The sequence below is a fragment of the Megalopta genalis genome, unplaced genomic scaffold, assembly GCF_051020955.1.
Source record: "Megalopta genalis isolate 19385.01 unplaced genomic scaffold, iyMegGena1_principal scaffold0026, whole genome shotgun sequence".
Taxonomy (NCBI): Eukaryota; Metazoa; Arthropoda; class Insecta; order Hymenoptera; family Halictidae; genus Megalopta; species Megalopta genalis.
Window position 1 is genome coordinate 838453 of NW_027476096.1, and position 451519 is coordinate 1289971.

The 451519-nt window shown below is 37.3% G+C and overlaps 4 protein-coding genes, 7 long non-coding RNA genes and 3 pseudogenes across 26 annotated transcripts; 8 read left to right on the forward strand and 6 right to left on the reverse strand.

The window, feature by feature from the left end:
• Nucleotides 1-9027: 9027 nt before the first annotated feature.
• LOC143260965 (histone-lysine N-methyltransferase SETMAR pseudogene) lies at nucleotides 9028-10041 on the forward strand (annotated as a pseudogene).
• A 3707-nt stretch (nucleotides 10042-13748) lies between these two features.
• LOC143260958 (cytochrome P450 6A1-like) lies at nucleotides 13749-352613 on the reverse strand. 7 transcript variants are annotated; one of them, XM_076527585.1, is made up of 7 exons: nucleotides 352472-352613; nucleotides 338409-338558; nucleotides 20634-20981; nucleotides 18281-18806; nucleotides 16888-17109; nucleotides 15463-15714; nucleotides 13749-15210 (listed from the first exon to the last, which is right to left on the reverse strand). In XM_076527585.1, the coding sequence occupies exons 2-7, from the start codon at nucleotides 338475-338477 to the stop codon at nucleotides 15041-15043; spliced, it is 1587 nt and encodes a 528-aa protein (XP_076383700.1). In that variant the 5' UTR covers nucleotides 338478-338558; nucleotides 352472-352613; the 3' UTR covers nucleotides 13749-15040. The 7 variants fall into 7 exon arrangements, with proteins under 7 accessions (XP_076383700.1, XP_076383702.1, XP_076383701.1 ...); XM_076527587.1 differs by lacking the exons at nucleotides 338409-338558; nucleotides 352472-352613 and adding exons at nucleotides 29418-29534; nucleotides 30951-31061; XM_076527586.1 differs by lacking the exons at nucleotides 338409-338558; nucleotides 352472-352613 and adding exons at nucleotides 29418-29593; nucleotides 30951-31061.
• Nucleotides 24677-29411, reverse strand: LOC143260960 (uncharacterized). The gene is made up of 2 exons (XR_013035238.1): nucleotides 27046-29411; nucleotides 24677-26967 (listed from the first exon to the last, which is right to left on the reverse strand). It is a non-coding gene; the product is annotated as an uncharacterized LOC143260960 (long non-coding RNA).
• LOC143260953 (uncharacterized) lies at nucleotides 32243-33702 on the reverse strand. Of its 2 annotated transcripts, none has more exons than XR_013035232.1 (3): nucleotides 33625-33702; nucleotides 33379-33539; nucleotides 32243-32392 (listed from the first exon to the last, which is right to left on the reverse strand). It is a non-coding gene; the product is annotated as an uncharacterized LOC143260953 (long non-coding RNA). The 2 variants fall into 2 exon arrangements; XR_013035233.1 differs by having other exon boundaries at nucleotides 32243-33136.
• LOC143260961 (potassium voltage-gated channel protein Shaw pseudogene) lies at nucleotides 81910-103041 on the forward strand (annotated as a pseudogene).
• On the forward strand, nucleotides 154818-159081 carry LOC143260954 (uncharacterized). Its single transcript, XR_013035234.1, has 2 exons — nucleotides 154818-158416; nucleotides 158550-159081. It is a non-coding gene; the product is annotated as an uncharacterized LOC143260954 (long non-coding RNA).
• On the forward strand, nucleotides 206126-207580 carry LOC143260934 (uncharacterized). The gene is made up of 5 exons (XR_013035211.1): nucleotides 206126-206781; nucleotides 206861-206965; nucleotides 207045-207237; nucleotides 207319-207396; nucleotides 207494-207580. It is a non-coding gene; the product is annotated as an uncharacterized LOC143260934 (long non-coding RNA).
• LOC143260959 (uncharacterized) lies at nucleotides 238934-241296 on the reverse strand. The gene is made up of 2 exons (XR_013035237.1): nucleotides 241209-241296; nucleotides 238934-241130 (listed from the first exon to the last, which is right to left on the reverse strand). It is a non-coding gene; the product is annotated as an uncharacterized LOC143260959 (long non-coding RNA).
• Nucleotides 265603-269149, forward strand: LOC143260962 (uncharacterized). The gene is made up of 4 exons (XM_076527600.1): nucleotides 265603-265900; nucleotides 265980-266057; nucleotides 266153-266285; nucleotides 268815-269149. Exons 1-4 carry the CDS (start codon nucleotides 265622-265624, stop codon nucleotides 269147-269149), a joined length of 825 nt encoding a protein of 274 aa, XP_076383715.1. The 5' UTR covers nucleotides 265603-265621.
• LOC143260949 (uncharacterized) lies at nucleotides 315243-315727 on the forward strand. Its single transcript, XR_013035228.1, has 2 exons — nucleotides 315243-315330; nucleotides 315452-315727. It is a non-coding gene; the product is annotated as an uncharacterized LOC143260949 (long non-coding RNA).
• A 21475-nt stretch (nucleotides 352614-374088) lies between the features above and the next one.
• On the forward strand, nucleotides 374089-375102 carry LOC143260966 (histone-lysine N-methyltransferase SETMAR pseudogene; annotated as a pseudogene).
• A 3728-nt stretch (nucleotides 375103-378830) lies between these two features.
• On the reverse strand, nucleotides 378831-401093 carry LOC117223227 (cytochrome P450 6A1). 8 transcript variants are annotated; one of them, XM_076527526.1, is made up of 8 exons: nucleotides 400982-401093; nucleotides 399449-399565; nucleotides 389232-389355; nucleotides 385713-386060; nucleotides 383359-383884; nucleotides 381966-382187; nucleotides 380543-380794; nucleotides 378831-380290 (listed from the first exon to the last, which is right to left on the reverse strand). In XM_076527526.1, the coding sequence occupies exons 4-8, from the start codon at nucleotides 386046-386048 to the stop codon at nucleotides 380121-380123; spliced, it is 1506 nt and encodes a 501-aa protein (XP_076383641.1). In that variant the 5' UTR covers nucleotides 386049-386060; nucleotides 389232-389355; nucleotides 399449-399565; nucleotides 400982-401093; the 3' UTR covers nucleotides 378831-380120. The 8 variants fall into 8 exon arrangements, with proteins under 8 accessions (XP_076383641.1, XP_076383640.1, XP_076383643.1 ...); XM_076527525.1 differs by having other exon boundaries at nucleotides 399449-399624; XM_076527528.1 differs by having other exon boundaries at nucleotides 399449-399530; nucleotides 400982-401060.
• Nucleotides 401094-402273: 1180 nt separating this feature from the next.
• LOC143260952 (uncharacterized) lies at nucleotides 402274-403733 on the reverse strand. 2 transcript variants are annotated; one of them, XR_013035230.1, is made up of 3 exons: nucleotides 403656-403733; nucleotides 403410-403570; nucleotides 402274-402423 (listed from the first exon to the last, which is right to left on the reverse strand). It is a non-coding gene; the product is annotated as an uncharacterized LOC143260952 (long non-coding RNA). The 2 variants fall into 2 exon arrangements; XR_013035231.1 differs by having other exon boundaries at nucleotides 402274-403167.
• A 16485-nt stretch (nucleotides 403734-420218) lies between these two features.
• On the forward strand, nucleotides 420219-438660 carry LOC117223226 (cytochrome P450 6A1-like). The gene is made up of 6 exons (XM_033475407.2): nucleotides 420219-420635; nucleotides 425744-426102; nucleotides 429269-429794; nucleotides 435208-435429; nucleotides 437391-437642; nucleotides 437882-438660. The coding sequence occupies exons 2-6, from the start codon at nucleotides 425767-425769 to the stop codon at nucleotides 438061-438063; spliced, it is 1518 nt and encodes a 505-aa protein (XP_033331298.2). The 5' UTR covers nucleotides 420219-420635; nucleotides 425744-425766; the 3' UTR covers nucleotides 438064-438660.
• Nucleotides 438661-451519: the final 12859 nt, after the last annotated feature.

Genomic DNA, 451519 nt, shown 5'->3' on the forward strand with positions numbered 1-451519 from the left:
ACCGTTTCAAAGAAACCGTGGGTCAAAGCTCAACACATATTGTCAAAAATAATAGACAAGTCATATTACACTATCCGACACGAATTTTACCTTTCAATAACCATTGGGTGATCCTTATAGAGCTCCACTCCCCAAGCAAGAATCCGGAATTGCATTGAAAATAAAAACGTTGGAAAGTTAGAGGAGAATTTCCCAAATATAGTGGCATACAATTTATTAATTGTTTTCGGTCCTAGATAGCTATAAATTGATGTCAAAGTTTAAAAAAGTATCGACGTGCATAGCTCCTGCGCAATATTTTTGTATTTCTACGAAAAGTTCATATCATCCCTGCTATAAATTTAGCCACCTCAGACATACACTTCTCTCTGTTGCACAATTAATTACACTGTCCGACACGATTTTTGGGTTCCTATAGCCACTATGAAATTCTTGTAGAGCTTCACTCCCTGCACAAGAATCCGAAAACCGAATTGCTCCATCACCCTCAGTTTTTTAAATAAACGAATTTTTGTAAAAACCCAAAATTTTCGACAAAAATGAAGTATTGCATGAAAAGTACAAACGTTAGAAAGTTCTAATTGGTGTTAAAAGATAGAGGAGAGTTTCCCGAATATAGTGGCATGCAATTTATGAATTGTTTTTGGTCCTAAATAGCAATGAATTGATGTCAAAATTTAAAAAAGTGTCGACGTGAGCAGTTCCTGCGCAATATGTTTGTATTTTTACGAAAAGTTCTTTGTTCGGCACGAAAACTCTACCCAGGATCGGATTCTGTAGACATTTCTGAAGAAGAAACGGCCCGGTAAAAGTGTCGGAACGATATGCATTTCGAGTAGATCGAGAAAGTGTTCGACGGCAACATGTACACGACGTTTTGCCGCCATGAGCTTCGCCGCGCGCTTCTCTCTGTCCGACAGGGCCGAAGCTACGCGTAATCAACACCGATGGAGGGATCCAATGGAGCAAACACTTTTCGTAAATAATATTTGAATTTTTTTTAGTACTTCAATGTTCTGTTTTTTTTTACATATTTCTGTGGATAATAATCACCAAACTGTGATATATTTCAGACAAAAAATCACACCAGAGTATTTGGAGTTGGTAACGAAAGTATTCTAACACTAGTATAATTTTGACTCTACGCCATATAATTAAATAAATATTTAAATATATATTTAACGATATGTTTCAAGAAGTTTAACGTTTTGAAAATGATTATTTATTCATGATCGAATTATCGTTATAATTTAAATGATAACTGTATACATGATATACTTGTAATTCGAACAAATTCAGAATAAAATGAATATTTTTTGTTCATTATTTTTCTTTTATTATTTCTCCATTTTTAATTTATGATTCACATTTTGGTGCTTATTATCCATAAAAATATGTAAAAGAAGACAGCACATTGAAGTACTAAAAAAAATGGCACGCCCCACACGCTAAGTGGGTGCCCCATTGGATCCCTCCATCGGTGTTGATTACCCATAGCCTCGGCCCTGTCGGACAGAGAGAAGCGAGCAGCGAAGCACATGGCGGCAAAATATCATGTACATGTTGCCGACGAACATTTTCTCGACCTACTCAAAATGTACATCGTTCTGACACTTTTACCGGGCCGTTTCTTCTTTAGAAATGTCTACAGAATCCGATCCTGGGTAGAGTTTTCGTGCCGAACAAAAAACTTTTCGTAAAAATACAAAAATATTTCGGAGGAACTGCGCACGTCGACACTTTTTTAAACTTTGACATCAATTCATTGCTATTTAGGATCAAAAACAATTCATAAATTGCATGCCACTATATTCGGGAAACTCTCCTCTATCTTTTAACACCAATTAGAACTTTCTAACGTTTGTACTTTTCATGCAATACCTCATTTTTGTCGAAAATTTTGGGTTTTTACAAAAGTTCGTTTAGTTAAAAAACTGAGTGTGATGACGCAATTCGGTTTTCGGATTCTTGTTCAGGGAGTGAAGCTCTACAAGAATTTCATAGTGGCTATAGGAACCCAGAAAAAAAGTTTGATTTTGTCGGACAGTGTTATCTGCATCTGCCACACCATCACAGTATGGCTGAAATGTTGACTCCTGCCTACGCATTTGTTTCCATGATTAGACCTACCATTTCAACAGTGACTCTTCAGCTTGTACGGTCAACTGTTGATTAAACTCAGGAAATCTGGATGTACCGGAAATCCTCACTTCGTCTTGAGTAACCTAGCGCATATTTTTATTTTGTACATTACACTGCTTCACCAGATGGCCCTCTTTTTGCGTAATAAGCTCAAGAATTGATCAATGGTTACAAAGATACAAATATTTAAATTTTCATAAGAAATTTAAAAGTTTTCACGAAGCTTGCCAACGTCGTCCGGATGGATATAATGTTGCCCCCCAAAATTCTGTATATAAGAGACTCCTGCTTCATTAAGATCCACTTTTAATGAATGAAACTGGAGATAAGAGTCTAATAAACATATCCTATTATTAGAAGCCCTGCAAGCAATTTTAATATTTATCGGATTCATAATTTTGTTAATGGCATATATGTCGTTCTTAATAGAGACCTCGTGGGCTGTGTCCATTATTATTGTTTGTTTCTTAGATAGAAAATGTTCTTTGCTTATGATACTAACATGCTGTCATAGGAGAATTCTACACCTTTGGATCGGTGAAGATTTGCATAAAAGAGTTGCTCCAAAATTGCACTTGAGCATGATTTTTAAGGTCACATTTTTTTTGTTATTTCATTATACATATATTACTCATCAGCAGGAACAATATTCTCAAAGGAACCATCACATAAGCTACAGTTCTCATAAAAAATAATAAGAATGTCACATTGATATTATAGGTTATACACAATATCTATACAAGGTGGTCCACTTAAATAAGGTCACCTAAATATCTCCTCTAATTGCGGGGGTACAACAAAATTTTTATATGCTATTTTAACGGTTCGGAAAAAACATCGTATTGCGAAAATATTTTTTTGCCTATAATTATATAATTTTTTTTATTGCATCCTGTAGCTGATAACCTTGACATGATATATTTGTTACAGTTTCATAAAATTAAGTTTGAAATAAATTGAAAAAATTATAAGAATTTTCTATCGGTTTCTCACATTTGTTTAATTTTTTGTATTTTTAGATGTCCTAATACCTTTGGAGTGGGGGGGGGGGAGTGTAAGTATATGACCGTCACTGTAAGAAATCCTGCCTTCACACTGCTGGTTGCGTTACAATTTCTATTAATATGTGCCGACACCATTTGGTAAATGAATTGGCATGACAATTGGTTTTTGAGTCATTCGACCCAATCGACGCATAAGATTATACTAGTTACAAAGCGCTGGTAACGTCGAGTAACTGGTAACTCTCATATATGTAGAAATAAGTAGAGGAACTATTTTATTTAGACTGTAGAACGTCTGAAGAATATTTACTAATTTTTCGGAGCCGAAATACTAAGTAGTTTAACCGTGACAGCCATTTTAATTATTAATTGAGCCGATTACAGTGAAGATTAACAATAAGAAATCCCATCAAACTCACGCAGAAAATATTTTTGTTTCAATAATTCCATATCTAAACAGAATTCAACGAACGTTTCACAAAGCTAATTCCCTCACCGTACCGGCGCGGCGGCGGTTAGGCTTTCACGCGAAGCTTCATGTTTGGGTCCTTATGTATACAAACATTTTGAACTAAAATTTTGTTATTATTATCATCATTATTATTACTATTATTGTTACTATTATTTTACCGTACTTTTTTTAAATAAACGGCTGACAGCATCAAGTGTCAAACGATCAAGTTGGGCCTCGAGCTCTGGGTCCGAAAAATTCGGATGTGGTACGACGAGGGTTAAACAAAAAAGGTGTATCAGCAGTGATAATAAAGGAGAGAAGTGTAGAGTCTTAAGAAATCGGTCCATGAAAATAAATTGTATGTTAGACCTATCCCTCTGTCACGCTTTTGATTGAGCAATTATCCGCAATTTTAAATCAGTTTTATATAGTTTAAGTTAATAGGTGAAACATGAGTTCAACGTAAAATTGTAACAAGGATAATCACTAGTTAGTTTCGATTTGAGAACGTGTGTAATAAGTAAATAATAAAATGTCTCTGTTCAATGGAATAGATACAACTCATTGTGGTACTGTATTCCACCGCGCGATGTCGCAAAAAATAATATTATTTATATTAATGAGATCTACGGAGATGACACAGTTTAATTTGGCTGGTTTATACACACCGTGTTACGAGGGTTTTTCTATGGTAATTCGTGATGTTTATACTTTGTTAACTGTAATTTTTAGTTGCAGATTTAAGAAGTTTCTGTTTCAGATGTTAAGTTTATCTTTTTCATATTTTACTGTTCTTTATTCGACCATCCAGTAAAATATTTCAAAATGCTGGCTATAATTATAATAAATGACAAAATCTGTAAAAAATTATAAGGACAAAAGTTAACTCGTCGCTCGTGTTCGAATCGTTTTTACGTCGTAACAACGGCAATGTACAGTAAATTCTTCCTAATTGATGTTCAAATTGTCCACAAAAATGGACAATTTGGGAAAAGGAGTTACGATTATTCGAGCCTTGCAGCTCGTTTTTATAGATGTTGACAATTCGTGACTATAAAAATGAACCGCAAGGATCGAATAATCGTATCTGCTCTTCCCAAATTGTCCATTTTTGTGGACAATCTGGGCGTCAATTAGAGAGACATTACTGTACCGCAATTTTTAAAATCTTTCGGGTTGTAAAGCCGATGACGCTGAACGACGGAACTGATTGGTATCGCTGTTCGTCTAATTAAAGAGAAACAGCTGTTTTGGCGAGTCTTAACCTTGAAGACTGAATTTGGAGCACTATAAAACGGACTCAACTCGATGATCTAAGGTTCAAAGATTACGATAGATGGTTGATTAGAAGATTAGCGTAAGCTGGAGTCGACTAGAACTGACTGAAGCAGACTAAGACTGACTGCGATTCTTAGATAGATTTGAAGCAGACTGATGCAGATTGATTTCAGGCGAATTGGTTTCGGGTTTTTATACTCTTCGAAGACAGGGAACTAGAAACTGATTGGCTAGTAACGAGATGGAAAGGGAAGTAAAAAAAGTGACGCAGCGCGCAGTGCCGCGGGTGACTGCTATAAATCGAAAATATGCTGCCGATGAGGCGTGCAGTACTTGGAAGTGTAGAGATTACTTTATTGTTAGAAAGAAGACGACTCTAAGGCGTACGAAATGTTGGGTTTTTAAGTGAATATATAAAACTACATCTTTTTTCAAAAGCTGTTTATTTTTCTCTTTTCCCAACGAGATTTTAATGCATTGATGCCTGTCTTAAGGAATTATGATATGGAATTGTTCAGACTGTCTTCATTTTCATACTGTTTAGCCCGTAAAGACTGCTCTAAATGTTTAAAGAAATGAAAGTCGGTTGGCGATAGATCCGGCGAATAAGCAGGGAGGTGCCAAATTTCATATTTTAATTAATTTAATTTCGCAATTGTTTTGTACGACGTACGCGGTCGCACGTTGCCGTAGAGAAGTATTGGGCCATGCCGGTTAACAAGTCGATGGGCATATAATTCTCAATTTTTCATTTATTTCATCAATGTACTGGCAGTACTTTTCGGCTGTAATTGTCTCCCCAGTTCGAAGGAATGAATAGTGAATTACTCCGGTCACATTCGTTTCCACCAATGCTTTCAGAACATCATTTTTCACAGACGTTTTGGGTCTTCCACGCGGTTCATTTTATAGGTAAAAATCATCAGACAGAAAATTTTCAAACCAATGCTGCACTTTTCGATCGTTAACAGTATTCTCCCCAAAACGCCTGGTTTATATCGCGTGCAGATTTTGCAACATTATTACCAAGTTCATACTCATAAAAAAATTACACACACACACACACACACACACACACAAATATCGGTTGAATTCATATCCTTACGTAATTCAAAACAAATAGCAAAATAGAACACTTTTGAGAATATTTTCTTTGTTGAAATATGACGTTGGCAATGGGCAGTACGACCATAAACGAGGCTATGCCAAAAACAAAAGCATAACGAAAACGTTCACATGTAAAAAAAATCCGACATTTCATATGCACTAACCTAATAAAAGACTGAAATGAAGAAGGCGATGGCTCTACGAAATTGAATACTTAACAATCGTGACTTTTTCTCAATCGCATGCCGTTCGTTGAAGGAAAATGAATGAAATTGTGTGTAACAATGAAATTGTCTCGCTAAGCCAGAGGGAATTCCTCGAAATTTAAGCTATATTAAAATTTGAACAAAGAAGTAATTCGCTCCGAAGAAAGTCGGACAGAAGAAGAGCGAAAATTCCGTTGAGGAACGGAACACGAATAGTAAATAAAAAATGATCGAATAGTTTCATTCGAATTCAATTAAATGGCCTTTATCATATCTAATGCGATGATCTTTTTTAGAATTCAGGGATGTATTGCTGACTGCGCAAGCATTTATTTTTTTCATAGCTGTGGCTTTGAAACTTCGTCGATTATTATCTGTCATGCTCTTTACGAAGTGGCTTTGAATCCACAGATGCAAGATAAATTGCGTGCAGAAATTAAGGAATTCAGTACAAGAAACAATGATTTAAATGAAATGAAATATTTAGACAAAGTTTTTAAAAGTGCGTATACATATACTTTCATTGTTAACGTAAATATTAGGTAATGTCATAATCTCGGTAGAATTTTTTGATAAAATTTCGGCGAAGACTATGCAAAGTCATTTATTTAATTAATGATATATTGATCATTATCTCCAAAAATTATTCTTCATCTAATTTCAAAACTACTGCTTGAATTAATTTAAGGGCAATTGTGAAATGCGGAGAATTATTAGTAAAAAATACAGCAAAAAATATAGATTATGCAGCGATTTAATATAATGATACATATAATTATTACAGTGATGCACGGTTAAATCAACACGAAATTTATACGGTTAAATTTACAAAACTCAGCTCCACTTTTCTCCGAAGCCTCATATCTCAGTCGACAAGGATAGAGATTGTTTATGGTGAAAAGAAAAGAGACAATATAGCTGATATTCTTCTGATTAAATTAAGTCCAAACACGATATAAATCAAATTAAGTTCATCTACGAGTTTTTTTTATTATAGATTAATTAATCCGATTTACAATGTGTTTGTATTCATTTTATTCAGAAGGGTCAGAACTATCTGTTGATGCTACAATGATAAAAGTAACGCAATCAACTACTAAAACTGAAATTTTCTTGATTGTACGTTCATTTGTTGCTGTTCGCTGAGTCCGTTTAATATCGGAACCTTGAGCATCGCTGCTCAACACACCACTAACATTTATTCCGCTTTCGCTCGTTACATCTATTCTCTTGCATTGTCTATCTATGCTCGAAAAGTTCGAGGGAAAAGGTGCCCATACGCGAGAATTTGTACGTTAACTTGCGAATAGATGTATATTTAACCGTGCAGTACTGTATTAATGTAATGATCAGATACGGGATGATCTAGAAGTTGGTCCAATTCTAGCGTAAACATGATGTCATCATCTACTATCTTCCACGAAAATAATCGACCATCTTAAATTAGAACCGGAAACAATCTTTTAAAATAGAACCAAATGATTAAATATTTTTGAAATATTAGAAGGGGGGACTAGTTTATTCGACAATGTCAAAAATAATATTTGCAAAAATTGTATTGGTTAGAATGACAGAAAAAAATGTCTACATTAATTAAAAGGAAATTTATACTTGTCACGTCTTAGGAATTTTCGTCCCTTGTGTAGCGGCTGAAACTTTAAACGACTTTTTAGAGATTTTTGACGATCAGGCGAAAAAATATTTTATACAATAATTGACCAGTATTTACTGCTCTACAAATGTGAATACAAAAAATTTGAAAATAAATCATTTTTTGGAAGAATGAAGATTACTAGAATTTTTTAAACGTTAATACATATATTTGACTTCATAATATTCTAGCTACTGTGGATACCGATTCATATACAGTCCACGACAAAAAGGTGGCACACTTTAAAAATAAGTGATTTTTATTTAATATTACAATTAAGGTTTTGTTTTCATACAAAAAACTGTAAACACCGCTGTAAACATACATAAATGAAATAGTATTAAATTCTACCAGTCCAAGCAATTTTATTTAAAAAAAGAAGAAATTTTATGGGAACATGATGCGACAAAATGATAGCATATTTAACTAAAAATAATGTATAGCAATAAATCAACGAAGGATATTTTTTCCCTTTTTTATTATTACGCTATAAAACCCCTTCTAGGTTATTAGCGGTATGCATATTATTGTGCATACTAACAGTACAGAGAATAAATTGACATAGTTTTGATACATTTATATATGACATTTATATGATATACAATAATTTACAATGCGGAACATGTTTTTGTATTTATAACTAGAACTTAGGATTACTGTTGACTTGCTAATCATCATTTGTCTATTCTAGACCATACATGACTTACAAAGTATGTACAGTAATGTCTCTCTAATTGACACTCAGATTCTCCACAAAAATGGACAATTTTTAGAAGAGGAGATACGGTTGTTCGAGACTTGTGGCTCGTTTTTTATGGTTACTGATTGTCAAGAACTATAAAAATGAGCTGCAAGGCTCGAATAATCGTATCTCCTCTTCCAAAATTGACCATTTTTGGGCACAATCTGAGAGTCAATTAGGGAAACATTACTGTACTCGGTACAAATTAATTAGAGACAGGAACTGGTTTTTTAGAAATTTATGAATATATAGGTCGTCAAGAATGAAACTTGTAGTTTACAGTTTTGCCAACTTTAACAGCTTGGTATTTGACAGTGCCTTAATATTTTTCTATGCTGTTTATTTTTGTGTTAAGGAACTACACATATTGCCGGTAAAAGGAAATTATCCTAAGCTCTAAAAAATATTATTAACTTTTTTAAAAAACTGTTGTTTTTTTGATAATGGATCGGTCGGAAATTCGTGCTGTAATCAAGTATGAGTTCTTACGTGGAACTACGGCATCGCAGACCGCGCGAAACATAAATGGTGTATTTGGTTCTAGTGTAACTACGCAGCAAACAGTATCAAAATGGTTTGTCAAATTTCGGAGTGGTAACTTTGACCTCACAAATGATCCACGCGGTCGCCCAGAATCAAAGGTCAATAATAACGTACTAAAAGTCACCGTTCACTCTGATCCATCTCAAAGTGCTTATGAATTATCATTAAAGTTCGGTGTAAGCAAACAAACAATATTAACTCATTTAGCTCAAATCGGGAAAGTGAAAAAGTTAGATAAGTGGGTTCCTCATGAACTGAACGAAAACCAGAAACAAAAGCGTTTGGAAGCTTGTTTGATGTTGCTTTCTCGCCACAAATCTGATCCATTTTTGAGTCGAATAATCACTTGTGATGAGAAATGGATTCAATACGACAATCGCAAGCGTTCAGCGCAGTGGTTAGACAAGAACGAATCTCCAAAACATACTCCAAAGCGTAGTATTCATCAGAAGAAGTTGATGGTCAGTGTTTGGTGGACTAGTGCAGGTGTAATTCATTACGAGTTCATGAAACCAGGCTCATCGATCACAGCAGAAATATACTGTAAGCAACTAGACAAAATGATGCTAGAACTTAAAAAAAAACAGCCTAGATTGGTCAACAGATCGACTCCTATCTTACTGCAAGATAACACCAGACCACACACTGCACAAATGACCGTGGCAAAACTACAGGAATTGGAGTTGGAACTTCTTCATCATCCTCCATACTCACCATATCTAGCTCCCACAGACTACCACTTCTTTCGTAATTTTAAAATTTATTAAAATTTCAATTCCGATAATGCAGTAAAATTTGCCTTCCAGGAATTCATAGACTCTCGTACATCAGGTTTTTATACCACCGGGCTGAACATCCTGCCGCTTAAATGGCAACAATGTGTTGATAATTTGGGCGCATACTTTGATGAGTAAAATCGTTTCTTGTGTTTATAAATTATCAGCAAACTTTGCCTATTTTTCTACAAATTTCATACTTGACGACCTGTCAGACTACATTGTCGGAATCCGGAGGAATAACTGAGAGTCGTTCGTGGTTATCCGTTTATTCGTTACCGTTCAAGAGTCAACGTTCGATCGAATCTTTTAGCTGGGCCTAGTCGTCCGTAATTCAACTGTCTGAACACATGGCAGACGAAGATCCTTGGCGACCGCGGGTTGGCTGCCGTTGATGTCCCCGTATCTCCAGCACGCCAGGGGTGGTGCGGCGTCCGTCGCTGTGACCGCCACATCACCCTCCCCCCCTTGGTGGAATCAAGATTGCGGGGTCGCTCTTAACATTAACTTATTGCTACACGCTATTTACAGGCAAAGTATTAGGGGGACCGGAAAGTTATGTCGTTTACATTACATTCAAACAGATAAATATGCGCAGAAACGACATTACTTTACGGTCCCCCTAATATGTACATCTTGGCTTAGACCTCATAATGCTCGTTAGGTTTACCGCAAATATAGATTAAGTAATTTTAAAAAAATGTTATTATATTGAAACAAGCAATTTTTTAACCTAGAAAATGCGATTTAAGAGAAAGAAAAAATTACGATATATACCTAAATATTCATGCATGTTTCCACATTGTTGAAATACACATCTTGAATTTTCAGCAAGAACTCAACCAGAAATGCTTGCTCTTACTAAAAATGGTCAAGTATGATTTCCTTTACAATAGTAAAATGACTTTTCCGAGTGAGAAAATGGGAGGGATACCTGCCAAGATTCCTAAGACAATGCATTCATACCTTAGGTAGTCGATACGGGTAACGGTATGGATCAGGCGCTGCGGTACAGAGGAAGCTAATGGTAAGCAAAATTTAAAGATATGATGTATTATGTTATATATTATAGGAAGCAATACATCGACGTTCTTAATATATATTTAAAAAATTGTATTCTTGTTTAAAATAGTAGTCCCATATGGTGACATCAACCCTACGATAATGGCATTCTCATTTCACAGTATGTGTGAATGCAAGGTTATATTTTTAAAAATTTTAAATTAATATGTGCAGTCGCGCGTAACCGCTCCTGATTGGTCGAGTCACCGAAGCGTGAAGCGTGACCACGACTATATATACTACAAATTCTGACAAATGGTTCATTCGACACCTTGTATCTACAATAGCAACATGGAGAACTTCAGGACTTTCCTTGATGTGATCGGAGTGCTCGACCCTACCAAGCCGGATTTTATTTCTGAACTTCCGCCGGAGGTGTCGCAGTTAATCCTACGCATGTTGGATCCTCGGTCTCTGCTTTGCGCTGCTAGAGTGTCAGGTAAGTGGCTGAATATCTGCAAGGATGATCCTATCCTGAGACGAACCGCGAGACACTATAAACAGCGCATAATGCAGAGACGAAGAGAACGTTTTCCTGCGGCAGCTGTTGATGAACCAAGGACGACGGTACGGAGGGCAGTTCCAGTTCCTGCACAGGTGAGAATAGTTCCACCTCATGTACAAGCTCGGTCAGGTTCGAGAAATTCGACGCGTGGCAGATCCATTAGAATGTAATTTTTTGTATTAATAAATTATTTAACTTGACGTGCTTCTTCCAGCAAATAATTATTATTATGTTTTAGTTAAGTAAGTGTAATATAACTTCTAATTTTTTTATGTATCTTGACCAGCTTCTTTAATAGTAGCAATATTTTCTTAGTTTTAACATAGTACGACTAATAAGTTGTATCTTGACCAGCTTCTTTAATAGTAGCAAATTTTTCTCTAATTAGTTTTAATATGAAGTAACTAAGAATAAAAAAAAAAACTTAATAAAATAATACATTATATTTGACTATCTTTGCAGCCAATGCGAGTAAAGTACAACTATAGCAGATTTCTGTGTTGACAAAATGAAAGTTCATTTATCCGCATCTCATACGTATAGACATATGCATAAGCGGACACCAGGCAAGATGGCACAAAGATGTCTAGTGTAGAACATTGGGCAAGTCTTATTCTGATTGTTCTGTTGCGACAATCAGAACAATCGGAAATTTTGAAACTTTCAGAGAAGTTGTCCGAACATTAATAACAGTCACTGTATCACCATCAATGGTCGGGCAACTTTTAAAACACAATAACTTCTTTAGAACTGGACTAAATGACTCGAATTTTGTTTGGATGATTGCGGGACCAGTCTACTAGACCATTACTAGAATACTTTTTGTAATTTTGCTATTGCTTGGAACGACAAAAAAGAATAAAAAAACTTATGTTTAAATATTCAAACTCGATCTTCCCGGGAAGTATATTTATATATAACAATATTTTTTATATTTTTTTCATGTTTTCACAAGAAATCACCTGGTGCCTGCTTGTACATATCCTTCAGGGAGTTTACATTTTATATCATGAGGAAGTTCAAAGGACCATTTTTCAATCCATTCTGAACGAATTTTTTGTGCAACAAAGACGAAAATAATTCTGGTAGGTTAAAATTCATTTAAATGCAAGAGAATCAACTGCATGAAAGTCCAATTTATGAAATACAATTGCTTCTACGGGCTACAAGAAGTGAATAGAGATCTTTGCAAGATTTGTATTCTCTTAATACGTGGATCCGCCAGCAGCTGTCACGGCAATACGAGTCCTATCCGTGTATTACGTCAACTCCTTGCGATTAATCCACCGAAATACAAGATAGCACAATTTGTATCTCTTCGTATATCTCGTATTTTTACGGTGATGTGTAATTGGCATGCATTCCGGCGGACAGGCGATGTATGCTGTGTTTCGCGTTATACAAGAAGTGTTCCGTCACGTAGAACCTCCCGCAGACCTCTCTCGTTATAGCACGGACAAGCGTGTGTCATCTGAGGAGACAGAGACCTTTTTTTGCAGCTGCCGAACATCCGGGCAGTGTCTCCGTCTCTTCTAATGATCGCGACGTGTCGTAAATTCAAAAGGCCCGAAAAAAATCCCGCAATAACACTTGAGATTTTTGAACGCGTCTTGGGAAAGTTAGTCCCAACCGTCGCGGGGATGACATCTCAAGGCCCAGAGGACCTCCCCGACCACGCAATTACGTGTCGCACCTCTCTTCAAGACAAGGCCCGTGCAGGACGGTACGAGAGGATGGTGACGAAACGTTCGGAGGACGCTGATTGGGAAATCGTAATTTTCGAGAAAACCAATCAGCGCATCCAGGCATGGAGGTGGAGGTTCCTTCAAGAATCTCAAGTGGGGAAAAAGGTATAAAAAACGCGAGCAGTAGTCAGTTATTAGTATTATTATACTTACAGTCGCCTTCAAAAACATATATTCTCGATCCGGAGTCTCACTCGTGCGTCAAACAGTCTCAATCGTTCGGAGACTCACTCGTCGCAACCGGAGACTCATTCGACTCGGGAACTCAATCGCTCATTCATTCGAAATCGGCCAATCGGACCGATAACCATTAAAAACCGACGCGTCTTCAAACAAGTGAAGCCCGGGCCTTACAACTCCGATAGGGTTGACGTTCGATCCCCGCGCGTCAAAAAGGCGTCGTAAAAGCACGGCGCTACAAGAAGTTTATACATGATGTATGATTTAGATGTATCCTAGAAAAAAGTAGGAGAACGCTTCACATACATACATTGCAGACTTTTATGCAAAATAAAAATATTGTTGCGAATCACTCCGTTTCTCTCACGTCGCGGCATTTTAGTTACAATAAAGAATATAAACTATAATACAATTCAATTCAATTATGTTACAATTTGAAACGTTGATCGTTCGACGGTCCGATCTCGTCTCCTCGATTGTCTGTTGGTAACACTCTTCCGTGGCAACCCCTATTTTCTACTATTTTTTAAGGAGTTGCTCTCGAACTTCGCGCCGTCACCACTCATTGGTAAACGTTATTCGTTAATAACTCGTAAACCAAGTCGCAGATTGCATTTTCGCAAAGGAAAAAGTTATTTGAAATGACCTCAGCTACCCCTCATTTTCGGTTGTTGAAATAATTGTGGAACACCCTGTATAGTACAAACGCAGAAAACGAAAACTGAAACGTATTCTTTGATAACAAGACGAATGGAGTAGACTGAAGTAAATTTGCGCTGATCTATCGCGGACGGCTGCGTGGGGCCTATCTTGGGCCACGAGTGAAGTACTCAAATATCGAGCTAACTAACGTATCCAAGTCGTTTCAAAAGATTTTTGACGCTCGATTTTGATATGCCAAGTACCTCAGCAAACTCTCTTGTTGCCAAATGTCGATTTGAATCAATCAATGACTGTATTCTGTTGCTATCAACTTCGAACGGTCTTCCCGAGCGTCGAGCATCCCTAATATTAAAATCACTGGATCGAAATTTTGTAAACCAATTTTGACACTGTCTTATCTTTAAAAAGTCTTCACCGTATACGTCACATAATTTTTGAATCAATGGTTTGCGCACCTTAGAACTTAAATTTTTGGAGTTTTCTCGACAAAATCTACGAGAATATACATAAAAGAGCGAAAAATCTTTGGACCCGTAAAGTAAAGTTTAACCACAGTAGGACCTAATCGTGTGTAACATTGATAGTAAACGTGATTGTATCTTAGTAGGAGACTTTAACGTACACTACTTAAATTAGAAATGTAGGTATACCAACGGCACAAGATTTTACAACTCCCTAAAATCTGCAGATCTTATTTTACATAACGATCTTACATTCTATCTTACACATAGCACATGTACTGAAATTCTAAATCTAACATCGAGCTCTTGTTTTCCACTATGGCCTCAGTGACAAAATTCAAACACAGGTACTCTAACCACTTCCCAATTCTTTGCAACATTAAAAATAGCACATAGACACATCAGTTATGAAAACAAAAACAAATTTTATACTTGCAGAAATCCTTTGATATTTATTTATTTCAGATTTTTCAATGATCTTAATACTTCGAACGTTGTTTTAATCTCTTTTATTAATCAGCTCACTTTGTTACTTTACTTATTTTTAAGTATATTCCCCTTTTTGGACCATGTACTACGGAACGTGGATCACTTTCATACGGAATCATTGTTTTTTCACAAACGTCGACTTTAAAATTTTCTAGTGTTTTTATTAAGCCCACTTTTGTTTGGTATACTGCAAACCGTGCACCTACATGGAAAATTACAAATTAGATTGAAATAAACATGATACAAAATTTGTCAAATATTATGCATTGAACACTGGAGAATCTGTAGAAATATACAGGGTGTTGAAAAAGAGGTGTTCAAGATTTTAATGGCTTACAGTAATCAATGAGAGTAGTAAAACATTTTCAACACTCGGTATACCTACGGTCTAAAAAAATCGAATACACGCACAAAGTGGATTGAAAGTATAATTTAAGTTTCTTTGTTAAATTACCAATGCAATTTCGTGGTCCATCTCCAAAAGGTAAGTAGCTCATTGGATGTCTCGTCGCAACTGCATCATCGTCAAATCTTTCTGGGTCAAAAATTTCTGGATTTGGATAAATGCTGGAATTGTGGTGAAGTCCCAATACCGGAACATATATTCCAGTACCTTTAGGGATTGTTACTTTTGTATTACTGAAGGTGTATTCCCTGTTGCATTTTCTCTCCAACAAAGTTCCTGGTGGATACTTCCTCAGTGTTTCTGTCAATAAGAAGAATATGTGACTTGAAATATTAGATCTATAAAAAAATGTATGCAAATTAGAGCTGTTACTTATATGAGATAATTTGTTTTTTTGTGATAAATAATAAAACATTGGAACAAGTAATTATAACACATTAACATCTTCAAGTTACGCTTCTAGTTAACAATATTTTCAACTATCTAAAGATGTGAATTTGCTGGTATTGTCGTCAAAACAACTAACAACTTTAGTAATTACTATTATTAAGCTACTATTATTACTATTATTATTATAAAAAACGAATTCATCCATACGTAATATCATTACTTTTAGATGAGATTGAACACGTCATCTCGAACACCACTTAAAATATAGGTACGTACTTCTACATTAAAACACGTTCATTTTTGTGTCACTTCATTTTCCTATTAAAACGTGATTTATCGTATTCAAGGTCATCTAAAAGTCATAATAATAAACATGGATGAATTAGTTTTTTACAAATAAACGGACAATAACGAACATTTCATTTCCATTACTTTGTATTTTTTTGTAATTATAACATCTTAAAGGATTGCTTAGATATTCTTCTGATTAAAATGAATTTTATATTAGATCATATTATAGGAGTTTTAAATCAGATTAATTTAAGTTATTCTCGGATTAATTAATTAGCAATTTATAATAATCGGAAGAATCTCAGCTATAGCTTGGTGCTACAATTTCAAAACTAAGTTACAAAGACTATTGAAAACAAGATTTTTCTTCCTTACAAATTTACTGCATCAGTCATGCCAGCTTAATGATATACGTCTATTTCTTTCCTTTTCTCTGTATTAAATCTATAATTTTTGTCTACTGAGATAGCAGGCTTGTGAGAGGAGTGGAGAAGGATCTTGTACATTTAACCGTGCACCGCTATAATAATAGATTCCCTGTTTGTAATCATTACATTAAGGTGCTGCATTATTGCTCTCATATTTTTTACCAATATACCCCCACGTATCGCAGTTGCCGTTAAATTAATTCAATTCAAACTTTTGAATTAACATGGAGATAGAGATAATGATCAGTTTCTCACTAACTAAGAAAATGTTATCGCAATGTTCTAGTAGTTTATCCAAAAATACAACCAAAATGATGTAACAATCTAATATTTACATTATCATGTAATGTATGAGTATACGTACCTTTAAAAACTTTGTCCAAATATTTCATTTGTTTTACATCATCATATTTGAAAGAGCCATTGTTTTTTGTACTAAACTCTTTAATTTCTGCACGTAATTTATCTTGCAACTGCGGATTCAGAGCCATTTCATAAAGAGTGTGACAGATAGTAGTCGACGATGTTTCAAAGCCAGCTGCGAAGAAGACCATCGCTTGCGCAGTCATCAAGTTGTCCGTCAATTCTGAAATAGATCATCGGCTATTTAATTGAATTCGAATGAAACTATTCAATCATTTATTATTTATTACTTGGATAAACTTCCGAAGGGGCTCTGCTGTCGTTAAAGGAAAATATTTAGGGGGAATCTAGAGATGTGGAAGAGGATACAAAATATAAAATTCTAGATTCAGGAATTTTGTAGCTTCTGAGATTTTAATGAAAACTTTTACTACTACTAGAATGAATCCTGTGTGTACCCACGCATTCGGGGTGGGATGTATGTCAGCATGACCTCCTCCAATTTTCTAGGCAGCAATTATAATACGTATACTTGTGAAAAAAGTATTTTTTGCATGAAAAGTAGGGAGCTTGAAATTTTCGAGATATTTAATTTTGTCGATATGAAAATATAAAAATACCAATTTAACTTTCTCATAAAATTAAATTTTATAGTGCTTGAAATTAAAACTTTGTAAAGTAATAAGAAATGTATATTCTTATAGGATATCTCTAAAAAAGATGCGAGGAGATGGTAATAGAAAATAATACAAACGTGAATAGTAATGGTACGTATGTGTGTGGAATAATAATAATTTCCATATTTACAAAATACTGTTTTGATGAGAGTAAATATAGATATAATATAAAAGAATGCTATCAAATGAAGAAATAAAATTTGAATTTTGGTCTAAATTATCAGACGTAATTATCAGATCTTTGTCTCGAGGATTCGTAAAGCTGAAAAGTTTTGTGTAGTTTATACTGTCGACATCGGTCCAAATATAGCGGCGCAGATGTGCGTACGTGGTCCAGATATTTAGTTCCCGGAATTGTTGCACTCTGTACACGGAATATGTACTCACACATGACTCGTCGAAAGGTTAAGGGTCACGATAGGGATATTAGAAAAGTCTTCGTAAACGTACGCAGCTCTTCGTACTTTAAAAATAATATAAAACCTGTATCATTTTCTTGTAAATCTCATGTTAATTCACATGTAAATCATTCACTTTGTATATTCCTAAACTTTGTGGATTATCTTAAACCTTTTGACATGGTAATCTCACATGGACAATTTTCCTTGTCACTCCAGACATAAACTGAGTTTTTTTTAAAGAATATGGCTCATAAATATAGTTTCACGCAAGCACAAATACATACATGTAACAGTTCTAATGAAAATAAAAACTTACCAATATCTTGTAACTTCTCTGGGTGATTCTTTAACTCTATCAGCATGTTCACGAAATCTGGTCTAATCACGTTATTTTCCTGTCTGTACTTGATAGTGTCCGATACAACTTGAATGAAAAATGATGTAAGTTTCGGATGCGGTTGTAGAGACATAACAAAGAAGTATAATTTCGGCAGACTTTCTCGGAATGTAGTCTTTAAGATAGCCCAGAGCGAAGTTGAGAAAACCACCTTTCCCATTTGCCGAAATTCACTTTCTTCATCGGATAATGCGTTCATGTTGATCCCAAAAGCACAACTACCGATGACGTCAGTCGTGAATTTTGCTGCTACTTCACGACACTCTACCGGCTCCCCTTTTTCTTCTAGTTTCTCTAAATATTTCTCTAATTGTTCCGAGCATTCCATTATCAAGTGAAACATTTCCTTGAGTTTTCCAGATGTAAAAACTGGTGAGAGCCTTGTTCGCAGTGGCCGCCATCTCTTTGCTTCTAAACTGAAGATGTTTCCGGATAATGGTTCCACCTATAGCGATGATAATATTGAGATTCTTCACTTTTAATATATGTTGCGAGTACAGCCCTCACAGGACATAAAGACATCTTTCTGTTTACATTCCTCCTCTTGCCAGCTGCCCCACTGCCGCAGATGTCGGTAGCTACCGGTAGCTGCGGCAGTTGGGCAGCTAGTAAGAGGGAGAATATAGATACAGAGCTGCTTTCTTGTTGCGTGAGGACTATACCTACAGTATACATGGTTCCTCAAATCCCGTGGGATGGTAAATTATTTCTGGAAGAAAGCATTTTGTAAATAGATGTTCTAGACAATGATGTGGATGTATTAAATTGCATTCTATTTAATGATCAAAGTCACATCAAAGTCAACATGATCCTTTTAAATCGTTGTGAATGAAAATTGTCTGAGTTACGACCTTTGAAAATTGGGTCCCTAAAAGTCTCGGAACAGCCGATTATCTCAGAGGAAAAGTACTTTCAAAATCAATGTTTTAGACAAAAATGTTTGAATAGTTTTATCAAATGGTCAACAAAAATTTGGATAGTTTTATTCAGCAGTCAAGTCCATTTGGCCTTAAATGGGCGAATCGAGGTCGCGACCAGCTTAGTTATATAATTCTAAAATCGTTGTAAACAATTTCCATCGAAAAATGGTCGTGAACTAAAATTTTTGAAAGGATTTGGTGTCAACTATAATAACATAATAAAAATTTAAGCATTTCAAGATTCTTCTGTTTAATAAACATCTCTTCTTAATTAAAAATGTTCAAATGAATTTGAGATATTAATCGAAATAAGATATAAGTTTGTGTGTTAATTGCTGTGTACTGATCATGCAAACCGAATGAGTTACTGTGTCTTATTTATTGTGTCCCATATGTCATTACTGTACTCCAAATACTGTAGACTATATCGAATAATGTGGACCAGATATCTAATAATTTTTGTACGATGTGTTATTCAAATAAATCGTAAATCCTGGGGAACATGCAGTGCCGTAGCCTGTTCTTGGATACTATGCATTTTTATCGAGATATAATGGTCACCTGTCCGTATTGGCGAAATTCAATGTAGTAGTAGCTCTCTATAGGTTTTTGAAAATAACTCGAAAACTAAGTACGAGCTGCGGTAACAATACATAGGGGAAACTTGTCATCTTGGCAACATATTCAACAATCGTCGAAAATCTGTGAGGAGTAACTTTTCATGCACAATTACTATATAGTCTATATGCAATTACTGTATAGTTTACGTCTACAAGCCATTCTCGCCAACCTTCGGACTCTAATCCGTGCACTGCTTCAGGATTGATAAAGTCGAAAATTGTTAAGTATACCCGTGTCTTTATGAAATTGATAAATTTGTTCTTTATTTTATTCCTGGTTTTAGTGAAATTATATTGCGAAAATACCATGTTATATAAAGAATACTTGCACATCTTCCAAACGGCAATGTGACTTATGGGCCAGCTTTAAGTGATTACAAAGGATTTAACAAAGATAACATCAGAGTGACAATTTTTACATAGGAACTCGACATCCAACAATTTCAGATGTGTATTATTTTCATTGTTAACATTTAAATAACTAAGAATCGCTCTCAAAGTTGCAGGTAATTTACCCAGCAATGAAATATCTTGACAACTGACAATATCGTACCAAATGCAATTTCCTTCCGTTTGATATCCAGAAGAAAGTTTCCGAACTATTTAATCTGCCCTTCTAAATTTTCAAGTAAAAAGATATATTTTTCTAATAGCCCTGTTCTTAATGTTAAATAATTCCAGTGTAATCTTCCATCGAAGGAAATTATTCGTAAATTCATTTATTATGCCTACCTTCTCATTAATAACGATTCCACGGTCATCGAAAACAGAAAAATCTTTGATAAGAACATCCTTAATGAGATCCATGTCACGCACGATAACATTAGGATTTCCTCTTATAAAGATTCCAATAAGGGGCTCATTTTTGTATTTTTCGTACACCTGCCTTAAGTAGACTCCAAGAGTTGCTCTTTTAAGGAGAACATCTTTGATAGTGCCAAATACAGGTATTGGATCAGGTCCAGGTACACCTCTACTTTTCCAAAAATCGAAGGATGATGTTAAGTAATAATAGACAGCAACGAACACCAACGCAATGGCGCTGAGTATTTGGAAATAGTCAGCCATGATAGTAGTTCCCTGAAAATAATATGAAAACTTATGAAAAATTACTTATAGCATTTACGAATGCTTCTAAGAATAAATAAACATTTCATCATATTTCTACTTAATTTGTACTTAGTTTCTTGACGTTTTATTTGATCAACAATTCACGCTTAAGTTAATGACACATTTCTCTATTTCAATGTTTTATTTATTTACATGTAAATATTAATTTGTTACAATTTTAGAAACATTTCCGATTCTCATCCTTATATCTGTTAAATAAACTAATTTATACTCATCTTTATGGATAAAACTTGTAGAATTTAAAGGATAAAGTGTACAAGAATAAACAAACCAGAAACTATTAACAATTATCATATAGAAATTTTTTTACAATTGTTTTTAATCTTTAGAAGGTGTAGGCTACAGTCGGTTAAGGGAGCTCAAACTGTGTTTTATCCGATTTGATAAGACGGTTAACGGTTCGTGAACAATTTTAATCTCAATCTTGTCCATGAGAGATCTGGTCATATTTTGTTCGAATTGAAAATAACAAATGAATATTTGAAATAATTAATTTTGGACTGATGTTTTCAGTGCTGCTATTTAGAATTGAGGATTCCATTTTAAATAATAGCAATTTCAAATAATTCATTATTTCGTTATATTTTTATTTCAAATGTATCGATTTCAATAATCCTTCTAAATAATCCAAAAATATTATTTTTTCAAAAATCACTACATCAATTTGCTTTAAGCAATACTCCTCTCACTACGCCGATGCTAAGCTTTATCGAAGTCGGTGAACACATGTACTGCAGTACATGCCACGGCTCCTTCGATTCGAATTCCCGAAAGACAACTCATAATACAATGACATAGCTTTTTTTAATTTTAACATTTTTTAACTGATTTTTTCTTAACGTACTGCTGATGGTTTCCTGATTAAAATTAGGCCCAACATGATATAGATTGGTCAAATATTTTAAAATAATTATAAACGATTAGCATTTAGCGTTATGGTAAAATAACCGAAGTTTTCCCAGGTGTTCAGGCAAGCATCGCGCCGGCGGACCGCGGATGACCAGGTGCGATTTTTTACCTGATTCTTCGAGACAAATTGACTTTTACTTTTGTAATTGTTTCATTGCTTTATGAATATTGCCGTTGTTACGCCGTAAAAACAATTCGGACAAGAGTGACGAGTCGACTCTTGTCCGCACAGGAAAATGTGAAATCGTCGCTGGCTCCCCAGAATTGCAGTTTAATTGTTGCTGGCTCCCCGGAATCACAGTTGAATCGAGGCCCGAATAGCGTCATACATATCTGCTTTAACATTACCTTTCATATCTTTCTATTGTTTTTTTTTATAATTACAATTTGTGTAATGAAATAAAATAAGTTACTTACTATGTATAATGTCTAAACCATGTCGTGTTTCGTATCATTTTAATTGGAAAAATCTGACCAATATATTAAAAAAATTTTCATGTACAAAAAATAAGAAATAAAAAAGATGAGTCATCGTTTTTATTTTATTATCGTGTATGTACATAGTTGTTATTTTATTGTTATTCGTGCAATAACACATCAACATAACGTCATGAAAGTATTATCTAATGATATAAAGAATAGTTTCATTATCCTATTAAGATTTGGTTTATCAATACGAGTAATAGCTAGAAAATTTGCTGTTAGTCAAGGAGTTGTACATAAAATACGAAAAAAATTATTATCTTGTCAAGAGAAGATAGACAAGATACATTACTTCAGAAATTGCAACTACGGTATCAATGACTGTAAAACTATTAGGAATTTTACAGCAATTGAGAAGAAAAAAACCTGCTCTATCAAAAAAGAATGTCAAGTCTTATCTGAGTTTTACAAGAAAATATTTAAGCTGGAAAACAACCTCTGGCAAAAAGTTTCCGATCATATACTCTAATATAAAATTTACAAACAATATTCGCATTTTGGAGTTATAAAATGTTCTTATATGCAGGTAAGAGAAATGGGGGACATAGATGGGGTCTAAATAAAGTAAATAAGAGAACAACATAATACAATCTTTCATTTATTATAAAAAAAAAACCACAGGAAAAACAAAATGTTATGTGGGAAAAAGTTTCCGATCATTGAGTTACTAATATTTTGTTAGATTATAAAATTAAATATAAATATTATAGTCATTGTCTAGGAAACTAGCCCCTCAGTGACCTAAAAATATTCAGTATTAGTTTTAGGAATTTAAGAGTTTTCATGATATTAATAGAGAACTTCCACTATTGCCACAAAGAATCCTGCGAATACGTTACAGACACTTACGATCCTATAGGATCATGTGGGTTTTTCTCTGTCAGATTTGGGGGGTTCAAAGACGACCTTACCATTTCAGTATATCATGCTCAGCATTACCGATAGTTCACACATTTAGGCACGTTAGAAAGAATCGAATATCCTATATATTTCATTTCTACTACGAATGCTGAATACTATATGGAGGTAATAATTGTACGTATTTGGCACGAAGATTTAATAAATGGTGGAAATAGTATTTTTAAAACAGGTACTACAGAAATACGATATAAACTCTTTTTATGGACAATTGATCTATTACTTCTAATAATTATACAGGGTATTCCATAATTATGGTAATAGTCGGAAATGAAAGGTACCTGGAGAGATTTGAAGTGACATTTTCCTTAGTGTAAATAGAATCGGCGGTTTTGTTTACGAGTTACTAACGAAAAACAGTGACCAATGAGAGGCGAGCGCCAGAATTTTGAAAGCGAGCTGCACCTGGCCTTGGCGGAAGGACGCAAATTCAGGCCGCATTCGAAGTAATGAACAAGTCACACAGTGCGAACTTTCCGAATTTTTTTTACTACGTGACAATGAAATTTTTAATACTGTTCACCCTTATTTTAGAATATTTGAAGAATATTAATTAATTTTTCGGAGCCAAAATAGTAAGAGTTTAACGGTGACAGCCGCTTCAATTATTAATTGAGCCGATTACAGTGAAGATCAAGAATAAGAAATCCCGTCAAAGTCACGTAAAAGTTATTTTCGTTTCAACAATTCCGTATCCAAACAGAATTTAATAATAAATCGCTTTAAAAGACATGAAGGATATATTTGTTTAAGAATTGTGCAGAATATCATTAATAGTAAACTTACCCATTCAGGTGAGGATACATTTGCTGCTTGAAAATGTGACTCACGATACACGATGTCGATGCATTGACTTCACATAATGTTCAGTTGATCCCAGTTCGACGACCATACCGAGGAAGGAAGGAGCCTCAGGTAGGAACGATATGGTAAACACGGAGTTCTCTCTTTCTCTCTCTCTCTCTCTCTCTCTCTCTCTCTCTCTCTCTCATTTTCGGAACACTGTCGCCAAAGACTGGCCACTTAATAATCCACTTAATAATCCTCCGCTTGATTCATGTTGGTCGAAAGAGTTCACACAGTTCACTTTCACATCACGTTATTCGAGCAGAATCCTAAACGCGATTGTTGAAATAAATTATTCTTAAAAACAAAAAACATTATTGCCTGTACAGAGTGACATTTTTAATTCGAGCATCGAAATGATTGCTGCTACTATTAAAGTTTGTTACGTTAATCGACGAATGGAAAAACAATTGAGAGAATTATTGAACAATAAACAATAGATAAACGATACGAAATATTGGTTGTTGTTTTGTTTATATATCAGAAACTACATCATGTAATTTCTTTATTTCGTATCTTATGAAAATACATTGAATTTTATATTAACATATTGTCTTTATATACATATATTAGCAGCCCCTTACGATCAATACAATTATGCGATCTTATTATTAGAGAAGGCGAAACATTTTCAAGAGTTTCTGCTGATATTGCATAACGTGCACGACTGATACGTTGTTGCATGCGTTGTTATCAATGCAGCATTTAGGACTGTGCTTTCCAATACTGACCAGCCGCTCATAAACAAAGTTGTTCGACTACGTTGCGTTAACAGTCACGTTGATTAATGGTCTTTCCTAATAAACGTAATTTACTTTCGTTAATATCTCATTAACTATGTATCTTAGACTCCATTTGCTGTAATACTTTTTTATTTAGAATTCAACGCTTTATCTGAATTCAGGAAGAAATATTAAGTATTCCATTTAAAAAATTGAAGGTGATCTTTATATCTTGATATAAGACATCATTGATAACATTATATTGATACATAACATAAAACTGATTACAATGCTATGTGTCCTCCTGGAAGCCATGCAACTTCTATCAGAAACAACACATCTACATCAGCAACATGGAAAACTTCAGAACTTTCCTTGATGTGATTGGAGTGCTCGACCCTACCAAGGCGGATTTTATTTCTGAACTTCCGCCGGAGGTGTCGCAGTTAATCCTACGCATGTTGGATCCTCGGTCTCTGCTTTGCGCTGCTAGAGTGTCAGGTAAGTGGCTGAATGTCTGCAAGGATGATCCTATCCTGAGACGAACCGCGAGATACTATAAACAGCGCATAATGCAGAGACGAAGGGAACGTTTTCCTGCGGCAGCTGTTAAACCAAGGACGACGGTACGGAGGGCAGGTCCAGTTCCTGCACAGGTGAGAGTAGTTGCACCTCATGTACAAGCTCGGCCAGGTTCGAGAAATTCGACGCGTGGTAAATCCATTAGAATGTAATCTTTTGTATTAATAAATTATTTAACCTGACGTGCTCCTTCCAGCAAATAATTATTATTATGTTTTAGTTAAGTAAGTGTAATATAATTCTTAATTTTTTGTTGTATTTTGACCAGCTTCTTTAATAGTAGTAATTTTTTCTTAGTTTTAACGTAGTAGAACTTATAATTTGTATCTTGACCAGTTTCTTTAATAGTAACAAGTTTTTCTCTACTTAGTTTTAATATGATGTAACTAAGAATAAACAATTTAATAAAATAATACATTATATTTGACGATCTCTGCAGCCAATGCGAATAAAGTGCAACTACAGCAGAATTGATAAAACGAAAGTTTATTTATCCGCATTTCATACGTACAGACAGGGTGCCCATGAAAAGTATGTACAAGCGGGCACCAGCCAAGATGGCACAAAGATGTTTTTAAGACGTTTCAAAGACGTCTGGTGTAGAACATTCGGGAAATCTTATTCTAATTGTTCTGTTGCGACAATCAGAACAATCGGAACTTTTGAAACTTTCGCAACATTCGGAACATTCGGATAACTTTGAAAACATCATACCTTTTCTAGAACTGGAATAAATGACTCGAATTTTGTTTTGATGATAAAGTCTACTAGACCATTACTAGAATGCTTTTTTAAATTCTGCTATTGCTTGGAACGACAAATAAAATAAAAAAAACTTATGTTTAAATATTCAAAGTCGATTTTTTCGGGAAGTATATATATATATATATATATTTGTATATTTATATATAATATAATATTAATTGTAATTTTTTAAATATTTTTTTCACGTTTTTTACGAGGAATCACTTGATTGTACCCACTTGTACATATCTTTGACCCATTTTCAGTCCATCTCGGACGAATTTTTGGTGCAACAAAGACAAAAATAATTTTGGTACGTTCAAATTCATTTAAATGCAGGAGGATCAACTTTGTTGATAATTTTATCTTCAATAAATATCATGAAACTAGCAATCAGAATTTCGCCTAACAAGTTCACGCGAAATGAACTAATTAAAAGGAGACGTCGTTTATTGCAGAAGAAGTGATCTGCGGATACATCGAGTGATCGAAGCCGATTGTAAAAACGACCGTACCCAGCGTGATCCATAGAATATTTTAGCCGACAGTTTGCCGTCAGATCCCCATTCTGCTAGCAAGGAAAGGTCCCCAGAAATGACGCTCATCTTTTGATGAGATTTGGTACAGCGATAGAGCTTGTAAAGCTGAATCCAATGATACACGGTTTTTGGGACAGACGGCTATCGTATACAGCCCACGTTTATCTTCTCCACAATAATTCTCGTAGTGTGCTGGTACCGGCAGAAATATGCAGAAATATGCAGAAATATTAGAGAGTGAGGAAAGGTGGGAGGCTCGATCTGGCTTACCGGAACGTGACGCGACGATGCGGCGAACCTCAACCTCCTGCCGGATGGAAATTCAATAGCAAATGTTTGTGCAATCATAAACTTCAAGCTTAGAGGAAAGGAGCTCAACACTATAAAGCAGCTGGTTCGTCAAATACGATCGATGTGGTGGTCCTCATCTCAAAATGATGCAATTAAATTAGTGGAAAGTATGCCTCGAAGATAAAATGTCATATAAAATTTGTTTGTTTTGCCCTAACCCAATGTCCTAAATACTTTTCGAGTTTTCTATTGTACACGCTCTTGTCAAACAGACAAGTGCACATTTTCGCTAACGGCATCGGCCTGTGTCAAGATGTGTTACCAGGTAAAATTTGTAAAATTCTTTAACAGGGTTTCGTGGAGCATGGTTGCGAACTAGCAGCTACAACAATTTCTAGTTCCTCTGCAAATTTCTCCATTTTAAGATCACGAGTAAAAACAATTTTTTGGGTGATCGTGGAGTACGCTTAAAATGCTGGTGAGACAGTCGTAGGTTGTGGGAGGAATGTTCACAAGTGTGAACACCGTCGAATTACTACGTTAGATAAATGTCACAAAATTTTTATTCGCGAGAAATTGTGATCTGCAATGTTAGCGGAGCCGGTCGGCCGTATTCCGCACTGTCTTTGCATTTCCAATTACATTTTTGTATTTGTATTTATTTGTATTTATCATGTCAAAACGAATAGGGTGACATATGATATGACCTGAAAGCTTATATAAGTACAAATCTTTGGTCACGTCGGCCCATAACATTACAAATTGCATTAAAACATTGGTTGGGTCATTGCCGAAAATATTGGCAGGGGTAATTAAACGGAGAGGTTATCCTACAAAATATTAAAAATCGACTTTATAATTAATAATGTTATTATCTATTAGTTATCACGTTTTAAAAGCTATACGAACACTTTTATGGGACACTGCATATGTATTCGTACCTGATAATTAAGAGATAATTCAAGAAATATTTGTTCTACAAACGATCTACAACGCAAATCAGTATAAGAACCAAGACTTTGCTGTTGATGTATATTGTTATCAAGATCACTATCTTGCAGTCTCATGCTCATATTGTAGTTGCAATGCATTTACTATGTGCCGTCAATATTCTCCGAACTACACACAAGTTTCGCATGATCTGTATTATGTATAATGACAGAAAGTATTATTTTTTCGGCTAGCGTTGAAACATGAATCACTGTCAAGTTTATTGACGATTGCAATTAGTAAAATTCTCGTCGATATAAAGTCACTAGTCGACGTAATATCGCGACCATAATGCTTTAGGAATTTATGTATGCGTACATATATGTACACGTTGTTTGCTTTGCTTTAAACTTCAACTGGTAAGGAATTTGCTTAGAATATACCGTTGAAACAATGTGTTTGGTGCAAACTTGAGCACATTTAAAATAACGTTACTGGAAATGCTATTTTTTAAATATTATTTTTAGTATATTATTTTAACTTACAATTATTTGAAATAATCAATTGAGATAATTGCGAAATTCTCTAAATCTGGTTTATACTGATACACTCATAAGATAATTGCTCGACAATAAGAAACAATTTTCTGAAGACTAACTCTCCTCTTCCATCTTCTACGTCATGATTATTAAAATCGTCATGATTATTAAAATGATGTACTTGCGGAAAGAGTTTTCCCCAGAGCAAATAGTTGTCCAGATTTTTTAATATAAAATCTTTTTGTCGCATATTACTTCGAGAATTATATCTTTATGAAGAGAGTTTTGCTTAAAACAAATTGATGTAAAAATTTTTATAAATCAGTTCTTTTCGTTGTATATTATTTCTTTTGTCATATTTGAAATAAAGCAATGTCAAAATAATTCATTCTTTGAAATTGTTATTATTTCAAATGGATCGACATGATTTTTATTTTTAACTAATACCATTGGAAATAACGGTAGTTGTTCAGTAGAATGAAGGGCAGAGAGAGAGAGAGAGAGAGAGAGAGAGAGAGAGAGAGAGAGAGAGATATCCGACAAAACGTCAGTCGATATAGTCGTCATGGAGACTGTTCGCGTTATAGTTTTTCTCTGATTATTAAATCTTCTGCTATTTTTTCGTAACAACTCGAAATTTTCAAGTTTGTACTAGATAGAGTTCGAAAACAACAAAAGCAAAATTGTATCGGATTTGGTAACAATTGATTTTAAAATGATATGGTTATTGTACAGTGCGATAAAACGTGCAATCATTTTGTATTGGTTCACTGTCAGAATACTGTTGCTTATATTAGATAGTATTTGCTACTGTGACGAGAAATTTAATTAAAATAAAATAAAATAAAAGTTTTCACATTGTGGATATGAAACCGAACTTACTTAGGACCTTTGCGCCACGTCAATTGCGAATCCCCGTGCTTGCACTATTGGCTGTCTGGATCAGCTCGAAGAACTTGTGATCCTACACACAAGTGCCGTCAACACTTCGACTCACAACTTTACGATCGTGCATAAAAAAGGTAAGATATTGAGTGAATGCAAAATACGAAATAGTACTGCAAGCCGAAATAAATATTTTCATTATAGTTTCTGTTATATACAGGGTGTTACCGAACTGGTGGTACAAACGGAAAGGTGGCGAATCTACATGGAAAGATAATTCGAAAATGTAGAGTGACATCAACTTCATTTTCGAATAAATCGATGTTAATGATTCGTAGAATACGCGTAACATTGACTATGTTATAAACAGAGCTGGGAAATATTTATATGGAAAAAATATTTGAAATACTATTTTAAATAACACATTCTTCACAATTCAAATAAAATAGTATTTCAAGTAGGATATAAAATTTCAGTAAATAAAATATTTGATTTCGATTATTCAGAGCTATAAAGCATGAAATAAATATTTCATTTTGATAATGTGAAACGTAAAATAAAATAGTCAGATATAGATCTTGGTATCTGAAGCTACATCATGAAATTAAATATTTTATTTTGATAATCTAAAATCTAAAATAAAATAGTTTTTATTTTAATAACATAAAACATAAGATAGAATACTGGAAATGAATTTTGAAGATAATTAACGTAACGTAAAACGAGAGAACATAAGAAATCATGTTCACAAATGAAATTTATTGTCATCTTTGCAAAGTGCATATTTTATCTGCGTTGATAATGCAGAGGAAAAGTACTTCGTTCGTTTTAGAATACCAAAGTAATTATATTTTACACTATGATTTAGTAAAATAAAATTATTTTATTTGGTTATAATAAAGTAAATAAATCAAATATTCCGAAGTATATCACAAATATTTTCAGTGTTTATTAAATAAAATGTTATTTGAAATATTATCTTAAGAATGTGTTACAAGGAACAAAATACTTTATTTTTAAAAGTACAATCTTCTGAGCAAATGAAATACTTTTTTTATTTCCAAAAATGCATACGTTCCAGTTTATAAACGGTATGATGACGAGGAGATTAATAGTAAAAAAAACACTTCAAACAGAAATTATTGCTTGAATTCGATATTTAAAAACGGAAAATACCCTTGGAAACGTACACAAAAATCTAATATACAGGGTACCGTCATGTAGGCATAGAAACGGAAAACATTTCCAACAATTTTCGAATTAATATTTAATTAAAAAGTAATACCATTTCAATGTTTATCCCTTAATAATTTCAGACGGAGACGTAAGTGAAATGGTATGGAAGCGTGCATGTATTCTACAAAACATCTAACATCGATTTATTCAAAAAAGAAGATTCGTACGCAAAAATGTCACTCCACATTTTCGATTTACTTTTTCATGTAGATTCACTTCTCTTCCACTTGTATCACCAGTTCGATAACACTCTGTATAACAACACAAATTTTACGTTAATACCCGAATTTATACCTGAAGAATTTCAAACAGGACTGTGTTAGCTATTTTGATTACACCATAATCGCTGTTAAACCATAGCGTAAAACACTTGTCTTGACCACAGAAGCATCTCTTTTTATTATAGCGCCGCAATCAGATAACACCAATCATTGAAATTTGTCGATCATTCTACGTTTCTTGTAAATGTGCAAATTCATCTTCAATCTATTCTTATCTGCTACGCAGAAAAAGATACAGTATCAGCTACGCAGTAATGATTACAATTGCTTGTTTTGAGACGATACGCACGATAACCTGTGTTTAAACAATGGATGCAGTAAGGCTGCAATAACCCCTTACAAAGATTAAAAAGTTTACAATTGCTTGGTTATAGCGCTCAGAGTTGGGCATTTTTTTCAAATAAATTCTTCGAATAACATCTCGAATAAATAATTCGAGTAATCTTTGAAGAGGAAGTATTAATAAGATATATTTGAAGGAAGGAAATAATCAATGTTACGGAAAATATAACAAAATTTTCTCGTGTGTATAAGGTAAATATTGTAATTTCATTTTTAAGCAGCTGTTAGAGATCTCTCAAACATTTTAAATTCCACTATGTAGAAACATATTATGCATATAACTGTGGTTTTATTAAAATAATTTACAGCGAAAGGGGAGAAGGCACTTCGTATCGTTGTGCTTTATTCAATTAACGTGCCTTAAAAACAACTCTTTGATCGAATATTTTATCCGATAATCTATTTGCTTCAGGTGAGTTTATTACACTGGCAAATGATAATAAACGTTCTATAGGAGCAGAGGAAGGTATCAGAGTGGTGTATTCTAAAAATATGTTTTTCATTGATACGTTTTGAAAATCATAATCATTGTTGGTGTTAAAATCATAATTATTGCTATTGTGGCGGCGACAAGCCGGCGCCACGTCTCCGCCATGTGTTTAGTTTTAAGGCGTAAGAATGTTTGGACGAATGGGCCGGGCTGCATGCTGTGCGTTAGCGTCGAGCGAATGTCTAGACGATTGGTTTGAGTGTCGCGTAGAATGAATGCGTCTAGCCAGGACAGAGTGAAAGCGAACCGTGAGAATGAGAAAGAATGATCTGGATGGGATGCATCGGTGAGCGAATGGTTAGTTCAGTAAGAACCCTCGTCGGGAACGGTACGCGAGCGTCGCGAGTTTAGTTCCGATTGTAAATAAAGATAGTCTAATTGTAACCGGGTTCAATTCTCTCTTCCCGTCGCCGATCCCACCTCCTCACTATTATTTGCATGAAAATGTTCAGTTGATGTGGAGATATATACAAATGTGTATATTCGCTACTGGCTGATACTAGCGTATCTCAATATTGCCGTTGTTGCGCCGTAAAAATGATTCGAACAAGAGTGACAAGTTGCCTCTGGTCCTCACTGGAAAGCGTGGCTTCGGTTCCAGCCCTTGTCCTTCGTCGCCATATCTGCAACAGATCCGTTGTGCTATCGGTGCTGAGTTTCGAGGACCTCAGTGTAAGATCCTAAACAATGTCGTTCTTTCCCGAGGTTCGACCTCTTTAAATTCCAGGATTGATGAAAAAAGTACAGAAAACTGTTCCTTCACATCCTCCGCGCGTAGACTTGTCCTCAGATTGTAGTCAAAACGAGTCTCTTCCTACCGACATCTAACTCAGCCGTGGACTATTCCTACCGTCGTCGAACGTAGGCTCTAATAGCATAACTTCACTGATATTTTCTTTCAAACGACATATTTTTTCTATACTTCTTTGACGTTGCCTTTAATATTTCATATGTTATGAATCGATTTCTCTAACGAGTTTTTCGCAAATAAAATAAATTACTTGCTACGTATAATGAGTATGTATAGTCTAAAGCATGCCGTATTTGGTATCATTTTAATTGGAAAAATCTAACCAATATATTGAAAACCAGAACGTTCCAGCCGATTATCGCCAGGAAGGTCCTGCAACTCCTTTGAATTTTTCTGGCGAGCGCACCACAGCAGCAGGATTAATTAATTACTCCTAGGCGTGCATGCGTGCGTGTATAGTTTCACTTTGTATTGTAGTCGATGTACGAATACTTTCCACACCGACTGTATGTAATTCGACTGGCAATGCGTTTATAGAGCTGTTTTAAGAATCCTTTACCAGCATGCGGTAAACATTTTGTACGCGTAAGTTACGGGATCTGACAATGCGGTTTATCTGTAAGCAAACTTGTTTTTACTTGTCTGTAACGGTTTACAGAGCGGTTTAAAACTCTGCTTAGCTCTGCGCAAAGCCTCTTCTAATTTTGGTTGATAAAGGCAAACGGACAGATAAATTACATGAAGATGCGCTCTATCATCAAAATACGCGGAGACTGATATCTGTGATACTCCAGCTCCCGTATAAATAGTTTTTCATTTGAGAAGAAATTTTAGCATAACAAAGCAGAGGGAGCATACGTTTTGTACGGCAATCCACGAATATCCGGATTCCGATGTGCCACACGTTCGACGACCACGACGAGATGATTCGGAAACACGGGTCACTGCTACCCGGCACCATACAATGCGTGATAAGCGGTCCATCAGGATGTGGTAAAACGAACGTTATGGTCAGCTTACTGGAATGAATGAATTTATCGAATGAACTGCAATTCGCAAATGCGTATATGTACTTGAAATGGCTACGTCAGCCGAAATACGAACACTTGAGCAAGCTGTTCTCATCCGTGAGAGAGGATGTGGGTTACTTCGTCTACTCGGACAACGTGAACGTAATCTCTCGGGCAGATGCTCGACCGGCTTCGATGTTTATATGTGCCGGACACACCCGCCACGACAACGAAATAACGTCGATAATTGAAGAACTTCGCGAAGCTGGATTAATTATTAATTGATCGTAAATTAAATTGCACGAGTACACTCGTTACATTAGTAACGAATGAAATGTTCATTGGTTTTAGATGGTTCGATAGAATAAGTATTCGTTGAAATTGTGGCGGAACCAATCATACGATATCCGCAGAGGAAAATTGGGTCGCGAGATCTCAAAATATCGATTTGAGACTCGACGACACACATATATCGGCAAATAAATTGTACGTACAAATTAATTGTACGTGAGAAGCGGCAAGCCAATATCATCGAAGTTCAACCATACGCAAGAGATAATCGAGGACATCGATCTATTCTTACGATAACCAAAGCATTTAGTAAATACATGTGCCTGGGCACTTCCTCTGAAAAGTAAAAGTGCCAACGATGTGTGCGTTAAAAAAGGATGGCAGAATTCCGAGCAATGTGCAAACCGATATGAGGAAAGAATTCGACAATAAAGATTTTCAAGAATATCAACCACTATTCCACGTTCAGCGCTATGAAAGCGACCATAGTCGAACGTTTAAACCGTACGCTGAAGAACAATGTGTGGAAATTTTTCTCGTTGAGCGGAAGATATCGTTGGATCGATGAGCTTCCCACGTTGATCGAGGACTGCAATAATCGAAAACATCGTACCATTTTTCTTGGTGTAATCATTCTTATCTACCGTGTACAGCAACGTCAAGATCGCTGCTCCTGCTAAATTCAAGGTTGATGGCTACGTACGCATCAGCAAGTTCAAAATTGTGTTCGACGAAGGATACACACCGAATTGGTCAATGTAAATATTATATTATTATTATATATTCTATATTATATTATTACGTTACATTACATTACATTTACATTACATTACATTTACATTACATTACATTACATTACAATTACATATTATTTAGTGGAAAAGGTATTGCGTTGAAAAGGAAGTAAAATGTATGTAAAATTGTTAGAATTGGATACGTTGAAAAAGAATACATGCATATAAACGTAATGTTTTTGACATATATTCCTATTAATCGCACGCACGCACGCACGCACGCACGCACGCACTCACGCACGCACGCACGCACACACACACACGCACACACACACACACACACACACACACACACACACACACATCCTTGGATGCATTACAATATCGTGGAAGTAAATAATCATGGGAAGATCATTTATTGCTAATGTAATCATCAGCATCATGCACAACTTCAGAACCATCAACTGCGTCCCCATACAAACACATTAAATTCCTTTTCTTTTTGTTGATCGTGCGATTGATACTCTCGAGTTTATATATATACATCGATTATACTCTTTTTTTTCTATAGTCATCGAACTATTCTTTTTTCATTGAAATCATGAATATCTGCATATGTCAGAACTTGTAAAAAAGATAGCAAACGCGAGTAAAGGTAAAATTTTTCTCATATGCTGCAGAAATATATCCCGTCGGCGAATCACCAACACCGTTGATAACTCAAAGATGATTGAACCTTTTGGCAGATGAGAAAGTTGCGTCTTCACTCGCATTCACTTCCGTTTCCGCAAATTCCAACATACGTACATATGCGTGATCTCGATAAAAACGAAAAAATAATTCAAGAATTACAGAAATAAAAAAGAGTAGAATCGATGTAAACTCAACAGTATCAATCAGACGAACAAACAAAGAAAAAAGAAATTCAATGTGTGTATGAGGACGCAGTTAATGATTCTGAAGTTGTGCGTGAAGTTGATGATGAAAAGATTACATCGGCATAAATGATTTCCCATGATTATTTACTTCTGCATCGTCTGATTAAATTGGCGAGACTGCATACTTAATTACATTTCCTCCGCGATGTTGTAATGTCCTCAAGAAAGGGTGTCGACCAAATTACTGAAAATGTAACGTTTATGGTCCTACGGACTCGATTCTAGTTACATCTGCGATACCGAATATACCAAATGATGTACAGACGTTATTAATTTATTGCTAACCGACTTTTCCACATGATCGTAAAGACATTTCAAATAGTCATCGAAACTTATGCATTTAGCTGTAACGTTCGTTCTAATTCCTGTTATTCTTTTTAATCTCGTCATTGCGCTTTGTCCGCGTGCCCCGTACAATTTCGTGCGGAGACCCACGAACTCTGTCATAATTGTCATAATTTTGTCATGTCATAATTTTACCGCCTTACTCGTCTTTCATCAATTCTAGTACTTTGTTGTTGGCGATCGGGACACCGTACACATTGTTTTCGTCATAATTGCTAGTATCGTAGTGGCAAATGTCACGTTTCATCGTCTCGTACGCGTCGTCGCAAGCGATCGAGATAAATCAAACTGTCCATGCCCGTGTATAGAATCTTGCATCTCTTTTGGAAATTTGGAAACATGTAACCGTAATGAAAATCATACAAGTATAATTTCGATGTGTCTAATACAGACATGTACCTATATATCTAGATGGGTTTATATAATTTAATTGAAAACTGTTTCAATTGAATCGCGACAAAATCCTCGGAGAATACGAGGTGAAAATTTTGTCGAGCTATTAGACACTGTACCCCGTGTCGACCGCTCCATCGCGAAAGCAATATTACGTTCTCCACTGTCTTTCCGAAAACCGCGTTGTTCATCAGTTTGAACAGATTCTTCGAGAAATCGTTGTCGCGTTGGCGCGCAATATCGTATTTACATCGATGTAGTCGCACAGCCAGCGTGATTGCTCAAACTCTAGAATACGCTGGATTTTATTTCAATTTCAAATTGTTTTTCAAATATTGCTGTAGATATTGATAATGGAGAACGTATCGTTCCTTATCGCGAAGCGTCGCCATCAACTTCTCTTGAGACGACCACGGTCCAGCATCGTGATGATTTATGATCAATACCATTTTGTCGCAGGGGTTACTGCGACGGTTTATATAAAATAATCCGAGAGTTTTTTTGGTTTTTATATAACGAGAACTTTAATATAACTTGTAACAAAAGGCGATGAGGTACAGTGTGTAGAAGGTAAAGGTAAACGAGTGACGGATGATACCGAAATATGGACACGTTGAGAGTCGGAGGAAAACTTGCTAACTAACTTCTCTCGGTCGAGAGGTCCTCGTATTTATTGGTAAGGGAAAGTCCTTGAAATTGGTAAGGGAAAGTCCTCGGGAAGGGCGAAGGCCTTTCCCAAAGATTTTCCGACCGGGGTGATCCGGGACCTATGGTCCGAAGCTGTGTCCCAACGTTTTTATTGTTTTATTGCGGGGTGTATGCCTTGCGTCGGGAAAACCCGAAAAAGGCATATGTACACCCCGCTTTTGAAGGACGTGTCTTTTTATGTCTGGTCCGCCACACCATTTTATATCTCTATTTTACACGATTTTATGATTTGTTTATAGTATATCATTTTTTGTTGCAACTTGTATGACCGAATCCACTTTATGGGGATGTATAAATATAATTTATATTAATTTGTTAGTGCATCTGAAGAAATGAGTAAAATTAGAATGCATTGTTGATCCCTTTCGTTACCCACGGCAAATACTCTGATATGACTTTTCGTCGCGAAATACATCAGAGTTTGGTTATTAGTATCCACAGAAATATATGCATATAGAATATATAAATAAATAATAATTTGTTAAATGTTAAACTTCTTGAAACATGTTTTTAAACAATAGAGGAATGAAACTAGTAATAAAATATTCAAATATTATTTTCACAAAGTGGGTGCTCCATTGGATCCCTCCATCGGTGTTGATTACACATAGCTTTAGTTGAAGCGAGGAGCACAGCACATGGCGGAAAAACGTCGTGCACGCGTTACCGAGGAATATTTTCTCGGCCTGCTCGAAATGTAAATCGTTTCCACACTTCTATCGAGCCGTTATTTCTTCAGAAATGTCTACAGAATCCGATCCTGGGTGGAGTTTCGTGCTCGACAAAGAACTTTTCGTAAAAATACAAAAATATTGCGGAGAAACTTCGACACTTTTTTAAACTTTGATATTAATTTATAATTATTTAGGACCGAAAACAATTAATAAATTGCATGCCACTATATTCGAAAAACTTCCCTCTACCTTTTGAGACCAATTAGATCTTTCTAACGTTTCTACTTTTCACATGCAATACCTCATTTTTTTCTCTAAAATTTTGGGTTTTTACAAAAGCTCGTTTTTTTCAAAAACTGTGGAGCAATTCGGTTTTCGGATTCTTGTTCGGGAAGTGAAGCTTTACAAGAATTTCATAATGGCTATAAGAAATCAGAAAAAAAGTTTGATTCTGTCGGACAGTGTAGTCGACATTAAACTAGATTTTACACTACGGACAGTTCGTTCTTCACAGTGTTTATATATTTCGTACACCACTGTAAATACTCGATGTACGATTTGGCCCATTCGTGATACTCGTCGATATTTCTAATCAACGCTGACATACGCGTCAAGCACTTTGACACGTTTTTACAAAGTTGCATCATTTTTGCGAAGTGTACACTACACCAACGCTCTGACATATTTTGTGAAATCCACAGTGCACATCGCAAGAAAGAATGTGACAATATTGACTAAAAATCTCTTGATCTCGAGCTGGATAATTTACAAACACCGTGTTCAAATATCTTCGACGCTGCAATCGCCTGCAACGATGATACGTTCACAGATGGAGACAAAACAATCTCGCCCGTACACAATTGTAATGGCGGCACGACAATATAATAATTCGCATCGTCGTAGAATTTACAATGTAAAAGTTCGCTCTATAAATCGAGCTGAAAAGATGTCCGTCGTATAACCCTCGCAATGGATGTATCCACTAGAAAAAGATGCAATACATCTCTCTCTCCCTCTCTCTCTGAAAATCACGTTGCATGAATTTCTATAATATTATATGAAAACAAGGGTAGAAATCACGGCAAGGACAATAAGACGACTTCATGAAGAAAATCGCAAGTGATGATAAGGACGACTTCCGGTAACACCGTCGATTCTTCCGGATGCAAAACCACGAAGACTGAGCGCCAGCGACTCCCACCTTCCCCAAGCCGCGCACTAAAGACTAACGCACGGACCTCCCTCCTTGCCCTGCAGGCAAATTTCCCTTCGGTTTCCCTGAGTGAGGACATCTACGCCTAGGACATCTACTTCTTACATTTCGAGAATATTCTCTGAAAGTTTTAAACTTTGCGGAGATAAAGTCGTTTAATTATTTAAAAGCTGGAACTTTGAAAACTCCTAAAGTTTACGATACAGGCGAGTATGCACAGGGTGTCCCAAAAATGTTTCGCAATACGGAAATGTGGGGTAGCTGAGGTCATTTAAAGTAATTTTTTCCTTAACAAAAATTCAATCTGCGGCTTTGTTTACGAGTTATTAACGAAAAACATTGAACAATGAGAGGCGAACGCTCGAACTATAGCGGGGTCGATCACTTGAGCGCAACGTGCTCTGACCGCGGAGCTTGACAGAAGTGAATGAACAAGTCACGGAGCGTGAATTTTCCGATTTTTTTTTACCACGTGACAGTGATAATTTTAAGAAAAATATCCTGATTATCCTTATTTCAGAATATCTGAAGAATATTTAGTAATTTTTCGGACCCGAAATAATAAGTATTTTAACCGTGCCAGCCGTTAAAATTTTCTTAAGCGCATAACACTTCACGTGTCGATTTGCGAAGCTAATTCAATAATAAATAATCGCGTTGAAGAACATGCAGGATATGTTTGTCTAAAAATGGTAAAGAATATCATTAACAGTATACTCGCCCATTCAGTTGAAGACGCATTTGCTGTTCGAAATTATGGGTCACGATATCGGTGCCACTGACCTCATACAATGTACAGCTGATCCTAGGCCGACGACCGCAGCGTTCAAGGAATAGTGTCGGAGGGACCTCAGGTATGGCTAACACAAAGTTCACTTTCACTGCACTGTCACCAAACTCAGTCCAGTTAATTAATCACTGATAATCCGAAACATTGATAATCCAAAATCGTAGAGGTATCCTATGGAGGGAGGTGAGGTTGTCGAATTGTTTGATTCAGCGTTAAAATGGAGTGACCCTGAAAAGGACCGATAAAATCATAAAAATCTTCTATTACCCTTTTTATAATACAGTAGAGACTCCCGTATCCGAACTATTACGAAACCAGATAGTAGATAAATAATAAACCAGATAGTAGAAGTTTCGGATAATAGAATAATCATCTTTTTTTGCATTAAATTATTCAAGTAGAAATTAACAAAATTTATAGTTTCTTTCAATATTTAAGGGTCCCATATCTCTTTAGCCGCTAAGTCACATAAATTTTGTATTGTTGTATTTTTAATGCTGGTCTATGAATTCGCTATCATGTAAAAGCAGTCTTTTAAATTAATTTTTTTATATTGCTCTATCACACCCTCTTCACTCATGCCAAATGTAAACAGAAGTTTTTTAAGCAAATCTTTTCTGTATAATATTTAAATATTTTCTGTTTAGAGCACTCAATTACTCCTTGATCTAGTGGCTGTGTAAGTGAAGTTACATTAGGTGGCAAAAACATAATCTTCGTAAATTCGTCCTCCTGGTAAACATATTGACATGTTTAAAATAACGTGGATGTTTACTTTTTTCAATAATCAGAACTGAAAGTTGATGGCATCCGGTAGCATTCGCTCAAAGTAGTGCAGTAATGCGATGCAAACATCACTATGAAACGTTGTGCGGATAACAGAACGTCCGTATATTAAAGTATTCGGATAATGTGGGTACGGATACGGGAGTCTCTACTGTACTTTCAACCTCATATCGCGATGGCGTAGCGATATGCGGATAATTCGCGCGCGATTTTTCTATCGCCTGTACTATATATATAAAGAAAATTAATGAAAATGTAACTATTGAATAGAATAACTAAATAACAATGTTTAAAAATCTAGTTATCACCAATAATAACTCATTTATAATTGATGCAAATTAAATAATAACTAATTAAGAAATACTTAACAACAATTTGACAACAAATTAGCGAGCAATTGAAAATTAATCCTTAGGTTTCATATCTGAATATATATGCTCTTATTAATGCGTTACAGTGCACGAGGGCAATGTTCTAATGAGACAATGTCCTACTAAACAGCGCTATGTGGGAAACAACGGAAAATAGGTAAGTTAGAGCTAGAGATAGAGCTAGAGAACTAGCTAGAGCTAGTTCAGATAGCTATCAAGCGGGCAATTCGTCAAATATTGATCTGACAGCAAATATTTTATTTACTTGCTTCCTTCTTTTCTTACTTAATAAATGACATGAAAGTAAAATTTTTAAATACGGATTACCTAAAGAGTATAACTCGTCCATTGTATCCATCGTGAAGTATAATATAATATGTACTAGCTTTGTCGTATGTTCATCTTTATATGTATTTAACTCACAGTCATATTTTACAAAAACAAATGCTTCGAGTTCGTCAAAAAACGCATTTATTACGGTAAGTATGCGATTTTTCAATGAAGGCGAACTTTGGCAGAGAAAATAAGACCTTTTACGCCAATAAATTGAGAACTTGAGCTGTACCTATTATTCTTTATCTTGAATATTTATTTTTCTTAAGATATTGAATCTCTAAAAGCACACAAATTTCATTAAAAAGCGTAATGTAATGCATTATTACTGTTATGTATCTATTACTGCGAGCCAAATACTGCGGACATTCCGATAACTGCGTGTCGAATACCGTGGACGTTCCGATTACTGCGTGTCAAATACTGTAGACTATATAATATTATTGCATGTACAATAGTGCGAATGAATAATACAATAATTTAATCTACCTACTGCATTACTCAGTAAAAATATATCAGGTAGGTATAATACGTAAAAATACATTATATAGCAATACAAAAATATATTTATATTTATTTTCATTCACATACTATTATATACAATAGGTATACTTCTTATCATTTTTTACATGAAAATATAAATTTGGTAACAGTTATCTTTTAATAATTTAAATAAAATTATTTTAATTAATTGTTTCTTACAATGCTGCTTGCCTGTTCTGAAAATATACAATTTCTGTATTTATTTCTTCTTGCTCCTTTATTTTAATATCACATTTGCTATAATTTTATTTTTTTTATCCAATTCTACAATTTTTTTCTTTGTAAGTCTTTCGAAAGCAAAAATTCTTCTTTTGGAAGCAAAAATTTTGCTTTCTCTTATCTTATTCTTGCTTGCTCCCTTATAACTCGCTGTTCCATCCGTTTCAGAAGTTATTCCTGCTTCTGAATTTTTTATTTTTCTTTGTTTTTTCAATGCTATCTCTTTGACTTTCCTATTTCTTTCTTCCTCTTTCATTTGAATTATTCGTTGGGTTCCGGATTCGCTGACCTCCAGATATAATGAGAGGGGGTTTTATTTTAGACTTTGTATGTTTTATATTTAAAAGGTTATTATTAAGCCAAAATAAAAAATCTTTTACGGATTTTACCGGGGCTTCAGAAGTATTTGCAATATTCTGAAAACTTTATTTTTTATAACTGGTCATTAAAATGTCAGTACTCGGAATGCTTCCACCTCCTAACTACTGTCGCAGCGCCTTGCTCCCCGCGTTGCTTTCACTGACGCGCAGCCCATGGAAGCAACACGGAGAACGAAGCGCTGTGATAGTAGTTAGGTGGCGGAGCCCAATTTTGCGTTCTGAGCACTGACTTACGTATTCTGCATCTGCCGATTCATTGGCTAGTAGTTAAATTTTTCAATTTTTTACATGACGTAGAACTGTTGGACTTTTCTTCTAGGGATATTGCATTAAAGTCTTCTGTAACCTGCGCTTGATTGAAAAATTAATTGCATCCTAATTTTTATGCTATTAGGCTAATACTAATTAAAATAGTTTTGTAATCAATACTTACATCGTCTATAGTGGAAGATTCATCTACAGCTACAGTATTAGTAACATCTTAGTACAGTATTAGTAACATCTTTCAGAGGTTCTTCAGTGGTTGTTACTAATAAGTGCTTATCTGAATCTTTACCACTAAATTGATGATGTGTGGTAAAGATTGATTGTGTTGTTGATGGTGTGTGGATAACAAAATGTTACAGCTTATTACGTCTTCACGTAGAATATTCTCATTAATATCTAATTCCATAATAATTGATTATTCACGTCCAATTGCATTATCTATATACTTTGATATCAAAGTCATCTAAACTAGTGAACTTCTTTTATGTTAAAATTTCAATTGCAATTATCAAAGAATAAATTAGTATACAGTATCCAACTACTAAAAATATAATACCAGACTGATTTAAAAAATTTTAGGATAATTTTTGATAGGCATACTGGTATTTTCGAAGTTGTCTTTAGAGTACATTTTTATTGTTAATATTTACATTTTCAGAAACAGTTGCATCATCAAACTCTACCAGCTCATTAACCAACTGTGAATCAGTATCAACCACTCTTATTTTTATCTGGATGTGATAATTTGTACCAGATTTCAAAAAGGCTTTCATCTCTTGGCATCCCCTTCCAAATAGTACTGGTATTTAATCTAAATGATTGTAACTGGTGTATAGTTAATAGGCTTTCTAACACTTTTAAAGAATTTATATTATTGTGCACACTTTCAGATCCATTTTCTGGCGTATGAAATGAACAATTTATTTCCATCCAAGTAAAAAGCTTAGTAAAATCTATGGCTTCAACGTCAAAAGGGTATAGTCCATATTTTTTAAATCCATTTTGCATAATAGTTTGAATATTAATGCATGCAAAATAGTGCATGCAAAATAGAAGGTTTAGGACTTAAAGCCAGACCTATTTCATCACTACTTGTTCCGTCCTGGACGGATCAACACCGAACCATCTGTCAGGTCACTTGAGGGCCTACGGGGTCTAAACTACGACCCCGAGAAAAGGTGCCTGACAGACCAATAAAATAAACCGAACCCTACGGGACAAGGTTCAAATATTTCGGATTTACAACCACGACCCGCTGTAACGACATTTTTTACCGTTTGCTTTACCGGTTAAATAGTTTTATTGCTGTACTATAGCCGGAGACCCAAGGTGGTCTCCAACTGCCTTCCGTCGACTTGCCCTTTTTTCAAGGCCCTAGAGCAACGTCTTCGGAAGTGGGGACAGGTTGGGGGTGAAGCCAATCAGGCTCCAAGATTTGGCCGCACAAAATTGACTCCACCCCGAGCAAGTCAACCTGCAACCCAAAATTTGTCGAGACAGACAGTCTTGTCGGTAACTCTCACGAGAGATGGTCAATCACTCTCAAGCACAACTGTAAACCCCTGGACCTTCTCAAAATAAACTGTGTTGCCTTGCGTTTTCAACATAGTTTAAACCCTTTTTATAAATCAACTTCACCGCCATTAAGTTGACGTTGGAGGCGCAGCATTTGGAGGAGCAACCTTCAATCTGCGCACCGTACGACACATTCGTACGGCCCTAACACTACTGAAGATTCTGTTTACTTCTATTGATAATAGATTTTGTTTTCTCAAGTAGTCTGAAACATTTTGAAACCAGTTTCGAAAACATTTTCTGACATTATTACTGCGATTTCCTCATGCCTCTTTAAAAATGAGTTGTACCAACTTCTTTCAGGTTTATTATCCCTACACTGACTTTTCTTTTTCATGCTTTGGCATATCATTTGCACACTGTCAATTATTTGAGATTTTGTTACTGAAAAATCTTTTAGAACATTCCAGAATCCAATTGACGAGATCTTTTTCTTCTTTTGCATTCAAAACAGTTGCTGGTCCAGACTTTTTATCGGCATAAAGTCCTAATTTCTTCGCCCTTAGGGTCAATTCTGGAATTTTATATTTCCGGGATACTTCTGCAATAGAGTCTCCTCCACGAATTTCTTGCAAGGGTAACGTCACGTTTACCTTAGGGTAGCATAACCTTACGTTTTTCCTTGTCTTTATATCGTTGGATATTTTTTGTACTCTTGCCTTTGTACTTTTCCCACTTTCTTTTAAACATATACACACATCTACAATTCTTAGGATCAAGATATTCTCAGTATAGCATTTTACAAATTAGGTATATATAGGTACTTTACGATCAAGCCTGTCACACCGGTTCATCGAGAACTGCACTGTATAGGTTAAGGTGCAGTGAAGCATTGCAGTAATGTACAAACAAACTATGTACCAAATACTGTATTAGTATATATGTAATATTTGAGGATAGATGATAATGATAGTGTGTCATTAAGTGTGTGTGTTTTATTAAAGTAATGATTTCTTTATCTAAAAATAATGCTAAAATGAATTGTTTATTATTAATTACCAAAATATATAAATGCCTTTCGAATCAGTGTTCACAGCTATCATTACGAGTATTTCATAAGATTCGACGTTCTGATAAGCTTCAGAATATCAAAAGTTAATAAATAAATTAAAACTGCGATTTCTGTTACTCTTGTACGTCATAAATTATCAATACTAAACATATACAAAATTATGAAATTCATCTTTAGGAGATTACACACTATAAAATGTTAGATTTTATTACTTTTATAAAATACCGCAGAGAGAGTATTTGGGGCGACCGCAGTAATACCTACACTTACCTTATGATGAGCGATTCTAATGTGATCGTTAGAATGCTAGTTTGTACGAATACGCATCCACTGTAACCACAGCTCAATTCGGTTTTCTCCGATTTATTCGATCTTTTTCGAATCGTTCGGTTTCTTTAGAATCGTTCGATTTTTTTCGAGCAATTTGAGTTTTTCCAAACCGTTCGATTTTTTCTGAGACTTCTAATTACAAGATTGCTGTATACTATGCAGGGTGAGTTTCGTAACATGACGATAAAATATTTGTTGTACGAAAAAATGTTTCAGGTAGAAGTTGCATGGCATATGATCATTTTTCCTTTTTATCAAGATATGAAGGTCACCTTCAATTTTTTGTAGGTGACATTCTGGGTGAAGGTGAACTGTTAATATTTCTTTCCAAAGTCGGCTAAAGCGTTGAATTCTACATAAAAAAGTATTATACAAACTGGAATCTAAGATACATAGTTACTGAGATATTAGCGAAAGTAAGCCTTGTTTATTAGGAGAGACCATTAATCAACGAGACTGTTAACACAACGTAGTCACTTTGTTTACGAGTTGCCGATCTGTATTGGAAAACAGTCATAGATGCTTCTCGTTATACGTAGATTGCTCTATTTGCCTTTGTCGTTTCCGTAACTGTTTTTCTATGGCTAATTTGTTATGGCTATTTGTTCTCTTCTGAGGTAATTCATCCCTTCCTGTCTTAATCCATTTCTGCTTGAATATCCTTTCCTTTCTTCTACGCTCCTTCTTTGTCCTTCTTCTTTTTTCATTTCTTCTAAGCATTCTCTAACAACTTTTCTTTTATCTGTTTCCCTCGTTCTCATCTTTTTCAAATCTTTATGCTATGTGGCTTCTTAAGATCTCGTTTGTACTTCTAATGTATACAGAATTTTCTCATACGTTTTACAATTCTTCTAAATCTGTTTTCTAAGCATAGATCACGACCTGTGGTGGCCCCATTGACTATGGTGGAAAGAGAGAGTATGTTGTAGTTAAATGCATTGCCAACAAAGCATGATTCAGTCATACCCACTTATTTATCTTAGTATACTAATCCTTGAATTCAAACTATATTCGGACAGTACGAAAAGTACCAACGTTTAGTAAACAATGTTATCCTGATTTTGAAAATGATCACATTCAATGAGATCGGACCGACTAATCCGTTTGAATCAAATTAACATCGCAGATTCCACGAGTTCGGATAACGAGCAGTAACACTTAAGTAACTACAGATTCAACTTAAATATCAATTACAACGGATTTGATTCTTGTAATATACAATTTTAGTCAAAACGTAAATTGAGTAAAAGTTTATTTTAACGCATCATTCAGATTCAGCAATTTTGAATTTATCGTTTTCCGTACGATGCAATCTTATCCAGGGATCTTAACCGCCACTCAACCCTAAGAATAACCTGGTTAACCAAGGCGGGTTACAGTAACCTACAGTAATCCGCGGAATAATGGCTTCCAAGTCGTCCAGAGAGCGGGTTAACCCGTTAAGAGCGGGTAACATAATCCAACCCATAACCCGGCTACTACAGGTAGATTACTAATATCAGGCAAATATAATAGTATGTAACCGGGTTCGGTTCTGTGTAACCTGTAAGAGCGGCAGTTAGTAACCCGATTAATCCGTTCTTGAAATCGGTTGCAGTTATGGAATAAAACTACGAGAAGAATTGTTGAGTTTACTAATCTTTTTTTAACTTTGATTAGATAAATGTTGCCATCGAATTGTATTGGAATATTCTACAAATGTATCGTCCCTCGGCGTGCTGAAACGTGTTATATTCTAAATTGCAACTGTTTTAGAGGGAAATTTTCTTGTGTTTTGTTGCTGTCGACAGTCTAGTCTTGTTCAGTTGCAGAAGAAGCACGCTTTATATTCTTCAGTCGTCAGATTGTGTAACTAGTTAATACGATTAATAATTTCATTTTACATATCTTTTTTGTTTTGTTATATAATATTATGTACAGTGGAATATCCTGTTCGTCATTACTTCTCATTTAATATGAATGAAGATAAATCTAATAAGATTAACAGCAAGTTATTTTTAATTTGTAAAGTTCAAGCCATCATTCTATCAAATCGACGTGCGTTACAAAAAGTAACACGTTTCAGTTTTTTTATGAAGATTGCGCATTATACTTTATACATAAGAACAATAGTACATTTCGATTTTTGCATCGTATGGTAGCATTTTTCGTATGTAGCGACGAAGTGTAACATTGTGCTTTTCGATGCGAAAACTGGTACGTGTTTGCCGCGTAAACTAGCCCGGATCATTATTATCTGTGAAAAATAACACGTTTCATTCCTTGCTGCGAAAAATAGCTTGTTTTATTCTTTGCCGCAAAGAATGTCGCATTAAATAAATTAATAAAATAGGTTGCTTAACATTATAATATCGTAAACATCATACAATAAATTGTTCGAACTAAAATAATTTTAAAAAATGGATGCGATTATAAACAGATATAAACAATTCTCTAATGAATAATATTCTGATAAAATTTAATATATTCTCTTAGGATGCATTAGCCCGTCATAAGAACGAGTTAACCGGGTTAACGAAACTTCTGCGCACTGGTTAACCCGGTTACGCAGGTTACTCTACGAATCTGACAGCGGTACCGGGTTTGGGTTAGGATTCCTGATCTTACGTACCGCTTGGGTTTTTTTTTTTTTGTATCAACATTATAATACTACTCCTGGTAACAATTTTCCAACCACACGCAGTGATATGAAATTAACAGTAAATATCAAATTGTATTCTTTGTAATAGAGTAGAGATAAAATACATGGTATCGTCAAATTTATTTAGTATAATACGAAAACACATGAAATAATCATGACATTTGTTTAGTATACACTAAAAACGTAATGGATAATTGTTTGGAAACAATTTAATCACGGCCAGCAAGTTGTACTAATCCGGACAATTCTTTATATACTAAACAATTTTTAATAGTAGGAGGAATTCGCCTATTACCTGACAGCACCTAATACCGGACAGTAATTATAATCATAAAATCGCGAAAACGGTTGTAAAACAATGATACTGCGAAAATTGAGGTGAGAATAAAACAAAGAACATGAAAAAATCGGTACATGTCAACTACGTAAATGTAGCGAAAAAAGTGAATTCTGATACCGAATCGAATAGAATCAAAAATGTAGATGTCAAAAGTATCGATACCTGTTTGATTCCTTACAAAGGCATTGATATTCGTTTGATACAATTTATAAGAATTTCAATACCCGTTTTATATCTTTCAAAATGTTCAATATCCATTTGAAAATTCACTGAAATATTTATATTTCTCAGATATTAAAAATTATTAAAATAATAATAGCAATAATATTAAACTGAAGTTCTCATTTTCATCTTTAAGCTATACAAATAATGCAGATTACAATTTTGATCGAATTAGAATTGCTAACTAACAATAAATTATTGTTTTAATAACTTTTAATATCAAATAAATATAGATGTTTTAATGAAATGTCTAATAGAAACTGAAACATCTTGAAAGAAGTGAAACGGGTGTTATAGAATTCTCATAGAAGTCTCAAACGGATATCGATACTTTTGTAAGGTATCAAACAGGTATCGATACGTACATTGATTGTCTCAAACCAGTATCGATACTTTTGTAAGGTATCAAAGCGGTATCAATACTTCCTATTGAGTACTTTGGTATCGAATTGATTGAATATCATCAACGGTAACAGTATCGGACCGATTATGTTACTACCCGTGAGTCAAATCTGGCTCTTTCCCTCTTTTGTGGCTCACCGTGGCTCGTCACGACTACGTATCTTCAGCGTCCCTCATACACTCGCGAGAAACGATATGACATTGTTTCTTCTGAGCTCCACACGGGGCTGCTCATGTGTGTGTAGTGATGTGCATAGAGTAACAGTAGTGGAGCTTGTAGCTCGCAGTCGAAATGACTCGTTCATGCTTCACGTAAATTATAGAGAAATATATAGGGTGTCCCTGAAAGGTAACCTGAAAGCGGCCACCCGGTGATTTCTTATGAAAAAACATGAAAAATATATACAATATCTTTTTTTGTTTGGAACTTAGTTTCTGAGAAAATCGAGTTTGAATATTTAAACATGAGTTTTCTATTTTTTAAGCAATTTTTTAAGCATTCTAAGCAAAAGCAAAAATAAGAAAAAAGCATTCTAGTTATGGTCTAGCAGACTAGTCTCTCTATCATCCGAAAAAATTCGAGTCGTTTAGTCTAATCCTAAAAAAGTTATTGCATTTTAAAAGTTGTTCGTACATTAATGGTAATACAGTGACTGCGAGCGGTGACCCGCTGTGTAATCCAGAGCGTCATTCTGTCCTTTTATTAGCAAGTTTCACATTAAGTATCTCAAAACCTATAAACCGACTGTACAAGCAATTCCCAACTTCGTGCAATCAATGCAGCGACGATTGCAAGCTGTAATTCAAGCGAAAGGTAATCCTACGAAGTATTAATAGTCTTTAAATTCGTATTATTATTAAGTGTACGAAGACTTTTGTGGCCTGATATTTGTACCATATAATAAATATACTGTATTTGCTTAAAGAGAAAAGGTTCGTTTTTATTTATTCCTATATACAGTTTTGAAGACTGTTGTGAAGAAAAGTTCTTTAAGTGTGCGTAAACATATTCCAAAAGAACGTTATGTAAATACTAATAAAATTGAATTGAACAAATTTTGTTCTGGTGTACGAACACTTTTGTGGGCATCTGTACTTGCTACATATAATGAATAAGTATGTATGGTCTAATACATGTCGTGTTTGATATCATTTTAATTGGAAAAATCTGACCAATATATTTAAACAATTCTCATGTATACAAAATTAGAAATAAAAAAGTTACGCCATCGTTTTTATTCTAGCATTACGATGTATTCATAGTAATGTACAGTCTGCCTTTCCAAGTAGTTTCGTTGGACCCCGAGTTTCTTTCTCCCTTTCTCTCTCTCTCTCTCTCTCTCTCTCTCTCTCTCTCTCCCTCTCTCCCTCTCTCTCTCTCATGAGGTGTTTGCAAATATAAAGGTGAGCCGTTAAGCTCGAAGTATCACAACTTCGATTTTCGGACTGATTGTTTACAATTCGTGTCCGGCAACAGTTGGTCAGAAATCGTTGTATAACCTAAATTCCTACATATTTAATCTCGTAATAGGATAAGCGCTATAGCCAAACAATTGTAATCTTTAATATTTAGCTGGTACTGTGTCCTTCTTTACACATTGGAGATAAGATTACAAGAAAAATAAATACACACAATTAAAAATAACGTGGAATGTTTCGTAACTTTCTGTAGTTGGTGATATATAATCGAGATGTTATAAAAGGGGATGCCATAAGGTACCTACCACTCTCGTTCATCCTTTATTGTATCCCAAGAAACTAGACCTTATATATAAGTATTGCGTCTGTAATATTCTTCTGCAATTACAATATTTTCTGTTTCTTCTGTGTCACGTGTTCAAGTGTTTCGCGCTGCGATCTTTCAGATGTAAATTTGTTTGAATTAACGTAAAATTTCTGTTGTCATTGTATAACAGAAATTCTAATGAAAACTTACATTTCGGCTTGCAATAATATATAATATTTTATTGTTGTGAAAGTCGATTTTAATACACATCTCATTAATTTTGCAACTTATTTGTCTCAACACCATACGTGTATTGAATCACAAGTTCTGATGCAGACAGTCAATAGTGGCAGCACCTGAAGATTCGCAATTGGTGTGTCATAAAGATTCTGAGTAAGTTCGGTTTCATATCCACAATAAACAGAGTATTAATTTTTTTTTAATTACATTTCTCGTTACAGTAACAAATACAATCTAATACAAGCAACGGTATTCTAACAGTGAACGGATGCAAAATGATTGCACGCTTTATCGTGCAACAATAACCACATCATTTTTAAATAAATTGTTATTTAAATACGATAAAATTTTGTTTTTGTTGTTTCGAGTTATTCATCTAACGCTATCTAGTACAAACTTGAAAATTTCGAGATGTTGTGAAAAAGTAGCAGAAGCTTTAATAATCAGGGAGAAACTATAATATTGTATATTTGACTACATTGACTGACGTTTTGTCGGATATCTCTCTTGCTGCCTTTAGTCTAATGAATAACTATCATTATTTCCAATGCTGTTAGTTAAAAATAAAAATAATGTCGATCCATTAGAAATAATAACAATTTAAAATAATTAATTCTTTGACAAAAGAAATAATCCTTTAAATAATGTACAATGAAAAGATCCGATTTAAAAAATTGCTTCAAGCAAACATCTTCTTCTAAAGATATAAACCAAATAAGATTTTATATTAAAAAATCTGTACAACTATTTGCTCTTAGGAAAATTCTTAACGCAAGTAGTTAATTTTTAAAAGATTTTTGTCTATGTTCATCTAATATTGTTGGGAAAGAAAATAATCATTCCACTGACGTGGGAGATAGAAGAGGAGTGTTAGTCTTCAGAAAATTGTTTCTTAATATCGAGCAATCATTTTATATAGTTAAACCGGTACTTTTATCTTGCAGGAATGTCAATGAGGATATCAATAAAAACCAGATTCAGAGAATTTCGCAATTATCTCAATTGATTATTTCAAATAATTGTAAATTAAAATAACATATTTAAAATAATATTTAAAAAATAGAATTTTCAGTAACTTTATTTTAAATGTGCCCAAGTTTGTACCAAACACATTATTTCAACGGTATATTATTATATAAGCAAATTCCTTACCAATTAAGGCAAAGCAAACAACATGTACATATATGTACTCATACATAAATTCCTAAAGCATTATGGTCGCGATATTTCGTCGACTAATAACTTCATATCGACGAGAATTTTACTAATTGCTATTGTCAATAAATTTGACAGTGATTCATGTATCAACTCTGTCCGAAAAAATAATACTTTCTGTTATTATACATAATACGGATCATGCGAAAACTTGTGTGTACCGCAGTTTAGAGAATATTGACGGCAGATAGTAAATGCATTGCAACTGCAATATACCACAAGACTGCAAGATAGTGATTCTGATAATAATATGCATCAACAACAAAGTCTTCGATTTCTATACTGAGTTGCATTGTAGATCGTTTGTAGAACAAATATTTCTTGAATTATCTCCGAATTATCAGGTACGAATACATATTCAGTGTCCCATAAAAGTGTTCATACACCTTTGAAAAGGTGATAACTAATAGATAATAACATTATTAATTATAAAGTCGATTTTTAATATTTTGTATGATAAACTCTCTGTTTAATTACCCCTGCCAATATTTTCGGCAATGACCCAATCAATGATTTAATGCAATTTGTAGTGTTACCGGCCTGCGTGACCAAAGATTTGGAAGATTTGACGTTGACAAGGAAATGTGTAGGTTCCTTGCTTACTCCCCAAGCTTTCGGTTCATATCAGATATTACTATATTCGTTTTGACATGATAAATATAAATGAATACAAATACAAAAATGTAATTTGTCATATCTAGCGTAAATGAATAATTTTCGTGATATTGTTTAATAACTACTGGTACTACTACTATTAGGAGTTGAGAATAACTCACAAATAGTGATTGCATATGAAGCGCTTCGAATCAATTTTAATCTGTAAAATGGCACATGAGTCGTATTACTTCGAATCTGATTCAAAACCTTAAAATTCTTGAAAGACTTAATCGTCCTCGAAGTTTTGAAAATTTTGGTGATCTTGAAAGTTTTACGGTTCTTCAGAATTTGGATAAGGTTTGAAAGCTTAATAAATAAATATTAAATGTCTTACATACTTATATGATACATTTTTATTGCTTTTCTTCACGCAATTTCATTAACATATAGCATGAAAGAATGTTTGGAAAGATGTAGTTATCATTAATATATTTTCTTCATGTTATTCGTTTTTGTATTTTATAATTACGTATAATGCATAATGAATGTTTAATAATTATTTAGTTTTCCATTTTTACTTATTTTGATGATTTTTAAATACATTATAGGGAACACGATTTTGAGTATCTTTTTCCTACTCATACATGTAGATGGACTGTTTACATGCCAGAGTGATTAACTCCATTTTTTGAATTTTACAAAATTTTAATACCAAAGTACTTGATTAATACATCAGTTTTTATTTTTGGAATAAATTTCCTTAATAATTATGCTGCACACTTCAAAATGACAATAAGGAATGTAAATTTTAAAAAGAACCTTTTAAGAAAGAATTATTACTTTTTAAATTATTACTTTTCCTTTTTCGTAATTATTTTCATTTCGACAATGCCATATCCAAACAGAATTAACGAACGATTCACAATGCTAGCTTAATAATAAATAATCGTGTTAAAGAACATGAAGTATATATTTGTTTAAGAATTGTGAAGGATATCATTTATAGTAAACTCACCCATTTAGTTAAGGATGTGTTTACTGCTCGAAAATGTGGATCACGATTCACGATGTCGGTGCGCAGACCGCGTGCAATGTACAGCTGATCCCGCGTTGCTGGTAATATCGAGCAAGGGACACGATCGGAGCGACCTCAGGTATGAATGGTATTGGTCAATACGGAGTTCTCTTTCACAGCACCGTCATCAAAAACTGACCACTTAATCAATTATTGACAATACTTAATTGTGAAAATATGTTTTGAGGTATTTTGCTCGTCTACTGCCTCGATAACTGTGTCTTCGAACTGCAAAGACAGCATGGAATGCGGCTGACCGGCTCCGCTATCATTGCAGATCACAATTTCTCGTGAATAAACATTTTGTAACATTTACCTAATGTAGTATTTTGACGGTGTTTACACACACACACACACACACACACACACACACACACACTTCTGAGATGAATGCATAGCTGCACGTACAAAAATCACCCGACAATTTCTACTTGCGACCTTAACATGGAAAAATTCGCAAAGGACCTAAAAATCGTTGTAGCTGCTAGTTCACAACCATGCCCCTAAAAACCCTGTTAAAAAATTTTACAAATTTTACTTCGTGACACATCTTGCCATGGGCAATTTAGCAAAAATAATACAAGAGCATGCACAATAGAACTCGAAAAATATTTAGGATGTTAGGTTGCAAGAAAATACACAAATCCTTGATGATGTATACTAAAATGCTTTATTAGTGATATGCCGTTATCAATAATTAATTGACATCTTCGAGGCAATCGCATAATCTCGAGACAAGGACTTCCATATCATTCAAATTTGACGAACCAGCTGCTTCATGGTGTTGAGTTCCTTTCCTGTAAGTTTAAACTTCATGATTGCCCGATCATTTTCTATTGGATTTCCATTCGGTGACTGTGAAGGCCGAGTACAACGAAGTACATTTTCTTCTTTCCACGCAGTACGATGTGAGCTTCGACGTTTTGGTTCATTATCATCTTGCAGTAGCCAATATTTGTTATTTCTTATAATCCACTTTTGATTTATAAGAAGAGTTTTATACAAAGCATCTTAGGGAAACAGTCAACCTACTTGAGGTGGAATTTCCTATTTAATGGATCGCGGGAAGAATTTTGTCGTATACACTTTCGTCAAGCAGACTGTACGGTCCAGCGAAATTCATTGTGCGAGAACGACTATTAGGGCTATCTAAGCAATAGCAAAATTGAAAAGAAAGGTACTCTAAAGAAAGGTAGCTCCGTTGTCTCATGCTGCTTACGGTTACTAATTTACTGCGAGCATATGGAATTCCGTGCCCGTCGCAATATTACAGTAACATCGAATATCAAATGTTAATAACAAAATTGAGTAAAATCCAAACAGTACAGAGAAACTGAATTAATGAGAAAATAAAGCAAAATAGAAATAAAAAAGAACAAATAGAAAATTTATAACTGAAGAGGAAGAATTCGTTATTATTAAGTAGAATGTGATTTTTATGCACTTGTGAAACGAAATAAATAGATCAAATGAATAAGTCAAATGAGATCAAGGAAATTTAAGAATATTGTTATATCGTCTTCGTCTAATTAAAATAATTAAAAGAAAAGATACATTTAACTTCTGTTGTTTGCAATCTAATTATAACGTTTTTATTTTGTACAAAAATCCGTAGTCTAACAGAAAATACTAAACAGGTAAAATGTTCCTAGGTTTTGCTTGAAAGATTCTTTTTTTAAGTTTTCGTGTTAAATGCGCGAACATTGCGCCACGAAGAGCAATTAAAAAACAGCAAAACAATGAAAATATCAAATTAAAACCATTTAGTTTCAGCACAAATTGCTGCGAAACTGTCGATTACTGAACGACACGTCAAGATTTCCAGAACACGCCGCTCGTTACTTTTGAAAAATACGAAACGGAAATTAATATTGAAAGCACGTCATACATCATTTACACAGGGTGTCCCAAAAGTCACTCGCAATTGAGAAACGAGGTGTTCCTGAGGTCATACTTTTTTCCATAGCGCAAATGCAATCCGCGGCTTTGTTTACGAGTTATTAACGAAAAACACTGATTGATATTATTGTTTTTCTGTAATTTGGTCGAGTTTTATGAATATAATAGTTTATTCTTTTTTTTTTTTTTTTTTAGAAAGCATAATTTTTGTATTTTCTATCTGTATTTGCAACGTGCTTCTTAACCCTAGAAAGATAACCATATGACAACGTACGTAAAAGATAACCATACGCTTCAGAGGCGCATGCTTTTCTAAGGCGTCGATTTTATACTAACAATGGATATTTATTTAAGTTAATCTAGTCATTTTAAAAGTTTGGCATTATTGTAAAAATAAAATGCATTTATATTATATTTTTTTATATTTCAAGTAATTTTAAACTTAAATCACTAGACCTCTATGAAAAATTAACAAAAATCAACAGTCTTCGCAGGCGCCTCTGCGACGTAGGTTATCTTTCTCGGGTTAAATCAATTAACAAGGTCAAGGCAAAAATACATCGAACCATTATCAGCGATTTAAAAAGTCGGTTTCCGTATTGTAGGTTTTAAGAATAAGTTTTGATTCGGTTATGAAAATTACAGACCAAATTCTATTTTAAAAATTAAATATCTTTGACTGAATAATGTTGTTCATAAACATAAGTAAAGTTATTATGAGGGCACAGTAACGAGAGGCGAGCACAGTCATTTGATGCCCTATGTTCTTGTTAGAGCGTTAAATAAATATAGTCGGTGAACAAAATTACTGTGATCTACAAAATGTGTTTTTTCAATTTTCGTTATGGGCTTAGATAAAAAATTGGAAAAACACCATTTTTTAATTCTTTTATCAGGTCAACGAATTGAAATTTTTGAAAACAATTTTTCAATCATTATCTAATAAACTAATCCCTCTAACACCCCGAAAAAATTTAGATCGCTTTTCCCAATAACAAAAGAGTTATTCCGTTTTAAAAAATCTACGAATACTTTGTACACCGACTGTATGTAAAAGCGCATCAATGGTCGTACACAAGGTCTGAATGGAAAGTTTAATGTATACTACAGGTGATACAAGCGACACAGACCGGGTTAACGAGTTGTTAAAAAACAACACGGATCAATCGGAAAGCGAATACGGCCTACAAATACTGACGCGATGGCACGCTACTGACACTCTGACACTGTAGTGTTAAATACCAAGCTCGAGGTTTGTACAGGTTGTTAAAAATGATGTATGTATAACGATCGTTAAAACCAAAAAAAATTTGGTGCAAAATTGTCCCTGACCTTAAAAATCATGACTGGAAGGTCAACATTTTTTTTATTGTAACGTAAAGTACTTGTCGAGAGGAACAAAAATCTGAAAAGAACCATAAAAACAACATATACAAATTATAATTCTACATACAAGAATAAGTCGAAAGAAAAGTCTTGCAAATTTGACGAAATCGGTTCACAAAATGGCTACCTGGCTCTTTTAATCAATTTTCTTGTGTTATTCTGATCTAAACGAAGTGGATTCAAGTAGTAAATGATTTTTTTATTTCTAAAAATGAAAAAATTATTGCTATTATTAAAATTATTATTATTATTACAAAACAATACATACCATCTTTTGAAAGCTGCATGTTCATGCGTAAGCCTTGCGTAAGACCCTTATGTGCTGAACTGGCAAGAGGTTAAGTAGGAATCAATTGGCGTGTCTGACCAAGACGCACCAATTCTACTTATCGCCATACCAGGAGCCATGCGAAATTGGCGCGTCTTCTAACTTAATTTTCGCGAAAACAAAGCCTTAAATGAAAAAATGTTATTATCTTATTTTGACTTATATTTGCATGTAAGATCACACCACCCGACAGGTTATACCACGATTTTAGGGACACCCTGTGTACTTTGATATTCAGACAGAAAAAAATCACTTCAAATCACCTCTGGAATTATTCCTTTTCACGGGCTTACGTTTTTTCTGGGACACCGTGTATGTGAGTTTAATATAGTACACTGTTCCATATAAGGTAAATACAGTGGAGAAAGGTTAGGTACCTATGGATATTTTAACATCTTTATTGTCACCTCATGTAGCAGAATAAATAATAGTATTATAATGAGTTTTGTTCTCGCTGAACGTGACATTACCGTAACCATTAAACTTCATAGACGCTCGTTGTCTACCAAGCGTAAATATTGTTACGTATTTTTTCATTTTAGTGCATAGTAACAGTTCAATATCTTTTAAACCTTTAAAAAGTTTTTTTGCTGAGTTTCTTTCATATAGGATAAATTAATGGAAAAATGTTGCACGAAGTGAATCGGGTGCCGCTAAGCAATACATAATATGTTGAAAACAATAGATTATTGTATTTCCTTATCAAAAAAATTTACGGTACCTTAATGCGCTAATAAAACTGAAACGACAGTAAATGCATTGTACATTTAAAGTGCTGCAATGAAAATAAGACGAAAGAAACTGTATTCTATCTCGCTCACGAAGAACCAGAAAAACCATTTTTTGTATGGAGATAAACATCGATGGCACTCAATGCATTTGTGAAAGAGAAGCCTTCGGAGAAGATTAATTTCAATGCAATAAATGCAAAAAATACAAAAAGAAATTGAAAAAATTTATTAATAAATGAAAAATTTTATTAATAACAAAATTATTTAATATTTATTTAGTATAAGTGGACATTCGATATACTTGATATCCTAGAGACCAGTCAGGTTTCCTTGTCACCATTTCGTCAAGGTATGGTATTGTTTGTTCTTCTGCCTCTTCTTCCATGGTGAACTGAATTTTGGAATGTAGAGTAGTAGTTGATAAAGTTAGTCAGAGTGTTCGTACTATGACTCCATACTACGAAAGTATCATCCATACATTTATGCTATTGTGTCGGTTTTAAAGGAGCTTCTGTAAAAATTGGATCTTCTAGATGTTCTATGTAGATGTCAGCTATGATTGGGGAGACGGATGATCCCATAGCTGCTTCTGATACTTGTTCGTTGTATTGGATTGACAACTAAGTAATTGCCGATTTGTTTAATGAAATAAAAAAATTCTTTTTACTTGGAATGAAGTTTAATCTGTAATGTATTTTTCATTTTGTTCGATGACCTTTTGCCATCTCTCTGACAACTTGAAAATTCCACGCTCGTAGAAAGTCTGATCCTTTTCGGCCAAAAACTGAGTTAAATGAGATTTACAGCGTCGTCATCATTAAAAGTTTTACCACGAAGGAAGTTATCCAGGGATCGAAATAAGTGGTAATCCGATAGCGCGAGATCAGGGCTATATGGTGGGTGTAACATCAATTCCCAACCAATATCCATCAATTTTTGCCGAGTGGACAAAGACGTGTGCGGCCTAGCATTGTCCTGGTGGAAAATGACACCTTTACGATTGACCAATTCTGGTCGCTTTTCCTTGACCGCTGCATTTAATTTGACCAGTTGCTAACATTCACGGATAATAAAAAATAACATAATAATAATAATAATAATTTTATAATATAACATTTACGGATATCATAAAAATGGGAGTGAGAGACATCTATAACTGAAATCGGCAATTCCTTAGTTGCCCACCCAATAGATACCCTCAAAATGGAAGTTGGTGGAGGTGAGGCAGCGACTAAGGTGCACTAAGCGTACAAGGTTGTCACGTATTTTGTTCCTGATAATACTGGTGTTCTACTGGTGTACGCCGAAGCTGACCAAAATGAAGGGATTGAAAAGGTCCAGAAAATAACTATTCCAAACTGTTATATACATATCAGTCTTGACTGAAACAGTTATGGAGAAACAAAAAAGTTTCATAACGCTTATGAGCTGATATATTGTTTCTATAACAGCTATTTTCCGGTTCCAGATTTCGGTTCTGGATTTCAATTCTGCATTTCAGTTATACATTTCGACTGTACATTTCGGTTATATTTCGAATTTATGGCTTTACGTTTACACAATATACATGCAATATAGATTTTACTTCTACAATCCTCAAACATTTATTCATAAGTTTTAAATTACTTATAAATGTATGTGTATTATATGTGTAGTAATTTATAATTAGATTGCGAATTTTATTCAATCATGGGAAAGATCATATCTAACCTTTTATCCAAAATCGTGGGGTACATTTCCTATATTTTTTCATATCAACCATTACTAAATCCATTGAGTGTGTTAGAGATAATGTCACTGTCCCCAATATTTTCATCGCTTTCGGCAAGATGTGAAAATACGCCTACATAAATGTCAAATTCTGTTGTAAATGTTCATACCGTACTTGCGTAGGTACTAAAAATTTCGTAAAATTGTGTTTAATCAATATATTTAATATCGTATACAACGCGAAATACATAAAAATGTATTGAATATTATACAAACTATTTCAAAATATAATTATGCGATTCATATTGTGCGTATTATTCAAATATGAACTTTTTAACATTAGAAACATGAATATAATATTATACATAATCGATAAATTTTTCTGCTTTAGTTTTTAAATAATAATTTTGTCACCGTGATGAACATATTTATGTTGCCGACAGCTTGATTTTAAGAGAAATCTAAGACAGATAGCACGATACTACTTCGCTTTCGGTTAATTTATGGTACGATCAGGGGTGAAAAAATTGAAGGGATCTAAAAATGTAGATATGTTAATTACGACTTATTAAAATGATTTAAGAACAAAATAAGATTGAACTTGGCTCCTACGTCTTGGAATTGATGCTTACTTTTGAAAGGAACCAAAGGCAGATAGCCCTGACGTTATTTTGCTTTCGGTCAATTTATGGTAGAGTCGTGGGTCGCGTAGCCTCATAAGCCTGTAGTTCTTGTCGATGGACAAACCCCAGATGGTCTCAGGCATCTCGAAATTATGCGGATACTTTATGGAGCGCATTCGTTGATACATGTTTAGAGTCGCAACATGTCAATAATACAAAGAATTTCAGAATCCATACTTTTAATCCTCAAAGGAAATACAATGTATTTATTACGTGAAGTAGAACTAGAACCGAAATCCATATCCGAAACTTAGAACCGGAAAATAGCAGTTATAGAACTGATATAATAACGGTTCTGAGGAACCGAAACCGAAACCCATATATCTTATAACAGTTATGAGAACATGTCGGCTCTTCATAACTGTTTCACGAACCAGAACCGATATAATAAATGTTCTCAACCCCTGCCAGAATGTCTTCTCGTTCGGATTTTCTGGATTTGTTGAATGAAATAAGCTGAATTTAGAATATGCCTATTTATATTTATTGTATGGGGTTTGAGGATGGATGCGAGGTATTTGCTAGTTTGTAAATCGGTGATCATATAATGCTGATTATGGGCCTCTTTTTCTATTACTACGCCGGGTTATTAACAACATGTATTATATATTGTTGTGCATACTAACAGTACAGAAAATAAACTGGCATACTCTTGTCTTAAGGATTACATGAACATGCAATTATCGGGTTGGGGAATAAGTTCGTAGCGTTTTTATATTTTCTTTTATTTTACAACGATTTTTTGCTGTTTGACAAAGTGTATAATATTCATTCGATAGAGCTCTTTCTGCTCTACAAAACTGTGCTAATCGTCTTTTCGAGTAATTTAATTTTTTACTACTTTTGAGGCTTAGAAATGGAATATCCAGGAGGTTAAATTCGAATTTAACCCAGGCTCCCAATTTTGCGGCAACAAAATTGAATGAAGATGATTGAGAATCGTTTTATGATCGTAGTTCATTTTTTCGGCCAATTCAGGACTTGTTTGGTGACCGTCCTCCTTCAAAAGTGCTTTGAGACGCTCTTCGTCGAATTCAGAAGATCTTCCGCTGCGGAGCGTGTCGTCGACGTCAAAATCGCCATTTTTGAACTTCGCAAACCATTTCCGTGGTGTAGACTCGCTTATGACACCTTCTCCGTATACGTTGCAAATGACCCGGGCTGCTTCAGCAGCTGTTTGGCCTCGATGAAAAGCGAAGAAGAGAAGGTGTCGAAAATGTTGCTTTTTACCTCCTGGATATTCCATTTCCAAGTCTCAAAAGTAATAAAAAATTAAATTACTCAAAAAGACGATTAGCACAGTTTTGTAGAGCAGAAAGAGCTCTATCGAATGAATAAAATCGCATCACGGGAATAGTGTATGGTTTACTCAAAAAGAAGTCCATTATTGTTTAAGGTAGCCAGAATCCCATGTTACACAGTTTATTTATTAAGATACTCCTATTGTCTTCAAGAATTGGACACTGCCATACCATATGGTTGAGATCCTGCACTAGGCATCCATATCGAGATTTTGTGTTGGGAGCTAGATTAATTTTAAGGACGGAAGCGGCTAATTGTATGTGATTTGCTCGAAGCCTATTATAAAGTCCCTCGAATAAAGTCCCTAAGAAGATTTCTACGTGAAAATCATAGATTAGCAGAAGGACGGTAATATTGATGGATGTATTTTATACTCTTGAATTCAGCTTCCGCGATAATCCGTCTTTCTGTCTCAGTCCCGGCCTGCTTTTTAAAGCTGCGGAAAAAGTCAGAATGTGGAACCAGAATAATGGGTGACACATCAGAAAGCGAAGCTTCTCTTGCTAAGCTGTCCGTTTCTTCATTTAAGGTTATGTCAGTTTTTTGCGTTCTTGGAAGACCATAAATTCTAGATACTTTGGGTTCTCTAGGATGGATTGTATTTTGTACGGTATCAGATAGTTTGGCCTGTTTTATCACTATGGTTGTCAATCTTGCTATTGATTTCGTGAGGTCTTTCGGTAACGTTTTATAAGTCTTGCCATTCAGTAAGTTTTGTGTCCTGCTTATGTATTCGTTCGTGTTCATCACTGCCGTTGTGTTACCTTATTTGCAAGTAAAATGAGGATGTGTTTGTGCTGCTTTATCTTCGGCAATAACTTTATTTTGGTTTTGGTTAAGTTTTAGGTCTTAGAAGAGAAAGAAAACAGTGACTTTCTCCAACAATGTCTTCCTTTTCGTTTTGCTTAGGTTTCAGGTCTTAGAGGAGAAAGAAGTTTTATATTTATAATGTCTCTACAATTAGTTGAATGGCTCAATAATGATGAAAATAGAAGAGAATTTTATTTCGACTTCAAAGAACGGAGTAACATTCATATTTTCCACATTGTTACTAACACATTGTTATTAACATCACGAGTCAAACTCGTCGAGGTATCGGAAAGGATTAATGATTTCCAGGAGTGGTACGTTTATACATTCAGCAAATTGTAAAAAATTTATTCGCTAGCGACTTTCAGTTTTAATTGCTCAATGACCGTAATTTTTCAAGAAATAATTGCGTAACTTCGCGAGTTAGAAAAATTCCATCCGGGATGGTGTGTAGTCAGCAAAATGAGATTGTTTAAAAGCTTCCACAGCAAGTTTCTATTTATTTTCGGTCCGTTGATGGCGGCGAAAGAAGTGGATCAAACTGTTACATTGTCGGTTGTCGCATATGTGCATGGCCGTCGGAATGGCACAACTCAGTTCGAAACAAGTTTACGCTCAATGAAAAAGTTGTTTAACCGATAATAACTTTAAATGTACCACTCTGGTGTCCAGTGAACAGTATACAATATACAATACCAAATACCAGAACAAAATCTTCATACATAGCTGGGAAAGTTGGTGTGGTTCACAAAACATTTAATCCCGTTGCGATCATAAATTAAACAGTGCATTCTAAATAATATTAAGATAGAAATAACTTGGATATTCTAAACCATTTTCTTACGCTTTATGAGAAATAGTTCATTATTATGAGAATTAGTTAGTTCACGACAGTATTGAAGAAATGAAAAAACCTGTGATAATCCCTCCCGCAACTTTTTCCTGAATATGTTACTTTCATTCAGTTTTAATTAGTTTACAAGGCATACACACGTGTTTATGTTTTTACATACACTTGTACATAATACAAAATACATTTGGGCAAGTATACAGGGTGTCTCATCTAAGTTGAGATACTAAAGAGTATCGTAGACACGTGATTTAAAAAAATCAAACTGGCACATGTCGTTTAGTATTTCGAGTGGAAAGTCGAATGGCACAACTAGTTTTCTAGTGGGTGGACGTCTTCAAGGTTATTTCAAGGTTATCTTGTTTGTTTTTATCATAAAACTGTATTTTTTTTTTCATTTCGGAATCATAATCTATCTAAAAAAAAGTGCACAACTTGTGTTTCAAACAGTTTTTTGTGATATGATGTTCTTAAATGAAGAAAGTAACTTTATCATTTTAATAAAAAAAACAAAGTATCCTCGACATAAACATGAAAAATCGGCTAAATATCTTAAAAATATTGGACTTACAAAAAAGATATTTGAAACAAAAGTTACGCATTCTTTTACGTAGAATATGACTTCGAATTAAAAAATATAGATTTATGATAAAAAAGCAAAATGACCAGGAAATAAGCTTGAAAATGTCAACGCATTAAAAAACTAGTATACCCATTTGACTCTCCACTCGAAATACTAAAGGACATGTATCAATTTGTCTTTTTTGAAACACCAGAAAGATTTGGACCAAACGTACTGACTAAATGAAAAATGTTCATAGAAACGTGTGTCCGCAAATGTTTTATTGAAAATATATAGGCGTACAAAATTTATATAAGTATTGGTTTATAAAAATGCTAAAAATGCATTTACTATTATTTTCAATACAGATGAAATATTTGAAAAAGTTCAACAATCATTAATTCGCGGAATGTAAGGCTGCATTCTTCCAGTCGGAGGAATTTTCAAACATTTCTGATAACTGTTACAATAAATTATAAATATCTTTCAAAGCTTATTTTTTTTCAATAAGACATTTTCGAACATAAGTTTATATGAACAGTTTTTATCTATTTACTCTCTGTATAACAGCGTAACCTTGAAACTCATTCTCTATAAAATAATATTTTACGTACGAGAATCTTATGTTTAGTCTGCGAACCATTATGCAAAATAAAAATTGTCCAAGTTAATTATAAAAAACATAAGTTAGATGGAAATGCCTTTGCTATTTTAATAAAAATTTACCCAATATACAATGGATGCAGAAAGTATTCGTACACCTTCTAGAACGAAATAACTTTTTTTATAATTGAATCAAGTGCTCTAAATTTTTTTTAAACTATTACAGTTTACTAGGCAATGACTAAAAAATTATTTTCAAAAATTGCAATTTGTTAGCGTGAGAAAAGAAATAAAAAGTGCTGTTTTCGCAACTTTTTTTATCTGAGCCTATAATGAAAATTTGATTATTATAATTTTATATATGACTTACCCATTTTTATCATAAATACATAAAATCTTCAGTTCTATTGTCAAATTCAAGAAACAATTTGATCTTTTGGAGTCGTTAAATGAAGAGGTTCTACAGCAACAATCACTGAATTTTTATTAACGTGTTGGCTTGATACGAAAATTTTTATTTATTTTTCCTTTATTTTTCCTAAGTTAACGTGAGGGTCCATGGTACAGCACTAGGAACCTAATTTTTCGCACACGTGGAGGCCAGCCGATTCAAACGCTTGGTACGAACACCGAAACTCAATTTTCGAAGAAAATCAGCTCGTGATGATAAGGAAGGCCGGATCACGTAGCACCACTAACTTTTAACGTTATTACAAAGAAGATACCGCGGCAAACCCGGCGTAATAGGTTTTCTCCTCGAATATGGCAGGGTGTCGACATTACACTTGCGTCGACAATACTACCGACAATTTCAGTTTTATGGGTCTGCATAACTTTTCCGAAGATTTTGTGTGTGTGTGTTGCCCGTTCAGATCTCTTATAACTTCAGCGAGATCTTGCAACTTGCAACGCAATATGAAACGTGTGTCGTGCACTGAAATTCAAAAACGTCGTTTGCATCGTCGTTTCCCTTTAAGGTGAAGAGGAACCGATATTTCGTTTTGTTTGTTCAAATAAAAAGATTTCGAGTTATTGGCGTAGCTATTCGACTTTGAATAATGCAACACGCCAGAGATCGCAGTATGCTTTAAAAAATTGGAATACCATTTTATCGGCATAATTGTGTGCATTGTATCTAAAAACGAACTATGGTCACAAATAAATTCGGACACTTTGTAAAACAGAATTTAAAATACTTTGACATTCATTTGTTCTGCTCCAAGCAAGTGCTGCACGACATTGTAGCATCGAATTAACTTGATATCGTGGATAATTAATCCGAGATGATTTTTCAATTCAAGGTCAACTCAAGATCATAACAAAGCAGGTCATTGGATTTATCTCGATATTGCCTATAATGCAACGCAGTCGGAAATACATGGTTTCATTCAAAGACATCACGATGACCCTAATTTTTTGTTGAAAATAAATTTCTTTTACTTTATTTTAAAATGCAATTTTCTGCTCATTAAATATAGATTGATTTTCATATGAAACATTTTTTTGTGAGACTACCGGAAATGGCTGAAAAATCGTAATACAGTGTATTACGTATATTTCGATCTAATTACCCTAATACGTTTTTAAAGAGAATACAAAGCTACAACGATCTGGCCTTAAAGGTACATAAGTTTGTTAACAAAAATTTAAGTGATTTTAACTATTTATAAAATAAAAACTTTTTGACACAATATTCACTATTGTAATTTGCTGCCAATTGAATACCGATGAACTTTTCATCGTAACATTATTTTATCAAATCTGACGAAATACCTGAAAAATTGTGGCGAATATTATAGGGTGATTGTTGTAGACGTGGGTTACAATGCTATGTACAACGTTAGAGCGGTGCATTTCTTAATTACGAATTCCACAATTTTCTTTATTTCGGGAAAATTCGGCCAGCTTAAAATAACGTCAATATGAAGTTTAATCAGTCGCAAATTAATATACCAAAAATCAAGGAAATAATTTTTAGTAATTTTTGCGAAGTTTAGTTTTCAGTTAGACATTTAACTGAACAAATTAGTGCAAATTGCAAATATTTTCAGAGAACGACTTGGAAATTTCGAAGACATTATAGTACTAAATCTAATTTATAAACATTAAATTAAACGCATAAACATTCTCTCGATGGTAATAGTTTGAGAAAATGTATCCAAATTGGGACACATTTTTAATACTATTTTAATACCATAATTAAGAGCATATAGCACAAATAAATAGTAGTAAAAGAGAAATACAATTTGAACAATAAATATTGTAAGACGTGTAATACGTAAAATATGGATCATTATAAAATTCATTATAAAAAGACATAAGGATTGCTACCTGCTTTTTAATTAGGAAACTTAAAATTAGAATTAAGGCAATCCAGTGTTACTATACGCACAAAGAAGAAACCCACGCACATATATGTGTTTCAAGCAACTTGTAAGGATTGTATACTAATTTTTGTTTCGACGCTTCAGTATCGCAATGAGCAGTGGTCAATTGCATTTCCTAAAAGTCCAATCTAACCCTGACCTTTGTGTGAACCTTATCCAAAAGGCCAAATTTTAAATTGTTGTTAAATGACTAACTCCACAATAACCAAAAAGTTGACTTAATACTTTAATTTAATTATACAGGGTGTCCCAAAAGTTAGTCAAAATCGGGAAATGAGAGGTTCCCGAAGTCATTTGCAAATGCAATTTGCGGTCTTGTTTACGAGTTATTAACGAAAAACACTGACTAATGAGAGGCGAGATCAGCTGGCGCGAGGAAGCCGAGCTAATGAGCGGACGAAGCCCAACGGCGTCGAAATTTACCATTAACAATTTTTTTCTTTACGATTTTCCGCACATTATTTCACTATTAAGAAAAGTAACAAAACTGACAGTTATAGGAACAATGGCAGTAATTGGTGCATTTACCTAATAGGTTCTAAAGAGTGGTAGGGGTTTAGGAATTGCAAGGGTTGCGAGAACAGTGGTCGAGGATGAGACAGAACTTGACATTGAGTCAAAGGCGAAATCATAGGTTCGTAGAACATTTTGGAATGTTCGACAAAAAGATAATGAACGTCAGTTCAGTTAACGCACAGTGAATCGGTTTCCATACAAAAAGCAGGAAAAAGTCAGTTTTTAAAAATGTCCACATAATGCATAATTTATTCCCTAGTAGCCAATTAAATATGGGGTTAATAATTTAATATGATCTTTTTTACCATTTGTTTTTTTTTCATTTTGGACACGGCTTCAAAGTAGCCTATCTCCAAATCATTCTTTTAGATCATCGTTTATAACTATTTTCTTATTTGAAAATAAATAATTTTTGCAGAATTTCATGTAGTTGGTATGTACTTAAATTATGTCACAGGACACTCTTTTATCTCTCACATTGTTTGAGTTATGTTCAATTAAATATGTTGAATTTTTTCATTTCATTCTTTAATTATGAGTTCAGTGGAGTTCAGCGTTCGCTTTGATCGCATTTTGAATAGTGATGCTTTACGTTAATAACTAAATAAAAATTGGCTGCTATTAGCTGCTATTCGAGAAGTCATCTAATAATAAAATGACACGTGCCACGAAGCATACCGTGATACCTATGAGCTACCAAGTTATGCGAGATATAATATTTTGAATAGGTTGAATAAAATATCAATATTTCAACTGTTCTCACTCTGTCGAAACTAATGAGAATAATTATAAATTTTTTTATTATATGCAGACTTTTGCTCACATCCGAACCGTTCATGTCGAGTATGAGGAAAAGAACGATCGAGAAATCGAAACCATTTCTCAAAGAAACAATTGAACTACTGGTATGTTCGATTTAATTGAATCGAATTGAAAACAAAAATTGTATTTTTAAAAAATTTGTTTATAAACAATTAAAACACTGCATTTTGTTTTCATTATTCTATTCCAACAAAAATCTAAATATATATACTAATAATATAAGATGAAAAAGCAAAGCTTAAATATGTAATTTTAGTTGTTTTTTCCGCTTTTTAAATGGAAACCGACCACTGTGCAATGTCGCATTGATATACAGCATAACGTTAACAATAGCATAGCGTTAACAATAAAAGTAATAATAACAGGAATCTAATTGAAACTAACAACCACACATTAACATTACTTGATTCAGATAGATATCCAGTATAATGTCTTTTGCTGTAATTCCGTACAATTTTACAAGTCTCGAAGACTGTTAACCTTCAAATGGTAACCACTGTTTTCTAATATCACCAGTGGTAACGTGACGTCAAATTGACTCTTTATCGTTAGTGGTGACTTCAAATCAAATTGAGTCTCTATCAATAATGGTGACTTGACGTTAAACTGACTCCATAGTAATAGTGGCACCACTAGGGACACGACATCAATTTGAAGTCAAGTCATCATTACTCAATACTGAGTCAATTTGACTTTATGTTACCACTACTGATACGAAATCAATTTGACTTTAAATGACTTCTATTACAGCGATACAGAGTTAATTTGACCTATATCGCTAAACTGCGGATCTTCATGCAAAATAGAAACTTTGTGCTTCAATTGTACAAAACAGGAGGCAACTAAAAAATACGGCAACTAAAAATAATGTAGCAACATTTATAAATTCCTTTGATGATTTCGTTCGTTCGTATTACGCTCGCCCATTTTAGCCATAAATGCATAACATCTGCAGTCTATACCTTGTCACTAGTTTTAGAACTCTCAATCTAACGTACGTCATCACTCTAATAAGTAATAATATTTAACGGATGACTAGACTGCGGATTTTATGCATTTATGGCAAATTTGGATACTTACAATTTAAAACCGTGAAAAATTTTAATTTATTAAGATGATTAAAGGAAGAACTTACTACTTGGTTTCTATTCCTTGCAATTGATGCAGACAATTTTTATTTTAGATGAAAGTCCGTACTCTATTGATGATAAGATCGCACAGATCTATATAAATAGATCGAAAGTATATGCTACAAAGATCACAAAAATTCAAAATGCTGCCAGAATCTGGTCCATCCTTAAGAGGTCAACAAAGAAGGAAGAAATGGTAAGGGAAAGAGAATAACAAATCATCTATCCAAAAGTAATTGTCTCTTTACGTGAAATTATGTTATTGAACGTAAGTGGTAATAGTGATAATAAGTGGCGAAAAACAATAATTAGCAGAGATAAACAATAATAAATAGATAATATTAAATAGCAGTCGGCAAAAAATAAACTAAACCGCAAACAAACGTTATCTCTCAAAATCAGACCAATCCTTGATAGCACTTTTAATTTTTTTATTTTTGTGATCTTTGTAGCGTCTAAATAGTGTTTCTTGTGAGATTAATCTTATTTCAACCGGCTTCAAATTTAATGAAATAACATACGAAAGATTCGACGAAGTCGAGTCTGACGAACAAGCCACCTAAGAACTTAAAACACTTAAATGATTTTTACCCGTTAGCTACGTAATCCTCATATTTTAGCAAAAACAATAGATGTATACTCCACTACGATGAATATTCGAAATGCCTGCAAAATGGATCGAGACTTTCTAATTACTCCGTAGTAAGGCGGGCTCGGGCAAGATTCGACGCCCACGGCCACAGGCTGAGCGCCGGATAGTCCGTGGCAGTAGAGCACTCTTATCTTTCCGTTCAACTGTTCAGCACTGTCTCGTTCAGAACCGGGCAGATGATTGCTCACGATCCTCGGCCGCTCACACCGGTAGCCCCACCACCGTGGTCAGGCTGGTAGGCCGGCTTTAAGCAGCGTTCAGACGATCAATATACAGGGTGAGTCACCTGACACGTTCACCTGAAATATCTCCTCTATATATCACCTGTTTTAAACCCTTCAAGTGTTTAGTCAGTACATTGTACGGACCTGAGCAACATTCTGTAATTTACGGAATTCATGAACAATTCTACAGATCTCGATCTTTATGTAATTTATAATGCGAATGTAAGTATTGCATTAATAATGCAAGTAATATAAGAAATATAATCTTGAATGATATTCATGTAATTCGGATATTACATGAAGTCATAAAAGTGATTTAAAAGTAGGCTTCTCTTTCTGCTGTACGCTCTTATTTTGATCAGCGCCGAAAGGGTTAATTATACGAGAAGATCTGTCGTTGAAGAAAGAAAAGAAAATGTTTGTTTGAACGGATTATTAACACATTCGCAACCGGCACAGAATGGTATCGATTGCGATTCTAGTGGGTCAAAAGTCAAAGGTAGTACATGCAAGCCAATTAGTACTTTTACTCGTTCTCAAATTCACTGTTGATGTGCGGCAACAACATTTAAAATATACGATGGTAACTTATTATAACAATAATTACATTCAATAGCGTTAAAATAACTAATTGTAATAACAATTATGATGATAATATTAATATAATAGTAGATATAATAAAATTAATAATAACAGTAGTAATCGAAGTAATTGGAATAATAATAATGATCATGAAAGAATGTATAACAATAATAATAATAATAATAATAACATCTCTGTTGCGTATCGTCCTATGAAAAAACGTTTTAAGACAAAGTTACACTGTTCTGTGGGACACATGTAATGATAAAATAGAATTTTACCCAGGTTCATTTTTTAATGAAATATTAAGATCATCGATGTTTTTTTTAATGCAATACTATTCTGTTTTTACTAGAATGTGATAACCGTTGCCAAGACGATATTGGAATGGTACTACACAAGATCATTCAACGAATGAATACGTAACAACTGTATTCAAAATTAAGTTCAACCTAGTAATATTATTAATACATGTTAGTACAAGGAAACTCGAACACGACAAAAGAATTTGTTTTTCATTGTAGTTCATATGTTGTGATATTGAATGATTTTCATTTATAGGTCATTGTATTCGCCTTGAAACGCTCTATCAGAGTGTGAATAAAACATTAGCTCATCCCATTTAAAAAAAATCAAGATTGACCTTCATGTGTCCTCTATGCCTCCATCTATAAAAATATTATTTACATCATATAATGTGCTCCTCGAAATCAAGTAACTTTTGTCTGACACATTTTTTTCTATTGTCAAAAACAAGCGAGTTATTCAGCTGACTCGCTTCAAATGCCACACCCTGTATATACCCAATGCATACTTATTGATAATTACAATTATAAATATAGGGAGATTTCTTCTCCTTTAAGCACTCACGGACTCCCGATGTTGTATTTATTTCTAATAAACTAAAGAAGATAAATTCAGGTAATGTTTTTAAAATTGATGATTTTTCGCTCTCTGCAGTTCAATACAATTATACAACTCATCATACAACTTGCATTATCACTATACTCTTTTTGCAGTATTAACAAATTATTGTGATATTGTATCAAGTATGTTATCGAGTAATGAAATCTAGAATGAGATCGATTTGCACTTTATCAAAAATTGTATCTTCCTTAAATCTGGTTATATTATTAAATAATTAGAATTCCTAGTACTCTTATGAAATGGAGAAGAACGAGCAGCTAAAATCGAATTAGACGTAATCTGTACTACATATCGTACACCGTTCTTCATAACAGGGTCTCCGCAGTTCGTCATCTCATCCACTGTTTTTCTCTTTCTTTAATAAACAACTTTATTGTATGCCAACGTTTATGTTGTTATAGTCGTACAAAAATGTGTAAAAAATATTACGCTTCTTTTGTTAATAATACGCTTTATACAGACTTAGTTATTTCACTATGATCATTTCCTAAGTACGCCATAATTTCATTATCTTTGGTTTGCAGTTTCTTTATTTGCGTGCTTTTAAGATAGCAGAACCGGTTACTGTGACCAGTTGATGTGCCTTTGGTTTTCTGACATAATTATCTTCATAATCATCGAATAACACATATCAAATTTCTTTATTCAAAAACAAACGAAATGATATAATGCAAAAATGTAATATGTCTTATTCGATAAATATAAAATTAATCATGCACGAAAATAAATCAAAGGCTCAGCAATTGGTCATCCCACTGTAACTGATAACTAGCAACGGTATCTGCCTCTAGAATCCTATAGGGTGGATGTTTCAGTTTTCAAATTTCCATGCCCCCGGGTTAAAAGCATATAGAACAAGTAAAGCTTTATACCCGGATTAAATCGTCAAACTTTATATGTGAATTTAGGATCGCAAAACAAATTTTTTCTACTGGCTCAGATAAAAAAGATAAAAAACGAGAATTTCTTACTTCTTTTTGTGATCCCAAGTAATAGCAAAATTTAAAAAAGGCATTTTAGTCATCGTTTAGTAGACTAGTTCCTCTATCACTTAAAAAAAATAGAGGTCATTTAGTTGAGTTATAAAAAAGTTATTAGGTTTTAGAAGCTGTACGCGAATATTTTGTAAGCCACTGTATGCGCCGAAAAGAGCTGAGGGGCCAGCGGCTTCGCGCGGCCGGAGGTTTGATGCGATTTTGATGTTTTCGTTAGGAAAAGTGTGGACTAGCCGATGCTTCTTCCATCACGGGGTGTCGCTACTATAGGGATAGGGTTTTCATGAACTAGCCGATGCTTCTTTCATCACCGGGTCGCCACTAGGTTAGAGGATGATGTATGGACTAGCCGATGTTTCTTCCATCACCGGGTCGCCACTAGGTTTTAGGATAAGTTTTCGTTAATTACCCGATGCTTCTTTGATCACCGGGCGTCACTAGGAGGAAAATCGTAGAAATTAGAGTCTAATTGCCTCGTAAATTTTAAAAAGAAGAAATGTAAATACATCTCGAGCGATAAAGGTGTAGCTCTGTGGGTTGTACCAACTACTGCTTCGAATCAGGAAAAGGAATAATTTATTTTGACAACTAAATAGACTGGTACAAGGTAGTACAGTAAATTCTCCGTAATTGACGCTCAGATTGTACACAAAAATGGACAATTTGGGAAGAGAAGATACGATTATTCGAGTCCTGAGACTCGTTTTTATAGTTACCTAATTCCCAACAACTATAAAAACGAGCTGCAATGCTCGAATAATCGCATCTCTTCTTCCCAAATTATCCATTTTTGTGCACAATCTGATCGTCAATTAGGGAGAATTTCCTGTATATTACAAGCCTTTGGTCTATTACAATTATACATGTATGAGTGTAACGCGGATTCTAGATCGCACTCTCAGCTTGTGGTACTGCATCGGCGAGGGCTTGCAACCTTGTAACGATATACGTACTCAGTTGAAATGCTCGAAAGAGAATCAGGCTCGATTTTGCTAGCGTTCCTTCGCCCGTAACTGACTCGAAACTAAGCCCAACTTCAGTCGCGTTTGAGTCCTTGATGTATCCGAAATTTCCCTGAAAAACGGTAGTGGGGTGTCCATATATGCCCTGGTTCCAGAAAGTTCGTCGTCGTACCCCTTTGGAGGTACTTGACTCGTATATACAGAGCGAACCTCCTGGCCAGCGCCAGCCAGCGAACGCTACCGGGAAGGAGCCAAAAAAATACGTCGGAAAATTCATCGTACATTACACTGATATAACTCGTGGGAAATGACACGGTCGTTAGACTTGGTTTTGCATATAACTTAGTCTTATTACACCCACCATGTTGGGCGGTGTTCATGCCCTAGTAATTTACAATATATGTATAGAGTGTCATGTAAATTGGTAGCACAATCGGATACGCGCCAATTCTCCATCAAAAAATAAGACAAAAGATATGGAATAAATTATTTTCATTTAAGGCTCCGTTTTCGAGAAAACTTAGGTAATTAATACTATTTAATCCAACTCAGTTTTCTCGAAATCAAAGGTTTAAATGAAAAAATGTTATAAACTAAAAAATGCTGATAGGGTTCATCAAACTGGGCCTTCGTTTTGGAGATATTCAAGATTTAAAATTTACCTGTTCGTACTATTACAGTTATGTAAACGATACTCACAAGAAGAAGTCGTAGCTACAATGGTAGAGCTTCCGACTCACATCCTTGCGGGATACTAGTTCGAATTCCCTCAGCTGTGGAACGATATACAGTAAATTCTCCCTAATTGACCTTCGGCTTGAAAACAAAAATGGACAATTTGGGAAGAGGAGATACGATTATTCGAGCCTTGCGGCTCGTTTTTATAGTTGTTAACAACCAGTAATTATAAAAACGAGTCGCAAAGCACGAATGATCGTATGTCCTCTTCCCAAATTGAACATTCGTGTGTACCAGCTGAGAGTCGATTAAGGAGAATTTACTACAATAGTCATTAAAAATCCTCTAAGACCAATTTTAACCATCTTATTCAGCCGGGACCGTGGTCAGTAACATTGGTATATTCCAATAATAATATATTATATTATAATATATATAATATAATATTATAATATAATAGTAATATATTATATTGGTCAGAGAGAGAGAGCAACACCGGAATATTCTTTCTTTTTAGGGCCGTGTTTTTGAGATAACTGAGTCGGAACATGTGTATTCTCAATTTAATTTTTCTCGGAAAAGGAGCCTTAGATGTACATTTTTGTCTCATTTTTGTATGTAGAATGCATGTAGGGGAGACCGAGGCGAAGTTACCCCAGAAAAGTTTAAAAAAGGATATAAAACGCTTTCTGTGATAAAAGAATATTAAAACAAATTTAAATTATAGTTAAACGTTTACCTCAGAGTAATCTAAAAACTGCATACAAACAAAGGAAGTAATTAATTCTCTTTGTCTCACGTATGAGGAAAAGAGGTTCTACTATGGGGTAATGAGAACCTAAAACAAAAACAGCATATAAAATTGGAAATTCAACAAATCAATTAATTATATTGAACTGTTTAACACGTTTATCAGTTTATAAATAAGATCAAAACATTGAAACACTTTTAAATAGTTTTATTTAATTATATTTTTTCAGATTAACAAACTCCGGTTAAAAAATGTAGAAGTTTTAGGTTAAGTCACTGCACCCATCGTTCTCGCATTTTTCGTTTGCTCTCCAATGCAGCCCACACTGAGTTTGCTCATGCGAAATCAATTAATTTAATCATTTTTTAGTAGTTTTACATTATTATTAATAAAAATATTAATATTTATAGAAATCCTGAATATACAGATAAAGACTTCTAAGTAAATTTTAAATAAACTTTATTTATTTATTCAATAAAAGTATTATTATAATTTAACGAATATAATTATCATTATAATGATAAATTAATTTAGTGTATAACTTTGTATCACATAAATTTCAATTTTATAAATAAATGATCAATAAAGTTCTTCTTACCACAAAGCTCTCTATGCCCCCGGCCTTCCCTATGCGGAAACCCCTCCCGATAGTACCATCAGTTACTGACCACCATGCTTCTTTTGAGTTGCAAATAGTTGCAATCTTTTATAGATTTGCATTTTCTTCTGTATACGTAATCATACAAAAATCATATTCCACCTAGTCCTAGAAGACACGTTGTTATTGTTTAACCCCTTGCACTATAGTAACAAATCAGACATGTGATGTAGATTTACATGTATGATCTACCAAATAGGTTGTTTATTTCTGTTATGAAAATCTAAGAACGAATGTAAATGACAATACACAGGAAACAAAAATAATTTCGTTCTATTAGTGAAATTATTAATGTTAAATAAGTGCTAATGAACGTAGCTGTCAAAAAAATCGCAGTACAATGGATTTATTTGAACGTTAATATGAACATTTCTGCAATGACAACTACAGTGGTGTGAATAATTATAAACTCAGAGTAAATTTTACATCTTTTGTGACATTTAAACAATAACTTAACAAACCACCATATTTGTATATTTCTATGTTACAGTTAATAGATAATGGTTATTGTTAATAAATTGTTAATAAATAAACAAATATAGCCTTCTCTGTTTTTTGTTTAAATAGCACTAAAAATGTAGAAGTTACTTTGAGTTTATAATTAATTACAGCAATGCATGTGGCCTCCTTTAAATGAAACACCTTATATATTTAAAAAGAACTTAACAAAGCATTATACTTGTATATTTCTATATTAGAAATAATAGAAAATAGAAACATACAAATACGTACGTTAATAAATATTTTATTAAGTTTTCGTTTAGATATCAGTAACAATGTTAAAGTTACTTTGGTCTATAATTATACATATCACTGTACTGTACAAGGTTTTAAAATGCTATTTAGATGACGCGCCGTAAATGGCCACAAATTTTACGTGTGTTGTCAAGGAGATTCTCCTCGATGACCTTCAGAAGTTCTCAGCCATGTATGTTTATATTTGATTAACACCTGAAGTCATACTTTGCTGTGGGTGAAGCAGAGAATATTTTATATTAATACTTTTTAAAACAAAAAAAGTTCCGCATGGTACTAAATAATTATATACTCACATTAACCCTTACCCAGCTCCTTTATCTCGCTTTCGACACCGAGCGTGAATAAATTTTTAACAATCGTCGTTTTTCGTAACGGCTGAAACCTTCTGGTGGTTATTCAGAAGCGTGACCTTGACAACATATCGAACAATAAAAGAGATAAGTGTCCCCCAAATAGCTTTTTTTGTCCCCCAAATAGGATGAGTAGAGTGTAATATAGTAACTATACAGGGTGTCCCATAATTATGTTAACACCCGGAAAGGGGTGATTCCTCATGTCATTTGAAGTAACTTTTTCCTTAGCGCAAATGCAACCCGCGGCTTTGTTTACGAGTTATTAACAAAAAACCCTGACCAATGAGAAAAGAGCTCGGCTGGCACAAGGCGGCTGAGTCAACCAGCGGTCGAAGCCCACTTCCGTTCATTGGCTCGGCCGCCTCGCGCCAGCTGATCACACCTCTCATTTGGTCATTATTTTTCGTTAATAAACAAAACCTTGAATTGCATTTTCACTAAAGAAAAAATTACTGCAAATAACCTCAGGAATAACCCCTTTCCTGGTGTTGACATAATTATGGAACACCCTGTATAATTTCAAATGGTAATAAGATATTAACAAACATGCTAATTTCATTGTTAAAACATAGAGAATGTCTCACCGAAGTGTCAACCCGAGAATATTTTGTTTAATTTTTACGGAAAAAAAACATTTATTATTTGAATCAAGTGATCAATAACTTGTAAGGGATATTTTGTAATCAGTTTTTTCATAGTTTTCAAGTTCATTGATGTTTTTTTTTTAATAACTGTACATATTTTCGTGTTGCACGTGTAGCTTATAAAAAAATACATTTAAATATGTGCTGTTTGTCTTGACATCGTGCATTCTCCTTACAAAAAAAAATGAAATTTACGTTTAATCTTCATCTGTCGAGTTCAAGATTATTTGATGGTCATGCAACAGCGCATATTTAAATGTATTTTTGTATGTGCTACATGATGCAGCACGAAAATACGTGTACTTATTTAAAAAAGAAAACATCGATGACCTTGAAAATTACAAGACAAAATATTTAAAGGAATTAGTATCATGCCAAAATTAAAGAATACATTCTAGAGGTCACAAATAAATTAGACGTCCTCTTGGAAAATTATGACTCTCCAATTTCATCAAATATAAAAGTCTGTTTCTATTAGATAGTAATATATGTTACGTGTATTTTTTTTTGCTTCAATAAATATTTTCCGTTATTCTACTATGTTAGAAATTTTAAAAATGTGAGAAAACGCAATTATTCAAATGCGATTCGAGCCTTGTTTCAGAAATAAGATGAACTTTACTGCATTATACAGAATATAATGTAGATTAACAATCGAATAGTGGATCATTTTTATAACTACAACATTGATGATGTTTATAACTCTTCTTAGTTTTTTTTGTTTATTATAGACTTTTCCGTTATTCCTAGTGTAATAACAATGTATTTAATTTATTGGTCGAAAATTGAGAAACTAGGTGACGATTTCAATACTCCAAAAGTTTACATTACACAACAAATTTATCTAGATTGACCAATTACGAAATGCACTGTAATTATATTCATCGTTGCAATTTTGTAAAGTGCTAAAAGATGTACCAACAAACTATCTCTATTGTAGAGACACACAGTGTTTACGTTGCGCTGTAGATAAGCCTTCTTTACGGTCTTTCTTTCGTTTTCGCATTCAATTGAAAGAATATCATACCAGATCGCACACAGCAAAATGAAAACAATTTTCATATATTTATAAGATTATATTTTAAATCCTAATTAAATAGTAGATGTTTTACATTTTGTTCAGTTTATATAATGTTTAGTTTTATAGTATGTATTTAACATGCACTATTGTAATACGATTCAACTAACATCGTATAAAGAAAATTAGTCGCATCATTATAATTATCATTATAATCAGACAGTTTATGCAACAGATATTTATCCGGAGTATCAAATTAACAATCCTTATTATTATACCTAATCAAAATATATAACGCAAACATAGTTAGGAAATCAATATTTGTAAATATTTGAAGGAAAACTTTATTTCGAAAAAATTGTAAAGATATACAAAAATCTCACTTTCGATCCGGACTACATACTATGAACCGCTCGTGGGCAAGCAATTGCAAAGGTCTGATTTATGAGACTCGGCCGCTTAATCCGTCATCCCCACCATGATAAGTGCCAGGTCTGGCGCAATTTGATGAAAACTGGTAGGGAGGGAACTTTAAGAAGGAGTAAGTCCCACATGGCGTCCGAACTGAAAATTTTATTCAAATTGGTTGACGCATGGTCAAGCTACAGGCATTAAAAGATTTAAAAAACACCTGTTTCTTGGTGAAAAACTGCTATTTTTACGAACTTTAAATGTTAACAATTTATGATAACCGATTTTAATGACATTTTCAGTGTGCATATTAGTGATCGAAATATACAAAACGCTTTTTTAAATTGTCGTTGCAGGCTCAGATAAAGAAGTTACGAAGTATGAGCTTTTTTATTTTATTGTGTATACACAATATAAGCAATTATTTAATTTTATTTCCTTGAGACTTGAATTCTGCTCGGAATCTGTCCCTAGTGGTAGTGGGGAGACCTCCACAAATGGGAACGGATGATGCCAATGGATTCTAGTGGCAATCCATTGGGATCATCCAATCTTCCCACTAGCCAGTACACGCCGCCCTTCCCCCTCCATCACCATTCGATGAACATTCCAAACAGAATCCCTGAAACCAGTGGACGCGACGATGACGGCTATAAACAGTAATAATTTTTTAAATGGATCGAAGTAGGAAATGACTGTTGCACAATTATGTACGGCAAAGTATGCTGAAAATAAACCATGTTCTAAAAATCTGAATTTGTCGATCCGGTTCTCAGTGTATTCCATTGCTAAGGCACTATCCCCACTCCTTCTTAAAGTTCCCTCTCTACTAGGTTTCGCCAGATGGCGCCGGATCTAGCACCTTTCATCGCATTCCTGATCTCATCTCCCTACCTAATGCTAAAACTATAAACTTAAAGTTTCAACAATACTTGTTCCACGACTTGGGCCTATTCATACTTTGGATTATTCATAAATAGTAGGAGTGTATTGGATACCCGAAAAACTCGAATCGGGTCGGGAAAATTTTTGGATTCGGATCAGGTCCCGAAAATTCACAAAGTTCGGGTACCTGAAGGTGGTTTCAGCTACCCAAAGTTCGCACTATTCGGGCATACGAATTCTTACTCAAGTTGGACAGTTATCGTATATACATATATGACGTATACAGTATTTTCACCACAACTAACGCAATTTTACGTTTGCCAAGTTCCAGTTATGGTAGAGGTACATGCTTTGTAGTGTATCCAACGTTGGGAAGAAAATGATTGAAAAAGAAATGGAGCCGAGTGCTTCAAATATCAAAATTCCTTACTTTTCAGTTTACGTCAATGAAACTTTCACCATCGTATTAGTCTCGTTTTTCTGATTAGAATAACACCAAGCGCGATGAAATTACGACTATAACTACTTGTGTAAAGACTTGAAACTTGAAACTTTAAACTTTAATTACTTCTTATAGCGACAATAGTGATTGGAACTCAAAGATCACTTCAAGTTCATGTAATGTACATATTGGAACGTATTTTTACATCAGCTACACGATGCAATAAAAAAAATTATACGATTATACGCAAGAAAACATCGATGACCTTGTAAACTTCGAAAAAAATCATTTTTGCGTCATCATGATTTCTTCGAACCATTCAAATAGCATACAAAATAATTTGTATATCCCCGAAATTAGAAAAGATATTTAGGTGGCCTTATTTAGACGAAACACTCTGTATAAACGAGCCGCTAGGCTCAAATAATCGCGTCTTCCTTCCCAAATTGTCCATTTTTGTTTACAAGCTGAGAAATAATTGGAGAGAATTACTGTATATCGTGTTTGGTGTTATTTTAATCAGCAAAACGAAACATAGCATGGTTAAAGATTCATAGAAAGGAATAAAAAATAAGACAATCTTTTGGTTCGCTTGTATTAGTGTGAGTCTCATTGACGCTAATGTATACATCGTTTCACTGATTCTAACGGGAATCCTCTCCCCCACCTAACAATGGGGATAAAATTGTGCCAATTACGATAGAGATCCTTTCGCCAGTTACGAAGAGAATACTGTAGTCAAAACGTATATTAGAGATGTATTCTCCCCACGGGCTCATGCGAGTCAATCGGTCCGAGCGCGGTAGTGGGGGTAACGATCGTACTCGAGGAGCACCAGTTGCTCAGGCCTGATCCAGTAGTCTCAAATAGCTAACAATAGCACGGATAAAGACTATTGGGAACTGAAAAGAATGGCTCTCATCGAGAAACTAAACGACGCGATGAGAGAGCAAGGGGAATCGGCCGCCCGGCCCACCGAATCCTTTCCACTTTTCAGATTTAGGGTCATTATTGACTAAGCTACACGCTGAACAGAAGACGTGATTAGATGGGACAGGCGACCGATTCCCCTTGCCCTTCCCGTTGCTTACGTGGCCAATAATGGCCAGAATTTGAAAAAGTAAAAGAGATTAGGTTGAGCGTGCCACCGATTTCCCTTGCCCCTCGCGTCGTTTAGTTTGCGAGCAGAGGCCATTCTTTTCAGTTCCCAACAGTAATAGTAGACAGAGTCGATGTCACGGGCTATCTCGTGAACACGCCCCTGATCGCCCGTACTTTGTAAGCAATTTCAACTAATAAACAGAAACGAAGAGAGAATCTGTCCGATGCCCGTCCATTCTACACGCATAATCGAATGTCCGCAATGTTTCACAGGTGATCAGCATAGTCTCAGTTCTCTTCATCTGCATCTCGATCGTCTCGTTCTGCCTGAAGACGCATCCGGACATGCGAGTGCCAGTAATCGTGAACCGGACGGTGACCAGTGGCAACACCACCTCCTGGGCAGTGGACAAAACGCACACGAACGCTCACGACTTCTTTTTCTACATCGAGTGTATGTGCAACGCCTGGTTTACTATCGAGTTCCTAATACGTATTACTGCGAGCCCGAACCGATTCATCTTCATCAAGAGCTGGGTGAACCTGATCGACTTGGTCGCGACGTTCAGCTTTTATCTCGATCTGACCCTGCAGCGGTTCGCCTCTCACCTGGAGAACGCGGACATCCTCGAGTTCTTGAGCATCATACGTATCATGAGATTGTTCAAGCTGACTCGTCACTCGTCTGGCCTGAAGATCTTGATACAGACATTCCGCGCCTCGGCTAAGGAGCTCACGCTCCTCGTCTTCTTCCTGGTCCTCGGAATCGTGATATTCGCCAGTCTAGTTTATTACGCCGAACGGATCCAGTACAACCCGAAGAACGACTTCAAGAGCATACCGCTGGGTCTGTGGTGGGCTCTGGTCACGATGACCACCGTCGGTTACGGGGACATGGTGCCGAAAACCTACCTCGGGATGTTCATTGGCGCGCTCTGCGCCCTGGCCGGTGTACTCACGATCGCCCTGCCGGTGCCCGTGATCGTCAGCAACTTTGCGATGTATTACAGCCACACGCAGGCGCGAGCCAAGCTACCAAAGAAGAGACGCCGCGTACTTCCGGTCGAGCAGCCAAGAGTCAGAACTCCGGGCGTGCCAGGCATGGTCGGAGGAGCAGGGACCGCCGGTCCATCTGGCTGCCTACAACCACATATGCCACCGGGTGGACCAGCCTTGGGTGCCGGTGCTCTATCTTCTGGCCTTGGCGCGACACCTGGAGTCGGCTGCACCGGAGGCCAGGGGCCACTGAACAGACGGATGAACGCCATCAAGACCAATCATCCCAAAGATGTTACGTTCGCCACGAAAGCTGGTAAGTTCTCTCAATGATCGTCGTTCATTTCCTTCTGTCCTAAACTCTTTCATAATCTACAGCTAAATCCGGTATATCGTGTCTCTGGGCTTTGTATAGGGTGTATACAAATGATAAGTCACCGGTGCGTATAGGAAAATAAGTTACGCAAGGAGTGAGATAGATGACGCATGCGCCGGGAGTCCAGCACAGCGGCGTGCGGCGTTTATCGCGCGAACACTATAATTCTTAGTTTAATCGTAGTTCAGAATTATAATGTTTACCCGGTAGACGCGTCATGCCGCGAGACTCCCCCGCATGCGTCGCCTGCCTCCATTCCTTTCGTAACTTATTTTCCTGTGTACACTGGTCACGACTACCAAAGCGTGACCGCAAAATTTGACCTTGAAAAACAAAATCATTGCTTATTGTAACGTTTAGAACTCATTGAGAGGAACAGAAATCTGAAAGGAACCATGGGTCTTGAGTCAATCCTTTACGTAAGTAAAGTATTGAAAGTATAGGTTAAAAAGAAGAATAATTAATAATAATAATTTTTCATTTGAGGCTCCATTTTCTAGAAAAATTAGGTTCAAAGAATAAGACTATTGAATAGGAATCAAATGATGCGTCTGACCATGACATACCAAATCTACTTTTGATCACATTACAAACCACGCGAACTTGATGCATCTTCCAACTCAGTTTTCGCGAAAACGAAGCCTTAAATGAAAAAATGTTACTCTTTTACCTGGGCTTATTTTTGCATGTAGAATCATTACCCGGCTGATTGTACCACGATTGTGGGTGTGACGGTCGTGACATATAATTTTTATGTTGTTTTTAACATCGTATTTTTAATGTAAAGGGTTGTCTTGAGAACCATGATTGCTTTCAGACATTTGTTCCTTCCTGAGTGGTATACGTTGCAAAACAAAAAATTTGACCCCCTAACCTTAATTTTAAGTTCAAGGACAATTTTGCGGTCCATTTTTTTAGTAGATTTTCATCGATTCAGAGGTTTAGAGTCACGCTACGGTGGTCGTGACATATAATTTTCACGCGCCATGTACATCAAAAGTTCGACCATTTTACTACTGGTAATTTCACATGTTTTGTTTCACTTAAATCAGGCCTAGACAACTTGTGCTCACAGATCATGCAACGCTCGAGCAATTACCCTCACTACCACGCTCGAATCGGTCGATTCGTACGATCAGTGAGGAGAATGCGAGCTTTAAGTGTAACGAGGATGTATTCCCCTCATGGGCTCGAGCAAAATTTACCGACCCAAGTGGGAGTAATGACTCTAAGATTCGCTTCCTACGCGAGCACTAATTGCCCAGGCTTGACTTAACGCCAAACCTACCTAGCAGTAATAGTAACTGGAGTGCGTTGCCTCATAAAAATGAGACGATTGTAACGAATAATGTTCTCATGAATGTGCATCTAAAGTTTGTAGAATTGTTTCTTTGTTGAATTATGAAATAAGGAAACGGTTATTCTGACTGTGGTAGGTTTAGTGTTAAATGATGGTTTGAAGTCTCTGTAGTTATAGTAGCGAAAGCATGAAATGAAAATGCCACTTACAATTAGATTTACAATTACAGAAACGAACTTTCACTCGTACGTGTAGTTAATTACGTGTGAAGAAACAACCTTATCAAAGGAAAATTCCCTTCCTGAATGAGTAATTTTATATTTTCAACACACACATTATTGTTAAAAATATAAATTCTCTACCTCGTAACAATCAGAATGAGTGTCACTATACCAATTAAACAGTGTGTCCCATTTAAATCGACCCAATCAAATATCTTCGAAACCGTTGATAATATTAAAAAATATTTCAAACGAAATTTGAATGGTTTTAGGGGGCAGGTAATCTGACATGAGCATTTTTCTAGCTGGACGCGTGTAAGTCATATGAAGATCAACTTTTTCTTTAAATGGAATCATATATTTTTGAATGCATTATTTGATACAGCTTATCATTCTCTTCACGAAAATACTATGGTAAAAAAAATCATTGGTTTAGAACATATTCTAATTTTAGTATCATATTTAGAGACCAAGCAAATCTTTGCAATCGAGCTGAAAGTTATATTTTTTAACACTAACTTTAGATACGTCACTGGTAGCACTGTGCATAATTGAAGAGAATGACGAGCTGAATCGACTAATATAATAAAAAATGTGTGATTCCATTTACACAAATTAAGTTGACCTTCACATGTCCTCCATGCGTCCATCTAGAAAAATCTTATCTATATCAGATTACGAACCCCCATAAAACCACTCAACTTTCGTTTGAAACATTTGTTAGTATCAACGGTTTCGAAAATATTTGATTGGGTTCCAGTTAACACCTGTTACTCCTAGAGAGGGCTAATTCCTGACATGATTTGAAGTAACTTTTTCCTCAGCAAACATGTTCTTCGTGGATTCATTAACGAGTTATTAATAAAAAGCACGGACCAATCAGAGAGCGCGTATGACTTGCGCCACGCTTTGGCGGTCAATGCCGCTGGAACGTGTCAGCCATACTCTCCTTCTGATTGGACCGTATTTTTCATTAATAACTCGTTAACGAAGCCACAAACAACATTTTCGCAAAAGAAAAAGTTATTTTAAATTACCTCAGAAGTCACCCCTTTCCGGGGTGTAACAAAAGTTCTGAATCTCTAGGTAGGTCGATAGGTGAACCAGAAATCGTATTACAACCAGCGATGGTGTATTTCTACGTAAAAAAGGAAGACGATATTTTGGTGTAATATTTTTTCATTTGGCGTCACATTTTTGAGAAAATCGACGGTAAAGTTTGTTCAATTAGTAAACGATTTAGTGCAGTTTGCTTATCGTGTATTCAATTGCCGTGGCTATCTCTGTCCGAGACAGTGTTTGCAGTCTAACCCCTTAATTTAATGTAACATGATAATTGTACAAACCCGTGTTAGAGGAAACAAATAACTAGCCTACCAAACAGTGTTAAGTTCGAGTAATTGAAGAAATTACATTATTTTGTAAATAACAATGAGGGAGATATATTTACAAAAACCATCGATAGAATCTACCAAACGTAATATACAGAATTTTACAGAAAGGGACAATCAATGTTCGAGATATTAAAAGCATATATCATAAAATATTAGTACGTCACATTTGTTAGGAAGACACCTAGGTGTAAGACACCCTTTATAGTACTTGTTTTTGAAAAATACTTTTCAGGGGATTTAATTATTAACAAACTTAGAAATTCTATATACAGTGGATGTAGAAAGTATTCGTACATCTTTTAAAACGGAATAACATTTTTATAATTGAGCCAAGCGATCTAATTTTGGGGGGAATTTGAGCGGGATTAGTTTACTAGACAACGGCTAAAAAATTGTTTGCAAAAATTGCAATTGATTGGCTTTGTAAAAGAACTAAAAAATGCTGTTTTTTTCAATTTTTTATGTGAGCCCATAACGAAAATTTAAAACATGCACTTTGTAAATCTCGGTAACTTAAATGCATGCTGAAACTTTCATCGAAATCCGTTGACCTCGATAGAAGCTGTAAGCAATTAAAGATCGCGAAAATCGCAATTTTTCCATTTCGAAAGGTGTACGAATACTTTCTACATCCACTGTACAAGAATTGATTGTGGATTACTTGGTATTAAAGTAAGCGTTTATTTCACAAGAAAGTGTTTTTTCAAGAGATAAAAGTGTATTTTCAATAAAATTTAATACTTGATAAAAAAGACTCGGATAACAGATAGCTTATAATCTGTTTAATGTAATAGAATTTAACACAAAATTAAAATTAATTAAAAGAAATTTATGCAAATTCCCATTTTCATGATTCAAGGTAAGAGACATTTTCATTTAGCTAAATAAACAATTTCTTACTTGCGAAATTAATATGAAAACGCTATTAATTATAGTTCGTGCACAAATAAGTTGATTTATTATTAATTTAATATCATTTTGCAAACATCTTGAGATCAGTTTTTTCAACTACAATTTTTAAAAAAGAATAACTTTTTATAAGTTGAACCAAATGGCTTGAATTTTTTAAGATATTAGGGAGACTAACATACCGCGCAATGTCTCGTAAATAACGTGTTACAGACAATGAAAGATGTCAAAATCTTTAGATTGCTTATAGTTATTAGTCGAAAATCAGAGAAAACTGTGAGTTTCGTTGTATTTAATTGTTTTTAGCTTATAACAAGGTCAAACGATAAAATGTTCAGCATGCATATATGTATTATTGTAAGCTCGGATAAAAAAGTTATCTTTTGCAACGTTTCTATGTCTTCATTGTCATTTCAGCTACAGTAATTTCTATCATATTGTCCTTCAGCTTGGAAATCAAAATGAACAACTATAAAAGCAAGTCGCGAGGCTCGAATAATCGTATCTCCCCTTCCAAAGTTGTCAATTTTCGTTTCGGAGCTGGGAGACAATATAAGAGAAATTACTGTAGTTGCAATTTTCACAAAAACTTTTGTACTCCTGGGTAGTAAACTAACATGAGAACCTTACAGTAGTGGAAATAGTTTTTGAAACGGTAATAGATACAAATTATAGTACATACCTAGTATAAAAAAAACCCTAATAGGTTTTATCACAACAAGCCTCCGATTTTGAGTGTATTATGATTTAAAGTTGTGGATAAGTCGACAGTGCGGTTGACTAGAAAGATGTAGGTAGTAGGTTCGAATCCAACTGTTGTTACTATTTCTCTTTATTTTTTCGGAACCTTTTTAGGTGCACACAAAACTTTAAATAAAAATATTTCAAAATCGAAGACCCATTGTGAAGAAACGTATTACGGTTTTTTGATACTAGTTATGTACTATAACTTGTATCTACTACCCTTGTAAGTATTCCTTCTAACATCTAAAAAAAAATTCCAGCCATTTGGTCACAATTTTGAAGAAATTATTCCTTTCTAAAAGATGCCCTAATATATTAGTAAGCAACTGTATGCAGTTCTGTAGATTTCATGTTAAATCTGATAAAAGAATGAATACAAATGCACTTATAGACGTCGGAAAAACGTGCACTTTGTCAATAGTTGACTGCATCGTATCATGGCACGACGAAAATATCATTTAACTATTAAAAATTCAAAAATGTGGTGATAAAAGTTTGGAAACACTGCGCATCCAGCAGCGTCTACAAATGTATAGCCCTGACGCAACAAGAAGGCACCTTTGTGTTTACATTCCCCCTCTTACTACTAGCTACGGCAGTGAATCAACCTAGTAAGAGGGGAAATGTAAACACAAAGGTACCTTGTTGTTGCGTGAGGACAAGATGATAATGTTCAGTAATGATAGAGAAATTACTAATTTTTATATATAAATTGTTGGACTTAAGTTTGTCCGAAAAATTTTCGAACTGAAATTACAATAGAATGATGACAGCTTTCAATAACACATTAATAAATTTTATAAAACATGCATGGTGTTAAAGCCACTATGCTGTGGTTTTGATATACAGGGTGTTCAGCAACAAGTACGATATACAGGGTGTCCCAAGATTATGGCATCTCTGAAAAATTAGAGATTCCTGAGGTCATTCGAAGCAACTTCTTCCTTTACACAAATTTTCTCCGAGACATCGTTAACGAATTATTAATGATAAACACTGATCAATTAGAGGCGAGCTCAGCTGACGCGAGGCGGACCAGCCGCGAATCCCGGATTCGCTTACTGACTCGGCCATTTAGAGCCAGACGAGCTCGTCCCTCATTGGTCATTGTTTTTCGTTAATAACTCGTAAACGAAGCCGCGGATTGCATTTGCGCTAAGGGAAAAGTTACTTCAAATCATCTCAGGAACCCCTTATTTCCCGGAAATACCATAATTTTAGGACACTCTGTATATCAAGTGGTGATTTTACATGTTTAAATAAGACAAAAATCAAATGTAGCGAGATTACAACTTTGGCTTCGTTCTGAAATTACTTCCAACCAAAACTACATCTGAATTATGGTAATCCGCCAACAGCGGTGCACGCAAGTCGATTCAGTAAAGGTATTTGACAAGTTAATTCTCCACTATTACAAAAATCCAATTTATTGCATAAAAACTTTAATATGTGAAGAATTCACCTTTTTCAAATCTGTAACACAAAAAAGGTTCTGGTAGCCGAAAATTTTGAGAATTATAGAATTATATCCACAAGTAGAACAATATTTAATTTGTGATTAAAAAATTTAAAAGGTATAGCCGGTTGAGATGGTAAAAAGTGGTTTTGAGCCGAATTAAATGGCTGATGTGTCATTCGATAGTGCACAAATAAAAATCGTTTCGGTTACATATTTAACTCAAATATCTATCGTGACCACGGATGTAGTTGTAGGTTATCTTCAGTTCAACGGTTTTCGATCGGTTTTTCCTGATCAAATACGTGCAAAAATTTTGAAAAAAATCTGTCATATCACGAATGTTGGTGTGCATTTTTGAGTATTTTCCATATTTTTAAGTTGATAATCATAATTGTGAAATATAAAATAAGCAATTTTAGTCCCAGATTTCTTGTAAAAGCAGTTACGGCACTCGGAACAGATTACCTTAATAACAAAATGTTATCAAAATAATGACTTGAGAATTTTTCAGATTTTTTAATTTTGTGCACCAAATTTAAATAGAAATAAAAACCAATTTTTTGACATTTTTCGCCCAGAAAAAGCAACTTGTACTGAAACTATTCTTTTTATTTCTCATTCCGTTAAGATATTACATGACATTAAATATTTTACGATGTTAAACAATATAAATGTCTAAAGAGCAAAAAATCGCATTTAGCAATTAGTCGAAAGTACTAACACTAATGCCAACAGCGCTATTGCGTAGGTTGAATGGTTCCTGAATTTAATGACTTTTTGATTTTCCTTTTCTTCACATGCCCTATTGAATAATATTACTAGTTAGCTTTTATATTAATTAATACGTTTGTAGAAATAATGATTCAAAAATACTTATTGCCATAAATACCGGCGGATTGAAGAAAAGTCTTATGTAAAGTTGTCCTCAAACTTCATCATTATTTTCTTCAACCACTGATGTTATTTGGTCTTAATTAACTGTTTTTGACAATACTGACGCGGATTGTAAAATTTTAGCTTGATATCTTGCGTGAGAAAGATAATATATAGGGAGTCCGAAAAGTTACGCAAAGTCGGGAAATGTGCACCGTGTATTTTTCTCGGACTTGCAACATAAGTGTTATAAAATTTATTTTACAACATAAAACCAATTTTTTCTGAATAAAAGCAATATTTTATAAATCTTGATTTTGATAGAAACAAATGTTCTTGAAAACAAATGTTCACTTTTACCAAAAAATAGAAACACATAAATCCATCTATAATAACATCGAAAAATGATCTATTTGTCTTTTCGAAACGTTAATTAAAATAAATTCTACATTCAGAATGCGGATAATTTTTTATTAATCAATGTAATACCACTCGGCTCGTTAAATTTATAATGTATCATCAATTCAGTTATGTCAATAATAAGAACAACGATGACAGCAAACAAACAATAACAATCGATTTTCAACGTTTGTATTTTTGGTCATCTAGTAAACGCAGCTTTTCTCGTTGATTCAGAGTACACACCTCCATTATAAAACAATAAATTGTATTTCCACACTTTCCACGCTTCGCTCTCGTCGTTGATCCGATCGTATATTGGTTTACCACAACTTCTCGGCTCAATTTATGCTATCTTAATGTTGGAGATAAAAAGTACATGTAACGGTTTTCACCTTTTCAATATAAACGATGGCCGATAAGAAAGAAGTACGTGTCGAATATTTTTCCGATAACTACCTCTCACAGAAATATCGTCAAAATTGGTGTTGCAAGACACAATGTAGGTATATTCACCCTTGAGAATAGTATTTTACAAGCCTGTAAGATAAAATGTGAAACTTTCTTAGTTAATATTACGATTATGGAACGCACCATTTTGACACGTCCCACATCTTTTCAATCACAATTATTGAAAATATAAAGATACTTTTATAGGGGGAATCTACTCGATTTTGTTTCACTGGAGATATATTGTAATAAAAATCGCTAAAAATCTGAACAAATACATCGTCCCACATCTTTTCAGTCACAATTATTGAAAATATAAAGATACTTTTATAGGGGGAATCTACTCGATTTTGTTTTATTGGAGATACATTGTAATAAAAATCGCTAAAAATCTGAACAAATACATCGTTGTAATTTTTAAGAAGCCACACGATGTAGCTGCCTTTAATACTCCGTAAACCTGATATTAAATCATAACTATTGAACTACCAAATCAATAATAAAAATCTTTTGAGAGATTACAGTAGAAACGTAAGAGTATCTAATAGAAGTTACTATTTATTTTGCAATTGTTTTTATCAAATTTAAAGATTTTGTATACAGTTTTAAAATTGTGTTTTAATTAATTTAAAATTCCAATTGTCCTCCAGCTTGTCAACAGAAATGAACAATTTCGGAAGAGGAAATACGATTATTCAAGCCCCGCGGCTCGTTTTTGTACTTGCTGATTGTCAACGACTATAAAAATGATCGTATTTCCTCTTTCCAAATTGTCCATCTTTATTTAGAAGTTAAGAGACAATTGAAGAGAATTTACTGTACACCTAAGGCATTAGTCTTTTAGTCAAAAATATTTAGCGTCATTTATAAAATAACGAAATACGATTACGTTTGAAAATAAAATGAAATCGTTAACGTTTTTAATCATTAACACAAATGACTCATAGATTCCCGTTATTCGATTACTTCCAAATCTTGCAGATTTTCTCACCAAGTGTCATAATTTAGGGGTCGAAAATTAGACAAAATCGTAAATCGAAAAATAAGTTCCATTCGAATGTAGAATCACCACTCAGCCGTTTGTATCATAATTTGGGAGATATCTTGCATAGTTTTGACAAGTGAAACCGACGGTTTTCACACTTCAATTAAACACTCATTATTTAATGTAACTGTGAAACGTCGTTAATAAGAAACAATGATTAATAATAACATAAAATACATGTTGCTAATTCATTACGTTCGTCGATTACATATACATATGTAGAACAAATAGATAGTTCTGTCATTTGCAAAATATTATATACAATAAAAATTTGTTGCACATATGACTTGTTTTAATAAGATATGATAGATAATACAATAACAGGAAATATGAAGAACGCGTGTCATCAGTTCCTTACTCGCTAGATCATGCAAAAGCATGTTGAAAAAATGTACAATTCAGTGTTCTATTTACAAAAGCAGAAAGGTATAAATATCGACAATTTTTCAAAATGCAGAAAGTGTCTGAATATATTCGTCAGTCATTGTACGTTATTGATTGTAACATAAATGATTCATACTCTGCTATCAGAAACATATTATGTTTCATAATTTTGTATTCATTTGTAAGTATTTATTTAATACCAATGCAGTTTTGTACTTGTTGAAAAAATTGTTAATCACAATTTGCTCATTGAATAATGTACTTTCATTTAATACATTCTTCTGGTTAACTATTGGGATTAACTTAAACATCGGTTAGTAGAGACGAATTTATGAACCACTCTGTATTTCTTAAACAAGTACTTAAAGTCATTTTGAATGTTTTGTTTCAAAATAATTTATTGTTTACATAGATGCTTTTTTTAGGGTCTAGAAATAGATAATTAAACGTACAGACAAATTCTAATTTAATTTCAGTTCAAATATTTCGTGATAAACCTGTTCGCAATAAAATATTATAACTATTCAATAAATCTTTTTATAAACGCAAAAGATTTTTGTCTTTCGGTAACCAGTGGGCAAGGCATATAAATTTGTATGCATTGAATGCGAATCTGAAAGTTGTTTTTCGTCATCACCCATCATTTTCGTAGAGTTTTGGCAAAAGTAAAATTTTCAGGCTCAACAACTTTGTTAGCTCTGACTGTAAAAACTACACGAATGTAATTCCTATACACGAGGATTCTGTACATTCGCCTATAATGTAGCGGTTTACTTTTTAATAATATTGTAAACATTTAAACATCTTTAAACAATGTTTCAATATTTAAAAATGCTGTTAATGTTCTCGCCAATGTTATCGAACATTTTTCAATTTAGTTTGAAAATAAAATATCTGAATCACAGTCTGACTACGTCAAAGTTATACAGAATTACAATTAAATTAATCATGGAAATATAATTACATTGTAATTCAATTACATTAATTACGAATTGTAGTGTAATAAATAAATAAATTAAATTATTATTACTAATTACAATGTTATTATTATTTATTCGACACGTTGTATCGAATAATAATTAATAAATAATTAAACGATTTTTAATAAGCAACAATTGAAATTGTTCTCACAAAGAAAAACTAATTTTTATTATTATAAATATATTTTATTTAGTTCCATATAAATAATAAATAATTATTTTTATCTCTCATTTAAACTTCCAAATAACAAATAATTTGGTATTTAAGTAATCACTTAAATGATGCCCAGCACTGAATATCCCGATAATAAAAGTTCTAGTATAAACACGAAACAAGGGTAGAAAAAAGCATGTACAGTTGCCTACAATAGTGTCCGTGCACCTTTTAAAACACAATAACTTTTTTAAAATTGGACCAAGTGACTCGAACTTTCTTCTAGATGATAGAGGGAGTAGTATACTAAACGATGACTAAAATGCTGTTTTTTAATTTTGTTCTTATGTACTTGAAATGTCAAAAAAAGATGAAAACTCTCGCTTTTTAACTTTTTAGAGATCTTCGAGAGAGTAGATCTTGGTAACTTATATGTATGCTGAAAATTTCAGCGAAATCGGTTAACGTTGTTATCAGTTACAACAAATTAAAGATGGCAAACCGATTTCGACCACATTTGCAACACACATTTAAGTTACCGAGATCTACGAAAGGCATTTTCTAAATTTTTCTTATATGCTTAGATAAAAAATTTGAAAAACGGGAGTTCTTTATTTCTCTTTTTGTCATTCTAAATAATAACAAAATTTTAAAAAGTATTTTTAGTCATTGTCTAGTAGACTAGTTCCTCCATAATCTAAAAGAAAATTCAAGATATTAGGCCCAGTCTTATAAAAAAATTATTACATTTCGAAAGGTACACGAACATTTTTGTGGGACACTGTACAAAAGATAGCGTCACGTACGAATGACGACGAGGAGCAGAAAATACGCAGATGGAAAATACAAAAAATGAGTACACGAAAGAAAAACATAAAAATACATCTCACGTCTTCAAAGTTCTGGGCTGTAATTTGAAGAACTGCGTTTCAATTACATTTTACTCCAATTACACTCGTGATTAAAATAATTAATAATTTAATTAACTGAAAACTTTGAATTACGTAACTGAATTACAATGTAGTTGAATTACTATGTGATTCAATTACGTAATTGAATTACAGTGTAATTGAATTAGCACAACTCTGCAGTACAGCATTTTTCTCTAGAAACCGTAAACAAAAATTAGGGTACAGGTTTTATTTGCATCACTATCAGACGGTGTGGTTCGATTATGCATCAGATTCTTAATTCCCAAAATAAACTGAAAAATGTCCGAGAAAAATTGAAGACTCTATTCGTGGATTAGTGTGCTGAAATATTAGAAAAGTATATACAGTGGGCCACAAAAGTGTTCGTACACCTTTTAAAACGCAATAACTTTTTTAAAACTGAACTAATTCACTCGAATTTTTTTTAAATGATAGAGGGACTAGTCTACTAGACGTTGATTGAAATGTTCCTTTTCTTAATATTGGTATTACTTGGAATGACAAAAAAATTTTAAACACGTCTTTCGTAGATCTCAGTAACTTATATGCATATTGAAAATTTTATCGAAATCGGTTCACGTTGTTATGAGTTTCATCACGATTTTGATCAAAAACTATAAGAAATCTGCAATTTTTTAAATCCTTCAACGCCTGTCGCTCGACCGATTTCGATCAAATTTTGAGCACGCATATAAATTACTGAGATTTACAAAAGGCATTTTTTTAAATTTTCGTTGAAATAAAAGGTACAAATAAAAAAGTTAAAAAACGGGTTTTTGATTTTTTCTTTTCATTTCAAGTAATAGCAAAATTTAAAAAAAAGCTTTTTAGTCATCGTCTAGTAGACTAGTCCCTCTATCATCTAAAAAAAAATGCAGGTCATTTGGTTCAGTTTTGAGAAAGTTATTGCGTTTTTAAAGGAGTACGAACACTTTTATGGCCCACTGTACGTATATAAAGTGACCCGCAAAGTTTCGAAACAGGTAATAACTTTTTTAAAGAATCAAATGACTTGAATTCGTCTTAGTTATTAGAGAGGGACTAGTTGACTACAATATTTAAAACATTTTTGCAACCATTGCAATTAGTTGAAATTACAAAAATAGATGAAAGGTCAAAATCGTTTGGCGTTGTTATGAACTAAAATCAATTAAAGGTTGCAAAAATCACTGTTTTCCACGTTTTTGGACCATTTCGACCGATAGCTGTAATAAAACAATATTGTCAGAATTTTTATCTTTTTCTCGTAATTTCAAATACTTACGAATACTTTTTACACGAATTGTAAGAATCATTAGTACAGCTATTACGGCTAAAGCAGAACAAACGGTTAAATTTGAAAATTGGACTTAAAAACTTAAGACTCTAAAAAACTGAGGACGATGCAAAAGGACGATATTTTCCTACTGATTACAAAAACAAAAAAGCAGTGTCTCTAAGAAAAGCAGTAACTCACTTCGAATGCCGAAGCCCAAATCGAAGATACCGAGATAAAATGAAAGTACCTATTATGGAACGCTTTTCAGGAGATTGAAGATTATCATCGATTTTATTACAACTTAAAAGTGTTATCGTTTAATATTCGTTTTACTGTTCGGCAGATTGACGTTTCTAGATAATGGAATGAATGGACTGCGGAAGTTTATGCAAAATTTATATGTCGAAATATGCAAAACATATGCAAAATTAATATAGAATATATTCAGGAATATGAAATATAGATGCTGAAACCACAATAACTATATGCAAATTGTATTATTATCTGCACTATTTTTGTTACTTACTATTGTTACTACTACTACTGTACTTGCTACTATTTATCGTAATTTGCATCACAATGTGTTACGAATTTTTTTCTCTATTCTAGTCATTTAATTACTGACAATTATCAGATAAGATTAATTTAATGTTCTTTCAACATCACAGGATGTGATAGAGAAGCATACATCTGCTTTTTTCAATATCGTGCTGATACATCATCTAGACTTGCAGTCGTTTCATCACTTAAGATGTTACTAAATTTGAAAATATTACAAATCCAAGATTTATTTTTGGGAGATGTTTATATTTTTCATTTACTTTTTCTCTACAAGAAGTGAACTTGGTATAGCATAGTAATCAAATTTGAAACTACGTGAATTGAATCATTTAACTTTCATGTGTTCGAGTCTAATTTCATTATAGCATCTGGTCAAATGCTGAAGTTCAAGCCCCAATGAAAGCCAAGTCGTCAAGAAGATTTTCATCCTTGAAAATATCTTGTGTTGCTCTAATACTGAGTTAGGAATTTAAAAAATAGTGTTTTTGGGAGATTTCTTTCTCAAAATTTTTAATAAAGTGCTTTTCTTTTTTCAGCCGATGTTCCTTTATTTGAAAAATCAGGCTTTGTATTACTAAATGTACTTTTTTCATTTAAAAGTATGCAAAAATGTGTAAGTTATGGCAGCTCTCATGAGTGCTTTCCGAAAAAAAACATACTTCGCGGTGATCACCTTCATTCGGTTATCTGAAATCATGTGTACGAAAAATATTTCTTTAGTTGATAGTATAAAGTCCTTGAACGAGAGAAGGATTTTTCGAAATATTGATTTTCGACAAGATGGCACGCGCTCAAAGTGAAAGTTTTAATTTTTTATGAAAAATAGATATTTTTTAGACTATAAAAACCAAAATACTAAACAGAAAACAAATCCTCCGTTTAAGGACAAGTTTTTTGTATGTAAAAAAGGCTGCAAAAATTTCGTCCAAATCGATGCAGTACTTTTTGATACATCGTGACCACCGATATTAAAAATACAGTTTCGAGAAAAACGTGTTTAAAGTTTAACTTATGTTTATTATTCACTCATATTATTCAATCACATGGAATATCCAGGCTCATATTGGTCATCTTTTGCTGAAACACTAGCCTCCAAAACATTTATCTATTGTTGACAAATACAAGTCCACATGTATTGTCGGTTGGACATTTTATTTCTCCGTCACATACCTTACACTCCGCAAGCGTTGAAATTATTGCAATAGCTGTAACAAAACTGATCATTCGATAAATGAAAACTTAATTATCTCGTATAGAATTAAAGGCTCAGTTAATCTTAATTATCTGAATGAAACAATATGAAAGATAGTTACTTCTTTGGTAGTATGAATATGTCTTGCGTAAAACATTGCCGCCTCTAATCATGTTCCCAATTTGTTAGAATCTGATCAACCGAATATATATGAAATATGCAGAGATAAGACATGTACAGAGTGTCATGAATTGATAGTACAACCGGATAGTGGCTGATTCTACGTTAAAAGAAGATGTGTCAAGTTCGCGTGGCTTGTAGTATGACGGGAAGTAGAATCGCCACTTGATTCCTATTCAATAGTATTATTTTTTCAGCCTAAGTTTTTTCGAGAAAACGAAGCTGTGAATAAAACAAATTTAGTCTTTATTATCACTTATTTTTTCAAATAGAATCAACGCCTATCAGGTTGTACCACCAATTACACGACACCCTGTATATTGAAAAAATATGTAATACACAAAACATGTGCAATATGCAAAAATACTCTAATGATAAAACAAACTGTCCAAGTCACATAAATTTTTCTCTTTCGTATAAACATATGCATTTGCATAAACATCTGCAGTCTATTAATGAACTACAAAATACAACCCCTGACAAATAGTATTCTTTTAAAACGCAATACATTTTTTCAAACTGGTCTAAGTGACTTGAATCCTTCTTTAAGTGTTAAAGGTGACTAATTCACGATACAACGACTAGCATACTCTTTCTTAAATCTGCCATTACTTGAAATGACAACAAAAGATAAAACAACACTCGTTTATTAACTTCTTCATCTGAACCATGCGTTTTATACATCCCTGTAACTTATATACAAATTGAAAATTTCATTGAAATCGGTTGATGCATAGTCAAGTTACAACCACTGAAAATTAAAAAATTACCTGTTTTTGGTTTAAGTTCGTAAAGAACTGCGATTTTCACAATTTTCAATTGTTTGTAGCTCATAACAACGTCAACCAATTTCGATGAAATTTTCAATATGCATATAAGTTACCTAGATCTACGAAACTCGTTTTTTAAATTTTCGTTCCAGGTACAAATAAAAAACAAGTGTTTCTTATTTTTTTGTCTCATTCCAAACAATGCCAAAATTAACAAGAAGTATTTTATTCATTGCACATTAAACTAGTCTCTTGAACATTTAAAAGAAATTCAAATCATTTAGTGAAGTTTTAAAGAGGTTATTGCATTTTAAAAGGTGATCGAATACTTTTTTCCAAGGGTTATATTTATTTTATATGCATAAAAAATAATACGAATAAAATAATAAAGTGTGAGCATATACCTATTATGGTATAGTGTTTTCATACGATGTCCCTGTATTTCATATTCAATGACCCTAATCGGGAACGCTCTTTTGAAATATCTGTTCCAATTTAAAGACATTGAGTATGAAACACGGATGCCAACTGTTCCATAAATGAAAAATGAAAAAATTGAAGTACACAACGTGGAACAGTATGTTCATGCTTAAAACCACCTCTATTCGAATAAATATATTTTTTATAGTTGATTGTTACCTAATTATATTTGCGTACGTGAATTTATAAAAGAGAAATATTCAAAAACATGAGTAGAATTTGTACATCCACTTTCGTATGTCTTATCTATTTTTTATTGTATTATTTGTGCTACTGTTTCAAATAGGGGTCACAATTGAGCGTTGTTTCACAACAGGTACTATAACCTTACCACCTAGTGTTTCATCCAATGAAAATAAGTCAGAAAATAAAAGTGTAAGATCTGTATACTTGACTATCTTAAAATGTTCATAACAGAACGTAGTTTGCAAAACTATATTCAATTTTAACTAAATAATAAATAATAAATAAATCAATTTGTTATTAAAATTAAGACTAAAAATGTACCATTGGAGTACTTGCACTATTTCAAACACGAGTCCCTTGGAAGCTATTTGTTTTTTTAATTAGATTTTTACAGGGTGCGTTTAGTATTATAAGATCTTCGAACTGCAAAAAAGGTTTTTATGAAATAATCTAAATTTATCCTAATTTTGTATCTTTAACTTTTTTCATCTTTGATACGAGTTTTAAAAAAGGTACTAAAAGATACCCCCATGAAATTTTATACATTGATTGGTGGCATATTAAACTTTAAATTCGTGTTGCTTTAATTAATTCATATTTGTCCAAAATGGAGAAATGTGTCCAATTTTATTCTTATGAATTATGTATTTAGAATTACAATTGTTTAAAAATTTACAATCTTTGAATCATGCATTAAAAAAGGTTCCCAAAGGTATCTTTTTATGATTTTGTATCATATTAATTTAGGACACGTTATATTTGATATTACAGTGGACCTTCAGTGCATAAATATGCACAAATGTTAAATATAGTAGAGATTTATTTTGACGTTTAGACGCTCAATATACATCATTTTCAATTGTTTATACGATATCCGCCAAAGTCCCGATTCCTCGACGCTTTCAATCGTAAAAAAGCAGTTAAAGTTCATTTCCCACTGTACTTGTACACATTCTACTTATTACACTTATAGTATTCTGTAATAGTAGTTTTGTTACTTTACCATAATTTTTTCGTTAAAATGGAAGAATACTTTTTATTTAATAAAAAGACATCTCGAATTTTTTTAAGCGAAATGGCATTTTTGTATTTAACAATAAATTCACCTTCGCATTTTATTTAAAAAAAAGTATTACGATACATCACTCGAAAATTAAGAGTTTGATAGTTTTAACTTTTTTTCCCGAACGCTGGTATACTAGAAACAATGTGGCGACCTACCTAACGCGTTTGATTCGGTTCAGAAAATGTTTCCGAGGTCCGAAATCTTCAACAGCTTCTCAATAGACAGGCTCTTTAGGTTATTTAACACTGAGAAAAAGGAGCTCGAGCTGAGAGAGGTTAACCTCTTTGAAACGCGTGCCAATTTAGTAGCAATTGTCGCCCGAGCAGAAGTGTCTCTAGTGTCTTTGTTTTTCCTTTTCTTCTTGTACCGTGGGTTCCAGAGGAGGACCGGAGGAACTGTAACCTGCGGACTAACGGGACCAAGACAGCCGGAGGTTTGGGTTAAAGCTGGAACCAAGACTACTCTCCACTGCCGAGGCGCATTCGACCGGGCCGTTGGGACGACCAAGTCGAAATGAGATAGGGCGAGAGAATCGGGACGGAGGGGAAAGATTGCCGGAGGAGCAAGCTGAAGACGGGTATCAAGATTGCACGGTCTATAAGGGAATATTAGATCGCTGCGGATGAAATGTCGGATTTTTACCGCGACGAATTGCGTCGCTTTTTACGACGACGCCACGGGAATTACTAGAACTATTCTTTCTTCCTTTCTTCCCTTCTTTCACTCTTTCTTCCTCTCTGTCTGTCTCTCTCTTTCTCTCTCTCTCTCTCTTTCTCTCTCTCTCTCTTTCTCTCTCTCTCTCTCTCTCTCTCTCTCTCTCTCTCCTTCCTCCTCTTTCATACAGTCGAGCACTCGTGGCGAGAACACATTTCCGCCATGAGGTGTCGTCTAACCGGAGTACGCTCAAAACTTTCTACTTCGAATGTAACAAGAAATGTCCAAGCATTTAATGGAAACCGAATTTGTTTCTGTCTACAGCACCAGCGCGTTTTTACGTTGGGCAATCGAGGTTATGTCCGGATAGCACGGGTCCTCTAACTGTCGGTTCAGTACGAATTCTCGTTCACAGATGCCGAAAGTGACGCCGGCAATATTTTAACCAGAGACGGGACTGCCTCCTTGAGCTTTCACGCTTTCCAAGCTAACGCGATTTTCAACGAGCGAAGTCGCTTAATCCGTTTCATCGAAGTTACTTTACCCGCGTTCTCGAATAAGATACAGGCGAATTTTTCACGGCCATTTCTGCGGTGGACAATTTACACGAATTCGTCGAGTAGCCGGCCACTCCGTATTGAACAGAGCGGATGTGTATGTTATTCGATTGAGTTAGCGGTAGAGTGGTTTAAAGTTATACGAAATCCGTACGGTTAAATTTACATCGCACAGTCTTCACGCAGCACAGCGTTTCGAGCTCGGACACACAATGATAGAGGTTGGATTCATTGAAACGAAAAGGGATAAACGCGCATCGATAGGCTGCCGCGACTGGGAAAGCAAACGCGCAAGGAAAAAAATTTTATTTCCAGTAATTGTCGTCGTGCTTTTATAATTACAGCACCACTATATATCTGAGATTCTTCTGATTAAAATGAGTCCAAACACGACGGCAATCGAACGTCGTTTATCAAAAAGCTTATTATTATAAATTGCTTATTAATTAATTCGAGGAGGGCGTAATTTAATCCGATATACATGGTGTTTGAGCTCATTTTAATCAGAAAAATCCCAGCTATTCATCGATGTTACGATAACAAACGCAAGGCAAACTAAAAATGACAATTTGCCAAACCACGATCGTCGTTGCTCTTACATTGTCGTGCCGTACTCGAGTCATTTTTTGCTAGGACAAAATGTTCCGCACGCGAGAATTTCCACGCTGGTTCCCGACACGATGTAAATTTAACCGTGCGCCACTGTATAGTCTGGATCGCGCGCGGCAGGGGTCCATCGCAGCGAATGAGCCACATTAGTATCTGTCTCCGCGAGCGAACGTACCTTTCTACGTTTCACGAGCGAAAGACAGAAAGGGATCTCCCGTAGACCGGAGCTGCCTGATTTCAAAAGAACGCCGTTTCGTAGTTTCTTTGTGACAGAGGATGACGAGCGTGAGGAGGAATAAGATAATGGAAGTCGAATACTTTCGTTGGGGGATATTCCCGAGCCATCGCGAAGAAAACGGGAAAGCGAGATGGAAAGAGGCTTCTATGACATCTGACGGAGGGAAAATTCGCAATATCTACGTACCACGTATAATCCATATCACGAATGTAATAGATTTAGGGCAAGGAAATCCGCGTGCTCCGATCGATCAAGACTCGTGAGCGAACGTGAAATAAACGTAACCGTATTTCTCGTGACGAATTGTTATGCGCATCCTGCAAGAGGAACGACGCGTAGTAAATCCGAAGCAATTAGCGGTAGCAATTAATCGGTGCTCTTAATTGAAGGAACGCTCAGGCTCGGCAATTCTGCGAAACGGGAAAAAAGAATCTCGCGTAGAACCTGCGATCCCCGGCGAACCGTGAAAACGACCGAATCAGCGGAGAAGCTTAATAAGCGAGCTCCGCGCGCACAAAAGGTCCGACATTTCGTATGCACCGATCAAACAATATTCAGGGATTTCTCGCGATCCAGCGTCAGGCTGTATCTCTTTCATTTTTTTCACCAGTCACTGTTCCAGTACCCTCGATCCCTCCAACGCTTGTTCCCGGATCCGTCTTTCTCCCGGTAAACAGGAAACATTCGCTCGCCTCGCTCGCCGGAGACGGAATACTTCACAGTTCACCCCTTGCACTACGATTTCTTTCACGTTCGTTACCACTTATGCAGCTTTTAACAGTTTCACTGTCATGCAAACCATCCCGGAAATTGCATAAAACGAAAGCATTTTATTTAATCAGATTAAAATGCTTTGTACTCGCGCGCGCGGGGATAACTAACTTTACATTTATCGAATAAGGCGTATTCAATTTTTCGTTTTTAAATAGACAAAATAAGAGAATACAAAAATGTAATATGTTATATTCGATAAATGTAAAGTTAATTATCCCCGGAAATAAATTTTTAAACCTGAACGTATAATTGCGTCACTTATACTTCGTTCAATGAGAACTGACATAAAATATAAACAGCTGCACGCGAGCGATGCAATTTTCGGGCCTTTTTACACGAGGTTACCCTGCGTGCAAGGGCCCTCGATGAGGATCTCCTAAATTTCGTCCCTGTGCATTGTTGTCCAACAGTCGATCGCTTGAACACGTTCTGTTTACATTTTGTGCCAGTCTTGTTGAACGTTGTATACATATGTGTCTGACATAGCAGTCAAAGTGTTTGCTTCCTTGATAAAATTTTTATTCCTTACGTGACTAAATTCACTTTCATTCATAAACTATCATAATAGAAGAATCAAATTTTGTTTCGATTCAGAAGGAACAAATAACATCCACATTCGATGGCTTATGTATGAAATCTTCGTCACTGGTTTAACTCATTGTTATAGTGCAAGGAGTTGAATATATCCGCCCCTATAGATCGATAGTGTATACAAAAGAATACATGCAGCTTCTTCTCTCGCTCGGCAGAACTCTCGTCCTCCAGCAACGCGCGACGGTAAACGGTGAGTGCCCGTGCAACTTACGCTCGATGTAAAATATTTTGGCTGGTGCGATTGATGCCGCAGATTTTCTCGGCTGCGTGCCCATTTGTTTAACAACCTATCGGACGACAAGTTTTATCGCACACGATATCGTTAACTTGGATTTTAAAAATCTGTTACGCAGGATGTTTCGCTTGAAACAAATCACCTACATATCTTCTCCAATTGTGATGTTACAAAAAATTATCGTATATGGAATGACGAATACGATGCAAATAGCAGTTTCTTCTTTTCGAGATCATTTTTTCCGAAGTTTTTAAAGGTCATCGATGTTGATTAAGTGCACATTTCTGACGTTAAAATACATTTTGACGTGCATGATGAATTTTCCATGAAATGACATTCGACTCCGAGACTCAAAACATGACCTTTGGCTTCAATGTAGTTTAACGTCAGCTATACGATGCAATAAAAAAAATGCATTTATATGCAAATCAAGATCGAGGATCTTAAAAAAACTCCGTTAAAAATGATTCTCAAAGATAGTCGAAGATACAATATTTTTTGTGGCATCCCTGTTGGAGAAGATATTTAAGTCTGCTGTTTTAAGCGAAACACCTTGCATACCAGCAGTCATGAACAAACGATGAATTTTAACATCAGTTATATATGTATTGCGTAACTGTTACTTATTTATCTTGTTTGTTTCGTTTTGAGATCTACAGATGCCGTTTTTACTATATGGTGAAGACTCGAAATCTCTTATGGCATAGTCCTGAGTGGTCGAGTCACTTCGTGGAGTAACTTCTCCCTGTTATGAGAGAATTTTAATTATGTTTTCCAATCTTGCAAATTTAAGTGAGCATCACTACAACCCGTGAAATAACAAGTTTAATTATATAGTTTGTCGTTGTCGGAACAAATGTGCAACGCTTACTTCTTACCTTCAAGTGGTGACCACTGTTGTAATATCACTCTAGTGGCAACTTAACGTCAAATGGACTCTCAATCAATAATGATGATTTGACATCAAACTAATTCCGTATCAATAGTAGTGACTTGATATCAAACTTGATGTCAAATCATCATTAACACTTTACTGGCCGCTGGTACAACATATGTATAATGCGCGGTGAATTCGGGAAAAGTCACTACGCAAGGAGTGGGGACAGACGACGCATGCGCGGGAAACCCACATAGCTCTGCGTCGCGTCGCGCGTTGACATCGTAGTTCAGAATTATAATATCCATATAGTAGACGCGCCGCACCGCTATGCAGGACTCCCTGTAGTATCGGTGATAGAAATTACTAGTTATTTTCGATTCGACTGAGAACGAGTGCGAAATCGCAATTTACCTTGATTTCTTTAATCTTCCATTAGGTACATACATTTCTATTTAATGTATAAATATATAATTTACATATTATTTATAAATATATAAATAATATTCAACATTTAAATTTAAATATTTGTGAAGTTTACCTGACAATTGATTGCTGATTTACAAACTGTAATTTAATTATAATTTCGTGTATTTGTAAAATAGCAGTTTAATCCAGGAAAAAGCGTCGGCTCCTATGAAGGTTTTTCATAAAACCATGTGGCCTGTAAATTGTCATTTGATACGGAGACAATTTGACTTCGAGTCACCACTATTGATACAGAGCCAATTTAACTTCAAGTCACCGTCATTGATACGGAGTCAATTTTCCGTCAAATCGCTACTATTGTAGCGGCATGGAGTCAATTTGACGTACATCACCACTTTTATTGATGACCTTCTAAACAACAGCGATTAGAAGTTTTCCGATCATGCTCATCACTTAAAAGGAAAACAAAATTTATATTTATTATGTGCCTACATTTACTTGACTGATTAAATACTGATGACAAGAGAACTGAATCTTACTGCAACTTCAAAGAACGGAATAGCATTCATACTTAACAAGTTATCTAGAAATCCTCGTAAAGAATCAGACTCTTCGAAGTACGGCAAGGGATTAACAAGCTTTCAAATATTGTTTCACTTAATAATCGAAACATGACCTCTGACTTCAATCTATTTTAACGTTAGCTACACGATGCAATAAAGAAGATATGCATTTATATGCAGATCAACATAGAGAATCTCAAAAACTCCGTTAAAAATGATCCTCAAAGACAGTCGACTTTTTGGAAATATACAATATATATATTTTTTGTGATATCCCTGTTGGAGGAAAAATGTTATTTGATTTTATTGCTTCGGTTGATTCAATAATCGATAGTTGAAATTGCCAATTTTTGTTCTTTTGTTCTTGATCTTAGAGTCGCATCCATATCTTTGGTTATTAGCGATTATTCGTTGAGGATATCGACAAATTTTGTACGACAAATCCTTAACTGTGAATTGTAAATTTTCAACAAGTAGTCGGAGCAGTCATCAGTAAGTGATGCGTAGACCGCGGATTTTATGAATTCATAATGAAACTGTCTAAGTCAAATACGAAACAGTGGAGTTGTTTAAAGAATTTTAAACTGCTGTTGCATCCCTTTTAGCTCATTAATATCACGGACAAAAGTCGTAGACACGTGGATGTATAATGTACATGCCCCCGGTCGAGCTGTAGATACAGACAATTTTTATTTTGCATAAAAATCTGCAATCTAGTAAAGTGTTATCACGGATTTCTTCAATAAAAACAACCGTATGTATTTTTCAAGTTAAGCACAGCTAAGATCTTTATTTTAGAACTTTAAATAGTTATTTAACGGATTTTTAAGAATTGGGGATTAACAATCGAGAAGTTTTTAATAAGTCGTTTAATACTGATAGCAGTTTTATTCTCAAACTAATAAGTCCTTGTCAGTAGGATAATTCAAAGATTTCCTTTAAACTATTATTTGATGAAATTATTATAAGCAATTCAAAACTCCCATTCGTTCACGGTTTCATTAACAATGAAATGACTTATAACTAGACTGTGAATTTTGTGCATTTATAATAGAAATGAATCAAAGAAATATTAATATAAAAAATTATATCCTACTTTGGAGTAGCAATAATTTTCAACTTTTTTTTATTTAATCCCGTAGATTTTGACTAAAAAACTCCAAAAATGCAGATTTCGAAGTTAGCAATTCATTGGTTTAAACGTTATACGTGTGCGAAGTTGAAGAATTTTAAGCGTTTCTCACAGATAAGGACGCCGCCATATTGGTATGCACTCAAACGTTGTCCAATGAGCGAAGACCGCCACATGGCAGCGCGAGCACAGGAGCGGCCATCTTTGGAAGGTAATTCAAATTCCTGATACTTACATTCAGAAGAAGCGGCAATTGATTGGATTTAAATATCACTGACGGTTATTAATCGTTTGCACGGCTGTACTTGATTCTGAATTTGATTTATAAGAGAACATGGATTCTAATTACATTGCTTTACAATGTATTTTACACACTATCGATTTACGATGCACTTTACGTACTGTCGATTATCGCGATAGTCCGTATTCGTGATCCCAAACAGTAGCAGCTTCATTTGTATTGGGTTAATTGCAAAATTTATATTGTATTTATATTGTATCAACTAGCTAGAAAATATTAGGAATTCGAATTATCTCTCAAAAATGCTCTTACGCGCTCGTCGTGCCACCTAGTGGCTCCGCTTATTAGACGACGGTTATGCACATACCAAAATGTCGGCATCCTTACTTTCCAGAAACGCTTAAAATCCCTCAACTTTACAAACATATAACTTTTGAACCAATGAATTCCTAACTTTGAAACTTGCATTTTTACAATAGCTTTCGCAACAATTTTCTTGTTAACATCTACGGGATTACACAAAACAAAGATGAAAATTTTTGGTCCTTTAAAATAAAGTTTAGCCGAGATAAGATATGATATAAAGAAAGATAGAGACATCGGAAATATTGAACAACACTGATACATTATTTCCAAGCTTTAAGAACTATTAAAAGAATAAATACAGTTTTGTTTAACTCCTATTTCCTACAATCAATGTAGGAATTTTTTATTTTGCATAAAGAGTCGCAATTTATTTATAGTCATATCTTTTCATTACAAAATATTGTGCTATGTTTTGAGCAAAGTATGGCGACAATTTTTGACCACCTTTAAAACAATACATATTTAATATAACTATATTTTATTAAAATATCGTTACATTATTACTTCAGTATAACAGATAGTTTATATAAATTTGCTAGGGCTCCTGATGAGTATTAATCGTTTACTGCAATATGGTAACGCACATATATAAGAAATACTTCTTATATAATATCTATATCTATATCTATATATAATATCTATATTACAATATTTGTACAGAATTTATATTTCTCCAGATGCGATAATTTTGCTCATTATTTTACTCATTGAAAGAAGAATAGAGTTCATCGCTAGAAATAATTTTTTAAATAAGCATGTAGAGACGAGCTTTGAAATAATCTACGAATAATAATAAATAACAGTGCGTATTTTTTATGAATATAATTATACACATCATTGGTATAATTTATGTTTGACTTGCTCCGTTTCGTAAGACTCTAATACATACATAGTACAGTAATTTCTCCAGGATTCGCCGAACTTCAGTACTCTCAGATTTGCGCTGCCTTTGATATTTTTCTAATGCTTTTTTTGTTACAATTACAATTTGTGTAATGAAATAAAATACGTTATTTGCTACGTATATGGTTTAAAGCATGTCGTGTTTGGTATCATTTTAACTGGAAAAATCTGACCAATATATTAAAAAAATGTTCATAGATAAAAAATTAGAAAGAAAAAAGTTAAGGCATCGTTTTTATTTTTGCATTAATGTGCTTTTAAATTTGCCTACTGTTCTGATTTTCATTCTATCTCTCTCTCTCTTTCTCTCACGAGATGTCGGTAACTATAAAGGCGAGCCACGAGGCTCGAAGAATCATGCCTTAGCAGGACTTAGTAGTCTCATAAGAATACTATAAAAATATTATAACATTTTAAATATTATTATATTTATATTAATATTTATACGTATTATATACAAAATATTCGCATCTTTCGATTGTGACTAAAAACATTTCTGGGAGAAGTTACTGTATTTCCATGTTTATGAAGTATTATAGAATCTCGAACTGAACAATCATTAAAATATACAATACACTAACTGTATTCCCTATTTTGTTTTTATTGGTTGCAAAAATGAACGCTTTTCTATTTTCAACCAGATTCACAAGTTTATTGAAAAATAGTTGTGAGATCTTAAATCATTAAAGTGGTCAATATTATTATCAATGACTTTACTCTGCGTAAACTTTGTTGCGACAATATGTATAGTCCTCACGCGACAAGAAGACACCTTTGTGTTTACATTCCCCCACTTACTAGTTGCCCCATTGTCGCAGCTAGTAAGAGGGGGAATGTAAACGCAAAGGTGCCTTCTTGTCGCATGAGGACTATACATATTGTTGCAACAAAGCTTAGACTATAAATTGAGCTAACAAATTCGTTGAGTTAAATCGATAGTTTCGATAATTGCCAATTGATTTCAAACGTGTGTCCGTTGAAAGCTGTAACGACATAAACAGATGGTAATTAGATGGATCCATGTAAAAAGTATCATTTATTACAACACCGTAAACAACATGAGCTATTCACGCGTTTTCAATCGTGATTTCTCCAGGACTAAATGCAATTTCTATATAGTATATTGTGTATCATGTACATATCATGGAGGAAGTGACCAATATCGTATCACTGGAGAAATGTTGGGATCTCGATGGAATCTGTAGAGTTTCTTAAACGTAGTTTCAAATAGTTGGCACTGTTAGTTGCATATTATTCAAATTCTTAACCCTTTGCAGTAAATTTTTTGATCCGTAATTTTCATAGCCTAATCAAAACTCTTAAGACTTATAAAATGTGGAAACTAATTTTTAAAATTTTCGATAAAAGGTTTGATGTGTTTTTGCTTTGATCTTGAGAAAAGAAACTTAAAAACACGTTGCAAATAAAGATTAAAGAATACATTAATGATGCTTTCCAAAACAATAGAATAAAATATTGTATTTATGAAACACGTCTAAATCACAGAAAAACAATAATCTAATCGCGGCTTCTTAAATATATTTATTTATTTTAAGTAACTCAATAATTGAAACAAATTTACGTCTTTCTTCTACGTATCTTTATGCAAAATAAAAATCGTCTACGTCGACTACGATGAGCAGTGTTTACGTAAACATTATGGTAATTGTTCAAATACACTACACTCGTTTTAAACATAAATGAAAGTATCTTTAATTATAATATATATGGAAAAATAGGGACTATTAAAGAAAAACGCTCTGATAAATATCTCGCGCTTCTTTTCTCAGTATGAGCATGGAATACACATATAACCTCACTCTCTACATATTCCGTACGCACTCTTACATACTACCAACCTCATATCCACGCATTCATTACCAACCTATTCACATTCTCATTCCACTTCGCGCTTGTACAATGAAATCAACTCTGGCAAACATGTATTTTTCTCTTGATAGTTTTAATATGCCGAGAATAACTTGACCGTATACCTTATTATACCTTCTGATGTTCTCAATGTTTTGTGTTTCACTTGCTCATTTCTGTTATAAATGCCTACAATCCATTGTCTATTTTCGATAGGACGAAGTAAATGTAAATACAGCATCATAGACTATACTTGGAACGGTACGAAATAATAGAAAATTATAAGAGTTCAAATAATGAGTTGAAATAATGAGCGTTCCAATAGTTAGGGTTACACTGTATAAGTTTAAATGCTATTGTTTCACGCCATAACGAAATACATACTTGATATTTCGAAAAAAGTATCCCGCTCAAGGCCATTGAAAAGCATTTAGAAGCTCCGAGTTAATGGGGCCGTGTAATTAAAAGCTAAATGAGGCTTATAAGTTAACCTATTATTTAACCTTACGTTAACGCAACATTTCTCTCGAATTGTGTTTCGGTGAATTTATATTATTGAATTTCATTTTTCGCACAGATACAAAATCTGATTTTAAAGATTTACTTATTATTTTTTTTATAGTATTTAGATTAATTTCCATAGATAATTCTAGCATCATAATGCAATGTGTTTGGTTCTGTAAAATAACATACAGGTTATTTTATTTAACATGCTTTACGTCAGATCTGTTCAACAGGCCTTGCGGCGGGCAAGGGCAAAGTCACGGGCTAAAGGCAAAGCTACGAGCAAACGCTTTAGCGAAGTAGGATCATGTGATTGATGCCTACGTCACTAGGGCCTATGCCATTTGTCCGATGCTCATTCTATTTCACTCAATCTCGACATAACTTACAGTCGATCAGCCAGTAACGTGTCGTTACTGCTGGGGAGTTCCACAGGAAGCTAAGGAAGGGTCACCGTTGTCCTCGGAAGTGGGGGCTAGAGCCCGCTGATTGGTGTTTACCCTGGACTCAGAATCGCTGCCCGTAGCGGCAAGCTGTTGAACATCTCTGTTTTAAGTTATTGCGAGTTATCTTAGTTTTTTGCACAAAATTATCGATTTGAATTTAATTGGAATTTGATAGTAGAATTGATATGCTTTTCTATACACTTTTACATATAATGAGAAAATTAATACGTAAAAATTGTCTTTTTTCGTTATATGGGATTTAATGAGTTAAACAGGAGAAAACGGGATCACGGCGAAGTAAAACGAAGCAACGTGGAAACATGAGCCAGTCGCGGGATAGCAAATTATACAGTAGAAACATTGTCGGAAGAGACTCGGATTTACGGATACTGTAATTAAAGTAAATAATACGAAAATGTTTTTCGGTTAGTCGCATCCAAATCAACACTCGTGCAATTATGACAAGAACACTGAAATCTAATTACCGAATGAATAATAATTAGGTTGCTGATCTTTATGCAAATTCTCACTTCTATTCGTTATTTTACATCAGTTAAAATTAAAGAAAAGTTTCCTTCGACAATTTGAAGATTACTCATCGTGAACGGATAACAAAAATGCCCTCAGCGTGTCTTGTTCATTTAAACATTCTTGCATTTTACAAATCTATACATGTCATAAATGTATACAGATCTGCAGTCTATACTTTGTTCAACGAGAACTGTCACAAAATATAAACAGCTACACGCGAGCGATCGTGATCGAGCCACGGCCGATCACAATTTTTGGGCCTCTGTGCATGCAAGGGCCCTCGATGAGGGTCTTCTAAAATCCGTCCCTGAGTATCGTCGTCTAACAGCCACTCAGCTGCAATCGCAACACCAATCACGTGAGAAAATTTTTTTGCGGGAAAATCTTTTCTATATGCAACAGTATACAAGAGTATTATATTTACAGGTCAAAATTAGTGAATACATGCAGTGCGATTAATTGTTTTATTTGTTATTATTAGATCGTTTAATTACGTATACTAGCTGCAATCGAGTTCCCACTCGTTTTCGTTATTCTCCCATAGCACCACGTTCTGCTTCTGTAGGTCGTACCTATACGCGCAGTTGACAGCAGAGAAATTGTGAGGTTGTAAATTAAACGAGGCGACAGATGGAGTCAGGCTTCGAGTGTCTAACAAAGCCCTTCGGAAAATGATCCCTGCGAAAAATTATTGCAACATCGTGTCATCCGACACTCCGGAATTGAAGCGTTGGGGTATTTTTTCAAAACGGCAGAAAAGCCTTAAATCTTTGACTATTTCCTCGCTACGGTAATGTCGTTCGAGATTGGTAATGCGATTATAAACCCTAGTTGACGAAATTATGGGATCTTTTTCAAGCTTAACAACCGACATCGGCCGAGGGTGCCATCCTGAGATGCTTTCTTATTGCTCGTACTTTCGCTGCCGACAAAACCGAAGAGACAAGAGCTGCCAGTTAATCCTGTAGCATAATGCGGACGTCATAAAATAGATATCAAAAATGGTGTTTATGGGAGAGGAATACCACGGCTTGGTAGTAATTGGCCTGTATACGACGCTTCGAACATCTCCGCGAGGCATTATGAACAAAACACGACAATGGTATTCGGTATCGAACAAAACGGTAAGATTTACTTTAACGCGTGAGACACGACCAAAGTTTCACGTGACACCGTAATAAATAGTTTGAATCCAATTTCAATAAAAACTTGTACAGTAAATTCTTCATAATTGACGCTCTGATTGTACACAAAAATGGACAATTTAGGAAGAGGAGAGACGATTATTCGAGCCTTGCGGCTCGATTTTATAGTTGTTGATAATCGGTAACTATAAAAACGAGCCGCAAGGCTCGAATTATCGTATCTCCTCTTCCGAAATTGTCCATTTTTGTGCACAATCTGAGCGTCAATTAGCGAGAATTTACTGTGTACGGTGCATCAAATAATTCATGGAACAATTGTTTTGATGCGCCATCGACTTCAATCGCACCCATTCAAGTTTCACAGGAACGAATCGCTACGATGAAGACGACATTCGGAGGACTGCTTTAGCTTGCAAAGTGCTTCTGTGAAAACAAACGTCGAAATTAATGATAGTTTTGGACATCGCTAAAGCGTTTCAAGAATTGTTTGTTATGCTCTCTTATTGAATCAGACCTGGCCAAAAATACGAATTCGAACAACGAGGTAAAATTTAGCGTATCGCAATAAACCAGAAACGCAAAAAGACGCGCTAATAGTATTTCCTCGTAGACGAATAATCCGAGATAACTATCAATACATTCGATGTTCGAAGGACTCTAATTTCTAACATCGTAGAATGCTCTAAAGTCTATTTTAGTAAATCTCGTTAGTTGTAATAAGATTTGCAGATTTTTTTATAAAATAAAAATTGTCTCCATGAATTGCACTATACGGTAACTATGTAGACATTACTTTCTCTTTTTAATGATTTTAGTGAGTTGAATACGCTATTGTTTTTTTAGCACTAAACTTAGTCGTGCCGGTGATTTCAATCAATTTAACATTTCTGTATTTTAAGATTGTTGGCATTGCAGAGTCTCCTTTGTAGGAAATGATTGAACAGACATCTTAATTCAAACGTACATTATAACGAAAATGACGACGTATCTAAATAAATTTAATCTGGCCCTTCTTCTAAAATGACACGAGTCAGTCGTATTTAATGCTCGGTAGGTTCAATATTAAATCCTTAAATGTTTTTTCTGTCACGCACTTCTGATATACCGATTTTTGTCACGGAAGCATATCCGCAGTCTACTTATAACTTTATTTATAACTACAATTTTGTGTCTTCTCCTAATGAATGACGGTAATGTTGCAAACAGTCATTCAGTTTGTAGTCGCGAAACAGTTCTGTTTATCTACAAAGCTCCTATCTCTGAGAGCGCAGATGTTGTCTTGGTCGCATACGGAAGTCGATGGGCTCAAGGCACTTCAGTTTCCTCAGCCAACGAAGGCAAGGCGAAGCTCGGGCAACACTAGCGTAACTTGCCAGTCGAAATACTCAACGCGACTGCACCTTTCCTTTGCGTTGACTGTACGCGCGCGGCGTGGTAGCAATGACGATGGTGACAGTATTCGCGAAGATAGAAACGGTTAGGGAACCCTAACGAAGTTAGAGTGGGAGGATTTCGCGCCGAGCTCGCATGCTTACGTTGGGATCGCTTTGCTGTGTATACAGGACGGGATATTTACCGAGAGAGAGAGAGAGATAGAGGGAGAGAGAGAGAGAGAGAAGGAAAAACAGGGAGAAAGAAAGAAAGGAAAAAGAGCGAGAAAGAGAGAGAAAGAAAGAAGGAAACGAAAGAGCGGTGAAAGAGTGAGAGAGCGCGAAAGAGAGGGAGAAAGGTAAACCACCGTGTTAAGAGAGTCGCCACCTGCGACAGGCGAAAGCTCGAGGAAGCGTCGGTGCAGAGGGCGTGAGCGTAGAGGATCGTTTAAAGAGACGAGGAATATTCATCGGTAGCTAGCTTAGAGGCGTGCCCGATGAAAGCATCGTCTTTGTACGAACCGAATAATTTACGAGCCGGAGAGAGTAGAGAGTCCCGCTGCCAAAATTTTCGGAAAAGTATGCAGTGAATATTGAAGAGGCTGCGTAATGAGACTAGTGAATCTTGAGAGCTTAAATACTTGCATCCAGATCGTTATAAGGAAGAATTTTTGTTACGAGTGTTACCACTCGAGATCGTACCGGCGAGATCCCTCCGCAGCGTCTCACGAATGGGCCGCGAATCTTCTATGAGCCGAACAAAGGTTGCCTTTCATTTCGCGAGATTAGCGTGCTTAACTTTTTCACTATAGTCTATAGTGACTATAGTCTCATACAATGTGAAACGCTTGCTGAGTGCTGTCGGTGGTGAGTCCTCAGCAACGACTACAGTCGCTAAACGTCAGACGCTCGCTGGATAATAGTGGTGAGTCACCCGACGTTTGACATACATTGAGAACTACCGATGAGTAGTCGGCGATACCTATGGTTCATCCAACGTCTGACGGTCGCTGGATTCTAACGGCGACAGTAGTCACAGAACGTCAGACGCTCGTTATCACTGGCGGAGACTATAGTTGCTAAACGTAAGACGATCATTGGTAACTACCGACAGGATTGCACCGTATCACAGTAGCGCATTCGCGAGCGGAGTGATCGTAGCGGAAAGGTTAACGCTGGCGCAAAAATCTCTTACGAAAAGTTCGTTTGGAACCGTCGTTGCCAAGGCCGAGCATTGGTTTCGCGACGCCTTGGAGAAAAAGCGATTCGATGCGGTTCCATGCGATTTGTTCAGAATATTCTCCGCACGGGTGTATAGTGCAAGGTCCTGAGCACAGAAATCTTGGGGATTTTCAAACCTTTCGCTGCATACACGAAAACCACGGAACATCATGCGCGAACGTTTTCGTTCTTTTACGTAGGATTTCTTTGGCGATGTACAGGCTGTTCGCTCTATTATTGTCCAACCGTTTTCTCAAGATAGGTACAGTAATGTTCATTTAAGTTGTCAGCTAATATCGAACATTTAAACGACGAAGACAATTTTGCGTATTTAATTAACACGTTGAATGCCATGGGGGCCACCGGTGACCGGCGCGTCCAAATTAATAGAAATATATATATAATTTAAAACAAATGTCAATATCTAAAATTTTGTATTATTACCATCGTCAATTCAAACAGTAACCCCTGTCGTAATTAACACGTCAAACATGGTTATACACTGTAACTTATCTATTGCAGATAATATTTCAACATTACATGAATCACATAAAAGAAAGTTTATCGTGGCGCCACGGACAATTTCTGTAAAACCGGCGTGGCATTCAACGTGTTAAACGAAGGAGTGGGGATGTGGGATTGATATATGGTAACAGCTGAACTCGTGCAGGTTTTTCGAGCCGCAGCTTGTAATAGCTTTGCTCTGATGAGCTGATGATTCGCTGCTGGTTGAACGCGCGGTAAGGTGGTGGGGATAGAAGCGCTTGCTTTGGGAGGTAGAAGAACGTGCAGGAGTCCAGTATTACTGTACCGATATCTGCAGTTTCATTCGGTACATTTGATCTCCACTCTGAGGTCCCGTCTCCTAATGGTGGCGCATTACTGTATGCATACGAAAACAATGACAATGGGGCACACGATTAGGTTGAGGAAACAAAATTATCGGGCAGAAGATTGTAGTTAACCCTCTGTGCTGTAACAAGGAATCAGGCTCTTCATGAATGATTCATACTCAGTCTCCTAAATACGAATGTTATTCATTTCACCTAAATGGACACAAAATTGGATTTCTCTGTTATCAAAATATTGGCACGAAAGTAAACGAAGGCACGCAAGGGCACAAACATTGTCTCGTTCTATCAGAACTATTGAGAACGATGAAGTGCTAATCAACGTAGCTGTCAAAAAAATCGTATCGCCATGTATTAATATCGGATCTCACGGAATTTCAAGGTCATCGGTTTTGTCTTTAACCGTATGTATCCCAAGCAGCGCGATCGCGCTGTTTATATTTTGTGTCGAAAAGGCCCAGGACATTTGAATGCTATAAACAATTGACGGTGCATTCACAGATTGTCAAAATAGCACGCTCAACTTTACTGACTTTGCTTTAATGTAAATAATACAACAACATTTTATATTTCATAGTTATCTTCTGAATAATTGTTACCAAACTTGAAATATTGATAAACTAATAGTACATATACTAAGACAAGCGCTATCGCGCTGTTTGGCATATTTCGATCGTGTTGTTTCAATGATCCCTGGGACTCAAACGGTTAAACAACGTATGCGGTGTTTTTGCGCCGTTGTGTAACAACCCAGGTTCCAAGGTCAAGACAAATTAAGCGATCAGCTATATTGTGACCTTCGTGTGACCTTGACTACAGGAATACCAAAGTATGTGCAAACATTGGTCAGGAAACTGTAAGAGTCAAAATATCGTCTGTTTATGGTCTAGGACAGTGGTGTGACCTTAGCACATGCTCAATTTTCTCAACGATTTTGTTACACAGGATCACACGAAGATGATAATACATCCTTGTTCGTTCGGTGCGACTTGATCTCTGCGATCACGTCACATTAATAGGAACATACATAATACATAAGGATGTATAAGACAATATCGATTACCTCGAAATCACGAAAAATATGTGTTCGATTGTGTTCGAAAATTTGTGTTTTTTGCTCTCTACGATACTGATTTCGTCAACCTAGTTTCTTCTTTTATATTCTTCTTAGATACGTTTGCAATTTTTAAACGAACGCTGTTCAATAGTAACGCAAACGTCCTGTACGTGCACAAATATATTTATTTACTCATACGTATTTATTATTAAGACGCTATTAAGTGCTATTGTCATTGATATGAATGCATGTTAATTTACTTGGATAATCATCATTTGCGAACGAAGTAATCATTTACGAAATGAATAATTGCCTTGGGAAATCATTGTTAACGATTACCGAGATCGGTTGCCACGCATACATACAGGGCGGTCCGTGCGACTTGTGCACCTCCTGCAGCCTTCAAAATATGTGTTGGGCAACAAAAATTATGCATACAAAAGTTGCATGGCTTGAAGAGCCACACTGTGTAGTGCATTTATTTTTTTGTAGGTGGAGATATTACGGAGATTCGAAGATCAAGTTTCTTTTCCTAATAAAAATAATATATTTTTTATATCAGAATATAGCAGAATTACGATTTCAAATCTAACAGCTAACGAGTGATTTCGCTGTATTTTTTGAAAATTTTCTTCCCTTTCCACCGACCTGTGGAAATTTATGAGATAGTTTAATATCCAACTTGATATTACATGATGAAAATTTTCAAAAATTGGAGCGAAATTAGTCGTTAACGATTAGGATTAGTACTGACAAAGGTCAACACTTTTTTACTTAGAATTCGATATTCTTCCATATTCTGATATAAAAAATATAGTATTCTCATTTAAGAGAAGAAAGTTGTCCTTCAGATCTCTCCGAAACGCCTTCACCTTTAACAAAAATAAATGCACTATAAATTTATTGCACTGTGCAGTGTGCTCCTTTAAACCATGCAATTTTTACATAGAAGATCTTTTTGTTCGGAGCATATTTTGCGTCGCATATTATGCAGGGGGTGCGCAAGTTGCGTGGACCCGTACAATTGAGAGGCGTGCGTGCAGGCATTATGAATTACTGTAACATTGCTTTCAAGAGTGCGTTATTATTATACTCGACGGAGAATAAACTATTATTCTACAATTCCTACCGCGCTACGACCGTTCCTCTCGATTATGCTAGAAGTCTAAGCGAGCGTTACCAATGTACTCCTGCGATCGATGTATTAAGCGAATAAGACTGCGTAGTATGAAGCACAACTCTTTTCAGTCTCGAAACAGAGATATGCCGGAGATGGTGAACCAATAAACATTTAGTAACGTTAATTTTAACGATAGCTCACGTCGTTTGTAGCAACCTCGAAGCAATACGATACAGGATTTTTCTTACAGTTTATACGGATAAGGGGAATACGATTCGTTCATCGTGAACTTGTTAGAGGAGGTACTATCGTGAACGACACGTGTGTACCTCCAATTTGTTGCTGATATTCAAGCGATTTTGTACGTTGGCGATAATGCAACGAAAGGTTAAATCTTGCCCAAACTTTCTAAAGGCTTTGAAATGTCAGCTCAGGGATGAAAAGTACTACTCGCAAATGAAACAAAGATGAAGAAAACGGGGAAAGTGGGAAGAAAAGAAGGAGAGGGAGGGGAATCAAGGTCTCTGAATGCCCGATGCCGATGGAGAGAATGTCGCGAAGATGATCTCGTTTTCGAAATAAGAACGTGGTAAAAGTCGAGCGACGCGTGGGTTAGGGATCTTCGGTGTACAGCCACCAGTGGTGGGACGCTGCTTCCTGCGGATCACGTGATCAGAGATAGAGAGGGAACTTTACGTATAGAGTGCGGACACCTAACCTCAACAACGCCGCCTATCTCCAGTTTACACGCAAAGTTCCCCCTCTACCACTCGTCACGTGGCCTGCAAGTAACATCCCATCGCTGACAGCCGCAGCCACGCATGCACACATATAAACTTCAAAGTTTCACACGCACATACGATCACGTACGTGTAAATATTCGGGTCGATCGCGATCCAGATACGAACGGTACAGACACCTGTCGTTTCATCCACCTTCGGATGTTTTCCGTTTAAACGATCCTGCGGCTTTTCTCGAGCCGGAGTCACTAAGCCGGCAATACCTTCCAAATTGTTCGTCCGCTTTCGCTATCTTCGCGAAGTATACTTATGAATGTATATTACGTACACAGACTTTTGATTTGTATCGTTAATTATTACCATAATTTCGATCTTTCTCATGGACAAAGTAAGGAGAAAACTGGAACATGATGAAGGTTTTGTTAAATTTCAAAGTACAATAGAACCTCGACTATCCCTCTATTATTCGAATACGTTTCACATATGATCGGCTCAATCTATAAGACAATCTATGTGCAAAACGATTTATTGTAAAAATCAATAGATATCTTTAGATCTAAAGGATGCAGAGCAATGAAGTATTTTTTTTTATAAATGTGTGTTTTGATCGGCAAATGTAGTCACATTAAAAAATTCCAAAAGAAATTATCCGTTTGAACAATATTTCAGAAATAAAATTTTTATTTTTATTTTTCATGATAACTGTTTATCCATTTTCATATAAATTCGTATGGGTAATTTAAGGACCCAAATAGGGGAAATGTATTCTTGAAATTTTTTCGTTTTAACTATAATTATTATATACATAGTATTTGTCGGAGAAAGAATTTCGTTTAAATAAACAACTTCTCTGCGAATTTTTTAATGTGACCATATTTGCCCAGCAAGGACATACGTTTTTAAAAAAATTCATTATTCTACACCCTTTAGTCGTCGAGATAACTAAAAAATATGGCTTTTACTCTCGACTTTGAGGGTTGTTTCAACCCCCTGAATACGGATCATTGCAGATGAACAAATATTTTTCAACAAACTATATCATACTAAGATTTGTTGAATGTAAATTATCCGAACGTTCATGTCAACCATAGTTCCGACAATCGAGGTTCTGCCGTATTTTTAGCTACGCTGGGTATAATTGCTTTACTCGTAGCTCGTAAAAACTGCGATGCAACAAAATCTTTGAATTGATATTAATTTCATTTGAATTGATCAAGCACGGCATTACGTGTTTGAATTAATAGAGCGACGAAAGTGCTGATCATTTTCACGACGCTAAACTTAACGTACCTAGAGAGATCGTAAAGGTCGAAAATTTGTTTACGTATCTGTGTTAAATATTCCATTTTCAGCCATCGTTGTAACATGCATTTTTTTAGCCGAATCAGCTGTTTTTAAGAGGCACACCGTTCGGATAACAGAACATGCATGTATTAGGATATTCAAGTCAGATTAAAAAACACGGTTTCGTGTAACTTTTTTTTGCATTTTCTGAATTTACAGAATTTCACGTAAGAGAAAACTTAATGCATTCATTTAGAATGTTACTATCATAGCTCCGGATCGATTAAATAGAAAACAACCATCATCACTTAACCCTTAAGAGTCTCTGAAATTATGAATTGTCATATTGATAGAATACCATTGTCTATGACGACAAAACTCCTTCTGGGATCAGTGATATCGCTTTCGGAATATCCTCCATCAAAAAATTATGTGTCTGAAGGAAGGCCGATTCGAACATGTAATCTACAAAATTAACACATCAGTATTGCTCAAACAAAAGTAAAATAAATTTTGAACCCTTCTAGTGTTGCGTTAAAATATAATGTTTATATGTTTCTTAAACATTGAATTACTTCGAGTTAATGTTCAAATGGTTGCTAAGTAACGATAAACTGAATATTAAAGTAAAAGTAATGTTAACTTAGTAAAGAAAACTGTTTACTCCTAGAAGATCTTTACATCTAAAGGATTCATTGACATTTCGAGTTCGTTTGTCGGGAAATACGCAAAATCATTATATAATCGATTTAATTCCGTCCATCAAACGACTGCATATTTACGTATTTCATAAATACTTCTGGTCTGTTGACTCTGCAACTTTTCATGTGAAAAATCTGCGGATACGATGCTACGGGAGGGGAGGGGCGGACGTTCGATCTACGAGAAACCATACGATTTCCTGTATATAATGTTGTTATTACTGGTTTATCCGACTGCGTCAGTAAAAAACAAGAATAACATTGAACAAGTACGATCTCAAAGTAAACTTCGTCGTATCGGTCGATAACACTGGATTTTAAAGGATTTTTAAATCAAAGAAAAAAATACGTACTTCGTCTTACCATGACGGTCGATGCTGCTAAGAAATACTTGAAAAATTTCGTTCTATTATCGATAAAATTATATCTATTATCAATAAAACCGATAAGGTATCCATATAATGATCATATCGTTAAGGTAACGATATACTGATAATATCGATCAAGTATTGATGTATTGCAAATAATTTGATACATCGACAATATCGTCGGGTCACGGATAATTCGATATATCGATAAAGTATCGATACGTTACAGGTAATTCGATATATCGATAATATCAATGAGGTATCAGTACGTTAAATTCGGTATATTCGATAATTCGATATATCGATAATATCTACAAAATATCGTCAAGCGAATAGAAACTGTAAAGCTCAGTCGATCGAACGAAAGTGAATTATGATGAATTTATTATTTCATCAAACGTTTTCTATTTCTGTTTGTACCGATAAAAGACGGCATATTATTTTATGTAATATTTCATTAGACTGCGGATTTTTAAACGAAAGAAACTTGTCCGCGCTAATTGCACGAAACGGAGGCTGCGCAGACGTTTCTTTCTTCAATTATTTTATCGAGTCGGAAATATTGTAATAATATTTTCAAATTCATCAAACAGTTTTCACTGTTTTCTAATCGATGTAACTCGGTCTTGTCGTAATTGCATAAAATTCACAGTCTATATATTATTCATAAGTTACAATAAGCAAGAATGCATCCTGACAAAACTACAAGAACAGTCGGTTCATTTTGCCTCAACAATATTTTATCGATATTATCTATTGTATCGTGAAGCATCGATAGGGATATACACGTGGTATGAATAATAATCGATGATCAGATCCGTTTGCAGCGGAGTTGAAATCAGAATACGGTGCACTAAACAGCTGTTAATGGTTATTGATCGACTCATAATTTCCATGCTAAAAGATATTTAAGGAAATAACGATGTTAGATATTAAACGAGGAAAGATGGGAATGCAGAGAGACTCGAAGTATCGATACTGTAAGGTGTTTCTGTAATAGGTGTTTATCTACGCTTGTATATCGGTCACGTCGGGCTAGAGCAGAGCTGTTCAACAGGCCTCGCGGCGGGCAAAGGGCAAAGCCACAGGCTAAGGACAAAGCTACGGGGCACAGGTACGGGCAAGCGTTTTAGCGGAGTGGAAACGTGAGAGAAGAAAGAGCGAAGTGTTTACGTTTTCATGCCACCTTTCCTCTCTTATTCGCACGCATTGCCGTTATATACCGATCGTGCGATGCTCATTCTATTTCACTCAGTCTCGACGCAACCTACAGTCGATCTCTGTCACCGTCTTCAGTGACATACATAACGTGTCGTTACTGGTGGGGAGTGCCACAAGGAGCTAAGGAAAGTGTTTGCCCTGGGTTGAAAATCACTGTCCTCACGAGTAAGCTGTTGAACAGCTCTGAGCTAGAGTAGAACCAAAGTACGTATGTATACTTATATAAAGTCATCAGGAAAAGTATATTTACACGATAATATCGCAGTCATATAAAAAAATGTCTTTCTAACCATTACACGCGACAATAATTTACTCTTAAAGCAAAGTTACTAATCGACAGTTTTTGTACATGGAAACGATACGAGACAACGCGACAGACGTGGGAAAGCCGACAGAAAGAGCTGAGCCATCCATAGGGTGCCATGAAACGATATCACTGATGTCGCAGAAGGAACGAGATTTCAGATTTCCCCAGGAAACGTAAAAGACAGTGCGTAAAGATCGTTCGAACAACGATCGAGGAATGATAAACAGAAATTCCTAACGAGACGCCACGGTTTCAATGAAGAATCGTTTATCATCACAACCGCACTTCCATATATCGTATACGTATACTAAACATACACACGCACGCGTTAATAACGACACGCATTACAGTTAACGACTAATAATTGCCCACACACCAAGGCGTTCCCGATTACATATTGCTAATGTAAAGAGACTGTCGATTCATGATTTCACTTTGAAGTTCTTTGGATCGGTGCTTGATCAGTGTTTGTTTTACCGAATACTACTTACTCTTCCAAGATTGTTTTACAGTTATTGACAACTCTATTATTAATTTCGATGACAACACATCGAACAGAGTCGGGCATTACACGAATTGTTTTGAATACATATTTATCTGAAATAATTATCCGAGTGAATTCTTCTTAGTCGAATATTTTATTCAACTGACAATTATTATTATTGTTGTTGTTTATTATGAAACGGGATAATTACCGTTTACACTACTGTTTACTATTACTATAAATATAATAAAAAACAAATAATTCAGTTAGCGAGTGCACAGTGTAAATTATGTTGGAAGATTTTTGAGAATCTTTGAAAAGTTGCTGTTGTTGCTGGAAAATTTTACATTTCCAATAATTCAGTTGATACAATCATATTGACCAATTATTTATTATTGGTAAGTAATTATTCTATCCATTTATTGCGATGATTCTTTATTCTTTATTCAAATAAATTGTGCTATAAGAGAACGGTATTAGTTTTATACAAGAAAAAATTATTCAAAACGTCAGACTCTATTGTGTTGTGTTGTAGTGTTATAAATAATTACCAAAATTATTGGTAATAATTAATCAAAATAAATTCTATTATATTTATTCAAATCGTTCATTTTCTGAATGAATTCCTGTATGAATAAATTCTTATTCGAATAACAAGTAACTTCTTATTCGAGTGATATCTTATTCGGGTAATAACTCATTTTTCATTGCTAAACCGTCATCCGAATAAAATGCCCAACTCTGATTTGAAACAGTAAATTCACACTAAATGACGTAATGCATGCTGCATAACTGTTGCTTGCAAATGTGAAAGAAGTGCAAGCTTTTCATTTATAAAAGAAATGGAAGTATTAATTGTTTCATTGATTTCTCATTTTTCAATATTATATCATTTTCATTTCGAAACAGCAACTTGATGCTGACATATTGTTAATATTATTTAATTAATTCTTTGTATTATAATCTATTAGTGAATATATTAATTCTATACATATAATAATAACCTTTTATATATATTAGATTATCGTTTTATTTAAAGAACAAATTAGTATCGACTAGTGTCAATTAATTTCATAAAAATATGAAATATGTTTTTACTGCCACAAACAGTTCGTTTTCTATTGAAATGATTCCCCTAGAAAATGTAACACGTTTAAAGCTTCCCTAATCTTATTCTATGTGATCTTTCTTCCCGGTCTGATGAAATATGATTTTTCCTACTATCTTTCTCGGTGAATAGATCAATTCTTTACCATACATAATATAATTTCCAATTGTGTACGAAGTACATATTTTATTGATCTCGTGGAAGAAAACTGTAAGTTTACATACAAAAAAGCTTGAGGTTGTGTGAAAATTTGTTTAAGAACGAAATATACAAGCATTCAGTTGTTGCAATTATTTAACGCATTAACGAATTTATTGTTAATGCAGTATCAAAGTATTGATAAATTTAACGAGCAAATATCAATTTCCAACAACTGAAAACAAGCAATAATTTTCTTCGCGCTCATTATTCCTTTCAATGTACTTATTTCCAAAGCCAGCGTTCGTTGCCTAAATAGCAATCTAATTAATAAAGATCGTAGAGCATCCATTGACCTAAGTATCATCACGCGAGATCGTGTTTAAATCTCTCTCGAAAAATTCGTTGCCGTTCCAGAAAATGTATAAAAAAAAAGTGACGCTGAAGAAACTACGTACAAGCCCCGAGAAACTCGTGTACAGTGCGCCCAATAATGAATAATTCAGTCCAAAAGTAGATTATTCTACGTATAAAAAAAATCCACCTTGACGATGCAGAATCAAATTTTCGAGAAAATCAAGTTTGAACATGCTTGAAGCATCTTCTCTCAGCACTAAAGTTCTACGCAAGATTATATCGTAGAATCTGTACCCTGTAGATCGTTATTACATGTGCGCGCCGATAATCCGCTGTCTCTTGACGAGTCTGTTCCAGAGAACCCCTCAAAGTTCACAATCATGCAAACATAGTGAACGATGTTCCTTGTTGCTCCTTGCGCCACCAAGTTCTTCATTGCAAATTTCCCGCTCAGTTCAAGGAAATGGGGGATTATTGGTCGGTACATTAACGCGTCATGTTCTTGCAAGTGTCCGGGCATGGCCTGCACGAAAATGCTACGCAAACGGGCCAAGACGGCCGAAAGCTTCTACATGGTAGTCAAACGCGCGAGTCATATACCTCAGACCTTCAAAATTCATTTTCTCGAATCCACTAGATAAATACCTTTGATTCGCCTGTTCTCCAACTGAACCATTCATTATGGAAGACGGTTAATCTTTACTTTAACGGTCCAGAGATTTTTGGTTCTTTTGTATATGTTCCCGTAGATTGTATCGAGATAACTCCAAAAATTCAAGTCCCAAGGTGCGCAAACCATCAGTGCAACAGTTATTCGCGTTCAAAGTTGACGAATTTCAAGCGTTTCTGACATGTTAGCGCGATGCCACATTGGTACTTATTCCGTCCGAGGACGTAGTTCCATGAGTGGCGCCGCTAGATGACAGCACAAATATCAAAGAAATTCCTCACAAGAGCCATTAGATGGCAGCACAAGCATGGTGAAGTAGTCATTTTGGTATTAAAGTTCAAATACTCTATATTTTATTGGATTTTTATTGGGCTAGGCTTAGGGTTAGTTTGCGTCAACTTTGAACACGTATAACTTTTGAACCAATGGTTTCCGCACCTTGGGACTTAAATTTTTGGAGTTCTCTCTACAAAATCTACGAGAATATGCATAAAAGAGCCAAAAATCTCTGGACCGGTAAAATAAAGTTTAACCCGGGAGACTCTGAACGACACAAACACACAGGCATACGCATACACAATCACACACATACTCTCTTTATTTGTCCATCTATCTCTTTCTCTCCTCACCTCTCTCTCTCTCTCTCTCTCTCTCTCTCTCTCTCTCTCTCTCTCTCTCTCTCTCTCTCTCTCTCTTCCTCATGTCTACAGTATACGTTGGAATACCCAAAAATAAATACTTGTAAACGCAATACACATACACACAATTTCTCTCTCTTTCTCCTCCATCTCCCTTTTTCTTGTTTACACAATACACAGAAACAAACACACAGCTCCCTCATGTACAAAATAATAAATAAAGGCAAACACATAAAGGCTCGCACACACACACACACACACACACACACACACACACCCTTTTCCTCTCGTGTACACGATACATATGTACTCACTCTCTCCCATTCCCGTGTACAAATAACACAAACACACAAACACTCTTTCTCTACCGTGCGCACAATACACACACAGGCAACGCGTCTGCACAGAGCAGAAACGGCACACATATACACGTACACATGTATATATGTATGTATATCGCACTATGCGCACCCTGAATACCGACGGGACCAATCAACAGCCCCCTCTCGTGATCCCCGAATTGCGTTCGAAGAGAATTATGCTGTCCTCTCTGCTGGATGCTGAACGTCCATGAACGAGAGCATGTTTACACCATAAGCGGAAAACGGGCGAGAAAGAGAGACTCCTCGAGGCCAGAGAGTTGAATCTCTTTTCATTGAGAGTATCAACTATGGAGGAGCTGCTGTGTTGGCGTTGGATAACAAACGCTTTGGCCGTTTGACAAATGGAGACCAGTGATGAAGTAGTCGCACGTAAAACTGTCGATGTATAGACAAAGAACGCCATACTCCCGTGAGCATTCTCATGACCGAATTATGGTGATTTAATGAAGAATGCCTTTGTTCGAAGAATAGAGAAAAATAGAGTTCAGAGTGTGCTCGCAGAAGTTGTAAAGTGACGGATGCTGTGGTGTATATTTTTCACATAACTACGACGTTTTTTGCATTCATATTGTAGATATTTACAGGATGTCCCAAAAGTTACTCAAAATCGGTAAATAAAAGCTTAGAGAAGAAGGCTCCTTTGTGTTTGCATTCCCCCTCTTAGTAGCTGCCTCACTGCTGCAGGTATCGATCGCTATTGGCCGAAATCGATGACGAAGATCGACGGCGATCAATAGCGACCGGTAGCTGCGACAGTGGGGCAGGTAGTAAGAGGGGGAATGTAAACACAAAGGTGCCCTCTTGTCGCGTGAGGACTATATATGCGTGTAGAATTTAATTATGCATTGCAATATGATTACGCAGCATAATTACTTTTAAAAGCAACCAAAATAGGTAATAGAAAGGTAATTTCTAATATAATATCTATGAAAGTTTCGATCCTGTTCGAGTAAGATTCGAGTATACTTAAAAGTACTGTTTTTTCGTCAAAATACTTATAAAGAATCCGAACTAATCTCATTATTTCGCGGTTATAACGTAGGAAGCAGTCTGGTATTATTTTAACATCTAATAACCAGAGTAATAAACGAAGAAATGTGTAACTATAAAAATCTCGAGCAGACAGCAGCAATAAATCCTTTTAAAACATTAATACAAAGGATTTAGCTTGCGATGAAGATTTGTCAACTTTTTGAACATGAAAAGATGATAATGCTCGAAAAAATTATGACAATGCTGAATGCGAGGAATATGGGGAGCATTGCTGTCACGAACGATGTTCAGAATTTTTAAACATATTTGAACACTGAAAAAATGTTTTACTTAAGAAAACAACACAATTTTTCTTTCTATGATACTTGTAATATGTATTTTTCACTCAAGTGCATAAAATACCATCAAATTGTTTTTTGCTGAAAACGAATGGTTATTTTCGGTTTTGTTCTTGGATATTTGAAATCGACATATAGATATTCACGTTTGTAAATATATATTTTTCGTTTAGCTAACAATTAAAGTTACGGTATACTGATTAATTGAAAAAAAATGTGAACCATCTCATTGCCCCCACAGATTTTTACTTTTTCGTTTGCAGTATTCAAAACATACGCATGATCTTCTCTAGCTCACTATATGATTTTAATAGTTTTTTTGTCGATCGTAGCTACACGTTATTGTGCAAAAATATTACGTATAGTCCTCACGCGACGAGAAGACACCTTTGTGTTTAAATTCCCCCTCTTATCAGCTGTCCCATTGCCGCAGCTATTGGTCGCTATTGATCGCCGTTGAACTTTATCACCGATTTTGGCCAATAACGATCGATAGCTGCGGCAGTGGGGCAGCTAGTAAGAGAAAGAATGAGAACACAAAGGTGCGTTCTTGTCGCGTGAGGACTATATCGTAGAGTCGCAATTTTTCCCAATTACTGGCTCCGTAAATTCGTTCCACGTTTAACAAGAATTTTTTTGCAGCAGCTGATTTAATTAACCCATCAACAGCGAGCAACGTAGAATTCGTGTTCTAAATATTTTGTAAAATTTAGCAAATAATACAAAATTAAAAAGATTTTTCATTGTTAATTAAAAAAAATATTTTTATTTTTTTCATTTCTCGTTTTATATCCTGCTCAATCGAATACTTAGGGCGCATCTGCGTAACAAAAAAACTAGCTCGCGACGAATCAAAAACTCTGTCGTGGTTAGAGTGTTAATCGTTTGTGAATCTCATGACGTTTTTAGAGGTTCTTGGTCGAAACAATCGAAATTCATGCGTTGACATCTTAGATAGCACCTTCTACGTGTACTTTACATCTAAGCTGCAATATAGTTTCTCTTTAAGTAAAGTATGAATCTTTCTCTGGACTTGAAGAAAATGTTTTTAATTTAAAAATCAGTATTTTCGATTCAACGTCTGATATGTTGCTTATCAAAAATATCGTATCCAATTAATTTTACGTGCTATCCGCATCGTCGAGTCATAACATGTTCTTCTCATCTTTATTATTGAAATTTCACTTCCAAAACTCAATGCGGCTGGCAACATATTTGAATTTACAACCAAGTTACACTTGATTATTTGCAAGTGCCACAAATTAATTAGTACACCTAATATATGCTTCGCGATTAACGGTTTAAGCTAAACGTTTTAATTAATTTATTACAGTCCGGTCATCGTTGAATGAATTGTTTGGCAAAATTAAACAAAAGATAATACATAGCCACAAACGTGACACGGTGACAGACATGTACTTGCAAGTATAACATTAATTAAATTGTCAGGATCTTCATTATAAAATCTGTAGGTCATTTCATAATTTTGATCGAGTACTTTTAAAGTAAGACTTATGTTTATTTCGATATTTTCAATTCTCCATAATTAATATAATTCTAAATAATAATATTAATTCCTCAGCGATCACGTACTTATAAACATTGCAAATATACAGAAACAAATTGACTTTTTTTAATATATACTATCCAGGTTTAATTTTTGTTAATCAAATATAATAATATACATCAATTAATGTATAATTTGATTGCAGATTTGTATTAATGCCGGATTGCGAATCTGGCTGTATCGAAAGCAAGGTAATCCATATCGAAGGATTTTTAATCAGTTCAGTATATCTATTGGAGCTTATCTATTATTACACCGTACAAAACATAGAAATGTTAATAAAGCAGATAATGCTCCACGAATACAAAATCGAATAATAATTAGAACTGTTCAACGTCGCTGAATCGAATTCGGTTTAACGAGTACAGTAATTTGCAAAAACTTTTGACACCTAACAAGATTAAACGTTCTAGATCTCAATTTATAGAATCTTATATTAAATGGATGAAAGAACAATGACCAAAAATTTCGTGACCACTTTATCGATCGGCAGTTCTCTAATAGTTTTATAATATTATATAGTGGATATCAACAGTTGAGAATTTCTTAAAATATTGTTCAAAGGAAACAATAACCTCGCCAGTAATTCAATAAATTATTTGGGTAATTATAATGTAACAATTTCTTCTGAAATTGTTATTTAAACTGAAATTATAGAGCACCTCATCCAAAAGTATTAGGACACTCACAAAAAATTAAATTAATTTGAGAAACCGATAGGAAATTGTTATAATTTCTTCAATTTCTTTCAAAGTTAATTGTATTAAACTGTAACAAGTACATATATCTATATGATTTTTACATTACAATGTAATGAAGTTAATCTTATAAAAGAAAATTAAATTTTCTTTTTGTCGATATATATATATCCGTCGTTTTCTTTTTATTACTTCCTGGAGATTCGTTTTATTAGTTTGTTTATTATTTCTGATCCCATTTGATTCCATGCACGGTGCAGTATGTTCCACATATTTCGAAAACATATCATGCGAAATGAAGTCAGCATATATACTTCAATGAACAAAATGCAACAAACAGGTTAACTAATTGCATAAGTGACAAACGCCTCTAACTTAATATGTACTTTCGACAATACGATGACATAAAACTTGATGCTAAACAAAAATCACAAGCTAAACTGAATGAAAAATTATAATTTATACTAAATCAGCAGGTGTCTAATACTTATTCTAATACTTTTGGAGGGTGTAGTACATACATCTCTGTCATTGAAAAACCTATTAATCCTTTGTACTCGAGAGTTGACTCTGAGGTATCACTAAATATTGTTATATCGAGTTCAAAAATAATTCTTACATTGTCGCTGATATTTAAAAAAACTGTTAAAAGTGTCGCTTATAATATGACTAACAAATCGAATCGAATGCCTCGTAATACATTATAACTTAATTTAGTCTTAAAACGTGTTGCTCAAACAACCTCATTTTAAGGTTATATTAACTTTTTAGTAATATAATTGATGTGACTTCGTTATTAAATTCAGTGGATTAAAATTCATACTGATATTTTTTTCCATCATTTACTCGAAAATGACATTTTTTAAAGCTGTGTCCAAAATTTATAGAATGACAAGTTCTCAACCCCTATTCTTTACGTTTCCACAGTTGTGTTTTTATAGTTGCCTAATGTCAACGACCACAAAAACAAGCTGCAAGACTCGAATAATCGTATCTCCTCTTCCCAAATTGTCCATTTTTGTTTACAAGCTGATGAGCAATTGGAGAGAATTTACTGTATTCAGAAATCTATTTAAATATCCTTCCAATATATCGGCTACTCTGATCGGAACTATCGACAGTGAGAAAAACAATCGAGAGTTTTCGATAGCGTTAAGTTCTCCATTTCCATAGGTTATGTTTACAAGTGCATGTCTGTTAATGATGAATTTGTAATCAGTTCGTTTAGCGATAAAAATCGAGTGACTTCGTGCGCGTCATGATTTCGTCGATCGACAGAGATACAAATGTTTCTCCTACTCCCAGAAAATTCAGGAGAGTACTGGGAGAAAAGCGAAACAAGTTGCGGAATGAATTTGAGAGAGTCTTGGGGAATTCTCGTGGCCGGAGGCACACGGAACGACGCGCGTCGCGACGCGAGCACGCGAGGACGCGTGAGAAATCGAGGGAAGTTTAGGAACCGGGGGAGAAGACCTCGTTGAATTTTCATTCGCGACGAAGAAGGGTTCTTCGTGTCGAGCCGTGGAAGCCGAGCCACATTGTGGGGCCGGTTAAACTGCGAACTGAATTTAAACCAGGTCGAAGGGAAGATATGAAACGGAAGTGCGACGGGGAATTCTTTTTTTAAGTGTCCCCTTTGTCGCTGAAAGCAGCTTCGACCCAGGTGCTGATAACTTGGAGATTGCTTGATCGTTTTGGATCGGCGAAGGCGACTAGCCGTAACTAGAACGCATACTGAAGATAAATCGTCGCGATTGTTCGACGCGACATGATTAATTATACACGAGTTGCGTAAGATTCACAGATTAATCAAGTATACAGGGTGTTTCACGTAACTATCGCCACGATTTCTTGAGCAGTTCCGACAGTCTAACGAATAAATGTTCCGAACAAAAGTTCAAAAAATCAAGCTCATTGATTTCATTTTTTTTCTAAGTCGAGGTCATCCGAGGGGCATGGTATTATAGGTCAATGAATTCGTCTTAACACGAGCTACAATAATATGAAGTAAAAAAAATATACCATGCTATCTAGAAGAGATAAAGATGACTTTGATTTTTTGGAATAAAACATTTTTTCTGAAATTTTTTACATTGCAATCTGTAGCCGTCTAAAAACTGATTAACTTTTGAACATTTTTTTTCCAGACTATCAAAAGTGTTCGAAAAATCGTGGGAATCGTTGCGTGGAACGCCCTGTATATGATGTTACTTTAATAACGATACGTTACGATGTGAAGAAAACAGGTTGGTAACAGAATCGCAAAGAACGGAACTACCGTTGAATGACACAGAAAGAAGCGATAATAATTTATAGAAGTTAACAGTGAAAATTTACATCAGATACCGTATGCCTGATTATACAACACAGAGGACAAAGAATGAAGACAACATTTTTATTCAAACCCTGTTATCATTGATTGGAGATGTCTTCATATGTACAGAAGAAACATTCTATTATTCAAATGAGATTGTTGGTAATATAGTAAAATGGTAAACCGAATAAACAGTATTAAAGTACGATCAACTAGCAAAGTGTAAAATATGAAGGAAAAATTCATTTTAAGGGTGCTACGTCACGAAGAAGACAAGAAACTAGACTAGAAAGCATTTCTTTTATACACGATCTACATTAATAGATGTGAAGAAAGGAATCGACGGACACTTTTCAAAAAGTAAAATGTATAGCTATACAGTAAACTCCTGTTGAATGATTTTAAGCAACTTTTCTCTTAGCGAAAATGTTCTTCGCGACCTCGTTAAGGAGTAAGTGTGTATAGTTGGCGCCACGCTTCAGCGGCCAATGACGTGTAGAGGTCGTTGTAGAGGACCCAGAACACGTCCGTTGTGCTCGCTCTCTGATTGGCTCGTCTTTTTCGTCAAAAACTCGTTAACGAAGCTATAACCAACATTTTCGCTAAGGAAAAAGTTACTTTAAATCGGCTCAGGATTCACCTCATTCCGGATGTAACGGGAGTTCTAAGACATCCTATATCAAATCAAAGATGAAGTAATTACCGTGAAGGATTTTAACACTTTAAAGAATTATAAAAATTATTATTAAAGAATTATATAAAATTAAAGTATCTTAATTAATCAAATATCTATAAATCTATAAATTAAAACTGAAAAGTTACGTTGTAATACGTAGCATGCGCGGCACGGCAGTTAAAGTATTAAATATAGTGTAAAAATGTATTTAAAAACAACGTCTCTAAAAATTAATAAACATTTTGAACACGCCGATAGATGCAGAAGATAATTATGTCTTTCAAATAAATGGAAGAAATAGACGCGAGAAATATGTTTGCATAAACCAACATCTATCTATGTTGGTTCATTTACAATTTATAATAAATTAATCAATCTATGAATTCATTCGTTTTATAAAGTTCTCGTTTATTAGTATGTAAAGTTTTCTGAACTGTGATAACATATCTTTGTCGACATAATTTTTTCGTTTAACTATCAAAGCAAAAATGTTACAGTTTTTCACGTTTTTGTAAAATTCAAGACAATTTCTTCTATAACAGGGTACCTTCTTAGGTAACAACAATCTAGAAAGCTTACGAGAGAAGGTGAGCGGCGTAAATAACGATTATCATCAAATACTTATAAGAATTTTAAAAAAACTTCTGATTTAAATCAACATTAACCGCTTAACAGAGTATATTAACAGAGTATAACGATTGAAGTTGGGAAATCTAATCGAAGTTAATTGTTATTTCAACGGAAACTAAGACCTTGCTTTGACCTTAAATTCATAACGGGAGATCTTTAAAATTACCACCATAAACTTTTAACGGTGTATTAAGATGCAAGTAGAAGTGATTCCTATAATTTGTATACTTGTTACATATTACTTTCCGGTGGCAAATATAACGTTCTAGAGGAAATAATAATGTAAGTGCTAGTAATTACTACAATAAGTACAGTAAATTCTCCCTAATTGTCCTTCAGCTTAGAAACAAAGAAAGACAACTTCGGAAGAGGGGATACGGTTATTCGAGCATTGCGCTTTGTTTTTGTAGTTGTTGGCAATAGGCAACTATGAAAACGAGCCGTAAGGCTCGAATAATCGTATCTCTTCTTCTCAAATTGTCCATTTTTGTTTAGAAGCTGAAGGACAATTGGGGAGAATTTACTATACTGGTAACGACTATATTATACATTACTCTATCTACTACGAGCAAACATCTTAGCGGAGTGGGGGACGTGAGAAAAAAGAGCGAAGTGTTCACGTTTTCATGCCATCCTTTTTCTCTCACTCGCACGCATTGCCGTTATATGCCGTTTATCCGATGCTCATTCTATTTCACTCAATCTCGACGTAACCAGCAGTCGACCTCTGTCACCGTCTTCAGCCAATAACGTGTCGTTACTGGTGGGGAGTCCTAGCTAAGGAAGGGGTCCTGTTACCGTCGGGAGTGGGGTCTAGAGACCGTCGATCCGTGTTTGCCCTGAGCTGAAAATCTCTGCCCGTATCGACAAGATGTTGAACAACTCTGATCTGCGATATTATTATGTTATTATTAATACACAGGAATGATAGACGCGAAGTAGATAAAACAATACTTTACTAGAAAAGTAGTCACATTTGGCTTCCGTTACTCTTTCAAAGGGAACTAACAACATTTCTATTCCGATTTTATCGATTGTCTAATTAAATTATACAATAGTTCGATAAACGAATTTTACTTTTAACTTATACAATGTGCGTTTTACTGTTTAATAATAGCAAAATCTCGAAGTGTCACAAACTTTTTTGGTTACCTTATATATATTTCTTGTAGGAGATTTTATTGTATTCCTCATCATAAGGTTCTTTAATATTTTTAAAATTCGATATGAGCATCAAACTGAAGACGGTATACAATTTCATAAATTGTATAACATCGTTTCAACAGAAAAAAGAACACAATGGAAACTCGAATGGAGAAATTGAGAATGTATGATATTAGGTGGATCAGGCAACCGTTTCATCTTCATTAATAACAAATTTACCATTATTTGCAATGATTCATTGTCATGAGAGTCGTCAGAATGATGAATGTGTTCATTACAATCTGTTGCCGCGAGCAGAAATGTGAATTTTGGTTTTACTGGTTTTAATTCACATTTGCAAAATAAAAGAGCAATTGTTCTGACTAGTTCCCCTGTCTTCAAAATATTTATATTGTCCCTTTCGATACATGTGCTCTTTTCAAAAGATCTCTCGCCTACGTTTGATCTTTTTAATCTTAATCTCTAACTGGTACAAAAAGTACAAACATATGTGTGAATCTACTTCTAGATAAAAGCATTATTGATATTTTATTAGCTAATGCAATAATAAAATAGAAACACAATGTTAGGGCAACTCGTGACCTATCAAGTTGGTCAAAATGACCGGCTACAGACTTCTTGTTTTAATGTTGTTAAACTGGTAACGATTTTTTCACAGGACGTGATTGAATAAATTTCTTAATCCTAGCACAGATTACAATAAAAACTGGGAAGAGTCTAAATAGATTCGATATTGCCATCGCTATAAATTAGCACGGAGTTTAGAACTCAGAAAGTTCAATGTTAAATCTATATACTTTTCAAGTAGTGGGTATAATTCATCATAGATTCTTACGATTGATAATCATAGTTTTTATTGGTCAATGTATAAAAATGAATCATCACCTTTCATATTCGATATTATAGCTGACTGAATTAAAGCAATACACATCAGTAAATCTTCTGGCCATTTAATCTTCGAATATCTGCGTCTCGATGATCAATAACATATTTTTAAACACTCGACAGTTCACTGACGTAGAAGCGATGAATATTAAATAATTACTGCCGAGAGACAAACCTCGGTAGTAATACCTATTACATACGTATATATCTTTCGTTGAATCAACCTCGCGACCTGAATTTTTCATCCGATGAATGCAATTCGATCTTTATTAATTGAACGTTATAAGTAATCAAAAATATTACTATTATTATTTACGCTTCAAAAATTTGATGTATGTTGCGGTTATATAATAATTTGATTAACATTGCAAGGTCTTAATTGCTTCATCAGTAGCCGGATTTGTACTATTCGCTCTTTGGAAGAAATATTTCACTGATGTCCGTTTTGATACATTTTTTTATTTGGTTTATAGTTCTACAAAATTAGAATTTGGAATGTTAGAACGGTAAACCATATTGCTTTTTGCTTGGATATGGTTAAAACGCTAATTATTCTTTTTTAATACGAAAATGAGGACAATGTTTCATGTCAATCAATTTTTTCTAAATATAATATGTGTGAAAGATTATTTATTGAATACTCGTTCTTAAATTCATGTATTTTATTTCTATCTTATATTATGTCGCTAACATTGTGTATATGTGTGCGAGACCCAAAAATGTGAAGGGTATGCAGATTATTCATAATTTCACTGATGAGAGTCTGTAGGAGTAATTTACAATTCTGCTAATTAATCCGCTGGTAATTTAATGTTAGACACTTATTGTCACGAAATGAAACGTTAATCACAGAAATTCAGTTTCAAACTTCGAGACTAGAACATTCTATTTGAGATTCGTAGTTCTATACAGATCGCAAATCTATGTATATTCATCTATTATACCAAGATATTCTCGCAAGACTGGTATTGTAAATAGCCTTGTTTGATCAGTCATCTCGTAACGAGAGAATTTCATTCCGAATCCGATGGTGGTTTTACTTAATGACTTTTGTCGTTAATACACACCGAGTAAAATCGAATAACTTAATTTTAAATATAGAAGGCATATTGTTAAATCTTCTTTCTTCAGATGGATAAATTTTTCCTATCAATAATAGTCGCTAACCCCTTGTCATACTTTGACGTGTTGATTTTTTGACTTGACTTTCTGTTTTCCTTCTTAAAAAGTATTAGAGAAAAAAAACTTCTAGGATAGATGTGTCAATTACTGTGCCCCCCCCCCTCCCCCGCGTGATTACTATGCACTTACAATAATTTTACTTATATTTAAAAACAACATTATTAAATTAAAGAAATTGAGTTTTTTCAATAAAATTTGATCTGTAATTTTTATAACCGAACCAGAACATTAACTTTTCAATAACTACAAAATGAGAAACTATTTTTTTGATTTCTGATAATAGTTTGATGTGTTCTTGCCTTGATCTTATTAAAAGAAAACTTAAGAAACATGTTAAAAATAAAGATGAAAAATATATAAAAACGATGCTTTTCAAAAGATAGAATAAATTATTTCATAAAACTCATCTAAATTATGGAAAAACAATATTATAATTAACTTCGTAGATTGACTTTTTCATTTAAAGTAATTCAGTAACTGAAACAAATTTACTTCTTGTTCCTATTTTACTGTGCACTGTAACTGAAGAGTGAGTTTTCATGTCTTTTGCGATGCGTGTATTGATTACCGAGCCCTCTCATAGCACACCACGTGTTACATCTAACCTTACTCTCTTTGCTCCTGAAATAATGTGTGTATAGTCCGCACACGACAAGAAGGCACCCTCTATGTTCACATTACCCCTCTTACTAGCTGCGGCAATGGGACAGCTACTAAGAGGAAGAATATGTAAACACATTGGTGCGTTCTTGTCGCATTAGGGCTATACTTATGCTACCCGCGATTTTCTTTCCTTTTTTGAATAATATCGTAAATATTGAAACATATATAATAAATTTAGGCTAAATTATTTAATATGGAATATTTCATGTTCTTACATATTTATAATTGCGTTAATTACCTAAAACTGATTACAGTAATTGAAGCGCAGCAATTAGATCAGTGAACAGAAATTGACAGGCAGTAACTAGATTAGTGCACAGAAATTGACACGCAGTAATTAGAAAAGGCTCAGTGTAATTGATACATAGTAATTAACTTTTCATACTTTTAAGAGCGCAGTAATTCCGACGAAAACTATTTTGTATATTTCGTTGAATATTTCGTATTCTTTATACAGGGTCTCCCACTATCTGTGGTACAATCAAATTGGGGGGTGGAGGATGATTCTACACGAGTAAACAAATAAAAAATAAGGTCATTCCAAGCAATAGGAACATTAAAAAGAAGCATTTTAGTTATAGTTTAATAGACTGGTCCCTTTATCATCTAAAAAGAATTCAAGTCGTTTAGTCCAGTTCTAAAAAAGTTATTCAGTTTTAAGGGACGCTCGAATACTTTCATTACCGACAGTATCTATGATTTAGAATAGTTTAGATGGATGAATCTCGATAGAAGTCATATGTCACTTATAAATCATACTAATATAAGTAATGTACTGTGTTACACACATTTCTGTCTATGGATTTAGAGCGAGTTTGAATGAAAATAATACATGTAATTTAGTTACAAACTTACTTTATTAATGCAAAAATCGTTAGAATTATATTAATATTCAAAGTCGATTTTCGCGACAACGAGAACTTCGACTGAACTGAAACAATTTTATTCTTTATTTACGATTTACTTTTTCATGTACAATCATCCCTTTTTCGGTTGTACCATCGATGCTGGAACACCCTGTATATTTCAATTATGAACAAATTCGTACTTACATAAAAAATATCAACATATAATTTTGATGTTTTAAGAGGTGCGATAGTGATAAAAAGAAACTATTTAATTTCTCAGAAACTTCGTATATCACTTTAATGGACACAGTAATTGATACAATTACTTTATTCATTGTAATTGCGAAGAAAATGATACGGCAAGAGGTTAACATGTAGCTTCAAAGAATTAATGCCCGCTCTTCAAACCTGATTCTCATGGATGTAATATTTGATGTTCGAACTTGCCCGGCAATGCATCAATCATCCTAACAATCACAGCCCTTCCAGGAGCCAGCTCGAAGCTAAAGATCGTATGAAGTCGTCCCCTTCGGCACCATCAATCTTACAATACTGTCATCAACAGTTTAAACAGCTCACACTACGACAAACAATTATGTTGTCGCACAATTTGGCGTGTGGTCAATTGATCAATATCCTACTCGCTTCAATACCATAATTGTACACGACACAGATATAGCCACAAAAGTGTCTAGAACTGTATGCATTTGCTATGTTTCGCATACTAAATAGTCTTTCAAAAAACTAAACAAATATTTTGTGGATGTTGTTTAACTTATTAGCTTAGAATTAAATCAACGTTAATTTATACATTTTCGTGCATTTCAATATTATCTATGACAGCTGTTACATGGGTTTTTATTAGTTCTTCTAGTCAATTTGTTAATATTTCGAATGACGAACATATGAACACGTCGTCATCGTATCGAAAACTAGAATCTTTTCAATGATCTAATGTACAGTCCTCACGCGACAAGAAGGCACCTTTATGTTTATATTCCTCCTCTTGCTAGCTGCGGCAGATGGGGAGTTAGTGGGGGAATGTAAACACAAAGGTACCTTCTTGCTGCGTGAGGACTATAAGTGTACAAATAGACAAATATTAATTGATACAGCTAGAGGAAACGTATCGGGAGAAAAATAGCATTATTATTCCTATGACTGCAGTGTGTGCTAAAATTTTTGTTAATATTTCTCCTATAACACGATACGACTGGACAAAATAGTTTTATAAAAACGTTCATAAATTTTTGTAACCTATTAACATTATTTCTGAACGATAAATTACTAACTTATTAATTTATTATATTGCTTCTGTACGTGTAACGAAGTACCGAACAAGTTCACTTTTTCCTTATTTATTAATATGCTACTTTATTACAGGAAATTAAATCTAATAAATTATGTGCACATGTGAATACGTTTTTGATCGTTTTTGCACACTTATCCACAAGGCAATAAATTGTTAAATAAACGCCGATTCAAACGGTATCTCGAATTAAGTCTAGCTTAGGCAAGATCAATTCTACATACTTATGTACACTTCCCTCCAAAACTCTATTAGGACACTCACAGTAAATTAAATAAATTTGAGAAACCGACAGGAAGTTGTTATAATTCCTTCAATTTATTTCAAAGTTAATTGTATGAATCTGTAACAATATATCTATATATTTTCTTACATTATAATAAAAATAACGTTAATATTACAAAAGAAAAGAAAATCTTTTCGTCGATATATCCACCGCGTTTTTTAATTACGTCGTAGACTAATTTTGTCATCCGTTTGACATAACCTCCTTCTACTATTTCTGATTCCATTTGGTTCCATGCATTGTATTTCGATAACAATACGATGCCATAGAACTTAATACTAATCGTAAAATATTACCTAAACTAAATGAGAATTTACAATTTATACTAAATCAGCAGGTGTCCTAATACCTTTTTAAGGGAGTGTACATTTCAAACACCAATGCGTACACCTATTCCAAATATAAATCTTCTTCAACAAAATAATTTAATATATTATTTAATTCAATACATTATATTATAATAATGCTTCTCTGGGAGTACATAACATTATTCTACTTACTGCAACTGGCAGTAACACGTTGAATAATGTAAAAGTATTAGTTATTCGATCGGATACATTTGCAAACAAATATAGCGATAAAGATACATTATACAAACATGGAAAATCGATGTATTCTCGTTTCTGCATGACACTGTTGAACCAGATGCTGGAATTTATGCTACTAGTACTGGGAACGTAAATAGATTTGGAAATTTCATTTATTCGCCCAAAAGAAGAATACATTTTCTTATCGATTTAGTGCGTGCATACATCAATTTTGCATTTTCCAGTGGTGTAGAATACCGCGTTAGAGATTGAACTAAAGAAACTTAATTTAAAAAACTAAGTATTTGAAATCGCTACATAATATTTATCATCGAAATATAATAAATAGGGTTTCAAAATATAGTTGATTTTTGTGCATATTTCACACTTTTTAATGTAAAGTACCACGTTTCACAAGGCCAAGCATGTCACAACTGGAAACAAATTGCATAAAAATTTATAGCATCGGTTTTCAAAATGTTGTTTAGTGTTTCAATCTGTTGCTTTAGTGTATTAAAATGAGGGGTAGCATAATCGGCTCAAAACCGTTACGGTTTTAACTACGAACAATTAAATGCAAATTGGAAAGGATCAAATCACCGGCAATGTCTTAAAACTTTTAACCGGCACCATTTGACACTGACATTAATTACGACGACAATATTTATTAACCGACATAGTGAAATCACTGACATAATGTTGGTAGTCATGATTACCAATGGCAAGTAAACATGAAGTCTATGTCATTGAAACGTGTGTCGTGTAAACATTGCCGGTGGAACGTGTGTCGATGTAAACATAGCCGGTGGAACTAGTGTCGATGTAAACATTGTCGGTGATTTCATCATGTCGGTTAATTCTGTGGCTATAAGGAAAATCGCTGCAAGTCCCAAATTTTAAAGATTTAAATTAACGCATTAATTGAACTGTAGCATATAGGATCTTTATCGTCGAATATATAGGATCTTATTCGTCGATAAAAGACATAGTGAAAACAAATTATATAGACTCAAAACAATGATGCAATTTGATACACTACTAGGGTAAGTGTGGGTATTACTGCGGACGCCCCAAGTACTCTGTGGTATTTTATAAAAGTAATAAAATCTAACATTTTTGTAACTTTCTAAAAATTGATCTTATAATTTTTTATATGTTTAATATTGATAATTTATGATATGCAAGTAACAGCAATCGCAGTTTTAATTCATTTATTGAGTTTTAATATTTGGAAGCATATGAAAACGTTGAGCCTTATGAAATACTCGTAATGGCAGCTGTGATCACTGATTCGAAAGGCATTTATATTTTGGTAATTAATAATAAACTATTTATTTTAGCGTTATTTTTAGATAAAGTAATCATTACTTTAATAAAAAAGTCGACATACACTGTCACTATCATCTATCCTCAAATATTATTCACTAACACAGTATTTGGCGCATAGTTTTTTACTATGTATGTAGATTACTGCAGTGCCTTTACTGAACTGCGTACCTTAATCTATACAGTGCAGTTGTCGATGAGCCAGTGCGAACACGCTTGATCGTAGAGTACCTATACCTAATTTATAAAGTGCTACAGTGAGAATATCTTGATCCTAGGAATTATAGCTGTGCGTGTGTGTACATTTAAGAGAAAATGGGTTATGTCAACCTTGACACGCAGTAACTGAAACTTCCGCAGTATTTGGCTCGCAGTAATAGATACATAATCGCAGTAATATATGCACATTACGCTATTTAATGAAATTTGTCTTTACAGAGATCCAATAATTTGACAAAAATAAATATTCAAGTTAAAGAATAATAGGTATAGCTCAAATTGTCAATTTATTGGTGTAAAAGGTCTTATTTTCTTTGTAAAAGTTCGCCTTCATTGAGAAACCGCAGTAATATCTACACTTATCCTAAATCATTGATGATCAGAACTTTAAACAATAATATCTCAGAAGTGAAAACATGTGGCTTACGGCGTTCTTCCTTGCAGTCACAGAATTAATATTGTCGGCGAAATAAGTGTCGGCCAAAATAATGTTGGCTGAGACATTGTTATTGATGCGATACAAACTTGTTTTTGAAGACATTAAAATGAAGCCGCTCGTAATACATCGATTAAAATTCCTGCAGTAATATGCTGTATCCTATAGGTTGCATAACTTCAATGCACTTCAGTTTCCAATATATTCCCTGTATATGTCTTCAGCCAGCAACTGCTACAAACACATTGATACATGGTTCTATATATCAAATATAGAGATCCGTTTTATAAAGTAACGTACATCGGTTAAAAGTCATTGCTGCAAACGTTAAAGTCTAAAGCACGGTGTAAAGAAGAAGTGGTGGACCGACTTCATCCCTACTCCTGCGACCTTAAAGATTTGCTTCTGATATAGTCCGCTAGGTGCTCTGGTGGAATTTTCGTACCATTGGTGAGAGTTTCTATTGCGCGTGCTTGTGTGCGGTCCTCTCGCGGGATCTCATGGAAGTAAACTTTTACCGTCGCAGAGATTTTTTGGTGGGGTAACCGTAGCCGGTCCACCTCTCCTTCCTACACCGTGGTCTAATGCAGTGCTCGGAATACTTTGGAACGCAGCATTGGGCTCCGCCTCCTGACTATCGCCGCAGCGTCTCACTCCCCGCGATGCTTCCAACGGCTTACCGCCGCAGTGTCTTGCTCCCCGCGTTCCTTCCACCCGCTCACAGTCGATGGAAACAAAGTGGGGAGCGAGGTAATGGGACGGTAATCAGGAGGCGGATCCCAATGTTGCGTTCCGGAGTATATCGAGCACTGACCTAAAGAAACAGATGTGTACAGAACATTTTGAAACGAAGAATACGAGTCATTAACGTCTTTATTCGATGAAGGATCGACCCACCACGAGTCCCGAGATCCACTCGATTCAAGATAAAGCAAAAGTAATACATAAAAACGGGCTGCGAATGCGAATTCCTGCCGGTTTTCAATTTCATTGTCTATTCGGCCGCCCCCAAGGCACACGGAACTGGAAGAGGCAATCACACTGTGTCGCTGTATGCACTCACAAGCTTATACCGATACATTGTTCCGTCAACGATGAATAAATCTGCTCGAGGATCGACAAACAAGTTCAACAACGTAAATGGAATACATTTCCTGGAAAACCGAATCAAACATAATTGACATGGACGTAATTGACGGAATTGTAGAATCTGGATGCTGAGAGAGGGGTGGAGAGTGTGTGTGAGTGAGAGAAGAAGAAGGAAAAGAAGGGAAGTTAATTATCACAGAAACAAATCGCTCCAAAAACTCGCACAAAATCGAAACGATTTACTCCATAATTCGAAAATAGAACAGACAAGATTTATTACAGCGGTTACTTTCCTAATTTTCTTCAAGTTCATCACGGATCCTAACATAAGATCGTTTATTTGAAATATTGTAATAAAACTTGAGCTTCAAGTGTAATCATAAAATTACGTCAGTCATATACAGGGTATCCCGTTTAAGTTGAGATTGTAAAATATTTCGTAGAGACGCGCAACTTAGAAATACATTCTTCCGCAGGCGTTGTCAAAGTAATTACAAGGTCATTACAAGGCCATCTTGTTTTTTTTTCTATCTGAAACCTACATTGTGTATCTCGAAATCGTATTCTACGTGAAAAAACGCGCACAACCTTTGTTCGAAACATTTTTCTGTAGATTCAATATTTTTTACAACATTTAAAGATACGACGTTAGATGCTTCGAATTGAATGAGATCACAAGTAGATACACAAAAACTAAAATGTATATTGCTCATAATACAGCCGGATACAATAACTTGTATATCTGAGAGCTGTAATGAAAGAAGTGAAATAAACTGCTTATATAAAAACGTAGAAATACTTATACTGCACGACACAAGGAATGAATTTAAAAAACGCACAAGCACAGATGTCGCTACCTGTCCAATTTTACTTTAATAAGAGAAACATCTCGTTATATTAACTCTTCGTAGAGAAAAATGTCAAAAGACCCTGAATCTTGGGCTGCCAATGCTAATTGAAGATGGAAGCCCAACAAGTAGACAAAAGATGTGGATTCAGTACGACGATTGCCCGGCTCATTATACGCACATTTACATATTTCGCTTATTTACATCGAGTTAGTTCACTTTCTTGGTCAGCAAGGTCACTCGATCTAACATCACTCGATTATTTCTTATGGGATTACCTTAAGGAAAAGGTATATAACGATCCAGAAGAAATGAAAGAACGAATTATAACTGCGTGCCTTCATATCAAAAGAAGAACCTTGTTATCTATTCATCAGTCTTCTATTAAACGAATGTTCAGAAGTTGAAGGTGAAAGTTTCGAGCATTTGTTATAAAATATCTTTAAGAAGAAAATAACGCTGCCATTTTAATAGACAAACAAAATTAACCTTCGAACGGCCGACGTAAATGAGCGACGCGGCGAGCCAACATCGGGTCATTTCGGACCTATAGGTGAATGTTTACTATACTTGTTTCGCTCCTAACTTTTTGGTACAGGATGTTCTCTGGTAACTAAACTGCGGATTTTTTTACAGAATAAAAATTATCCAAGTTAATTGCAAGAAACGTGAGTCCGATAAAAATGTCTTTCCTCTTTTAATGACTTCAATAAGGTATATATAATACAAAAATATCCTCAGACTCTGTTTACTGTTTCTACAGTTTTGTTTCTTGATCTAGTCATTTTTGACAAAATATGAGAAGGGGTCGAGTTTGTTAAAAAAATGCAAAACTTTATGTTGCTGCTTCTTCGTTACGCTCAAGTTCTGAGTCAACGGTGACACGGCCTCGACTGTGCGAGGGTTAACATTGAAATAAACTTGAAAAACCAGTCAAACATCTTAAAAAACATTGAACTCGCAGAAAAATGTTGCAAACAAAATTTGTGTATTTTTCTACGTAGAATATGATTCCGAAATACAAAATATAGGTTGACCATCAAAAAGACAAGATGACCTGGAAATGATTTTGAAAATGCTTGCTCATGAAAAAAGCTAGTAATGCTATTTGAATCGCTGCTCAAAGTACTAAAAGATGGGTGTCAGCTTGTTTCTTTAATCACGCGTTTACGAAATTTTTTACAGTTTCGACTTAAGTGGGACGTCCTGTATGTGATGTTATATGGCATGTGTTATATACGAAGTCATATATCTGACAAAGCTTCAATGGCACAAAATAAAGAAAATATACAATCGAAGAATTCTTTTAAAAGTACTACAGCACTAAAAATTCCACCAAAATTGTTTAATACAAGGGTGTCAAACTCGCGGCCCGCGAGACTAAGCCTTAGTGTGAAACGGACTCCATTTCAGCCAATTAGAATTTTATATTTTCGCGCGTACAATTTAAAATGTGTGTGATCCGTATAGTTTATAAATAAAGTATATTATAATTTTGTATGCTGGTTTCGTTCCTAATTCACATTTCTATTTTATCTTTACTTTGCGTCGGATATATTGACTGGGCCGCAAAAATGTTCATCTCGGGCCGCATGCGGCCCGCGGGCCGCGAGTTTGACACCCCTGGTTTAATAAATCTTTTAAATCAATTCACCTTTTTTGGAGAACAAGAATGAATATTTTATTGATTGTGCGTGTACGTAATCGTTAGAATGGCTGTTTATTTTCAATCTAATCGAACATTGTGCAGAGCTAGAGTCGGAAACCATGGGAACGTTTCCGTCGTCGTGAAAATTCTCAATGGTAGGTTCGTTGACGAAAGCGAAATCATTCCACGGATTTACGCTCTGAAGAATTTGCTTGTGAATAAATTTATTCATCGTTAATGAAACCGTATAGTGAAAGGAAACACGAGCCGACGTTCCTCTTTCTGCTGTGCGTTGGTATCTGGTAATTATTCACAGGGTAAAAGCGCGCAATCTTTCGCGTTCAAACGAAAAACAAGATAACGGGCCGTTGAAAGCTGCAGAAAAGTACCGTGAAAAAAGCCCGAGTACGTGCGCGAAACGATGAAATGAAAAATTAAAAAAATTTTCGATAGAGAGCACGCTAACCTGCAAAGGAAAAAAAGTTTTAGAAAACCTTAAAAGAATATTTTTACGTGTTATATCTCAGCACTATTATTTTCTTTCTCGTTTCCTTAAATGACATTATGATCCTTTTATTTAGAAACTTTTGAAAACGATGCAAAACGAATGTGATCACTAGACTGCAAATTTTTGTGGAAAATAAAAAATGTCTAAGTTAATTTTCAGAAATTAATGCCTAATGAGAATATATTCTTTATTTTAATCATTTCGAAAAATTGTGCACTGTGCGCGTATAAGAATATTCTCAAATGCTTTTAGTATCTTTATTATTTTGCGTTTGACCTAATAATTTTTGTCAAAAACGGTATCTAAATTTTTTTGTCAAAAAGATGTCAAAATCTTTTTGATAAAAATGGCATCTAAATCTACAGGCTATACTACGTTCAACGAGGACTGGCGCAAAATGTAAACAGAACGTTCACGTGACCGATGCTACAGCTGCATCTGAGTTACTGTTACACGACGATGCTCAGGGACGACGGAAGGACCCTCGTCGAGGGCCCTTGCATGCAGAGTAGTCTCATACAAAAAGGACTGAAAATTGTAATTCTGATTACGCGTCACTCGTGTGCAGCTGTTTATATTTTATGCTAATTGTCGTTGAACGAAGTACAGTGATTACAGTAAGAATTACACATGTCTTAGCAAAATGGTGAAACTGATCCTCGAATTTCTGATTGAAATTGTTTGTGCTGAAATCGAAATTTTGTGATACTTTAATCACTTCAGATTATGTGGAACTGCAAATATGCAGGATTTTTTAAAAATGCGTAGAATTCTCTGCAATTTGGTAAAGCGGGCGAACATGAAACTTTTTCATCGATAATTCATAGTGTTCACTAGTATCGCAACTAAGTATTGATAAATTACATCTCGCGTTCAATATTTTTTGTGATTATTTAATCATCATATTACATAGAAATATTGTACAATTTTGCTTCCATTGCAAACAGAGTATTCATTATTGCGAAATATTCAAAATTATGGCAACTTTCAAAAAAGTTTCACCTCATATGATAGCATGGCAGGCAAAAGCAATTTTTTCATTGTATTATTTCAAAATATGGTAGCTTGAAAATATTTTTCCAAAATTTTATGCCTAAATTCGTTTTGTTGACAAAATTATGACAATTCTAAGAGAAGGATGTTTAAAAAAACATCGTACGTCCACCAGATGAAAACTTCTTCACTTTAAAAATTTCGAAGCTCAGAGTGCTATCCACATTCAGAAAAATCTTTTCTGGTTTCCATTGTGTTAAAATTCTGAAATAAGATGAACAGAGTTGAAAAAGTTTATAAAGTTAAAAATATTCGTACTTTATTTCAACTTTTCATATTAATATTGTTAACGAATTGTAAGTAGAGAATCTTTAACAAACTTGTTCGAAGGAATTACTCCGCGTTCTTTACTTGTACTTTTAACACCGAATGGGATAATTGTTTTATATATTTTTATTTTCCTGAATATATTGTATACGAATATTCGTAAACATTTTATAATGAAATACACAACTATTATTATGCTACTACATGTTAAGAACTTATGTTATTATGTATATTAACTACAGAAGACTTTGCTTGAGTTTATCATTTCCTTGTAATATCAAGAGATCGTCAGCCAAGAAAAATTGAAGCTGTAAGACTTGCCTAGGCGAGTCGCGGCTCGTGAGCTAAATGTGACTCCTTCCCCCTCTTACGTGCTCCGTAGTTTGTCCCCACTATGCGCTTTCAGACATCCCTCCCACACTCACCATCGCTTGCGACGTGGAGTAGGGGAGGTAGAGAACGACTGGTGGTGGGAGCTTGTGGCTCGCGACTGAAATGACTCGCCTAGGCTTGCTATAAGATATAGCAGAAAGGGGCAACATATTTGAAATCATTCAAGAATAGAAGGTATCATTGTTATTGCACGAATTTCTCCTCGAGTTGATGTAGTATGAAAAGAAGGCATTCTATGTGACTCCAAACGTGGGTCACGATGTTCTTAAATAACAAATAGTTAATTAGTTCTACGTAGTTGAAAACAACAAACGCTACAAGAGTAATTTAATGGAACGACATCCTGTAATACTTAAGGCAGGATAGGAAAGTTTATCGTTGTTCTTAAATACAAGTTTGATCATCCAAGAGGCGATCGCGTTGTGAACTCAACGTTTCGTTACGCATGATCATCTATAATACTTAAAAAATTATACGAAATTATACAGAAAGTATATTTCCATGAGTTACATCAATGAACATGTACGAATACGTAATTTCCCAACACAAACGCATAAAATACAAAACACTGGCAAGAAATTACAAGCTGATTGCAAATTGAAGTTTGCAACCTGCGTACGACAGAATTGTGCTAAAAGCCCTGAAAACAAGCTATACAATGTACGGTACGGTACGAAAATCTAGAACAAAGAACGTCCACTGTCGCTGATAAACTCGTAGAGAAAACGCGAACCTAAGAAGAAACGGTGAATGCAATCGAAGAAAACTAGAGAAAGAAAAGGAAATCGAGTAGTCCTGCATCACGTCACATATGTATAATTCCTGGAAATGTTCCATTGTTCCGCAAAGTGGAACACTTACTCGACGGTAAGAGGTGTTAAAAAGACAAGAGAGACGATCGGATCCCAAGCCCCCGCATATACAGGGTGTCCGAAATCTTCCATTACACGTGGAAAGGATTGATACTTAAAGTCATTTGAAGAAAATATTTCTTTGGCGAAAATGTTCTCCGTGGCTTAGCTAACGAGTTATTAACGAATAACATTGACCAATGAGAGAGCGAGCATCGCAGATGCCACGCCTTCACGGCCGATGCTGTGTCGCGCTCGCTATCGCCGCGCTATTCGTCCACTGTACTCGCACTCCGATTGGTCCGTGCCCTCCATTAATAACTCGTTAACGAAACCGCGAGGAACATTTTCACTAAAAGGAAACAGTTGCTTCAAATGACCTCAGAAATCTCGCATTTCCGAGCGGAACAGAAATTTCAGAACACCCTGTATGTATTGTACAATACACCTATGCGTCGTGGAACGCATCCAGAAAAGGAGGACACTGCAAAACGTAGCAAAAAGGCACACATTCACTGACTTTCCTAGATAGCAGATACATACATACATATCATGAGGCTTTAAAAAAAGGCAAGGACGGGAAGAAGGAGGAGGGTAGCGTCGATAGCGATGCTAATTGAGCTGGACACGGCGAAACGAGAAAAATGAGACAGTGATGAGAGGGGGGGAGAGATAAAGAGAGGGAAAGAGGGAGAGAGAGAGAGAGAAAGAGATGGGAAAAGGCTCATTAAGAATTAGCGCGGTACGGTATCAGGGGAGCGACGTGTGCTGTATCCAGAGTACTCTGTACAAAAAAAACGTATACACCCGACTCGCACGCACACGCAAAAACACACGTAAACATGTTTCTAACACAACTACCGAAGGACACACACGTCCGACCGACCACAGAGCCTTTTACACATTTTATCGGTCCTTTTGACTTTTTGACTTTGTAGGTAGAGGTTCGAGTTTTCTTACGATTAGAAGTTACCACGGCAGGAAAACATGGGCGACGTCCGCGTTTGGGGACCAGACAACCGAACCCAGACGTCGCCAATGCTGAATCATAATTATCGCTAATCTCATGAATTCTTATTATTATTATTATCACATATCACTACGGTTACACAGTTTAAAGAGACGAAATAAGACGGCGATGGAAACAGATGAGAAATGATGAGGAGCTCGTAACGTCACGCCGTGTTCTGCTCGAACAGCTTGTTTCCTCTTTTGAAAATCCGGCGTGACGTCACCTTCATTATCGTATTAATAGCATTTATTTATTCTGATAACATCGTTGTCGTTATCGCTGCGATTCCCGTCATCATCGTCGACGATTGCCGCGGGCAAACGTTCATCGGCTGGTTAGCTCTTGAAGACTACAGATTAACCATTTATCCGCCATACTATACGTCTAACGCCGCCATTTTTATCACGATGGAAATGTTCGATGCATCTAAGTAAGCAAGCAAGCACCTATAGTCCTCATCGCGACAAAGAAGGCATCCTCGTGTTTACATTCCCCCTCTTACTAGCTGCCCCACTGCCGCAGCTATCTGCCGCTACTGGCCGAAAACGGTGACGAAGATCGCCGTCGGCCAATAGCGACCGATAGCTGCGGTAATGAGGCAGCTAGTAAGATGGGGAATACAAGCACAAAGGTGCCTTCTTGTCGTGTGACGACTATACTTATTTACTTATATACATAAGTAGCGTCACGCAAGATGCACGGCGTCCTTCAAACGTTCCACCTGCGAACTTCTTCTTTTATACGTTAACCTAATACTATTGTACAATGTATTGCGAATATTTTATATACAGGTATATCATTTGATTTGAAAGTATTAAGCATCGTAAATCATAGCCACCGAATTGTACTTCGAATTGAGTTAAGTACAATAATCTACGGCCGCCAGATTTCCAGAAAGCTTTCGCCATGAATTATCGATTAATATACGAGAATTCACGGAGATGACAAATCCTTGTCAGAAAATGGAGAACATTTATTGAATTGTATATCGAGCAAATAATTTCATACATCCGATCGCGTATTATACGACAATTAGTAAGTCCTTCTCAAAATTAAGAAGTCCAAAAATGATTTAATTCGGTGAATTATTAATTCGGATAGCGAAAGCTAAATAATTTTCCAAAAGAAATCTTATTCGAATATTTCTTTGTAGCAAAGTTTTATAACGACTTTGTAACAAAGTCAAATTTCTTTGTGAAACAAAGAATGATTTGTTCGCTGTAACCAGCGCAGCCAGAAAAATCAAGCCGAAAGAATGGGGGTAGGTAACGTGACGCTGCACGATGCGAATCGACTAGGGTCGTCGCCACACGTTATCTGCCTCCCACTCCTTCGGTCTGGAATCTAGCTAATGTTTCTGGATACGCTGGGTGCAACGTTGACCAACAGAAAAACAACCCTGAAAGGGAAACAGTTTGATTTGTTTGTCTCTTTCGCTATTTGAAATCTGTAACTTTCAGTAACTCCAATACGTAGATCTAAACTGTAAAGATTGATCTTGAAATTATTTTTCTTACGATAGCATAGAGCACTAAGCACATTTATAGACACATCGCTTCAAATGTTACGATCCTGTAAGAAATCTTTGCGACGTCTGCATCAGAAATTTTCGAGCATAGAACTCCGTAAAATCGTTATGAGTTACGAAACGAGTATCGTTATAATTTCGATGAGGTCGCATGAAACAGATAGTGGCAATATACGTATTTAAGAGGAACTACATTTAGTAATCATATTTACCGTTAATAATAAAAATTCACTTGGAAGTAATTTTTGTACCGCGTAACGCGTGAGTAAACGTGACTCCCAGACTTCCCGACATTCATAATTCAATATTTTCACACTCGTGTGTTTTGGGATGAAGAACCCCGTTATCGTTGTCGTTAGAATAAAGTAACAAAAAGAATAAAAACAATGTGATGAAAAGACCAAAATTTAATGCATCTACATGCGTTATACGTGTATATAAATACGAAATTTTAAATATGTTTGAAAGTTGAAGTTCTTGGATTTGTACATTATAGGAGCCAGAAGTCATTGACGTATACAGTACATAAAAGCGGCTGATAATTGTTAGACCCGTAAGTTCACGTTTCCGTAAAAATGGCCGGTAAAAGCACCGAGATAAAGAAAGATAAACGGGGAATGGCGAATCGATACATATTCTCGACACGGAAACTTTACGTACGCGTTTCGTTTGACCGCGCTGTTTCGTGGTCGATGATTATGGCGAGCAATCCAGAGAAATGAAACAAAAATATGAAAATAAGAAGGCGAATTATATATATATATATATATATATATATAAATATATCTATTATTGTATCGAGAGTTGTGCGCTGCGTTTGTGATTTAAACTAGTTCGTTTGTAAATAAAGACTATTTAACTCTTTGACATCGGTGTCCTTGGCGAAATTTTATTTTCAATCCCTGACCCACTTAAAACATAGTACATTTAATCCTTTCAGTATTGACTAAATGGAAAAAGTATAATAGAAGAAATAATTACTTTCGATATATGATTTTGGTGACATTGAGGGAGTACTGCCATGAATGGAACACTTTTATTTAGAAGATAACGAAAATACTAAACGACCTATCTAATTTTAGTTTCATTTTAGTTTCAGATATGCTACATGAATATATATGCTATATAAATGTGCTATAAGAATATAACTGTATTTATTATTTGCAATAACTGCATTTTGTCCCATTCATCAATTGGTTGTATCGAGTAGTAAAGTAAAGTAATATTGGTGTTAATCTTATTAGTACCGTTCTTCTACTTATTACTTGTAAGTACATATAATATTTTATATTAACCTCAAAATTACATAAATGTTCTTTACATTTATAGCCAATATCACATTTTAGTATCTTACGACAGAGAAATATATATGATCCTTTGAATAAATCGGAACTGAACAAAACTAAGAAAAATTTCCAAATAAAAATATCTTAAAAATGAATCATGTAAGCAAAAAAAGTTTAGGACACTTTTTATACCGCAAACTTCATTCACTCATTTACTGCACAGAGTATACCAAAATTATGTTACTTTCGGGAAATGAGGAGTTCTTCAGGTCATTTGAAGTAACTTCTTCCTTAGCGAAAATGCAATCCGCGGTTTTGTTTGGAAGTCATTAACGAAAAACAGTGATCAATGAGAGGCGAGATCAGCTGGTGCGTGGCGATCGAGCCGATGAACAGAATTGGACTTTGTCCGCTCGTTAGCCTTGTAGGTCACTCGCCTCTCATTGGTCATTCTTTTTTGTTAATAACTCGTAAACGAAGCCGCGGGTTGCATTTGCACTAAGGGAAAAGTTATTTCAAATGACCTCAGGAATCCCTTACCGGAAGTACCATAATTTCGGGATACTCTGTAGATCTATATTCTGCGTATCACATTCATAAACTTGGTAACAACATTAAAAGTTGACTTGTTTGAACGAAAAGACTGTCCGATGCTATGTCTCAACATTCTTGCAAAATTACCTGATCGAATGGAACTTGACCTTCATACAACGTCATGAGAAAAGAAGGAAAAATATTACTTTGAAATACATATAAGAAAAATTAATTGCCTGACATAGTCCTAACTGGCAACAGAATTAGGAGCTTAAAATTAAAGAAGAATTAAAGCTTGAAATTAGGAGTGATTAGAGTGATTAGGAGTGATTATATATATATTTATCAAACAAGTATAATTTTATTGTGGAAGGATTCACAATTTTTCAAATAACAGTAACGTTCTACATTATATTCGGCAAAACTACCCAGCTAAAATCATGCTGTTACTTTGTTATAGTTGTTTCACCGCAAAATTGGAGATATTAATTTTGAACAAAACTTCGGTCATTTTCGCCACTGCATCTCGTAAGTATTAAAACAAATGTATTGTATATGTTCCAATTCATCACCAATTTTGAAGCCTTGTAGGTGCTGAAACGAATTACTAAATTCGAAAATTTTGAAACTGAAGTGTTATTTAAAGAAACTAGAAATTAACGAACTATTAGCCAATAGTATAACAGATAGGTAAGGAAAGGAGAATACAACTCAAAATAATATAACAAATTCAACAAGATAAAAAAGAACACCGAAGGAAAAAGTTAACACTTTCAAAATACATTATATGTAACGTTCTTAATAAACATAGATACTTCGTGGATACATCGAAGTATCCGATGCAATAATTATTATCATTATTAATATTATCGTAAGTTATTTTTGATTATTATGTTATTTTAAGTAATACTTATCAGTATTGAATGAGAGTTACACGAACCCAAAATTATCGATTATTTCAAAAACTTAGCGATTTATAAAAAAGCTCAATAAAATATCGACTCAATTTTCAGATACTTTATGGTATAAAATTACACCATATTTCTTTATAATTCTGTAGAATCTTAATTAAGTATAGCAATACATACTTTATGCTAAATTCAAATATTCAAAACTGTTGATAACAATATTTTATTACATTATTAAATATGCTATTAAAAGATAAGCCCATGTCAAATCGCCTCTCACTTCTCTCACATCATTCTATTACTCAATCATACCAACTTATTAAAAAAATAATCCACACAACAACGACATTCTAGGAAAACTCCCCCATAAGCGATACCTGTATTTAAATATTGCTTATTATTTTGTAGTTTCAGGCTACAATCAAGAAATCCACTTTACTGTGACTAAGCTGAATATAAACAGTTATTTGTTTGAAACAATTATTAATTGTTTGTTCGAAGTGAAAAGAACGGAGAACGATAGCACAGACGCAGCGAGAAAATCGTTCAAGACCATAACAATTTGTGACTGGCAATTAGGGTAAGAGTCCCAGTTACTGACACATTCAGCATGATAATGAATTTTATTGGTTTTCTGACGGATTACAGGTAGTCCAGTCATCATACCTCATTTGTCACACAATAAAATAAAATAAAATAAAGTAGAATAGAATATATATAATATATTATATTATTATTATATTCTCATATAAAATACAATAATTTATAAAACGAATTTAAAATTATATTATTATTAAACTATTGAACTATTACTAACTATTAATACTATTATAATAATGAATTTGGTTTTCTATTGACTTTTCTTTTGCTTCCCTCTTCACTACCCGGCCTCCAAACCCCCTGTCTCTCTTATTCCTTATATTCCCGTCCCTTCCTCCAGTCTTCCTCTCCTCTTCTCCATGCACTTCATCCACGCCTTCCCCTTTTCCTCTCATCATTCTTGCCACATTTTCCTGTCATCCTTCGGGATCATCAACAGTGCAATCACGGTTGCAATCATGACGCAGAGGTTCCGCGTCGCGCCTTCGCCATCGTAGTTCAGAATTACAATGTTCAATGTCCACAATGTCCACGCCACTGTGCAGGACTCCCTGCGCATATGTCACCTTGTGCCTTCCCAAAAGTGACCTCACGTTTTCTCTTCTCTTCCGCATCTCCTGTATTCTCTTTCCTCCTCCTTTAACTAGTATTTTCCTTCTCTTACCTCGTCCCCCAGTCTGGATATTGCCATTCTCTTAGTTCTCTTTTCACCGCACTTCTCCTTCAGGTATTTAGGAGCGCTCTCCTCTTTTATTTATTTGTACCATTTAATGTGCCTCAGTTATTCCCACCCTTTCATCTTCACATCTTTCCTCCATCTGTCTTTGTCTCCTTCCATTTTCTCTATCTGTTTGCTACTTGTACTGCTTCCACCTACTCCTTCACCTTCCGTTGTGTTGTTGAGCTTCCAATCTTCAGGATACCTCCTTCTCTCTTCATAGCACTTTTCCCAACTTCTCCTTCTTTCTCTTTCCTTGACATGTTCTTAGCATACTTTCGTCAAACATCCTCCTTTTCCTGTTCTCAGGCTTTCCTCAAAATTCCACGCCCCTGTTCACCATTCCGAGGACCAGAATTATTGACTGTGAATTATGTCCACTTCCTGTTGTTCCTTCTACCCCTATACCTCCGCTCCGTACCCCACCAGCGTCCATATTACACATCGCCTGCATAGAACAGAGTCAAAATTCTTTCCCTTCCGATCCCTACTTGCCTCTTCATCCTTTCGTCATACACTCCCCCACATCTCAATATAAAAATATTGAACAAATGTAGAATCATCAGGTATCCTTGCTTTAATTGTTCAAGGCAGGGGTTTAAACAGTTATGATATCGGTTCCGGTTCTTAAAACAGTTCTGGAGAACCGAAATGTTATCATAACTCTTATAAGGAATATCAGTTCTGGCTTATATCCATTTCCAGTTCTATAATTGTTATTTTTCGATTCTGAGTTTCAGTTATAGATGTCGGCTCTAATTCTATTTCACGTAACAAATACATTGTGTTTTGCTTTAGGGATTAAAAGTATGGATTCTGAAATCTTTGTAATATTGACAAGGTGCGACTTTAAACATGTGTCAATGAATGCGTCTCATAAAGTATCCGCATAACTTCGAGATATCCGAGACCATCTGGGGTTTGTTCGTCGACAGGAACTACAACCTTAAGAGGCTACGCGAACCTATGATTCTATCATAAATTGACCGAAAGCAAAATAGCGTCAGGCTATCTGGCTTTGGTTCCTTTCAAAATTAAGCATCAATTGCAAGACGTAGGAACCAAGTGCAATCTTATTTTTCGTCCTTAAATAATTTTAATAAGTTATACTTAACATATCCCCACACACATTTTTAGTTTCTATCAATTACTCTGTTTCATCTATACATTTTCCCACAAATGAATAAAATCCACAATCTAATTATAAGTTGATACACATATAATATATATACATTTATAAGTAACTGAAAACTTGTGCGTAAATGTTTGGGCACTGTAGAAGTAAAATGTATATTGCATGTATTAGGTCTACCGGAAAGTTCTGTCCGATAGTGTCACTTCAAGTTTCAATCCATATGTACATGTTGATTTGGGACATATATGACTATCTCTCTTTATCATTGCATTTACACACATGTACTCTCCTAAATAAACTGAAACAAAGATGTCTCATGTCATTATTAAGTGAGACGCGATCGTGAAAACATGGCTACCGATGATAATGCCAGACCACATGCTGCTTTGGCGACTCGTCAGAAATTCGCAGTGCTAGGCTGGGAAATTCTGTCGCATCCACCATACTCCCCAGACCTAGCACCCTTCGATTATCACTTGTTTCTCTCTTTCCAAAACTTTTTACAGGAAAAAAAATTCAAAATTGAAGCTGATGTCAACCAAGCACTAGTTGAGTTCTTCGCTTCTAAAAATAAATCATTTTTTAAAAATGGCATTTACAAGTTGCCATCACGCTGGCAAGAAGTCATAAGTAACGATGGAAAGTATATTCTACAATAAATATTATTAAATGTATGAAAATTGTGTTATATTTCAATTAAAAAACGGACAGAACTTTCCGGTAGACCTAATATATTATCTAAACGTAAAATATATTCAAAATATAACTGAAATACACAGTCGAAATGCATAACCGAAATCCAGAATCGAAATCCTGAACGGAAATCCAGAACCGAAAAGTAACAGTTATAGAACCGATAAAATATCGGTTATCGATATACCTTATAACTGTTATAAAATATTTTTGGTTCTCCATAACTGTTTCAGTCAGAACCGATATATGTATAACGGTAAGCCTTTCCCTTTGTTATCTCCTACTCTTACCTTGTACAGTAATTTTCCCTAATTCGCGCTCAGATTGCGCACAAAAATGGACAATTCAAGAATAGAAGACACGATTTTTAGTAGTTGTTGACAATCGGTAATTATAAAAACGGAGCCGCAAGACTCGAATAATCGTACCTCCTCTTCCCAAATTGTCCACTTTTGTATGCAATCTGAGCGCGAATTAGAGAGAAATTACTGTATCTTGTCTCCCTATAGGTCTCCTTTATTCTCTTCTTTAGTTCTTCGCTCTTTCCTCTTTTCCTCATCCCATAGTTTGCCTCTATCTACCGAGTCGCTGCTCTCAAATCTATGAAGAAGGCCACATTCTTCTCCCATTCTGTCTGAGGTACTTATCTACTACATAATTCAGAACATATACATTATTCACAGTTATGTCACTCGTTTGCTGAATCCAGCTTTATATGACAGTATTCTGGACAACCTCGGTAATTGGAATTCTTATCCTATGTATGTTCTAGTGTGGATGCGGGACATTTAAGAAGATACTTGGTGGATACAGCAATAAGAAATTTTATGGCGCTGCAAATGATGGAGGATTGAAGGAACGTTTCGTCCGAGGCCCGTTGAGGATTCATCAGAGAGGCTATTATGGTGTGCTCCGCATCCAGCGTGAGCAGCTGCGCGATCTGGAGATCTGCGCCACCGCACAACGCATCGTTTCGGAGACTGATAGTGCCATGGACTTACGTGACTTGGCGCAGAATAAAAAGATAATCACTCGAAATGGCTGATATGGCATCAGGCCAGTCAGACTTCATGTTCGAAACTTAGACATTATACATCATCGTGAACATTTTGTAAACCGATGATGCGTACGGAATATTTCAAAAGCTGCAAAGTGAATCAAAATAGTGTTGGGTGTTAGATTTAGTATAATAACAAACACTTTTTCGTGGTTTTATAACTATTAACCAGAAATCTATATTCTATAAACTCTCTCTTAACAATCCTTGGCTTGTTTGAACAATAAATAACGTATCTACAACTTAACTTTCTAACTCCTTTTCGCTGTACGATCTACCTCTGTTCATTATAGATCTTTCTCGAACCTCATCCACACCATCTATCCCATTCAAGTCACTATCTTGTCGATATAGAAGGGAATCGATTAAGTATTCAACAGTGTGAACGTATATTTCCATCAGTAAGTATTTCATTACTCACAATCTGGGTATTAGCTAAATATAATATTTCATATTTGATTAATTGAATTTCCTTTCCAAAAAATTAAACATTTTCGCATATTCATTAATGTCGAATATTAAAACAATTCTCTCAACACATTTATAACATCGGTGTGTCCCTTTCGAAATTTCAGATATATCGTACTAACATAGCTATACATCGAGTCCACTGCGACGTCATGTACGTGATTGCCTTCACTTCAAGAAAACTATGTAAAGCCGTGTCTATAATTATACAGGGTATCCCAAAATTGTTTCAAAATTCAGAAATGGGGGTTCCTGAGATCATTTGAAATAATTTTTTCCTTAGTGAAAATAAACTTTTTCCTTATTCGTTAATAATTAAGTAACTAACTTCGTAAACAAAGTAGCGGATTGTATTTTCGCTAAGAAAAAAGTTACTTCAAATGATCTCAACAACCCCCCATTTCCGGATTGCGAGACATTTTTGGGATACCCTGTATATGTACAGGGCTCAGAATTGACCAGCACGCAACATGAGGATCGCGAGGGCTCCACCTCCTTAGTTCCGTCACGTATCTCGCTCTCCGATGAAGATTAAATTACGCACACACACACACACACACATACACACAACGCAACAGGCACACGCACCTGATGTATGTATAGTAATGTCTCCCTAATTGACGCTCAGATTGTGCACAAAAGTGGACAATTTGGGAAGAGAAGATACGATTATTCAAGTCTTGCAGCTCATTTTTATAATTGTTGACAATAGATAACTATGGAAACGAGTTTCAAGGCTCGAATAATGGTAATTCCTCTTCCCAAATTGTCCATTTTTGTATACAACATGAGCGTCAATTAGGGAGACATTAGTGTACTCCGTGTCGAAGAAGACGACCACGAGGAGCGGGACGCGCGACGTGAATCAGAAGGCGTAGTCGTCGCGATCCTCATGGGCGTGCTTGGTTAATTCCAAGCCCTACTCAAAGATATAAATGGAACACACACACTGGATCAGGCCAAGGGAGGAGTGAGATTAGCCATGAAGAGGGTCCACTTCAATATCGGCTGTATTCGGTTTGACTCGGAATCACCCGGGTACGATGCGACATACATGTTACACGATGCAAAGATCGTAAAGCGACAACTATCGTGTCACGTAACAACGATATTTCCACACGAATTTGTAATCATATTATAGCGACTTAAAATCGTTTAATTGTTCAATTAATGAATTGTTCAAATTCTGTTAATAGTCACTTTGTGGGGTAAAAATTTTATGTCTGCAATTGTAATAATTTCACGGGGCTAAAATAACTAATTATTCAAATGCTTAATGTGCATAATGTATTTGAGAAAAAATAGTAAAATAATTGCATTCGATTTCTTAGAATTGTCTTTGATTATTAAAAATACTTCGTAAACAGATTTCATAACAATAATTTTGATTTACAGTTGTTTCTATGTATGATTTTAGACTATCCAAAGCAAGTGATATTTTCTCAAAAGTTCTAAATGCTAATATTACAGTATGTTTATGTAAACATTATTTTGAGACACGACAGTTGCCGCTTTAATCGCACGATTTTCGCATCGTGTAACATGCATTTCGTGTCGTATCCCCTCCCTGAATCTCGTCCGCCATTTTAGGGCGAAAGCAGGGACCCCTACAACCAGACCTCCCAGCATCCTGACCACTTTACGACTTTCTTCCAGGAAAATAGAAGTGAAAGAATTACCCATCACAAATGGAATTGAATAATGCCAATGGATTTCCATTGGCAATCCATTGGAATAGTCCAATCCCATTTGTGAGGTCCCCTTTCCGCCAGAGAAAGATACTACTTAGAGCAGATGCCGAGCAGAATCCCTGATACCATTGGACACACTAGACACCAATAGAACACTGGACTTGAGTGGAAATTCCACGAACGGTCAGGAAGCTAGGAGAATGCTTGCAACCGTCTCATCGTCTCAACGCTCTAGCCGTATGATATAGCTTTCTGGCATTCAGCATTAGTTTAGTCTCCATGATCGGTCACGCTGAGAAAATGTTTCTCACATACAGTTTCCATGTATCTGATTTCGAGTAACACGCGGTTGGACGCAGTATTATCCTTTTAGGCACGACAAGCCACTATAGTGGCATTCGCAGATGTCATCTCTCTGGACGACGCGCCACTATAGTGGCTTGCTCTAGTAGTTCACTCGCTCATCGTTCGAACCAAATAATCGTCTTCATATGCATTGTTTCACACTTCTTTTGTCTTCACATCGATTTACAACAGTCTACAGGGTGTCCCAAAAATGTCTCGCAATCCGGAAATGGCGGGTTCCTCGGATCATTTGAAGCAACTTCTTCCTTTACAAAAATTTTCTCCGAGGCACCGTTAACTAGTTATTAACGATAAACTGTGACCAATAAGAATCGAGTACGGCTGACGCGAGGCGGCCCAGCCAACCAGCGCACGAAGCCCAGTTCCGCTCATTGGCTCGATCGCCTCGTGCCAGCTGAGCTCGCCTCTCATTGGTCACTGTTTTTCGTTAATAACTCGTTAACGATGCCTCGGAGAGAGTTTTTGTAAAGGAAAAAGTTGCTTCAAATGGCCTGAGGAACCCGCCACTTTCGGATTGCGGATTTTTAGGACACCATGTATATACAGTATCAGACTCTGTACAGTACACATCAGACTCTGCCGTCCAGAGAAATAGCCTCGCGCAGAATTCAGCCGTACCTAAAAGGTTAACGTAAGTCTATCTAAACCTCCCTTCTGGAAGACTCTGTGTATTGGTAACAACACATTACCTAGCGGGCTCTGCTTTAGACGAGGGGATATTGGAACAGTGTGGCCAGATTGTGTAATGTCGCTGGAATCTAGACCGCCGCCATTTTAATAATCCCCATTCGAATAACAAATAGCATGAGAACCAGTATAGTAATCACAGCAATGAAGATATACCTAGCCAGCGGAATAATGATGCTAAGATTATTCGGCCACTCGAGTAAGAAATACAATAGGAAAGGAATGCCAGCTGTAAGCAGTGAAGGAGCGGAAACACTTTACATGAAACCAGGACCTTCTAGCCAAAGGACAGCGTGGACAAGCGAGGCTGAAGGAAGACAGCTTTACGACTCTCCTCAAGGCTTTCCGGGTCAGAAATCAACATTAAACCTTCATCGGAGAAACTTGCGCGGAAATCGGAGAAGCAATGTTCAAGCAAGCGTCACGTAACTCACACGTGCACATTCCAGTCCGCTTTTTCTTGGGCCTTTCTCCCGGCACGAGACCAACGGTGGGAAAATCCAACGGCACCCGTAGCATCTTCCTGATCCTTCTCCATGAGGTTGTTACGCGACGAGACTACCCTTCGGATTGGACCGCACGACGCCCCACCAATCGGTCCCAATCCTGAGACCGGACGATACATGGAAGAACTGAAAGAAAAGCGTTTTTTGAAAAGCTTAAGAAATACAGTACGAGTCTTCAACCAACTTTTGTTTGATCAGTCACATGCCATCTCCTATTTTGATCTCGTTTTCATAACCATCGCGCTCAGGAATTTAATACTTTTTAAGACGTTTTGAATCTTCGCCGCGAATTTATCAAAATTTAAACCAGTCGTGACATCTGTAGACAAATTGTAGAATCCCGGAACCAATAAGAACATAACAATTGCAACTAAAACCTGGCAACGAGAATCGGGTGAGGATAGTAGTGAGAAGAGCATTGGCACATAAGTCCAAGTTACATGGCATACGACGGTCAGCGCCACCTGACGGGACGCCACTGTATCGTGTGTTTGAGTTCGAATCGTGTTCCGTCTGTATTACTTGTGTTGTTTGCATAGTATAATATGGGCCATGGATGCTACCTTACTACCCCACCCCCTTAACTACCCCAACCCGAGTCACATGCACCAGGACACAATGGAAATAACTTTGAATATTTATTAGAATAAATCTATATTGTTGATATATCTGTTGTCGTTATTTCAATATTTGTCCCCATTTCTAGATTGTCTGAGATTTTTCGTATTAAAGGTCACGTGATGATCGTGGTATTATTGCTAATTGGATTCTTCTTGGTCTTAGTTATCATGATAAGATAATGGAAGTATATAATTCTAATTAAATCATGTCAATAGCGAAAATTGTCAACGTTGTAGCGTCCCTCCATTATTTAAATTTCAGGATAATGTAGCGAAATTGGACCGGAATGATCGTTGATTACGCTCAACTAATCTCGGTATTAGCGAACACTATACCTGGCAGGTCCTTAAAAAACGTAACGAGAATGTACTAATCGAGGGAAAAACTAGTCTCAGGACAGCGAGAATTGTGACATCGTGAAAGTAACCTCGACAGAGAGCACGTCCTGATCTCCACCCAAGAAGAGGTTAGCTGACGCAGAGATCGCGTATTCACCCGAGACAATCAACCCAGAGAAGACGACGTGGGACATCTCAGTCCTACATCACATCTCGAACGAGATTATAAGGGACCAGAGCAGTGGAAGGATGTCTGAGCTGCAGATATCTCTGACAACGCGGTAAATAACGCCGCGAGATCACGATCGATAGGGGTCAGGGGCCGCATCGTAGGGTACGGTCCTGAGCAACGTCAGGTGCGCGTAGCGTTCACGACGATTTTAGCAATGTTTTAGGACGTAAAAACAGTTTTATATAAGCCGTTGAATTGTCTTGAATTCAGCTATAACATTATTAAGTAAGAGCGATATAGTAATAATTAAAAAATCAAGGTACTGTAATTTTTTATTTAAAAGAATATCTTCTCTTAATTGTTTATATTGAAGTTTATAGAAGACCGAGTACTAATTAATTTTTGTCCGAAACATTTTTTTGTCAAAACACCGAAAATGACTGAAAAATTGTGATAACATAACAATAATAAATGATGTTTATAAATTTTTATTTTACCAATAGTACATTCTTCGTATTTAAAAATGCTGCTATCTATAAGAAATATTGCTCATAATTTATTTCAACATTAATATTCAATTGACCAAAGAGAATTGTCAACGTTGTATATAATTAACCATTAATATCGTTTGACGATTTCTACATACTTTTATCTGTATAACCATACCAACATCACTTCCTCCAACGTCCATCTATGAAAATGGTTATTGTTTAAAGTGGCTCTATAGCCGGAACCGCGGGACGCATCAAGGAATTATTGTTGTTATTTCTGTTAATTTATAATTTTTATATTTTAATAATGGTATTTTTGTTGTTACCTAATATTGTTGTTGTTCCATTGATTGATTCACATTGATTTTTTAATTGTTATCACATCTTTTCCACTTAACAATGTCATAGCTGACGTCAAGATGAATTCATCGACCTATATAAAACAGTCTTTACCTCTTAAAACATTGCTGAAATCGTCGTGAACAGCTAATTCAACGATTAGGACCATAGTGCGTCGTGTCGAACCGGATGTAACGGGAGTGGAGGCCGCCTCACTTCCAGGTGATCGATTCGAAAATCGCGATTATTGTTACCATTGCGCCTAGACCATAGCATGTACGTACTAGGCGCGATGTTATACGATCGAAGAAATAGTGAGGTTGGTTGAGTTACGTGGGCTCTTAGCAAACCAGACTGCTGAATACAATTGGACAGTAGACGGCGATAAACTGGTCCGTATGGGGTCAGGAGCAGAGAAAGAAAACTGAGTTGGTAACAGGGACCATTTTTGGTAAGTACCTTACGAGTTGCCTTCGACATAATTTCGGTGCTGAATTACCTGTTCCTGGATGTGACAATAGCAAGGTACGATAAGCATGTGGCATCTCGAGAGGGCTCGCGGAATCTTGCGGATATTGCGTCATGGCAAACGACTTCACGTCTCGAGGCCATGGAGCATTTCGCAACCGTCTCACACATTGTTAATCGCGGAGAACATCGGGGGTCGATCTAGAAAGTAGTATTATATTCAAAAGGGCCGTGAGATAAGCCTAACAAGGAGAGATCCCCTGGGGTGACGCTCACTTTTTGATGAGATTTGGTATAGTGATAAAGCTTGTAAAGCTGAATTCAGTGGTATGTACCCGGTATTGGGGGTACACGGCTTATAGTTTTTGAGATATTTAATGTTAAAGTTGTTAATGAAAGATTAGAAAGACGCATTGGATTACAACGTGGGGCATGGTGTGCCAGGAGGTGAGGGCAGCCCTCGCATCACGTTCAGGTAGGCCGAATCGAACCCTATTCCCTAATATTTCCGTGCTGGTACCAGTATCAACACGGTACATTTTCTTAAAAATAAGATTTTACCTGCTAAATTATATAATATAAACATTTACATAGTTAAGATTATTGTAGTGACAATAACATAATTATAAACCGAACAGATCTTTTTCTTTGCACAGCGTTATAAATATGCAATTTAAATCAAATCGCGAGAAAATCTGTGATCTGTAATCGATATAATGAAAATTTGTGATCGATATAATGTAGATGTATCAAATTTAGACCAATATGATAAAAATCTCATTCACTGCCATAATTTAATGGTTAAATATTATCAATTCCCACAATATAGAGGGTGACTCAAAATTATGGTACTTCCGGGAAATGAGGGATTCTTGAGGTTATATTTGAAGTAACTTTTTCCTTAGCGAAAATGCAACCCGCAGCTTTCTTTACGAGTTATTAGCGAAAAACACTGACCAATGAGAGGCGAGCTCGCCTAGCGCTGGGCGGCCGAGCCAATCAGCGGAACTGGGCTTCGTGCGCTGGTTGGCTGGGCCGCCTTGCGTCAGCCGTACTCGATTCTTATTGGTCACTGTTTTTCGTTAATAACTCGTTAACGATGCCTCGGAAAAAAATTTTTTATAGGAAAAAGTTACTTCAAACGACCCCAGGAACCTCTAATTTCTCGAAAGTAACATAATTTTGTCTTCTTTATCATTATCATGGCTGTTTATGAAGTGATAATAAAAGACACTAAACGGAATATTTTTAATTGAAGATTGTTGAAGAAAACTAAATGGTGTTTTTAAAAATAATAATAATAGATCAACGGAATATGTAATTTTAATTTCTTAATTCTTTCTTTCGTAATTCTTTTAATAGAACGTATCATGTATAGCCTATAAAAATAATATAAACGAAACAAATATACTAGGTGTCTCAAAATTCATACGCAATCGGGAAATTAGGGATTTTTGATGTCATTTCAAGTAAGTTTTTCCTTAGCGCAAATGCAATCTGCGGCTTTGTATACGAGTTATTAACGAAAAGCAGTGGCCAATGAGAGGCGAGATCAGCTAGCGTTTCACACACATTTTCCACTAGGCCGAAGCGATTCAAAACATTAGTAATTTCTCAAGCTGAATTTATTTTTCGGGTACAGGATACATTCATTCATACAGCCATCAATTATAATATTAATGATTATTCAGTAACATATAATAATTCGCAAACAGACGTATCCATAAGTCGGGAAAGATTGTGAATCATTATTTTGGTCATCCTTTGACAATGAAATAGTAATTACAAGTAATTTAATATCACATCTTCTATCACATCTTCCGCTATGCTAGAAATGAAAAATTATTTAAAATCGCAATATTTATATCGCAAAAGAAACCCTTTAATATTTTTATAATATTTGGATCGTTTATTTTGGAGATGGTGCAAGTCCAGTTTTTATTGTTTCTAGACAATTAAAGGTTAGCATATTAGTCAATTCAAAAATATAACTTAATTATGTCAGATCTGGCAATTTTTCTACTAATTTATCAATATGTAAATTTATTACATAAATTTCTTTTAGGCGAATTTAACTAAAATAATATATACTTACAGGCTTCTACCATTTTCATAATTAGTCAATTGTAAAAATCATTAAATTTCAATTATAAAAGAACAAATATCACTTAAAATATATTTTGTATTAATCCAATCTTGAAATAAAATATGAGCAGTATTTTTTATTTTGAATGTTAATTATGTTTATATATTGTTAAACTTAATATAAGATATTGCTATTATTTATTTATGCTATTTATATCGCAGCGTTTCGAAATATTCATGATGTACAGGAGGTATATAAGGTAACAATTGCTTCATATCCTTATATCTTTCTTATGTAATAGATTTAGCATTGTGCCAAGGCGATTCTTTCAAATTTTGGCGATCTTTCCCGATGTGTAGATGATAAATCTAACGTATTAAATTCTGTGTCCTCTATCTATGTTTTATATAAAACAGTATAGAGTGCACTTTTACAAAGCTCATCCAACATATTTTCAGTCAGTTTACCTTTTCTTCGTTAATATATTTTTCGTACCCGTTTTTGAATTGAATTTTGTAGATTTTTTATTGAAATGTAATTCTCTCGTTTCATTTCGTGTAAAATAAATTTATTATTTTTTCTACATTGTTTTATAACATCATAATAATCCTGTGTAGTGTGTAGAAGAAATTCTTTTTACGTGACCTCGCTACCTACGTATGTCTATGGAAATTGGACTTACACCATTTTCATAATCAATCGCTGTGCAATTTCTTTTATTGGCCAATTTTAAATTGAACAAAGCATTTTGTTAAGATATTAAATATTAACTAGTTATAAATAAAAAGGTAAAACTAAATTAATCACAAATTATGTGATATCTCAGTTTTTAAAAAATATGGACTTGCACCACTTTCAAAATAAACGGTCCATTTTATCTAAGTATCCCATTCAATAAATATAAATTATAAATTATATATATTAAATATAATACAAATTCTATCTATCCCATATCTGTGCATAAATGGCCTTCAGTACCCTTAGAAAGAGTGTTCTTAAAAGCTGGGAATATTATTGGTGAAAAAAAGAAATCGGTTAAAAATCCAAGTATCATAAATAGAATTGAATTATAAGCACTATATTGTATGTATTACTTAAAACTGTTACGGAATTCTGATATTCAAGATTTCTAAGCACCTTTTCGATACCTGGAAGTGTGTACCCATTCCAGGATTCAATACAGGATGGCCCATTCAGATCGATCCAATCAAATATCTGTAAAACCGTTGATAATATTAAAAAATATTTCAAACAAAAGTTGAACGGTTCCATGGGTTACGTAATCTGATATCAGCAAAAATTTTCTAGGTGAACGCGTGAAGGACATACGAAGGTCAACTTTATTTTTTTAAACAGAATCATACATTTTTTAGTGTACTAATCGATTCAGCTCGTCATTCTCGTCATGAAAATACTAAGACATTTATTGCGGAAAATCATTAGCTTAGAATTGTTCCTCAGTTTCTAAACAAAAATGGACAATTTGGGAATGGAAGATACGATTATCTGTTTCGAATTTATAAATATAAATTTATAGTTGTTAAGAAACAGCAACTATAAAAACGATTCTCGATGCTTGAATAATAGTATCTCCTTCTCTCAAATGATTCACCTTTGTTTACAAGCTGAGGGTCAATTGGAGTGAATTTACTGTAAATTTTTCCATTCAGACTGTAAGTCGTATTTTTTTACATTAACTTTAGTTGCGCGTGTAGTAACACTGTGCATTAATAAAATTAAAGTATATATACATATAATGAATACGATCATTGAAGCATGATTGCTTCTTAGTAGTATCATGATTATTGAAATTTACTCGGTTTTGTAAGTACATATTTAACTGAGCCTACCTCTATTGAGTACCCAATACTAGATATCGTATAGTCGCGGACACGATAATTTGAGGTTGTAAAATCAGTCGGGTCATAAAGTAATCATGTTGCGGTTTTCGGGACAATGACTTTGATCTATGACCGGATTAGTACTCGAAACCATGGTGCGAACCGTTCGACAAAATCGTTCTAACACGATCCGGCGTGATTGCGAGCGCGAGGCAGCCAGTGGTCGTGACAACAGAGCGTCAGCTGTACTAGCGCTCTAATTGGCTCGCGTTACCCGTTAATACCTTTCGGTTGCCAGATTTCTTATATTGTACATACAGTCAGCGTGAAAAGTGTTCGTACACTAAATTTTAGATTTTAGTTATCAGTTTTCCACCTGGTAACTACATTATGCAACAACATGTTACAGGAAAATGAACGGTGCATAGAGAAAGTAGAAACTTCAAAATTTAAAATGAGTATAGGTATTGTTACAAATGATTGTACGCACTTTGTTATTTGGAACTGCCACCAAGAATTAAGATACGTTTAATAGTCCGTTGTGTGATGTCATAATGACAGATGCCGATCACATAAACGAACAAGGCAATTTTGATTTTCAAATAGCATCAACGTCTCAGTCTATTAATTACCGGAATTAGCACATTGACAGTGAACATCCTAATGGTGTATTAACCGAACCATTCTGGACGTTGGCTACCAGCTACTCAGCTCCACTTTTCGGCAGAAACGGGAATTTACAGACCCTCGTATTATTTAGCATAGTTTTGGAACTAACTAACATATTATAATGATATTGGACTTATATGAATTTGGCTGAAACCGAGAAATTTGCAAAAAAATCAATATTTTATTTTTTATAATTTTGTTATTGTTTGTTTTATAATTTTGTTTTGTTGTTGTAATCGCTATCTATGCGAACTCTTTCTCTCGTCGCTTTGTTGCTTGGACGATATCACTATCATTGCTGTCAAAACGATAGACTAACTGTAGAAGAAAACCTTCTACATATTTGTAGTAACATTTCTGTGTAACATTTCTAACATATCTGTATAAACGTCTATCTGGAGCTCATCTTCACTACTACTTGCGTCATGAGACTCATTCGTGTTCGAACGTTTTGCCATTGTTCTAATAAAAAATATGAATAAATACATAGGTTGAAAATTTCTAATTGTTATTACTAACTCACAAGATGATATTTACCAAAAAAACTTTTACCAAACAATTTATTTATCAAGAGAAGAATCACTTTTCCGATTTTCTCACTCGTTAGATCTATCTATACAGCTCGACGCTTCAAACCAGACTGAGTTCAGCTTTGAAAATCTTTTCCTCCAGATTTTATGATTATAAATCTCACTATACAGTGCGTGCTACGTTCGCATACCGATCTTTCTTCTACAAACTTGCCTTATAGCTCTTTTCAAGTGGCGCCTTTGAAGTGCTCGGATCGTCGTGAGCACGCCTCTCACGTTCTCGTCAAAACTCGCAGACATTTCTTGTATATATCTTAGTAATTTTACTATATTTTGATTTGATTTCTTGTGTTCAGGGAAACATGCATGTCTCAAAAAGTTGCGCTGAAATAACTCAATTCCCCGTAATCACTAATAGACTTTAATGTCCCACGAGAGGGGACATCCGAATGATATGCTAGAATTACGATGTCCCACGAGAAGGGACAGCGGAGTGCAAAGTGTTAAGACCCAAATACGTTGAAAGACTGTGAAATATTTTCTGAGTCGTCAGTTATTCTCATGGAGCAATAATTTTATGGTGTTTGGGCTATGCTCGACACAACTTTACAATCGATTTACCAACTGAGCTGTTGAATCATTACTGTGTGGATCAGAACCCCGCAAAACCAACATCTACGAAGATTGAAAAATGGGGGTGGGTTCCATAATTATGCGACTAATAAAGAGGGGTTGTTAGGTGTCCGCTTCCAATTTGTTTTGGTTTTTGAATATGTTATAGAGGGCCAAAAAATAAGAGATATGTATTTTTTTATATCGGCCGTTTTTCATATCGAGGAAGGGAAATTACCCCTCGAAGTTGATAAAATGGCGTACGAAAAATCGTTTAAAGTTAGTTGAAGGATTATTATCAAACGTGTCATAAATTTAATTTGTAGTGTATCTGGGTGGGTGAATACTGCTCTTGTTGTCAGTCACCTTCGACACATGATAAACTAACCCTAATTGTTTCAATACACACTTAAAAGACTTGAAACCTGCAGGAAGTTCATATAATCTTCGAGAAATCTTAAATTTCATTTTAACAAATTATTGTGAAGATTTTGTCTTGAAAATTGTGTTCTGAATAAGTACTTTGCCAGTGTCAATTAAGTAACACTTGTTATCTTTTATATGAAATACATATAATCAACTTAACCGTTTCCGTACCAGATGGTTCTGAAAAAACAGGATCGAAAAGCGAAAAAAAAGCGAAAAAACATAAAATAAAACGTTATAAATGAAAATATATATACTATTAATTTAGAACAGGTAACAACAAAATGCAAATTGGATTACTGACAGCGCTGCGACGCGCGACGTATACATGCGTCTGAAAGACTGAGCACGTTTCGACAAATTTCGGGTGGGCCGTAAGTCGTCTGTTTCGGCCAAATGCCCTGGCTTTTCTCGACACAAAATCTGAAGAGCGCAAAAGTGGCTCGTGGTACGCAAACGGTTAATATTTTTTACCTTTGGAACAGTTCCAAATTACGCGTTATTTCTGGCAAGATATTCACTTCTGTGAAAACACGTTTTCCAGTCGCAGCCAAGTACTTGGCGCGTAACACTAGAATCCGCTAGTCCAGTGATAAAAAAAGATTATTAATCCGATAAAGATGTTAAATTTGTTATTAGCAACATTCAAAACATTGTACTTGATGGAAATTCCCATAAGAAGGGTAGAAATTCAGTTGAAGGAGTCTATAGAGAAAATTTTGCTTAACAATATATTTATGAATTTAATTTAATTGAATTTAATAATTAATTAATTAACAACTGAATTTAATATAATTGAAATTTCGGAAGAGTTTTCGTTTAATTTTCCGGATTAATTTAAAGAGTACGAAATTGAAGATATTGATGAAAATGATAAGGGCGATAGTGTGAATAACGAAAACTCTCACCACACTTTAATTTCAATCAACGCTGTTTATTTTTTGGGCCTATTTCGCGTCCGTACGTCTGGAGAAATCTCGATAGACTGCCGTCACTCTGGGGATCTCTACCAGAAAACCAGCACCCTTAAATACTAGTAGGAAGGGGAAGAAAACGACAGAGGAGTGTTCCGTCTTGCAACGGAATTTTATTTTTTTTTGGCAAACGGTTTTCCATTAGTACGGTCAGGGGACAGCGAGACCCCATCAATAAACTAAATTAAGGTGCGTAGTCACAATCACACCAAGTCCGCTGTTGAAGCAACCATAAACGAAAATTTGGAAACACCGTCAGGTACACCATCTGCATCCATCTTTATTTTTATGATAGGGTCACCCTATTGTGCCGTGTCGTCCACGTTCTCGGGTTTTTCCCGCCACCTGCGTTGTTGTGCGATATGGACTTCTAAGTTCCCTTTCCACCTCACTATTGACCAATGGTTTTCAAGTTTTCTCTCGACGAGAAGTATATAAGAACAAGAAACTCTTGACCAGCTCACTACGTTTTATTCTGGCTTAACCTCGTTGTCCATATCGTTCAACGTCGCGGTCGCTCGTCACTCTGATCTACGTTTCGTTCAGTCTCGTGGTCCATATTCTCAAGTCGCGGTTACTAATCACTCCGGTCTATCGTTCGCACATAGTCTTGATACGATTGTCTCTGTTAAGTCAGCCTTGTCAATCTCCACAATTCGATCGATCACAACATCTCCGCCAATCGATCATCCTTATACGATAAGGATAAAAAATAAAAAATAAAAGATGTAAACTTGATATAGGAGGAACCAAACGAGAAAAATTTGCAAAAGTTCCCGAGTATGTAATACAAAATTTCAAGAAGGCAGTTGATATCTTGCACGATAGAGATATTCGACGACGGGCCTTAAAATCATATGAGGATAATAATAGTAATAATAACATAGAATTTGCAGTTTCGAGAACATGGCTATACAGGATGTCCCAGGTTTTAATGTTCAAACTTTGTCAGTATATTCTATGACACAAAGTAAGAAAAAAATGATCTATAAACATAGGTCATATAGAGCTTTATTAAGAAGTTATAACAAAAATTTAGAATAGGAATAGTAATCAACTAAAAAAAAATAGAAAAAAATCTTCGATCGATGTCAATCATGTATTGTCAACAACGGTTATTAATACATTTCGAAATGTATTAATAAACACAGCTTACATAAACACACGGCATGTGCTGATCTATTCAAGCCAATGCTCGCAGTAACAGCAAGTTGATTACTATTCCTATTCTGAATTTTTGTTATAACTTTTTAATAAAGCTCTATATAACCTATGTTTACATAACATTTTTTTCTTACTTTGTGCCATAGAATACACTAACAAAGTTTGAACATTAAAACCTGGGACACCCTGTATAATTTTAAAGGAACTCATCGCATTGTTTCTCGAGAAGTAACTAAATTTGTTACACGAAAAGCAATAAAAAGTAGTTTACCCCTTGTCAAGGATGACTGACAATAAGAGCAGTATTGACCCACGCAGATATGCAACAAATTAAGTTTATAACAAGTTTGATAATAATTCTTCAACTAACTGTAAGCGATCAACTTCGAGGGGTCGTTTCTCTCCCTAAAGAAGAAAACAAGTCAATATAAAAAAATACGTATGCATTATTTTCTAATACTCTATAACATATCCAAAAACCAAAGCAATCGGTGGCAGAAATTCTTCGTAATCTCATTTCATCGATGCCTAATCGAATCTTCCACGTTATTCGACAAAAATGACAACTATACAAAATATTAATTTAGGAATAGAGAATAAATTGTTGTTAATCTCGATATTATTCAATTGAAAAACGTGCGGCTTTATGGAAATTTCGTACTTCGTTTCTTGTTGAAATGCAAAACTTTACGTTTTTTTCTATAAATAAATGTTACATCTATGAATATGATCATGCATGTAGTATTTTTATTAATCCTAAAATGCTATCATGTAGTAGTTTCTCATTACTATAGCATAATCATAAAATTTCACCAAAAAATCAAGTGGTTTTATGGAAATTTCGGTTAGTGTATAACTATGGAACCCAGCTAATTTTCCAATCTACGTACATGTTGTTTTGGGGGGATCCTGATTCCCGCAGTAATGATACAACAGCTCAGTTTGTAAATTGATTGTAAAGTGGTGTCGAGCATAGCCCAAACACCATAAAATTATTGCTTCATGAGAACAACAACTGACGATTCGTTCACCAATATATATGTTACCGTGAATGACCGAAATTGGAGAATGTCGACTTTCACACCGGTGAATGTCAACAGATACCAAATACGTCGGTGAAAGATCGAATATTTCATTACATTGTTGTACATTCGGACCCTCTCCGGTGTGTGTCGACAATCACAGATATGCTCTGGTGGAGGTCCAAAACCTGTCGTTGCAAAAGGAAGTGTTCCACAAATAAATGCAGTTGTAAAAGCAAGGGACTCTTGTGCAATTCAAAGTGTCATAATAGTTTAAGTTGTTGCAGTAAATAAGATTTGAATCACATAAGTAAGTAATTTTTTATTACTATTATTTTCTTTTCTCATGTAGAATGTACCGTGTATTTTAAATTCTTGGTCATTCCTTTCAGAAAGAGAGGCGAAAAAGTTACGACACCCTTGTGGCGTTTTATAGCGACTGAATTACGGAGAAGAAAATATAAATCTCCAACATGTTCAACATTCACCATTAGTGCATGGTGAATATCAACATTTACCGGTGTAAGTCAGAAATAAGGGTATTTAGCAAATATTTCGGACATACACCAAGCGACTATGTGAATGTTGACATTCACCGGTGAAAGTCGACATTCTCCAGATTTCGGTTTTTCATTGTAACATATACATCCACGCGTATGTCCGATAGTTTCGTCTGGTCCATTATTAGTTTTGTCCTGTAGCACATTCAGAAAATATTTCACAGTCTTTCAACGTATTTGGGTCTTAATACAGCATTAGGATGTTCACTGTCAATGTGCTAATTCCGGTAATTAATAGACTGGGACGTTGATGCTATTTGAAAATCAAAATTGCCTTGTTCGTTTATGTGACCGGCATCTGTCATTATGACATCACACAACGAACTATTAAATGTATCTTAATTCAAAAGTTCAAACATTTTTAACATTATTTAAATGTCACTTTTCTGATAGATCATTCTCGAAAGAAGCGAATCAGATGTTTTGCGAACGGCGAACCTCTGTAGCTTGCCTTTATTCCATAAAGTTTGAAGGTAAATAATTATATATTTCGAATTTGTTAATTGTCTACCATTGTCTTTTATAAATAACGTAAAGATATTAATACAGTAAAACAAAGGCAGGAGATAAGAATAAAAATAAGAATGGCGAATCAATAAATTATCATGGGCAAATATTTTTAATGTGTAGAATGGCAAGTTTTACAAAATCAGCATCTGCACTTATTTTACACACGTAAAACCGTCCTAAAATATTGGATATTTCGTATATAAAGCAAATTATTGTTCACCTCTATGCAAACTTGAAGGGCCAAATATAGTAAATTCTCTCGAATTGTCCCTCAGCTTGTAAACAAAAATGAATAATTTGGGAAGAGCAGATACGATTATTCGAGTCTCGTGGCTCGTTCTCATAGCCGCGGGGCTCGAGTAATCGTATCTCGTCTTCCCAAATTGTCCATTTTTGTGTACAAGCTGAGAAACAATGAGAGAGAATATATTGTATTTGTTTCCAGGATCTCGCTTGGCCAAATACTTTTTTCCCATCATCGTTTTCGTTACTCACTGTATTTTTCATATGAATTATGCGTCGCGTATTTATTCAATATATGTCCAACTTAAAATTGCCAAGACTTTTATATTTATGGTGTCGAATTTGAGGTCCAAACAATCTAGACTTTAAAAATTTATTCATTACTATTGCTTCTGGCTAAATATTTATTACCACGAGTTGTATTCTGTAAAATGTATCAGCTATTTGTCTTCAGCTACTTATATCATTGCTGTGTTAAATCTATTTAATCAACCTTGTAACATGTTCGTTGCCATTCGACATTTTTTTTACAGAATTATAACATTCTAAATATTGAAAATTAGTCAAAAATCGAAAATGCAGTGTACAAATACTTTTTACGCTGTTTGCACATCTACAGGTTACATATTCTTTAAAATACAAAGAAACAATCCCAATTTGTAAAACGTATTAACACTATGCCGTCCGATGGCACCACGCTGGTGCCATGCAAAAACTATCTGTTGTATGCCGGTGGTACCACTTTGGTGCCATTTTAAAAAACTGAAATAACATTTGAACTATATTTCTTGGGTGTTAAAAGGCAGCAAACTAACTATAGCATTGTGCTTATTCAACTAACAATTAAGTACGAAAATTCTTGGATGACATATTTTAATTTTAGCAATTTATATTACCGCTATCTTCGAAATTTTTCTTTTAAATCTAAAATTTCCAAGCTATTATGCCGGCGTCAAACAAAAGAATCATATCTAAGATCTGCGGACCTAGTGTTAAAACGGATCTAGTGTTAAAAAAAGTTGTCATGACATTAATCCTTTTAAACATGCTGTGTACTTTATATGTTACTTGGTATTACTTAATATTACTTTCTATTATTATATACTATTTTATTTTTAGAAGACCCAATATCGATACTAAACCTATACGCTGCTATATGTATGTAGACGAAGAATTAATTACAGTAGTGGCAGCAGTTTCTTTGTAAACATTCTCGGTAACTAAAGGCAAGTGACGGTAGGATGCATTAGGAAAAGTTATTCGAACTGATACCTTTGGCAGCACATTTCAAGTTCGTTCAAATTAGAAGTGGGTTTCCTACAGTAAATAATTACATCTCATTTAAACAGTATGTGCATTTATTCGTCGGTGTTTAAACTGCAAAACCATAAAACTGTGACGAATCTCGGAAGATATTAAAACAAATATGGATCCATCGGTATACCTATGCCTAGACCGGCACACGCGAAAATATTGTTCATTATTTTGGTATTTGCTTTTTGTGATAGTTTATTTGGTGTTTGCGTTTTCGCATATACACTTCTGTAGCTTTCCTCTCAATACTGTCTGGGACAAGAAAACAAGCCAACAAATAAATACACGTAAAAATACAATTGGTAACAGAGGTAATGTTTGACGTATTGCATGCATGTACGTATGCATATGTGTTAATATCAATAACAAAATTAAAGTGTTTTAAGACGCGATTAATTTTTAGAATTTTTAGAAGATAAATGGAGTGTGTTTCGTTTGAAGCAAATAAGGCGAATAAATAACATAAATAAATTGCTCTTTCATGATGTTTCCAGTTCTTTACACAGAAAATAAACGTTTTACGTTATCGATCACATTTTCAGTCACTTATAAACAAAATTAATGTCTTATATTATCGAGAAAAGTAGGTACATCGTACAATAAAGAGTTAAAGAATAAAAGCTGCTTATTTGCAACACTACCACTTGGAATAACATTATTCTTGATACTATTCTGTGAAATATTATTTTCTTATATTTTAATAAAATACTTATTTCAGAATAGTATTTCTGTGAGTAGCTAATATAAATAAAATATATATTTGAAATGCTATTTTCACATGTAATTGCTATTTCGAAAAAAGTATATTTGCCAAATTCCGTATTACGTGTGAAAAGATACAAATACATATGTATAGTCTATTTACTAGTTCGAAAATCTATTTTTTCCCAGGAGCAAGATTCAAGAAATGTCAGAGACTCATTCATCACTCGTATAAAAAAATATATTGAAGTTGCTGGACATCATTTTGAGTATCTGTTAACACGTTGAACGCCACGTCATCCATATCTGGGTGACGGCTATATTTCCGCAGTCTTCGTCCAATTAAAGTAGGATTTTGGAGATAATTGATAGTAATTTTATTCGTAACACAACTATGACGAGTATAGACAGTATATGGTAACAATAAAGTATAAAATAAACAAAAACAAACATTAAAAATATACTTATAATAATAATAAAATAAAATAATAAAATATAAAATATACTTATATTTAAATTTGTTTTTAAAATATTATAACATTCCTGGACACTCAGGACAATACGTTATAGTCTTTTGCAAACCTTTTTTTGCTTCGTGGCGCCGGGAGAACCTCCACTGATTCACGCTGGGCGTTCAACGTGTTAAAACAAAATTTTCTTCATTCATACTTCTACCAGAATTCTTTCATTATCTCCGTGAATTTCCTAGTGTTTATGTTTAATTTTTTGTACCCAAGATCACGCAAAGGTTACAGTATTATAGATGTTTGGATACCTTTTGATCACAGTTATCGCATTGCGATGATGAAAATATGTAGTTCCATATAAAAAAAACTCCGAAGACCTTGAAGTCTCGAAAAATATGACCCTGAGAAAAACGTATATCCCATCACAGTATTTTTTCCTTAGGACAAAATAATGTTTCTCTGTCATTTCTCCATATTATAAAAAATAACCGAAATACACAAGACAGTCAAGACAGTCAAGATATCGCACTGCATACTGGGTGTTCCAATTAAGTAGATCCTACTGAATATGTTTCAAACTATTGATAATACGAAATAATATTGCAGAAAAAGGTTCGATGGAAGAGACAGACGTTTGTTCGCAACAGGGCAGTTTCACATTACAGCGACTTGATTTGGAAAAGTCAGCGTAACAATACAATAATTAATTAGTAATTAATTAATACTATAAATAACAAATGAAACGATATTCATCAAGTGCGTCTTTCATTGCGCTATTTAATAAAAGAAAGCTATGAATGGTTGCATTGCTGCAATTTCGTACACAAACTGTATGAATTTATTTTAATAAATCCAATCTGTAATTTTACATTCCTGAATTGACTGTTTTTCGAAGAGTGCTTTATAGTAAAAAAAAAAAAATTAGAAATATTTAACTTCGAAATTTTGAAATAGGTAAGTGATAAAAACGATCGGATCATGTAGTAAATAGCATTCATAACAACGAAATTTTTGCCAAAGTTATTACATTCAGAGTTGTCACTTCACTTTATTTCTTGGATATCTCTTCTACAAACATCCAAAAATTTTACGATTACGTATATTGATCTATTCTATTATTTTTTCTCAAAGTACGTATCAAAGTAACTGTAGACAGCAATTTTTTCTCTCTTAATATAATATAAAATTACAATCACAAAATATGAATAGAAACACGTTCCGTACCACGTGTACCACCGATGGTACACGTTAATCTTTCCATTCAGTCCGCCTGTACCACCGATGATACACGTTAACATATTTATCGAATGCTCTAACAAGATGTATTTTATAATAAGTTTAAGATATTTTATAGTATGTTCAAGATTGAAGAATATATTTCTACTAAAAGCAAGAGGCATTATATATGAAAAATGCAGTATAGAACAAGTCAAATAAGTTTTATAATTGTAATATGTACAATAATTAATAACACATGTACAATAATAATATATCAATCTTTGACCAAAACATCAAATGGCCTGAATAAAAAGTCGAGATGGGTCGACAGGAAACTTATTAAAGCATTTTTTGAAAATGGACATACAGTTACCCACTAAAAAACTTTATAAAAATCAGACTAAATGATTCCAAATTTCTTGAAATGCTAGAGATTAGTTTACCAGACAATATTTGATCAAATATTTGTAGAAATTGGACTCATTTTGGATGGCAAAAAAAAAATTGTTTTTCAATTTTTGTATTTGACCGTAGAATGAAAATTTAAGCGGTGCATTTTGTAGGTCTGGATAACTTATAAACAGAAAGACGTATAAAAAAAAGGATTTTATGAAATAAATGACTGCCCAGAATAATTCATCACTGCTCGGCCTTTTGTAAATATATACGCAACTTAAACGACCATAATTCATTCTGCATTTTTGTACTGGTTTATGTATTTATTATTGCATTGCAAGGAAATTTAATTTTCAAGAAATGGATAGCATATAGGACAAAGACATAAGAATTTCAAAAAGTCTATATTTTTTAAACATCATTTATTAAAACAAATAATGAACAAGGGAATAAATAATTGAATAAATAAACATACAACAGCTAAAGTTAGGTCGAAAAGAATCTGTATTCGACCCGCGGGGATTAACAATTAAATCGATTGACCCAAATATCGAACTTCACCAAATAAGTGACATTAAATTTGTCCCGACACATATAGAGGAAAGTTGCCAACATCGTACGCCTTAAAAAAATTGTAGGTCCGCGGATAAATGAATGCTCTTTTTTTTAAAAAAGTTACGGTTATATATTCATATAAGACAAGAACTTGTCTAAGATAATGTTCCGAGTTCTGTGAACTCCCCGCGTTGCGGCATTTTATCAATAACAGCTTAAATGGTAACGATACGCAACACAGATTTCGAATTAAAGTTAATCTCTCGACGATCTATCACTTCCGTTGGACGGTCATGTATCGACTGCTGATTATCTGTCGGTACTACAGATCCGTGGCAACCCGTATCTTTTATTATTTCCTTAGGGATTGTCCACCACAGAACAGTTTTACATTAGAGAGACTTAATCTGAACCAAGGCATCGTAAGATTAACTAAGTGATTCTACATTTTGAAACTGTCTAAAAAGATACGGTTTTTTCTACCGGTAACATAGATCATATCGTTTTGTCACAAAAATCGTAGCCGATTCTAAAGTAGGACAATTTAGTTTATGAACAATAACTAGTTGATAAAAACTAGATTACTAAATTGGACTCTGGATTTTATGTATTCATAAAACATTGAATTCATAAAATTTTATGTATTCATAAAACATTCAGTGAAAACATTAAAAAATTTCAAAATACTATTGTATTATTTTCAATTCAACAAAATCATCAAGGATAAAAAGAATTGTCTATACAGATTCATTATCCCGCAATTAATGTAAACCATTTAAACAAAACCATGCGTAAAAAGAACAAAGACATGTTAATAGTAACTTGATTTAGATATTTAAGATCCTGTGCAGTTCCCGTAATACACTGCAACTTGCATATTACATATTAACGTAGTACAACTTACATATTACATAATTCTTAACACATTCTTCTTGTGCCACTGATCGTAAATTTTTTCTTTGACTTGTTATGGTAAAAAGGCAAGAACTTTTAGTTACTCAAAATTTTATACAGAATTTCTCCACATTGAAATGATTTAAGAAATCGTATATACAGTGGGCGTAGAAAGTATTCGTACATCTTTTAAAACAGAATAACTTTTTTATAATTATATATAATTATTTTCATAAATTGTAATTTGTTGAAACGATAAAAGAATGAAAAAATGATGTTTTCTTTCAACTTCTTTATCTGAGGCTATAACGAAAATTTAAAAAATGCATTTTGTAGATCTCGGTAACATGTATGCATGCTGAAAATTTCATCAAAATCGGTCGACGCATCGTCAAGCTACAGTTACTGAAAGATGTAAAAATTTCTTGCTTTTGGTTGAAATTCGTGAAAAACTGCGATCTTTAATCCTGACAATTCATGTCAAGGTCAACCGATTTCGACGAAATTGTCAGCATACACATAACTTACCGAGATCTACAAAATGCATTTTTTTAATTTTCGTTCTAGGCTCAGATAAAAAAAATGAAGAAACATTATTCTTTAATTTTTTATCATTTCAACAAATTGCAATGTTTGAAAATAATTTTTTAGTCATTATCTAGTAGACTAATCCCATTATCATCCCAAAAACATTTAGACCGCTTGGCCTAATTATAAAAAAGTTATTCTGTTTTAAAAGCTGTACGAATACTTTCTACACCTATTGTAAGTATCATGTAGGCCATATTTCGGAGTCTTATAAAATGATTAATTTACCTTGATATAAGAAATAATAGAAAATATCAGAAATTTAATTAATGTACAAGAAAATATAATGGAGACATTTTTGAAAATAACATTGCTTATAATTAGGCTACGGATCTTCATTCAAATCGCAATTGTCATATATCATTTCATAAAAATCTGAATGAGAGGAACAAATTCAATTCACTAACTAGAAAATATTTTATGGTGAAAATATGATAGCTATTGTTATTAATGTTTGTTAACGTTAAAACTAATTATCCTATTTCGTGCAATCAGGGTTACAAATGTATCTTCGTTCTAAAGCATTACTTCTGAAATGATATTATCTTTATGTGTTTCTGACCTGTTCTATTTATTCGCTCTGTTGAAAAATCGACTACATTCACCACATTAAGAAAGTATAATATTAATTAGAAAGTGTATTCTATGAGGCAAATATGTACACTAAAACTATCAGTGAATACGTACATCTTTCAATCATTTAAAAAAAGTGTAAATATCATAAATGCATGAAGATCTGTAGTCTACTTATTCCACATATAATATACAGGATACTAATTACATTAGTCAAACGTGACCATTTGAATTCAATCTGGAAGGTGCGAAACAGTAGACTGTTAGGGACAAAATTGTTGTATTATGAAATCACTAGACTGTAAATGATATATACAATACATACTAATAAATTAATACATGGGCTACAGTTTAGGTGATTGATACACATTTGGCAAATTTCCTCTACTTAAATCCCTATAATATCGAAAATCAACTGTTGTTCACATATGTATATTTCGTTACATATGAACAAGAGAAACGAGAACCTATCAGTATGAAGCTCTTATCCCAACAATACACGATTTAACCACGTACTTTCCCTAATCAAATATTTTTATCAAATGATATTGATATCATGATTATTAAAAGTAATTTCAAATTAACATTTTAAAAAGTGTCTCTTAAACCTCTTCGATAAAAATAGTTTTACTAGTGAATTTAACAACAAAAGCTCCACAACCCCGTATCGTAAGATTTAAATACATTATAAACGCGACTACAGTTTATGCACTCCAAATTCATTTTTTGCGAATTATATTCATCGTTTTTCATACCAAATTTAGTCTTTTGCGGCATAATTCATTTCAAATGAAATAAATTCTTTTGCAAATCAAATTCATCCTTTTGTAAGTCAAGTCCACAATTTTACAAATCAAATTGACAAGTCGGATTATCATAAATGATTGTCTTATATATATCCAAAAAAATGTATTTGATTTAGAAAAAAATGGAAAATGTGATAATGACCTACAAAAGCTGTATAATTAATTAACGTTGACAAAATAGTAACCACTTGGGCGTATTACGAGGACAAACTCTAGTCAATGTTATAATATAATACATTCTCTACACATTGATTCGGCTTTAATTCATCGAACAAAAAAAAGAAACGATCCGAACGGTTCGTATCTCTTTTAAGAATTTTAGTTCTTAATCCATTCCACTTTGAAACACATTTAATACTGTTGTTCAGGCCACGCAAAGTAATTGCTCGTACACGAGACACATGCCAATATTGTCCTCTAACGTGGTCCCTGTGTCCTGTCCAGGACCAAAAGCGACTCTTATGCGAAAGGGCGTTGCCCAAGTCTCCACGCGGCACTTTCCCTCTTCATCCAGCTCGTTTTGATCGCACAGAGAGTTACCGCAGTGTTCAAGATTGCAAATTCCGGCCTCGTTATTCCCTGGCTGTAACAGAGAATTTTCGTGATATTATTCACCGATCAAAAATGCAAGAGTAAGCCGCGCATTTAATCCACGTATTATACCTGGAAGGTATTATTTTAACCCTTTAACCCTTTACAGTTCTACGTCAAGCCAAATCGACATTGGCTTTTGCTCTAATAAGGTAGATGTGTTAGTGACTGTGATTGCGTACTCTGACTATTATTGTGCACACATATACTCTGATTACTCTTAAATCTAATAAGATTTAACCTTAAGAGATCGAAGAGTGTTAATTTTCTTCAACAAGAAGAGGGTGCAATTACTGTGCAGCCTTCCCCTCTCCACTCCACTTGATTACTGTGCCCTAACTGTAATTTTACTTATATTTAAAAATAACATTATTAAATTAAAGCTATTGAATTTGATCTATAATTTTTATAATTGTATCAAAACTTGAATTTCTTAAGACCCATGAAATGTAAAAATTGATTTAAAAAATTTCTGATAACGGTTTGACAGATTTTTGCCTTGATCTTGTCGAAACAGTTAAGAAGCATGTTGCACATATGTGTGCAACCTACATGTAATATCGTAGATGCATTTAAGTTTTATACATAACCATATAATTAAATGAATGTTTATTTGACTCTTGAAAATAATGACGTAATAGATTTTTATTTAGTTGCACATGTGCTTTGTTTCGTTTCGTAGACGTCTTCGGAATCTATTCGAATCACTGAGACTCTACCATAAAGTTCGAATCATCTCGAATAATGCAGAACCTCGATTAAACGGGACACAAATAATTGAGACTCTCATGTGATTCAACAACTGAAACTAATTTAGGACTTGTTTCTATTTTACTGTGTACTGTAACCGGATTAAGTTTTCATGTCTCTTTCGATGTGTGCGTTGATTACTGAGCCATCTCATGGCAAACCACGTATTACATCTAATCTTACTTGTTGGATCCGTAAAATATTTGTTCGTTTAGACAAAAGCAATCCGATGTTATAAACAGTTCACACCGAGCCTTCGACAAATAAACATGTTATAGCTTCGTTTTTGAATAATAAATTTGCCACATCATTACCTACAATGGGAATATATAATAATTAACATTTGAATAAGAATATATAATAATAAATAATCCTAAATTATTTAGTACGGAATATTTCATGTTTTTACTTTTAATTGTCATAGGATTAATTACCTAAAACTGATCACAGTAATTAGGTCAGTTATGAAAAAATTCGTACTTACATAAAAGACATCAACATATAATTTAAATGTTTTAAAAAGTGCGATATAGGTACGAAAGAATATTTAATTCCTCGAAAAATTCAGATTATTAATTATTATAGGTCTAAGCGTTAGAATGTAAGTCTAAAGAAACAAAAAATGTATGCAGGATATTTTCAAGCGGGAAATACGGGTCCTTGAACCATTTTTATTTGATACACGATCGACCGCATCGCGAATCCCGATATCCACTCGATTCAAGATAAAACAATAGAACATAAAAATGCACTGGGATCACGAACACGAATGCGAATACCGATCTCACCCTCTGTGCTGGTTTTTCATTTTATTGTCCGTTCAGGCGCCCCTAAAGGCATACGGAATTGGAAGAGGCAGTCATACTGTATCACTGTATGCAGGCACAAGCTTCGTGATGCCGATACACTGTTCCGTTGACGATGAATAAAATCCGCAATAATAAAGTCTATAGCTCGGACAATGACAGGGAAAAGCATTCCAAGCGGAACCTTGTCCATCATGGGTATGACGAATGAAGAAACATCAAATCAAATAGCAGAAAGTGCAGCTATAAAATTCTAGAACGGATTCTTGCACTTCGGATCTGTTGGCGCTGGTATAACCAGAATCTATATTCTATTTAAAATATACAAAACAATTGCAGGTACAATAATACAAGGATATCAACGATCACAGATATAACGTCGACATAGTCAGCGATCCCGGACCTAGCAGCGTAGATTGCCAAACACAAACAATCAGATCAAGAAGCTGTCGCACGAAAAACAACCATTAGAAATCTGGGACAAAGGGCCTGCCGATTTTTCGCCCATCCCCCTCCTTCGGTGGCTTTTTAACATTTTTTAAAAAATGTGGCTTACTTCGCACATCAAGCTGCATATCAGAATTTTTTCGGATTTTTCGGTTGCAAACTGTGGATATTAAAAGTGGAAAACCGAACAAAAATCAGAAAATTGAAAAAATCTCGAAAAAAGATACTATGCCACTCTGATATCAATTCTTTGATAAGGTACTATCACAAGCAGTGTGCTCAATTTTTCTCAGATGTTTCGTAGAACTGTGTCATCGTCAAAAAAAGAAAATGAATACCGAATTTGTCGACGTTTTTGTTGTGAGGAAGAAGGTTATTACATGTTATTATACTCGATTTAAGAGAAAGAAAAAATTGTGATATGCACATTGCGATATATGTACACCTAAATATCGTCGCATACTTCAACATCTTCGGTTGGAGGAGTAGATAAGATGGCCGACTACGCATACACTACGCTTGGGGTTCATCTCTCGTTGGAGATAGAATTTTTCTTCCTACATCACACTTTATTTTTCCAATTTCATATTACATGACTTTAGAAATATTCTTTCAATGTTTAAAAAATTTTCCCCTCATAGGCAAGTTACAAGGTTGAAATTTTGTACAGATGAGTTTTTCTTGATCAGCTATCGAACGGTATAATACCCATTAAAAAACCTCTAAGAGCAATTTTAACCATTTTAATCGGCTAGAATTCCCTTAAAAATTTGCTATCTAAGGGGAGAGGTGTCACGTTCCACGACTAAGACACTCTCGAAAACTGTCACAAACGAATTCTCGAGATTAAGTTGTCGAAAGCCTACACCCGCCTCCGATTTCAATGGTCTTGAAATATGTTTCAAAAGCTGATATTCTGAACAACTCTCTCCTTTTTCATTTAAGGCCGCTCAGCCTTAGTTTTCAAGATATTGTTGCGAATCACTCAGTTTCTCTCGCTTCGCGGCATTTTATTTACAATAAAGAATATAAACTATAATACAACTCAATTCAATAATATTACAATTTGAAACGTTGATCGTTCGACGGTACGATCTCGACTTCTCCAATGGAAACAGGAAGACGCTCTTTACCAAAAATCGGTAATCTCTGACCGGAGACTGAGAAAATCTTCACTCCTGTCATGCTCGTTGATCTATTCTGCCTTGCAGCATAATTTTACCATAGAAGGTTGACCGATGAGCCCCTATCGAAGATAATTTTCCTCTTCTTCGCTCCAACGATGCCTTCGACGAAGAAAATCCCTCGCTGAATAGATTCCAAACGCAGCACGACAGGGGGAAAACGGAAGATGAAGTCGGACTGTCCCCCTTTATTCCGACTTCTTGAAGTTTCTCTGCAAAGTCTCACTTCCTTGATTTCTTTAAACAGTCCCGTTGGAGGTGGACCTTCTTTCCACAGCTCCAGCAATGCGGCAACTCCCGTTGATGAAATGTTCAGAATGCCGTTCAGCCGCACGTACCAGCATTCTCTCGGAGGTAAATGGACGTTTTAAGTTCCGTTCACACGTTTGTGTTTCTGGCGTTAATTTATTAAGAGCTTCCATCTCTAGAGCTCTGGTCACCGTAGCTCTGAGAGATGTAAAACCTTCATATCGCACCATTCTCCTTGAGGGGGTTGTGGATTCTAAATGTCCCGTATACGGGACATTATTATAATAATATGGACTTATATACGAACTTATAACTTAACCAAGACTCGACGTGGCCGCACTGTTCTGACCGAACTGTTCGAACTGACCCGCGGCATCCGATTTTTGCCGCTTATATCGCTCCGGCGGAAACATCGTCTGTCTCCTCTTCCTTTGTCACCAAGGTGACGGTTACTCCTAAGGGTAAATGCGCGGCCAGGTAGCCCTGTAGCGGTAGACGGCCGGTAATTATTTTCCAGCAACATCTGCTGTACCCGTGGGGTTGTTAAAAAAAGTCAATAAAATCATTTTCGACTTGCAACGGCCAGGGAAAGTTTATTACTTAGTCCTTGGCCTCTGCAAGCGAATCCTCTAACGGTTATTATTGTCACCGGCCGTGTACCGCTATAAAATTGAAAGTTTTTCTAGGCGGGCGCGTAGTTGCAGCACAATGGCTGCTACATCCTTATCTCTTCATTGGCCAATATCATCACAAACTGAGAGGCGGCCAAATGTTTTCGAACATCAATTGGACATTCCGAGAAAGCGCTTTGTGCCAACCTCTCAATTTCCATGGCCAATGCAGAGATTGACTCCCCTTGCCGCTGTTTATAATTTTGAAACAGCACATAATTTAGTTTCGAAAAATTTTTTTGATCTGTTGAAATTTTAGCCTCGAACAAAAATTAATCTATAGTTTACTTAGTACTAAGATACTAAGATATCGGTTTACATTTTCGCCGGTTCCGTCAGCGGGCAACGACGGTGATGTAAACTGTATATAGTAGATACCGCGATACATCATCACCGGTACCATTAGATATACATCGTGCCCTGACTGTTTGGGGATCCCAGCGTCACGTATACAATGTGAAACGCGACAAATAAAACGTCTCTGATTGGTGGATAAGACGAACCCAAGAAGGGTATAAAAGAAGCGTTTTTTCTTACCGGACACTCAGTAGAGTTTGGTCGCTCGATCTTTTTCGCCCATATACCTTCTCTCAATAAAGGGATAAAATAAAGTCCTTTTTAAGAAAAGAATTAGAATCATATTCATTTTCATTCCATAATCCCAACAGGTTATGGGCCCAGGCAACGTTTTTTTTTAATTAACTTTGTTAAGTGTTTTAGAACAATGGAAAGTGCGGGTATAAAACGAAACATTAAAGTGTTCGATGGTGAACGTTACAGTGTTTGGAAATTCCGTGTACGTGCTGTGCTGACAGAATTAAACATTATACACGTAATCGACGATGAACCACCACAGAATAAAACGGAGAAGTAGGATAAAGCAGACCGAACTGTTAAAGGCATAATTACAGAGTATCTGGCAGACTCGTTACTATGTTTCGAAAAACTAGAAATCAATGCGAGAGAAATCTTCAAGAATTTGGACAATTTGTACGAGCGAAAAAGTCTCGCCACTCAACTGGCTCTGCGGAAGAAATTACTGAGCTTGAAATTGCAAAGTGATACCCAATTGATGAGACACTTCACGACCTTTGACGACCTAATCACTGAATTGAAAGCAGCTGAAGACAACTTAAGTATTGCATTCGTAAAAAAACCAGACTATTGGATCATGAGGTGAAATTGTTAAATGAGAATGCCGATACGAGTGTAAAGATTCTCCAGGCAATTAAACAAAAAAAAATAATGAAAGGAGAACATTACAAACAGTGCAGTATGTGCAGCAAAATACAAATGCTGCAAATAGAGATGGATTTGCATTCATGGCAGGACATGTGGAATGCAGTAAAGATGGAAGAGAATGGATTCAATTTTTATTGGATTCAGGAGCGTCCGACCATATTATCAATAGGAAGGACTTGGCAACACGTTTCGAGGAGCTGAAGACACCTACCAGGATATCGGTGGCAAAATCTAGAGAGTACATCACGGCAACAAAAAGGGGCACACTGAACGTAATCAGTGACACAGGAGTCGCAGGAGAATTGAAGGACGTCCTATATTCGCCGGAAGTATCATATAATTTGCTCTCTGTATCGAAGATGCAAAGTATGGGTAATACGATTGTATTTGATAAACAAGGTGTACAGATTTTTAAATCCGGTAAGGTGATCATCAGGGGTAAGTCCTCGAACAATCTTGTTACAATAGATTTTAAAATAATGCATGAACAAGTGAACTCAGTCCAAATGTACAGTATTATCAAAGGTGATTTTAAACTATGGCATGAGCGTTTAGGACATATTGGAAAAGGTAAATTCCTAGAGTTAAGAAATAAAGGAATGGTTAGCGATGTAGAATTGGTAAATAAAATAATACCAAATAATAACCTATGCGAAGCTTGCATTAATGGGAAACAAGCACGATTGCCATTTAAAAGGAAAAAAGATAAAAATCATATAAAAAGACCTTTGTTAATAGTACATTCGGACGTGTGCGGTCCAATCACTCCTTCCACAATAAATAACAAAAATTATTTTGCAACATTCATAGATGTGTACACTCATTATTGTGTTACATATTTAATGGAACACAGATCAGAACTTTTTAATGTTTTTAAAGATTATGTTGCAAAATGTAAATCTCATTTTAATCTGAGGCTGGCTAATTTGTACTGTGATAACGGTAGAGAATATCTATCGAATGAGATGAAGAACTATTGTATAGATAAGGGTATAAGTTATCACTTGACTGTTCCACGAACCCCACAATTAAATGGTGTAGCAGAAAGAATGAACAGGACGATCACAGAAAAGGCCCGAGCGATGATAGCCGGTGCAAGTTTAGATAAAGAGTTTTTGGGGTGACGCCGTTCTTACTGCTACATATTTAATAAATAAATCTCCAACGAGGGGATTGAAACAAAATAAAACACCGTTTGAATTATGTGCATGGTAAAACTAGTAAATCCAAATTTGACGAAAAGTCATGGAAAGGAATACTAGTAGGCTATGAAACAAACGGGTATAGAGTGTGGGACGTGAAAAAAAAAAAAGGGAAAAGTATTTCGTTGTCAGAGATGCAATATTTGACGAAGTTAATTTCCTATAGTCAAGGCCGGTAGTGAATATTAAAGAGATTAGTTGTGAAAAATCTCAAAATAAAATTGAAATTTCTGACGTAATGTCAAATTCAATAAAGGAATTAAAGAAATCTGATAATGGGAAATCAGATAGTTCAAGTTCGGAAAATATCGAAAGTAAAACTGATGTTTCTGACGTAAAGTCAAAATCAGTGGGTGAATCTAGTAAGTCTGTTGATGGGAAAACAGATAAACTAGAGAGTATAAATCCGAACAGAATCAATGAAAAATTCCATAATGGTAATATGGAAATGACAGTAGATAGATCTTCTTCTCATAACAATACAAATACAGATAGTAAAAATAACAATAAAAGAATGTTATCAGAACCAAGAAGGAGTGATAGGATTAAAAGGAAACCGCACATTTCATATGATGAGGAGGACATGCCGATCGATTATATGATGTGTGCACAATCGGTAGTTTGTGAAACCCCTGCATCATATCAGGAAATAAATAACAGAAATGATAGGGAACAATGGGAACAAGCTATTAGAGAAGAAATTAATTTTCTTATGCTAAATAAAACTTGGACATTAGTCCAAGTCTGTACTCCTCGAGCCGAACCATCTAACTAAGCAATTAAGCTTTCTTTGCTTCGTCCAAGCCATTTGTTTTCGCGACCATTTCAAATTGTATACGGTGTTCTTCCCATGACGTGAAAGCGCCATAACGCGTCGGCTTCACAGAATATCCGGATTCAGTTACGAAGCGCGTAAATTCTCGTAATTCTCGACACACTATTAACATTATTTACAACAGTGTACGAATTATTTACACGCGCCTCCGAGTGTTCCACCGACGAGAATGCCGCAGAATTTAAAACAGAATTTCGCAATAAATCCAATACCAGCTGGCATTGGTTCTCTCTTCCATGCGGCCTCTGGTTCGGACGCAGCAGCCTCTTCAAGTTCCTCGCGCTGAAGCCTGTCCGCTTCCAGTCGCGCCTCAAACTGCCTCTGCTGCTCTTGCAGTTGCTCGCATAATTCTTGTCGGAGGTTTGCAAACAGGATCTCCAGTGCCGGTGTCACATTTCCGATCGATTCTTCGATCACGGCTGGGCCCTCAATGTTGCGAATCACTCCGTTTATCTCGCGTCGCGACATTTTATTTACAGTAAAGAATATAAACTATAATACAACTAAATCCAATTGTATTACAATTTGAAACGTGAATCGTTCGACGGTCCGATCTCGACTTCCCGATTGTCCGTTGGTAATACACTTCCTTGGCAACCCCTATCTTCCATTATTTTCTAAGGACTTCGTCACAATGGAACAGTTTCACATTACAGCGACTTGATTTGGACAAGTCGCCGTAACAATATTATAAAAAAAATTGTTGCTACTGCTATTAGGTTGGCCAATAAGTTCGTGCGGTTTTTGATAATGTTTATCTTCTTGCAGTCTAGTTCACAAGTAACTTCACTGCAAATCATTAATGTGCAACGCCAAGTAATAGTGAATGCTTAACCTGTATTTTCAACTTCAAATTGTTAGGATCGATTTTGATTTTTACAATTAATTATTGTATCGAAGATGGACGACTTCTGAGAGCATCTACGACATATTATGTTTTTTTATTACAAAAAAAGGGAAACGTGACCTAAACATGCAAAAAACTGTGTTATGTGTACGGGTTAGATACGGTTTAAAGAACGTAAATGCCAGAAATGGTTTGCAAAGTTAAGTGATGAAGATTTTTCTACTAAATATGCATCACACGCTGGCCAACCACAGGAGATGGATAATGATCAACGAAGGAATTTAATTGACTCGCTATTTAACCCTTTGCACTCCGCTGTCCCCTCTCTTGGCTAAAAATTCAATGGATGAGATTCTTGAAAAATGAACCTTATAAAATGTTTTATAAGACTTCTTTAGATGATTCTGAATTCCAAGTTTTGGATCTTTCACCTAAAAGAGGAAGACCAAAAATATACGAAAATATTCAATTACTTCCATTATACAACACACCACTAGACCAGTAACGGAAGAAAAACATAAAGATCTTATGTGTTTACTACCATACATCCCTCCAGTTTTTCAGGAACATTTTAAAAATCTTAAAAACTCGAAATTATGATAAAAATGGATTACTTTTTAAAAATGATTGATAAATGTTTATGAATTATTTCGTTGAAGTTGTTGTTTCAAATGGACCGTTTATTTTGAAAGTGGTATAAGTTATTTTTTTAAAAGAAATTCAAAATGCCGAATCTGAGCTTGTATTGTCTAAATACCCCACGCAACGCCACTTACAACTTCTTTCGATGACATTGGACTTACACCACTTTCAAAATAAACGGCTCAAATAAAAATCACAATTTTTTATTACTTTAAGTCAATTATAGGACATTCTTGAAAAATAATATATATATAGGACATTCAGTTAATTTTGAAAATGGTCTAAGTCAATTCAAGCTTTGAAAACAACATTTTCCTATGAAATTCACACAAAATTTCATATCTATAATAAATTTCCATTAATCAAGACTAATAAAATTATAAATTAAAATGTCGCATAATGTAAAAATATTTTTTAATTTATTCAAATGCGAACGCCTAAGGCAAGGGCCCGCTAGCGGGTCCCCGACGAAACGACTTCCCCTCTCCTTTTTCTCCCAAACATCGTCACATTCTCCACCGCCAAAAAGTAAAGATACAAATCTTGGATCGTCTCTTGAAAGGAGAAAAAGCATCTCACATTGGAAAAAGCCTTAATTTGAATGAAGCAACAATTCGGACTATTAAGAAAAATGAAAAAGAAATAAGAAGTGCAGTTGCTGCAGGATCATTGACATTCGTAAAACGTGCAGCTCGCCCCCGGGCGCCAATAATTGAGAAAATGGAAAAGGCACTCAGCATTTGGATTGATGGTTGCTGTCAAAAAAGAATTCCATTAGATGGCAATATCATCAAACAAAAAGCGCTAAAAATTTACAAACATCTTAAAGAACAAGGAGAATCCTTTGTCAACTCAGATTTTGTGGCAAGTAAAGGTTGGTTCGAAAAATTCAAACAGCGTTTTGCAATTTATAGCATAAGAAACCAAGGAGAATCTGCGTCGGCTGATCATGAAGCCGCTAGGACGTATCCAGAAAAAATTCAAAACATTATAGAAGAGCAAGGATACACAGCAGATCAAGTTTTCAATGCCGACGAAACTGGGCTTTGCTGGAAAAAAATGCCCAGTAGAGCCTTTATACCGAAAAAAGAAAACACAGCACCCGGATTTAAGGTGTCTAAAGATCGTCTAACGCTCCTTTTGTGCAGTAATGCCTCGGGGGACTTTATGACAAAACCCTTGTTAGTTTATAGATCTTTAAATCCTCGTGCACTTAAAGCCGTAAATAAAGACCCTTACCTTATTGGAAAGCAAATCCATGAGCTTGGGTAACTGGAAATTTATTTGAAGATTGGTTTTTAAATTGTTTTGTGCCAAACGTTGAAGGCAGAAAAATTTGAGCTTCAAGGCGTTATTACTATTAGATAATGCTCCCACAAGATTTGAATCATCCAAATGTCAAAATACTGTTCCTACCACCTAACACTACTTCGTTGCTCCAACCATTGGATCAAGGTATTATTTATACCTCTAAAACGTATTACATAAGAAGAGCATTACAGTGGATTTTAGACGTAACCGATTCAAAATCAATTAATGTAATGGAAGCTTGGAAGAAATTTTCAATCAAGCACTGTATCGACATCAAGTCTTTGTCGCTGAAAGAAGAAGTTGACGAAGCGGATTTGATGGAAATGGCATCCGAAGCTGAAAATCAAACCGATTCTGAGGACACTAGCACTGATGAAGATTGTGCAGTTAACAGTTTAACATTAAAAAAATTACAAGAAGGCCTAAGCTTATGTCAAGGTTATCTGAAAGAAGCCGAAAATTGAAAAGGGAGCTGCAAAACTGTCTAGCTCAATACCGAGAAATTTATAATGACCTGGTAAGAACCAGCAACCAAAGTACAATTACAGAATTTTTTAAGAGGGAAGAAGATGCAAGAACTTTCAATGAAGAAAAAAGTTCTGAAAGTGAAGGCGATATCATTCCACCGAAAAAACGTTCTCGGTTGATTATACTGAGCAGTGGCGACGAAGAAATTTATTAAATTAGAGTTGCGTGAAGTTAAAATAATATTTTTGGTTTTTGTTTTGTTTTGTGTTGTACATACATTTATATTTTTAATAAAAATTAAGTTGTTTATGTAGAATTAAAAGAGATATTTATTTTTAATAAGTTTTCGGAACGTAACCCCTCTTTTTGTACTGGCTCTGGGTCTCATACAACACGGTTTCACACAACACGGCATTTTCTAGGAACCTATCTACCGTGTTATAGGAGGGTTACCTGTATTTATTTAAACAAGTGCAAGTGCCTTTTCTGTGTAACAAAATTCAATTATACCTACTAATAGTGACATTGAGATCATTATAATTCAAAACTTGAATTGAAATGCGGCACGGGTTGCCATTATCTAATTACGCTAAAATTTTGCAAGCATCATTTTTCCATCAACTGTCAAATAGCTAAAATAGCAAAAGAATTTTTGAAGCCTAGAAGTAAGGATCACCCTAATGCATATATCTTGCGTAAAACATCGCTGCCTCTAATCACGACCCCCAACGTGTTAGAATCTGGTCAATCGAATATATAAGAAATATGTAGAAATAAGACAAATGTATGCAAAAAAATATGCAATATACAAAACATAAGTAAAAAGAAGTTATATTTTCTGGAAACCTCTAGTGCTAAAACAAATATCTGCCCGAGTCCTATAAATTTATCACTTCCCTACAAACATATGCATTCGCATAAACGTCCGAAGTTTAGTCATAAGACGCAATGCATACTGTACTTCGCGAACAATAACTTCAAGTCAACGTTACACAACGATACCGACGAAAACGAGGAAACAGCTCGCGACGGTTAACACGGGACAACAAACTCTGTACATCTCGAGAAATGTCAGAACTTCAAAGAATACAACCTCGCATGATCCCGTAGAAAATAAAGCAAAATTTCGACTTCCACGCCCGATATTTACTACCGCTGCTGCGAATAAACAGAAATATTACCGTAATAAATTCCTCAAAGTCGCAAGGGATGAGCACCCTGTTTCTGCACCGTTCTTGTCCGTAAGGCGATACATTCGAATCCATGCCTGCCTCCATGAGATTCGATACGTTCATCGAGGTACCGGTGACCTGGTCGTTGGGATTCGTTCCTGATCCTTCGATATCCGCGTCAGTATTATTCACGGAAGCCGCGTTGTTCGCAGGATTTTGCCCGAACGCGAATCCGGTCGCGTTTCCCGTCGCGTTACCGACCGATGATTCGGCGACGACGAGAGACGACGCGTTCGCGTTGGTGCCGTTCGCGTCGCCGATCAGCATTCTCGAAGGACCTATTCGAAATGAGTCCCTGGTGCAAGGTGCGTAGGAAATTCCGCACATTCCCCTCTCTTGGCGGATGCAAAGCAGATAATCCTGGTCGGCGAGGAATCTACCGTTCGACAAATAGTTGAGCGTTTTCAGGGTGCCGTTTGCCCCCTGAAAATACTGCAGACAGCCAGACGGTGCACGCTGCTCGAAAGCCAGCTGAATGATCCGGATCTCCCACATACGCGGCTGCAAGCTATTCGGCAGCCTGATGTCCAACGTCAAGGGCTGGTCGTCCTCGTTGACGTCGATGTACACTGTAAAAAAAAGCCGATCGGAACGGATCATTTCATGCCGGGGAGTACACTCTCATCAGTATTTACGTTGACACGAAAGGTTCTGTTATAAATGACTAAAAATAAAGTTAACGAGACAAGTATAAGAAGTTATTTATTGTGCAGATGTGTTTGTTGAAGTTTAAGAAAAAGAAGAAAATACACGAAATGCATACTAATTCCTATACAGACACAAAATTGTGTAACTAAAGCCAAATTTTTTATATAACCGAAGACGGGGAATTCGTTGATATTGCAATTTAATGCACATCTTACATTATTGTAATTTTTTTAGTATGAAGTTTGATATAGTTTGGCACTTGTTACTTCTAAAAAGTAACTTGTCATACTTGTAATTAACTTTTTCAGCGCAGTGGAGCGTTCCATTTCTTCTTCAATGCTTCTACAAATTTTGACTTAGTGTATCTTTCAGTTATAATTATTCGACGATATAATTCCTCCCACAAATGCTCGATCGGGTTCAGATCGGAGCTTTGAGATGGTTATGGAAGCAAATTTATATTCTTGGTTTTAAAAAATTCTTTTACAACCCTTAAGGTGTGCTTTTGGTCGTTGTCTTACCGAAAGACGAACGACCTATTTCTATGAAATATAAGCATCAAGGGTAAGTTTCCCTTCAATTATTGCTAAATTTCCAATTCGATCGTTATTAAAACAGCCCCATGTCATAAACGCATCATCTCCCACCTTCCTTCAATTCAAATTTTGATTCATCGATCCAAATAAACGTATCCCTGAACCATATTGGCTTTTTATGATAATCCTAACCAAATATTAAATATAAATATAAATATTAAATATATAATATATATTATTATTATTTATCATTTATATTTAATATTTGGTTAGGAATATATATATAAATTATATTTATATTATATAATAAATATAAATAATAAAAATAATAAATATAATCAAATGCTTCGCAGCACCGACTTTCGAAATATATGGCCTTTTTCATATACATACTTTTAATGGGCAAATATAAATTTTTTAGTTATTCGTACGTTTTTATATCTAAAAATAATTTTATATAAAAATTATAAATTTATAATTATAAAATTATTTTTAGATATAAAAACGTACGAATAACTAACTACAAACCTAGTATTCTAACCAAAAAATGAAAATTAATACATGTCAACTTACTTTCCGACGGAAGAACAATTGAAGAATTATACTTTTAATTGAAAAATCTAAGAGTAATATGAACAGTTCTGCTTCGCCTTCAATACCGATGCATTGTCGATGCGGGTGAACAAAAGAGTGATTGATACATAACAGAGATATGTAAGAATGCCAACATAAATATCGACGCGAGTGTGTGCACTACGAGGAAGATTGATTAGCTAGGAAGCGTCAGATTTTCCTGACGGTCACGTCGGACCAACTCTCTGGAAAGTATCGTCTTCCAATACTCGCTGAACTTTACTCTACTCTTTCTTTCTTGCTCTTGCTTTTCTTTTTCAGTTAAGCACTACCCGGAGAGATTGATTGTTACACGCTTTCCCGGGGAAACGTTATTACCGAGATTTTAATCACAAGTTCCGAAGTACCTGCCGAGACTTAATCCGCAGTTCCAATGTATTGATTCCGAGAGGATGACGTTCGAATGTAAAACTAGAGAACTAACAAGAGGAAGGGAGTTCAGTATTAATCGATTCGGAGATTCGTCTGGATTCAAAGGTGTATTTTAGGGTTAAGTGGGTGCATTTTTAACTTTGTTAGGGAATTTTTTGAAGTAAATCCTTGGCGTAACATTTTCTTCATAGTTACAATGATTACAAGTATTTCGATTGTAATAATTTCTAAGAAGAAAACGGACAATTTATATTTACTATGTGTATCCATTTACTTGAATGTTTAAATATTGATGACAAGAAATCAGAATTTTGTTCAGATTAAAAAGAACGGAATAGCATTCATACCGAACAGGATATTACTAGAAATCTCAATTAGTATGAATTTGGCTATAGTAGGTACTAGAACAAAAAAAAAACAGTCGATATTTAAAAAAGTTGCGATACATTGAATTTTAATTATTGATTTTTGCATGTATTGTTAAACTTCGGAGGCATAAAAACAAAAGAAAAGAGAAAAATATTTGATTAATTTTAGTAGAGGCTGTAGTCACATAAGTACTAAATGCGTGCTTAAAATTTTCAGTCAGTGGACACCGTTCTGAAAAACATAGTTTCCGGAAAAATGCTTTTAAAGTTATATCGATAAAGATATAAGGTCGTCGCGTCCTTCAAACAACCATAACTTTGTTAATTTTAGGAGCTCGCATATACACTTACTGACAAAAATTAAGAAACAACGTGATTGTTTGATACATTTCGGTATATTCGCTACCTTCTAAGATACATATATAGGTTGGAACTAAAAATAACATAATGAGATAGCATTCCATACATCAATGATTAATGAGTTTTTTCTCAAACATACTTGTAGAAGAGCCATAATTAAATTGAATCGAAGAAATAAGGCAAAAGCTGCGCGGCATAAGTTAAGAAACATACATCGCGTAAGTTATATAATCACTTTTAATGAAAATCAGCGATGTTTCAATGTCTGTAGTTTTCATAACAGTCTAATAAGATGTTGGATAACCCTTGGATTTGAGGACTGCATTGCATCTGCGTGGTATAGATTCAATTAATCGAACACAAAGCTCAGTCGGTATTTCTGACCATATTTTCGTGATTGTTTCTGTTAGGGCCATACGAATGTATCGCACGGTGCACAGATTGAAGGTTGCTCCTCCAAATGCTGCGCCTCCAACGTCAACATAATGGCGGTGAAGTTGATTTGTAAAAAAGGTTTAAACTATGTTGCAACGAAAAGCAACACAGTTTATTTAAAGAAGGTCCAGGGGTTTACAAGTGTGTGTGAGAGTGTTTGACCATCTCTCGTGAGAGTTACCGAAAAGACTGACTGTCTCGACCAGTTTTGGTTTGCAGGTTGACTTGCTCGGGGTGGAGTCAATTTTGTGCGGCCCATTTTTGGAGTCTGATTGGCTTCACCCCCAACCTGCCCCCACTTCCGAAGACGTTGCTCTAGGGCCTTGAAAAAAGGGCAAGTCGACGGAAGGCAGTTGGAGACCACCTTGGGTCTCCGGCTAAAGTGCAGTAATAAAACTATTTTCTTATTTTTTAGTTTACCGGTACTAACCGGTAAAGTAAACGGTATAAAAATGTTGTTACAGCGGGTCGTCGTTGTAAATCCGAGATATTGAACTTGTCCCGTAGGGTTCGGTTTATTTTATTGGTCTGACAGGCACCTTTTCTCGGGGTCGTAGTTTAGACTCCGTAGGCCCTCGAGTGACCTGACAGATTGTTCAGTGTTGATCCGTCCAGGACGGAACAGTTTCCATTAATTCTGCTTTATTGTTAAAAGAGTAACTTCCCAACTGGCGTCCAATGTAATCCTACAGATGTTCAATTAGGTTCAAGTACGGGGATTGACTTGGCCACTTGATTACATTAATATTTTGTTTTGCAAGAAACGTTTTAACCAACTTGAAAGAATGTTTAGGACCGTTATCGTGTTGAAATAACCACCCTGATGACATTTTTTCATTGGCAAATGGCAGTATATGATTTTGTAAGATGTCACGATACACAATTCTATCCATTGTTTCTTTTATTTGTACTAATCGACCAGTGCCGTAACGCGAGAAACAACCCTGCACCATTACATTGCCGCCACCAAATTTAACCGTCGGTTTTAGGTATTTAAAATGAAATCGTTGTCCAGTAGGGCGTCGCACATTATTTTTAGAGTCGTTTCCAAATAGGTTTAACGTACTCTCATTGCTCCATAAAATTTTTGACCACTCGGTAGCAGTTCTATTAAGGTGTTCTCTAGCAAACTCCAATCGGGCTGCTCTATTTCTCTTCGACACAAGTAGTTTCTTGCATGCTTTGCGTGAAAAAAGATTATTTTCATCTAAACGACGATTAATTGTCCTGTTACTAATGTTTTCCAGATACAGTTGATTTTTAATTTCAGAAGCAGTGTAAAATGGATTCGACTTAGAAAGGCTTGTAATTCGACAATCTGGTTTTTCATCTGTTTTTCGCGGTCTGCCAGTTCGTGGTGCCGTTTTAACACTTCCATATTTATCGAATCGTTTTATAATTTTGGTGATAAGTCACTCTTTTAACAATAAAGCAGAATTAATGGAAATAATCACGAAAATATGGTCAGAAATACCGACTGAGTTTTGTGTTCGATTAATTGAATCTATGCCACGCAGATGCAATGCAATCCTCAAATCCAAGGGATATCAAACATCTTATTAGACTGTTATGAAAACTACAGACATTGACATACCGCTGTTTTTCATTAAAAGTGATTATATAACTTAAGCGATGTATGTTTCTTAACTTATGTCGTGCAGCTTTTGCTTTATTTCTTCGATTCAATTTCATTGTGGCTCTCGTACAAGTATGTTTGAGAAAAAAAACTCATTGATTATTGATGTATGGGATGCTATCTCATTATGCTATTTTTAGTTCCAACCCCTATGTATCTTTAGAAGATAGAGAATATACCGAAATATATCAAACGATTACGTTGTTTTTTAACTTTTGTCAGTAACTGTATACAGGTGTAATTTTAAAACTACATTAATTATTAACTCCCTAATTGACACTCAGAGTGAAAACAACAATGGCAATTTGGGAAGAGAAGATACGATTATTCGAGTCCTGCTGTTCGTTTTTATAGTTACCGATTGTCAATAACAATAAAAACCGGCAGCAAGGCTCGATTAATAGTACCACATTTTCTCAAATTGTTCATTTTTGTTTCTAATATTATCCTTCAAGAATATGCAAAAAAAGAATTGATTTTTTTCAAAAGTTCACAGTAGAATACCCCCCTAAGAATTAGTCAGAATTATTGCTCTTTATTATTAAAATACAGTGGACTCTTGTACAACACGGGGAATACCAATTTATGTAACTTCAAGCACACCCAGCCTTGCTTGTCTTCAGTGATGCTTGAATAAAAATTTTTGTTCGGGGTTGAAACTATATATTATTGCTTATAGCCACTGTTCACAGGCAAGCCAATAAAAAAGCATGGATTACATGCAAAATATTTCGAAATTAGTTTTATAACTGTTTTGTACCGGTGCTGGAGGATTAATTGCAACGAAAAAGTATTAGTTTTAAAGATCTATTACTGATGGATAACGCGCCAGGACATCCTATAAATTTAAATTAGGCTAATGTTAAAGTGGTTTGTCTGCCACCCAACACAAGATCAATTCAGGAACCATTGAACCAAGGGATAATACAAACATTTAAAACTTTTTATTTACGTCGTACATTTGAAATGTTTTTAGAAAAAAATGATTTTTGTTGAAATTTTAGCCTCGAACAAAAATTAATCTATAGTTTACTTAGTAAGATATCTTCAGTTAAGATATCGGTTTACATTTCGCCGGCTCCGTCAGCGGGCAGCGACGGTGATGTAAACTGTATATATTAGATGCCGCGATACATCATCGCCGGTACGTTTTGATATACATCGTGCCCTGACTGTTTGAGGGTCCCAGCGTCACGTATACAATGTAAAACGCGACAAATAAAACGTCTCTGATTGGTGGACACGACGAACCCAAAAAGGGTATAAAAGAAGCGTTTCTTCTTACCGGACTCTCAGTAGAGTTTGGTCGCTCGATCGGTTTCGCTCATATACCTTCTCTCAATAAAGGATTAAAATAAAGTCTTCTAAAGCAAAGAATTAGAATCATTTCCATTCCATAATCCCAACAATTTTAATTCGAATGTAACGGTTCCGCAAATTTGGAAAGAATTTTCAATACTAAATTGCGTAGAAATAATAGACAAAATTATTACAGCAAATTCTCCAACTTTGACAGAAACAGATGTAAATCGCCTAATAACAGTTTGACAAAATATTGATGGAGAGGGTTTTGTTGATATGACAGACAGATATCACCGAATTAATTAATTACGATAAAGATATTGATGAAATCGAATTAATTCAATTAGCAAATTGTTGTCATTCTAGTAATTAGGAGGAAAACTTAGTCCAGACATTTAATGCGCAAAAATAACCTTTGAATTTAGAATACATATATAAAGAGTTACAAATAGCCAAAACGTTAGAATACATTTTATGAAAATAGATCCGTCAATAGAGCGGCAAACGCACAACTGTTTCTTTCTCTTAGTACGACATTGACAGTATGCATCGTTAGCCCGTCGACCGGATTTATGGCCATAGAAAACGAATTACGGTTTTCCCCAATTCATGCGACTGTCCACCGTGGGTCCTATCGGCAGACCAGACCACCCGCGGGCCACGTGAAAATATTGGAAATGCGGTCTAATTATCATAATACAAAATATTTAATTTTATTGCATAAAACTACTGAAAATTTAAATATTCTAATTTTAAAAGTCCAATTTTAAATTAGTATTAAAATAAATTTATCCAGTTAAGTTAAATTATATTACAACAAAGTAATAAAATTGTTATGAAATACAAATCATTTAATTTTACTGATTAATATTAATAAAAATTTAAATCTTCAATTACCATAAATCTAAACTTAATTCTTTACACGACTTTAATACTTTATACGACAATGAACCATTATTTATTTCAATTATTATTGAATACCCTAAACTAACCAATTCAATTTGATGTAGGATAAATGAATAAATATATTTAAAAGTATGAAATAATAATATCCGTAAAAAAGAAAAGAAAAAAAAAAGATTCCAATAAAAAATGTAACAACTAACAATGCCAAAGTTAGGATTTTCTTCCAACATAAACTCATCAATTCATTATTAATAACTATTATGATACATAACAGAAATATTAAATTAACTCTTTTACTTTCGAGATAATTAAAAACACTAACTTTATTTTAATTAACCCTGATACAAAAAGTACGAAAAAATCACTTTTACTTATACTAATATTACTTTCTTCTTCTACAACACACGCACACACATTTTAAAATCATTAAATTTATTCGTAAATAAATACTATAACTTATAATCATGTAATTCCCTTTTTCAAATGTATTAAATTAAGAAATCAATAATATTTATAATTTGTGCAAATAATATAATTTTCCTCATTCAGAATCCTTTCAATGTAAATGAAACACTTATTGTTAAACTAAAATTTTAATGAAAACATTGTCCCATACTTTTACACCGTTACGACTTAGTCCATTTATAATGAAAGCGACGGGCGATTTGTACGGTTCCCATAAATTTATTCAACCTAGATAATTACTAAAATTTACCATCGAGATAACTGCAGCCCCTAAAAATTCTTAAAATTAACGAACAACAGCAGTCCAACCGTTGGTGCTGGCGCACTGAATTTTTACCATTATTTAATTTAAATTTCTTATTCAAACTTTCATGTAATATTAACAATTAATCTCTACTTGTCACTCGTATGAAAACTATCTAAATTTTTAGATGAATTCATCAATTGTATGTATGAAAAATATTTTGTAGCCAATTTTTTAGCCGCAATTAAAATAATATATATATATGTTCTCACTCCAACAAAGGAAATTAATTCATATAATTAACAGTTCAATATGATTCAATTGCTATGCAACAAATCGTTGCTACTTGTATTGTCATCGTTATCATTTGCAAGTGTTCAATTATAATGGAAAGATTGAACGGCTTACTCCAGGTTATGATTCGAAATGGTTGCAACGGCACAGTGACTGGCTCATATTATTTAATTAATAATATCAATCTGTTTAGATCGAACGGTATAGTACTCATTTGAAAACCTTTATTTTTGTTTGTATATTTTGCATTTATAGAACTCAACAAGCTGCAGCGGCAAGGAAGATGTGCACCGAGAAGATCGAAGCAGCGGAGGTCAGTCAAGAAATGCCCCATTTCATCATCGAGGCAGGAACGCAAGAGCAATCACGTGCACAGCCAATCATCGAGGAAGGATTAACCATTACGGACTTCCGGTTCGTGGTAGAGCAGGTACTACTGATAGGGTACCACTCGGCAACGTTCGAATGCACCACGTAACATTTGCAAGTGATCGGGATGAAGCGCTCGGGATTGTTAGCAACGATAACTCTGAAGTGCAAGATGTGCCAATATGAAGCGGAAGTGCACAGTCAAACGGCAGACAATAAAAGAATGGACTTGAATTATACTACGACCCTCGCTGCAATCACTTCTGGAGGTGGTTACGCAAAGATGGAAGAAATGTTTGCAACAATGAACATTCCATGCATGTCAAGGACGGAATATCGAAGATGTCATGACGACATTGTTGAAGATTTGTTGAGTCTTGCTGAAGCAGAAATGCTAGCAGCGGCAGAAGAGGAGAAACAATTAGCCGTCCGAAGAGGCGACGTTTCAGTTTCCGGTATCCCTTTCATCCCCGTCGTGGCTGACGGCAGCTGAATGAAAAGATCGTACCATACTGGAAGGCATGACTCCTTGTCCGGTATTGGTGCAATAGCGGGATACCACACAAAAAAAGTGTTATTTGCAGGTGTGAAAAATAAAGTGTGTTTGATTTGCCACAACGCTTCGAAGAGGAAGGAAAGCCCCAGAGAACATAGATGCTTCAAGAACTGGGGACGAAATGAGACATCCACGAGAATGGAGAGTGCTGCAATTGCTGAGGGTTTCCAGACCAGCATAGAAAAAAGAGGTCTGATATATAATATATTGATTGCCGATGGCGACAGCAGCGTATATAAAAGGATTTTGGATTGTAATCCATGCAATTTTTGCAACAAAATGAAAGATGTTGTAAAGAAGACTCCACCTGGCATTTATCGAAAAGCCGTGGAAAATAACATTCGCAGATTGCGCACGGATGTTGTGAAGGCTGCAGTTTACAGATCGAAGGAAAATCTTCCGACCCACCAAAGAATAAAAAATTTGCAAACGGATCTACTAAATATTCCTAGCCACGTTTTCGGAGAGCACAAGGAGTGTCGCAGACTAGGATATTTCTGCGACCAGCCAGAAAACACGGGAGAAGACAACTTGGTACCGCATCTCAAGAAAATCGGCACATATAACCGGATGCATGAGATCTTCCGTCCATTGATGGCTCATGCTGAAAGTTTGTTACATAATACTACAAACAATTCAGTTGATAACCTCAATGCAATCATTGCAAAATATACTGGTGGGAAAAGGTTAAATTTGGGCCAGAGAGGGTCATATTCTGCGAGATGTGCAGCTGCTGTTGTACAGCACAACACGCAAAAACTAATATCAAAGGTAATAGAGGGCAAGGGTGTGAAGCCGCCGAAATTGATAGAACAATTAGAAGAAAGAAGGAAAGGCATTAATGAAAAAGGAAACGAAAGGAAAAGAAAGTCTCCGAAAAAGGTGAGAAACCCGTTTTGTTCAGCAACGGACCCGGATTATGGAGTTAGCGCAGAGAAACCGGATATGGAGCAACATCTATTTAGCTTTGAAAAAGAAAGGCACATGGAGATGCTGCAGGACTGGTAAGCGAATCGAAAGAAAATAGAGAGGGATACGGTAGAACAAAATAAAAGCCACGAGTGGCATACATATCGATCCAAATTACTTACAGCGTCGAACTTTGGCAAAGTGTGTCGGCGAAGGGAAACAACCAAGTGTGGAAATTTGGTAAAGTCACTGCTGTATCCAAACATATTGCAGCTGCCTGCCATTGAATATGGTCGGCAGTGTGAGAATATTGCCAGCGAACAACTTGCGAAGGAGGAAGACGTGGAAATCCGCAAATTCGGTCTCTTCATTGATGCAGAGATACCATTTTTGGGGGCAACTCCGGACGGCATAATTGACGACGACGGTATCGTGGAAATTAAATGCCCGAAGACGGCAGAAAAATTCTCGCCAGAGGAAGCGATAAAAAATATTCAACCACTACGAAGAATATTTGAAGATGATGCAGGTACTGCATTACGCAGAACCCATCACTATTTTTACCAAGTGCAGGGACAACTGCACATAACAGGTCGACAATATTGTCTGTTTTGTTTGTGGACACCAAAGGGTATGAAAACTATAAAAGTAACCAAAGACGACACATTTTGGCAGAACGAAATGAAATCGAAATTGTCGCGATTCTACGTCCATTGTATGTTGCCCGAAATATTGGACATCCGCTACATTAGGAACATGAGTATCCGAGAGGCCACAGAAACGGAGTACAAAAAACCAATTGTGATTAGCACAAAACTAATTAAAAAACCTGAAGCGAACCCACACAATGTCGGGTTGCACACTTAGTGTGCGCCTTCGCTGATTATTTCAGCGAAGGAAATTTAAAAAAGATCTGAGCTCGCGAGTCATTAGATTCGCTCGAGCGTACTCACGCAATGTCGGGTTGCACACTTAGTGTGCGAATTGTTCCTTGCATGTTGCAGATGATGTTCACGCGGATCGGCAGTGAGGTGTGCTTGCGATGCTACCATTGACAGCGCCACTGCGGTTGAGGGAACGACCGACAATGTTCTGGCCAGAAGGAAAGAAGTCGCTCTGGCATTCAACGCCGGGAAAACTGTATGTATTTGCAATATGTATGTCCGATGAAATGCTTATTCATAATGTATGTACTTCTAATTCCACGTCTATGTTACAGGCAAGTATGAAGACAGTTCTGGCTAAATTGGCTCGGTAGGCGGAAACCACCATCCATTTGTCCGGAGGGAGAGAAGACGCTCTGGCATTCGACGCCCGGAAAACTGTATGTATTTGCAGTATGTATGTACGATGAAATGCTTATTCATAATGTATGTACTTCTAATTCCACGTCTATGTTACAGGCAAGTATGAAGACAGTTCTGGATAAATTGGCCAGCGGAGATTTCCTCGGCGCCGACAGCAGCAACCGCAGCAGCGGAAACATCCTCCGCGCCGTCAACAGCCACCGCGACAGCGGGGAATGCAGAGGAGTCACTTGACTCTATTTTGACGCGGCAGCGAGAAATCGCTGCCGCATACGAGTCAGGGAGGGCTGTAAGTATATGCAATATATGTGTACAAAATAGAATGTATATTTATAATATATATACTTCTAATTCTGCTGTTATGTTACAGTCCCAATGGAGGAACATACTTGGCCAACTGGCCAGAGGGGTGGCCAGGCCAAACCTGGCAAACCTTGTAGCGGCGAATGTAAGTAAATGAAAAATACTTTTATATATAATATAATATAATATAGTAATATGTATAATATCAAATAATAATAATAATACATGCTTATATGTTGCAGAGAGAGCTGAAGAAGCTTTTGAAGAAGACGATGTATGGCCCCCAGAAGAGGGGGGAAAAAAGGAAAGACAGAGGAGGAAGAGGAGGCAGAGGAGGCAGAGGAGGGGGGGGGGTAGGGGGTAACTCGAAATATATACTCAATTTTTATTAAAATCGTTTTCATCATTTGTGTTCATTTTATTTACCAATTGCCCCATCGCCATCACTTTTTTCCTGATGTCCTATAATTATTCATCCTTACGTTTTTATATAAACGTAGTATATAAAGTACATGTCATTAAATTATTATTATTATAAAAAAATCCATTATTATTTTAATATATATTATTACTCACCTACCCGATTACTCGACGAGCGTTCTTGCTGCAACTGCCGTGCCGCTCACGACTGCCCCGCACGCCACCTGCCCCTGGTAAAGTAACCTAGCGCGCGGCAGAATATCTTCGTGACAACTGTTCGCATCAAGTAAGATGGACGTGCCAATATTCGAGTGAGCAGTTCGTAAGTGGAAAATTTAGATTCCCCAAAGACTAAACTGGGGTGCTTCGGATGTAGAAATGTCCATTTCTTTATTATTGTTGAGATATTTACAATATCCGACGAGCGTTCTGGCTGCAACTGCTACGAGTATGAGGACTGCCCCGCACGCCACCTGCCCCTGGTCAAGTAACCTAGCGCGCGGCAGAACGGGCTCATGAAGCAGGAATCAGTTTCATGAAACTCAGTTTGTGAAACAGTTTTGACGACATGGCAACATTGCGGCGAGGAATGAAATGTGGCAACCATGTTTAGTCGTCTTTTGATTCAAAATATTTTGGATGGAAGTGTAAAACTATGTAATTTGTCGATCTGTATTATCGACTGTAAGTAACTATAGTTACCGGCAAGCTCGCTGTGGTGCGTCTTTTGGTTGGAAGAGAACTGTGACGCTAGTAGTGAAGAATGTCGGAAGCTCGAGATGGTGTTTCCGATACACAATTCACAACAAAGTAACCGTGTGTCTTAATTAACTAAGTAATCTACTGAAAATACACTCCACTGTCTTTGTACATGCCTTATCTCGGGGTCTTCGGATGCGAATTTTCGATTCGAGCTCTATATCTCTCGATATTTATGAAAAACTGTTAGCGGCGGCCATCTTGTGTCGTCTTTTTCGTGAATTGTCACCACTCTGGCCGAATATTGCAAATATCTCCGCAATAACTGCAAAACGGATATTTCTACATCCTAAGAACCCCAATTTAGTCTTTTGGGAATCTAAATTTTCCACTTACGAACTGCACATTTCGATATTAAAGCGTCAGATTTACTTGATAGGAACCTCTAAAACTAATATACGTATATGGCTTTTCTTCTATGTGTGGGTCGTCATAGTGTGCAGTCAGCCGCAACCTTAAGGCGTAAGAATGTTTGGACGAATGGACCGGGCTGCATGCTGTGAGTTAGCGTCGAGCGAATGTCTAGACGATTGGTTTAAGTGTCGCGTAGAATGAATGCGTCTAGCCAGGATAGAGTGAAAGCGAACCGTGAGAATGAGAAAGAATGATCTGGATGGGATGCATCGGTGAGCGAATGGTTAGTTCAGTAAGAACCCTCGTCGGGAACGGTACGCGAGCATCGCGAGTTTGGTTCCGACGCCAATTGTAAATAAAGATAGTCTAATTGTAACCGGGTTCAATTCTCTCTTCCCGTCGCCGATCCCACCTCCTCAAGACTATCTGGAAAGAGAGTGACTAGTATGTCAGTGTATATTACTATGAATACATTGTAATGCTAGAATAAAAATGCTATTTCTAATCCTTTATACATGAAAATTAGAACACATTTATTCATTGTATATAGCAAGTACCTTTTCCTACTGTGAAAAAAAGCACTAGAAAAACCAATTCTTAACTACATATGAAATATTAAAGGCAATGTCAAAGAAGATACATACATGTGTCGTTAATATAAAAAATATAAAATAATATAAAATATGAAAATAATACAAAATATATATATAAAATATCAGTGAATGTATGCTATTCAGGTCTAACGTTTGACCGACATTCCTAGATCACATGCCTTTATTAGACTGACACTCATGGACCAGATGTCTTTATTCGATGGACTCACGCAGGTCAGATGAATACTATCTGAAACTATCTGAACTATCGTAGTTCAGAATTATAATTTTCCTGCATACACTGAGCATGATATGCATGTTGTACCAGGGGCCGATAACGTTAGTTCATGCCATAGCACAAGTGTTGTATCAACGATCGGTACAGTGTTAAGAACAACAGAGAGACTGATGAGTCCATAAGAAGTATGAATGGCGGAGTGGATAAGGAGACACTACGCTGAGATTCGTATCCCACCCTTTCTGTATCACTTCCGACTCTCCTTTTGAACCCCGCTCTACGAAATACACATCTTATATTTTCAGCAAGAACTCAACCAGAAATGCTTGCTCTTACTAAAAATAATCAAGTATGATTTCCTTTACAATAGTAAAATGACCTTTCCGAGTGAGAAAATGGGAGGGATACCTGCCAAGATTCCTAAAACAATGCATTCATACCTCAGGTAGTCGATACGGGTAACGGTATGGATCAGGCGCTGCGGTACAGAGGAAGCTAATGGTAAGCAAAATTTAAAGATATGATGTATTATGTTATATATTATAGGAAGCAATACATCGACGTTCTTAATATATATTTAAAAAATTGTATTCTTGTTTAAAATAGTAGTTCCATATGGTGACATCAACCCTACGATAATGGCATTCTCATTTCACAGTATGCGTGAATGCAAGGTTATATTTTTAAAAATTTTAAATTAATATGTGCAGTCGCGCGTAACCGCTCCTGATTGGTCGAGTCACCGAAGCGTGAAGCGTGACCACGACTATATATACCACAAATTCTGACAAATGGTTCATTCGACGTCTTGTATCTACATCAGCAACATGGAAAACTTCAGAACTTTCCTTGATGTGATTGGAGTGCTCGACCCTACCAAGGTGGATTTTATTTCTGAACTTCCGCCGGAGGTGTCGCAGTTAATCCTACGCATGTTGGATCCTCGGTCTCTGCTTTGCGCTGCTAGAGTGTCAGGTAAGTGGCTGAATGTCTGCAAGGATGATCCTATCCTGAGACGAACCGCGAGACACTATAAACAACGCATAATGCAGAGACGAAGAGAACGTTTTCCTGCGGCAGCTGTTGAAGAACCAAGGAGGACGGTACGGAGGGCAGTTCCAGTTCCTGCACAGGTGAGAGTAGTTGCACCTCATGTACAAGCTCGGCCAGGTTCGAGAAATTCGACGCGTGGCAGATCCATTAGAATGTAATTTTTTGTATTAATAAATTATTTAACTTGACGTGCTTCTTCCAGCAAATAATTATTATTATGTTTTAGTTAAGTATGTGTAATATAACTTCTAATTTTTTTATGTATCTTGACCAGCTTCTTTAATAGTAGCAATATTTTCTTAGTTTTAACATAGCACAACTAATAAGTTGTATCTTGTATATTGTATCTTGACAAGCTTCTGAAAAAGTAGCAAGTTTTTCTCTAATTAGTTTTACTACGATGTAACTAAGAATAATTTAATAGAATAATACGTTATATTTGACGATCTTTGCAGCTAATGCGAGTAAAGTACAACTATAATAGATTTCTACAGGATGTCCTAAAAATGTCTCGCAACAAGGAAATTGGGGATAGTCGAGGTCATTTGAATTAACTTTTTCCTCAGCAAAAATTCAATCTGCAGTTTTGTTTACGAGTTATTAACGAAAAACCAATGAGAGCCGAACGCGCGAATTGCAACGTGGTCGATCACTCGAGCACAATATGCTCCGACCGCGGAACTTGACAGAAGAAGGAGCGCACCGTGTCGCGTTCGAATCAATGAACAAGTCACGGAGCTTTAACTTTCTGATTTCTTTTTTACCATGTGACAATGATAATTTTAAGAAAAACTCCGTTTATCCTTGTTTCAGAATGCCTGAAGAATATTTACTACTTTTTCAGACCCGAAATAGTAAGTAGTTTATATATATTATGTGACAGCCGTTTAAATCTTCTTAAATGCACACGACACCTTACGACGTCGACTGTAGGTTACTTAGCAAGTGTTTGATGCTACTTGACGAATTAATTACAATTAGGAATTTGAAAAACGCGTTTCGTACGCTTATTTCGATCGCAGACATTCTGAAATTGAAGATCAGCAACGTCACAGATTTTAAACATAGCACCGATGGATGTCATCGATATGCTGTGGAACAAGCATCTAACGATCAATATGCATAGAGAATGTGTCACGATTGAAATATGATTCCTTTAAATTGGCGATAAGTAACATACAGTCGAGCAGATTTAATAAACTTGACATGAGATTTACCTGTTTGAAGGAATACACTTTTAGCTTGGGAAAAAGGACGTGACAGAAAAATGCTCTTTGCACTCCCCATGGTATGGAGAGAACCAAGTAATTGTGAAGCGGGGGCTTCTACCTAAAGATAATTCCTAGACCCTTACGTCACCTCCTGAATTACCTATAGTAATAAATTACCTGAATTACCTGAGTTACCTGTAGGGTTCAACCTCGAACTTGCACATCAGCTCTCTGGCTCACCACTCATAAAAAATGGGCTTTAAACCTCAAACTTCTTACATCCCCCACCCTGATTTGTCAACAACTATATAAGATCCCAAAAAACGCAATAAACAGAGTCATTTTAACCAGAAACCTACGCGCCTTAACTTCGCTCTCCGAACCCATCCCTTAACGTACGCGTACGTTACAAGTATAGTTTCGAGTGTCGCGTCCCGTGACACAATCATGTTACCGACTGTTACTTTTGCTTATGTCAAATCGATGGCTTTAATAATATAGTCAAACGCCAGATAAAATATCCTAATATTCTTTCTGATATTCGTCCTATCTTACATTCAAAGGAATTATCTGTGCCGGCACTAACACCAATCGACACAAATGTTAACAAAGATATAGAACCGGAAGATGAAAAAGAAACCGAATTTAAGATAGAACCAACCGCGTCAAAGGAGCCACATTTTATTACGCAAATCGATTTGAATGATCTTGTGCGAGATTTGAATTTAACGAAGGCGCAGCTTCTTGTATCACGGCTTCGCGAATGGAATTTATTGCATAAATCGACGAACGTGACGTATTATAGGAAACGAAACCAGGCACAGGAAGAATTCTTCAAAATGTGTGGAAATCTTTGCATATGTGATGATATCGATGCATTATTACATAGTCTTGGATTTAAACATGATCCACAAAAATAAAGATTGTTTATCGATGCATCGAGAAGCAGTTTAAAAGCCGTTCTATTGCATATTGGCATCATCAATTCCAATTGCGTACACCAGAGAGATGAGAGAATCGTATGATTCTCTTAAATTAATTTTGCAATATATAAAATATGAACAATATAATTGGTATACATGCGGCGATTTGAAAGTAATGGGTATGTTACTTGGCCTGAAAATAGGGTACACAAAGTATTGTTGCTTTCTCTGTGAGTGGGACAGTAGAGCAAGGAAAGACCACTACAGTAGAAAAAATTGGACCCCGAAGCAACAATTAATTTCGAGCCAAAAGAATGTTATGCACAAAAATTTAGTTGATCCTAAAAATGTTTATTTGCCCCCTTTACACATAAAGTTAGGGCTTATGGAAAATTGTGTCAAAGCCATGGATAAATCAGGACCTGGATTTGCTTATTTATCCGAAGCAAAAATAAAAGAAGGCGTATTTGAAGGACCTCAGATAAGAAACTTAGTGGCAGACAATGAATTTATAAACAAATTAAGTGAAATAGAAAAGGCAGTATGGATTTCAATTAAACTGGCAATAAAAAATTTTCTTGGCAAGCAAAAATTAATTGTTACCATCGTGGATAATTTACTAAAAAACTGTGAAAGACTTGAGTGTAACATGTCCTTAAAAATGCATATTTTACATTTCCATTTGCATTTTTTCCCATCGAATCTTGGTAATGTGAGTGATGAACACGGTGAACGATTTCATCAGGATATAGCCACGATGGAAAAGCGATACCACGGAAAGACACTAACTACGATGTTGGCGGATTACTGTTGGTACTTAGGACAGATGATAAGGACACAACGCAAAAACGAGAAACAAAACGAAGGCATTTTAACTATTTTTGCTACAGGTAACTCTAAATTTAACACAAAGTATTTTTACTTTGCGATACTAAACTTTAAATTGAAGCGGCACACGGTCGGCGATCGTAATAATCATTAAAACTGTCCGCTTGCAGATGCCAAGGGTTCGGCAGAGAGAAAACGTCCTTGACGTTTGCAAGCATCTAATGTCTACGATTTTGAGCAACGGGGCCGAGGCCGGCTCTGACCGGGCGAAGCAGAGCTTGCTTATGCCGGTTGATGTTAAAGCAGCTGAAACCACTGCGAAGAGAGTGGTCCGCATCCGGAAACTGCGGACGTCGTGCTTGGAAAAACCCCTTCCTCACCGTTGACCAGTTCATCGGAAGGGAAGATCGTCCCTCGAGGGGGGTAACTCACTTAGCCACATTCCCCCGGCGGCTCGGCCCTGAAGGGGGTCGGGCAGGTGGTGTGTGGTGTGTGGCGGTGGGTGGAGGTTTTATGGGCGAGACTGCGGGGGTTGTTGCGAGGGGGGTTGAGGGGGTCTGGCTCTTTTGCCAGTCAGGTTTTTGCCTGGAGTCTTCCACACATAACTCCGTCTGGCTCTGGGGATAGTCTGCGCGGTGCCCGGGTTTGAGCTGGCAGTGGGTTGTCTGCCACTGCGGGTGCTAGGGCCTGGGGTGGCCGGGGGGGGGGGGGGTCTATGGTAATGTCATCTCTGAGCTTCATTACTTTTACCGCTAAGCTGGCAAAGTGCGGAAAGTTTTCTTTGCTGACTAGCTCGTGGAGATGACATGGCCAAGTGGTATTATTTACTCGCAGTTTAGATGCGAGCTCTAGTCTATGGTCCTGAATGGTGGGACATTCGAAAATGATGTGTCTGACTGTGTCTGTGGATCCACAGACACACACATCGTCGGATGCGATTCGGAGGGAGTGTAATTTTTTCTTAATGCGCCCATGCCCCGTTAGGAGTTGTGTCACATAGAAATTGAGCGGGATGGATTTGATATCCATTCTTCTATGGGTGCTGTTAAAGAAGTCATGGGTGATTCGACCGTTGGTCGACTCATCCCATTCCTTCTGCCAACTGACCAGGGTTTGATTCCTGATCGAGTTGGCTGTCTCGGAGGTGTCTGTCAGGGCTGCGTCGGGCGGAAGGGGGGTGAATTGAAGTTCGCCTATGGTGAATGGTTGGTTGTTTCGGAGGTGGTACGAATTAGAGCGTACCTCTGGGATTGCCTGAGTTTCTTTGTGTGCCATTTGTTGAGCCTGTCGGCCCAACTGGCAGCTGCATATGTGATTATTGCGACAAAGAGACCTTTATAAAGGGTTGTCATGCTGTGGTGGTTAAGGCCCCAATGGGTCTTAGCGATACGAGAAAGCTGATTGAAAACGGATTTACTCTTGTTCGCGACGAAATTGACATGCGGGTTGATGTTAAAGCGGGGTCCGAAATGTACACCAAGATACCGGACAGATTCCGGCATCTTGAGTGAGCAGTTGTCTATTTTGATTGTGGGGGGTCTGCGGATGTCTAAAAATCCTTTGGTGAGGAGGATTTCAGACTTGGCTTTTGACAGTTCAAGTTTGTTCTTCCTACACCAAGCAGATATGATACTGGTGATGATGGAGGACCTGTGCTCGATTTCTTTCCTACTATTGCCGGAAACGGTGACCGCGAGATCGTCCGCGTAGGCTGTTGCGTCGTAGCTGCAGCGGTGAATGGAACCTAGGAGGTCGTCGAAGACGACGTTCCAAAGGTAAGGGCCTAAGACAGATCCTTGTGGGCAGCCTTTAGAGACTGCCTTGGAGGAAACGGAATTATTGCTGATAATTTTGGCGGATCTGTTGGACAGGTAGTCTTGAATGAGTCTATAAATATTGCTTGGACAGTTTCTTGATTTTAGCTGTTGGAGGATAGCGGGCCACCAAACATTGTCGAAGGCGCCGCTAATGTCAAAAAGAAGGGCTATGGCGTATTTTTCGTTCTTGTTATGTTTGCAAGCATTTATTGCAAATCTGGCCACCGCGAAAGTGGCGCAGATATGTTTCCTCGCCAGGTCTGGCATACACAAGAAATTTAGTACCCACCCCCCGACGGAACACCTACGAGGGGTCCGAACGTGGGTAAACCAACGCCTTCTCTTATCGGTCATTAGGCCGGGTACGGAAGACCCAGTCTTAACTCCGCGTCCGTGTAAGGAGTTTTGTGGTTTGCTTTGCCCCCAAAATGCCACACAACAGCAATTGTACAGCGTGTCAGGCTAGGGGGCAAGTAGATAGGGACAGTAGGGAATCTCGTTAATCCATTCACGCGCGTCACTAATTAGATGACGAGGCATTTGGCTATTTTTTTTTTTTGCCTAGGGGGGGAGTAACTATGATTCTCTTAAGGGATGCGCAATATAGACCTCTTGTTAGGTCCATTAGCCTCTCCCGTCCAAGACTTCCCCACCTCCTATAGTCAATCAAGGGTGCGAGGCGTGGAGCGGACTACAAAAATCTTGTAGCCCAAGCACTCCACGCCCTTCAGGTAGCGAATCACCAACCAAGTGATTCCTCCCTCCGTTCTGACACGGTTGAGATCCGTGATGATCCGCCGCGGAACGAGGATGTGATGGGTCCAATACCACCTTCGGACCCATCACACCTGCCATCACCTCGCTCAATGCAGGGGAGTGAGAGCCCGCATGATGGATTTCGGGCGGCTATCCGGGAAGTCCTTCCCGAGGTCGTCCGTATCCAGGGGTTCGGCGCACTCGCGCTCGTTGGAGTCGCAAACAACCTCCTCCACGGGCGCGATGTTGCTGCCGGACTCCATGCGTGGCTCCAGGGAGTTTTCCCTGCTCCTCCCCTGAGACGACCGCGACCTCCTTGTCCGGATGCATCCATCAGGGTGCCGAAGAAGCGGCAGCGTCGCCGGGATTATGCCCGCGTGCAAACGCTCTTCAAGACAAATATGTCTAGAGCGGCCAGGGAGATCCTCGCCGGGGACCTGGGACACGTTCCCCAGATGTCGCGGCCATGGCTGCGCACTGGGGACCATTCGTGTCCCAGGAGTCCACCACCGTCGAGCAGTCTAGGCGTTTACCACCAACGCCCTCCCTGGCGCACGTGTGGCACCCGGTGACCTGTGACGACGTCACGTCTGTCACAGTTGCCAATTCTTCGGCACCCGGTATTGATGGCATCACGGCGAGGCAGTGGAAGGCAGTTCCGACGAGCATAAAAGCCGTCTTCTTCAACATCGTGCTCGCATCGGGTGGTTTCCCTCCGGAAATGCTAATTAGCCGGACCGTGTTCGTTCCCAAGAAGGATGGGTCTTCTGACCCAAATGACTTCCGCCCACTAAGCATCGCTTCAGTCACCATACGCCATCTCCACAAGATCCTGGCCAAACGTCTACGTGCGGCCAGGCTTGTGGACATTAGGCAGCGATGCTTAGAAGATGGGTGCGCGGAGAATATAGCTGTGCTGGCTTCCCTGCTCGAAGACGCGCGGAGACGTCTAAGAGAGATCCACGTGGTCTCATTAGACGTCGCCAAGGCGTTCGATGCGGCGAGCCATCACGCTATATCCTCCGTGTTGGGACGAACCGGTCTGCCGGAGGGATTGGTTAGCTACACCACCCGGCTATATGCGAATAGCACCACGGTGTTTGAGGTTGACGGCGCTCGTTCGGAGCCCTTCCACGTAAGCAGGGGTGTGAGGCAGGGGGATCCCCTCTCCACACTCCTGTTTTGCCTCGTCGTTGATGAGGTAATAAGATCGGTACCTAGCGACGTCGGTTACGAGATCGAGGGCTGTCGGGTGAATGCGTTCGCATACGCCGACGATATAGTCCTCGTCTCGTCGACCAGGTTGGGTATGACCGCAGCCCTACGTGAGGTTGAGGCCCGGGCTAAGGAACAGGGGCTCTCGTTCAATGCACGCAAATGCGTGAGTCTCTCCATCGTGCCTGCCGGTAAGCAGAAGAAATACAAGGTCCTGGTCGATCCCCAGTATCGTCTTGCCGGTGGCGAGGAGATTAAACAACTCTCGCCATCCGAACAATGGCGGTACTTGGGGGTCGATTTCAGGCCTGTAGGACTGAAGCGAGCCGGCAGTGTACTTAACACCGAGATGGAGAGACTAACGAGAGCCCCCTTGAAGCCGCAACAGCGGCTCAAGATACTTAGATCGTTCCTTATCCCGCGGTTTTACCATGCGCTTGTTCTGTCGGGGACAACCCTAGGGAAACTTAGGGCTCTCGACGGGCAAGTTCGCGTGGCCCTCCGTAGGTGGCTGCGGCTCCCGCACGATACCACCGTTGGATACTTCCACACTCCGTGCAGGATGGGAGGCCTCGGCATCCCATCCTTTACCACCACCGTACCGGGACTCATGTACACGCGCCTACAAAATCTGGCGGCCTCCGCCTCTCCAGCAGTGAAAGCTATTGCCGGGTCCAGCTGGGTCGATAAACGACTCAGCTGGGCCCAGCGCGCCCTTGTGAGGGACGGCATTATGCTGTCCTCCAAGGAGCTGAGAAAGGAGTGGTGGGCTAACCGCCTGTTCCGGTCGGTGGATGGTAACGAGCTACGTGAGTGTGGGAGGTCCAACCTTTCCAACTGGTGGATCGATGCGGGATCCTACGGCATACCCGGACGGGACTATGTCCAATAGTAATCATCAATCGTGATCATTCTTGTTTAGTGACACATTCTAAACCAAATATTTGTCTCTTTCTAATCAAACGGACAAAAATATTGCTCCACTCCGTCGCGCAGCGGACTCGGCATTACAACCCGAAGGATAATTAATATCGCGGAGTGGCAATATCGGGTGTGGATACGACGCACCCAAACACTCTTCAAAGAGTTAACTCGAAGGACTGGCTCAAAGCATATCAGAACGACGGCGTGCAACCCAGCAGCTAACGGCATGGTCGAAAGACTCCAGCGGCAATTAAAAGCCGCCATAAGGTGCTACGATACCGACGACTGGACAGAAGCCTTACCACTTATATTACTAGGGATAAGGACGGCAGTTGTTCCGTTCCGGAAGACCTCCCGTAGGCCGCCTTCGCGAAGGTTTATAGCGTGGACCAGCGAGGATCATAAAGAGACGGAAACCTTTTTCCCATCTGCAGAACATCGGTGCAGGGTCTTCCGTTTCTTTAATGACCGCGACGCGTCTTAGGCACGAACGGCCCGAAAAAACAACCCCGTCGTAAATTTGAGAATTTGACGGGTCTTGAGAAAGTTTAGTCCCAACCGTCGCGGGGACGATATCTCAGGCCCCAGGGGACCTCCCGACCACGCAACTACGCAACACCCCCCTCTCCTAGACAAGGCTCGTGTAGGACGATACGAGAGGGTGGTGACGAAAAGCTTAGAGGACACTGATTGGAAATTCGCAATCTTCGAGAAAAACCAATCAGTGCGTCCCGGCGTGGAGGTGGAGGTTCCTTCAGGGATCTCAAACGGGGGTGACCAATATAAAATAACGCGACCAGTCGGGGCGCGGACAGTAATACAGTAATACAGTAATACAGTAATACAGTAAAAACGCAGAAGTCACAGTCGAAAACACTTACACGCGCTCCTTTTTCTCGCCCGAGCTCTAGCTCTACCATACAATACAATCGGACACTCTCTCGAGTTCACGAGGCATTCCGTAGAATCCTCATCCGCGGCATTACTTCGCTAACGAGCGAACGCAATCGCGGGTCGAAAAAGCTCGACTCGCTTCGCACACATTTTCCGCGACACATTCGAGTCTTTCGAGTCGGATAAGTGCGAAACAGCAGTGAAGGAAAATATACAAACAACCCCAGCAGAGATGGTCTACGGCAGCAACCTCCGACTTCCAGGAGAATTTTTCATATCAAACCCGGAGACCGACATCTGAGAATTCGTAAACCAACTACGACACAAAATGCAAAAATTAAAACCGCGTCCAGCAACACACCACGGTCACAAAAATATATTCGTTCACAAAGATTTAGGCACAACCAAGTACATCTTCCTCCGACACGATGCAGTAAAACTACTATTGCAATCCCCATACGACGGACCGTACAAAGTTTTTAAACGCGGAGATAAAAATTTTACCATACTAGTAGGCAATCAGGAGAAAACCGTCTCAGTAGATCGCTTAAAACCGGCGCATATAGTGAGCGATGAACACGACGATTGAAAGAAAAGCAAACAAGCAACCCACCGCGAAGTTGCTAACGCGCCGCATAGCATTCTAAAAAGCAGCTCAGCACTGATTACTACACGATTCAGCCGCACAGTTAGATTTACAGACCGATACATCACGCGTTAAATTATAATAAGAAATATCGCGAGCGGACACAAAATTTGTACTTTACCTTTAGTCATAATATAGCGTTTACACTGGCAAGGGGGTGATGTAGCGGCACACGGTCGGCGACCGTAATAATCATTAAAACTGTCCGCTTGCAGATGCCAAGGGTTCGGCAGAGAGATAACGTCCTTGACGTTTCAAGCACCGGAAATTGCTTTGTTCCTTTATTTTTTATCACCGCCACGTGCACAGCAGACCTAGCCGCGGAGACCTAGTCCCTATAACGAAAGTTGGAAGATAGCTGTTGTTGCGACGGCAACACCGAAGGTCGAACGTCCCTGGCCATCCCTTGAGCAATTAAGCGATACCTGCGACCGTAAAAAATGCACCCAAACGAAAATACCCTTCGACCCGACGAACGGACAACACGACTCATAAATTCCATATTTCCCAAAACGGAAAATTTACAACCCGAACTTTCGAACAGTTTCCCACTCCTCATTTCAAGTTCCTTCCGACACACCCATCTCCAATCAAAAACGCTTCATTTCCTCCACCAAAACCCACCATACACCAATCAACAGAATTGTCAGAGCCACCAGAACTGTTAGAACTGTCGGAACTCGTAGAACTCTAAGAACGCAGATAACGCATCGCTAAGACCATAGCTGTACTATAATATTAAAGTGTACATAAAGGCAACCAGCGACTTCATTAAACGTAATTCCATTTGGAAACATCGCGCACATACAGCTGCCTCCCCCGCCAAACTGAACGGGGGTAAAAGAAAGACAGTAAGTCTCCCAAAAAGGCCACGCCAACGGAGGCATGAAACTGCACTAGCTTCTTCTTGTTAACTATTCCGTCGCACATCCGCACCGCGCATCATCCGTGTACCACGCAAAATAAAGACCAGTTGAGTTTTACAAACACCCTGTGTCCTTCCGTTGCAACCTCAAACAACACGTTACAGTGTATTTGCCCTCTTTAGACATAAAGTTAGGGCTTATGGAAAAATTTTGTCAAAGCCATGGATAAATCAGGACCTGGATTTGCTTATGTACCAGAAGCAAAAATAAAAGAAGGTGTGTTTGTAGGACCTCAGATAAAAAATTTAGTGGCAGACAATGAATTTATAGACAAATTAAGTGAAATAGAAAAGGCAGTATGGATTTCAATTAAACTGGCAATAAAAAATTTTCTTGGCCAGCAAAAGTTAATTATGTTACCATCGTGGATAATTTACTGAAAAACTGTGAAAGACTTGGGCGTAACATGTCCTTAAAAATGCATTTTTTACATTCCCATTTGGATTTTTTCCCATTGAATCTTGGTAACATGAGTGATGAACACGGTGAACGATTTCATCAGGATATAGCCACGATGGAAAAGCGATACCACGGAAAGAAACTAACCATGATGCTGGCAGATTATTGTCGGTGCCTTATGACAGATGATAAGGACACAACGCAAAAATGAGAAACAAAACGAAGGCATTTTTAACTATTTTTGCTACGGGTAACTCTGAATTTAATACAAAGTATTTTTACTTTCCTCTTTTTTCTTATTTTGTGCTATTGATACTAAATTTTAAACTATACAACAATTTTCAATACAAGTTTTGTTAATTGGAACCAATTAAAAGGTTCTTCACAGTTTGGTGATTATTATCCACAGAAATATGTAAAAAAAAACAGAACATTGAAGTACTAAAAAAAATTCAAATATTATTTACGAAGAGTGGGTGCCCCATCGGATCCCTCCATCGGTGTTGATTACGCATAGCTTTGGCCCTGTCGGACAGAGAGAAGCGGGCAGCGAAGCACATGGCGGCAAAACATAGTGTACATGTTGCTCACGAACATTTTCTCGACCTACTCAAAATGTAAAACGTTCCGATACTTCTATCGGGCCGTTTCTGCGTCAGAAATGTCTACAGAATCCGATCCTGGACAGAGTTTTCGTGCTGAACAAAGAACTTTTCGTAAAAATACAAAAATATTGCGCAGAAACTGCACAATATCGTTGCGAGCACATTATCGTTTGAAAAACAAATGAGAACATAGCAAATTCGACGAATAGAGTGACGATTCGTCAAGAGTGTAACAAACGAACGTCGAATGTTCATTTGTTTTTCAAACGATAATGTGCTCGCAACGCGAGAAGAAGGGCCAGAAAGCATTAGACAGTGCCAAAGAACTCGTCGCGAGGTTTTTCAAAATGTATCAACCGCGGGAGCAGTATCAAATATTTTGGGTGTTCGCGCAGTGCGAAGGTAATGCTGCCGCGACAGTCAGGAGATTGCGGGAAGAATTCCCGAACTTACGTACACCAACGGAATATGCCGTACGTTCATTGGCACATCGCTTCTATTCCCGCGGCATTTCATCGTTAAATGACGAGGGGGCGGGTAGAGCATTCTCTGCGCGAAACCCCCGATCAGAAAATGATGTGCAGGCGCTGATAGAGGAGGACGGCACAGAAAGTGTGCGAGGAATCAGTCGCCGCTTGGGGTAAGTCACAATTAAAGTAACCATGATTTTTAATTATGTAAAAAAAATGTTCTTGATCTGTAAATGTTTATGCATTTGTATGTATTTTTTTTCTAGTGTCAGCCGTAGTACCGTACACCGTATCCTGCAAGACAATTCTCTGCACCCATACAAGTTCGTACGGGTGCAGGAATTACTGGATACCGACTTTGATCAACGGATTCAATATTCAAGGTGGCTGCTGGGAGAAGTAGCGCGAAATCCATCGTTCTCCAAATACATTTTATGGACAGATGAAGCACTCTTCACAAGAGAAGGGTGTTTCAATGCCCATAATTTGCATCTGTGGAGCGACGAGAATCCGCATGTGCTTCGGTCACACCATGCGCAGGTTCGCTTCACGGTAAATGTATGGGCTGGAATTTGTGGCAATTTTATCGTTGGGCCGTACATCCTTCCTAACAGGTTGGACGGTCCAGCGTATAAAATTTTTTTAAAACATGTTCTGCCAGAGCTTTTGGAAGACATTCTTTTGGAGTTCCGGCAGAACATGTTTTATCAAATGGACGGTTCTCCGGCCCATTTCGCCACAGATGTTCGCGCCCATCTAGACGAAACCTTTTGAGACAGGTGGATCGGTCGTGGCGGACCTGTGCCGTGGCCTCCACGGTCACCTGATTTGAATCCGTTGGATTTTTATTTCTAGGGATACCTAAAGGTAATTTTAGAAATGAATATTTTCAAATTATTATTGCATTTTTTTACTGTTTCTTTAGATTAATTTTATCTACTTCTAGGATGCGGTGTACAAAGAAGCGGTAAACAATGTCGATGACATTGTCATGAGGATGCACGCAACTGTCGCAATGATAACCAATGATACATTGGAAAAAGTCCAGCGACAAGTTGTAAGCCGTGCCGAATGGTGTAACGAAGTTGGAGGAAGACACTTCGAGCAGCATTACCGCTAATTGTAATCGGCCCTTTTCAGGGCCACCAATTTTTAACGAGGGATTATCCATAAAAAAACTCTACCCTTCCATAGGATACCTCACGGTGTTTGGAAGATCGGCGACGGGCATGGCGCCATATTAAATAAACAAGGTGTGTAGGAACGTAAACTGCGACCGACCCGCTGTCACCGACGGTACTCGGCGCTCTTAGGATATAATTAACGGCCGTTCAAAGAAAATGGTATCGGGTGTCATTTCCTCGGACGACCGAACGACGAACGACAGGGGCCCACCCATGGCCGTCTAGGCTTGGATTTTTCGGCAGTGAAACGTCGACTCCCGAACGAACGAGTCGCATAAACGATTATCCGCGAACTAGTCTCAGTGATATTTCGTTATGTTTCCGGATTATCAGTGATTCATTAAGTGGTCAGTGTTTGGTGACCGTGCAGTGCAAGTGAATTTCATAAATATCCATACCAGAGGTTCCTCCGATAGTATCCCTCGAATGGTAGCTCATCAATAGGGTTGGCCTCGTCCCGGTTAGGACTACCGGGGCGGCGTTTACTTTCGAGCGGGGGAGTCAGCGCTCCCTCATCGACTTCATGTTTTGTGGCAGGGGCGCCTATGCTAGGTTGATGGAGAGCAGTATCCTCGACTGAGACTGCCTCCGATCATCGGTATATTTTACATAAATTTGTAGAGTGCGCTGCCGGGCGGGGACCGTACAGTGGCCCTCCGCGCCGGAGCGTAGATATCAAGCGTTTTTTGAAGTTGTATTCCAGGTTTGCGCATGAAGCTAACCCTCTCAGTATTGTTACTGTTGAGGACGTGGACGCGTACATAGACATGATCGTCGAACTGGCCGGACGGGCATCTCGCACTCTCCACCCCGGGCTGCGCGATAAGCGTCCCGTGTGGTGGTGAAGTAGCGAGATCGCGACGGCCAGGAAAATGGTATGTAAGGCCAGACGAAGCCTTCAGAGGGCCAGGCGCGGCCGGGACGCCTGTGTCCTGGAAGTAAGGATCGCGGCTTACAAAACACTCAAGAAGGACTTGGCCCGCACTATTGCGACAGCCAAGTCCGTTGCGTGGAGGTCCTTCACGGATAGCGTAGAGGCGGATGTTTGGGGCCGGCCGTACCTTTGGGTCAGGGGCAGGGTCAAGGGACGCTCCCCGCCAGCATCCCTTAGCGCCGACGAGGTTGCGGGCGTCGTCCGCAAACTTTTTGTAACGGAGCCTCCTAGTGGGGCTCCTTTCCCTCGAATTGAGGATTTTTATGTAGAGTGCCCTGCCTCTTCTAGGCAGTTTTTTACAGAGGATGAGGTCGAGGCGGCCATCAAAAAGGTCAGGAGGAAGGCGGCCGGCGTCGATGGTATCGCGTCCTGCGTGGTCTGGGCTCTTGGGAGAGAGGCACTTAGCCACATTGCCCACCTTTTCAACACATGTCTCATATTGGGATATTTCCCTGAGGCATGGAAGGTGGGCCGGTTTGTGCTGATCCCCAAGAAGCCTGGACCCGGGGGCGGGGTGTCGTGGCGCCCGCTTTGCCTCCTCTCGAACTTCTCCAAGGCGTTCGAGTACTGTCTCAAGGAGCGCCTTGCCTCCGGGGTTACCTTCGCAAGCAACCAATTTGGCTTCATCAAGCGCAAAAGCACGGTCGATGCCATGTGTCGTCTCATCGACACATGGGACGCTGCTAAGCGTACAGGGTTGCATTGCGTGATGGTGGCCTTGGACGTCAAGAATGCCTTTAACACCGTACGGTGGGACGGTATTCTGGGCGCCTTGGCGGGGAAAGGGGTCCCGGCTCCGCTGCTGCGCGTGCTGAGTAGTTATCTCAGCGGGCGCGTGGTGGAGGCGACGACCCCGACAGGACCTGAGCGTTTTTCAGTACATGCCGGGGTGCCTCAGGGCTCCGTTCTTGGCCCCTGGCTCTGGAACGCCCAATATGATGGTCTCCTCGAGATGCCTCTTCCCAGGCACTGTAGTGTTCTAGGTTTCGCTGACGACGTCGCCCTTCTCGTCGGCGCGCGTAGTGCTGACCGCGTGGTTGCGTTGGCCGAGCAAACGCTCGCCCGCATCCACGCGTGACATCCCTCGGAGGAGAAAACCGAGGTCCTGCACCTGACCAGCAGGAAGGCACCTGAGGCCCTTCAACTGGCCCTCGGTTCGGCGTCCCTCCGTAGCGGCGGTTGCGTGCGCTACCTCGGGCTGCTGATCGAGGGAAATCAGTGCTTCCGCGCGCATGTCAGGCGAAACTGCGAGAAAGCAGCCAAGTACGCGGGCCTGCTAGCCCGAATCCTTCCCAATATCCGGGGCGGGGGCTACTGGGCTCGGCTGCTCTACTATAGGGTGGTCGAGTCGGTGGTCCTCTACGCGGCCCCTGTTTGGGCGCACGTGGCGTCGAGGTGCGGCAACGACAAGGCCATCAACGCGGTCCAGCGTTCGATCCTGGCTCGAGTAGCCAGGTCGTACAGGACCGTGTCCCTCGACGCCGTTTGCGTTCTGGCGGGCGTGCCGCCCCTGGTGTTGGTGGCGGAGGAAAGGCTTCGTATCTTTCGCAGGCTGTCCGTCCTCGACAGGGGCTCGGAGGGCTTCGTGTCGGAGGCTGGGCGGGTGAAGGCTGAGGAGAAGCGTGTCACGCTGCAGCGTTGGCAGGCGAGATGGGATGCTGCAAGGCAGTGAAACAAGTGGGGCCCTAAAATACTCAGCTTTCACCTAACCCAGTTTATCTCTGGGCACGGATGCTTCGCTGAGTACCTGACGAGGATGGGCTTTTCGTCTAGTGATCTCTGCCTGGCATGTGGGCGGGGGCCTGATGGCCCCGTTCACGCGCTCCTGGAGTGCGGGCATTTTGCTGCCGAGAGGGGCGCCGCCGAAAGGGCTATGGGGATCGCCCTTAGTCTCGGGAGCTTTATGTCACTGTTGAAGGACGACGCTACAAGGACCACTCTCGTCAGCTACGTCACTGACGTGGCAAAGCAACGAGAGGAAATGGACAGGCAAGATAAACGACGGCACCGCAGGGTGCGAAGCAATCCCATGAGACACAGGCCTCAGCCTCAAGGCTAGGCGTTTTTCTATGTTTTAGATCTTTAGGTTTTTTTTTTTTTTTTTTTTGTCTCTAGGTTTAGTATAGGCTTACCGTGGCCTTTGTCAAACGGTCCTGACTCGTGATCCAGACACCCACCGTGCAGGAATCCCGAGAGGGGACACCGCGGTGGGTGTTCTGCGCAAAGGCTGACGCCTAAGGAGGGGTTTAGTGGGTATACTTGGTATTGCACCCTTTTCGCCAGGGAGTCCCACACTCCCGCCCACCAACATCTTAGGGCGGCGTGCGCAATGCATTCCCCTCCTCCTGAAAAAAAAAGAAAAAAAAAATCCCTCGAATGTTGCGGTCATCGACCTGGAATCAGCTGTGTGTTGTACGAGGTCAGTGCCCTTCGACATTGTGAGCCACAATTCCAGCCAGCAAATGCATCCTCAACTAAATGGGTGAGTGTCTTATTGATAATATTCTTCATATTTCTCTAACAAACATATCCCTTATGTCCTTTAACGCGATTATTATTTATTAAATTAGCTTTGCGCATCGTTCGTTGAATTCTGTTCGGACACGGAATTATTTAAATTCAAATATCATTTATGTACTTCGACTGGGTTGCTTATTGTTAATCTTCACTGTACATATCGCATACAAATTTCATACGGTACACGTGAGAAAATTAAAACGGTTGTCACGGTTAAACTACATATTATTTCGGGACCGAAAATTTAGTAAACATTCTTCAGACATTCTGAAATAAGGATGAATAGCGTTTTTCTTGAAATTATCACTGTCACGTGGTAAAAAAAAATATCAAGAGTTCATGCTCCGTGACTTGTTCATTGATTCGGACGCCGCACACAGTCCCTCCTTCAACTGTCAAACTCAGCGGTAAACGCACGTGCCGCTCGGCCGATCGACAACCATATGATTCGCGCCAATTCGTCTCATTGGCCAGTGTTTTTCGTTAATAACTCGCAAACGAAGCCGCGGATTGCATTTTCGCAAAGGAAAAAGTTACTTCAAATGACCTCAGCTACCCCTCATTTTCGGCTGTTAAAATAATTGTGGGACACCCTGTATACTTTTACCTAAAACTCTGCCTTCAATTATTTGCAAGCAAATAATCAACAGTTATAGACAACTAAAGAGAAGCCAAAAGTGGAACTGCAGAAGATGCAAGCACAGTTCAGAATGGGTACTGGCCAAAACCTCAGCTTCCACGCCAATAAAAAAGAACCAGTCGATTTTCTTAAACTGTTTTTCAACGATGAACTCGTGGCAAAAATCATTTGTGAGACGAATAACTATGCAAAAATGAAATTCGGAGGGAAGACGCTATCCGTAAATTCAATATGGCGAAGTTGGCGTGATGCGAAGAACACAGAATTCTGTGCATTTACTGCTGTTGTAATCAATATGGGCACAATGCCATTGGCCAATTCGCATGAATATTGGTCGAGGAATAACATCAGTTATATTCCTTTCTATTCAGAAACATTTACAAGAGATAGATTCAGTCAAATATTCTGGATGCTACGCCTGACGATGCTTCCTCTTGAACATCGGCCAGGTGTCTATATACACTGCCGCATAATAAATAACGATGGCATTTATTAACGCTCCCCTGGGAGGTTTCAATTCGAGTATTATTCCGCGCCCTTGCGCCCATACGCTGATCGAAGCCGTGCTCCAATTTTTATATACAAATTTACGTGGACTCCGGCTGTTACTTTGCGCCGTGCGCGACAGAATGCGAATCCGGGAATACGCCTACAACGAGCAAGTTGATTTTTAGACTACGTGAATTCAAAATTCTTGGATTATTTTATACCGGCCGAGCAAATATGTGTAGACGAGTCGACGGTAAAATTCAAGGGCCGAATTTCGTTCATCAGAAGAAACCGACAAAATTGGGTATCAGAGTTTATTCTCTAGCTGACACAAACGTTGGCTACATTTGTTGCATTTTACCATGTTATGGATCACTCACAACCGAGCTCTTAGTCAGACCTGAAGTGTGGTCATTCAAAATTCCAAATTTCTCGGTACTAGCTTTTAAATTTCCTGTAAGTATTGTGGCGTCGCATCGCTCGCCACTGCTCACCCGCTACCTGAGCGCGGCGGCTAGCAAAGTAAAGCATCTGCCTTCCTAGTCCTCTAGCGGATCCCGGACGAAACGTTTCCCTCTCTTTTTCCTGTCTCCCAAACATGGCGTCATAACCGCCAAAAAAGTACTATCCACGGCAGTTGTAACAGTTGAATAAAATTGCCTGTTTATATTTCTCGTTTTAGAACGTTGTTTAACACATTTTAGTTTTCATTCTAGTAATACTAAAAGCAGAATAAAGATCGCACGTTCTCATTTACCACGAACCGCCAGAACATATTTTGATAAACAAAATCCTTCCATAGACTGGAAGAAATTTCCTCCTTGCCCATTATCTTGATGAACGTTTATTTTAGAAATATTGTTTCGAGACAACAGAACTTTATATAAAAGAATATCCGTGGTATTGTATATCCCAAACGGTGCATAAAATTTTATTACATAGATCCGTGCATTCACGTCTTCTTATTAGGCAATTGTCAGAACAGGCGCAGGAAGCAACGAATAAGACAACAAAATATTATAGAGAATGTAATATGAGGAACTGTTGAAAAAAAGATTGTATAAAATTTAAAAATGTAATAACTAATTTCCGTCAGACGTATTAAGCTTGTTAAAAAATATAGATATAAACTAAATGTAATAACTTCGCTAATTCTATTAATAGTAATATTTATATCGATAAACGTAAATTATTTCCTGTATTTGTATGTATATAAATGTACGCGTAAAATTTTAAATTACACATAACCATAACCGTTACCATATACATAAAAAATTACTATATATTCTATATTCCATATTATTATATTATTATTATTTTTTGCTCAGTTTATGCGTTATTGTCATATTAATTTACAAAATGTATCATTTTTATTTAATTATATCGTCACGTTAGTTTAGGTAGAATGTGTATCATTCTAACCACGTATTCTACCGTATTTTTTTTAAATTTAAGATAAGGTTAATTTATACTTTTACGACCGTTTCTAATGCTGTCATTTTTTAACATTAATATTTCAGTTTCTACTTTCTATATTTTAAATTTTTAAAGAAAACAATTCTGTAAAATTATAGTCATCAATAGTTCAACTTATTTTCTAAGATTTATTTTTGTCCAGAACTGTACATTCAGAGAATGTAACAAAATGTTGTGGAAATGTAGTGGACAATTACTTTTATTAATATTCACTATTAAATCCAATTGTATGTGTAAGTACTACATTGATCGATTTCGATTAAATTTTCGATGTGAGTGTAAGTTACCCTGATCTACAAAACTCATTTTTTAAAATTCCGTTATAACCTCAGACTAGAAAAGTTGAAAAAGCATTAATTATTATTCCAACCAATTAGCAACTTTTACAACAATTAGTGCACTTATTGTCTAGTAAACTAAGCAGTCTAATGTCTGAAAAAAATTAAAAAGTCATTCAGTCCAATATGTACTGCGTTTTAAAAGGTGCCAGCGCGCTTCCAAAGCCGCGCGCGCGATCAATACCCCCCTTCGAAATCATTTTTTGTAGAAATATGTCTGTTGAATCCTTCCACGTTCAGTGAATATAAAGGTATTGAGAAATCCAAAATTGAAGCACCGATATCCACGTTACGTCAACATTCCTATTCTATGCATATTTGAACTACGTACATCCATATGTAACTATACAAACGATTTGAAATTTTAATTTATACAGAGATTTTACTTACAATGTTGGCCACTGTTCCAGCCGCACATTTGGAATACGCTCTTGCCGTTTCTGATTTCCATGATATCTCCGTCACATACGCCTGTCCTAGCGTTAGGTTGACCCTATAACGATCCATAAGAGCCGGCATTAGCTTTATCCAGATTGCACCATGTGGAGGTTGTATGGTCGGACTTTACACTGGCGGCACCGTAATTTCTAAAGATTATAACTCAGGCAATTTTTAAAAAAGTAAGCCATATTGCAGTGTTCTAGAAACACACTGAAAGCAGTTTATATATCGCAGGATCAAAAGTCAGATGTTCCATCTAAAAAAAAATTGTTTACCTTTATGTGACATTCACACCCTTTCACCCAAGGATGGATGGAATATTGTAATGTTCCAATAGTGGAACATTCGAAACCTGAAAACTTTTGAACGAAACATTTTTTTTCTAAAATATCCTGTATTTAAAATATTTGACCGTTCCAGGACTTTTGGGATGCACTGCATATTAAATCATAGATAGAAATATTTATCTTTTTTTTCATTCTTCGCCTGTAAATAACATAATTTTTAACAATAAGGATTCTAAAACAGTAGTAGAACTATTGTGAAATATTTAACAATTTATCTAATTGCGCTTCACGGCACTTTTTGCATTTGTAAACACATGTGTTTGTATTACCTTTATGTTATTTCAGTAAGAAAAATATGTTATCAGAACACTACGCATTCTATCTTCTCGGAAAATACTAGTATTAAAACCTGAGATACAAAACAATAATCTATTCTATAATCTGGGGATTTTATGCGTTTATGACCAAACCTTTTAGTCACAATTCAAGCCAGTGGATAAATTAAAATAATTGATTAGTCACAGTTTTAATCGTATCAAAATTATGAACGAAACAATTAATTGTACGTCCAGAAATCATCTCTTGCAACGAATACAGAAAATTGATATTTTAGACAACGATCCGCAATCTAATGATTACAAATTGTAATTGCAAAGCAGGGTGTTCTACTGAACCAGGATCCATACCGTACTCTCTGGTCATGTTCTATAAGTGTGGGGAGATCTTGCCTTAATTGGCTGAACCGCAGGGATGACATCTCTATAAAAAATACCCAACCTCAAGCTGCCCGACGTGGCAACGGGATATCGTTCAGTCTTGCATCGGGGGATGGCTGGTGGGTGTACCAACTGTTAGCGTCCCAAACATGTGGACCTGACCCCCTCTCCACAACGGGATAGTTATGCTCAGAACTTTCAGACATCTGAACGCTTTACGACTATCTTCCAGGGAAATAAGAGTGGGAGAATTAACCATCAGAAATGGGATTGGATGATTCCTTCCACTTGTGAGGTTTCACACACCATGACCAATGGACCTATCAGTGGGTGGTGAACACCCTCAAGGGGCGACACCTGCCGACGGTCCTCGGCCCGGCCGAGGTCTTCGCCGAAGTTGAGAGGCTCTTCGCGACCTCCCCTCCAGCAGAGGAGGTTTTTCAGCCTCCCCCCGATTATTGTAGGGGCGAACACGACGTCGATCCTCCCATCTCCGAGGGGGAGGCAAAAGCGACCATTGCCAAAATTAAGAAACGGGCGGCGGGGCTCGACGGCATCCCCTCAGCTGTGGTCTGGGCTCTTGAGCGTGAGGTTCCCGGCCATATGGCCCACCTTTTCAATGCGTGCTTTTCTCTGGGATATTTCCCAGACGCTTGGAAGGTGGGTCGGCTGGTTCTGATCCCCAAGAAGGCCAGGCCTGGCGGGCCGGAATCGTGGCGCCCCTTGTGCCTCTTATCAAACCTGGCCAAGGCCCTGGAGTACTGCCTGAAGGATCGTCTGGAGTCCAGGGTCACCTTTGCAGAAAACTAGTTTGGTTTCACCAAAAACAGGTGTACTGTTGATGCGATGCTGCGCCTCATGAATTTGTGGGACGCAGCGAAAAACAGGGGCCAACACTGCATTGCTGTTGCCCTGGATGTAAGGAATGCCTTCAACGCGGTGCTCTGAGGCAATAACCTCAGGGCTCTGGTCGCTAGGGGCGTCTTTCCTCGGCTCTTGGCCCTGGTAAGAAGCTATTTAAGCAATAGATTTATATCCGCAGGTACAGCACGTTTCGCAGTATATGCTGGGGTCCCTCAAGGCTCGGTTCTGGGGCCCTTACTGTGGAACGTGCAATATGATGACCTATTAGTGGTTGACACTCCTCAAGAAGTGCAACATAATAGACTATGTTGACGACGTAATAATTGCAGTTTCTTGCAGGTCATCGGAACGGGCGGTGAGTCTCCTCACCATGGTAGTGAACAAGGCCCAGGGAGTGGTTCGCCTCGAACGGGTTGTTCCTGGCAGTGAAAAAGACCGAGTATATACATCTCACGAGCAGGAGGGCGCCGGATTCTTTACGGGCACTGATGAGTACGAGCGATATGTGCTGCGGATCTTCTGTCTCTTACCTCGGGCTGCTGCTCGAGGGGAGTCAGATGTTCTGCGCTCACGCCAGGCGGCATTGCGAGCGGGCCATGAGTTATGCGGGTCTGCTTCCGAACATGGGTGGCGCTGGGGGGGGGGGGGGGGGGGTATTGGTCTCAGGTGTTCTACTATTACGCACACCGCCCTAAGGATGTAGAATGGATGAGAGTGTGGGACTCCCTGGATAAGTAGTGGAAGGCCCGGTATACCCACAGGGTGGTCGAGTCCGTGATCCTGTATGCAGCTCCCGCCTGGGCGCACGCAGCGAACGGTCGTGAGGTGCAGAAGTCTATTCTGGCTCGCGTGGTGAGGGCATATCGTACCGCCTCCCTCGGGGCTGTGTGTGTTTTGGCTGGCATTCCCTCCTGGTGTTGGCGGCCAAGGAGATGCTTAGAGTCTTCCATCGGCTGTCGACCCTAGATAGGGACTCGGCGGGCTACAGGCTCCAAGTTGATCGTGTGAAGAGAGAGGAAAAGCTTGCCTCTGGAACTACGTGACAAGCGCAATGAGACTCCGGAAAGGATGGACGCTGGACTTAACGCCTGATTCCGATCATAGGCGACTGGGTTGAGTGGGGTCCGAAAATCCTTGATTTTCACACGACTCAGCTACTTGCGGGGCATGGGTGTCTCTCCGAGTTCCTGTGCAGGATCGGGAAAAGGCCTGACACAGATTGCCTGGTGTGTGGGCTGGGCCCTGACGACCCTGAGCACACTGAGGTGCGATGTGGGGGTTTCGCAGAGCAAAGGGCGACGCTGGAGGCGACTGTCGGTCCTATCAATGTTGACAGAATCGTACCACTGTTGAGGGACAATGGAACTAGGGGCTCTTTTATGGTATTCGTTAAAATGGTTATCTCACGTAAAGAGACCCTCAACCGCGAGGATCACAGCCGGCCAGCTAGACACAGGCGCCCACCTGATCGCTCGAGGGTAAGGAGTAGTGGCTAGCCGCGGCCCTCGTCAAACGGCTTTAGGCACTTGTGAGTGCAGCTCACCCCTCCATGCAGGAATCCCGAGAGGGGACACCGCGGTGGGGATTTCAAGAAGCTTTGAGGGCTGATGCCCGAGGAGGGGTTTAGTGGGTATACCGGGCCTTCCACTACTTATCCAGGGAGTCCGACACTCTTATCCATTCTACATCTTTAGGACGGTGTGCGTAATGCATTCCCCTCCTCTTGAAAAAAAACTATACACCAATGGACAGACTATACACCAATGCACATACTATACACCGATGCACATACTATACACCGATGCACATACTATACACCGATGCACACACTATACACCGATGCACACACTATACACCGATGCACACACTATACACCGATGCACACACTATACACCGATGCACACACTATACATCGATGGACAGACTATACACTAATGGATAGACTATACACCAATGGACAGAATATACAGCAATGCCCACACATAAAAAATCTCTTATGCAGCACAATATTAACAAAACCAAGAATAACAAAAAAGAAAGGGGGATGAAGAGGAGATGTGTAGTAAACACGACAAAACCAAGGAAAGGTAACACCTCCACTAAATAGATAGTGGTAGGTGGTAAATTCTGCAGCAGCAAGCCCAATACATGAAGAAGCCCATACATGAATTTATTTATTGCAACCTAGACTGCCTTTTTGATCCTTATGTTTATACTGCTTATTTTACCAGGTCGAGCGTGGCATTGCGGCAAAATGCATTCTGCAGTCACGATCATTGCAGTCAGGAAAATTATCTACGCAAAGCGATCCATGCTCAAGAAATCCTGCATCAGAGCCAGTTTGACTGTCGTTCAGAATTGCAATTGTTTACTTCACGGACACACCTCACGCTGCACACTGAGCGAAATTCATTGACATTCTGTTAAAAAATGAACTCTTTCAAATTGATAATAAAGAAATTTGTATTGCTTTACGAAGACCAATGGACCTCCGAAATGAAGAAATTATTGAAATTGAATAAATATTTTAGTTACTATAGCCATTTAAAGTAGAGCATTTTGAAAGTAGGACATTTCACCTGACAAAACTTCTCATCTTGCTCGTGATGTTCTGATTACTGTGTACCATACTTTGAGCCTTTTTATACAATGAAATATCAAGCCTTTCTAATAAGAGTACCTCTTTTTAGTGGTTATTAAGAATAATAAACGATACCACAACCTCTATCTACGCCGAACATGAAAATACCAAAATCATCATGTGTAGTACACAATAATACAGGAAAAAGTCATATTGTGAGTATTCTGCTGCAGAAAGAATTCGTAGAATACGAAACGTAGTAAATCATTCTTCTTTAAAAGAATTGTTAGATACAGCGAAGAAGAGTTTTCGAAAATACGAAATACAAAAAGAGCACATCTTCTGAGACAGTTGCAAAATAGCAAACATTGCAATTTTTGTAATTTTTTCAAAGGATATAATAAATCAAAAGCAAGAACTTTTACAGCCGAAATAGTATTAACCACATTTATACCCAGTAAGCAGTTTGTCCTAAATTTGACATGAATTTGAGCTTACGTTATTATATCAAATTTCGGCCTCAAACGGCCTCAACGCCTCATACGTGCCAAATCCGAGCCAAACCATGTAGCACTATCTTTCGTTAAAAGGGGGCAGGTCAATCGCAATAAAAACTGTCCTCAACGTTACCCTGAAAGAAAATCTAGACCAAAATGGCAAGGTAAGCGGGGAAACAACATCTAAATTATGTATTTCTAAGTTTAATTTATTTGAAATAAAAATGTTTACGCATTACTATTATATTAAATTTCTACTTTTAAAAATCTGAAAGTTTTTATGTATGTCTAATTCTAAAACATTGAAGCTACGTCACAATTACTTAAATAATTTAGCACTATCAACTGTGCTGTTTTACTGCATATTATAGAAAAAGAAATTGACAGGAAAGAGAGAAACATTTTACTGGATACTGTTCCGGCCGAATCGCGGACCGCGGGTCAACGCACGTTCGACTTTCGATGTACGCCGTCTCGCCGTTTTTGTCGAATAAACGGCGAGGCGGCAAGACAATAACACGATCGACGTGCGTTGGCCCGACCGTCAAACGCTCGCCTCGGCCTAAATGTATACGCGGTGTTTTTGCATTAGGAGGCAATGACCGGCCTTCGACGCCTGACGATGCTTCTCCTTGAACATCGGCCAGGTGTCTATATAAACTGCCGCAAATTTGATAACGAGGGATTCTCCAAGATATCGTTATCGTTAATAGTCAAGTTTTATTTAGTGCCCCTTGCGCCCATACGCAGCCGTGCTTCAATTTTATAGTTCATACGAAGCCGTGCTTCAAATCTTATACGTCGAACGCAGCCGTGCTCCAAAGATTGTAAACCGAAGGACTGTGGAGTCCAAATCAATAAATCGTGTCGTCTCCTCACGACTTCCGGCGGTTTAATTTTGTGCCGTGCGCAACAGATACAAAAATCATGAATGAGGATGTTTCCAGAGGAAGGATATTTAAATGAATAAGAAGAATATTTAAAATAGCACTTTTCAGTGCTACACTTTTAAAAAAGATTCACGCCAGGTTCAACGTTAAATAAACAACAATTATTAACCCCTACGACCTGAAATAGATAAAATAATTGAATTTTAAAGTCAATGTGTCATGAATTTTAATACTTTCAAATTATGCAGTTTCTCAATAATGGAGTTTTTATTTCACAATTTTTTTTTCATATATTCAAATTATTGAAAAATTGTATAATATCCAAATATTTAAACAAAAAAATGTATCATTTGCAAATTATTTCAATTGAAAATAAATGCAACTTACATACAAATCCCTTTTCCTTCCTAAAACAAATAAGGTTTACTCTGATTTCACCCTTACTCTTACTAAGCTTTCACTCTTACTCTTACAACTAACTCACAGTTGGGTTAGTTATAAGAATTCTCAATACAACAGAGAATATCATTTACATATGTCTATGTACCACATGAGTGCGCCGACCTGCTCTCTTCAAACGAATCGTTTCGCTACAAGATTTCGCCAGGTTTGCTATTGATTTGTAATTTGTCGATCTGTATTATCGACTGTAAGTAACTATAGTTACCGGCAAGCTCGCTGTGGTGCATCTTTTGGTTGGAAGAGAACTGTGACGCTAGTAGTGAAGAATGTCGGAAGCTCGAGGTGGTGTTTCCGATACAATTCAAATCAAGTAATCGTGTGTCTTAACTAACTAAGTAATCTACTGAAAATACACTCCACTGCCTCTGTACATGCCTTATCTCGGGGTCTTCGGTTGTGAATTTTCGATTCGAGCTCTATATCTCTCGATATTTACGAAAAACTGTTAGCGGCGGCCATCTTGTGTCGTCTTGCTCGTGAATTGACACCACTCTGGCCGAATATTGCAAATATCTCCGCAATAACTGCAAAACAGATATTTCTACAACCGAAGCACCCCAGTTTAGTCTTTTGGGAATCTAAATTTTCCACTTACGAACTGCACATTTCGATATTAAAGCGTCAGTTTTACTTGATGTAAACCTCTAAAACTAATATACGTATATGGTTTTCTTCTATGTGTCAAATTGATCCCATAAATTTTCAATCGGATTTAAATCAGGCGATTGAGGAAGAGGATGCATTTACTTTTCAACAATTGTAAAATAAATATTCCTGTACAATACTGGCCTTGTGTTTAGGACCATTGTCCTGATAAAACTTAACCCTTTGCACTCCGCTGTCCCCTCTCCTGGGACATCGTAAATCTAGCATGTCACTCGGATGTCCCCTCTCGTGAGACATTAAAGTTTATTAGTGATTACGGGGAATATTGAGTTATTTCAGCGCAACTTTTTGAGACATGCATGTTTCCCTGAAGTTTTCTCTTGAACGTACTTAGTGTGTACTTAAATTATGTCACAGGACACTTTATTATCTACCACATTTTTTGAATTATGTCTAATTGAATATGTTGAATCTTCATTTCATTTTTTAACCCCTTGACATACAATGACGTCTGGTAAACGACGTCATTTATTTCATGCGGCATTGTAAACTTTGTTAAAAAGACAATATTATAAATATCAACTTCCAGTATCAAGCCTCTTGATTTTCAAAGATTAGAAACAAATACAACACGTCTGTGTTATGATAATCAGAAAAACAAATAGATATGCAGCTCAAATGAAAATAGTACAGAATACGAAAATGAACGGAGAGTGGTTTCGAGTAACAACTGATGAAGTGAGAGCAAATTTTTTGTTATGCATTATAATGTAGCAGGTAAAAAATTCTAACTCTATAACGCACTTTCGTCATTTTATGGACAATGAGAGAGAAGACAGAATGCGGAAGGTTCGATCTATGGTCCACACAATAATTTCAACAATTATACATTCTAGAAAAAAATGTGGTCATGGACGAATCCCTAATGAAATCTAGAGGGCGGCTGAATCACGTACAATTTATCGCATAAAACCAAACGAGATTTCGAATTAAATTTTACAAATTATGTGAATCCAATTCAGTATCTGCACAGAACAGGATAAAACTGAAGGAAGTGATGTACCTCTATCGCAAAGTGTAGTCATGAAACTAGCCAAACATATTTTAGGAAAAAGTATTATATTATCAAATTGGAATTCGCTATCAAAAGTATTCCAAATTTTGAATAGAAATAATATAAATGTTATTGGAATGGTCAGAAAGAATCGAAAAAATATGCCAACGAAGCTGGCATCGTACAAACTAAAAAAGGGAGATATAAAAACATTATCTTGCAGAGATATTCTGCCCTTACACTGGCTTGGTAAGAAAGATATTTATGTAATAAGTACTAAACATTCAAGTGCAGAAATGGTTGACACAGGAAAAATAAGAAGAAAGAGGGAAGGTAAGGAAGAAAATGTTTTAAAACCCAGCTGTGTAGTGAAGTACAACCGTTTGAATGTGTGTGAGAGGTGTCGACAAGCAAGACCAATTTCTTGCATGTTTCCCTTTCACACGAAAGTGTGTCAAAGAATATACAGATGTTCTTTTATATATGTTTGATATAGGTATCTATTATGCTTTTGTGAGCCGTTTATTTTGAAAGTGGCATAAGTCACTTCGTTTTTAAGTCGATATATTTAAGGGTTTGCATTTTAACACGTTTAAAAATATGGATGCTAACTTTCGAGAAGATTTACTTGTATTTGTTATCTCAGGATACTGATATTTTTCTCAGTATAAATAATTTCGTATAAACATTCAAAAATCACCACTTTTCATTACGGTAAAATGACTTATGCCACTTTCAAAATAAACGGCTCATATCCTATGTTCTAAGTTACCTAATTCACTCAAGCAATCAATTGTAAATTTTCAGTTGAATATATATATTGCAGAAGATATGCTTTATTGCTTTATTGCAGAGAATGCCCAACTCGATTACAAGCAAAACATTCAGCATATGTTCCTCGATATATGCTATCGACTGATAAAAAGAAACATCCTACAAAGAAATGCCACGTGTGTGTGAAACATAATTATAAGAAACGAAACAACTTGGCAGTGTCAAAAATGTCTAGTTCCTCCACATGTTCCAAAATGGTTTGAAATGTATCATACTTCAAAGAACCACTAAATTATTATTTTACAATGTTACTCTTAATTATTGTTCATTAACATTATATATCAGTCTGATTGAATATTATAAAGCAGAGCACATTTCAAAATAAAACGCACTGTTTCTAAGCGTACAAAATTGCGGTTTATTTGTATATCAAGGGGTTAATTATAAGTTCGGAAGAGTTCAGTGTTCGCTTTGGTCGCATTTCGAAGAGCGATGCCTTACGCTAATAACAAAATAAAAATTGGCTGCTATTAGCTGCTATTGGAGAAATCATATAATAATAATGCCAAAATGATACGTGCCACAAAGCATATCGTGATATCTATGGGTTACCGACTTGCGCGAGATGTTTTGAATAGATCGAGTAAAATATCAATATTTCAACTATTCGCACTCTGTAGACACCAATATGGATAATTACAAATTTTTTTTTTATTATATGCAGACTATAACTCATGAGCCGTTCAGTTTTCGTGTATGAACAAAAGAACGATCAAGAAATCGAAACCATTTCTCAAAGAAACAATCGAACTACTGGTTTCGGATCAATGTTCACAACATGAAAATAAGGAGAATGTTCAATACAATTTAATCTAAAACAAAAATTGTATTTTAAAATGTAAGGCTTAAATATATGTAATTTTAGTTGTCATATGTCCTCTCCCGCTTCTTATATGGAAACTTTATATGGAAACCGACTACTGTGCGACGGTCGCCCTAACAGCGGCGATTGCCAATGTGTGATAAATTGTCGGAAAATAAATAATATTAATTAACCAACCGATAAATTCGGTCGGTCTCACCAACACGTTCAACGAAATCCCGCCATTCCAACTCAGTACGATGTTGGAAAAGAGTAAATGAATAATAACGATAGTTATTCTTCGTAGAGTTATGTAAATTTTTACACTTTTACTGGTACTTAAATAAAGATCAAAAGGACATATATATTTGTATATTTTTATTTTATATTATTACTAACATAGAAATATACAAATCTGAAGTTCTGTTCAAATATCATTAAAAGTGTAAAATGTAGAGTGTATAATTATTCACATCGTTTTATACATAGTGGCGAGCATATAAATAAGGAACTGCGAATATGTAATGCGTTTCGTAGACCTCGGTAATTTATACGCATGTTGAAAATTAAGCTCAGATAAAAGAGTTAAAAAATGAGTTCATTTTTTTGTCATTCTAAACAGTAGCAAAGCTTAAAACAAGCATTTTGTCCCTATATCATTTCAAAAAAAAATTCGAATCGTTATGTCCAACTCAAAAAAAGCTATTCCTTTTTAAAAAGAAGTGCCCCAATATTTTCGTTACCGATAGTATATCTGTGCCAACATTTCTGACAATCACTGCATGCCCGCGAAAACTAACAAAAACTACGTCGCCGCCAATATATTCAGAGACCACCAAAATCGGAGCTGTATATTCTGAAGTGAAGGACATTGATTTTTTCAAAGCTTGAGACAGGAATAGCCTTTTGAAGATTCACCTCCTCCCCAAAGATGTTCGGTTAATTTACAACAACGTAATTTCATGCGTCGTCACGCCTGAATTTTACATATTCCCCCACGGAGCTCTTACAATACGAACCGAGGGACATTGTCGGTGCAGCGGGAACGGTAATTTCGGTTGGTGAACCCTGTAGCCGCGGCAATTAAAGGTCAACACTTCCGTCCCGAGGACGCATTCGCTAGTCTCCAACGTTTACTCATGGCAGGAAAAAGGAAGAGGTAAAGAGGGCGGTAAAAGGTAGGTAAACCGGGAGGGAAACGGGGGAGGGTAAGGCGCAAGGGTGGGAAGCGTGTCGCTGAAATCACGAATGCGTAGTATTCCGGGGTTAATATGCTGTTAGTGGAGCAAAGAATGATAAAGCTGCGTCGCTTACTATGTTGAAGTGGACGAAATCGATCCTCAGCTGGCTGACCTGCCTATCGATCTTCTTTACGGCCACTGAACAGTTCATGGGCCAGTCAATGAGGTTGGGAAAACCGGGGCTGATCACGTAGGTGAGATTATTTTGCACCTCCTCCGCGCAACCTGCCGTGACTTGCGATAACAGAAAGAAAACAAAAAGAAATAATGAACGATGCCTACGAAAAAAAAAACGCCGCAAATCCCGAGAAGATCGCGAACCTGTTCCGCATGCAACGCCAGAAAATATTTGTGCTACGAAGAATACCGGCTCGAAAATATTGATCCAGTTTCAGTCTGCCCTATGACCGGGAAACAACGAATTCGAGTGCGTTCATGTGGTCAGACCGTGTCGCGATACGACGCGGTCGCGCATCGATAAAGATACGCTTATTTCTTTTTTTTATCTGTTCGCATCGAGTCCCCGTTTCGAGTCCCCTCCATGCGGTCGAAATTTCGCGGCTGGATAAATTCGTGAGTCGATTACACGAAGAGTATTTAGAGGACGATCGCGTTCCGAATGGGATCAAATATGTGTACTTTTAGGGTAGTGTAGTTTAAGGTATATAGAGAATTGTATACAACAAGGTGATATTAACGGAAACATATTTCATACACAATATATAAATTAGCAAGTTTTACTTCAAGTCTAACTCATTTTCACGTGTACACGTGTAATTAATGTACACATGTTTTGATCCGTGGCATTTTTTGACACACGCGTACACGTGTATTCCACTAAAAGTGTATGAAAATATACAGGTACACGCGAATTTCGGTACACGTGCATCCGTCTATTTCAATAACTAATTCAACATGTATGTGCTACTAAGATATCCACATTTTATTTTGTATGATTATTATGTATAGAATAAACCTTCAACATTTTCAGGTACAGCGGAAGACGGAACCACAAAACAGAGTAATTTTTTTCAAATTACCTGCATAATTAAAAAATAAGTACTTGAAAAAGCAGGTTTTTGATTCTACACAAAATAATTACGCAAAATAGAAAATATTAGCAGTACACGTGTACTAAAATATACGTGTAAACATATATCGAAATACACGTGAATTACACAAATCTATACACGTGTATTATCAATTACACGAATCTATACACGTGTATAATCAATTTTTTTTTAACATATTGCTGATAGTTTTCTGATTAAAATGAGACCAAACACGATATGACGTTTTTTTTACGCAGACTATTCCAACGTTCACTTTCACTGCATTATCACTAAACATTGATCGCATATCAATAATATCTGCGGACGAACTTTCCTGGGTTAATATGTATGGCCCTGAAAAGAGCCAATATTATGACGCTGCGCGTTCAAAGTTCGTATCGTTAACAACACGTACTGCGTACGAACTGCAGAAGATTGGAACTTCTGAAGAAGTTCAGAAGATTGGAACTTCTGAACTTCGGAAGAAGAACGAACTGCAACTTGTTTACTCCAAGGATGCTGCAAAGGGTTCAGGAGAACATTACGAAATGTGTCAACGCGGTGCGTGTTGTTAACGGTGCGAACTTTGAACGCGTCGCATTAAAAAATCGGCTCTTTTCGGGGCCATATATATTGATGTATGTATTAGGTTGTCCCATAAGTTTCTTCCGCGCCACGCTATGAGTGACTCTAAGTGGCTGTGTTTATATAAACATGCAGGCTTATCTCTTAGCCGTTTATGGCATCGGTTTCAGTCGTCCCAGAGCTCTTTCAAAGTACGTTTCATTGGTGACAAAGTCTCTTTTAAAATCTTTTCTGCACCGTTCAATATGGAGAGCCAAAAGATGTATTTGCGGCATGTTATGCTTCATGGCTTTAAAAAAGGCAATAGTGCAAAGGACACTGCAGACGAAATTTGCACCGTTTACGGGAGTGGTACTACCACTATTAGGACCGTCCGCGATTGGTTTAAGAAATTTAGAGCTGGCAATTTCAAGTTGAAAGATGAAGACCGCAGCGGCCACCCAGCAACGACTAATACGGACATTATCAAGACTGTGCTCACTGAAAATCCACGATATAGTGTGCGTGAGATAGTGGATGCCACTAATATTCCCAAGACAACGGTACATAAACATTTAATCAAGATGGGATATGCGAATCGATATGAAGTTTGAGTTCCACACCTATTGACGGAGACCGGCCTTATGAACCGTGTCTCTACGTGCGATTTGCTTCTCCAGCGACATGAAAGGGATCCTTTCTTAAAGAGGCTTGTCACTGGAGACGAGACTTGAATTTTATACCAAAATGTGCATCGAAAACGCACTTGGTCCAAGGAAAATAGACCTTCAACTGTTGCGAAGCCTGGACTTCATCCGAAGAAGGTTCTTCTGTGCATTTGGTGGGACTGGAAAGGTGTAGTGTACTACGAGCTCCTTCCTCAAGGTGATACGATCAATGCTGACAAATATTGCAATCAACTGGATCAACTGAAAGCCGCCATAGCAGAAAAACGGCCAGAATTGGCAAGACCGCATGTTGCGTTAGCCGTAAGGCAAAAATTATTACAGTTTGATTGGGACGTTCTACCTCATCCTCCATACTCCCCAGACCTTGCTCCATCCGATTACTACTTGTTCCTCTCCTTAAAAAATTCTCTTCGTGGTAAATTTTTCAAATCCATAAGCGAAATAAAAACGCACCTAGATGAATATTTTACAAGTAAGCTTCAACAATTTTGGAAAGAGGGCATAATGAGGCTTCCTGAAAGATGGAAGAAGGTTATAGAACAGAACAGTTCATATATAACATAATAAATCCATCTTAAACCAAAAATATCGTGTATTCATTTCGCATAAAAAAGGGGGAAGAAACTTATGGGACACCCTAATATGTCTGATAAGTGATCAGTGTGTACTGATAGTATAGTAAAAGTGATCGTTGGAATAGCCTGCCTGGAAACATCCTTCTGTTCGTCGCCGTCGGATACAGATCAGCTATGCAGTTCATCATACATTGTACGAGGTCGATTTACAACTAAATGGGTCAGTTTCTCATTGATATTCTTCATATTTCTCTAACAAACATATCCCTTACGACCTTTAATGCGATTATTATTTATTAACCCTAGAAAGATAACCATATGACAACGTACGTAAAAGATAACCATACGCTTCAGAGGCGCATGCTTTTCTAAGGCGTCAATTTTATACTAACAATGGATATTTATTTAAGTTAATCTAGTCATTTTAAAGGTTTGGCATTATTGTAAAAATAAAATGCATTTATATTATATTTTTTTATATTTTAAGTAATTTTAAACTTAAATCACTAGACCTCTATGAAAAATTAACAAAAATCAACAGTCTTCGGTTTATGGGAACAAATCCCGTAAAATATCAAAAAATAGTGTTTTATCCTTACAAACTAGTAGACTATAATATAATCAGTGTAAAAAAAACTATAATATTATAAAAAATTTCTTTAGAGACAGTCATGACAAACGCCTTTCTTGTGTTCACCACAAACTGTCTTTTTGCATTTGGCACAGGTCATCTTTGACATTCTTTTCTTTTTAGACGTGCAAAGACTGCAATAACGCCTTTTTTTGGCTGAGGGTTCTTCTTCATCATCTGTGGAAGCCTGTACAGCAGATTTTGGAAGAATATTTTCAATGTTGCTTCGCACATGCCTTGGCAAAGTGGGTGCTTCCAGTCTTTGCGTCATCCACGGTGCAGTCAGTTGTTTATTTCGCAGGCGCCTCTGCGACGTAGGTTATCTTTCTCGGGTTAAATTAGCTTTGCGAATCGTTCGTTAAATTGTGTTCGGACACGGAATTATTTAAATTAAAATTTAATAAATTAACATATATATATCCGCAATCTGCTCCTTTGACTCCTCCTTTTTATTAAAAATCCTAAGCTCAAAAACAGCCGTGTCATAAAGAACATTAGTGTTGTGCACTAACAGGTGCAAAGGTGTCATTGTAGCCTATGCCTTCTCTTTGAGAATAACCTCTTGCCACCAAACGTGCTGTATATCTATCGATATTTTCTGTTGTATTTCCCTTAACTACAAATACCCATTTGCTGCCTATCACTCTCTTACCTGTCGGTAATTTTACCAGTTTCCAAGTGTTATTCTCCTCCAGGGCTTTTATTTCCTTCTCCATTGCCGCTTTCCATTCACTTGTTCCGGAACTCTTGATCGCTTCGGTATAGTTGATAGGCCCAGCATCAGCGATAAAAGTTACAGGGATGCCAAATCTATCTGGTGCAGAGATCTTACTCCTATTTCCTTTTTTATTTTTTTATTTTTTTTGCTGTTGCAGTCGTCCTGGCGAGGCAGTGAGCCGTCTAGAATCGAGCCGTATATGCTCTGTCCTAGCGTGGCCTCTATTATCTGTGAAGTGTCGCGGCACCTCGTGATGTCCACTGATCTGTCGACAGATCCACGTCGTCGCAGGTCCAGGAATCTCGCCTAACTCCAGGCGATGGCCACACTAGGAGTGGGATTACGCAGTCTCGGCCTAGTTGAAATCCTCCTGAAATCCTCGGTTGTCGGGTGTCGTCTCCAGGCAGCGCCTCTGCCAGTGGATGACGATATCTAGGTGGTCGATCCTTTTCGTAGATCCCAGGAGGATGCCCGTATCCTCCCTCACTCGACGACGATGTGCTGCATTTTCTTACTATCGAGTGTCGCTCGTTAGTTTTCTTTTTTCTTCCCCCACCCCCCTTCTTTTGAGTTTTTCTTTATTTTCTGCTGAGCTGAGGCTTCATGAGGCTTCGATATTTTTCTCCTTCGGCTTCAGAGAGTCGTTCATCCTCGCGGATGAGCCTGGCAATCAGATTTTCATTCTTTCGCTCCGCTTTTGCAGTACATTCCCATGCCATTTCCCATATACGGTATGAGTGTCGGAATTTGCTAATTGTTTATTTACTAATAATGCAATACAAATATGATTCAGTGTTTAATAAAGCATCTAGCGGATATAAAATGTACTTTGTGTGAAGAAGAGTGACTGTATGTGAAGTCGCGGAGATACTGTCTGACAGATCGTCTTCTAGGCTGACGAACGCCTCTGTAGTTCTATGGGAAGTAGCTTCTCGCACTGGAACGTGCAGTCCTTTTATACTATTCCTTCAGAAGGTCGGGCTTGTACCTGCATTTATGAAGCTCTGGGTTGTACCTTTATTTATTGCCCCTGTAGACATGTGTGTGTGAGTATCGTTGTATATACCAACAATGAGTTTTCGTTTCTCCAGGCCGTAAAGTGTTTTCTCTCTGTAACATAAGCTTGTTATTAAGTCCGAAAATTCCATGCTCTATTATCGGAAAGTCTGACTCTACTATATAAAAATCTTTTCCGTAAAGTTTAATATTAGTTCGTTCGTTAACTTCATGTTTGTCGTTTCCCATAAAAAATACGCGTTTTTCGCAAGGTTCGGTCTTAGTGTCTCTGTGTCGTTTTATTAAATTTTTTGAAATTATCATATTATAAAGATTCATTATAATATAAAAGTCTGAGAATAATAAATACATATGATTGAATGATTGAAACAGATATTTCTAAAATGATTAATAAATTTTGTATGACAATTAAAATAATAATAGATGAAATATTTATAGCTGATCCTAGTAAGGATAATAATAAATGACCTGCTAGTATATTTGCTGATAATCGGATTGCATTCCTGAGCCCGAGTCTACTAAAAATCGTTCTCTTCGTCCACTAAGTCGGTTGACTCCATCTGTTGGCAATCTTCCTGTGGTTGTGTTGATTCGTTGGGGAATTGTCTGGCATATATATGTGGTACTAACTCGTTCGTACTGGCTTCAGGTTTGGCTATGACTCTTCTTGCACACCATGTAAGTATGTAATTCAGACCACGGAGCACCTCAAGTATACTACCAACAAGTTGTGCCATCGTTCCAGTGGCGTTATTGAAGTCAATAGTCTTTAGGGCACAACAACACTTGCGTGCGACACATTGCAGTAAGTCCTGGTACCTGACAACCATGTTGTCATAGTTTACCATCCTATTCTCGTCAACCAGTTGACGTTGTTCGGCTGGACAGACAAAGGGGTCACCGGCATACATATTAGGGACGTACATCCTAGATCCCCGATACACAACATCAGTTCTAGTGTATCCCTCGGGAACTTCATAAGTTGGTGGAACAAGAAGTTTAGGAATTAACTTCTGCTTTTCGTTCTCCACGACACCTAATTGTTCAAGGAACAATTTATGACTGGCTATGACCTGGGTCAGGTGCTTCGCCGTCTTTTCAATGTACGGATCATCACCTGCATATGCTGCAACCGGCGTAGTTGCTCTTGCTTTTGCCACCTTTGTACGAGCCTGGAAAATTGTGACTTGTTCCAGAACTTCACGGTCTTCAGGACGGATTTCTACCTTTTGATTACGTAGGTAGTTTATTGTTTCGTTCGTCAAATCCGGAATGACGTCGAGAGACGCCAAGACCTCCAAGGGTGGATGATTGATATCATCTCCGCTGATAATCTCACGGAGTGTCTTTTCATCCATTGGATGCAAAGATTCGCAAAGACTCGAGTCCGTGCTGGTGTACATGATCGACTGACGTGAAGATTTGTGCACTGGTTGGCTAAATGTCCGAGCTGATTGCACTTAAAACATTTATGTTGAATTTTTACAGGCAACGCAAATAATTGTAACAGAGTTAATTTTTATTGAAAAAAAAGAAAATTAAACACACATAAAGCTAATCGATATTAAGAGGGCCGTAACGGATCGTCGCGCTGCAGTTGTGCGAACGGACATTAGACAAACCAAATTAGAAATATTTTCGATCGGCAGGTGGCACACGCATATGTTTCTGTGATCACGGGTATCGGTAAAAATGTAACGGAAGAGAGAAAGCAAGCTAAAAGAGAAGGATAGCGACTAAACATGGTTGCCACATTTCATTCCTCGCCGCAATGTTGCCATGTCGTCAAAACTGTTTCACAAACTAAGTTTCATGAAACTGAAGGTGGCGTGCGGGGCAGTCGTGAGCGGCGGGGCAGTCGTGAGCGGCGGGGCAGTCGTGAGCGGCGCGGCAGTTGCAGCAAGAACGCTCGTCGAATACTGTAAATATCTGAACAATAATACAGAAATGGTCCTTTCTACATCCGAAGCCCCCCAGCTTAGACTTTTCTGAATCGATATATCCAACTCCCGAACTGCTCACTGGAATATTGGCACGTCCATCTTGCTTGATACGAACAGTTGTCACGAAGTTAGGGTGGATTGGGGTTTATTTCATCTTGTTTATTAATTTATTATCAAAATAAAAATAGATTAAATTCTGGGACTCTAACAATTTTAAGTAATCGGGTAGGTGATGTAGGAATTTTAATATTGATTGGTATTAATTCTATTTATGGTTCTTGACATTTATTATTGTTGCCACGGCAACACTGAAGGTCGAACGTACCTGGCCATCCCTTGAGCAATTAAGCAATATACCTGCGACAGTAAAAAAACGCATCCGAACGAAAATACCCTTCGACCCGACGAACGGACAACACGAATCATAAATTCCATATTTCACAAAACGGAAAAATTACAACCCGAACTTTCGAACAGTTTCCCACTCCTCATTTCAAGTTCCTTCCGACACACCCATCTCCAATCAAAAACGCTTCATTTCCTCCACAAAAACCCACCATCCACCAATTCGTAAATAAAATAAACAGCAGATATGGTAAAAACGATCCTTTTATTAATAGAAATTTAAAATATACTTTGAACTCCCCCCTCCTCTTCCTCCTCTTCCTCCACTCCCTCCTCTTCCGCCACTTCCACCACTTCCTTTTCTTTTTCCCCCCTCTTCTGGGGGCCATAAATATTTTTCTTTAGTAGCTTCTTCAGCTCTCTCTGCAACGTATAAGTATATATTATTATTATTATTTGTTATTATACATATTACTATATTATATTATATTATATATAAAAGTATTTTTCATTTACTTACATTCGCCGCTACCAAATTAGCCAGGTTTGGCCTGGCCACCCCTCTGGCCAGTTGGCCAAGTATATTTCGCCATTTGGACTGTAACATAACAGCAGAATTAGAAGTATATATATTATAAATATACATTCTGTTTTGTACACATATATTGCATATACTTACAGTCCTCCCGGACTCGTATGCGGCAGCGATTTCTGGTGGCTGTTGGCGGCGCGGAGGATGACTCTGCTGCCGCGGTGGCTGCTGTCGGCGCGGAAGAAATCTCCGCTGCTGCGGTCGCTCTCTCCGTGGCAGAAGTTTCCTCCGCTGATGCGTCCGTAACTGTCTGCAGCGTAACTTCCATAGTTCTAAAAAAAAAAATAATATTATTTAATCAGCAACAAGCAACCAGCCGCAAATATTTCTGTTACACAACCATGGTAACGAAGCCTCTCGCAATCGTAAGTAATTGTAGCGAAACAAATGAATCATTCCAAGAATGTAAAAAATCTTGTATAATAAACAGATATGTAAACTATGTATATATAGTATTATTTAAGAATACTAAATGCAAGTTAGAAATGTGCGTAAACGTTTGTAGAAATTTGTTCTAGTGATTATAACACATTGCGGACGAGGCTCTGCGCATTTGACACGCCCTCAAAGACCGCACATTTTCGTACGGTCCAAAAACATGCTTGGCAAGTAACAGGAAGCGGATACGCGCATTTCTAATTTGCATTTAGTATTCTTAAATAATACCATATATACATAGTTTACATATCTGTTTATTATACAAGATTTTTTACATTCTTGGTATGATTCATTTGTTTCGCTACAATTACGAATGCGAGAGGCTTCGTTACCATGGTTGTGTAACACAAATATTTGCGGCTGGTTGCTTGTTGCTGATTAAATAATATTATTTTTTTTCTTAGAACTATGGAAGTTACAAGTGAGATGGATAAAGTTACGGACACAGCAGCGGAGGAAACCTCCGCCGCGGATAGAGCGACCGCAGCAGCGGAGATTTCTTCCGCGCCGACAGCAGCGACCGCGGCAGCGGAGACATCCTCCGCGCCGCCAACAGCAACCGCGGCAGCGGAGTCATCCTCCGCGCCGCCAACAGCCACCGCGGCAGCGGGGAACGCCGAAGAGTCGCTTGACTCTATTTTAGCGCGGCAGCGAGAAATCGCTGCCACATACGAGTCCGGGAGGGCTGTAAGTATATACAATATATGTGTACAAAACAGAATGTATATTTATAATATATATACTTCTAATTCTGCTGTTATGTTACAGTCCCAATGGCGAAATATACTTGGCCAACTGGCCAGAGGGGTGGCCAGGCCAAACCTGGCGAATTTGGTAGCGGCGAATGTAAGTAAATGAAAAATACTTTTATATATAATATAATATAATATAGTAATATGTATAATAACAAATAATAATAATAATATATACTTACATGTTGCAGAGAGAGCTGAAAAAATTGCCCCAGTAGAGGGAGGGAAAAAGAAGAGGAAGAGGAGGAAGAGGAGGAAGATGAGGAAGAGGAGGGAGAGGTGGGAGAGGGGGCGGAAACAAATATATTGTTAACTTTTATTAATTTTAAATGGTACTGAATAAATAAAACATCATTTTTATCATTCCTATTTCCTTATTTTACGTATAACATAAAACAAAACGTTTTTATATGTTGACACTAATAATATTCGTAAAAAATAAAAAACAATTGTCTTTGAAGAAATTCACTTTGATAACGTCTACTTTACTTCACGACTTGCTCACGAATAATACATTAAATGTTCATAAGTGCCATCCTAAAAGTGCATATTTTATTCCTGAATAAGCAAAAAATAGAAAGAGATCGGAGATAAGTGGAGAGTAATAAATAAATTAGTCATAAAAAAACTCACAAAAGTGCCAACGCTAATTAGATACGCAATAATGGATATAGATAGATAGAAACAATTACCAGGTCAGAGATGCTTATAAGTGTCACCCTAAAAGGCCATATTTTATAATCCCAAATAAACAAACTTTACAGCTTACAATACAGAATTACACGATGAATATCAATAAATTGAATGTTTTCCTTGGTTTTTATTAAGTTATTTTTAATGCCCGGATATATTCGAATCTGAACATTTTAGCGACATAAGTTGCGACGCCGACCGTATATATACGGGTCTGCACATTTTGGCCGGTTTTGCACGCCCGTGTTAATACGTTTCTGGGGTTAATTTTAAATGGTACTAAATAAATAAAAAATCATTTTTATCATTCCTGTTATTTATTTTACTTCCGCACGCCACCTTCCCCTGGTCTAGTAACCTAGCTCGCGGCAGAACGGGCTCATGAAGCAGGAATCAGTTTCATGAAACTCAGTTTGTGAAACGGTTTTGACGACATGGCAACATTGCGGCGAGGAATGAAATGTGGCAACCATGTTTAGTCGTCTTTTGATTCAAAATATTTTGGATGAAAGTGTAAAACTATGTAATTTGTCGATCTGTATTATCGACTGTAAGTAACTATAGTTACCGGCAAGCTCGCTGTGGTGCATCTTTTGGTTGGAAGAGAACTGTGACGCTAGTAGTGAAGAATGTCGGAAGCTCGAGATGGTGTTTCCGATACACAATTCACAACAAAGTAACCGTGTGTCTTAATTAACTAAGTAATCTACTGAAAATACACTCCACTGCCTTTGTACATGCCTTATCTCGGGGTCTTCGGATGCGAATTTTCGATCCGAGCTCTATATCTCTCGATATTTACGAAAAACTGTTATCGGCGGCCATCTTGTGTCGTCTTTTTTGTGAATTGTCACCACTCTGGCCGAATATTGCAAATATCTCCGCAATAACTGCAAAACGGATATTTCTACATCCTAAGAACCCCAGTTTAGTCTTTTGGGAATCTAAATTTTCCACTTACGAACTGCACATTTCGATATTAAAGCGTCAGTTTTACTTGATAGAAACCTCTAAAACTAATATACGTATATGGCTTTTCTTCTATGTGTGGGTCGTCATAGTGTGCAGTCACCCGCAACCTTAAGGCGTAAGAATGTTTGGACGAATGGACCGGGCTGCATGCTGTGCGTTAGCGTCGAGCGAATGTCTAGACGATTGGTTTGAGTGTCGCGTAGAATGAATGCGTCTAGCCAGGATAGAGTGAAAGCGAACCGTGAGAATGAGAAAGAATGATCTGGATGGGATGCATCGGTGAGCGAATGGTTAGTTCAGTAAGAACCCTCGTCGGGAACGGTACGCGAGCATCGCGAGTTTGGTTCCGACGCCAATTGTAAATAAAGATAGTCTAATTGTAACCGGGTTCAATTCTCTCTTCCCGTCGCCGATCCCACCTCCTCAAGACTATCTGGAAAGACAGTGACTAGTATGTCAGTGTATATTACTATGAATACATTGTAATGCTAGAATAAAAATACTATTTCTAATCCTTTATACATGAAAATTAGAACACATTTATTCATTGTATATAGCAAGTACCTTTTCCTACTGTGAAAAAAAGCACTAGAAAAACCAATTCTTAACTACATATGAAATATTAAAGGCAATGTCAAAGAAGATACATACATGTGTCGTTAATATAAAAAATATAAAATAATATAAAATATGAAAATAATACAAAATATATATAGAAAATATCAGTGAATGTATGCTATTCAGGTCTAACGTTTGACCGACATTCCTAGATCACATGCCTTTATTAGACTGACACTCGTGGACCAGATGTCTTTATTCGATGGACTCACGCAGGTCAGATGAATACTATCTGAAACTATCTGAACTATCGTAGTTCAGAATTATAATTTTCCTGCATACACTGAGCATGATATGCATGTTGTACCAGCGGCCGATAACGTTAGTTCATGCCATAGCACAAGTGTTGTATCAACGATCGGTACAGTGTTAATAACAACAGAGAGACTGATGAGTCCATAAGAAGTATGTCAATTCCCAATGGTCCAAGGCATTGTCAACTGTCCGTACAGTTGTAAACAAGATCCCGCATGCGAGAGTTAATTTCCTATCTATGTGTTAGGTTTTAATAACGTATGTTCAGATAACTAATATTTCACGCATCTATGTATATTTGAATTATCCAAAAGTTATCTTGTCCCCTGGATTAAATTTGACACCTCCTGAGGTGTCAAAATTCGTAACCGCAATACATCATTGTACGAGGTCAATGAATTATCCTCAATCACACATTTGCGAGCATAAAGTGGATTCAGGATAACATAAGCTCCTTAGTAGTAATACGTAGAAAATGCGTCAGAATATTGTACTACTCTTCGCAGAAAATATTCAAATTTGGGTGAGAATTGGGAGAATTGGGAGAATTATTGATTGCTTTCTCATTTCACATCATGTCTGAATGCAAGTTTCTTTTAAATTAAGTTCAACTCAATAGAATTATGGGGAAATTATATGTCCAATCGTAACCGTTCCTGATTGGTCGAGTCACTGTTGCGGAACGGTCACCGAAGCGTGAAGCGTGACCATGACTATATATACCCCAAATTTTGACAAATGGTTCATTCGACGCCTTGTATCTACAGTTAATGTCTACGATTTGAGCAACGGGGCCGAGGCCGGCTCTGACCGGGCGAAGCAGAGCTTGCTTATGCCGGTCGGTGTTAAGGCAGCTGAAGCCACTGCGAAGAGAGAAGTCCGCATCCGGAAACTGCGGACGTCGTGCTTGGAAGAACCCCTCCCTCGCCGTTGACCGGTTCATCGGAAGGGAAGATCGTCCCTCAAGGGGGGTAACTCACTTAGCCATTCCCCCGCCGGCTCGGCCCCGGGGAGGGCCGGGCCGCCGGGAGAATGTTTCCAGCGGGGGCCACGGAGAGGCGGAGTTACCAGCATGGCGCTCGATCTCTGACAGGCTCTCCATTCGAGAGTGTTTGCGGCGGCTGTCGTCGCGACTCGCTGAATTGAGGCTCGCGAGGACTTTTGCCGCAGCTCGATCCTGGATCACCGCTTGTTGATGGACAAGGGGTGCCTGCGCATCCAGGAGTGGGAGCCTTGTATGTACAATAGCAACATGAAGAACTTCAGGACTTTCCTTGATGTGATCGGAGTGCTCGACCCTACCAAGGTGGATTTTATTTCTGAACTTCCGCCGGAGGTGTCGCAGTTAATCCTACGCATGTTGGATCCTCGGTCTCTGCTTTGCGCTGCTAGAGTGTCAGGTAAGTGGCTGAATGTCTGCAAGGATGATCCTATCCTGAGACGAACCGCGAGACACTATAAACAGCGCATAATGCAGAGACGAAGAGAACGTTTTCCTGCGGCAGCTGTTGAAGAACCAAGGACGACGGTACGGAGGGCAGTTCCAGTTCCAGTTCCTGCACAGGTCAGAGTAGTTGCACCTCATGTACAAGCTCCTTCCAAGCTGTTTCCAAAATGAGGCTTCGTGAAGGTAATTAATCCACGCTTCCTCGTTGAACGTTTCTCGTGGGGTGAGTTCGTCCAGTTCTTGATTGGTCATGTTCACCCTGGACAGGGGCTCATCAGCCAGACCAGTGCCTTGTGGTCGGTTTCAATTTTAAATTTTCTTCCTAGCAGGTACTGTCTGAGGCGACGTATCGCCCATACGACGGCGAGCATTTCCTTTTCTGTTGTCGAGTAGTTAATATCGGCAGGGTTCAGCGTTCTCGAGATGTAGCAGCACGGGTGTCCTTCCTGTGAGAGGACTGCTCCGATACCATAGTTGGATGCATCGGTTGTCAAAGTGAACTGCTTCGAGAAATTCGGGTATCGTAATACCGGGCTCTTCGTGAGATGTTGCTTTAGTGTGTCGAATGCGTGTTGGCATTCTTCTGTCCATTCCCACTGTTTGTCCTGCTTCGTCAGATCTGTGAGTGGTTTGGCTATTTTGGAGAAATCTTTAGTAAACTTACGGTAATATCCAGCCCAACCGAGGAAACCCTTTACTTCCTTTGGTGTACTGGGCTGTTTGTAGTTCCTGACAGCTTCTATCTTGACTTCATTCGGTTTGACACCATCTTTGGTTATAGTGTGTCCGAGGTATTCCAATTCGGGTCGCAATAGTTCTGACTGTAACTTTAAACCGGTGGCTCGCAAGCGCTCCAGTAGTATTACCAGATTTTCGTTGTGTTCTTAGATCGTAGATCCGTACACCACTATGTCGTCGAGATACACGAAGCACGTCTTGCCAATTAAACCTCGTAAGGCTTGGTCCATCATCCTCTGGAACGTGGCGGGCGCGTTCTTCAGTCCTCGGCTGTTGAGAAAGCCGTGTATTTTACGCTTTCTTCGTGCATTGGGATTTGATGAAATCCGGCGGATAAATCAAATGCACTAAAGAATTTTGCGTTTCCCAGATGATCGAGAATATCTTCGATGACGGGCAGCGGATAGGCGTCTTATGCTGTTCGTTCGTTTAATCGACGGAAGTCTATGACGATTCTCCATTTTTGTTTTCCTGTTGCATCGATCTTCTTTGGTACGACCCAGAGCGGAGAGTTTTGTATGGCGACTCCGAATTCGCGATGATTCTTTTGTTCATCATTTCGCTCACCTGCTTCCTGATCTCGTGCTTGTGGGCTTCCGGTGGTCGGTAGCTCTTAATGTTGATCGATCTCTTGTCCGTCAACTCTATACGGTGCTCTGTTAGTCTCGTCTGTGGGAGTTCATCCCCAGGGAGGTGAAACACATCGGAATAGGAGGCCAATATCTTCCAGATGCTGTATCTTAGGTCGGCTTCTATGTGTTGTAACCGTGTATTGTCTCGTAGGAGCTTGACGAGTCCGGCTATGCTGGTGTCAATATTCTTCTGGTGGTCTTCTTTTACGTCTCTTTCGCAGTCACTGGCGTTTGTCACGTATGTGGAGATTTGTCCGTTCTTTGCTTCGTGAAGCGAGAGGTCTCCAGTAATTAAATTTTCGCACAGCACGATGCCGTTCTTGGTAGGCGTCGTAACGCAAACCTTAACGCTCGTGTGTACTGGGATCTTGGCGTTCTCGGTGTGCAACTTCAGGGATTTATTGTCCAGCTGAAGGTTTTCCTTGGTTAGTTTCCCGTCTTCCACCAATGGGCATTCTTTAGTAATGACGTGAAATTTGGAGGTCTTACCAAATATGGTCAATTCCAATGCCTCCCTGCAGGTGTAGGTGCTGTTACCCATCGTGAATTTCTTTTCCTCGGCGTACCGATAATGAGCTCGGATGGTCGTGGTCGGACTGGTTGTTTAGTTGCAAGGTCTCGTTGTTGATTCTGCTTTCTCTCACGGTTGCGGAGCTCGATTGTGAGCGCCTTTGTACGTGCCTCCTCGATACTACGCGGCATCGCGTCTTCCACACGGTTGGCGAATTCTTCGCGCAATCCATTGATGTAGGTTCGCACAGCAGCTTCTTCCTCGATTTGCAACACAATCCTGCGTTTAGTGGGTAGTCTGTGCTCCGCTTCGATGGCATAGCGAAGTTCATTCCACTTTCCATTATACCTCTGGGAGTATGAATTGTCCGATTCTGCATCTCTTTGGCGGATTTGTCTGAGCCGTGTTTTACAGATTTCGGTTGAGGCGGCTACTGTAATGGTGCGTCGTAACGCGGCATACAGGTCATCGTATGTTTCGATAGTTTCAAATCGAATGGCGTCCCAGGCGTTGTCTTTGATTTTCTCGACCAAGATTAGGTTAAGCAGTATGCATGGTCGAGTTGCTGGTGAGCGGGCTCTTCTTACCTGGCGGATAAAGTCCTCGACTCCCATATCACCGGTGTCTCTTATTTCTCTAATCGTTCGTATTGATTCGGATGGGCTCATCAACTCATTGTCTTGGTATGTTCCGGCGTGGGCCGATGATGCAAAACATAGGTTAGCGGTCGAGGCGTACAAGATGTGGCAAACCATGTGGAATTCTTCCCACAAGGGCCGCACCACCTACGCCTTCTTCAAAAGCATAGAGGAGAGAATGGCGGCCAAGTGGACGAAACCGAACCACTACATCACGCAAGTCCTCACCGACCACGGAAACTTCCAGGCGCGCCTACGCGCGTACGGAGTTTCCGACGGTGAGGAGTGCGCGTGTGGTCACGGATCGGACACGGTCGATCACTTCCTCCTCGACTGTCCCAATTTCGACCCGCAAAGAGAACCCTCCGCGAGGTAGTACCAGCCGGAGACTGGAAATGGCCGGAAGCGGCACAACACTTCGTGTCGTCTCCAGAGGCATTCCAGGTCTTCTCCGACTTCTGTAGGGAAGCCCTTTGGCTACAGGGCTTCATGTAGGCAACCCCGGACACCTGTACTCCCCAAGACCCGGAAGGGGACGACTCACGTCCCCATCAACAACAACCCCAAACCCCTACCCATCCCTCCCAACTCCCATCCTTCCTCCTAGGTCTTCGCTTAGTGGACGCGAGGTGTCGCGTCACGAGTTCGCCTCCCCGTGGTTCCCCGTGGGCGCTAGCGAAAGGAGGGTAAAACCAGAATTTCGCTAGCGGCTAAAGAACTCGTCCATTGCAAACGGCTCAATGGCACGTGCGGATTTTTCCTTGGCCCCTCTCCTTGACAGTGGTTGGACTGGGGGTAGATGGCCGCTAAGCTGTGTATGCCCGTAAGGGCGAGGTAACATATCCGCGTCACCCTCGCGGTGACTGGATTCACACTAGATGTCTTGGTATGTCTCAGCCCCGACCGCGGTAGCAGGCAACACCTCGGTGTTGATGCGGTGGAGCTTCGTCGGCAACAGTCTCGACTGAAGCCAACCTGCACCTCCGTATATATACACCTACCCTTACGTCTAAGGCAAGGGCCCGCTAGGATAGCCTTACCGATGAGTCCTCTAGCGGGCCCCGGACGAAACGTCTCCCCTTTCCTTTTCCATGACACACTCGAACCGCCGCCAAAGCCTAAAGAACTCGTAGCTGCAAAACTAAAACGTTCTGACGTGATATCACGCTCCTGTAATGGAATTTTGGTTGCAAAATGGAAAGACAAAAAAAGACATATATGTAATGTCCACGAAACATACAAAAATTGAGATGGTCGAAGTGGAAAAAAAGAGGTGGAAAAATAATAATAGCCTTACAACAAAGCCTAACATCGTTTTGGAATACAATGAGGGTATGGGTGGAGTGGATCTGCAAGATAGTTATTTATCATCTTTTAAATTAATGAGAAAATACGTTAAAACTTATAAAAAAATATTTTTTTACATAGCAGATATGGCACTGCTCAATTCATATATTTTATATTGCAAAAAAATGGAAATACCAAAATGTAAAAAGTATTCTTTTTCGAAGTTTCGAATCGATGTAGCCGAACAGATTTTAGAAACAGTATGTCTTCCTGATTACCAAAGACGTGGAAGGATGTCTGCTGGAAATGCTCCGAAGCAATGGGGACATTTCCCAAGAAATATACCACCTACAAACGCCAAAAAAAAATCCACAACGGAGGTGCGTAGTATGCGCTAAACATAAAAAACGGAGTGAAACTACATGGGAGTGTAAAACATGTCTTGTAGCGTTACACATTCCAAGTTGTTTTGAAAAGTATCACACCCTGCAAGATTATTAATAAATAAATTTAGTGTTGATACATTTTATCCTTCTGCCTCTTTATATTCTCTTCTGGAACCCACCCGCTGAACGCGTCGCGAAGTGATTCCCGCTCGATTGTTCTGGCACGCGCAACCGAGAATTTCTTTGCACCGCAAGTGGTTAAAGTAACCATGATTTTTAATTATGTAAAAAAAATGTTCTTGATCTGTAAATGTTTATGTATTTGTATGTATTTTTTTTCTAGTGTCAGCCGTAGTACCGTACACCGTATCCTGCAGGACAATTCTCTGCACCCATACAAGTTCGTGCGGGTGCAGGAATTACTGGATACCGACTTTGATCAATGGATTCAATATTCAAGGTGGCTGCTGGGAGAAGTAGCGCGAAATCCATCGTTCTTCAAATACATTTTATGGACAGATGAAGCACTCTTCACAAGAGAAGGGTGTTTCAATGCCCATAATTTGCATCTGTGGAGCGACGAGAATCCGCATGTGCTTCGGTCACACCATGCGCAGGTTCGCTTCACGGTAAATGTATGGGCCGGAATTTGTGGCAATTTTATCGTTGGGCCGTACATCCTTCCTAATAGGTTGGACGGTCCAGCGTATAAAATTTTTTTAAAACATGTTCGGCCAGAGTTTTTGGAAGACATTCTTTTGGAGTTCCGGCAGAACATGTTTTATCAAATGGACGGTTCTCCGGCCCATTTCGCCACAGATGTTCGCGCCCATCTAGACGAAACCTTTTGAGACAGGTGGATCGGCCGTGGCGGATATGTGCCGTGGCCTCCACGGTCACCTGATTTGAATCCGTTGGATTTTTATTTCTAGGGATACCTAAAGGTAATTTTAGAAATGAATATTTTCAAATTATTATTGCATTTTTTTACTGTTTCTTTAGATTAATTTTGTCTACTTCTAGGATGCGGTGTACAAAGAAGCGGTAAATAGTGTCGATGACATTGTCATGAGGATGCACGCAGCTGTTGCAATGATAACCCCTAATACATTGGAAAAAGTCCAGCGACAAGTTGTAAGCCGTGCCGAATGGTGTAACGAGGTTGGAGGAAGACACTTCGAGCAACATTACCGCTGACTTTAATCGGCCCTTTTCAAGGCCACCAATTTTTAACGAGGGATTGAACGATTCCATAAAATATATAGGATACCTCACGGTGTTTGGAAGATCGACGGCCGAACGACGAACAACAAGGGCCCACCCATGGTCTAGGCTTGGATTTTTCAGCAGTGAAACGTCGACTCCCGAACGAACGAGTCGCATAAACGATTATCCGCGAACTAGTCTCAGTGATATTTCGTTATGTTTCCGGATTATCAATGATTCATTAAGTGGTCAGTGTTTGGTGACCGTGCAGTGCAAGTGAATTTCATAAATATCCATACCAGAGGTTTCTTCGACAGTATCTCTCGAATGTTGCGGTCATCGACCTTGAATCAGCTGTGTTGTACGAGGTCAGTGCCCTTCGACATCGTGAACCACAATCCCACAGCCAGCAAATGCATCCTCAACTAAATGAGTGAGTTTCTTATTGATAATATTGTTACTGTTCGTTGATGCTCCTTGTGAGCTTCGAGCTTTGTAGAAATTCGCACGTGGTGTGCCGTCCGAATAATAAGGTTTTTTCTGTGTCTTGTGAGTCCCTTATGCTCTCGTGTCCAGTGAGTCCCTTGTGGTCTCACGAATGTCTCCTGTGTTCCGAACCGTGTCTCTGACGAGGTTCTTCTCTTGACTATGTTTGTCTTGTCTCTCAACTAGAGGACCGGGGTCATCCCTAATATCACCTCGGTCCTCCCCACCCTTCTTGACCTAGGGTGGGCGGCAAGGAATTACGGTCCAATCACTGCAATCCCAGATCCAGTGAGACTGCCCCAAAACGGTGGGCCGGGAGTTAGTAGGGAGAATGGCAAAATAACTCCTGCTAGACATCCCGCGCTGATGGGCCTACGTGCCCAAACGGTGCCAGACCCAACCGTAATTGACTGGACCGTAATCAAGGACCAGGAGACGTTATGACGGGGCCGCATGTGCCCGGGAACGGCCAAGGACAGACCCATACCGTCCGGGTACCCAAGCACATGGCCCCTGCCATAAATCCTGGCCACTTGGCCATAACAAAAGTAATTGTGAGACACCCTGTATATATATCAATCTTTTCCAACCAAAAGTGCTATGGACTGACGAGGCTGTGGAGTTGGTTTTACAAGAACCATAGAGCGTGATTGATTACGGTACAGATGAAGTATTATGAGTGACGTGTGAACGAGTTTGATAATCAGGATGCGTGAGAGTAGGTGAATGTAAATATTGCGGTTTGATAAAGAATTTGGTTTAACTTGTATAAATATCACTCAGAATGAAGAACGAGATCTGATCTCAGAATCTCAGTATTCCTCCAGAATAAAAATATCGTTCGAATACTAAAGGGAAAGAAAGCTCCAAAAAATGGAAAGAAGTATACGAGTGAGAGCCTGGCTTTCAGTCTTTTTAATAAAGTGAATATTGTACTTTGTAAAGACAGTGATTATGACATTGCTGAACTTTTCGTTAAAATCGGATGAATCATTGATTTGAGTTAATGTTCTTGATTTTGAGAGATATTTGCACCACGTTCTTGCGCAACTTATATAATCAAATAGCGCGAGAACATGTTTGATATTAACTTAATTCTTTGGGGCACTGTATTAAATATAAAATAATTTTAGATATTATTTCACCCATGGGGGGAGAGAGAGAAGAACAAAACGACAAGACCATTTAGTTCAGATAGTGAAGAAAAATTAGTAACTAATGATTTCAAGGAAAATCGAAAAAGAAAGAGAATTATACAACAATATTCGTGGTCAAGGGATGGAGATACAGTTAACAATGGAAAAAAGATTGCTGAAACATGCATCAGAAAAATGCGAAAAATTAAACGAAATTCGGGAAAAAGATATTATACTCAAACCGGAAATATTGTACCTTTAAATGCGTTTTTGATGCGTCGGACATAAAATTTTTGGCGGGAGTAACTATGACTCTCTTCAGCGGGCTCGGCTGGGACGAAGACAAGCCTACTAGCACGACAACCCTCAGTTGGACTGCTTGAGGTGCGATCAAGGGAAGTGCGGTCGCTTGAGGTGTTGGGATGGAAACATCCTAGAATCCGACGATGAGCCACCCTTGGGTCATAGTTAGCAAGCAGTCACCTCCTCGGTGGTTCCCGCTGCGAGTACCCTTCGGGGGAAACTAAGAGCTGCCTCTGTGTGAATTGGATCAGTCATGTCAAGTTGTCTCTTGTGCATGGTGGTGAAGAGGAGTGCGTAGTCTGGCCGGTCAGTGTGCCATGCCGACCGGCTTTTTTGATGCAATTTTTGTGCGGTGTATCGAAAAAAGCGATACGCCACCGATACTTCGAACAAAAATAGGCAACACGCCGCTACTTGTCAAGAAGGTTTGCTCTTCCTACTACAGAGAGAGTAGAATGCCCTTTTCCAGAGCAGTGACCGCACACATCTTCCTTGAATTTGCAACGCTTTGAGATGTGCCCAAAGCGTTGGCACCGATAGCACCGAGTCAGCTGGATGTAGTCCTGCACTCGGTAAGAGCGCCAACCGAGGTGCACCCGGCCTCCTCTCTGTTTCAACCGCAGACGGATCTGCGGGCTGACGGCCACAACCCAGTTGGCTGACTCGGATCCCCGAGGGCACTTCCTTCTGAGTTGCTTCGCAGAGATTTTGCCTCCATAAGCAGGCAGCAATTTCTTCCTTGCCCATCTTCTTCGGGACGTCGTAGGTCCTGATCTCAGGACGACAAAGCTATTCCGTTTAATAAGGTCCTGGACTAACTCGTTGAGTGCCTCAATCTAGGCAACACGCTGGGGTGCCGATTGCAGCTTCTCGAGAGGCGTGTCTCCGTCTCGTACAATAGGCAGGGGTTTAGCCCATTTGCCTATTTTTCTGGTTTTCCCCTTCCCGGCCTTACGACCGGGAGAGTCCCTCGACACGGGTGGAGCCACCACGTTACCGGTCTCCGGCGTACCTTCGACCGTGGCCTCGGTTTTCACCAATACCGCTCGCGTGAGTGTCGCGCACCTCTCCAGGGCCACGCGAAGATTGGCAATGTTCATCACCATCCCGGGCCTTGTTTTCTACACAGACGCAGTGGGACGGGAGCTAGTCCCGTCGATTTAGAACGCTTTACAGTTTTTTTGGTTTTTGTTACTGCGATTTTTAGAGCTATAATAAGTGTCTAGTCTTCATCCAGTGCGCTCCCCGGCCACCACCGACCCACACATTTTGGAACCCGCTGACTGTCGTCGACATCTCCAAGGCAGTCTCCCGCCAGCAGTCGCAAAGTACATAAAGACTATGTACGTAGATTGTTGGACGGAAATTAAGACAAGAAGCCAGAATATAAGAATAAGGTTAAACAGAGGGGTCAAGCAGGGCGACCCGCTATCGCCACTGCTGTTTAATACGATTATTGACCCAATAATGGATAACATTAACGAGACGACGGAGGGCAGAGAAATGGGAGATCAAAACATCTCCATTCTCGCCTTCGCAGACGATCTCGTGCTGATTGCAAAAGATAAGAAGCAAGCTACATGCCAAATTGACAAACTGTACGAATTTTTAAATAAACTTGGCATCAGCGTACGGGCAAATAAATGCATGACGTTCCAGATCGTCTGCAAGAGCAAGACGTGGCACTTGCTCGACCCGGGTCTGCGGATGGGAGACGAGCATATCCCCATGACGCGGCCCGGGGATACATTTAAATACTTAGGCGTTGAAATCGGGCCATGGAGCGGGCTGCAACGCGCTGAGATTAATGGAATCCTGAGCGCAGCAAGTGACATTGATAAGATGGGGCTCAAGCCCCATCAAAAAATTAATTTAATTAGAACGCACTTGTTGCCCAGATACATCCACATGCTGGTCGCGAATCCGCCGCGAATCCAACATTGATCTCACCCTCACCACTAACAGCCTCCACAACCATATCTCAGCATGGTCGGTCCAGCCCGACAGTACTACCAGCGACCACAACTTAATTACTTTTAGCATCAAAACCTCCCAACCCATCGCAACCAATCCCTCTCAATCCCGCTTCAACACTAAGAGAGTTAACTGGGAAAAATTCGAAAGAATTATCCCAACTCTCAGAGCAAAATATCTCCCCCTCTCAGACGACCCCTACGAAATCGACCCTGAAATCCTCAGCGCGGACATTCAAAACGTCACAACTTCAGCCTCCAACTCCGCGATCCCGAAGAAAACTAGATTTCCGCGATCCGTCCCATGGTGGACCCCGCAGCTGACAACCCTCAGAAACGAGGTCCGCCTTCGAAAAAAAAAATATATCAATCCGAGTCCAACCCCGCTCTTAAAGCAAACCTGAAAGCCCAGTACAGGCAACTCAGGAACAAATATACCGCCGCCATCCGCAAATCGAAACTCCAAAGTTGGAGAAATTTTGTCACGAAACAAGAAAATGCCAACCCTTGGGGCATTCCTTATAAATCCATCTCCGGTAAAATCCGCGCTGAAGATATCCCGATAACAATTACCACTGACAACGGACACACCACCACATGGGAGTAGGACCCTCCTCCACGCATTAATGCCCGATGACACCTCCCTGACGGACACAGCTTTCCACACGGAAATTCGTCAAAACGCGAATACAATCCCGGACACCCCGAACGCCCCCTTCTTCGAGGTGGAAGAAATGCAGCGCGCAATTAACCGCCTCAAAAACAACAAAGCCCCCGGCCAGGACCTGATGGAATCACCCATGACTTCTTTAACAGCACCCATAGAAGAATGGATATCAAATCCATCCCGCTCAATTTCTATGTGACCCAACTCCTAACGGGGCATGGGCGCATTAAGAAAAAATTACACTCCCTCCGAATCGCATCCGACGATGTATGTGTCTGTGGATCCACAGACACAGTCAGACACATCATTTTCGAATGTCCCACCATTCAGGACCATAGACTAGAGCTCGCATCTAAACTGCGAGTAAATAATACCACTTGGCCATGTCATCTCCACGAGCTAGTCAGCAAGGAAAACTTTCCGCACTTTGCCAGCTTCGCGGTAAAAGTAATGAAGCTCAGAGATGACATTACCATAGACCCTAGACCCCCCGTCACCCCCTCCCCAGGCCACCCCGGCCGTCGCACCCGCAGTGGCAGACAACCCACTGCCAGCTCAAACCCGGGCACCGCGCAGACTATCCCCAGAGCCAGACGGAGTTATGTGTGGAAGACTCCAGGCAAAAACCTGACTGACAAAAGAGCCAGACCCCCTCAACCCCCCTCGCAACAACCCCCGCAGTCTCACCCATAAAACCTCCACCCCCCGCCACACACCACACACCGCCTGCCCGCTCCAGGAGGCGTAGGCACCCCTCGTCCACAAACAAGCGGTGATCCTGGAGCGAGCAGCGGTGAAAGTCCTCGCGAGCCGCACTTCAGCGAGTCGCGACGACGGCCGCCGCAAACACTCTCGAATGGAGAGCCTGTTAGAGATCGTGCGTCATGCTGGTAACTCCGCCTCCCCGTGGCCCCCGCTGGAAACATTCGCCCGGCGGCTCGACCCCCCTCAGGGCCGAGCCACCGGCGGAATGGCTAAGTGAGTTACCCCCCTCGAGGGACGATCTTCCCTTCCGATGAACCGGTCAACGGTGAGGAAGGAGTTTTTCCGAGCACGACGTCCGCAGTTTACATATCTGTTTATTATATAAGATTTTTTACATTCTTGGAATGATTCATTTGTTTCGCTACAATTACGAATGCGAGAGGCTTCGTTACCATGGTTGTGTAACAGAAATATTTGCTTGTCGCTGATTAAATAATATTATTTTTTTTTTAGAACTATGGAAGTTACAAGTGAGATGGATAAAGTTACGGACACAGCAACGGAGGAAACCTCCGCCACGGGGAGGGCGACCGCGGCAGCGGAGGAAAGCTCCGCCACGGAGACAGCGACCGCGGCAGCGGAGGAAAGCTCCGCCACGGAGACAGCGACCGCGGCAGCGGAAACATCCTCCGCGCCGCCAACAGCCACCGCGGTCGCAGGGAATTCGGAGGAGTCACTCGACTCGATTTTGACGCGGCAGCGGGAAATCGCTGCCGCATACGAGTCAGGGAGGGCTGTAAGTATATGCAATATGTGTACAAAATAGAATGTATATTTATACTATATATACTTATAATTCTGCTGTTATGTTACAGTCACAATGGAGGAACATATTGGGCCAGCTGGCCAGAGGGGTGGCCAGGCCAAACCTGGCAAACCTTGTAGCGGCGAATGTAAGTAAATGAAAAATACTTTTATATATAATATAATATAGTAATATGTATAATATCTAATAATAATAATAATAATACATGCTTATATGTTTCAGAGAGAGCTGAAGAAGCTACTCAGGACAACGATGTATGGCCCCCTGAAGAGGGGGAAAAAAAGGAAAGGGAGAGGAGGAAGAGGAGGAAGAGGAGGAAAAGGAGGCAGAGGAGGCAGAGGAGGGGGGGTAGGGGGTAACTGTAAATATATACTTAAATTTTATTAAAATCGTTTTCATCATTTGTGTTCATTTTATTTACCAATTGCCCCATCGCCATCACTTTTTTCCTGATGTCCTATAATTATTCATCCTTACGTTTTTATATAAACGTAGTATATAAAGTACATGTCATTAAATTATTATTATTATAAAAAAATCCATTATTATTTTAATATATATTATTACTCACCTACCCGATTACTCGACGAGCGTTCTTGCTGCAACTGCCGCGCCGCTCACGACTGCCCCGCATGCCACCTTCCCCTGGTCTAGTAACCTAGCGCGCGGCGGAATATCTTCGTGACAACTGTTCGCATCAAGTAAGATGGACGTGTCAATATTCGAGTGAGCAGTTCCGGAGTTGGATATTTCGATTCAGAAAAGTCTAAGCTGGGGGGCTTCGGTTGTAGAAATGTCCATTTCTTTATTATAGTTCAGATATTTACAGTATTCGACGAGCGTTCTTGCTGCAACTGCCGCGCCGCTCACGACTGCCCCGCACGCCACCTTCCCCTGGTCTAGTAACCTAGCGCGCGGCAGAACGGGCTCATGAAGCAGGAATCAGTTTCATGAAACTCAGTTTGTGAAACAGTTTTGACGACATGGCAACATTGCGGCGCGGAATGAAATGTGGCAACCATGTTTAGTCGCTATCCTTCTCTTTTAGCTTGCTTTCTCTCTTCCGTTACATTTTTACCGATACCCGTGATCACAGAAACATATGCGTGTGCCACCTGCCGGTAGAAAATATTTCTAATTTGGTTTGTCTAATGTCCGTTCGCACAACTGCAGCGCCACGATCCGTTACGGCCTAGGTGCACACTCCCTTAAGACTGGGTCTTCCGTACCCAGCCTAATGAACGATGAGCGAAGGCGGCGATTTACCCACGTACGGACCCCTCGTAGGTGTTCCGTCGGGGGGTAGGTACTAAATTTCTTGTGTATGCCAGATCTGGCGAGGAAACATATCTGCGCCACCTACGCGGTGGCCAGATTTGCAATAAATGTCCTCCTCGAGAAGGAACGCCGGTTTAACCGTTTGAGTGCCACGTGTCTTTGCTGTTTTCCCGTCCAAAAGTGCCAAGCGGCGCGAAAGCGATTGTCTTATTTCCTCTCCAAGAATGCCAAGAAGCGCTATTGCGCTGTTTTCAGATTTATACAGTAGCTGTAATTGTTTCAATTCATTGATGTTCTGCCATCTTTCTGAACGTAAGTACAGATTTATCAGCGTCTGGGTTACGTCATATAATATAAGAATATAATTTAAATATTTTATTGCATATATAAAAGGTATGTACAGTAAAATTTTCACTATTTTTTTGTATTCTACAGTATAATTTTTTTATATTTTTATTTGATGCCCTTCAGCAATTAAATGCCTTCTAAACGTAAGACGAGCAATATAATAGAGGATTCGAATTACGATAGCGATGATAGTGAAGTTATTTTTAAAAGAAGAAGGATTAATGTTATCGACGATTCTGTTTCTGACAATAATATTTCTAATACTGGAGACATTTCAAAATATATCATGGTTACGGGAAATGAATATATTGACCAAGGCAATTCATTGAAATGTCGGGACCGCGATGCCGTTTATCTAATAGAGCCAAACCGATTGAATATTTTAATCTTTTTTTCACAAATTCTCTTTGGGCAATGATGGTTGAGGAAACAAACAAATATGCAGAAGAAATGTTATCAAAATCCACAAGAACTGATAACTCTAGAATGATAAATTGGTATCCTGTCACTATCCTGGAACTGAAGGCATTTGTAGCCGTACTATTGGAAAAGGGGATAACAAATAGACCAACAATATATTCATATTAGACTGAAAGTTCTAGAGCAATTCCTTGGTTTAAGAAGATATTCTCAAGGAACAGATTTCAAAATATTTTAAGATGTTTTCATATCGTTGATAATAAAAAATGTTTTCCACCGGGGCACGAAAAATATGATCCATGTGCTAAATTCAATCCGATTGTTGAGCACGCCAATCGGATCTTTCAAACATACTACACTCCACACAAAATGTTATCTATCGATGAGTCTTTAGTGGGTACACTCTGTCACTCCAGTATTACACAATATTTACCCAACAAGAAGCATCATAAATGGGGTATTAAGTTTTGGATGTTATGTGATGTAATATCAAAATATTGTGTAGCATTTTATTGTTATAAAGGTGCATAATCAAAGAATTCGCAAAATGGGCTTGGTTATGACGTTGTAACAAAATTATTGCAAGATGCTGATTGTTTAGATAAAGGATATCACGTATATGTTGACAATTATTTTACAAGCACTGCGTTAGCCAAATTTTTCCATTCAAAAAATACTTATATAACGGGAATAATCAGGAGAAATAGGAAAGATATCCCCAAGGAAGCTAAGGAATTAAAAGTTGGAGAAACGAAATATTTTCGCAATGCCGAGGTACTTCTATGTGCACATCGTGAAAAAAAGAGTTCAAAGAACCCCGTTTTGTTAATTTCTACAGAGGCATTGGCAGCGAATGTAACATTAATTCAAAATCGCTATGGAAGAGAAAGACAAAAAACAAAACCACAGATTATCAATTCATATAATAATTATATGGGTGGTGTAGACGAATCGGACAAAATGTTATATACCTATCTGGACGAACGTCGTACAGTGAAGTATTGGAAAAAAGTGACCTTCAATATATTTACAAGAATGGTATTAAATTCGTATTTGTTGTACAAGGAAACTGTGGGAAGAGAAGCAATGTCACGACTTCAATATATATCGAATATTATTTCGGAAATAGAACATGAATGGTTAGGAACCAGGGAAAATGAATTAAAAACATAAGGGGGAAAAAGGTATACGGACTAGAAAAACTACCAGGACGCAACTTGAGGCGTTGCGTAGTTTGCAGTACAAAAAACAGTACTAGAAAAAGGTCTAGACTAATCTGTGTAGAATGTAAAAAAGGTTTGCATGCATTATGCTTTGACAAGCATATTTGTGCATTTTAATTATATATTATATATTATATAGTATAACTGAAATTAAAATTCGTTCTTTTACTAGTATCATTCATTACTTTTACCTAAAATGGAGTGGTAACCGTAAAGTCGCGCATCGACAAAAACCGAGCGTGTCGCGGTTATCGGTTTCGCAGCCTAGAGCGTTGGCACTGTTCGAGAGACAGATGAGAAGCGCAAAATCGCTCCGTGGCACTCAAACGGTTAAGAAGTTCCGTGGAAACGGTGCGCACCGTCCCATTCACGTCGATTTGATAAACTCTCTCGGAGTTGCGTTTGACCACCTTATGTGGTCCCGAATAGGGCGGTTCCAACGACCTTTTGGCAATGTGCCGCAGGAACACGTGCGAGCACGAACTTAGTTCTTTGAATACGAATGATCGTTTAAGACTTTTGTGAACGACGGGAATGGGGCGCACTCGTCGCATGTACTTCTTGAATTCCTCGAGGAAGATATTCGGATCGGGCTTGTAATCGCCCGAGAGGAAGAATTCCCCGGGAAGTCGTAAAGTGGTCCCGAACAAGAATTCGGCCGGAGAGGCTCCAACATCGGTTCGGACGTGCGAGCGCAGTCCTAACAGAACCGATGGTAGAACACGTGTCCAGTCCTTAGTCGCGTGGCACATTATCGATGCTTTCAAAGCTCGATGCCACCGCTCTATTAGTCCATTGGATGTCGGATGGTAGGGAGAGGTCCGGACTCGGTCACACCCGATCAGCGTCAGCAGGGCTGAGAACAGTCGCGACTCGAACTGGGCTCCTTGGTCCGTAGTAATGACCTTGGGAGCCCCGTAGCGCGACACCCACGTCTCGAAGAACGCTCTTGCCACCGACTGCGCCGAAGTGTGCACACGTATAGTAGGGAACCTGGAGTATTTAATTTCACACCGAACCCCACATTGGTGACCCCGACGTTCGATTAAGAACGCGTTTCTTGTGTGCATCAATGCGAACGAAATAGAAGCCTACTGCCGCCGGCCAATTGTGCAATTGGAAGGGACTGCGTGAAGCCATCGTCACCGGCGCCTTTTCAACGATTTCCAGCCGGAAAACCACCTGTGGCTTCGACCACGTGGAAGACGACGCTGGCTCCAGAGGTTCCCAGCACAATTCCGTGACGGCCTGCTCCCTGCCGAGGTAAAGCGCGAAGCCACCGTCACCGGCGCCTTCTCGACACCGGTCCGCCCGTAATCATACAGGCCAAAAACCGCAGAATTTCCTGGGGTCCGGAAGATCGGGTAATACGCAGTTGCGGACGGCATCTACGCCACCGGTGCATATTCGGCGAGGTATCGCCAGTAATTTTACCGTCTGAAGCTCTCGGAATTCACCTAAACCCCAGAAACACGCGTGTCGAATTTAGTGCCGTGACTCAGCACTTTTGCGTTGTGCGGCGGCCATCTTGCCGTGAGTTAGCATTTTTGCGCGGTGCGGCGGCCATCTTGTTATAACGCGGCTGGTGTGCGTGCGCGTCGGCCATCTTGGTGTACGTGTGCGAGAAGGACAGCATGGCAACCGACGAGGACGCGGGCGCCACGTTATTGGACAAAATCGAGAGCTACCGCGCTCCCAAAATCCCCGCGTTTTATCGTGAGGGCCCGACCTTGTGGTTCTCAATCGTCGAGTCCACATTCCGTGCGTGCCATATTACCGCAGAATCTACCATGGCGGACAATGTCGTGAGGGACCTCGACTACGAAATCGCGGCCACGGTGAGAGACTTATGCTTGAAGGTGCCGCGCCCATCTAATTTATATACACTCATTAAGGAACGTATAATAGCGTTGTATGGCCAGTCCCCTGAGGCTAACCTACGCCGCTTGCGAAAGGGTCAAGTGCTTACAGACGGTAGACCCTCACTTACCCTTGCGAGGTTAAAGAACTTGAACAACGGTGCGTGCGACGACGGTGTAATAACGATCCTATTCATGGAACTCATCCAACCGGCTCACCGCGCGATCCTAGCTGCCACGGGGGTCTCCGACCTCGATAAGCTCGCGGCGACTGCCGATCGCTTGTACGAGTACGCCGGCCCTGAGGGCCCTTACATTTCAGTAGCCCGTGCACTGGCGCTTGGAGGACCTCCCGTTGCAGCAGCCCTTGCACCGGCGCCTGGGGGCCACTCTACCGCCGCGGAACCTGCGCCGAGGCCAACGGCGGTGGAGGAAAGGCTGGACCCCGCCTGGTCATCCAGATGGGCGAATTGACGGCCAGGATCGGAGCTTTGGAAAGGCGTCGATCAAAGTCGTCGGGATCATGCGGCCGTTCCCCACACGACATCCACATGATCGCCCTCTGGTGACGAACGCCGGATATATCCGACATGCTGGTAAAATCGCGACCTAATTTTTGGACTGCACCGCCTCTTGTGACTATTGCGTGAATCTTTTGGCGAAACAAACAAACGACAGTCCGTAGTACTAACTTTAGGATAAAGAATTTCACCGAAGTTTTGTATTGGTACGTCCACCTGTTGTCAAAAAATATCCTCATTTCTTATAAGTATTATAAGTTGCTATCATTTAAATAAAGTATTTAGAGATTTTGCCCTTCACAAAATGGCATCAAGAGAATTCCATATGGCGTACAACTTGGCTAGATTAAGAATTGATTTGGATGATTGCAATGAAAGCGAATCAGAAATAGTTCCTCGCAAAAAAAGACGTCTGAATGTATTAAGTACCTCAGAGTCTGAGGAAATCGAAGAGAATTGCGTAGAAAGTGCGCGGCCGTATCAAATATAGTATGGACAACAGAAAAATTCAAACCCAAAGTTCACTATTCCAATCCACGGAATTCCGGAATACAAACAGGGATAAGAATATGGTGGAAAATTATAGACTATTTCCAATTATTTGTAAGCGAAGAATTAATGGAGTACATTGTTGAAAAAACGAACAGCTATTGGCAACAAAAGGAAAACAACAATGAAATATTAACTGGTACAGATCTAAGTGAACTATACTGTTTGATCGCAATATGTTTTTTGATGACCCGCAACAAAAGGCTATCATTGGCAGAACACTGGAGCAGAAATAAATTATTGAGAAGCGATATTTTTAGCGATATAATGAGCAGAGACCGGTACTTCTTACTTCTACGAATGTTACACTTTAGTGATAATCAAGTATCCAGTTCCGATCGATTAGGTAAAATCCAAAAAATCATTGATCAGTTACGAGCAGCATTTTCGAACGTCTTCTATCCTTATCCTAACCTATGTATCGATGAAAGTCTGCTACTGTACAAAGGCAGACTGTCTTTCAAACAGTTTATCCCATCGAAAAGAAATAGATTCGGCATAAAACCGTTTATCCTGTGCGACTGCAAGATAGGTTACATCCAAGATTTTATTGTTTATACCGGGGGTAATACCACTATAATGTCCCTCCTAGAGCCATATCTGGGTAAAGGCCACACCCTTTACGTGGACAACTGGTATACAAGTCCCGCATTATTTGATATCTTGCATAGAAATCATACAAATGCGTGTGGCACTGTCAAAAAGAGAAGGAAAGGAATGCCAAAAATGAACGAAAAATTGAAAAAAGGTGAAGCGTGCTTTCGCTCGGCAAGAAATATGTTAGCCATAAAATGGCAAGACAAAAAAGAAGTGTGGATGATTTCTACACGACATCATTCAGAATTTGTGGATGTAAAAAAACGGTACAGTACACAAAATATCGTACAGAAACCACATCTTGTGTAGTTCAATACAATAAATTGATGGGTGCCGTAGACAAGACCGACATGGTCATAAGCACCATAATTCTACGAGAAAAACGACGAAATTAATATTTATATATTAATTAAATTAATATATGGAAATTGGACTTATACCACTTTCATAATCAATGGTTACACGCAATTTCTTTTACTGGCCAATTCAAAATTGAACAAAGCATTGGAATTTAAGATATTAAATACTAACTAAAAGTTTACACTAAATTAAGCATAAATTACGTCATATCTCATTTTTTTTCAAAAAAAAAGGACTTACACCACTTTCAAAATAAACGGTCCATATGTCTTGTACCAGACGTACTCAGTGTTACAGATGTCAGACCTTTAGCCACTCGGCTGCCAACTGTAATCTCAGCCCGGCCCGTGTGAAATGTGCTAGAGCTCACTTCTCTAAAGACTGTACCAAACCTTATGAGGTTTCTCCTGCATGTGCAAATTGGAAACCAAAGTGTGTCGTCGAATATAACAAAGGGATGATAGGAGTTGATCGACAAGATCAAATGTTAGCGTGCTTCCCTGTGATGAGAAAGTGTATGAAAGGGTATCGCAAAATGTTCTTCTACCTGTATGACATGGCTTTATTTAACTTTTACCCTTTACATAACAAAATAAATATTGAAAAAAGACAGGGATACGCAGAATATAGGCTTGAAATAGCCGAATTATTATTGAAAAATACAACATTACCGAACTACAACCGTAAAGGACGGTTGACAAATGTAGATTTACCACAAAGATTACAGGCTCAACATTGGAGTCATAGTTTGCAAAAAGCATAAACAACGCAGTGAGACAACGTGGGAATGCAAAAAGTGCAAAGTTGCATTACATGTACCAACATGTTTTGAGAGATACCATACCATCGAAGATTATTAACTTTTTGTATTAAAATAAATATGTTATTATTAATTTGCAACAATAAATCTTTTTTTGTTTAATAATCAACTAATCGTAATTATTTATCAAACATCCTGCAAAGTTAATTGTATCGCGCACGTGTATATACAAATCATAGGAAGTTTGCGATTTGTACATTTTCGAACGCTGAACCAAGCTGTTTACGACCGTGCGCGCCATTGACCTCGGTGTCGCTTTTAGCCCGCACAGTTGGACATTCGGTCGTAAGGGAAAGGGTTAAAATCCCGGAGTCGTCCCTGCCCGCGTCTGGGGAATTGCGGGGATCGGGGCGGCATCGCAGTGGATATCTCGATTTGACCTTCGCTTTGGAAAAACCTGACAAGGATACCAAAGTCGCGATTATTTAACGAATTCTCGCTTATAATCTGTGCGTCTCATCTTCGTACGACCTCTCGTCATCCTTAAGGTGGAAATGGAAATGGTAGAAAGATTACTATGACAAGTAAAAACTACGATCTAATGTCACGAGACGGGAAATTGGGTTGATATATCACCAATTGTTCTACTCGACATTCGCACAGTCCTTAAGGAGGACTTGGAAGCTTCTTCAGCGGAAATAGCTTATGACTACTTGTCATAGTAATCTTTCTACAATTCCATTGGCTTTAGGATGACGAAAGGTTGTATGAAGATGTCACGGGACGGGTGTACTTGGTTTCATTTATTACCAATTGTTCTACTCGGCATTCGCACAGCCTTTAAATTGTTAACTTATCAACCTCGGTTTGTCTCTAGGAGATTCGACTTTTATCCTGAGTGGACCTCTCGCGCGCAACCGCATGCGACCCGATCCTTCGCGTACATAAAACCCGGAGTCGTGCATTTCTCGGGCCCCGTAAAACGAGCCAAGGGGGCGTACGCGGCGTGACACCATATAGACATAGTGTGACTAGTGCTTATGTCCATGGATGTAGGTATTATTTCACATGTATCGACCGGTTTTCTCCCTGGCCGAAAGCAATACCAATCACGGAGATCGGTGCGAAAACGTTTACGAGAGCTTACGAGAATACGTGGATATCTCGTTTTGGCCTTCTCTTCAGAAAAATCACTGATCAAGGACGCAAAGTCACGGTTATTTAACCAATTCTCACTTATAATCGGCGCGTCTCATCTTCGTACGACCTCTCGTCATCCGAAGGCCAATGGAATGGTAGACAGATTACTATGAGAAGTAAAAACTGCGATTTAATGTCACGAGACGGGTGATTGGGTTGATATATTACAAATTGTTTCACTCGGCATCCGCACAGCCCTTAAAGAGGACTTGGAAGCATCTTCGACGGCAATGGTTTATGGTTCAAACATTCGTTTACAAGGAGAATTTGTTGTCGCGAGCGCTACGAATTCGCAAACGGATTTCGGGAACCGGCTGCAGCAACGTTTCCGGCAGTTAAAGTCGCGGGACATGTAAACCATTTGTGTTTAGGGAGCTTTCCTCGTTCAATTTTGTATTTTTACGGCACGACGCGGTAAAAAAATCTACTGCAACCACCTTACAATCGGCCATTTCGGGTAATTAAACACGAAGAGAAAAAGGTTCGTTATTTTCGTTAATGACAGGAAAGTCAGGGTTTCAATAGACAGGTTGAAACCGGCTTTCGTTTTGAACGACGAATTGAACGAAACTGCTCCGTAAACAACTGACTGTACAATGACTGACAATATTGTTATAACGCACAGTACGGCTGCAATAACTGTATATCCATATAAATGCTTGGGACGAACTGCAGAAGATTGGCTACATTTAAAAAACAGAAGAACGTCGATCTGTGTCATGGCCGAAGACGATGCAACAACGTTCATCTGTTTTTCAAACGTAGCGGACGTGGGAAGGAAAGCGAGAAAGCGTTCAACAGTGGTACAGAATAGGTCATGACGTTTTCGAATGTGCATTCACGGTGAGAGCAGTACCAAATATTTTAGGTATTCGGGCAGTTCGAAGGAAACGCAGCTGCTACCGTTAGAAGGTTGCAGGATGAATATTGTCTAGCATGAAAATTAGATTTAAGATCGAGCATCGCTGCGGGCATAACATGGGTCTGTGGACAAAAACTCCAGCACGGCGTCTGTTTTTCTACCTCTCCTTTCAAGTGAATTCGCTTGTATTACGCTTGTAATTTATCGGCTCTTGCAGCCTGTCTTAGTTCTATTCTATCGCGCTTGCAATTATAGATACGGCTTAGTAGCTAAACAACGATCGCTTGATAGTCGCTTTCGGTAATACCTCAGCACATTTCGTCATTTTGTTGTACATATCCTTCGTCTGTATATTTTATCTATTTAGTGCAAACCCTAATAGAGGAGGACGGCTCCAAGAGTGTATGAGTTATCACACAATTAAAATATATAACCATGATTTTTTTAATTACGTAAAAAGAAATGTTCTTGATCTTTAAATGCTTATGCATTTGTATGTATTTATTTTTTCTAGTGTTAGCAGTAGCAATGTACATGGCATCCTCAAAAAGAACCTGATGCACCCATATAAATAGGGGTGCAGGAATTGCAAGATTACGACTTTGAACAACGATTCAATATTTGAGGTGGCTGTTGGGAAAAGTAGCGCGAAATCCATCGTTATGCAAAATTCATTTAGTGGACAGAGAAGGCACACTTCACAAAAGAAGGGTGTTTCGATGCTCACAATTTACATTTCCAGAGCGATGAGAATGAAACGAAAAGTGGCCGAACGCGTGCGCTTCGGCCACTCCAAGCACAGGTTCGATTCAACGTCTCGATCAATGTATGAACCGGAATTTTCGGCAATCTTATCGTTGGACCGTACACCCTGCTTGACAGGTTGGGCGGTCTTCTTGGAACATGTTGCTTTGCTTCTTGATAACATTCTATTAGAATTCCAGCAGAACGTATTTTATCAAATAGGCAGTGCTCCGGCGCATTTTGCCACACAAGTTTACGCCAAATCTAGAGAAAACCATTCGAGACAAGTGGATCGAACCTGTAACGTGGACTCCACGTTCGCCTGATTCAAATTCATTGGATTTTTATTTCTGGGTCTATTTGAAGATAATTTCAGCAATAGACATTTTCAAATTATCGTTGCATTTTGTTTACTGTTCTTCTAAATTAATTTCGTCTATTTTCAGGATGCAGTGTACAAAGGGCCAATAGAAAGCATCGATGATGTAATAACTCGAATTCGCGGTGCAGTTGCAAACATTGCCGCGGGCACATTGGGAAAAGTACAACGGCAAATTGTGAGCCGGGCAGAGTGGTGTACCGAGGTCGGAGGGCGATATTTTGAACAGTATTGTCGATAACATTAATCGGCCCTTTTCAGGGTCACCAATTTTTAACAAAGGATTAAACGATTCAATAGAAAACGCTTCACCCCTCCATAGGATACCTCAACGATTTCGTTGAGGTTACAGGATCTTCGGTGTGTGGCGGCCACGGCGACGGGCACTGCGGGATGGTATGACCAGCTTTGGTCGTGTAGGTCGACGAGTTCCGGCTGCTCCTACTGTATCCCGGTCGGACCCGAGTCTCGCATCATTCTACACAATCGTTGGAATGTGCTATCGAATTCCTTCTGCGTGTCGACGTGGTAGTTCGCATGGGTTTCGGTTTTTATCAAGCTCGTTGCGACCTAGACGTCGACCCTGCACCCCAGATTGGTCCTTGGTCGAGTGGTGGGAGTGCAGAAATTCGGCAGCACGATCTTCGCTGATTTTCGTATCTCGCCAACACTGGAACGGTCGGAGATCCCGAATATGCACGTCACGTGACAGCTTGTCATCCTCTTCTCGTAGATAGAATATGGCCAGAGTCACCAGCTTACCTACGCGAAGAACAACCCTATATATTCTTCTGAGAGTTTCGTGTTCCAATCCTCGGCGCGGCTTGGAACCGTATAGCCTCGCTTGAGGACATGTTCGCCAACTCGAAGCACCCAGCTGCACGGGCTGCGGTCGTAGTACCGCTGCTGTTGCTGGAAAATGCGGACAAGTTTTGCTCTCGCTGGCTCGATCGCTTCGGAAATCCGCCACAATCGAGTTTCGAATCCGGAGCTCGGGATGGTGTCGCAGAATTGTACGAATCATCGTCATGACGACTGTGTTGACTCGCTCCACCGAGTTTCACTTGGGGGGAGTACGGTGATGCTTGAGGCCGCATTCCAGCAGAAGACGGTTCACATTCTTCGAGATGAATTGCTGGCCATTGTCGGTGATGAGCGCCTGCGGGTACCCATGCCGGAAGATTATCAGCTCCTCCATTTCCCGTGTCACCGCGGATCCTGTCGCTCTCCGTAACGACAGCAATTCCACTCATTTCGCGAAACGATCCTGCGGCACCAGGAACGTTGTGTTTTCGGCGGATGACGGAGGCAAGGGTCAGATCAGGTCTGCTGAGACCATTTCCCATGGCTGCTACACCAGAGTCGCCTGCATTTTCCCGGCAAACGCCTGCTCAGCTGTCTTGTGTTTTTGACAGCTCTCGCAGCTTCGAACGTAGCGCGTGGCATCCTGCAGCATTCCAGGCCAGTAATATGATCTGTAGAGTCGGGAAGCGAGAGTGTTCTCGATGCCTAGGTGGTCCATCGCGGAATCGTCGTGCGTTTCCTGTAGTACGAGATCTCAGTCACGTGCGACGATGCGCAGCTTCCATTCCTCCTGAGAATCGGACTCGGTGAAATCGAGTGTGTGGAGCAGGCACTATACGATGGTATAGACGTACTCCTAGGATTTTGTACTCGGGGAATTCGTCAGGCCTAGGCAGCTAGGATGGGCGATACACCGCATGGTTGCCGTCAGCATGGGCTGCCTTATTATGTGCGTCGGCGACCGTATTATTTGTCCTGCGACGGTACTTGATTTCGAAGTCCCATTGTCCGAGTTCTATGGCTCAATGGGTGAGCCTCCCCGACGGGTTGTCGATGTTTTCCAGTTATTTAAAAGACTGGTGGTCGGTGAGGACGATGAAATGGTATTCTTCAAGATAATGTCGCACCTTCTAGACCCCGCAGCGAACGGCCAAACGCTCGAGCTCCGTGATCGAGTAATTCTTCTCCGCTTTCGTTAGCGTGCGACTCGCGTAAGTGATCACGAGCTCGTCATCATCGCCATCCTGTGCCAACACTGCGCCAGATGCTCAAAACTAGCATCTGTTTGCAGTATGAAAATCTCGTTCCAAGTCGGCAAGATCAGTACCGGGGCTTCGAATGCCCGCTGCTGTTGGTAAGAACCATCGATACAAAGACAGCAGCCCGAAGAAACGTCGCGTCTCCTTCACGTTTGTAGGCGGTTGTAAATTAGCGACAGCCGCGACCTTCTCTGGATCGGTATGGAGCTGGATAAGGTCGACCAGATAAACGAGGTACTTTAGTTGGTGGCGTGCGAAATGACATTTTTCCCATTTCAGCCGGAGGTTCGTTTCACGCAGGCGACGGAAAACTTTGAGTAGGATTTGACAGTGGTCCATGAACGAAGTCAACACGACTACCATGATACGTAAATGCATGCGTCGCAAGGTCCTTCGAGATGACGCGGTCCAGAAGTTGTCCGAACGTGGAAGGGCGGAGTGCAGACCGGAAGGCATCACCGTGAATTCGAAGAACCATTTCCCCGGTACAGTAAATAACCTTGATATAACCCGGCATAGTAAACGTGGTGAGCGGTCGACTAGCTGCGGTCAGGGGTGCCTGCCAATAGCTGTTATTTAGGTCAATTGTCGACACGTGTCTGGTCCCTCAGAGTTTGTCCAGTGTTGCGTTGATTTATGACAACGAGTACGCGGTCCTTCTTGGTAACAGTGTTCAACCGACAGAAGCTGTATAACCATAACTGAACTGGATAACCGCACCACGCCGTCGGCCAGCATCTTGGCCATTTCATCGCTAATCATCGCCGGATTGCGTGGACGATACCTCTGCTTTAGCGGAGTCGGGTCTTCTAAGCGGATTTCGTGTTTAATCAACGCCGTGGTTTTCATGTCGTCGAGCAGTTGCTTCACGGTCCCTCGTACAGTGAGATTTACGAAGCCCTTAATCGTGTCGAGGGTGCACGCCACTGGCTGCCTCAAGTGTTCCTCCGGCTACACGGTGTGGTTTCCGAGGTACATTGTCAGTCCACAACGCGTCAAGAGGTCCATTCTGATCAGGAAGTCAGGGTCGAGGCGGTCCAATACGTGGAAATAATGTCTAATAAAATAATAGTGACTAGGGTGAGCACCCCGCGAAGCAGACCGGACAATTTGGTTCCGCTCCCATCCGCGACCGTCCGTCGGGAGGCGATCTTCTTCCATCCGTGTATCGGGCAAGCCTTCGCCACAGCCTTATTTACGAAGGATTCCATGGCCCTTGCGTCAAGCATTGCGTCGAATATCTGATTCCCGATCCGAGCCTCCACGTTGTTTTCGCTGATTGTGAGGGTGAGCAGCCAAGTGTTTACTTCACGCGGGATGCTGGTCCGTTTTCTTCTCTCGACGGCATTCGCATCTTTGTGCCGGAGTGCCTTGCTTCCCGCAGCATGAGCAGTTGGCGTTGCAAAAATTGTTATCGTCGATGGTAACCGGCTTCCCGCATTCCCTGCAGCGCAATCTCACCTCGTGACTTCCGGCCACGGCGGTCAGTCGATCTTGGTGTCGATCTGGCATTATGGCTGTGGTGCTCGTGACATAGCGTGGACAATCCGTAACAGCTGATCGGCCTAATCGGCCTTCTAAATTAGTTGAGCTGACTGAGTCACGTCGCGACGCTTGACGTCTTAGCCTTCCCGGCGTCGCATCAGCGAGGTTAAAGTCATTATGTATTCTCGTATCAATTCATGGGGATCTTGCACTTGGGCTGACGATCTATGAATCGAGATGCCACATCTAGTCCGACGGTAGGAAGTACTTCTTCAAGGCGGCTTCCAGGTTTCTTCAGGTCCTGAATTTGTCCGCGTTGTTGCGGAACCATAGCTGTACGACCCCTTTAATAATTCAGGGAACTCCTGGAGGAAGTCAGCGTCCGACAGTCGGTACCCCATCTGGAGCTCCTCAACACACAGTTTTCGCCCACAGTTTTCTACCGGCCGAAAGGCAACAGCGTCGACGTGCGTAGTCCGGTTTGATCGGCGACCTCGTCGTGGAATCTTTCCAGGTCGCCTGTGCAGTTAGCCTCTTCATTGTAGTCCAGGCTGTCCGCCGGTTTATCCAGGTAGAACGGATGGCTCCGCAGATACCAAACCCAAACGTGTCGACAGCATCTTCCTGTACGCGTTCTAACTCCAGGACCACCTGCTCTTTATTGAGTTTGTAGATTCACGAGACCGCCTCCATGATGATGAGATGTACCTAAAAATATAACAAAGTCCGCCTCCGCTGGCGGTACAAAATTCTCCCGGTGACGTACAGTGTCTTCGCGACGCGTCTGACTCGCGGTAATTAGCCTAAATTGCAAACGCACTAAACCACTTAAAACTAAACTATATTTGTAGCTAGCCCGCTGGCTGCTTAATGATCGTCGCTGCTAACGCGACGTAACCTCTGGTAACGGGACCAAGTCCGCATGACCGCAAAAAAAAACGCAAGGATAACCTCTGACAAAATTCGCGTACCCTACCTTCGCCGAGAAGCGATGAAACTTGCGCGCTCGCAACCAATTCCGCGAAAACGCACTCCGCGTAATCGCAACAGAAATCGCGACCTAAGCCTCGAGTATCTTACAAAATTCCACGAGACACTCCGAATTCGCATGCTCGTGACGCGATTCGCGAAAACGCGACGCGATTGTAACAGAAATTCGAGACGTAAAGCGCGCGATCGTAGCACAGGTCGATGCCGCTAGCGAAAACACGCGTACCATCTACTAAAATTGAATGTGCGAGGCCAGCTATGAGAGTCTAAACACGCGTACATACCTGATAGCCAAGGGATTTTTCACTAACAGCATCGGCCCGGGCCAGACGTGTATCCAGGTAAAAGCTGTACGATTCTTTAATTGCTTTCTACTGTTCATCGAGTTGAGATCGCGATGAACTCGTCGCAAGAGCAGTATCAAATTTTCTAGGTGTTTGTGGAGTGCGACGGTTGCGGGAGAAATTGGCCAAGAGGTAGAAACACCATCGGAGTACCGTGAGATAGGAGCTGGCGGCCGCGTTTCGCGTGGACGTTGCAGACGGAAAGCGCGGTTATCGAGACAGTCGAAACGAACAGCAACCGTTTTGCACAACACGTATCAATACTTTTTAAAACCAGATCCGACGGAGCGGGCGCACAATGGGCTGGATCGAGAAATTCAGTGACATTGTGTTATATAACTTTTGAATCATCAAAAATATCACAATGAAATTTTCGTCAAAAATATTTTAAAAAATAGTTATTTTCAACTATAGGTAATTAAGTATTTTTTTCATTTGTCAAACAATAATTTTTAATTAAATTTCATTGACACTTTTTGGAAAAAAGATTGTTTAAATATAATGTTACAAACTATTTGTAACATTGAGGTTGCAATGAAATAACACAGGATGTTGGTAAAACATCCACCTCTACATTACACACACAAATAGTAAATTTCAACAGTTCGAACTTTTGATAAAATGTAGAGTACATCTTACCATTTTATTATTGTTTCAATAAATCTGCAGTGGATCCACATATTTCAATGATACGAATAAAATCCTACAAGAAGAAAGTTAAACAATTTTGTCCTGAAGCTGCAGACTTATTGAAACGATAACAAAATGGTAAGATTAATTAACATACTCTACATTTTACCAAAAGTTCGAACTGTTGAAATTAACCAGCTACATACGATGCATACAGAGAGCTTTTTCTGGGACGCGAAATTGAAATGATGGAAGTGGAGAAGAAGACATGGAAAAATAATAACACCATTACAAAGCCCAATATCGTTCTGAAGTATAATGACGGAATAGGTAGGGTGGATCTTCAAGATGGCTACTTATCTCCTGTTTCACTTATGAGAAAATACGTAAAAAGTTATAAAAAAATATTTTTTTACTTAATGCTACCCCTTATTTTCGGATATTAAAATAATTGTGGAACACCCTGTACGTTTACAATCGCAACCTCTTTTCAAAAAGCAAAATAACCGATCGTAAGTTGGCTAAACGGCAAATAGAAATATTAACTGAGAAAGTTTATGAAGAGCTTGCAAGTATTGCACTTTTTAATGCTTATATTTTATTTTCGAGTTGAGATCGCGATGTATGTACTCTTCGCAGGAGCAGTATCGAATTTTCTGGGTATTTGTGGAGTGCGATGGAAATACAAGTGAAACAATACGTAGGTTGTGAAAGAAAATCGCCGCAGATAGAAATACCAACGGAGCGCGACGTGAAAAAGCTGTCCTACGATTTTTATAGTGAAGGCATTGAGGACTGCAGTGAGATAGAAGCCGGGCGGCTGCGATCCGCGTGGACGTTGCAAACGAAAAACGGGGTTAACGAGACCGTGAGGTCGAACGGCAACGCGAGCTGACGAGATATGAGCCGCCACGTGGGCTAAGTCCGATTGATATCACCGCAGTGACTTCTAATTATGTAAAGAGAAATATTCTTTTATTGTGAATGTTCGTACATTTTAATGTATTTTTTTCTAGTACGACGCTGCACCGGATTTTGCAGAATGAATCGACGCGCCATACAAATTCACTACTTGATACGGACGTCCCAAAACGGTTCGAACGGTCAAGGTAGTTACTGGGAGAACGAAGTAGCACAGAATCTGACGTTCCCTAAACACATATTATGGACATACAAGGCACTCTTTAGAAGAGAAGGGAGTTGCATTGGTCATAATATGTCTATAAAAAGCGACAAGAATCCATGTGCTCTTAGGACATGTAACCGCATTTACAAGTTCATCATTGGGTCGTACATCCTGCCCAACAGGCTGTACGGTTCAGCGTATCAATCCTCTTCAGAACTCTTGGATAACATTCCATTCAACAGAATTTTGCCAACATGTTTTATCAAATGAATCGTGCGCAAGCATATTACACCACGGATGTCCGTGGTGTGATTTAAACGAAGAAGCCTTTGGAGATAAGATGGATTGGCCGTCTCGGATCTGTCGCGGAGCTCCCGCTGTCATGGGGGCCGGATTGCATGTATGACAACCCACACATAGAAGAAAAGCCATATATGTATATTAGTTTTAGAAGTTTACATCCACTAAAACTGACGCTTTAATATCGAAATGTGCAGTTCACAAGTGGAAAATTTAGATTCCGAAAAAACTAAACTCGAGGGCTTCGGTTGCAGAAATATCCGTTTTGCAGTTATTGCAGAGATATTTGCAATATTCGGCCAGAGTGGTGCCAATCTCACGAGCATGACGCCACAAGATGGCCGTCGTTAACAGTTTTTCGTAAATATCGACAGATGTAGAGCTCGAATCGAAAATTCACAACCGAAGTCGCGGAGATAAGGCATGTACAAAGGCAGTGGAGTATATTTTCAGTTGATTACTTAGTTAATTAAGACATACGGCTAGTGGATCTAAATTGTATCCGAAACACCACCTCGAAGTTCCGACATTCTTCACTACTAGCGCCCACAGTTCTCTTCCAACCAAAAAGATGCACACCACAGACGAGCTTGTCGGTGACTATACTTACTTACAGTCGATAATACAGATCGGGAAATTACATAGTTTTATACTTCCATTCAAAATATTTTGAATGGAAAGACGACTAAATATGGTTGCCACATTTCATTCCTCGCCGCAATGTTGCCATGTCGTCAAAACTGTCTCACAAACTGAGTTTCATGAAGCTGATTCCAGCTTCGTGAGCCTTAGGGGAAGGTGGCATGCGGGCATACGAACAGTTGTCCCGAAGATGGGGATGGATTAGGCTTTATTTCATATATTGTTTATTAATTTATTATCAAAATAAAAATAGATTAAATTCTGGGACTCTAACAATTTTAAGTAATCGGGTAGGTGATGTAGGAATTTTAATATTGATTGGTATTAGTTCTATTTATGGTTCTTGATATTTATGTTACTTATGTTTATTTATACAGCAATAACTGCACTTACTTCATCTTTAGTTCATTCATCAACATTAGTTACAGCTGGGGTATATTTGTTTATTCGTTTTAATAGATTTTTTTGTAATAATAATAATTTAATAAGACATGTATTTATAATTTTTAGATCTACAATTAAATTATCATATTAGAATGATTCATTATAGTATAATAAACTAAGAATAATAAAAACGTAAGATTGAATAATTATAGAAAATCAGGCTATAGGAAATCAGAAAAAAGTTTGATTTTGTCGGACAGTGCTAGTGGGATAGGATGTGATATGTAGATAATGCACTCCTAGACCGTATCACTTAGAGAACAATTCAAGACTGAACGCGACGTTTACGATACTACTAATACATTTTGCTTTATGGTCTACGAAAGTGTAAACAAATCATTTTCGAACTGCAACCAGCGGTAGTGGGAAATTCGAAATAGGGAAAGCAACCGTTGTGTGGGATCATGATTTGGACCAGAGTACGCTTGCGATGCTACCATTGGACATTGCCATTGGCAGACAACCAATGATACTATTTGAACCATTGGCATCATGTAGTCCCATTTTGGAAATCCCCCCACCACAAACACGGTTCCGAGACCGACACTGGACCTAACATCGAGCTGCGAAGGGTCGCAGTTTCATTCAACGTTGAACTCTTGAAGTAGTAGGAAGTAACCAACAAATTGCAAGTACGTACATACTAATATATAAACTATGTATGTAGCATTATAATTTCAAAGTTTTGAAACGTTTGTAGAAATTTGTTCTAGTAATTGTAGCAATTTATTTTAACACATTGCGGACGGGGCTCTGCGCGTTCGACACGCCCTCAAAGACCGCACATTTTCGAACGGTCCAAAAACATGCTTGGCAAGTAACAGGAAGCGGATACGCACAATTCTAATTTGCATTTAGTATTCTTAAATAATACTATATATACATAGTTTATATATCTGTTTATTATATAAGATTTTTTACATTCTTGGAATGATTCATTTGTTTCGCTACAATTACTTAGGAAGGCGAGAGGCTTCGTTACCATGGTTACGTAACAGAAATATTTGCGGCTGGTTGTTTGTTGCCGATTAAACGAGATATCTCGTGAGCCGTCCGCAATGTGTTAATAATATTATTTTTTTTTTTTTAGAACCATGGATAAAATTACTACTGAATTTGAAAAGATTAAAATACCGAATAACACGGCCACAGTAGCGGAGGCAGTCTCCGCAACGGCTAAAACTAGCGCAGCAGCGGAGGCAACCTCCGCAACAGCTGCTACCAACGACGCAGCAGCGGAGACGAGCTCCGCAACAACAGCAACCGCGGCAGCGGAGAACACCGCAGAGTCGCTTGACTCAATTCTGGCGCGGCAGCGAGAGATCGCTGCCGCATACGAGTGTGGGAGAGCTGTAAGTATATGCAATATATGTGTACAAAATAGAATGTATATTCATAATATATATACTTCTATTTCTGCTGTTGTGTTACAGTCGCAATGGCGTAATATATTAGGCCAGCTGGCACGGGGACAGCTAGGTCTAACCTGGCCAATCTAGTGGCTGCCAATGAGGACTGAAAAAAAGCTGTTGAAGAAAAATATATACGGCCCGCATAAAAGGGGCAAGGAACGAGGGGAAAGTGGAGGAAGAGGAGCACGAGGAGGAAGAGGACCTCCGACCCTGGGGTCCCTGTTGTGGACAAGTCCTCTAGTACGGCATGCTGGGCGAATCCCCTCGGGGATTGACCGCCTCGGGCCAGGTGACAAGCCCCACTTGGAGAGCTATCGACTTAACACTACCTGCTCTGTCAAGAGTACCTGGATTGGGTATGGACTCGCGATGGTGGTGGGAGTAACACGTTGTCTTACCCTGATGCGAACATACAGGACAATATTTCCAGATTGGCACGTGTCGAGAGAGAAGCTAGTATAGTCCATCACTAAGGAATAGCTCATCTTTTAAGACTCACAATTGACGACAACATTAACTGCCCAACGAAGGTTCCGGGCAAGTGCTGAGCCGTCAATCACACAGATCCTAGTTCAGTAATTCTTACCGAACTCTCTCTCTCTCTCTCTCTCTCTCTCTCTCTCTCTCTCTCTCTCTCTCTCTAAAAATATGTTGCCGCTAACAGACATTATCACAAATGCCTGCACAGCGTCGATGCCTAGAAAATGTAGGTTTAGAAAGTTCAACCCGTGGTGGACGAAAGAGCTAACGAAGCACAAGAAGGCCGTCTACCGTCAGAGACGTGCCTTCCAGAAGGAAAGAGACGAGCCCTCACGTCTCCAAAAACTGCGAAAGTACTGTTTTTCCTTGCGGAACTATAGCAAGGAGGTGTGGAAGACGAAGCTCGAGAGCTGCCGAAACTTTGTATCGTCGAACGGGAACATGGAGCCTTTGGGTATCACATACAAGCTCCAAGCAAGCGAGCTCCGCGTAGAAAGAGTGCTCAACATCCCCCGGCGTGATAGTGAGAATACAATGAATACTGCCGAAACAGCCAGCACGCATCTGGAAGCACACGTCCCGCACAACCGGTCGCAAGACGATACGCCCGAGCAACGAGTGATCGCGGAAGGTGCAGGAATCGCACCGAATTCCGCGGACGCCTCTCCAATCTCTTCGGGTGAGGTCGCGAGAACGATTTGGAACCACTCATTTTTGTCCCTGAGAAATTTGCTAACTTTGACGTTAAGTACGATTTCTGTGTACAAAATTATAAACATTAACTGCAAGGACAGAGGGCGGGCACATGAGCATAAATCACGAGACCCGGCCTTCGTCTCCTATCAGGAAGCGCTGGTTTTGGAGATGTCTCGAATCAGACACGAGTAATGGACAGTACAAACGACCAGCAACGTTCGAGAGTCATACGGGTCATGCAGCACAATATGCAGCAGGTCTGAAACGTGACCGACGAAGTCCGGACTGAGATGCATAGGCGAGGGGTAGATGTGTTGCTCGCGCAAGAGCCATATAGCTGGCGGGGTATAGTGCCCGGGCTAGGTTTGAGAACGAGGCTGATGACGGCAGGCGATCCGGTGATGGCTGCAATAGCGGTCAGAAACCCGGATCTAACCGTGGTTAAGGTCTCTAACTTGTGCGACGCGCATTTGTCCTGTGCCAGCATCTCAGGCTCGTTTGAGAGCTTCTTCCTAATCAGCCAGTACTTTCAATGTTCGGATGATGTTGAATCAGGTCTGGCGCGGTTGGGGATTGCTCTTACCGCACTGAAGCATAGCCGAGTCATTATCTCTGCCGACGTTAACGCAAAATCAGCCCAGTGGGGCAGCGCGAAGACGAACGTGAGAGGCCGTAAACTCGAAGAGTTTATCGTGAGCCATGGCTTGGTTGTCTTGAACGAGGCTGGAAACGCTCCGACATTCTCCAGCCCTAGTGGACCGTCTTACATCGACGTCACACTAGCAACACTTGATATATGCGACAAGGTGCGAGGTTGGAAAGTCCGCAAGAACCTAACGACCAGCGACCACCGAATCATAGAGTTCTCTTTGAGTTTTTGCGCCGAGGACGGTGCTGCTGAAATCTGTGGTAGCGACAGCAGCACCAACCGGAATGGATTATTACCAAGGTTCCGACTCCGAGGCGCAAAATGGCCCGAGTTCGATAAGGCGCTGCTGGAAGGCAAAAGGAGTATACCCCCCGTTACATTGAATCACGGGGAGGTCGATCATCTGGCACAGGAGATCGAGAGAACGATCGTCCAAGCGTGCGACTCCTCAATGTCAACTAAGCAGTGGCACTCAAAATCCGTCCTATGGTGGACGGCCGATCTGACGAAGCAGAAGAGGCGAGTCTACAAACTCAGACGAGCCTCTCAGAATATGGCATGTTCTGAAGAGCAGAGGGCGTCCAAGAGGACCGAGTATCTCAAACAGAGAAAGGCCTACAAAGCCGCCATTAGAGCTGCTCGGTTGCACAGCTGGCGTGCGTTCGTAACCGAGCAGGGAAACGAGGCTGCCCAAGAAACCAATTTAAACTGATGGTCGACTACTTCGACGGCCGCGTGGTGACTATGGTGTCTGATCGCGGTGCAGTGCGGAAGAAAGTCACCAAAGGCTGCCCACAGGGATCAATTCTTGGTCCGAGCTGTTGGAACTTAGTCTTTGACGAGATTCCACAGCTCTTGTCAAACGCCGGGCTCGCTTGCGAGACCATCGCCTATGCAGACGACCTTCTTGTTCTGATCTACGCGAACAGCATAAAAAGTCGAGAAAACAATGGCCAATTTGGTTGCGGACTCCATTTCTCACTGGTGCGACCAGCAGAAATTGTCGCTGTCTGCAGCCAAGACCGAGATGTTGTTCATCAAAGGCTCTCTCGACAGAGAGAGGCCACCTGTGGTGAAAATAGGTGGTCGAAATATTGCAGGGATATTTGGCTGACAACCGAAAATTGTGGCACGCAATTTCTTATGGTAAGAAACAGGTATTACCTGACGTATGCTTGTTTGCGCGTGCTCAAGTTTGTGACGTTAGCGAGAATAAAATCCGTGCGACTTGGGGTTACCCTTTTGATGTTTATGTTGAAGAGGCAAGGTTCTTTTATCCTCTTCTGAAATATATATCATCATCTGAGTGTAAGCTTCCCATCGCTTATGGTTTCGAGATGGCCAATGGTGCAATGCACTATATAAATAATATGGCGTCTCGTACTCGTGATTACGTGATGATAGATTGGCGGAAATTTGATAAGACTATACCTCCTTGGCTTATTAGAGACGCTTTTGCGTTACTTGCTGAGATGATTGATTTCGCTCATGTACAGGATTCCGAAGGTAAGGTTTGGTCTGTCCGTCCAGAACGTTCTCGTGTCCGATGGAAGAAATTGATCGATTATTTCGTTGAAACTCCCGTACGTACATGTAAAGGTGAACGTTTTCTTGTTACTGGTGGTGTTCCTTCAGGAAGTTGTTTTACTAACCTGTTGGATTCGATAATTAACCTCCTAGTTACTAGATATATATGTTACGCTACTTTGGGAGAGTTTCCGACCTCTGAGATTTATCTTGGAGATGATGGTCTTTTATTCTTTAATGCACAAGGACTGTGTGCGTTACCTTCCGAACGTTCAACGCGCTAGCAAGGATAGCTAAATCGAACTGGGGATTGGGATATCGGACGATGCGTACTATGTACCGCGGCCTGTTTGTCCCAATCGTCACGTATGCTGCCGCGGGCTGGGCAGACCGCCTTACCGCTGGGGCGAGTAAATTGCTCACCAGGGCGCAGAGGCGTGTTCTGCTTGGCTGCGTCAAGGCCTACAGGACAGTCTCTACCGATGCGATCCCCGTGATCGCCGGGTAGATACCTGTGGACTTGGCGATAGCGGAGTCCAGATGCGTGTACAAAGCCAGAAAGAAACTCGGGTTCCAACATGGAACCTATCAAGTAAGTCAGGCCGAATTGGCTGACGAAGTCGTCACCGAAGCCCAAGTTCGCAGACGGCTGAGGGAGGCGACACTAGAGATGTGACAGCGGAGATGGTCGTCCTCGACGAAGGGAAGGGACACGCCACGTTTTAGTGGATGAACTAATATACGTACATGGCTGTTCTTCCATGTGTAGGTTGTCATAGTGTGCGGCCACTCCCCCCCGTTAAGGGTTAAGGATCGTCCTCGACGAAGGGAAGGGAAACCTTCCAATACTTCGGCGAGGTATCAGACCGACTCTCCGTGAGCTGGATCAGAGTCGACCATGACGTAGCGCAGTTCTTGAGCGGACACGGAGACTTACGTGCGAAGCTCAAGACGTTCGCCTTGGTCGACGACGAGCGATGCGAGTGTGGTGAGGAGGAAACTCCAAACCACGTCCTCTACGAGTGTCAGCGTTACGTAGAGGACAGGAAATTTCTACGCCAGGCGGCGATTCGGGAAGGCTTCCAGTGGCCGACCGACAAAGCCAGCCTGGTGTCTAAGCAGCTCTTTAAGGAGTTCCAAAAATTCGCACGATCGATTCGACGAACAAAGAAACAAAGGACATGAGGAACGAAACTGGCTACGGAGCGTGGACTCGTCCAGCTCCACCGATGTACGACATGCTGGGCGAACCCTTCGGGGTTCGCCCTCTCGGGCCAGGCTGAAACCCCTCAACCGGAGATAAATGACTTTAACACTACTCCGTAAGAGTGCCTGGATTGGGTTGGACTCGAGGTGGTAGTGGGAGTAGCACGTTGTCTTCCCCTGTCACGACAACGAACGAAGGTAGAGCCAGAACATCGGCACAAGTCGCGAGAGTGGCCGGTATGGTCCATTAAGGACTTAGGCACGGTCCATCTCTTTGAGACTCAGTTTGACGACAACACTAAATGCCCTGGTGTCATCTTGGACTTGTGCCAATGACCTCGATGTCGCTTCCAATGTCGATGACCAATGTCGCTTCGAGTCGCATAGCGACTCATGGAATAGTGGGTTTGAAATCTTGACTTAAACTGGGGACCTGATGGCCATCACAAGAGACCCTACACAGGTCATTGGGTTGATATTCGATGGTTGTGAATTGGCGGTAACGCCTTGCTTGTGGTTTCTGAGCGATGATCACACTGAATTGAAAACTTGGATGATCGTCCAAATGCTGTGATTGGGTCGAGCGAGATAGTCGTGCACCCGGATTGGAGGCAAGAAGCGGCTAGGTTAACGCCAACAACTGAATCGGACTGTCGACCCCAACGCCGGATATACCAGTGAGGAATTCGCCTTCGCTACGGAGATTCCCATAAACGAGGCCTTGGGTGGACCGGAGTCCGACGAACGGCTCGATGCCATGGCCGGCGAACTGAAGTCGATAATAAAAAAATAAAACCTGGGAAATCGTGGATCGGCCCGCTAACGTACAGGTCATCGGAAACCGCATGGTGCTGCGGAACAAATACAGGTCCGATTGAACGATCGACAAGAGGAAGGCGCGTTTAGTCGCGCAAGGCTTCGCTCAACGTCCAGGAGTGCATTTCAACGAGACGTTCGCTCCAGTCGCGCGTTTAAGCTCCGTTCGGCTGATCGCCGCACTGGCAGCGAAACTGGGGATGAAGATGCATCAACTGGACATTACGACTGCCTATCTGAATGGAGTTCTCAAGGAAGAAATTTTTATGGAACCTCCGAAACTCGTAATCGAAGCGCTGGAATCCCTCATCTACAAAGAAGGGCAAGACAGCGAGATATGTAAACAAGCCAAGTCCTTAATTAAAAATCTCAAATCTGGCGATAAAGTGTGCCTACTGAAAAAGGCATTGTACGGACTGCGCCAAGCTTGGAGAACATGGCACGCGACACTCGACAAATCTCTCCGAAGACTGGGTGCCGCGCCCACCAATGCAGATCCGTGTACTTATCGGCTGGGGAAAGGTGAGGACTTGACCTTGATCGCAGTTTACGTCGATGACATAATAATCGCCTCAAGAGATTCAACAAGAATCGAGGAAATAAGGACGAGTCTCGGCCAGGAATTCGATGTCAAAGACCTCGGTGAGAGGTCGGCTATTGCCTGGGGATTGAATTCTCTCGATGCGAAAACACCATCCGCTTGACTCAAACGAGCTATATTAGAGAAATTCTGGACCGCTTCGAGATGACGGATTCAAAAGCGGCCAAGACCCCGATGGATCCCAGCATCAAGCTCGTGAAGTCAAGCATTCCTTCGGATTCAGAAGCATCGAAAAGGCCATACAAGGAACTCATCAGAGCTCTCATGTAACTCGCTTTCGCCGTCAGCTCACTGAGCCAATTTAATGACTGCCACGATAATACTCATTGGACGGCGACGTAAAAACGCAGATCACAGCTGAAAGCGAGTCGCGTTACGATACTACTAATACATTTTGCTTTATCGTCTACGAAAGTGTAAACAAATCATTTTCGATCTGCAACCAGCGGTAGCGGGAAATTCGAAATAGGGAAAGGAACCGTTGTGTGGGATCATGATTTGGACCAGGGTATGCTTGCGATGCTACCATTGGACATTGCCATTGGCAGACAACCAATGATACTATTTGAACCATTGGCAGACAACCAATGATACTATTTGAACCATTGGCGCATCATGTAGTCCCATTTTGAAAATCCCCCCACCACAAACACGGCTCCGAGACCGACACTGGGCCTAACTTCGAACTGCGAAGGGTCGCAGTTTCATTCAACGTTGAACTCTTGGAGTAGTAAGGAACTAAGAAATAAGTACATACATAGTAAGTACATACTAATATATAAACTATGTATGTGGCATTAGAATTTCAAAGTTTTGAAACGTTTGCGTACCACGAGCCACTTTCGCGCTCTTCAGATTTTGGGTTGAGAAAAGCCAGGGCATATACATGTAGTATATTTTTCGTTGAATATAAGTTAAAATATTAGTTATGTAATCGAAGGAGCGCGATCGCGCTCTTTGGCGTTTTTCGATCATGTTTTTTTAGAACCATCTGGTATGCAAACGATTCAATTGATTTTATTTCGAATTTATAACGCGATAAAATTTAGTATTGTGGAAATTTGTTCTAGTAATTGTGTAGCAATTTATTTTAATAATATTATTTTTTTTGCAGAAATATGGAAAGAGAAGTAGAAGAAAGAATGGAGAAACTCCAATTGGAGGAGGAGCACAAACTCGCCGCAGCAGCCGCGGCGCCTGCAGCAGCGGCGAAAACCGCCGCCGCAGAGTCCCTGGACTCGTTATTGACGCGGCAGCGAGAAATCGCTGCTGCGTATGAGTCAGGGAGGGCTGTAACTATATGCAATATATGTGTAAGAAACAGAATGTATATTTATAATATATATACTTCTAATTCTGCTGTTATGTTACAGTCACAATGGAGGAATATCCTTGGGCAGCTGGCCAGAGGGCTGGCGAGGCCTAACCTGCCAAACCTGGTGGCAGCAAATGTAAGTAAATGAAACATACTTTTACATATAATATAATATAATATTATGTATAATGACAAATAATAATAACAATATATACTTATATGTTGCAGAGAGAGCTGAAGAAGCTTTTAAAGCTAAATATATATGGCCCCCCGAAGAGGGGGGAAAAAAGAAAAGCTAGTGGAGGAAGAGGAGGACGAGGAGGCAGAGGAGGCAGAGGAGAGGGGAGTTCAAAATATATTTTAAATTTTTACTAATAAAAGGATCGTTTTTATCATATCTGTTGTTTATTTTATTTACGAATTGCTCCATCACCATCAGTTTTTTAAATAAACGAACTATGTTTAAATTATTTGTTTACTTCGCATTATCTACATATCACATCCTATCCCACTAGCACTATCCAACAAAATCAAACTTTTTTTCTGATTTCCTATAATTATTCATTCTTACGTTTTTATTATTCTTAGTTTATTATAGTATAATGAATCATTCTAATATGATAATTTAATTGTAAAACTAAAAATTATAAATACATGTCTTATTAAATTATTATTATTACAAAAAAATCTATTAAACCGAATAAATAAATATACCCCAGCTGTAACTAATGTTGATGAATGAACTAAAGATGAAATAGGAGTAGGTGCAGTTATTGCTGCAGGTAACCAAAAAGAAAATGGTAGTTGAGCTCTTTTAGTAATAATTACTAATAATAAAATAAACATAAAAATCTTAACCTATACAATAATAAATGTCAAGAACCATAAATAGAACTAATATCAATCAATATTAAAATTCCTACATCACCTACCCGATTACTTAAAATTAATTTCAACACTTTTGCATTTATTATCGAACACGCTGACGAGCTGATAGCTCGTATTCGCAATACGGTAGCTAACATACGCACGGAGACACTGCTTGGTGTACAACAGCAGGCTGATATTGGTGGGCTGCATTTTGAACAGAACTTTTGAATTTAATCGGCCCTTTTCAGGATCATCCAATCTTAACGCAGATTAAGACTATTCGACTATTATCAATAAACGAAAACACCCCTGCTAACATAACCCCACACTTTAATTGTTGATAATGTGGCGTCGCATCGCTCGCCACTGCTCACCCGCTACCTGAGCGCGGCGGCTAGCAAAGTCAAACATCTGCCTTCCTAGTCCTCTAGCGGGTCCCGGACGAAACGCTTACCTCCCTCTATGTTTCTCCCAAGATGGCATTAATATACCCGCCAAAACGTTCCATGCCGCGTGCATTTTCATGAACTCCAACATTTCTTTCTAAACGGACTTGTTTATTGCTATCTCTTCTAATACCAGTGATTCAGAATGTCGTAAATAAATGTACTATATCTGGTAAGCTTGATAGGGTGTGCTTATTTCTGTGATATTAACCGTTAGGATTATTAGATGGCTTCATAACCGCCAAAAAACGAAAACACCCCTGCTAACATAACCCCTCACTTTAACCACACACTTCAACGCCTTGATAACACTGTCCGACACGATTTTTGGGTTCCTTTAACCACTATGAAATTCTTGTAGAGCTTCACTCCCTGAACAAGAATCCGAAAACCGAATTGCTCCATCACCCTCAGTTTTTTAAATAAACGAACTTTTGTAAAAACCCAAAGTTTTCGACAAAAATGAGGTATTGCATGAAAAATACAAACGCTAGAAAGTTCTAATCAGTCTCAAAAGATAGAGAAAAGTTTTCTGAATATAGTGGCATGCAATTTATTAATTGTTTTTGGTCCTAAATGACAATAAATTAATGTCAAAGTTTAAAAAAGTGTCGACGTGAGCAGTTTCTGCGCAATAGTTTTGTATTTTTACGAATAGTTTTTTATTCGGCACGAAAACTCTACCCAGGATCGGGTTCTGTAGACATTTCTGAAGAAGAAACGGCCCGATAAAAGTGTCGGAACGATATACAGGGTGTTCCACAATTATTCTAACAGCCGAAAATGAGGAGTAGCTGAGGTCATTTGAAGTAACTTTTTCCTTTGCGAAAATGCGATCTGCGGCTTTGTTTACGAGTTATAAACGGAAAACACTGACCAATGAGAGGTGACGGCGCGAAGTTCGAGAGCCCGCAGCACGAGGCTTTGACAGATGGTTGGGACGGACTCGGGCCGCGTTCGAAGTATTGAACAAATCACAAAGCGAGAGCTTTCCGGATTTTTCTTTTACTACGTAACAGTGATATTTTTAAGAAAACGCTGTTCACCTTTACTTTAGAACGTCTGAAGAATATTTATTAATTTTTCTGACCCGAAATAGTAAGTGATTTAACCGTGACGGCCGTTTTAATTTTCTAGTGTGCATGACACCTTACCATACATATTAACCCAGGAAAGTTCGTCCATAAACATTATTGATAAGAGATCAGTGTTTAGCGATAATGCAGTGAAAGTAAACGTTGAAATTACCTGCCCGGAGACAAACTTCTGTTCGTCGCAGTCGGATACATGAAGTGGATTTTACAACTAAATCGATGAGTATCTTATTGATAATATTCTTCATATTTCTCTAACAAACATATTCCTTACGTCCTTTAACACGATTATTATTTATTAAATTAGCTTTGCGAATCATTCGTTGAACTGTGTTCGGACACGGAATTATTTAAATTACAATGTCATTTACGTACTTTGTTAATCTTTACTGCACACCTTGCTTAAAAATTTAATGTTACACACAAGGTGTCATGCACACTAGAAAATTAAAACGGCCGTCACGGTTAAACTACTTACTATTTCGAGTCCGAAAAATTAGTATATATTCTTCAGACGTTCTAAAGTAAAGGTGAACAGCGTTTTTCTTAAAAAGATCACTGTTACGTAGTAAAAAAAAATCCGGAAAGTTCTCGCTTCTTGATTTGTTCAATACTTCGAACGCGGCTCGAGTCCGTCCCAACCATCTGTCAAAGCCTCGTGCTGCGGGCTCTCGAAATTCGCGCCGTCACCTCTCATTGGTCAGTGTTTTCCGTTAATAACTCGTAAACAAAGCCGCAGATTGCATTTTAGCAAAGGAAAAAGTTACTTCAAATGACCTCAGCTACCCCTCATTTTCGGCTGTTAAAATAATTGTGGAACACCCTGTACATTTCGAGTAGATCGAGAAAATGTTCGACGGCAACATGTACACGACGTTTTGCCGCCATGAGCTTCGCTGCTCGCTTCTCTCTGTCAGACAGGACCGAAGCTACGCGTAATCAACACCGATGGAGGGATCCAATGGGGCACTCACTTTTCGTAAATAATATTTGAATTTTTTTAGTACTATTTAGTTCTGTTCTTTTTTACATATTTCTGTGGATAATAATCACCAAACTATGATATATTTCATACAAAAAATCACACCAGAGTATTTGGAGTTGGTAACGCGAAAGTATTCTAACACTAGTATAATTTTGACTTCTACACCATATAATTAAATAAATATATAAATATATATTTAACAATATGTTTCAAGAAGTTTAACGTTTTGAAAATGATTATTTATTCATGATGGAATTATCGTTATAATTTAAATATACAATATAATAGTATATAATAATATATAATATAATTTAAACCTCTATCTTTTAACACCAATTAGAATTTTCTAACGTTTTTACTTTTCATGCAATACCTCATTTTTGTCGAAAATTTTGGGTTTTTGCAAAAGTTTGTTTATTTAAAAAACTGAGGGTGATGGAGCAATTTGGTTTTCGGATTCTTATTCAGGGAGTGAAGCTCTACAAGAATTTCATAGTGGCTATAGGAACCCAGAAAAAAGTTTGATTTCGTCGGACCGTGTAACCTCTCTGGTGGTTGATGCGTCTTTAAACGCCGAATAAAAAAAATATGATTTAAAATTACATGTAAATATTATGTATGAAAGTATAAGTTTATTCACAGTATCACTGATGAGCGACTCTGCAACTGTTATATATTATAATTCCAAAACAGCTACTGGAATTAAATGTTATTAGTTATAAATATCTTTTACGAGCGATCCAAAAATGTTTCATTGTTCATAATCATTATTGACTTGGCTTAGTCAAACAAAGTATCGCTGAGAGTGACTTTACTCCGTTTGTTTCTAATAATTTTCAATAAAGAACATTGATTTCGGATGCTTGTTAACTACTATCGACGTGGGAAATTCTATTTTGATCACGTTACACATCCTACTTCACTAATCCGCTCTCTTCGCGTAACGTACAGTTAATTGCAGTTATAATTATCATTACTTTTATCGTTCGTATTGTCTCATTACATTCATTTATCATTATTCTTTTTTTAACACTACTTTTAACGCCCCTATCACAATATCACACTATGTCTAGTGTGTTACGCAAATATTATTAGAACGGAGTATCGTAAATAATTATCTTGTTGTACAGTATAATATAATATCTTAGGTAATTCACTTTAGTCAAGACACGTCCGAGGTCGATGATCACAAAATACGTTGTCAGGATCTTTATTCTGAACAACTCTTGACTAGATATATTGCCATCGTTCTGCTTCAGTTTCCGGGCATTTCCCAATGCTTTTGTTAATATAATACATTTTAGTATTACTATGTCAATTTTGTCACATTTATCGATTCACATCTTTTTTCATTTACTAATAAAACCAATTACGGTGCACTTTCGTCGCCCGAAGTGCAGCAAACAATTTAATAAGATACGAAGCACCGCATTCCCCCCTTCTTCATTGATGGTACCCTCCATGATAAAATAGATATCGGCTAGTCTACGATAATCTTCCAATCTGATGCCCGGTGGCGAAACAGACGTGGCCTAGTTCACAATTTTCGTTCCTTAGTAGCGTGTTAGCGATGAAATAGGCATCGATTTGTCCACGATATTACTCCACATTGACGCCTCGGTGGTGAAACAGACATCAGCTCCCTTCTTAGTGGCATTCCAGTAATAATACAGGCATCGGCTATTCCACGATAATGTTCCATAGTGACACTTCATTGTTTAGACAATGAAGTCAACTGTCTACCTAACAACAACTGTCTACCTTTTGTAGCACGCCGAGCATGAAATAGACATCAGTTAGTCCAATATGAGCCGTTTATTTTGAAAGTGGCATAAGTCACTTTTTCAAAAAAATCGAGTTAAGGGTAACACTAATTACAATTGAACGGAATCTTTTCATTTTTTAAAAATTTGCAATCAATAAGTTAAGAACTATTGAGATTTGTTCGAGAGAAGTTTTGCTAATTAACGGTATAACAAACACGTTTATTTTGAAAGTGGCGTAAGTCGCTGTACTCAGGAAATTAATTGCGGGGTTTAGTGTAAAAGAAATAGAAACGTGTGATATGTGTGTGTGAAGTATTGTTTTGAATTATTTTCAGTATTTTTAAAAAAGTTGTGATCACTGGACTTATTTTTACAAGTGCGAAAGAATAGTGTAGTTTTGTAAATTATATTATATATTATATTATGTTATACCCTGGACCTCGTCCTGTTTCTTCAGCAAAATACAAAGATATGATGGACTTGCTTAATTATATACCCCCAATATACCACAGTTATTTTAAAAATTTGAAACAAAACGCGATTTAAAATTAAATTGAACTGATGTATTTTCATATAAATTACTTATACTTATGTTTCAAAATGTACTAATTATTTTTGTATTTTATGAATATTATCCATATTTTTAAACGTGTTAAAACGCAAACCCTTAAATATATCGACTTAAAAACAAAGTGACTTATGCCACTTTCAAAATAAACGACTCATATATTCCTCCACAGTTGCGACCGGTGATAAGGTAGGCATCTGCTGGTATGCTCCGATGGTAAACGGACATCCGTTAGTTCTCAACTTTATCACCTTGGTGGCGCACCGGTGATGAAATGGACATCGGCTTGATGACGATATTACCTCATAGTCACACTTCGATGAAGAAACAGGCTTTGACTAGTTCAAAACTTTAACAACTTAGTACGCTGCGATAATAAAACAAGACATGGTTTAATTCATGTATTGCTTCCTTAGTTACGCACCGGTGATGAAACAGATGAATTCACATGATTTTATAGCGGCAGTAGCGGAACGGTTAGAGAGATCTCCACTTGATAAATGGTCTTCTTTCGGAGTAAATTCTATTTGCCTCCAAATTTTCACATCATCTCGTTGCGGATAAATGTTGAATCTGCGGTTCCTAGGAACCCGATTTGCACGAAACGTTCGGTTTGATTAATGATCAGAGAAGAGATATATAATCTCAATATTCCAAAAATGGTCCAGATCTACCAATCTCGTGTCCATCGCCATTAGTTTGAGCCCATTTTCAAGATCCTTTTTTTGTGGTCTATCCCATAATCCATCACTGGTTTCATTAACGCAATGATTCCTGCGTGGGAATTTAAATGCAGAGTTTGCCTTTCTTGCCAGAAATGTGCTGATGCAACGTCTCACCTTTGCTCCCATCATTTCTCTAGAGATAGAATTTTTATTCATCATTAATGATTATTGCCAATGAAACGAATTTTCGGTTATTTATAATTGTTGAAACTAAAAAATTTAATCTTTCAATCATATGGCTTTTTGAACAATTTCTTTCACATTTCGCGACTAATAGCATCAACTTGAATAACAAATACGTGTTTCTTACAGTCCAAGGTGTATTCACAGCATGGGCAAATACTATTAGATTAAAAAAAATATCGGAAAGTTAATCTGGATATGAACTAAGTCCTTCAGGGTATCGATGCGAAGAGCAAGCATGTTTATGGGAAAAAATAGAATTTATAAAATGTTGATCTTTGAATGCTTTGATCACAATTATTAATAAATTTCATTAATTTTACCGTTTTCTATCGAGCTGGACATTTAGGAAGCAAGATACATACGACAAACTTTGATATGAACAAGTGATATTTTTTTAATCTAATTATAACAGCTAGTTCTTCAGTTGGGAGCTATCAGCACGTCTCCAGTTTCCAGCTATTGCATCGTAAAAAAAGAAATTACAGGAAAATGAACGATGCACAGCATAAATAGAAACTTCAAGTTTGAAAATGAATCCTGGCTTATTGGCACGCTTTTATAAAATTATAACAGTTCAAATATTCACAATTTGTCTATAAAAAACCAGAAATAGCGTTACGAATACTTTTTCATTGACTGTGTATCGCTCCGTTGCACGTACAATTGTTTAATAAACGATGTCGTATAGCACTGTCATAAAATGTGTGGCATTTTTGACGATATCGTGGACACTCTATATTTACGATCCGCGTGGGAATCGGCGATAGCTCGCATTCACGTTTCGTCTTGGCTTTACGCCAGTTTTATATGCGATGAATATGCCGATGTTTTTACGTCGTCGTGGTCACGGTAACGGGAAAAGAAGTCACTGTACGCCTACAACAGGGAAACCGTGACAACGGTACACGATGAATTATGATACGCGACACGACAACGCTTGTACACCGTCGTGTTCGCTCGTAAAATAACGCAAAGATACTACGTAACCAGCCTAACTGCAAAAATATGCGAAGATCCGTGATTACACTTGAAACTTGAATACCGTACACATGCGTACGCGCTACGCGTGACCAAGTCAGCCATAAATCATGACAAAATAAGCACTGCCCGAGGTTAAAAATGGCTAAGCAATAAATGAGGTGGAATGAATCAGACGAGGGGGATTTTAATTTCTGAATCCCAGTATGACTCGTTAGCTTTATTCCTTCGCAATAAGAATGTTACTATTCAAAGGCAAAAAGATTCCGAAGAGCGGAAAGAAATATATAGAAAGTGTACTCAGTATAGAAACTATAGAAAGTATATTCAAAGGTAAAAAGATTCCGAAGAGTGGAAAGAAATATACAGGGTGTCCCAGGTTTTAATGTTCAAACTTTGTCAGTGTATTCTATGGCACAAAGTAAGAAAAAAACATTATGTAAACATAGGTCATATAGAGCTTTATTAATAAGTTATAACAAAAATTCAGAATAGGAATAGTAATCAACTTGCTGTTACTGCGAGCATTGGCTTGAATTGATCAGCACATGCCGTGTGTTTATGTAAGCTGTGTTTATTAATACATATCGAAATGTGTCTACCGTTGTTGACAATACATGATTGACATCGATCGAAAATCGAATTTATGACCGTGCGAATTTCGTTTCTATTCTCTTTCATTTCATTGAACGCATTATTAATCCTATTCTGATTTTTTGTTATAACTTCTTAACCTTTTAGGAACGATGCGCCACTGCAGTGGCTCACTCGCTCGCCATTTCAATTGAATAACTGTCTTCATATGCATTGTTTCGCACTTCTTTTGTCTTATACAGTCTTTGTTTTTAATACGGCAGTGTCGGGTATAAATTGTTGCTTTTTCCTTAACACGTTGACTGTCACGCGTATTTACAACAAAATCTCCTACAGGCCACCCGTGCCGCTATAGGAAGCGTGCGCTGTTAATTCATATCTGTTTCTATTCCTGCATGAACAGTTGGAATCTTCGCCGAGTACCGAATGGTATAACTTAAAATCTTTGCCCTTATTTTTTTTCAATAATGAGAAGAGATCGGATTGCCCGGAAGGAGAAGCATAAATAAAATTACATCGTCAGATTCTGATTTGGATACTGATAAATATAATCTTAGTGATAATGAATGTTATGAAGATACTATTGACGAGATTTTACCAGAATTGGTCATGGAAGAAGAAAGAAATGTTGATGATACTGAGGAAGCTACAGTTCAAATAAAAGATACGAAATGGACCGATCAGAGGCACGAGCATATCTGAAAAAACAAACAACTTTTTGTCCAAGCTGTCCTGATCAACCTCAACTTTGCAGAGAATATTTTAATGTTATACACTGCGAATAATTTTTTTAATAAACCATTTTTATAAGAATTCTATAGTTTCATTACCTCCTGTAGAATATTTGTCGAAATATTTTCGGAAATCCTTTGTAAGTAGTCAAATCAGCGTCACCCGAATTACGGGTGACGTAGCCTGATGAGAACTTTTGCTGTCACACGAATACGGGTGACGCGGCAGTCAACGTGTTAAATAAATGTCGTATCCATATTCTAAACCATAATAAAAATATAATATTATATGACGCCTAGAATTTTGTAAAAACTTTCATATTATGTTTAAATGATGCTTGGGGGGGGGGGTCTCAAACGGGAGGTTTAACATATGGATGGTTTAGAATATGGATACGACAATAAATATACCATTTGCTTTTTCTAACATGTCGTTATACATTGTTAGAGTCTCTAACCCCAGAATGCCACAAGAAAATAGAAAACGAAGGGCAATTTCTGACAATTCAGGATCCGACTTGGAAATCGAAAATGAAATCAATAGAAACATGCAGAGTAGGACGAAAATTAAAAAATTGAGAATACTCAGTTCATCCGAGTCAGAAGATTCTGATGTGCGCGAAGAGGAAAGCTCTGAAAGAATAATCTGGTCACCTGAAAATTTGGAGCCGTAGGTGCATAAATTTGATTTGCGAAATTCTGGTATGGCAATTCGGCTCAATCGATCCGCAACTCCAATCGACTATTTCCAAATATTTTTTTCGGAAAATTTGGTTTCATTTATTGTTCAAAAAACAAATGAGTATCGAAGATTCAAGGTGAACACTAGCAAGCGCTCGTACACAAAAGCTCACGAAGGGGAAACAACATTGAACGAAATATACAATCTCTTTATTATTCGTTTACTAATGGCAAGAGTAAAAAAAAAATACATTACACAGCGTATTGGACGAAAGATCGGTTTCTGCGAAAAGCAGAAACGATGTTTACGGGAATATTATGTGTCGGGATAGATACACGTTTCTGTTAAGTAATCTTTATTTTAGTACAGTTCTATTAGAAACATCCAACCAACTGACAAAAATTAAGGAACTGTCTGATAAACTTTGTAGTTCGAGAGTTTACTGTTATATAAGGGACGGTTGTCATTTAGACAATATATTCCCTCTAAACGGAATAGATTTGGCATCAAGACTTTTGTATTGTGTGACTGTAAAACGGGTTTAGTATTAAATGTTATTGTATATGCCGGCATCGATTCTGAGATAACAAAACTAAATCACAAATATTTAGGAAAATCAGCTGAAGTTGCAGTCACATTATTGAAATCCCATTTAGGAAAGGGGCATACATTGTTCGTTGACAATTGGTATACCAGTCCGACTTTATTCAGTTATTTATATCAAAATAAAACTAACGCCTGTGGCACCGTAAAACCGCGAAGGAAAGACATGCCTGTCATAAACGAAAAACTTGAAAATGGCGAAATATGCCTTCGGTCATCGTCCAACATGCTCACTCTCAAGTGGCAAGACAAACGGGAGGTGGAGGAAAATTGTGACCGTAGGTTTATGCGTTGTACCATGTTTCAAAATATATCATACTCAATTATATTATTAATTATTAAAATGAATCGTTAAAGTTAAACTATGTGTAATACATTTTTTTTTTAAATTATGATTTAACTTCATTTGAATGTATTCATGCACAGAACATCATTGCCCGTCACACTTTGCAGTATTGTATCGTTTATACATCGTTCTCGTCAGACTCTGCTGTCCAGGGAAATAGCCACACGCAGAATTCAACCGTACCTAAAATGTTAATAAAGCTCTATATGATCTATGTTTACATAATATTTTTTTCTTACTTTGTGCCATAGAATATATTGACAAAGTTTGAAAACCTGGGACATCCTGTACAAGCGAAAGTTTAGCTTTTAATTTAGCTCCCCTTAATAAAATTAATATAATACTCTGTAAGGACAGTGTTTATGATATCATGGAGCAATTTGTTAACCCGACGATATATCGTCGTTCGGTGCAATCGCCAAAAATACCAACGACGATATATCGTTGCGCCTCCGTTAGAGCCTTATTATACTCATCACAAAAGATCTGTGTTTAAGTATAACTTCATAAAATGTTAAAATGGTTCATATTCGATGCAACACAAGTGAAAAAATGTTTATTAAATCAACTTTTTGTTATATCTTATGTTGTTTCGTGCCGAGGGTCTGTATATGCCAGAGTGAATCTTTCACGAATTTCAGGAAAGTAAATGTTGAAAACGATAGCCAATATAACCCGCGCCCGTTATTTTCGGAAATACCCGGCCCTAAACATTTGCCACCGAACATATCCAAACCAATAGAATATTTCGATTTATTTTTTACGTACCAATTTCTGAACATGTTGATTTTTTCTATGTGCAATTACGTTTTGAAAAAGAGAAATTACTTTGTACGATTTTCATTATGTCTTATACTTATGTTATTCTTATGATTTTTAACAAATATCGAAACCCCATTGGTATTGATTTATTCTCCATTCCTTTCGCAATATGCTGCTTTTTGAATTTTGTAAATATCACGCCTACTTTGGTTTTTACGAGCATTTTCGCAAACCTCTACAAATTCGCCGATTCGGCCCGGTATTCTTCGCCTAGGTACGCTTTTTTCGCTCGGTGCTAAAAGGGTTAAAGGCGGTTGGATTATTGATTGAAGAAACGAAAACTATGTCAGCGTTCTCGATTCCGAATGCTCTTATTTTCGTTTCTCAAAGTTTATGCAATCAAGTAAGAAGGAAGATGATGAATATGTGTATTAATAGAGTAACAGTAAAAAAAAGCGATTTTCGAAACTTTAAAGTATGAAGTTATTAAAATAAATGAAAGACACGAGTTCACCGTATCCGTCTTCTTCTTCGTGAACTCTTCTACGACTCATTTTTCAAATATCAAACATATAACGATAGCTTTCTGTAATCGTCTAATTGCCACGTTTCCACTGTACTTTCAGATATTCGTTCATCAGAAGCCAGCTAACTGTGAAGCATCGTAAGCGAACCTAACTCTGTATTCTCCAACGATTGGTTACTTAATAACTGATCGTTCCAAGTTCCAAAGCTGAGTGTTGTACATACATCTGGTTACATACACGAAATACATGAAACTATGAATGAACAGATTGTACAGTACAATGTCTCAGAAAGAAAGAGAGACGAACTGCTTGGTTATACAGGGTGTTACGCCTAACTGAGAACAGTGAAATATCTCGAAACAGATCGAAGCTACGAAAACAATGTTTATACAAAAAGTGTTCAGTATAAAGAGATGTTGTAGGTAGTATCAATAATTTTTTTGACATAATGGTGAACAATATTTCAATGTCAAGTTGATTTTTTAAATAGGACCATACATTTTTTTTAGTCATATTACGATAGCTGGTTTCAATACGAATACAATGTTGTATTATTTCTTTCAGCTAATCATAAATTAGAAGCAATTAAATTAGCAACAGCGGGCGGCGTACGGTATTATGAAAGGTGTAAGGAAACATAAAAAGGTCTCACTATTATAATGCCTGTATTTTATTTAGAAGTTACAGTTTTTAAAAGAAAAAAATTTTAAAGTTTCCCAAAAATGGGACATTAGCGGATAATGTTTCAATATGAATACAATGTTGTATTATTTCTTTCAGGTAATCATAAATTAGAAGCAATTAAATTAGCAACAGCTGGAGGCGGGCGGTATTATGAAAGGTGTAAGGAAACATAAAAAGGTTCGATTTCTGTTCACGTTCAGTGCAATGTTTAAACAATTGTAAAAGTGTAGACAATACACTGATGATTAGCATAAACAAAAGATGAATCTCTTTGCGTTTCCTTATGCCTTTTGTGTTTCCAATAGTATGATTATCTGAAAGAAATAATACAATATTGGATTCGTATTCCAACCAGCTATCATAATATGACTAAAAAAATCTATTGGTCACCTCAAACCCTCGAAAAAGGAACCCCTCTTAGCTGCCACCTGAACGGGACCGTACTCTATTGCTGGCCAACCTAAAAACGTCCTACACGCGCGTAGATGGAAGAACAGGGACACCTTATACGCAGGCCAACTAACCCCGAGACAACCAGGACCAAAGCCCACCAAAACATCGGAATTTCAAGGAAGATCCACATTTTGATGTTTTGCAATGGTCTCGCCCCGCAAGGAAGGGCTCCATGAAGCGTGGGTGGTGTGGAGGTACCCTGTAAGGATGTTGGGGAAAGACCGATTCAGCCTCGGACCACAGGCCCTCCGCGAGACGGACCTGAGGGAATTCCATGTCGCGTGATTAGGCAGGCCAATTGGGCTAAGATCCGTTAACGAGTAGAGTAGTGGGGGGTGGGAGTACAAAGTTCCAATTCCCGTCGAGGCCGAAAAATCGCGAAGGATCACTGTCAAGCGAGCCACCGAACGGATTGCAGAGTGCCGTGCCGCGTAGATATTGATACAGAGAGCGAGTTTGGTAAGAGAGAGAGAGAGAGAGAGAGAGAGAGAGAGAGAGAGAGAGAGAGAGACCGAGAGCGAGAGCGAGAGCGAGTTCGAGGAAAGAGAAGTGTGACGATCGCCGATATCCCACGCGTCCAGTCAGCTCAGGGATCCCTTAAACGTTTCGCGACCATCACTCCCCGATCAAAGATCCGAAAACCGAATTGCTACATCACCCTCAATTTTCAAAAAAAAGAGCTTTTATAAAAACCCAAAATTTTCGACAAAAATGAGGTATTGCATGAAAAAAATAAAAACGTTAGAAAGTTCTAATTGGCCTCGAAAGATAGAGGAAAGTTTTCCGAATATAGTGATATACAATTTATTAATTGTTTTTGGTCCTAAATACCTATAAATTAATGTCAAAGTTTTTGCCGAAAATTTTGGGTTTTTACAAAAGTTCGTTTTTTTTCAAAAACTGGGGGTGATGGAGCAATTCGGTTTTCGGATTCTTGCTCGGGGAGTGAAGCTCTACAAGAATTTCATAGTGGTTATAGGAAATCAAAAAAAAAAGTTTGATTTTGTCGGACAGTGTAATCAGTCAGATTGTAATAGCGCTTTTGTCTTGGCTACGGATTTGGTACCGACCTACCGTACCGTCGCCATAAGGAAGATTAAGATAACTACGCGCCGCAAACGACCAACTTCCACTGAAAATGTATGTATTTTCCATTTTGTTCGATGACCTTTTGCCATCCCTCTGACAACTTGAAAATTCCACGCTCGTAGAAAGTCTGATCCTTTTCGGCCAAAAACTGAGTTAACCCCTTAACACGTTAAGCGCCACGCCGAATTTTTGCGCCTTTCCGTTCAAGCCACAGTAAGCCGTCAGGCGGGCCCTGTCGGGCAGCGCGCCGCTAGGCGAGCCAGAGTATAAACAGCCCGTAATAAATACTATGTATATACTTTGTTTATATCCTTATAGTCCCTTCTCCTTGGTAGAAGATAAAAAACTGAAAAGCGAGACCTAATGACGCTCGAACGCGTAAGAAATCCTCAGTTGCATACATATCGTAGCCCAGTTTCGTTCAGTTTCCAAGTTTTCTCGTACTTCTTCTTGACTAGAAATTCAAAATTTTGTTGACCCAAAAATCAGGATGTCATCAAGTGATACGTCAAGTGAACAAATTTTAGTGCCTACAATTCGTCATCGTCGTGTATTGCGCTCGTCGAGCGATGAAAGTTCATCAGAGAATGCGCATGTGGATACTAATCCAACGGGTAATCAAGAATGGTTCGATCCTCGAGGAAATCAACCTATTATAAAAGCTTTTACAAGCGAATGTGGGGTTCACATATCTAATATCACATTACAAAATTGTCGGAATGTGAAAGACTTTTACGCTTTACTGGTCACGGAAGAAATGCTTCAGGAAATAAGCGATCAAACAAATATATATGCAGTGCAAAAGCAATCAATGAATGCTTCGAGGCGTATAAATAAGTGGGTCCCTACAAATAAAAATGAAATCGAGCGCTTATTTGGGTTCATCATATGGATGGGATTGGTAAAATATCCAGCAATATATTTATACTGGTCCAGGGATCCGCAATATTATCATCCATTCCCACACAAAGTAATGAGCAGGAACCGATTTGAAATTCTTTTGAGGATGCTTCACTTTTGCAACAATGAAACAGCAGATGTCACCAACCGATTATACAAGATCCAGCCGATTATCGACGAATTGAATAGAAATTTTAAAAAATATTACCATCCGACGGAAGTTATTTGTATTGACGAATCGATGATTCCATTTCGTGGACGAATTATATTCCGACAATACTTGTAGCAGAAGAAACATAAGTATGGAATCAAAATTTTCAAACTCAGCTGTGGTCTCGGCTACACATATAATTTCAGTGTTTACAGTGGCAAAACTTTCAACAAAGTGAACACGACGTCAACCAATGTAGTTATGAATTTGTGCGAAGGTATACTTCATAAAGGACATACCCTCTGTACCGACAATTGGTACACCAGTGTAAACTTGGCCAAGGAACTGATAGGGAAAGATACTCACTTGATTGGGACACTAAGGAGTAACCGCAAGGATACCCCAAAAGAAGTGGTATTCAAGAAGCTAAAACGGGGGGAATGTGTCGCTGAAGAGAGTAAAGAAGGGATCACAGTTTTGAAGTGGAAAGAGAAGCGTGACGTTCTGTTACTTTCGACCAAACATACACTCCAAATGGAGACCGTTCGAACAAAATCAAAAATTGTTAGTAAACCCACAATTGTTATAGACTATAATGCGGGGAAAAAATCGATTGACCTGTCAGATCAACTTGCTGCATACAGTAATCCATTACGAAAATCGGTGAAATGGTATCGAAAATTAGGTTTTGAATTGTTATTGAACACTGCTGTTGTAAATTCCTTCTTTATATACCAAGAAACAACAGGCCAGAAAATGTCTATAACAATGTACCGCAAAAAATTAGTTGACAGACTTATGCAGGAGAACGAGGAACAAGTGGACACCCGTGTAAATCCTCGGCATCACTTGGAAAAAAAAGAAGGCAGTGCGCACAAATCTAGAAGATACTGCACCGAATGCTATAATCAGAATACACGAATGTTAGGATCAAAGACAGCTAAAAATGTAACGCAAAAAGTAACAACCTTTTGTAACCAATGTACAAACAAACCTCACCTTTGCATATCTTGTTTTAATAAATTACATTAATGTTTTTAAGTATTCTATTCTATTCCTTGAAGCATTGACCAAACAAAAACCGATATCGCATAATTTAAATGTTCAGTCTCACAAATACGCAAGGACCGACACACGCGCTGCGATAGAAGAACGAAAAATCTGTCGCCGGTCCGCAGGGACCGGCGTGGCCTGAACGGAAAGTCTAGCGCCGGTCCCTAGGGACCGGCGTGGCGCTTAACGTGTTAATGCACAATTTAAAAAAAAAAAATCAATTTTTTTTATTTAAGAAAATACATATTTGGACCTTAATTTCAATAAATATGTAAAAAAAATGCAAAAATTACTAAAAATTCAATAAAAATAGTGGATAAATAATTATAGTGAATATTGAATCGCATTGCAGATCGAATTTTGTACCCATCGTACTGTTTTTCAATTACCAGTTACTATTTTGAAGGGGAAGGAGGAGACGAAAAAAAAAACTGAAAAATATTTAATTTTTCCTAAATTTGTAATTGTTGGGATTATGGAATAGAAATGAATATGATTCTAATTCTTTTCTTAAAAAGACTTTATTTTATTCCTTTATTGAGAGAAGGTATATGGGCGAAAACGATCGAGCGACCAAACTCTACTGAGAGTCCGGTAAGAAAAAACGCTTCTTTTATACCCTTCTTGGGTTCGTCTTATCCACCAATCAGAGACGTTTTATTTGTCGCGTTTCACATTGTATACGTGACGCTGGGATCCCCAAACAGTCAGGGCACGATGTATATCTAATGGTACCGGTGATGATGTATCGCGGTATCTACTATACAGGGTGTCCCACAATTATTTTAACAGCCGAAAATGAGGGGTAGCTGAGGTCATTTGAAGTAACTTTTTCCTTTGCGAAAATGCAATCCGCGGCTTTGTTTACGAGTTATTAACGAAAAACACTGGCCAATGAGAGGTGACGGTGCGAGAGAGAGAGTCCGCGAGAGAGTACGCAGCACGAGGCTTTGACAGATGGTCGGGACGGACTCGAGCCACGTTCGAAGTATTGAACAAATCACGAAGCGAGAACTTTCCGGATTTTTTTTTTACTACGTGACAGTGATATTTTGAAGAAAAACGCTGTTCACCTTTACTTTAGAATGTCTGAAGAATATTTACTAATTTTTCGGACCCGAAATAATAAGTAATTTAACCGTGACGGCCGTTTTAATTTTCTAGTGTACATGACACCTTATGTGTACCATATGAAATTTTTATGCAAGGTGTACAGTGAAGATTAACAAAGTTCGTAAATGATATTTTAATTTAAATAATTCCGTGTACGAACAGAATTCAACGAATGATTCGCAAAGCTGATTTAATAATAAATAATCGCGTTAAGGTACGTAAAGGATTTGTTTTTTAGAGAAATATGAAAAATATTATCGATAAGAAACTCACCCATTTAGTTGAGGATGCATTTGCTGACTCGTACGTACTGACCTCGTACAACGAACAGCTGATCCCAGGTCGATGACCGCAACATTCGAGGGATACTGTCGGTGGAACCTTTGGTATGGTTATTTGCGAAGTTCACTTACACTGCACTGTCACCAAACACTGATCAGTTATTTAATCACTGATAATCCGAATCACTTGTGGATATTTAAGAAAGATCACTGAGACTCGTTCGCGGATAATCGTTTATTCGACGCGTTCGTTCGGAAGTCGACGTTTCACTGCCGAAAAATTCAGGCCTTGACTGTGGGTCCTTGTTGTTCTTCGTTCGGCCGTCCGAGGAAATGACACTCGATACCATTTTCTTCGCACGGCCATTAATTGCGTTCTAAGAGCGCAGGGTGACAGCGGGTCGGACACAGTTTACGTCTCGGCATATCTTGTTTATTTCATTTGGCGGTACCCTGCGCTTCGAAGAAAATAGTATCGGGTGTTATTTCCTCGGACGGCCGAAAGACGAACGACAAGGCCTCGATTTTTTGGCAGTGAAACGTCGACTTCCGAACGAACGCGTCGAATAAACGATTATCCGCGAACGAGTCTCAGTGATCTTTCTTAAATATCCACAAGTGATTCGGATTATCAGTGATTAATTAAGTGATCAGTGTTTAGTGACAGTGCAGTGAAAGATCAGCTGTACGTTGTACAAGGTCAGTGCCCTTCGACATCATGAATTTCAGCCAGCAAATGCATCCTCAACTAAATGGGTGAGTTTCTTACTGATAATATTTTTCATATCTCTCTAATAAACAAATCCTTTACGTCCCTTATTTATTATTAAATCAGCTTTGCAAATCATTCGTTAATCTTCACTGTACACCTTGCATAAAAATTTCATATGGTACACACGAGGTGTCTTGCACACCAGAAAATTAAAACAGCTGTCACGGTTAAACTTCATATTATTTCGGATCCGAAAAATTAGTAAATATTCTGCAGACGTTCTAAAGTAAAGGTGAACAGCGTTTTTCTTAAAAATATCACTGTGATGTAGTTAAAAAAATCCGGAAAGTTCTCGCTTCGTGACTTGTTCAATACTTCGAACGCGGATCGAGTCCGTCCCGACCTTCTGTCAAAGCCTCGTGTTGCGGACTCTCTCGCGGACCCTCTCCCTCGCACCGTCACCTCTCATTGGCCAGTGTTTTTCGTTAATAACTCGTAAACAAAGCCTCAGATTGCAAATTCGCAAAGGAAAAAGTTACTTCAAATGACCTCAGCTACCCCTCATTTTCGGCTGTTAAAATAATTGTGGGACACCCTGTATACAGTTTACATCACCGTCGTTGCCCGCTGACGGAACCGGCGAAAATGTAAACCGATATCTTAGTATCTTAGTACTAAGTAAACTATAGATTAATTTTTGTTCGAGGCTAAAATTTCAACAGTAATAATATAATAATAATATTTATTAGCTGAAAAATATATAATAAACTAAAACTATTCAAAATTTTCTTTTGTATGGTAAATTTCAAAACAAGGTGCAGCACATAGCCCAACATTCCTTATTTCAACATTAGAAAACATACCTTTTATACACTAAAAATCCAATTTACTCTCTATAAAAATACACCATAAAACAAAAACGTTTTTATATGTTGACACTAATAATATTTGTAAAAAATAAAAAACAATTGTCTTTGAAGAAATTCACTTTGATAACGTCTACTTTACTTCCATCCTAAAAGTGCATATTTTATTCCTGAATAAGCAAAAAATAGAAAGAGATCGGAGATAACTGGAGAGTAATAAATAAATTAGTCATAACAAAACTCACAAAAGTGCCAACGCTAATTAGATGCGCAATAATGGATATAGATAGATAGAAACAATTACCAGGTCAGAGATGCTTGTAAGTGTCACCCTAAAAGGCCATATTTTATAATCCCAAATAAACAAACTTTACAGCTTACAATACAGAATTGCACGATGAATATCAATAAATTGAATGTTTTCCTTGGTTTTTATTAAGTTATTTTTACTGCCCGGATATATTAGAATCTGAACATTTTAGCGACATAAGTTGCGACGCCGACCGTATATATACGGGTCTGCACATTTTGGCCGGTTTTGCACGCCCGTGTTAATACGTTTCTGCGCGTTAAGGGGTTAAGTGAGATTTTATAGCGTCATCATCGTTAAAAGTTTTATCACGAAGGGAGTTGTCCAGGGATCGAAATAAGTGGTAATCCGATGGCGCGAGATCAGGGCTATATGGTGGGTGTAACATCAATTCCCAACCAATATCCATCAATTTTTGCCGAGTGGACAAAGACGTGTGCGGCCTAGCATTGTCCTGGTGGAAAATGACACCTTTACGATTCACGAATTCTGGTCGCTTTTCCTTGATCGCTACATTCAATTTGTCCAGTTGCTAACATTCACGGATAATAAAAAATAATATAATAATAATAATAATTTTATAATATAACATTTACGGATGTCATAAAAATGGGAGTGAGAGATATCTATAACTGGAATCGGCAATTACATAGTTGCCAACCCAATAATAGTGTCCGCGAGATTTGCCCGACCGTACGGGTTATCTTCCCTATTCCCGTGATCGAACCTTGGATCCCTGTCGCATCGATCTATCTCGCGCTAACCGGTTTCCGACTTATCCGCGGGGAAAAATATCTCGCGTTTCGCGTGGCATCCTTCTACTGTCTGGCGCTCGGTCTTGACATCGTGCTCCACGTCGAATTTCCCGGAAATCGAACTTTGTGCCGAGTCGCTGTCCGCGTCTAGGGACCGCGGAGATCAGGGTGGCGTCACAAAGCATAATCTCATGTGTGCCTAACGCATTTTCACATAAGCCAATTGTAATTCTATCTTCTTTCGCCTTTTGTCCAGTAACATTTGTTTCCACTCAGTGTTTTCGTCGGAAAAGCCATGCAAGTTCACTTTCGTCCATCTTGTAAACATTCTCCAAACTTATATTTTCTTCGTGTGTGTGTGTGTGTTTTTAATTAATTAGGAAAGCATCTGCTCCATCTTGATCAGCATTATATATTTCTTTTCATTATTTTTTCATTATTATATATCTTTTTGGTGTCATAATATTAATAGTAAAGATATGTGTATGTATTTACAGTGTAAAACGATTCAAAAGAACGATTACAAACAACGATATTAATTGCTACAATTTATATATCACTAATTATTAACCGCTTCGTTCTCACGGACGCGTAAACACGCGCCTACTGATTTGCTCCGTCTGGAGAGACTAAGTTTGTGGTTAGTACTAATTTGTAATTTCATTTAGTGTACGTTTGACTGTTCTGCAAAGATGACCACCATGCGACGATCTAGAAATCGAATTATTAGTGATAGTAGTAGTGAAAGTGAAAGTGCTGTGGAAAGTGATATGACTGACGAGGATGTTCCTTTGTGCGAAAGATGGAAAAATATTTTACGCCAAAGAAAATGGAATATTCCTACTGCCACGCAAAATTTTACGCCACAAGTTTGGAGGTACAGCGATTTACATCACGGTGTGTTACCCCAATCTGGTATATCAGAAGATAGTTCTTTTCTTCAAATCTTCAAATTTTTTTTTTGTGAAGAACTCATAGAGTTAATTGTGAAGGAGACTAATAAATACAGCCGAAAGCAAGGTTTCTCCAGATCTCAGTTTCATGTATCTAGTAATGATTTGCACTGTTTTTTTGCAATTATTATTCATATGAGTATTGTTCGCTTGCCGAAGATGTCCATGTATTGGAATACAAAGGCAATGTATAATTTTGTGTTTATTAGACAAATCATGTCAAAAAAAAAGTTTTTCAATATTTTGCGATTCCTTCATTTCACTAGTGTTGATGCAAATAATAATGAAATTAGAAAGACGTAGTGTTAGCTTATAATATGCACATGGGTGCTGTTGATCACACAGATCAAATTTTACATGGCATTGGATCATTTAGGAAAACAATCAAATGGTACAAAAAGTATTTCTTTTATTTATTAGATATTGCTATATGCAATGCACATGCAATTTGGAACTGCCTCCATGTAAACCGAAAAAGTTTGTGCGAAGTGAAAGAAGATTTAATATTGCAGTTACTAAATAACTACAACGATCCAACAGAGAATTTTCATCGGAAAGGAAGGAGGAATCATCTTCATCCATTGCGACTGCAATCTAGATGTTTCTTAAAAAAATTACAGCCAACAAATAAGAAATCTATGCCGATGAGACGGTGTGTATGGTGCAAGCAACAATCGATTCGCAAAGAAACCAGATATCATTGTATCAATTGTGATGTTGCATTATGTGCAGTTCCTTGTTTTGAATTATATCATACAGAGCAATAATAAATTTGAAATATTTTGAAATCAATGTTTATTACTTCTATATACCGTTTCCAAAATTAACACTTTTCCAAATTAAACTCTTTATCTAATACTAGCGTGTTTACACGTCCGTGAGACTGCGTGAACGATAGCGGGGCGCGTGTTTACGCGTCTGTGGGACTGCGTGAACGATATCGCGGTGCGTGTATACACGTCCATGAGAATGAACCGGTTAATATCACCAATAATAACTCTTGAGGCTAAAAATTAATAATACTGGTATAATAAATTGCAATAAAACAAAATGATCTGTTTCGGTGTGAGTCAGATCAATAAAACCGCGAAACTACAAATGTACGTAACAAAAAATTCGTACATTTCTTTTTTTGAGTGAGGAAACGGATGCCAGTTTGTTTCTTCTTTCGATGTAACGATATTCTTCTATCCTTTTGCCGTCTTTCATTATTGCGTATTCCAGTCAACCATTTTTGTCATATATGTATAAAATCGGCATTCTAGCGATCATCAACAAATTTCATTCTCGAATTTATATCTTGTAATTTCATATTTACAATTTTCTGAAAAAAGAACTTCCATCTAGACCATTTGAGAATCGTAACACTTATATGGAAACATTCACGTCACGTTGTTAACTCGCTATTAAATAGGACAACGCCTTTAGAAATATGAGGACGAGGAATCCATTATTCTAATCAGCTCCCAAATACGTTCAAAGGTGCTTCAAAATATTTTGGACCGAACGCCAACTGAATTTCCTAAATAGTTTTGTGCCCGTTGCATCACTTTAAATTTCCATTCGAGTACTGGTTTCGTGCTGGCGCCTTCAGTTTCCACTAAATAAATGCATTCGAATAAATAATGATAACGATTTATCGATGTTGATGCTTTCAATTTGGCCTACTCTCTTTGATTCCACCGGTTGAACGGCCCGATCGGTTTGATGGACGACGATTTTGGTTAACGGTACCGCGATAGCCGCGTTCTTCTTAAACGGGGAAAAGAAACGAAGAAGACGATACGAAAAACAGGAGGAACGAGAAGAACGCTTGATATAAACTCGCGTGCCGAAGGAGAATGTACGGCACAAGTTATACAGTTACTTAATTGCCCAGCGTCTCGCTCGTCCCACATGTAAGACCGCCTTCACGTTTCGTCGACCTTCCCGGCCAATATCTTTTTTTCGGGATCGCGTTTCAAGGTTACCATGTTCCCGGCCTGCTAAGACTCGTTGGTTGTTTACAGGCAAGACCGGAGCTGGGAAAATTTCATTTGAAATGAGCATTAAGAAGCAACTGCTTGAAATAATGCATTCAATGAATTTAATAATTCATTCAAATAATTTCACGATTATATCAAATAACACTGTCCGACAAAATCAAACTTTTTTTCTGGGTTCCTATAGCCACTATGAAATTCTTGTAGAGCTTCACTCCCTGAACAAGAATCCGAAAACCGAATTGCTCCATCACCCTCAGTTTTTTAACTAAACGAACTTTTGTAAAAACCCAAAATTTTCGACAAAAATGAGGTATTGCATGAAAAGTACAAACGTTAGAAAGTTCTAATTGGTGTTAAAAGATAGAGGAGAGTTTCCCGAATATAGTGGCATGCAATTTATGAATTGCTTTTGATCCTAAATAGCAATGGATTGATGTCAAAGTTTAAAAAAGTGTCGACGTGCGCAGTTTCTCCGAAATATTTTTGTATTTTTACGAAAAGTTTTTTGTTCGGCACGAAAACTCTACCCAGGATCGGATTCTGTAGACATTTCTGAAGAAGAAACGGCCCGATAGAAGTGTCGGAACGATGTACATTTCGAGTAGGTCGAGAAAATGTTCGTCGGCAACATGTACACGATATTTTGCCGTCATGTGCTTCGCTGCTCGCGTCTCTCTGTCCGACAGTGCCGAGGCTATGGGTAATCAACACCGATGGAGGGATCCAATGGGGCACCCACTTAGCGTGTGGGGCGTGCCATTTTTTTTAGTACTTCAATGTGCTGTTTTCTTTTACATATTTTTATGGATAATAGTCACCAAACTGTGAATCATAAATTAAAAATGGAGAAATAATAAAAGAAAAATAATGAACAAAAAATATTCATTTTATTCTGAATTTGTTCGAATTACAAGTATATCATGTATACAGTTATCATTTAAATTATAACGATAATTCGATCATGAATAAATAATCATTTTCAAAACGTTAAACTTCTTGAAACATATCGTTAAATATATATTTAAATATTAATTTAATTATATGGCGTAGAGTCAAAATTATACTAGTGTTAGAATACTTTCGTTACCAACTCCAAATACTCGGGTGTGATTTTTTGTCTGAAATATATCACAGTTTGGTGATTATTATCCACAGAAATATGTAAAAAAAACCAGAACATTGAAGTACTAAAAAAAATTCAAATATTATTTTCTCGATCTACTCGAAATGTATATCGTTCCGACACTTTTACCGGGTCGTTTCTTCTTCAGAAATGTCTACAGAATCCGATCCTGGGTAGAGTTTTCGTGCCGAACAAAAAACTTTTCGTAAAAATACAAAAATATTTCGGAGAAACTGCGCACGTCGACACTTTTTTAAACTTTGATATCAATTCATTGCTATTTAGGACCAAAAACAATTCATAAATTGCATGCCACTATATTCGGGAAACTCTCCTCTATCTTTTAACACCAATTAGAACTTTCTAACGTTTGTACTTTTCATGCAATACTTCATTTTTGTCGAAAATTTTGGGTTTTTACAAAAATTCGTTTATTTAAAAAACTGAGGGTGATGGAGCAATTCGGTTTTCGGATTCTTGTGCAGGGAGTGAAGCTCTACAAGAATTTCATAGTGGCTATAGGAACCCAAAAATCGTGTCGGACAGTGTAATTGTAGAATAAAATACCATGTTATATAAAATAATATTTCAAATAATGTGACTTCGAAAGTGATTATGAAATGAAATATTAAATTAAATATCATTATTTGAAACAATACTTTCTTTTATCGAAGTCGATTAATCCAGAATCGAGAGCTACAGGAGCTAAAATATTTCAGACTGCAGATTTTTTACAATTTTTGGTCAAAAATGTCAAAAATTGCGACAAAACAGCGATGTTTGCGATCTTAAATTTGATGTAACTCGTAACAACGTCAACCGATGTCTATACAATTTTCTGCATACGTATACAATGAACCACAAAAGTGTTCGTACACTTTCTAAAACGCAATAACTTTTTTGAAACTGGATTAAGTGACTTGAATTTTTTTTAGGTGGTAGAGGGACTAGTATATCAGACGATAATCAAAATGCATTCTTTAAATCTTTGCTACTACTTGGAATGACAAAAAAAATTAAAAAACTCGTTTTTTAACTTTTTTATCTGAGCATATAATAAAGATTTAAAAAATGCCTTTCGTATATCTCGGTAACTTATATGCATGCTGAAAATTTTATCGAAATCGGTTAACCCAGAGTCGAGCTACAAGCGTTGAAAGATTTAAGAAACTGCAGATTTCTTCTAGTTCTGGTCAAACTGCGATTTTTGCCACCTTTAATTTGTTTGTAACTCATAACAACGTCAACTCATTTCGATAAAAGTTAAAAACGAGAGTTTTTTTAGTTTATTTGTCATTCCAAGTAATAATAAAATTTTAGAAATGCATTTTGAAAATCTGAAAATAATTCAAATCCCTCGATCCAGTTTAAAAAAATTATTGCGTTTCAAAAGGTATACGAACACTTTTACGGGCCACTGTAAGTTACCTAGATCTACGAAAAGCATTTTCATTATTGGCTCAGTTAAGAAATGAGTTTTTTATCGTAACTTCTCAATGGAGCATTTATATCAAGGTTATATATATATATATATTAACACATTGACAGCCGGCCCCGCGAAAACGCGAGTTTTTGAGTCTGTCGCTTGAGCGTCGGCCCCGCGAAAACGCGGATTTATGAGTGTGTAATAAATATATGTAATAATCCAGCATGAAATGAGAAACTGTATTTTTTTTATAATTATAAATTAAAAATTTCGATTTTGTTTAAATTTTTAATTACCGTTAATTTGTATATGAAGGATATGCAAATAAAATGTACTATTTTACGAAAATATATAATGTTTTAAATATTTTCTTTGGCTATTCAGTGATCAGAAACAAGCGAATAAGACCGGCGTTCGGGGTTTAAGTGGCCGATACGTTGCGGCGCTCAGGCTTTAAATGTCTCTTAGGTCGCCGGCTGTCAATGTGTTAATCAGTCTTGTTTTCACTAGTAGTACACGCTCCCGAAGTATGTACGGAAAAATGCGGGACACCCTGTATCAACAAAATTATAGGAGATCCCGAAAATAATCGGGATAAAGGCTTCATATTATATTTACATAATTACGTCAAAGTAAATATATTTCTGTTAAAGATAGAAAATATGCACATTTTATGACCAACTTTACAAAAACCAGTTTACGCTTGTCCCACTTGATCTTATGTATTTGAAAATTTGCTATTATCATTTCCTTTGCGATCAGAAAATAAATATCCTTCCTCAATTGAATACTCTCTCGGCTATGTGGCACCGAAAATAAGGACAATTTTTATCCACTGCAATAATTCGTGTTAAATTCACTGCTTATTATGTTATAATTTCCGCTATTTAAACAATGCTGATTCTATCCAAATGCATGTATATAACGTGATAAAAGTTTAATACGGATTCGTGATGAAATATTTGTAAGACCGTTATTCGATATTAACGGTCGAGTGCATTGCCCAGTGAAGTTTCAACCAATGTTCGCACGAAATGAGAATGAAACGTGTACAGTGCAGCACCACATCATTCCATGCAGCAGAACGAGCAATTTGCGATCGACGGTACACAATGTACGGTGCAACAGCCCCGACGAACAATAGAACTTTTTTTTGTAGCGGTGGAACAAATGCGTAATCGTTTAAACGAAGCTAAAAAGATTAAATCTCAAACTATGCAACAGACGTAATAAAATGCAGGTTTTGTACTGAAACAGACGATCGACGAAACCAGTTCATGATTTCCTGCTTTTCTAAAAAAGAACGGATTCCGAATTATTATGAGAAAGCAAGATATAATTAAAAGAATGAAAAAATATTTAAATCGCAACATAATTACTACATACGATTAGAATTGTTTAATACATAATAATTACATTTTAGACAATTGTAAAAATCCTTTAATTTCAATTATGAAAAATTAAATATCACTTAAAATATATTTTGTATTAATCCAATTTTGTTTATAAATAATAACAAGAAATAAAATAGGAATAGTATTTTTTATTTTGAACGTTAATTATATTTATATATTGTTGAACGTAAGATATTGCTATTATTTATTTATGCTCTTTATGTGGCAGTGTTTTGAAATATTCATGATACACAGGATACATACATATGTATAAGGAAATGTAATAGGTAATCGTATGAATGTAATAGGTCTGTCATCGTTATAGGAAGGCGTCACACAATGGGCCGGATCGAAGATTCTTTAAAAAAAAACCTAATTTTCTCATATTGATGTCCAGTCAAATTTTATTGTATAATATAATATATAAAATTGCGTATCTTTTTTCAAAAGCTGTTTATTTAATCAAAATATATTTTATTTGCTTCAATAGACTTTTCCCATCGAGATTTTAATGCATAGATGCCTGTTTAACCCAATACCGCCGGAATTCAAAAATACAAAAATAAATTAAATTGAGATTATTAGTATCAACCTGAAATTTACAATGATTTAAAACAAAATAGTGGGAATTCTTAATACTTTCATGGAGCACGTGATATGTTCTCACTATTTCAATGCCTATATTTTATTTAAAAATTGCAGTTTTTAAAAGAAACAAATTTTAAAGCTTCCCAAAAATGAGACATTAGCGGATAATGGGTTAAAGAAATTCTGATCTTTAGAATCAATAAACTCTGATATGGAATTTTTCACACTGTTTTCATTTTCATGCTGTTTAGCCCGTAAAAACAGTTCTAAATGTTTAAAAACAATGAAAGTCGATTGGCGAAAGATCCGGCGAATAAGCAGGGTGCTGTCAAATTTCATATTTTAATTAATTTAATTTCGCAACTGTTTTGTACGACGTACGCGGCCGCACGTTGTCGTAGAGAAGTATTGAGCCATGCCGATTAACAAGTCGATAGGCATATAATTTTCAATTTTTCATGCATTTCATCAATGTACTGGCAGTACTTTTCTGCTGTAATTGTCTCCAACCAATGCTTACAGAGCATCATTTTTCACAGACGTTTTGGGTCTTCCACGCGGTTCATTTTGTAAGTAAAAATCACCAGACCGAAAATTTTCAAACCAACGCTGCACTTTTCGATCGTTAACAGTATTCTCCCCAGAACACCTGGTTTACATTATTATATTGCGTGTAGCTTTTGCAGCATTATTATCAAGTTTATACTCATATACAAAATTACACTGATATCGGTTGAATTTGTATTCTTACGAAATTCAAAACAAATAACAAAATGGAACACTTTTGAGAAAATCTTCTTTGTTGAAATGTGACTCTGGTAGTGGACCGTACGACTATAAACCTTGATATAATCTTACCATCTCACAATATTACCAAAAGCATAATTTAACCTAATATTAATAAAAGTGATCACAGATTATAGTAGATACGACAGTTTTATGATTTGACATGATTTATCTTGGAGTAACTATGACTCTCTTAACCCTAGAAAGATAACCATATGACAACGTACGTAAAAGATAACCATACGCTTCAGAGGCGCATGCTTTTCTAAGGCGTCAATTTTATACTAACAATGGATATTTATTTAAGTTAATCTAGTCATTTTAAAGGTTTGGCATTATTGTAAAAATAAAATGCATTTATATTATATTTTTTTATATTTTAAGTAATTTTAAACTTAAATCACTAGACCTCTATGAAAAATTAACAAAAATCAACAGTCTTCGGTTTATGGGAACAAATCCCGTAAAATATCAAAAAATAGTGTTTTATCCTTACAAACTAGTAGACTATAATATAATCAGTGTAAAAAAAACTATAATATTATAAAAAATTTCTTTAGAGACAGTCATGACAAACGTCTTTCCTGTGTTCACCACAAACTGTCTTTTTGCATTTGGCACAGGTCATCTTTGACATTCTTTTCTTTTCAGACGTGCAAAGACTGCAATAACGCCTTTTTTTGGCTGAGGGTTCTTCTTCATCATCTGTGGAAGCCTGTACAGCAGATTTTGGAAGAATATTTTCAATGTTGCTTCGCACATGCCTTGGCAAAGTGGGTGCTTTCAGTCTTTGCGTCATCCACGGTGCAGTCAGTTGTTTATTTCGCAGGCGCCTCTGCGACGTAGGTTATCTTTCTCGGGTTAAGCGGGCTCGGCTGGGGCGAAGAGACGCCTACTAGCTCGACAAGCCCCAGTTGGACCGCTTGAGGTGCTATCAAGGGAAGTGCGGTCGCTTGAGGTCTCGGGGTGGAAACACCCTAGTAGTATCCGATGATCAGCCACCCTTGGGTCATAGTAGCAAGCAGCCACCTCCAGATGGTTCCCGCTGCAAGTACCCTTCGGGGGAGACTAAAAGCTGCCTCTGCGAAGGCAGGGGAGCAGCTGTTCGCGCGCGAATTGGATCCGCCATGTCAAGTCTTGTCTTGTGCATGGTGGTGAAGAGGAATTCGATATGTCTTGCCGGTCAGGCGTGCTAAGATACGCCGTCGGTACTTAACACGTTGGCTAACATGACCAACATGAATTTTTCGTTATGCGATGCATATTATGTTGAAGTATTATTTACATCAGATAAGTTTAGTTGTATAAACTTGTTTTATGCATTTTTCGTGGCGGGGGTCACCGGTGACCCCCAAGGCGCCGCAGACCATTTTTGCGATTATCAGTTGTTCCACACTGTTACGCTTCTGTTGCGAAACAGCTACTGTCATTTCTTAGTCTCGTTCAGTACTCCCTGCAAGCAGGTAAGTAAATGCATTCGTTATACTTTGTCACTTTACATAAGCTTTTACTTCCATTCAATTTTTTAATTAGCCCTTACAAATATGACTTCAACTAAAGATTATGAGTCAAATTCTTCATCCGAAAATGCAGTTTTACAAAGACCCTCCAAACGAAATCGATTGCTATCAGATAGCGTGGAAAGTTCATCGAGTAGTTTATCAGATATGATAAGAGCTTCCGCAGTACGCCGGTACCGAATTGAGTCAGACAGTGAAACTGAAGTTGAAGATGACATACAAGAGGAGTTAGATGTGAATTGGCGTATTCCTGTGGGTAATCAAGCCAGGATCACATTGTCGAATTCGTCCGAAATCAATATGTGCCAATCTGAGATTTTTGATTGGTCAGAACCGCATAGTTTTTATTTTCTTTTTGTCACGGATGAAATATTCAAAATGATCGCAAATCAATTGTATTAATAAAATTATTTTTGCATGTTCTGTACGGCATCAATTTCTTCAAAGCATTACAGAAACAATGGTATTGTTACGGCGACTTGTCCAAATCAAGTCGCTGTAATGTGAGCAACTCGCTTGCCCTGTTGTGAGCAACTCCTTAAAGAAAAATAGAAGAGAGGGGTTGCCACGGAGGTGTGTTATCAACGGACAATCGGAGAGTCGAGTTCGGACCGTCGAGCGATCAACGTTTCAAAGATCCCTAACACAATTGAATTGAGTTGTATTATAGTTTATGTACTTTATTCTAAATAAAATGCCGCGACGCGAGAGAAATGCAGTAATTCGCAACATTGGGGGTTCGTCCGGGATCGAAGAATCGATCGGAAATGTCACGCCGGCATTGGAGATCCTGTTTGCAAACCTCCGACAAGAATTATGCGAGCAACTGCAGGAGCAGCAGAGGCAGTTCGAGGCGCGACTGAAAGCGGACAGGCTTCAGCGCGAGGAACGGGAACAGGCTGCTGCGTCCGAACGAGAGGCTCGCATGGAAGAGAGGATAGCAAGGATCGAAAACCAATGCCACACACACAGGTGCTATCGGATTCATTGCGAAATTCTGTCTTAAATTCTGCGGCATTCTCGTCGGTGGAACACTCAGAGGCGCGTGTAAATAGTTCGGACACTGTTCTAAATAATGCTAATAGTGTATATAACGCGAGTGTGCCTATTGCTCCGAGTGTTCCTGTATTTGCTTCACAGTCTGTGCCATCGTTGCCTGCGTGTCGCGAATCTACACGCTTCGTAACTGGATTAGGATACTCTGTGAAGCCGACACGTTATGACGGTTCCACGTCATGGGATGAGTACCGAATTCAATTTGAAATGATCGCGAATGTAAATGGCTGGGACTTCTCTTCCCGCCGATAAGTATTTCGACTTCCAAGAAATAGTTTCGGCAATCGAGTTTCGGTTTGGTCGAAAAAACTTTTCGAAGCTAAATTACGTTCTATTTCAAAATTATAAACAGCGGCAAAGGGAGTCAATTTCTGCATTGGCCACGGAGATTGAGAGGCTGGCGCAATGCGCTTTCTCAGAATGTCCAATGGATGTTCCGGATCGTTTGGCCGCCTCTCAGTTTGTGACGGCGTTGGCCAATGAAGAGATGAGGAGAATGTTGAGATATGAAAGTTTTACATCTCTTAGAGCTACGGTGACCAGAGCTCTAGAGATGGAAGCTCTCAATAAATTAAGCTCTCAAAAAACAAACGTGTGAACGGAATTTAAAATGTCCCTTTACTTCCGAGGGAATGCTGGAACGTGCGGCTGAACGGCATTCTCAACGAGTGGTTGGTCATCAACGGGAGTTGCCGCATTGCTGGAGCTGTGGAAAGAAGGACCACCTCCAACGGGATTGTTTAAAGAAAACAAGGAAGGTGACTTCGCAAACTTCAAGAAGTCGGAATAATGGGGGATAGGCCGACTTCATCTTCCGTTTTTCCCCCTGTCGTGCTGCGTTTGGAACCTATTCAGCGAGGGATTTTCTTCGTCGAAGGCATCGTTGGAGCGAAGAAGAGGAAAATCATCTTCGATACGGACTCATCGGTTAACCTTCTACGGGAAACTTATGCTACAAGGCAGAATGGTTCAGCGAGCATGACAGGAGTGAAGATTTTTTTTCACTCTCCGGTCAGACTCCATCAGAACGCGGACGGTCTTTCTCGCAGGCCTTGCGAATCGCAGGATTGTGCGAAACATTTGATTTTGAAGAGTGGAGGAGAAAACAGGAGGAGGATGAAGAAATTGGTTTGGAGATTTGCAGGATTGGCAGGAGATTTCGGACAGGAATACGAGAATTAAATATCTCGTATCAATCTGGGATTCCTTGGAAGTGTACGAGGATCTACTGTTTCGTAAGTGGGAATCGCCTGATGGAAAAAGTAACAAGTGGTTACTGATGGTTCCAAGAGAAATGGTAAGCTCGGTGATGACAGATTGTCATGATACACCGGCGGGTGGCCATTTCGGAGTGAACAAAACTCTGGATAGGGTACGTCGAAAATTTTACTGGCCTGATAATCGCAAGGATGTGGAAGACTGGTGTCGTCGATGTAATACTTGTGTCGCAAGGAAAGGTCCGAGGGAGAGGGGACATGGACCTCTCAAGATTTATAATGTCGGGGCACCGTTTGAGAAGGTAGCGCACGACATTGTGGGACCGTTCCCGAAGTCTGCGGCTGGTAACAAGTATGCGCTGGTCGTTGTGGATTATTTTACGAAATGGCCGGAGGTAGTTCCGTTGCCGGACCAGCGCGCGACGACTGTTGCGAAGGCCCTTCTTACAGAAGTTGTAAGTCGTGATGGCATACCGTTGGAACTTCATTCGGATCAGGGGAGAAATTTTGAGTCGGCGGTCTTCAAGCGGTTGAAGGTGCTGCTTGGTATTAAGAAGACTCGCACTACTCCTTTGCATTCACAATCTGATGGGCTCGTGGAGAGGTTGATTCGGACTCTGCTGCAGTATTTGTCAATGTTTGTAGTGGATCATCAACGGGATTGGGACGATTGGATACCGTTATTTTTACTATCCTATCGCTCAAGCAGACACGAGACAATGAAAAACACTCCATCGATGATTCTCACTGGTAGAGAGCTTCGACTTCCAATGGATTTTCAAAGAGGACTCCCGCCTGATTCAAGATATGAGGAGGACGAGTTTGTTCAGCAAACGCGTATCAGACTGGCTAAAATTCATGAATTTATTCGCCAGAGACTGAGAATTAGCGGAGACAAAATGAAATCTTGGTATGATGTTTACGCTAATTCAATTACGTTTGCTACAGGCGAGAAAGTATGGCTGTTCCAACCACGAAGGACGAAAGGAAAATGTCCCAAGTTGCAGTCCGCGTGGGAAGGTCCTTATGTGGTACAGGACCGCCTGAACGACATTATTTATCGTGTAACTCGTTCTCCGAAGTCGAAACCGAAGATCGTACACGTTAACCGCTTGGCTCGCTACGACGCTGTACACAGAAACCTTTGACTGTCTCTCACCCAAGAAGAGGATGTTTCTTCGCAGAAGACGAGGGAGTGATCTGTGTACTGACACGTTGAGCTCTTTCCATTTGTGGAAGAAACGGTTCGATGGGGGAAGGAAGTTGTATCCTCTGGAAGATTACGTCCTCCCATTGGGGAGTGAGGACGTGTTCTCAGGAGGGTACACCCTTTCCAGACTGGTCCACAAAAAGAGATGCACCGGATCCCATATTACTGCAGGTAGTATCCTGTGGTGATTGGAGGTGCATCCGGGGAAGAGTTTTGGTGATTGATCAGAGCAGGGTACTCCCGAGATGTCTGCAAGTGAGAAGTTCTCAAAACTTCTTCAAGAAAGAAACGCTGAAGCCTCAAAACAAAGAATTAAGAGGAAGGGTGAGCGACAAAGTTTAGAGCTGTACGCGTCGTAAGTACTGACATTCTGCTCAAGGTTTTTTGGTGGTTTTCCCTTGAGACGGAGGACAAATGTCAGGACGTAAACTGTCTGGAAAAGGCCACCTGGGTAACTAATTACATTCTTTCCTTGTTTACCTACTTTTCAGACAGAAGTACTTGCGGTGAAGGTTACCTGTCAGTTGTCCGATGGAACGATAGTTCGAGGTTATAGGACTGAAGCTTGTCCAAATCAAGTCGCTGTAATGTGAAACTGCCCTGTTGTGAGCAACACCTTAAAGAAAAATAGAAAAGAGGGGTTGCCACGGAGGTGTGTTATTAACGGGCAATCGAAGAGTCGGGATCGGACCGTCGAGCGATCAACACCATCTAATTCAAAGATCTCTAACATAATTGAATTGAGTTGTATTATAGTTTATGTACTTTATTGTAAATAAAATGCCGCGACGCGAGAGAAATGCGGTAATTCGCAACAGTATTATTTAGAGATTTATAAGTATCGATGTTTACCCTAATTATGTATTTTAACTATTTGTCGCGTCGCCGGTCACATCGGTGGCCCCCATGGCGCTGTAGCCAAGTCGAGTGCCAGTCACCGGTGACCCCCACGGCAGCCAACTTGTTAAAGCCATGAAAGGTTGTTCGTAGTTGACGTCACTGTTAGGTATGAGGATAAAGACAATCTCCGAAGAGCCCGAAAGGAGAAAATGGAGAAATACAAAGATGCCGCAGAACAAATCTAAGTGAAACTTGTAGAGGCACATGGTCGGCGACCGTAATAATCATTAAAACTGTCCGCTTGCAGATGCCAAGGGTTCGGCAGAGAGAAAACGTCCTTGACGTTTGCAAGCGCCGGAAATTGCTTCGTTCCTTTATTTTTTATCACCGCCACGTGCACAGCAGACCTAGCTGCGGAGAAAGTCGCCGGCCGCGTACCGCTACCCGGCCGAACGGCCAGCGCGCCCTTACAACGAAGGTTGGACGATAGCTGTCTCCCCCGCCAAACTGAACGGGGGTAAAAGAAAGACAGCAAGTCTCCCAAAAAGGCGTGGCCTTTTTGGGAGAAAGAATATAAATAATGAATGTAAGAAACTGCTCTAGCTTCTTCTTGTTAACTATTCCGTCGAACATCCGCGCCGCGCGTCATCCATGTACCACGCAAAATAAAGTCCAGTTGAGTTTTACAAACACCCTGTGTCCTTCCGTTGCAACCTCAAACAACACGTTACAAACTAAAATGTGAGACCGCAGAAGTGCTACCTATTGTAGTAGGCTGCAGAGGAGCCTTGCCCGCGGGCACAATAAAAAATCTAAAAGTCCTAGGGCTAAATAAAGCAGATTTCTTGACGGTCGCAATGATTGCCCTCCGATCGTCGATTGAAATTGCGAACATTTTTATCGATTATGATCTTAGTGGGGGATCATAATGCTAACTTATTTATTTATTGATTTCAGCCGCGTATTTAACCGCATATGACAAGGCTTCGGCCGAAAAAATTGAAACAATCTTATCGCGTATTTAACCGCTTAGTTATAAGTTTTATTCTTTTATCCGCGGCCGCGTATTTAACCGATCGACCGCGTATTTAACCGCACCGACTAGGCTTCGACCTTATGACTGAGCGGCCTGCCAGCTGACATTAATTTAGCCCGTTCCGGCCTTTTACACCGGACGGTGCGAGTCCTCGGTGTACTATTGTGCACTAGGGCGCAGAGCGAATTCTATGGGCGCTTGCGAACATCAACAGCAACCGGGTTGAAATTTTGCACAGATGGGTTTTTGATGGACGGTGGAGCGTATTGCGATGCAACAAATTGTTGTTACTTTTATTGTCATCGTCTTATTCCAGGTTATGTTTCAAAATGGTTGCAACGGCACAGTGACTGGCTCTTTCATCATATCTGATAGATCCGCAGCTTTAAAAATGTCTACGCAATTCATCTTTATTTTTTATCAAACACGTTTGTATATTTTGCATTTGTAGAAGTCAACAAGCTGCAACGGCAAGAAAGATGCGCACCGAAAAGATCAACGCAATGGAAGTTACTCAAGAAATGCCCGATTTCATCATTGAGGCAGGAACGCAGGAGCAATCGCGTGCACGATCAAGCATCGAAGAAGGGTTAACCATTACGGACTTCCGGTTCGTGGTAGAACAAGTGCTACTGGTAGGGTACCACTCGGCAACATTTGAATGCACCACGCAACATTTGCAAGTAATCAGAATGAAGCGCTCAGGATTAAGAGCAACAATAACTCTGAAGTGCAAGATGTGCCAATATGAAGCGGAAGTGCACAGTCAATCGGCAGACAGCAAAACATTGGATGTATATTGTCACGACTCAAGAGTCGTCGAGTGAGGAGCGGAGCAGCGGAGGTCAGTCAAGAAATGCCCCATTTCATCATCGAGGCAGGAACGCAAGAGCAATCACGTGCACAGCCAATCATCGAGGAAGGATTAACCATTACGGACTTCCGGTTCGTGGTAGAGCAGGTACTACTGATAGGGTACCACTCGGCAACGTTCGAATGCACCACGTAACATTTGCAAGTGATCGGGATGAAGCGCTCGGGATTGTTAGCAACGATAACTCTGAAATGCAAGATGTGCCAATATGAAGCGGAAGTGCACAGTCAAACGGCAGACAACAAAACAATGGACTTGAATTATACTACGACCCTCGCTACAATCACTTCTGGAGGTGGTTACGCAAAGATGGAAGAAATGTTTGCAACAATGAACATTCCATGCATGTCAAGGATGGAATATCGAAGACGTCATGACGACATTGTTCAAGAATCGATAAGTGTTGCTGAAGCAGAAATGCTAGCAGCGGCTGAAGAGAAGAAACAATTAGCCGTCCAAAGAGGCGACGTTTTAGCTTCCGGTATCCCTTTCATCCCCGTCGTGTCTGACGGAAGCTGGATGAAAAGAAGCTGGAAGAAAAGATCATACCGTACTGGAAAATATGACTCCTTGTCCGGTGTGGGTGCAATAGTCGGATACCACACAAAAAAAGTTTTATTTATAGGTGGAAAAAATAAAGTGTGTGCGATTTGCCATAACGCTTCGAAAAGGAAGGAAAGTCCCAGAAAACATACATGCTTCAAGAACTGGGGACGAAATCAGACGTCCACGAGACTGGAGAGTGCTGCAATTGCTGACAGTTTCAAGGCCAGCATAGAAAAAAGAAGTATCGTATATAAGGTCTTGATTGCCGATGGCGACAGCAGCGTTTACAAAACGACTTTGGATTGTGATCCGTACAAATCAGAGATCGTTCGTGTTGAAAAGATTGAGTGCACGAACCATTTATTGCGCAATTTTTGCAACAAAATGAAAGATGTTGTAAAGAAGACTCCACCTGGCATTTATCGAAAAGCCGTGGAAAATAACATTCGCAGATTGCGCACGGATGTTGTGAAGGCTGCAGTTTATAGATCGAAAGAAAATCTTCCGACCCACCAAAAAATAAAAAATTTGCAAACGGATATGCTAAATATTCCTAGCCACGTCTTCGGAGAGTACAAGGAGTGTACGAAGAGTAGGATATTTCTGCGACCGCCCTGCAAACGCGGAACAAGAAAACTTGGTACCGCATCTCATGAAAATTGGCACATATAACCAGATACAAGAGATCTTCCGTCCATTGATGGCTCACACATGCTGAAAGTTTATTATATAATACTAATAACAACTCAGTTGAGGGCTTCAATGCAATCATTGCAAAATATACCAGTGGAAAGAGAATAAATTGGTGCCAGAGAGGATCACACACACACACATATTCCGCGAGATGTGCAGCTGCTGCTGTACAGTACAACACGAAAACAGTAATATCAAAGGTAATGGAGGCCAAGGGTAGGGAGCCGCCGAAATTGGTAGAAGAAATTTCAATAATGAAAAAAAAACAGGAAAAGGAAAGAAAGTCTTCGAAGAAGATGCGAAACCCGTTTTGTTCAACAAAGGACCCGGATAATGGAGTTAGCGCAGAGAAATCGGATATGGAGCAACATGTATTTAACTTCGAAAAAAAAGGCATACGAAGATGCTGCACGATTGGCAGATGAATAGAAAGAAAATAGAGAGGGATACGGTAGAACAAAATAAAAGCCACGAGTGGCATACATACCGATCCAAATTACTTACAGTGTCGAACTTTGGCAAAGTGTGTCGGCGAAGGGAAAAAATCAAGTGTGGAAATTTGGTAAAGTCACTGCTGTATCCAAACGTATTGAATCTGGGGGCAACTCCGGACGGCATAATTGACGACGACGGTATCGTGGAAATCAAATGCCCGATGACGGCAGAAAAGTTCTCGCCAGAAGAAGCGATAAAAAATATTCCATCCGTAAGAAGAATATTTGAAGATGATGCAGGTACTGCATTACGCAAAACCCATCATTATTTTTACCAAGTGCAGGGACAACTGCACATAACAGGTAGACAATATTGTCTGTTTTGTTTATGGACACCGAAGGGTGTGAAATCCGTAAAAGTAAGCAAAGACGACAAATTTTGGCAGCATGAGATGCAATCGAAATTGTCGCGATTTTATGTACATTGTATGTTGCCCGAAATATTAGAAGGCCGCTATATTAGAAACATGATAATTCGAGAGGCCACAGAAACAGAGTACAAGGAACCAGTTGTAATTAGCACGCAAATAATTAATACACCTCAAGCGTTGCTGCAAACGCCGTTGCTGGCGGAAACAGCAGCGGCAATGCGACGGAGGTGAAGACAAACACTCTACTGGTCAGAGCCAAAGAAATCGCTCTGGCCTTTAATGCCGGCAAAACTGTAAGTATATGCAGTATATACATGTACAATAAAATGTATATTTATAATATTATTATAAATAATATTATATATATTATTATTATATATAATATATTATTATTATTAATACAAAATTCTACTTCTATGTTACAGTCGAGTATGAAGACCGATTGGCCAAATTGACTCGGGGGACGATAAAGCCCTCGAGGGTGGATTTAGTGGCTGCCAACGTAAGTAAATGTAAAATAATAAATGAAAAATACTTTCGGCGTAAAATAATAAATAGTAATAGTAATAGATACTTTTACGTTACAGAGAGAACTAAAAAAATTAATGAAGGCGGACATATAATTCAATGTGCCTAAAAGGCGAAGAAAAATGTAATATATAGCAATTCAGAATCGGAAACAGATTTAATCGAAAAATCTAATTACACGAATTGTGATATAACAACATGGACGAAAAAGCATTTTGTACCAAAAATTGATCGATATAGTTCAAAACGTTCGGGAATCGCCAAACAAATGCCCAGATCATCCAAAATCATCGATTCCTTTGAATCATTTATATCTGAAGAGTTCGACATAACCTTGACATAACCTATCACTCGAAAAGTACTCGAGCATGGATGATTATCTACGGAGTGATGTTTTTAGAAGAATAATGACCAGAGACCGTTACTTTCTGCTATTACGAATGATACATTTCTCGCACGAACCTGGACACATTGGTAAACCGCCTAACAAAAATAAGAAACATAGTTGATATGCTGCGAAAATTTTTCAATGCAGCATTTCAGCCTTACCAAGAACTTTGTATAGACGAAAGTTTACTTTTATACAAAGGCCGCCTATCTCTTTCAAACAATATAATCCGACAAAAAAAAATAGATTCGGTATAAAGCCGTGTATTCTTTGCGATTGCAAAACCGATTCTGTGCCAGTCATAATAGTTTATACTGGATCATCTATACTTCCGGATCGTGATATCAAGGGAATTGGAAAGTCTGGAGCAATCGTCTTAGCACTTTTGAAGCCGTATTTAGAAAAACGTGGATAACTTCTGTTCGAGTCCTGCATTATTTAACTTATTATACGGTAATCGTATTAAATGCATGCGGAACTGTAAGAAGAAGACGACAAAGAATACCAAAGATGGAAGATCAATTGAAAAAAGCAGAATTTTTCTTCGAAAATTCTGTTTGAGATGGATGGACAAGAAAGAAGTTTCTATATTTCGACTATGCATACTACAGATTTTATGTCAGTATCCAAACTGTGGAGGAAAACAGATTATGCAAAAGCCTATATGTGTTGTTGATTATAATAATTCGATGGATGTAGTAGATAAAGTGGATATGCTCAGAAATAGTGTCAATTTCACTCGTAAATGAAAGGAACGTAACCATATCTATGGCAAAGTTTCAATTGCAATTGATAAAACAAATAATTGATAAGCATCATCACATGGTTATACCAAAAAAATCAAAGAAGAAAGATTAATGATCCCATGAGATTATATATAACGGAGAAGCATTTTCCCTCACTGTATAATATATCAACAGGAAGGAAACCAGAGCCGAAGGTATGTAGTTTGCAGTAAAAGTGACAAAAAATCGGAATCAAGATATGAATGCAAAGATTGCAACGTTAGTTTATGTATAGATCCATGTTTTAAAATATTGGGTCTGGGAAAAAATTCGTGGCGTTTTCCCGATAGATGTCGTCAATTGTTAATAACTCACGAACAACTTTTGCAACAATACCATTAAACGCTTCATTTAAAGGTGACATATTGAACGTTATTTTGGGTGTATAAACATCGTGGTGGTGCAGCACTTTGAAAATTGTTGGCGTTTGAAAATGGAGAGAAATAATGAGAGATTTTGCTATGTTTTACAATATTATTACGACAAAGGGAAGAACGCTGCGCAGGCTTGTGAAAAAATTTGTACTGTGTATGGTGAAGGTACATTATCAAAATCAGCTGCGCGGAAATGGTTCGCTCGCTTTCGTTCTGGTAATTTTGATGATTTCTCTGACTATCACTTGTTCCGATCTCTACAGAACTCTCTCAATGAAATTAAACTGGCTTCAAAAGAAGCCTGTGAAAACCACTTGATTCGGTTTTTTAACCAGAAACCGCAGAAGTTCTTCACCGATGGCATCATCATTCTACCCGAAAAATGGCGAAACATTGTCGATAATAATGGAGCATATTTGGTTTAAATAAATTCATTTTCACAACATAAGAAATCCAGTTGAATTTTACTAACAAAACGCCACGAAGATCAAATAACGCCCAGATCAAATATATCACACCCAATCATATTATTAGGGGTACCGAAAAGTAATGTCGTTTCTGCGCATGTCAATATTCGTTTGTCATTTATCAGCTCATTGTGTACTTCGAAGTCGTGCCAAAGACATTTTAAGGTTCGTACGTCTGCGGTAATTTCAATTGTTGCTTCCAAACAGCAAAATTCCCTATTGCGGACACGGAGTCAAGACCGTGTTCCAACACGCTGGTTGATCCAACGGCGGACCCTTGACGGTGTGATTTTCCATCATCTGGCATAAGCTTAATTCAGCTTCGTCCAGCTCATATATCTTCACTGTTCCAGGGACATCACCTCGTGCAGATATTCTTCGACTGGTAAACTGTGTTTGATTGCAGGAGCCACGAATGTTGTGAACCACCATGTCATCAACTTCCACAAGAGGTTTCGCGCCATCCCTTTTTTAGGCCTCTTGACAGGGCTTCATCTCAGTCCGGTTTAAGCAGTCACAGTCACTGCATAAAGATCTTCACCTTCGTGGTGACGGGCTAGTCATCCCAAGGGATCGAAGAATCGTGCAACTCTGGAAAGTACTGCATGTTTTGTAAATATTTTTTCTTCTGCGCTCACCTCGTATTGGAAATGGAACACATCTTGTCGAGGTAGCCAGTGTAGATTCGGCATTTTCTGCAGTACAGAATGCAATCCAGATCCGTCAAGAACGTCAAATATGCCTCTGGTTATATTCACAACCTCTTGTTTTCATAACGAAAATCATCCGTCATCTTTCAGCCAAAGACTCTCCCTTGCATGTCATCACTTAGCCATGGCCCCTTCTTCTCATCATCGAACGTAGGCTCGAATAGCATAACTTGGCTGATATTTTCATTCCAACGACAAACGTACACACCTTTGACATTGCCTTTAATATTTTATAAGATAAGAATCGGTCTTGGTGTTGTTTAATGGATAAGTATCATTGGGGTATTTCTAATGGGTAGGTATCATTTTAATTTGAGAAATCTGACCAATATATTAAACAAATTTTCGTATATAAAAAATTAGAAATAAAAAAGTTGATTCATCACTTTTATTCTATCATTACAATGTATTCATAGTAATGTACGCCGGCATGCTAGCTGCTACCTTTCCAGGTAGTTAAGTTCGACCCGAGCGAACTTCGTCCTATCTTTCTCTCACGAGGTGCCGTGAGATTCGATGAATCATGCCTTAGCACAACGTAGTATATTCTTATACCCGCATGTTTCGATACCAACTAAAAGCACCTATTGAAGAAAGTACTGTACACCTCAAAATAGTTAGAAAATACAGTTAATTTACTAATTTACTACTAATTAATACTTCTAATTAATTTACTTCTCATTAATATTTGGATATTTTGAGAAGAATAAATATTTTATACAAGTTGTGAAAAATTGCGATCTTAAAGTTTGTCGCAAAATGTGAGAATCTAAAGTACTTTTAAATTTTATCGAGACAATGATTACAGACGTAAGGCTCGAATAATACATGATTACGAAAACGACCGTGTATACCGTACAGATTAAAAATCTATCCAAGCATTACACGAAAAAAGTAAAAAAGGGGGGGGCAATCCATTACGCGTCTTACAATTTATTACAAAATAGATTTTAAAAAACACACATTAGCATAATAAACTAAACAAAATCCATATTTAATATATGTATATGTGCATACAAGGGTCGACCGATTCGGTAGGCAGAGCCACGCAGCTAAAGCCAGGCAGCAAGGCCAAGCCAATGCAAATGAGCCTTAAGGATTTCTTTTTAATCCTACTATTATATTCTACTCTATTTGAAAGAGGCGGTTCCAGAAATTGAATTTTCATTTTTTTTTGTATAGAAATATGGTAAAAGAAATAAGTGAAAAGCTGGAGGAGGTGCGTATAAGTGCGGAGGAAGGCAACACCTCCGGCGTTGCAGCAAACGCCGTTTCAAACAACGCCGTTGTTACAAACGCCGTTGGTGCTGCTGTAAGCAGCAGTGGCAATACGGAGACGCTTGACGATATGCTAAAAAAGACAGCGAGAAATCGCTGTGGCCTACAATTGCGGCAAAGCTGTAAATATATGCAATATATGTGTATAATAAAATGTATATTTATATTATATATACTTCTAATTCTGCTTTTATGTTACAGTCGCAGTAGAAGAGTATTTTAGGGAAGTTAGCTCGGGGACCGCAAAGCCAACGATAGTCAATATGGTGGCTGCCAATGTAAGTAAATGTAAAATAATAAATGAAAAGTACTTATATATATATATAATATAATATATAATAATATGTATAATAATAAATTGTAATAATAATATATACTTTTACGTTACAGAGAGAGCTAAAAAAATTAATGAAACACACTATATATGGCCCCCGAAAAAGGGGGCTTCGAAAAAAAGATTGAGGAGGACGAGGAGGACGGGGAAATTACTTCCGACTTAGTGCAGTCAATGCAGCGACAATTGCAAAAAAAAGCTGTAATTTAAATAAAAAGTAACCCTACGAAGTATTAATAGTCTTCATATTATTATTAAGTGTACGAAGACTTTTGTGACCCGATATTTGCACCATATAATAAATATGCTCTATTTACTTAAAGAAAAAAGGTTCATTTTTATTTACTGCTATACACTTTTGAAGACTAAGTAATGTTCTTTAGTTATACGTAGACACATTCTAAAAGAACGTTATGAAAATACAGTAAATTCTCCCTAATTGATGCTTAAATTATGCACAAAAATGGACAATTTAGGAAGAGGAGATACGATTATTCGAGCCTCGCGGCTCATTTTTACAGTTACCGATTGTCAACAATTATAAAAACGAGGTGCAAAATTCGAATAATCGCATCTCCTCTTTCTAAATTGTCCATTTTTGTGTACACAATTCGAGCGTCAATTAAGAAGAATTTACTATACTAAATTTATTAGTTACTATTAGTTACTAAATTTCTTTCTGGTGTATTATATAACAAATGTAGGACTAAAGAATAAAGTTAGAATGAGTTTGTTTCATTGATTCATTGTTACACATACAATAATTAATAATTATGTATAATACATGAATTTTTAGTCAAAATGTTAAATGGTGAGAATGAAAAGCGAAGTAAAATCAAGTCGGCACGGAACGTGTTAAATGTTCTTTGATTGATGATTTCACTTATTTTTGCTATTACCATGATGACCGAAATATAATTTCTATCATCGTTTATAACTAATGGCAACAAACAAAATTTTTGCTTAATTGTATTTGTTATTTCTAAACAGAGATTGAAATCTTTTAATCGTGTGGTTTTTTGAACAATTTCTTTTACATTCCGTTACTAACACCTTCAACTTGAATAATAATGACGATTGTATTACAGATATTTTTTGAGAAAAATTTTTAAGATAGCTGTTATTATTTTGGTTACCAACATTTGCTTGTAACGCAATAAAAAATCAAGTACTATGTCAGTAACTGCGCGTATTCTGATCAGGGACTCGGATCTATCGAATCATTCGATTTACAATCGTAAATTACGAATATTTCTCTGGTTTTCTTTTATGCTAAAATAGCAATCGCGAAAACATATAAATTAATTGACGTTGCGTTTCAGAATTAATAGTTTTTCGGAAACCACGTGCACGCACCAATCGTGTTTCCGGTCGGAAAATTTATTATGTAGAATCTACGAAGCGCTCATTCAATGAATGAATTGAAAACAAGAGTCTCGTACTTACATATGCAGCACACGCCGAAACCGAGCGCACATGGTCCGTGGGACTTCCCCCGTTGAATGCGGCACTCATACGTATTCTTGCATACACCTCGCCGTCGTTTGTCCTGCGACAGGCACTCTTCTTCCACGGGAGTGGGAAAGAAATTTAGAACTGCAAAGAGATGTAAATAAGTGCTCGAAGATAACAGAATGCAATGGGGTTACTACATCTAAACATACACGAAGAGATTTCCTAAACGTAAAAATGTTAAGACCGAGAGAGAGAGAAAGAGAGAGAGAGTCGAAATGAGAGAATAAATAACTAAACTACCGTAACTTGCTTCCCGTTGACGACCGCTGTTGCCGATTCAACATAACGAATTCTGTCCGATCATGCAGCGCAACGAGCTGCCACTCACGAGATTACCAAAAATCTTTGTTTCATTCTCTCCTTCGTAAATCGCTGTTCTGCTACTACATATTACTCTCGCTTGCTACGTGCAATATGCAGGGTGACCCAATTTAAATCGATCCAGTCAAATATTTTCGAAACCGTCGATGATACTTCGGGAACAAAGTCCCAATTCTTTGGCAAGGGAGCGTCTGGCAGCTTGCCTTATTCAAACATACATTGTCTCAATCAGCAACCTGAGACACCCGATAGCCGGAAGACCCAACGTGGTCTCCAACCGTTGTCCGCCGCCAGGTGTTATTATTATACGTTCACTCTTGAGGCCACGTGCATCTCCAGACTCTATCGTAAATCGGTCAAAAATCCTAGTTCGGTAATTCTTACCGAACTTCTCCATCTCCCTCTCCCTCTCCCTCCCTCACCTATCTCTCTATCGCTCTATCTCTCTATCTCTCTATCTCTCTATCTCTCTATCTCTCTATCTCTCTATCTCTCTATCTCTCGATCTCTCGATCTCTCGATCTCTCGATCTCTCGATCTCTCGATCTCTCGATCTCTCGATCTCTCGATCTCTCGATCTCTCGATCTCTCTATCTCTCTATCTCTCTATCTCTCTATCTCTCTATCTCTCGATCTCTCGATCTCTCGATCTCTCGATCTCTCGATCTCTCGATCTCTCGATCTCTCGATCTCTCTATCTCTCTATCTCTCTATCTCTCTATCTCTCTATCTCTCTATCTCTCTATCTCGCTATCTCTCTCTCTCTGTCTCTCTCTGTCTCTCTCTCTCTCTGTCTCTCTCTCTCTCTCTCTCTGTCTCTCTCTCTCTCTCTCTCTCTCTCTCTCTCTGTCTCTCTCTCTCTCTCTGTCTCTCTCTATCTCTCTCTCTCTATCTCTCTCCCTCTCTCTCCCTCTCTCTCCAGTAAAAATTGCTTTGAATTCAGAAAAGATGTAATTTTTAAAGGAATACTTATATCATTGTATAAATACCCTACTATCGTTCATGTAATCTTATTATCTGACAGTTTGCACCAAAAATTTTAGGAATAACCATACATTTAAAAGAGGAATTGAAAAATATATTCCACAAAGAATTAATTGCAAATTGTTACTTCAACTTCATACATTTAATTTAGGAAATGTCTGAATATTCCTGTAATGTGGAAACTAGACAAAACAACTGTTAATATTTATCATCTATAATAAATCATTTTTTAATGTACATACTAAATAAGAAACAATTTAACGGATATATACGGCATGCAAATAGAAACAATATTGCATGCCTTTTCTTTTGTAAATTGTGGTTCTAAACTATTTTAAGATACAAAATGTTAACCAGCCCACGACTAATCGTCGTTTGTTGAATAGCAGTCAATTTTTCTGTGCAAGACCCGAACAATTAATAAGTCGCATGTCGCTTGATTTCCTTAGTCATGACAAGATTCTCGAAATTATTGGGTGCAAAACGTGCAGTCCTGTGTGTAATAAAGATAGTAGCAATAGTTTTTCGCGAATATCTCGGAAACTAAGGTATTCCGTTAATTAAGGCTAAAGAAATAGTTGTTCAGATTCGTATTCCTAACAACACATCCAAAAATCAACATAATCATCCTATATTGGTATATTAGATGAGGTTAAAGTACCTATTATGAAACACCGTTCAACTGTGACCTCTTCTTGAGATAGTAGCGCACACAATATAATAAGAAAATAGGTAAAAATTCTACCCTTATTTTTGAACATCGTTCTTTATAAGTTCACTTACATAAATATTGCAATTTAACAATCAACTGTAAAAAGAAAAGTGTTTTTTCGAATGCGAATGGTTCTAAACAAGGACATACTGATCCATATTGTGTACTTCTCGCTTTTCTTTTCATTATCCCAATTTATGAAACACTGGTACATGGTACGAAAGCGGTGTTAATAGGTACACGCTCGTCCTTCGCTGTTTTATTCGTATTGGATAAATATTTTTGAATATTTCACTCGTTTATACTAGTATGGATAATGGAACGTTATCGGTTAACACTTAACACCAAAGTCAAGTTATAAACGTAAAAGGATTTTGAAAACTACATATTTCTCACGCTTCCTCAAATCGAAAGTGTCAAAAATCGTGGCAAAATGCGATTTTTGAAATCTTTAATTGTTTACAGCTCCTAACAAAATCAACCGATTTTGTTCGTACACCTTTTAAAACGCAATGACATTTTTAAAACTGGACTAAATGACTTGAATTTTTTTAGTTGCTGAGGGACTAGTATAACTAGACAATGACCAAAATGATTTTTTAAAATTTTGCTATTCATTGAAATGACAAAAAAATGAAAAATCGTTTGTTTTTTAACTTTTTATCTGAACCTATAATGAAAATTTAAAAAATGTCTCATAAATCTCGGGAACTCATGTGCATGCTGAAAATGTTATCAAAATCGGTTGACATTGTTACAACAAATAAAACATGGCAAGAATTGCAGTTTTGTCACGATTTAGACCAAGAAGAATTAGTTTACAATTTTTTAAATCTTTCAACGCCTGTAGCTCGTCTCTCGGTTAACCGATTTTTAACCCGCATTTTTTAAATTTTCGTTATAGGCTTCTATAAAAAGGTTAAAAAGCGAGATTCTTTTACATTTTTTGTCATTCCAAGTAATAGCAAAATTTAAAAGAAAGCATTTTAGTCATCGTCTAGTAGAGTCTAACATCTACAAGAATTCAAATTGCTTAGTCCAGTTTTAAAAAAGTTATTGCGTTTTAAACGGTATACGAACACATTTGTGGGCCATTGTATGTCGATGTGTCGGTGGCTAGATCAAACTTGAACGAAGTGTTTATTGTTTATACCGGTGGTTAGGTCATGTTCGACAGAACCGTCGAATGTTTACTCTGAAGAAAGGAATTTATTTACTTCGGAGCAGGAGAATTCACTCTGGATCTCCGAAGAGAAAGGAACGAACGTATTGAGAATCGATATATTGTATATACAGTGTAAATAATAAAAGATTCACTTGTTATTCGAAACATTAATTAGTCGAAACATATATCTTACAGAGACACATTTTTCAAACTTTTCTTATAGGCTCAGATAAAAAAAGTTAAAAATGAAAGTAAGCAATGACAAAATTTTAAAAAAGCATTTATGATCTAGAACAGACTGATCCCTCTATCATCTAAAAAAAATTCAAGTCATCTAGTCCAGTTCTGAAAATGTTATTCCGTTTTAAACAGTGTCCCAATATTTTCATTATCGACTGAATGTGTTCCTTCTAGTCATAGTAGATAAACGAAGTCTCACCCTTGAGTGGCTTTTAATGCTTTATTTCATCGCAGACATTACTAAGATTACGTCCCAGATTTCAAAAGTACGCAGTTCTATCAGTTGCGTGATTTTTTTTTATTCCATGCAATAACCCTATACAGGATATAATTAAATTACGTAACAATATGCACAAAAATAAGTGTAACAAATTACGTTAAAACAAAATATATAAATGAACAATATGGATAACAGAGGTTAAATTGCAGGTTAAAGTTAATCGTTAAGATTAAATTTCTTCATTTAAGAATAAGGTAGATAAATATCGTCGAAACATTATTAAAGATTTTAAACGTTTCCGCTTTTTCGTTCACACGAAATAAGAAACACCCGGTTGAGAGTAATTCCAATTTAATAGAGTTTGCAAAGTATCAATACGAATGAGAGGAGAATGCGATATGTATCTGCTAGCAGCGCTTCTGTAATTCATGAATATTATAATTAACATTGCATGAATCTTCTACTCGCATACAGAGAGTGTATCATTTAACACTCCATGTGGTAAAATCGTATTCTACCCAGATTAATAAACATGGGTAATGAATAAACAATTAAAGGAGTAATTAATTCGTGAATTTTCAATATTTTCCACGAAGAATTATTCCAATGCTTTCCTTTGTTGTACAACTCAAAGGAACACGCATTACACAAGTCTATAGCAAAATAAAAAGATATTGTATAGTATAGTAGGAATAAAAAATTGCATGCCCAATAATAGCTATTATTCGTACTCTTTATATTAAGAAGAATTCAAAAATTCGTTATCTGCATTTTCTTTATAAATTAGTCTGCAGATTTCGTGCATTTATTAAAAAAATGACTAGAAAAAATGTTATAGTTTAAGGACACATTAGACAAATTTAAGAACGTTGCCACCTTCTCCTCGATTTATGAAAATTATAAAAAGAAATAATACATTTTTATTTCATTTTGCTTTCATACAATTGAGTAAAAAAATTTTTACTTTGCATAAAGATCAGCAGGTTATATATTTATAATATAATACTGTAACAATTGTTCTGAGAGAAATGGCGTATCTAACATTGTTTCAAATAGAAAGGAATGTTAATTTTTTGTTATCACACTGTGTTCTCTTAAATTGAAGAAGTTAATTCATTCAAACTGATAATAATAAATAACGGAAATAATAATAAATGCTGTTTTATAAAATCTTGAAAATGATGTCTTTAAACTTGTAAACGTTCTCTCAATTTCTAACGTGTTTCTATACTGCCATGCTCTTCGTTAATCGATGAACCTGTCTTTCTAGTATGCATTTCTAAACGTCAGAATGCAACATGTCATTTCCTAAGCATGGAAATGCTCAGCAAACACTGTACAAACTTTTCCTAATTACGATTGCATACACTTCAACATCGACGACAAAGTAAGTTACAGAACTGTAAGATGGAATCGTAGGGTCAACTGAATGGAAAATATAGAAAAAAACATTATTTCTCTTAACTCAACAAATTCTATGCTATACTTATACCTTACAGAGTGCTAGGTAATTACCAATTCTGGTTTCACAAAGATATTATTAAAAATGTAGATAGAATGAACATACATATTATATAACTGAAACAGTATCGCATTTTAACACCTAGAAGAAAAAAGGAAATACGAAATTGTCCTCAAATATGGAATTGTGCGATATTTACAAATGTAATACTAAACCTAGCACGGTCAACATGCCCGGTTTCTTATTTTACAATCCTACAAACTGTAGAGATATTTTCATGGGAAATGCTTGCATCAAGTTTTAGAAGAACTTGTAAAAAAATCGAAATGAGTTCGATCTGTTTGTTTTCATGAGACAATGCAGAACAATGACTATTACTGCTCAATAAGTTTAGTGTTAACAAATTAATATTGGCACATAGTGCTCCATATCCGTTGATACAGGATGCTCTCACATCTCGTTGACTTTTCCTGTGTATTAGACTACATTGTCAATAGATAGTTCAGCAACAAAAATCAGTCGAAAAGAAATTGCAGTGCAAAGTTGGAAATTGTGTTTCAATCATTTCCGTATGTACAAACATGAAATTTTACACTGTATCGATTACTTCCTGTTTGATTCATAAAACTTACTTTTCATTCATTTGTAAATTCATATTTTTGTGACAACAATGCATTGAATTTACAGATACACTTGAAAACAAATTATGCAGACGAGTTTTCGCGTGCCATGAATTAAACTACGAAAGTTTATGCAAATGCATATTTTAGAAAAATAAACTAAACAAATAAAACTTTAACTGAAATATGTTTCATCATTAGAAAAAATAAAAAATATATTTCTTTCCTGCATATTTTGCACATTGTAAATTCCTTGAATATTTTGTGGAGAAGTTATATATTCTTCATGTTGCATGCACATACACAATTTCTTTACAAATTAGTTTGAAAACTGTTAGAATTTGCTTAAATTCATCATTAAAGAGTAACGTACTTCGATTTTGTCGTGCTCTTCTCTATTGCATTTTCGAAACGTAGCGGTTACGGCAGAGAAACAATATCAAGAAATTCAAGAAATTCAAAAAAATTTGAAAGACTGCCGACGGAACACCCAGAAGACGTTGCAATCAGAGGTTGAAAACAGTTATGATATGGGTCCCGGTTCTTGAAACAGTTATGAAGAACCGAAATTTTCTCATATATCGGTTTCAATTCTTATATGAACCGTTATTATATCGGTTCTGTAACTGTTATTTTTCGGTTCTGAGTTTCGCTTATGGATTTCTGTTCTAATTTTATTTCACGCAACAAATACATTGTATTTCCTTTGGAGATTGAAAGTATGGATTCTGAAATTCTTTGAATTATTGACAAACTGCGACTCCGAACATGTCAACAAATGCGCCCCATAAAGTATCCGCATAACTCCTAGAGGCCCGAGACCAACTGGGGTTTGTCCATCGACAAGAACTACAGGCGTGAGAGGCTACGTGAATCCATGACTACCATAAATTGACCGAAAGCAAAATAGCGTCAGGGCTATCTGCCTTTGGTTCCTCGAAAAAATAAACATCAATTCCGAGACGTAGGAGCCCAAGTTCAATCTTATTTTGTTCTCAAATCATTTTAATAACTTGTAATTAACATATCTACATTTTTAGATCCCTTCAATTTGTTCACCCTTGATCCTACCATAAATTAACCGAAAGCGAAGGAGCATCGCGCTATCTGCCTTAGATTTCTCTTAAAAACAAGCTAACAAATATGTTCATCACGGTGAAAAAAATTATTATCTAAAAATTAAGGCAGCAAAATTTATTATGTATAATATTATATTTATGTTTCTAATGTCAAAAAGTTGATATTTGAATAATACGCACAATATGAATCGCATAATTATATTTTGAAATAGATTGTATAATATTAAATACATTTTTATGTATTTCACATTTTATACAATATTACATACATTTATTAAACACAATTTTACGAAATTTTTAGTATCTACACAAATGTGATAAGAACATTTACAACAGAATTTGATATTTATATGGGCGTATCTTTACGTCTTGCCGAAAGCGATGAAATCATTGGAGACAGTGACATTATTTCTAACATACTCAATGGATTTAGTTATTTAGAAAATTATTTTTTAGTTAAGTTATTTTAGAAAAATATAGAAAATGTACCCCATGATTGTGGATAAAAGGTTAGATATGATTTTTTTAATCCTTTTTATTAATAAATTATTAAATCAATAGAATTTTAATAAACATTACTACGCATATAAAACTCCTAAATATACGTTTAATTCTTTTCAGATCAATAATAAGTTTCAAGCTGTATTACTTAGGAATAATAACTTTAACATACTATCAAAAATTAGCAACATTTTGAAATGTATGAATGTCGAGGAGCCACTACAAATTCCATCATATTATTGGTGCAAATATAAATACGCCCCAATAACGTCGTGCGATGTAGAAAGAATATTTTCAGCGTATAAGTTAATTTTAACGAATAGAATTGAATGGAACTATCTTGGCAATGGACAATGGAGACAGGTCTAACACCCTGTGTTAGAACAGAGATGGGCAACACTGAATAATTTTGTAATTAAAATACATGTACAGTACTAGATGCTTCTATTGAATACATAAATTCAATAATAGTAAAAGAGTATTGGTGAATACTTTGGCAATTTATATTCAATCGTGTTATAGAATGTTAAATACCACTGTAGCTTGCATTCTAGTATTAGTCGAATGCCGAATATAATATTATTTCATATTCTTCGTCCGATAAGAAAAGAAATACTTGTATTTGCAGTAGCGTATCCGAATACAAAATAAATTACTTTCTGAAATACAATTGGTTAAACGAGATAATTAATAAATATTCGCATTCTATGCATCAATAAATGTACACATACAATAAATCACAAAATTGAGCGTACACCTTTTAAAACTCAATAACTATTTTAATACTAGTATAGCGGCACACACACGGCTGGCGACCATAATAACCATAAAACTGTCCACTTGCAGATGTCAAGGGATCGGCAGAGAGAAAACGTCCTTGACGTTTGCAAGAACCGGAAATTCTTTTGTCTCTTTATTTTTTATCACTGCCACATGTACTGCAGGCCTAGCCGCGGAGAAAGTCGCCGGTCGCGTACCGCTACCCGGCCGAACGGCCAGCGCACTCCTACAGCGAGGGTTCGGCGATGGCTTGTCTCCCCCGCCAAACTGAACGGGGGTAAAAGAAGACAGCAAGTCTCCCAAAAAGCTCCTTCCCGTTTAACTATTCCGACGAGCTTCTTGTAACTATCCGCACCGCGCGTCATTAATATACCTCGCCGAATAAATTCCAGTGGAGTTTCACCATGTGTCCTTCCGTTGTAACTCCGAACAACACGTTACACTAGACTAAGCGACTTGAATTTTTTTAAATAATAGAGCAACTACTCTACCAGACGATGACTAAAAGCTTTTCTTTAATTTTGCTATTACTTGGAATGGAAAGTAAAAAGTAAAACCCCTCGTTTCTTAACTTTTTTATCTGAGCCTATGCAAAAATTAAAAAAATACCTTTTGTAGATTTTGGTAACTTATATGTGCGTGCAGAAAACTTGATTGAAATCGGTTAACACGTTAAGCGCCACGCCGAAATTTTGGCCCTCAGGCGGGCCCTGCCGGGCAGCGCGCCGATAGGCGAGCCAGAGTATAAACAGATAACGGGTAACATAACCCGGGTTGAGGACCGGAGCTTGTCTTCGTATCTTTATCTTTCCACTTGCAGATAAACTGTACTCGAGAGCCTGTCATTTTCTGTTCGTAATAAATACTATGTATATACTTTGTTTATATCCTTATAGTCCCTTCTCCTTGGTAGAAGATAAAAAAAGCAATCAATGAATGCTTCGAGGCGTATAAATAAGTATTCTATTCTATTCCTTGAAGCATTGACCAAACAAAAACCGATATCGCATAATTTAAATGTTCAGTCTCACAAATAGCAAGGACCGACACACGCGCCGCGATAGAAGAACGAAAAATCTGTCGCCGGTCCGCAGGGACCGGCCTGGCCTGAATGGAAAGTCTAGCGCCGGTTCCTAGGGACCGGCGTGGCGCTTAACGTGTTAACCCAGAGTCGAGCTATAGGCGTTGAAGGATTTTATATACTGCAGATATCTTACAGTTTTTGGTCAAAATCGTGATAAAATTGCGATTTTTGCGATCGTTAATTCGTTGTAACTCGTAACAACGTGAACCAATTTCGATAAAATTTTCGACAGACATATAGGTCACCGAGATCTATGAAAAACATTTTTTAAATTTACGTTATAAGCTTAGATAAGAAAGTTAAAAAACGAGAGATTTTTATTATTTTGTCACTCCAAGTAATAGCAAAATTTAAAAAAAGAATCAACTTTATTCAAAATCAACCAAAATTATTTGGATCAGTTTAAAAATAGTTATTGCGTTTCAAAAGGTATACGAACAGTTTTGTATGCCACTGTGAGTTACCGAGATCAAATTTCTGTTATGGGTTGAGTAAAAAGGTTTAAAAACTAGTTTTTTGATAACAAAATTTTAAAAAAGCATTTTGGTCATCCTCTAGTAAACTAGTCCCACTATCATCAAAAAATTCAGGTCACTTAATCCAGTTTTAAAGAAGTTATTATGTTTTTAAAAATGTACGCTTAATTTTGTGAGTAACTGTACATAGGATTACAATTTTTATATTTCGGTATCTAAGCAACTCTCTTATGACTAACGCGATAATAATTTAGCATGGCATAACAATAATAACAAGCAAATCACGGAGTCACATTCGTCGGTATATTTTCGTAAACAAACGCAAAAACACTCTCTTCTAGACAACTCTTCTTCTAAGCAATTTGTAGAAATGCGGATTACCCGTCAATAATATGTTTACAACGAATACCACACAATCCATATATTCATTCGAAAATATAAGCGAATAAGAATATTCTTAGTATATACTTGGTGTAGAATACAAGAAAGTATATTCTTGTATATATTGGCAAAAGGAATATAAAATAACGGTATATTCAACATTCTATGAAGCAACAGAATACGGGTATTTATGAACAGGATACAAGTACCATAACCATCAAATACTATAATTATATATGTTTTTTTTCCTATATCTGTGTTAGAGGCCTAAATCGCAACTTTGACTTTTATGTGAAGGATAACAGACCGCAAATTTAAGTAAACGAGCACCTTGAGTTTTGCCGCGTGCTTGTGGAGAAAAAGAACCCGCTATACAAGGTAGAGAAAAGTTCGTGGATAAATACTATGCTTGTGGTCTTGGGATCGTTCACGTAACGAAAGGATTATATCATTTTATAGTGAGGATATATGACGGTCTTAAACATTTGGATTTTCCACTAATGACACCCGTACCTATTATTATATGCATGATACTGAGTCCTCGGGCAGCAGATACTACAGTAATGAACCCCTGGTTTTACAGTAAAAATCTTTCAAGAAATTTTACGGTTTGAGTCAACAGAGCTAGATTAAATCATTTCAATGATAAATCCACTTTAGCCAAATTAAAAATAACTCAAAATTCCGTATGCAACTATAGTCATCCAAGTCAGGATATTGATCATATCCTCTGGTATTGCTTCTTTCATTCTAATCACTGAACAAAGTTCCTCGAAGAATTTTTGTTAATATGAAAAAAATCAACTTTTCCTATTTATAATTTCCTTTTAATATCAGTCATTGATGCTCTTAAGATAATTGATAGGTTTTGGATTAATATTAAGATTAAAATTTAATATAATATAGTATCAACTTCTATAGTATAAATAAGAAATTACATTTCCGTATCAATTACTAATAGATTTAAATGTCTACGGATGTATTTTCATGGAATAAAACGAAGGAAAAAAGGTCAATTGAACTAAGGCCACATTGTAAATAATTAGAGAATCAAGAATTAAAACTAACAGAAATATTGTGGGGAAATATTTTCAAATTAATACATATTCCAAACCCAGCACAATTCTTCAAACAATAGTTCTTTATATTTAATACATATATATTTCAATAATTATTAGTAAATTAGATAAAATTTGTCGCTACGTATAGAATTATCCCGTCAGTATACATCGTACACTGTTGGTAACATTGTAAAACCCGCGAATTCCCGATTGTGTTTCGTTTAAAAATATTTAGAAATAACAAAAGTAAAGATCAGTTATTATTTTCTTTGTTGTTCGTATATTGCTAACCCTGTTTTCCATAAAATAAAGAAAATGCGACAAACTACATTAGAGGAATGTAAATTGATAATTTACCATTGTAAAAATAGAAAAAATTATAATGAAATCAGTGAAATTATTAATCGAAATAAAAGTACAATTCAAAGTATTATAAAACAACACAAAGAGGATCGAATATCAAATAAAATCAGACAAAGGTTTGATAAGAAACTGAATGCAACGAATGAGCGAAAAATTAAAGATAATCCAACAATAAGCTCCCAAATTGGCATCAGATGTTCAAAAATATTTAAATAAAACAGTAAATGAATAGACTATTAGAAGAGTACTAAGAAAAATGAGAGAAGATTTCACTTTTTGAAGAACTGTAATTTTTACGGACGAATCGAAATTTAACATTTTTGGTTCAGGTGAGAGGAAATATTTTAAGCATCTTCAACCTATGGTTAAATTTGTCAGTGGATCTCAAATGGTGTGGGGTTGCATGTCGGCTTTTGGTGTCGGGAATTTAGTATTTATCGATAATATTATCGATAAATGGACCTATTTGAATATATTAAAAAATAACAAAGCAAAGTGCTGAAAAAACGGGGCATTTAAATAGTTTTAAATTTTACGCCGACAACAATTCGAAGCATAATACTTGGCAAGAGGTTAATTATTGTATAACTCTCCTAAAGTTCTTCAAACACCTCCCCAATTGCCGGATATTAATATAATAGAATATGTGTGGAATGAATTGGAAAGCAAAATACGATTATACATAATGTTACAAATAAAGAAAGTCTAAGAAAAGTATAAAGAAAGCTTTACAAGAAGAATTTTGCGAAAATTTAGTTAAATCAATTCCTCGGCGACTACAATGTGTTGAAAAAGCACGTGAATATCCTACAAAATATTAACATCAGATTTATATATTAAATATTGTTGAAAATATGTACTATACGATTTTTACTGACGGGCTAGTTCTACACGTAACGACAAATTTTATTCAATTTATTAATAATTATTGAAAGTTTTGATCTACTGTTGTATATTAAATAAATAAGTATTAAACTACATGTCTATATATACGTTTTAGTTATTTCCTACAATTATCACGTTTTATAAGTGAAAATCGGCTGAATTTCTAGGTGTACGATTTTAAATGATAGTTACTATATATGATGAACAGCGATGTTTAATAGAAATTACAGATGAAGAAACAGAATTTACTTCAGAACTTGTAAATAATATAAAATGCTCTTCGAAAGCAAAATATTTTTAACAGCAACGTATATGGATTCAAGCTATAACGTGTTGTGAACAAATCAACAAATTCGTATTGCTAGGAATCGGGAGGAACAAGTAACTACAGAAAATGAAAAAGCTTATGAAGCTTTCTGAGCCTGTCCCCGGATTAAAAATGTATAGAAAGAGAAAAGTGTTCCATATAAATTGATCTATTTTTTTTTTATTATTATGTTTACCTATTAATATGTAAGATTCAGGGAGGGATATTACACTTCTCAATTGATGCGAGAGCAGTTCTGAGGAAGTTAAGTAGTATTTCTTGTTAAAAATCGTAAGAAACACTTACTGAAGATTTTCGTATAAATTAACTATTAATATGATTTACATCGTACAAAACGTATATTATGTCGAAAGAGAGTTTCATGTAGTATTAACAGTGATAAAAAAAACACTAATCATGCATATTTGTATATTTTTAATATAAACCTGGAAATAGGATCAGATTTTATAACATATTTCCTCTTGTATTAGACCGCGAGATCGAACTTGACCTCATTCTCATTCAAAACAATCGGAAAAACAAGCATGAAATACACGCAGTGAAGTATGAAGGACACGGAAATATGGCAAGGCACACGAAAATGCGATACACGGAATCGTGACCAGAAACATCTCCTTTTCTTTCATTATAAACATTATTAAATTATTCATTTCTATCATGCCAAAAAATATGATTAAAATCAAAAATGTCTGAAAAATCTAAATACATTTTTAGTGTATTAAATCAAAATTCTAGTATTTAATGAGAGTTTCGGCAAAGCAAAAATTGGTTTAAAGGCACGATAACTGGCACATCTATCCTAGTACATTCAATCAAATGACGTGCTACAATATTAAAATAATAAGAAAAGGAAAACCGAATTACAGAAATTAGCACAAGCAGTTCTGGACATTTCCACCGAGGCAAGTATCCGTTGAGGGAATATTTTTCGTCTTGAAATTTGTACTATATCCATATCCATCAGTTTTCGATATAATCAATGTATGATAATAATTTAATAAATATTTATATTAAATATGATGACAATATTTAAAATAAAGAAGCAAATATAATCAATGATTTTTTTCTATAAACCTTAATACTAAATCAGTATTGTTTAGTGGGTTAGTTTTAAGAATGCTATAAAATATAAAATATAAAATGATACAGATATAATAAAAAGTTAGAATCGAAACCGGAATCGATGTATGATAGAAACCTATTCTCTTATAACAGTTTCGAAAATCAAAACCGATATCGAAACCGTTTCAAATCACTGATTTCACTATAAAAATACTGATATAATATTATACCGTAATATAAAAATGTTAATATATGTTAGTATACAATTACCGATTTCGAAGACAAGCAGGGTTCAACCGACAAACGTGTTGCACAGAATGGTTTCCTTTCGAGAGTCGGTCAGTCGCACTTGTTTTGTCATACGTCCTGTTCCTTGTGTGGTTCGATCAGAAAAGAACACTCTCGGGACGTGCGCAGCTCACCGAACCACGTTACGCACGGAAAATCGCACGAAGTCGTTACGAGATCGTGCACCACCGCTAGCGTTCCGGCTTCCGCCGCGTTTGCAACATCCGCCGTTCGAATCGTGGCGGCACACGGCGGTCCGGATCGAGAAATACAGTGACTTTCTGTTATAACTTTTGAATCATTAGAGATATTGCAATGAAATTTTCATCAAAAATATTTAAAAAATAGTCATTTTTTATTATGAATAATTAAATATTTTCTGCATTTATCAAAAATAATTTTTAATTAGTTTTCATTGATATTTTCTATGGAAAAGAAAATTGTTTAAATAATTTTTACGAACTATTTTTATTTTCTATATATTTTATATTTATGTTTCATACACGTAATGTTTTATAGAACACGTAAAATATAAATTCGAGAATTTAATAATTGATAATAATTATAATTTTTTAATGGTGCATTCTAGTAAACAGATACCATGACACCAACAACTTTAAATACTAATAACTCGACAAGTGTGTGACGAAGGGGGAAATAATCTTTATGTCACTATTTACGGAAAAGTATACTGAAAATAATCCGCAATAATGAAACTAATTCCACAAAGTGGAATTTTGTGGAATAAGAAAGATATTGTGTATTAATAGTACAGAATTTAACAAATTTTTCTTACTGCATTCAGCATAATTTTCCAACAAATTATTCTTATTGTTTGTTAATAAAAGATGTGATTCCTTGTCATAAAAGATTGCTATTCACGTTTAAAAAATTAGATACATACATTAAGTAGTATCTAGACAGTTTTCGCACATAAAAATACTGTCTTTAAAATGTCTTGCTTTGAATGATTATATTATTTAAAATTTGAACTGTGTTTTATTAATTTCTACATTTTTAAGGTTGTTGGACATTTAGAAGGTAATAAGAGTTCAGTAGATATCGATACTAGAAACATTATTTTTTGACAAAATGTCACTGAATTTCTCATTTTTGCCCACTGTGTGCAAAAATGCTCAAATTCTGGCCACACAATAAGACCACTAGAAGAACATTAAAAACCTTTATAAACATATTGTCCCATAATTTTGTTAATATCTCTGATCACAAATTTAAGGTTGGTTTAACATTTTAATTGATTGTTCGTGAAGAAAAAATGTAAGTTCATGAAAAAGAAATTACTTGTTGAGAGGTTCGCTTAATATAATTATATGTATACACACATAAACACGTACGGACGAAAAAGTTAAGCAACTTTACAAAGTATTAACATTTGAGTAAAATTTGATATTTAAACAATTATACGTCTTACTAAGTGAAAGTATATAGTGTATAACATATTGTTTATATTGCAATATTGTTTTATTTAGTGCAGCGATGGGCAACCTATTACTTGCAGTGGGGCACAATTAAAAACTTAATACCGAATTTAAACCAATCATCAATTATTTTTGAACGGAAGCATCGTTTTGTCGAGCCGCAAATAAACAACGGATGGGCTGCATACGGCACGTATGTATTTTAATGTATACGACAAATAAAAGAGATAATAAAAATTAAATGAAATTTAAATTAAAAATTAAAAAATTATAAAAAAATAGAATTAATATTTTCGTTGACACAATATACATTTTTATCCCATGTTAAGAAGATTTATTACAACCAAGATTATTTTTTTTCCTTTCCTTAACTTTTGTCCGTATATGCATATAACTTTCATAAAAGAACATCAAATTGAAACAACAATGTTTGAAACAAATGTTAATACATAAAAAAAAGTTTATATTTTTCTAATAGTATAATCTATTTAGTGTAAATAGTTTAATCTATTTATTTCTATTTTTTTCCTTCATTCGAACAGTTCGAACGACTCAACTTTCAACAAGAACAATTTATTTGAAACTCATCATCAGCAATTGTAAAAATCCTCATACAAGACACATTAAATAATATAGCTGTTTTATTAAAAACATAAAAAAATTAACGTAAAATACTATAAGCATTTAAGTTTCCACATTTATTAAATTAAGGATACTCTTTCGATAGCATCATAGAATCTTGAATTGAAAAATGTCCATACCGATTTGTCAACTTTTATTAAAACATTTATTAATAAAATTGTTTTATTTTTAAAACAATTATAAATTGTAAATCCGGAAATTATATTCCGGAAATAGTATTGTTTGTACAATATACTCATTTGTTAGATCCGTTTGCAAGCACATAATTGTATTGGTAAGCTGCAATCTTGTAATGTGGCCAAAACTTTGAAATATTATTTTGGACATATTCACAAATACTTTCCATGCAAAACAAGCATATTCTGCAACGTTCTTTGTTTGTTATTTAAAATGAAAGTCGAACAAGATGATTTTTCTTTATGAAACCGTATGTTTATTCAACTCTATACGTGCATAGTCACGATTACAAAAATAATTTTAACATTAAAATTTCATTATTTAGTCACCAAGGTACGATTTTCAATAACAAAATTATCCTGCCGTATGCACCGATTTAATATGTATGTAATGATGAAATTAATTTTTCACGCTAATTTTTAGTATTCCTTATAGTTTGTACTATTACTTAATGATATCATAACGCAGATAAATAAAACTCCTTACTTTGAGAAATTGTAGTTTTGCCTGCTTTTGTACGAAGCGCCATACCGGTAACTTTTTCCGTTGCATATGTCATCATTTTTAAGCTTTTAAGATAATCATAGTTAGATAATATTTTCACGATATTTGCCCAATCAACTTACTGTGTAAGAATAAATTGCTTAGTTTTATTTAAGATTAACTTGATTAGATTTAAAATTAGCTTGACTTTTATTTATTTAACATATTATTCACCAGTAATTTTACTTCATCTGAGCATAAGAATAAGAGTTAACTTCTGAACGGTCGTCGATGTGTTAATATCGCAGCTAGAATTCTGATTATTTTGTCCTCGAATTACACACTATCCATAATGAACGTTACTGAACGCGTCCACAGAAAAAAATAGAAATTCACTCTAAATCGAGAAGAGTAAACTAAATTTAAACTATTTAAAGCTATGAAATAAAAAGACATGTTATTAATATTTACATTGTAGAACATTAAAAATAAAATATATTAAAATGGAATTCAACAATTGAAAAGTTTCATTTGCGAATAAAATTTTTCCGCGAAATTTAATACTTTGATTTCTAATGATCGCGACAAACTATGGCTGAAGCACGCGAGCTAACGATACGCAACTCGCAATTGTATTCCGAAAGAATGTCGCAGTTCGCAGATTTTTCCCATCGATATGAAGAGCCTATTCCGAAATTGTTTACAGTACTTTGCTATTGCCAGCAAGTTAGGTCGCGAGTTTGACGTATGAAGGACCGTGATTCTCAGCGTTTCTGTGTGTGTGTGTGCACCAGATATTTAGACTATTCTCACTATTTTGGTTTTCGTTGAACTGGCTGACGAGCGATTTACATATACCTGTGGTCACTGATAGAGGATTGCCACGTTAATTTCATGAAGGATAAATGTTATTCGCGACACCAAAACAGAAAAATAATGCCAACCAATTCAAAAGCCCTTTCCACGAAAGATTAAGGAGTTCTCAGAATACACTATACATTGTCGACTCGGTTTCAGGTCGAAAGAAAACAAATCGAATTTTAAAAGTTTGTTCGAAATATAATAATATGCTGAAAATTGCAGTAAAATTAGTCAATGTCTTCATGGGTTACAAACAATTAATAACAGTGTCACTTAAATACCTATAGTTTGTCTCTCCGTCAACCGATTTCAATAAAATTTTCAGTACACATCATAATTATCGGAATCCATAAAATTAATTGTTTAAATTTAATTCAATCAAATGCAATTTTTGCGAAAATTTGTTTGGACATTATCTAGTAAACTACGTGATCTTTTTAACATCTTATAAGAGAACGTTACCACGTGTAAAACGCTGATTTTAATGTGATTTTAGTATATTGTGTTGGCAAGAAAGTAATTTCGGTTTGCACTAATAAATAGCGATATGTTTTCATTGTCTTTTTTTTGTTAAGGTTGTAATTGTTTTGTCTTCAGATTTGGTAGTTGACACTATAGAAATAAATTCCATGTAGTTTTGTTTGCAACTGATAGTTTGCTGTCAATTTTAACATGGAGTGCAAAAATGAATATTTTCGACAAATTTTACTTTTTTATTTTCATAAAGGCAAGAAAGCGGCCGAGGCTCACAAAGAGATATGTGAAGTTTATGGCGTTGATTGCTTAACAGAACGCACGTGTCAGAATTGGTTCAAAAAAATTTCGTTCCGAAGATTTTCCACTTAACACGTTGAATGCCACGGGGGTCACCGGTGACCGGCACTTAACTTGGCGGTGAGGCCATGGGGACCACCGGTGACCGGCGCGCCCAAATTGATAGAAATATATATAATTTAAAACAAATGTCAATATCTAAAATTTTGTATTATTTACCATCGTCAATTCAAACAGTGACTTCTGTCGCAATTAACATGTCAAATATGGTTATACACTGTAACTTATCTATTGCAGATAATATTTCAATATTATATGTATCACATAAAAGAAAATTCATCGTGGCGCCACGGACAATTTCTGTAAAACCGGCGTGGCATTCAACGTGTTAAAGATGACCAACGTTCTGGTCGACCTTCTGAAATTGATGATGAGGGAATCAAAGCCATAATTGAATCGAATCGTCATATAACTGTACGAGAGATTGCAAGAAAGTAAAATGTATCACGCACAACAATTGAATATCACATAAGATGTTTTGGACTTGTTAAGAAGCTCGATGTTTGGATTCCGCATGAATTAAAAGAAATTAATTTAACTCAAAGAATTAGTATTTGGGATACGCATTTTAAACGTAATGCAATCGACCCTTTTTTGAAACGAATTATCACTGGTGGTGAAAAATGGATCGTTTACAATAACATTAATCGAAAAATGTCATGGTCCAAGCGTGATGAATCAGCACAAACCATATCGAAAGCCGAATTGCATCAGGAGACGATCATGCTGTCAATTTGGTGGGACTATAAAGGTGTTGTGTATTTTGAGCTGCTTCCAAGCAACCAAACGATCAACTCGGATGTTTACTGCCAACCACTTATGAAATTAGAGGAAGCAATTAAAGTGGAAAGGCCAGAATTAGCAAATCGCAAAGGAATCGTGTTCCACCACGACAATGCGAGACCTCACACATCTTTAGCAACACGTACAAAATTATTGGTGCTTGGTTAGGAAGTGATGTCGCATCCTCCATATAAACCTGACCATGTACCATTGGATTATCATTTATTTCGAAATTTACAAAACTTTTTAGATGGTAAAAATTTCAATAATAACGATAGCATCAAATTGCATTTGATTGAGTTTTTTACAGATAAGGACCAGAAGCTTTAGAAAAAAATGAGTTTTATTTCAGATTGAAATATCGAAATTACTTTCTTACCAACTCAATAAAATAGTTTGTTGAAAAATATTTAACACGTATTTTTTTATATCTGCAATGATCCATATCTACGGCGTGAAAAAAGATTAATCGCCTGATCATAGTTCCGAAGAAATTATTTGTTTAAACAATAGTTGAAAAACAAAATTATTTTCAATTTTTCTTATTAATTGTTTATCCATTTTTATTTAAACAAAATGGAGGATACGTGTTTCTGGAATTTTTTGTTTGCACCATTTAACAATCCAATCTTTTGATATGTCGAAAAAATATGAATACATTTTCTGTCAACTCTAATTGTTTAGAAATTGAATTTTAAGAGATAAATTATAGTTTATCATTGTTATTATTATTAATTATAGTTTATTATCGAAAAATATTTCTATATTTCAACGACTAGGTAATACGTAATATTGAAACCATTTTCCTTCTGTTATTCGTTTTTTAAAAAACTGAATTCTGAATGAAAATCAAATTTTCAGATTAAGATCACTACGAATCAGATTTTTAGAGTTATTTATCGTTCATCGTATTATGCAGTGTTTCGCTATTATCCATAGTTTTTGTTATAAAAGTTTGAAATTTGCTTTTATTTAAAAAACTTAACACGTTCGCGGACAATAAAACACACATAACCTGCAAAAATAAACAGGGGATTTATTCTTAAAGTAATTGTGATATCCAAATTTGGATTAGTCACATTTCATCGGAGTGGTCGGAGTGTCACATTGTGCTTGCTAATGGATATTTTTAAATACACAAAGAAAAGACGAAATAAAATTGAAATACTCAATGAATGAGTTAGCCATTGCATTAAAATGCACAATAATTTCAAAAAATAAACGCTATAGAAAATTGAATGCATGATAATGTGGCTTATAAATTTTAATAAATAAATGTTACAGTATTCGTGCCACTTTGCACAAAATTAATGCAATAGCATTGACGTCCGCGAACGTGTTATCTCACAGGAAATCAGCTCATACTTTTTCACTGAAACCACTACTTGTGCATAAATTGAAGTAGTTACAGTTACATAGGGAAGAGATGGTGAGAGAGTTACATACGGAACACAATACAAATAAAACTAAAGAGTATTCTACATCTACTTGTTACCATTGGAAAGGTCTACTATCAGAAGATCAATTTACGTGGTACCATTAACCTGCTTCTACACTTATATGTCATTTTATTCGATTTTTTAAAAAGAGAATATTGTTCCTTTCATAAATTGATGTTGATGAAAGAAACATTGATATTTATGGATGAGACAGCCTAATCAAAAAAAAAATATTAGCAAAGATATATTAAAAGATCTCGCAATTGATTTCGTTTACTGCATCTTGTAATTTGTTTGTGCCAACACGATCTCGATTTTTGATAACATAGTTGAGCCTAATAAAATAAAGAAAATATTTAGAATTAGAATTTTCTAACATAACATAAGCGTGTATTCAACATTACAGTGAAATTTTGAAAGGGCAGTTGTGAAAATTAGCATTAATACAATTAGCAAAGTGCATTTTATTCTTCTTCAAGAAATGCTTATTCAGATGTAGTCAAACAGAATTTAGTCATTAGTAACAATAAATCAAAGCATGTTTCGAGAATTTAGCAAAAATTGTCACTTTCGAACAAATTCGATCATGTATTCTAGATTGATATCGGTGAAACGGTTAAACGTGGTTCGTGAATCAAATGACTACTGAAGCCCTGATACTTAATCGTTTTTAAACCTATTTGTTTCTGTAATACCCATACGCATTTATAAAGATATGTGTGTGTGTTCTTTTAAGCAGGATATTATACGTTTAACTTTGTGAAATGTCAAATATGGTATAACTGGTGAGATAGCTACTTTCGTTAAAATAAAATAATTTAATTAATGAAAGGAAAAATGTTCCCTTTGTTCTTTACAAACACAATTATTTTTTAAATTGAACGTTCATTTAATTGTGTACTAAACGTAAGATCACAACCAAAAAGTCGTAATAAATAAAAAAGAATAACTCTTTGTTGTTTTCTAAATATTGTATTTATTACTAACCAGTAATACCAGTAACCAGTCCCATATTTTGTACCCAGTACAATTTTTTAAAGTTAGAAGTTTAAAACTGTTCTAAGCCAGAAGCGTAAATATGTGACCAAGTGATTAATAAATTTTTTAGTCTTTGTGATTGATTTTTAAGAATGGCATGCAAAAAAGGAAATGGTATTCTATGTATACTGGACCACTTCCTTACATTATACTTAATACGATAACGATATGCAAGTAGGTGCAAATGCATACACACGACTGTCTCTGTAAAATAAAAAAAAAACAATCGCCTTGATTAGTTCCCTCATTTTGGAGATATTTATAATATCTCGTCCAATATTTAATGCACCTTGTGCAGTTTCGGTTGACAGTACCAGATACCGAGGCAAGTATAATTTGATACACGACGAGAATTCCTAAATGTACAACCTCGCCTTTACTACTCCTAAATGCATGTAACCCCATAAATTACAAACTAACAACAAGAAAAACTATGGTAAAGAGTGTGAACGTTCAACGTGAATACGCTGAGTCGGTAACTAGCACGTAACAAATACGAGACTGACAATGAGTGAGAAGGGTCCGAATTCTAAAATAAACAGTGACTGTTCTCGCGTTACGGTTCTCGAAAGTAGCGGTAGAACAGAGAACGAAAGAAACGTGAAACGGCACTAGATAATGATGATTGCTGTGACGCGGCGTGGTGCACATGTCACTTACCCCTTGAGATAGGATTCTCGCTGAGATCGAATCCGTTGGAGGGTCTCTTCGCAGTTTGGCTCGGCCACAGATTCAAACCCAGCAACGACCACTGATGCGTGTTTACCGGAAAGATAATTAGAGGGTACGCATTATTTGACACCCACGATAAAACACTCCATCGGACTTCCATTGAATAGGTGACGCTCGCAAGTACAACGAATTGCAGAAGGATGGCCGAAAAATGTCTCAAAATCATGTTCGAAAAGTATCGGTCAATTCCAAGGAACACAGTACGCGGCCGCGCCGTTCTCCCGGAATCTTTAACACACGAAAGACGATGAACGACTGATCATGAAGCAGCAACGCGGGCACAGCACATGTCGGGTCCCTACTGCTACAGTTACTTCTGCCAGGTATTTACCGCTATCGCTGATGATTTGATTGCATGGCTCTTCTTATAACATTCGGACCGTGCATTTGCAAGTATGGTCAGTGAACATCGCCAGAGTGCTCTAGTCAGAAGTACAAGAGCAATTAACACTCAAACGAGGTACCAATAATAATAGCTATTTGAAAAATATTAATGGGAAATACTAGTAACAAAAACATGTTTATTATCGAAGTTGAAACTGTTGATAACAATATGTAAAAAAGATGATTTAAAAAGAAAGCATCATTAAAAGATATCAATTTCTAGTTACAAATAGCAATTACAATGTACTGAACATTTTTTCCGTCGTCTATCACCATCGATAACGAAAATTCTATTTCATTATAATAATTTTCAACGAGGGATATTTATACCAGTTACTCATAACTATACTGCGGATCTTTATGCAAATTCTTTATGTAGAAGGAAGATAAAAATGCTGTTAGATTTTGTTAATACATACGGTTTCTTGTATTTTAAAAATCTACACGTGCTCTAAATGCATAAAGATTCACAATCTATTCATTATAGATATCGGTGAAGAAAATTCTGTTTTGGTCACTCGTAATTAGACCGTGGATTTTATGCATTTAGTTTATGCAAATTACTAGATCAAATACGAAACAACGAAAATATTTAAAGACCACCAAACATCTGTTACATTAATTACAAATTTATACATTTATTAAGAGAAAAAATTTTTATATTTAACTTAATTTATATTATATATATATTTTAATTTAATTTATATTTAACTCCTAGCCCTTGTTATCAATGTATACTAGTTTTATTTTACATAAAGATCTACAGTTTATTCGTGATAGTCATTAGTGACGAAAACTTTATTTCGGTCAGCAATAATAATTATAGGCAAGGAAATTTTATTTGAGTTCTTCATATAAATAATAATAATAATATAATAATAAATAATAAATATGATTATATAACATATGTGTAGGTACTATTCGAAAATTTAAAGATGATCTACCTACAAACTAATTGATACGAGAGGCAAATGGAATCGGCCGGCCGCTTCACCTAATCCTTCCCACTTTTCAGATTCTGAGTCATTATTGGCTAAATTATGAGATGGACAGAATACGTGATTAGGAAGAGCAGGTGACCGTTTACCCTTGTCCCTCGCGTTGTTTACTTTGTTCGAGCAGGCGACTGATTCTCGTGACTCCTCTTACCAATTAGTTTGTTTGAACTCGAAGAAGCCTATGTATATCTTGATTTTTGAATAGTACATTCCTGTGTCAAACAATTTACAATGAATGTGCTATTTTCTCCATGATACTGAATTTTAGAAACACAAAATAAATCTTATGTAGTCGGCAATGAATATAAAAAGAAAAACCAAAACAAAGGATGTGCCATCGCATGTTCGCGCATATTACGTTCGTATGCGTTTTCATACTACTACCCTAAACCCCAGGCTCTGGAGTATTGACATGCATTTATGAAACTTCCTGTAGAATATAAATATGTGGTTAAAATATAATTTTGGTCGAAATAGCATTTCGATCTGTGACAACTGTTATAAGTAGGCTACGGATATCATATATTTATGGCAAAAGTGCGTCATTGAAATACAAAACTGTGAAAGTTTTATATGAATTTGGAAATATTGTTATATCAGTTCTGACTTATTCAAATGTATAAAAAAAGAAACAGTTTTATTTCAATTTAAGGAACTAAAATCAATTTTCCTACTCGATAACTGATACAAGCAACCGGAATAGAGTATCTCTGAGCGATAATTCTTATGATTGATCTAAACTAACATTCCTCATCAATAATAATTATGGACAACGAAAACAAACCTTCGATCACATGTAACTATAATACACTCTTCCGGTAGTTCAATACAGGGGATAGAGATTCGGTTATCGATTACATCGATAAAGTTATTTATATCATCGCTAACTTAATGATGCTGTAAAGACGAATAGAAGGACCAAACTGACTACACATTGTACATACATATCAATATACACAGAATTGAAGTACACCTTTTAAAACACAATAAATTTTTTTAAAACTGGACTAAGTGACTTGTATATTTTTTAGATGATAGCAGCACCGGCCTACTAAACGATGACGCATATAAGTTACTGAGATCTATGAAAGGCATTTTTAACATTTTTGTTATAGGCACAGATAAAAAAGTTAAAAAAACGAGAGTCTTTATTTGTTTTTGTCATCCCAAGTAACTGCGAAATTAACTGGATTATTAACTAAAATTAGTAGATTAGTCTCTCTGTTATCTAAAAAAAATTCAAATCACTTAGTCCAGTTCTAAAAAGTTGTAAATGAATTCATTTATTAAACTTCAGTCTATTGATATTGAAACGTTCTTAATTCGACTAAAAAAACTCAATGCATGAACACTATACAAGTTGTCCCATTTTAATCACTACATGCAATTATCTCTAGAACTATTCGTCATATGAGAAAATGGTTCAAACGAAACTTTTTTCTATTTCAAGGGGAACGTAATCCAGTGTTGCTATTTTGTATGTAAATATACGTTTGCAGGACACGCGAAGGTCCGCATTGTTTTTTTTTAATGAACTTATATAGTTTCTTATGCATGATTTGAATAAAAATTAATTCTGAATACAAAAGTATTAACATATTCATGTCGGAAAACTATTGCTTTGGAAAATATTTTAATTTTAATATTGCAAATCTCTGTTATATATATAATTATATATATTATTATTATTATTATATATTATATATATATATATATATATATATATATATATATATATATATATATATATATATATGTATGTATATCAGTAATAAATAAATAAATATATTATATTTATATTATATATATATATATTATTAGTAGTAATAAATCACACGTGGTATTTTTATTTTTAGTATATAAAGGATATAATGATATATAATTGCAACAGACGAGCAGCATGTTAATGTTTCTACAAATACTCGAATGTGTCACCCAGCATGTGTTAATACATTTTTTGCACATTCACGAGTGTTTCAATGTGACATCGATATTTATTTATGTTTTGATAACCGCTACACGGGAGTTTCGAACCACAACGGTTAGAGCGACATATTTATCAACATTTCATAGAATACTATGTGGTGAACATATTCTTATGTACAGTGACACCTTTTAAAATGCAATAACTTCTTTAGAACTGGATTAAATCACTTGAAATTTTTTAGATGATAGAGGGACCAGTGTACTAGACCATAACTAAAATTCTCTTTTTTACATTTTGCTATTGCTTAGAATAATAAAAGAAAAAAAAACACTCGCAATTTTTAACTTTTTTATCTAAGCCTATAACGAAAATTTAAAAAATGCGTTTTTATAGATCTCAGTAAGTTATATGCATGCTGAACATTTAATCAAAATTAGTTAACGCAAAGTCAAATTTTAAGCGTTAGAAGATTTTAAAAAACTGCAGATTTCTCACACAACTATGATTTTTACGATCTTTAATTGTTTATAATTCATACCAAGATCAACCGATTTCGATAAAATTTTCAGTACGCATGTAAATTACCATTGCAAAACACATTCTTTAAATTTTCATTATAGGTTCAGAAAAAAGAGTTACAAAGCACATGTTTTTTATTTTTTACATTCTAGTTATAATCTGGTAGACTGGTTATTTTATAATCTAAAAAAATTCAAGTAGTCTAGTCTAGCTCTAAAAAGGTTATTGCGTTTTAAAAGGTGTCCAAATATATTAATTAGGGTCACTGTATGTATTTGTTGAAAAAGAAACTTGAGTCTCGGACAAAAATTAATCTATAGTTTACTTTGGACTGAGATTCGAAAATATCAGATTACGTTTCTGCCGGTTCCGTCAGCGCGCACCGACGGTGATGTAAACCGTATATCAAAGATACCGCGATATACCATCGCCGGTGTCGTTAGAACACACCGCGCTCTGACTGTTAGTGATCTCAGTTACGCGTATACAATGTAAGACGTGATGAATGACCGTCTTTGATTGGTGGAGAAGACCACACCAAAAAGGGTATATGTATAAGCAGACGATTTTCAGTTGCCGGTCTCTCAGTTGAATTTCATCGCTCAGTCATCTTCGTACATACACCTTCTCTCAAATAAAAGTAAAATAAAGCTTTTTAAGTAAAAGAATTAATATCATATTTATTAAAAGAAATAATCCAAGCCATAATCCCAATAGTATTAATAATACTAAGGATTTGCAATATTAAAATTAAAATATTTTCCAAAATAATAGTTTTTCGACATAAATAGGTTAATAGATTTTTATTCAGAATTCCAAGCTGCATCGAATCGTGCATAAGGGACTATAAGATTTCATTTAAGAAAACAATGGTGACTTTTATATGTCCTTCAAGCGTATGTATACAAAGAAAACAGCGACATTGGATTATGTTCTCATCGAAATAGAAAATGTTGAACATGATTTTGTAGATCAAGTTATTTTGTTATTGCATCGTATTGTAGTCTTCAAGAGGACGACCGTTTCAAAGAAACCGTGGGTCAAAGCTCAACACATATTGTCAAAAATAATAGACAAGTCATATTACACTATCCGACACGAATTTTACCTTTCAATAACCATTGGGTGATCCTTATAGAGCTCCACTCCCCAAGCAAGAATCCGGAATTGCATGGAAAATAAAAACGTTGGAAGGTTAGAGGAGAATTTCCCAAATATAGTGGCATACAATTTATTAATTGTTTTCGGTCCTAGATAGCTATAAATTGATGTCAAAGTTTAAAAAAGTATCGACGTGCATAGCTCCTGCGCAATATTTTTGTATTTCTACGAAAAGTTCATATCATCCCTGCTATAAATTTAGCCACCTCAGACATACACTTCTCTCTGTTGCACAATTAATTACACTGTCCGACACGATTTTTGGGTTCCTATAGCCACTATGAAATTCTTGTAGAGCTTCACTCCCTGAACAAGAATCCGAAAACCGAATTGCTCCATCACCCTCAGTTTTTTAAATAAACGAACTTTCGTAAAAACCCAAAATTTTCGACAAAAATGAGGTATTGCATGAAAAGTACAAACGTTAGAAAGTTCTAATTGGTGTTAAAAGATAGAGGAGAGTTTCCCGAATATAGTGGCATGCAATTTATGAATTGCTTTTGGTCCTAAATAGCAATGAATTGATGTCAAAGTTTAAAAAAGTGTCGACGTGCGCAGTTTCTCCGAAATATTTTTGTATTTTTACGAAAAGTTTTTTGTTCGGCACGAAAACTCTACCCAGGATCGGAGTCTGTAGACATTTCTGAAGAAGAAACGGCTCGGTAAAAGTGTCGGAACGATATACATTTCGAGTAGATCGAGAAAATGTTCGACGGCAACATGTACATGACGTTTTGTCGCCATGAGCTTCGCTGCTCGCTTCTCTTTATCCGACAGGGCCGAAGCTACGCGTAATCAACACCGATGGAGGGATCCAATGGAGCACCCACTTTTCGTAAATAATATTTGAATTTTTTTTAGTACTTCAATGTTCTGGTTTTTTTTACATATTTCTGTGGATAATAATCACTAAACTGTGATATATTTCAGACAAAAAATCACACCAGAGTATTTGGAGTTGGTAACGAAAGTATTCTAACACTAGTATAATTTTGACTCTACGCTATATAATTAAATAAATATTTAAATATATATTTAACGATATGTTTCAAGAAGTTTAACGTTTTGAAAATGATTATTTATTCATGATCGAATTATCGTTATAATTTAAATGATAACTGTATACATGATATACTTGTAATTCGAACAAATTCAGAATAAAATGAATATTTTTTGTTCATTATTTTTCTTTTATTATTTCTCCATTTTTAATTTATGATTCACATTTTGGTGCTTATTATCCATAAAAATATGTAAAAGAAGACAGCACATTGAAGTACTAAAAAAAATGGCACGCCCCACACGCTAAGTGGGTGCCCCATTGGATCCCTCCATCGGTGTTGATTACCCATAGCCTCGGCCCTGTCGGACAGAGAGAAGCGAGCAGCGAAGCACATGGCGGCAAAATATCATGTACATGTTGCCGACGAACATTTTCTCGACCTACTCAAAATGTACATCGTTCTGACACTTTTACCGGGCCGTTTCTTCTTTAGAAATGTCTACAGAATCCGATCCTGGGTAGAGTTTTCGTGCCGAACAAAAAACATTTCGTAAAAATACAAAAGTATTTCGGAGAAACTGCGCACGTCGACACTTTTTTAAACTTTGACATCAATTCATTGCTATTTAGGATCAAAAGCAATTCATAAATTGCATGCCACTATATTCGGGAAACTCTCCTCTATCTTTTAACACCAATTAGAACTTTCTAACGTTTGTACTTTTCATGCAATACCTCATTTTTGTCGAAAATTTTGGGTTTTTACAAAAGTTCGTTTATTTAAAAAACTGAGGGTGATGGAGCAATTCGATTTTCGGATTCTTGTTCAGAGAGTGAAGCTCTACAAGAATTTCATAGTGGCTATAGGAACCCAGAAAAAAAGTTTGATTTTGTCGGACAGTGTTATCTGCATCTGCCACACCATCACAGTATGGCTGAAATGTTGACTCCTGCCTACGCATTTGTTTCCATGATTAGACCTACCATTTCAACAGTGACTCTTCAGCTTGTACGGTCAACTGTTGATTAAAGTCAGGAAATCTGGATGTACCGGAAATCCTCACTTCGTCTTGAGTAACCTAGCGCATATTTTTATTTTGTACATTACACTGCTTCACCAGATGGCCCTCTTTTTGCGTAATAAGCTCAAGAATTGATCAATGGTTACAAAGATACAAATATTTAAATTTTCATAAGAAATTTAAAAGTTTTCACGAAGCTTGCCAACGTCGTCCGGATGGATATAATGTTGCCCCCCAAAATTCTGTATATGAGAGACTCCTGCTTCATTAAGATCCACTTTTAATGAATGAAACTGGAGATAAGAGTCTAATAAACATATCCTATTATTAGAAGCCCTGCAAGCAATTTTAATATTTATCGGATTCATAATTTTGTTAATGGCATATATGTCGTTCTTAATAGAGACCTCGTGGGCTGTGTCCATTATTATTGTGTGTTTCTTAGATAGAAAATGTTCTTTGCTTATGATACTAACATGCTGTCATAGGAGAATTCTACACCTTTGGATCGGTAAAGATTTGCATAAAAGAGTTGCTCCAAAATTGCACTTGCGCATGATTTTTAAGGTCACATTTTTTTTGTTATTTCATTATACATATATTACTCATCAGCAGGAACAATATTCTCAAAGGAACCATCACATAAGCTACAGTTCTCATAAAAAATAATAAGAATGTCACATTGATATTATAGGTTATACACAATATCTATACAAGGTGGTCCACTTAAATAAGGTTACCTAAATATCTCCTCTAATTGCGGGGGTACACAAAAATTTTTATATGCTATTTTAACGGTTCGGAAAAAACATCGTATTGCGAAAATATTTTTTTGCCTATAATTATATAATTTTTTTTATTGCATCGTGTAGCTGATAACCTTGACATGATATATTTGTTACAGTTTCATAAAATTAAGTTTGAAATAAATTGAAAAAATTATAAGAATTTTCTATCGGTTTCTCACATTTGTTTAATTTTTTGTATTTTTAGATGTCCTAATACCTTTGGAGGGGGGGGGGGGAGTGTAAGTATATGACCGCCACTGTAAGAAATCCTGCCTTCACACTGCTGGTTGCGTTACAATTTCTATTAATATGTGCCGACACCATTTGGTAAATGAATTGGCATGACAATTGGTTTTTGAGTCATTCGACCGAATCGACGCATAAGATTATACTAGTTACAAAGCGCTGGTAACGTCGAGTAACTGGTAACTCTCATATATGTAGAAATAAGTAGAGGAACTATTTTATTTAGACTGTAGAACGTCTGAAGAATATTTACTAATTTTTCGGAGCCGAAATACTAAGTAGTTTAACCGTGACAGCCATTTTAATTATTAATTGAGCCGATTACAGTGAAGATTAACAATAAGAAATCCCATCAAACTCACGCAGAAAATATTTTTGTTTCAATAATTCCATATCTAAACAGAATTCAACGAACGTTTCACAAAGCTAATTCCCTCACCGTACCGGCGCGGCGGCGGTTAGGCTTTCACGCGAAGCTTCATGTTTGGGTCCTTATGTATACAAACATTTTGAACTAAAATTTTGTTATTATTATCATCATTATTATTACTATTATTGTTACTATTATTTTACCGTACTTTTTTTAAATAAACGGCTGACAGCATCAAGTGTCAAACGATCAAGTTGGGCCTCGAGCTCTGGGTCCGAAAAATTCGGATGTGGTACGACGTGGGTTAAACAAAAAAGGTGTATCAGCAGTGATAATAAAGGAGAGAAGTGTAGAGTCTTAAGAAATCGGTCCATGAAAATAAATTGTATGTTAGACCTATCCCTCTGTCACGCTTTTGATTGAGCAATTATCCGCCATTTTAAATCAGTTTTATATAGTTTAAGTTAATAGGTGCAACAAGAGTTCAACGTAAAATTGTAACAAGGATAATCACTAGTTAGTTTCGATTTGAGAACGTGTGTAATAAGTAAATAATAAAATGTCTCTGTTCAATGGAATAGATACAACTCATTGTGGTACTGTATTCCACCGCGATGTCGCAAAAAATAATATTATTTATATTAATGAGATCTACGGAGATGACACAGTTTAATTTGGCTGGTTTATACACACCGTGTTACGAGGGTTTTTCTATGGTAATTCCTGATGTTTATACTTTGTTAACTGTAATTTTTAGTTGCAGATTTAAGAAGTTTCTGTTTCAGATGTTAAGTTTATCTTTTTCATATTTTACTGTTCTTTATTCGACCATCCAGTAAAATATTTCAAAATGCTGGCTATAATTATAATAAATGACAAAATCTGTAAAAAATTATAAGGACAGAAGTTAACTCGTCGCTCGTGTTCGAATCGTTTTTACGTCGTAACAACGGCAATGTACAGTAAATTCTTCCTAATTGATGTTCAAATTGTCCACAAAAATGGACAATTTGGGAAAAGGAGTTACGATTATTCGAGCCTTGCAGCTCGTTTTTATAGATGTTGACAATTCGTGACTATAAAAATGAACCGCAAGGATCGAATAATCGTATCTGCTCTTCCCAAATTGTCCATTTTTGTGGACAATCTGGGCGTCAATTAGAGAGACATTACTGTACCGCAATTTTAAAAATCTTTCGGGTTGTAAAGCCGATGACGCTGAACGACGGAACTGATTGGTATCGCTGTTCGTTTAATTAAAGAGAAACAGCTGTTTTGGCGAGTCTTAACCTTGAAGACTGAATTTGGAGCACTATAAAACGGACTCAACTCGATGATCTAAGGTTCAAAGATTACGATAGATGGTTGATTAGAAGATTAGCGTAAGCTGGAGTCGACTAGAACTGACTGAAGCAGACTAAGACTGACTGCGATTCTTAGATAGATTTGAAGCAGACTGATGCAGATTGATTTCAGGCGAATTGGTTTCGGGTTTTTATACTCTTCGAAGACAGGGAACTAGAAACTGATTGGCTAGTAACGAGATGGAAAGGGAAGTAAAAAAAGTGACGCAGCGCGCAGTGCCGCGGGTGACTGCTATAAATCGAAAATATGCTGCCGATGAGGCGTGCAGTACTTGGAAGTGTAGAGATTACTTTATTGTTAGAAAGAAGACGACTCTAAGGCGTACGAAATGTTGGGTTTTTAAGTGAATATATAAAACTACATCTTTTTTCAAAAGCTGTTTATTTTTCTCTTTTCCCAACGAGATTTTAATGCATTGATGCCTGTCTTAAGGAATTATGATATGGAATTGTTCAGACTGTCTTCATTTTCATACTGTTTAGCCCGTAAAGACTGCTCTAAATGTTTAAAGAAATGAAAGTCGGTTGGCGATAGATCCGGCGAATAAGCAGGGAGCTGCCAAATTTCATATTTTAATTAATTTAATTTCGCAATTGTTTTGTACGACGTACGCGGTCGCACGTTGCCGTAGAGAAGTATTGGGCCATGCCGGTTAACAAGTCGATGGGCATATAATTCTCAATTTTTCATTTATTTCATCAATGTACTGGCAGTACTTTTCGGCTGTAATTGTCTCCCCAGTTCGAAGGAATGATTAGTGAATTACTCCGGTCACATTCGTTTCCACCAATGCTTTCAGAACATCATTTTTCACAGACGTTTTGGGTCTTCCACGCGGTTCATTTTATAGGTAAAAATCAACAGACAGAAAATTTTCAAACCAATGCTGCACTTTTCGATCGTTAACAGTATTCTCCCCAAAACGCCTGCTTTATATCGCGTGCAGATTTTGCAACATTATTACCAAGTTCATACTCATAAAAAAATTACACACACACACACAAATATCGGTTGAATTCATATCCTTACGAAATTCAAAACAAATAGCAAAATAAAACAATTTTGAGAATATTTTCTTTGTTGAAATATGACGTTGGCAATGGGCAGTACGACCATAAACGAGGCTATGCCAAAAACAAAAGCATAACGAAAACGTTCACATGTAAAGAAAATCCGACATTTCATATGCACTAACCTAATAAAAGACTGAAATGAAGAAGGCGATGGCTCTACGAAATTGAATACTTAACAATCGTGACTTTTTCTCAATCGCATGCCGTTCGTTGAAGGAAAATGAATGAAATTGTGTGTAACAATGAAATTGTCTCGCTAAGCCAGAGGGAATTTCTCGAAATTTAAGCTATATTAAAATTTGAACAAAGAAGTAATTCGCTCCGAAGAAAGTCGGACAGAAGAAGAGCGAAAATTCCGTTGAGGAACGGAACACGAATAGTAAATAAAAAATGATCGAATAGTTTCATTCGAATTCAATTAAATGGCCTTTATCATATCTAATGCGATGATCTTTTTTAGAATTCAGGGATGTATTGCTGACTGCGCAAGCATTTATTTTTTTCATAGCTGTGGCTTTGAAACTTCGTCGATTATTATCTGTCATGCTCTTTACGAAGTGGCTTTGAATCCACAGATGCAAGATAAATTGCGTGCAGAAATTAAGGAATTCAGTACAAGAAACAATGATTTAAATGAAATGAAATATTTAGACAAAGTTCTTAAAAGTGCGTATACATATACTTTCATTGTTAACGTAAATATTAGGTAATGTCATAATCTCGGTAGAATTTTTTGATAAAATTTCGGCGAAGACTATGCAAAGTCATTTATTTAATTAATGATATATGATCACTATCTCCAAAAATTATTCTTCATCTAATTTCAAAACTACTGCTTGAATTAATTTGAGGGCAATTGTGAAATGCGGAGAATTATTAGTAAAAAATACAGCAAAAAATATAGATTATGCAGCGATTTAATATAATGATGCACATAATTATTACAGTAATGCACGGTTAAATCAACACGAAATTTATGCGGTTAAATTTACAAGATTCAGCTTCACTTTTCTCAGAAGCCTCATATCTCAGTCGACAAGGATAGAGATTGTTTATGGTGAAAAGAAAAGAGACAATATAGCTGATATTCTTCTGATTAAATTAAGCTCAAACACGATGTAAATCAAATTAAGTTTATCTACGAGTTTTTTTTATTATAGATTAATTATTCCGATTTACAATGTGTTTGTATTCAATGGATCAGTATTTACTGCTCTAAAAATGTGAATACAAAAAATTTGAAAATAAATCATTTTTTGGAAGAATGAAGATTACCAGAATTTTTTAAACGTTAATACATATATTTGACTTCATAATATTCTAGCTACTGTGGATACCGATTCATATACAGTCCACGACAAAAAGGTGGCACACTTTAAAAATAAGTGATTTTTATTTAATATTACAATTAAGGTTTTGTTTTCATACAAAAAACTGTAAACACCACTGTAAACATACATAAATGAAATAGTATTAAATTCTACCAGTCCAAGCAATTTTATTTAAAAAAAGAAGAAATTTTATGGGAACATGATGCGACAAAATGATAGCATATTTAACTAAAAATAATGTATAGCAATAAATCAACGAAGGATATTTTTTCCCTTTTTTATTATTACGCTATAAAACCCCTTCTAGGTTATTAGCAGTATGCATATTATTGTGCATACTAACAGTACAGAGAATAAATTGACATAGTTTTGATACATTTATATATGACATTTATATGATATACAATAACTTACAATGCGAAACATGTTTTTGTATTTATAACTAGAACTTAGGATTACTGTTGACTTGCTAATCATCATTTGTCTATTCTAGACCATACATGACTTACAAAGTATGTACAGTAATGTCTCTCTAATTGACACTCAGATTCTCCACAAAAATGGACAATTTTTAGAAGAGGAGATACGGTTGTTCGAGACTTGTGGCTCGTTTTTTATGGTTACTGATTGTCAAGAACTATAAAAATGAGCTGCAAGGCTCGAATAATCGTATCTCCTCTTCCAAAATTGTCCATTTTTGGGCACAATCTTAGAGTCAATTAGGGAAACATTACTGTACTCGGTACAAATTAATTAGAGACAGGAACTGGTTTTTTAGAAATTTATGAATATATAGGTCGTCAAGAATGAAACTTGTAGTTTACAGTTTTGCCAACTTTAACAGCTTGGTATTTGACAGTGCCTTAATATTTTTCTATGCTGTTTTTTGTGTGTTAAGGAGCTACACATATTGCCGGTAAAAGGAAATTATCCTAAGCTCTAAAAAATATTATTAACTTTTTTAAAAAACTGTTGTTTTTGATAATGGATCGGTCGGAAATTCGTGCTGTAATCAAGTATGAGTTCTTACGTGGAACTACGGCATCGCAGACCGCGCGAAACATAAATGGTGTATTTGGTTCTAGTGTAACTACGCAGCAAACAGTATCAAAATGGTTTGTCAAATTTCGGAGTGGTAACTTTGACCTCACAAATGATCCACGCGGTCGCCCAGAATCAAAGGTCAATAATGACGTACTAAAAGTCACCGTTGACTCTGATCCATCTCAAAGTGCTTATGAATTATCATTAAAGTTCGGTGTAAGCAAACAAACAATATTAACTCATTTAGCTCAAATCGGGAAAGTGAAAAAGTTAGATAAGTGGGTTCCTCATGAACTGAACGAAAACCAGAAACAAAAGCGTTTGGAAGCTTGTTTGATGTTGCTTTCTCGCCACAAATCTGATCCATTTTTGAATCGAATAATCACTTGTGATGAGAAATGGATTCAATACGACAATCGCAAGCGTTCAGCGCAGTGGTTAGACAAGAACGAATCTCCAAAACATACTCCAAAGCGTAGTATTCATCAGAAGAAGTTGATGGTCAGTGTTTGGTGGACTAGTGCAGGTGTAATTCATTACGAGTTCATGAAACCAGGCTCATCGATCACAGCAGAAATATACTGTAAGCAACTAGACAAAATGATGCTAGAACTTAAAAAAAAACAGCCTAGATTGGTCAACAGATCGACTCCTATCTTACTGCAAGATAACACCAGACCACACACTGCACAAATGACCGTGGCAAAACTACAGGAATTGGAGTTGGAACTTCTTCATCATCCTCCATACTCACCATATCTAGCTCCCACAGACTACCACTTCTTTCGTAATTTTAAAATTTATTAAAATTTCAATTCCGATAATGCAGTAAAATTTGCCTTCCAGGAATTCATAGACTCTCGTACATCAGGTTTTTATACCACCGGGCTGAACATCCTGCCGCTTAAATGGCAACAATGTGTTGATAATTTGGGCGCATACTTTGATGAGTAAAATCGTTTCTTGTGTTTATAAATTATCAGCAAACTTTGCCTATTTTTCTACAAATTTCATACTTGACGACCTGTCAGACTACATTGTCGGAATCCGGAGGAATAACTGAGAGTCGTTCGTGGTTATCCGTTTATTCGTTACCGTTCAAGAGTCAACGTTCGATCGAATCTTTTAGCTGGGCCTAGTCGTCCGTAATTCAACTGTCTGAACACATGGCAGACGAAGATCCTTGGCGACCGCGGGTTGGCTGCCGTTGATGTATCCGTATCTCCAGCACGCCAGGGGTGGTGTGGCGTCCGTCGCTGTGACCGCCACATCACCCTCCCCCCCTTGGTGGAATCAAGATTGCGGGGTCGCTCTTAACATTAACTTATTGCTACACGCTATTTACAGGCAAAGTATTAGGGGGACCGGAAAGTTATGTCGTTTACATTACATTCAAACAGATAAATATGCGCAAAAACGACATTACTTTACGGTCCCCCTAATATGTACATCTTGGCTTAGACCTCATAATGCTCGTTAGGTTTACCGCAAATATAGATTAAGTAATTTTAAAAAAATGTTATTATATTGAAACAAGCAATTTTTTAACCTAGAAAATGCGATTTAAGAGAAAGAAAAAATTACGATATATACCTAAATATTCATGCATGTTTCCACATTGTTGAAATACACATCTTAAATTTTCAGCAAGAACTCAACCAGAAATGCTTGCTCTTACTAAAAATGGTCAAGTATGATTTCCTTTACAATAGTAAAATGACTTTTCCGAGTGAGAAAATGGGAGGGATACCTGCCAAGATTCCTAAGACAATGCATTCATACCTTAGGTAGTCGATACGGGTAACGGTATGGATCAGGCGCTGCGGTACAGAGGAAGCTAATGGTAAGCAAAATTTAAAGATATGATGTATTATGTTATATATTATAGGAAGCAATACATCGACGTTCTTAATATATATTTAAAAAATTGTATTCTTGTTTAAAATAGTAGTCCCATATGGTGACATCAACCCTACGATAATGGCATTCTCATTTCACAGTATGTGTGAATGCAAGGTTATATTTTTAAAAATTTTAAATTAATATGTGCAGTCGCGCGTAACCGCTCCTGATTGGTCGAGTCACCGAAGCGTGAAGCGTGACCACGACTATATATACTACAAATTCTGACAAATGGTTCATTCGACGCCTTGTATCTACAATAGCAACATGGAGAACTTCAGGACTTTCCTTGATGTGATCGGAGTGCTCGACCCTACCAAGCCGGATTTTATTTCTGAACTTCCGCCGGAGGTGTCGCAGTTAATCCTACGCATGTTGGATCCTCGGTCTCTGCTTTGCGCTGCTAGAGTGTCAGGTAAGTGGCTGAATGTCTGCAAGGACGATCCTATCCTGAGACGAACCGCGAGACACTATAAACAGCGCATAATGCAGAGACGAAGAGAACGTTTTCCTGCGGCAGCTGTTGAAGAACCAAGGACGACGGTACGGAGGGCAGTTCCAGTTCCTGCACAGATGAGAATAGTTCCACCTCATGTATAAGCTCGGCCAGGTTCGAGAAATTCGACGCGTGGCAGATCCATTAGAATGTAATTTTTTGTATTAATAAATTATTTAACTTGACGTGCTTCTTCCAGCAAATAGTTATTATTATGTTTTAGTTAAGTAAGTGTAATATAACTTCTAATTTTTTTATGTATCTTGACCAGCTTCTTTAATAGTAGCAATATTTTCTTAGTTTTAACATAGTACGACTAATAAGTTGTATCTTGACCAGCTTCTTTAATAGTAGCAAATTTTTCTCTAATTAGTTTTAATATGAAGTAACTAAGAATAAAAAAAAAACTTAATAGAATAATACATTATATTTGACTATCTTTGCAGCCAATGCGAGTAAAGTACAACTATAGCAGATTTCTGTGTTGACAAAATGAAAGTTCATTTATCCGCATCTCATACGTATAGACATATGCATAAGCGGACACCAGGCAAGATGGCACAAAGATGTCTTTAAGACGTCTTAAAGATGTCTAGTGTAGAACATTGGGCAAGTCTTATTCTGATTGTTCTGTTGCGACAATCAGAACAATCGGAAATTTTGAAACTTTCAGAGAAGTTGTCCGAACATTAATAACAGTCACTGTATCACCATCAATGGTCGGACAACTTTTAAAACACAATAACTTCTTTAGAACTGGACTAAATGACTCGAATTTTGTTTGGATGATTGCGGGACCAGTCTACTAGACCATTACTAGAATACTTTTTGTAATTTTGCTATTGCTTGGAACGACAAAAAAGAATAAAAAAACTTATGTTTAAATATTCAAACTCGATCTTCCCGGGAAGTATATTTATATATAACAATATTTTTTATATTTTTTTCATGTTTTCACAAAAAATCACCTGGTGCCTGCTTGTACATATCCTTCAGGGAGTTTACATTTTATATCATGAGGAAGTTCAAAGGACCATTTTTCAATCCATTCTGAACGAATTTTTTGTGCAACAAAGACGAAAATAATTCTGGTAGGTTAAAATTCATTTAAATGCAAGAGAATCAACTGCATGAAAGTCCAATTTATGAAATACAATTGCTTCTACGGGCTACAAGAAGTGAATAGAGATCTTTGCAAGATTTGTATTCTCTTAATACGTGGATCCGCCAGCAGCTGTCACGGCAATACGAGTCCTATCCGCGTATTACGTCAACTCCTTGCGATTAATCCACCGAAATACAAGATAGCACAATTTGTATCTCTTCGTATATCTCGTATTTTTACGGTGATGTGTAATTGGCATGCATTCCGGCGGTCAGGCGATGTATGCTGTGTTTCGCGTTATAGAAGAAGTGTTCCGTCACGTAGAACCTCCCGCAGACCTCTCTCGTTATGGCACGGACAAGCGTGTGTCATCTGAGGAGACAGAGACCTTTTTTTGCAGCTGCCGAACATCCGGGCAGTGTCTCCGTCTTTTCTAATGATCGCGACGTGTCGTAAATCCAAAAGGCCCGAAAAAAATCCCGCAATAACACTTGAGATTTTTGAACGCGTCTTGGGAAAGTTAGTCCCAACCGTCGCGGGGATGACATCTCAAGGCCCAGAGGACCTCCCCGACCACGCAATTACGTGTCGCACCCCTCTTCAAGACAAGGCCCGTGCAGGACGGTACGAGAGGGTGGTGACGAAACGTTTGGAGGACGCTGATTGGGAAATCGTAATTTTCGAGAAAACCAATCAGTGCATCCCGGCATGGAGGTGGAGATTCCTTCAAGAATCTCAAGTGGGGAAAAAGGTATAAAAAACGCGAGCAGTAGTCAGTTATTAGTATTATTATACTTACAGTCGCCTTCAAAAACATATATTCTCGATCCGGAGTCTCACTCGTGCGTCAAACAGTCTCAATCGTTCGGAGACTCACTCGTCGCAACCGGAGACTCATTCGACTCGGGAACTCAATCGCTCATTCATTCGAAATCGGCCAATCGGACCGATAACCATTAAAAACCGACGCGTCTTCAAACAAGTGAAGCCCGGGCCTTACAACCCCGATAGGGTTGACGTTCGATCCCCGCGCGTCAAAAAGGCGTCGTAAAAGCACGGCGCTACAAGAAGTTTATACATGATGTATGATTTAGATGTATCCTAGAAAAAAGTAGGAGAACGCTTCACATACATACATTGCAGACTTTTATGCAAAATAAAAATATTGTTGCGAATCACTCCGTTTCTCTCACGTCGCGGCATTTTAGTTACAATAAAGAATATAAACTATAATACAATTCAATTCAATTATGTTACAATTTGAAACGTTGATCGTTCGACGGTCCGATCTCGTCTCCTCGATTGTCTGTTGGTAACACTCTTCCGTGGCAACCCCTATTTTCTACTATTTTTTAAGGAGTTGCTCTCGAACTTCGCGCCGTCACCTCTCATTGGTCAACGTTATTCGTTAATAACTCGTAAACCAAGTCGCAGATTGCATTTTCGCAAAGGAAAAAGTTATTTGAAATGACCTCAGCTACCCCTCATTTTCGGTTGTTGAAATAATTGTGGAACACCCTGTATAGTACAAACGCAGAAAACGAAAACTGAAACGTATTCTTTGATAACAAGACGAATGGAGTAGACTGAAGTAAATTTGCGCTGATCTATCGCGGACGGCTGCGTGGGGCCTATCTTGGGCCACGAGTGAAGTACTCAAATATCGAGCTAACTAACGTATCCAAGTCGTTTCAAAAGATTTTTGACGCTCGATTTTGATATGCCAAGTACCTCAGCAAACTCTCTTGTTGCCAAATGTCGATTTGAATCAATCAATGACTGTATTCTGTTGCTATCAACTTCGAACGGTCTTCCCGAGCGTCGAGCATCCCTAATATTAAAATCACTGGATCGAAATTTTGTAAACCAATTTTGACACTGTCTTATCTTTAAAAAGTCTTCACCGTACACGTCACATAATTTTTGAATCAATGGTTTGCGCACCTTAGAACTTAAATTTTTGGAGTTTTCTCGACAAAATCTACGAGAATATACATAAAAGAGCGAAAAATCTTTGGACCCGTAAAGTAAAGTTTAACCACAGTAGGACCTAATCGTGTGTAACATTGATAGTAAACGTGATTGTATCTTAGTAGGAGACTTTAACGTACACTACTTAAATTAGAAATGTAGGTATACCAACGGCACAAGATTTTACAACTCCCTAAAATCTGCAGATCCTATTTTACATAACGATCTTACATTCTATCTTGCACATAGCATGTACTGAAATTCTAAATCTAACATCGAGCTCTTGTTTTCCACTATGGCCTCAGTGACAAAATTCAAACACAGGTACTCTAACCACTTCCCAATTCTTTGCAACATTAAAAATAGCACATAGACACATCAGTTATGAAAACAAAAACAAATTTTATACTTGCAGAAATCCTTTGATATTTATTTCTTTCAGATTTTTCAATGATCTTAATACTTCGAACGTTGTTTTAATCTCTTTTATTAATCAGCTCACTTTGTTACTTTACTTATTTTTAAGTATATTCCCCTTTTTGGACCATATACTACGGAACGTGGATCACTTTCATACGGAATCATTGTTTTTTCACAAACGTCGACTTTAAAATTTTCTAGTGTTTTTATTAAGCCCACTTTTGTTTGGTATACTGCAAACCGTGCACCTACATGGAAAATTACAAATTAGATTGAAATAAACATGGTACAAAATTTGTCAAATATTATGCATTGAACACTGGAGAATTTGTAGAAATATTCAGGGTGTTGAAAAAGAGGTGTTCAAGATTTTAATGGCTTACAGTAATCAATGAGAGTAGTAAAACATTTTCAACACTCGGTATACCTACGGTCTAAAAAAATCGAATACACGCACAAAGTGGATTGAAAGTATAATTTAAGTTTCTTTGTTAAATTACCAATGCAATTTCGTGGTCCATCTCCAAAAGGTAAGTAGCTCATTGGATGTCTCGTCGCAACTGCATCATCGTCAAATCTTTCTGGGTCAAAAATTTCTGGATTTGGATAAATGCTGGAATTGTGGTGAAGTCCCAATACCGGAACATATATTCCAGTACCTTTAGGGATCGTTACTTTTGTATTACTGAAGGTGTATTCCCTGTTGCATTTTCTCTCCAACAAAGTTCCTGGTGGATACTTCCTCAGTGTTTCTGTCAATAAGAAGAATATGTGACTTGAAATATTAGATCTATAAAAAAATGTATGCAAATTAGAGCTGTTACTTATATGAGATAATTTGTTTTTTTGTGATAAATAATAAAACATTGGAACAAGTAATTATAACACATTAACATCTTCAAGTTACGCTTCTAGTTAACAATATTTTCAACTATCTAAAGATGTGAATTTGCTGGTATTGTCGTCAAAACAACTAAAAACTTTAGTAATTACTATTATTAAGCTACTATTATTACTATTATTATTATTAAAAACGAATTCATCCATACGTAATATCATTACTTTTAGATGAGATTGAACACGTCATCTCGAACACCACTTAAAATATAGGTACGTACTTCTACATTAAAACACGTTCATTTTTGTGTCACTTCATTTTCCTATTAAAACGTGATTTATCGTATTCAAGGTCATCTAAAAGTCATAATAATAAACATGGATGAATTAGTTTTTTACAAATAAACGGACAATGACGAACATTTCATTTCCATTACTTTGTATTTTTTTGTAATTATAGCATCAAAGGATTGCTTAGATATTCTTCTGATTAAAATGAATTTTATATTAGATCATATTATAGGAGTTTTAAATCAGATTAATTTAAGTTATTCTCGGATTAATTAATTAGCAATTTATAATAATCGGAAGAATCTCAGCTATAGCTTGGTGCTACAATTTCAAAACTAAGTTACAAAGACTATTGAAAACAAGATTTTTCTTCCTTACAAATTTACTGCATCAGTCATGCCAGCTTAATGATATACGTCTATTTCTTTCCTTTTCTCTGTATTAAATCTATAATTTTTGTCTACTGAGATAGCAGGCTTGTGAGAGGAGTGGAGAAGGATCTTGTACATTTAACCGTGCACCGCTATAATAATAGATTCCCTGTTTGTAATCATTACATTAAGGTGCTGCATTATTGCTCTCATATTTTTTACCAATATACCCCCACGTATCGCAGTTGCCGTTAAATTAATTCAATTCAAACTTTTGAATTAACATGGAGATAGAGATAATGATCAGTTTCTCACTAACTAAGAAAATGTTATCGCAATGTTCTAGTAGTTTATCCAAAAATACAACCAAAATGATGTAACAATCTAATATTTACATTATCATGTAATGTATGAGTATACGTACCTTTAAAAACTTTGTCCAAATATTTCATTTGTTTTACATCATCATATTTGAAAGAGCCATTGCTTTTTGTACTAAACTCTTTAATTTCTGCACGTAATTTATCTTGCAACTGCGGATTCAGAGCCATTTCATAAAGAGTGTGACAGATAGTAGTCGACGATGTTTCAAAGCCAGCTGCGAAGAAGACCATCGCTTGCGCAGTCATCAAGTTGTCCGTCAATTCTGAAATAGATCATCGGCTATTTAATTGAATTCGAATGAAACTATTCAATCATTTATTATTTATTACTTGGATAAACTTCCGAAGGGGCTCTGCTGTCGTTAAAGGAAAATATTTAGGGGGAATCTAGAGATGTGGAAGAGGATACAAAATATAAAATTCTAGATTCAGGAATTTTGTAGCTTCTGAGATTTTAATGAAAACTTTTACTACTACTAGAATGAATCCTGTGTGTACCCACGCATTCGGGGTGGGATGTATGTCAGCATGACCTCCTCCAATTTTCTAGGCAGCAATTATAATACGTATACTTGTGAAAAAAGTATTTTTTGCATGAAAAGTAGGGAGCTTGAAATTTTCGAGATATTTAATTTTGTCGATATGAAAATATAAAAATACCAATTTAACTTTCTCATAAAATTAAATTTTATAGTGCTTGAAATTAAAACTTTGTAAAGTAATAAGAAATGTATATTCTTATAGGATATCTCTAAAAAAGATGCGAGGAGATGGTAATAGAAACTAATACAAACGTGAATAGTAATGGTACGTATGTGTGTGGAATAATAATAATTTCCATATTTACAAAATACTGTTTTGATGAGAGTAAATATAGATATAATATAAAAGAATGCTATCAAATGAAGAAATAAAATTTGAATTTTGGTCTAAATTATCAGACGTAATTATCAGATCTTTGTCTCGAGGATTCGTAAAGCTGAAAAGTTTTGTGTAGTTTATACTGTCGACATCGGTCCAAATATAGCGGCGGAGATGTGCGTACGTGGTCCAGATATTTAGTTCCCGGAATTGTTGCACTCTGTACACGGAATATGTACTCACACATGACTCGTCGAAAGGTTAAGGGTCACGATAGGGATATTAGAAAAGTTTTCGTAAACGTACGCAGCTCTTCGTACTTTAAAAATAATATAAAACCTGTATCATTTTCTTGTAAATCTCATGTTAATTCACATGTAAATCATTCACTTTGTATATTCCTAAACTTTGTGGATTATCTTAAACCTTTTGACATGGTAATCTCACATGGACAATTTTCCTTGTCACTCCAGACATAAACTGAGTTTTTTTTAAAGAATATGGCTCATAAATATAGTTTCACGCAAGCACAAATACATACATGTAACAGTTCTAATGAAAATAAAAACTTACCAATATCTTGTAACTTCTCTGGGTGATTCTTTAACTCTATCAGCATGTTCACGAAATCTGGTCTAATCACGTTATTTTCCTGTCTGTACTTGATAGTGTCCGATACAACTTGAATGAAAAATGATGTAAGTTTCGGATGCGGTTGTAGAGACATAACAAAGAAGTATAATTTCGGCAGACTTTCTCGGAATGTAGTCTTTAAGATAGCCCAGAGCGAAGTTGAGAAAACCACCTTTCCCATTTGCCGAAATTCACTTTCTTCATCGGATAATGCGTTCATGTTGATCCCAAAAGCACAACTACCGATGACGTCAGTCGTGAATTTTGCTGCTACTTCACGACACTCTACCGGCTCCCCTTTTTCTTCTAGTTTCTCTAAATATTTCTCTAATTGTTCCGAGCATTCCATTATCAAGTGAAACATTTCCTTGAGTTTTCCAGATGTAAAAACTGGTGAGAGCCTTGTTCGCAGTGGCCGCCATCTCTTTGCTTCTAAACTGAAGATGTTTCCGGATAATGGTTCCACCTATAGCAATGATAATATTGAGATTCTTCACTTTTAATATATGTTGCGAGTACAGCCCTCACGGGACATAAAGACATCTTTCTGTTTACATTCCTCCTCTTGCCAGCTGCCCCACTGCCGCAGATGTCGGTAGCTACCGGTAGCTGCGGCAGTTGGGCAGCTAGTAAGAGGGAGAATATAGATACAGAGCTGCTTTCTTGTTGCGTGAGGACTATACCTACAGTATACATGGTTCCTCAAATCCCGTGGGATGGTCAATTATTTCTGGAAGAAAGCATTTTGTAAATAGATGTTCTAGACAATGATGTGGATGTATTAAATTGCATTCTATTTAATGATCAAAGTCACATCAAAGTGAACATGATCTTTTTAAATGGTTGTGAATGAAAATTGTCTGAGTTACGACCTTTTGAAAATTGGGTCCCTAAAAGTCTCGGAACAGCCGATTATCTCAGAGGAAAAGTACTTTCAAAATCAATGTTTTAGACAAAAATGTTTGAATAGTTTTATCAAATGGTCAACAAAAATTTGGATAGTTTTATTCAGCAGTCAAGTCCATTTGGCCTTAAATGGGCGAATCGAGGTCGCGACCAGCTTAGTTATATAATTCTAAAATCGTTGTAAACAATTTCCATCGAAAAATGGTCGTGAACTAAAATTTTTGAAAGGATTTGGTGTCAACTATAATAACATAATAAAAATTTAAGCGTTTCAAGATTCTTCTGTTTAATAAACATCTCTTCTTAATTAAAAATGTTCAAATGAATTTGAGATATTAATCGAAATAAGATATAAGTTTGTGTGTTAATTGCTGTGTACTGATCATGCAAACCGAATGAGTTACTGTGTCTTATTTATTGTGTCCCATATGTCATTACTGTACTCCAAATACTGTAGACTATATCGAATAATGTGGACCAGATATCTAATAATTTTTGTACGATGTGTTATTCAAATAAATCGTAAATCCTGGGGAACATGCAGTGCCGTAGCCTGTTCTTGGATACTATGCATTTTTATCGAGATATAATGGTCACCTGTCCGTATTGGCGAAATTCAATGTAGTAGTAGCTCTCTATAGGTTTTTGAAAATAACTCGAAAACTAAGTACGAGCTGCGGTAACAATACATAGGGGAAACTTGTCATCTTGGCAACATATTCAACAATCGTCGAAAATCTGTGAGGAGTAACTTTTCATGCACAATTACTATATAGTCTATATGCAATTACTGTATAGTTTACGTCTACAAGCCATTCTCGCCAACCTTCGGACTCTAATCCGTGCACTGCTTCAGGATTGATAAAGTCGAAAATTGTTAAGTATACCCGTGTCTTTATGAAATTGATAAATTTGTTCTTTATTTTATTCCTGGTTTTAGTGAAATTATATTGCGAAAATACCATGTTGTATAAAGAATACTTGCACATCTTCCAAACGGCAATGTGACTTATGGGCCAGCTTTAAGTGATTACAAAGGATTTAACAAAGATAACATCAGAGTGACAATTTTTACATAGGAACTCGACATCCAACAATTTCAGATGTGTATTATTTTCATTGTTAACATTTAAATAACTAAGAATCGCTCTCAAAGTTGCAGGTAATTTACCCAGCAATGAAATATCTTGACAACGGACAATATCGTACCAAATGCAATTTCCTTCCGTTTGATATCCAGAAGAAAGTTCCCGAACTATTTAATCTGCCCTTCTAAATTTTCAAGTAAAAAGATAAATTTTTCTAATAGCCCTGTTCTTAATGTTAAATAATTCCAGTGTAATCTTCCATCGAAGGAAATTATTCGTAAATTCATTTATTATGCCTACCTTCTCATTAATAACGATTCCACGGTCATCGAAAACAGAAAAATCTTTGATAAGAACATCCTTAATGAGATCCATGTCACGCACGATAACATTAGGATTTCCTCTTATAAAGATTCCAATAAGGGGCTCATTTTTGTATTTTTCGTACACCTGCCTTAAGTAGACTCCAAGAGTTGCTCTTTTAAGGAGAACATCTTTGATAGTGCCAAATACAGGTATTGGATCAGGTCCAGGTACACCTCTACTTTTCCAAAAATCGAAGGATGATGTTAAGTAATAATAGACAGCAACGAACACCAACGCAATGGCGCTGAGTATTTGGAAATAGTCAGCCATGATAGTAGTTCCCTGAAAATAATATGAAAACTTATGAAAAATTACTTATAGCATTTACGAATGCTTCTAAGAATAAATAAACATTTCATCATATTTCTACTTAATTTGTACTTAGTTTCTTGACGTTTTATTTGATCAACAATTCACGCTTAAGTTAATGACACATTTCTCTATTTCAATGTTTTATTTATTTACATGTAAATATTAATTTGTTACAATTTTAGAAACATTTCCGATTCTCATCCTTATATCTGTTAAATAAACTAATTTATACTCATCTTTATGGATAAAACTTGTAGAATTTAAAGGATAAAGTGTACAAGAATAAACAAACCAGAAACTATTAACAATTATCATATAGAAATTTTTTTACAATTGTTTTTAATCTTTAGAAGGTGTAGGCTACAGTCGGTTAAGGGAGCTCAAACTGTGTTTTATCCGATTTGATAAGACGGTTAACGGTTCGTGAACAATTTTAATCTCAATCTTGTCCATGAGAGATCTGGTCATATTTTGTTCGAATTGAAAATAACAAATGAATATTTGAAATAATTAATTTTGGACTGATGTTTTCAGTGCTGCTATTTAGAATTGAGGATTCCATTTTAAATAATAGCAATTTCAAATAATTCATTATTTCGTTATATTTTTATTTCAAATGTATCGATTTCAATAATCCTTCTAAATAATCCAAAAATATTATTTTTTCAAAAATCACTACATCAATTTGCTTTAAGCAATACTCCTCTCACTACGCCGATGCTAAGCTTTATCGAAGTCGGTGAACACATGTACTGCAGTACATGCCATGGCTCCTTCGATTCGAATTCCCGAAAGACAACTCATAATACAATGACATAGCTTTTTTTAATTTTAACATTTTTTAACTGATTTTTTCTTAACGTACTGCTGATGGTTTCCTGATTAAAATTAGGCCCAACATGATATAGATTGGTCAAATATTTTAAAATAATTATAAACGATTAGCATTTAGCGTTATGGTAAAATAACCGAAGTTTTCCCAGGTGTTCAGGCAAGCATCGCGCCGGCGGACCGCGGATGACCAGGTGCGATTTTTTACCTGATTCTTCGAGACAAATTGACTTTTACTTTTGTAATTGTTTCATTGCTTTATGAATATTGCCGTTGTTACGCCGTAAAAACAATTCGGACAAGAGTGACGAGTCGACTCTTGTCCGCACAGGAAAATGTGAAATCGTCGCTGGCTCCCCAGAATTGCAGTTTAATTGTTGCTGGCTCCCCGGAATCACAGTTGAATCGAGGCCCGAATAGCGTCATACATATCTGCTTTAACATTACCTTTCATATCTTTCTATTGTTTTTTTTTATAATTACAATTTGTGTAATGAAATAAAATAAGTTACTTACTATGTATAATGTCTAAACCATGTCGTGTTTCGTATCATTTTAATTGGAAAAATCTGACCAATATATTAAAAAAATTTTCATGTACAAAAAATAAGAAATAAAAAAGATGAGTCATCGTTTTTATTTTATTATCGTGTATGTACATAGTTGTTATTTTATTGTTATTCGTGCAATAACACATCAACATAACGTCATGAAAGTATTATCTAATGATATAAAGAATAGTTTCATTATCCTATTAAGATTTGGTTTATCAATACGAGTAATAGCTAGAAAATTTGCTGTTAGTCAAGGAGTTGTACATAAAATACGAAAAAAATTATTATCTTGTCAAGAGAAGATAGACAAGATACATTACTTCAGAAATTGCAACTACGGTATCAATGACTGTAAAACTATTAGGAATTTTACAGCAATTGAGAAGAAAAAAACCTGCTCTATCAAAAAAGAATGTCAAGTCTTATCTGAGTTTTACAAGAAAATATTTAAGCTGGAAAACAACCTCTGGCAAAAAGTTTCCGATCATATACTCTAATATAAAATTTACAAACAATATTCGCATTTTGGAGTTATAAAATGTTCTTATATGCAGGTAAGAGAAATGGGGGACATAGATGGGGTCTAAATAAAGTAAATAAGAGAACAACATAATACAATCTTTCATTTATTATAAAAAAAAACCACAGGAAAAACAAAATGTTATGTGGGAAAAAGTTTCCGATCATTGAGTTACTAATATTTTGTTAGATTATAAAATTAAATATAAATATTATAGTCATTGTCTAGGAAACTAGCCCCTCAGTGACCTAAAAATATTCAGTATTAGTTTTAGGAATTTAAGAGTTTTCATGATATTAATAGAGAACTTCCACTATTGCCACAAAGAATCCTGCGAATACGTTACAGACACTTACGATCCTATAGGATCATGTGGGTTTTTCTCTGTCAGATTTGGGGGGTTCAAAGACGACCTTACCATTTCAGTATATCATGCTCAGCATTACCGATAGTTCACACATTTAGGCACGTTAGAAAGAATCGAATATCCTATATATTTCATTTCTACTACGAATGCTGAATACTATATGGAGGTAATAATTGTACGTATTTGGCACGAAGATTTAATAAATGGTGGAAATAGTATTTTTAAAACAGGTACTACAGAAATACGATATAAACTCTTTTTATGGACAATTGAGCTATTACTTCTAATAATTATACAGGGTATTCCATAATTATGGTAATAGTCGGAAATGAAAGGTACCTGGAGAGATTTGAAGTGACATTTTCCTTAGTGTAAATAGAATCGGCGGTTTTGTTTACGAGTTACTAACGAAAAACAGTGACCAATGAGAGGCGAGCGCCAGAATTTTGAAAGCGAGCTGCACCTGGCCTTGGCGGAAGGACGCAAATTCAGGCCGCATTCGAAGTAATGAACAAGTCACACAGTGCGAACTTTCCGAATTTTTTTTACTACGTGACAATGAAATTTTTAATACTGTTCACCCTTATTTTAGAATATTTGAAGAATATTAATTAATTTTTCGGAGCCAAAATAGTAAGAGTTTAACGGTGACAGCCGCTTCAATTATTAATTGAGCCGATTACAGTGAAGATCAAGAATAAGAAATCCCGTCAAAGTCACGTAAAAGTTATTTTCGTTTCAACAATTCCGTATCCAAACAGAATTCAACGAACGATTCGCAAAGCTAATTTAATAATAAATCGCTTTAAAAGACATGAAGGATATATTTGTTTAAGAATTGTGCAGAATATCATTAATAGTAAACTTACCCATTCAGGTGAGGATACATTTGCTGCTTGAAAATGTGACTCACGATACACGATGTCGATGCACTGACTTCACATAATGTTCAGTTGATCCCAGTTCGACGACCATACCGAGGAAGGAAGGAGCCTCAGGTAGGAACGATATGGTAAACACGGAGTTCTCTCTCTCTCTCTCTCTCTCTCTCATTTTCGGAACACTGTCGCCAAAGACTGGCCACTTAATAATCCACTTAATAATCCTCCGCTTGATTCATGTTGGTCGAAAGAGTTCACACAGTTCACTTTCACATCACGTTATTCGAGCAGAATCCTAAACGCGATTGTTGAAATAAATTATTCTTAAAAACAAAAAACATTATTGCCTGTACAGAGTGACATTTTTAATTCGAGCATCGAAATGATTGCTGCTACTATTAAAGTTTGTTACGTTAATCGACGAATGGAAAAACAATTGAGAGAATTATTGAACAATAAACAATAGATAAACGATACGAAATATTGGTTGTTGTTTTGAGGAGGTGGGATCGGCGACGGGAAGAGAGAATTGAACCCGGTTACAATTAGACTATCTTTATTTACAATCGGAACTAAACTCGCGACGCTCGCGTACCGTTCCCGATGAGGGTTCTTACTGAACTCACCATTCGCTCACCGATGCATCCCATCCAGATCATTCTTTCTCATTCTCACGGTTCGCTTTCACTCTGTCCTGGCTAGACGCATTCATTCTACGCGACACTCAAACCAATCGTCTAGACATTCGCTCGACGCTAACGCACAGCATGCAGCCCGGCCCATTCGTCCAAACATTCTTACGCCTTAAAACTAAACACATGGCGGAGACGTGGCGCCGGCTTGTCGCCGCCACATCACCCCCCCGCCAGTGATTGACTCGATCACGAAACTTGCAATCGGTCCGGGAAACGCACTCTTCTTCCGGACCGTGTGGTGCGTAAACCCGCACCTGGTGGTACTACTATGGGGGGCGGCACCGCCGGACCCCGAGATGGTGGCGATGGTTGGGGCGGCTGCCCCGTAAACTCGCTCGGAGTGGGTGGTGATGATGGTGTTGGTGGCCCCTCGGACTCTCCAGGTAACGCTGGCTGTGTTGCCCCTGGTATCGTCGGCGGTGCTGGATCTGTAGCCAGCAAGTACGCCGGCTTTAGGCGATCTATGGTCACTGTGACCGCCTTGTCCCGGATACTGAGGGAGTAAGTCCGGTCCCCTCGCTCGAGGACCCTGTATGGGCCGTCGTATGGCGGCTGGAGGATTCCTCGCACTGCGTCGTTCCGCACGAACACATGCTCTGCCGTGGCGAGGTCCTTGAAAACGAAAACTCGTTTCGTCGAGTGATTGCTGCCAGGCGTTGGGGCGAGGGTCGCGAAATGCTTTCGTAATCCCGCGACAAAATCCCCTGGCAGCGGCAGCGACTCCGCTCTCTGTGGGACCAGGAATTCCCCTGGTAGGCGCAGCGTCTCGCCGTAGACCAGCTCAGCTGCGGTGGATTGTAAGTCCTCCCTCCAGGCTGCGCGGATGCCCAGCAAGATGGTGGGAAGAACCTTTGTCCAGCTGACGTTTTGCTGGCAACGGATTGCTGCCTTAAATTGGCGGTGGAATCTCTCCACCATTCCGTTTGCCGCCGGGTGATAGGCCGTTGTCCGCCAGTGGGCTGCACCTGTTAGCTGTGACAATGCCTGAAACAAGCGCGACTCGAATTGTCGACCCTGGTCGGTCGTCACGCGCAACGGGGTTCCGAACCGTGAAATCCAACCCTCGTAAAAGGCGCGTGCCACGGTCGAAGCTTCTTGATCCCGAATTGGGAAAGCCTCGGGCCAGCGCGTAAAACGGTCGACGCAGGTTAAACAGTACCTGAACCCCTCTGAGACCGGAAGAACTACAATGTCTATGTGCACGTGCTCGAATCTTCCGGTCGGCGCGTCGAAACTTCCCGGCGGCGCGAAAACGTGCTTGTTTATTTTGGCGCGCTGGCACGGAACGCAACCGCGAGCCCAACTCCGGCAATCGGCTTTAACGGACGGCCACACATATCGTTCCGTCACGAGTCTCACCGTTGCTTTAACACCTGGATGCGCCAAGCGGTGCATCGAGTCGAATGCGGCTCGCCTGAATTGTCCCGTGACGAAAGGTCGCGCAATCCCGGTAGACACGTCACAGATCACTTCAGTGTTCGAATCGGGCGGGCGTATCCGTTTTAGACGTAAATTGTTTTTTATTCTCCCGCTCATGTACGCCTGAAGTTCCGCGTCGCGCTGCTGAGACTCCGCCAAATCGGTGTAGCTGAAAGACTCTACCACTTCTTCCAACCTGGATAGCGCGTCGGCGACGACGTTGTCCTTCCCGGCGATGTGGCGGATGTCGGTGGTGAACTGCCCGATGAAATCCAGGTATCTAAATTGCCTGGGAGAACATTTCTCGGGCTTTTGTTGGAAGGCGAATGTCAACGGTTTGTGGTCCGTGTAGATGGTGAATGTTCGCCCCTCCACCATGTGTCGGAAATGCTTGATTGCCGAGTAAATGGCCAACATTTCCCGGTCGTACGCGCCGTAATTCCGCTCGGCGGCGCTGAGCTTCCTGGAGAAGAAAGCCACCGGCTGCCAATCCTTTCCGACCCGCTGCTGCAGTGCCGCACCTGCAGCAAAATCGGACGCGTCGCAGAACAAGGCGAGTGGCGCGTCGTCCCTCGGATGCGACAATAACGCCGCCTGCCTCAAACTGTCCTTCGCCTCGGCGAAAGCCGCGGTAGCTTCCTCGGTCCACGCCAACTTGGCGTTACCCTTGATGCCGTCGTGCAGTAGGTTATTGAGGGGCGCTTGTACCTGCGCAGCCCTGGGCATGAAACGCCTATAGAAATTTAGCATACCCAGGAACTGCCTCAGCCGTTTTGCGGTGGTCGGTTGGGGGTAGTTGGTGATCGCCTCCACCTTTGATTCCAACGGGCTGGTGCCTTTGGACGATACGGTGAACCCCAGGAATTTAACCTGCGCCTGGCCGAAAATGCATTTCGCCCCGTTGACGGTCACGCCGTACTTGTCGAGGCGTGAAAAAACTTCCTCCAAGTGGCGCAAGTGCTCCTCTTCTGTCGACGATGCCACCAGTATGTCGTCGATGTACGCGTACACAAAATCCAAGCCGCGCAGCACCTCGTCGATGAAACGTTGAAACGTTTGTGCCGCGTTTCGCAATCCGAACGACATACAGGGGAACTCGAATAGTCCGAAAGGGGTGGTTATCGCGGTTTTGGCGATGTCCTCTGTGGCCACTGGAATCTGGTTATACGCGCGCGCCAGATCTATTGTGGAGAACACCGTCTTCCCGTGAAGCGCGTGAGAAAAGTCCTCGATGTGCTTCACGGGGTACCTATCCGGCACCGTGCGCGCATTTAAAGCTCGGTAATCCCCGCACGGTCGCCAAGCGTCCTGTTCTTTTTTGGGCACCATATGGAGAGGCGATGACCACGCACTTTCCGACGGTCGCGCGATGCCGAGACGCATCATCGTCTCGAATTCTTGTCGCGCGTGCCTCAAACGATCCGGCGCGAGACGCCGGGGCCTACAAGCCACAGGCGGACCCGGCGTTGTGCGGATGTAGTGCACCGTTTCATGTTGCACTTGCACGGGTGTCCCCACTGGTCGCGTAATGTTCGGGAAACGTTGCAGCAATTCGTGGAATTTCGAATCACCGAAAATTGTCTTCACCGAGGGCGCCGATGGCCCGCACTCGCGCACTGAGCGTCCTGGCACCGTCATCGACGTCACCTGGTCTAAAAGTTTGCACTTTCCGACGTCCACCAATAGTTCGTAATGCGCGAGGAAATCTACGCCTATAATCGGCTTTGACACGTCGGCCACCACGAAACGCCATACGAAAGCGCGACGGAGCCCGAAGTCGAGGCTCAGCGTAACCGTCCCGTACGTGGCAATTTCCGACCCGTTCGCCGCATATAAAACGTAAGATGCGCGTTCGCGGAACCCGCGAGTTTTCGATCGAGGAAAAACGCAGAGATCGGCACCGGTGTCGATTAAAAACTGCGTTCTCGTTACTCGATCGGTGACGAACAAACGGCGCGATGGTGGGCAGTGGTCGCTGGCCGTCATTAACGACTGCCCATCTCGTTTCCCGACGCGGACCAATTGCATGGGTGTTCGCAACGGAACGCGTTCGCGCCGAACTTGTAGTGGTAAAAACACTTCCCGCCTCGTAGCGCGGTTCGTCGTTCTCGGGATAGCGATCGCGCTCGGCCCGGGGTGGATGGTCGCCGTTGGGAAAAACGCGGACCGGGGTTTATCTCGCGACGAATTGCTGCGAGCTCCTGCCGAAACGTCGCCGTGAGCTGTGCCATCTTCGAGCACAGTTGTTCCTCGACTTTGCACATATCCCTCGACGGCCGTGCGACGGCACCCGCAGAGGCCTCGGCTACCCGCGTGCGTGGGCCCATCGTGTCAGCGATGGTGTCGGCCAAGTCGGCCACTCGGTCGAGCTCGACGTCTCGCTGCGTCGCCAGGATGACCTGCATGCTCGCGGGGAGCCGGCCCAACCACAAGGTACGCAGTATCTCCTTCGACACGGCTGTTCCTCCCAAGGTCCGCAGGTGGCGTAAGAACTGCGACGGTTTGCGGTCGCCCATCTCCTCGTGCTCGAGGAGACGCCGAGTCTTCTGCTCCTGCGACGCCCCGATCCGCCTTATCAGCTCTGTCTTGAGCCTAGTGAACGGCTCAGCCGGGGGATTCAAGATGATTTCGCGGACCTCGGCCGCGTATTCTGGTTTGAGCGCGCCCAGGACGTACCCGAACTTCGTCTTTTCGGTCGTAACGCCGCTCGTCTCGAAACTCGCCTCGACCATCGCGAACCACAGCTCGGGGTCGGTCGGCGAAAATTCCGGTATTTTCACCGCGACGCGGCTGACTGTCGATGCGGGCGGGGATGCCATCGTACCGAATAAACGTGCGAATGTCCGTGTTCTCTTCCGAAAACTCCCGATCCACTGCCACGAAACCACGAACGAAATGCGACTGCAAAATTCGTGTCGTTCGCTTCCTTTAGATCACGTCGGGGTCACCAATGAGGAGGTGGGATCGGCGACGGGAAGAGAGAATTGAACCCGGTTACAATTAGACTATCTTTATTTACAATCGGAACTAAACTCGCGACGCTCGCGTACCGTTCCCGATGAGGGTTCTTACTGAACTCACCATTCGCTCACCGATGCATCCCATCCAGATCATTCTTTCTCATTCTCACGGTTCGCTTTCACTCTGTCCTGGCTAGACGCATTCATTCTACGCGACACTCAAACCAATCGTCTAGACATTCGCTCGACGCTAACGCACAGCATGCAGCCCGGCCCATTCGTCCAAACATTCTTACGCCTTAAAACTAAACACATGGCGGAGACGTGGCGCCGGCTTGTCGCCGCCACAGTTTTGTTTATATATCAGAAACTACATCATGTAATTTCTTTATTTCGTATCTTATGAAAATACATTGAATTTTATATTAACATATTGTCTTTATATACATATATTAGCAGCCCCTTACGATCAATACAATTATGCGATCTTATTATTAGAGAAGGCGAAACATTTTCAAGAGTTTCTGCTAATATTGCATAACGTGCACGACTGATACGTTGTTGCATGCGTTGTTATCAATGCAGCATTTAGGACTGTGCTTTCCAATACTGACCAGCCGCTCATAAACAAAGTTGTTCGACTACGTTGCGTTAACAGTCACGTTGATTAATGGTCTTTCCTAATAAACGTAATTTACTTTCGTTAATATCTCATTAACTATGTATCTTAGACTCCATTTGCTGTAATACTTTTTTATTTAGAATTCAACGCTTTATCTGAATTCAGGAAGAAATATTAAGTATTCCATTTAAAAAATTGAAGGTGATCTTTATATCTTGATATAAGACATCATTGATAACATTATATTGATACATAACATAAAACTGATTACAATGCTATGTGTCCTCCTGGAAGCCATGCAACTTCTATCAGAAACAACACATCTACATCAGCAACATGGAAAACTTCAGAACTTTCCTTGATGTGATTGGAGTGCTCGACCCTACCAAGGCGGATTTTATTTCTGAACTTCCGCCGGAGGTGTCGCAGTTAATCCTACGCATGTTGGATCCTCGGTCTCTGCTTTGCGCTGCTAGAGTGTCAGGTAAGTGGCTGAATGTCTGCAAGGATGATCCTATCCTGAGACGAACCGCGAGATACTATAAACAGCGCATAATGCAGAGACGAAGGGAACGTTTTCCTGCGGCAGCTGTTAAACCAAGGACGACGGTACGGAGGGCAGGTCCAGTTCCTGCACAGGTGAGAGTAGTTGCACCTCATGTACAAGCTCGGCCAGGTTCGAGAAATTCGACGCGTGGTAAATCCATTAGAATGTAATCTTTTGTATTAATAAATTATTTAACCTGACGTGCTCCTTCCAGCAAATAATTATTATTATGTTTTAGTTAAGTAAGTGTAATATAATTCTTAATTTTTTGTTGTATTTTGACCAGCTTCTTTAATAGTAGTAATTTTTTCTTAGTTTTAACGTAGTAGAACTTATAATTTGTATCTTGACCAGTTTCTTTAATAGTAACAAGTTTTTCTCTACTTAGTTTTAATATGATGTAACTAAGAATAAACAATTTAATAAAATAATACATTATATTTGACGATCTCTGCAGCCAATGCGAATAAAGTGCAACTACAGCAGAATTGATAAAACGAAAGTTTATTTATCCGCATTTCATACGTACAGACAGGGTGCCCATGAAAAGTATGTACAAGCGGGCACCAGCCAAGATGGCACAAAGATGTTTTTAAGACGTTTCAAAGACGTCTGGTGTAGAACATTCGGGAAATCTTATTCTAATTGTTCTGTTGCGACAATCAGAACAATCGGAACTTTTGAAACTTTCGCAACATTCGGAACATTCGGATAACTTTGAAAACATCATACCTTTTCTAGAACTGGAATAAATGACTCGAATTTTGTTTTGATGATAAAGTCTACTAGACCATTACTAGAATGCTTTTTTAAATTCTGCTATTGCTTGGAACGACAAATAAAATAAAAAAACTTATGTTTAAATATTCAAAGTCGATTTTTTCGGGAAGTATATATATATATATATATATATATATATATATATATATATTTGTATATTTATATATAATATAATATTAATTGTAATTTTTTAAATATTTTTTTCACGTTTTTTACGAGGAATCACTTGATTGTACCCACTTGTACATATCTTTGACCCATTTTCAGTCCATCTTGGACGAATTTTTGGTGCAACAAAGACAAAAATAATTTTGGTACGTTCAAATTCATTTAAATGCAGGAGGATCAACTTTGTTGATAATTTTATCTTCAATAAATATCATGAAACTAGCAATCAGAATTTCGCCTAACAAGTTCACGCGAAATGAACTAATTAAAAGGAGACGTCGTTTATTGCAGAAGAAGTGATCTGCGGATACATCGAGTGATCGAAGCCGATTGTAAAAACGACCGTACCCAGCGTGATCCATAGAATATTTTAGCCGACAGTTTGCCGTCAGATCCCCATTCTGCTAGCAAGGAAAGGTCCCCAGAAATGACGCTCATCTTTTGATGAGATTTGGTACAGCGATAGAGCTTGTAAAGCTGAATCCAATGATACACGGTTTTTGGGACAGACGGCTATCGTATACAGCCCACGTTTATCTTCTCCACAATAATTCTCGTAGTGTGCTGGTACCGGCAGAAATATGCAGAAATATGCAGAAATATTAGAGAGTGAGGAAAGGTGGGAGGCTCGATCTGGCTTATCGGAACGTGACGCGACGATGCGGCGAACCTCAACCTCCTGCCGGATGGAAATTCAATAGCAAATGTTTGTGCAATCATAAACTTCAAGCTTAGAGGAAAGGAGCTCAACACTATAAAGCAGCTGGTTCGTCAAATACGATCGATGTGGTGGTCCTCATCTCAAAATGATGCAATTAAATTAGTGGAAAGTATGCCTCGAAGATAAAATGTCATATAAAATTTGTTTGTTTTGCCCTAACCCAATGTCCTAAATACTTTTCGAGTTTTCTATTGTACACGCTCTTGTCAAACAGACAAGTGCACATTTTCGCTAACGGCATCGGCCTGTGTCAAGATGTGTTACCAGGTAAAATTTGTAAAATTCTTTAACAGGGTTTCGTGGAGCATGGTTGCGAACTAGCAGCTACAACAATTTCTAGTTCCTCTGCAAATTTCTCCATTTTAAGATCACGAGTAAAAACAATTTTTTGGGTGATCGTGGAGTACGCTTAAAATGCTGGTGAGACAGTCGTAGGTTGTGGGAGGAATGTTCACAAGTGTGAACACCGTCGAATTACTACGTTAGATAAATGTCACAAAATTTTTATTCGCGAGAAATTGTGATCTGCAATGTTAGCGGAGCCGGTCGGCCGTATTCCGCACTGTCTTTGCATTTCCAATTACATTTTTGTATTTGTATTTATTTGTATTTATCATGTCAAAACGAATAGGGTGACATATGATATGACCTGAAAGCTTATATAAGTACAAATCTTTGGTCACGTCGGCCCATAACATTACAAATTGCATTAAAACATTGGTTGGGTCATTGCCGAAAATATTGGCAGGGGTAATTAAACGGAGAGGTTATCCTACAAAATATTAAAAATCGACTTTATAATTAATAATGTTATTATCTATTAGTTATCACGTTTTAAAAGCTGTACGAACACTTTTATGGGACACTGCATATGTATTCGTACCTGATAATTAAGAGATAATTCAAGAAATATTTGTTCTACAAACGATCTACAACGCAAATCAGTATAAGAACCAAGACTTTGCTGTTGATGTATATTGTTATCAAGATCACTATCTTGCAGTCTCATGCTCATATTGTAGTTGCAATGCATTTACTATGTGCCGTCAATATTCTCCGAACTACACACAAGTTTCGCATGATCTGTATTATGTATAATGACAGAAAGTATTATTTTTTCGGCTAGCGTTGAAACATGAATCACTGTCAAGTTTATTGACGATTGCAATTAGTAAAATTCTCGTCGATATAAAGTCACTAGTCGACGTAATATCGCGACCATAATGCTTTAGGAATTTATGTATGCGTACATATATGTACACGTTGTTTGCTTTGCTTTAAACTTCAACTGGTAAGGAATTTGCTTAGAATATACCGTTGAAACAATGTGTTTGGTGCAAACTTGAGCACATTTAAAATAACGTTACTGGAAATGCTATTTTTTAAATATTATTTTTAGTATATTATTTTAACTTACAATTATTTGAAATAATCAATTGAGATAATTGCGAAATTCTCTAAATCTGGTTTATACTGATACACTCATAAGATAATTGCTCGACAATAAGAAACAATTTTCTGAAGACTAACTCTCCTCTTCCATCTTCTACGTCATGATTATTAAAATCGTCATGATTATTAAAATGATGTACTTGCGGAAAGAGTTTTCCCCAGAGCAAATAGTTGTCCAGATTTTTTAATATAAAATCTTTTTGTCGCATATTACTTCGAGAATTATATCTTTATGAAGAGAGTTTTGCTTAAAACAAATTGATGTAAAAATTTTTATAAATCAGTTCTTTTCGTTGTATATTATTTCTTTTGTCATATTTGAAATAAAGCAATGTCAAAATAATTCATTCTTTGAAATTGTTATTATTTCAAATGGATCGACATGATTTTTATTTTTAACTAATACCATTGGAAATAACGGTAGTTGTTCAGTAGAATGAAGGGCAGAGAGAGAGAGAGAGAGAGAGAGAGAGAGAGAGAGAGAGAGAGAGATATCCGACAAAACGTCAGTCGATATAGTCGTCATGGAGACTGTTCGCGTTATAGTTTTTCTCTGATTATTAAATCTTCTGCTATTTTTTCGTAACAACTCGAAATTTTCAAGTTTGTACTAGATAGAGTTCGAAAACAACAAAAGCAAAATTGTATCGGATTTGGTAACAATTGATTTTAAAATGATATGGTTATTGTACAGTGCGATAAAACGTGCAATCATTTTGTATTGGTTCACTGTCAGAATACTGTTGCTTATATTAGATAGTATTTGCTACTGTGACGAGAAATTTAATTAAAATAAAATAAAATAAAAGTTTTCACATTGTGGATATGAAACCGAACTTACTTAGGACCTTTGCGCCACGTCAATTGCGAATCCCCGTGCTTGCACTATTGGCTGTCTGGATCAGCTCGAAGAACTTGTGATCCTACACACAAGTGCCGTCAACACTTCGACTCACAACTTTACGATCGTGCATAAAAAAGGTAAGATATTGAGTGAATGCAAAATACGAAATAGTACTGCAAGCCGAAATAAATATTTTCATTATAGTTTCTGTTATATACAGGGTGTTACCGAACTGGTGGTACAAACGGAAAGGTGGCGAATCTACATGGAAAGATAATTCGAAAATGTAGAGTGACATCAACTTCATTTTCGAATAAATCGATGTTAATGATTCGTAGAATACGCGTAACATTGACTATGTTATAAACAGAGCTGGGAAATATTTATATGGAAAAAATATTTGAAATACTATTTTAAATAACACATTCTTCACAATTCAAATAAAATAGTATTTCAAGTAGGATATAAAATTTCAGTAAATAAAATATTTGATTTCGATTATTCAGAGCTATAAAGCATGAAATAAATATTTCATTTTGATAATGTGAAACGTAAAATAAAATAGTCAGATATAGATCTTGGTATCTGAAGCTACATCATGAAATTAAATATTTTATTTTGATAATCTAAAATCTAAAATAAAATAGTTTTTATTTTAATAACATAAAACATAAGATAGAATACTGGAAATGAATTTTGAAGATAATTAACGTAACGTAAAACGAGAGAACATAAGAAATCATGTTCACAAATGAAATTTATTGTCATCTTTGCAAAGTGCATATTTTATCTGCGTTGATAATGCAGAGGAAAAGTACTTCGTTCGTTTTAGAATACCAAAGTAATTATATTTTACACTATGATTTAGTAAAATAAAATTATTTTATTTGGTTATAATAAAGTAAATAAATCAAATATTCCGAAGTATATCACAAATATTTTCAGTGTTTATTAAATAAAATGTTATTTGAAATATTATCTTAAGAATGTGTTACAAGGAACAAAATACTTTATTTTTAAAAGTACAATCTTCTGAGCAAATGAAATACTTTTTTTATTTCCAAAAATGCATACGTTCCAGTTTATAAACGGTATGATGACGAGGAGATTAATAGTAAAAAAAACACTTCAAACAGAAATTATTGCTTGAATTCGATATTTAAAAACGGAAAATACCCTTGGAAACGTACACAAAAATCTAATATACAGGGTACCGTCATGTAGGCATAGAAACGGAAAACATTTCCAACAATTTTCGAATTAATATTTAATTAAAAAGTAATACCATTTCAATGTTTATCCCTTAATAATTTCAGACGGAGACGTAAGTGAAATGGTATGGAAGCGTGCATGTATTCTACAAAACATCTAACATCGATTTATTCAAAAAAGAAGATTCGTACGCAAAAATGTCACTCCACATTTTCGATTTACTTTTTCATGTAGATTCACTTCTCTTCCACTTGTATCACCAGTTCGATAACACTCTGTATAACAACACAAATTTTACGTTAATACCCGAATTTATACCTGAAGAATTTCAAACAGGACTGTGTTAGCTATTTTGATTACACCATAATCGCTGTTAAACCATAGCGTAAAACACTTGTCTTGACCACAGAAGCATCTCTTTTTATTATAGCGCCGCAATCAGATAACACCAATCATTGAAATTTGTCGATCATTCTACGTTTCTTGTAAATGTGCAAATTCATCTTCAATCTATTCTTATCTGCTACGCAGAAAAAGATACAGTATCAGCTACGCAGTAATGATTACAATTGCTTGTTTTGAGACGATACGCACGATAACCTGTGTTTAAACAATGGATGCAGTAAGGCTGCAATAACCCCTTACAAAGATTAAAAAGTTTACAATTGCTTGGTTATAGCGCTCAGAGTTGGGCATTTTTTTCAAATAAATTCTTCGAATAACATCTCGAATAAATAATTCGAGTAATCTTTGAAGAGGAAGTATTAATAAGATATATTTGAAGGAAGGAAATAATCAATGTTACGGAAAATATAACAAAATTTTCTCGTGTGTATAAGGTAAATATTGTAATTTCATTTTTAAGCAGCTGTTAGAGATCTCTCAAACATTTTAAATTCCACTATGTAGAAACATATTATGCATATAACTGTGGTTTTATTAAAATAATTTACAGCGAAAGGGGAGAAGGCACTTCGTATCGTTGTGCTTTATTCAATTAACGTGCCTTAAAAACAACTCTTTGATCGAATATTTTATCCGATAATCTATTTGCTTCAGGTGAGTTTATTACACTGGCAAATGATAATAAACGTTCTATAGGAGCAGAGGAAGGTATCAGAGTGGTGTATTCTAAAAATATGTTTTTCATTGATACGTTTTGAAAATCATAATCATTGTTGGTGTTAAAATCATAATTATTGCTATTGTGGCGGCGACAAGCCGGCGCCACGTCTCCGCCATGTGTTTAGTTTTAAGGCGTAAGAATGTTTGGACGAATGGGCCGGGCTGCATGCTGTGCGTTAGCGTCGAGCGAATGTCTAGACGATTGGTTTGAGTGTCGCGTAGAATGAATGCGTCTAGCCAGGACAGAGTGAAAGCGAACCGTGAGAATGAGAAAGAATGATCTGGATGGGATGCATCGGTGAGCGAATGGTTAGTTCAGTAAGAACCCTCGTCGGGAACGGTACGCGAGCGTCGCGAGTTTAGTTCCGATTGTAAATAAAGATAGTCTAATTGTAACCGGGTTCAATTCTCTCTTCCCGTCGCCGATCCCACCTCCTCACTATTATTTGCATGAAAATGTTCAGTTGATGTGGAGATATATACAAATGTGTATATTCGCTACTGGCTGATACTAGCGTATCTCAATATTGCCGTTGTTGCGCCGTAAAAATGATTCGAACAAGAGTGACAAGTTGCCTCTGGTCCTCACTGGAAAGCGTGGCTTCGGTTCCAGCCCTTGTCCTTCGTCGCCATATCTGCAACAGATCCGTTGTGCTATCGGTGCTGAGTTTCGAGGACCTCAGTGTAAGATCCTAAACAATGTCGTTCTTTCCCGAGGTTCGACCTCTTTAAATTCCAGGATTGATGAAAAAAGTACAGAAAACTGTTCCTTCACATCCTCCGCGCGTAGACTTGTCCTCAGATTGTAGTCAAAACGAGTCTCTTCCTACCGACATCTAACTCAGCCGTGGACTATTCCTACCGTCGTCGAACGTAGGCTCTAATAGCATAACTTCACTGATATTTTCTTTCAAACGACATATTTTTTCTATACTTCTTTGACGTTGCCTTTAATATTTCATATGTTATGAATCGATTTCTCTAACGAGTTTTTCGCAAATAAAATAAATTACTTGCTACGTATAATGAGTATGTATAGTCTAAAGCATGCCGTATTTGGTATCATTTTAATTGGAAAAATCTAACCAATATATTGAAAACCAGAACGTTCCAGCCGATTATCGCCAGGAAGGTCCTGCAACTCCTTTGAATTTTTCTGGCGAGCGCACCACAGCAGCAGGATTAATTAATTACTCCTAGGCGTGCATGCGTGCGTGTATAGTTTCACTTTGTATTGTAGTCGATGTACGAATACTTTCCACACCGACTGTATGTAATTCGACTGGCAATGCGTTTATAGAGCTGTTTTAAGAATCCTTTACCAGCATGCGGTAAACATTTTGTACGCGTAAGTTACGGGATCTGACAATGCGGTTTATCTGTAAGCAAACTTGTTTTTACTTGTCTGTAACGGTTTACAGAGCGGTTTAAAACTCTGCTTAGCTCTGCGCAAAGCCTCTTCTAATTTTGGTTGATAAAGGCAAACGGACAGATAAATTACATGAAGATGCGCTCTATCATCAAAATACGCGGAGACTGATATCTGTGATACTCCAGCTCCCGTATAAATAGTTTTTCATTTGAGAAGAAATTTTAGCATAACAAAGCAGAGGGAGCATACGTTTTGTACGGCAATCCACGAATATCCGGATTCCGATGTGCCACACGTTCGACGACCACGACGAGATGATTCGGAAACACGGGTCACTGCTACCCGGCACCATACAATGCGTGATAAGCGGTCCATCAGGATGTGGTAAAACGAACGTTATGGTCAGCTTACTGGAATGAATGAATTTATCGAATGAACTGCAATTCGCAAATGCGTATATGTACTTGAAATGGCTACGTCAGCCGAAATACGAACACTTGAGCAAGCTGTTCTCATCCGTGAGAGAGGATGTGGGTTACTTCGTCTACTCGGACAACGTGAACGTAATCTCTCGGGCAGATGCTCGACCGGCTTCGATGTTTATATGTGCCGGACACACCCGCCACGACAACGAAATAACGTCGATAATTGAAGAACTTCGCGAAGCTGGATTAATTATTAATTGATCGTAAATTAAATTGCACGAGTACACTCGTTACATTAGTAACGAATGAAATGTTCATTGGTTTTAGATGGTTCGATAGAATAAGTATTCGTTGAAATTGTGGCGGAACCAATCATACGATATCCGCAGAGGAAAATTGGGTCGCGAGATCTCAAAATATCGATTTGAGACTCGACGACACACATATATCGGCAAATAAATTGTACGTACAAATTAATTGTACGTGAGAAGCGGCAAGCCAATATCATCGAAGTTCAACCATACGCAAGAGATAATCGAGGACATCGATCTATTCTTACGATAACCAAAGCATTTAGTAAATACATGTGCCTGGGCACTTCCTCTGAAAAGTAAAAGTGCCAACGATGTGTGCGTTAAAAAAGGATGGCAGAATTCCGAGCAATGTGCAAACCGATATGAGGAAAGAATTCGACAATAAAGATTTTCAAGAATATCAACCACTATTCCACGTTCAGCGCTATGAAAGCGACCATAGTCGAACGTTTAAACCGTACGCTGAAGAACAATGTGTGGAAATTTTTCTCGTTGAGCGGAAGATATCGTTGGATCGATGAGCTTCCCACGTTGATCGAGGACTGCAATAATCGAAAACATCGTACCATTTTTCTTGGTGTAATCATTCTTATCTACCGTGTACAGCAACGTCAAGATCGCTGCTCCTGCTAAATTCAAGGTTGATGGCTACGTACGCATCAGCAAGTTCAAAATTGTGTTCGACGAAGGATACACACCGAATTGGTCAATGTAAATATTATATTATTATTATATATTCTATATTATATTATTACGTTACATTACATTACATTTACATTACATTACATTTACATTACATTACATTACATTACAATTACATATTATTTAGTGGAAAAGGTATTGCGTTGAAAAGGAAGTAAAATGTATGTAAAATTGTTAGAATTGGATACGTTGAAAAAGAATACATGCATATAAACGTAATGTTTTTGACATATATTCCTATTAATCGCACGCACGCACGCACGCACGCACGCACGCACTCACGCACGCACGCACGCACACACACACACGCACACACACACACACACACACACACACACACACACACATCCTTGGATGCATTACAATATCGTGGAAGTAAATAATCATGGGAAGATCATTTATTGCTAATGTAATCATCAGCATCATGCACAACTTCAGAACCATCAACTGCGTCCCCATACAAACACATTAAATTCCTTTTCTTTTTGTTGATCGTGCGATTGATACTCTCGAGTTTATATATATACATCGATTATACTCTTTTTTTTCTATAGTCATCGAACTATTCTTTTTTCATTGAAATCATGAATATCTGCATATGTCAGAACTTGTAAAAAAGATAGCAAACGCGAGTAAAGGTAAAATTTTTCTCATATGCTGCAGAAATATATCCCGTCGGCGAATCACCAACACCGTTGATAACTCAAAGATGATTGAACCTTTTGGCAGATGAGAAAGTTGCGTCTTCACTCGCATTCACTTCCGTTTCCGCAAATTCCAACATACGTACATATGCGTGATCTCGATAAAAACGAAAAAATAATTCAAGAATTACAGAAATAAAAAAGAGTAGAATCGATGTAAACTCAACAGTATCAATCAGACGAACAAACAAAGAAAAAAGAAATTCAATGTGTGTATGAGGACGCAGTTAATGATTCTGAAGTTGTGCGTGAAGTTGATGATGAAAAGATTACATCGGCATAAATGATTTCCCATGATTATTTACTTCTGCATCGTCTGATTAAATTGGCGAGACTGCATACTTAATTACATTTCCTCCGCGATGTTGTAATGTCCTCAAGAAAGGGTGTCGACCAAATTACTGAAAATGTAACGTTTATGGTCCTACGGACTCGATTCTAGTTACATCTGCGATACCGAATATACCAAATGATGTACAGACGTTATTAATTTATTGCTAACCGACTTTTCCACATGATCGTAAAGACATTTCAAATAGTCATCGAAACTTATGCATTTAGCTGTAACGTTCGTTCTAATTCCTGTTATTCTTTTTAATCTCGTCATTGCGCTTTGTCCGCGTGCCCCGTACAATTTCGTGCGGAGACCCACGAACTCTGTCATAATTGTCATAATTTTGTCATGTCATAATTTTACCGCCTTACTCGTCTTTCATCAATTCTAGTACTTTGTTGTTGGCGATCGGGACACCGTACACATTGTTTTCGTCATAATTGCTAGTATCGTAGTGGCAAATGTCACGTTTCATCGTCTCGTACGCGTCGTCGCAAGCGATCGAGATAAATCAAACTGTCCATGCCCGTGTATAGAATCTTGCATCTCTTTTGGAAATTTGGAAACATGTAACCGTAATGAAAATCATACAAGTATAATTTCGATGTGTCTAATACAGACATGTACCTATATATCTAGATGGGTTTATATAATTTAATTGAAAACTGTTTCAATTGAATCGCGACAAAATCCTCGGAGAATACGAGGTGAAAATTTTGTCGAGCTATTAGACACTGTACCCCGTGTCGACCGCTCCATCGCGAAAGCAATATTACGTTCTCCACTGTCTTTCCGAAAACCGCGTTGTTCATCAGTTTGAACAGATTCTTCGAGAAATCGTTGTCGCGTTGGCGCGCAATATCGTATTTACATCGATGTAGTCGCACAGCCAGCGTGATTGCTCAAACTCTAGAATACGCTGGATTTTATTTCAATTTCAAATTGTTTTTCAAATATTGCTGTAGATATTGATAATGGAGAACGTATCGTTCCTTATCGCGAAGCGTCGCCATCAACTTCTCTTGAGACGACCACGGTCCAGCATCGTGATGATTTATGATCAATACCATTTTGTCGCAGGGGTTACTGCGACGGTTTATATAAAATAATCCGAGAGTTTTTTTGGTTTTTATATAACGAGAACTTTAATATAACTTGTAACAAAAGGCGATGAGGTACAGTGTGTAGAAGGTAAAGGTAAACGAGTGACGGATGATACCGAAATATGGACACGTTGAGAGTCGGAGGAAAACTTGCTAACTAACTTCTCTCGGTCGAGAGGTCCTCGTATTTATTGGTAAGGGAAAGTCCTTGAAATTGGTAAGGGAAAGTCCTCGGGAAGGGCGAAGGCCTTTCCCAAAGATTTTCCGACCGGGGTGATCCGGGACCTATGGTCCGAAGCTGTGTCCCAACGTTTTTATTGTTTTATTGCGGGGTGTATGCCTTGCGTCGGGAAAACCCGAAAAAGGCATATGTACACCCCGCTTTTGAAGGACGTGTCTTTTTATGTCTGGTCCGCCACACCATTTTATATCTCTATTTTACACGATTTTATGATTTGTTTATAGTATATCATTTTTTGTTGCAACTTGTATGACCGAATCCACTTTATGGGGATGTATAAATATAATTTATATTAATTTGTTAGTGCATCTGAAGAAATGAGTAAAATTAGAATGCATTGTTGATCCCTTTCGTTACCCACGGCAAATACTCTGATATGACTTTTCGTCGCGAAATACATCAGAGTTTGGTTATTAGTATCCACAGAAATATATGCATATAGAATATATAAATAAATAATAATTTGTTAAATGTTAAACTTCTTGAAACATGTTTTTAAACAATAGAGGAATGAAACTAGTAATAAAATATTCAAATATTATTTTCACAAAGTGGGTGCTCCATTGGATCCCTCCATCGGTGTTGATTACACATAGCTTTAGTTGAAGCGAGGAGCACAGCACATGGCGGAAAAACGTCGTGCACGCGTTACCGAGGAATATTTTCTCGGCCTGCTCGAAATGTAAATCGTTTCCACACTTCTATCGAGCCGTTATTTCTTCAGAAATGTCTACAGAATCCGATCCTGGGTGGAGTTTCGTGCTCGACAAAGAACTTTTCGTAAAAATACAAAAATATTGCGGAGAAACTTCGACACTTTTTTAAACTTTGATATTAATTTATAATTATTTAGGACCGAAAACAATTAATAAATTGCATGCCACTATATTCGAAAAACTTCCCTCTACCTTTTGAGACCAATTAGATCTTTCTAACGTTTCTACTTTTCACATGCAATACCTCATTTTTTTCTCTAAAATTTTGGGTTTTTACAAAAGCTCGTTTTTTTCAAAAACTGTGGAGCAATTCGGTTTTCGGATTCTTGTTCGGGAAGTGAAGCTTTACAAGAATTTCATAATGGCTATAAGAAATCAGAAAAAAAGTTTGATTCTGTCGGACAGTGTAGTCGACATTAAACTAGATTTTACACTACGGACAGTTCGTTCTTCACAGTGTTTATATATTTCGTACACCACTGTAAATACTCGATGTACGATTTGGCCCATTCGTGATACTCGTCGATATTTCTAATCAACGCTGACATACGCGTCAAGCACTTTGACACGTTTTTACAAAGTTGCATCATTTTTGCGAAGTGTACACTACACCAACGCTCTGACATATTTTGTGAAATCCACAGTGCACATCGCAAGAAAGAATGTGACAATATTGACTAAAAATCTCTTGATCTCGAGCTGGATAATTTACAAACACCGTGTTCAAATATCTTCGACGCTGCAATCGCCTGCAACGATGATACGTTCACAGATGGAGACAAAACAATCTCGCCCGTACACAATTGTAATGGCGGCACGACAATATAATAATTCGCATCGTCGTAGAATTTACAATGTAAAAGTTCGCTCTATAAATCGAGCTGAAAAGATGTCCGTCGTATAACCCTCGCAATGGATGTATCCACTAGAAAAAGATGCAATACATCTCTCTCTCCCTCTCTCTCTGAAAATCACGTTGCATGAATTTCTATAATATTATATGAAAACAAGGGTAGAAATCACGGCAAGGACAATAAGACGACTTCATGAAGAAAATCGCAAGTGATGATAAGGACGACTTCCGGTAACACCGTCGATTCTTCCGGATGCAAAACCACGAAGACTGAGCGCCAGCGACTCCCACCTTCCCCAAGCCGCGCACTAAAGACTAACGCACGGACCTCCCTCCTTGCCCTGCAGGCAAATTTCCCTTCGGTTTCCCTGAGTGAGGACATCTACGCCTAGGACATCTACTTCTTACATTTCGAGAATATTCTCTGAAAGTTTTAAACTTTGCGGAGATAAAGTCGTTTAATTATTTAAAAGCTGGAACTTTGAAAACTCCTAAAGTTTACGATACAGGCGAGTATGCACAGGGTGTCCCAAAAATGTTTCGCAATACGGAAATGTGGGGTAGCTGAGGTCATTTAAAGTAATTTTTTCCTTAACAAAAATTCAATCTGCGGCTTTGTTTACGAGTTATTAACGAAAAACATTGAACAATGAGAGGCGAACGCTCGAACTATAGCGGGGTCGATCACTTGAGCGCAACGTGCTCTGACCGCGGAGCTTGACAGAAGTGAATGAACAAGTCACGGAGCGTGAATTTTCCGATTTTTTTTTACCACGTGACAGTGATAATTTTAAGAAAAATATCCTGATTATCCTTATTTCAGAATATCTGAAGAATATTTAGTAATTTTTCGGACCCGAAATAATAAGTATTTTAACCGTGCCAGCCGTTAAAATTTTCTTAAGCGCATAACACTTCACGTGTCGATTTGCGAAGCTAATTCAATAATAAATAATCGCGTTGAAGAACATGCAGGATATGTTTGTCTAAAAATGGTAAAGAATATCATTAACAGTATACTCGCCCATTCAGTTGAAGACGCATTTGCTGTTCGAAATTATGGGTCACGATATCGGTGCCACTGACCTCATACAATGTACAGCTGATCCTAGGCCGACGACCGCAGCGTTCAAGGAATAGTGTCGGAGGGACCTCAGGTATGGCTAACACAAAGTTCACTTTCACTGCACTGTCACCAAACTCAGTCCAGTTAATTAATCACTGATAATCCGAAACATTGATAATCCAAAATCGTAGAGGTATCCTATGGAGGGAGGCGAGGTTGTCGAATTGTTTGATTCAGCGTTAAAATGGAGTGACCCTGAAAAGGACCGATAAAATCATAAAAATCTTCTATTACCCGATTCTGCGGGGCACGCCGGTGGAATAAAACCTTTTTATAATACAGTAGAGACTCCCGTATCCGAACTATTACGAAACCAGATAGTAGATAAATAATAAACCAGATAGTAGAAGTTTCGGATAATAGAATAATCATCTTTTTTTGCATTAAATTATTCAAGTAGAAATTAACAAAATTTATAGTTTCTTTCAATATTTAAGGGTCCCATATCTCTTTAGCCGCTAAGTCACATAAATTTTGTATTGTTGTATTTTTAATGCTGGTCTACGAATTCGCTATCATGTAAAAGCAGTCTTTTAAATTAATTTTTTTATATTGCTCTATCACACCCTCTTCACTCATGCCAAATGTAAACAGAAGTTTTTTAAGCAAATCTTTTCTGTATAATATTTAAATATTTTCTGTTTAGAGCACTCAATTACTCCTTGATCTAGTGGCTGTGTAAGTGAAGTTACATTAGGTGGCAAAAACATAATCTTCGTAAATTCGTCCTCCTGGTAAACATATTGACATGTTTAAAATAACGTGGATGTTTACTTTTTTCAATAATCAGAACTGAAAGTTGATGGCATCCGGTAGCATTCGCTCAAAGTAGTGCAGTAATGCGATGCAAACATCACTATGAAACGTTGTGCGGATAACAGAACGTCCGTATATTAAAGTATTCGGATAATGTGGGTACGGATACGGGAGTCTCTACTGTACTTTCAACCTCATATCGCGATGGCGTAGCGATATGCGGATAATTCGCGCGCGATTTTTCTATCGCCTGTACTATATATATAAAGAAAATTAATGAAAATGTAACTATTGAATAGAATAACTAAATAACAATGTTTAAAAATCTAGTTATCACCAATAATAACTCATTTATAATTGATGCAAATTAAATAATAACTAATTAAGAAATACTTAACAACAATTTGACAACAAATTAGCGAGCAATTGAAAATTAATCCTTAGGTTTCATATCTGAATATATATGCTCTTATTAATGCGTTACAGTGCACGAGGGCAATGTTCCAATGAGACAATGTCCTACTAAACAGCGCTATGTGGGAAACAACGGAAAATAGGTAAGTTAGAGCTAGAGATAGAGCTAGAGAACTAGCTAGAGCTAGTTCAGATAGCTATCAAGCGGGCAATTCGTCAAATATTGATCTGACAGCAAATATTTTATTTACTTGCTTCCTTCTTTTCTTACTTAATAAATGACATGAAAGTAAAATTTTTAAATACGGATTACCTAAAGAGTATAACTCGTCCATTGTATCCATCGTGAAGTATAATATAATATGTACTAGCTTTGTCGTATGTTCATCTTTATATGTATTTAACTCACAGTCATATTTTACAAAAACAAATGCTTCGAGTTCGTCAAAAAACGCATTTATTACGGTAAGTATGCGATTTTTCAATGAAGGCGAACTTTGGCAGAGAAAATAAGACCTTTTACGCCAATAAATTGAGAACTTGAGCTGTACCTATTATTCTTTATCTTGAATATTTATTTTTCTTAAGATATTGAATCTCTAAAAGCACACAAATTTCATTAAAAAGCGTAATGTAATGCATTATTACTGTTATGTATCTATTACTGCGAGCCAAATACTGCGGACATTCCGATAACTGCGTGTCGAATACCGTGGACGTTCCGATTACTGCGTGTCAAATACTGTAGACTATATAATATTATTGCATGTAGAATAGTGCGAATGAATAATACAATAATTTAATCTACCTACTGCATTACTCAGTAAAAATATATCAGGTAGGTATAATACGTAAAAATACATTATATAGCAATACAAAAATATATTTATATTTATTTTCATTCACATACTATTATATACAATAGGTATACTTCTTATCATTTTTTACATGAAAATATAAATTTGGTAACAGTTATCTTTTAATAATTTAAATAAAATTATTTTAATTAATTGTTTCTTACAATGCTGCTTGCCTGTTCTGAAAATATACAATTTCTGTATTTATTTCTTCTTGCTCCTTTATTTTAATATCACATTTGCTATAATTTTATTTTTTTTATCCAATTCTACAATTTTTTTCTTTGTAAGTCTTTCGAAAGCAAAAATTCTTCTTTTGGAAGCAAAAATTTTGCTTTCTCTTATCTTATTCTTGCTTGCTCCCTTATAACTCGCTGTTCCATCCGTTTCAGAAGTTATTCCTGCTTCTGAATTTTTAATTTTTCTTTGTTTTTTCAATGCTATCTCTTTGACTTTCCTATTTCTTTCTTCCTCTTTCATTTGAATTATTCGTTGGGTTCCGGATTCGCTGACCTCCAGATATAATGAGAGGGGGTTTTATTTTAGACTTTGTATGTTTTATATTTAAAAGGTTATTATTAAGCCAAAATAAAAAATCTTTTACGGATTTTACCGGGGCTTCAGAAGTATTTGCAATATTCTGAAAACTTTATTTTTTATAACTGGTCATTAAAATGTCAGTACTCGGAATGCTTCCACCTCCTAACTACTGTCGCAGCGCCTTGCTCCCCGCGTTGCTTTCACTGACGCGCAGCCTATGGAAGCAACACGGAGAACGAAGCGCTGTGATAGTAGTTTCCTAACTCCTGGCGGAGCCCAATTTTGCGTTCTGAGCACTGACTTACGTATTCTGCATCTGCCGATTCATTGGCTAGTAGTTAAATTTTTCAATTTTTTACATGACGTAGAACTGTTGGACTTTTCTTCTAGGGATATTGCATTAAAGTCTTCTGTAACCTGCGCTTGATTGAAAAATTAATTGCATCCTAATTTTTATGCTATTAGGCTAATACTAATTAAAATAGTTTTGTAATCAATACTTACATCGTCTATAGTGGAAGATTCATCTACAGCTACAGTATTAGTAACATCTTAGTACAGTATTAGTAACATCTTTCAGAGGTTCTTCAGTGGTTGTTACTAATAAGTGCTTATCTGAATCTTTACCACTAAATTGATGATGTGTGGTAAAGATTGATTGTGTTGTTGATGGTGTGTGGATAACAAAATGTTACAGCTTATTACGTCTTCACTTAGAATATTCTCATTAATATCTAATTCCATAATAATTGATTATTCACGTCCAATTGCATTATCTATATACTTTGATATCAAAGTCATCTAAACTAGTGAACTTCTTTTATGTTAAAATTTCAATTGCAATTATCAAAGAATAAATTAGTATACAGTATCCAACTACTAAAAATATAATACCAGACTGATTTAAAAAATTTTAGGATAATTTTTGATAGGCATACTGGTATTTTCGAAGTTGTCTTTAGAGTACATTTTTATTGTTAATATTTACATTTTCAGAAACAGTTGCATCATCAAACTCTACCAGCTCATTAACCAACTGTGAATCAGTATCAACCACACTTATTTTTATCTGGATGTGATAATTTGTACCAGATTTCAAAAAGGCTTTCATCTCTTGGCATCCCCTTCCAAATAGTACTGGTATTTAATCTAAATGATTGTAACTGGTGTATAGTTAATAGGCTTTCTAACACTTTTAAAGAATTTATATTATTGTGCACACTTTCAGATCCATTTTCTGGCGTATGAAATGAACAATTTATTTCCATCCAAGTAAAAAGCTTAGTAAAATCTATGGCTTCAACGTCAAAAGGGTATAGTCCATATTTTTTTAATCCATTTTGCATAATAGTTTGAATATTAATGCATGCAAAATAGTGCATGCAAAATAGAAGGTTTAGGACTTAAAGCCAGACCTATTTCATCACTACTGAAGATTCTGTTTACTTCTATTGATAATAGATTTTGTTTTCTCAAGTAGTCTGAAACATTTTGAAACCAGTTTCGAAAACATTTTCTGACATTATTACTGCGATTTCCTCATGCCTCTTTAAAAATGAGTTGTACCAACTTCTTTCAGGTTTATTATCCCTACACTGACTTTTCTTTTTCATGCTTTGGCATATCATTTGCACACTGTCAATTATTTGAGATTTTGTTACTGAAAAATCTTTTAGAACATTCCAGAATCCAATTGACGAGATCTTTTTCTTCTTTTGCATTCAAAACAGTTGCTGGTCCAGACTTTTTATCGGCATAAAGTCCTAATTTCTTCGCCCTTAGGGTCGATTCTGGAATTTTATATTTCCGGGATACTTCTGCAATAGAGTCTCCTCCACGAATTTCTTGCAAGGGTAACGTCACGTTTACCTTAGGATAGCATAACCTTACGTTTTTCCTTGTCTTTATATCGTTGGATATTTTTTGTACTCTTGCCTTTGTACTTTTCCCACTTTCTTTTAAACATATACACACATCTACAATTCTTAGGATCAAGATATTCTCACTATAGCATTTTACAAATTAGGTATATATAGGTACTTTACGATCAAGCCTGTCACACCGGTTCATCGAGAACTGCACTGTATAGGTTAAGGTGCAGTGAAGCATTGCAGTAATGTACAAACAAACTATGTACCAAATACTGTATTAGTATATATGTAATATTTGAGGATAGATGATAATGATAGTGTGTCATTAAGTGTGTGTGTTTTATTAAAGTAATGATTTCTTTATCTAAAAATAATGCTAAAATGAATTGTTTATTATTAATTACCAAAATATATAAATGCCTTTCGAATCAGTGTTCACAGCTATCATTACGAGTATTTCATAAGATTCGACGTTCTGATAAGCTTCAGAATATCAAAAGTTAATAAATAAATTAAAACTGCGATTTCTGTTACTCTTGTACGTCATAAATTATCAATACTAAACATATACAAAATTATGAAATTCATCTTTAGGAGATTACACACTATAAAATGTTAGATTTTATTACTTTTATAAAATACCGCAGAGAGAGTATTTGGGGCGACCGCAGTAATACCTACACTTACCTTATGATGAGCGATTCTAATGTGATCGTTAGAATGCTAGTTTGTACGAATACGCATCCACTGTAACCACAGCTCAATTCGGTTTTCTCCGATTTATTCGATCTTTTTCGAATCGTTCGGTTTCTTTAGAATCGTTCGATTTTTTTCGAGCAATTTGAGTTTTTCCAAACCGTTCGATTTTTTCTGAGACTTCTAATTACAAGATTGCTGTATACTATGCAGGGTGAGTTTCGTAACATGACGATAAAATATTTGTTGTACGAAAAAATGTTTCAGGTAGAAGTTGCATGGCATATGATCATTTTTCCTTTTTATCAAGATATGAAGGTCACCTTCAATTTTTTGTAGGTGACATTCTGGGTGAAGGTGAACTGTTAATATTTCTTTCCAAAGTCGGCTAAAGCGTTGAATTCTACATAAAAAAGTATTATACAAACTGGAATTTAAGATACATAGTTACTGAGATATTAGCGAAAGTGTGTGTGTGTGTGTGTGTGTGTGTGTAAGCCTTGTTTATTAGGAGAGACCATTAATCAACGAGACTGTTAACACAACGTAGTCACTTTGTTTACGAGTTGCCGATCTGTATTGGAAAACAGTCATAGATGCTTCTCGTTATACGTAGATTGCTCTATTTGCCTTTGTCGTTTCCGTAACTGTTTTTCTATGGCTAATTTGTTATGGCTATTTGTTCTCTTCTGAGGTAATTCATCCCTTCCTGTCTTAATCCATTTCTGCTTGAATATCCTTTCCTTTCTTCTACGCTCCTTCTTTGTCCTTCTTCTTTTTTCATTTCTTCTAAGCATTCTCTAACAACTTTTCTTTTATCTGTTTCCCTCGTTCTCATCTTTTCCAAATCTTTAAGCTATGTGGCTTCTTAAGATCTCGTTTGTACTTCTAATGTATACAGAATTTTCTCATACGTTTTACAATTCTTCTAAATCTGTTTTCTAAGCATAGATCACGATCTGTGGTGGCCCCATTGACTATGGTGGAAAGAGAGAGTATGCTGTAGTTAAATGCATTGCCAACAAAGCATGATTCAGTCATACCCACTTATTTATCATAGTATACTAATCCTTGAATTCAAACTATATTCGGACAATACGAAAAGTACCAACGTTTAGTAAACAATGTTATCCTGATTTTGAAAATGATCACATTCAATGAGATCGGACCGACTAATCCGTTTGAATCAAATTAACATCGCAGATTCCACGAGTTCGGATAACGAGCAGTAACACTTAAGTAACTACAGATTCAACTTAAATATCAATTACAACGGATTTGATTCTTGTAATATACAATTTTAGTCAAAACGTAAATTGAGTAAAAGTTTATTTTAACGCATCATTCAGATTCAGCAATTTTGAATTTATCGTTTTCCGTACGATGCAATCTTATCCAGGGATCTTAACCGCCACTCAACCCTAAGAATAACCTGGTTAACCAAGGCGGGTTACAGTAACCTACAGTAATCCGCGGAATAATGGCTTCCAAGTCGTCCAGAGAGCGGGTTAACCCGTTAAGAGCGGGTAACATAATCCAATCCATAACCCGGCTACTACAGGTAGATTACTAATATCAGGCAAATATAATAGTATGTAACCGGGTTCGGTTTTGTGTAACCTGTAAGAGCGGCAGTTAGTAACCCGATTAATCCGTTCTTGAAATCGGTTGCAGTTATGGAATAAAACTACGAGAAGAATTGTTGAGTTTACTAATCTTCTTTTAACTTTGATTAGATAAATGTTGCCATCGAATTGTATTGGAATATTCTACAAATGTACCGTCCCTCGGCGTGCTGAAACGTGTTATATTCTAAATTGCAACTGTTTTAGAGGGAAATTTTCTTGTGTTTTGTTGCTGTCGACAGTCTAGTCTTGTTCAGTTGCAGAAGAAGCACGCTTTATATTCTTCAGTCGTCAGATTGTGTAACTAGTTGATACGATTAATAATTTCATTTTACATATCTTTTTTGTTTTGTTATATAATATTATGTACAGTGGAATATCCTGTTCGTCATTACTTCTCATTTAATATGAATGAAGATAAATCTAATAAGATTAACAGCAAGTTATTTTTAATTTGTAAAGTTCAAGCCATCATTCTATCAAATCGACGTGCGTTACAAAAAGTAACACGTTTCAGTTTTTTTATGAAGATTGCGCATTATACTTTATACATAAGAACAATAGTACATTTCGATTTTTGCATCGTATGGTAGCATTTTTCGTATGTAGCGACGAAGTGTAACATTGTGCTTTTCGATGCGAAAACTGGTACGTGTTTGCCGCGTAAACTAGCCCGGATCATTATTATCTGTGAAAAATAACACGTTTCATTCCTTGCTGCGAAAAATAGCTTGTTTTATTCTTTGCCGCAAAGAATGTCGCATTAAATAAATTAATAAAATAGGTTGCTTAACATTATAATATCGTAAACATCATACAATAAATTGTTCGAACTAAAATAATTTTAAAAAATGGATGCGATTATAAACAGATATAAACAATTCTCTAATGAATAATATTCTGATAAAATTTAATATATTCTCTTAGGATGCATTAGCCCGTCATAAGAACGAGTTAACCGGGTTAACGAAACTTCTGCGCACTGGTTAACCCGGTTACGCAGGTTACTCTACGAATCTGACAGCGGTACCGGGTTTGGGTTAGGATTCCTGATCTTACGTACCGCTTGGGTTTTTTTTTTTTTTGTATCAACATTATAATACTACTCCTGGTAACAATTTTCCAACCACACGCAGTGATATGAAATTAACAGTAAATATCAAATTGTATTCTTTGTAATAGAGTAGAGATAAAATACATGGTATCGTCAAATTTATTTAGTATAATACGAAAACACATGAAATAATCATGACATTTGTTTAGTATACACTAAAAACGTAATGGATAATTGTTTGGAAACAATTTAATCACGGCCAGCAAGTTGTACTAATCCGGACAATTCTTTATATACTAAACAATTTTTAATAGTAGGAGGAATTCGCCTATTACCTGACAGCACCTAATACCGGACAGTAATTATAATCATAAAATCGCGAAAACGGTTGTAAAACAATGATACTGCGAAAATTGAGGTGAGAATAAAACAAAGAACATGAAAAAATCGGTACATGTCAACTACGTAAATGTAGCGAAAAAAGTGAATTCTGATACCGAATCGAATAGAATCAAAAATGTAGATGTCAAAAGTATCGATACCTGTTTGATTCCTTACAAAGGCATTGATATTCGTTTGATACAATTTATAAGAATTTCAATACCCGTTTTATATCTTTCAAAATGTTCAATATCCATTTGAAAATTCACTGAAATATTTATATTTCTCAGATATTAAAAATTATTAAAATAATAATAGCAATAATATTAAACTGAAGTTCTCATTTTCATCTTTAAGCTATACAAATAATGCAGATTACAATTTTGATCGAATTAGAATTGCTAACTAACAATAAATTATTGTTTTAATAACTTTTAATATCAAATAAATATAGATGTTTTAATGAAATGTCTAATAGAAACTGAAACATCTTGAAAGAAGTGAAACGGGTGTTATAGAATTCTCATAGAAGTCTCAAACGGATATCGATACTTTTGTAAGGTATCAAACAGGTATCGATACGTACATTGATTGTCTCAAACCAGTATCGATACTTTTGTAAGGTATCAAAGCGGTATCAATACTTCCTATTGAGTACTTTGGTATCGAATTGATTGAATATCATCAACGGTAACAGTATCGGACCGATTATGTTACTACCCGTGAGTCAAATCTGGCTCTTTCCCTCTTTTGTGGCTCACCGTGGCTCGTCACGACTACGTATCTTCAGCGTCCCTCATACACTCGCGAGAAACGATATGACATTGTTTCTTCTGAGCTCCACACGGGGCTGCTCATGTGTGTGTAGTGATGTGCATAGAGTAACAGTAGTGGAGCTTGTAGCTCGCAGTCGAAATGACTCGTTCATGCTTCACGTAAATTATAGAGAAATATATAGGGTGTCCCTGAAAGGTAACCTGAAAGCGGCCACCCGGTGATTTCTTATGAAAAAACATGAAAAATATATACAATATCTTTTTTTGTTTGGAACTTAGTTTCTGAGAAAATCGAGTTTGAATATTTAAACATGAGTTTTCTATTTTTTAAGCAATTTTTTAAGCATTCTAAGCAAAAGCAAAAATAAGAAAAAAGCATTCTAGTTATGGTCTAGCAGACTAGTCTCTCTATCATCCGAAAAAATTCGAGTCGTTTAGTCTAATCCTAAAAAAGTTATTGCATTTTAAAAGTTGTTCGTACATTAATGGTAATACAGTGACTGCGAGCGGTGACCCGCTGTGTAATCCAGAGCGTCATTCTGTCCTTTTATTAGCAAGTTTCACATTAAGTATCTCAAAACCTATAAACCGACTGTACAAGCAATTCCCAACTTCGTGCAATCAATGCAGCGACGATTGCAAGCTGTAATTCAAGCGAAAGGTAATCCTACGAAGTATTAATAGTCTTTAAATTCGTATTATTATTAAGTGTACGAAGACTTTTGTGGCCCGATATTTGTACCATATAATAAATATACTGTATTTGCTTAAAGAGAAAAGGTTCGTTTTTATTTATTCCTATATACAGTTTTGAAGACTGTTGTGAAGAAACTGTTTTGTGAAGAAAAGTTCTTTAAGTGTGCGTAAACATATTCCAAAAGAACGTTATGTAAATACTAATAAAATTGAATTGAACAAATTTTGTTCTGGTGTACGAACACTTTTGTGGGCATCTGTACTTGCTACATATAATGAATAAGTATGTATGGTCTAATACATGTCGTGTTTGATATCATTTTAATTGGAAAAATCTGACAAATATATTTAAACAATTCTCATGTATACAAAATTAGAAATAAAAAAGTTACGCCATCGTTTTTATTCTAGCATTACGATGTATTCATAGTAATGTACAGTCTGCCTTTCCAAGTAGTTTCGTTGGACCCCGAGTTTCTTTCTCCCTTTCTCTCTCTCTCTCTCTCTCTCTCTCTCTCTCTCTCTCTCTCTCCCTCTCTCCCTCTCTCTCTCTCATGAGGTGTTTGCAAATATAAAGGTGAGCCGTTAAGCTCGAAGTATCACAACTTCGATTTTCGGACTGATTGTTTACAATTCGTGTCCGGCAACAGTTGGTCAGAAATCGTTGTATAACCTAAATTCCTACATATTTAATCTCGTAATAGGATAAGCGCTATAGCCAAACAATTGTAATCTTTAATATTTAGCTGGTACTGTGTCCTTCTTTACACATTGGAGATAAGATTACAAGAAAAATAAATACACACAATTAAAAATAACGTGGAATGTTTCGTAACTTTCTGTAGTTGGTGATATATAATCGAGATGTTATAAAAGGGGATGCCATAAGGTACCTACCACTCTCGTTCATCCTTTATTGTATCCCAAGAAACTAGACCTTATATATAAGTATTGCGTCTGTAATATTCTTCTGCAATTACAATATTTTCTGTTTCTTCTGTGTCACGTGTTCAAGTGTTTCACGCTGCGATCTTTCAGATGTAAATTTGTTTGAATTAACGTAAATATTTATTGTCATTGTATAACAGAAATTCTAATGAAAACTTACATTTCGGCTTGCAATAATATATAATATTTTATTGTTGTGAAAGTCGATTTTAATACACATCTCATTAATTTTGCAACTTATTTGTCTCAACACCATACGTGTATTGAATCACAAGTTCTGATGCAGACAGTCAATAGTGGCAGCACCTGAAGATTCGCAATTGGAGTGTCATAAAGATTCTGAGTAAGTTCGGTTTCATATCCACAATAAACAGAGTATTAATTTTTTTTTAATTACATTTCTCGTTACAGTAACAAATACAATCTAATACAAGCAACGGTATTCTAACAGTGAACGGATGCAAAATGATTGCACGCTTTATCGTGCAACAATAACCACGTCATTTTTAAATAAATTGTTATTTAAATACGATAAAATTTTGTTTTTGTTGTTTCGAGTTATTCATCTAACGCTATCTAGTACAAACTTGAAAATTTCGAGATGTTGTGAAAAAGTAGCAGAAGCTTTAATAATCAGGGAGAAACTATAATATTGTATATTTGACTATATTGACTGACGTTTTGTCGGATATCTCTCTTGCTGCCTTTAGTCTAATGAATAACTATCATTATTTCCAATGCTGTTAGTTAAAAATAAAAATAATGTCGATCTATTAGAAATAATAACAATTTAAAATAATTAATTCTTTGACAAAAGAATAATCCTTTAAATAATGTACAATGAAAAGATCCGATTTAAAAAATTGCTTTAAGCAAAAATCTTCTTCTAAAGATATAAACCAAATAAGATTTTATATTAAAAAATCTGTACAACTATTTGCTCTTAGGAAAATTCTTAACGCATGTAGTTAATTTTTAAAAGATTTTTGTCTATGTTCATCTAATATTGTTGGGAAAGAAAATAATCATTCCACTGACGTGGGAGATAGAAGAGGAGTGTTAGTCTTCAGAAAATTGTTTTTTAATATCGAGCAATCATTTTATATAGTTAAACCGGTACTTTTATCTTGCAGGGATGTCAATGAGGATATCAATAAAAACCAGATTCAGAGAATTTCGCAATTATCTCAATTGATTATTTCAAATAATTGTAAATTAAAATAACATATTTAAAATAATATTTAAAAAATAGAATTTCCAGTAACTTTATTTTAAATGTGCCCAAGTTTGTACCAAACACATTGTTTCAACGGTATATTATAAGCAAATTCCTTACCAATTAAGGCAAAGCAAACAACATGTACATATATGTACGCATACATAAATTCCTAAACCATTATGGTCGCGATATTTCGTCGACTAATAACTTCATATCGACGAGAATTTTACTAATTGCTATTGTCAATAAATGTGACAGTGATTCATGTATCAACTCTGTCCGAAAAAATAATACTTTCTGTTATTATACATAATACGGATCATGCGAAAACTTGTGTGTACCGCAGTTTAGAGAATATTGACGGCAGATAGCAAATGCATTGCAACTGCAATATACCACAAGACTGAAAGATAGTGATTCTGATAATAATATGCATCAACAACAAAGTCTTCGATTTCTATACTGAGTTACATTGTAGATCGTTTGTAGAACAAATATTTCTTGAATTATCTCCGAATTATCAGGTACGAATACATATTCAGTGTCCCATAAAAGTGTTCATACACCTTTGAAAACGTGATAACTAATAGATAATAACATTATTAATTATAAAGTCGATTTTTAATATTTTGTAGAATAAACTCTCTGTTTAATTACCCCTACCAATATTTTCGACAATGACCCAATCAATGATTTAATGCAATTTGTAGTGTTACCGGCCTGCGTGACCAAAGATTTGGAAGATTTGACGTTGACAAGGAAATGTGTAGGTTCCTTGCTTACTCCCCAAGCTTTCGGTTCATATCAGATATTACTATATTCGTTTTGACATGATAAATATAAATGAATACAAATACAAAAATGTAATTGTCATATCTAGCGTAAATGAATAATTTTCGTGATATTGTTTAATAACTACTGGTACTACTACTATTAGGAGTTGAGAATAACTCACAAATAGTGATCGCATATGAAGCGCTTCGAATCAATTTTAATCTGTAAAATGGCACATGAGTCGAATTACTTCGAATCTGATTCAAAACCTTAAAATTCTTGAAAGACTTAATCGTCCTCGAAGTTTTGAAAATTTTGGTGATCTTGAAAGTTTTACGGTTCTTCAGAATTTGGATAAGGTTTGAAAGCTTAATAAATAAATATTAAATGTCTTACATACTTATATGATACATTTTTATTGCTTTTCTTCACGCAATTTCATTAACATATAGCATGAAAGAATGTTTGGAAAGATGTAGTTATCATTAATATATTTTCTTCATGTTATTCGTTTTTGTATTTTATAATTACGTATAATGCATAATGAAAGTTTAATAATTATTTAGTTTTCCCCATTTTTACTTATTTTGATGATTTTTAAATACATTATAGGGAACAGGATTTTGAGTATCTTTTTCCTACTCATACATGTAGATGGACTGTTTACATGCCGAAGTGATTAACTCCATTTTTTGAATTTTACAAAATTTTAATACCAAAGTACTTGATTAATACATCAGTTTTTATTTTTGGAATAAATTTCCTTAATAATTATGCTGCACACTTCAAAATGACAATAAGGAATGTAAATTTTAAAAAGAACCTTTTAAGAAAGAATTATTACTTTTAAAATTATTACTTTTCCTTTTTCGTAATTATTTTCATTTCGACAATGCCATATCCAAACAGAATTAACGAACGAATCACAATGCTAGCTTAATAATAAATAATCGTGTTAAAGAACATGAAGTATATATTTGTTTAAGAATTGTGAAGGATATCATTTATAGTAAACTCACCCATTTAGTTAAGGATGTGTTTACTGCTCGAAAATGTGGATCACGATTCACGATGTCGGTGCGCAGACCGCGTGCAATGTACAGCTGATCCCGCGTTGCTGGTAATATCGAGCAAGGGACACGATCGGAGCGACCTCAGGTATGAATGGTATTGGTCAATACGGAGTTCTCTTTCACAGCACCGTCATCAAAAACTGACCACTTAATCAATTATTGACAATACTTAATTGTGAAAATATGTTTTGAGGTATTTTGCTCGTCTACTGCCTCGATAACTGTGTCTTCGAACTGCAAAGACAGCATGGAATGCGGCTGACCGGCTCCGCTATCATTGCAGATCACAATTTCTCGTGAATAAACATTTTGTAACATTTACCTAATGTAGTATTTTGACGGTGTTTACACACACACACACACACACACACACACACGCGCGCGCGCGCGCACGTACAAAAATCACCCGACAATTTCTACTTGCGACCTTAACATGGAAAAATTCGCAAAGGACCTAAAAATCGTTGTAGCTGCTAGTTCACAACCATGCCCCTAAAAACCCTGTTAAAAAATTTTACAAATTTTACTTCGTGACACATCTTGCCATGGGCAATTTAGCAAAAATAATACAAGAGCATGCACAATAGAACTCGAAAAATATTTAGGATGTTAGGTTGCAAGAAAATACACAAATCCTTGATGATGTATACTAAAATGCTTTATTAGTGATATGCCGTTATCAATAATTAATTGACATCTTCGAGGCAATCGCATAATCTCGAGACAAGGACCTCCATATCATTCAAATTTGACGAACCAGCTGCTTCATGGTGTTGAGTTCCTTTCCTGTAAGCTTAATCTTCATGATTGCCCGATCATTTTCTATTGGATTTCCATTCGGTGACTGTGAAGGCCGAGTACAACGAAGTACATTTTCTTCTTTCCACGCAGTACGATGTGAGCTTCGACGTTTTGGTTCATTATCATCTTGCAGTAGCCAATATTTGTTATTTCTTATAATCCACTTTTGATTTATAAGAAGAGTTTTATACAAAGCATCTTAGGGAAACAGTCAACCTACTTGAGGTGGAATTTCCTATTTAATGGATCGCGGGAAGAATTTTGTCGTATACACTTTCGTCAAGCAGACTGTACGGTCCAGCGAAATTCATTGTGCGAGAACGACTATTAGGGCCTAGATATGCGTACATACAGTGGGCCACAAAATTATTCGCTCATCTTTTAAAACGCAATAACTTTTTAAGAACTGAACTAAATGATTTGCATTTTTTTTTAGATGACAGAGGGACTAGTTTATTAGACGATGACTGAAATGCTGTTCCTTTTAAATCTTGTTATTACTTGGATTCGTAAAAAAAAATAAAAATCCCTCGTTTTTTAATTTTTTTATCTGAGCCTATAGCGAAAATTTAAAAAATGCCTCTCATAGATCTTGGTAACTTATATGAGTGTTGAAAATTTTATCGAAATCGGTTCACGTTGTTACGAGTTACAACAAATTAATGATCGCAAAGTCGCAGTTTTTTATTAATAATTAAAATGACTGTCACAGATAAATTACTTACTATTTCGAGTCCGAAAAATTAATAAATATTCTTTAGATATTCCAAAATAAGAAAAAATAGTGTTTTCTTAAAATTATCACTGTTGCATAGTAAAAACAATTTGGAAAGTTTACGTTCGTTGTTCATTGTTTCGAACGCGGTTCGAAGCTTGTGCATAGCGCTCCTCCTTGTTAATAACTCGTAAACAAAGCCGCAAATTGCATCTTCGCTAAGGAAAGAGATAGTTCAAATGACCTCAGGAATCGCTCGTTTCCCGGAAATACCATAGATTTAGGACACCCTGTATATGATCTAAGACGAGGCTCGGAATTATCAGTACGCCATATACAGAATGCGAGGGCTACGCCTCCTGACTCCGGTCGTGCGACTCGCTCGCAGTGGTCGCCTAAATGCTCGAAGCGCATCAAGCGCGCGCCTGAATTAGAATTTGATCGTTGTGACAATAGGTTGTATAGTAATCCATAAAGAATCGTCGCGAGACGATAAATTGCGAAACGCGCGAATCGACGTTTCGTCGCAATTTTGCAACGTCACGAGTTATACAGTTTACTCTTTAAATTCTACAAGTTTTATCCATAAAGACAAATATAAATTAGTTCATTTAACAGATATAAAGATGCAAATCGAAAATGTATCTAAAATTGCAATGAATTAACATTTACATGCAAATAAATTCAAAACATATACTGAAATAAGGAATTATACCGTTAACTTAAGCGTGAATTATTTGTAAAAAAAAACGTTAAGAAACTAAGTACAAATTAGATAGTAATATAATGGAATGTTTATTCTTGCAAGCATTTGTAAATACTATTAGTAATTTTTCATAAGTTTTAGTAAATTCAAATATTATTTCCAGGAAACTACAAATAGTGATCTATCATGGCTGATTATCTCCAACTTTTTTGCGGCATTGCTTTGGTGTTCGTTGCTGTCTATTATTACTTAATATCATCTTTCGATTTTTGGAAATGTAGAGGTGTACCTGGGCCTGATCCGATACCTGTATTTGGCAATACTAAAGATATTCTTTTCGGAAGACTACTACTTGGCGTCTACTTAAGGCGGCTGTATGAAAAATACAAAAATGAGCCCCTTATTGGAATCTTTATAAGAAGAAGTCCTAATGTTGTCGTATGTGACATGGATCTCATTAAGGATGTTCTCATCAAAGATTTTTCTGTTTTCGATGATCGTGGAATCGTAATTAATGAGAAGGTAGGCACAAAAATTGTATTAATATTATATTTTACTATTATTACAGACAAATATCCTGCTTTTCTACTCATCGTTTACGGATATTTTCTTTTGATGCAAAATTATACTTCAATTATTTAGTATTAATTACGAGACTATTAGATAAATTTAATTTTTCACTAGAAACTTTAGAAGAGCAGGTTAAATAGTCCGCAAAATTTTTGTGAATATCAGACGCGTTCTATGTTTGAAGAAATATGATCAATTACACAGGAGACAATTCCATTTGATGTGTAATAGTTGCCAAGATGTTTGATCGATTGGGTAAATTATTTGCATCTTTCAGTGCGGTTTTTACTTTTTTTCATTGTTAACCAGGTAAAGAATACGCGACTAAAATTGTTGGGTGTCGAGACCCTAGGCAAAATGTTACTGTTGCTCCAGATACACAATGGCTTTCACTGGCCTTTGCTCACTCATTGTAGAGTCCATTTTCTTTATGTTGTACATATATGTTCTTTGTTTTATTTGTCATGCGCAATGTTGTGTCAGAGCCCACTATTTCCATTTCAAGGTTGGCCTTTCTACTCCTCCCGCTAAATATGCAGATTTGCTTCCTGTATTTATACCAGCAGATGAATGCTCATCTCTGTTCCTAAAGCATCTTATTTTGTTATTTTCATCTTTTTTTCTATACTTATTTTGTTTTATAGTGTGTTTCTTTTTAGGGTATTTTGTTGTATTTCCTTTCTTGTACTTTACATTCTATTTTTCTTTTATTACTCTTTCTCTGTTAGTCTTTCCTCTTCTATATATTGTGTGTCCCGCTTTAGTTGTTGACACCCATGCACTTCTGAAGAGTTTGTATTCTTGTGATAGAATATCTCAGTATCTTCGCAATTAGCATGTCGTCATCTATTACCCTATCTAGGCTTTTTTAATCTGTACAATATATTTTCTAACTTATTAATATTGCTATACCTATACCTTTGTCATATTGGTAGTTAAAGAACTCTTGCAGTAGGTTACATTTTAACTGATTGTGGTCCCTTTCGTGCATCCAGCTTATTTCTAATTACATTTCTTGTGCTATAAGGCACATCATTAAGTTATGGGAAGTGATAAAAAGATGGAGTTATAAAGGAAAAGAAAGGGAGCATTTCGGTCTGGTCCCTGCTATTTAGCAGGCCTTGCCTTAGACGTCAAAAAATTTGTTGAAGGTTATATTTTTTGAGATTTCAAGTTTGAGATTTCGTTGCAGTTATTTTTTAAGTGGAATGATATATTTTTATTATGGCTATATAACCAAGGTCAAGACGAATCCGATAACCTGTAATATTATGACCTTCACGTGACCTTGAGCATAAAATTCATACAATTCATATAACCTTGACATAACCTTGACTAGAGACTAATGTAAACACGTTTACAATAAATTGTAAACACTGATACAAATTTCTCTTCTTTCGGTGACTCTAATCAATACGTTTAAAAAATTCATTGTAATTTATTCGATTGTGTGTGAAAGATAATGTTACTTGTCTGAAACAATGGTTATGTCAAGGTTTACGATTTATTAATGTTTACAATATATTGTATATATAATTACAGTCAAATTATTATTTTAATTAGTCACATTTTTAATTAGTCAAAGTTATTTCATGGTTATTAGGCCACAAAGTATATCCAACTCTTTAAGTGTATGGATTCGTTATTATTTTCTTCGCATTTGCGTTTTTTATATGTACTACATGTTTTTTCTTCTGGCTTTATATCTTCTGTCATTATTGACAAGTTGATTTTTCTATTTGTCGCAGTTCGTCTGAGCTTATTTTGGCAATTTCCAGTGTTTTCATTGCTTCATGCTTTATAGTTTACTTTCACTTTGACACGCACTCCTGTCAAACTTTCTCGAACTTCCCGTTGTAGACTTCCCTTCACGGTACGTCGACCCCTTGTACTGGGCATATAACCTGTTTTATACATGGTGTCCCAATATTATTATACATGCGGGAAAAGGGAGGTTCCGGCGGTCATTTGAAGTAACTTTTTCTGTAGCGACCTAGATCATTAAATAAAATGTTTAATGTCGCCTCACGTTTGTCTAAAACATTTATTTCCAAAATGCTTCGTTGTGAAATTGACTGATCCGAAACTTTTGCGGAGCAGTATCTACTGTAAGTCAGAGTTGTTCAACAGGCTCCGCGGCGGCCAAGGTCAAAGCTACGGGCTAAGGCCAAAGCTACGGGGCAAAGCTATGTGCAAGTGTCTTACAAGAAGAGATCCCCAGGGGTGTCGCTAACTTTTTGATGAAATTTGGTACAGTGATAGAGCTTGTAAAGCTGAATCCAATAATACCCGATTTTAGGGCAGACGGCTTATAGTTTTTCAGATATTTAATGTTAAAGTTGTTAATAAAAAAAAGGCTATGCGAGGCACCGTGCGGAAGGGGTGGGTGCGCGCCGCACGTTCTGGCTCTCAGCTTTTCCCTCTCCATAATAATTCTTGCAGTGCGCTGGTACCGGTACCAATACAGAAATATTAGAGAATGAGGAACGGTGGGAGGCGCGATCTGGCCTACCTAAACGGGACGCGACGGCGTGGAGTACCCCCACCTCCTGCCGCACGATGTCTTGCGTCGTAATTCAGAGCATTTTTCTGGTCTTTTATTAATAACTTTAACGTTAAATATCTCAAAAACTATAAGCCGTCTGCCTCAAAAACCGGATATCATCGGATTCAGCTTTGCAAGCTCTATCGCTACACCAAACATCATCAAAAAGTGAACGTCACTCTTGGGGACCTCTCCTTGTTAGTTGAATGAGGACTTAGGAAAAAAAAGAGCGAAATTTCTCTCTCTCTCTCTCTCTCTCTCTCTCTCTCTCTCTCTCTCTCACTCTCACGCATTGCCGTTACATGCCGATCGTCCGATGCTTTTTACATTTCCCTCAATCTTGACTTAACCTACAGTCAATCTCTGTCATCGTCTTCGGCCAAATAACGTGTTGTTACTGGTGAGGAGTTCCGCGAGGAGCTCCCCACCAGAAGTGGGACCTAGAGCTCATCGATCGGTATTTGTCCTGGGCTCAAAATCGCTGCCCGAACGGACAAGTTGTTGAACAGCTCTGCTGTAGGTACTCGCAGCACACCTTAAAAATGAAAACTCTCAATATTACCATGGTTATAGGTGGAACCATTAACCCAGCACATCTTTAATTTAGAAGCAGAGAGATGGCGGCCACTGCGAACAAGGCTCTCACCAGTTTTTACATCTGGAAAACTTAAGGAAATGTTTCACTTGATAATGGAATGCTCGGAACAATTAGAAAAACATCTAGAGAAACTAGAAGAAAAAGGGGAGCCGATAGAGTGTCGTGAGATAGCGGCAAGATTCACGACTGACGTCATCGGTAGTTGTGCCTTTGGGATCAACATGAACGCATTATCGAATGAAGAAAGTGAATTTCGGCGAATGGGAAAGATGGCTTTCTCAAGTTCCTTGAAGAATTTCTTAAAGTTTACATTCCGAGAAAGTCTGCCGAAATTATACTTCTTTATGATGTCCTTACAACCGTATCCGTATATTACTTCATTTTTCATTAGAGTTGTGTCGGACACTATTAAGTATAGGGAAAAAAATAACGTGATTAGGCCAGATTTCGTGAACATGTTGATAGAGTTAAAGAACCACCCAGAGAAGTTACAAGATATTGGTAAGTTTTTGTTTTCATTACAACTGTTATACACAGGGTGTCCCAAAAATGTCTCGCAATACGGAAATGTGGGGTAGCTGAGGTCATTCTAAGTATTTACGTACCTTAACGCGATTATTTATTATTAAATCAGCTTTGCGAATCATTCGTTGAATTCTGTTCGGACACGGAATTATTTAAATTAAAATATCATTTACGAACTTTGTTAATCTTCACTGTACACCTTGCATAAAAATTTCATATGGTACACATGAGGTGTCATGCACACCAGAAAATTGAAACGGCTGTCACGGTTAAACTACATATTATTTTGGGTCCGAAAAATTAGTAAATATTCTTCGGACGTTCTAAAGTAGAGGTGAACAGCGTTTTTCTTAAAAATATCACTTTTACGTAATAAAAAAAAATCCGGAAAGTTCTCGCTTCGTGACTTGTTCAATACTTCGAACGCGGCTCGAGTCCGTCCCAACCTTCTGTCAAAGCCTCGTGCTGCGGGCTCTCGAACTTCGCGCCGTCACCTCTCATTGGCCAGTGTTTTTCGTTAATAACTCGTAAACAAAGCCGCAGATTGCATTTTCGCAAAGGAAAAAGTTACTTAGAATGACCTCAGCTATCCCACATTCCCGTATTGCGAGACATTTTTGGGACACCCTGTATATGCTTCTATGCTTGCGTGAAACTATATGTATAAGCCAAATTTTTTTTAAGAAACTCAGTTTACGTCATGACGAGCAAAGAAAATTATCTATGTGTGTGTGTGAGTCTACCGTGTCAAAAGGTTGAGTGATTTAATAATACCATGTAAACAGTTGTTGTTGTATAAGGAACGCATTTTGGACTTAAATTGTTTGCTGTTAAGTAATGCGTCCCATGTATTGATCAACTTCTTAACCTTTTGCAGTCCAAATTATTTTCAAATTTTATTGACAGCAGCTATCAACTGTTTTAAATGTTTCATTTGAAGTTACTTTAAAGGACTGCTACTTATCTTTAATAAGTAATAATTTTACTAATTATTTAAATATATTTCTAAAACTTTGTTTCGATTTATATTTGTTTTTGTTGTAATAGATAACACTTAGGGTTATCTTAATATATATATAGAGTTATTTAATAATATTACATTAATAGTTGAGAGAGAACTGTGAAACATCGTGATTTTTTATTTCATACCATTTACATACATATTTCTGTATATACTTGGTTTATTGTATCATGAAAGATTCGATGTTGAATTATTAAAAAGAAAATTCAAACAAAAAAATGTTATCATCCGATAATTAAATTCCATTACGTAGTGTTATTGAACTGTACAAAGCTGGGGTTGAAAACAGCTATGATATCGATTTCGGTTCTTGAAACAGTTATGAAAAACTGAAATGTTATCATAACTGTGATAAGAAGTATCGGTTCTTGCTTATATGGGTTTCGGTTCGGTTCTCCAGAACCGTTATTGTATCGGTTCTATAACTGTTATTTTATGGTTCTGAATTTCAGTTATAGATTTCGTTTCTAATTCTATTTCACGTGACAAATACATTGTATTTTCGTTTAGAATTAAAAGTATGGATTTTGAAATACTTTGTATTATAGACAAGATGAGACGACGGCCAATGCACTGTTTTGTTTACAACACAGAAATAGGATGTTCAATCTCTTTCGTTATATTGAATTTTGCCAATACGTGCAAGTATAACCGAAATTCAGAACAAAAAAATAATAGTTATACAACCGATATTGTTAGGGCCGTACGAATGTATCGTACGGTGCGCAGATTGAAGGTTGCTCCTCCAAATGCTGCGCCTCCAACGTCAACTTAATGGCGGTGAAGTTGATTTGTAAAAAAGGTTTAAACTAGGTTGAAAACGCAAGGCAACACAGTTTATTTGAAGAAGGTCCAGGGGTTTACAGTTGTGCGTGAGAGTGATTGACCATCTCTCGTGAGAGTTACCGACAAGACTGGCTGTCTCGACAAATTTTGGGTTGCAGGTTGACTTGCTCGGGGTGGAGTCAATTTTGTGCGGCCAATTTTTGGAGCCTGATTGGCTTCACCCCCAACCTGCCCCCACTTCCGAAGACGTTGCTCTAGGGCCTTGAAAAAAGGGCAAGTCGACCGAAGGCAGTTGGAGACCACCTTGGGTTTCCGGCTAAAGTACAGCAATAAAACTATTTCCCTTTTTTTACTTTACCGGTTCTAACCGGTAAAGCAAACGGTAAAAAAATGTCGTTACAGCGGGTCGTCGTTGTAAATCCGAAATATTTGAACCTTGTCCCGTAGGGTTCGGTTTATTTTATTGGTCTGTCAGGCACCTTTTCTCGGAGTCGTAGTTTAGACCCCCTAGGCCCTCAAGTGACCTGACAGATTATTCGGTGTTGATCCGTCCAGGACGGAACAGATATAATATCGGCTCTCAAGAACCGAAACCGAAACCGAAGCCGATATGAGTCAGAATTGATATAACTCATAATTATTATGAAACTTTTTTAGTTCTCCATACCTGTTTCGATCAGAATCGATATACATATAACAGTTTGAAACAATTATTTTCGAAACCTTTTCAATCCCTGGTACAAAGTGTAACAAAATTATACGTCGTGATCAGCGTCACGAGATTCTGCAGACAAAATTTAAAATAAAATATGAAAATATTGGGTTGGCAGGAAAATAATTTTGGTATTTCAATTTTTACTATACAAGAAATGAACTTTAATCGATCAAATATTTCCTATTCTGTTCGATGACCTTGTGCCATCTTTGTGGTAACTTCATGGTTCCGCGCTCATAAAACTTCTGGTCCTTATCAGTAAAAAACTCATCATTTCAATTATTATTTAAATTTTTACTATTTAAAAAGTTTTGTAGATTTCGAAATAAATAATCCGTTGGTGCAAGGTCGGGGCTATATGGAGGATGCGACATCACTTCCCAACCAAGCTCTAATAATTTGCTAATAATTTGCTAAAGGTGTGTGAGGCTTCGCATTGTCGTGGTGGAACACGATTTCTTTGCGATTTGTCAATTCTGACCTTTTCACTTAGATTGCTTTCTGCAATTTCATATAAGTTGTTGGCAGTAAATGTCTCAGTTGATCGTTTCGTTGCTTGGAAGCAGCTCAAAATACATAACACCTTTATAGTCCTACCAAATTGACAGCATGATCTTTTTGTGATGCAATTCGGCTTTCGATATGGTTTGTGCTGATTCATTACGCCTGAACCATGATCTTTTTCGTTTAATGTTATTGTAAACGATCCATTTTTCATCAACAGTGATAATTCGTTTCAAAAAAGGGTCGATTGCATTATTTTAAAATGCGTATCGCAAATACCGATTGATTGTGTTAAGTGAATTTCTTCCAATTCATGCGGAATCCAAACATCGAGCTTCTTAACAAGTCCAAAACATCTTATGTGATATTCAATTGTTGTGTGTGATACATTTAACCTTCTTGCAATCTCTCGTACAGTTATATGACGATTTGATTCCATTATGGCTTTGATTTTCTCATCATCAACTTCAGAAAGTCCATCAGAACGTTGGTCATCTTTAAGTGATAAATCTTCGGAACGACATTTTTTTGAACCAATTCTGACAAGTGCGTTCTGTTAAGCAATCAACGCTATAAACTTTGCATATCACTTTGTGAGCCTCGGCCGCTTTCTTGCCTTTATGAAAATAAAAAAGTAAAATGTGTGGAAAATGTCCATTTTTGCACAACACATTAAAGTTGACAACAAACTATCAGTTGTGAACAAAACTACACGGAATTTGTTTCTATAGTAACTTAAACGTGTCATCTACCAAAGCTAAAAACAAAAAAATGATAATCTTAACAAAAGAATAGCAATGCAAACATAATCCTATCTATTGGTGCAAACCGAAATTAATTTCTTCCCAACCCAATAGTTTGTTTTTTCTTGATTTGCTTGCATCACATTTTAGACATCACGAAAATCAATTTTGCAAAAGGAACTATGATTCACAACTTACTTATTTTCTTGCGAAATGATTTTAAAATTCAAGCAGCCGTTTTATTTATGGCACAAAATATTCAAGTCAGACACTCGACTTTAGTATTCATTGAATCGTGTATGTGGAATCACGGCATTTTCCTGCACCTTCATTGACAGTCTTAACAACATTATAAAAAACAGGATGCATGTTACTTGATGGTAATGTTCTCCACTAGTCAAGACGTGAGCAGAATTATATATATATATAAAAAAAATTATTTCATCCAATTTATAAAAGCATTTCATGAAGTTGAGTGGAGATATGAAGTGTTTGAAACAGACAGAACTGTAAAATAAACAAGTAGTTATCAATTGACATTTCTACAATATTGTAAAAGTATTCGAATAGTTGTCAGAACTTTCAAAAGAAACCAGCAGCCGATCGAAGAGAAAGACGGGAGTGTAGTGAATGGGATGGGGTCCAGAAATATTAAATTCTATTTTTAAGAATTTAGTAGTTTTCAAGATGTTTATTAAAAATTTTGAATGCTTCACATTGAAAGCTGAGTATACAGACTTTGTTAACGCTTTGAATGACACCTGTCCAAAGCATCTTGGCTTTAGTAGTTTCGTTCGTCGTCATTTCAAAATCAGCCTAAGTCGCAATAAAGTAAAAAAGTTGGAGAGGTCGACCAGTGTATTCAGGAAAAGTCACTACAAAGCCACTATCACTATAGAAGTGGACTGGCAACGCATGCGCCGGGAGTCCCGCACAGCGGCGCGGCGCGTCTATCTATAATCGTCGTGCAGCGACTGTAGTTTAAGCCTATAACGTTCATGCGATAGACGCGCCACACCGTTTCGCGGGACTCCCGCGCATGTGTCGCCTGCCACCACTCCTTGCGTAGTGACTTCCTGAATATGTACACCGGACCCGACTACAGTATAGGGTGTGTAGAAATAAATTACAGGCATTGATTTGGTTTATTGTTCTTCGAGCAAGTAAAGCGAATAAACAATATTGACGGTTCCCAAATTTCAACAATTTAACATTGTATTTTTAAATTTATTAATAAGTGAAGTTGATACCGGTTGAGCTAAATTATTTTTCGAACGAACTATTTGTACACAATATTTTCTCACAACCAACAATGTTGAAGATTTCAAAAATCTCAAGCTCTTCATTTTCTATGAAGAAAATTCCTTTCTCACGGAATTCATTGTAATATAAGTACGATCTTTTTATTAAAATCTTGGAACCTACTAAATTCCTGAAACTAAAACTTTAGTATATCTAGAGTCCTATTCTCCTTCCCTACATCTCCTCCAAATTTCGTCGTGATCGACAGCAAAGCCCTTTCGGAAGTTTATCTGAATAGTCAATAAGAAAAGATCCACTGAGTTCATTCGAATTCAATTAAATACCCGCTATAATATCTAACGCGATGATCGTTTTTAGAAATGACGGACAACTTGCTGACTGCGCAAGCGTTCGTTTTCTTCCTAGGTGGTTTCGAAACATCATCGATTACTATCTGTCACGCTCTTTATGAAATGGCCCTGAATCCGCAGATGCAAGATAAATTGCGTGCAGAAATTAAAGAGCTTAGTAAGAAAAACAATGGTTCCTTCAAGCACGATGATTTAAAAGAAATGAAATATTTAGACAAAGTTTTTAAAGGTATGTATACACATACATTCATTGACAATATAAATATTATATTAAGTTGTGGCATAATCTCGGCAGCACTTTCGAATAAAATTTCGAGCATCTGAAATTTGACAAATATATTTATTTAATTAATGGTATATTGATCATTGCCGGCAACAATTATTCTCCATCTAATCCCATAACATATGCTTGCATTAGTTTAACGGCAACTGTGAAATGTGAGGAATTATTAATAAAAAATGCGACAGCAATTATGCAGTGATTTTTACATAATGATTATATACAAACGATCTTTATTACAATGGTGCACGGTTAAATTAACATGAAATTCGTACGGCTAAATTTACAAGATCGATCATCACTCATCTCCTACCATAGTTGCCTTCAGCTTGACAAAACATCGCATCTCAGTAGACAAGGAGAAAGATTGATCATAGTGGAAAGAAAGGAGACAAACGTATATAAATAGGCGCTCTTGTCTGTCACAGCAAAGGTGTAGGGAAAAAAAATTTTATTTTCTGTAGTCTTCGTCTTACTTTTATAATTCTAGCATCAGGTTATAGTTAAGATTTGTCTGATTTAAACGAGTCCAAAGATGATGTGAATTGAATCACATTTATTACAGATTGCTTATTAATTATTACGAGAAAATTTTAAATTGATCTGATTTACAACGTATTTGGACTTAAATGTATAAAATGAAGAAAATTTCATTTTCAGTAATCTGTTGCCTTACTAAAAGATCGAATCTTGACCGTTACTGCTCAACATAATACATTTATCTTGCTATGATTCGTTATATCTATTGTCTTACATTGCCTAACCATGCTTGAGCGTGCTAACCAGCTTATCTCACTGGTTTTGTTACTCTAACATTAAACTTTAACATTAAATATTTCAAGAACTATAAGCCGTCTACACCCAAAACCGGGTATCAATAGATTCAGTTTTGCAAGCTCTACCACTGTGCTACTACTTCTACCTACTTCTTGTAAGTTACGCCCGTGTACGAACATACACAGATCTCTACAGGGTGTTCTAAAATGGAAATTAGCGGTTCCTGAGGTCATTTGAAGTAATTTTTTCCTTTTCGCAAATGCAATCCGCGGCTTTTTTACGAGTTATTCACGAAAAACACTGACCAATGAGGGGCGAGTACGGCTGGCGCGAGGCTGCCAATACAACAAACGGTCGAATAAACGGTTAATAACTCGTTAACGATGCCGCTGAGAAAAATTTTGCGAAGGAAAATGTTACTTCAAACGACCTCTGGAACCCCTCATTTTCCGGAACTAACATAATTTTTAGTAGTAGATCGCGGTTCGTCTACCTCTAGAAGAGTTTACAGAGTTTTGCCTGCCGAGATAGTGTACGCGTAGGGATCGCTAATCGATCCATCTTTTTTACCTTGTCTCGAAGAGAAAATGGTGCTCGGGGTCGGTCAACTTCTCCGTAGAGTCAATGGTTTGCCTGCTCCTCGGGGTTACGCGTACTTTGCACAAATTAAATCGGGTCACCCGTGTATTGCGTGGCTCTAATCACGGATTCCGGGGAAATTGCCAAATTTGCAGATCAATTTATACGCTAACATTGCTGAAGCTTCCAGTGGATCATTATAAACATACACATGAAACATGACATACGTTACACATAAAATACAGCACACCAGCATATATAAAATTCGATGAACATCGCCTCGTAGTGCACATTGGTTAATACAAACGTTGACGGTATTTTATATTAATTCTGATGGATGCTAGCTGCCGGCTTACGCATTCGGTGCCGCTTTATGCACTCTAGAAAAACTAGGGCTGACCGACGCCAAAGGGAAACAGAAAAATGTTGTTCAAATATCGTATTTTATAACATATTTCAATGCCATTAAAATCGGTGATGGTTTAAGCTTTCGACAACCTCACCTGTTATTAATAGATCTAATATTTTAAATCACATATTCTTCTTATCGACAGAAACACTGCGGAAATATCCCACAGGAACTGTGTTGAGGAGAAAATGCAACAGGGAGTACACTTTCAGGAATACGAAAGTAACAATTCCAAAAGGTACAGGAATATCTATTCCGGTATACGCTCTTCATCATGATCCCAGCATTTATCCAAATCCAGAAGTCTTTGACCCAGAAAGATTTAACGATGATGCAGTTGCGACGAGACATCCAATGAGCTTTTTACCTTTTGGAGATGGCCCACGAAATTGCATTGGTAATTTAACACAGAAAATTTAATTATACTTTCAATTCACTTTGTGCGTGTATTCACTTTTTTAAGACCGTAGGTATACAAGGTGTCGAAAATGTTTTACCACTCTTCTTGAGTACTATAAGCCATTAAAGTTTTCAACAGCCCATATATTTCTGTAACTTCGATCGATGCTCAATGCATAATATTCGACAAATGTTGTATCATGTTTATTTCAATCTAATTTGTAATTTTCCATGTAGGTGCACGGTTTGCAGTATACCAAACAAAAGTGGGCTTGATAAAGACACTGGAAAATTTCAACGTCAGCGTTTGTAAGAGAACAATGATTCCGTATGAATGTGATCCACGTTCCATAATATATCGCCCAAAAAGGGGAATATACTTAAAAATAAGTAAAGTAAAACAGTGTGCTGAGACATAGAAGAGATTAAAACAAGGTTCAAAATTTGAAGGCCATTGAAACATCTAAAAGAAATAAATATTAAAGGATTTTTTTTCCTTTCTTATTCTATCCTTCCCTCGAAGGCCACGAGCGTCGGACTCGGAATCTAGCACCAAAATGTTCCAGCGTGGGTCAACGTTAATCTCCTTCGAGTTTTCTGGCAATTCGGAGGAGTAGAACGAGAAGGATTGGGTTATTCCTTTATTAAAGATAATCGTTGTTTTTGCGGTTCCTAGCAACAATTCCACCGGCGGACTCGGGGAACTTCGCCTCATCGGAACCCCGACAAAGAGCCAAGGCCTTATCCAAGGCAGTCGTTGGGGACCTCCTGCTGGACGTGCTCAGGGATGAAGGAATATTCTGTGTGTGATTGTACACCTTGCCTTAACCCTTGGAAGAGAGCGGTGGCACTAGTGCCCTCGGGATTCTAAGTTGCGAGATCCTCACGAACCGAAGACTCCCAGCGAAATCCTACCGAGCATTTTTTTTCTTTTTCTTTTGTGTGTTACAGTGCCTAGATTTTTATAATTTTCAGTCTGTATCTAACTTGAGTGAGTAGAAAATTATTGACTTCTATGTCTGTTGTTCGTTTATGTTTAATTTATTATTTTGTGTATTTTATAAGATAAAACATTCAAAATCCTATATGCTTGGTAAGGGGAGAGATTTGATTAGATTTAGTAGTGTTAGTTGGTTTTCATTTGATCGGTAGTAAAATTTGTCTGATTTTTGTATGGTTGAAGTTGTAGCTGTTTGTTTGGGATTTTAGCATGTATGTACCACTATGGGAGCGTTTATTTGTTCGCGAAGATCTTTTATACGAGTGTGCCTGTCTTTGTTTAGAATGATTCTAAGGAATTTATTTTATTTATTTATTTGTTTTTGAGACTGTGGCCCAGATTTAATATCAGTATGTGAGAATTGTTCTGGTACATACTGGGTATAGTGTTCTTTTAATTTTTGTTTTTGTAGAACTTTTGGGATTTATTAGTGGGTACAATAATCTAGGATAGTTTTTTTGGGTTCTGTCTTGTATAGCTGGGGTCTAATTGAGTTTAGAATCTAGAATTATACCTAGATAAACTGTATGGGTCTATAGAATTTCATAATTGTTAATATTAATTTTGTTAGGTTGAGTATTACCATCCTTGTGGAAAAATAATTTTCAGCTAATTATCATTACTTTCAAGCTAGCATAATTATTATACCAGGATGAGGCCAAGATTGCCGTATTATATGCATACAGGGTGTTCCACAATTATTATTACAGCCGAAAATGGAGGGGTAGCTGAGGTCATTCGAAGTAACTTTTTCCTTTGCGAAAATGCAATCCGCGGCTTTGTTTACGAGTTATTAACGAAAAACACTGATCAATGAGAGGCGATGGCGTGAATTACAACGTGGCGATCGATCGAGTGCAACGTGCTTCGACCCTGAAGCGTGATAGAACAAGAGAGGCACCGTGCAGCGTTCAAATCAATGAACAAGTCACAGAGCGTGAACTTACCGAATTGTTTTTACGACGGTAACAGTGATAATTTTAAGAAAAACGCTGTTCATCCATATCACAGAATATTTGAAGAATACTTACTAATTATTTGAATTTTTTGGACCCGAAATAATATGTATTTTAACTATGACAGCTCTTTTAATTTTCTTATGTGCATGATACCTCACGTGTACCATATGAAATTTGTAATATTAATTAATAATATTTTAATTTAAATAATTCCATGTCCGAATAGAATTGAACGAATGATTCACAAAGCTAATTTAATAATCCCGCCTCAAATGGAATATCGCGTAAACGATGCATCCATCTTTTTCAGAGTCATGTGCACGATCAAAGGATTACCAAAATTTAATAGAAATTGAATATACGTAACCTATTGCGGTGTGTCGTGTTGTGTCTGCGTAACACTAATCGTTGGCCTAGGAGTAATTAATTCTGCTGCTGTGGTGAAGGGAGATAGTGACTCTGCTTTTTCTTTTGTGGTTTCCTTGTATCCTTGGTGTGCTCGCCAGAAAAATTCAAAGGTTTTTCAGGGAACTTCCTGGCGATAATCGGCTGGAACGTTCTGGTTTTCAATATATTGCTTAGATTTTTCCAATTAAAATGATACCAAACACGGCATGCTTTAGACTATACATACTCATTATACGTAGCAAGTAATTTATTTTATTTGCGAAAAACTCGTTAGAGAAATCGATTCATAACATATGAAATGTTAAAGGCAACGTCAAAGAAGTATAGAAAAAATATGTCGTTTGAAAGAAAATATCAGTGAAGTTATGCTATTAGAGCCTACGTTCGACGACGGTAGGAAGAGTCCACGGCTGAGTTAGATGTCGGTAGGAAGAGACTCGTTTTGACTGCAATCTGAGGACAAGTCTACGCGCGGAGGATGTGAAGGAACAGTTTTCTGTACTTTTTTCATCAATCCTGGAATTTAAAGAGGTCGAACCTCGGGAAAAAACGACATTGTTTAGGATCTTACACTGAGGTCCTCGAAACTCAGCACCGATAGCACAACGGATCTGTTGCAGATATGGCGACGAAGGACAAGGGCTGGAACCGAAGCCACGCTTTCCAGTGAGGACCAGAGGCAACTTGTCACTCTTGTTCGAATCATTTTTACGGCGCAACAACGGCAATATTGAGATACGCTAGTATCAGCCAGTAGCGAATATACACATTTGAATCCTTTTTTCGATTTCGGCTCGCGTTCCTCCACATCAACTGAACATTTTCATGCAAATAATAGCAATAATTATGATTTTAACACCAACAATGATTATGATTTTCAAAACGTATCAATGAAAAACATATTTTTAGAATACACCACTCTGATACCTTCCTCTGCTCCTATAGAACGTTTATTATCATTTGCCAGTGTAATAAACTCACCTGAAGCAGATAGATTATCGGATAAAATGTTCGAACAAAAAGTTGTATTTAAAGCACGTTAATTGAATAAACCACAACGATTAGAAGTGCCTTCTCCCCTTTCGCTGTAAATTATTTCAATAAAACCACAGTTATATGCATAATATGTTTCTACATAGTGGAATTTAAAATGTTTGAGAGATCTCTAACAGCTGCTTAAAAATGAAATTACAATATTTACCTTATACACACGAGAAAATTTTGTTATATTTTCCGTAACATTGATTATTTCCTTCCTTCAAATATATCTTATTAATACTTCCTCTTCAAAGATTACTCGAATTATTCATTCGAGATGTTATTCGAATAAAATTTTATTCGAAGAATTTATTTGAAAAAATTGCCCAACTCTCCGTTTTTAAATATCGAATTCAAGCAATAATTTCTGTTTGAAGTGTTTTTTACTACTAATCGCCTCGTCGTCATACCGTTTATAAACTGGAACGCAACGAAGACTAGTCTATAACTAGAGCTGGGTAAAATTTTATTTTTTTATTTTATTTTATATCACGCATGCATTTTTGGAAATAAAATATTTCATTTGTTTAGAAGATTGTACTTTTAAAACTAAAGTATTTTATTCCTTGTAACAAATTCTTAAGATTAACACAAACTCTTATTTGATAAACACTGAAAATATTTGTGATATAGTACGGAATATTTAATTTATTTATATACTTTATTATAACCAAATAAAATAATTTTATTTTACTAAATCATAGTGTAAAATATAATTACTTTGGTATTCTAAAACGAACGAAGTACTTTTCCTCTGCATTATCAACGCAGATAAAATATATACTTTGCAAAGATGACAATAAATTTCATTTGTAAACATGATTTCTTATGTTCTCTCGTTTTACGTTACGTTAATTATCTTCACTACTGTTATTTCCAATGCTATTAGTTAAAAATAAAAATAATGTCGATCCATTTGAAATAATAACAATTTCAAAGAATGAATTATTTTTACGTTGCTTTATTTAGGCAAATATAATAGTATGCAACCGGGTTTGATTCTGTATAACCTGTAAGAGCGGCAGTTGGTAACCCGATCAATCCGTTCTTGAAATCGGTTGCAGTTATGGAATAAAACTACGAGAAGAATTGTTGAGTTTACTAATCATTTTTTAACTTTGATTAGATAAATGTTGCCATCGAATTGTATTGGAATATTCTACAAATGTACCGTCCCTCGGCGTGCTGAAACGTGTTATATTCTAAATAGCAACTGTTTTAGAGGGAAATTTTCTTGTGTTCTGTTGCTGTCGACAGTCTAGTCTTGTTCAGTTGCAGAAGAAGCACGCTTTATATTCTTCAGTCGTCAGATTGTGTAACTAGTTGATACGATTAATAATTTCATTTTACATATCTTTTTTGTTTTGTTATATAATATTATGTACAGTGGAATATCCTGTTCGTCAGTACTTCTCATTTAATATGAATGAAGACAAATCTAATAAGATTAACAACAAGTTATATTTAATTTGTAAAGTTCAAGCCATCATTCTATCAAATCGACGTGCGTTACGAAAAGTAACACGTTTCAGTTTTTTTTTATGAAGACTTGCGTATTAGACTTTATATATAAGAACAGTAGTATATTTCGACTTTTGTATCGAATGTAGTATTTTTCTTATATGTAACGACGAAGGCTAACATTGTGCTTTTCGCTGCGAAAACATTATAGTACATTATAGTAGTTTGCCGCGTAGACTAGCCTGGATCATTATTAGCCGCGAAAAATACGTTTCGTTCCTTGCTGCGAAAAATAGCTTGTTTTGTTCTTTGCCGTAAAGAATGTCGCATTAAATAAATTAATAAAATAGGTTGCTTAACATTATAATATCGTAAACATCAAACAATAAACTCTTTGAACTAAAATAATTTTAAAAAATGGATACGATTATAAACAGATATAAACAATTCTCTAATGTATAATATTGTGATAAAATTTAATATCTTCTTTTAGGATGCATTAACCCGTCATAAGAACTAACGTTCTGCGCACTGGTTAACCCGGTTACGCAGGTTATTCTACGAATCTGAGAGCGGTACCGGGTTTGGGTTAGGATCCCTGATCTTACGTACCGCTTGGGTTGTATCAAAGTGACACCAGGTGATTCCTCATGAAAAAACATGGAACATATATACAATATCTTTTTTTGTTTGGAACTTAGTTTCTGAGAAAATCGAGTTTGTATATTTAAACATGAGTTTTCTATTTTTTAAGCAATTTTTTAAGCATTCTAAGCAAAAGCAAAAATAAGAAAAAAGCATTCTAGTTATGGTCTAGTAGACTGGTCTCTCTATCATCCGAAAAAATTCGAGTCATTTAGTCTAATCCTAAAAAAGTTATTACATTTTAAAAGTCGTTCGTACATTAATGGTAATACAATGAGTGCGAGCGGTGCTCCGCTGTGTAGTAAGTACGTCTTTCCGGCCATTTTTATTAGCGAGTTTAACATTTATTATCTCAGAAACGATAAACCGACTGTATAAACAATGAAATCACTTCCAACTTACTGCAATCAATGCAGCGACGATTGCAAGCTGTAATTCAAGCAGAAGGTAACCCTACGAAGTATTAATAGTCTTTAAATTCGTATTATTATTAAGTGTATGAAGACTTTTGTGACCCGATATTTGTACCATATAATAAATATGCTGTATTTACTTAAAGAGAAAAGGTTCGTTTTTATTTATTCCTATACAGTTTTAAAGACTAAGAAATGTTCTTTTATTATGCGAAAAACATATTCCAAAAGAACGTTATATAAATACTAATAAAATTGAATTGAACAAATTTTGTTCTGGTGTACGAACACTTTTATGGGCATCTGTACTTGCTACATATAATGAATAAATATGTATGGTCTAATGCATGTCGTGTTTGGTATCATTTTAATTGGAAAAATCTGACCAATATATTTAAACAATTCTCATGTATAAAAAATTAGAAATCGTTTAGGCCATCGTTTTTATTCTAGTATTACGTAGTATTCATAGTAATGTACAGTCTGCCTTTCCAAGTAGTTTCGTTGGACCCCGAGTTTCTTTCTCCCTTTCTCTCTCTCTCTCTCTCTCTCTCTCTCTCACTCTCTCCCTCTCTCTCTTATGAGGTGTTTGCAAATATAAAGATGAGCCGTTAAACTCGAAGTACCACAACTTCGATTTTGTGACTGATCGACAGAAATCGCTGTATAACCTAAATTCCTACATATTTAATCTCGTACGAGGATAAGCGCTATAGCCAAACAATTGTAATATTTAATATTTAGCTTGTACTGTGTCCTTCTTTACACGTTGGAGATAAGATTACAAGAAAAATAAATATACACAATTAAAAATAACGTAGAATAATTGGTGACTTTCTGTAGTTGGTGATATATAATCAAGGTGTTATAAAAGGGGGTGCCATAAGGTACCTACTACTCTCCCCTATGTGGTCGCCAACTTGTCGTGGTATAGGGGCTCAAGTATCTGCGATGAAGACTGGAGCGATGCCGGCGGGAACTTCAGTTCCTGGCAGGGCCTCCCTTGCCAGTAAGGTTCAGTATGAGCGGAGAAAGCTAAGAGCGACCAAGGAAAAATATATGGATATGTCCAATGACATCATACAGTTTATAGTTATAGTCGCCGTATCCGGCGAGCAGGCCCCGGGCGACGGCCATCCTACGACTGCCCTTCGGGTGAGGTAGACACCAAATTAATGCTAAATTGGCATCGTTCAGGAGGGAGCTGGCGCCGCAGAGGGGGGTGCCTGGGATGCCGGTAACCGAGTCCGTCTCGTTTGCCGGGGGGCGACGTCGGAGGAAACGAGCGGTGAGGCCAGTTCTGCCGAAGCCTGCGGGACCGGGGGCCGCGGCTGCTGTCGTGCCGTTGCGACCGGCTGCGGAGCAGGCGCGGCCAGCCGAGCAGTGGGTAAGGATCGTTGGCCGAAAGGCCAAAAGGGCGGCCACTGCAACCGGCGCGGCTGCGAAGCGGTCCCCGGTTGGCGGTGCGATGACGTACGTTGAAGCGATATGTCCACTGCCAGACCCAAAGTGGTTCTGGAAGTTCCCATTTTGGAGGTCATTTTGGAGGTCCCCAGCGCCGATGGAGCCGCCAAGGCGACGGCCCTCACCGAAAAATTAACGAACGCGCTGGCGGGAATGGGGGTAAAAGTTGCGAGGCCCACGAAGAAAGACACCATTTGGGTCCACTGCTCTGCCACGACTGCACGTAAAGTTGCGGTCACAGGTAAGATCACCGTGGGCTGGACCCGGGCCACTGTAGAGGTCCTTGGAGCCCGGCCTTTGCAGTGCTACCGCTGCCTCGGTATGGGCCATACCAGACAGGGGGGCACTGCAGCCGAGGATCGGTCCGACTGCTGCTACAGGTGCAGCAGTCGGGACCATAAGGTCAGTGATTGTTCGGCCCCGCCCAATTGCCTGCTCTGTGCGAGCGCGGGCAAGCCGGCCTCAGCAGGAGGCGGCACCAAGCCCGCCAAATTAAAATAGAGGAAGAATGCCACGATGGCCAGGACAGGGGCGGGGGCGGGGGGTGGACGGGGCCACTAAAGCTCCAGACGCGACCGCATCCGCGGCCGCGACGGCCATGGATACGGCTGAGTAATGGAGCCCACGGGCTCGATTATACAAGCCAACCTGAACTGCTCGGCCAGGGCGCAGGACCTCCTGCTAAATACCGAGCAGGGTGCCGGGTTGGCTGTTGTGGCGGAGCCGTACAGGGTCCTCCGCTCCGATAATATGGGCAGGTAAGCCGGGGTCCCCGCCGTGCTCTGTCATCGAGCGCAGTGAGGGATACCTGGCCGCCGATTGGGGCGGCATCGCGGTTGTGGCGATCTATGCGCCTCCGCGATAGTCCCTCGAGATATTTACACGGTGCCTGGACGGGGTAGGGAGATGCGTCTCACGCTGCCATCCCCGTCCGGTGCTGGTTCTGGGGGATTTCAACTCCAAAGCCCAGGCCTGAGGTTCCCCCGGGACAAACTCGAGGAGGAGCCAAGAGGTGCTGGATTGGGTGGCGGGACTCGAGCTCTATCTGCTCAACAGGGGCTCGGTCCATACGTGCATGCGGCACAACGGAGGCCCCATTGTTGACCTCTCGTGGGCAACGCCCCTGGCCGCGCGCCATATTACGGGGTGGAGGGTGGCGGAAGGGGTCGAGACATTGTCTGATCACAGATACATTGTCTTCGGCCTCTCTGCCACCCCAACATCGGCACCCCGACGCAGCTCCGCCCGTGAGGAATCGACGCAGCCGCGATGAGCGCTGAAGCGCCTTGACCAGGACGCTCTAATGGCGGCAGCGCATGTCGTGGCCTGGCCAATAACACCGACCGGGTCTGTCGGCAGATCGGAGGAGGCCCACTGGCTTGGGGGCGCAATGACGTTGATATGCGACGTTGCCATGCCCCGGGTGCAAGAACACTGCCCCGGAGCCGGACGGTATCTCCGGCCGGGTCTGGTTGCTCGCCATGATTGTCCTTGAGGAAGGATGGGAGGCCTGAGGATTCTCCCTCCGCATACCGGCCCATCTGCCTTCTGGATGAGGCGGGCAAGATCTTTGAGAAGATCATTGCTGCCCGCCTCGCCAGGTACCTGTCCCAAGATGGCCCCGTTCTGGCGGACTGCCAGTTCGGCTTCCGGGAGGGGCGATCGACCGCGTCAAGTCCCTCTCGGACAACGTCTTGGCACGGAACGGGTTGTGCATGGCGGTATCGTTAGATATCGTCAACGCATTCAACACCCTACCCTGGTCCGCCATTAGGGAGGCGCTGATACACCACCAGGTACCTCCCTATCTGCGTGCCGTGAGCGGGGACTACCTGCGGGGCAGGTGGGTAGAATATCCGGGCTGGAACGGGATGATGCGGAGGGATGTAGATCGCGAGGTACCACAGGGATCCGTTTTGAGTCCGCAGTCCTTGAAAGGGCCTCCCTGTCCGACAGTGCGACCCTCGTCTGTTATGCAGACGACACGTTGGTGGTTCCCGTCGGGACCACATTCCACAGGACCATCCGTCGAGTGGAGGTTGCGGTGGCAGCCGTCGTCGCGAGGATTCACGATCTGGGGCTGCGAATTGCCCCTGAAAAGATCGAGGCCATCTGGTTTCACGGACCTCGGTCGCGATCACCGGTCAGATCGTGGATTCGGGTCGGAGGAGCCTGCGTCGAGGTGAGATTCGAGATGAAATATCTCGGACTGATTCTCGACAGCCACTGGAGCTTCGGAGTGCGCATCGGCCGCCTCGTTCCCCGAGTGGAAAGGGCGGCGGTCTCTTTAGGCCTGCTGCCCAACCTCGGGGGACATGGTGATCTTGTGCGCCGCCTATATTTGTGCGTGGAGCGGTCTATGGTCTTATACGGCGCCCCGGTGTGGGAGCCGTCAGTGATGGTCAGTCGACGTAGCACGCAATTGTTGCGCCAGCTACAGAGGTGGATGGCCACCCGCTTCATTAGAGATTACGACTACCGCGGCAGCACTTGCTCTGGCGGGAGAACTTCCCTTCGAGCTGCAGACGGCGGTGCGCGCCTACATATATAGGCGCATATGCATCGTCCGCCGAGCTCGGGGGGGGGGGGCGGAACGGGAAGCGGTCGAGAGCTTCGAGCTTCGTGCCCGGCGACTGGCGTGGACGCGGTGGCGTGTGAAGCTGTGTTCCCAAACCAGCGAACGCGTCGCCGGGGCTCTCCTGCCGCACTTTAACACATGACGGGAGAGACGATTCGGCAGACTCACCTACCAAGCGACGCAGGTGTTCACCGGGCATGGCTGCTTCGATGTCTACATGTGTCGCATCGGGCGGGAAGCGACGACGGTGTGCCACCATTGTGGCGCGGAAGAAGATTCGGCGCACCACACGCTGGAGGAGTGCCCCGCCTTTGCAGATCTGCGCCGGGTCCTAGTAAGGAGTATTGAGGTGAATGACCTCTCGCTCTCCAGCGTAGTTGGGGCGATGCTGAAGAGCGACAGGAAATGGAAAGCGGTTGTCTCCTTCTGCGAGCAGATCATGTCGTAGAAGGAGGCCGCCGTGCGGGATAGGGAACGTGACGATCTCGCCCGTCGTACCCGGGGGCGACGTGTGCAACCACATCGAGAGCTCCCGGGTACTTGTGGGTAGCGGACGGCGGGGAGACCTACAGTTGGTCGAATTTCCCGCCGCCCGCCGGCAGAGGACTCTTTGTCTCCTGTGAGGAGAAGGGGGAGGAGTTTCTCACAAACCCCACACACGTGGAGGTTTTAGTGGGTTGAATCCCATACTATCCCCCGGCCGTTTCCCCGAGCGGGCCGTGGGTGTCTGGCGAGCAGATTTCCTCCACGTTAAATGAAAAAGAAAACGGTACCAACTACTCTCGTTCATCCTTTATTGTATCCCAAGAAACTAGACCTTAAGTATTGCGTCTGTAATATTCTTCTGCAATTACAATATTTTCTGTTTCTTCTGTGTCACGTGTTCAAGTGTTTCGCGCTGCGATCTTTCAGATGTAAATTTGTTTGAATTAACGTAAAATTTCTGTTGTCATTGTATAACAGAAATTCTAATGAAAACTTACATTTCGACTCGCAATAATATATAATATTTTACTGTTGTGAAAAAATCGATTTTGGTACACATGCACATTCATTTCACAACTTATTTTTTTGAACACCACACGTGTATTGAATCACAAGTTCTGATGCAGGCAGTCAATAGTGGCAGCACCTGAAGATTCGCAAATGGTGTATCATAAAGATTTTGAGTAAGTTCGGTTTCATATCCACAATAAACAGAGTATTAATTTTTTTTAATTACATTTCTCGTTACAGTAACAAATACAATCTAATATAAGCAACGGTATTCTCACAGTGAACGGATGCAAAATGATTGCACGCTTTATCGTGCAACAATAACCACGTCATTTTTAAATAAATTGTTATTTAAATACGATAAAATTTTGTTTTTGTTGTTTCGAGTTATTCATCTAACGCTATCTAGTACAAACTTGAAAATTTCGAGATATTGTGAAAAAATAGCAGAAGCTTTAATAATCAGGGAGAAACTATAATATTGTATATTTGACTATATTGACTGACGTTTTGTCGGATATCTCTCTTGCTGCCTTTATTCTAATGAATAATTACCATTATTTCCAATGCTGTTAGTTAAAAATAAAAATAATGTCGATCTATTAGAAATAATAACAATTTAAAATAATTAATTCTTTGACAAAAGAAATAATCCTTTAAATAATGTACAATGAAAAGATCCGATTTAAAAAATTGCTTTAAGCAAAAATCTTCTTCTAAAGATATAAACCAAATAAGATTTTATATTAAAAAATCTGTACAACTATTTGCTCTTAGGAAAATTCTTTCCGCAAGTAGTTAATTTTTAAAAGATTTTTGTCTATGTTCATCTAATATTGTTGGGAAAGAAAATAATCATTCCACTGACGTGGGAGATAGAAGAGGAGTGTTAGTCTTCAGAAAATTGTTTCTTAATATCGAGCAATCATTTTATGTAGTTAAACCGGTACTTTTATCTTGCAGAAATGTCAATGAGGATATCAATAAAAACCAGATTCAGAGAATTTCGCAATTATCTCAATTGATTATTTCAAATAATTGTAAATTAAAATAACATATTTAAAATAATATTTAAAAAATAGAATTTCTAGTAACTTTATTTTAAATGTGCCCAAGTTTGTACCAAACACATTGTTTCAACGGTATATTATAAGCAAATTCCTTACCAATTAAGGCAAAGCAAACAACATGTACATATATGTACGCATACATAAATTCCTAAACCATTATGGTCGCGATATTTCGTCGACTAATAACTTCATATCGACGAGAATTTTACTAATTGCTATTGTCAATAAATGTGACAGTGATTCATGTATCAACTCTGTCCGAAAAAATAATACTTTCTGTTATTATACATAATACGGATCATGCGAAAACTTGTGTGTACCGCAGTTTAGAGAATATTGACGGCAGATAGCAAATGCATTGCAACTGCAATATACCACAAGACTGCAAGATAGTGATTCTGATAATAATATGCATCAACAACAAAGTCTTCGATTCCTATACTGAGTTGCATTGTAGATCGTTTGTAGAACACAAATATTTCTTGAATTATCTCCGAATTATCAGGTACGAATACATATTCAGTGTCCCATAAAAGTGTTCATACACCTTTGAAAACGTGATAACTAATAGATAATAACATTATTAATTATAAAGTCGATTTTTAATATTTTGTAGGATAAACTCTCTGTTTAATTACCCCTGCCAATATTTTCGGCAATGACCCAACCAATGTTTTAATGCAATTTGTAATGTTACCGGCCTACGTGACCAAAGATTTGGAAGATTTGATGTTGACAAGGAAATGTGTAGGCTCTTTGCTTACTCCCCAAGCTTTCGGCTCATATCATATATCATTCTATTCGTTTTGACATGATAAATACAAAAATGTAATTGTCACATCTGGCTAAATGAATAATTTTCGAGATATTCGTGAATAACTACTGGCACTACTACTATTACGAATTATGAAGTGCTTCGAATCAATTTGAATCTGTAAAATGGTAATCTGGAAATGCAAAGACACCGCGGAATACAGCCGACCGGCTCTGCTATCATTGCAGATCACAATTCCTCGCGAATAAAAATTTGGTGACATTTACCTACCATAGTAATTCGACGGTGTTCACACTTGTGAACATTCCTCCCACAACCTACGCACTGTGTCACCAGCATTTTCAGCGTACTTCACGAACATCCAAGAAATTGTTTCTACTCGCGATCTTAACATGGAGAAATTTGCAGAGGAACTAGAAATCGTTCTAGGTGCTACTTCGCAACCTCGAAACCCTGTTAAAGAATTTTACAACTTTGACCTGGTAACACATCTTGACACAGGCCGATGCCGCTAGCGAAAATGTACACTTGTCTTTTTTACAAGAGCGTGTACAATAGAAAACTCGAAAAGTATTTAGTATATTAGGTTAGGGAAAAACACAAATTTGACACTGAAATTTTATCATTTGAACACACTAAAATTATTTTTGTCTGTGTTGCACCAAAAATTCGTTTGTAAATATGTACAAGCGGGTACAATCAGGTGATTCCTTGTGAAAAAACATGAAAAAAATATTTAAAAAATTATATTTAATATTATATTATGTATAAATATAAAAATATATATATACTTCCCGAGAAAATCGAGTTTGAATATTTAAACATAAGTTATAATGTTATCAATATGTTTTATATCAAGATATAAAGATCACCTCCAATTTTTTAAATGGAATAGTTAATATTTCTTCCCGAATTCAGATAAAGCGTTGAATTCTAAATAAAAAAGTATTACAGCAAATGGAGTCTAAGATACATAGTTAATGAAAGATTAACGAAAGTAAATGACGTTTATTAGGAAGGACCATTAATCAACGTGACTGTTAACGCAACGTAGTCGGACAACTTTGT

Excerpts from the sequence above, each read along its gene's own strand:
- LOC117223226 (XM_033475407.2), top strand. The coding sequence starts at position 425,767 with ATGGCTGATTATCTCCAACTTTTTTGCGGCATTGCTTTGGTGTTCGTT. Across the intron at positions 429,795-435,207 it reads AGAGAAGTTACAAGATATTG|AAATGACGGACAACTTGCTG; the intron begins GTAAGTTTTTGT and ends GATCGTTTTTAG. Across the intron at positions 435,430-437,390 it reads TTTAGACAAAGTTTTTAAAG|AAACACTGCGGAAATATCCC; the intron begins GTATGTATACAC and ends TCTTATCGACAG.
- LOC143260962 (XM_076527600.1), top strand. The coding sequence starts at position 265,622 with ATGGAAGTTACAAGTGAGATGGATAAAGTTACGGACACAGCAACGGAG. Across the intron at positions 265,901-265,979 it reads CATACGAGTCAGGGAGGGCT|TCACAATGGAGGAACATATT; the intron begins GTAAGTATATGC and ends GTTATGTTACAG. Across the intron at positions 266,058-266,152 it reads CAAACCTTGTAGCGGCGAAT|AGAGAGCTGAAGAAGCTACT; the intron begins GTAAGTAAATGA and ends TATATGTTTCAG.
- LOC143260958 (XM_076527585.1), bottom strand. The coding sequence starts at position 338,477 with ATGAGTGCCGCATTCAACGGGGGAAGTCCCACGGACCATGTGCGCTCG. Across the intron at positions 18,807-20,633 it reads GAATCGTTATTAATGAGAAG|GTGGAACCATTATCCGGAAA; the intron begins GTAGGCATAATA and ends TCATCGCTATAG. Across the intron at positions 17,110-18,280 it reads AGAGAAGTTACAAGATATTG|AATTGACGGACAACTTGATG; the intron begins GTAAGTTTTTAT and ends GATCTATTTCAG.
- LOC117223227 (XM_076527522.1), bottom strand. The coding sequence starts at position 386,048 with ATGGCTGACTATTTCCAAATACTCAGCGCCATTGCGTTGGTGTTCGTT. Across the intron at positions 382,188-383,358 it reads AGAGAAGTTACAAGATATTG|AATTGACGGACAACTTGATG; the intron begins GTAAGTTTTTAT and ends GATCTATTTCAG. Across the intron at positions 380,291-380,542 it reads TGGACCACGAAATTGCATTG|GTGCACGGTTTGCAGTATAC; the intron begins GTAATTTAACAA and ends TTTTCCATGTAG.